The following is a 504,729-nucleotide window of genomic DNA, read 5'->3' as shown; positions in this document are numbered from 1 at the left end:
TGATCGATCACAAAAAAATCAAGATTGCCAAAAGCATTCAGCACCATATCAAAAAGAGGACTCTATTCCACCTGGGTGTGTTCCACAGTGGACTGCATACACACTTGGGACAAAAACCTTTGAGGTATACGGATTACATATATATGAAAAAACAACACTCTCTCCAATACAAGTAAGTAAAGTGTAGTTATATACAGTAAGAAAAAGAAATGTATTATCCCCTGTATGCCAATATACAAATAATTAAAAATGACAAGTCAGAATACAGACCTTTACAAGGAATAGCACCGTTGTATTGCCAGACGACAATATAGTCACTGTCACAGTATAATGCTCCTTAAGTTACAGTGTACCATTAGGTAACGTACAGTATATGTCAAAAACGCAAGCGCAAGATTATGTCAATAATAACAATGCTATATAGTCTATATGTCCTTTTGTCAAGATGAACAAAAATATTATATTAATGGCAAAATGTTTGTATTAATCAGTATTCATTATGTCACAAATACAGAAGAACAATTCCATAGTAAATTCTAGTTTAACACCAAATATTGTTACACAGACAGTGGGTGCACCAGATTATGAGAAAAGGATAGAGAGGGGAAACTATCCCCAGATAAGGTCCCCAAGTGTGGGGAAAGGATATATGTGCTGACAGACATTTTAAAAACCTAGCATATAAGAGTCCACATAATGGTATTCGTGCATATATGCAGTTTCCTATATAAGGATGGTTTCCGTCTTCTCTTGGCTGTCAAAATTATATCCACATACAGTAGGTCTTTGGACTTGGGCACAAAGTAATTCAGAACAGATGAAAATTGAGCCATAGGGGGCCAAGCCGTCAGTGATACTGCAAACAACATACAAACAGACACACAAAAATAGTGAAAAAAATCATCATAAATGATATTTCCTCAGATGACCGAATTGTGAATAGTAAAAAAAGTGTTATGCGATACATATAAATTATACAAAAGACACAGAAAAAAAATTGGATTTGGTAATTAAACCTACACTGCTAGAAAGGTTGGGGGCACTGTATGGTGCCAGGGCCGACTGCATCCAGAGTTGGGGGGGTGTTGGGCAGCTGGTGCAGTCCGACGACGGCAGCAGGAGGCCAGGGGCCACTATTTTCTGTGAGTTCCGGAGTTCCAGACCTATTTCCAGAATGGACACCCTTCAGGAAAAAATCCTAAAGGGTGTCCGTTACTAATATACTCCTATTGGTCAAAAAATACGTTAAATTTCCTGATAGGACATGTGAGGGGGCCTTCAGGATTACTTGATACATACCAGCACCTCCTTCATACTGACTACAAGATGCTGGGAAAGATCCCAATCATATTGACCACAAGATGCTGGGAAAGCTTGGTGACCCCCATCTTACTGCGTACAAGATACTGGATAAGATAGGTGACCTCTATCATTCTGAATGTAAGATGCTGTAAAGCTGGGTGAACCTCCATCATACTGATCTTAGATGCTGGAAAGCTGGTTGGCCACATCATGCTGGATAACAAGATACTGGGAAAACTGGGTGTCCAAATGGTACTGAGAAAAGGATACTGGGAAAGCCGAGTGACCACGTCCCAATCCCCCCCAAAAAACAAACAACAGATGATACTTACCTAACTCCCCTGAGTCTCCTCTTCACTGCAAGCAGCAGAACGTCAGGTGAAGCAGAGATCCTGCAAACACTGCAGAGATCCGGGCGGGAGGATTGGTGGTGGGGCTACAAACACCACTGGTGTTGCAGTCCCAGGGGGCATCAGCAATCTTCATTGGGCTGAGGTCCGGATGGTGATGGGGCTTTATTCTGCTGAGGAATGGGGGGGGGGCATTGTCGGGTAGCAGTCTGAGCCAGGCAGCAGTGCTCTCAACCAATCCGGAATTCCGGACATCAGAAAGCGTCCGGTATTTTGCTGCTCCCATTCTATAGTTCTATAGGGGCGTTCGTGCCGAAATTCTGAATAAAAATAGGACAGGATTTAGAAATCCAGACCTTGTTTTCTTGAACAGGCACCCTTCCACTATAGATCTGGGTTTCCTGATGTGTGAAAAGGGCCCTTTTACTGCCAGGAAATCCTGATCAGGGAGGCCTCAAAAGGCTACAGGAAAGCATCGATATTTCCTGACAGTAATCAGTTTGAGGGGGAGAACGGAGCATCACCACTAAGGTCCGGGGGGAGGATCACTGTTAGGTCAAGGGAGGGTGGGGGGAGCAGAGGAACACTGCTGAGGTTCAGCTTGGCGGTCCCGACCAATGATTGGCTGAGTGGCCTGACAGTTCAGAGACCCACTCTGAAGCTTCAGGGCCGGCTCTGGGAAGCCAGCAGAGGGCAGAAGGACGTGGAGCGGTAATGTATGCAGTTTAAGAGCAAGGGCCTTGCCTAAACATCACTAACTTGGGGTAGCTAATGTTATACTTAATCTCTTCCATGAAAAGAAGGGAGATCAAGAAATTAGGATTAAACTTTTTTTTCTTGGTAAACTGTTAAATTTTACCGAACCGGGGAGCACATCGGGGCCTGTGAGAGGACAATGGGAAACATTTAGTGAATAGGATTAAATCATACGAAAAAATTTGGTATAAAGGGAAAAAATAAGAAAATAGAATCTTGAAACAATGGAGAAAATGGAGAATAAGCTTTAAAATGGTGTCGTGTATATTTATTTATTTATTTTTCGGATAATATGTCAGATCCACATCTGGAAACTATACTAGCTGTTACACTTCATATTCCTTGAGTTGATAGAGAGTCTACTAATGGCACCTCACACAGCCCCATAGACCCAAAGGATAAAAGCACTATAAGCCTGGGAATGGAGCGATTATAAGGAACATATATTTGTTAACGGTTTGAATTTTTTACAAGTCATCACATACAATAAAGGTTATACATGTTACATATCGTTGTAACAGTAAAGACTTGAGGAACATATATAACAAGTCAGTTTTTCCAGAGGACACACGGTGTGAAAACGAACCCCCCCCCAAAGAAAATTAATTGAGCTTTTTTTTTTCAATTTCACTGCGCATATAATTTTTTTCTGGTTTTGGTTCAGCCTGTCCTTGCAAAGTACAATTAGTGACACAAAAAATAAGGGCTTATGTGGGTATGTAGGTGTAAAAATGCAAGTGCTATAGCCTTTTAAGCACAAGGAGAAAAAACGTAAACGCAAAAAACTAAATTAGCCTCGTCCTGAAGGGTTTAAATCTTAACTCAAACATGAAAAGTGAGAGCTCTGCTCGGTAGAGCTTACAATCCATAGAATGAACTAAAAATAACATTCCTGAGTGTGTAGGAGCAGAGGTGAGCCCTGTTTTCATTCTTTAAGATAGAGGACCATTCAGGCTCGGGACTGTCCCACAGGGGAGCAGGGGAATCCCCCGGTGGGCCCTACCCCAAAGTGGGCCCCTGACCAAGACGTGGGCCTCCCTGTTTAGCAGCTCCAGGATAACATATGATCCCTCTAGCACTGCTGCACACGCCTGTGAGCTATGTACAATCATTTGTAACTCGTCCTCTTATATGTAAACATGCTGACAAGTTACTAGCAGTGAGCTAGCATTGCTAGTCACATACACAGCTCTGTGCAAAGTCGCTATAATAACGTGAAAGGTTTGGCGCTAATTATATCTGGTGTATGTTGGGGGGCCCCTAGAATCAAATTCCCTGGTGGGTCAAAGGAAACCCAGTCCGACATTGGGTCCATTGACTCGCTTCTTGTTTCCTTCGGTCCTTAGGAATGGGGGTCAGCAGTGGGTCTTAAACCTTGGGATTAAACGCTGCTTTCCCTTCCAATAGAGGTTGCTTCAGAGGTGTCGGTCCTAGGCCTCGATACCAAAACTACAGAGAAGGTATTGGTACGTGAGCATCAGTCAGCATCGGAAACTAAAGTCCATAATAGAATCTTGGTGGGCCAAACCTAATATAGAAGGCTGCGGGTTGTGAGGGGTCATGGCTTCCTTAGGTGGTGTGGCCATTAGGCGATGTGCCAAGGCATGCCACTCGCCAGATATTGAACCTGCTGGAGTTATTTACGGTATTGGTGGCTTTAGTTATTTTGCGCCTATCCTTTTAAGAAAAGAACCAAAAGCCGCAACACCGATAATAAAGGTGTGGTTTTTGCTGTTAATTCTTTATCTTTAACTTTGCTTGACAAAGACAACATTCCTGACTGCCTTGTTCGGCTTTTTCATCTAGGTGAAACTGTGGCACCTAAAAGTGGTCCTTTGCCTCATTGGACTTGGAGGATGTCCTTTTTGGCACATCTCGCTCTTCTGTATAATAAATGCAGTAAAGGCGAGTCCTTTTTCATTCATCAAGATAAAGGTCCATTGGCCTGCTATCATTTTTCTTTGGCACTTGGAAATGTGTCAGCTCCATGTCTGGAAATTATACTAGCGGTTACGCTTCATATTCCTTTAGAATATGAGCTGCCCGGGATATTCCGGTCCTAGAAGTTTATAGAGAGTCTACTAAGGGCATTGCTGCGTAGACAACAGTCAGCACTGGAGACTTGATTCCAAGATGGAATCAGGAACTGGCTGAACAGTAGCATTGCTAAGTCTATACAAACCTTGAATGGAGGTGTCATATTGGCATATCATCATAGTCATCATGGGGATTATTTCAGTGGGCAAAAACTAATCCAGAGGGCTCCAAGTTGTGTAGGGCCATGGCAAAGGGCATGAATGCTGCGGTCAGTCAGTCCACAGTCTATTTTTCTTAACTCTCTGGTTATCTATGTCTATTCTATCCGAAACAAACAAAGGCGGATTCCTGCCAGTAGAAAAAAAAGAGTAGAGAGCAGAAATGTCCCTCCTCTTTGTACCTTAGAGAAGTGTTACAATAGAAATGCCTATAGAAGATATACATAGCAAGAGGACGTATATCATCATGCATCAAGTAGAGACTGTGACATCTCTGCAGGTCTAGAACTCACATCTAGCCTAAGTGTTATCAGTAATTAATATAAAAATTAATTACCTGTCTTTCTATTGCTTTATGCAGCTGGCAGGGGTAACCATCTTGCTGATCATCTCACTGGGCATCGGTCACCTGTAAAAAGACAAAGCCATGATAACGTGTTCTTGATACATGCTATAGGCACTAATATCTATGGCACTCAAGGGCCATAATTACATATCTCAGGGATTATGTAAGCATTGAAAGAGAAAGACAAGTCTAAAATTTCTGACTTTGGTGCTTCGGAACAGGCACTAGTGTGCCCAGTCACGGCCCTCCTCTTGGGTAGAAACTGGAAGGGTGACAACATTGTATTGTTGCATTTTATTTCCGCTATAGGTGGCTTTAGTCGTTGAGGGCCAAGCATCAAAGCCTATAACAAAGGTGTGGTTTTCGAGGGCCATTGCTTTTCTTTAACTTTGGATCCATTGTTTAAATTATTGGGTCATCGTGGGTTAGTGGGTTTGCTTTTGAACATAAAGCTTTAGGTTAGACATGCAGGGTTGTGTTCACACAGTCAGGTTTTTAATTGTTATTATTGAATGCAAAGACAGGGACAGATCATAAATATAGGATACATATACAGTAAAGACTGAGACTTCTCCTTTATTCAAATCTTTTCCTGACTTTTTAAAAACCTGTACATGTAAACACAATATAAAAATCTAGAAAAAATGTCAATAATAATAACAATATGATTTAGATAGTGATGAAATATCCCGCAGCACTTTAAAAATCTGGGGCTTCATAGATAGAAAGAAAAGACCCTAAAGAGGAACACTTTTAAACCTTAACTCAAACATGAGAAGTGAGAGCTCTGCTCGGTAGAGCTTACAATCCATAGAATGAACTAAAAATAAAATTCCTGAGTGTGTAGGAGCAGAGGTGAGCCCTGTTTCATTCCTTAAGATAGAGGTCCATTGACTCGCTTCTGGTTTCCTTCGGTCCTTAGGAATGGGGGTCAGCTGGGGGTCTTAATCCTTGGGATTAAACGCTGCTTTCCTTTCCAATAGGGGCTGCTTCAGAGGTGTCGGTCCTAGGCCTCGATACCAAAACTACAGAGAAGGTATTGGTACGTGAGCATCAGTTAGCATCGAAAACTAAAGTCCATAATGGAATCTTGGTGGGCCAAACCTAATCCAGAAGGCTGCGGGTTGTGAGGGGTCATGGCTTCCATAGGGAGTGTGGCAATTAGGCGATGTGCCAAGCCATGCCACTCCTCTTAGGTTCAAGAAGGGATGTTAAAAGATATTGAACTGCTGGAGTTATTTACGGTATTGGTGGCTTTAGTTATTTTGTGCTTACCTTTTAAGAAAAGGTGCAAAAGCCGCAACACCGATAATAAAGGTGTGGTTTTTGCTGTTAATTCTTTATCTTTAACTTTGCTTGACAAAGACAACATTCCTGACTGCCTTGTTCGGCTTTTTCATCTAGGTGAAACTGTGGCACCTAAAAAGTGGTCCTTTGCCTCATTGGACTTGGAGGATGTCCTTTTTGGCACATCTCGCTCTTCTGTATAATAAATGCAGTAAAGGCGAGTCCTTTTCATTCATCAAGATAAAGGTCCATTGGCCTGCTATCATTTTTCTTTGGCACTTGGGAAATGTGTCAGCTCCATGTCTGGAAATTATACTAGCGGTTACGCTTCATATTCCTTTAGAATATGAGCTGCCCGGGATATTCCGGTCCTAGAAGTTTATAGAGAGTCTACTAAGGGCATTGCTGCGTAGACAACAGTCAGCACTGGAGACTTGATTCCAAGATGGAATCAGGAACTGGCTGAACAGTAGCATTGCTAAGTCTATACAAACCTTGAATGGAGGTGTCATATTGGGCATATCATCATAGTCATCATGGGGATTATTTCAGTGGGCAAAAACTAATCCAGAGGGCTCCAAGTTGTGTAGGGCCATGGCAAAGGGCATGAATGCTGCGGTCAGTCAGTCCACAGTCTATTTTTCTTAACTCTCTGGTTATCTATGTCTATTCTATCCGAAACAAACAAAGGCGGATTCCTGCCAGTAGAAAAAAAAGAGTAGAGAGCAGAAATGTCCCTCCTCTTTGTACCTTAGAGAAGTGTTACAATAGAAATGCCTATAGAAGATATACATAGCAAGAGGACGTATATCATCATGCATCAAGTAGAGACTGTGACATCTCTGCAGGTCTAGAACTCACATCTAGCCTAAGTGTTATCAGTAATTAATAAATATTAATTACCTGTCTTTCTATTGCTTTATGCAGCTGGCAGGGGTAACCATCTTGCTGATCATCTCACTGGGCATCGGTCACCTGTAAAAAGACAAAGCCATGATAACGTGTTCTTGATACATGCTATAGGCACTAATATCTATGGCACTCAAGGGCCATAATTACATATCTCAGGGATTATGTAAGCATTGAAAGAGAAAGACAAGTCTAAAATTTCTGACTTTGGTGCTTCGGAACAGGCACTAGTGTGCCCAGTCACGGCCCTCCTCTTGGGTAGAAACTGGAAGGGTGACAACATTGTATTGTTGCATTTTATTTCCGCTATAGGTGGCTTTAGTCGTTGAGGGCCAAGCATCAAAGCCTATAACAAAGGTGTGGTTTTCGAGGGCCATTGCTTTTCTTTAACTTTGGATCCATTGTTAAATTATTGGGTCATCGTGGGTTAGTGGGTTTGCTTTTGAACATAAAGCTTTAGGTTAGACATGCAGGGTTGTGTTCACACAGTCAGGTTTTTAATTGTTATTATTGAATGCAAAGACAGGGACAGATCATAAATATAGGATACATATACAGTAAAGACTGAGACTTCTCCTTTATTCAAATCTTTTCCTGACTTTTAAAAACCTGTACATGTAAACACAATATAAAAATCTAGAAAAAATGTCAATAATAATAACAATATGATTTAGATAGTGATGAAATATCCCGCAGCACTTTAAAAATCTGGGGCTTCATAGATAGAAAGAATAGACCTTAAAGAGGAACACTTTTAAACCTTAACTCAAACATGAGAAGTGAGAGCTCTGCTCGGTAGAGCTTACAATCCATAGAATGAACTAAAAATAAAATTCCTGAGTGTGTAGGAGCAGAGGTGAGCCCTGTTTCATTCCTTAAGATAGAGGTCCATTGACTCGCTTCTGGTTTCCTTCGGTCCTTAGGAATGGGGGTCAGCTGGGGGTCTTAATCCTTGGGATTAAACGCTGCTTTCCTTTCCAATAGGGGCTGCTTCAGAGGTGTCGGTCCTAGGCCTCGATACCAAAACTACAGAGAAGGTATTGGTACGTGAGCATCAGTTAGCATCGAAAACTAAAGTCCATAATGGAATCTTGGTGGGCCAAACCTAATCCAGAAGGCTGCGGGTTGTGAGGGGTCATGGCTTCCATAGGGAGTGTGGCAATTAGGCGATGTGCCAAGCCATGCCACTCCTCTTAGGTTCAAGAAGGGATGTTGAAAGATATTGAACTGCTGGAGTTATTTACGGTATTGGTGGCTTTAGTTATTTTGTGCTTACCTTTTAAGAAAAGGTGCAAAAGCCGCAACACCGATAATAAAGGTGTGGTTTTTGCTGTTAATTCTTTATCTTTAACTTTGCTTGACAAAGACAACATTCCTGACTGCCTTGTTCGGCTTTTTCATCTAGGTGAAACTGTGGCACCTAAAAAGTGGTCCTTTGCCTCATTGGACTTGGAGGATGTCCTTTTTGGCACATCTCGCTCTTCTGTCTAATAAATGCAGTAAAGGCCAGTCCTTTTTCATTCATCAAGATAGAGGTCCATTGGCCTGCTATCATTTTTCTTTGGCACTTGGGAAATGTGTCAGCTCCATGTCTGGAAATTATACTAGGGGTTACGCTTCATATTCCTTTAGAATATGAGCTGCCCGGGATATTCCGGTCCTAGAAGTTTATAGAGAGTCTACTAAGGGCATTGCTGCGTAGACAACAGTCAGCACTGGAGACTTGATTCCAAGATGGAATCAGGAACTGGCTGAACAGTAGCATTGCTAAGTCTATACAAACCTTGAATGGAGGTGTCATATTGGCATATCATCATAGTCATCATGGGGATTATTTCAGTGGGCAAAAACTAATCCAGAGGGCTCCAAGTTGTGTAGGGCCATGGCAAAGGGCATGAATGCTGCGGTCAGTCAGTCCACAGTCTATTTTTCTTAACTCTCTGGTTATCTATGTCTATTCTATCCGAAACAAACAAAGGCGGATTCCTGCCAGTAGAAAAAAAAGAGTAGAGAGCAGAAATGTCCCTCCTCTTTGTACCTTAGAGAAGTGTTACAATAGAAATGCCTATAGAAGATATACATAGCAAGAGGACGTATATCATCATGCATCAAGTAGAGACTGTGACATCTCTGCAGGTCTAGAACTCACATCTAGCCTAAGTGTTATCAGTAATTAATATAAAAATTAATTACCTGTCTTTCTATTGCTTTATGCAGCTGGCAGGGGTAACCATCTTGCTGATCATCTCACTGGGCATCGGTCACCTGTAAAAAGACAAAGCCATGATAACGTGTTCTTGATACATGCTATAGGCACTAATATCTATGGCACTCAAGGGCCATAATTACATATCTCAGGGATTATGTAAGCATTGAAAGAGAAAGACAAGTCTAAAATTTCTGACTTTGGTGCTTCGGAACAGGCACTAGTGTGCCCAGTCACGGCCCTCCTCTTGGGTAGAAACTGGAAGGGTGACAACATTGTATTGTTGCATTTTATTTCCGCTATAGGTGGCTTTAGTCGTTGAGGGCCAAGCATCAAAGCCTATAACAAAAGTGTGGTTTTCGAGGGCCATTGCTTTTCTTTAACTTTGGATCCATTGTTAAATTATTGGGTCATCGTGGGTTAGTGGGTTTGCTTTTGAACATAAAGCTTTAGGTTAGACATGCAGGGTTGTGTTCACACAGTCAGGTTTTTAATTGTTATTATTGAATGCAAAGACAGGGACAGATCATAAATATAGGATACATATACAGTAAAGACTGAGACTTCTCCTTTATTCAAATCTTTTCCTGACTTTTTAAAAACCTGTACATGTAAACACAATATAAAAATCTAGAAAAAAATGTCAATAATAATAACAATATGATTTAGATAGTGATGAAATATCCCGCAGCACTTTAAAAATCTGGGGCTTCATAGATAGAAAGAAAAGACCTTAAAGAGGAACACTTTTAAACCTTAACTCAAACATGAGAAGTGAGAGCTCTGCTCGGTAGAGCTTACAATCCATAGAATGAACTAAAAATAAAATTCCTGAGTGTGTAGGAGCAGAGGTGAGCCCTGTTTCATTCCTTAAGATAGAGGTCCATTGACTCGCTTCTGGTTTCCTTCGGTCCTTAGGAATGGGGGTCAGCTGGGGGTCTTAATCCTTGGGATTAAACGCTGCTTTCATTTCCAATAGGGGCTGCTTCAGAGGTGTCGGTCCTAGGCCTCGATACCAAAACTACAGAGAAGGTATTGGTACGTGAGCATCAGTTAGCATCGAAAACTAAAGTCCATAATGGAATCTTGGTGGGCCAAACCTAATCCAGAAGGCTGCGGGTTGTGAGGGGTCATGGCTTCCATAGGGAGTGTGGCAATTAGGCGATGTGCCAAGCCATGCCACTCCTCTTAGGTTCAAGAAGGGATGTTGAAAGATATTGAACTGCTGGAGTTATTTACGGTATTGGTGGCTTTAGTTATTTTGTGCTTACCTTTTAAGAAAAGGTGCAAAAGCCGCAACACCGATAATAAAGGTGTGGTTTTTGCTGTTAATTCTTTATCTTTAACTTTGCTTGACAAAGACAACATTCCTGACTGCCTTGTTCGGCTTTTTCATCTAGGTGAAACTGTGGCACCTAAAAAGTGGTCCTTTGCCTCATTGGACTTGGAGGATGTCCTTTTTGGCACATCTCGCTCTTCTGTATAATAAATGCAGTAAAGGCGAGTCCTTTTTCATTCATCAAGATAAAGGTCCATTGGCCTGCTATCATTTTTCTTTGGCACTTGGGAAATGTGTCAGCTCCATGTCTGGAAATTATACTAGCGGTTACGCTTCATATTCCTTTAGAATATGAGCTGCCCGGGATATTCCGGTCCTAGAAGTTTATAGAGAGTCTACTAAGGGCATTGCTGCGTAGACAACAGTCAGCACTGGAGACTTGATTCCAAGATGGAATCAGGAACTGGCTGAACAGTAGCATTGCTAAGTCTATACAAACCTTGAATGGAGGTGTCATATTGGCATATCATCATAGTCATCATGGGGATTATTTCAGTGGGCAAAAACTAATCCAGAGGGCTCCAAGTTGTGTAGGGCCATGGCAAAGGGCATGAATGCTGCGGTCAGTCAGTCCACAGTCTATTTTTCTTAACTCTCTGGTTATCTATGTCTATTCTATCCGAAACAAACAAAGGCGGATTCCTGCCAGTAGAAAAAAAAGAGTAGAGAGCAGAAATGTCCCTCCTCTTTGTACCTTAGAGAAGTGTTACAATAGAAATGCCTATAGAAGATATACATAGCAAGAGGACGTATATCATCATGCATCAAGTAGAGACTGTGACATCTCTGCAGGTCTAGAACTGACATCTAGCCTAAGTGTTATCAGTAATTAATATTTATATTAATTACCTGTCTTTCTATTGCTTTATGCAGCTGGCAGGGGTAACCATCTTGCTGATCATCTCACTGGGCATCGGTCACCTGTAAAAAGACAAAGCCATGATAACGTGTTCTTGATACATGCTATAGGCACTAATATCTATGGCACTCAAGGGCCATAATTACATATCTCAGGGATTATGTAAGCATTGAAAGAGAAAGACAAGTCTAAAATTTCTGACTTTGGTGCTTCGGAACAGGCACTAGTGTGCCCAGTCACGGCCCTCCTCTTGGGTAGAAACTGGAAGGGTGACAACATTGTATTGTTGCATTTTATTTCCGCTATAGGTGGCTTTAGTCGTTGAGGGCCAAGCATCAAAGCCTATAACAAAGGTGTGGTTTTCGAGGGCCATTGCTTTTCTTTAACTTTGGATCCATTGTTAAATTATTGGGTCATCGTGGGTTAGTGGGTTTGCTTTTGAACATAAAGCTTTAGGTTAGACATGCAGGGTTGTGTTCACACAGTCAGGTTTTTAATTGTTATTATTGAATGCAAAGACAGGGACAGATCATAAATATAGGATACATATACAGGAAAGACTGAGACTTCTCCTTTATTCAAATCTTTTCCTGACTTTTTAAAAACCTGTACATGTAAACACAATATAAAAATCTAGAAAAAATGTCAATAATAATAACAATATGATTTAGATAGTGATGAAATATCCCGCAGCACTTTAAAAATCTGGGGCTTCATAGATAGAAAGAAAAGACCTTAAAGAGGAACACTTTTTAACCTTAACTCAAACATGAGAAGTGAGAGCTCTGCTCGATAGAGCTTACAATCCATAGAATGAACTAAAAATAAAATTCCTGAGTGTGTAGGAGCAGAGGTGAGCCCTGTTTCATTTCTTAAGATAGAGGTCCATTGACTCGCTTCTGGTTTCCTTCGGTCCTTAGGAATGGGGGTCAGCTGGGGGTCTTAATCCTTGGGATTAAACGCTGCTTTCCTTTCCAATAGGGGCTGCTTCAGAGGTGTCGGTCCTAGGCCTCGATACCAAAAGTACAGAGAAGGTATTGGTACGTGAGCATCAGTTAGCATCGAAAACTAAAGTCCATAATGGAATCTTGGTGGGCCAAACCTAATCCAGAAGGCTGCGGGTTGTGAGGGGTCATGGCTTCCTTAGGTGGTGTGGCCATAAGGCGATGTGCCAAGCCATGCCACTCCTCTTAGGTTCAAGAAGGGATGTTGAAAGATATTGAACTGCTGGAGTTATTTACGGTATTGGTGGCTTTAGTTATTTTGTGCTTACCTTTTAAGAAAAGGTGCAAAAGCCACAACACCGATAATAAAGGTGTGGTATTTGCTGTTAATTCTTTATCTTTAACTTTGCTTGACAAAGACAACATTACTGACTGCCTTGTTCGGCTTTTTCATCTACGTGAAACTGTGGCACCTAAAAAGTGGTCCTTTGCCTCATTGGACTTGGAGGATGTCCTTTTTGGCACATCTCGCTCTCCTGTCTAATAAATGCAGTTAAGGCGAGTCCTTTTTCATTCATCAAGATAGAGGTCCATTGGCCTGCTATCATTTTTCTTTGGCACTTGGGAAATGTGTCAGCTCCATGTCAGGAAATTATACTAGCGGTTACGCTTCGTATTACTTTAGAATATGAGCTGCCCGGGATATTCCAGTCCTAGAAGTTGATAGAGAGTCTACTAAGGGCATTGCTGCGTAGACAACATTCAGCACTGGAGACTTGATTCCAAGATAGAATCAGGAACTGGCTGAACAGTAGCATTGCTAAGTCTATACAAACCTTGAATGGAGGTGTCATATTGGCATATCATCATAGTCATCCAGGGGATTATTTCAGTGGGCAAAAACTAATCCAGAGGGCTCCAAGTTGTGTAGGGCCATGGCAAAGGGCATGAATGCTGTGGTCAGTCAGTCCACAGTCTATTTTTCTTAACTCTTTGGTTATCTATGTCTATTCTATCCGAAACAAACAAAGGCGGATTCCTGCCAGTAGAAAAAAAAGAGTAGAGAGCAGAAATGTCCCTCCTCTTTGCACCTTAGAGAAGTGTTACAATAGAAATGCCTATAGAAGATATACATAGCAAGAGGACGTATATCATCATGCATCAAGTAGAGACTGTGACATCTCTGCAGGTCTAGAACTCACATCTAGCCTAAGTGTTATCAGTAATTAATATAAATATTAATTACCTGTCTTTCTATTGCTTTATGCAGCTGGCAGGGGTAACCATCTTGCTGATCATCTCACTGGGCATCGGTCACCTGTAAAAAGACAAAGCCATGATAACGTGTTCTTGATACATGCTATAGGCACTAATATCTATGGCACTCAAGGGCCATAATTACATATCTCAGGGATTATGTAAGCATTGAAAGGGAAAGACAAGTCTAAAATTTCTGACTTTGGTGCTTCGGAACAGGCACTAGTGTGCCCAGTCACGGCCCTCCTCTTGGGTAGAAACTGGGAGGGTGACAACATTGTATAGTTGCATTTTATTTCCGCTATAGGTGGCTTTAGTCGTTGAGGGCCAAGCATCAAAGCCTATAACAAAGGTGTGGTTTTCGAGGGCCATTGCTTTTCTTTAACTTTGGATCCATTGTTAAATTATTGGGTCATCGTGGGTTAGTGGGTTTGCTTTTGAACATAAAGCTTTAGGTTAGACATGCAGGGTTGTGTTCACACAGTCAGGTTTTTAATTGTTATTATTGAATGCAAAGACAGGGACAGATCATAAATATAGGATACATATACAGGAAAGACTGAGACTTCTCCTTTATTCAAATCTTTTCCTGACTTTTTAAAAACCTGTACATGTAAACACAATATAAAAATCTAGAAAAAATGTCAATAATAATAACAATATGATTTAGATAGTGATGAAATATCCCGCAGCACTTTAAAAATCTGGGGCTTCATAGATAGAAAGAAAAGACCTTAAAGAGGAACACTTTTAAACCTTAACTCAAACATGAGAAGTGAGAGCTCTGCTTGGTAGAGCTTACAATCCATAGAATGAACTAAAAATAAAATTCCTGAGTGTGTAGGAGCAGAGGTGAGCCCTGTTTTATTCCTTAAGATAGAGGTCCATTCACTCGCTTCTGGTTTCCTTCGGTCCTTAGGAATGGGGGTCAGCTGGGGGTCTTAATCCTTGGGATTAAACGCTGCTTTCCTTTCCAATAGGGGCTGCTTCAGAGGTGTCGGTCCTAGGCCTCGATACCAAAACTACAGAGAAGGTATTGGTACGTGAGCATCAGTCAGCATCGAAAACTAAAGTCCATAATGGAATCTTGGTGGGCCAAACCTAATCCAGAAGGCTGCGGGTTGTGAGGGGTCATGGCTTCCTTAGGTGGTGTGGCCATTAGGCGATGTGCCAAGCCATGCTACTCCTCTTAGGTTCAAGAAGGGATGTTGAAAGATATTGAACTGCTGGAGTTATCTACGGTATTGGTGGCTTTAGTTATTTTGTGCTTACCTTTTAAGAAAAGGTGCAAAAGCCGCAACACCGATAATAAAGGTGTGGTTTTTGCTGTTAATTCTTTATCTTTAACTTTGCTTAACAAAGACAACATTCCTGACTGCCTTGTTCGTCTTTTTCATCTAGGTGAAACTTTGGCACCTAAAAAGTGGTCCTTTGCCTCATTGGACTTGGAGGATGTCCTTTTTGGCACATCTCGCTCTTCTGTCTAATAAATGCAGTAAAGGCCAGTCCTTTTTCATTCATCAAGATAGAGGTCCATTGGCCTGCTATCATTTTTCTTTGGCACTTGGGAAATGTGTCAGCTCCAGGTCTGGAAATTATACTAGCGGTTACGCTTCATATTCCTTTAGAATATGAGCTGCCTTGGATATTCTGGTCCTAGAAGTTGATAGAGAGTCTACTAAGGGCATTGCTGCGTAGACAACAGTCAGCACTGGAGACTTGATTCCAAGATGGAATCAGGAACTGGCTGAACAGTAGCATTGCTAAGTCTACACAAACCTTGAATGGAGGTGTCATATTGGCATATCATCATAGTCATCATGGGGATTATTTCAGTGGGCAAAAACTAATCCAGAGGGCTCCAAGTTGTGTAGGGCCATGGCAAAGGGCATGAATGTTGCGGTCAGTCAGTCCACAGTCTATTTTTCTTAACTCTCTGGTTATCTATGTCTATTCTATCCGAAACAAACAAAGGCGGATTCCTGCCAGTAGAAAAAAAAGAGTAGAGAGCAGAAATGTCCCTCCTCTTTGCACCTTAGAGAAGTGTTACAATAGAAATGCCTATAGAAGATATACATAGCAAGAAGACGTATATCATCATGCATCAAGTAGAGACTGTGACATCTCTGCCGGTCTAGAACTCACATCTAGCCTAAGTGTTATCAGTAATTAATATAAATATTAATTACCTGTCTTTCTATTGCTTTCTTGCAGCTGGCAGGGGTAACCATCTTGCTGATCATCTCACTGGGAATCGGTCAACTGTAAAAAGACAAAGCCATGATAACGTGTTGTTGATACATGCTATAGGCACTAATATCTAGGGCACTCAAGGGCCATAATTACATATCTCAGGGATTATGTAAGCATTGAAAGAGAAAGACAAGTCTAAAATTTCTGACTTTGGTGCTTCGGAACAGGCAGTAGTGTGCCCAGTCACGGCCCTCCTCTTGGGTAGAAACTAAGAGGGTGACAACATTGCATTGTTGCATTTTATTTCCGCTATAGGTGGCTTTAGTCGTTGAGGGCCAAGCATCAAAGCTTATAACAAAGGTGTGGTTTTCGAGGCCCATTGCTTTTCTTTAACTTTGGATCCATTGTTAAATTATTGGGTCATCGTGGGTTAGTGGGTTTGCTTTTGAACATAAAGCTTTAGTTTAGACATGCAGGGTTGTGTTCACACAGTCAGGTTTTTAATTGTTATTATTGAATGCAAAGACAGGGACAGATCATAAATATCGGATACATATACTGTAAGGACTGAGACTTCTCCTTTATTCAAATCTTTTCCTGACTTTTTAAAACCTGTACATGTAAACACAATATAAAAATCTAGAAAAAATGTCAATAATAATAACAATATGATTTAGATAGTGATGAAATATCCCGCAGCAGTTTACAAATCTGGGGCTTCATAGATAGAAAGAAAAGACCTTAAAGAGGAACACTTTTAAACCTTAACTCAAACTTGAGAAGTGAGAGCTCTGCTCGGTAGAGCTTACAATCCATAGAATGAACTAAAAATAAAATTCCTGAGTGTGTAGGAGCAGAGGTGAGCCCTGTTTCATTCCTTAAGATAGAGGTCCATTGACTCGCTTCTGGTTTCCTTCGGTCCTTAGGAATGGGGGTCAGCTGGGGGTCTTAATCCTTGGGATTAAACGCTGCTTTCCTTTCCAATAGAGGCTGCTTCAGAGGTGTCGGTCCTAGGCCTCGATACCAAAACTACAGAGAAGGTATTGGTACGTGAGCATCAGTCAGCATCGAAAACTAAAGTCCATAATGGAATCTTGGTGGGCCAAACTTAATCCAGAAGGCTGCGGGTTGTGAGGGGTCATGGCTTCCATAGGTGGTGTGGCCATTAGGCGATGTGCCATGCCACTCCTCTTAGGTTCAAGAAGGGATGTTGAAAGATATTGAACTGCTAGAGTTGTTTACGGTATTGGTGGCTTTAGTTATTTTGTGCTTACCTTTTAAGAAAAGGCGCAAAAGCCGCAACACCGATAATAAAGGTGTGTTTTTTGCTGTTAATTCTTTACCTTTAACTTTGCTTGACAAAGAAAACATTCCTAACTGCCTTGTTCGGCTTTTTCATCTAGGTGAAACTGTGGCACCTAAAAAGTGGTCCTTTGCCTCATTGGACTTGGAGGATGTCCTTTTTGGCACATCTCGCTCTTCTGTCTAATAAATGCAGTAAAGGCCAGTCCTTTTTCATTCATCAAGATAGAGGTCCATTGGCCTGCTATCATTTTTCTTTGGCACTTGGGAAATGTGTCAGCTCCATGTCTGGAAATTATACTAGCGGTTACGCTTCATATTCCTTTAGAATATGAGCTGCCCGGGATATTCCAGTCCTAGAAGTTGATAGAGAGTCTACTAAGGGCATTGCTGCGTATACAACAGTCAGCACTGGAGACTTGATTCCAAGATGGAATCAGGAACTGGCTGAACAGTAGCATTGCTAAGTCTACACAAACCTTGAATGGAGGTGTCATATTGGCATATCATCATAGTCATCATGGGGATTATTTCAGTGGGCAAAAACTAATCCAGAGGGCTCCAAGTTGTGTAGGGCCATGGCAAAGGGCATAAATGCTGCGGTCAGTCCACAGTCTATTTTTCTTAACTCTCTGGTTACCTATGTCTATTCTATCCAAAACAAACAAAGGCGGATTCCTGCCAGTAGGAAAAAAAGAGTAGAGAGCAGAAATGTCCCTCCTCTTTGCACCTTAGAGAAGTGTTACAATAGAAATGCCTATAGAAGATACACATATCAAGAGGACGTATATTATCATGCATCAAGTAGAGACTGTGACATCTCTGCAGGTCTAGAACTCACATCTAGCCTAAGTGTTATCAGTAATTAATATAAATATTAATTACCTGTCTTTCCATTGCTTTCTTGCAGCTGGCAGGGGTGTCCATCTTTCTGATCATCTCACTAGGCATCGGTCACCTGTAAAAAGACAAAGCCATGATAACGTGTTCTTGATACATGCTATAGGCACTAATATTTATGACACTCAAGGGCCATAATTACATATCTCAGGGATTATGTAAGCATTGAAAGGGAAAGATAAGTCTAAAATTTCTGACCTTGGTGCTTCGGAACAGGCACTAGTGTGCCCAGTCACGGCTTTCCTCTTGGGTAGAAACTGGGAGGTTGACAACATTGTATTGTTGCATTTTATTTCCGCTATAGGTGGCTTTAGTCGTTGAGGGCCAAGCATCAAAGCCTATAACAAAGGTGTGGTTTTCGAGGCCCATTGCTGTTCTTTAACTTTGGATCCATTGTTAAATTATTGGGTCATCGTGGGTTAGTGGGTTTGCTTTTGAACATAAAGCTTTAGGTTAGACATGCAGGGTTGTGTTCACACAGTCAGGTTTTTAATTGTTATTATTGAATGCAAAGACAGTGACAGATCATAAATGTAGGATACATATACAGTAAAGACTGAGACTTCTCCTTTATTAAAATCTTTTCCTGACTTTTTAAAAACCTGTACATGTAAACACAATATAAAAATCTAGAAAAAATTTCAATAATAATAACAATATGATTTAGATAGTGATGAAATATCCTGCAGCACTTTACAAATCTGGGGCTACATATATAGAAAGAAAAGACCTTAAAGAGGAACACTTTTAAACCTTAACTCAAACATGAGAAGTGAGAGCTCTGCTCGGTAGCGTTTACAATCCATAGAATGAACTAAAAATAAAATTTCTAAGTGTGTAGGAGCAGAGGTGAGCCCTGTTTCATTCCTTAAGATAGAGGTCTATTGACTCGCTTCTGGTTTCCTTCGGTCCTTAGGAATGGGGGTCAGCTGGGGGTCTTAATCCTTGGGATTAAACGCTGCTTTCCTTTCCAATAGGGGCTGCTTCAGAGGTGTCGGTCCTAGGCCTCGATACCAAAACTACAGAGAAGGTATTGGTACGTGAGCATCAGTCAGCATCGGAATCTAAGGTCCATAATTGAATCTTGGTGAGCCAAACCTAATCCAGAAGGCTGCGGGTTGTGAGGGGTCATGGCTTCATTAGGTGGTGTGGCCATTATGTCATGTGCCAAGCTATGCTACTACTCTTAGGTTCAAGAAGGGATGTTGAAAGATATTGAACTGCTTGAGTTATTTACGGTATTGGTGGTTTTAGATATTTTGTGCTTACCTTTTAAGAAAAGGTGCAAAAGCCGCAACACCGATAATAAAGGTTTGGTTTTTGTTAATTCTTTATCTTTAACTTTGCTTGACAAGGACAACATTCCTGACTGCCTTGTTCGGCTTTTTCATCTAGGTGAAACTGTGGCACCTAAAAAGTGGTCCTTTGCCTCATTGGACTTGGAGGATGTCCTTTTTGGCACATCTCGCTCTTCTGTCTAATAAATGCAGTAAAGGCCAGTCCTTTTTCATTCATCAAGATAGAGGTCCATTGGCCTGCTATCATTTGTCTTTGGCACTTGGGAAATGTGTCAGCTCCATGTCTGGAAATTATACTAGCGATTGCGCTTCATACTCCTTTAGAATATGAGCTGCCCGGGATATTCCGGTCTTAGGAGTTTATAGAAAGTCTACTAAGGGCATTGCTGCGTAGACAACAGTCAGCACCGGAGACTTGATTCCAAGATGGAATCAGGAACTGGCTGAACAGTAGCATTGCTAAGTCTATACAAACCTTGAATGGAGGTGTCATATTGGCATTTCATCATAGTCATCATGGGGATTATTTCAGTGGGCAAAAACTAATCCAGAGGGCTCCAAGTTTTGTAGGGCCATGCAAAGGGCATGAATGCTGTGGTCAGTCAGTCCACAGTCTATTTTTCTTAACTCTCTGGTTACCTATGTCTATTTTATCCGAAACAAACAAAGGCAGATTCCTGCCAGTAGGAAAAAAAGAGTAGAGAGCAGAAATGTCCCTCCTCTTTGTACCTTAGAGAAGTGTTACAATAGAAATGCCTATAAAAGATATACATAGCAAGAGGACGAATATCATCATGCATCAAGTAGAGACTGTGACATCTCTGCAGGTCTAGAACTCACATCTAGCCTAAGTGTTATCAGTAATTAATGAAAATATTAATTACCTTTCTTTCCATTCCTTTCTTGCAGCTGGCAGGGGTGACCATCTTGCTGATCATCTCACTGGGCATCGGTCACCTGTAAACAACAAAGTTATGATAAATGTTCCTGATCCATGCTATACACATCAATATCTTTATCTCTCTAGAGCCATATGTACATATCTCAGGGATAATGCTATATAAGTTTAAGTATTTTGAATAATCTGTGGTACTGCCCTCTGGGGGTCGTTAACAAATATAAGGATGCAATCCACATATAATAGTAACTTCTCATCCCCCCTAATTCCAAAGGACTTACAGTCTCTGATAATTTCAATAGCCAGAGCCTGGGTATGCATGGGTATGTAGGACCACCTACATTATTTAGCGCAGAATGATCAGAGATTTAAATAAATAAATGACAAGTTATCCTGGGACCAGGGCTGGACTGGGACTTAAAATCAGTCCTGACACGCAAACTCCAGCAGCCCACAAACCATATCCTCCCCATACTGTATATGAAGGATAGTGTTGTAGGGAACTGGGAAAAGGAGACGCAGGTGGGAGAGTAACACAAGTTACCCATGACTAATGAGCTTATGCTCTTAAACGCGTTGTTTTTTTCATGGACGTCCATGTATTTTTATTTCATGTTTTTGTACTTTTTGGAATAAACTCTTGTTTTACTGCACTTTCTGGAGCTGGATACTTTCCTACCATTTTGCCTGAACTATCTTGGATAGGATTGGGCCCATATACATCCGTGCTTCACCGAGGGTTTATGGATATACGCTGTAGACTAGGGTGAGCTGACCGCCTTGTGTGTGTTTTTACATGTATTAGTCCAGCAGCTGCTGGGGTGAGTGGGAAAGGGCTACATTCTTGCAGCATAATGAAAAATCCGCTCTGAGAATGTAAAGCCAAAAAAATGACAGTACCGAGTATTGCAGTGAGAAATTCACTATGATACGTTATGTGTGAAGTCACCCTTATAATACATATATTACCAACAATACCAGTATATACAGGACAAATATTACCGTCACACCATAACCACTACCCTTACCATACAGTGACTGGAAAATACCACTATCCTGTCACTGAATAATATTCACTATATAAAGAGTAATATTCTCCCTGAGCAGTGACCGTATAGAGGTAGATCCAGCTGTATGCAGGTTCTGCAGACTTATAACTGGCTATACTGCAGTTACTCACAGGAGGCGGCTTCTCTGTGATGTTTTTCATAGTCAAAGTTGTTCTCTGTTTCTTTTCTTATCTGTCTGGCTCAGCCCATCATGAAGATTTCTTTGGCCATGACTTGTCCCCACAGGATCTGTGAGAAAAACATTTTAGGCTCCTTGCTCCAAAATCATCATTATCTCTATACAAACTCCCCGTGTCTCACTCCACACACTAACAATGTCCCCTCTGTGCCCCCATATAAGCAGTTATGCCCAATATATGCCTTCAAATAGTATTCAGGCTGTTCCATGTCTCCATAGGGTAAACAAGCCTCGTCTCTGCCCACATATAATATAGCCTTCCCTGTGCCACCATATGGTATAGTCCCCTATATGCCTCCATATAATATAGTAACATAGCCCCCTCTGTGCCTATATATATATATATATATAGAAAATGGTAGATGGACGGCACTGTGCTGGCTTGAAGTCAAAAATAGCTTAAAGCTGGTGGGTGCACGTCCCATAAAAGTCGACCCCCGACTCCTCTGGATAACAAAAATTGAACGTGAGGACGGCACTCCAGTAGTGTATAGTGAAGATTTATTCACCCAATCACAAACAGCGACGTTTCGACTCTAACATGAGTCTTTCTCAAGCAAGTACAAAGTGGTATCATGGTGATATTTATATGAGGGGGAACACCCCCAAGGTGTGTATCTCAATTAGTGACATCATAATATAAACATAGGTATAGAAGTGTTTATCTACTCATCAGTGCCAAAATATTCAATATTCATATAACATACATATTACATAGTGTATATACATTTCAGTGCATAACAAGTGCATATGAAATTCCTCCCAGAATCCATATATAATCACTAAAACATATTCTTCCTTCTAATCGAGGGTTAAGATGGAGGTCGGACCTGACTCACCCTCCGTCCGTTCAGCCAATCCCACTGTATTGAAGGCATGCCGCATACCGCTTGTAAACAGAACATCTGCGCATATCCGGATGTAGGCATGTCATGTGGCTTGTCATCTGCTCACAGTCCGGTAACGATCACATGATTGATTATGCGCATGCGCAAATAGTCCGTGTAGTACAACGGGCGCCATCTTGGGAAAGGTAACATCACCTTCCAGCGCGCGCATGTGCAAGATGTCCGTGTGACACATCGGGCGCCATCTTGGGGAAGGTAACAGCACCTTCCATCGCCCATACCTCCTACAAATGTCAAAGAGGTGTATTGCAGGACTAGTAGGAAAAGGGGGGAAGAAAGAATTGCTCACCAACTAGAGTTTGTCATAAACGAGGTGTCTGAAGCAGTCACAGCAGTGCCACACTCTTCACGGTGAATTCATCACTCTCCTGAGCGCACGGGCTCTGCCAGATTCAAGGACTGCCAAATTACCTTATATGACTACTCTTCTTAGAGCGACCTCCCCTCGATTCCTACAAATTTTGTCCCACATTAGTTTCACACGGACCAGAAGGTGGTTTAGATAAAGACCGGATAATGGTTTGAATAAGGATTGAGAAAAATTCAGTTGGAAAGGTGAGTATAAGGTCCTCGCTCCATCTGTATAGATAAACAGACGAAAAAACATAATTAAACACAAGTGTTAGTGTATATCTTACTTAGTGTAAGTGCACGTATAAAGAAATAATAAATAATAAAGATCTATGTACTCTTTTCCTTCAGCAAGAGCATGTAAATAATTGCACAGTGGTCAAGCTCTATATCATAGAAATGCTTTCAATGAAAAGTCCACATTTAACCCATGCGGTTGAAGGGCATTGAGACGTGTAATCCATTGGGCCTCTCTTTGTTTTAACATTTTTTGTCTGTTTCCACCCCGGCGTGGTAACGGAATGTGGTCAATTATTGTAAACCGCAACTGTTGAAGGCTATGGCCCGCTTCTACAAAATGTCTGGAAACAGGGAGGTCAAGTCTACCTTTGCGAATAGAAGACTTATGATTATTCAAACGTATACGGCACTCATTCGTTGTTTCTCCTACATAAATATACGGACACGGACACTGAAGGACATAAATGACACGATCCGTCTTACAACTTTTCTTCTGTTTATCTATACAGATGGAGCGAGGACCTTATACTCACCTTTCCAACTGAATTTTTCTCAATCCTTATTCAAACCATTATCCGGTCTTTATCTAAACCACCTTCTGGTCCGTGTGAAACTAATGTGGGACAAAATTTGTAGGAATCGAGGGGAGGTCGCTCTAAGAAGAGTAGTCATATAAGGTAATTTGGCAGTCCTTGAATCTGGCAGAGCCCGTGCGCTCAGGAGAGTGATGAATTCACCGTGAAGAGTGTTGTGTCACTGCTGTGACTGCTTCAGACACCTCGTTTATGACAAACTCTAGTTGGTGAGCAATTCTTTCTTCCCCCCTTTTCCTACTAGTCCTGCAATACACCTCTTTGACATTTGTAGGAGGTATGGGCGATGGAAGGTGCTGTTACCTTCCCCAAGATGGCGCCCGATGTGTCACACAGACATCTTGCACATGCGCGCGCTGGAAGGTGATGTTACCTTTCCCAAGATGGCGCCCGTTGTACTACACGGACTATTTGCGCATGCGCATAATCAATCATGTGATCGTTACCGGACTGTGAGCAGATGACAAGCCACATGACATGTCTACATCCGGATATGCGCAGATGTTCTGTTTACAAGCGGTATGCGGCATGCCTTCAATACAGTGGGATTGGCTGAACGGACGGAGGGTGAGTCAGGTCCGACCTCCATCTTAACCCTCGATTAGAAGGAAGAATATGTTTTAGTGATTATATATGGATTCTGGGAGGAATTTCATATGCACTTGTTATGCACTGAAATGTATATACACTATGTAATATGTATGCTATATGAATATTAAATATTTTGGCACTGATGAGTAGATAAACACTTCTATACCTATGTTTATATTATGATGTCACTAATTGAGATACACACCTTGGGGGTGTTCCCCCTCATATAAATATCACCATGATACCACTTTGTACTTGATTGAGAAAGACTCATGTTAGAGTCGAAACGTCGCTGTTTGTGATTGGGTGAATAAATCTTCACTATACACTACTGGAGTGCCGTCCTCGTGTTCAATTTATATATATATATATATATATATATATTTACAGGGTGGTCCAAAGGTATGTAGACAGTATGTGTAATAGGGTTATGAAGGGGGAGATTTATCAAACATGTTGCAAAGTGAAACTGGCTCACTTGCCCCTAGCAACCACTTTTCATTGGAATCTGATTGGTTGCTAGGGGCAAGTGAGGCAGTTTCAAAGATAAATCTTCCCTCTTCATAGCCCTATTACATATACTGTCAATATATATATATATATATATATATATATATATATATATTAGTATAGGGAATACACCAGCCTCCCCCCATAGGTATTCATGTAGTTAACCCCGCTGTAGTTAATCCTCCTCCCCATATTGCTGTAAACCCCACTGAAGTTAATCTGGTCCATGTCACAATATATAAGGGTGCTGCGTGGCCTAATAAACTCCCTGGCCCTGATACAGCCATGTCCATCCAAGCGGTTTACATAAGTAACTAACAAGTTATCCTAGAACTTAAAAAAAAAAAAAAAACATCTATATATTCTACTGAATAGCCCCTTCCTCCTACTGTATAACATGCTGCCTATAGATTGAACTCCATTTACAACAAGACAGGTTCTCTTTAACAACATAGCAATCGTGTAAAAAAGAATCTACAGCCCTTGAACTGTGATCTATTCTGATGGATATTTAGGATTTACTTATCTCTCCTGTGACATCTTCTCCTTTTGTTTCCTGTGCTTGCGCCCTCTAATGACAATGGCCTGAACTGCATCAGTGGCTGATAGACTGACCCTGACCAGATTAAACCGGATTGAACCGGATTGAGCTGGCTTTCCTATGACATATGCCGTTATAAGAGGAGCTCATTTGCATAGCTCCACCCCTCTTTATACACTAGAATAAAGAGTATATGCTCAATAATTGTGAATGTCTAAGTGACTAGTTACATTTATTAGAATTCACATATTGGAGAGATAATATGTAACAATAACCCAGCTATATGAGAGGTACCATGTGTCTCCTTGGCGTCCTTGACCAGTGTCAGAAATGTAATATGTAAATTACAGCTGAAGGAATCCCTTTAACCTTTTACATTTACAATTTATTTAAAATTCTTTACTATTTTATATGTTTAAAATGAACCTGTCAGTCTACGGGTAGCATGTTAGGCCCCCTTCACACGTCTGGAAAATCTGGGCGGATTTCCGGACCCATAGGGGTACATTAGTGATGGACACCCTTCAGGATTTTTCCTATCCTGTCCTATTTTCTTCCCGAAACCCGGCACAGGCGCTCCCATAGAAGTCTATGGAAGCGAAAGAACCCCGGACGTTTCCCTGATTAACATCAGGAAAGCGCCCGGAATTCAGATGACAGACCGGGGCTGGGGACAAGTGAAAGGCTGGGCAGGTGTCTGCAGGGAGCGACCCCCCTTACCCCATACCTGACAGAGACAGCGCTGCGGTCCTTCGACCATCTTTTGCCCTCCCGCACCACAGAAAGATGTCAGATGACAGATGTCAGTGGTGCCCAGCTGCCAGACACCCCATTCCTCCCCCTGGACCTTGGCAGCGCAGAATCCAGCACTGTGCTACCCCACCACCCCTCCCCCCACACCCGGACCTCAGCACCTGGCTGTATCTCTCCCATTTCCCCCCATCCCAGACCTCAGCCCGCTGCCTGACAACCCTCCCCCTTGTCCTCAGCCCGCTCCCCAAGGACATGATGGGAGTTGTAGTTTTGCAACCTGTGGCCATCCTGGTTTCAAAACTACAGCTCCCATCATGCCCTGCTGACAGGATATGATGGGAGTTGTAGGTTTTCAATCTGTGGCCATCCTGGTTGCAAAACTACAGCTCCAATCATGCCCTGCTGACAGGACATGATGAGAGTTGTAGTTTTTCAACCTGTAGCCATCCTGGTTGCAGAACTACAGCTCCCATCAGAGTCACTTATCATTTATACATATCATCCTCTGAGTATAAGTGTGCTTAAAGAGAGAGCTGTCAATCACTGAGCAGGACCGCCCACATTTCTATTTAGCTCAGAATAAGCAGAGCTTTACATAAGTAAATGACAAGTTATCCTGTAACTTTTCTATAAATAAATAAATACATATATATATATATATATTTTTTTTTTTTTTATTTATTTATTTATTTATTTTTTCAGCAGTCAAACAACACCTCCAACCCCCTCTTCCCCAGACCTCAGAAGTGATGGCAGTGATGGATATCAGCACTACATAACCACCCTTCTCCGACCCTCAGTGTGTGAAGGTAGGAGGAGAAGAGAGGAGCTGGCAATGCATCAGGGCCCTGCACTTCTATGTAATGAAAAGCATCTGCCCCTATTACACAGCAGATAGACCTGACCGAAGTAGGCCAGAGCAGAAACCAGGAGAGGTGAAAATACCCCCCCCCCCCCCCAGAACTACAACCCCCACCATGTCCTACTAACAGTTCATGGGGTGAGTTGTAGTTTTGCATCCTGTGGCCATCCAGGTTGCAGAACTACTACCCCCATCATGCCCAGCTGACAGTTCATAATGAAAGTTGTAGTTTTGCATCATGTGGCCATCTAGAATGATGGGAGTTGTAGTTTTGCTGCCTGCGGCTCTCCAGGTTGTAGAACTACAAGTCCCATTATGCCTCAATAAAAGTTCACAATGGGAGTTGTAGTTCTGCAACAGATTAGAGAATGACACAGCACACAAGGGGTAGACAGTGGCACAGTAGAACAACATCCCCCAGCATAGACTAAGCTGTAGAACTACATCTCCTAGCATGATGTGTGTGGTAGAATGTAGAACTACATCTCCCAGCATGATGAGTGTCCTAAGCTGTAAAACCATATCTCCCACCATGGTGTATACAGTAAGCTGTAGAACCACATCTCAAAGTATGATGTGCGGGGTAAACTGTAGAGGACCACATTCCACAGCATGGCGTGTGGTAATATGCAAGACTTCTTTCTGCATACACAGTACACTAGGGGCCATGTGGGTACATGTGACTCACCACATCTACTATTATGCTGCCTACTACTCATCTCATCTACTATACTGCTGCCTGCCTACCACTATTTCCCTCAAATACTATAATGATGCCTACTACTACTCCCCTCATCTCCTATAATGCTTTCTGCTACTACTTCCTAGCAGTATCTACTATACTGCTGCCTGCTTACTACTACTCCCCTTATGTACTATACTGCTGTTTACTACTACTACCCTCGTCTACTATACTGCTACCCACAACTACTACCACCCTAATCTCCTATACTGCTGCCCACAACTACTACTACTACTGCCCTCGTCTACTATACTGCTACCCACAACTACTACCACCCTAATCTCCTATACTGCTGCCTGCAACTACTAATACTACTGCCCTCATCTATATAAGTAGGGTGGGGGCGGTGGGGAGGGGGTGTGTTTAGCTGGGGCATGGTTGGCAGGGTGGGGGCAGGGGGCTAGAGGGGGAGTAGCTAGCAAGGGGACCACAATTTCTGAACAGTCCAGGGCCCATGCTACCCTTAATCTGTTTGATGAATCTCCCCATTTATGCCCAGTGAACTGTGAATGCCTGCAAAGGGACTTGTTACCATTTACATTTATCAGAATTCACATATTGGACAGATAATAAATAGCAAAAACCCAGGTATATGAAAGGTACAATGTGTCTCCTTGACGTCCTTGACCAGTTTCAGAAATTTGGTATGTAAATTACAGCTGTCAGTCACTGAGCAGGATCGCCCACATTTCCAGTTAGCCCATAATGGGCACAGAGGTTTACATGAGTATATGGCAAGAGTTATCCTGTAACTTAAAAAATAAATAAATAAATAAAAAATATATATATCCCTTAGGGGACGCAGCCAGTTTTGGCGTTCATGACACGGACAAATTTTTCAAATATGACATGTGTCACTTTAAGCATCAATAACTTTGGAATGCTTTAACCAATCCTTGTAATTTCAAGATTGTTTTTTTCGTGACATATTCTACTTTATGTTAGTGGTAAATTTGGGTTTATAACTTTAGAATTTTTTGTGAAAAAACTCCAAAATGTTGTGAAAAATTGAAAAAAATAGCATTTCTCTACATTTGAAAGTCTCTGCCAATAAGGAAAATAGTAATACTACATAAATTATTAATTCATATCTAGAACATGTCTACTTTATAATAACAGCATTTGGAGAACATGCTTTTACTTGTTTAGGATGATAGAGGCAATTAATGTTTAGTAGCAATTTTCAATTTTTTTATGAAAATTTCAAACTGAGATATTCTTTAGACACCAGTTCAGTTTTGGAGTATATTTTGGAGGCCTGTATACTAGAAACCCCCATAATTTACCCCATTTTGAAATCTTCACCCTTTCTAGTATTCAAATCTACAGTCACACAGTTTTTTTAACCCTTTGGGCATTTCACAGGAATAACTGCAAAGTAAGTGAAAAGTTAAAATTTGCATTTTCTTTGTAGAGATTCCAATGTAATCCAATGTATTTTTTACCACACCAATTACCGTTACCGATCCACCAATGCCGACAATTGCCGATGCTGGAACTCCTTTGGGGGTCCAATGGCAGTTACACTAGACTGTCAGCTATCAGCGGCTCCCGGTCACTGTTTGTGTAAACAGCGAGCATCTGAAGCCGCGCAGTTATAATACGTCATCTTGCTGAAACTAACCTCCATGACGTAAATAACTACCATGACGTATTATAACTGCATAGTGCGGCATATATATATGTATATATCATATGTTTATATGTATATATCATACTGCATAGCCCCTCCTCTTCTATGACATACTGCCAGCAGATTGGACTTCATTGCCCCCATTTTAACGCTGCATACCTCCCAACCGTCCTACCTCAGCAGTGGGTGTGGAGGGGGAGTGGTTATCTGGGGATAGTTAGTAGGGTAGGGATAGGGCTAAAGGGGGCCCACAATTTCGGACCCATGGTACCTGTAATCCACCCCTGTATGTATCTATCTATATATAAAAATATAATTATGTAAGAATATATTATGTATATATCAGATAAAAATGTAACAGAATATACAACCCTAGAACTGTGATCTATTCTGATAGATATTTAGGATTAACCTATCTCTCCTGTATCATCTTCTTCCTTTCCATATCTCCTGATGTTGGTCTTTGCTTGCTCCCTCTGATGACACTGACCTGGTCTAAGTTCTAACCTTAATTATGATGTCATACAGTAACTCTCTAACAGACTACTTCTTACACAATGACTCTAACTGAACCCATTCGGGCTGAACTGGATAGAACTGGCTTTTCTGTGACAACTGCCCTCGTAAGAGGGACTCATTAGCATAGCTCCACCCCTCTTTGTGCTCTAGAATAGAGAGTATATGCCCAGTAAAGGTGAATGTCTACCCAGGGCCGTATTTACAGCTGCTGCTGCCCTAGGCACTATACCTGAAGACGCCCCATCTTGTGCAGCGTGGGGGGGAGCGTGGTTTCGGCTACATGCATTTCTCTACATGTAGAAACATTGTCTGAATTGTGTCTTTTATGGCTTTTAACTGCTTAAAACATAGACTGTGACTGGGTAACATTTCCATACCAGATATGACCAATAGCACCATACGCCCCTCTTTGAAAAGACACCGGATTTAGTGGCAAGTCTGAACAATTAGGTGGGTGACTAAAAAAAAGAAGAAAAAAAACATTGTTTCCTTTTCCCTTCTCCCTGGTGCTGCCCCCCTGCAAGGTGCTGCCCTAGGCACCGGACCACGCATGCCTAGTGGTAAATACAGCCCTGTGTCTACAAAGTGACTAGTTACTATTTACATTTATTAGAATTCACATATTTGATATGTACATCATATATAACAATAGCCCTAGTAATACTTAGCAAATATGGGGGCAAATATGACATGTTAGTTTAGGCTTTCCTGAACTGAAAAATATTAAATTTAAAACAATGTACTATATATTTATCTATCATTGATATAAAAATCTCATGGAACCTAAAGAACTAGAACCCAGATCTATTGTGATATTTGGGATTTATTTATCCCTCCTGTGTCCGCCTGTCCTTCTGGCTGTCTATGTATTCTCCCTCTTATGACTATGACCTGAACTAAACTAGTGGCTGGTATATATATAGCCCTATATATCCATATATAACCAAGTATGATGTCATACCTCTATGACATCATAAGAAAGTATGTTTGGAAAGCATGTTGTTTCATTGCGTAGATTCTAATGTTAAATCTTAATCTTAAACCGAATTTTTTATTTTTCTATAAACCCATTTGAGTAAAATGTTTTGCATATTTAGAAGGGTATCAGTTTTAACCCCTTCAGGACCAGACTAATTTTTTTTCTTTTTTGCGTTTTTGTTTTGTTCAAACCGCCATAGCGCTTACATTTTTTCACCTACAGACCCACACAAGCCCTAATTTTTTGCGACACTAATTGTACTTTGCAATGGCAGACTTTATTTTTGCATAAAGTACACTGCAAAACCAGAAAATAATTAAAAGTGTGATAAAATTGAAAAAACAAAAACAAAAACAAAAATTAAAAAAAATTTGGGGAGTATTTGTATTTACGCCGTTTGCCCTAGGGTAAAACTGACCTGTTATACATGTTCCTCAAGTTGTTACGATTGTTGCTGCAGCCGATAACAATAGAATGGCAAGCCGGGATCAGCGCCATTATGGCGCAGACCCTGGCCGGGACCAGATGCTGGGATTGCCCCTTTGCGACCACGTTGCGGGGGTTTCGATCCCCCCCCTCCTGACACCAGGGAAGCACCAGAGGAGCATTTTAAATGCAGCTGTCAGCTTAAAATGCTAATAAGTCATTATAGAGTCACCACTAGGAGTAAGTCAGGGGTACTCAGGTCAGGGTGTAAAGAGCCCCATATGTTCCGTCTACTGCTTGGACTTTCTCAAGGGTAATGTGTGTAGGGTTCAAGTCATGTATATATATGCTCAGTAATCAAATTCATATATAGCATGTGTGAAGGGATGTGACCAGGGGCGGATTAACTTTACCATAGGCCCCGGGCTGTTCACCAAGCCTGGGCCCCCCTACCCTACTTTAACTTTAGTATTCCTCCTCCATAGTGCAGACTGTACAGGACCTGTGGTGACGACATTGTTACATGTTAAGGTCCTTCAGTAAGTTCTTTAATGTTACTGAATTGTCTCCTCGCTTCAGTTTTGCACTGCTTTGTGTAAAATTGCGGTAAAAATGCAGTAATTTTTTTTGCAAATTATGGCAGAACTGCAACCAGGAGACAATACACTACTGAAAGTATACGTCTGTTTGGATGGCCATGGGCCCCTCAGGAGCTCACGGCCCCGGGTTACTGCCCGAAACAGAACTATTGTAATCCACTACTGGATGTGACACATCCCGAGACATGGGATCTCCGTCCATGCATCCTGGGGCAAGATGGGCGAATCTGCGTGTCTGTAGTGCCAATGTACATGCGCCAAGTCTACAAATACCGGAAATGACTTCAAATATCAAAGAGAGGCTAGGGTTTGTGCAATCAACCCATTCTATAGCGTGCGGCGCCATGTTATACAAAGTGTCGCATGCGCAATTCAACATATGTGCGTTCCACAGTGGGACGCATAGATCACTTGAAATAAGGATGCAAAGAAAAATAAATATATAAATTCATATGTTTTTAAACCGACAATCTTAACAGTATAAATTAGACATAGCACAATGCGCATTAATACAGGGCGTTATGATCAATTACAAATATTAATCAGACATTGCGTGTGCACATTAATAAAGGACAATGTGATCGATCACAAAAATCAAGATTGCCAAAAGCATTCAGCACTATATCAAAAAGAGTACGTATATTCCACCTGGGTGTGTTCCACAGTGGACTGCATACACCACTTGGGACAAAAACCTTTGAGGTATACGGATACATATATATGAAAAAGACAACAATCTCTCCAATACAAGTAAAGTAAGAGTGTAGTTATATACAGTAAGAAAAAGAAATGTATTATCCCCTGTATGCCAATATACAAATAAGTAAAAATGACAAGTCAGAATACAGACCTTTACAAGGAATAGCACATATGTATTGCCAGACGACAATATAGTCACTGTCACAGTATTAATGCTCCTTAAAGTTACAGTGTACCAATTAGGTAACGTACAGTATATGTCAAAAACGCAAGCGCAAGATTATGTCAATAATAACAATGCTTATATAGTCTATATGTCCTTTTGTCACAGATGAACAAAAATAAATTATATCAATGGCAAAAATGTTTGTATTATCAGTATATCATTATGTCACAAATCAACAAGAACAAATTCACATAGTAAATTCTAGTTTAACCAAATATTGTTACACAGACAGTGGGGCACCAGATTATGAGAAAAGGATGAGAGAAGGGGAAACTATCCCCAGATAAGGTCCCCAAAGTGTGGGGAAAGGATATATGTGCTGACAGACATTTAAAAAACGCAGCATATAAGAGTCCACATAATGGTATTCGTATGCATATATACAGTTTCCTATATAATGATGGTCTCCGTCTTCTCTTTGCTGTCAAAATTATATCCACATACAGTAGGTCTTTGGACTTGGGCACAAAGTAATTCAGAACAGATGAAAACTTGAGCCATAGGGGGCCAAAGCCGTCAGTGATACTGCAAACAATATACAAAGCACACACACAAAAATTAGTGAAAAAATCATCATAAATGATATTTCCTCAGGATGACCGAATTGTGAATAGTGAAAAAAAGTGTTATGCGATACATATAAATATATACAAAAGACACAAAAAAAAATTCGGATTTGGTAATTAAACCTACACTGCTAGAAAGGTTGGGGGGGGGGCACTATATGGTGCCAGGGCCGACTGCCATCCAGAGTTGGGGGGGTGTTGGGCAGCTGGTGCAGTCCGACGACGGCAGCAGGAGGCCAGGGGCCACTATTTTCTGTGAGTTCCGGAGTTCCAGACCTATTTTCCAGAATGGACACCCTTCAGGAAAAATCCTAAAGGGTGTCCGTTACTAATATACTCCTATTGGTCAAAAAATATGTTCAAATTTCCTGATAGGACATGTGAGGGGGCCTTCAGGATTACTTGATACATACCAGCACCTTCTTCATACTGACTACAAGATGCTGGGAAAGATCCCAATCATATTGACCACAAGATGCTGGGAAAGCTTGGTGACCCCCATCTTACTGCGTACAAGATACTGGATAAGATAGGTGACCTCTATCATTCTGAATGTAAGATGCTGTAAAGCTGGGTGACCTCCATCATACTGAGTCTTAGATGCTGGAAAGCTGGGTGACCTCCATCATACTGAGTCTTAGATGCTGGAAAGTTGGGTGGCCACATCATGCTGATAACAAGATACTAGGAAAACTGGGTGTCCAAATGGTACTGAGAAAAGGATACTGGGAAAGCCGAGTGACCACGTCCCAATCCCCCCCAAAAAACAACAGATGATACTTACCTAACTCCCCTGAGTTTCCTCTTCACTGCAAGCAGCAGAACGTCAGGTGAAGCAGAGATCCTGCAAACATTGCAGAGATCCGGGCGGGGAGGATTGGTGGTGGGTCTGCAAACACCACTGGTGTTGCAGTCCCAGGGGGCATCAGCAGTCTTCATTGGGCTGAGGTCCGGATGGTGATGGGGGCTTTAATTATGCTAAGGAATGGGGGGGGGGGGGGGGCATTGGCAGCAGTGCTCTCAACCAATCCGGAATTCCGGACATCAGAAAAGCCTCCGGTATTTTGCTGCTCCCATTCTATAGTTCTATAGGGGCGTCCGTGCCGAAATTCTGAATAAAAATAGGACAGGATTTAGAAATCCAGACCTGTTTTCTTGAACAGGCACCCTTCCACTATAGATCTGGATTTCCTGATGTGTGAAAAGGGCCCTTTTACTGCCAGGAAATCCTGATCAGGAGGCCTCAAGAGTGGCCTGAGAATTCGTAAACCCACTCTGAAGCTTCAGGGCCGACTCCGGGAAGCCAGCAGAGGGCAGAAGGATGTGGAGCGGTAATGTATGCAGTTTAAGAGCAAGGGCTGCCTAAACATCACTAACTTTGGGGGAACTAATGTTATACTTAATCTCTTCCATGAAAAGAAGGGAGATCAAGAAATTAGGATTAAACTTTTTTTTCTTGGTAAACTGTTAAATTTTACGAACCGGGGAGCACAATCGGGGCCTGTGAGAGGACAATGGGAACATTTAGTGAATAGGATTAAATCATATGAAAAAATTTGGTATAAAGGGAAAAAATAAGAAAATAGAATCTTGAAACAATGGAGAAAATGGGAGAATAAGCTTTAAAAGGGTGTCTGTATATTTATTTATTTATTTTTCGAATAATATGTCAGCTCCACATCTGGAAACTATACTAGCGGTAACACTTCATATTCCTTTAGAGTTGATAGAGAGTCTACTAAGGGCACCTCACACAACCCCTAGACCAAAGGATAAAAGCACTATAAGCCTGGGAATGGAGCGATTATAAGGAAAATATATTTGTTAACGGTTTGAATTTTTTACAAGTCATCACATACAATAAAAGTTATACATGTTACATATCGTTGTAACAGTAACGACTTGAGGAACATATATAACATGTCAGTTTTTCCAGAGGACACATGGCGTGAAAATGAACCCCCCCAAAGAAAATTAATTGAGCTTTTTTTTCAATTTCACTGCGCATATAATTTTTTTCTGGTTTTGGTTCAGCCTGTCCTTGCAAAGTACAATTGGTGACACAAAAAATAAGGGCTCATGTGGGTCTGTAGGTGTAAAAATGCAAGTGCTATAGCCTTTTAAGCACAAGGAGAAAAAAACGTAAACGCAAAAACTAAAATTAGCCTGGTCCTGAAGGGGTTAAATCTTAACTCAAACATGAAAAGTGAGAGCTCTGCTCGATAGAGCTTACAATCCATAGAATGAACTAAAAATAACATTCCTGAGTGTGTAGGAGCAGAGGTGAGCCCTGTTTCATTCTTTAAGATAGAGGACCATTCAGGCTCGGACTGGCCCAAAGGGAAGCAGGGGAATCCCCCGGTGGGCCCTACCCCAAAGTGGGCCCCTGACCAAGACGTGGGCCTCCCTGTTTAGCAGCTCCAGGATAACATATGATCCTCTAGCACTGCTGCACACGCCTGTGAGCTATGTACAATCATTTATAACTCGTCCTCTTATATGTATACATGCTGACAAGTTACTAGCAGTGAGCTACCATTGCTGGTCACATACACAGCTCTGTGCAAAGTCGCTATAATAACGTGAAAGGTTTGGCGCTGGTTATATCTGGTGTATGTTGGGGGGCCCCTAGAATCAAATTCCCTGGTGGGTCAAAGGTAACCCAGTCCGACATTGGGTCCATTGACTCGCTTCTTGTTTCCTTCGGTCCTTAGGAATGGGGGTCAGCTGGGGGTCTTAAACCTTGGGATTAAACGCTGCTTTCCTTTCCAATAGGGGCTGCTTCAGAGGTGTCGGTCCTAGGCCTCGATACTAAAACTACAGAGAAGGTATTGGTACGTGAGCATCAGTCAGCATCGGAAACTAAAGTCCATAATGGAATCTTGGTGGGCCAAACCTAATCCAGAAGGCTGCGGGTTGTGAGGGGTCATGGCTTCCTTAGGTGGTGTGGCCATTAGGCGATGTGCCAAGCCATGCCACTCCTCTTAGGTTCAAGAAGGGATGTTGAAAGATATTGAACTGCTGGAGTTATTTACGGTATTGGTGGCTTTAGTTATTTTGTGCTTACCTTTTAAGAAAAGAAGCAAAAGCCGCAACACCGATAATAAAGGTGTGGTTTTTGCTGTTAATTCTTTATCTTTAACTTTGCTTGACAAAACAACATTCCTGACTGCCTTGTTCGGCTTTTTCATCTAGGTGAAACTGTGGCACCTAAAAAGTGGTCCTTTGCCTCATTGGACTTGGAGGATGTCCTTTTTGGCACATCTCGCTCTTCTGTCTAATAAATGCAGTAAAGGCGAGTCCTTTTTTATTCATCAAGATAGAGGTCCATTGGCCTGCTATCAGTTTTCTTTGGCATTTGGGAAATGTGTCAGCTCCAAGTCTGGAAATTATACTAGCGGTTACGCTTCATATTCCTTTAGAATATGAGCTGCCCGGGATATTCTGGTCTAAGGAGTTGATAGAGAATCTACTAAGGGCATTGCTGCATAGACAACAGTCAGCACTGGAGACTTGATTCCAAGATGGAATCAGGAACTGGCTGAACAGTAGCATTGCTAAGTCTATACAAACCTTGAATGGAGGTGTCATATTGGCATATCATCATAGTCATCATGGGGATTATTTCAGTGGGCAAAAACTAATCCAGAGGGCTCCAAGTTGTGTAGGGCCATGGCAAAGGGCATGAATGCTGCGGTCAGTCAGTCCACAGTCTATTTTTCTTAACTCTCTGGTTATTTATGTCTATTCTATCCGAAACAAACAAAGGCGGATTCCTGCCAGTAGAAAAAAAAGAGTAGAGAGCAGAAATGTCCCTCCTCTTTGCACCTTAGAGAAGTGTTACAATAGAAATGCCTATAGAAGATATACATAGCAAGAGGACGTATATCATCATGCATCAAGTAGAGACTGTGACATCTCTGCAGGTCTAGAACTCACATCTAGCCTAAGTGTTATCAGTAATTAATATAAATATTAATTACCTGTCTTTCCATTGCTTTCTTGCAGCTGGCAGGGGTAACCATCTTGCTGATCATCTCACTGGGCATCAGTCATCTGTAAAAAGACAAAGCCATAATAACGTGTTCTTGATACATGCTATAGGCCCTAATATCTATGGCATTCAAGGGCCATAATTACATATCTCAGTGATTACTTACGCACTGAAAGGGAAAGATAAGTCTAAAATTTCTGACTTTGCTGCTTCGGAACAGGCAATAGTGTGCCCAGTCACGGCCCTCCTCTTGGATAGAAACTGGAAGGGTGACAACATTGCATTGTTGCATTTTATTTCCGCTATAGGTGGCTTTAGTCGTTGAGGGCCAAGCATCAAAGCCTATAACAAAGGTGTGGTTTTCGAGGCCCATTGCTTTTCTTTAACTTTGGATCCATTGTTAAATTATTGGGTCATCGTAGGTTAGTGGGTTTGCTTTTGAACATAAAGCTTTAGGTTAGACATGCAGGGTTGTGTTCACACAGTCAGGTTTTTAATTGTTATTATTGAATGCAAAGAAAGTGACAGATCATAAATATAGGATACATATACAGTAAAGACTGAGACTTCTTTATTCAAATCTTTTCCTGACTTTTTAAAAACCTGTACATGTAAACACAATATAAAAATCTAGAAAAAATGTCAATAATAATAACAATATGATTTAGATAGTGATGAAATATCCCGCAACACTTTACAAATTTGGGGTTTCATAGATAGAAAGAAAAGACCTTAAAGAGGAACACTTTTAAACCTTAACTCAAACATGAGAAGTGAGAGCTCTGCTCGGTAGAGCTTACAATCCATAGAATGAACTAAAAATAAAATTCCTGAGTGTGTAGGAGCAGAGGTGAGCCCTGTTTCATTCTTTAAGATAGAGGTCCATTGACTCGCTTCTGGTTTCCTTCGGTCCTTAGGAATGGGGGTCAGCTGGGGGTCTTAATCCTTGGGATTAAACGCTGCTTTCCTTTCCAATAGGGGCTGCTTCAGAGGTGTCGGTCTTAGGCCTCGATACCAAAACTACAGAGAAGGTATTGGTACGTGAGCATCAGTCAGCATCGGAAACTAAAGTCCATAATGGAATCTTGGTGGGCCAAACCTAATCCAGAAGGCTGCGGGTTGTGAGGGGTCATGGCTTCCTTAGGTGGTGTGGCCATTAGGCGATGTGCCAAGCCATGCCACTCCTCTTAGGTTCAAGAAGGGATGTTGAAAGATATTGAACTGCTAGAGTTATTTAAGGTATTGGTGGCTTTAGTTATTTTGTGCTTACCTTTTAAGAAAAGGTGCAAAAGCCGCAACACCGATAATAAAGGTGTGGTTTTTGCTGTTAATTCTTAATCTTTAACTTTGCTTGACAAAGACAACATTCCTGACTGCCTTGTTCGGCTTTTTCATCTAAGTGAAACTGTGGCACCTAAAAAGTGGTCCTTTGCCTCATTGGACTTGGAGGATGTCCTTTTTGGCACATCTCGCTCTTCTGTCTAATAAATGCAGTAAAGGCCAGTCCTTTTTCATTCATCAAGATAGAGGTCCATTGGCCTGCTATCATTTTTCTTTGGCACTTGGGAAATGTGTCAGCTCCAGGTCTGTAAATTATACTAGCAGTTACGCTTCATATTCCTTTAGAATATGAGCTGCCCGGGATATTCTGGTCCTAGAAGTTGATAGAGAGTCTACTAAGGGCATTGCTGCGTAGACAACAGTCAGCACTGGAGACTTGATTCCAAGATGGAATCAGGAACTGGCTGAACAGTAGCATTGCTAAGTCTATACAAACTTTGAATGGAGGTGTCATATTGGCATATCATCATAGTCATCATGGGGATTATTTCAGTGGGCAAAAACTAATCCAGAGGGCTCCAAGTTGTGTAGGGCCATGGCAAAGGGCATGAATGCTGCGGTCAGTCAGTCCACAGTCTATTTTTCTTAACTCTCTGGTTATCTTTGTCTATTCTATCCGAAACAAAAAAAGGCGGATTCCTGCCAGTAGAAAAAAAAAAGTAGAGTGCAGAAATGTCCCTCCTCTTTGCACCTTAGAGAAGTGTTACAATAGAAATGCCTATAGAAGGTATACATAGCAAGAGGACGTATATCATCATGCATCAAGTAGAGACTGTGACATCTCTGCCGGTCTAGAACTCACATCTAGCCTAAGTGTTATCAGTAATTAATATAAATATTAATTACCTGTCTTTCCATTGCTTTCTTGCAGCTGGCAGGGGTGACCATCTTGCTGATCATCTCACTGGGCATCGGTCACCTGTAAACAACAAAGTTATGATAAATGTTCCTGATCTATGCTATACACAGCAATATCTATATCTCTCTAGAGCCATATGTACATATCTCAGGGATAATGCTATATAAGTTTAAGTATTTTGAATAATCTGTGGTACTGCCCTCTGGGGGTCGTTAACAAATATAAGGATGCAATCCACATATAATAGTAACTTCTCATCCCCCCTAATTCCAAAGGACTTACAGTCTCTGATAATTTCAACAGCCAGAGCCTGGGTATGCATGGGTTTGTAGGACCACCTACATTATTTAGCGCAGAATGATCAGAGATTTACATAAATAAATGACAAGTTATCCTGGGACCAGGGCTGGACTGGGACTTAAAATCAGTCCTGGCACGCAAACTTCAGCAGCCCGCAAACCATATCCTCCCCATACTGTATATCAAGGATAGTGTTGTAGGGAACTGGGAAAAGGAGACGCAGGTGGGAGAGTAACACAAGTTAGCCATGACTAATGAGCTTATGCTCTTAAACGCGTTGTTTTTTTTCATGGACGTCCATGTATTTTTAATTTCATGTTTTTGTACTTTTTGGAATAAACTCTTGTTTTACTGCACTTTCTGGAGCTGGATACTTTCCTACCATTTTGCCTGAACTATCTTGGATAGGATTGTGCCCATATACATCCGTGCTTCACCGAGGGTTTATGGATATACGCTGTGGACTAGGGTGAGCTGACCGCCTTGTGTGTGTTTTTACATGTATTAGTCCAGCAGCTGCTGGGGTGAGTGGGAAAGGGCTACATTCTTGCAGCATAATGAAAAATTCGCTCTGAGAATGTAAAGCCAAAAAAATGACAGTACCGAGTATTGCAGTGGGAAATTCACTATGATACGTTATGTGTGAAGTCACCCTTATAATACATATATTACCAATAATACCAGTATATACAGGACAAATATTACCGTCACACCATAACCACTACCCTTACCATACAGTGACTGGAAAATACCACTATCCTGTCACTGAATAATATTCACTATATAAAGAGTAATATTCTCCCTGAGCAGTGACCGTATAGAGGTAGATCCAGCTGTATGCAGGTTCTGCAGACTTATAACTGGCTATACTGCAGTTACTCACAGGAGGCGGCTTCTCTGTGATGTTTTTCATAGTCAAAGTTGTTCTCTGTTCCTTTGCTTCTCTGTCTGGCTCAGCCCATCATGAAGATTTCTTTGGCCATGACTTGTCCCCACAGGATCTGTGAGACAAACATTTTAGGCTCCTTGCTCCAAAATCATCATTATCTCTATACAAACTCCCCGTGTCTCACTCCACACACTAACAATGCCCCCCTCTGTGCCCCCATATAAGCAGTTATGCCCAATATATGCCTCCAAATAGTATTCAGGCTGTTCCATGTCTCCATAGGGTAAACAAGCCTCGTCTCTGCCCACATATAATATAGCCTTCCCTGTGCCACCATATGGTATAGCCCCCTATATGCCTCCATATAGTATAGTTACATAGCCCTATCTGTGCCTATATATATCTTAGTATAGGGAATACCACAACCAGGGCAGTTTCTAGGCCATTTTGGCAACAGGGCGGGGGGGTTTATCAAGATTTGGGTTACTAGGAAGAAGCAGCGTGTATTTTGCGGCGTAGAGCAGTGTTTCACCCCTAACAGAAAATATTTTACTGTATACAATATACTGGGACTCAGAGGTGACGGTGACGTCTTCTTTGATCTGAGGCATCATTTTCCCTTTTCTTCTCGATTCAACCCGGACCACCATGATGATTTCTTCCAGCTGCATTTCATCTCCTCCTTTCAGCTCCTCTTCTGGTCCCTCCGTCCTCTTATGGTTTCCAGTGCAGGCAGCCAGCCTGTCATACAGAGGCCGCCTGCACAGGAAGCCCCTGTGTCTCTGCCCCGGCGCTGTTCACCTTAGCTGTGTGTGCGTCTCAAAGACGTACGCACAGCTAAAGGTTGCCCTGGTCAAGGGATCTGTAACTCTGAATCTGAATTCCAGATCCCCGGGCAAGCTGCGGGGGTGCGGGCCGGGCACTGTCGGGCACCACAGGGTGCCCCCCTAGCTCTGGGCGCCCTGTGCGGTGTCCCGGCTCACCCGGCCCAAGAAACGGCCCTGACCACAACCTCCCCCCATAGGTATTCCTGTTTTTAACCCCACTGTTGTTAATCCCCCTCCCAATATTCCTGTAAACCCCACTGAAGTTAATCTGGTCCATGTCACAGTATATAAGGGTGCTGCGTGGCTTAATAAATGACTATATGAGAATCCATAAGGGCTTAACCATTAGTCATTGACCCTCATGCGTCTCCACCCCCACCCTTCACCCCATGTTTATAGGATCCATAAGAATACTGCAGGTGTTAATAAAGTCACTAACTCTGGGTGCATGTCTTCCTGCCCCCTAACCCCCTACTCCCCCTCAGAATAGAATATATATGGGGTTAATAACTCAATAAATGTATGACCAGGAATTTTTTCTTTCTGCTCCACTCCACACTGCTGTCTCCCTGGAGCAGTGATTTCCTAAGGCCATCGGACTCATCTCAGCTCATCTGCATATTTAGCAAGCAGATGAACCGATGGCCATATCTCCGTGGCGGGACCAGGAGCAGGAAGCGCAGGAGCCGGTATGTATGCCCTCTCCAGCGGTGGGGTCGGTTCGGGAGGGCTGACCCAGCTGACAGGTTTCCTTTAAGGATCCCATTAACATTTACATGAATATTTTGACTCATTTGGGGGGATTTATCAAACATGGTGTAAATTGAAACTGGCTCAGTTGGCCCTAGCAACCAATCAGATTCCACCTTTTATTTTCCAAAAAATCTTGGAGGAATGTAAAGTGGAATCTAATTGGTTGCTAGGAACAACTGGGCCAGTTATACTTTACACCAGTTTGATAAATCTCCCCCATTATGTTTAAATGAATCCTCTTTTAATTTCAGAATAACTTTTCATTTTTTCATGTAATCCTTTATGTATAAGCGTGCATATAGAGCTGTCAATCACTGGACAGGACCACCCACATTTCTACTAAGCCCAGATTAAGCAGGGGTTTACAAAAGTAAATAACGAGTTATCCTGGAACTTTAAAAAACAAAACAAAAAAAAACCCATATATATTATACAAATATATACACTGAATAGCCCCTTCCTCCTGCTGTATAACATGCTGCCTATAGATTGAACTCCATTTACAACAAGACAGGTTCTCTTTAACAACATAGCAATCGTGTAAAAAAGAATCTACAGCCCTTGAACTGTGATCTATTCTGATGGATATTTAGGATTTACTTATCTCTCCTGTGACGTCTTCTCCTTTTGTTTCCTGTGCTTGCGCCCTCTAATGACAATGGCCTGAACTGCATCAGTGGCTGATAGACTGACCCTGACCAGATTAAACCGGATTGAACCGGATTGAGCTGGCTTTCCTATGACATATGCCGTTATAAGAGGAGCTCATTTGCATAGCTCCACCCCTCTTTGTGCACTAGAATAAAGAGTATATGCTCAATAACTGTGAATGTCTAAGTGACTAGTTACATTTATTAGAATTCACATATTGGACAGATAATATGTAACAATAACCCAGCTATATGAGAGGTACCATGTGTCTCCTTGGCGTCCTTGACCAGTGTCAGAAATGTAATATGTAAATTACAGCTGAAGGAATCCCTTTAACCTTTTACATTTACAATTTACTTGAATATTTTTACTATTTTATATGTTTAAAATAAACCTGTTAGTCTGCGGGCAGCATGTTATACAGTAGAATCAGCTGGACAGATTGATATATAGGGGGAGATTTATCAAACATGGTGTAAAGTGAAACTGGCTCTGTTGCCCCTAGCAACCAATCAGATTCCACCTTTCATTCCTCACAGACTCTTTGGAAAATGAAAGATGGAACTTTCCATTGCTAGGGGCAACTGAGCCAGTTTCACTTTACACCATGTTTGATAATTCTCCCACATAGTTTTTTGCTGTTTTTTTTTTAGTTTCAGAATCACTTGTACATTTATAATACTCTGTGTATAAGTGTGCATATAGGGAGAGCTGTCAATCACTGAGCAGGACCGCCCACATTTGTACTTAGCCCAGAATGATAACAGAGGTTTACATGAGTAAATGACAAGTTATCCTGGAACTTTTCTAAATTAAAAAAATAAATTAATTAAAAAAAATAATAATAAAATATTATTTATTTAATATATATATATATATATATATATATATATATATACACACACACTGAGGTAGGAGACAGCATGTAGAACAGGAGGGGCTAGACACTATGAGATACATATATGTATATATATATATATATATATATATATATATATATCTATATCTGTATATCTATCTATCTCATACTGCCTAGCCCCTCCTGTTCTACATGCTGCCTGCAGATTGGACTTCATTGCCCCCATTATAACGCTGCATACCTCCCAACCCTCCTACCACAGCAGTGGGTGGAGAGGGGTGTGGTTAGCAGGGTGGGGACAGGGGACTAGAGGGGGCGTGGCTAGCAAGGGGCCCACAATTTCTTAACAGCCCGGGGAACATGGTATCCTTATTCAGCCCCTGTATCTATCTTCTAAAAATATAATTATATAAGAATATATTATGTATATATCATATAAAAATGTAAAAGAATATACAACCCTAGAACTGTGATCTATTCTGATAGATATTTAGGATTTACCTATCTCTCCTGTGACATCTTCCTTTCCACATCTCCTGATGTCAGTCTGGGCTTACTCTCTCTGATGACACTGATCTGAACTGTATCGTTGGCTGATAGCCCGACACTGATCAGACCAAACCAGATTGAACCAGATAAAACTGGCTTTCCAGTGACAACTGCCTTCTTAAGAGGAGCTCATTAGCATAGCTCCACCCCTCTTTGTACACTAGAATAGAGAGTATAGTCCCAGTAAAGGTGAATGTCTACTAAGTGACTAGTTACTATTTACATTTATTAGATTTCACATATTTGATATGTACATCATATATAACAATAGCCCTAGTAATACTTAGCAAATATGGGGGCAAATATGACATGTTAGTTTAGGCTTTTCTGGACTGAAAAATATCAAATTAAAAACAATGTACTATATTTATCTATCATATCATCACAGTTGGATAATTGTGATCTTATAACAACATGGAGACAGAAAAAGAGCAAGATATACAGAGATAGCAAGAAATGGAGAGAGGGAGGGTGAAGTTAGAGACAGAGAGTGAGGTGAAAAGGGATAGGGAAAGGATAGACAGGGAGAGGGATGCAAATATACAGAGAGAGATAATAATGCACTTCTTGATAACAACCACCCAACTTTCTAAACTTGCTGATAAACCAAGCTTAGAAAGTAGTCAGAACTACAGCCACACACCGGAATTAGGATGAGTTGAAGATGTGTCTGCACCTAGGAAAGCAGGGTGATGTACAGTGTGCACTAACACCTCACTCTTTCCCTCTCTCACACTTCACCCTTCTCTGTCTCCATTTCCTGCTATCTCTGTACATCTCCCCCTTCTCTGTCTCCATTTCCTGCTATCTCTGTACATCTCACCCTTCTCTGTCTCCATTTCCTGCTATGTCTATACATCTCCCCCCTTCTCTGTCTCCATTTGCTGCTATCTCTGTACATCTCCCCCCTTCTCTGTCTCTCCATTTCCTGCTATCTCTGTACATCTCCCCCCTTCTCTGTCTCTCCATTTCCTGCTATCTCTGTACATCTTCCCCCTTCTCTGTCTCCATTTCCATTTCCTGCTATCTCTGTACATCTCCCCCTTCTCTGTCCATTTCCTGCTATCTCTGTACATCTCCACCTTCTCTGTCCATTTCCTGCTATCTCTGTACATCTCCCCCTTCTCTGTCCATTTCCTGCTATCTCTGTCCATCTCCCCCCTTCTCTGTCTCTCCATGTCCTGCTATCTCTGTACATCTCCCCCCTTCTCTGTCTCTCCATTTCCTGCCATCTCTGTACATCTCCCCCCTTCTCTGTCTCTCCATTTCCTGCTATCTCTGTACATCTCCCCCTTCTCTCTCCATTTCCTGCCATCTCTGTACATCTCCCCCTTCACTGTCTCTCCATTTCCTGCTATCTCTGTACATCTCCCCCTTCTATGTCTCTCCATTTCCTGCCATCTCTGTACATCTCCCCCCTTCTCTCTCCATTTCCTGCTATCTCTGTACATCTTCCCCCTTCTCTGTCTCCATTTCCTGCCATCTCTGTACATCTCTCCATTTCCTGCTATCTCTGTACATCTTCCCCCTTCTGTCTCCATTTCCTGCTATCTCTGTACATCTCCCCCCTTCTCTGTCTCTCCATTTCCTGCTATCTCTGTACATCTCCCCCTTCTCTCTCCATTTCCTGCTATCTCTGTACATCTCCCCCCTTCTCTGTCTCTCCATTTCCTGCTATCTCTGTACATCTCACCCTTCTCTGTCTCTCCATTTCCTGCTATCTCTGTACATCTCCCCCTTCTCTGTCTCTCCATTTCCTGCTATCTCTGTACATCTTCCCCCTTCTCTGTCTCTCCATTTCCTGCTATCTCTGTACATCTCCCCCTTCTCTGTCTCTCCATTTCCTGCTATCTCTGTACATCTCCCCCTTCTCTGTCTCTCCATTTCCTGCTATCTCTGTACATCTACCCCCTTCTCTGTCTCTCCATTTCCTGCTATCTCTGTACATCTCCCCCTTCTCTCTCCATTTCCTGCCATCTCTGTACATCTCCCCCTTCACTGTCTCTCCATTTCCTGCTATCTCTGTACATCTCCCCCCTTCTCTGTCTTCATTTCCTGCCACCTCTGTACATCTCCCCCTTCACTGTCTCTCCATTTCCTGCTATCTCTGTACATCTTCCCCCTTCTCTGTCTCTTCCTTTCCTGCTATCTCTGTACATCTTCCCCCTTCTCTGTCTCCATTTCCTGCCATCTCTGTACATCTCCCCCCTTCTCTGTCTCTCCATGTCCTGCTATCTCTGTACATCTTCCCCCTTCTCTGTCTCTCTATTTCCTGCTATCTCTGTACATCCCCCCCTTCTCTGTCCATTTCCTGCTATCTCTGTACATCTCCACCTTCTCTGTCCATTTCCTGCTATCTCTGTACATCTCCCCCTTCTCTGTCCATTTCCTGCTATCTCTGTCCATCTCCCCCCTTCTCTGTCTCTCCATGTCCTGCTATCTCTGTACATCTCCCCCCTTCTCTGTCTCTCCATTTCCTGCCATCTCTGTACATCTCCCCCCTTCTCTGTCTCTCCATTTCCTGCTATCTCTGTACATCTCCCCCTTCTCTCTCCATTTCCTGCCATCTCTGTACATCTCCCCCTTCACTGTCTCTCCATTTCCTGCTATCTCTGTACATCTCCCCCTTCTCTGTCTCTCCATTTCCTGCCATCTCTGTACATCTCCCCCTTCTCTCTCCATTTCCTGCTATCTCTGTACATCTACCCCCTTCTCTGTCTCTCCATTTCCTGCTATCTCTGTACATCTCCCCCTTCTCTCTCCATTTCCTGCCATCTCTGTACATCTCCCCCTTCACTGTCTCTCCATTTCCTGCTATCTCTGTACATCTCCCCCTTCTCTGTCTCCATTTCCTGCCACCTCTGTACATCTCCCCCTTCACTGTCTCTCCATTTCCTGCTATCTCTGTACATCTTCCCCCTTCTCTGTCTCTTCCTTTCCTGCTATCTCTGTACATCTCCCCCCTTCTCTGTCTCTCCATTTCCTGCTATCTCTGTACATCTCCCCCCTTCTCTGTCTCTCCATTTCCTGCTATCTCTGTACATCTTCCCCCTTCTCTGTCTCCATTTCCATTTCCTGCTATCTCTGTACATCTCCCCCTTCTCTGTCCATTTCCTGCTATCTCTGTACATCTCCACCTTCTCTGTCCATTTCCTGCTATCTCTGTACATCTCCCCCTTCTCTGTCCATTTCCTGCTATCTCTGTCCATCTCCCCCCTTCTCTGTCTCTCCATGTCCTGCTATCTCTGTCCATCTCCCCCCTTCTCTGTCTCTCCATTTCCTGCCATCTCTGTACATCTCCCCCCTTCTCTGTCTCTCCATTTCCTGCTATCTCTGTACATCTCCCCCTTCTCTCTCCATTTCCTGCCATCTCTGTACATCTCCCCCTTCACTGTCTCTCCATTTCCTGCTATCTCTGTACATCTCCCCCTTCTATGTCTCTCCATTTCCTGCCATCTCTGTACATCTCCCCCCTTCTCTCTCCATTTCCTGCTATCTCTGTACATCTTCCCCCTTCTCTGTCTCCATTTCCTGCCATCTCTGTACATCTCTCCATTTCCTGCTATCTCTGTACATCTTCCCCCTTCTCTGTCTCCATTTCCTGCTATCTCTGTACATCTCCCCCCTTCTCTGTCTCTCCATTTCCTGCTATCTCTGTACATCTCCCCCTTCTCTCTCCATTTCCTGCTATCTCTGTACATCTCCCCCCTTCTCTGTCTCTCCATTTCCTGCTATCTCTGTACATCTCACCCTTCTCTGTCTCTCCATTTCCTGCTATCTCTGTACATCTCCCCCTTCTCTGTCTCTCCATTTCCTGCTATCTCTGTACATCTTCCCCCTTCTCTGTCTCTCCATTTCCTGCTATCTCTGTACATCTCCCCCTTCTCTGTCTCTCCATTTCCTGCTATCTCTGTACATCTCCCCCTTCTCTGTCTCTCCATTTCCTGCTATCTCTGTACATCTACCCCCTTCTCTGTCTCTCCATTTCCTGCTATCTCTGTACATCTCCCCCTTCTCTCTCCATTTCCTGCCATCTCTGTACATCTCCCCCTTCACTGTCTCTCCATTTCCTGCTATCTCTGTACATCTCCCCCCTTCTCTGTCTTCATTTCCTGCCACCTCTGTACATCTCCCCCTTCACTGTCTCTCCATTTCCTGCTATCTCTGTACATCTTCCCCCTTCTCTGTCTCTTCCTTTCCTGCTATCTCTGTACATCTTCCCCCTTCTCTGTCTCCATTTCCTGCCATCTCTGTACATCTCCCCCCTTCTCTGTCTCTCCATGTCCTGCTATCTCTGTACATCTTCCCCCTTCTCTGTCTCTCTATTTCCTGCTATCTCTGTACATCCCCCCCTTCTCTGTCCATTTCCTGCTATCTCTGTACATCTCCACCTTCTCTGTCCATTTCCTGCTATCTCTGTACATCTCCCCCTTCTCTGTCCATTTCCTGCTATCTCTGTCCATCTCCCCCCTTCTCTGTCTCTCCATGTCCTGCTATCTCTGTACATCTCCCCCCTTCTCTGTCTCTCCATTTCCTGCCATCTCTGTACATCTCCCCCCTTCTCTGTCTCTCCATTTCCTGCTATCTCTGTACATCTCCCCCTTCTCTCTCCATTTCCTGCCATCTCTGTACATCTCCCCCTTCACTGTCTCTCCATTTCCTGCTATCTCTGTACATCTCCCCCTTCTCTGTCTCTCCATTTCCTGCCATCTCTGTACATCTCCCCCCTTCTCTCTCCATTTCCTGCTATCTCTGTACATCTACCCCCTTCTCTGTCTCTCCATTTCCTGCTATCTCTGTACATCTCCCCCTTCTCTCTCCATTTCCTGCCATCTCTGTACATCTCCCCCTTCACTGTCTCTCCATTTCCTGCTATCTCTGTACATCTCCCCCCTTCTCTGTCTCCATTTCCTGCCACCTCTGTACATCTCCCCCTTCACTGTCTCTCCATTTCCTGCTATCTCTGTACATCTTCCCCCTTCTCTGTCTCTTCCTTTCCTGCTATCTCTGTACATCTTCCCCCTTCTCTGTCTCCATTTCCTGCCATCTCTGTACATCTCCCCCCTTCTCTGTCTCTCCATGTCCTGCTATCTCTGTACATCTTCCCCCTTCTCTGTCTCTCTATTTCCTGCTATCTCTGTACATCTCCCCCTTCTCTGTCCATTTCCTGCTATCTCTGTCCATCTCCACCTTCTCTGTCCATTTCCTGCTATCTCTGTACATCTCCCCCTTCTCTGTCCATTTCCTGCTATCTCTGTCCATCTCCCCCCTTCTCTGTCTCTCCATGTCCTGCTATCTCTGTACATCTCCCCCCTTCTCTGTCTCTCCATTTCCTGCCATCTCTGTACATCTCCCCCCTTCTCTGTCTCTCCATTTCCTGCTATCTCTGTACATCTCCCCCTTCTCTCTCCATTTCCTGCCATCTCTGTACATCTCCCCCTTCACTGTCTCTCCATTTCCTGCTATCTCTGTACATCTCCCCCTTCTATGTCTCTCCATTTCCTGCCATCTCTGTACATCTCCCCCCTTCTCTCTCCATTTCCTGCTATCTCTGTACATCTTCCCCCTTCTCTGTCTCCATTTCCTGCCATCTCTGTACATCTCTCCATTTCCTGCTATCTCTGTACATCTTCCCCCTTCTCTGTCTCCATTTCCTGCTATCTCTGTACATCTCCCCCCTTCTCTGTCTCTCCATGTCCTGCTATCTCTGTACATCTCCCCCTTCTCTCTCCATTTCCTGCTATCTCTGTACATCTCCCCCCTTCTCTGTCTCTCCATTTCCTGCTATCTCTGTACATCTCCCCCTTCTATGTCTCTCCATTTCCTGCCATCTCTGTACATCTCCCCCCTTCTCTCTCCATTTCCTGCTATCTCTGTACATCTTCCCCCTTCTCTGTCTCCATTTCCTGCCATCTCTGTACATCTCTCCATTTCCTGCTATCTCTGTACATCTTCCCCCTTCTCTGTCTCCATTTCCTGCCATCTCTGTACATCTCCCCCCTTCTCTGTCTCTCCATGTCCTGCTATCTCTGTACATCTCCCCCTTCTCTCTCCATTTCCTGCTATCTCTGTACATCTCCCCCCTTCTCTGTCTCTCCATTTCCTGCTATCTCTGTACATCTCACCCTTCTCTGTCTCTCCATTTCCTGCTATCTCTGTACATCTCCCCCTTCTCTGTCTCCATTTCCTGTTATCTCTGTACATCTCCCCCCTTCTCTGTCTCTCCATTTCCTGCTATCTCTGTACATCTCCCCATTCTGTCTCTCCACGTCCTGCTATCTCTGTATATCTCACCCTATAAACCTCGCCCCCTCACACCCATTCAGCACACATGTTGTAATGAGATGACATGACAGCCTGTGCAGGAATAACATATAAACTTCTTCCCCTCTGTCTGAGTCACACATACAAGCACCCTGCTTTCCCAGGTAGCAAAGTTGTGCAAATACCAGTCAGTAATAGACAGATATATGTTAGGGAATTCCACTGTCCCATAGGAAAGTAGAGGACCTGCCTGTGTGAGGAAACAGCAGAATATTGTACTGCACAGGCATTACTGAGATCATATATGAGAGATTCCCTTAGTACAACATGAGCATGTGATCAGTATCCCAGCCTGCCTGGTTATTGGCCAGCAAGCACCATGTGACTAACAGGCCAATCAGAAGTGACAGGACAACTGATGCAAAGGAAGGAGGATGGTTTACAAGCCAGGACAGAGAATCCCCAGCCCAGTGCGGTGACAGGCTTACACAAAATGGCTACACACTGACAGGCTGACACAAAATGGCGGCAGCTAGAGATAAGAGGGGTTAACAATAATAGAAAAACCAGAAACTACAGAACTTCCTGGGCAGCAGCTGAGAGCAGAAAAGTGGCTGAAAACAGCAGAACAGATTAAGCATCTCTATTTGAGTAATTTATATATTGGGAAAAGGAATAGAAATGTGGATAAATATTTTTAAGTGGAATACCCCTTTAAGGGCAAGGGCTGCCCAGACATCACTAACGATGTCCATGCACCCTTTGCTAAATGATCATCGATTTAGATTATTGCAGCTCCCTTACAGGAGGCATTGTCCTGTTTAATACAGACCTTACTTCTGTCAGTCAGTGTCTGACCCCTTGAAGAGCCTTGAATCAAAGAGGGGACTGTTTTAGACCTATTTCTCATCCGGAGACCTAGTGGGTCTCCGGTTAGTTGCTAAATGCCTACTCCGCAGGCATTGATTTGCTGTGGAGCTGAGCAAGCAGGAACAGCACCTTCCAAAAGTCTTTGAAAATCAGTCATGTATACTGTACTATGTAACATCTGAAACATTTGTTATATACTGTATGGCTGTGAAAATCTGAGAAAAAAAAAACTCATTTGGCATATTATTATCAAGACGTTTGTTTTTTTCCCCCTTCTTTTTCTCTTTACGTGTATAACTTAATCTCTCACTAATAAAAAGGAAAAGATGCGCTTGAAAGACTTCTGCAATGGACACATGCCCAAAGGACCTAAGAAGGCAATTCTTCATGTCAGTTTCTGTCAAAACAGTCACTATTCACAGATCAAAGGATAGTCAGATATTTTCACAACCCTGTCTGTGTAAATCACACGGACTCAGATGGAATAAGACATGAAGAAGTGTGATTTACTGCCTCATAAGTGCAACCCCCAGGTGGGCAGCAAGGTGCTGAAGCAGCAGTGAATAACTTTCAGTAAGCCTAAAAGCCAGAACGTTTAATTCCCTTGAGATTTTCCAAGAAAATGTAAAAGCCGCCTAACACTGTGGGATGTAAAGAATACATTACAATACTAGAAGAATCCAAAAGAGCAGTGGTGTTTTAACTGGCTACAAGTGACATTTTATATATTCTCTCCTCTTGGAGCCCAGCCATTATACACACATTTGCGGGATAACATTTCATAGAGATGTTAAATATAATTAACTGCATGAGATATTGCTGGGGGAATGGTGAGAGAAATGCTGCTCTGTGTAAAGACAATTTCAATCTAAAATATACTAATTATATTTGTTTTAAGTTTACAGACATGTCCTTAAAGGGGAGGTAATAGCAGTTTAGAAGACTTTTACCTGCCATAAGGCCAGGGACGGTGAGAATGAAGATAATTATCTTTTCCTAATCCTTAGTGCTGTTTTTGGTGCACTGGGGGTGGGACTACTGCCCTCAGTGCACCAATCCGCCCTGTTAGCCTATCCCTCCTCATGAATATAGCGGTGGGGCAGTGCAGTGACGCCCCTCTAGCACTAATCCCTTCAGAGCGTCAGATAAATGTTTAAAGAGACTCTGTCAGCAGGTTTAGGCTGTACTATGTAAGGGTAGCATAAAGTAGTGACAGAGAAGCTGAACAGCATGCTATATCACTTACATTGTTCTGTGCAACTGATACAGAGATATCCTCCTGAATAACATAAACAAAAAGTAGTCCTCTCCATTATAAGATGAGCCCAGTAGTCCTTATTATTCATGAGAAGCAGAAAACTCCGTCCTCCAGCTGCTGACTGCTGGCAGTTATCTATCCATGCTGTGTATAGGCAGTCACCTGTCAATCAGCAGCTGGAGGGCTAGGGGAGGGGTGTGGTAAGAATCCTATTCTCCTGCATATTAGGAGAACAGCTGAACAAAATGATGTAAGTAAAACATCAATCTCTTCAGCATTTTTGTCATAAGCTTATGCTGCCCTCCTTTAAGGTAGCATAAACCTAGTGACAGATTCTTTTAAGAGAAGGGGTGGGCCAGGGGGATCACTGCACCAAGGGCAGTAGTCCTGTACCCAGTTCACCAAAACTGCTTAATTTTTATATTGAATAAAGTGAAGATTTACCAAAAACAGCACTGAGGATGAAGGTAAGAAAATTGCCTTTATTCTCTCTGTCCCCAGCACTATAGGAAGCCGTCTAACCTACTGTTAGTTTCTCTTTAAATACATAACTGTTGATTATGCAACAAAGTACAGTGCAATGTCCAGGAATGTGGCTTTCACACCTCACTTAAATGAAGAACACATCCATTGCCTTCTCTATACTGCTGCGAAAGGGCGATGGACTTCATCACAGATTTCAAGGTGAGACCCACTCAAATCTGCATCGAAATCTGTATGTAAAGGATTTTCATAGCAGATTTGCTGCAAATCCATTATGTCTGGCCATATGGTCTTAGGATAGAAATGAAAAGAAAAGATTTTTTTTGGGCCTTAACAATCATTTATTATAACATGGGAGAGAACACTCCTTTAAGCCTCGTTCCAGCATATTTTCTGAAAGAAGAAGACAATTCAAAGAAAGGGGAAAGCCACCAATTACACTTGCAATAGAAATTCCTCTGATCTTTCCTTACAATACTATAGTGTGTCCTGATAATCATCTGTTTGAGTCATTTCCATGACCTACTGAGAACAGACCAACCTATTTCTTGCTTGCAGTGCTCTTGCCAGCAATCCTCGCCTGTGCTTTCTTACGCATTGTGACAAGCTGATGAGAATGAGATCATGGTTACTGCTCTTGCGCTAATCCTCTTTTACCACAATACAGACACAATACGATTTACAATGGCTACAGTAATATCCTGAACATTATACACAATATCCCAGAATTATACTGATCATAGGAACATTGTGAAATCCAAGCCTGAAAATACATATCACCAGTTTTCCGCTCCAGTGTACTATGCAGGTTCACAAGCTATATGAAGATATTTGGAGAGGTTGTCTGATTTAGTTTAGTTAGATTTCGTTTAAGACCCCTATCTTTTTGAGTGGAAAGCAGCTATAGAAGCCTTAGAGGAGCTAGTGTTCAGCAGTCCCTTTATTTACAATTGAACTATGCAATGCTTCATTTCTCCTTCATTTCCAAGTTTGCCAGCACAATATAGCTCATAGATAGGTATCTTATATGTAAAAAAGGAAAAATTGGCAGCACATCTATGACTCTGTTCACACTGCAGGTTGCACGCTGCTTGTGGCTTAAATACAGACAAAAAAACAGAAGGTGCAACAGTAACCCAAAGGTGCAAGGGTTTACCGTATAAACTACTTCCAGTGTACACACGGTAAACACCTGCTCTGTAGATATTAAAAAGTGAGGATCTTAGCAAACTATTTGATCAAACAGAGTGTACCATGTCACCAACATTAAGGTGTCCTCAGAGACATGGTCCCTACTCTAGCGTTTTCACACTAGCAATAAGGTATCTTATATGTGTCAGTGAGCAAGAGTCATACTCACCCGAAACGCACCTTTCATCTTAGTTGTACCACTAAGGCTGGGTTTACACTGCATTTTTGGTGTTTGTTTACCATATCAGTTTAATGGAAAAATGGATGAAAGAACAGATGCATTTGTGTGTATCTGTTTTTCCCTTGACTGTCATTAAAAAAAAAACATATGAAAATGCATACTTTTTTTGACTGCAGAAAAATGTGGTTTATTTTGTATACGCTAAAAAAAACACAAAAAAAACCACTGAGCCGTTTTGATCTGTTTTCATTATGCTGTGATCAGCTTATCAACAGGGTGCCCATCATATGTTAACCTCTAGGTCACCTTTACGTCTTATGCATTGTTGATCAAATGGGTACCGTGGCAATGACTATGTAAGCACTATGATTGCATGGTGCATTTACTATGTAAGGTCCTCAGGGTACTGGTACTGTATGTCAAGGTGTGGTAAGTTTTACAGCCAATCATTTTTTCCTCCTTCTAAGAGCCATAATTATAATTTTTTTTTCGGGCAACAAAGCCAGATGAGGGCTTGTTTTTTTACTGGGCCAGTTGTTCATTATTATTATTATTATTATTATTATTATTATTTATTTTGAAACAACCCTTGATTTCAGAGCACTGTACATGATAAGTGGTAGACACACAGAATGTAACCTAAAATCAAGAAAACAAGAAGTACAGTAAATGACAGACTGGTACATAGGGAGAGAGGTTACAAGCTTAAAGGGGTATTCCCCCCAAGAGCTAAAAAAATGAAATGCTCCCAAAACTAGCTGGCCTTACTCACCAAGTCCCCCTGAGTATTTTGAGCCGTCTCCCATCTTTCTAGCTGCTGCTGTTCCTGAGTTACAACTTTTTCTAAAACATGGTCTATATCCAAGATAGGAAACTACATTTCCCATCATGCAATGCTTCTGCCTGATGATGGTGAAGTAGCAGAGCTGAGACAATGAAGGAGATGATGACAGTGTAGCAGAGCTGAGATGGCGGTGTCGGTGTAGCAAAGCTGAGTTGGAAGTGACAGTGTAGCAGAGCTGCGTTGGCGGTGACGTCGTAGCAGAGCTGTGTTGGCGGTGTAGCAGAGCTGAGTTGGCGGGGACACCGGTGTAGCAGAGCTGAGTTTGCGGGGACGCCGGTGTAGCAGAGCTGAGTTTGCGGGGACGCCGGTGTAGCAGAGCTGAGTTGGGGATGCCAGTGTAGCAGAGCTGAGTTGGGGACGCCGGTGTAGCAGAGCTGAGTTGGCGGGGACGCCGGTGTAGCAGAGCTGAGTTGGCGGGGACGCCGGTGTAGCAGAGCTGAGTTGGCGGGGACGCCGGTGTAGCAGAGCCGAGTTGGGGATGCCGGTGTAGCAGAGCTGAGTTGGCGGGGACGCCGGTGTAGCAGAGCTGAGTTGGCGGGAATGCCGATGTAGCAGTGCTGAGTTGGCGGGGACGCCGGTGTAGCAGAGCTGGCGGGGACACTGGTGTTTCAGAGCTGAGTTGGCGATGATGCGGGCGATTGTGAGGGGCGGAGCTTGTCGCGGGGGCGGAGCTTGCTGCGGGTGATCGCGGGGGCCGGAGCTAGTCGCGGGCGATTGCGGGGGGGCGGAGCTAGTCGCGGGCGATTGCGGGGGGCGGAGCTAGTCACAGGCGAGTGTGGGGCCGGAGCTAGTCGCGGGCGATTGCGGGGGGTGGAGCTTGCCGTGGGCGATCGCGGGGGGCGGGGTGCCGCGGGTGAGTGCGGAGGCTATGCTGCGGGTGAGTGAGGGATGCATGGGTGATGGGGGGGCGGTCGGTTGTGGGGCGGGGGGCTGTCACAGCTGCGCTGATCACTGTCTCCCTCTCTAACAGCAGCCACCGCATCAGTGTTCTCAGTCACGTGATGCCGACACGGAGGGTGGGGGCCAGGAGCAGGAAGCGCGTCGGTGTGGACTGAGGTCTGATGATTCTATGCAATCCGTGGAGGTGAATGCAGCTGGATAACAGCAAAACTGTGCAGAATCCATAATAACTGTATATTGGAAAGATGGAAAGCTACGGGTGGGCAGCGTATTAATGCAAAAATAATTTTGGGGGGAATACCCCTTTAATACTAGATCTTAAAGGGGTTGTCCTACCAATGATTAGTAGTTATCTCCTATCCAAAGAAAAGCAGATAACTGTATGATTGCAGGCAGTATGGTGTGATCTGACTACTTGGACCCCCTGATATCTCAAAAATAGGGGGTCTCCTGTTGGAATGCAGCTGCAGTTATGTTTATGCATTGCCGCTTCATTTATTGTATATGGAACTGCCCATGCACTTGATTAAAATAATTTAATTTAAATTAAATTTAAAGAGGGTATTGCTTGCAAAAACATGGCCGCCTTCTTCCAGAAACAGCTCCACTCTTGTCCTCAGTTCAGGTATGTTGTGCAGCTCAGTTCCATTGAAGTAAATAGAGCTGAATTGTAATACCTCACACCACCTGAGGACAGGGATGGCGCTTTTTGCAGAAAAAGTGGCATTTTTTTTTCTAATCCTGGATAACCCTTTTATCGTTTTGGTGGATGTCTTGCTCATAATATTTAAAATATTATTATTAATAGTAACAAGGACAATTAGAATATCAAACCATCCGGGACTGGTTGAGCACATGAAGAGTGATCAGGCTGTGTTTCATCTGTGATAAATTCTTCTTCATGTGATAGTCTGTCTGTCACAGCCCATGGACTGCTAATAACCCTGTGTAACATATATTGATTATCTATTAAACCTCAGTTTATAGCATAGTTGAATAAACACAACCCTGTTCTGTGGTAGAATTATCAACATTTTATTCCACTGGTGCTCATTGGTAGATATCAAGTAAATGATAATAAGGTACTCTGTATACAATTAATTGTCATGCTAACTCTTAGTAATCTGTTAAACCAATCAGATATTGATTCCCCTGTCTATTCATTTCCCCAATGCCTGATCAAGGTCTCAGGACTGAAACATCATGGATATTATAATACGTGCCTGCTGTAACAGATTACTATGATTTAGCATGACAACTAAATGTCTGCAGAGTGCTTTATTATAATATATGGGTCTTGATCACTGTGATAGACAGTAGTATATAATGGAATCACTTGCTGTACTGTTATGAATGATGGTGGAGAGCCCCCTGCTCCAAGATGGCGCCCTCATCCCGTAACCTCCCAAAGTTTTTTCTTATCTACTGGTGACAGATGGAAGAAACCAATGAACAGAGAATATAACACACCCCACCCCTTGCTTTGTTAATGCTTACTATATAAACTATACTATAATTACTATATAAACTGGTATACTATTACTATACTATACTAATAGTATAGTATAGCGGTTTATATAGTAAGTATAGTATAATACTATATTTACTATATAAACTGCTATACTATACTTTACTTATTACATAAACTGCTTGCTACGCAATAAAGTTCAAGTATTCCGACTGTTGTTCGGAGTACTTCTTCCGTGTACATGTATACCTTTTCCATTATGTAATCAGGAGCAGGTAGACAATCACTTGCATACAGCTTGTACCCACAACATCACAAGTGATCTAGTGGAGAATGGAGGATTGGTATAGAATTTCTTATGCTCCCAGTGGAAGTATTTGGTAACCTCTTGTCTATTTTTGAGTATTCTCTGGGTCATAATATGGGCAAAATTGTGGAAATTGTTTTTGTGTGGGAAGGCAATAACCATGTATTCCCTGGAGGTTCACTGCATTGTGCTTTAGATTTTGTGTTAGTTATGTTTATTGCTATTTAACACACCTCGAGAGATGGGACTGGCACTTTTTAAAGTTTTCCTAAACAATTCAAGTCAGAGAGACACGAGGCCTCTTTCTATTTGTACACTCTCTCTCTCTACAGAGGCTCTTTTGTGCAGCGTTGCTGAATAGCCGCTTAGCCTGCTGCCATCAGCCCTGTCCATGTGTTTACATGCATAGGAGGGACGGTTTTGTTTCCAGTTTGAAGGACTTGCTGAGAGACATCAGTTTGAAGTATTTGTTGCTTGGCCCACTAAGTTTTTGTTGCTAGCCACTATGTTTCTTGTTAATAACCTTGTCCATGTCCATCTGGAAACCTGTTGCCAACAACCTGTTGCCTGGGGTAAAAGTGACCCTGTAGATGCTTGATGGCATTGTGTATTGGTTATTCTTGCAGTTGTCAATATATCTAATTTAATTATTTATTTATTTTAAAAAAAACCCGCATAGGGTCCCCCCTATTTTTATAACCAGCCGGGTTAAAAACCAAACGACAGCAGCCTGGTAACACCAGGGTGGGAAGAGCCTTTGGTTTAGGCCCTCCCCAGCCTAAATCTTACCAGCCTGCTGCCGCCCGGTCCAGGAGCGCCAATTTTGACGCTCCGGGACCACTGGCACCCGGCTCTTCCCAGTACCCCTGGTGGCATTGGGTATTGGGGTAATAATAGGGGGTTAGTGTTAGCCATTTTATACCGGCTAACACTAGGCCCCAACTTAGTAATGGATTCCGTCTATTAGACGGCTTCCACTACTAAGTCTATAAAGTAAAGAAATAAAGACAAGACACAAGTTAAAAAAATTTTTTATTCAAATAAAAACACCCCCACACCCCTCATTGACCATTTTATTTAAAAAAAAAACAAAAACGCTGATCATCGACGTAGTCCACGGAATCCGACGTAATCCCCAGGATACCGATATCTGAAAAACAAAAAGGGAGAAACACACAAAAAACACACAAACAGGAGCACAACACCCATCATTGTGAGCGGTGTTGTGCTCCTTACAGTATGCAGCATCTTTACAGATCGCTGCTTACAGTCTGGCCCCCAAGGGGTTAAGGGAGGATGTATTGCATCCCCCTTAACCCCTTGGGGGCCAGACTGATGTCACACTGCACCCATCCCAGCAAAGAAGGGGTTAACTGACCCCCACTTCCTTGCTGGGAGGGGTGCAGTGCTGGGGAGGGGGTGGGGAGAGCTGTATACTCACCCCGATGTTGTCTCTTCGCTGGTCCGCAGCACAATGAAGTCACTGTACTGCGGACCGGCTCATTATATGTGCGCTCAGCCGATCAGCCAATCAGCTGAGCGCACATATAATTCTAAATGTTTCTTCTAATAATGCTATTGTGATAACATAATTAGAACAAATATTTGATGTTTTCATTAAAGTAAAGTGATGATTAGTACAGAATGCTCTTTTGCCGGCAATATGAATTAACGGCTTATGGAGCTTCCTGTACTAATTAATATTTAATTAATAAAACACATTTTCGATGAAATAAATTCAGTTTCGTTGTTCAATAATTTAATTCTAACGAATCCATCATTGTGCAATTAAATATACTGTCAAAAAATAAATATATATATAAATATACATTTATTTATATATCTATTTATTTTAACAGTATATTTAATTGCAAAATGATGGATTCTTTAGAATTAAATTATTGACCAACGAAAGGGACTTTATTACAAAGAAAATGTGTTTTATTAATTTAATATATTAACTATTAGAGGCATCGGCATTCGGCATCATTGCCGGCTATTTTTGAAGTACTCCGTACGGACCACCTGTCAATCCACGGCCGCGTTTCCAGCCGCAAACAATGGTCTTGTTCATTTTTTACGGGTCCGTTTACGATTGGGCCGTAGATTCATACATAGTGTGCACTGTGCAGCCGTATATCCTATACTTTCCAGCGTACGCATGAACCACCAAAAATACCGCCGCACAATTACAGCCGCAAATACAGCCGCACACTTACATAGTCTGAACCTGGCCTTAGGCTGCGTTCACACTAAGTATATTTCAGTCAGTATATGTATATTTCAGTCAGTATATTTCAGTCAGTATTGCAACCAAAACCAGGAGTGGATTAAAAACACAGAAAGGCTCTGTTCACACAATGTTGAAATTAAGTGGATGGCTGCAATTTAATGGCAAATATTTGCTGTTATTTTAGAACAACGGCTGTTATATTGAAATAATGGCAGTTATTTACTGTTATATGGCGGCCATCCACTCAATTTCAACATTGTGTGAACAGATCCTTTCTGTGTTTTTAATCCGCTTCTGGTTTTGGTTGCAATACTGACTGAAATATACGTAGTGTGAACGCAGCCTTAAACTTGCAGCTCTGTGTCAACTTAGCGTGGCCTAGAGTGTCTGTGCCCTGGACATGCAATGCCTCTCTGTCCTTCCCCCCCATAATTAAGAATGCCCTTAGAAAGATTTCTCCTATCAATTCTCTCAGCAGTGCACATATGCTGGATTATTAAAGGTCCATGTGCAGTGTTCAAACAAGTGATGATTAGGAGAAATCCCCCTAGAGGCATTCCTAATGGTGAAAAGGGTGCGGAGGAGGAACAAAGAGGTGATGCAGGCCTAGGCCACGCCAATTTGACAAAGGGCTGCAAGTTTAAAAGTTGTTTTTTGAGGACAATAACTACATCACCTGATGAAGTTTGGAGGGGCAGATTGTGGGTACAGAGTCGCTTTAAAAGAATTATAGCAGCAGGGGATTAATGAAGCTAGGTGAATTGTCTTTCTTTTATTTATTTATAAAAAATTTTACCACTTAACACCCTTTTACATTTCTATGAATTATACGGCCAAGGAGAGAAAGGAACGCTGCACCTCACACCTATGGTTCACATGGGTCCCTACGCTAACTCACCACCGTGTCAGTCAGCCAACCCCGCAAGGCGTGCACAAACAGGGGAGGAAGGCCATAAAATGGCACTGCAACCCCACTGTCACAGGACCAATGCCTAAGGGCCCCCTGCAAAACCCAGCAGGGACTGCCGGCGGAGAAAGCTGTCACCAAATAACACCAGTGTGAACAAGGTCTAAAACACTCACCATACTCCTGCAGGTAGAATGGGAAAGATTGGAGGTACCAGTCATGTGTGCACAGGTGTCTCCTGCTGATTGCGGTCATGTGGGTCTTACCAGAAGGAGTGCAAACACTTAGAAAAGGGAGAAACGTAAAATATGGACAAGGAGAGAAAGGAGCGCTGCACCTCACACCTATGACTGACACTAATGTCTATCGGCTTCATTTAAAAAACAATGGCAGGATGTCGGTATATTATTTGATCAAACCATTTTGCCCCATGTACCGCGTGCAGGTCCCCTGGTTCACATGGGTCCCTACGCTAAGTCACCACTGTGTCAGTCAGCGACCGCCAACCCCCTATTTCTATGGATTATGTTTTCTCCTTCACGCTTTTTAAATATCTACTGGAAGTTTACGGTAAACAAATTCAGTGTAGCCCCATGCCCTAGTCATATACAACTGTATGCTTCCAATCAAAGATGTTATTGCTTCAGGTTACATGTGCTCATAAAGGTTTCTTTTCTTTTAGTTTGTGTTTAAAGAGATGAGCTGACTACAGTTAATAGGCCTGAGAATTTGTAGTCATTTTTTGCCATTTTGAAAGGTCCTTGGTCACCTGGTTATTATGCCTACATGTAAGTAAATATGTAGGCACAGGGGCGGATTAACTTTACCATAGGCCCCTGCTATAAGTAGGATAAAGGAACTGCTTGCTGGTAACACTGGCCAATGTGAAAAATGTATGGTATGTTTACTCAAGATGAAAATACTACTCAATATGCATAATCCAAGGCTTTTTTACAGAAACTCTTTATTAACCGTGCAGATTTTGCCACTGCAGACTTTGATTCAGACAGCAAACTGAAAAATCAACGTATTACACTGCAGAATTACTGTGGATTTTGTCTTCCCCAGTAGAGTTAATGAGTAAAATAAATCTGCAGCGTATCTGCAACACAAAGTGAAATGCTTTGGATTTCACTTCTGCATCTCAGGTCATTTTTTCGCATATATTCTGTGCCCCGCTCCTAACCCCCATCATGTCCTTGCCTATTATAGTCTGTCAGCAGCACTGTGGTCACCTTTCTCTCGTCTGGCCCCCGTCCTGCCCAAAGTTTGAGCAATCCTGTGTTTTCTAAACGATCGGGCAGTGATTTTCCATCACACCTGACCCTCATCTCCACCAATATCAACTGCCAGTGGTCGGTCGGGGGCGACATATAACTTATTCCAAAGACCGCACTCACACCGAGTGGTGGGGATGGCCAACAAAAGTATAAGGTGTATTAAGAAAGTGATATAGATCTGTAATTTACTTCTATTTAAAAATCTCAAGTCTTCCAGTATACTGTATATCAGCTGCAGGAAGTGATGTATTCTTTCCAGTCTGACACAGTGCGCTCTGCTGCCACTTCTGATAAATACTAGAAAAGTAAATTACAGATCTATATAACTTTCTGACACCAGTTGATTTGAAAGGAAAAAAATAGCCAGAGTTCCCCTTTAACTGTAAGAGACTATACAACACTCTGCAAGGGTAGTTATAACGGTGAACTCATTTAAACAATTCAAAAGAGGTCTGGATGACTTTTAAGGCCGGGTTAACAATACCTATGACATCGGCCGTTCTGTGACTGGCCGGATAATCTTTATTTCTGTTTAATTGGGATGCAGGCGCATCCGTATGTGGGCGCATCCCAATTGTGAGCTGACATGTCTGTGTGGTCGCTATTCAATGAATAGCGGCCGCACAAAACTGACATGTAAGTTTTCCGTGCAGCTGGTTGGAGTCCCGGCCGGAGTGTATACTATAAGGGAAATTTATTAAAGGGCTAAAATGCCTTTGCTTAGGCGCAGATGGATCCTTCTGCGCCAGTGGGGTAGAGAAGAGGCGTTACGGGGGGCGTGGCCTCTGTGTGCGCCGCATTTATCATTTTCCCGGGGGAAAAATGATAGTGAAACCTACATCAGCTCTGGCCTGGTGTAGGTTTCAATTTATTCGCACGGACAGGTTCTGTGCTCACGGGATTTATGAAGAGGCAGTGGGCCTCTACATAAATCCTCTGAGCTCTGGAGCTGCGGGGACATTTGTAAGCCCGGCGTAAAAAACATAAAATAAATAAATAAATAAATACATAAATGTCCCTCTATGTGTATAGACTCGGTCAGGATTCATTCACATAGAACGTATCTTTTGCATTAATCATGGCCGTTGTTGCAAATTGGAACAACGGCTGTGTTTTATGCAACAGATACGTTGTGTGAACATGGCCCAAGAGTGTAAAGATATTACAGGTTATAGTCACAAGATTGTGAAGAAAATTCATCAATCCAGAGATTTATTCTGTTGGCCAAATTGGCAATTTTTCCCCCAAGGTTAGGGAAATGGGCTACCTTAGGCTATGTTCACACAACCTAAGTTCTGTACTTATCACGGCCGTTGCAACAACGGCTGTGATTAGTACGGAACTTACGTTGTGCTGAAGGCTGAGGGAATCCCAGGCGGACTGTATACACATAGGGGGAGATTTATCAAACAAGGTGTAAATTAGAATTGTCCTAGTAGCCCCTAGCAACCAATCAGATTCCACCTTTGATTTTTCAAATAATCTGTCAGGAATGAAAAGTGGAATCTGATTGGTTGCTAGGGGCAACTGAGACAATTCTACCTTACACCAGTTTGATAAATCACCCTCATAGTAAACACTCCGGCCGGGATCCCTAGCAGCGCTGCGAGAAACTGACATGTCAGTTTTCTGTGGCCGCTATTAATTAAATAGCGGCCGCAAAAAACCCTGTCAGTTAACACAATGAAGCGTGCGGGTCAGGGAACGGACGGTCTCATACAGAGTGCGAACATAGCCACAGGCTGCATTCACACGTTCAGTGATTTTCAAGGTCCATGGATGAGGTCTGCTATCTACCATGTACATGTTTTTCAAGGATCTGTTTAAAGCTTTTTAAATTACACTGATTACATCACATCCATGTTTTTCAAGGACTGCACGAATGTATACTGATGTCATGGAATGGATTGCGGATCCGTGAAAAAGTGTACCATGTGAATAGCCCAATAGAAAGTATTGTGCTATAAGATTGTACATGATCTCGGATCTGTAATCACGGACCATTTCACTGAATGTTTGAATGCAGCCGGGTTATGGTGCGTTCACACCTACAGGATCTGCAGCTGATTTTCTGCAGCAGATTTCATTTAAATAACTGAACACAGCATCAAATCTGCTGCAGATCTGCTGCAGATCCTGTAGGTGTGAACGCACCCTTAGGGTATGTTCACACTACGTAAGTTGCGTAATACTCATGGCCGTTGTTGCCGATTTGCAACAACGGCCGTGATTACTTCGGAACTTACGTAGTGCTGAAGTCTATGGAATCCCGGCCAGAATGTATACACATAGTATACGCTCTGGCCGGGATCCATAGCGGTGCCGCAAAAAAACTGACATTACATGGCTGCAGGAGACAACTCAGTCCATACAGCATGCGGCTCCGGCCAAACGCTCCATTGTGCGCAGTGGCGAGTTGGGATGCGGGTGCACACTGATGCGCCCGCATCTCAATTCATCAGAGATGATTTTTTTTGACACTGGCCGTTCCGTCACCCGGGTGGGTCACGAGCGGCCGGTGTCTTACGCCATGTGAATTTGGCCTTACTCTGGATCAACACTGCAAGATAATAGGCTAAATTGAATGGACACGTGTTTTTAGACTTACGAACTATGTTAGTACTATGTTACTATGTGTCTAACCTATAATAAATCTTTTATATTCATCATCACAAAAGTAGCAAGAAACATATTAAATTCCCAAATATTAACCAATATTATTAGGCAGCTTCCAGTGGAAAAATAAAACATAAAATTAATGCAGTAAGTTAATTATAGAAAAAAATCTTTTTTTCAGGCAAATCCCATAACATAGGAAGGATCCCGCGTCTTTGATTTGCATGTGTGCGCCTTCACATTTGTTTGATTGCCTGCTCACCCGCTGAACTATATCACACAGCCTATGTGAGAGATAGTAACAATGACTCCAGATTCCAGCGGGTTTATGTTTTTGTTCTCTGCATACTTTTTATGTGCGTTGTTCTCCAGACTTGGCACAGTGAACAGAACAGGTGTGAAAGAAATGTAGATTACAGTACACAACATTCAGTTCTCCAGGATTTCCCCGGCTGTGAATTATTGTTCATTGAATTGATTTGATGAGTAGGATGTTAAAATCCCATTTGAATTATGATTTTTAAGTATATTGGTTTTATTGCCTTTGACAAAATAAAGAAAAAGTATGATGGCATACACTTACCAAATGTAAAGCTTTGCTGTGATTTAATGTAGATGTGGCAGGATCAGAAGGCTATATATCTTTTAAGTCAATCATCTATTTTCCGTTTTGTCTCAAAGCCAATAGATAGTTTGGGGATATGATTTATGAATGAGGAATGTGTTAGTAAATAAATTACTATGAAAAAGAGCCAGGTATTTACTCATCGAAATTTGACAGAATCCTCCATTAAATGAACAAAAGCCCTATCTGAACAGGTTGGACATATAAAGTTATGGAAGCCCTCCCTATAGTCCTCAGCTGTCAGTATAATTGAAATTCTCTTCATATCCTAATGTATGCCTGACATAAAAAAAAAAAAATAGAGACAGCTGTATATGTGGAGGATAGAGAAAGAATATGCAAGGGGGTGAGAGAAAGGGAGAAGAGAATGGGAGAGAGCTGCATCCCCCTTTCTCCCTGTCTACTTTCATTATGTTAGAGTATGTTCACACTGAGGAATCCATGAGGATTCCATGAGGAATGGTTGATGAAAGTTTTCTGCTAGAAATTTCTTGCCTTTTCAGCTCTGGAAGAATTTGAACGGAATTCAAGTAGAATTCAAGCCCCATTGACTTCTATAGGATTCCCCTAGTGAAGTCCAGCCCAAGAAATTACATGTGAATTCTTTGGGTATGTGCACACTACGGAATACGCACAGAGACTTCAAGGGTATTACACCGCACGGTCTCTGCTTATGGTTCCGCCTGTCCCATAGACTTAATGATATTTGCCAGCGAATTCCGCTATCTGCCTAAAGAAATGACATGTCAGTTCGTTGAGCAGAAGGCGAAATTTGCCTGCATATATCATTCAGTGTATAGTACGGGCAGAACTTCAAGCGGAGGCCACGCAGCGGAATCTGCTTGAAGTCTCCGTGTGTATTCCGTTGTGTGTAAATATCCTTAGGGCAGAAAGGGGATCTGCGTAAGAAAATTCTGTAACAAAAATCTTCTGTGTGAACAACAGAGCGGAAATACCACATATATTTATAGATTTATAGAACTGAACGTATTTTATCTCCAGTCAGGACAGCTCATCATGGGCGCTAAGGCACAGAACTTGGCTGGTAAGTAAGGATGAAGTGAAAACGACTCCTATCGTTGACACAAACACTTTTTATCCTTAAAATGTCATGTATTACTCATAGGACCTTAAAGGGGTACTCTGGCGAAAATGTTTTTCTTTCAAATCAACTTGTTTCAGAAAGATATATAGATTTATAATTTACATATGTTTAAAAATCTCAAGTCTTCCCGTACTTATCAGCTGCTGTATGTCTAGGAGAAAGTGGTGCTCTCTGCTGACATCTCTGTCAGAGACAGGTACTGTCCAGAGCAGTAACAAATCCCCATAAAAAAACTTTCCTGCTCTGGACAGTTCTTGTCTCGGACAGAGGTGGCAGCAGAGAGCACTGTATCAGACTGAAAAGAAAACAAAATTTTCGGCAGGACATACAGCAGCTGATAAGTATGGGAAGACTTGACATTTTTAAATAGAAGTAAATGAAAAATCTATATAAAATTTCTGAAACCAGTTGCTCTGAAAGAAAAAAAACGTTTCGACGCATAACCCTTTTAATCGTTTTATTTCAGAAATAAATGTTTAAAAAAAAAATTTTGAGGTCCACAATAAAATAAAATGTGTCATTCTGAGAGATCAATAATCAGCAGCCAAGGAGTTCTGTACTGCAGCATTAATAGTTAGGAGATTATTGCCCCAGTTGGTCTCCTGAATTGAGGGGAATTACATACCTTTGATGCTATGGAGTATGACAGTACATGTGTGGCCATTTTATATAATGGGGGACAAAAGACCCCTTTAGACTCCCACTGATGTAACATTTATAGAAGATGCTATTAATGTCCCATACCTATGTGTAATAAAAACACAAAAATATAATAAAGGATGTACACCAACAAAACAGAACAGCACTTGATCATGTGCAAAGCTTTGAGTGAAAACACAATCAGGTTGTATTGCAGTTGCATAGTTTTTAACTGTACAGTAATGGAATTATTTCATTCCGGTATTGGAAACTGCTTGTGTGTCTTCATTCTTAGGGTGTGCTCTGCCCTCTTGTGTTCCTACTGCTCTCTTCTCTAACCTGCTTACATAATCTGCTCTGTGTCATCTATAGGAGGATATTCCTCTGAATATTCAGAACAGATTATGTACATAGGAGGTACAGCATCCATATGTGCTACATGTTTAACTACAACAAGTAGGATCAGCTTTATTGAAAGAAATAGCTATTGGAAGCCTTTTTATTTAACCCCGGAATTAAAGTGTCAATGTCAATTTTTTTTTCCTTTGCAAAAATAAATAATACAGGCGATTTTAAGAAACTTTGTAATTGGGTTTATTAGGCAAATATGCCAATATCTGCATTCAAAAAGCCTTTCCCCAGGTCTCCCCCCCCCCCCCCACCTCCTCCTCTCTCTCATTCACTGCACATTATCAGGAAATCTCAACCCTTTTACATCAGTTGAGCCCTGTCTGTTCTATGGAGAGGGGGGGGAGGAGGGAGAGTAGTCACCAGCAGAGAGCAGAGAACAAAGGATAACACAGTGGAACCTTTGTGAAAGCCAGTATTCAAAGGTCAGAGAGGTCAGTGCTGACTTCAGAGGAGATAGCCCAGTGATGTAGCTGTAAATTAACTGTTTGTTGTCCTGTTTTGGTGCCTCATCTCCCTCCACCCCACCACTTTAAGCAACACTGGAAAAAGACATTACAGTATATAACCCAATCAATATGGCTCCATAACTCAATCCAGATGTTCTTCATGCATACATGAGCTGTAAGAGGTATATTGGAATAGTAGTATGATATTCAGGGCAAAAAAAGCCTGTCAAAAGTGCACTGCATTCCATATATATACTACTTACGTAATATCACGATACCACCGCTTTACATTCTGACACCCTTTAGTTATATCCTATTTGTATCCAAATTGGAGAGATAAGCAACAACTGGAAAGCCCGCTATGCCATAGCATTGTGGTCACATGAGAGCAGAGGCCCTAAGTGTAAAAGGTGTTGTTCTTGCTGTCTTTTTCCCTGTCCTGCTTTTTGTTATAGGTGACAATGATGTGGTGATCTGGGTCCTAATGGGCAGTGGCAGTCAGTGACGTCACTTCATGGTATATGGGCAGATTAGCCGTGGTTGTACAGATGAAGCAGATGCTGATTGGTCAGCTGTTCTGAGCGGGAAAGGAGCGAGTCAACTTATACTCAGGCTCCGTGACCAGAAGCTCAATCATTACTCCACCTGGAAGCAGAGCCCCAACCTCCCTGCTCTTATAAGAATACCCCTTTGCTAAAGTCGCAGTGTTTTATTAAAGGGGGGTTATCACAGAGTAATCTCTGTGTACTGGATATTTTATGGACAATTGTTATAAATTTAATATTTATGAATTTAATAAATAGTTTATGATTATGGTGAAATAAAAGTAATCCTTAATAAAACACTGTGGCCTGTTTTCACCAATTAAGTATTGTGTTTTATTTAGTTATGGTAATGTTAAATAAGTGTTTACTAAGGTTATGAATGGGCCTTCTGTTTTCATGTCTAGTTCGTATAACACAGTGTGATTGTGAGACAAACAAGCCAATATAGTCCTATGTAATAGAGCTAGTGAGTAAGGGTTAGTTCCCACTGAGCAAAAGCAGCTGAATTTCTGCGCTGAAATTTCAGCCGTTAAAATAGGTGCACAGCTAATTTCCATTGTGTTGAATGGAAATTCTGCTCTGCAGTTCACACGATGGGATTTCCGCACTAAACTAATCCGCTTTAAGCCAGAATAATGAACATGTTCATTCTTCCGCTAGCGGAAGCCTATACAAACCAATGGGGCTCTGATTTTCAGTTTCAGCGCGGAATACAAGTGTATTCAGTGCGGAATACAAGCGGAATACAAGCGGAAATTACTCGCTGAATCAGCGCGGAAATGGGGAAAAGGGGGGGGAGGGGGATTCCAAGACAACCCAAAAGGAGTTACTGAAGGAGGTCCTACAGATTTGAACACTCCCACCTTTTGAATCACAGCAGCCATTTTATTCACTTGCAAGCAAGAGCAGCATCACCAATCTTTTGGGAAATGTGCGCACAGGAGAATCCAACTCTGCCTCGAATGAGGCTAAACCATGATCAAATGACAGTCCTCCTGGCAGTCACAGTCAAGGCTATTCGCCATCGGCGCCCCCGTCAGGTAATACTTTTTTGATATGTCCAGTCCCACAAGTGTCCTGCGACCCTATATCTATTTTTTCTAATTCGGGTCCAAATCTCTGTATAGCAACCCTATAAAATTTTTTCCCAATATGTGACATGGATAGTACTATATATTGTTTTTCAATGTTTCCAGGTTTGTTTTTTTCTATTTGCCCCCATCCCCCCATCAAATTCCGTACTACATAGTACTATATAGTACATTATATGCCTAGTTCCATAATTGCCCCACCCCGTATATATTTTTTTTATTATACACACGCTCATATTAACTCATCCCTGTGTTGAGATTTTTAGTTTCTGCACTGTAGCCCAATATGTATGATGGGTTGTAGTATTTTTTTTTTTAAATGCTTTCAAATTATTATTATTATTATTATTATTATTTTTTATGTTTTTTTTTCTTTTTATATATTTATAGGCCATCGCCAGAGCTCGGGGCCGACAGTTTTGGGTTCATCCCATAAATATGCTAAGAGAAAAACATGGACACATTGGTCAACTTTATGAAGAACTACGGCAGTAAGTAGCTAAAAGGATTTGTATAGCTGGTAATAGAATGTTGGGGAGATTTTCAAAACAGTTTTTTTTGAGTGCCTTCACACACACGAATCCGCAGCAGATTCACAGAGAAATCCGCGGCGGACCCAGTGTCAGTGCATCCCTATGAGAATACATACTCGCACGGGATTGACATCTTGCTGTGTGTATGTATGTTAACCCCCCGACCGCCGGAGCATACATCACCTCCTCCCCGCTTGCTTTGGCGGTTCCCGGCGTGCGCTGCCCCGCCGCAGCAAATGATTGCCTGAGCTGGATGTCCTGCTGAGAACCCCCGAAGCAAGCCAGAGGGGGGAGGAGGTGATGTATGCTCTTGGCGCCGGGGGGTTAATATACATACACACTGCGGGATGTCAATCCCACTGTGGGTATGTATTCTCATAGGGATGCACTGACACTGGATCCGCCACAGATTTCTCTACGGATCTGCTGCAGATCCGGTGTGTGTGAAGGCACACTTTTAAATCTAAAATTGGTTAAGTTGCCCCTAGCAACCAATCAAATTCCACCTTTCTTTTTTTGTTCAATCTTTGGACAAAAGTGGAATCTGATTGATTGCTATGGGAAACTGAGCCAGTTTGTAACAATTATCCCCCACCCCTGGTTTGTATATTATTATTTTTTTTATTTTTTTTTGTCTTTTAAGGTATCCTGAAAAATTTTATAATTTCACGAGGATGCCAATGGAGGCCTTTGATAAGCTGGTGGACATCTTGGGACCGTACATTCAACGGCAAAATACCAGGATGAAACAAGCCATCACTGCCAAAGACCGACTGCTGATCACGTTGCGGTGAGTTGTTTTTTTTCCCTATAAGCTAATGTATGTATCATGAGTCAACTTCCACTTTACCCTTTTATCTGAAATGTTATGTTTCAGAAAGCACCATTCATATTTTAAAATGTTGGTTTCTTAAACATGATTTATGTGATAAAAGGTAAAATGTGGGATGTCACATTTGGATTAGACACAAAAATTTTTTTTTTTTCTTACAGATTTCTCGCAACAGGGGAGAGTTTTGCATCGTTGCACCTCCAATTCCGAGTTGGTAAATCTACCATCTCTGGAATTGTGAGGTCAACATGCCGTGTGATTTGGGAGTACTTGCAACCCATTTCGATGCCCAGTCCTACTCAGGAGACATGGCTGCAGGCAGCAGCAGGCTTTCAGTCTGTGGCCAATTTCCCAAACTGCATAGGTGCCGTCGACGGTAAGCATGTACGTGTGCAGCAGCCACCGGCATCAGGATCACTATACTTCAACTACAAGAAGTATTTTTCAGTGGTCCTGATGGCGGTGGCTGATGCCTCGTACAAGTTTCTTGCTATCGACGTCGGCGCCTATGGAGGTACTGGGGACTCCCGAGTGCTGATGACATCGCAATTTGGGAGGGAAGTACTTCTCAATCAGGCGACTCTTCCTCCTCCAAGACCTCTTCCGGGTACCACGCGTCCAGTCCCCTTCGTTTTGGTATCGGATGAGGCTTTTCCGTTGATGACGAACCTGCTGCGCCCATACCCACAGAGGGGCCTGGATGCCCGGAGGAGGGTCTTCAACATGAGGCTGAGCCGGGCACGACACTTCGTGGAGTGCACCTTCGGGATCATGGCTGGTAAGTGGAGGGTCTTCACCAGTGCAATGCAGTTGGATGAGGCCACAGTTGACAGCGTCATTAAAGCTGCATGTGTGCTTCACAACTTTGTCCGTGACTATGAAAGTAGTCCGGACTTAGGGTTTGAGACACATGAAGCTTTGGATGACTCCACTGTCAACTGGGGCTCAGGACGGCCATCCAACCGTGCTGTACTGGTGAGAGAAACCTTCACGGACAACTTCATGTCCCCCAAAGGTGCTTTGCCCAGACAGTTTGGACAGCCTCAGTGATCAGCACTCGGCCTTTGGGAGTTATGGCTTGCACCCCAGCTTATCAAAGGACTCCATTGGCATCTCTTTTCCTGGCAATGGGATGCTGGAGCCTCCGTCCTCCCTCCAACCTGACCTCCTGGTTTGCCGCCATGATGCCGACATACTGCCAAACCACATGTAAGAACTGTTCTGTCCTTGCATTCTATTCCCCATCCCCCCTCTCTCTCTCTCTCTTTCTTTCTGTCTCTTTCTTTCTCTCTCTCTAGTTTATTACGTTATCTCTTTTATTTCTCAGGATTTGGTCTTTGATTTTGGGACTCCGTCCTCATTCCACCTTAACCTTCAGGTTTTCCGCCATGATGCCCACTTACTGGCAAACCACATGTAAGTACTGTTCTGTCCTGGCATTCTATTCCCCATCCCCCCTCTCTCTTTCTTTCTCTCTGTCTTTCTTTATCTCTCTCTAGTTTATTATGTTATCTCTTTTATTTCTCAGGATTTGGTCTTTGATTTTGGGACTCCGTCCTCATTCCACCTTAACCTTCAGGTTTTCCGCCATGACGCCCACTTACTGGCAAACCACATGTAAGTACTGTTTTGTCCTGGCATTCTATTCCCCATCCCCCCTCTCTCTCTCTCTTTCTTTCTGTCTCTTTCTTTCTCTCTCTCTAGTTTATTACATTATTTCTTTTATTTCTCAGGATTTGGTCTTTGATTTTGGGACTCCGTCCTCATTCCACCTTAACCTTCAGGTTCCCCCCCCCCCCCCCCCCGTCTCTCTCTCTGTATTTTTCAGGCTTTGGTCTTTTGGGGTCCTTCATTGGCTCCCGCCTTGGGCACCACTGTGCACAACATTCCGATTTTTCTGCAGCTGACTCTGAGGAAGCAACCCAGGCCCAGCAACTGGAAAAGAAAGTTTGAACTGTTGAAAAATAAATATTTTATGTTATAAATCATGTGTCCTTGTCTTTTGCCAAAAATGTATGCTTATCTGTATGATAGTAGAGTAGAGTAATGATAGTAGAGTAGAGTAATGATCTTGTTGATTACGGCTTGTTGGATGACCACCTAGGGCCCTACATTGATTGATAATTGGCTGAATGTCACCGATTATCGCTCCTTTAATAGGGATATTAATCATCTAGGCTGGAGCCTTTACAGGCCAGAGACTTCATTCTCCCCAGCAGAATTGGTTCTGCTGGCAAGAATGAAGCCTCTGGCCTGTGATAACTACATTACTTGTGGGCACCCCAGCCTGCCACTCTGGCTCCCCGATGCCCCATCCCAGACATCTGGGAGACAGAGTGGCAGGCTGGAGTGCCCCCAGGTAATATATTATTGCCTGGAGGCTTCATTCTCCCCAGCAGAATTGGTTCTGCTGGCAAGAATGAAGCCTCTGGCCTGTGATAACTACATTACTTGTGGGCACTCCAGCCTGCCACTCTGGCTCCCCGATGCCCCATCCCAGACATCTGGGAGACAGAGTGGCAGGCTGGGGTGCCCCCAGGTAATATATTATTGCCTGGAGGCTTCATTCTCCCCAGCAGAATTGGTTCTGCTGGCAAGAATGAAGCCTCTGGCCTGTGATAACTACATTACTTGTGGGCACTCCAGCCTGCCACTTTGGCTCCCAGATGTCCCACCCCAGCCACTGGATGTCTGGGATGGGGCATCTGGGAGCTAGAGTGGCAGGCAGGAGTGCCCCCAGGTAATGTATGTAGTTATAAGAATAAAGAAATTGGAGACGACACAGTTTTTTTTTTTTTTTTTTTATAAAGTAAAATACAAAACAAACCCCAACACCCCCCAACAGCCACCTACCCATTGAAGAATAACCAAAGGCAGGCAAGCAAGTAAGCACACAAACAAGAAAACTAGGAATGGTCTGAACCTGGTTCGGACGGTGTTCGTACGAACCGAACTCTCCGCAATGATTCCCGCTGTCTGCCCGCTCCGTGCAGCGGGCGGATCCATCGGGAGGAACACCTGAAAAACTGGGATACAGCCATAGCCATAGGCTGTATCCCAGTTTTCCAGGCGGTCCTCCCGCTGTATCCGCCTGCTGCACGGAGCGGGCAGACAGCGGGAATCCGATGCCGAGCGTTCGGGTTCAGCCGAACCCGAACCTCGGCTGGTTAGGACCATCCCTAAAGAAAACTAGGGACCAGAATACATGGCATCACCATGGCCACTCTGAGGCAGACTGCTGGTAGGCAGATGGTACTGCTGCTGCTGGTGGTATACTGGGGGCATTGGTGGCAGTGAAACATGCGACTGCACTTCCGTTTGTGCCCCATTGTCTTTTTGTCCCGGTCTGTGGCCCGCAATGATCTTTAGTTGTTTAATAAACTCCTCCACTGGTGGTAATTGCTCGGTCAACTCAAAAACTGTTGCCATGGCATGGCAAAATGCCCTGAAATCCCCAGAGGCCTGGGGACGCATCCGGCGACAGCTGGATGCCATGCCCGCTCCAAAGTTATCAAACTCATCTTTGTTATCGACCCTCTGAATCATGGCTAAGGCATGAGCTTCCACATCAAGTTCCCTATCTGTGGTTCGGGAGGTTCTTTGAGTTCGCCGAGCAATTTGGGGCAGACGGCGTGGAGGGCGAGCGGGTGTGGCAAAAGTGGTGGTGGTAGAGGGAGGTTCAGCAGCTGTGGTTGCAGTGGTGGGGGTAGAGGGAGGTTCAGCAGCTGTGGTTGCAGTGGTGGGGGTAAAGGGAGGTTCAGCAGCTGTGGTTGCAGTGGTGGTACTGGAGGTGCTGGTGGTTGTGGAGACTCTGGAAGGGGTCTCAATGTCCATCAAACTGCGTGCTGGACCAGACTCCTCCTCTGCTGTATCCTCCAGTGTTTGCTGCTGCTCCTCCTGCTGCTGCCTGCCATAGTTTCCCTCCGTTCTTTAAAAACAAAATATATGTTAGGTCAAATAATGTAAAAAGGATTATATATTTGGGTAAAAAAAAAACACTTACCTGCGCACATTTTTGCTGGTAATAAGGAAACAAAGGGAATCTGCATAGGGTATGGCCTTTTTTTTTAGCTGGGGAGGATCCACTTTTCTCTTAGCAAAAAAGTCTCTGATTTCCATCGGGTTCGCACATTTTTTTCTGTGGGAAAAAAATTACAATAAGATTAATAGAACAAATAGATAAAATAAATAAATAAATAAAAGAATTACCAATTTCCATCTGTTCATCGCGTTCTAAGTCATCAAACTCTTCAAACAGTGCCTCGGATACCTCCCTCCATAGTTTTTGCTTTATGAACCTGTGCTGTATCCTTTACTGCTTTTATCCCAAAGTTGTGGTCGGCTCTGCACCTGAAACCAAGAAATAAAGAAAAAATAAGGCTAAAAAAACAAAAAAACTAAAATTACTTGACAGTCGGACAGTCAGCTTTTTGTTTGTGGGTCCCTGTGGTGCACCTGCTGGAGGTGATACCAGGGGCCCACAAGCAAGAAATGACAAAAGATGTATGGTACAGTGTCAGCATGCACACACACAGCATATGACCAATTGCACGAGCTTTTTGTTTGTTTGTGGGTCCCTGTGGTGCACCTGCTGGAGGTGATACCAGGGGCCCACAAGCAAGAAATGACAACAGATGTGATGGTACAGTGTCAGCATGCACACACACAGCATATGACCAATTGCATGAGCTTTTTGTTTGTGGGTCCCTGTGGTGCACCTACTGGAGGTGATACCAGGGGCCCACAAGCAAGAAAAGACAACAGATGTGATGGTACAGTGTCAGCATGCACACACACAGCATATGACCAATTGCATGAGCTTTTTGTTTGTGGGTCCCTGTGGTGCACCTACTGGAGGTGATACCAGGGGCCCACAAGCAAGAAATGACTATGTCAGCATGCACACAGTATATGACTACAGCAAAAAAGTTTCCAAAAAAAACATACATACATACACTACCTCAAATATTAGTGCATCTCCATCAATCACAAAGCGGTGATGTTTTGCCATGTCTGCTCAGCTCCTTCTCCTCTGGCAGCTCTGAGGTGATCGGTTCTAGAAAATTCTGGTATAGTCTAGTCGTCTGCAAAGTTTTCAACATTTTGTTGTTGGCACCTCCCTCTATTTACTCGCTGAATACTCGCTGAATTTCAGCTCTGATTTAGCGCTGAATGCATGGGGAATCAGTGCAGATTCCTCGAGTATTCCACGCTGAATTTGTCAAGAGCTGATTACAAGCTGAACACTTTCCTAGTGTAATACGCAGGGATTCCACTTACATTCTGCTTATATTCTGCGCGGAATTCAGCGTCAGTTGATTTCAGACGGAAATATTTCCTTGCGTAATCCGCCCCTTTTGCTCAGTGTGAACGAGCCCTAAATGATTGTTTGTTGGTTGATTGTGCCGTTGATCATCCCTAAAAGAGAAGGTTGCAATATGGATTAAATTGATCAGTTCTAAAGTTGATAGAATAATGCTAATAAAATCAGTAGTATTACCTAAACTATTATATCTTTTCAATTCCTCCCTAGTTTGGATTAATGAAGCTTCTTTTAAGAAGATGGAACAACTACTAAACAGACTAATCTGGGGAAGGAAAAGAGTACGAGTCCGCCTTAGAAATGAATGGTGGATTTGGGGTACCAGATCTCAAATTTTACTTTTACTTTGCCCAATTATATCTATGGTGGGAGGGAGAGAATGTTCCATTCCTTCAATGGGTGTTAAAGGGGTTATCCAGTGTGGGGGCACTTTTTTTGGGGGACCGGGCAGGAGGTGGCTGAAATAAAAGACGTCCACTCACCTCCCCGGTTCCAGCGGCGGGTCACTCATCGCGGCGCTCCGGTCCCCGGTTCCCGGCCGCTTCCTGGTGTCTGACTCCACCTGAGACGCTACGTCTCAGGGCCGCTCAGCCACTCAGTGAAGGAGGCGGGATCCGTTTGAAGTCCGCTCGGATCCCGCCTCCTTCACTGAGTGGCTTCTGACCGGGATATCTCCGTCCCGGGACCGGCTCCGGCAGCGGGACTCGGCGGGATGAGGTACGTATAAGGGGATCTAACTGGGGTCGGGAGCCTGTCACCCCGGCACGGGGGGTGACAGGTCCTCTTTAAGTCTATTGGCAATGGAAAACAGGAAAAGGGGATTATCAAGAATTTATTCTAAGATGAGAGATTATGTATATAAAGATATGCCAATAAAGAAGTGACTTGGGTAAATTCTCGGAGAAAGAATGGCATAGAATTGTGCAAAATATTAAGTTAGTCTCCGTAAATAGTAACCACCAAATGATACAGTTTAAGGCTATGTTCACACTATGTATCTGTGCGGCTGTATTTCGTTGTTCAATAATTAAATTTAAACGAATCCATCATTTTGCAATTAAATATACTGTTAAAATAAATATATATATAAATAAATGTATATTTATATATATATTTATTTTTTTACAGTATATTTAATTGCACAATGATGGATTCGTTAGAATTAAATTATTGAACAACGAAACTGATTTTATTACAACAAAAATGTGTTTTATTAATTAAATATTAATTAGTACAGGAAGCTCCATTAAGCCGTTAATTCATATTCCTGGTAAATAGAGCTTTCTGTACTAATCATCACTTTACTTTAATTAAAACATCAAATGTTTCTTCTAATTATGTTATCACAATAGCATTATTAGAAGAAACATTTTGAATTATATGTGCGCTCAGCTGATTGGCTGATCGGCTCAGCGCACATATAAAGAGCCGGTCCGCAGTACAGTGACTTCATTGTGCTGCGGACCAGCGAAGAGGACACATCGGGGTGAGTATAAAGCTCTCCCCACCCCCTCCCCAGCACTGCACCCATCCCAGTAAGGAAGGGGGGTCCCTTAACCCCTTCCTTGCTGGGATGGGTGCAGTCTGACCCCCAAGGGGTTAAGGGGGATGCAATACATCCTCCCTTAACCCCTTGGGGGCCAGACTGTAAGCAGCGATCTGTAAAGATGCTGCATACTGTAAGGTGCACAACACCGCTCACAATGATGGGTGTTGTGCTCCTGTTTGTGTGTTTTTTGTGTGTTTCTCCCTTTTTGTTTTTCAGATATCGGTATCCTGTGGATTACATCGGATTCGGTGGACTACGTCGATGACCAGCGGTTGTTTGGTGTTTTTTTTTTTAATAAAATGGTCAATGAGGGGTGTGGGGGTGTTTTTATTTGAATAAAAAATGTTTTCCCACTTGTGTCTTTATTTCTTTACTTTATAGACTTAGTAGTGGAAGCCGTCTAATAGACGGAATCCATCACTAAGTCAGGGCCTAGTGTTGTATAGTGGTACTAGGGGCCTAGTGTTGTAGCTGGTATAAAATGGCTAAGATTACCCCCCCCCCCATTATTACCCCAGTACCCAATGCCACCAAGGGTACTGGGAAGAGCCGGGTGCCAGTGGTCCCGGAGCGTCAAAATTGGCGCTCCTGGACTGGGGCGACAGCAGACTGGTAAGATTTAGGCTGGGGAGGGCCTAAACCAATGGCTCTTCCCACCCTGGTGTTACCAGGCTGCTGTCGCTTGGTTTTTAACCCGGCTGGTTATAAACATAGAGGGACCCTATGCGTTTTTTTTTAAGTGAAATTTTTTTTTTAATTCAAATAAAAACACCCCCACACCGCTAATTGACCATTTTATTTAAAAAAAACACCAAACAACCGCTGGTCATCGACGTAGTCCACCGAATCCAACGTAATCCACACGTGACCCCCCTTCCTTGCTGGGATGGGTGCAGTGCTGGGGAGGGGGTGGGGAGAGCTGTATACTCACTCCAATGTGTCCTCTTCGCTGGTCCGCAGCACAATGAAGTCACTGTACTGCGGACCGGCTCTTTATATGTGCGCTCAGCCAATCAGCTGAGCGCACATATAATTCAAAATGTTTCTTCTAATAATGCTATTGTGCTAACATAATTAAAAGAAACATTTGATGTTTTAATTAAAGTAAAGTATTGATTAGTACAGAATGCTCTATTACCGGGAATATGAATTAACGGCTTAATGGAGCTTCCTGTACTAATTAATATTTAATTAATAAAACACATTTTTGTTGTAATAAAATCAGTTTCGCTGTTCAATAATTTTATTTAAACGAATCCATCATTGTGCAATTAAATATACTGTCAAAAAATAAATATATATATAAATATACATTTATTTATATATATATATATATATATATATTTATTTTAACAGTATATTTAATTGCTAAATAATGGATTCGTTTAAATTTAAGTATTGAACAACGAAAGGGACTTTATTACAACGAAAATGTGTTTTATTAATTAAATATATTAAGCATGAAAGGCATCGGCATTACTGCATAGGATCGCAAACCCCGGTAATAGCGATTCCTGTAAACTGTTTCCCTGCTTTCCCAGATGCATCCAGAGGTGTTTGCATCACTTTCTAAAGATTTTATTGGTTATTTTTAGTTGAACCAGATTTCCAAGTAAATGACCGTATGTTTTCAGCCGCATGTCTATTTTTTCCCACGGCCATAGTTTCAGCCGCACATTTCCAGCCACGTAAAAAATACAGCCGCACAAATACATAGTGTGAACATAGCCTAAGGCTGGGTTCACACTACGTATATTTCAGTCAGTATATGTATATTTCAGTCAGTATATTTCAGTCAGTATTGCAACCAAAACCAGGAGTGGATTAAAAACACAGAAAGGATCTGTTCACACAATGTTGAAATTGAGTGGATGGCCGCCATATAACAGTAAATTACTGCCATTATTTCAATATAACAGCCGTTGTTCTAAAATAACAGCAAATATTTTCCATTAAATGGCGGCCATCCACTCAATTTCAACATTGTGTGAACAGATCCTTTCTGTGTTTTTTCAATCCACTCCTGGTTTTGGTTGCAATACTGACTGAAATATACATATACTGACTGAAATATACATATACTGACTGAAATATACGTAGTGTGAACATAGCCTTATATTGTTAACAGATTATATTATACCCCCTCTTTCCTAGCTAAAATAAAAAAGAGAGATTTGAGAGATGTGAAGGAAGCCCGGGTAAGAGATTATTGAAGTGCAGTGATAGAGGAAATAGTAAAAGAAGTCCAACTTGAGGTACCCTTTACACCAGGTTTAGTGTTGCTGGGGGAGGATTCCCAAATAAAAAGGAAAAAAGATAGAACGAGATTAAATAAACTAGTCTTTATAGCAAGACTGCAAGTGGTTAAGAATTGGATATCCCCTAATACTCTGAGTGTGGCAAGCTGGAGGGAAGCTTGCAAGTTATATGGAAGTTTTGAAAAAAGAGAGAAGGTAAATAGATAGGCCCAGTTAGTTAGGAAAAATAAAGAGGAAGTACTGATGAAACATTTGTATTTAATAATGTATTCAATCTATGTATTATAATGACATTTGCTCGGGGAGAGGGAGGGGGGAGGACTATCTGGGGAGGTAAGGGGTTGAACTCGGAATATTTATATTGATGTTATTATTGATGGAAATAAATAAATAAAGACGATTAAATAAGAAAAAAAAGGTTATGAATGGGCCTTCTGTTTTCATGTCTAGTTCGTATAACACAGTGTGATTATGAGACAAACAAGCCAATATAGTCCTATGTAATAGGGCTAGTGAGTAAATGATTGTTTGTCGGTTGATCATGCCATTTTGACGTGCCAAACAATCATCAGCATCAGCACTCAGCTGCACATCTCACAGTGTAATATGCGATCTTGCAGCTGAAGGCTGATTGCCAGAAAGGGCTACATGACGCAATGAGGCTTGTTTGGGTGCTCTATATACTACTCCTGAGCCTTGAGCAGGATGAGGGATGAGTGATATATCTCGTGTTCCCTATTAAACATACTAGGATGGGCCATTGAGGAGTCTGTGAGTCCTTAGAGGCATGGGCTCCTAAAGTGGTACTTGTCACAGTAACATCCACATGAATGCCCAACTACAAGGTTTACCCAGAGCATCACTGTCTTTATCAGCTTGTCCTCTTCTCATAGTGTATTCTGGTGTTAAAACTTCCCCAGGGACACATTTGTACCTAGAAAATGTCATTCCTCAGGGCAGTCCACCTTCCCACACTGCTCATGCGCCCATTGTAGGCACTTTTGGGCGTGGACAGATGTCAGTGAGGACACCTGGACCAGTCTACAGCTACACAGCCACTACACAGCAAGACATGAAGCAATGCAACCCCTTTCTATCACAGCCAGCATTAATTGTTTATTAGCAGTGTGTATTACTGTCAGTGGTGGATTAAAATGTGGCTGCCTGGGGCTATACTGGGTGCCATCTACTAAAGGGGGGCCTACACAGGGCACCATCTACTTAAAGAGACTCTCTCAGCAGGTCAGCTGAACAGAATGATGTATCACTTAGGCCCCCTTCACACGTCCTTCACACGACGGATTTCCGGACCCATACACTTTAATTAGTCACGGACACCCTTCCGGATTTTTCCGGAAGGGTGTCCGTTCCGGAAAATAGATCCGGAAAAATAGGACATGTCCTATTTTTATCTGGAATTCCGGCCCGGACGCTCCCATAGAAGTCTATGGGAGCGCCGGAATCACGGGCACTTTCCGGCCCCCGCAACCACTGGCACCCCTACCCCCCCCACCGCACAGGCAGCGGCAGCACAGGCCTCCCTCCCGGTGCCACGACCCCCGCCCCCGGACAGCTTCCACCAACTCCGCCCCTTCCCCCCCCCCTGACCGGACAGCTTCCAACCCCCGCACCCCCCCCCCCCCGGACCGGACAGCATGCACCAACCGCCCCCTCCCCCCCCCCCGGACCGGACAGCTTCCCCCCCTTCCCCCGGACAGCCAGTTGGAGGGCGGGGGGAGGGGTGTGGCAACAATACTATTCTCCTGCATATTAGGAGAACGGCTGAACTAAAGAAAGTAAGTAATACACTGATCTGTTCAACATTTTTGTTACTAGTTTATGCTGCCCTCATTTAAGGCATCATAAACTTAGAGATGGATTCCCTTTAAAGAGAACCAATCACCCAGATTTTCCAACTAACACTACTAGCAGCGCCTGGCTTTTTGCATGTCTTGCGAGCCGGACACATGCTGCTTATCAATGCTCCTTGTCATATGTTGGCCCCTAAAGAAACAGCCCACTCAACCAGTCACTAACTGGGGCAGGTCACCATTGCAGCCAGTGAATGGTTAAATGGGGACTTTCCTGTGGAGTCAATAAGTGAAAAGAACCTAGAAGCAGTGGAGACCAGGAGCCATCTGAGCTGCAGAGTGGGAGATCAGGGCAGGTAAGTATGCTTTTTTTTTTTATCTGGGGCTCAGTTATTTAATAGATTGTTAGATAGATATCTGTATAATACAGAACATAAAATAAGTAGTTGAGCCCCAGGAAAAAAGGCAATACTCACCTGCCCTGATGCCCCACTCTGGAGTTTAGGTACTATCAGTTTTTGGTAATCTCATGCGTTCTTTACAAACCCTGGCATAGCCAAGTTATAGACAGATATTAGTAAAGTGACCTCTCCTTCCTCACGCTTTAAACCCTATTTGCAGCACGTAGCCTCCGCTTGATCCATCACAAGGCAATTCTATCCTGCACATTGCGCATGCGTCAGCAACTCTCGCGTCGCCAGTAATAACTGGAGAAGCGAGACTTGTCTGCGCACGCGCGGTTCGCTGCTGGGGATGCGCCGGGAAGTGTCGAGTCCCCAGCAGCGATCGGCGGTGAGCACGGTGAGTTCCCGAGAGGCGCTGGGACTTGTGGTCCTAACGCCCCCCTTCTGAGCCCAGGCAGCAGGCCATTGCTGTATACAGTTGTGGGGTGGCCCACTGTGACGTGCTGAGTGTATTGTCATTGGCTTTCGGCGTGAGATCCATCAATGTCACGCTGGACGGATCCGCACATAAGTGTGGAGCGGATTATGGGCTGTGTAGTTGTAGAATGCGGCCGGGGCCGTGATTGCGCTGCGGCGGCCGCTCTGCCCTATGTACCATGGCGCTGCTGCTGCGGATTTCCTCCTCCATCTCCTCCGTGCTCGCCACAACTCTCATCCGTCTCGTTATGGATCGAGTTTCAGCTTCTAGTCGATCAGATGTGTCGTGTGCACGATCATTGCTCTAGTTGCCATTGCTCGGGGTGACTTTCTTCCCAGCAGCTGATATGACCCTGGTGAGATGTGCTGCAGGCTGCAGATCATCTCCTCTATCCCAGTCCTCCAGCTCTCATCCTTATAGGCTGCAGACTATTTCAGAATTATTATGTAATCCAGTTTCCTTGGCTGGGGATTCCTTATGGCATCCTCTCCAGGCCCATGCCGGCTGCTTTCACGTAATCCTTGGAGCATCCTTAGGCCGGGGCTACATGGAGACCGCGCACAACCAAAATATTAGTGGGATTTGTCTGCAGATTGTTATTATTTATTTTATTTGTTATTGTTACTGTGCAGCTTTGTTACTGTTTGGCTACAAGAAGAAAACCATAACCAAATGGCAGAGAAGACAATACAGGCAGCGACGTCTCATGCGACTCGCTACCAAAAATTTGGATTATTGTGTCCGCAATGACATCACTAGATGCGCTATTACCCTCCACACTGACCAAGATGGGAGAATCTTACATGGATCCCATCAATCACTATTAGTGTAGTCACCCACTAGGCTTTTATATTGCCTCAGATTTGGCTCAAGTTCAAGAGTTATCAGACCCAACATATGGAGGTGTTGGTTAGAGATGAGCCAATCCTGAGCGCTCTTAGGTGTCTCTGAACCTTAACGCTCTGCATTGGATTAGTGCTGGCTGAATAGGTTGGATGCAGCCCGTGAGTGTCCTGGAATACATAGATACATGTCTGCCAGACAGCCTTAGGGCCGCATCTGTGCTCAAGATTCACTCATCTCTAATCAACATGTCTGTATGTCGGGTAAGATCACTCCTGAACTTAAGCCGAACCCGGGGCAGTATAATAATCTGCCGGTCACTTGTACCTCGATTCAGCACCTTGTTATGGAGATATCCTCTAAGGGTCTGTTCATTACATTTGGCTATCCTGTTTCCGTTTTATTTAAAGTGTCACTGTCGTTTAAATTTTTTTGCAATTGGATTTATTAGCCCACAAAATGCATTTTTATCATGAAAAGGCAGTTTGAAACTCTAACCCCTGTTTTCATGTTTTTTTATGGAGAGGGGAGGGTTGGAGGGAGATGAGGCACCAAAACAGGACAACAAAGAGTTAATTTACAGCTACATCACCGGGCTATCTCCTCTGAAGTCAGCACTGACCTCTGAATACTGGCTTTCATACTGCTCCCACTGTGTAATCCTTTGTTCTCTGCTGGCAACTAATCTCCCTCCTCCCCCCCTCCCCTCTCCATAGGTTACACAGGGCACGTCTGATGTAAAAAGAGTCGAGATTTCCTGATAATGAGCAGTGGATGAGAAAGAGGAGGGGGGGGGGCTGGGGAAAGTCTTTTTGAATGCAAGTAATGGCATATTTGTCTAATAAACCCAATTACAAAGTTTCTTAAAATCGCTTGTACTAAAAAAAAAAAAAAATGACAGCGACAAATTATCCATTTACAGATCTATTGGCTTTCACTGGAGCTTCATTTTTGCTTAAGAGTATGCACTTGGCAAGTTCCCATTTGAATCCATTTTTGACAGGTGGAGATTCTTATTTTTCTGTCCTGTCAAAAAATAGGAACCTGACAGTTTAGTGCACATTGAACAATGCAAGTCTTTGGCTACCGGATATAGCAGGATGGGCATCTTGTTTAGAATTTGTTTTTTTCATGAATTAATCCAACCTACTAGTCGGCACAGGGTGCTGAGGATGAAGGTAAGTTTCTTACTGTCATCCTCGGTGCTGTTCCCATGCTGTTAGATGTGAAATCCTGCCATCCTGCCCCCTCTAATGATTGTCAATGTAGGGGGGCTGGAGGCGGTCCGGATCGGTGCAACTAACTTTAAAGTTCTTTTCCCAGTGTTCTTCTGTTTCTGTTGGACACATGTTTCCCAAGCATGAAGACCCTTTTGATGTTTGTGCAAAGGTCACATAGGATTCTATTAAAGGGGTATTCCCCCCAAAATTATTTTTGCATTAATACGTTGCCCACCCGTAGCTTTCCATCTTTTCAATATAAAGTTATTAAGGATTCTGCACAGTTTTGCTGTTATCTAGGTGCCCCCACCCCCACGGATTGCATAGAATCATCAGCTCTCAGTCCACTCCGACACGCTCCCTGCTCCTGCCCCGACCCTCCGAGACGGCATCACGTGTCCTCCTTCTCCTCAATGGGCCGGGTTAGTGCTTCTATCCCAGCCAATCTGAAGTGAAGGAGGACGGTGGTGGCTGCTGTTAGAGAGGGAGACAGTGATCAATCAGTGCAGCTGTCACTGACTCCTTCTCTAACAGCAGTCACCTGTACCGTGTGCCCCCCCCCCCCCCAGCCCCAGAGCTCACCCCCTGACTGTGACCCGTCACCCCTCCCTCTCCCCCTCCGTCAATTGCCCCGAGCCGCTCGCCCGCTTACCGGCGCCGCGCCCCGCAGCTCACTGTCCCCCGTCACTTGCAGCTGCTGGGCGCTCGCCCGCGGCGCTTACCGGCGGCTCCCCCGGTCCATTGATTGTTCCCCCCCCCACCCGTCCATCAATTGTTCCTCCCCCCCCGGTCGCCCGCATCTCACTGACCCCCATCACATGTGGTCACTGCGGCTGCACCGTCTCACCTTCTCAGCTCTGCTATGCCATCACCATCTCCGCTCTACTACACTGTCTCACCATCTCAGCTCTGCTTTGCCATCACCATCTCAGCTCTGCTATGCCATCACCATCTCAGCTCTGCTATGCCATCACCATCTCAGCTCTGCTACACTGTCTCACCATCTCAGCTCTGCTATGCCATCACCATCTCAGCTCTGCTATGCCATCACCATCTCAGCTCTGCTATGCCATCATCATCTCAGCTATGCTATGCCATCACCATTTCAGCTCTGCTATGCCATCACCATCTCAGCTCTGCTACACTGTCTCACCATCTCAGCTCTGCTATGCCATCACCATCTCAGCTCTGCTATGCCATCTCAGCTCTGCTACACTGTCTCACATCTCAGCTCTGCTATGCCATCACCATCTCAGGTCTGCTATGCCATCACCATCTAAGCTCAGCTCTGCTACACCGTCTCACCATCTCAGCTCTGCTATGCCATCACCATCTCAGCTCTGCTACGCCGCCATCATCATCTCAGTTCTGCTACGCCATCACCATCTCAGCTCTGCTATGCCATCACCATCTCAGCTCTGCTACGCCGCCATCATCATCTCAGTTCTGCTATGCCATCACCATCTCAGCTCTGCTACGCCGCCATCATCATCTCAGCTCTTCTACTTCATCATCAGACATAAGCATTGCATGATGGGAAATGTAGTTTCCTATCTTGATTATAGGCCATGTTTTAGAAAAACTTGTAACTCAGGAACGGCAGCAGCTAGAAAGATGGTAGACGGCTCAAAATACTCGGGGGGACTTGGTGAGTAAGAATAGCTAGGTTTGGGGGCATTACATTTTTTTTGCTTTTGGGGGGAATACCCCTTTAAGCATCTCTGTATGTTTCCATTTCTATACTTATTTTTGCTGTATACAAAAGCATAGTCAACTAGACTGTATACAGAAAAATGCTGTTTTATGTTATAAAGTAAGTCAATGGGAGATAAATTCATCAGAATCTGTATAACACATACATTTAATCCTTTTGAATAGAGTAATATGTATACATGAAGGTACACAAAAGCTCTGTGTGAACAGAGCCTTATAAAACGTGTCCAAAATGTCTCTGATTTATTAGTTTATTTTGCGTTACTTTTTTTGTTGGATAAGAGTTCATTAACCTCTTTACTGTTCTGTTCAGCTAAAAACTGTACACCGCATCCTCTTTTCTCTAAATCTATTCAGAGTGTAAATGGCAGATTGTGGTGGATGGCATCAAATAGTATCTGTTTTTGCTGTAAAGAAAAAAAAAAAGTAATGTCCATTTCCATTTTCTTTTAGGTTGTGTCTACGTTTGTACACATTGGCCCAGATTAAGTAAGATTGTCAGGTTTTTAAAATCCCTTCGTTGGTTAGTGTATATGGTTGGTTTTTGATGTACGCTATGTTCACTTGCATCCAAATTAGTCAGACCTGTTCATTTAGATAGGGATTTTAGGGGTTATCCAAATATTTTTCTTTCAAATCAACTGATATCAGAAAGTTATACAGATTTGTAATTTACTTCTATTAAAAAAATCTCAAGTCTTCCCATACTTATTAGCTGTTGTATGTCATGCAGGAAATGTTGTTTAATTTTCAGTCTGACACAGTGCTCTCTGCTGACATCTCTGGCCGAGACAGGAACTGTCTAGAGCAGGAAAAGGTTTTCTATGGGAATTCAGATGTCAGCATAGAGCACTGTGTCAGACTGAAAATAAAACAACATTTCCTGCAGGACATACAGTAGCTAATAAGTATGGGAAGACTTGAGATTTTTTAATAGAAGTAAATTACAAATCAATATAACTTTCTGACACCAGTTGATTTGAAAGAAAAAGATTTTTGCTGTACAACCCCTTTAGTAAATATTGTGAGGTTTCTGAGCTGCTTTTTTTGGTGTTATTTTTCAGCAAATTAAGAAAAACCCAACATAAAAAAAGTACAAAATGTGTCAGCTTTCTGTTTAGTAAATCTGCCAAAAAACACAGTGTAATAGGAACTTAAAAACTAAAAAAAAAAAGTCTAAAAACAGATACAAACAGATCTGTCAAATAAACTGACAGTCCTTAAAAGCTTTCTTTTTCTGTAAAAAGCAGCATATTTTTTAAATGAAACAACAACAGAATGCTGAACTGAACCTCGCCTAATAGTGTACACCATCAGAGGGAGCAGGATATGCCATTGCCTTACTATGGATAGGGTACCATTAATCCTGAGAATGAGGGAGCTGTAGCCCTTCATTTTTGCAATCAGGAAATGACTGCTTGAGATTCAGACCCCACGGATCATAGAGCAATGGTATACCTTAGCTATAGGGGATGAGGTTTTCCCTTTAAGGCCAGGTTCACAAATAGCAAAATCCGCTGCGGAAACCTCTCCAATCATTTCCAATGTGATTACATACTCGTAGCGGGATTGTCATGTATGTAAATGCCCTCCACCCACCGCTGGGAAGACACTTTACCTGCTCCCCGTTCTGGCCGCATCTGAGGCTCCTGGTCCCCGTAGGTCCCACACAGCCAATCAGTGCGCGGCCCTGCTGCAGTCACTGATTGGCTGCGTTAGACCTCCGGTAGCCTCAAATGCAGCCGTATCGTGGAGCAGGTAAAGTTTAAATCTAGCCTAAAGGAAATATGTCTGCTCTCGATCACCCACAGAGCTGCAGTTGTGGGCACATGATTACCTGTCTCTTAGAAGATGGCAGTTTGGAAAGTTATAAAATCATGTTTTTCTTTGAAGCTTAAAGGGAACCAATCACCTCTTTGAGTGAGAGTGAGTTGGCTCCAGTATCCTGCATCCAACTCTCCAACGCTGTGCTTGGCAGACTCAGGTAAAGTGGCAATTTGGAAACCTTGATTTTTAATCTTCCACTCCGTTGCCTGGTAACTAGACATGAGGATGGAGCGCAGCGGCATGTAGTCACGCTGTCTCCACCCTCTACCCTGCCATTCATGCCTAATGGGAGGCCAAGCCCTGGGAAATTATTGTAAAACCTGCCAATCAAGTGTGAGGGGCTGGGAAGAGGGCAGAGGAAGTGTAAGCCGGAATCTGCTAGGAACAGAGCAGGAGAGCTGTGCCCGGCAGCTGTAAGGTACTGGGACCAACTCTAGTGCTATAGAGGCAGTGTATGCTTCCTACTACCCCTTCCTATTCTGCCTGATTGATGTGCATGAATCCCTGCTGGAAGCCAAGCAGGCCGGAGTGGGGGCTGGGGAAGGCGTGCATACTGCATGTCATCGCTACTTTTATGGAACTTGAGCTTAGAAGGAAAACATGATTTTCTGACTTTGCATACAGCCATCAGCTAAGAGAAAGCTATCATTTATTTATCTCCTTATTGGGTTTCTTCCCCTGTCTGCTCCTCTGAGCAGAATATTTCACTGACAGATTCCCTTTAGGCCTACCGCTGATCCTATCAGGAATTATCACAAAACATTCCATGGAAAACCCACTTTAGGTCCCGTGAAAATTGAGACAAGTAAAAAATGCGCATTTGTATTTGCTTTTTGATGCCAAGGAGAACCTGCCATGCTGATGAACCCATATTAGTCATCTCTATCATGGTAGCGTAAAAAAGGGAAGTCATGCAAATATGAATGGTATTGTGTACATAGAGGACATTGTATCAGGGAAAGTATCATGAATGTCTTGTCTGCATCAAGTCCTCCGCTGCATTAGGAGCACACTAACCTTAGCAGGGCAGTGGTAGAGAAAACTGTCGACATGCTATAAGATACAATACAATTTAGAGGGTCATTGGCCTTCCCATTCTTTTTTAGGGATAAACTGTTGTGAGGGGCAGTACTATTAATGGCCATGATATAACTTGTATATGGCATTCTTCATTTGTTTTCTTTTCTTCAAGCTCCATGTCTAGTCTTCTAGTCTGATGTTAGTGGGTGTTGACTAGCCTCTATGATGTCTCCCATACACTGCACACCCACACAGTGTGACTCGAACACTGGGCTAAGGCTGTGTTAATGCCAGAGTTTCTGTAAGGAGTGTCACAGATGTCATCAAAAATAGCCAGACCCCAGGCCAGAAACCTGAATGACCCCATGATAATCATGTGCTGAACAAGGGGCCATTTGACAAATAAGGAGTCTGGCCACACTGCTATTTTCATTGTTCATATAATGAAGCAAATTGATAGAAATTATCATGCAAATGTGAACATAGCCTTAGATAACACAAGAGCTTTGTGCCATGTATCTGTGTGTCTCTCTTTACCTCTCTAATCCCATCAGCTAACTCCTCCTCTGTCCGCTCCATTGATGTCTATGAGCAGCATGTCAACCCATCCCTTTTTTTTTAGTTTGGGAGCCTGATAAGTAGTCTGTCTATGGAGTGTGGGCATGTCATTTTTCCACTGTTCCTTTGCTGAAGCTGCCCTTCAATGTGATATATGTATATTATACCTGGCCTTGGTTTTTCCCTTTTCATTACATTGACTTATAGTGACGCTTATAATAGTGGTTTTGGTGGTTTCACTACAGGAGCCACCCCGTGGCTGGGTCCTTCCTGGAGGAATATCTGGCTAGTCCTGTGTTTTGAGATTCTTAAATGAGGCTCCACATATTTATTTATTTTGTATATGTGTATTAGGGCAGTTCCTGTGCATAGTATGTTGTTCACCTTCTTACCGGATGTATATTTTATTTTTTGTCACAATTATTTACCACATTTCTTAAAATAGACAAAGTGCCCTTTATGAAGACCTTCTGGTCTCATAGAGAGGTGCTGGTGATATGTGCAAAGAGTTAAGGAGTTGTTTTTTTTTTCCAACTTGTAATTTGAGGAATTAAAAGTGCAAGAGAATGCAAGCCATTGTTCTCTGTAAGCAGCCGTGATCGCTGGCAGGAAGTCCAGGAAAGTCAACGATCACCGCCGTGTCCTATCAATCTCCTGTACTGAGAACCTCCAGGACTGTGGACATGTTAACATTTGTGACTTTTATTAGCAGTTCTTTGCCTTTTTACGTTTTTTTGATTTGTTTTTAGATTTAGTATCCCTTTAAGGTGTAGCTGAAGCTTTCCTATGTAGGTTTTGATCACTGACCTGATAACCAGGATGATGAACCTCTATGACTATTATGGAACGCACGTTCTGGCTTTGTATCCTGTGCTGCGGTGTTATTTATTTGCAGTGTACACACTTTCTGCTTTTAGTTTGCATAGATGATTGCCAAAAATTTTGAAAACCTATCTAAACCAATCATAGTTTTGTCAGATTAGATCCACTTGTGCAAACACTTAAGCCATAGGTATGTGCGAGTATTCTTTTCACAGCTATTTTGAGTCTTTTCATCCCCTTGCTCTCTGTAGAGTGAGTCATTGTCTGGTGATTGCTCATTTATTACAGTCATTTGCAGCATCATATACCGTAGTCACGGCTTTGTCACTCTTTGATGTTTTGCCTGTCACATTGTAAATCAGTCTTGTAGAAATCCCTCATTTATGAATGTAGATTGTGTGCGGAAGAGATTTTGTCAGTGCTTCCGATTCACCTTTAATTCCTGACACGCTTCTAGAATGTGCTGCTCGCAGGAGTTCACCTGACACTCGCTATAATAGTATAATAGTGCTTATGATAACTTACCATAGACATTTATTGATACGCTTTAATGCAAGCCAATGCAAATGTCAGGTGCCAGGATAAAGTTTACGAGTGTGAACTTGTGGAAGGAGGAGAATACAGGGATAGTTTATTCTTCATATTGGAAAATGGTGCACCACCTAATAGTCGAGTAATAATAAATTGTTGTTTTATTCTGTTTCTGTGCCAGCATCACACAAAAGAAATATGGATTTATGTATATTGTCTTGTAAATTTGACAACTGCTCTCAGTATTAGGGTATTTCCACATGTAGTGTATTTTGCTGCAGTAGAGGGTAGTAAGCCATTGCCAGGCTTATCTAGTGGCTCAGCCAATCACTGCCCACAGCGTTTCCAGCCAGTGATTGGCTGAGCAGTCTGTCAACTCAGGCCGCTCTTAAAGGGGTTACCCAGCGCTACAATAACATGGCCACTTTCCCCCCTACTGTTGTCTCCAGTTCAGGTGCAGTTTGCAATTAAGCTCCATTTACTTCAATGGAACTGAGTTTCAAAACCCCACCCAAACGGGAGACAACAGTAGGGGGAAAGTGGCCATGTTTTTGCAGTGCTGGATAACCCCTTTAAGTGCAGTGTGTGGTGTCGGGACTCATACAGAGCGCAGGAGAAGACCAGGAGCGTGGACAGGTAAAGTATTAACAGTTTGGGCAATCGCCGGACGTGTATCGCTATTACACATAGCGATGCACGGTAGGCGGATGATAATTTTAGGTCGGGGCCTAAAGAAATGATCAGACGCTAATCGCTGTCTCTGTTATCCGGAGTGATGATCAGCCCGGTTATCGCTCCATGTAATAGGGCCCTTAGGCCTTCATTTGAATTTGCAATTAGGTTCAGCATACAGATATTGGGGGAAATGTACTGACCATCTCTTTTGTAACAAGGTTCTTATAGCTCTTAATAGTGCTGTATGTGGTACTTACGTGTGACTAATTTATCAAATAGTCATCTGTGGGTTTGTTGCGTATGAATAAATGCATGCTAATTTCTCAGCAGTGGCAATGACACTTTAAAAACAAAAATTGTAGCGCCATAAAAAGCTGCAGTGTAGCCTTAGCCTAAGGCTGTGTTCACACACTGTGGTTGTGTTACAGCTTTTGTCATAGTTCATGAAATTTTAGCAAAAACTGATAGTTTTGTATAACATATAAGAGGATTGCCTAGATTGGAGGGGCATGTAGCAAACAGCTGTCTGCAGAACTAGCTCTGTGGACTGTTTTTAGGCCCTGTTCACACTTGAAAAATATGTTTAATATTACCGTTTACTGAGTAAAACAGTCTGTGACTGGGGTTACGTTTGGAATCCCGCCTGCCTCAGTGTCTTAAAGTAAGGTGTTACTCTCTGCCGCAATCCGTACAAAGAATTGACGTGTCAATTACATTGAGACACTGAGGCAGGTGGGATTCTGAGTGGAGTCCGCGCCAGGGGTTCTGCCTGGAATTTATGCCTTTTTTACTCAGTGTGAACGGGCCCAAATATTAAACATATTTTTCAGTGTAATGAATAGCAGAAGGTAAGGCAGCACTCACCAATGAAGCTTGTGGTCTTTTATTGTAGTGAAAAACATACACCGATCAGAACATGCATGGGATACACAGTAGATATGGGGGTGTTCCACTGGCGTCAACAGCCGTTTCACACTCTACAGCGCTTTCTCTAACCTTTTTAGGCTGGAGGAAGCATTGTAGAGCATGAAACAGCTTCATTGGTGAGTGCCGCTGCTAATTGATGGTAGCTGAGAGAGAAGCAGAGGCGCGCTACACTTTGTGAAGGCTGTGCCGGGATTTACTTCTACTGTTGCTAACGTTTTTCAGTGTACATGTGTATTTTGTAGCTAAAAATTAATAAAAAATGAAAAATAAAAAATGAAATAAATTGGGTAATTTATCAATGTTGTATACCAATTTTCTGGCATAAAAATGTAAGAATATATTTAGCAAGCCAACATCTCACTTTATGGCATTCTCATCACTATTTATGTAGGATGCTGGTAAATCTGTGTGTGAACCACCCTATGCTTTTTAGCTTCTCGATAGCAGCAGGAATTTCTATTCACCGTCAGTGAAGACAAATCGTGAACACGGTGAAGGATAGCATGACTTTTCAGTTTACAATAATTATGATTTACGTAGACCTGGAAGCCTCTTTGATAGACAGAGTTGAGTCTCTTCAAATACGATATATATTTGTAAGTGCCATTTATTTTTCTTATTGAACCATAACTGACAATGACGTTTTCAGATATGAAGTCAATTACTTGGTTACATTCCAGCTATGAGGCTCGGAGCAGAGATCTGTTTACTGCATTAGCAATGCTTTGTGACTTCTGAGAAAGTACCAGAAATCCCAAGATCATTTTAATAGGAGAACTGTTCCTTCAATCTATGTGTTTGTATGTATTTATTTAGTACTAGGTGGTGCATTCTGATACTGTGTGTATTGTGTGACTCTACTCAATTACAATGACTGTAAATATAACCTTCCTTTAATAAATTGAAAACTCCCCCTCCATCCCTGGCTTCATCGGAAGGACATCAAAAGTACATAATATATTTTTAGATAAAAAGAAACCTGCGTTATGAAGTGGTGGCTCTTACTTAGGGATCTTTCTACATAAAAGGTGGTAATATATCATTAATAATACATCAGTAATACCTCACTTCACTACATGTCAACCCATTATATCGCTCTAAGGGCAACCTTTACCGTTTAGGAACAGTCCGTAAAATATCTTATAAATCACTCGTCTACCATTAGGCCAATGTTATTACATCTGTCATAGTACATTAAAAAATTACTTTTCATAGTATGGACTGTTTAAAGAAAATCTGCAATTTTTTTTTGTCTTTTATGAAGTTGTGAAAAGTAATATCATGTATCAGATAAACTTATAGTAGTGTATAGTGTATACATGTTTAGTTATTTAGTGTTTGACACAATAGGAGGCAGTGATCGGGGTTTGAAAGCCTTCTAAAGGATAGTGGGTAGTGATAAGCGAATCACAGATGGATGTGAAACGCTTCGTATGATCTCTGCTTTGCACATCAAGCCGCCGGCCGCTAACGCTGCTCTGTTCCCTGCCACTCCTTCCAGGATGCCAAGAAAAGCTGGATCCAATCCTTGGAAACTTCTCCCTGTTTCCCAGGATTGGTTCCAGCTTTTCCCCGACACCTGGGATGGAGCTGCAGAGAGTGGAGCAGCGCAGATCATACTAAGCATTTTGCTTCATTTACAGCTGTGATTCGCTCATCTCTAATAGCAGGGAATCTCACTAAATGAAACTAAGACCAAGTATAGTTTCATACGTTTGTTTGAGGCTCTTAAAGGGGAATTTCACTTAAATTAAACTTTTAATATGTTGTCGCCCTGGTGGAGAACATAACAAACAGGCTTTTCTTACCTTTCCGTGCTTTCCCGGTGTCATCTTTGGGTCCCGGCTTGTCTCAGCTGATGGACTTGTTTCAGCAATGACAACCGGCTCAGCCAATCAGTGACCATGGTGCTGTCACTACCAGACAAATCCATCTTGGAAGTGGAGGTGGGATCGCTCACCCGGGAAACCCAAAGATGAAAGGTAACAATAGCCTGTTTGTTACATTATCTGCCAGGGCAGCAACATATTAAAGGTTTAATTTAAACCAAATACCCCTTGAAGATGATCTGTCACATGGCAGGGGAATCAGCTGCGTAGCACATTTTTATCTGGTTTGAAGCTATGATTTCTCTGAAACACTGCAATGCAATACAGGCTGTACTGTATTGTATTGAAGATGCCTGTGTCTGCTTAAAGGAGTTGTCTGGGTAGCAGAAGAAAGCTGAAACCTTCTGCACCCTGGCACTCATGATTCCAGGGGGTGCAGGTATATATCTCAGTCATCATTTGTGTACTGAGACATGAAGTTAACACTGGGGAGCAGAAACGGCTTCAGTCGTCTTTTGCTTCTCCAAAAAACCTCCTTAATGCTGGCTGCATGAGCCAACTGACAGGTTCCCTTTAAATGTTCCCAAACTTTTTAACAAGCTTTGCTAAATCAATAGCGAATGTAACAACCCTGCCCCTCATAATCTCATCATCCATTCTGGGACAGATGCCTAGTGCACAGTTATGTCTGGCAAAATACTAGACATCTAACAGACCCCATTAAAGTCATTGGGGTGAGTCGGACATCATTGGTATCTGGCGTGCATCGGATCTGCCAGTGCCCTTTTTTTCCTTTGCTCTGCTTCAATGACAGAGCAGAACAATAGGAAGGAGCAACAGTAGCGTATACCTGCGAACTTCAAGCACATTCCTCTTCTTCCGAACCCAAACTCTTGACATTTGATTACCGGTGGCTAAAGAAGTTGGATGCATCCCTATGGCTGCTTGGAAAACATGGATACAGCCATAGGATGTATCATTGTATTGCCTAGGGCTGCATCCAACTTCTTTAGCTACTGGTAATCAAATGCTGAGAGTTTGGGTTTAGATGTTCACTCATCTCTAGTAAACAGCACAAGATAGCATTGGTGGCTGCATAAGTAAAGACTGTGGGAATGAGTTCTCTGAAAACAAGCGTCCTGTGGGAAAGTGACAGTGTCAGCCAAACGCTTTGTTCTCATTACTCGGGGTAACATAATGTCACATTGCATCTATAATACTTTTTCCAAACTGTTAAACTTTATATCCACTATCTAAATTCTTTACTAACTTCCATAACTTGCTTTCCTTACCCATCCACACCTTACTTTAAAGTTATATTACCCAGAAAAATTGTAATGAGGTTCTTAAGGATGCAGTAGAACAACGTTGTTGTAAACTGTAAGTGTGTCGAATAAAAAATCCGCGTACCGCTCTTTTTTTTTTTTTTTTTTTTTTTTGTTCCAGACTTATTGATTTATTCCTCTTGATAGAATGCTGTGGTTTATATTAAACACCACAAAGCAGCAAATCTCTTCTAAAAATGTGCTTCCTGTATAAGGGCAATATTCCATTATCTTCACTGTATTTGCACAGCTTATTTGTTAGACAGAACTTTTTTTTATTTTTTATAAACTTGTCATGCTATAGTAACTTATAATGTCTGTATCCTCCGAGAGTCTTATTTTATTTGCTTGTGTTATTTTACGACACAACTCCAGTGATGTGTGACTGTGCAGGAAATAAAATCTTAACAGTTTCAAACTGTACCATTAAACCAGAAGATCGCCAAAATAGAAGTCAAAAATACCTTAAAGTGACTGCTCTACACAGCTGTAAAGCCTAAATTCTGCAGTTTTCATACTTTTATTATAGTTTTTTGGTGCTTGGTCCATTGAAAAATGCTTTTTATGGTTGTGGTTTTTGCCGCCTAGGTCCGGCAGGGCCTATACACCGATAACGTCATAGAGGGGCCTACAATGGCAATGGAGCGGAGCTAAGTGGCGCTGTGCCCATGAAGCCCTGCCCAGGTGGCACAAACCACCAATGATAAAAAGCATTTTTTTACTGGACCAAGCACCAATAAATCTATTATAAAGTATTTAGGTGTTACAGCTGTGTAGACGAGACCTCATATAGAAAGGGGGTGGCTCACATTGTAATCCTACATAACTAAAGATAAGGCGATCATTCTTGATGAAATGATATCTGTAAAGGTTGATAGGCATGCCCAGAAGTCTTTTTTATTCATCTGAATGGCACAGGTCCTGTCTACTGGCATAGCCATTTAAACTCCCATAAATTGAAGAAGTAACAAAAAAAATTGTTTTATTAAATATCAAATTCCCAAAACATCCCATGTACACAGAAGACAGTTCCAACCTAGTCAGTTGTCCCCTTCAAAGTGCAAATGCATCAGTTCAGACAAGTCAGTACCTGGATTTGAAAAGAGGAGAAATCTCAGTCTTTTCTTTATTATCTGGTCTCTGTTTACAGTCCATTCCTGGCTTTGGCTCAAAAAAAAATCTGTCAGATAATCTGCTGGTGTAATAGGGCCCTAGGAATGGTCATTCAATTAAAATGTAATAATATTGCACTGAACCCAAGAAACCAGGAGCCATACCACCCCAGCACCACAGAGCTTTCTCAGGGAGTGGTCTATCGCTGCCTAGGGTCTATAATGCTTGCAGTAAAGCATATTAAAACGGCTCAGACACTATAGCAGCCCCTACATGGAAGTACAAAAAATGAGGTGGTCTGTCATAAAGAAAAGCTGGAGTAGACATGGTCTGTCATGTAGGAGGAGTTGTGGTTTCAAAACAATTACATGTAGTTCCCACTAATAGAGACTAAAACTTAACTTTTAATACTTCTCTAATAAATATGACTGGTACACAATACTAGTTATGAAAAATATGAAAAATACAATTACATGCTAAAGGGTGTAGCCCTCCTCCTTCAAACCTGCCACTGATAGACACAAAACTGTCAATCAGCTGTCGGTCAGGTGGGGGTGGGGATAAAAATAAATTGAAAACTTCTACTACTTGGGGGTATGTTTGACGGCATCATCTGTATAGGGACAGATTGGAACACTAATGTCCACTTGTTAATTTATTCATAAATATTTACAAGGAGTTACAGATGAAAAGTTATGGTTTAAGGAATACGATGATAAAAATGAATAAAAAAGTCTTTTAAATGTACCTGTCATGACACCCGGTGCTGCATGAGTGACATGTTCCTCTGTTTATCTGTAAGTTCGGGTCTCCTTGGATACAACATGCAAGGAGACTGTATTGCCTGCAACCCACATTGGATCCAATAAGGGTTGTGCGCATTTGGGTCTTTATGGACTTGATCACAGGTTGACTACTTTAGCCCATATGACCCATAGACAGCAATTTGCTGGTATTCTGCATTTTAGAACTGTGTGTTGGTCTGCTAAGGAACTGACAGGGAAACTTAAGGGACTGAATTCCCCGGACTTTCCTTCTTTATTATCATTTATTGCTTATTAAATAAGGACCAAAAGGTTAGTGGAAATTTTCATAAATCCCATTTACTTTATAGGAGAACTCTGGGGAAAATAAAAAAAATCTAGTGCTGACAGGGTAGTGGGGGAACATAATTAAAACAGCCACTCAGGTGCTCCCACATTCAGGTGCTCCCACACTGCAGTGCCTCCTCTCACAGACCCCCATCCGCCTCCTGCAGTTCCCGCTCCTGAAACATCACAACTGACTGAGGAATAACTGCTCAGCCAGTCAGTAACTGAGGCAGGACACTGCTGCAGTCACTGATTGGCTGAGGCTGCCGGGGGTCAACATGTGATTGGCTGAGGCCCTGCGGTGGCACTGGGACTGGTATGTATAAACTCCCGACTGAGTTCTCTCTTTTAATTGCAGTTGTGCTAATGGCATACCCCCATGAGCTATGTTGTTAATTTAACTTCTGGAGTCACACAAGCAGTATGGCTCTCAGGGCTATGTTATTTGTGCACCTCCTTTTAAAGTCAATAGGAGTTAAATAAATTGTGCCTGCTTCAGATGTTTTCATTTTTTCAGCCACCACAGTTTTTTTTGTTTGTTTGTTTTTAGCGCCTAACATTTAGTATACCTTTATCTTCTAGAACCTCAAAATGTCAACTGAAGGTCAAAGGGTCGATGATAGTCCAAGCACTAGTGGAGGGAGCTCTGACGGAGACCAGCGAGAAGGTGTTCAGAATGAACAAGAACGGGAAAAGGTTCAACCTAAGAAGAAAGAAGGGAAGATATCCAGCAAAACAGCTGCCAAACTGTCCACGAGTGCCAAAAGGTACAATATCCCTCATTAATCATAATGTTCTACTGTATTTCCTCAACATTCTCAGTTGTGCCTCTTAATGTATACATATCTAGCGATGTGTTGGGGTTGAAGGTTCATACAGCTTTATAGGAATCACAGTTGATGTATCTGGTGTGTTAGTGTTGGATTGGGCTGTTGGCTGTCTTTATTAAAGAGTATTTGCCCATTGAAGTCACAAACTGGGGGGGTAGCCTTTTTTTTCTTTATATATGTTCTAGGGAATTCTAGATGACTGGCATTACAGTTCTCACAAGAGTTGACATGCAACTTTCCTTAAGTCCCCAACGGCAACTCTGGTGGACTTGGCCCCATTATGTATTATATTTCTTTGATAGGACACCATGTAATATTACAATTCACTATAATAATTTAACTTGCATAATGGCCTTTAACTTTCACACCAATCATTTTCATTCGCATTGTATCCCAGTCTTATAACCCCCTGACTGGTGAGAGGAAATTATGTTATGTTTATAAAGTACAAATGGAGCGCGGGATTTAACTGCTGGCGTTGCGATAAATTGTCTCTTTTTGAAGACTTGTCACCTGGGTGGATCATTGCAGCGGACAGTCATCACACTGTAGCATGGGTTGCATCTCAGAATGGAATTGTTCTACATTAAGCCTCCGATACCTTCATTTTCTAGTTATTGACCTATTAACAGCTGCGGTGTCACATTGATTTACATTTTTAGCTGCTGGAATAGAGTTTCTCTCATTTCATGGTTTCTGTAAAACAATTACAAGACAACTTGTTTACTTAAAATGATGACTGCAGTGTCAGATACTATTAGAGCTCCACTTAAATGTCTGACCCCTGGAGTGCAGGGTTGTCAATTATGTTAAAAGTGTACCTGCAGTATACTAAAGATTTTTAAAAACTTGCATGGTTTAAAGTGGTGACATGGTAATTTTGCTGCTCACATTTCTGTTATCGAGCCCAAGAGTTTCTTTCACGGTCCACAGATACTTCCAATTCTCTCTGTCTCAGGAGGTAGGACCAGAGCAGGGTTGTTTGCCAACAGTAGTCACACCTGGACTTTCTTTGCTTAATTTGTCTGCCCAATCTTGGGGCAGCACCTACTCACAAGCCTATACTGCTTATTAAAGGGGACTTATTAAATGTGTGTGGAGAGAGATGGGGGCTACACTGAGTTTGCAAGGTGCTATGTGAGCACAAAGAATGGAAACAGCAATACAGCAAGGAAGGGGTTACACAGTACACTAAATTGTTGAAAATAGTAATGATTTGGGGGAAAAACGGCCAAAAATGAGAAGGAGACAGCACTTACACTGCTTGAAATAGGCTGACATATGCCGAAACGTCGCACACTGTTGTGCTATTAAACCAACCACTTGCTTTGGATGTGCTGTCTCCTTCTAATTTTTGGACGTTTTTGCCAGCGTTGGGCCAGGTTTGGTGAGACGGGCACCCACCCTCTGATTATACCACTCATTACTTGTGCTGTTGTATGCATACATTGTTAATGATTATGGGAAATTACATTTAATATGCAGCACTGTCATACAGTAGTAGGGACACTAGTATTTACAAAAGGGACAGCTGCCCAAAACTTTATAGATGGTCAGAGATGAGAGGGAAACCTTGATTTATCTTTGAGATACAGAGTTAGACAAGCTTAAAGATTGCAGATACACAGTCCAGCCTCTCTCCCTGAACATAAACATGTCTAAGCTTTGCCGCACTTCTTGTTTTCAGTCTTGGTCCCTATGCTGTTAGAGACAGAATTCCCCTAACAACAGATAGTGGTCATCAGCTTGTAGGGATGTGAGACACCTAGTGGCCATGACTTAGGGGTTTAAAGTGTACTTGTCATTTTTAAAAACTTTTGACATGTCATAGAGACACGTCAGAAGTTTTGATTGGTTCAGATATAAGAGTTCAGACCCATACCGATCGGGAGAACAAGTGGGGAGAGTATCTCACTGCAGAGCGTCTGCCCCCTCTCTGTATAAGAAAAAAAAACAGTTGACGTGTCTCTATGACAAAAGTTTTTACAAAGGACAGTGACACTTTAATAGTTTTTGCTAAATTATGATTTCAAGTATGTTACAAATCATCTAGGCAAACAAATGGAGGTAAGTTGTTTGAAAAGGCAGCGACCATTTAAATGTGATGTCCTAGGATATAATACCGAATTTTTAAGTGAAGCTACTATTTTAAAGGGGTTGTCCAGTGAAAAACTTTTTCTTTCAAATCAACTGGTGTCACAAAGTTATATAGATTTGTAATTTACTTCTATAAAAAAATTTCAAGTACTCCCATACTTATCAACTCCTGTATGTCATGCAGGAAATGTTTTTTTTATGTTCATTCTGACACAGTGCTCTCTGCTGACATCTCTGGCCAAGACAGGAACTGTCCAGAGCAACTGTCCACAGTAACCTAAAATAACGTCAAAAATCACTTTGCGGGCAGTGTCATACATATCTATGGAAGCTGTGTAGTGACAATCTGTTAAGGTTGTATAATTGTGGCCTTCAGACATTTCTCGACTGGAGTTTCTGATGTTGCAGGTTACTCGTATATGTAACTGAACGAAGAGCAGACATGGGATCATGGGATTTTCGCTGGCGCTGCTTATTGTGCCAGAAAATTCATCCTCAGTGTCTCCAGAGTATGATTAATATTGCAAGAACTATGCATTTTGAGGCTAAAGTAGCCTCCGCGTTCGGTGGAGAGGGTGTATTCACCTGATGAAGAGGCTAATTCAGCCTTGAAACACATAGTAATTGTACACCATCTAATAAACTATTAAGAATATTAATCTTACTCTGGAGACTCGGAGAATACATTTTCTGATAAGAGAGGCAGTGCCAGTAAAAATCCAGTGCTTTCCTGCAGCTACAACTTCCTGTTGCTAAGAAGCTAATTTATAAGTGACACCTAATGTGGCTGCACTACCTATTGCTTTTTCATTAAAATGGTATCCGCATCTAGTAGAAAAAATGCAGATGCCAAACTTAAGGTACTGATCTGTTTTATTAATATATGACCAATATTAATTGGACACTGTGGTTTTAAACAACTTCCCTCCATAGGTTAGCAAATCTAATTTTAACATTTTTGTTTAAAAAAAAAAAAATGACTCCTATATCCAGGAAAACAGCTCATTGACACCAAATGTCTCACTTATCTGCGATATTCTGCTCACTGCCCATTGTCAGGGGAAATTTGTCTCTAGTAATAAAAAGAGTAGGAGAGAACACAGGAAGTGCGGGAGGGGTTTACCATATGCTATGGCAGCAAAGAAAGAAATGGAAAGCAGATGAGAGCCTGGGCTAAGCCAAGCCCATCTGCTAAAGGCGATCCACATTATTCCAGTAAGGTAGATCAAGGCTTCACCTCTGACTACTTGTAAAGCTTAGGGCAGCTGTCCCTTGTGCTAATACCAATGTACCTACTGTTGTATGCCCACAGTGCTGCAGTTTAATCTCTCCATGCCCTCCCTTTAGCTTTAAAGGGAACCTATGAGCAGGTTAAATTGATCTAACCTGCTGATATCTCCTTTTTGTGCAAGAGAAACTGAGACTGAAAATCCTTCGCAACATTTCCATGTATCTAGTATCTATCCTTTTGCTAATCGGGTGGTTTGAAGCCCTGGCAGCAGGACTACCGCTGGCCAGCTGGCCAGCTACCCCTATTGGATAGCAACAGAGTGGGCCTGATCGGTGCACTAGGACTCTCTCCAAACCACCCAATTAGCCTTAGAATATAACAACTAACTACACAGAAAAGGTGCCGAGGATGAAGGTAAGAGACTTTCCTTTATCCTCAGCGTCCCGTGCACAAACGGGACATATAAGCAGGTTAGATTTGTGTAACCTCTGAAGGGTTAATTTAACACAACCATGCAAGTTTTTTAGAACAACACGCACGCTTTAAGTTTGGGGTTGATATTCCACATTAAACTTTATTGTTGGACATTGGTCATTTGGTTAATTGTGGTTGGAGATTCTGGGTAAACTGTAGTTCTGTACTGGGAAACCTTGCATACAGCCAACCCGAGAGACTTGTAGCATTGTTGACCTCCTAGCGTCTGTGTCATCTTTCTCCTGTCACTTCTGAATGATATAGGATAGAACATCTCCTGTAACCTGTACACTGCAGTAATGCGCAGGCTGTCATGTATATTTATGGCTCTCCTGCACTTTAATGTCTGATGTGTTTGCAGATATAGGAACATCTTGTGACAGCGGTGACCGGTCATGAGAATGATTTTTAATGCATTGGCCTGAATGGTTTTGCTGTAGATTCTGTATACTGTTCACACTTTATTAATGTACATGATCTAGATCAGTGATCCTTAGCCAGTGACTCACGGACGGCTGACTCACCTCCAGCTCTGAAAGTGACTGATAACACTGGGGAAAAGCCGTATTCTCTCACCAGCTGTACTCTCACTGGCTGCACCCATATCGATCATAAAGTGATAACATAGCCTAACAAACAATATGGCATTATTTTATAGAGCGGGAAGAACCCAATAACCCTTTAATCCCAATTCTACATTTATGAGATCTGAGGTGTTTTTGCCTGTTTGTTTTCAATCTGAAGGAGAGTCCAAGGAGTGATGCCATAATCCACCTTGACCTCTATAGAAATAAGTTCTGATATGGTGTAATATCTAGCCATGGGTATTTAGAAGGTAGACCATGACAACTTGCCATGCAGGCCAGTAACTTCTTATTCTGGGGGCTAATAGACCAGGATAATCCCCCGGAGACATCATTGTGGTGGGGGTGCAAAGTTTCTATGTACTGCTAAAAAGTGACCGGTTACTATTGGTAACAGCTCTATACTTACAGTAGTAAATAACCCCCATAGGGTTGATTATAGAGACATTGTTTAAGCAGATGTCAGTGTTTAGCAATACACTAGGGATTCAGTATTGTCAGTGAATCAGCCGGCTACAGTGAAACCATCATTGGCAAATACGTTATTTAGGAGACTATAGAGGTAAGGATTATTGTTCTCCCAGCAAGCAGCGATAGTACTGGCTCTAACTGCTCATGTTATGCTGTGCTGATGCATCATGGCATTGATAGCAAAGCACAGAGGGAGAGGAAGTAGAATGAAAGCTGAAAGTGCCAATGGAGGCCGATCAGAAGCAGAGAGGAGGCTGGACTACGTATATAGAAGAGCTCCAGAATGTTGTAGACAATCAGGTTGGGTGCAGTGATGGGAAATATGTCTTTGCTGGACTGCTTCTTTAGTCTCCCATGTAATTCATGTCCAGCTACCTGTCCACATGAATTATGACATGCAGTGTATTACCCCAGGTATATACAGTAACTAGAATGCTTTTAGGGGAGGACATGCGGACTCTAAGCAGACATTGGCCAGGTGGTGTTTAATCCTATGATTGCTGCCATATACATACCTGCTGTAATGTCAGACAGTGATTATTACTACTGATGCCTCTATAAACATACATAGGAGATGGCAAACCATCATCAGACAGTTTTAATGCTACAAGGTTACAACTGGAGAAAAAAAAATGAAACTGCAGGATTTACCTACTAAAAACAGATTCCGAATGGGTCAGGCAATCCCATACATATCCATAGATGATCATACCTATTCACCTATATTGGTTTACCTTGTATCAGCAGCATTTAGAATGTAAGACTCATAAATATCTAAGAATAGAAAAGCTGAAGCCGATGTGTAAGGGGTGGGAGGCTGTGAGATCAGAGACATTTAAGAGATGTGACAGATATTACAGAGCTTGTTTCTGCAACATTGTTATAGATCGGCCCTATTGCTATTCATAAAGCTCTGTACTATTCTGAGATCCCCAAAACATAAACTTATTGCTAGAAAATAAATCTAGAAATCTGGAGTTGTGTGCAGGGAAGATTCCCAGGCCTGAATCTTCTCATGCTAATCTCTGCTCACTGTCTGCCTCCTTCTCCCTGATGTGATGATGATGTGATTGATTAGAATGAAAATTCTGAGGGCAACACTGCACCAAGCAGCTGGAAGCATAAACCGCTACCTGCTGTGCCATTGTCTCTTCATTCATCATCCTTCATATGCTGGGGGAGAATTCTTCCCGGCTGCTGTATTCTACCTAGAGCTTATGATGTGCAGACTATAAATGGGATTTATACAGAACATGTATGCTGCTGTCTAGCTGAACTTCTCTCTCTGTTTATATACGGCTGTACATTGTTATGAATATGCAATTTACTGGTATAAATTTTGCTGAAATGTGTTACTTACAGTAGAATGTAACAAAAAAAAAAAAAAGGAAACCCAGGCTCAGGCTTGGTTTACACTTTTTCTGAATCAGTGAATATTGAGTCCTGAATTCCTTTTCATCCAAATTATTAATATCTTAACAGTAGTTGATGTTCCATTTTCTATATAGAGATTCATCTTGACATATATTATGGTTCCTTAACTTATAATGGCCTCAGGCTACAATATTTTCAACATACACTGTTTTTTCCTGGACAATACTTAAAGCCACTCTGTACCCACAATCTGCCCCCCCACCCCCCCAAACCGCTTGTACCTTCAGATGGCTGCTTTTAATCCAAGATCTGTCCTGGGGTCTGTTTGACTGTTATTATCCAAAAAACAACTTTTAAACCGTGCCCAACGGCCGTGGCCTAGATTGTGTATGCATTAGGCTGGCATAACCTCTCCGTCCCCCCTCCCCACCCTTCTCATCATTAGGAATGCTTCAGGCAGATTGTCTCCTATTCATCACCTATGTCAGCACAGCACATGGACTGGATCGTTAAGGCGCCTGTGCAATGTTCAGGAGAAAATGTTCCAGTGGCATTCCTTATGATGAAGAGGGTGGGGAGGAGGGACGGAGGGGTGGTGCAAAGTTAGGGCACAGATACTCTAAGCCCCGGCCGTTTGACTCAGGGCTGCAAGTTTAAAAGTTGTTTCTTAGGACAATAACTGCATCACCTGCCGACCGGACCCTAGTACAGATCTTGGATTAAAAGCAGCTATCGGAAGGTACAAGCGGTTTGGGGGGGGGGGGACAGATTGTGGGTACAGAGTCGCTTTAATATACAGTGCTACACACAGTCCGGATCTGCAACTTGTGAAAATGGATAGAAAATCTGACCCATCAGATCCGACTAAATGCTTGTATTACTAAAGTGCATGCACTGTTTGGGAGTCTAGTAGAGATGAGCAAATCTTGATCATGCACCCAAGCGTGCAGCTTTTTATTACCAGTGGCTGCAGAAGTTGGATGCAGTTCTAAGGAGTCCTGGAAAACATGCTGTACGCTTGGGTTCAGGTGAACTGAATTGTGCTTGAGGTTTGCTCATCTTCTGTATTTAAAAACACCTCCCTACTGTATAGTGCTGTACTTTGTGCCTTTCTAAGTAATTAAAACTGAATATCTTAGAATTTTTCATATATTTAGAATGTGCTGCATACGATCCCTGAGAAAGTTGGCCCTTTGGCTGATGATATATGTGGGGCACGGTAGGCTACAGGATATAAAGCATACATACATTAGGGTTATCAGTTTATTTTATTGTTGATGTTTCTGGATACTGCTTATACTAGTTTATTTTATTGTTCATGTGTGAATACTGTATGACTATGCCTTTTATAGTTCAGTGATAGTATTCCATTGTGATCTGTTATATTGCATCCTATATTATATACTCTTGATTATGCTTTCTTATTTAAAGGGAACCTGTCACCCCCCCATGCCGGGGCAGAGCCCGGCCGACCCCCCGCTAGAGACCCTTATACTTACCCCGGAGAACGAAGTCCCGCTCCTGGAGCTGCTCCCGCTGCCGAGATATCACCGTCGGCTCCATTCATTCTCTATGGGCATCGGACTCATCTCTGATGAGTGCGCGCTAGGCTTCCGACCATGATATCTCGGCAGCGGGTGGCACCAGGAGCGGGACTTCGTTCTCCGGGGTAAGTATAAGGGTCTAGCGGGCGGTTGGCCGAGCTCTGCCCCAGCGACAGCTTCCCTTTAATTATTTCCTTTGGCAGCAACAAATTATATGGGGATTTTCTGAACCTGGGACTGACTTATCATTTTCAGGTCCCTTGGCTCTTAATGTATACAGAATTTTAATTGTATTTGCGGTTTGAATAAAGATTGTTTTTTTTTATGTGTTTCTGGATGTGCAAGGCCATTTTTTCTTTACCCCCATCTTTTTCTTTTGTATTAGTTCTAGAGATGAGCGAACCTGGAGCATGCTCGAGTTGATCCGAACCCGATTGTTCGGCATTTGATTAGCGATGGCTGCTGAAGTTGGATAAAGCCCTAAGGCTATGTGGAAAACATGGATATAGTCATTGGCTGTATCCATATTTTCCAGACAACCTTAGAGCTTTATCCAAGTTCAGCAGCCCACGCTAATCAATTACCGAACGTTCGGGTTCGGATCGACTCGAACCCGGACCCGGTTCGCTCATCTCTAATTAGTTCTGGTTGGGATGTTTACTATTTAGATGTGCCCATTTTGATTTTTGGGTATTTGTTTTAGTTATCTGTTTGCTTTTAGTAAGTCATTTTTTCTTATTTTGGGTTGAGATTGGGGGGGGGGGCTTTAGAATCATTTTCTATGGTCCATTGCACATGACTATGGATTGGGGCTTAGACACTCCACATTTCTATATGTGTCCATAAATAAGACTCTATTTGTGTATCTCTTTAATATATAGGTTTTAAAAAGGTGAACAACCCCCTAAAGTTCCATTTGATTAAAAAAAAAAAGCATTTTAAAAGACCAAAACTCCATAATTGCTGGTGTTAGAGTATCATGAACATGTCATTCTTGTAACATACAGTATTTGTGTGTGAATGAAATTAGTAACTGAGAGGAAACATCCGGAACATAATATTTATCCATCCTTCCAGTATAAATATACATACACAATTTATGTCTAATAAATATTTGCAGAGCTCCCGGTGACTGCTTTGTTGCCAGTACACTTGGGCAGTCTACCAGCTGAGCGTCTCAGTGATGTATACAGAACTATGTTTGAGCATGTAAGGGTCGGGCTAATGGATTCCAGCTGTTGGACGTTCTACATAAACATTTAACACCATTATTTCTTTATTTTGAAAAGCCAAACGATATTTCTAAATCCAAAGACAACTCTATGGAAATATCCATAGCTATGCAACACTCTTAGTGAGATGATAAATTGTGATCTCATCTCCATTGTGCTGAACTCTACTCCTTATTGAACTTTCAATATATACGTGACAGTCTATTAGTCGATATTGTGTAATGTCGCACAGTACTACTGGATCATACATTGCACCATGATATTGCTGGCAGAGGAGGCCAGCATTACAGAAACTGGGTGTTCTACACTATTTCCATATGGAAACTTGCATTGAGCTGCTCCACAACTTGGGCCTTTCTAGGGGTCAATACATGGGAATACATACATACCTCTTTAAAAGGGAGGAAAAAAATCTTTCAAATCAACTGGTGTCAGAAAGTTATACAGAGTACAAAACCTAAGTCTTCCAGTACTTATCAGCTGCTGTATGTCATATAGGAACAGGTGTATACTTTTCAGTCTGACACAGTTGACTTAAAAATTTTTTGTTGTTGTTGTAGTACCCTTTTAAGGTTTTTTACCATTGCAATAATACATTTTATGGAAATGTAATAAATTTTCTGTGACTGTCTAATATTCCAGAATACTTGATGAACCAGCACCAATTATACTTGTGACAACATACAGAGATTTCAGCCTCTATGATAACTCTCTGGGCTGATAAACCATGACTGATCAGGGATTCAAATTGGTTGTATTGTATCTTATCACACGAAACTGTGTATGAAGCCCCTATTACACGGAGCGACTGCAGCAGATCAGGCTGCTCATTGCCGTTTCATCCTTTGAAAAGACAACGATCAGCCGACATCATTGCCTTCTATTACACGAAACGATTATCGTCCGTAACGGTCGCTATCAGCCAAATACTGCCGATAACTGTTTAATGTAATAGGGCCTTAAGTTATATGTGCATTATGACAGGTCTGTTTGATTTTTTTATATATATATTAATGTTTTTCTTGTTTTGATGCACTGTTTTATGCACAGCTCTATATAAAATGATTTTTTTTTTTTTTCTCCAGAATTCAGAAAGAACTTGCAGAAATAACACTGGATCCTCCTCCAAACTGCAGGTAAATTACTTTCTATTGTATTTGCTTCATAGAATTATCCTTATGATGGACACAGTCATGTAATTCAGCCTTCTTTTGTAATGTGGCACCAACTCATGTTATGTGTCAAACACAATGGTGGTGGTCAAAGAGTGAGCGGAATATTTAGCGCATCAGTAAATATCTTTGATCACTCTTAACTGAACAGATCCCAGTTATGACAAGCTTTATACAATTATCCAAAACATTCCTATACAGTTAAAGGGGTTGTCCGGCGATAAAAAATTATTCACAGAATAACACACATTACAAAGTTATACAACTTTGTAATGTATGTTATGTCTGTGAATGGCCCCCTTCCCCGTGTCCCACCACCCCCACCCGTGTACCCGGAAGTGTGGTGCGCTATACATTACCTGTCACGTGCCGACCACGGTCTCCGATCCTCAGCAGTGACGTCTTCTTCGGGAGGCCAGCAGATCTTCCCGAGTGCCGGCCGCCCTCTGCAGCGTCATCCGAAGCTCAGCCGCGATTGGCTGAGCATAACTGTGCTCAGCCAATCGCGGCTGAGCAGCTGATGACGTGGCCGCGTCATCAGCCGCTCAGCCGCGATTGGCTGAGCACAGTTATGCTCAGCCAATCGCGGCTGAGCTTCGGATGACGCTGCAGAGGGTGGCCGGCACTCGGGAAGATCCGCCGGCCTCCCGAAGAAGACGTCACTGCTGACGATCGGAGACCGTGGACGACACGAGATGCGGTGAGTATAATGCACCACACTTCCGGGTCTAGCGTGGGTGGGGGGAAACACGGGGAAGGGGGCCATTCACAGACATAACATACATTACAAAGTTGTATAACTTTGTAATGTGTGTTATTCTGTGAATAATTTTTTATCGCTGGACAACCCCTTTAATGAAATAATTGGCTCAAATATTAGAATGTTTTTTTTTCTTAATATATTGGTACAGTCAAGCATTCTTGGTCTGATCATGGTATGTTTTAACCCAGCCCAAGATACCATAGCTATTGGTGATCAAGTGTTATGTGCAATATCTAGTTTGCAGACTGTTTTTTGAATTACGCTGGTCTTTCTGAATGGTTGCCAATTTGAGCTTCTGTGTGATTATAAATAATTACCGTTCCGCGCTATGATGATGTACAGACATACAATATGGTGTTGTAGCAGTGTACTGTAATGTTAATCACTCTATATATGGATGTGAAATGAAATGAAGTTGGCCACCGTACTTGGTAAACTGACTAACCTGTTCCTGAGTATGAGCGATGATCATTCGCGTCGGGATAGTGGACTGGCCTATGCTGTGTCCAATGGTGGTCCTGTGCGTGTAATTTCTAAGGCATCCACGTCGGAATCCAATAGATTAAAAAATTCGTTTGTTGAGGGCACTTAGTTCTACGTGTCCGGTGATAGAAGTAATGAGAACAGTTTTTCTTCTAGCAGATGGCGCGCTCGGGCCGGTAGCGTGCACAATCTGCCTGTAGCAGGATTCAGTCACTAACAGACTGTGTGACGTCACAGCAGTTACAACGGATCCTGTTAAAGTCCAGAAAGCTACTGGACTTTTACGCGTTTCAAGAGTCACGGCTCTCTTTGACACAGAGTTTGCACGCTACCGGCCGGAGCGTGCCATCTGCCAGAAGAAAAACTGTTCTCATTACTTCTATCACCGGACACGTAGAACTAAGTGCCCTCAACAAACTAATTTTTCAATCTGTGGGATTCCGAAGTGGATGCCTTAGAAATTACAAGCACAGGACCACCATTGGACACAGCATTGGCCAGTCCACTACCCCGACGCGAATGATCATGGCTCATACTCAGGAACAGGTTAGTCAGTTTACCAAGTACGGTGGCCAACTTCATTTCATTTCACATCCATATATAGAGTGATCAACATTACAGTACACTGCTACAACACCATATTGTATGTCGGTACATCATCATAGCGCGGAACGGTAATTATTTATAATCACACATTGTTATACCCACGGCGCGCAGATCGCCGCATCTCCTAGTACGCTGCTTTACTTTTCCAGGGTTCTGACAGGCAGCACTGGTATTCTTTCTTACAATTTGAGCTTCTGTTGTGTTATGTACGGTGTTTATTTTATCTATTAATCATGTATTGGGATAGTGTTGTTTTATTTTTATAATGACTGTTTAATGTCAGTAAGGGTATAGTCAGAATAGTATGACAAGTCTGTAGATGGTGTTGGTGAGGACATGGAAAGGCATTTTTTTGTGGTTATAAATAGCTGCTTGTGTGTGGTGTAGATTGACATTTCACTTAATATGCAAGGTAAAAAAAAACATTTTGTAACTTAGTATTATTTTTAGCGTTTTTACCTCAGGCAACCAACTTCATTCATTTTATTACTGTAGTCAGAAACCCTCCATTGTCTGTGTGCAGTAGTCTGCTCCATATAACTGCCCAGCTGGCTGCCACGACTGTGGAACAGACCACTTCACAAAAAGGGGTTCTGACTACATTAAGATAAAGTTGGAGAAGTTGATTGATTCCATTTGTTCACTGTTTTTGCAGCAACAAGAAATTCATAAATAACATTAAATTTTATTTTGCTTTTTAATTACTGTAATAACAGAACTCAGAGCTTTAAAGGGGGTTATCCAGTGCTACAAAAACATGGGCACTTTCCCCCTACTGTTGTCTCCAGTTTGGGTGGGGTTTTGAAACTCAGTTCCATTGAAGTAAATGGAGGTTAATTGCAAACTGCACCTGAACTGGAGACAACAGTAGGGGGAAAGTGGCCATGTTTTTTTAGCGGTGGATAACCCCTTTAAACCTAAAGATTTCTGCTCTTGGTTACTTTGATAGTTTCAGAACCCTTGTGATTTTATGTTTGGTTAGTCAGGGCTCTAGATGGTAACCAATATGATCCCCAATGCAACAAAACATATCATTTTTCAACTTAAGAAAGGGCACACTGATTTTGGGCGGACTGGACATCTGTCTTATGTGTATGGTGGCCTGTCGATTCTTCCCGATGGATGATGTCAGGGGAGAGTATCTGCTCCTTTTGTGCTTAGAGCTCCTTCTAGCCTGAAGCCTTTCTGCATAATGTTCTCGCTGCTCACAGCTGCCACAGCCAACTTCGTTTAATATATATCAACATGTAGTTGGTTGCTACACTTCATCTAGTGATATTTCTAGCCGGGAGTGCTGAATTTAGTTCTTTTTACGCCTTTAGGCTATGTTGCCATACAGTATTTTTGCTCAGTAGTTTTCAACCAAAAGCAGTGGATTAAAAACACACAATGGCTATGTTCACACGCTACTGAAATTTGGTTGATGGCCGCCATTTAATGATGTGTAATGTGTGGTTTTGAAATAGTTAAATAGCGGCCAGCCACTAAATTTCAACAGTGTGTGAACATAGCCTTTCTGTGTTTTCAATCCACTCCTGGTTTTGGTTAAAAAAATACTTAGCAGAAATACTGTGTGTGAACATAGCCTTAAAGTGAAGCTCTACCAAGAGCACCTGACTGTCTGTATTCTCTTTATTAAGATACATTAGGATACTTCTGGCTTTTAGTAGGCTGAATGATACAAGCTACTTTAAAACAGTTGACGTCTGAGGATAGATTTTCAGAATAACCCAAATAAATATGTGACTTCTGCCCCCTGCAGGTTATTATTCAAATATGTGTACAGTTCAAGGAGCATTTATTTTGGAATATGTAGAGCCACAAGCCTTTTATTTCTGCCCTTTTCCGTGTATGTTTTATAAGGCGTTCTTTTTATGCGTTTTAGAACGGTTGGCATTGGTATTTTAGAAGCATAAGTAAGATTAATTTTGTGTCAGTCGCATCGGCCTTTGTCTCAGGAATTGACAGCGATGGCTACAGAGGAAGACGCTTTTATGTTCTTATTCTGTGCCGTTGGTAAATAAAAAGGCGACACTTATTCCGAGCTCTAGATAGACAAGTTCCATACGGGAAGTGACCTTTTAGTAATTGCCTTTGATTCATATTTCAGGCTGAGTGGATAAACACTTGCTTTCTAGATAAATCCTCATTTGAAGAGAACATAGAGAGTGTCAGCCTCCAGACGAGCGGCAGTCCACATCCTTGTAGTATCACTTGTAGACGGTAGTAGACGGCTAATTTACACAACAATGTCCTAAAGGCACTAGACGCAATCAAATGCTGCATTTTTCTTCATCAATACAACTTTAGTTGCAGGACGAAAGGTCACGATGAAGCTTTTCTACATAGAAAACCATTACAGGCAGCTTCTTTTGCTGTGTTACAGATAAATCCACAGTTTCGTGGAATATATTTGTATGTATGTTAACCTTAAACACAGTCTGCTGGAGGAGATTGTAACCTGTTGGTTTTGTGCTCATTTGTATTATTCCTTTTCTTGCTGAAATACGTTGTTGCTGAACACTGGAGGTGATCTAATATGTCAGTGTTTTCTATACACATTACATGAAAGGCAGGTGGTGTAAGGACAACCTGCCATCGGATAGATCATTGTATGGTTAGATAATCAATAGAGGTGAGTGATCCTCGAGCATGCTCGGGTTCATCTGAACCTAAACGCTCTGCATTTTAATAACTGGTGGATGAAGAAGTTGAATGCAGCCCTTGGGAGTCCTGGAAAACATCGATACAGCCTATGGCCATGTTTTCTAGGCATCCTTAGTTTTGCATCCAACTTCTTCAGCCAATGTTAAGCAAATGCAATGTTTGGATTTAGACGGACCAACCCGAGCATGCTTGAGATTCGCTCATAACAATAAATACATATTGGCAGCTTTTTTTTCAATCCCTCCTCCACATGTACACTCAGCTCAGCCAAATATGCATATATTCTAAATGGGAATTGAAATCCAACATGGCGGATCCTTCTCTCCCCAATGTCTGTGGAGCGTCAGAAGGCCACAGCACAATAGATCATCTGCATTTCTAGCCAACAGATGTTCTGAACAGGTTAGATGTTCTTAACAGGACCCCTACCTCCCATGTGCCATTGTTAATAGCACCTTGCTGTTCAGCATTTTCAAACATCAAAGGGTGCACATTATTGAGCATTTACCATGTACCATATTAGTGATATGACCAGGGATTTTACATTCCCCCCAAATATCCTAATATATGTTTTACTTGAAATATTGGAGTTTATGGCTCTATTGTATGGACAGGTCAAAGTTTGGAGGCTCTCCTCTTCTCCTAGGCTTTATGGAGAGGGGATTATACATTAGCCTTTAAAAGTCTACATAATATCAGCATTTCTTTTAATATATTATTAACATTGTAATTATTCATTTTGTGCACAGTCTTTCATACTGTGCAGTGAATACATTTGAGCCATTTATGTATGTCACTGATTTTCCTTGTGGAGACCGCCAGCTGGCATAGGAATTATAGGCCTGGCAGTGCACTCTGGGAGCAAAAGTATGCAAATTAGCTCTTTTCCATGAGAAAGAAAAAGGTGTTTATAGTGGCTCCTATTTGAGGTCAATATCTGAAAAAAATCTTGAAGATTTTAACTAAACCAGAATAGGAAGGGGCACGCATCAGTAGTCTGGCCACCATAAAGATGGCTTCACTCTTAAGGCCCTATTAGATGAAACGATTATCGACCGATAATAGTCTTGTGTAATAGAAGACAACAATTAGCTGACATTATCGATGTCGGCTAATTGCTGTCTGTCATTGTCTTTCAACATGTTCAAAAGCAAATAACTTAGATAGCAACGATCTGCAGGAATAGGAACGGTGGCATGGGCAGCCCCCCAACCCCCCCCCCCCCCCCCCTACAGCTCCCCCCAGCAGCTCTTACTCGCGTGCTGCCGACGCATGTAATAGCTGACAGCGGTCGTTTCCTCCTCTACATCGCCCCATGTAATGGGGCCTTTATCCTTCCATCATGTATAGCTGCATTGAGGTGGGTGGCTGAGGCTGTGGCCAGTGAGCTTGATGTCGTCTTTCAGAAGTTTTTCTTAAAGTTAGAATGAAACCTGAGGAAAGAAATGTGCTTTTACTAAAACAATGGGCTCCAGCTGTGTGCAGGTATGGTTGCCGACAAAATGAATTTAAACTGCCTGAAACAAATCTTTATATACTTACCGCTGTAGTGTAACAAACACATTGGGATGACATCCTTCCCGTTTCCTAAGCAGTCAATTATGCATGGATTGCCTCTGTTCTAGAACATAGAACGCTGCAGATTTAAACGGTATTTAAATTTAGTTTGTTACCTCAGATGGCTTCCTGAGCCTGGCAGCGCGTCAGGGAGCTGTCACAGCGGGCACCATCACCTCTAGGTGAAAAGTGACAAGTCATCACTTGTCAGCCGCTTTTCTCTGGTTAGCAATGTAAAATGAAGCTTGTAAAAGCGAAAGTGATGATGACATAAATTCCTGCATCCATAAGCAAGTTATCACTATTTCATTTCTGAGCAGAATGAAATCTGATTGAATTCTGTAATTGATTTTGTGAGAAGAAAATATATGCCGGGCAGTTATAGCCCAGCACCATTGTAGGAGCTGCATGATGGCGTCACTCCAGCGTACGTCTGTCCTGTTTAGCAATATGTGTGATTTTCACCCCAATAGTAATTTCTTTTTGTGGCCCTCCAGCTGTTGGGAAAACTACATTTCCCATCATGCCTGGATGGGTTTGGCTGTCCAAGCAAGAGGAAAATTGTATTGTAACAGCTGGAGGGCCATGAGTTTGACCCCCCTGCCCTAGGCCACTTTATGGCTTTATTTCGTATAGGTGTGTATGAGCCCTCTATTATGGCTTCCATATGCCTTCAGTTTTATTTGGAGGGATACAATGTTTGTATAAATCCAACAAAAAAAGGTAACAGTCTCCATATGTAGGCAAATAAGCTTATAAGCCTTCCTTCTAGGGAACAGTGTCTCACAATAGAGTCTGGACAGAAGTGCATGGATGGTATATGGCTCCATAGTAAAGGACTATATCAGGCTCTGCCATACAGGCTCTTTCCACAGGCCTTTGCCATCTACAATAATCTCTAATCTAAGCCAAATGTTCTTGAAAATATCATCACGTAAATGGAGGGGTTTGATTGAACAATTGTAAAAATAATCATTTGAGGTATCAGGTAACTTTTCAGGATAAGCTGTGTGTGTACAAGAGAAGTAGCACTATTTTTGGCCATTCTATAAGTTATACATAGAGTTTCTCATCAGATTTTTGCTCTGCAGGCTCCATTTCATATTTCCCATTGTCCATTGAGTTTTGGGTGGAGCCTAATGTCTAGGATGTCTCCCATACACTACACACACAGAACAGGAGATCCTGCTCTTCCATCTCTTAATATTACCTCCTAAGAACAAACAGCAGCAACAGCACGGAGGACATTATAGAGCAGTACTGAGCGAGTTAGTTAAGCCCTGGAGTGAGATCCAATACTCTGTATACTTTCTTTACAGTCTCTGCTTTTAACTTCCTCTGTTTTTCAGAAAAAAATTTACTTTTGGGAGAAATGGGGACCTTTTTCTTTGCTACGATATTTCACAAAGTTTCTTACATTTGCTTCTGACTTTCCTACACTCACACAGGCAGTTCATCTGCCCTCTAAGAGAACCCTTACACACTCTTCCTTTGTAGAATCTGTTTATTTCTGTTCTTGTACATCTTTGATGTTTTCTGCAGTAAGGTATGTAAGTCTAGATTGCCAGCCACTCAACATGATGTCTCTGTTACCGCCTTCTGAATACATTGCGTTTCGGTTTGCTGTACAGTACATTGCAGCTTTATGCTACAGAGATTTCGGTCATGTTCATCCCACTTGGATAACATGAAGAATAAAAAAAACTTAATAATAATTTAAAAAAAAACACTCGAGACACAATAGTTGTAAGTAGGTTATAGTATATGTGTCCTCAGTGAAATTCAACTAAGCAGAAGGGATTACTGTTTACACTCGATCATGTTATTAAAACGACCGATATGGTTTTTTTCCTATCCTTTATCACACATCAATTGTATTTTAGGAAATTGGTCGTTTAATAGGCTTTGTGCCAATAATTCAGTTATAATAGTTGGGTTATATTTGTTTAGTATGAATGCTAACATTCCTTCTTAGTAATAATGTACCTGTGTAAATCAGATAGACTTGTTGTTCTTTGTTTAGTAGATTCATTGTTTATACATAAGGTTTATTAACTTATGTACCAGGTATATCCCTAGCACTATAAGTAAGGTTTCTTCTAGATAACTTTACATCACCTTGATTTATGGACATGACCTAAAATAGTGTTCATCAACCTGTGGCACTCCAACAATTGCAAAAGTGCAACTCCCATCATGCCTTGATAGCCTTTAGAAGTTGTAGTTTGGCAATAGCTATAGAACCATAGGTTGGAGAAGGCTACCCTAGGAAGCAGACAACCCTTTTAAAACAGCTGGAAGCCTATAGTACATCTAATTGATTTTAGATATGACGTTGAATTCGTAGCATCACTAACACTTAAAACTTGGATGTTTCCAAGGTGAAGGCTCATCGATAGCATTTAGTAGCACTTCATAGAGCTCTCTTAAAGGGGTTATCCAGCGAAAATCTTTTTCTTTCAAATCAACTGGTTTCAGAAAGTTATATAGATTTGTAATTTACTTCTATTTTAAAATCTCAAGTCTTTCAGTACTTATCAGCTGTTGTAAGTCCTGCAGAAAATGTTGTTTTCTTTTCAGTCTGACCCAGTGCTCTCTACTGACATCCCACTCTGAGGCAGGAACTGTCCAGAGCAGCAGCAAATCCCCATAGAAAACCTCTCCTGCTCTGGACAGTTCCTGTCTCGGACAGAGATGTCAGCAGAGAGCACTGTGTCAGTCTGAAAAGAAAACACTATTTCCTGTGGAACATACAGCAGCTTTTTAAATAGAAGTAAATTACAAATCTGTATAACTTTCTAAAACCAGTAGATCTGAAAGAAAAAGATTTTCACTGGATAACCTCTTTTAATCTTTGGACTGTTATACTTTGGCCTGCCTGTGGGTGGCAGTACAGGAAAATCCAGTGTTAACGGCATACCCCAGGATCAGCTGATTTGAAGGGTTCTTTGCAGTTTGATCAAGATAATACATACCGTAAAAAGGAGTCTAAAAATTGACACACTCTTAAGAGTGTTCACTGTCAACATAGGATGGAACACATGGATCCAAAGTTTTAACATTGCCTGTAAATACTCTAATCACATTAAGTCAGAGTATTTTGCAATATGCGGAGTCATTGTTTATATAACAAAGGCACATACAGATCAGTATCTGCATTGAGTATACACAGCAGTTAATGGATACACTTGTCATCCAAGAGTATTATTTGCTGCAAAGCTTTGTATATATTGAAGTAGACTGCCCCTTTAAAAGCACTTTATCACGACTTTGGAGTATTGTCATCACTCATAAAGGATTATGAGGACTTCATTCTCTAGCTTTCTTCTTTGAAGATAACCTTTCTCAGCCGTTGCTCTTGACCCAGCCTACATAAGTATGCAAGAATCGCTCATGACCCCAGCCTGCTAAATATAACAGGTAATAAGCATAGGATAAATTGTTCAGCTTGTAACATGTAATAGCTATGTGTCTGAAGATTGCTGTGAAATGAGAACCATAAATACTTTGATGTCGTTTTTACACGTGTTAAGAAAGCCAATGATTATTGTGTCTGGCAGGAAGTCTAAACTTCTTAGTGAAGGGGTATTGTATCCAGTATGTGTTATGTAGAAGTTGCTCATAGTCCTCAACCTAGGGCCCTATTACTCGGAGCGATTTTTAACGATTAACGACTAACGATAAACCATCGCAAACAAGATTGTTTATCGTTAACCTAAAATCTTTCACCATATTACACAGAACGTTAGTTACGATCGTTACTATGATCGTTATTGCGATCGTTACTATGATCGTTTGTTCCTTCTGATCCCATCAAAACAATGAACAATGTGCAGTTACACTGAACGATTAGTGAAAAAATGCGGAACTTGAGTGAACGAATGTGGAATTACAGCAATTAATTAACAATAATTTTAGGTTCAGATCTAAATCACCGATCAACGACATACGGACGATTTTTCGATCGTTGCCTGCAAATACACAGAACGATTATTGTTTAAATTCGAACAATATAACGATTTTTCACACGATATTCGTCCCGTGTAATAGGGGCCTTAGAATCTGCGATTGTAGGTTGTGGTCCTTTGTTTACACAGGGCACATAGGCTGATTGTTGGCAATGATCTTTCCTAGTAATGCTCGCCCTGTGTAAAAGGGCTCTTAGGGTGGTATTACACGGGCCGATGGGGGCCCGATAATACCTATAAACGAGCAGCGATCTGCTAGATCACCGCTCGTTTACTGGACCTATTACACGGCCCGATAATCGTTAAACAAGGGCTGCAGGGACATCGTTACCAATGTCCTTGCAGCCTTTGCTTAACTATATACATTACCTATCTACGTTCCAGGGTTGCTGCTGCGTTCTTCTTTTCCACAGGTCCCGCACGCTCTAACTTCAGAGTGACTTGTCAGCTGACAGGCCGCTCAGCCAATCACAGGCCGGGACCACTGCGGCCTGTGATTGGCTGGGCGGCCTGTCAGCTGACAGGTCACTCTGAAGTTAGAGCGCGCGGGACTCGTGGAGAAGAAGACCGCAGCAGCAGCCCGGGAACGTGGATAGGTAATGTATATCGTCAGTCGCCGGCCGCGCACCGCTATTACACGTAATGGTGCGCTGTTGGCGCCCAATGAAAATAGGTCCAAACCTATATCAACGATCAGCCGATGATCGTTGTCATTGGCTGATCGTTGTATTTATTACATGGAGCGATAATCGTCCGAATTGGTCCGAGTAATAGTATCGTTCCGTGTAATAGTACTCTTACAGTTGAGTTTAATTAAGAGAAGTTATTTAAATAAAAAAAAAGCCATTTAAAGAAAATCTTTTATTTTCCAAACTATGCAAAATCCTTATAAATACGCAATTGAAAATAATTTCTTATACTGCAAGTGTTTTCAATGGGGAGAGGATGAGTAAGCTGCTTTCAGACTCTTCCAATGGCAACTTATTTCCCTAAGAACAAAAGAATTGGTATTTGACCCTTGGTATTTTCTTCCTGACCCTTATCTCTGACATCCGGGTATTGATACCGCTGTATAATTTTAGGGTTCTCATTAATCAAATGGTATTCATTTTTTCTGCCATTTTTTTTTCTTATTACAAATCTGTCAGATAGCTCTAAAAAACCTTTAACTTTCTTCTGCGACACAAAACAACCAGCACGTTCTATCAGCTAGGGTTTAATGTCCCAAATACCTACATGATTTTTTTTTCCAAAAGAGCTGGGGAGGAGGTGGCTGAACATAACAGGCACCTGCCTACCTGGCTCCAGCTCTGGGGTCCGTTGTCCTCTGCTCTGGTTCACGGTCCCCCGGCCACGACTTGGTCTGAGCAGAGAGCCGGGTTGGGACACGTAAGGCCCGCTCAGCCAGTCAATGCCCATAGCGGGGTCTCGCCTTGTAGTGGACCCCAGTGCTGGAGTCGGGGAGGTAGGTGCATGTTGGTAGGTTCAGCCACCTCCTCCCTGGCTCTTTTGAAAAAAAAGACTTCTCCTTCAAGTCACCAGGACCAGGGTCTCAGACTGTTATCTTATGGCTTCCTCTCTTCATTACGAATGTGCATATAGTAGCATTGGGGGCACCTAAAGGCGTTATCCAGCACTACAAAAACATGGCTACTTTTCCCCCTCTATTGTCTCCAGTTCAGGTGTGGTTTGCAATTAAGCTCCATTAACTTCAATGGAACTGAGTTCCAAACCCCACCCAATCTGGAGACAAGAGAGGGGAAAAAGTGGCCATGTTTTTGTAGCGCTGGATAACCCCTTTAACTGAAGCTACCGAATACTGGTGGTTTAGTTTCCCAAACGGTTTCCTTTAGGCTCTGTTTCCTTGCCAATAGACACAGGAATTACTCACTATTACCTATCCTATCATCCTGTAATGAATGCATTCATAACTATTCATGAATAGCAGTGTTGTGTTTATTTTGGCATTGGCAGGAACATACCCGACCATTATTAGCGTATACTGGTTCTACACCTTGGCTACGCAGTACATTGTCCTAATAAAATGATAAATGCTCCAAATGTCACATTATGGTATTGTGAATAATGGCTCCTGGATCATGCAATGCAGCAATGCTTAGTCTCATACTTGGAACCTTGCTGCTGCCAAGAAAGTAACAATGGCCTCTATCCAAGGCTCATTTCTACCATCCCAGAGCTACGACTGTATTAATCACATTACAGGCCAGTATTTCAGGATACTTTATATAAGCGTCTGCAATCCTAACATGTACCACCATGTCGCAGCCATGCCCTTCAATATTAGGAAATCTAGCAAAGCCCTAATATTCTGTAAATCTGAAATAAATCTAGTTTAATCCATACTTAGTAGGAAGATGAGAGATTTCACCCATCCTCAAACAACTCTTGGGGCCATTACCTGAGTACAGTTTATGGGATAGCTCTGTTTAGGAAGCAGATCATATGACTGGAAGTATATAAAGTACTGTATTTGTTATATGAGATGCATCTCAACGATTCATAACAAAGTAACATAGATTGTAGGGCTGAAAACAGATATATGTCCTCCAGTTCAGTGTACTGCCCTGCACCGTTGATCCAGAGGAAGGTAAACAATTCCATCTTAACGGGAAAAAAATTCCTTCTTCTCTTCAGACATAATAAATCCTTGGATCAACATCTCTCCACAATTCTAGTGACTATAGCTAACAAGTTGTAGAGGATGCTCCTTTGGTATAGATTTCCTTTGTGTTCACAGTTGATATATTTATTTATTCGTAGTTACTAGATCACTCCTCAGTTGTCTTCCATCCTTTTGGTTATCTTCCTGGGTATTTTACGCTGTCAAATAATACTTCTAAACCCATTTCCATGTCAGTTATACCTTGTGTTTCCCATTTAGTGAATAATCTTGACATTACTTTTTCCTTTCATATTTCTATAACCTTATATTTATCAGTGCTCAAGCTCATTGATTATGTCCCAGCCCAAACCCCAGTCTATGCAGAGCCAAAATTTGCACCATTCCCCTTCCCTAACAACACTACAGTGCATAGCAAGGCTTTATTCTATCTCAGATAACGGAAAACTAACTACAAGTGTTGTAGTGGGGTTGTCCGATATCGGACCTGCTTCCTCTTACTCCATTTATAGAAGAGAACCAGTTTTAGGCTAAGCTTTACACCAAGGGCCCTATTCCACAGTAACGATAATCGGCCGTATCGGCCCCATTTGGCTCGATTCGGCCGATTATCGTTCAGTGAAATAGAGAGAACGATCAGCCGATGTTCGTGTCATCTGCTGATCGTTCATTTAGGGCCAGACCTAAAATCATCGTTCCCCCACCGCGCATCGCTGCGGTTGAATAGCGGTGCACGGCGGGCGATCGACGATTTGACAAGCAGCAGCCCTTGCAGCATCATACATTACCTGTCAGGTCTTCTTCTCTGCGCTGTCTTCATCCCCGGGTCCTGCGCGCTCTATCTTCAGAATGGCCGTTCAGCTGATTGAGCGCTTAGCCAATCACAGGCCGGGATCTAGCAGATCGCCGCTCGTTTACATTGTTGATCGGGCCCTCCTCGGCCCGTGGAATAGGACCCTAAGGGTCAATTTACACAGAAAGATTATCTGACAGATTATCTGCCAAAGATTTGAAACCAAAGCCAGGAACAGACTATAAACTGAGATCGGGTCGTAAAGGTAAGCCTAAGGTTTCTTCTCTTTTAAAATCCATTCCTGGCTTTGGCTTCAAATCTTTGGCAGATAATCTGTCAGATAATCTTTCTGTGTAAATGGACCCTTAGTAAAAAAAAAAAAAAAAGTGAAAAGGCGTCCGCTTTTTTCTTTTAAAAAGGTGTCTGTTTATACAGCATTTTAGTTGACCTCAGTGAAATGCATTGAAGTCAGTGGAATGACGGACGTTCAATGCACGCAGTTTATTATATTACGGACGGCAAAGTAATAATCATGAGAATTATTTTTGGACTTTTTTTGCAAACAACTAACGTTATTTTTTAGTTGTTACATAGTTAATACGGTTGGAAAAAGAGACATGTCCATCAAGTTCAACCAAGGAGGGGATGGATACAGGGAAGGGGGAGGGGTGATAGGTTCTAATGTTCACACAGCTTTTCTTTTTTCACTGTCCTTTCACCATCCTTACTATTAAATTCAATGGTCTTTTCAATTAAAGTTTTCAATTAGTTCACCTAAAGTAGAATAATGTACCAACAGCTGTCATTGCACTGACGGGCGGCCAAACAGCAAAATGACGGACTTCATTTTGAAAATTAATAAACGGCCAGGGAAAAACGTTGTGGGAACATTGCCGTATGGAGTATCTAGTAGCTTCATAAATGGGGAAATATGGTCACGAAATGAAGTTCCTAGGAGAGAAGATCTCTGACTACCCTATATATTGCCGTCTGTGTGTGCACATGGTTTCACATGTCTGCCATCTCATTGATAAGTTCTTGGATTGTCACATTCCTTTTACCTACATAATGGGAGAGTGGATAAAATTTACATAAAAAGTTGATAGCAATCCCGTTTATTTGTGTAAATCAGACAAAGATGAGATCTAGTGGATCACTTTATCTATGTGTTCACAATAATAAACATTACAGATGATAGCAAAAATCCCTAACACAAATCATACAATACAATAGCAAACCCTCGATCCTCTGTATAGTGCAGTCATGTCATGGCACAACCGTAACAAATCTAATTCTATGATTATGACTGTATGCATATAATAGAGTTAGAAAGATGAATACCATTATCAGCGTGCATGTCATACCGCTGGATACAGCATGACTCGGTTGTTTATGTAGTTTGCAATAAGAAAGATCGTTCTCCTATTTTATATTTTATAGCTAGCAGTTTATTAGGATGTAATTTCAGGAAAATGTAGACTCCTTTATGGAATCGCTTAGTAAAGTGAAATAGCTCCTTTCATTTAGGGGTTTTATATTGTGTGTAAACAGCCTATAACCTTATGCTTTACAGTCGCTACAGTCTGAGGATAAAAAGTTCAGTGCGTGCCGTCTCCAGTAAACACCTTTCATGTGGTGAATCCATGTTTATTTTCATTGCAAATGGCAAGTGAACCATCCTTGTTTAAGCATTGTAATAGCGGTCCATGGGATGGCGGTGTAAGTGCGAAGATCATTCTACAGGCACTGTTTACAGGCTGCCATTAGTGTCAGTGCTAAGTGTAAAGTACAGACTGGCGTAGTACTAGTGTTTGGCCCGGTGCCATGACCATTGGCTCAGATAAGGGCTGACAGTGAAAACAAATGGCAGTCGGCAGGTGGCTGACTCTGACCACGTTCCAGCTATCAGGGCAGGGCTGCAAAATGAAAACCTTCAAATACTTGCAGTAGGATAAAGTTATGGCAGTGATGTGACAGTACCTGATGGTCTTAGGGTGGTATTACACGAAGCGATTATCGTTCGAATAATCGTTCAATCGGTCGTATTTGAACGATTATCTTTAAGTGTAATAGTAGACAACGATTAAACGACGAACGATTGGTCGTTGGTCGTTTAATAGGTTTTGGATCTATTTTTATCGTTTGTCTTTTACACATCGTTCGCACATCGTTCGTTTGAATAAGATGTCGTTAGCCGTTCCCTGTTCATTCGCAAATTGAAAGGGGAGTGTTCTTGAATTTTGTTGCTCCAATATAACCGATAATCTTTCCGTGTAGTAAAATGAACGATTATTAGGCAACCGCTATTGCGATCGTTGGAGATCGTTTATCGTTAATCGTTAATTGAAAAAAATCGCTTCGTGTAATACCACCCTTAGAATGAATGCTCTCTTCTATGGAAGAACAATCAGGACTAAAAACAAAATCTGTGGTATTGTTCTCTAGTTAAATGTGTTTCTGAGAAAACTGTATATATATATATATATATATATATATATTTCAAAAGTTTCCGGTCACATTGAAATGTCCTTATTTTTTAAGGAAAAGCACTGTACTTTTCAATGAAGATAACTTTAAACTGGTCTTAACTTTAAACAAATACACTCTATACATTGCTAATGTGGTAAATGACTATTCTAGCTGCAAATGTCTGGTTTTTGGTGCAATATCTACATAGGTGTATAGAGGTCCATTTCCAGCAACTATCACTCCAGTGTTCTAATGGTACAATGTGTTTGCTCATTGGCTCAGAAGGCTAATTGATGATTAGAAAACCCTTGTGCAATCATGATCACACATCTGAAAACAGTCTAGCTCGTTACAGAAGCTACAAAACTGACCTTCCTTTGAGCAGATTGTGTTTCTGGAGCATCACATTTGTGGGGTCAATAAAACGCTCAAAATGGCCAGAAAAAGAGAACTTTCATCTGAAACTCGACAGTCTATTCTTGTTCTTAGAAATGAAGGCTATTCCATGCGAAAAAATTGCTAAGAAATTGAAGATTTCCTACAACGGTGTGTACTACTCCCTTCAGAGGACAGCAAAAACAGGCTCTAACCAGAGTAGAAAAAGAAGTGGGAGGCCGCGTTGCACAACTAAGCAAGAAGATAAGCATATTAGAGTCTCTAGTTTGAGAAACAGACGCCTCACAGGTCCCCAACTGGCATCTTCATTAAATAGTACCCGCAAAACACCAGTGTCAACATCTACAGTGAAGAGGCGGCTGCGGGATTTTGGGCTTCAGGGCAGAGTGGCAAAGAAAAAGCCATATCTGAGACTGGCCAATAAAAGAAAAAGATTAAGATGGGCAAAAGAACACAGACATTGGACAGAGGAAGACTGGAAAAAAGTGTTGTGGATGGATGAATCCAAGTTTGAGGTGTTTGGATCACAAAGAAGAACGTTTGTTAGACACAGAACAAATGAAAAGATGCTGGAAGAATGCCTGACACCATCTGTTAAGCATGGTGGAGGTAATGTGATGGTCTGGGGTTGCTTTGGTGCTGGTAAGGTGGAAGATTTGTACAGGGTAAAAGGGATTCTGAATAAGGAAGGCTATCACTCAATTTTACAACGCCATGCCATGCCCAGTGGACAGCGCTTGATTGTAGCCAATTTCATCCTACAACAGGACAATGACCCTAAACACACCTCCAAATTGTGCAAGAACTATTTACAGCAGAAGCAGGCAGCTGGTATTCTATCGGTAATGGAGTGGCCAGCGCAGTCACCAGATCTGAACCCCATTGAGCTGTTGTGGGAGCAGCTTGACCGTATGGTACGCCAGAAGTGACCATCCAACCAATCCAACTTGTGGGAGCTGCTTCTAGAAGCGTGGGGTGCAATTTCTCCAGCTTACCTCAACAGATTAATAGCTAGAATGCCAAAGGTGTGCAATGCTGTAATTGCTGCAAAAGGTGGATTCTTTGACGAAAGCAAAGTTTGATGTAAAAACAATGTCATTTCAAATACAAATCATTATTTCTAACCTTGTCAATGTCTTGACTCTATTTTCTATTCATTTCACAACGTATGGTGGTGAATAAGTGTGACTTTTCATGGAAAACACAAAATTGTTTGGGTGACCCCAAACTTTTGAACGGTAGTGTGTATATGTGTATATATATATATATATATATATATATATATATATATATATATATATATGCAGTACCAGCCGGATAAACATCATTTGTATTGATTTGGGATGCAGACGCATCTCTGTGTGACGCACAGCTGCACTCTCCATTGTGTGCACTGTCAGGGTTGTGTGGCCACTATTCAATGAATAGCAGCCGCACAAAACTGACATACTATGTGTATACACACCGTCCGGGATTCCATTCATTGTCAATGCAATGTATCTTTTGAATTAATCACAGCCGTTGTTGCAAAGTGCAATAACGTCTGTGATTAATTAAAAAAATACGTTGTGTGACCTTAGATTTATACATCAATAGACTGTCGCCGGCGCAGGGATGCCGGTGCTGCAATCCTTTTTTTTTTTTTTTTTAGTTAACTGCCACCCATATCCCTTGCATAGTGCCGGTGTATTCCTGCGCACAACCTGGCTTGAAGCACTGAAGCTGTGCCCGCAACCATTGTGACAATCTTCCCTCCCCTCTGTGCCGCGGCTCTATAAGAATCAATGGAGCGGCGTCACACTGGGGACCAGTGGGCCCGCCTCCAGTGCTTTAGGCTGGGCCTGTGCCTAGGAATAGACTAAGTGAATAAAATAAAAAGGAATTAAGGTACTCACGGTCAGCGCTGTCCACATAGAGGAGTGGCCGAAAGCTTAAATAAATGAATTTAATATAGTGAAAAATATATTTAATATAGCACAAATATGACGCGTTTCGAAGACATACGTCCTCTTCATCAGATAAAACAAAGTTGCACTGGAAGTATAAGTTTCTCTAAATATATGAGCGCCACCATGACAGAAATACCAGTGATTTTCCTTTCTACATAATTCATGTGCTAAGCTTCCTTCCTGAATTATAATTTTGGTGGCAGTTTCACATGTTGCTATTAGCATATGTCTATCCAGATGACATGTGTTTTCACGTTCATCCTTTCCATCTAGTTCATTCTCTGTTATCACATTCATAGCTAAGAATGGGCTCAAAATAGTTTTTAATTTCTTGACAGAAGAAATAAGTGAAGGTTATTATTAGGGGGAAGCTTTCTTTAAAGTGGCTGCTCCTTGATATTACGTAGTTCATTCCGGACCGCTGCTTTCTCTGATGCTACTTGCTTTGATGCATGAATGTTTACAGTGATCAAAGTGCAGAGCAGAATCTAAGGCTTCGCTCTCCGTTGTCCTTTCAGACAGAATCTGTTTTCGGTTAATCATGTGTGTGGGAAATCGTCTGGTATCTGATCTGAGCTGTTTTTTTTTTTTTTTTTCTATTAGACGTTATATTTTACTTTAGTTTTTAATGCAGATGACCTGCACTGCAATCTGGTTACTATTGAGGTTTAGTATAGTGATTATTTATTATAATGGCGGTGGGTGCCTGTCAGCGCTCCGTGTCTCTCCACTCCAGATCCATGCGCCTTGCTGCTAATACTTGTGTCGTTCCCACCGGAGCCATATTCCCTGCCGGCTCCATGCCCCGCTTAGGTGCCGCCATTCTCCTGCACTAATAGGTTGGGCCTATAGGGGCTGGTCACATGCTCCTCCACAGTGTGGACATAGGTAATCTTCCTCCACCTTTCCATGCTGGGCATTGCCTATGTAGGGAGATCCGTCCATCATGCGGTGTATGAGTGTTGCTGAATCCCGGTTAAGTTGTTCTGATCCTGATATCTTGTATATCCCAACCCATCCCCCTTTCCTGGATTGAGATTCTGCCTGTCTTTGACCATCTATCTGCACTTAACTATGTCACTGCCTCCTCCCTGGGAACCATTCTGAGTCTCTTGTGTATGACTTGGACTGATAACTATGCCTACCTGCCCTACTGTTTCCACGCATTGGTACCATCTGGTCTGCTAGGCTAGCTGCTAACCATACTGGTACCAATGGGATGACCTGGTACACCCTAGCAGTTGAAGACCAGTTTCTACATACTGGGAGCGGGCTAAAGACTCCACTCCCGTGTGTAACCGGAATCTAAACCAGTAACTTATTGCATGTTACATTTATAATGGAAAATCTAAAAATTTAACAATCTTTTTACAACGAAAGGACTCAGTATTGGAATTTTGCATTGGAATAAGCCAGGCTGTCTGCATGCCAGGCTCACTGTGTGACCCTTGATTGAACTAATGAATGTAATATTATCTGTCACTAGTAGAAACTTATGTGGAATTTACTGATTGATATTGAGCTATAATATTATGTGGGTTGTGTAACCTTAAACAATTTATGTAAAGAAGCTCTGACAATAAATCTTAAGCTAATGTAATCCTAAAACTTTGGCACAAATTCCATTATATTCTCAGCTCCGTATAGCAAATAAAGGAAAAGGTACTTTTACATCTCAAAATACCGTATATAATGTAGTTATGCCTCCAGCATCTGGCCAACAGTGTGTGATAGTGCTGCAGGGACAAGATAAGCTGCACGTTCATTATTTTATACCATGCTTATTGGCTACCAGTGCATACAGCATTAAAAGACACCATTCATTTAATACAGTGGTAATTTCTGAATATTTTTTTACTATGCCAGGGCTGTGGTAAGAGATGGGACCACTTATTGTTTCCAGACCAGTTTTTTTTTAGTAATTCTTGATGCCATATCAGTTACCTCTTTAATTTGAGAAGACAATAAAATCCCTCTATAGTTTGAGAAAGTAAAGAACATAAACCTCCATGATTCATGGTGAGAGAGGGGAGATGTCATAGATCTCCATGTGTTCCCTGTACATTATCCTGCATCGCCAAAGCAAAGGTTCATTCCAAGGCATTCTGTGCCATTGTATGGGAACAAAGGGAGGCTTATCTTGGTTTCGCAGTTTGCCATCAATATGTCATGCTACTTTGCACCGCTTTGTGCAATGCTCATAGGCGGATCATTTATAGAGCTGGTCCATAAAGCTGGAAGTGAACATAAACTGCATATTCTAATGAAGACGCATGATTTTCCGGTATAGATAGAGGGTCACTTGAACATTTATTTAAATTCATTCTTTTATTTATAATTAGATCTTATTACAAATCGCATTACATGATGACGAATACTGTGAAAAATATTTGGGATTATGGGATCCATCAAGACCATGCGTTCCAGTATTACTATTAAAAGCACAGCATGAAGACATTGCAAGTACCCTTATAGCCTCGGCATGTTGCGCCCTTGAGTACACACATCACAGATTAAGAACCTATCATGTATAAAAGGCAAACATAAATAGCTCTTAAAACGTAGCATAAAGATGGTGAAAGCCTTTGGTATGAAAATAAAAATCTGCTTTCTAAGAAATGTTCTGATGGTACTGTAATTAATAAATGTCAGCTGGAGAACATATGTCGGACACACACGGGCAGGAGCAAGGTTCGCTGCTTCATGAGTAAATCAGAGATCACATGTCAAAGATCATTAAGCTGAATGGCTCTTGTCTGCTTAAGACATTGTTACAAAGCTTTTACATGCATTACCCTGAGCAGAGGTGATGATTTCCAGAAATCAGATTCAGTGGCATCTGGGATCATTCACTGCAGTATATTACATGCGCTAAGCTATCCAACAATGTCCTTATTACCGTATTATCATTATTAGCATGTATAGCTTGAGAATATGGATGCGTATGTTAAGTATCACTAGTGTATAATGCATGTGACCTTAAACATTTTTTTCAAATGCCCATTGTTATTTGTTAAATATTTTTGTGTCTGTAGAGCCATGGGCTGTAATCTTGCCCCTAGTTCATTGCCCTCTTTCTTTGCAGTACTCTGTTTTTTAGTGGACGGGAACCTCTCTGCCAGCACTGCTCTATGTTGTACTTCCTGCCCCCTCTTCCTATACAGACTGAGATGTAGTCTACACAGGATTATATTGCATGTATTACCTTGCCTTTTTATATGCTATATTTGTCTTCTGGAGTGTTTTTGTGCATGGTGATCCAGAAGACTTACTGCCTCATAGCAACAACGCAGAGTCATTTAAGCAAGTGAAAATTCACATACACAGACAAATAACAGAGGAAACACGAGTAAGAAGGTCCACATACATCTTAGACTTTTGTTGACCGTACCTGCAACTCAGTGTTGTCAGACCTCTTTGATCTAGGAGAGATAAGCCGCAGCCAGAGGTCTTTGGCTGTGGCATAACCCTTCTCTCCCCATAGAGAACACAGTAATGATTGTTTGTCCATCAGTTTTTGAAGGTGCCTGACTTCCTTAACTAACTGTGCAAGAAGCTATTTGTTGAGATGAGCGAACCTGCCGAGGTTCGGGTTCGTATGAACCGGAACTCTCGGGTTCTGATTCCCGTTCTCTTCCCGCTCCGTGGAGAGGGTGAATACTGCCTAGAAAACTGGGATACAGCCTATGGCTATGGCTGTATCCCAGTTTTCCAAGCGGTCCTCCGGCTGTATCCACCCTCTCCACGGAGTCGGCAGACAGCGGGAATCAGAAGCCGAGAGTTCAGGTTCATACGAACCCGAACCTCGGCAGGTTTGCTCATCTCTAGTTATTTGGCCACAATAAAGCAGGAGCTGGCTTACTTGCATCTGCAGAGATCCTGTAGTTTAGAGCTGAGGCACTGGCTGTATGAGTAGTTGGGGGCAGCCTCAGATAAGCATTGTCCTACGCCAGCTTCCCACAGTCTGTCTTGGTGTCTCTGTTACCAGAGATGGTCTGAGTCTAACAACAGGCAGTGAACAGCAAATTCAGCTGAAGAGAGTCCTCTAGTTGCTAAAACTGTACACGCATTTTAAGATTAGCTATAAGTTTTTTGAATAATTACTGTCCATTCAAAGACCTTGTATGAGATTTTTTGAACAATGTTTTAGTCCTTAGTTCCTCAGACGGTTTCACTGTGACTTGACTTTAGATTAGTATATGGTTAGTTTTTTATTCTCTTAAAGGGGTTAGACTAGACTAGAAAAACGTAGCTACTTTCTTCTAGAAACAGCACCACTCTTTTCCTCAGTTTGTGTGGAAATACAGCTCAGTTCCATTGACGTAAATAAGTTTCATGGAACAGAGACAGGATTCCTCATTACCTCAAACTGTGACAGTTCACAGTAAAATGCTATGGGATTTTCAAAAAATTATAGTTGAAACTGCCCAAGATTGGGATAAGTAGTCATGTCGCTAATCCCAGTCAGCTTTTCCTAGGTTGACAGCTCTTTCCCTATACATATACACAGAGATGAATGAGTCAAGCACAGTAGGGCAGGGAGCAACATTCTTGGACCGCCCAGATGGCTAGTTACGCCAGAGTTACTCCAGTCTCTGTTTCATGTTGCTTGTGGTTTCCTTTAAACAATATTAGGACAAGTAATGACAATCGGTCATCTAGCTGCAGTAATATTCCCAGCCTTGCCGTTTTAATCTTGAAAATTCTGAAACTTTAACTTTATATCTTTTATAGAGCAGAATTAATTTTTTGGCTGTAAATGAGATTCTCTGTGAATTTTGTGGAGGCTACAGTCTAAATCCCCATCCTCTAGCAGCTCCATGGTTAATGTGGCATCATACACATGATAATGGTTTATAGGGTGATTTCAGTGTGGATGATTATTAAGCATTTAGTAGCAGTGCATTTGTTTTGCTTGTCTTTTATTGAGATCTCATCTTGATTTCTGTTCAAGGCGGAAAGATATGTGACTTAATGTTTCTTATATTATCTGAAATTACACATCTGTTTGTTTACTGAAGCTCACTCAGCAGGTGCAAGGACTAGAGCGCTCCACAAATTGCCGCTACATTCCCTTTTATCGTGTCTGCTTATCTGCTTACAGCGTAGTCTTGTCTGATCATAGAATATTAATTCAGATACCGTTTTGTAGAAACATCTTCTATTTAATGCTGCAAACATTGTAAAATATGGGTGAAACCCTTCTCCTTTTCAGATCCAGAAATGTTATTGATTATGCTGTTAGCTATTAAAGGGTTAAATAGAATTTAAAATGTATTATTCAATTTGACAAAGCTAGACAGAAAAATCCAACATATTTATCAAAATTGGTGCTATAAGCTACATTGTTTTTTAATACATAAGTTCTAGCACGAGAGATGCACATTATTGCATTTGTGTCTTCTACAGTAAAGTGTGGTCCGATTGCCGCACTGTTGAAAACCATTGCCAAAAGCACAACACTGGTGTCATGAACGATACAAGAAACAGATGCTTGGGTGGCCAATCACTGCCAATTATTGGGCCTTTTTGAAGGGTTCTCTCAGCGAGCGCTCATATTGTGCAGCTATCTGCCTGTGTTAAGGGACTCTTAGGCCAGATTCACACATCCACGGTCTTGCCCGTAGCTGCAGCTACAGAGAGAACTACGGACATGCACCCGCAACCTGTCTGCCTTGGCGTGAACCTCTTCATTCAATAATTTGTGCCGCAACTATGGCCCGCACATTTTTTTTTTTTTTGTTTAGTTTTTTTCGGCACGGATCAGGACCCCAACACAGATCAGTAACCCGTACAGATGAGTGTATGGGGCCATACAAATGAATTGATCCACATTATGTCTATATTTGTGGGTCTGTCATTGCAGATAAAGTTAACAAATTAACAAAATGTGCAAGGGATCCTTAGGGCCCTTTTACACGACCCCAAATCAGTGAGATCGGCACTCATTTGCAGTGCCTTTAAAAGACACAATTAATTGAACGGTTGGGTCATTTAACTATGCTATCGGCCGCACATTTCCTGTATACACAAGATGTGTGACCGATAACATCATTTGTGCGGCAGCAAAATTTATCGCTATGAGCCAAGGATTGGATGGTTAACTTACTCCTTAGCTGATGGCTAAAACCTTTACATGGGCCGATTATCAGCCGAAGGAGCATTTCCAATGGTGCATTTACACAGATTATTAGACAGATTTTTAAAGCACGAGCCAGGAAAGGATTTGAAAAGTGGAAAAATCACAGTCTTTCCGTTATGAACTGTTCTCTGTTTATAGTCTGTTCCTGGCTTTGGCTTCAAAAATCTGTCAGATAATCTGTCTGTGTAAACGCACCATCACAACGCCCCTTGCTGACAATCAGCTTGTGTAAAATGCTCCTTACGCTTAGAGGCTGGGTTCACACACAGCATATTTCAGTCAGTATTGTGGTCCTCATATTGCAACCAAAACCAGGAGTGGATTGAAAACCCAGAAAGGCTCTGTTCACACAATGTTGAAATTGAGTGGATGGACGCCATATAACAGTAAATAACGGCCATTATTTCAATATAACAGCCGTTGTTTTAAAATAACAGCAAATATTTGCCATTAAATGGCGGCCATCCACTCAATTTCAACATTGTGTGAACAGATCCTTTTTGTGTTTTTAATCCACTCCTGGTTTTGGTTGCAATATGAGGACCACAATACTGACTGAAATATATACGTAGTGTGAACCCAGCCAGAATGAACATAGACTAGAAAGTCTGAGGATGCTACACATTTTCTACACTGGCTCATACTGTATGATACATTTCGCGGACACTAGTAAATCTGTTCCACTACCTTTTATTATCCGCAACTCAAAGTGATGGCACAGTAAAGTCACTGAATGTAAATTATTACATGTGTATTAATCTCAATGTGTATTAGAATATGATTTATTCTATTATAATCCTGTTAAATCACAGGTGGTGGGTTCTGGAGCTTTTCCTGTAACCACATATAAAAATAGTGATGCTTTACTGAGAACATAAAAAATGATTTGATATATCTATTTTTATTGACTTCCAGGCGAGTCAGACATTGTGCTTGGATTGTTCCTGAACAGCATATGAAGTGGATTAAGATGATAAGATACACAGTATGGGGGGAAATAATGGGATAAATCCTTCTCCTGTGAGACCTTTAAAGCCATTAAGTATGGAGGAGGAATTTTGTGGTCTTATAAAACTTGAAACCACAACTTGGTCATACGTGGGCCACAGAACTCCTGAGAGCCGTATCATATTTCACAATACCTTAGCTTTTTCACTAGATCTTGACAAAATATCAAGCTAGTTCCTATATACATTGCCTATAAATATATATAATCCTGACTTTTTTTTTTTCTTATTTAATCCCACATGGCTCTTGGCTCTATATAACCACTGACATCCATTGGAGTTAGTAGGCACCATGTGACAGGTGACTATGTGGAACCTCTTGTGTTCAGCTTTGGGATACCGGCCATGACAAAAATAGTTAACTGAAACAGACAACCCCTTTAAGTGCAATAGCCCTTTAAGCATAAACATAAAAGGGTAACCCTACCGCTCTGTCTGATCACTCTCTTTCCATCTATACTTGGTAACAGATCTCTCGCATAGAATGCCGGGGGCACACAGGAAAAAAAGAGATCCATGAAAATAAATGTATGTGACTGTGAAGCCCTTCTGCTCCAACTGGCTGGTCTGCTTCATAGACACTTTGTTATGCCACATAGTATCATTGCTCATTCACAGTCAGACGTCTATGAGACACAATTATCATTACCACGGTGCTGAGTCACTTTGAGGAGCTCGCTCTGCCAATACATCTTTCTGTTCCTTTGATGGGAACTTTTCAAACATATTTAATATTCCTCTGTAGACTGTGCATACAGCCCTAAGTCACAGCAGTGATAAAATACTCTTTCATTACCCAGGCACCGCAGGTCTTCATATTCCCAACTCATAAGTGTCACATCTACATCTATAACCAAAAATCTGAATCTTTCCAGAATTATTTCTACCGTAATTGAAAGGGGACCTTCAAGCACCTCTGTAAACTCTAGTTCATGTGTTACGTACCTAATGCATTATAGACTATACACAAAACTAAAAATGGGTCACCCAAGGGACCCTGTTCTCTTGGAGAAAGCAATTTGCTTCAGGCTTATTGCTCCCTTCTGGGAAGGCAGCTGCTGTTACAATGTGACAGTACGATATGCGATCAAGTAGTTCAGCCAGGGAGAGGTCCTCATGTCCAAATTACCTGATTAGTATCTGTACTTTATGATAATTTAGCACTTGCTGTACTGTAAGTGTACTACAAGCTCTCACATCCCTTTGTACTTGTGATGGGCTTGTGTGTTTATACAGCAGCCAATCAGAGGAGGCAGAGGTGCAGTAAAGTGGGAGAGAACAGCAGCCTGGACCTGTAGGAGGTGTGTCCCTGATCCCCTCAGACTTCTTGTAGGCCCTACTACCAAGCTGTATTCATACATAACAACTCGGCCTTAATTTAAAAAAGCTGAAAAGCAGCCAAGTTCACACTCTATTTTTGCTGTCTGTTTAACGGACCTGTTGAAAAAAAGTGCGTTTGTGTGCATTCATTTGGATCCGTTTTTCCATTGACTTTCATTAAAAAAAAAACCCAAAAGTTTTGACCATGTTTGTGTGTAAGGTTCTGTTCACGTTACGTTTTTGCTGTCTATTTAACGGATGCGTTTAATGGGGAAAAAAATTGATGCATTTTTGTGTATCTGTTTTGGATCTGTTTTTCCAAAGACTTCCATTGTTAAAAAAAAAATCCATTTTGATACTTTAAAAAAAAAAAAAAAAAAACTGATTATCATTCGAAGAATTGTTAAATCGTTTGGATTTGAACGATAATCGTTTAGTGTAATAGTAGACACTAATAGTAGAGATTGTTTGCAAATCGTTTGCATGTAATAAGACGTCATTCGCAGTAGCGGCAAACACAGTAGCAACGACAGGACGAACGCAATAATGATCATAAGTAACAAGCATCGTTCTTTGTAACTGTGTGAACGATTTCAGGTCGTTCGCCATACCGGTCGTTTGAGTTTGCTAATCGTCAAAAAAATCGCTTTGTGTAATAGTACCTTTACTGTACATAATAAAGACCAGACAACCACTTCAAGGTTATGTTTATACAGTATTTTAAAGTGGAAAATGTAAATGGCTTCATCAAAATTCAGTGCAGAAAGGATTTTAGATCTTTTTTTTTTTTTTTAATTAACTTGTTGCTTGTAAGTCTCCCCCACTTGATAAAAAAAAAGTTTTTGAATTGTTCTTTGACCCATTAAAAAAACTTATCAAAACCATGTCATATCTGCACCTAATATACCTTAGTGTGCTTACACACATAAAGGATCTGCGGCAGATTTGATGGCGCAGATTTGAAATTGCAGGTTCAAAGCAAATCTGCGCCATCAAATCTGCTGCAGATCCTGTACGTGTGAACACACCCTTAGGGTGCCTTAGGATCAGCAGAATTGATGGTGCAGATTTGATACTGTGTTCAGTTATTTAGATCAAATCTGCAGCGGAGCTGCTGCGGATCTGCAGCAGAAAATCTGCTGCGATACGTTGTGTGTGAAGCTACCATAAAAGTGGATTTGGTATGGCTATTCAAAGTCTCAATGATGACAGTGGGAAAAAGCACATCAAAGACTGACAATCTATTTTAGCAGGTTTAAACTTCACAATCAGCGGACGAAGAAGTGTTTGCTTGTTCGGCAGGTCAATTATACAGGGTGATATCAGCCTATGTGCCCAATAATTGCCCTCTGTAATAGGGTCCTAAGTGTCTCCTTATCTTCTTTACAGCCACCGTCCAGACGCATTTTGTTTTAGTATTTAATCACATTGTTACCTGGAAATACAGTAGAAGTCCCTGAGTGGTAATCAGGTATCAAGTTTAGTAATGAGATTCATTAGGAATTCCTTCAGACTTTACAATTACAGTGCCCATAAGGATCATCATCCAGCATTGTGCTTATTAGGAACTTTATTGCTCTGTCCACAGTGTTCTATGGAGAATTCTAGTTTTATCCATGTGATAGAATTGTGGGTAGATTATATGGTCACTTTAAAGTTTTCAGAAAATGACATTGGTTAAATAATGTTAAACACATTTTTTAAGAATTTTTAGTGACTTTTTTTTCCTCATTTTCCATTTAAATTTTTCCATCTATGTTGGAAAATAATCCTAAGATATTGAACTTTTTATTCTCACCACTGGGTCTAAAACTAAGCTGAGACTTCCTGTTGTGTCTGTGGTGATAAGAGGAGGCTGCTGTAAAGTGATCTATTTGTCATTGCAGCGACATGTGACGCCAGTAGATAGATAACATCAGTATTAGACAATAGCAGCTCCCTGCGGATCCCTTCACAGGTGACAGAGTGCGCTAAGTAATGTTTCACATTCATCTCAAGGGGACAGAGTCTGTCTATTGTCATCTATGTCCATGTGTTTTTGCATGTCACTAAATGCTGTTAAGAACAGCCAAGGCAAGATGGCAGCCCCCATAACAATGAACAAAGTCAGATAAAAAAAATTTGTGTCCGAAAATAAAAACGGATTGGAATAAAAGAACCATTTTTAGTATCCAACTCTAATTAGTAAAATAAAATTTAAGTGACACATGCCCTTTAAGAAATTTGCTGCTGCTGCTGATGTTTTTGGACTGGACCCGAACCCGGACCGCGGAGGCCAGCTGTCCGGACCCCTGGCCAGACCTCCTAACCGCCCCGGATCCGGTCCGTCCCGCTCCCCATCGCACTGCCTCCCGCCCCATAGGCGTACTGTCCTTAGATGTCAGTACGCCTGTGGGGCTGGGGGCAGTGTCCGTCCGGCCCCCGGCTGATACGCGCTCTCTGGGGATGTCCCGGGGATTCCCCAGCAGAGCGCGCACCACAGACCTCAGTGTACGCGCTCTGCTGGGGAATCCCCGGGACATCCCTACAGAGCGCGTATCAGCCAGGGGCCGGACCGACGGGAAGAGAAGAAGACAGCCGCAGCGGGGAACGAGGTGCTAGGTGAGTTGTTTTTGTTATTTTTTTTTTCTGTCTGGGGGGCATCTACAAGGGGAGAGCGCACAGGTGGACTATATACTACAGGGGGGACCTCACAGGGGGCTATATACTACTGAGGGGGCTATATACTACTGGGGGGAGCGCACAGGGGGCTATATACTACAGGGGGGACCTCACAGGGGGCTATATACTACTGAGGGGGCTATATACTACTGGGGGGAGCGCACAGGGGGCTATATACTACAGGGGGGACCTCACAGGGGGCTATATACTACTGAGGGGGCTATATACTACTGGGGGGAGAGCACAGGGGGTTATATACTACAGGGGGGACCTCACAGGGGCTATATACTACAGGGGGAAAGCACAAGGGGGGCTATATACTACTGGGGGGAGAGCACAGGGGTGCTATATACTACTGGGGGGAGGTCACAGGGGGCGATATACTACAGGGGGACAGCGCATGGGGGGCTATATACTACAGGGGGAGCTCACAGGGGGCTATATACTACAGGGGGGAGCTCACAGGGGGGCTATATACTACTTGGGGGGAGCTCACGGGGGCTATATACTACTGGGGGGAGCTCACAGGGGGCTATATACTACAGGGGGAGAGCACAGGGGGGGCTATATACTACTGGGGGAGCTCACAGGGGGCTATATACTACTGGGGGACAGCGCACAGGGGGCTATATACTACAGGGGGAGAGCGCACAGGGGGCTATATACTACTGGGGGGAGCTCACAGGGGGCTATATTCTACAGGGGGAGAGCGCACGGGGAGGCTATATACTACTGGGGGGAGCTCACAGGGGGCTATATACTACAGGGGGAGAGCGCACAGGGGGGCTATATACTACTGGGGGAGCAACAGGGGGCTATATACTACTGAAGGAGAGCGCACAGGGGGGGCTATACACTACTGGGGGAGCAACAGGGGGGCTATATACTACCAGGGCAGTCACCCCCTTTGTACCTAATATCAAAGGCCTGGTGAGAGAGAAAAAAATGCCAATTTTCCCGCTAATAAGCAGCAATTCTGTATATAAATAGTTGAACGTTTGTGACAAAGTAACAAAACACGTTTCCTACTGATGTTCAGCTCGGACCTTCACCTGACAATAGACCCCAGTAAGTGGACCTTCACTAAAAGTTGTTGAGTACCCCTGGTATAGAGGAATATAAGTGAAAGTTCTAATCTAATTGGATTTCTCTCTCTCTCTCTCTCTCTCTCTCTCTCTCTCTCTCTCTCTCTCTATCTATCTATCTATATACAGTGGTACCTTGGTTTAAGAGTAACTTGGTTTAAGGGCTCACAGTTTTTCCAAATTTTGACTTGGTTTAAGAGCATTGTTTTGGTTTAGGAGCTCCCTGTACTGGGTGGGAGGGGGAGTGGTGGAGGGGCATGGTCTACATAGCGCGGTCTACAGCCCTGTACTCTGACCCAGGAAGTCTCCCTTACCTTCCAAATCATAGCAGATCCACTTCAGGCTGGGGCTTACATCAGGGGACAGGACTGTGGGGGGTAATCTGTCCATAGCTGTAACCCCTCTCTCCCCGGACAGAGAGTGCTGCATGCATGGGCGCACATCTGTCCTGCTCATTCCTTCATGCTCCCTGCAGTCTCTGTCAGCCCTCGTGTTTCCCATCCTCTCCATTACTGTACAGTAACTTATAATACCACATATTCTGTTTCTGAATGATTGTTTCATTAGTTTTACATGTTATTCCGAATAATAAATGATTATTTTTGGGGTGTGGAACCAATTGTCTGCATTTCTATGATTTCTTATGGGAAAATTTGCTTTGGTTTAAGGGTAGATTTGGATTACAAGCATAGTCCCGAAACGAATTATGCTAGTAATCCAAGGCACCACTGTATCTATCTATCTATCTATCTATCTATCTATCTATCTATCTATCTATCTCATATCCATCTGTCTATCTATCTCATATCCATCTGTCTTTCTGTCTGTCTGTCTATCTATCTATCTATCTATCTATCTATTGTTTATCTATCTATCTCATATCCATCTATTTATCTATTATCTGTCTATCTATTGTCTGTCTATGATCTATCTATCTATCTATCCATCTATCTATCTATCTATCTATCTATCAATCTCATATCCATCTATTTATTTGTTGTCTATCTATCGTCCGTCCGTCTATCTGTCTTTTTTATATGCAGTGTTAGTGAGCTCCACTTTTCATTCTCTTTCATTCAGGAGACGTTTGTGCCCCACTGTATTATAATGGGAAGGATGAATGGCTAAATGATGTTAGCTGGAGACCGGTTGCTGCGTCTCATGCTTGTAGTGGCAGGCTGCCAAGTTCCCTTTAATAGTGAAGCAGAATATTTACCTAGTGATAAAGCAGCATTCAATTAAGAAACCTACTGTGATGGTTTTATAAATAGCGATTGGAAAACCCAATGTTCTCATTGCTATGGAATAATATAACCATTATTTGTACCGCACCATATGCTCCTTCTTAATAATCTGAAGAGCAGACACCCTCGATTGTGAAATGTATACATAGATTTTCTTAATGTAAAGGAAAATAAAATATAACCTAAATAAATCTGTTCTCCTATTGCTGAAGACGATATCAGCGGCCATTTAAAGATAGTCCATTTCACACAGATAGGTAGATAGATATGAGATACAGAAATAGAGATATATAGATACATAGATAGATACATACATACATACATACATAGATAGGAGATAGATAGATAGATAGTATTTATGAGCTTCTGTAACGCAATTTCTTATGAACTCAGTCTTATTGCCTGTTATGATGACTTAAGGAAGTGGGGAAAGGATTTTTTCTATAAAAAGATATATTACAAAGTTTATTACACTTTCTTGTACTATTGATTCATGCAGTTTGTTGAAGTACAGTAATACATTTTCCAGAGGAGTTAGTGAATTGGAGACCCTCTCTAATTCCCCAGACAATAACACTACCCCATCAGCTTATGTTCCTCCAGCAATGGTTGCAGGGTGTTTCTTCTCTGATGTTTCTTTCCTGACACACCAATGACCATCAGTTAAGTGAAGCAGAAAACATGACTCTCCTATCAATAGCGCATGGTGCCCTGCAGTTTCGAGGTGATGGTGCCATTGCCTACTCACCATAAACTTTCACCACAGCAGCATGAGAACAGGTCACAGACTGCGCAGTCTTAGAAATACTGCCACTCTTGTCCCGAAAACCAATAATCCTTTCATTTTGTATTTCTAATAAATTACCCCCTTTGCCCTTGACAGCAACTGGGGATATGTGTGTAAGGGTCCTATTCCACCAGACGATTATCGTTTGCATAATCGTTAATGGTTAACGATCTCAAACAACCGCTATTGCGAAAGACCTGAAAACGGTAACTCATTTCCATGGAACGATAATTATTACTTATGATCGTAATTGCGATCATTTCTTCTTCGATATTTATTCGCTATTGTGTTCGTATCTATTGCGAACGACCGAACGATGCCTTATTCAATGCGAACGTTTTGCGAACGAGCAACGATAAAAATAGGTCCAGGTCTTATAAAGCGATCAACGATTTCTCGTTCAGTTGTTAATCGTTAACTGCATTTCAACTGAACGATTATCGTTTAGATTCGAACGATTTAACGATAATCTGAACGATAATCGTCCGGTGGAATAGGGCCCTTAACCACCTCTTTCACACCTTACATACCCATCAAGCCAGTTCAGAACAGGTGACTTCTGGCCCCATTACATGAAATGATTGGTGGCTGATTATCGCCCTATACGACCAATAATCGATTTGTGTAAAAAAGGCAACAATGTCGGCTGATCATTGTCTTTCAACATGTTGAAAGAGCAATGATGCATATAGCAACAACCTGCTGCAGTCGTTCGGTGTAATAAGAGTGGCAGTAGTAGACCGCCACTATATACTATGGGCAGCCCAAACGATTTACTGATCGCCCAGACAGCCCCCTGCACCTCCCCATGTAATAGCGCCAGCAGCGAGGGGGAAACGAGGAGCAAGCGATCACTGACCTTAAAGGCCGGTGCTTGCTCGCTTCTCTGAATTGGCCTGTGTCAAAGGGGCTTTCCATCATAAGCCATGTGCTGCTGGCATAGACGTAAAGAAGGGGTCATAGTAATGTGCATATTGGATTGAAATCTGTGGCAAAAACCCATGACAGAATGACCTGGCTGTTGAAAACCTACACAGCTGGACTGGGTTCTATGAAGGGGGAGATAAGGACCGATTATGTTAGTAGTTAGTTAGTAGTACTCAACTACTCCCCCCCATCCCCCAGTAGGCTTGTAGGAAACCCTAAAGGGGTACTCCAGCGGGGGGGGCACTTTTTCGCTGGGAGCGGGGAGGAGGTGGCTGAGGGAAAAGACGTCCACTCACCTTCCCGTTTCCAGCAGCGGGTCCCGCATCGTGGCCCTCCGGTGTCCGCTTCCGGGTGTCTGACACTTGCCCGAGACGTGACGTCTCAGGTCCGCTCAGCCACTGAGCGGACTTGAAACGATCCCGCCTCTTTCACTCAGTGGCTGAGCGGACCTGAGACGTGACATCTCAGGCCTGCGTCAGACACCCAGAAGCGGCCGGGGACCGGAGCGCCGCGATGCGGGACCCGCCGCTGGAACTGGGGAGGTGAGTGGACGTCTTTTCCCTCAGCCACCTCCTCCCCGCTCCCAGCGAAAAAGTGCCCCCCCCCCACTGGAGTACCCCTTTAATATGCCTCTGTCATAGTAACACCCGTGCCTTTTACTAGTAGCAGTTTTTATTATGTATTATCTGCAGTATCAACACTTTATTACTTTGTCTCCCCTCACTTATATAAATTGATACCATCTTGTTATATTGCCTTATATTAACGCCACCCAAGCTGTTTCCAAATTCAGATCTGAATAGACAACATCTCTATAATAAGAAAGGACTGGGACAATGCAAGTTTCTTTTTATTAATGTCTCGGAGCGATGTGAGTAATGCTGATAGAAATTCTTCATTATTATAAATCAGCACAATCCTTGCCAAGTATCTGTTTCTGTTAGTAATGAACTTTTAATTTTGTCAATGCCAGGAAGCTGACAGTGCAGTGCTGATGCCGAGACTATTACAATCCTCGCATCTAGTAAATAGATGGATTTTTAGAATTAATTCTATGCCCCCAGTTTAAATTTAGTTTTTTACTAGATTATACATTGCTAGTTTATTGGTGGCAGATAACCCATCACTTCTGTTTTAACCATTATGCTACTAATACTCATCCTTTAAATTGTATCTTTGACATAAGTAGAAAAAAAGAAACATTATTCCTATGACAGTCCCAAAGGGTCCATTTTTATTTCTCCAAGGGTTTAATTTCCTGGTGATCGGTCCCATTTTAATCTGGTGAAACAGTTAACTGCAGCAAGGGAAACGGGGGGAGGTTCCTGCTGCAGTTCCTTATAGCCAGATGCAGTATATTGTGGTAGAGGAAAGATTCCTATATCTCTCTAGTTTTTATAGAAAAAAAGTCAAAATGGAATCAAAGGAAATGATGAAAAAGTTTTTATGAGCCAGAGTCTGAGTGTTCAGACCTTGACCGATCAGTAAGACAAGGGGGATGCGACCTGGCCGCTGCACGCTCCTCTCCACACTCTGCGTCTGAGATCTAGACATCCCCATAGACTTACATTGGAAGCTGTCTAGGACCAGGTCACAAGACCCGGGGCTGGGTTGTGTATGTACTTCCCCAGACCCATTTTTTTCATAAGTCACTGTCCGACTCCAACCGATCAAAGCCCATGGCACTATGATGTACAACTCTGCTCACATGAAATTAGAGCCTTCATAATCATCCCCCTTTTTACAGAATACGTCTGTATTAAAAACTTAAGTTGATCCTGGTTAAAAAAAAAAAGTAACATAGGCCGAAGGGAATCTCTTTGGCCTCATTCAAGTGAATTGAACCCTATGAATATGTTTCATATATACATATGGGAGCTTTTCCTTGTTTGTGGATAATAGAGCCTTATTTCTGTAGATTTCCCATGGTAAAGCTGAGGATTAACCCCAATAAAAGATAAACTGCAGCACATCCACAACATAAATCTGAATGTCATTCTCAGAACTAATGCCAGTGTCCAAACAAAGCCTTAGGGACACGATTCTGTTCTGAGTAAACCGAGCTCTTTTGGCTTCTCCCATGTTTGATGAAGTATCAGTATCATAAATCAGATTTAAAATATTTATTAATGGTTTGCATTAAACAGGTTATCCATTGCTAAATAAAAATGTCACAGATTGGCTTACAAATAATAAAAAAGAACTAATACTCACCTACCTGATCCCCTGCCTCTGATCATCCTGTGTTTCCTGCATTCCTGCATCAGCCATGAATCTTACTTGTTTTTCTGTAGGCTTGTGGAGCACGTGTGTTCTCTGCAGAGTGAATGTGGTTTGTGGTTAGTGAACTTTCTGTGTCCGGAGGATGTTTTCGGTGCTAGTTAGTACAGTAAGGTGTTACACACCTGCTCGCTCTACACCACTGATCTTTTTATTGATTTGCAAACAGTCCTAAAAATAGTAAAGTGCTGCCTCCTACAGCCTCCTCCAGGTTTATGTCAGGTAATCCACATCTGCATATCAGTAATACTTGTTGCTACGAAAACACAGTGGTTATAGCACATCAGATAATGTCAGCTGGTTAGGGATCTGTCGGAAACCATGTGAGTAGCAGCAATAAACTCTATGTGTCCTATTACACGGGCCGATGAAGCCCGATAATAACTGTGAATGAGCGTTGATCTGCTAGATCGTTTACTGGGCCTATTACACGGCCTGATTATCATTTAACAAGGGCTGCAAGGAGATAATTTTAGGGGTCATTGAATTATGAGTTTATTCAGACGATCCGTGCAGTGATCCACGATGTGATCTGTGTCGGAAGAAAAATGGACATGTCATAACTCAGACACGATCACGGCACGGATTAGCCAATAGCGGTCTATGTTACCTGTGTTTTTCACTAATGTAAAGTCCATGAAAGCCCTGATCAAATCAAGGCAAACGAGTCAATTTCTTTTTTTAAATTACTAATTAAACATTTTATGCGGATGTGAACGTGAATACGAATTACAGACCAAATTGAATGGATCACAGATAAAAAAAAACGCATCAGGAAAACACTGAACATGTTAATAGGGCCTTAAAGCGTAACTGTCATGTTTTTTTTTTTTATTGCAGAAATCAGTAGTATAAGCGATTTTAAGAAACTTTGTAATAGGTTTTATCAGCCAAAAAAGCCTCCTTCTGTACTCAAGAAGCAATCTCCCAGCCTCCCCCCCTGACTTCTTATCTGTGCATTATCAGGCAAACACGTCTTCATTACAGAGAAGCCAGTGAAGACGGGTTCTGCTCTCTCCATTGTAAGCCTATGGAGGGGGGAGGGGCCGAGGGAGATGAGGGAGCAGGAAGAGGTGACATGAAGGTCAGCTGTTTGTAGACTCTCCGGACACCTAAAACGCTAAATTCAGGTGTCAGAAAGGTCAGTGTTTATCTATGAACTTACTGAGAGAAGATTGCAGGGTGTTGTGCTGTGCAGGACTGCTCCGTGCTCAGTCACTCCTAACAGCCCCTCCCCTCTCCATAGCCACATAATGGAGACAGAAATCCTGCTTCATTTGATGTGAGGGGGGAGGCTGGGAGATTGCTTTTTCACTACAGAAGGAAACTCTTTTAGTACATAAAACCTATTATAGAGTTTCTTAAAATTGCTTGTACTGTTGATATTTAAGGTTTCAGAAAAATGACCCTGAAATGACAATTACGCTTTAAGCCCCTATTTCACGGCCCTCGTTTCCCGCTCGCTGCCACTGCTACTACACGCGGTGGCAGAGAGTGGGTGAGTGCGGGAGGGGCCGCGGGCTGCCCAGGTGATCGCTAGATCGTCCGGGCAGCCCATAGAGGATATTGGCTGTCTGCTGCCGCCGCTCCTGTTTCACGTTGCGACGGCAACAAATCGCTGCTATCACAGTCGTTTGTTTTTCAACATGGTTGAAAGACAAACGACTGCAACGATCAGCCGACATCGATCGTTGCCTTCTATTCCACGGGACGATAATTGTTCCATGGAATAGTGCCTTTAGGCTGGGTTCACACGTAGTATTTTGGTCAGGATTTTTTAGCAGGAACCTTCATCCCTCCAGCTATTGCAAAACTACAATTCCCATCATTCCCAGATGGCCACAGCTTTGGCAACAACTGGAGAGCCAAAGGTTCCTGATCCCTGTTTTAGCCAAAACCAAGAATAAAACTGACACAGAGAAAAACTATGACTCACATGTCAAAAGTTTGTACAGCTGACAGTAACACTCTAACTTTAAGCCATGGATCACACATTCACTTTCACATTTGCTTGTACTTCATTTATCACTGCTGCTTACAGATAGTTTGCTGTGTGCTGCTCTGAGAATTAATGATCTACTCTATTAACACTGATATAGACAACTAGGATTCCTGCTTAGATGTAACTTATTGCTCTTTCATCGATTTATCATTTTTTATTACTTACTTTTTATTGACTGTTTGATTCATCAGAATATTCATAAACACATAGGATGTAATTGCTTCCCCATTTTCTGTATCACAAAAAGGCTACAGAAGTTGTATATAATGAAGCCTTGTGCATACATGCCTTTTATACACTATATAATTGTCCAATTGTAACCTTAAAGAGGATGTGTCAATAAACTTGTAATAACTAACATGTAAACAGCATATTACAGGGACAAGTCCGCTCTCCGGCTAGCCAAACCGATACAAAAATAAGACTTGGAAAGTTGACATATCAGGAAATTCTGTCATCCTGCAGCTGCCACTAGGGGGAGCTCACTGCATTAGCGCCCTTTGACATCAGTTCTAGCTATATAATTGCCTATATCAGGTCTCCTAGGGATGGCTGGAGTTAGTACCATCTTTACCCCTGCATTGTATTGTTGTATCCTGGAGAGAGTAAAATAACACAATGTTTTACCATAAATATACAGTATTACATCTCAAGTAGTTTTGGCCCCAGTGCCTGTGTTTTTTTTTTTTTTTTTTTTTATAGTGACAGCGTTTAGATATGTAATATGAGGTTAGCAGAAGTCATCTCATTTCTGGAGAAGAGATAGTTCTTCTTTGTGGCTTTAGCTTGTGAACTAATGCACTATTGTAAAGCTGACCTAATAAACCATTGTACTAGCTCTTTCTTTGTTCTCACCAACTTTTTGAATTATTCATCGCTCATATTTTTTCCATCTTATCGCACTTAACCTTACTTGCTTTGTCTTTATATCATGTCTAATAATTTGATAATTAGTTTTATTATTATTTCTATTTATTTTTTTAAATGTTACTTGTGGCTGCCATATAAGAGGAACATGCTTCCTCTCTTCGCTAACCTGCTAACCCATGTATCAATAAGACTTTATTACTTCTAGACGTACAAAATAAGGGTTAGCAGTAAGAGTATGCAGAATACTGCATTGTACTTTAGTGTTTTATGTCTCTTGATTTCTTCCTTATATTAAACAAAGGCTCCTTTATAAAAAGTTCATGAGCGCGGTCACATGCTGTAAGACTATCACAGACTAGGAGTTACTAGCACAATTTCCTATGATTAAATGGGTAGTTTTTAATGCCCGTTCCACCTGGCCTGGTGCACCATGTCTGCTTATTTATATGTCTGCTCTATTGCCATAGACACATCTGTGTCCCACAGCTGAGACTTCTGCAGACTATTCTCCAAAAGGACATTAGAGGAGGCAGATGAAAGCTCAGCGTCTTCACACAGTGACCTTATCTTGTTTATTGCTAATTATAAGTCTATAGATTTCACACCAGACAGTGCTACTGGATTCACAGCTGAGCACCGCTTGGATTTCATAGTCCAGACCACGGACTATGGATCATATTTTCTCACTTTGCCCCACAATACATATTGGATTAGTGTAAAATAAGGGATATCTATAACATTCAAAATGAACATGGAGTATGTGATCTAGCCTGCACGCTTGGTTTTGTGCACTATATATATGTGTATATATATATATATATATATATATATATATATATATATATATATAATATTTTTCAGTTTGCCTAGTTATCTCAGCCATTTAGTGTGATTTACAACTGTAGGTTCAAACAAGATTCACTAAATTCTTAGGCAATATGTTGGGTTGGAATTAGCTTTCCCTGTAAGCCATAGCTGGACCCCTTAAAGAGAATGTGAGACCTAGATTTTTTTTCCTACTTATTAGAGTCATATAAAAAAAATGTGCTTTTATTCTAATCTGTTTCTATTTTGTGACTATTTTTTTTTTATTTCACTTTTTGTACATTGTTATGGGGGCTGCCATCTTGCCTGAGCTTTTTAACAACATTTAGTGACATGCTTTACAGCAAGACTCATGGACATAGAAAGAGTCTGTTCCCCTTGAGATGAATGTGAAGAATCATTGAGCGTGCTCTGTGACCTTTGAAGAGGTCATTTCACAGGGAGCTGCTATTATCTTCTCTATCAACTGGTGTTACATGTCACTGCAGTGCTGTACAGATCACTTTACAGTAGCCTCCCTTTATCACTACAGGCACAGCAGGAAGTCTCAGCTTAGTTCTGTCTATCTATATTATCCCCTTAACGACATCGGGCGTACCCATACGCCCCCGTTGCCTGGGCTTTAACGCAAACGGGCGTATGGGTACGCCCGATGTTTCCCCGATCGCTGCGTGTTCACACACAGCGGTCGGGGAAGATGGCCTGCTATAAATCATAGCAGGCCATCTTAGCTTCACGGCACGGGGGGTGGTTAACACCCCCCGTGCTTACGATCGCCGCTATAGGCTGATCAATTCAGATCAGCCAATAGCGGCAATCGGAAGCTTTCCGGGTCATCGGTGACCCGATGACCCGGAAAAAAATGGCGGCCGGTGCTGTCCGAGGACGGCACCGACCGCCATTACTGTAAAAAGTAATGGTGATCGCTGTGCCACCGGCCCGATCGCCGTGAACGGCCGGCCGGCCGTTCACGGCGATCGGGCCGGTGGCACGGCGATCAGAGTCCCACAATATAGTAAATACCTGCCCTGGACCCCTCAGCTAGGTAGCCGAGGGGTCCAGAGCAGGTATTTGTACATTACTCACCTGTCCCGGGCTCCTGATCGGCGTCTTCCGGGTTCGCGGCGTCCTCCGTCATTCCGTTCGGTCTTCGGGTCTTTCCGGCGGTCCCCGTCGTCTTCTTTCGGCTATTTTCGGCTCCAGCCTCGTCATTTTCCGGATTTTGCGCTCTGCTGCCCCCTAGCGGCTGATATGTGTAATACACTTATCAGCAGCTACAGGGATATTCAGAATGTAGAAAAAGGTTTTTGTTTTTTTTCCAATTTTTTTTTTTTCTATTTTCCGCACCCTATCGCCGCTGAGTGTTGATCAGCATCGCACGAAAGTGCGCTGCTAATCAGCAACTCCTCCTTTTTGGCGTAGGGTGTTTTTTTTCTATATCCTACTGCCACGGTCTGCTTATAAGTGCCGCACATAGGTGCGGCATTTATCAGCAACTCCTTTGTTGGCGTAGGTTTTTTTTTTATACTTACTGTAAAAAAACACGTAAAAAACACTACATTACACCACACTACATTGAATAAAGTTTGACACTACACCACTATATACCCCATATACTAATCCCCGTATAAAGATGGCCCCCAGGGTGTTTTCGGCGTCAGAGGGATACGTTATTATTGCCTCCGACACCGAAACAGCCAGTGAGGATGAATGGGGGGGATCCTTCTTTCCTCCATTCATCCTCATCATCCAGTGACGTGTCTGGGGGTAGCGTAGTGTGCGCTGCCCCCCAGACACGTCTTTTCCGCCAGTACCGTCCCAATAAGAGATCACGGTATGGTGTGAAATTCTACACACTCTTTGAGCGTACCTCAGGGTACACTTACAGATTTCGGGTACGTGCAAACTGCGGAATGGCGAAGGATAACCCTTTGTGCATTCCGCAGCTGGCACCCACCGGCGGACTGATGCGGGCGCATTTCTCTACCCGTGTCATAGACTCCATTCTATGCACGGGCGGAATCCGTCGTCCATCCAAAGAATGAACACGTTGGACGGAGAGCGGAATCCGCCCGTGCATAGAATGGAGTCTATGACACGTGTGGAGACGTGCGCCTGCATCAGTCCGCCGGCGGGTGCCAGCTGTGGAATGCACGAAGGGTTATCTGTCGCGATTCCGCAGTGTGCATGTACCCTTAGAGTGTATGTAGGAAGGGACACCCGAATCCAGCCCCCAGATGCCCCCCCCCCCCCCATCCTTGGAGTTAGTGGGGAGATCGTCCGGGAACTGATCTTCCCACTGCTGGATAAAGGTCACCACCTGTACGGGGATAACTTTTATACCAGCACCCCCTATTCCGGTCCCTCGCTGCCCTGTAGCTTGCGGCACGATCCGAAAATATCAGAAGTAGTAATAGCGCCCTAATATTTAGCAGCCATGGAGCGGACCCAGCGCTTCTGGATATGAAGGACCCCGTATCGCACCAGGGCAACATTTTCCAGGTGACGTCCCCCACACTGGAGAACAGGAGACCCCAGAAGAAGTGCAGAGTGTGGGGTAACAGGGGGATCAGGAAGGACACCATTTTCCAGTGTGACACCTGTCCTGATCCCCCCGGCCTCTGCATACTGGATCGCTCCAAGGCGCACCACACGTCACTGGGGTTCTACATTATCTAAATTCTGTCCCTTATTCCTATTTCAGGGGTCACGTTGATCCAGGGATTATTCTGATCGCCATTATGGAGTCGGGAAGGAATTTTTCCCATTGATGAGGCATCTGTCGTCTGCCTCACGAGGGGTTTTTGCCTTCCTCTGGATCAACACAGGTTGAGTTTGATGGACACCTGTCATTTCCAACCTTATAAACTAATAATTGGCCTAATACCCCCAAATAAATTAGAATTGTCCCTTTTCCCCAGCTAAGTAGGTATGGCCGCCATTCCCATTAGAGGATGCCATGATGCAATTACAAAGCCTCTGTGCGGCCAGGACAGTAGAAACCCCCCCACAAGTGACCCCATTCTGGAAACTACACCCCATAAGGAATCTAAGAAGGGGGGCAGCTGGGATATGGCCCCCTGGTGACGGCCACATTTGGGACGTGAAAATGAAAAAAATTGTATTTTTTATTTTCTCGGCACATGTTCTACGTAAGTGCCCGTCACCAGTGGGGTCCATATGCTCACTGCACCCCTTGTTAGATTCCTTATGGGGTGTAGTTTCCAGAATGGGGTCACTTGTCGGGGGTTTCTACTGTCCTGGCAGCACAGGAGCTTTGTAATTGCGACATGGCCTCCATCCTCCATTCCAGCCTCTAAATGGCGCTCTGTCCCTTTGGTGACTTGCCCTGTGCCCATATGGCACATTATGCCCACATGTGGGGTATTTTCGTACTCAGGGGACACTACCCTACACGTTTTGTGTTCATTTTCTTTTTTAACCCCTTGTGGAAATGGAAAAAAATCAAGGCTAGACCAACATTTAGTGTAATTTTTGTAAAATTTTTACTCTAAATTATTAATCTTGTCATGTTTTTTCATTTTCACAAGGGGTTAAAAGATAAAAAAAAAACATTTAATGTGTAGAGCAATTTCCCCTGAGTACGGAAATACCCCACATGTGGACATAAAGCGCCATGCGGGTGCAGGGTAAGCCTCCAAAGGGAAGGTGCACCATTTGGTTTTTGAAGGCTGGATTTGGATGGAATGGATTTCGGAGGCCATGTTGCATTCAAAAGGCCCCTGTGTTGCCAAGACAGTTGAAACCCCCCACAAGTGACCCCATTATGGAAACTGCACCCCTCAAGGAATGTAACAAGGGGTGTAGTGAGCATATGGACCCCACTGGTGACGGACACAAATGTGGAACAATGTGGCGTGAAAATGAAATATTACATTTTTTACACTATAATGTTGGTTTAGCCTTGAATATATCATTTTCACAAGGGGTTAAAAGAGGAGAAAAAAAACAAAATGTGTAGCGCAATTTCCCCCGAGTCCGTAAATACCCCACATGTGGACATAAAGCGCCATGCGGGTGCAGGGTAAGCCTCCGAAGGGAAGGAGCACCATTTCGTTTTTGAAGGCTGGATTTGGATGGAATGAATTTTGAGGGGCCATGTTGCATTCAAAAGGCCTCTGTGTTGCCAAGACAGTTGAAACCCCCCACAAGTGACCCCATTATGGAAACTACACCCCTCAAGGAATGTAACAAGGGGTGTAGTGAGCATATGGACTCCACTGGTGACGGGCACAAATGTGGAACAATGTGGCGTGAAAATGAAATATTACATTTTTTACACTATAATGTTGGTTTAGCCTTGAATTTATCATTTTCACAAGGGGTTAAAAGAGAAAAAAACACGCAATATGTGTAGAGCAATTTCCCCCGAGTCCGTAAATGCCCCACATGTGGACATAAAGCGCCATGTGGGCGCAGGGCAAGCCTCCGAAGGGAAGGAGCGCCATTTGGATTTTGGAGGTTGGATTTGGCTAGAATGGATGATGAACGCCATGTCGCATTTACAGAGCCCTCGTGCTGCCAAAACACTGGAAACCCCCCACAAGTGACCCCATTCTGGAAACTGCACCCCTCAAGGAATCTAACAGGGGGGGAAAAGAGGATATGGACCCCTTGATGACGGGCACATTTGTGCCATGAAAGTGAAAAAATGAAATTTTTCCCTTTCACGTCACATTGTTCCACATTTGTGCCCGTCACCAGTGGGGTCCATATGCTCACTGCACCCCTTGTTAGATTCCTTGAGGGGTGTAGTTTCCAGAATGGAATCACTTGTGGGGGGTTTCCAGTGTCTTGGCAGCACGAGGGCTCTGTAAATGCGACATGGCCCTTGAAATCCTTTTCAGTGAAATTCAGCTTCCAAAAGCCGATTGGCGCTCCTTCCCTTTGGAGGCTCGTCCTGCGCCCCCTTGGCACTTTATCGCCACATGTGGGGTATTTCTGTACTCGGGAGAAACTGCGCTACACATTTTTTGTCTTTTTTTGCCTCTTATCCCTTTAAGAAAATGAAAAATTGAAGGCTAGAACAACGTTTTAGTGTAAAAAATAAATTTTTCTTTTTTCACGCCATATTGTTCGGAAAATCTGTGAAGCACCTGTGGGGTCCAGATGCTCACCGCACCCCTTGTTACATTCCTTGAGGGGTGTAGTTTTCTAAATGGTGTCCCTTTAGGGGTGTTTTTTAGGTTTTTACACCCCAGAGCCTCTGCCAACCTGAAGTGTTACGGTCAGAAATGACCAAATATAACGGAGGCGTTGAAATTCACTAGGCGCTCCCTTATATCTGAGGCTTGTGGTTGCGTCAAATAGCGCAATAGGGTCACATATGGGGTATTTCTATAAACTGCAGAAACGGGGCAATAATTATTGGGGTGCATTTCTCTGGTAATAGGTTTATAATTATGAAAAATATTGGATTACAATAAAATCTCTGCACAGAAAATTAAAATTTTCAAATTCCTTACACACTTAGCTTTTATTTCTGTGACTCCCCTAAAGGGTTAAAACACTTTCTGGATGTGCTTTTGCAGAGTTTGGGGGGTGCAGTTTCTGAAATGGGGTGCTTTGTGGGGCTTTCTAACATACAGGCCCCTCAAATACACTTTAAACCTGAACAGGTCCCTAAAAATATCTGATTTTGAAATTTTACTGAAAATTTGGAAATTTGCTGCTAATGTTTTAAGCTCCCTATTGTGTAAAAAAAATGAAAAATAGTTTAATAAATGCCGCCAACATAAAGTAGACATGTTGCTAATGCTATTTAATATATAATTTATGTGGTATAACCACTTTCTGTATACGCAAAAAAGTTTCAAAGTTGGAAAAATGCATTTTTTCACATTTTTTCACATTATTTGGGTTTTTTTCATAAAGATTTGTTATGATTATCGACTCCAATTTACCAGAAATGTAAAGTACAATATGTCACGAGAAAACAATCTCAGAATCAGCCGGATAGGTAAAAGCATCCCGAAGGTATTAATGACTAAAGTGACACTGGTCATATTCATAAAATTTGTCTCTGTCATTAAGGCCATTTCAGGCTCTGTCCTTAAGGGGTTATAAAATAATCCTGATATCTTGCCGTTTTTTTCTGCAAGATATTAGGGTTATTTTATAATATAGATAATAAAATAAAAAATTAGAAAAAGATAGTCACCAACAATTCTTAAAACATAAAAATATTATTTAAAGTCATTTTCTGATGACACATTCCCTTTTAAAGAGCCTTGAAACATTACTAGGAGTTATAAGCCTTCTTGAAAAGAAAGAGGCGCCCTCTGTAGACCGCTGTTTCATGATACTCACCACTTTAGTAAAGAGAATGGTAAAAGAATAACTTCAGTGAAGGCTATGGTGAGTTTGAAGGTACTGTCTTTTACTTTTCTATCCATGGTTGAGTTACTCAAAGTATAGCTTCTTACAAAGCTGGTAAACCTTAGAGAAAAAAAATCTGCAAACAGAAAACAATTCTATGTAATTGAAATCATATTTCAAGGGGTTATTAGTAGAGATGAGCAAACCGGGTTCGAGTCGATCCGAACCCGAACATTCGGTATTTGATTAGCGGTGGCTGCTGAACTTGGATAAAGCTCTAAGGTTGTCTGGAAAACATGGATACAGCCAATGACTATATCCATGATTTCCACATAGCCTTAGGGCTTTATCCAACTTCAGCAGCCACCGCTAATCAAATGCCAAAAGTTCGAGTTCGGATCGACTCGAGCATGCTCAAGGTTCGCTCATCTCTAGTTATTAGCAATACACTTTTTTACATCTAACCATGGCCACAAGTTGGATTAAAATTGTGCTTACTTGCCCTGATCTCCTGACAGTGCCCAGTCACCACATTTTAGTCCTCGTCTGAAAGTGGCTGCTCATCCTTTCGCTAAAGAAAGCAGCTATGTTTTTATATTTCTAATCCTGGATAACCACTTTAAGATATGTGTAATGTAGCTGTATTATTAACAGCCATTTGGACTGTTGAGCAGTTTCACCGAATGAACCCATCATCCGGGGCAAAAGGCCGTGGAATGCGTTTATCGCCCTGGACTATACAGCTGTGTATAAAGCTTGATGGACATCTTCCCATCTAATCACAATTACACCCACTTCCATAATCATCGGGCAACATTTACTTTTTTCATTATTATTTTCGGCATACTTGCCATTCATAATTTATTTGATTAGGTATCTTTTTTATTAATAATCTGAATCTTTTTCCAGTGTTCGGCTACAAACAAAGCCGCCTGGCTGACAAAGCTATAATAATACTTTGACCGTATCAAGCATGCTTCCCTAATAATGTCTGACATTATCAGATTGATTAACTCAGCATGGGGCCTTAATCAGATTCAATGAATGCAAGCAGCTGCACTCCACAAGAATAGGCAAATCCGAATCTGATACTTGCAAGGTATTTTATATCGCCTTTATTAAGTGAATTATCGTTGCTTCAAACACAATAGTTACAGCTTCTGTTGCAGGGAATTTATTATCGCCTGGAAGCTGCTCCATTTCCTTTAAATTGACTGTTTTAAGTAATAATGACTGCAGGAAAAATATTGCAGAATAATTGCAGTGTAGTTTTCGCTTCATGTTTCCTGTAATGACACGGCTTCCTCTTTTGTCTCTTACTAGGATCTTTTATTGCATTTTACAGCTAGAGAACATTTAAAACCAAAAATGTTACAATTCTGTTTGACACTTTGCTACAAATTTATGAAATTAGTGACTACATTTAAGGCTCTCTTTACGCGGAATTTGCATTGCGGAAGCTTTTAGTGGCTTCTTTATATGGAATAGTATAATTTGCAGTATACAGTATATAAATGTATACCCTTTTTTTAGCTTATATCAGACCATGTCCTGCTTAGGGTTCAAACTGCTGCAGATAGGGAGGAAAGCATATAAAAGGCAGTTTTCAGGGGAGAATCACATGGACTGTGTGCTAACTTACAGAGATTACACTAGACCCCTAAACACACAGACATTATATCTAGAATGTGTTATTTGGAGGACATTCCTACATGAGAAATCTGAACCTAAGGGGCCTATTTCACGGAGCTGTGATCATGTCATCGGCTGATCGTTCATTTAGGTTCAAATCTAAAATCATTGGTCGCCACCTGCGCATCGCTATGTGGAATCTCAAAAATCTGTTGGTGTAGTAGGGCCCTAAGTGTTCAATTTTACTACAGCGCCATCACAGGAAAACTGAAGCATTACACAATTTTCATTTAAACAAATGGGCTGTCAATGTATTGCAAAAAAATACTGGCCCTCCAGAGTGGGAAACACACTTTTTTTTAACTATTTAACACTCTGGCCAAGAGATAAGGATCCTGAATGTGAGATTCTATAGTCTCAATGTTTCCTAATAGGGTATTTGAAAATGGGTTTAGTGACTTGGACAACCCCTTTTACCAGTTCCCTCCCTCATGGTGGTTTTTCTTTTATCACATTCCATCCCTAATACCTATTGTAAATACCAGTTAAATGTCGAGGTGCATAGTACCACAGTTTTATCCACAAGTGCCTACCAAAGCTTTCGTAGTGAAATAGATAGCAAAAGAGTTTGTGTCGCTGCCAAGGTCAAGATCAGATTTCTGCGGGAGATCATTGTGTATTCAGTGTGGATCATGTTTTCAGTTCCAGTAACTGAGATTTAGATATATTTGTGCAAACACTTTCTTGAGTTTGTGTGTTATCCTGCCAACTAAACACCCAGTAATGTGTTGAAATAAGTAACAAGAGCTGTAGACATTTAGGTGTCGTTCACGATATGCCACTCTTGAGTATTTGCACCCATTACCTAAAACTAGTCAGTATATATGTGTGTGTGCGTGTGTGTGTGTATATATATATATATATATATATATATATATATATATATATATATATATATACACACACACTGACTGTGTGTTACTTTTCCAAAAAACCCCAATCTCATTAGGCCGTAAGCACAGTAGTATGGGCTTAAAGGAGAAGTCTGGTGAAAATTTTTATTAAAGTATCGTATTGCCCCCCAAAAGTTATACAAATCCCCAATATACACTTAATATGGTAAATGCTTATAAAGTGCTTATTTCCCTGCACTTACTACTGCATCAAGGGTTCACTTCCTGGATAAAATGGTGATGTCACAACCCGACTCCCAGAGCTGTGCGGGCTGTGGCTGCTGGAGAGGATGATGGCAAAGGGATGCTCAGTGTCCCCCTGCCATCATCCTCTCCTGCAGCCACAGCCCACACAGCTCTGGGAGTCGGGTCATGACATCACCATTTTATCTAGGAAGTGAAGCCTTGATGCAGTAGTAAGTGCAGGGAAAAAAGCACTTTATAAGCATTTCCTGTAATAAGTGTATATTGGAGATTTGTATAACTTTTGGGGGGCAATACAATACTTTCATAAATCTTTTTGCCGGACTTCTCCTTTAATATACATATAGGGAAATATCATATCATATCATATTGTTCGAGCTGCTTTTACACTGCATGAAGTAGTCTGTTTATAAGTGCCGGTGTGTAATAAGTAGTACTGTATGAATGCTGAATTTAAGAACACTTATCTTTAATTGACTTCAATTGTTGTGTTAGGCCATTTAGTCAACAGTAATGACCCATTAGTCTTATTTCATTAAACAGCACATTGATGTAAGAAAGCCGCCAAGTTAAACACATTTACCTTATTATTTTTGTGTAGCTTTTCTGCTCTGATTGGTACAAAGACCACGATTTCTACTCCTGTGTCTCCGGTGTAATACATTAGTACGGGTATGGGTTTGGTATCAACCCAGATCTAACAAACTGGTCTTAGTTAGTTTTTTTTTATTTTAACTTTTTTTCTATTATTTTGATCTACAGATAGATTTATTTTATTTTATTTATTTTTTGCTGTACTCTGTTCTGAAATTTAGATTGAAGATTTTTAAATTTGATTTTCTATACTTTTCTATACCTGATTATGTGGGTAGCCATGATGCCTGAGTAAATGTAGAAAGCATTCAAAGATACACTTTACAGCGACCATAAGGGGGAGTTTTCTAGGTATGCTTAGTGATGTGTAAAGGGGTCATTGTGCACTGAGGAGGTGAGCGGTTACTATCACCAATTTTTAATGGTATGATCCTGTATAATGCATATATAATTATCACTATAAGGCAATGTTCAGTTTGTTTATGGTGATAGGTCCACTTTAAAGGGGATGGCCACTATAGTAATATAGGTCAGTGTACAGTATTAGTAACTGTACTCAGTGTATATACTGACAGCAGCTCCCTGTGTACCTCATAGAGCTAAAATGAGACCCCACTCCTCCAGGCTGGGCTTCCCTGCTCTGTTTTGTTTCTGTCCATAAAATGGCCGACATGGAGGAGCATGTGACCATGCCCTGTCCACTGTGTCCTCCAAAGACATATACAGGCTCAGTGGTGGACACTGGGGGGTGCGGCACAGTCACATGCTCCTCCATGTCGGCCATTTTATGGACAGGAACACCACAGAGCAGGACAGCACAGCCTGGAAGAGGGGTTTAGCTCTATGAGGTACACAGGGAGCTGCTGTCAGTAAGGGCTGTGAGTACAGTTACTAATACTGTACACTGAATTATTTTACTATAAAGTGGCCAACCCCTTTAACCATAATGCATTTTATAAATACATCTAATATAACTCCCCTTTGGTTTTATAATCCCAGAATCCCCAGTCTTCCACCCATAGCTTGTCTCCAGTGATCAGCACCTCTGCTACTTTGCAGGTTCTCAATCCGCAGTCACATGTCCGTCTCCTGCTATAAATAAATAGCTTTGAGTCATTGCACAGACATATTGACCTGCTGTATGAAACCATTGCCTGTACATTTCTGTTACACAGTGGTAGTAATAATACAGAAGGGATCAATGGACAGAGACTAATTTTAATTTTTAAGGACAATGCATTGCTTTGGCCAGTGTAATGTCTTACTCGACACCTGACATATTACATGTGTTGTTTTAACTTTGATTTTCAGTTCCTGGACAGATGATTAATTTTCAACCTGGAAAACCTTCTAAATGATGTCTGGTCGGCTTTAACTGCTAAATAATTTGTAGGGGCTCAGTGCATTGCCCAAGGCTTCTATCGGCTGGAATAAGTATCATATTACACTTGTTATGTGATCATTCACACCTGTGCAGACAGTTAATCAATGTATCCTTAGGAAGTGCGTGAATTGGTTGTGTCTAAACTGTTAACAATTTACTTTACATTTCCTTTAGTGTTTTTTTTTTTTAATACCAATACCAAATAACATCAATCTCAAGGGTATGTTCGCACCATAGATTTTTCCATCTGAAAAATCTTTCACGTAAACAGTGTTAAGGTTACTCATCGACTCTTCATCAAGAAGTGACATGTACCGTTTTTTCATTAACCCTCTCCCGTCGCCTATGCCGAGTGCTGCAGCGACGTGAATTTACTGCTGAGGATGACACAGGCGTAGGAGCTGCACCTGTGTTATCCGTGGCGGGTCCCGGCTATCAGTGATAGCCGGGGACCTGCCGGAACTCTCAGCACGGAGCCGCGCTCCGGTGCTGAGAGTTAACCCTATAGATACTGCGGTTAGCACGACCGCAGTATCTATAGGGCTCCAGAGAGACAATTCTCCCTCTACTGAGGGAGAACTGTCTCTTCTGTGTCCATCGGGGCTCTGCGAACTGATCGCAGAGCCCCGATGGTAGTCATAGAAACCGTAAGCCTCAGGCTTCTGGTTTCTATCTACAGAGGCCGGCGGGGGACAGGAGGGAGGACGGAACGCGCACCGGGTGCGCGCCTGTCAGCTCTGCCAGCTCCCCTCTCTCCCCTGCCGCTGATATAAGATAGTAACAGCGGCAGGGGACATCGGAGAGGCGGCAGAGCTAGGGAACATGTGATGTAAAATCACGACCTGGGCATTGAGGCATCCATGATCCCAGGTAGTGAAAGGGTTAAGCAGAATTCTAATCCGTAATGGAAAAATTGTGGATATATGAACTACTGTGTGGATTACCTTTAAAAATAATACGACATGCAAAATCAGGATCTTGCATTACAAAAAAAAGTCAGTGTAACTAAGGGTACCCTAAGGGTTATCCAGGCTTAGATACACAGGGGGAGATTTATCAAACATGGTGTACAGTGAAACTGGCTCAGTTGCCCCTAGCAACCAATCAGATTCCACCTTTAATTCCTCACTGCCTCTGTGGAAAATGAAAGGTGGAATCTGATTGGTTGCTAGGGGCAACTGAGCCAGTTTCACTTTACACCATGTTTGATGAATCTCCCCCACAGTGTTCAGTTTGGATCTTGGTTTTAGGCTAGGAAGATCAATCAAATAGGGAAGGGAACTTTAGAGCAACTAAACTCTTGTGTATGAATGTAACTACAGCGAGTTTTACACTAGAAATTTATTTAATTTTTTAAGGAATTCCAAATTTTTTTGCCTTTTTGTTTTCAATTTTGCTATGATGTTGTTTCTTAATTTTTGACTAAAACCAGACACATGCCTCCCAGGCATAAATGTCCTTAGGAATTATGGTGAAATAATATCTTGGCTTTAATGTCAGTATCAATATTTAATGATTACCACAAGATAATAAACAGGGGAAGGTGGCAAAAGCCTGGCCCTATAGAGATTACTTACCAAAATCTTCCACAAAACTCCTGAAAGAAGATATCCTTCCAAGATTGTGATTCCCTAATGTGCAATAGTATCAGCCGCCAGGAAACATGAGCCCTGCCCGTCTTCTCCCAGTGACACAATCTGATGATTTAACAGCTTTGGCCAGAATTCCTCTCCGACAGAAAAAGGGGATTGATTATGACTGAAGGTGCTGAAACTGCACTTCTAAAGAATAAAATATCCTTATTCCCTAGGCGTGTGCCCTTTTAATATATAAACCTATTCATACAAAATATAGTTAGTTAAATTCTGTACATGTAAGATCATTTTTTATGTTTTGCTTTAGAGAAAATAAGTAGATGTATGTATTTTATTTTAATTTATTTAAGGGCTTGGTCCTTACTTCTAAAAATAGCGAGACTAAAAAAAAACAACAACAAAAAAAAAAAACTCCCAATAGCTGCTTTTCTATTGGTGCCCGTTTCCCACTGGTCTCTGTCCCAATAAAAGTGGTCACTTAGCCATTGAATGGCAGTGTTGAGACATCACAAGGAATCCAATCTAATCTAGTTTGATAAGGAACGACACATCTTGTAAAGAATGTAAAAAAAATTAACATTGGTTTTCAATTTCTCTTTCTACTTAATCTTTAAATAATACATCAGAGAAAAAGAAATGTTTTTAAATCAACTGGTGTCAGTAAGTTCTACAGATTTGCAAACTACTTCTATTAAAAAAAATGTTAATCCTTCCAGTACTTATAAGCAGCTGCATGCCCTACAGGAAGTAGTGTATTCTTTCCAGTCAGCTCTCTGCTGCCACCTCTGTCCATGACAGGAATTACCATGGCACCAGTTTACTTAATTTAAAAAAAAAAAAACCTAAAGATGAGAATTAAAAAAAAAAATGTCTTTTTAAATTAGGCTTTCAGGTTGACCTATAACAGTACCCTGGTAAGTGTCTTTTGGGTCAACTTACTATTCTTCTAGTGTACAGACTATCTTAAGGCTATAAGCAGAGGCTTTATATCTTATCTATCCATGTGGTTCACATGAAGACAAGAACAAATTCTACTCAAAACCACCACTTTTTCAGTTGCAGGTGGAATTTTAATCTTTCTATAAAATTCTCAGCATCAAAGAGGTTTTGGTCACATTTTTCTGGTAGAGCTGAGATTTCTATTTCCATTCTCGTCCCTGTCGGAGCTTAAATGAACCAAATTCCCAGGGCTTATTCCCTCACAGATGTGACCCCTGCAGCATTCACCGTCCTTCGCTGCTGTGGTTTAGATATATAGAATTGCAGTTTTATAATCGGGTAACAATTAACATCCTACTTTACATTGTGGTGTCCCAGAGATTTGCGAGTCTCTACTATATACAAAGAGCTTTGGCCTATCGACTAAGAGGTGAGTATATAGATTTGGTAATTCGAACAGCTGCCAATATATTATACTTCATGGGAATGGAAAAACACCATATTCTTAGTAAAACTGCGGTTAGTAAATTGCTAAATTGGTAAATTATGAATTATTGTGAGATTTTATGAGTTTTGGGGGGAAACATTACCTAATGTCTAGTCCTAGAGAACAGGATTCTTGTTTTTCTAACTGACTTCAGCCCATAGACTAAAACTAATGTAAAAATCAATAGACCATCAATAAACCTAAGGGGCAATGATAATGATAATAATGATCATTTACTGACTTTATGGTAGAGGTTAAGAATATTGGATCTTGAAGGAGTAAAAAAAAAAATAAAAATAAAAAATCATGTCATATCAACTGGTCAGAAAATTATACGGATTTGTAAATCACTTCTATTTAAAAATCTACAAATACTTGTCAGGTGCTGTTTGTCCTGCAGGAAGTGCTACTTTCTTTCCAGTCTAACATTGTGCTCTCTGTTGCCACTTTTGTCCATGTCAGGAACTGTTCAGAGCAGGAGAGGTTTTATATGGGGATCTTATACTGCTCTGGACAGTTTCTGTTGTAAACAGAGGTGGCAGCAGAGAGCACTGTGTCACATTAGAAAGAAAGCACCACTTCCTACAGGACATGAGATTTGAGATCTTTAAAAGAAGTCATTTAAAGCGACTCTGTACCCACAATCTGCCCCCCCCCCCCCCCCAAAACCACTTATACCTTTGGATGGCTGCTTTTAATCCAAGATCTGTCCTGGGCAGGAAGGTGATGCAGTTATTGTTATAAAAACAACTTTTGATCCGGCAGTGCTGTGTCTTAACGGCTGGGGCTTACATTTGTATATGCATTAGGCTGGCACACCCTCTCTGTCCTTCCTCCCCACCTTCCTCATCATTAGGAATGCTCCAGGCAGATTGCTTCCTATTTCCCACCTGTCTGTATAATGAACATGGGCTGGATCGTTAAGACACCTGTGCAAAGCTCAAACAGCAGTAAATGTTCCTGGATCATTCCTAATGATGAGGAGGGTGGGGAGGAAGAACGGAGAGGTGGTGCCAGCCTAATGCATATACAAATGTAAGCCCCAGCCGTTAGACACAGGGCTGCAGGATTAAAAGTTGTTTTTATGACAATAACTGCATCACCTGCCGAACGGACCCCAGGACAGATCTTGGATTAAAAGCAGCTATCTGAAGGTACAAGTGGTTTGCGGGGGACAGATTGTGGGTACAGAGTCGCTTTAAAGATGGTTCTTGTTCTAGGTGCTATAGTAATAGAGCTGCGCATATAGGATTAGATCTAGAATTTAATTCTAGATTTTTTTTTCATCATTTAAAAATATTCAGACTTCAACTGTCAAAAGGTGATAGTTCTTAAAAATGAAATAGTTTTTTTATTGAAACCTTTTTTTTAAAAGTCTTTTTACAGCATAATAGATGTGTGGATATGGAAGAGGAAGAAGAAAGACCCACATGACAGAATGACAGGCACAGTCATGCTAGTAATGCAAGGTCTGCACTAAGAAATGTCCAGAGAAAAAAACTTGGTGTTGCTGAGAAGGGCTGTTCAGGATTTTGGACCTGACTTGACATTGATCTGTAGCAGGATGGAAGGAGACTAATTTATGGCATGTGACCTCGGCAGCCCTTCTTATTAATACTTCCTCTGCTGGTTTAGCTATGAGCACTGGCCTAGTATGACTACCACTAAACAAACGGCAGTGTACATTTTCTCTCAAAAATATCTATAGAATTTGTTCAGAATCGTGTCATGTGATCACATCTGTATTGGGGGCTCTATTGTCCTCTTTGAAAATGTCAAACTTGCTGGAACAAAATTACATAGCATACTGCACAATTTTTTCCAGCTAAAGTACAGACATTGTGAGAAGATTCAAAAGAACGCCGCCATCAACAGCAGTGGGGGGGTCAGTGGGGTCAAGTGACCGACACTGCCGCCATTTTCTATTTCTGTTGCTAAGATGGGTCAGAAAAATGGCAGATGTTAATCGAGCCTTACAAAAAATTTTTTTATGTTTAGAGCACCATGCACATCAGATATGTGTTTGGTGAACCCAATTATGGTGGCAGGACAGGGCAACAAACATGTATAGTGGCATCCTGACTTTCCCCTGATGGCTAATGTCCAGGTTAGAGAAGGATATATTAGTTGAGCAAACTACAGCACTGATTCCCCCTATAAACTCTTAGCTAGGCAAGCATCTTTTCGAAATGAGAGGAGGTGAAAGCTGTGGCCAGACACCTGTGACAGCCATTTACCTCCTCAAGAACAAAAGATTTAAAATCCAACATAACTGATCTTTTTGCTCTTGAGGAGATAAACCACTGCAGCTTTTGCCTCCACTCATTTTACATAACATGCTGGCTTAGTTAGTAGTTTATAGAGAAATTGAGTGCTATAGTTCATTCAGCCAATCTTATGTATATGGCCAGCTTTACTGTTATGTGTCACTTTTATCCCCCATACCCCCCCCCCACACACACACACACATAAACACACATATGTTTGCTAATATCTACAGCCACCAAGTAATACGCAGTTAACATCTCTAAAGGTACAATACCATCATTTGTGATCAGTCAGTACAGCACTCTTGAGTTTCTCTGGTTTTAGGACCACTGTTTTGTGCCCTGTCCCCTTTAGTGCTGTCGGTGACATTGCGATGTATCCGGAGGTAATGTTCATGAGCTCTCTTGAGTTCTCCTCAGCCCTAATTGTATGTTTATTTCATGGCGGAGATCATTTTGGGAATTTGTCGTACGCACTTTGTAGTAAAGTATATTACACTTTAGATTATTGTAGCAAAATAATGACAGAAAATCTGGTTTATGACCCACAAATGATAATGCAGATACACAAAATGGCATCAGTAAACACTGGCTGTATCCATCCGGGACCCATGATCATTTTCACCTGGTGATATTGTATCGAAAACTATTATTGTGCATTTGGGCAGAAGCTAATGTGTTAAGCCAATTACAATCCCGTATCACGCAGCTGTAATCAAACTAAGCTCCATGCTAGATAATCCTGGTTAATCACCCCGTAACATGTTTTCCTTTTATGTAAGTATTCCATGTTATTCTGTTTACAGGATAATAGGCAATTTGTTTCTATTTTTGTAATTTGTGTATATTAACATGGAATCGATTATGACTATGGCAGATATGATATTTCATCTAACTCTATACCTGTATTATTTAAAAAAAAAAAAAAATTATTTCAATTTCTCTAAAAAAAAAAAATGAAAAATTGAAAAAAATTTTTTTATGGCCCTCTCTGTTTTTATTGGGAGTGGACATTCAAATTTCATGTAAATTGTGTTGAAGAGCTAGTTTCTAGTTTTGAATCATTTTTGACCATTTGATCCAGGTTAATAGAATCCGCAGAGTTCCTTTAAGACTCTAGTGTTTGAAACTGCTCCTTAAAGGGAATGTGTCATCAGAAAATTATGTTTTTATAATAAACATATTATTTAAGAATTTTTGTGACATTTTTCAAATTTTCCATTTTTCTATGTACTGTATATTATAAAATAATTCGGATACCTTGCAGTTTCCATTCTCATCACTGGGGCAAAAACTAAGCTGAGACTAAGGGTCCTATTACACGGGCTGATGGGGGCCCAATAATAACTGTAAACGAGCGCTGATCTGCTACATCGGTGCTTGTTTACTAGACCTATTACACGGCCCGATAATCGTTTAACAAGGGCTGCATGGACATTGTTACGATGTACTTGCAGCCCTTGCTTAAACTCTATACATTCCCTATCCATGCTGCAGATCTTCTCTTGCGCTCTGCTTCTTACTGGTTCCCGCGTGCTGCAGCTTCAGAGCGGCCTGTCTCAGCTGACAGACCGCTCAGCCAATTACTGGCCATGGCCGCTCTGAAGCTGCAGCTCACGGGACCCGGGGAGAAGCAGAGCGCAAGAGGAGCATGGATAGGTAATGTATACAGTTTAGAAATCACCGGCCGCCCATCGCTATGTGTAATAGCGATGCGTGGCTGGCGATTTCTAAACTAATCAGCGCCCAACAATTATAGGTCCAAACCTATATCAACAATCAGCCGATGATTGTTGTTATGGGCTGATCGATGTGTTTATTGCACAGGGCAATAATCGGCCGGATAGGGCTGATTCGGACAATTATCGTTCTGTGTAATAGGGCCCTTACTGTTGTGCCTGTAGTGATAAGCTGGGGACTGCTGTCACTAAATGCTGTTAAAAACATCCCAGGCAAGATGGCAGCCCCTATAACAATGCACAAAAAGTGTATAAAAAATGAAAGTCAGAAAATAGAAACAGATTTGAAAAAAAAAAAAAAAGGACAAGTTTTAGTATCTGACGCTAATCAGTAAGAAACAACGTAAGTGACACACTTGGGTTTTCCCAAGATCAAAAGTTTTGCTGTCCCATAGGATAGGGGATAACTAGCTGACAGGCGGGGAGCTGACTGCTTGGACCCACCGATCTTGAGAATGCACTGGCATTGTGCATGTGCGGCCACCAATCCATTCTCTATGGGGCTTCTGAACATTGCCTAGTGCTGTACTTGGCGATGTACTGTATATAAGCACCATAAAGAATAAGTAGAGCACTGGCCACACGTGTTCGCTGTCTTTTCATCTGACATGTTTGAAATGCTTCCTTTACATGCAGAGTCTCCATTGCAGTTGTGGAATTCACAGTCAGGTTATTAGTTGATTCAATATAAGCAGCTGCATACCAGGAAGGGAAGGTGATAGCCATGCATCCACATCATGTTTCTTGGCTAGGCTAGTCCATCGTCTTTCCTTCCTTTGTAGAGCTGAGTATAAGGTGAAAATCTATAAACTGGCTAGTGTCATATTTTTCTTCGATTCATATCCAATAGTTGAGTCCTGCCCAGAAAGACTGTTGGAAGAGCAGGGCTTTATTGCCTATACGAAGTATATATTGTATATAAAATGTTACAGAGTGAATGTTACATTCCCTCCTGCCTTTTCCTCATTTGCTTGGAAATTAAAACAACGGGTACCATTTTCCTTTGAAGATAGAAGAGGCCGTGTCTTCTTCTGCCAGTAAATGTTGGAAGTAAACCAGAAAAATGTTGTTTTTGCATGGTTGCAGAGCTGTTTTAGACCTTGTAAAACCTTAGGCCAATAAATAGAGATTATTGCTGAAAAGTAGTTATACCATAGTAAATCATGAGGTCCTTAAAGGAAAAGTCCGGCAAAATTTTTTATTAAAGTATTGTATTTCACCCCAAAAGTTATACAAATCACCAATATACACTTATTACAGGAAATGCTTATAAAGTGCTGTGCGGGCTGTGGCTGCTGGAGAAGATACCTTTTGTAGGGCAATACAATACTTTAATAAAAATTTTCGCCGGACTTCTTTAAACAAATGAAGAGATGTACAATTTCAAAAACAGAAAGAATACCCAGTCCTAATTTATGTAACTGCTAAAATAGCATATGCATAATAGCAGACTCATTGTTCTAGCTTCTTTATATTATAGGTTGCTATAGGTATCAGAATGCATACCAGGTACAGAAAAGGCATCTGTACTCTGGTTTCACTGTAATTCTGTACAGGTCTCCCTCTAGCAGTCTCCTCCTTATCATCAATGGCAGACCAGGAAGTCTCAGCTTAGTTTTAGCCCCAGTGGTGAGAATGAAATCTGCAAGATTCCAGAATTATTTTATAATATAGATAGTAAAATGAAATATTAATAATAAGTCTGATGATGCACTGGTTTTAAGAAATACTTAGAACTGTGTTGGGGATGAGTCTAAAGGCCCTTTTACACAAAGTGATTATCGGCCGTTACTGCCAATAATAACTTTGTGTAATTAAAGGTAAAGATAAGCACAGTGTTGGCTGATCGTTGTCTTTCAAAGACTAATGACAAGGATAGCAATGATCTGCTGCAGTCGTACCGTGCAATAGGAGCGGCGGCAGCAGACTGCTGCTATCTCCTGTGGGCTAAAGATTGTCTGGGGAGCCCCTCCTGCAGCTCTCGCCGGCCCCCCCCCCCCCCCCCCCCCCCCCCCCCCCCCCCCCCCCCCCCCCCCCACCTACCGGACAGGTCTGTGCTCGCTTCCTCCTGCTGATCCCCCGTGTAATAGGGGCTTAATAGACTTTTATTGTATACAGTCCTTGGCACATTGTATTTTCATAGAAGTTTATTATTGTGCTATAGACTAGACTGGAGCCAACCTATAGCTTAGTCATTGTGGTGTTTAATATACAAGGACAACACATTAACTGTACAATTTAAATGTAATTTCCCTTGGTTGATAATTCAACATATGTTTAGGCAGAGCTTTAGAAAAGTGGAAGAGCCAATCTCCTATCCCAGCCTTGTCCCACGATGTTGCAGCATGCTGATCTCTGAAGTCTCAGAGGCGTGAACACTGTCTAGTACACAAGCCAAGTGTCTGTAATCTCAGCTTCCCCTGTGTTTCTGCCCCAAAATTAAAATGACTGTTGTAGACAAAAGGAAGAATAACAACCAAGGGAATTTTCTTCTGCCGCTATGAAGCCACTTCAGCAAATCAATTCACGTTTGTTGTTGTCCTTTGGCATTGAACCTTTACTTTTTGGCCGGAATAGCTGGGTGTTATTTGTGAAAATATGCTTGTTGTTTCTCACAGTATGGTCAGTTATATGGCTGGCAAACTGCGCACCATGTTACCTAATGCAGGGCTCCAGATGGCGACCAAAATGGTCGCCAATGCGACTGATATTTTGCAAATGGCGCCCAGATTTATTAATCTGGGCGCCATTTGCGACTGGCCCCGGCGGCGGCGCGCTGTCTCTTTTAAGTCCGGGTCCCCGGCTGATGCGCGGCTGCCGGGGGTGTCCCGTCCTATCCCCGGCAGCGCGGCGCATCAGTGAGCTGCCTGGGGCCCTGACTTCCGGCACAGGAAGCGCACGTCAGAGACGCTTCCTGTGTCAGAAGTCACAGCCCCGGCGTACAGAGAGCTCACTGATGCGCCGCGCTGCCGGGGATAGGACGGGACACCCCCGGCAGCCGCGCATCAGCCGGGGACAGCGTCCGAAGAAGAAGAGGATCGCCGGGGGAGCGGGTTGTCAGGTGAGTTTGTGTGTTTGTTTTTTTTAAATATTGCTTAGCATAGAGGAAAGGGGGGGGGGGGCATCTGTAATGGTGGAAGAGAAGGGCGGCATCTATAATGGGGGCAAGATAACAGGGGGGCATCTATAATGGGGGGAGAGGGGGGCATCTATAAGGGGGGAAAGAAAACAGGGGGGCATCTATAATGGGGGAGAGGGGGGCATCTATAAGGGGGGAAAGAGAAGGGGGGGCATCTATAAGGGGTCAAAGAACAGGGGGCATCTATAAGGGGGAAAGAGAACAGGGGGGCATCTATAATGGGGGGAGAGGGGGGCATCTATAAGGGGGGAAGAGAAGAGGGGGCATCTATAATGGGGGGAGAGGGGGGCATCTATAAGGGGGGAAGAGAAGAGGGGGCATCTATAATGGGGGGAGAGGGGGGCATCTATAAGGGGGGAAGAGAAGAGGGGGCATCGATAATGGGGGGAGAGGGGGGCATCTATAAGGGGGGGAGAAGAGGGGCCATCTTCAAGGGGGGGAGAGGGGAGCATCTATAAGGGGAGGGGGTATCTATAAGGGGGGGAGAAGAGGGGGCATCTATAATGGGGGGGAAGAGGGGGCATCTATAATGGGGGTAGAGGGGGTCATCTATAAGAGGGGGTCATCTATAATGGGGGGGAGGAGGGGGCATCTATAATGGGGGTAGAGGGGGTCATCTATAAGGGGAGGGGGCCATCTATAAGGGGAGGGGGCCATCTATAAGTGTAGGGCAAACTGGCTGCAGACACTGGGAGATAGATATATGCACAATTATTATTATCAGGGCCCCTCAGGTGTCTGTATTGTAGGGGGTCACTTGCATTAGTCACTAGGTGAGAGATATATCTATCTATATACACATCTTGTGGGGGGGTCACTATGGCTGCAGTCATAAGTCTAGCTCAGTATGTATAGACTGTTGCAAGCTTTTAAAGGGAACCTGTCACCCCCGGTGACAGGGTGACAGGCTCCCAACCCCCCGTTAGAACCCCCTATACTCACCTCATCGTGCCGGGTCCCGCTTCTGAAGATGGTCGGGTCACGGAGATCTCAGCCGCTGCAGCCCGGCGCGCACACTGAGAGATGAGTCCAACGCTCATAGAGAATGACGGAGCGCTGGACTCTCCTGTCATTCTCTGAGCGTTGGACTCATCTCTCAGCGCACGCCGGGCTGCAGCGGCTGAGATCTCCGTGACCCGACCATCTTCAGAAGCGGGACCCGGCGCGATGAGGTGAGCATAGGGGGCTCTAACGGGGGGTTGGGAGCCTGTCACCCCGGCACGGGGGTCGACAGGTTCCCTTTAAGTTCAAGTTCAGAAGAGTAAGCCTCATTAAAAGGCTAGCCAAGTGAGGCTGAAGTACTGAGTCAGACTGGATATGGTTGTCAGACTGTATATGGTTGTCAGACTGTATATGGTTGTCAGACTGTATGTGGTTGTCAGACTGTATGTGGTTGTCAGACTGTATGTGGTTGTCAGACTGGATATGGTTGTCAGACTGTATATGGTTGTCAGACTGTATATGGTTGTCAGACTGTATATGGTTGTCAAGTTGCAAGTTTCCATGTTGAACATTTTCAAACTAAGAAAAGAAAGGATCTAAAGGAGGAGGAGGCTGCCGCGGCCTCTGCACACAGTAAGTCCCATGTAACATAACATTAATTTTACATGGTTTAAAATGTTGGCGACCAAATATTCTATTTGGCGCCTAAATTTTTCAGGTTAGGAGCCAATGGCTCCCAGGTAAATTTTTTAGTCTGGAGCCCTGTAATGTGTGCATAGTTGCCAACGCCAAGATTTAGCTTTTTTATAGTGATTCTTCAGATTGACAGAATCTAAACTACTGATATGAGCTAATAGTAACAGTGGTGATAGTAGTGAGCCTATATTAGTACTCTGTGCTGCACCATTTATGTGTAATATCATAATTTGGGGGTTGGGTGCGCTGCGGGTACGATGCTGAGTGCTGGGCTATTCCCTAACGTTATGCCGCCTGCTAGTTGCTGCAGGAGAAATTCTCTATGTGACAATATACTTTATTATAATATCTACTTATTGAATAAACTCTTATTCTTTTTGTAACCCCTTTTCGATTGCCCCTTTTATATGTGTGACAGAAGTCAGGAGAGCATGCATGCAGCTGCTGTACATAAAGTGTAAAAGTGTATGTCAGCTCACCCTCCAATGTCTGCCCAGCCACTTTTAGTATAAAAAAAATGATAGGATAGCAGCAAACAGTGTGCAAAAATCAACTAGTTTCTTACAACTACTCACCCTTATGGGATCACCCTTATCAGATAAATCTCTCTGTGTAAACGCTCCCTTAGTCATGATTATCCGTGCTGGTCAGGTGTTCTGCACCCGCACTACACAGTGAATAGCGCTGAAAGCAGTTTGTCTCCATTTACTGTGTAACTACAGCTCAATTCCTGTTTAGTTCAATGGAAGCTGAGATACAGTTACAGGTCCCCAATGCTACACAGTGACGGGAGGCAAACTGCTTCCAGCCCCTGTTTACTGTGTAGTGTGGTAACGATCAGCTGATTGGCGTTGGCACCATGCCAATCAGTGACTGTCCTGTGGATGGCTCATCAGTCATCAGTCCAATTAGCTGAACACCCGGCTTCTCCACCAATCAGCTGTCAATAAGCAACTGGATCTATGCGATGGACGGGGATAGAAGCAATTGGCTTTGCTCCATTGACCCCATAGTGGCTGTGCCTGGTTATTACAGCTCCACTCCCTGCTTTTTGACACAGTCCTTCATGCTGTATTACAAACCATATGCATTTTGCCAACCTAACTAAGCCGCCTTCTCCCTGGCGTCATAGGAAGTGACGCCAGGGCCCATTCACACTGAGTAAAAGAGGTGGAAATTCAAGCGCAGCGCATGCTGCGGACACCACTTGTAATTCAGCCTCTCGCACGCCGCCGCTTTCTGTTCAAAGAATTGACATCGCATTAAAGCAATGTGACAGGCTGATTTTCAAGTGGCGTCCGTGGCGTGCGCTCCACTTAAAATTGCACCGCTATTATTGTGTGAATGGGCCCTAAGACTTCCAAGACGATGGGGGTGAGAAGGGCTAAGTTGCGATCATTGCATGCGGGCAAAACTACGGCCACACGTGATATCGAATAGCTGCACAGTGTTTTCGATAATTCGGACACACTGTGCAGCTAGTTGACATCGCATCACCACAAAACTTATAAGGTCTATAGACAAACACGAGTCAACCTTCCCTGTCACTGTTGAGCCCAGGACAGATTATCATCACTTTTGTGTGGCTAGCAAGCACATAATCTGAAACATGCTCTTTATATCCAGCTTTCTTTACGTTTAAAATTTTAGTGAGGATTTTGGTCTATACAGGTGTAGCTTTATTAGCCTTTTAGGACCTCTCTGAAAGCATTAGCACAGAGCACATTAGAGAGAAAACTTAGTGGGATGGCCCCTATTTTCTTGTGTCATGTACACTATTATATCCATACAATTAATATATGATATATATATATATTATCCTATATAATTGAGCGACCTCATAAAACTTGGTTCCCCAATTCGAGAGGGATGAATTCGGAAACCTGGATCATCCCCAACAGTATTGCCCTCCTGCGGTGACAGTGTAATCTGACAGTAAATGTTCAACCAGTCATGTCGGAGCTTTGTGAATGGTTTTATTACAGCGCATTATCCAGAGAAATAGATGGCACACCTGAAGCTCTCTGATAATCTGCTGGCATATAATGCTTCAGCGAGCATGAGTGATGGTGCGCGCCCGCTAACATCTTGTGCAGTTATGAGGGTTTCAGATGGTGTCACTTAATCTGTGCTGGATTATTAAAGGGGGAGTCTGGGAGCCCTGGCACAGTTATAATTGGGATTTAATGCAGAATTTTGCTGATAGTCATTTATTGTATCCACCAACTGTCTGGAGTCAATGTGGTTAAAAAGATAAAGAGTGCACTTAGCTGCGAGCGGACGGTGTTAGCCTTGGTATTACGGGCAGATCTAGTGTCATTCTTCGCTCTGTTATTCTAACACTGACAAGATATGGCAATTAGAATATTGTCTGCCATTATTTCCTCATAACGCGTTTACGTTCTGCAGAATCTTATCCTGCACTGTCTGGGCAAAGTGTCACAATAATATCATATGTTCTAATAATGTGACCTTAAGCTTTATTTTTCTTTCCAATGCAAAAGAATTCTGTATGTACAATAATAAAAAATGCCGCCACTGGAGTTAAAGACATTTTGCAGCAGATATAATGCCTGCTGTTTGCTTTGTGTCACCATGAATAAACATTCACATTCAGAAGCGTGTATACAAGAGCTGATCTATAAGAGGCAGCTATTTTATATCTAAGTGCAGGTCGTTCTCTCCTTTTTATAACATATATGTATTGTCACACTTCATCTGATGTTGTTGTTGGTGTTATTGCAGTTGTTTGTTATTTTAGCCTTTCTGCCTCTGTTCAGACTGTGACATTTACTGCAATAAGGCCGAGTCAGATGACTCCTCATAGAACTTGTTTGGTACAGATTTCTGGGTTGTTTTCACCGTGACTTGACCACCCATAGGCTTACCCTTGTTTGCCAATATAGTCTTGTGTTCTGATCACTTCTAACCTAATAAAAGCCTCTATGGAGCATTAGAAGATGAGCACACCATGGAGATAATGGCCGTCTGTAGTCAAGATTTATACAACCAACTGTTTGGTTAGTGTAGTATGATTTTTCTTTGATCACTTTGTTATGTTTGTGGTTATCTAGTTGAAGAAGGCATATTAAAAAGTTAATATTTTATGGTCAAGGATGAACAATACATGAAGTATTTAGCAAAAGAGATTGTGGAAAAATGTGATGTCACTACTTTGATGTGGGATCCGCATTAGGTAGCTTGGACTCGACTTACCTCCATGGAATGGGGCTAATCCACTACCTAAAAGGCAGCCTCATCTGCAGTATATAAACTGCAAATCTGAGGGTATTATCTGATATTTATCGCCCAGCAAATTGCCATGCCAGATTTAAAGGGGAACTATCAGCAGGGTAGACAAATCTATTCTGCTGATATGTCCCTATTGTACATGAGACGCAGAGGAGAAAGGTTTGTCTTTTACCTTCCTTCTCGATGCCGTTCCAGTGCAGTTAGTCCTGTGAGACCGTTAGGAGCACTGCCATAGTACTAATCTGCCCCGGTTGGCCCACCCCTTTCTAATGATAATGAATGGAGAGAGTCTCCTGAAGGCGGGTCAGATCAGCGCTAAAAGGGCATGCAGTGCTCCTAATGGGTGCCTCCTATTGGTCTCACCGGACTGAGCACGCAACTAACTGCACCGTAATAGCGCCAAGGAGGAAGGTAAAAGACATTCCTCCTTGCCGTCTAATGTGCAGTAGTAGGGACATATTAGCAGGTTAGATTTGTCTACCCTGCTGATAGTTCCCCTTTAATCTTAACAGCTAATCTATGTCTGAAGGTCTGGTTGCTAGGGCTATGCTGCCCAACAATCACAATCTTTTCAGTGGTTTGACTACCAGCACATGTCCAGCAACCAGTTTGTCTCAGAAATGTTTTCAACTTAAAATTAAATTGCCCCTAAGTGGTTCCAATGCATAGGAGGCTTGACAAGAGGTGTTTCTTCAGTTCTAACTACATAAGGGTCCTTTTACACGGCCGATATTTGTCTGTACAAATGTACAAATTCGAACAAGCTTGCAGTGCTCAATCATTTGTGATCAATCAATGGGCAGGTCGCACAAACAATAACTGTATCGTTCTGGCAGCAATGAGATAGCAATGATTTTTACGGCCTTTTAAAAGCTCAATCAGCCGACGTGTGTAGGCCTTGCTGAAGCAAATGATTGGACATGTGGCAGGTCCTGCTTCAATTCCTCACCTTGGAAGCAAAGAAAAAACATGAGAAGCAGGTGACTGGGAATTCATGGAACAACCTCTGCAGGGACCAGGGCAGCCAAGTATGGCTTATTTTAGGTTTTTAACATCATGTCTTGCAAGGGGGCTCTTTAAGGGGCTTGTCCAAGGAATAGAGTAAGTGTACCTCAACAGAAAATATGTAATACTCACATGACCTCTAAAAATGCTAAAAATCTAGAGAGACCACAAAGCAGTTGGCAGAAAGCACCTGGGCACTGTTGGAAAAGCACCAGCTGGGGATCGGTCCAGTAAGAATCCCTTATTTTTTTTATTTTTAAGGCCCATCACATTTTTTTTTTTTTTACATTTTTTTTTTACATTTTTTTATCCTTAACCAACCCCTTTACCATTATTATCATTTCATGTGTTATCATTTTACAACAAAACTTATTTTACCCTATTCCTGAGTCTATACATCAAAGCAAGAATTTTATCAGTTTCCAGGGTGAAAGGTTGAATTGGAGCAGAGGAAACATTTTTTTCCATTGACTTGAAATTAGAGCAGGAACGCTAAGCCTGTCAGCCCACATATTTCTAAATTGAGATAGTGAGTGAAAAACACTCCACTTGAGTTCAAAGACCTTCGGAAGCTGGCAGAGGTGTTGAAATGTAATTGTGTACTGTACCTGTAAACAGTGTTTGTTCTGAAACCGTGACTGTGAACCAGGCAGCTTGTAAATTCCCCCGGCAGAATATGTGATGGCAGAAGTGGGGCATAAGCAAAACATAAAGAGTCCTTTATAATGTTTTTTTTTTAATGTTATAACAATTACAGGGTATGGTTTTATTGTATCTGAATTCTATTGCTTCTTAGTTATTCCTCATAGACATTTATAATTTGACAGCTGGGTGGTACTAGTTGGAACGTGTATTCCTATACAATTTGACATTGTACATATAGCTTTATACAGCTCTATTAAACTCCATGACAAATTTGTCTTCACTAAGCTCCCCCTAGTGGTGGCTGGAGATGCGTCCCCTTTTCATGATTGGATTTAAATTAACCTTTGTTGAGCCCCTTGGAATTTTAGCCAAATCTGTAGAGCTAGAATGTTATCTGAGAACACTGATGTGGACTGCTGTCCTATTACTTTTGTACCGGTTTCCATATTAATGTAAAAGTCAGTCACCTCCATATGACATTAGACTTGTAATTTCTGTGTGTCTGGTACCTGACTACCTCAATCATGGTTCGATTTCTAATAAAGACTAAAAAGGTCCCATCACTTATAATTGTGAATTTAAATTGCTTTTCAGCCCTGGTTTGGAAGCTTTTTCTCGGATGTGCAGGGTTGTCAGCCTTGTTTGACCCCTTTGAACACCAAGTCTTGTCTGTAGCGATGTCTTATATGTGGTTATGTCACCTTAATTTACTGATTACCTCAGCCATACAGGAAAGCTAAATGGATGTGACGGCTCTAGGAAGGCACAGCAAGGCAACTCTGTCCTGGAGACATTATGGCTGCTTGAGAAAAATCATGTGGATGAGATCTTATGAATACATTCACTTTTATTAGATGCCATTTTGTTCAGCATAACAAGACCTTATGTCTGATTATACATTATTGATATATATACAGACATTAAGGTGTATTCCTTATTTGTCCCACCAAATAAGCGGGAAATGGGAACAAGCAAACGCTGACCTGACAGGTCGGCGCTTGCTTTCTCCCTCTCAACGCCCCGTGTAATAGGGGCTATAATAGAAAGATTTGTCCAAACCCTGGGGCTAAAAAAAAATAAGTATACCTCACCTACCTAAGTTGAACACAGTGTGGTCTCTATTTCTGGTCCCTTCTTGGCACAGGGAGTGCATGCCGAGCCAGTCGCTGATTCATGTGGTTCACCATGGCAGCCAATGATCGAGTGGATATTGTCTTCTGTTTTCTGTTTCAAAAAGGGTCCAGAAGTGAAGATCAGCAGGAACCTGTGAGCTTCATATTGATAGTGATGGTGAATCAGGAAATGTAACGCTAAGTTCACATCTTGGTTTTCGCCTCATGTCGACTATATGGTGGTGACCTGTCAAAAAGAAATGCTGTCGTATAGTCCAACATTTTGCTGGTGGGTCTACCACTGTTAATGGACAGAACATAGTCTATTTGTGACTATGTTTGGTCCATTTTCCAATTCAATGACTGGCTGAGCAGGAAATTCCTGCTGGGACTTGACGATGCAAGAAGCCAGGTGAAACTTGGGACTGGCAGCTGTCAGTAAGCTAGTAACGCTATACTGTGAGGGTACGGGGACGGGTAAGCCTAGCTTCTTTATTATGTTACCCCACACCCCTGCCTGCCCGTGATTTTTACACTTTCCTGAAGTTTCCCTTTAAGTAAAAAATGGCTGAAATGCAATATTGGACACAGCCCCTAAACAAGACTGGCACTCTCTCCATAAATATATAGCTCCATTTTTTCTACTCTCCAGAAAATCCCTTTATCCATAGGTTGTAGCGGTATCCTATAATTTGAGAATAGTTAAAGAATTTCGGTCTGTTCTCTTTGAAAAAATGCTTGAGTTTGGATGCACTGGTAATTTTCCATTCATACAATGAGTAATAACAGTGGCCATCTAAGAGGCGGCACATGCTATTGTACATTTCTGTGTAGTTTTAGTGAATTTAGCTGATAAATTAGTAGAAGCAGCTAATTTAATTTCTGTTAACAAGCCATTTAAGAGTACAGTTAGCAATGAGTGATGAGAATGCTTGGAAACTGTAAACCAGATGATTTGTTCTTGTGTAATAAAACGAGGGATGCTGAGCGCTGCCGCTTACAGCTTAATTATTATGGTCATTGTGTCATTACGGGGGAATTTTTCGATGCTTTAAAAGAACTCCACTCACTTATGAAAGAATGGTTGCCCCATGCTGCTATCACTGACTACCTGGGTCATTGTGGCAAATTGTGTTTCTGGAATCTATAGTCAATTGTTTTTTCTTTAATAAAAATAATAATTTGTAAGGGATTCTACGTGCTTTTACATTCCTACAATTTGCTAGAATAGCCATGATAAATGGACAGTTGATATATAACTGCATGGTTGTAGGGTTTCAGTAATTACAATTATAGCTTTTTGGTGTCGTCCTTGTTATTTTTTACTTTTCATAATACTAAAACTTTGTGTAAGGGAAAAAGTTTTTGCTGTATTGTATATATTTTATATTGTATTTATTTTATGATTTTTTTCCCAATATTTTAAAGGGAATCTGTCAGCAACCAGGCCCTACCTGAGGTGCTGACAGTGTACTGTAGGTAGAAGACTCCTTGTGGACATGGTAACTTTTGAGATTGCACCCATGGAGTAGATTCCATACATTTTAGGATCCCGTACTGTAATAAAGAGTCAAAGAGGATTAGTGGTTTGCCATTTGTGCCGCACTTTACCACGCCTCACCTCTACTTCCTCCTCCTTTTTTAACATAAATAATTTGCCTGCTTGCTCTCATCAGTATGGCTGTGCATGACCAGCGTCGTCTTTACAGTCTGCGCATGCGCTGGTGATCTCCCAGGCTGCACACTTAAAGGGGTAGTCCGGCGGGGGGGGGGAGGACATTTTTTTCCTGACACCGGGGAGTAGGTGGCTGAGGGAAACGACGTCCACTCACCTCCCTGGTTCCAGCGGCGGGTCCCACATCACGACGCTCCGGTCCCCGGTTCCCGGACGCTTCCTGGTGTCTGACGCGGGCCCGAGACGTGACATCTCAGGTCCGCTCAGCCAGTCAGTGACGGAGGTGGGATCCGTTTTAACGCATCGTCTCGGGCCCGTGTCAGACACCAGGAAGCGGCCGGGGACCGGAGTGCCGCGATGCAGGACCCGCCGCTGGAACCGGGGAGGTGAGCGGACGTTGTTTTCCTCAGCCACCTCCTTCCCGGTGTCAGGAAAACAATTTCCTGATATTTTGCAGTAAATGGAAAAGAGAGGGGGGGGGGGCCTGGGAAAAGTCTTTTTGAATCACATGGACTATTGATTTCTGCAAATAAAGAAAAATATGACAGTGACTCTTTAACCTCTTAAGGACCCATGACGTACCGGCACGTCATGGATCACTGTCACTTAAGGACCCATGACGTACCGGTACGTCGGCCCTTTAAACGGGCGCCGCGGCCGGCCGGGTCCCGATCGGGGGAGATAGCCTGCTATAATACATAGCAGGCCATCTCTCCCTGTCGGCATGGAGGGTTGTTAACCCCCCCCATGCCGACGATCGCCGCTATTGGCTGATAAGCCCATAGCGGCGATCGGAACCTTTCCGGGCCATCGGTGGCCCGATGACCCGGAAAAAAATGGCGGTCGGTGCTGTCCGAGGACGGCACCGACCGCCATTACTGTAAAAAGTAATGGTGGTCACGGTACCACCGTCCCGATCGCCGTGAACGGCCGGCCAGCCGGCCGGCCGTTCACGGCGATCAAAGTCCCCACAAGTAATAAATACCTGCTCCGGACCCCTCAGCTAGGTAGCTGAGGGGTCCAGAGCAGGTATTTGTACATTACTCACCTGTCCCGGGGTCCTGATCGGCGTCTTCCGGGTTCCCGGCGTCCTCTTCATCTTGTCGGGACTTCGGCTTCTTCCGTGAGTCCCGATCGGCTTTTTCCAGCTCCAGCGTCGTCTTTTTTCGTATTTTTCCGGCTCCAGCGTCGTCTATTTTCGGATCTTGCGCTCTGCTGCCCCTTAGCGGCTGATAAGTGTAATACACGTATCAGCCGCTACAGGAATGTTCAGAATGTAGTAAAAAAAAAAAATTTTTTCCCAATTTTTTTTTTTTTCTATTTTCCGCACCCTATCGCCGCTGAGTGTTGATCAGCATCGCACGAAAGTGCGCTGCTAATCAGCAACTCCTCCTTTTTGGTGTAGGGTGTTTTTTTTTTATATCCTACTGCCACGGTCTGCTGATAAGTGCCGAACATAAGTGCGGCATTTATCAGCAACACCATTTTTGGCGTAGGTTTTTTTTGTATACTTACTGTAAAAAACACGTAAAAAAACACTACATTACACCACACTACATTGAATAAAGTTTTACACTACACCACTACATACCCCATATACCAATCCCCATATAAAGATGGCCCCCAGGGTGTTTTCGGTATCGGACGCATACGTTATTATTGCCTCCGACACCGAAACAGCCAGTGAGGATGAATGTTCCTCCATTCATCCTCATCATCTTCATCATCCAGTGACGTGTCTGGGGGTAGCGTAGCGTACGTTGCCCCCCAGACACGTCTTTTCCGCCAGTACCGTCCCAATAAGAGATCACGGTATGGCGTGAAATTCTACAAACTCTGTGAGAGTACCTCAGGGTACACTTACAGATTTAGGGTACGTGCACACTGCGGAATGGCGAAGGATAACCCTTCGTGCATTCCGCAGCTGGCACCCGCCGGCGGACTGATGCAGGGGCGCGTCTCCACCCGTGTCATAGACTCTATCCTATGCATGGGCGGATTCCATCATCCGTCATTCCATCAACACGTTGGACAGAGAGCGGAATCCGCCCGTGCATAGAATGGAGTCTACAACACGGACGGAGACGTGCGCCTGCATCAGTCCGCCGGCGGGTGCCAACTGCGGAATGCACAAAGGGTTATCCTTCGCGATTCCGCAGTGTGCACGTACCCTTAGAGTGTATGAAGGAAGGGACACCTGAATCCAGCCCCCAGATGCCCACTCCCCCCCCATCCTCGGAGTTAGTGGGGACATCGTCCGGGAACTGATCTTTCCACTGCTGGATAAAGGTTACCACCTGTACGGGGATAACTTTTATACCAGCACCCCCTCTTCCGGTCCCTCGCTGCCCTGTAGCTTGCCGCACGATCCGAACATATCAGAAGTAGTAATAGGACCCTAATATTTAGCAGCCATGGAGCGGACCCAGCACTTCTGCATATGAAGGACCCCGTATTGCACAAGGACAACATTTTCCAGGTGACGTCCCCCACACTGGAAAACAGGAGACCCCAGAAGAAGTGCAGAATGTGGGGTAACAGGGGGATCAGGAAGGACAACATTTTCCAGTGTGACACCTGTCCTGATCCCCCCGGCCTCTGCATACTGGATCGCTCCAAGGCGCACCACACGTCACTGGGGTTCTACATTATCTAAATTCTGTCCCTTATTCCTATTTCAGGGGTCACGTTGATCCAGGGATTATTCTGATCGCCATTATGGAGTCGGGAAGGAATTTTTCCCCTGTGATGAGGCTACTGTCGTCTGCCTCACGAGGGTTTTTTGCCTTCCTCTGGATCAACACAGGTTGAGTTTGATGGACACCTGTCATTTTCAACCTTATAAACCAATAATTGGCCTAATACCCCCAAATAAATTAGAATGGTCCCTTTTCCCCAGATAAGTAGGTATGGCCGCCATTCCCATTAGAGGATGCCATGATGCAATTACAAAGCCTCTGTGCGGCCAGGACAGTAGAAACCCCCCACAAGTGACCCCATTCTGGAAAATACACCCCATAAGGAATCTAACAAGTGGGGCAGCGGATATATGGCCCCCTGGTGACGGCCACATTTGGGACGTGAAAATGAAAAAAATGGTATTTTTTATTTTCACGGCACATGTTCTACACATGTGCCCATCACTAGTGGGGTCCATTTGCTCACTGCACCCCTTGTTAGATTCCTTATGGGGTGTAGTTTCCAGAATTGGGTCACTTGTGGGGGGTTTCTACTGTTCTGGCAGCACAGGAGCTTTGTAATTGCGACATGGCCTCCATCCCCCATTCCAGCCTCTAAATGGCGCTCTGTCCTTTTGGTGACTTGCCCTGTGCCCATATGGCAAATTATGTCCACATGTGGGGTATTTTCGTACTCAGGGGAAACTACCCTACACGTTTTGTGTTCATTTTCTTTTTTAACCCCTTGTGGAAATGGAAAAAAATCAAGGCTAGACCAACATTTAGTGTAATTTTTTTTTAATTTTTACTCTAAATCATTGATCTTGTCTTGATTTTTTCATTTTCACAAGGGGTTAAAAGATAAAAAAAACCACAATGTGTAGAGCAATTTCCCCTGAGTACGGAAATACCCCACATGTGGACATAAAGCGCCATGCGGGTGCAGGGTAAGCCTCCAAAGGGAAGGTGCGCCATTTGGTTTTTGAAGGCTGGATTTGGATGGAATGGATTTCGAGGGGCCATGTTGCATTCAAAAGGCCCCTGTGTTGCCAAGACAGTTAAACCCCCCACAAGTGACCCTATTATGGAAACTACACCCCTCAAGGAATGTAACAAGGGGTGTAGTCAGCATATGGACCCCACTGGTGACGGGCACAAATGTGGAACAATGTGGCGTGAAAATGAAATATTAAATTTTTTACACTATAATGTTGGTCTAGCCTTGAATTTATCATTTTCACAAGGGGTTAAAAGAGGAAAAAAAACACAAAATGTGTAGAGCAATTTCCCCCGAGTCCGTAAATACCCCACATGTGGACATAAAGCGCCATGTGGGTGCAGGGCAAGCCTCTGAAGGGAAGGAGCGCCATTTGGATTTTAGAGGTTGGATTTGGCTAGAATGGATGATGAACGCCATGTCGCATTTACAGAGCCCTTGTGCTGCCAAAACACTGTAAACCCCCCACAAGTGACCCCATTCTGGAAACTGCACCCCTCAAGGAATCTAACAAGGGGTGCAGTGAGGATATGGACCCCTGGATGACGGGCACATTTGTGCCATGAAAGTGAAAAAATGAAAATTTTCACTTTCACGTCACATTTTTCCACATTTGTGCCCGTCACCAGTGGGGTCCATATGCTCACTGCACCCCTTGTTAGATTCCTTGAGGGGTGTAGTTTCCAGAATGGGGTCACTTGTGGGGGGTTTCCAGTGTCTTGGCAGCACGAGGGCTCTGTAAATGCGACATGGCCCTTGAAATCCATTCCAGTGAAATCCAGCTTCCAAAAGCCAATTGGCGCTCCTTCCCTTTGGAGGCTCGTCCTGCGCCCGCTTGGCACTTTATGTCCACATGTGGGGTATTTCCGTACTCGGGAGAAACTGCCCTACATGTTTTGTGTTTTTTTTTCCTTTTATCCCTTTGTGAAAATGAAAAATTGAAGGCTAGAACAACATTTTAGTGTAAAAAATACTTTAGTCTTTTTTCAAGCCATATTGTTTGGAAAATCTGTGAAGCACCTGTGGGGTCCAGATGCTCACCGCACCCCTTGTTACATTCCTTGAGGGGTGTAGTTTTCTAAATGGTGTCCCTTTAGGGGTGTTTTTTAGGTTTTGGCACCCCAGAGCCTCTGCCAACCTGAAGTGGTACAGTCAAAAATGACCAAAAATAACGGAGCCATTGAAATTCACTAGGCGCTCCCTTATATCTGAGGCTTGTGGTTGCGTCAAATAGCGCAATAGGGCCACATATGGGGTATTTCTATAAACTGCAGAAACGGGGCAATCAATATTGGGGTGCATTTCTCTGGTAATAGGTTTATAATTATGAAAAATATTGGATTACAATAAAATCTCTGCACAGAAAATTAAAATTTTCAAATTTCTTACACACTTACCTTTTATTTCTGTGACTCCCCTAAAGGGTTAAAAAACTTTCTGGATGTGCTTTTGGAGAGTTTAGGGGGTGCAGTTTCTGAAATGGGGTGCTTCGTGGGGCTTTCTAACACACAGTCCCCTCAAATACACTTTAAACCTGAACAGTTCCCTAAAAATATCTGATTTTGAAATTTTACAGAAAATTTGGAAATTTGCTGCTAATGTTTTAAGCTTCCTATTGTCTAAAAAAATGAAATATAGTTTAATAAATGCCGCCAACATAAAGTAGACATGTTGCTAATGCTATTTAATATATAATTTATGTGGTATAACCATTTTCTGTATAAGCAGAAAAGTTTTAAAGTTGGAAAAATGCATTTTTTCACAATTTTTCACGCTATTTTGGGTTTTTTCATAAAGATTCGTTATAAGTATCGACTCCAATTTACAAGAAATGTGAAGTACAATATGTCACGAGAAAACAATCTCAGAATCAGCCGGATAGGTAAAAGCATCCCGAAGTTATTAATGAATAAAGTAAACACTGGTTAAATTCATAAAATTTGCTCCGGTCCTTAAGGCCATTTCAGCCCCGGTCCTTAAGGGGTTAAGTGCCCCAACTGAGAGCAATGGCTTCAGTCCCTCTATGCATGTGGGGCCACTTCTCTGATCTTCGGTGCCTGCTTGAACAGGCGTGTGGCTTAGGAGATCACTCGCTAATGCTCAAACTGTAAAGACGGTGCCCGAGCCATCAACAGCGGCGCATGCACCCTCAGGTAGGGCCCAAGTGCTAATAGATTCTCTTTAAATGCTTCAATATTACACTATATTGTTCCTATATTGCAGTGTATTATGCCTGTCAGTGTAAAATTGCATTAGGCACTAGTACACAATCAACCTAGGGACCTTTTGGCCACCATAGCAGCCCTGCAAAAACATCACATGGGTGCTCATGGTTACGAGGGGAGCCCTCTCCTTCCTCGGTTACCTAAAGGGCATGTATCACCAAAATTTTCTTTTACTGATTAGAATAAGATACTAAAACATCTTCTTTTACTCTATTTTTTGTTTTCTGACTGATTTTTTTTTTATTTCATTTTTTGTACATTGTTATGGGGCCTGCCATCTTATCTCATCTTTTAACAGCACTTATTGACATGCTTTACAGCACTGGACATAGACAACAATAAAGAGGCTCAGGAAGCAGAAAGTCTCAGCTTACTTTTAGCCCCAGTGGGAGATACAGATTAAAAAATGGAAATTTGGAAAAAAAAAATGTCACCAAAAGTTCTTAAAAAAAATATGTTTAACATAAAAACATTGTTTAAACAATAGGTCATTTTCTGACAAAATATTCCCTTTAATTATATGTTTAATGTATATTCTTAGAAAAGCCCCTGGCAAATACATTCCATGGGGCCAAAACAGTTGTCAAAACAGTATAATCCCGACCACCACCACCCTTGAGTTGATAATATATATATTTATTTTATTTTTTTCCACGATGGTACCCTATGAACAACATTTGTGTGTCTTCACAGTAGCCCATGTCTGGGCCTTCTATCAGAGGTATACGTCATGACACTTGAACACTGTGTGCACAGAGCCTGATGGCAGCTAGCTCCATCCGATGCTGGAAGGTTTCCTACTGACACAATAGCTGTAGGTCAGATGGATTCTGTGTTTCAAAGTTGGCCAAAAACTGCGGGATTAGAGCTGAGTGACAAAACCTGCTATTCAGCTCAGCCTTCCTCTTTTTTATAGCTGTTCTGCTAATCTACAAAAGCTTTTAGCAGGCTTTTGGTGACTTGGGTTACATGTTCTTGTTTTATTTTATGGCCTATTGACCGCTAGCTAGACTAAGAGAAATTCTTTTGATAATGGGATTGCATTTAGAGAGCCGTGACTGGTAATTGAAGCCATCAGAGTAGCAAGTACGTCCCCAGGTTACATCCCATGGTCATTGTTTAACCTGTATTGTAATAAAAAGACGCCTTAGTTAAGTGTTGCACTTGGTAATATTAAAGAGCTTGTAGAGTATATACTTGTGTATGGAGTAGCATTCATTTAGATAGATGGCACAACTAAGCTTCTGTGAGAGGCAAAAGTAAATGGTGTCAGTCAGTGAAATTAAGTGAAATCTGCAGTTTTTGGGGGGGTGATTACTAATGTTTCTTAATACATCCCTTTACAGGAAGTAAGAATATATTCAAATTAAAGGGATAAACTAATCTGCATTGTCTTTGTACTTTCCACAGGGTCTGTGTTCTGCATTTTAAAAGAAAAGTTTAAAGTGTATTTCATTGTATTTTTTACATTTAACTTTTATCCATTTTTTATCATTTCTAATTTTGCATAGCTTTTTTCAATTGGTATATTTTCAGATAAAAAGACCACCAATAAAAAAAATACCAGCAGAACACTACAAACCAATATACTGAGTGAAGAGCTTTTAATATTTTACTAGACACTTTTAACTAACATCCAGTGTTTAGCCCCAGGTGTTCTTTTTTCCAGTTGTTTTCTGATTTCCACATACATCTACACAATAGGTCTTACATTTCCATATGCATATACACAATATGTCTTACATTCCCATATACATATACACAATAGGTCTTCGACTGCAATCTGACATCCACTGCCTGTTCTTAGGGAATTTCAGTCTCTTGCAACAGAAAGACCAGGATGGAACACAGGAAGAGAGGATGGGGATTAGCTTGAGCAATATGCAGGAGAGGAAGCCTTGTCTGTGTATCTGCACTCAGTGAACCTATTTTTATTCTCCAGAGAATCCACACTGTTCCTGAAAGATATATCAAGCCTTGTTTTTCAACTCAGTGACATTTAAGTGCTTAGGGTAACCCTATTTCTTGCTGTGCTACTGCGGTTTCTTTCCTTTTTTTCATATAGCACCTTGCAAATCCAGTGCATCAGTATCACATTCTCCCTTTATATGCCATCTATATTAGCATGCTGTAAATCCTCCCAGAACGGCACCAGCCTCTCCAGTTCAATTTCCTTTTCCTAGCACTGTGCCTAGTTCTTACATCAGTGTAAAGTAGGTGCTGTGCTGTGATTGGTAGGTTAAGAAGGAGAAGAAAGCCCAGCTTGGCTCTGGCCATGCCCCTAAGGCTACGTTCACACTGCATTTTTCCTATCTGTATCCGTATACATTTTATGGAAAAAACTGATGCAATTGTGTGCCATCCGTTTGGATACGTTTTTCCATTGACTTCCATTATAAAAATTAAAACGTATCAAAATGTTAAAAAGAAAGGAATGCAAAAAATGTATGCAATTGTGTGCCATCTGTTTGGAGCCATTTTTCAATTGACTTTCATTATTTAAAAAAACGGATCAAAACGGATCCTTTTTTTTTTTTATGTACACAAAAGTATCGTTGACTATGTTTTTCTGTCCGTTAAAAGTAATTAATAAAAAATTGATACTTTGAACGGATGGGGAAAACTTTGTGTGAACCCAGCCTTAAATGTATAGAATGAGAAATGGCTGTGCACCATAGAGACATGCCATCACTGTAGCCAGGAGGAGCACGAGAACCGTGGACCTGCCTGCGAGCAGTGGGGATTAAACTGGTGAGTATAGCTTTTTTTTTTTTTAACACCATAGAAAGCCATAGGATTTTTTTAATCCTCTAATCTTTACATTGTAGATTCACCTTCCCTTATTTATGTAGCGCTGATTTATTTCTCAGCACTCTACATTCAGCAGTAGCAGTGTTACAAACTAATACATTACACTGCCTAGAGTGCCATTCTTACAGATAATTAAAGTATATACTGAGGCATTATCCTGTCTTGTTAAACTGGTCATGAAATCCAATACCTGTCGGCCAAATGATCATTGTACTGACAGCTATCTTCCTCATCTCCCCCATTAAGGTGCCCATTTGTCTGCTTTATTGCTCAAATTCAGTATATATATATATATATATATATATATATATATATATATATATATATCATTTAATGCTAGAGCAGTATCTTATTGCCATTCCCAGGACCTTTGAGATAGTCTGACAGATCTAGAGTTTGGCTTTAAATGGCTTGTTGTTAAATGTCACCTTGTCTATGATTGTGTGTACGCCTTGTCAGCTCCCATTCCTTCTTCCATACACTGCTTTTAAGGGGCAAAAGGTGGCGTGATTGTTATCAATTACAAGCCGCAGAAAGAAGTGCATTGCAATGGAAGAGTAGGAGCACAACTGTATAAGAGGGTAAAGACTAGCAAATGAACAAGCATTCTCCGATCTCTAGATTGGCTGCATATTTAATGTGTTTTAAGTCAGAATTAAATATGCTGATGAAAGTGCCCAGGCAAGCAGTACAGCGGCAGAAAGACAATGAGATCATTCTGACAAGTGCCATTACCTCAATACCCGGCTTACTTTCCGCAGCACTTAAATAACATTCATTATCTCCAATGAAAACACATATCCAGTCACCTCTGAGGTAAAGTCAAACAACCAATTACAGCTCTTAAGCATTATGACTGATGGCGCGGCAGGATCTCCTAGCAGTGTGTACACTGTACGACTCCTGTCTGTGTCAGTCACCATGAATTCACCCAGAAAACAAGAAAACGGAGACTTGTTTATTATACGCTATTATTGTTAGATGTGGTTTATAATAATGAATAAAAATGAAGACTTTGTATACACACTTTTTCTTTGTTCTAATAAACACAAGATTTTAAAGGGATACACCTAAAGCTTAAAGGGAATGTGTCACCTAGATTTTTTTGTTTACTGATTAGAATCAGATACTTAAACATTTTCTTTTTTATAATACGCTTTGTTTTCTGATATTTTTCTGTTGTCCCCCCCCCCACCCCCCCATATTTTTGTACATCATTATGGGGCAGCCATAATGCCTGAGCGTCTGCTCTACTCTGTTAACAGCATTTAGAAATATGTTTCCCAGCAGTTACATGGACATAGAATAAAATGGACTATGGATGTGGCCATGCTTTGTGACCAGTCCAGAGGTCTTTGTGTTTGGAGGACACTGTTAGCTTTGACTATTCACTCCCCACTTGATCAGTCTCAGACCCTGTCCAGTTAAAATTTGTAACCTGTCTCTATCACAGGTCAAAAGGTTGTTTTTTTTTAAGTGACAGGTATATTTTAAGATAAAAGAAACTGTAAATGTAATGAAATAAAAACACAGTACCGGAAATAAATATCAGTAGAGAACCACTGTAGCAGCAGAAATTTAAGAGATGTGTTTGTAGTACTATCTGTAGTACTCTACTGTAAAACAAGGCCAACCTGTTTAGTCCAGTGCAATTTTACCATCACTTTCTCATGGCTTAGCAGTGAGGAGTAGGTGTTGTGTTGGGATAACCCAGACAAGTAAGGAAAAGGAAGCACCTGTGTGTGTACTAATGGCAAATAACGTAGCACTGGTCCTGCCCCCTGAATTGTAGAGAATTTGAAATAGTTGGGCAACTTCTAATGCTACGTTTACACGGAACGATTATCGGGCGAATTTTCGTGATAACGATCGAATTCGAACGATAATCGTACATGTAAGCGCGGCAAACGATCGATAAATCGTTCATTTTGATCTTTTAACATGTTCATAAATCGTCGTTCGTAGTTCGCAAAAAATTCGCCGATCGTTCCGTGTAAACAGTCGTCGCGCGATAGTCACGCAGCCCGGCCCCCCGCTCATCCGCTGCCCCCTGCGCCGGCTCGATCGCCACCCTCGTTCCAAACGCCTTCGCCGCCGCTCCGATCGCCACCCCCGCCGCCGCCGCTCCGATCGGCCAACCAAAACCCCCCACCCCCCCGCCGCCGCCCTGCTCCGATGGCCCCCCCTTCCCACCGCCGCCCTGCTGGGCTGCGGGCGGGCGATCGCAAAATGATCGCAAACGATTTTCCGTACGATATATCGTACCGTCTAAACGCTGATCGGTATAAAAAAAAATTGTTACTTCTAAATCGTTAATCATACGATCTGGCCAATATTCGCCTCGTGTAAACTTAGCATAAGTAAATAAATAAATAAAAAAAATATGGAAGTAAACAAATTATAAAAACCAAAGAACAAAAATAAAAAAAACGTATAATGGGTAGATTACTGAGGAATGCAGATGGTGGCGTCTTCAAGTGAATATGTTCAGTATAAAAAAATTGTATTTCATGTTTAGTTGTAATGCAGAAAATAGGTGCTAAGTTTGTAACAAGAGATCATGACTACCGAAGAGATGGTTCCTGTGGCACTAACATGTTTTCTTTTTCAAGGTATGAAGGTAATATTACCTTTGTAGCAGAGGTTCTCCTGCAGTTATTGCTCGCTGTGATTACCGTTGTGTTCTCCTTGTATGCTAGGCAATCTCACAGCGCTCTGGACAGCAAATCTTTGCAAGAATATATGGACCTGTCTACCAATGGATCTTGTAGTCGTAACTTCATTATTTAATGTGAAATATTACAGAATTTTTCTTTCTTCCGTTTACTAGGGCAGGTTTATTACCTATATATTTGGATAAATATTGTCCTCCTTTATTGTTATTTAAGTCATTTTTCATACGTAGCACCTTATGGGTAAAAAGAGCTGTGCTTTGTAGATACAGTAGATAATGATCTCACAAGCTGTTTCAAGTGAACCAAGTGTCTGATCAGGATGACCATATACATATCAGTAGTTCTCCTTAGGATACGTTTAAGGCCCTATTACACAGAACGATTATCAGCCGATAATCATCCTGTGTAATAGAACACAACGATTAGCCGACATGAACAAACGACTCATATAGCAACGATCAGTTGCCGTCACCCCATGGAATAGGAGCAGCAGCAGCAGACCGCTGCTATATGCTATGGGCTGCCTGGACGATCAATCGATCACCGTGCAGCCCCCCCCCCGCATTATCTTATTTTCCATGAAAGTTCTAAAGTTTTTATCTCAGTGCTGGAGTGACAGATTGATTATAGAGTTATTTCTCCTCATTAATGGTTAGAAGCCCTATTGTACGCTGCTTTAAAGTGACACTGTCACACCCTTTTTGCATTCTGACTTCGCTACACAGGTTTAATGGGTAAATTTAGCGTTTTTCATACCTTGTTCAAGTAAAAAGTGATCTTTTATCAACTGCAGATTGTGTTAAGTGGGTGGGGCTTTGCAGCATTATCGCCACTGAGCCCCGCCCCCTTGCCGGCCATTGAAACAGGCTGGCCTAAAGGTCTAGGCCCCACCAATGGGATTTGAGGGGGCGTGGCCAATGGTGGCACTGTGGGTGGGGCTAAGTGGTGCTGATGACGCGAAGCCCCGCCCACTTAACACAATCTGCAGTTGATAAAAGATCACTTTTTACTTGAACAAGCAGCATGAGATATAGCATAAGGTATGAAAACCGCTAAATCTACCCATTACACTTAAAGGGAACCTGTCACCCCCCGTGCCGGGGTGACAGGCTCCCGACCCCCCGTTAGAGCCCCCTATACTCACCTAATCCCGCCGGGTCCCGCTTCTGGAGGTGGTCGGGTGACGGAGATCTCAGCCGCTGCAGCCCGGCGCGCGCGCTGAGAGATGAGTCCAACACCCATAGAGAATGACAGGAGAGTCCAGCGCTCCGTCATTCTCTATGAGCGTTGGACTCATCTCTCAGCGCGCGCGTCGGGCTGCAGCGGCTGAGATCTCCGTCACCCGACCGGATCCAGAAGCGGGATTAGGTGAGTATAGGGGGCTCTAACGGGGGTCGGGAGCCTGTCACCCCGGCACGGGGGGTGACAGGTTCCCTTTAAGTAGAAAAAGGGGGTGACAGTGTCACTTTAAGGCTATATTAGGGGGCCTAGGCAGATTTATCTGTCAGATTTTTGAAGCCAAAGCCAGGAACGGACCCTAAACAGGGAACAGGTCATAAAGGAAAGACTGAGATTTCTCCTCTTTTAAAATCCATTCCTGGCTTTGGCTTCCAAAATCTGTCAGATAAATCTGCCTGTGTAAACGCACCATAAGCTAAGGGCCTTTAGTGAATTTGTTGCACATTTGTTGCAGCAATTGGGAACATCTGCAGCATATCCACCGCATATGAACATACCATTAGGGGGCATTCACACGTCCGCAAAGTACAGACAGTGTTTGAGCAAAGCAAGTGTTAGAGATCAGTAAATTTAGAGTATTATAAAAAGTTACTATCAGAATCTGTCAGCAAAATAATTACTGACTACAGGCCTTAGATACGTGTAGAAAAACCATTAGGTATCTACTACACCCGGCAGTATATCACTGCAGCCCGAATGGAGGCCGGATACCATGGTCTAAGGGGAAGGAGTAAGAGGCTCGGCTGAGCCATCTTTTGTTCATTTTATTTTCTCCTTGATCGTATCATGTTAGTGCATTACTCTGTATAGCAGGCTAGAGTAAATTTTGCTGATTGGGCAATACAGAGTATACACACGGTAGTTCTGTACACATATTCAATGACAGTGTTGGTTTAGGATTTTATAACTAATTTATCATTAACATTCCGATTGGAATCTGTGACAGTCTCACTTCGGTATTAACCATAGTACCTGTGTAATTTTAACCCCTGATGATCCGTGGCCAAAACCCACTCACTTTACTATATGATTTGTGATTGTGTTTTTGAATATTTGTCACTTTTTGGGTGTTGTCGCCGTAATATTAGGGATCATGTCCATGGATGCAAAAGGTGCGAACCTAGAGTATATTTGTTATGGGCCGTTTTAGCATTTTGGCCTGATAAATAAATGTTATTTTTTAACAGTGTGATACGCCTCTGTGATATTTATTATAAAAAGTGATTTGTTATGATCGGCAGTCAGCTTATCAGCCAGCTGCCAATGAACTCCAAGTGCACTTCAAGTGCCTGGAAAATTTGGATCCAGTCCTGGGAAACAGGGAGACAGTCTCAGTACTGGATCTAGCTTTTCCAGGCACCCGGTGTGGAGTGATATGGAGTTCAAATGCAGCCAGCTGATAAGCCGACTGCTGATCATAACAAATCACTTTTTATAATACTCTAAATTTGGGAGTGTCACTTTGGGATGCTAGGAGTTTCATAACTCTGAACTTGCACAGCTGTGTCAGTACAATACAGTGAAATTTTAAGCAGTTTCAGAGCTTCTGACATCATAATGAATCATGATGCCGGGAGCTTAGCGGTCTGGTCCACATGGACAGTATTCTACAATGCATGAAAATCATCAAGAAAATTAAAGTGAAGGTGGCCTTACAGTGACTGGGGCCTGCCACACCTTTTAGTAACCAGCTTATTGCCCAGGCGGCAGTCTTCAGAAAGTGATTCACAGTTTCTTGTTCAAAGAGTTCAATAGATTTTATCTGGTTGCTATGGCATCAGTTATTTGGTTTATTGACTTATTATTAGTTGTAAGATGTAAAATGCTTTTCTATTACCAGTTCAATTATTAACTTTACGGGAACCCGTCACGTTGAACAAGCATTTTGATCTGTCAGCCACATTGTATAAAGCGAGAGAAGCTGACTAGATTGATATATAATTTACTGTAAACAGATTGAGTATAACTTGTAAATCTATATTTTGGCCCAGGAGTCCAGTGGGAGGTCCTACTTAGTGGATAATAGCTCTCTCTATGTACAGGAAAGATTGTCAGTCACTAGGTAGGACAGCCCACTGGACTCCTAAGCCCAGAATAAGCTGGGATTTTAATCGTTGAGTTATACTGAATCTTTTTTTCATTAAACTATAAATCAAACTCCTCCTCCTGCCCTATAGCTTGATTCCAGTAAACTGGATAGCATTTTTGTGATGATAGGTCCCTTTAAATTATTCAGTAATATTCTAGATAAAAAGGACGAGCGATCCCTCACGATCGTTATGTTGGAAAGGTTACTTTATCACAAAAATTATAAGAAAAAAAAATCAAGTATGGCTAAATAATGTGCCAAGAGAAAATGTACAATTTGCGTCATCATCGTAGACTGAGACGGTCCTGATGTTGGTTAGTCAGGCGTAACAAGGTGTCGTATCATAAATGTATGAAAAGGGTATTGTTGGTGTAGTTAGTATAATCAGTTATTGTGTCTTACTGAACCTGCCTCCATTGCCACAGTCACAATGACAATTGTCATATAGCTTTATGGGCTCTGGCAGGCACATTGTGTAAGCATTTTGTTTTTGTCGCCCCAGCTCAGATGTATCCTATTAGGGGTTTCAATCATTTTTAATGAAAAGCTCAAAGCAGCTGAAAATGTCTTTTAGATACGACCATACATTCAGTTCTACAACATGCTCATTGTAAATTGATGGAAATAGACTTTAATGCTAATACACAAATCTCTCGTCATCTGTCATGAGCCACATTTCAGCAGCCCCCCTGATAATAGCATATAGCAATAGCATAAACTGACAGCACAACCCGGGGGTCACTCAGGAAGGACTGCTTTGCTCCCAGTCCATGTCCTCCCAACTTGTATCGTTCATATCTTCAGGGAAGACATTTGGCAGTAATCATGTCATTGACCATATTGGAAATACCCCGGAGCCACTGGTTGGACTCTTTATGAGGATTATTCATTAAACCATTTGTGCCAGTTTATTTGCTGTATAAAATATTTCTGCTATAATTTGTGACTTCAGGCCTCTTGCCCCAAAAAGTAGGCATGCTGTAGTGGTAGGGGCATGTTTAAAGCCTCTGTGACACTTTATATTGGTGTCTTTCTAGCGTCTGGAAGCACAGACATGGTAAGACATGGTACCATAAGAATGGTACATTATGTCTCCTTGCTTCAACAGCTGTCTCACAGCCTCAGTAGAAACACAGAAGATTCTTGGCAGAAAAAGACCACTGAGACCATCTAGTCTGCCCTTTTAGTGTTTTCCTCATTATCTTAGGACAGATATATGTTTATCCCAGGCAGCTTTAAATTCGGTTATTGTATATTTACCAACCACATCTGCTCAAAGTTTGTTCCAAGCATCTACTACTCTTTTAGTAGAGTAATATTTTCTTACGTTGCTTCTGATCTTTCTTCCAACTTACCTCTCACTTTGTCCTCTTGTTCTTGAGTGCAGTTTTTTACTAAAAACACTTCCCTCCTGAACCTTATTTAGTCCTTTAACATACTTAAAGTGATTGTACCACCAGGCCCAGGCAGAAGCACTGGAGGCGGGCCAACCCACCATTAGTGGGAGGGAAACCCTAGCCCCTCTGATAGGGTTCCATTGATTCTAATGGAGTCACGTGATGGAGGGGCTGGGGTTTCTTCCCACAAAGAGGGGGGGGGGGGGGGTCGGTCCGCCTCCAGGGCTTCAGCCTGGGCCTGGTAGTACAGTCCCTTTAAATGTTTCTATCATCTCCCTCCCTTTCTCTTCTTTCCTCCAGTTTATACAGATTTAAATCCTTAAGTCTTTCCTGTTTTGTGGTACCTGAATTGCAGCTGACAGACCCACTATACCTATTGAGCTGCTTATTTTATGTTTTGCTTTGCTTACCATTTATTTGTATTGATTACTCAGCATACAATCCGCACTATATACATTATGTGTGATCTCCTAATACCTTATGTTTCATACCTAGACATAGTTGGGTTTTTTTTCTGATGGATTCTACATAAAACAAGGTACTGTATGCTGCTTCCCTTGCAGCCATGTCTCTGATTAAGGCCGCATTCACACGTTCCGTATTCCGCACGGAACACAGACGTGGAATACCTGTAACGGACCAAACCCCCTATTACAGCGCGGCGCATATGCATACAGTTACCCCGTTCCCAGCATCTTATCACAGATGCTGCCCGGGAGGAGGGGGGAGTCTGTTACAGGTATTCCACCCCCGTGTCCTGTACAGAACGTGTAAATGCGGCCTTACTATCAACAGTGCTTTTCCACCTTCTAAGTTAAAGTTTGATTTTGCCGTATTCTGATGTTTCTAATCTAAAGTAAAGTTTGATTTTGCCGGATTCTGATATTTCTAGTCTTCGTTAGAAATAAAGCTAAATGAACCCACTAGTTCCATTGCAGACACCGTAGTAACAGACGTGAGTCTTCGCTGCCCACCACTTATTATTTGTGTTCTCTGTTTGTCCGCACCACCTGCAGATGATGTGGTTATGGGCGGCATCAGCTGGAGAACTGGAGAAGAAACTGCTCAGAATTGGGAAGTAAAAACATTTAAGATCTGTTCATGCGTCTGGTAAACACAATCCACAGGCGGCCCTGGCACAGAGTGGGAGCTGATGAGCAGCGGGATAGCGAGTCCTCCCCAGTCTCAGCTTGTGTCTGCCGAAAGATTAAGGTTAAAGTCACACTGCATGCTTGTAGTAGATATTTCTGTAAGTGAAAATTGTTTAGGATGAGGCTGTGTCTGCAGAATAGAGTCAGGACAGTCACAAAAACCTCTGTAATAAATGTCAAAAATGACAAGGTCAAAAAAAGTCATTTGAAAATGTTGTAGCATATTTTAATATTTTATTTATATTCCTGAAGAAATTAAAGGAGGAGTCCAGTGTGTTTTTTTTTTATTTGTCAGCCAGCAGGGCCAGGGGGTAACACAATAAACAATCACTACTTACCTCTCCCCGTGCCCCCAAAGCGCTGCCAGAAAGCATTTTTCCCTGAGTTCTGATGTCATCACGACTAGGAAGAAAATACCCACCCTGCTGTTGAATTTCCCCATCAGCCAATCAGTGACTGGCTGAGCAGGCAGTCCAGCAACTGGGTTGGCACGTTAGGAGATCCTGGAGCCTGGCGAAAGTCCCATATCGGCAAGCCAGCGCTACAAAGGCACGGGAAGATGTGAGTAATGATTGTTTATTATGTTTCCCTCTGTCCCTGTCCTTGATTGTGAATTCTCTTCTGGTTTGCATCCTAAAGGGGTTATTCCAAGTTTAAAGCCTACCACCAAATCAACACGATAGGTGATACATGATCAATGGAGGTCGGACCATCTCACTAATCATGAGAACAGTTATTTTTTAAGTTCCATCACTGAATGAGGCAGCAGCCCATGTGCTTATGCGCTCTAGGACCTCCAAGTATAGCTGAGCAATGTACTTGACTATCTTTGGCAGTTCCATAGGGATTGAATGGAGTTGTGACCAGCCATACTCTCTGCTGCTCCATTTACTGGAGGGACATGGACACGACCCAAACTGATGAGTGTAACAGGCCAACATCTCATCCCTACCATTATACTATGACTAGGTTCACATAAGAATAGCAGCATATTGATGTTTTCCATGTAGCAAAACAATATATTTTCTATATTGCATAAAGTAAAAGGTTCTGTGGTTTTGAAAATTTGTTTTAATTTAAAATAAACAAACGAGAAGTAATTTTTTATTATTTTTTTTTACAGAACTATTGCAAACCTTTTTCTAACTTCTTATCCTGAGATATACTTTATTAAAGCTCAGTGGACACATGGGAAGGCAGACAGGCCAATCTGTTTTGAGGCTTTTTTGACTTCTATGGTGTAAGCCTCCTCTGTGCTCTTCTGTGGGTAATTGTAGAACAAGGCTGTCAGGACCCAGCACCGCTGAATGCTCTACGCCATCTCTCCAGCAAATAATGACATCTCTGTTATATTTGGAGGAGCTCCAGGGTTTTGTGCAGTTTTTCTCTCTATTGAGATATCATTGGGTTCCTTGGTAACTGCAATTCCTATAGATTTGCTCGCTGGCATCATTCACCTGCATATTGAATACATTTCCCGAGATTGTATTTCCGTAACCATGTTTCTACATTAAGTTTATTTTTATTTCAAGTCCAAGATGTAGGCACCAGCTCTCACATTCGTCCTTTTCTTCTCCATTCCTCTCCTGGGTGCTCAGTAGCAGAAGAGGGAAAGCTGCAGCACTCACCGGTGACGGAAAACTATACTATACAACTTAACGAAAATGTGACATGTTAAAGCCAAATAAATTAAGGCAACTATAATTGAATGTTCTGTCTTGGCTGGAGTTTTACCTATTTACAATTACTCTAAAACCTCATCCACACATCATTTTTTGTTTGTCTGATCCTCAGGACAGAAAAAGGACCCATTGTTTTCAGTGTGGTCATCCACACATCTGTTTTAAAAATGGATCTGTTTTTAACCACTGATCCGTTCCGCAAAAAAGTAGGCCTGCACTTATACCGTCTATTTTTGCAGCACTGAAGCTCCAATAGAAGTCAATGGGTCAGTTTTTTATCTAGAGCATTGCCTCGCAATCCCTAGGCAGGCTTTACCCTGTGGTCTTTTTTTACCTTCCTATCTGTTTTTGTGGAACCGCAACAACTAATGGTTTCTTATGTGTGGAGCAGACCTACTTTAGTAGCATTCAGTCGAAATATTGGTCCAACAACAGATACTTGAAACAATATTTTCATTCTTGTCATGCCATTTCTAAAAGTGTCTGACCTTTACGAGGTTAACTTTAACAAGCAAAAAAACACAATTTTCTGTTTGAATTTAGGAATAAAAAAATGTGATGTTCCTAAAGGGAACCTGTTACTAGTTACTCGTTCTGCCCGAACCACTGGCAGCACGAAACGCTGACAGCTTACCACGGTGACCTATGATTCACTCGCAATGGCAGTGCTGTGTCAGAGTAATCATAGATGTCACTTTGGCAGCCATGATTGACAGATGTTTCTCTATGTGCAAATAAGAAATGAGCTGGGGAGATCAAGCCTCCAGAGATGACCTCTAGGAACCCAATGCCCCCCCCCCCCTCCTCCAAACTTACATTTATGATTACTCTGAAACAGCACAACCTTTCAGAGTCATGGGTCACTGTGATAAGGGAGTCAGTGTTTCATGCTACCTGTGGTTTGTGCATCATAAAAACTAGAAAACGTCCCGCTGACAATACTTACTTTACCATTACCACCATGCTCCCCCTTTCTTACTTTTTAGATAGTGGTTAAAGTAAATCTGTTAGCTAGAATTCACATTTCAAAATGCTGACATTGTTAGATAGCTGTTGGGACCCAGAGAAAGATGGTACCTTTCATATATTCATCAATGCTTTTATAACATAGAAACATTGGAGGAGATTTATCCAACTGGTATAAAGTAGAATTGTCTTAGTTGCCCCTAGCAGCCAATCAGACTCCACCTTTTATTCCTCACAGATTCTCTGAAAAATGAAAGGTGGAATCTGGTTGTTAGGGGAAACTAAGACAATTTTACACCAGTTTGATAAATCTCCCTCATTGTTTTAAAGGACAACTCCCACGAAAAAAATTTTGGGCTTATTTAACACACAATGTGGTTAAATACCCGGTCTGGCCCCCTTCCCCCACTTTCGGACCCCCGACCCCCCCGCCCGGAAGTTAAAGAATGTATACATTACCTATTACGATCGTCACGGTCCTCTTCTCCCGGGCGGCATCTAGTGACGACGACGTCAGAGGCGGGGGGCGGTCCTGGTCTCCTTCCTCCTCGGAGTCTTCATAGAGACTGAATGGGACGGAAAAGGCTGCTGGTGCACATGTGCACCAGCAGCCTTTTCATTGGCTGGAGCGCATCACATGGCTTCCAGCTTGCTCAGCCCTGATTGGCTGAGGTTGCTGGAAGCCAAGTGATTCGCTCCATCCAATGAAAAGGCTGCCGGTGCGCAAGCGCACTGGCAGCCTTTTTCATCCCCAGGACCCGGAAGTCAGAGACATCGCTGGACGGCGGTGACGGTGAGGCGGACGGCGGGCGAATGGAGTGGCGATCGTCACCGGAGGGATGGTGAGTATGGTGTCTGTGTGTGTCTGTGGTTTTTTTTTTTTGGGGGGGGGGGGGTCCCGCCGGAGTTGTCCTTTAATTCTCTGCAAAGTGTCAAATTTCCCAAGCTAAGTGCAGAGGTCTGTAACTTCTCCTCACTCCCCCTCCCATCTCTATCCCTACTTGATTGTCATTTATCTGGAAGCTGAGCCCTGAGTGAGTGAATACATCTTTTTTTTTTTTGGAAGCATAGACAGAAATGAGAACTGTACCATGTGTCTCCTTGCCCTTACAGTTCTCTAACAGTGTCAGCAGTTTGGAAACATGAATTGCAGCTGACAGATTCACTATACCTATTGACTGCTCAAGCACCATTGGTTTCAATATTTCATATTTCAATCTGTCACTCCAGACTGTTACTTTAGTCAGCAACAAAATCACTTGACAAGTCAGAGATCAGGTCTTAGACCCATGCGAGGCTGCATACACCTCCCTGTGCTGCAGCTTGTATGCCCCTGGCACTATGCAGATCCCAGGCCACTGCCGGCATAGGCAGAGATGACGGGCTAATCCACTTCAGCATTGACTGATGGAAATGAATGCACTTCATTAAAAACCCAGCTATCTAATACCAGAGAATAAATACGTTGACATTGTATAATGTTATTTTGTCCTATTAGCTTGTGCACACAGATAAATTGTCAATTATAATCCTTGCACGGGAACACCTAATATTCTCTATATGAAATCTGAGAAGCTTTCATTGTGATAACAGACACACAATGAGCTTTGGATTGGAGCCCAGCTACTGAATGGATACGGAGACAGTACAGCACTATGTTTTTGTAGCTTCCCTCGCTTTACATCGCCAGTTTTATGACGAACCCATTTATTTACCGCAGTAAAGGGTATAACTACATTCCAGGTCTATCCTTTTTTTCATATAGAGTTGGGTGACTGTATTAAAATGATACAACGGTATTGACTTGGACATGGCCGTGGACAATTAAAGGTGTACTTTGTAGAATTTTTTATTTATTTTTTAATAAACTGGTGCCAGAAAGTGAAACAGAGTTATAAATTACTTCTATTTAACCATCTCAAGTCTTCCAGTACTTATTAGCTGCTGTATGCCCTACAGGAAGTGGTGTTTTCTTTCCAGTATGACGCAATTGTTTAGAATTTTGTAGACCAACGAATAGTTGTTACTTTTAGATTTACTGACTCAATAAGATCCTACTAATTAAGTGACCATAGGGCTTTGTCATGAACAGTACGGGGGCTTTAATTATTAAATAATGACACGGTGTAATCCATCCTCATTTCCTCCATTATCATTATTATTTCTTCGGCTACCTTGCTTGGCTTTGAAGCCACATAATCCATATATCGACATGTCCTATTTAATTGCCAGGCTGATAGGGACTTCTTATTGTCACCGCTCCGTTTTCTGCAGTGAAACCTTACAAAATGCTTAACAATTGTCAAAGCTTTCAGAATTGGAAATAAATGGGCATTTTTTTCTTTGCTAAACTAGTTCTTTAAGGAACTTCCTATATCCATTATGCATAGGTGCGTAGAGATGTTGAAAGATTTATGGAAAAAAATTGCAAAATAAAAGTGTAAGTGCTGCTGAGCAATCAGGTTATCACTTTTACCCTATAACCTATGCTAGGATACCTGGAAATTCATTGGCTCATTACAAATAGAGCATTTGCTTGCTGTCAGCTTATTGCTTGCCCTTTAACACAGGCTGATAATCTTAGGCTTATCAGGAATGCTTATTGTCCAATAATCGTCCCATCTACAGTATATAGGACTTTATATAGACTCAACAGCAACAAAATGGTAGGAAATTTTAATAAAGACTATTTACAAAGTTGCCTAATCTATTACTCTCATTTATAAAATTATAGACATGGATGGTGAAACCCCAAACGATTATTAAAACGTGTGATAAAAAGACTCCTTGCTGCAGAAGACTGACTCCATAGACTTTCTATAGAAACATTCTGATGCAGCAAGAACAGTCACTTCTCCGCACTCATTCTAAGGATCAGTGGTGGTCTTAGCACCCAGACCTTGACGGATCAAATCCTTTGACATGTTAAAAGGTTTTTTTTTTAATTATAGTAAGGCTGGGTTCACACTACATTTTTGCAATCCATATTTTTCATCCGTTATTCCTTTGACTTCCATTATAAAAGAATAAAAGGAACAGATCAAAACGCATCCATTTTTTTAACATACACAAAATTTAGCTGACCTTATTTTTGTGTACGTTAAAAAAAGGATCCTTTTTTTTTAATTAATTTAATTAATTCAGATTATGAAGCAGAAACCTACATTTTTACTATATTTTATTATATAATTTTATATAATTTTACTATAGGAGCTCAGCTAAGCTGTAAGAGTATGTTCACACTGAGCAAATTCAGCGGAATCCCTCTTACCTCAGTGTCAAACGGCGTCTCTATGGAAGGGCTTGTGGGCCTCCACTCTGCTCTCAAAGAATCGACGTGTCAATTTTTTGAGCGGAGGCACGCGAGTCCTCCCATAGAGACGCCATTTGACCTTTCCGTGGTGGAATTCCGCCCAATTTGCTCAGTGTGAACATACCCTAAGGTGTGAGGATTACTATAGATTGCCAGTTGGAATCAGTGCCAGAAAGTATTTCACTGCATTTAGAAAGTAAACTCAACCTGTCATAAAGGTTATTGCCTTCAAAAGTGAATGTATTTTTAACCTCTACTGGGAGAGAAACCAGTAGCATACAGTATGTGTTCCCTATGTAGATACACAGTTTGTTGGCACTGTATGTGGTGTTGATCCCACTGTCAGTCAGTGGAGAACCACCAAGTCTAGAAAACTGTTTGTTCTGGTGCAGATTCCACTATGTTACCTGTTTTAATACATGCTTTCCCTTGAGGTTACTATAAAGGGTAATGATCAGTTGAGAAACAGTAAATATGATGAGTGCTTTATTATTATCAATACAAATAAGCCAAATAATTACAGATTTCTGCATTCTTAAAAAGAATTAAAATGACTTAAAATGGTCAATTCTGAAGTGTTATTAATGAAGTAATAGCAGATAATTACAGGTGTAGGTTAGTATGGCTGCACGTGTTAACATCGTCCATTATGAAAAGGTTGTTTATTGATTTTGCAGCTTCTTTTTTTATTACATTGGCAGTTTGTGCTTCCATAAAAATGTTGGCTGGTGTCCAGCGCTGAAGAAGCAGCTCTACTCGCTTAGCAGGGTATATCCCTTGGGGCATGTGGCCATGATAGAAGCTGTATGTCCTACATTGTAAGATAAAGGAAACAAAAGCCTGGAGAGTGTGCGGATTTTAGTGCTTCTAGGTTCTTTCCAGGTGCTTTGGTTTTATGGGAGATTATTATTTCCATATTGCTGGTTCACTAGGCTATTGAGTAAATTGTATTCATTCAAGTGATCCTGCACTCAAATATAAGGGAATGCACATCCAGCAAATCTCACATCCGTTCTTATTATCCAAATGACTCTCTTTACTATGGGGAGCAATGCAAAAATAACTTGTAGAGCAACATGGAATTTAAAATGATCATCTTATTGGTCTGAACTTCACACATACATTTTATATCAATCTATGCTAATCATCAGATTATTTGGCTGGTGTGCAGGGATTATTGGTACAGTCATTTGTGGTCTCATAGCAAGGACCTCTGAATTAAATCCGTCCTTACAAACAGGATTCATGGATTACAGACCAGCAAACATATGATTGGTTTTTCACTGTGTATCTACTAGTAATCTGTTGACAATGCTGTTGACAATATATCCATACACATGGAGCTAGATGGAGCTTTGGACATTTTCTTTTCTTTTTATGGAAAAAGACAGAAAGCCACAGTATTAAATTGGAGGCATATGAGTTGTATAAGAGGCCCTGTAAATATTATGGCTCTGTACAAAACAGCAGTGTGCATGAACATTTCAGATTTAACACCCCTTTCTGCATTGTAATGAATATATATATATATATATATATATATATATATATATATATATATACGAACATATATGCCAGCCATTTAACCACTTGAATACCATGGTCAGTAGTGACTGCGGCAACTAGGAGGTCAGTTGGATAACAGATAAAGGAAATTCTTGTCCAATGTAACGACGGAATGCCATTGGCTTGTCTTGACAGCCTGATGCCTAATAAAGACCACCAAGATTGGTCCAGCACAGTACACACATATTTAAGTCCTAAGGTTTAAAGCGAATGTGCAACTTCAATTACAATAATATCCCTTATATACGACCTTTTAGGCACTCCTGCGCTGAATCAGCTGATGCTGGAACCTGAAAGCAGGACAGAGAGAGGAGAGAAGTCACCTGGGTGGGGATATCTGCACCCTGGGGAGTCAGGCCCGCCTCCAGTGCACCAACAAACCTTATTTACATATCTGGATAATGGCAAAGGACCCAGGCAACTCAGCAGCTGATTCAGCACAGCTGCGTCTATATGCTAAAAAGTAAGGTTATTATTGTACTTGAAGTAGTACATTTGTTTTATTGAAGTCTTAAAAAAATAAAAAATAGAAAAGCGTAGTTCGCACCCCTTTCGCTTGTAAAACTATGTAAAAAAATTATAACTGATAAACAAAATGGAAAGGTAATGAAAAAGTATTTACAAAATAGTGCAATAAAGACCCAACACAGTTCTATCAAGGGAAAAAGTATTTTATTTTTTATTTAAGTAGTAAAATAACAAAACTATATGTATAACTATAGTAATAACCATAATTGTAGTGACCCGTAGAATATTATGTTCGCAGGAACTGGGAAACCAGCAATCCAGTCACCGGTGGTTTTTACAAAGCGTTCCCTGTTTGTTGCAATTCTTTTATGGTTTTCTCTATTGTATTTAATGTGGAGAATTACCAGAGCAAATGTAAAAGCACAGCAAGCATACTAAAACTGGTTCTTTACCAGAAACATTTTGGCAGAACTGAATGTTTGAGCATACTGGTTTTCTATGGTTCTTACTCTGCAGTTATGGGACAGATTAGGACGTACCACATTGCAAAGCCTTGGACCTATACTACATACTTAGAGGAGATTCATCAAACTGGTGTAAAGTAAAATTGTCTTAGTTGCCCCTAGCAACCAATCAGATTCCACCTATCATTTTTCAAAGAACCTGTGGGGAATGAAAGATGAAATCTGATTGGTTGCTAGGGACAACTAAGACAATTCTACTTTACACCAGTTTGATGAATCTCCCCCTTAGTGTTCTAGAATTTATGTGGCTTCTTTGTTGATAAATGAGAATTTTTCTTCTTAATAGTAATAGTATTTACAGTAACCTTGGGCAACAACATACAGTAATTTGCTGCTTAATCCAGAGTGTTCGGAAGGGTCCAGCCAGGCTACAGATAAGGGCAGCAGTGACTCTGTGTGTTAATGCAGGTGGAAACCATAAGCCGAAAATTATGCAGTACAGCTTAAGATTGTTGGAAAGTTCAAAAACAAAACACAAGGACTCTCAAGAATCCTCTGCCTTTTCCTGCAGTGTAAAAAGAACACATGGAAGACTACGGGGATTTCCTGGGATCAAGGTTTGCTAGGGGACATAAAGGCTGCTGTAATGTTATGTAATTATACGATGCATCTACCAGCTTCGGAGCGTAAAACAATCATGTACAGTTATCCCACAACTTACAGTGGCCTCAGGTTACAATATTTTTAACACACAATGGTCTCTCCTGGACCGTTGTAACTTGAAACTACATTCAGTATACAATGCTACCAACCAGATCCACAACACATGCATTTTACTGGTAAACCCCTGTATTACTGAACTGCATGCAATAATGCAGCGCCCCCCTACAGTGCAGTGCGGTACTACACGTCCTGTACTGCTCTTTACCTGTCCCTGGATGAACGACAGGTAAAGATTGGTTTCTAGTACATTTCTAGTAGTCTGCGTCAAGTGATTTACAGTTTATAGCCCCTATTTTTTTTACTTTTATATGTAAGGTTGTAGTTATCTGCATAGTTTTATTTATTCTTCATTTGTTGATGTTGGCACTTTTAGGTGCTTTAGAAACAGTTAGTAATTTTCCTTGGAGTTTTGGCAATGCTGTTCTATTCCAATAGGATCTCCAGTCCGGTTCCCGATCATCCAGATCATTATTATACACTTATGCCCCGATAAATTTTCATAGCGAGACAGCCCCTTAACCCTTAGGCGACCCTGGACGTACCCGTACGTCCAGGGCCACCTCACCGCGTTCAGAGCGGGGCCGCGCTCTGAACCGCCGCGGTCCCGGGTGCCGCTTGTAGCCCGTGACCGCGGGTATTAGCGGGCATGGTCTGATCGTCGTGCCCGCTAATACAGTAATCGGATGCAGCTGTCAAAGTTGACAGCTGCATCTGATTACCGAATGCAGCCGTTCCCTGGTGTCTTACCCCTTCCGGGGTCAGCGCCTTAATGGCGCTGATCCTGGCTCGGCACTCGATTGCTTCCGGCTGCAGCAGCCGGAAGCAATCGATGTGCCTATCTCATCGATCTGTGCTGCATATCTATGCAGCACAGATCTGAATGAGAGATCAGTGCACTTAAACTAGAAGTCCCCCAGGGTGCTTCTAGTATAAGTGTAAAAGTTAAAATAAAAGTGATGTTATTAGTAAAAAGCCCCCTCCCCTAATTAAAGTCAGAATCACCCACCTTTTCCCATGTTATAAATAAAAATAAACAAATAAATAAATAAACATGTTTGGTATCGCCGCGTGCATAATTGCCCAAACTATTAATTAATCACATTACTGATCTCTCACGGTAAATGTAAGCGCAAAAAAATCCCAAAGTGAAAAATTTTCGCATTTTTGGTCGCATCAAATCCAGAAAAATTGTAATAAAAAGCGATCAAAAAGTCGCATATGCGCAATCAAGGTACCGATGGAAAGAACACATCATGGCGCAAAAAATAACACCTCACACAGCCCCATAGACCAAAGGATAAAAGCGCTAGTGGGGTCACTGCACTTAGGTGTATTCCTGTTTATTGGCATTTAGAAAAATAAAAGAATTTCTCTGCTTCAAGTGCTGGATTGCCGACTTCTTTTCAAAAGCGTTATAAGCCTGGGAATGGAGCGATTTTTAGGAACATATATATGTTAACAATGGTTTGAATTTTTTACAGGCCATCAGATAATATAAAAGTTATACATGTTACATATCGTTGTAATCGAAACAACTTGAGGAACATATATAACAAGTCAGTTTTACCCCAGGGCAAACGGCGTAAAAACGAATACCCCCCCAAATAAAAGAAATGCGCTTTTTTTTTTCAATTTCACCACACTTTGAATTTTTTTCTGGTTTCGCAGTGTACTTTATGAAAAAATTCAGCCTGTCATTGCAAAGTACAATTAGTGGCGCAAAAAATAAGGGCTCATGTGGGTTTCTAGGTGAAAAAATACAAGTGCTATGGCCTTTTAAGCACAAGGAGGGAAAAACGAAAATGCAAAAATTTAAATTGGCCGGGTCCTTTAAGGCAGTGCTTCTCAAACTGTGAGGCGGGCCTCACCAGTGAGGCGCCCCCTAGTTGTTGGTGAGGCCCAGCTCAGGAGCCAGTTTTCACAACAGTGACTATGATCTGCACAGTCCTTTTGCTGTTGGCAAAAATCTCCATTTTAGCAACATTATTAACTTATTTTGTACTTGCTTTATTGGTATATAGAGCTTGGGAGATGGGTGAGAGGAGCCCTAGCATTATTTTCAGCTTTTAAATGGACTTTCACCACAGATAGTGAGGCCCAGTCATCCTCTTGGTCAGTCTGGTGAGGCCCAGGCATTGCCTTGGTTTGCTGGGTGAGGCTCCAGTAGAAAAAGTTTGAGAAGCGCTGCTCTAAGGGTTAAAGGATAATAATAATAGCCACCTGCTTATACCTAATGAATGGCATAATAAACCTTTACACATGATTGAGATTTTACATCTGAATCATTGGCTTTGTAAACAATATTTCCATCATTGATCCCTTTGCTCATTTACATGGGTCAGTCAGTGTTATTACAGTGACAGTTGTTCCCATCTGGGCCTTTAGCTTTTTCCTTTTGTTAGATCATAGGAAAGTCAGGCCTGCAAACCTGGAGGCAGAACAATCAATTTCCCGTTGAGAGGTTGACAATTGCAGAGTAAATGTGTAGGACAAATGTCACCCCTGAAGCCGTTAATCACATGTGACCTTGAAATCTACATGGATGGTTAACTACTCAATGAGTCCATGTTCTAGCTCCTTTTGAATGGTCACTTATGTGTCACCTATACTTTCTTGTAGTACTGGTACATATTTTTATTTTTGGATTGTCAATTTGTATTGTATTTAAAAAATAATTGTGTCATTATTTATTTGAATATATTATTTTCTGTACCTGATTATGGGGGCAGCCATCTTGCCCAAGCTGCTTTGTAAAAGCATTTAGAGATCTACTTTATACAGCGGCAGCATGGAGCATATGAACCTAACCTATAGATTGGAAGTGTTCTTTGACTTCTATTGGAGAGTGTTCTAGGTCATGCTAAGTGTGACCTGTGCATTGACCTGTAGTGAATGGTGGATCTTGTGTTAGCTATATAAACCTTCATCTTTCATTGTGGAAAATTGAAAGGAAGTGTCAGTCTATTATTAGGATCAGTGACCAGAAAGAAAATGCAAAGTCTTTGCATATAGCAAACAGTGCCTCTTTACAAGAACGCTAACCTAGTAAAGAAGCAGAACATGGACATATACTCTGAGCTGTACAGTGTATGGCTCTTTTTTAAAAAACAGTTTATAATGGAAGCTACAAGACAGTGCCAGCTCCATTGTACAATGGATACCAACAGCTTCCCATGGACACCATTAATATACTGTACAGTAGGGTTAATCTTTTGGCAGGAATAATAGCGTTGGCTCCTTTAACACAAATATAAATAGAGTCAAAACATTTTGTGTGTAGATGGCAGCAAACAATGCTACTAGCAAACACGTACCAAAGAAAGGCTAGCTGCTGACTGGCATTGTTGACTATGTATGATTATTTTGTGACTTATTTATATGTCTTTCTGTCATTGGGGGGAGGGGGTTATTTTGGCAAAAATTGTGTTACGGCGTTGTGATGACAGGGTCGATTATCTGCGGTTTATAGCAATAAATTACACTTAGCTCTTTCAATTGTGTCTCATAGTAAATGTTTCCTATAATGTATTATTATGTGAAGGAGGGATGCATATGTAAAGGTAAACGATTCCCTTTGACTTTTTAATGAGACATATTAGTACATCTGAATGCTGCGTGCTCTTGCCGGTACTATCATAAATCATGATGATATTAGAAAGAGTGGGGGATCACTGGGGTTACACAGCGGAACCTGTAATAACACATATAGATGTAACAAATAGACTGAGAATAATGAGCAATGCTGTATTCTTCTAATTGTTTACAGTAATTAATAAATCCCCTAAGTAAATGTCAGGGTATTGTACTTATGAGACACCTTGTATACATCATATATGTATATAGGAAAATTTGGGCAGCAAAACAGTTTATCAGCCAAATTTTGATGTCAGATCCTAATTCCATGGAATGAGTTTTTTCATTTAGAAATTTAACTTTGTCAAAACAGAGAGCTGGGGGAATAGAACAGAAGACATAAATGATGTTAAGGCACGTAAGCAAAAAAGAAGTCATAGGTGTGCAGAAACATGATGGGTGAGAGTTATCAGCAGCTATAGCTATGCCCCCCCTATAGCTATCAGCAGATATAGCTTGTTCCCTTTGTGTAAAGCAATAAGAGCTTAACACAAAGGGAACAAGGCATAGCTATAGCTGATGATAACTCACACCCATCATGTTTCTGCACACCTATGACTTTGACCTAACCTTGGATGTCTATAAATAGGCTCTGATGACTGGCATCCAAAACCGGATGACACTTCTGCAACAAATGAAAATTTTGCATAGGGCATTGTCAGGACGTTTTCTTTGGGTTCATTTTTTAAGATAAAGTTCTTGTGACCTATGGAGGCAAAACAGTTTGGCCTTTGGAAACAATGGGACCTTTGTAGATATAAAAGCATTATACAGGTGTGAGCCAGGAATCAGTAATCCCTATATAAGGATAATGTTGTGATCACCTGACCATATGGGGCCATATGAAGTGGAAGCAGTTTGAAGCAAATGTACCAGCAGGTACATGGCTTTAAGATTTTTACATCAATAGATTGACGCTTAGATGCCAGTACCGCGGTCCTTTTTTTGAACCGCGGCCCAGTTCCTGCGCATGGTGCTTGTTATTCCCGGTCACCAGCCCGGCCTGAAGCACTGGAGGCGGGCCTGTATGCCCCCGGTGTGACATTCCGTCCTCCCCTCTGTGACGCGGATCCATTAGAATCAATAGGGCAACGTCAAAGAGAGTTTTGTCACACTGGGGGGCAGCAGGCTGGCCTCCAGTTCTTCTTCTTCAAGACAGCGCTTTTTCCATAGGATTTTATTTTTTATCATTTTTTGGTCTTTTAAGCAATTATTTAAGAGTATTATCATCCTTTCTCTTCTTTTCTGAAAGAATATCTTAAGGTAGCCATACACATTAGATAAAAGTAGGTTAATGATTGAACAAAAATTATCATGTGATGAACGATCCTTCACAGACATAGCCATTCACATTTTAGTCCATATTGACCATGAATGTTGTTTAAAATGATCAGTGGCATTGGACGAAGGACGAATATTGAGGAAATGTTCTGATAATATTTTTTTATGAAAGATCATTTGTGAATGAAAGAGCTTTCTTAAAAGAACAGCCTTTTGTCTGACTTCCGTCTGAAAATTTCCACCACTGACAACTTCTTTTCAGACAGTAAAGTTGCATGCACACGTCTTTGATATACGGGCCGCAAGCGATCTGACTGTGGATTATCTCTCAATGGAAAAAGGGATCATAAGGTGATTTCCCATGAGAACTGACCCCTATTACCACCAACATTATCCATCATGGTCGTTCGAAAGACTGTGAGCACCAGGTATGGCCGACTAAAGGCTAAGGTGTATGGGAACCTTAAAGCTGATTTATGATCAGATCTAACTGGACCAAAGAAAGGCTAATAAGAAGCCATTCAGATAAAAAAAAAGACTTTACTCATAACTGAAGCCGTAGAACACAAACTACCTTTTTTAAGACTTATGGAGATGGAATTGTTTTGCCACAATAAGCATAAAGCAAGAACAAATAACTGTTTTTCAAACCCTTAAGTCCATCCCCTTGTCCTCTCTGCCTTTTAGGAGCCATTACCCTTATTTCCCATCATCTGAGCATTACGAGGGTTTGTTTTTGAACTTTTTCTTTGCACCCTTCACCTTTAGGATAAAATATTCTGTGAAGTAAAACAATACTTATTTACGGGATGAGTACTTTACTATTTTTATTATTTGTAGATACAATTGTCTACAGTGTTTCATCAAGTTTAATCATGCAAATAGTCTTCTCACATCTTCCTTTCCCCTACAAAAATATTAAGCAATATCTGCGAGGGGAAAAAATTGTAATGGAAAGAGTACTTCCTTATCCTATTTGGCCTAATGTAATAGGATTTACTAAAGGATCAAGTGGGATCTATTTGTTATGCAGCACTCATCCGGATACAGCTGTCTGTACATCTTTTGTCATCCTTGTTACCTTGCGTTTAAATGTCATGAATTTTAATTGTTCATGTTTTTGAGAAAATGGTGATTACCCTTTCACCTCTCCGGCACTGCAAGAAAACCACTATTCAGTCCTCTTCTAGTAATATGTTTGCTAATATCCATGTCCTACAGTGAGCCATCCAAAGCCGTGTAGGTGGTTTTAATTATTCATTACTGGGTTTGTTCTTTATAGCTTTCCCAGCTGTGCTTTATTATTCAGGGTTAATGCAGACTGAGACAGATTAACCCTTGCAGTTAAGAACAGTCTGAAAAAAAAAACATTGATTAGTACCTTCAAGTAAAAACCTTTTTAGCTTTTGTTTAATTATCCAAAATATCTATCACATGTTTGACATTAAAGGGGTACTCCACTTAAGAAAGACCTTGTTAAGTCCCCACCCATAATCTTAGCTTGTTTCTACTAGGTTTCTATTACATGAATTGGGCCTTTTTTATGCAGCACATCCTGACTTAAACCCTGAAGCTCCTCGGCTCCTCTGTCCTCTTCTCCTTTTTTTGAGACCAAAGTCACATGATCTCTGTCTCTCCTGTCCTTAGTCTTAACTGCACCCACATTTCTTTTTTGTGGGGGTGCAATTTACCATTGTATTTACTCAAATTTTTTTGAATATTTGTCTCTATAATTTTGGGATTTTTTTGGCTTTCATACCAGTTTTACTATTTGGTTAATATGATTTTATCAAACATGAAGAAGAAGCAGGAGAGCACTTCCCAACATATGGAAAACTTGCCATCTTTATTCCATCAGGAGATAAATCCATAGAACAGCAGGCTAAGACGCCAGGCACATGCTTCAAACAAAGTGAAAGCTGTTTCGGGTAATCAGACCCGGGAAGTGCCGATCACTATACCTTGCTGATTGATTATTATATTATATTATTATAGTATTATTAAACCTCCTTAGAATGAAGTGTTGTTTTTGCTTTGACTTTTGCAGTGGCAGCTGATTTTTGAAAAACTACACGTTAAAATGTTACAGATCTTTTATCTGTGCTATTTACTGTATGAAGAACATCAGCCATTTTGATAAGATTACCACAGGTACACGTGATGTATGACTGACCAAACAGTATAAAAATCAAAACAATAAAAATATAAATAAAAATATGACAACAATACAATATAAGGCTGGGTTCACACTACGTATATTTCAGTCAGTATTGTGGTCCTCATATTGCAACCAAAACCAGGAGTGGATTAAAAACACAAAGGATCTGTTCACACAATGGTGAAACTGAGTGGATGGCCGTCATATAACAGTAAATAACTGCCATTATTTCAATATAACAGCCGTTGTTTTAAAATAACAGCAAATATTTGCCGTTAAATGGCGGCCATCCACTCAATTTCAACATTGTGTGAACAGATCCTTTCTGTGTTTTTAATCCACTCCTGGTTTTGGTTGCAATATGAGGACCACAATACTGACTGAAATATACGTAGTGTGAACCCAGCCTAAATATATAAACATTTGAAAAATACACAGACAATGATATTTATACCCCTGCCCATGTTTTAGTTATAAAGGCAAAAGTCAGGCATCTGGAAGGTACTGGTGACAAATAGAATGGATCTTTCTAGTATAAAGATTGGATGAGACTGATCAGATATATATATATATATATATATATATATATATATATATATAAAGCAAATGTTTGGGCGTTAAATTAAGAAGTAAAACTTTCCTGAAGGTTACGCTGATGATTCTGTACAGACTTGAATGCTGAGAACACGATTATGTGTCTTTTACGCTGCACTGCTCCAGCATGTTTCTCCATTTATACGTTCCACTACATTTTTCTCACATTGGATAGCTGGAGAAGCAGTAAAGCGATCCAATGCACATTATTTAAAAGGCTCTTTGGGGATTTGACTCTTAAAGCTGGATTTGGTCCTTGATTGTCATAGCTTTTAATGCTGATCAAGCTACAATGTGTGATGCTCTTCTTACCTCGCCTCCGGAGACCTGTCATTAGCTGGAGAATATGAATTGAAATAACATCAGCAGTTTAAACCAGATTTGTCTTTGCAAGCTTTAACTAAGACTTGTACATGATCTGGGCTGTTTCTAGCTAAATTAGTTCCCAAGGAAGCAACTTTGCATGGGTGTCTTCATTTGCTTGGCTTGAAGGGAGCTGACCTGTCAGACAGTGGATTTTAATTGGAATAATTTTTTATGACGCCAGTATTTCGATGAGCTGTGGAGAGATGCTGATGGCTTCCTCTTGTATATACTGAGGACCCTGCAGAAAACAAACCTCCTAGCATTATATATGAAAAAACTGTAAGATAAAAATTGTATTTTGATACATATGTATTACATTTTGGTTCTTCATATCAGCACCCCCTGCCATCTTATTGTCAGTCTCTGCTGAAATTGTCTGTATTTTTATCTAGTAGGGATTATCATAGGCCACCCTCTACTCTGCACATGAAATAGGTATGTGGATTCACTTGTAGGATCTTTATACTTTTAGGGTTAAAAAAAACACCCAAAATCTAGTCATTCGGGGGACAAGAATTCTCTCCCCTGTTCTCATGATCAGCGGGGGTCCCAGTGGTTGGATCAACTTAAAACAGAATGTCCAGCACCACTTGTTTATTAAAACGTACATCCTTTATTGATATTGATTATAAGTTGGTATATCTGACTTATGGCAGGTAAGTCCCAGGCATCACTATGGGGTCTCTCCAAACACGCCAGGTGCCACATGTTGGATGTAATACTTTTAATGCATATCAATAAATGATATACGTTTTAAGAAGTTTGGGCAGTGCTGAGCATTGAGTATCAAGTTCTACATTGTGTGAGACATGTGACTGGTTTAGGGACACTAGGTAATAAGTGGTGAGCTGATTTTGTATATACTGTATTGACATTGGACTAAATGCTGATAAGTCATAATTGTGGGATAATGCCTTATGTATCACATATAGTATTCACAGGGTGTGCCGTAAAAAGATCTGATAAATGCAACAACTGCATCTCAAGGTCATGCGGCCGCTCCAGTCTATACCACATGGTTGTATAAGCTGGGGGTCCAAGAGGTATGCTGTTACACAACTGCCAGTAAGGTCTATGGGAATCACAGTGTGGGACTCACGTCTAGCAGACATTTATGCCATATCCTATATAAAGGGGAACAGACCTATTTTATTGCATGAATTGGATTATGACCTTTTGAGCACCATTTAAATTCAATCTTTTAATGACTATCCCATCACTTTATAATCAATAGAGCCACTCCTTTTCTTGTAAACAATATATGTAGAATAAGACTATAGGGTGTGAACATTCCCTAAGCGAGGGCAGCAATATGGTCCTTTTTTCCTTTAGATGAAAGCGACATAATATTGATATCTTTATCTTTTATTTGATGAATGTTATGTGTGGTTACAATGTATGACAGACATGGTGACAGGTTTATTCCTTTATTCTTCATAGCAGTTTATCCCTCTTTAACCTGCACGTGAGGGTACTTTGACATTCAATTGTTGTTGACAATAAAATGTCTGCTATCTGTGGCGCTATATCTGCGGTGTCACTGTGGTGATGGCCATACATTATGACTATTATACAGAGAGACAGTGAAGGGTACACAGCCTCGTTTTAATCTTGCTCTCCGGAAAGCTGAGGGGACTGTCAGAGTCAGCGTATGTCTTGTTGTATATCAGTGTCACTCTGTCAGCCGGATCAGAAAGCAGATGGCATTACATTCCCATGGTAGGAATAGGCTATCGGAGCTGTCACTCCTGAACCCACCATTGTCTTGTCAATTATTTGTGTGGCCGCATGGAGTCCTGGAATCTATGTGATCGGCCACTGTCATTAAATAACGGCCATTGTTTAATGAAAACTAATGTTGTGTGTATGTGGCCTAAAGCGGTATTCTTGAGAGAGTTTGTTTTTTTCGGTCATCCAGATGTGTCAGAAATGTAGTTTGGATCTGATCTCGGTTCTGAGACCTGCTGTAATTTTTAGTTATAGTTGGGAGAAGCGTGTGCGGCCATGACCTTCACTCCATGGCTGGCCTTGGCATTTAATACAGCCAGTCTGCTTTAACCCCTTAACCCCCAGTCCATTTTTCTTTTTTGTACATCTGTGTTGTCCTCTTTGTGTGTAAAAGGCCATAGCGCTTGCATTTTTTCACCTATAGACCCACGTGATCTCTTATTTTTTACGACACCAATTGTACTTTGCAATGACAGACTTCATTTTTCCATAAAATAGGCTGAAAAACTGGGAAAAAATTATTTGCGCATTAAAATAAAAAATAAAAACTATTTTTTTTTTTTCATTTTATGGAGTTTCGTGTTTACGCCAGTCGCCCTATGGTCAAACTGACATTGTCTACGTTACTCAAATCAATACAATTACAACAAGAGGCAGCTTATATAACTTTTATTTTCTCTTATGGATTTAAAAAAATAAAAAAACCTTTTTAAAAAACTAAATGTGTTTTAAAATTGCTCTATTACTGTCCTTATAATGCTTTTATTTATTGGTCTGCAGGGCTTTGTGAGGTGTCATTTTTTTGCACCATGACCTGTACTTTCCATCGGTAGCTTGCTTGTGTATATCCGACTTTTTATTACAATTATCCAGATTTGGCGTGACCAAAAATGTGCAATTTGGCACTTAGTTTTTGTTTTTTTTTGCTTACTCCATTTACCTTGCAAGATCAGAAATGCCATAATTTAATAGTTTGTGCTTGTTTATAACCATTTAAATGCAGCTGTCAGCTTTGACAGTTGCATCTAAATGGCTGATTATCCAGGCACGGCGATCTACTGCGCTGGCTAATGCCCGTGGTCCCTGGCTGCTGATATCAGCCAGGAGCCGCACACTTCAGAGCGGGGTCATGTCATGACTCCCCTCTAAAACTCCCCACCACAGGACACGACGGCACATCCTTATGCGGATGGGTTGGGGTAAAAGGGAAACTGTCAGCAGGTTAGATTAATCTATCCTGCTGTTAGCTCTCTATTGTACACAAAGTGTGCTGAGGAAGAAGGTATGTCTCTTACTTTCACCCTCAGCCGTTTCCTTGCAGTTTGTAATTTAACTCAGCGTCTAGTAAGACCGTTTGGCGCACTCGGGGCGGAGCTACTGCCCCCAGAGCACAAATCCGTCCCGCTCCACTGATAATCCTTAGAAGGGATGGGCTAGCTGGGGGCAGTTTAATGCCATAGCCCCACTCCCAGTGCCCTAAACAGCCTTACTAGATGCTGAATTAAACTACAAACTGCACAGAAATAGTGCAGAGGAGAAATGTAATAGGGCACAATAGGGTCATATCAGCAGGTTAGATTCATCTAACCTGCTGATTGGTTCCCTTTAACGGGAACCAATCATAAGCATTGCACATATAAAAGCACTAGCAGTGCCCAAAAATGAGGTCATAATGTTTCTTACCAAGTTTAATTTGCAGTCCGGTAACTGTATATGCAGGAAACATTACTTTTAATGCAGTGCACAGGGATTATTAGCAAGGCATTGGGGTGGAGATAGGGCTGTGACTAGCCACGGCTCTTTGCCTGTCAGAACACTTTCCGTAGGTGACTGACAGTAAAAAAGGCTTTTACGTCACACTCTTCCAGGACATAGAAGCCTCTAATTTTTAGTCCTCTTTGGCTGTGTTTACACATTGCAGTTCCCTTGCAGTACTGTTGCGATACTGCGTGACAGTATAATGGACACAGCTTTTAAGCAAAATTCAGATTGTGCAGTTGAACTCATTATTACCCTGTATGCATTATACATTGTTTGCCTGTTTGGGACAGGATTTTCTGGTATTGTGGGTCTCAATGTGAAGCTGTGTTCTAGGTCCAGGTCATCCCGTGGATGATTATAATAAACCATGTGAATGTCTTTAATCAATAATCATTTGATTCATTAGGCAGTGAACGGCTCATTGAGCAGATTACTAGGAGGCCGTTGTGTCAGGGATCCCGCAGCTTAGAATACAGTAGATGGAGGCTGTGTGGAGGCATCCTGCTGACTGCAGGTTTCATTAGAGACCAAGAACACTGCCGCTGCCAAGATCTTGTTTTCCTGCGAATGCAACTCGCTGCTTTGAGAAAAAAAAAAAAAAAATATATATATATATATATATATATATATATATCATATTTACACCTAGTAGTGTGCCGTCATCAAGCCATAGACTGCAGAGCAGTACAGCATACGTTTCTATGTTTTTGATTGCTTTTACAGTTGAAAAAACTGGGTTTTAAAAACTGAACTAAAAAAAAAACATGCTTTTGACCTGTAGTATCACATACACATCATCAACTAAAATATCTTTTGGTCAGCCATGTTCCTTCAGCATCCCCCTGTGTTCCCATCTGCATCAGCATTAGGAGCCTCCATTGCAAACTCTGTTACAAAATGGCGGACAAAATAGCACATCATGCTGGTAAAATGCCAGGAACCTGATGGACCACATTGGGGTTTACACAGGGCGATGTGTGGGCAGTAACAATTCATTTCCTGGCCACACAAAAGATGCATTCAGCTGCCGTACTACCTTTTTGTCAGACAATTATTGGCTTTTTTTTTTTTTATAAGATCAGATTGTCGAGAACAAGCATTCCCATAAACGCTCATTCCCTCAATAATCTGCCCATATAAAACGGCCTTTAACCTGGCAACAGATTCCCTTTAAGACTAGTGTTGATAATTCAGGTCTTTCTCTGGGTAAAGTAGTTGTGTTGTCTGAACGTATTTACAAACCTGCAGAGCATAGTACAGGAAATATAACGGTGTCAGGCTAGGAATTCCCAGAAGAGTCAACCTTGTAAGAGAAATGTGCTGACACCAATACAGTCTCCAAGATGGCTGCACTCTATTCAGCATTTCATGCAAGTCTAAAATATTTACCAACGATAAGGCAAGGACGGAGCAAATGCCACCGAATATTTACTGTGATTAGAGACGCTGATGTGTGTGCAGGGCAACTACTTATTCATGGCACGCGCCTCCCGAGGAGCCTGGAAAGCCTCCAAGGGTTATCACTCACAGGATGAACAAAATAATAAAGCCTAATAAATATTAAAAGTTAATTCGGCTGAGCGTTTCCCATCTAGGAATCTATAGAACGACAGCTCTGGTAGGAGAAGCAGCTCATTCAGCAGATCTTCATTTTCCTTTTCATGCTTTTTTCCCTATTCAAGGAGCAGTTCTGTATCAGAATAATCATTCAAGCACAATACATATACAGAGGTTTTCTTCCAAATTAAAAGCCATTTATTGTAACAAAAATTGCTGGAGTAGAATCCTTACATTGTCCCAATGGGGAATTCTATGCCAAATATTATGATGGAAAAGTGATGACAGTCACCTGCAGAGAAAATGGTTCCAACACGCCTGCCAAGCACTCACTCTGTGGAGGAGATTTCTGTTTGCTTAACAACTTGTTCCTAGTTGTTCTTAAAGGGTTAATCTGGAGAAAGAAAATAGTGGTGTCAGAAAGTTATACAGATTTGTAAATGGTGTCTATTAAAAAATCTCCAGTGTTTTAGTACTTATCAGCTGCTGTATGTCCTGCAAGAAATGGTGTATTCTTTCCAGTCTGACATAGTGCTCTCAGCTGTCTCCTCTGTTCATGAGAGGAACTGATCCAATTAGGAGAGGTTCTCTATGGTGATTTGCTGCTGTTCTGGACAGTTCCTGTCATGGACAGAGATTGCAGCAAAGAGCACTTATAAAATGAGAAAATGCTTTTTTTTATCTATATAAAATTTTTAGTCTAGTTCTTTTTGAGATTTTTCTGTATTATAGTGTATCAGGGTTTTAATGATTTACTGTGCACATGGAATATACACAGGCATATTTCAGGGCCTTTGTTAGGCTCACACATGACATAATAGTATTATAAAGTGCATCTTTCACATGTTTTATGCATATGAAACCACTGGAACAGTCAAATGCATATCCCTATAGAAGCTGTTGGTGCATTCAATTTGCTAAAGGAAAACACTTTTATTTTTGGGGGGCCGAGAGTGTCCCAAAGGGGTGTGGCTGGGGGACCACTATGCCCCCTGGGCTGCAGTGCCATTTCCCTGTGGCTTCACATCCGCAGACTATGCAATAGTTGTCCTGCACTCAGGGGCTTAACTACCACTGTAGCAGCCTTAGCAGCTGCTATGGGGCCTGTCACATCTGGGGGCCCGGTGACCCGCTCCTTGAATACACTTGGCCCCGTAAGCTGTCATGATTTGCAGCACGTGGTGACTGTGCAGGCCTCCCAGATTATGCAAATGTCCCTTTAACTGCAAGCACTCTTGATGAGCACTAGCAGTTAAGAAGTTATGACTACACTTGAAGACTTAGTGGTCAGTCGAGAAGGGAGGGGGGGGGGGGAATCAAAGGTTTGCTATGGGGCCCAGCCATTTCTAGCTATGTCCTTGCCTGCCCCACTCAGCTTTATCTCTGGTGTGCTCCCAGATCTATGATGCTTAGCTAACATTGGTAATTATTGATGTTTCCATCATATCCAACTTAGTTTGACATTGTTTGTCTTTTTGCAGTGCTGGACCCAAAGGAGATAACATATATGAATGGAGATCAACTATATTAGGTCCTCCTGGTTCTGTATATGAAGGGGGTGTCTTCTTCTTAGATATCACATTCTCACCAGATTACCCATTCAAACCACCAAAGGTAAGTGCCTCTTCTTCAAGTTATCAGTATAATTTGTGTCACTGTAATATAGATATGGAAAGTAGCTCTCCTACTATTACTGCACACCTATTGAAGGTAGCTGCACTATTAAGGTCCCATTACATGTAGTGATTATCGTGGAAAGATTTGCTATAACAATTGATAGCTAGTGAAAACTAGCGATGTAGTAGCGAACAATTCTGAGGCTCATTTTCAGTCGTTATAACAAGTTTTTAAACTGGTTGGCTGGGAGAAATGCCTTTGACATTGGTCTTAGGTAATAATGTGTCTCCAAGCTTCATAGGGAGTCCTATAGGCCAAGTAATGCTCTCTGCTAGAGAGATAGTTTTTTTTCTTCTGGAGGAGAGCTACTTTTGCCCACTTTTTTCCCAGGAAACATTGCTTGGCCTTTTATGGTCCCAATACACCTAAAAGGCTTTTTACAGGGGTCGACTATCGGCCAGGAGCCTTGCTAGAAAAGCTTCTTCAGGCGATATTTGGCCCATGTAGAAGAGACAGCGATGAGCTGATGTGCAGCCAATAGAAAAGGGAAACTGACAGCACGATTAATTGTATCCTTGTATTATTCATACGGCCGTGGAAACTGACAGCACAGATATGTATGTATGCTTGCTGTCAGTTTCCAGATCACACAAGCAGTGCATACATACCTTCTGCTTCCATTATGCTCTCTGGCTGCCACTGTATCTCCAGGCCGCTGCCCCACCTCCTCCATAATCATTGACAGTCGGAGGACTCGGGCAGTGGCCTGAAGACACAGCAGGAGCCGGAGAGCTGGACGGGAGCTGACAATTTTACTGTCAGCCCAGAATAAGGAGTGTGAAGATGACGGGTCACTCAGCAGCGTAGATGGTATGCATTGCTTGTGTGATCTGGAAACTGACAGCACTCATATATGCATATCTGTATTGCCAGTTTCCATGGCTGCACGAATGATACAAGGAACATTCGGGTGGCCTAGCCACTTGATTACTTGTGCCTTGTAAAGCCACTGCAAATGAGTGCCTAGCCCATTTGCGGCCATGGACATCCAATGATCGCCTAATGTAAAAGGACCTTTAGACTTTAGGATTCAGCCGTTAATCTAAGGTGTATGGGGCTCTACCGAACAACCACTGACAGATGATGTCAGTGGGGATAGGGGTCAGGCAGGATGGAGAATCACTGCTCGTCCCCTTTGGTGTGAAAGAGATAAGCCCCAACGAGAGCTCCCTGACTGCGGCTTACACCCCTCCCCTCAGCCTTACTGTTCGTCAGACATTTCATAGTGAGCATAGGAATGCTCCGCCGTGCTGAACATGTATGTATGTGGAGGACGTGCAGCAAGTGGGAGAGATAACTGGCGGCTGAAAGATCATTTGGCCGCCAGGTAGTGAAAATGTATGGGGATCTTTAGAGTTCTTATGCCAGATTGGTATTTTCCCCAACGAGACACATTAACACCTATGTCTCATAGATGTAGTGGAAGATAAGTGTAACATAATCTGTAATCTAATTTTGTAGTTGGAAAAGTATACAATACACTGAAGGATACGCACAAGATAGGTGTTGCTCAGCAGCAGCCTTTCCTGACTCAACCATTACATTACATTATTTTATTTCAGTGCATGTAGTTGTTTGGTCTTTAAACTTAGGATAAAAAAGTCATCCATGAAGAGAGGAGCCATAACTCTCCCACCTAGGATAAGGAAAGCTTTACTGGTAATGTACAGATAGTTATCACAGTCAGGATCCAATACAAGCCCCTGGATGAAGCATAACATCACTATCTTTATCCGAACACCTAGATGAGCAATACATTAGGCTGAGTACATTCTGTGATGTCAGAATCAATGATATTACAAGTACAGAGAGACGCTGACATGTTGCAGAATATGTGCAGGGGCAGGATTGTTGATCTCTTCCTACTAATGTTGTTGGCTTTGGCTCTGCAATGTGCTTAGGCTGATTTTATGTTTGTTACTTATCAGCATTTCATTTTCATGAACAGTGAGAAAAAGACTTTAAAAAACGTAATTAGAGACCCACAGAGTACTGGAAGAACATCTAAGGCTCATATTAATAAAAATTCTGTGCCCCAAAACTTTCTAAGCTGCCCATTATATTGTGAAAAAGCCACTGAAAACGTCACCCCTTTACTGTATGGAGTGACTGTGCAGCACAATATGGTGCAGAATCTGCATGAAACATGTTTGTCTGCAGATTGGCGATAAGTTCTGCAGTGCAATGTACGCGTGGCCTTACGGTTGCAAATGTCACTCACTACCCTTTATATTGCATTGTGAGTAAAACTATAGAATTATATTGTTTGTTAAGTTATTTTTGTGTCATCCCTTTTTTATTGAAAGTTGTACTTGACTACACATTTTAATCCAATTCTAAAGAGTTATGAACGGACTTCCCCTGCTGCCCTATAAAGAGGGTATTGTACATCTTAGTACAAACTCTAACACATTTTACCCAGTTGACAGACTTTGAAAGAGGCATCATTGGACAAAAAAAAAAGCAGGATGGTCAACAGTTTAGTCATCTAGGCCATTCTGACCAAGCTATGAAGATATATTGGGAGCGGTGTTTATTTATAAACAAATAGGTGGGCACCACTACAGTACTGTCAGTAAGGAAAACTGGGTGCAACTGATGCTTAAACTACACTATAAAAGTAAAAAGATGAGAAAAAGGAAAGCATCACACAATAATACACCCATTAAGATAGATAAAGTAGCTTTATTACTTCAAACTAACACTAAAACCTTTTAAAAGTATACAGGCCTTTATATATAATATGTCAGGAGGCTAACACTGTTGCATATAGCCAAAAAGAGTTATAACACATTCTAATGATTCTAAGGGTAGCGCTGCCTTACTGCTTGCCACATATCTCATTGACTACAGCATTCTTATATCTCCTCTCTTCTTCTGCCTGGACATGAGCTATAGAGAACACCTCAAGGGACAAGAGGCGCTGCAGTCTTCTTATAACATCACAAGCATGCGGAACAACTTTCTATAAAATACAATGCGCTTCAGTCCCTGCACACTGGAACCTACATACATACTTGATGGAGGCCCCAGCATACATGGACATGAATGTGTTGTTTTTGAATAAGAAGTGGTACCATGTGTCAGCTTGTAACTTCAGCGCCTCTTGTCCCTTGAGGTGTCTGCTACAACTAGGTTGGTGTTGAAATTTTTTAGGTGACGTTGAGAGGGCCGACATTACACTGCAAGCAAGCCCATACATGGCTCGATAATTGTAGGGAAGGGCTGCTCGGACATTGTTAGTGATGTCCATGCAGCCCTTGCTTTGGTGTATAATAAAGAACGTAAGTCGGCGGCTGTGACGATAGGACATGTTAAAATTAAAATGATCAGCCAACGATCGTTTCTGATTCGCCAGATTATCTCTCCATGTAATAGGGCCGTAAGGGTCAAACAGCAGATTATTGTCCCTAAGGGTAAATTCACACAGACATATCTGCAGGGGATTTCACGCCGAGTTTGCAGCAAAATCCGCTGCAGATACCTCCCCTGTCACTTCCAATCTTATTACATAGTTGCAGCGGGATTGTCATCCCACTGCCAGTATGTAAGTCTCGGCCTCATTAAGCCCGCCGCCAGGATGATACATTACCGGCAACACAATCCGGCCGCATCTGAGGCTCCCGAAGGTCCCGCGCAGCCAATCGGTGCACAGGCCCACCACAGTCAGTGATTGGCTGCGCTCACCTCCAGGAGCCGAGAGCCTCAGATGCTGCCGGATCGTAGTGCCGGTAATGTATCGTCCCGGGTGGCGGGGGTTAATGGGGCCGGGACTTACATCCTGGCAGTGGGATGAAATAATATTGGAACTGACAGGGAAGGTATCCGCAGCGGATTTTGCTGCGAACTCGCAGCAGGAAGTCCGCTGCGAATACGTCTGTGTGAATTTACCCTAATTGGTCATGTTACAGAGTTTAAGTGGATATTCAGGCTTTTTCTGTAACTTTGTAGCTGGCATTAAAAAGTTGGGACTTGTTTACATCTCAAAAAGGAGGAGGGGGAAACGGAGAGAAAAGCTCACACAGTTTTTTGTGTCCTCAGAAAGCAGCAGCTCAGAACTGGGGGGAGGTGACTATATAATAACAAGTAAGGAATGAATTGTTACTCTCACCATGGGCAGCAACTAGAGATGAGCGAACCTGGAGCATGCTCGAGTCCATCCGAACCCGAACTTTCTGCATTCGATTAGCGGTGGCTGCTGAAGTTGGATAAAGCCCTAAGGCTATGTGGAAAACATGGATATAGTCATTGGCTGTATCAATGTTTTCCAGACAACCTTAGAGCTTTATTCAAGTTCAGCAGCCCCAGCTAATCAAATGCCGAGCGCTCGGGTTCGGATCTACTCGAACCCGGCTCGCTCATCTCTAGCAGCAACATATCCCTCTTTAATGTATTTGCACATCCCACATACTTACAAGAATATAATAGGTGTAAAGAACAATAAATGAAACAGTATTTTTAAGAACTACAATGCTAGACAGTACAAGGCTCCTATTCTTGTCTGTTGTATAAGAAATAAATAGATGGATTGGTTTATAAATGCATTGCATTGCTTGTGTCTGTGTAACTATTCCCCTTCTTCCCATAAATTGCTGGGCCTGTCATGTGCTGCCTCAGAAAATGGTGTAATGCCTTTATGAATTCTGCTCATATTGAGGCCAAGCCATTCTTTGCAGCCAGACCATATTTTAGAAATGAGACTCTTTATTTGGAGGCTAAATAGACTATTCCCGGTGGTAGAATCCTATTCACAACATCACATGCTGTATTTTGGCAGTGTGTAAACGAAAAGCAATGACTTTTTAGGATGCTGTAGTTTAGTATGTGTTACAGTGTTTATGAGCGGTGGAGTTTACACATATGCCTCCAGTTTAGGCGGAATGTGACCACTTGTAATATCATTTAGTTAATAACTTATTCCAGTGATGACGTGAGGACAGCATGACTTCTGTAAAGTCTCCACTGCTTGTATATGTATCAGTGTATTCTTCTGCTAAGGTTTTGTGCTTTTTTATGTAAAGGTTATTTAACCTCTTACTGCCAGTTGTGGCCTTTATGACTGGGCTTTTTTCCCTCTCTGGGGACCCTGTTAAAGATCGCATCTCCACATCAATGCCCTACCCCCAAGAGTGTAAAGATATGAATGGGGATTATTAGCCAAGCCAAAATCTACTACTTATCTGCTACACATCTTGCTTGCTCCTCGTTTCCCGCTCACTGCCGGCACTATTAGGCCCCATTCACACAGAGCAAGAGAGGCGGAATGCCCCCAGCCTCCGTGTCATAATGACACACTATGGGAGGCACACGCTGGATCTCTGCACTGAAGAATGAACATGTTCATTCTTAAGCATGAAGAGACCCTAAGCGGTGTGGGGCGCGCGCCTTTCATAGAGTGTCATTATGTCACGGAGGCTGGCGGATTTCCGCCTCTCTTGCTCTGTGTGAACAGGGCCTTACACGCTTCGGCAGTGAGCGGGTAAGTTGTGTAAGTTGCACAACTAAGCAAGAAGATAAGCACATTAGAGTCTCTAGTTTGAGAAACAGACGCCTCACAGGTCCCCAACTGGCATCTTCATTAAATAGTACCCGCAAAACACCAGTGTCAACATCTACAGTGAAGAGGCCGCTGCGGGATTTTGGGCTTCAGGGCAGAGTGGCAAAGAAAAAGCCATATCTGAGACTGGCCAATAAAAGAAAAAGATTAAGATGGGCAAAAGAACACGGACATTGGACAGAGGAAGACTGGAAAAAAAGTGTTGTGGACGGATGAATCCAAGTTTGAGGTGTTTGGATCACAAAGAAGAACGTTTGTGAGACGCAGAACAAATGAAAAGATGCTGGAAGAATGCCTGACGCCATCTGTTAAGCATGGTGAAGGTAATGTGATGGTCTGGGGTTGCTTTGGTGCTGGTAAGGTGGGAGATTTGTACAGGGTAAAAGGGATTCTGAATAAGGAAGGCTATCACTCAATTTTGTAACGCCATGCCATACCCAGTGGACAGCGCTTGATTGGAGCCAATTTCATCCTACAACAGGACAATGACCCTAAACACACCTCCAAATTGTGCAAGAACTATTTACAGCAGAAGCAGCAGCTGGTATTCCATCGGTAATGGAGTGGCCAGCGCAGTCACCAGATCTGAACCCCATTGAGCTGTTGTGGGAGCAGCTTGACCGTATGGTACGCCAGAAGTGCCCATCCAACCAATCCAACTTGTGGGATCTGCTTCTAGAAGCGTGGGGTGCAATTTCTCCAGCTTACCTCAACAGATTAATAACTAGAATGCCAAAGGTGTGCAATGCTGTAATTGCTGCAAAAGGAGGATTCTTTGACGAAAGCAAAGTTTGATGTAAAAACAATGTTATTTCAAATACAAATCATTATTTCTAACTTGTCAATGTCTTGACTCTATTTTCTATTCATCTCACAACGTATGGTGGGGAAGAAGTGTGACTTTTCATGGAAAACACAAAATTGTTTGGGTGACCCCAAACTTTTGAACGGTAGTGTACATACAACCTGTTTTTTTTTTTACAATTTGCCATTTACTCCATAGCATAAAATAGCTAACCCTCTACGACTTTTTCCACTCTGGAACGTTGTAAGGACCTTTGAAAATCACATATGGCAGATCCATTATCCCATATGCCTTTATAGATCAAACCATGGGACAGGGCGGCTCAAAGGAGAGAAAAAATATTGCTACAGGAAATATTAAAGAATTCCCCACTTACGCTTTAGTCCATATCCTTCTTTTAATCACAGAAGATAGATGGCAAAACAGATTTTCCCAATCTTCTGTAAAGGGGGCCCCACGTGTTAAGAAAGACTGTAATTGAATCCCCTTCACACAGTGCTTGGTTTTCAGGACATGCATGATCTAGCTTTTTTTCTAGTTGTTACCCAAAGAGATTTTCTGGGCAAGAAAAAAAAAAAATCTCGGCAGCAGGGGGTACTGTAAACATAACAATATCTGCTCACTTGTTAGGGTCCAGTACAGCTGCAGTACAACTCTGGTCTCCTGTGACGTCACAGCCCCACAGGAGTATGTAAAAGAAGAGCCCATGAAGCCTCATTGAAGGGTCTCGAAACACAGGACTAGCCAGATATTCCTCCAGGAAGGCGTGGCTCCTGTAAAGAAACCACCAAAACCACCATATTACGTGGCCCTATAAGTCAATGTAATGACAAGGGATAAACCAAGTCTAAGTAACCATCCACATACAGCTGTTTCGGGGTGTTGCCCCTCATCAGTGTGGAGCTGGATTCTGGCTAGGTAGGAGCAATGCCTAGTAGAGCCATAAGAGAAACAGATAGCTGATCTCAGGGAGACCAGCCAAACGATAACACTGCCGGCTGCTAGTGAAAGCGCTCAATGCAGTGAAGTCCTGGGTGCATTGCCCCCTGTTAAACAGCCCCACAGGAGATGACCATTGCACCTTGGAGGAGGAATAAGTGTCTGATCATCACCATTAAGTACAGGGGTCTTCCAGTTAAATTGAACAGACATTCTGCAGTTTCAGTCAAAGTCTAAGGGGCTGATGGAGATGGTGCTGCTCTTGGCTATTTCCATTGGTCCAATAGGTTTTAAATAGAGCTGAAACATGCATTCACGTCAATCACTCTGTTCAAATGTGGCTGGCAGACGAGACCCCATTCTCACCTTCTATAGTATAGTAAAAATGACAGCTCTATCTGCAGCAGCTTGTTGGCAGTGTTCATTCTGCAACTACAGATTTGTAAAAGCAAGTTCCAAAATATGTGAAGAGAAGACTAATGAATATTTACAACCGAGATGCTAGATTTTACATCCGCTGACTACATAGTAAATGTTCATTATAAGTAGATGTTTAATGGTGAAAAAGTATTTTTGCTTTGCCATAGTTTCCTATTTATTTATTCTTATCTTATTTATATTCTTTCTTGAATTGTCTTTTTGTCATTTTATTGTGAACCCTTGAAAGCCTGTGAACTGTGCAAGTCACTGAAAGAGTGTACTGGTGCTCTGGTAAGGCCCCGCTGTTTCAGTAATAACACACCTGAGATTGTGATAACTTTGGCACAAAAATATTGTTTTGGCATTAAATCTTTTCTCTGGGAAAACTCTCTGGGGGGGGGGGGATTTATGAAGACCAGCGTACAAGTACGTCGGTCTTATATTAAGCCCCGCCCCTTTTCCGGCCGGGTGACCAAATCTACACCTGCTGGAAGCAGGTGTACATTTGTTTCATGATTTGGGCGTAAATCATGATAAATGAGGCGCGAGAGGCCATGCCTCCTCCCCGCCTCATCACACCCCCAAAAGCTCCGCCAGCCCACCCATCGGGCGAGCAGGGCGTACGGGAGGCGTACGCCAGAGAGAAGGGGGGAATCTGCACCTTCTCCCTAGCGTACGCCTCGGGCGTACCCTTCGTAAATCCCCCCCCCCCCCTCTGTGTTAAGATGGACTTTTAGGGACTTCCTAGGGCTGCGTCCAACTTTGTCAGCCACTGGTATTTAAATGGTGAGCGGCCTGTCTCGGGCATACTCAGGTTGCGCTCAGGTGGCCAGTAATTGTACAAATATCCGAGCTGTCGCTCTAATATGATCCATCAAGGAACCAGAACAGATCTTTATCCTGTAACAGTAAAGAGTGATGGTTCCTGTTAAGTGATAGCTGGCAATAAGGGGTAGCTGGCAATAGCAATTTGATTTAATCTGGAGTGCTGCGGTGATTTACTTACGGTGTAAAGCTACCACAATTGGTTCACTTGTGGACACCATCGGCACCCACCATCTGCTTCTGACATTGAGTGCTGCATCCGATATACCTTGCTTAGCAATAAGGGGGAGATTTATTAAGACTGGTCTACTTGTACGCCACTCTTAAGTCAAGCCCCGTCCCCATTTACCCTGGCTGGATTTACTAATTGTGCGTTTACACAGACAGATTTTTGAAGCCAAAGCCAGGAGACTATAAACAGAGAACAGGTCATAAGAGAAAGACTGAGATTTCTCCTCTTTTCAAATCCATTCTTGGCTTTGGCTTCAAAATTCTGTCAGATAAATCTGTCTGTGTAAAAGCACCATAAGAGGCATACACCAGCTGGACCTGTGCCTGTTGCAAGGCTTGTTCAGGAATCTACACCTAATGAATTAGGCGTGGGAGGAGTAGGAGTAGACTCTTATGGTGTGTTTACACAGAGAGATTTATCTGACAGATCTTTGAAGCCAAAGCCAGGAACAGACTATAAACAGAGAAAAGGTCATAAAGAAAAGACTGGGATCTATCCTCTTTTCAAATCCATTTCTGGCTTTGTCTTAAAAAAATCTGCCAAATAAATCTCTCTGTGTAAACGCACCATTAGAACATGATAACATTGCCCAAGTATTCCCTTAAAGTTTCCATTTGGCTAGCCTGGTATGTGATGGCATAGCTTTTTTCATCTCTGTATCTAATAGTGTAGTTGGCAGAATGTGTGATGTGGCCTATTCAGTGGCTTACTTATAATGGAGGGCTAAGGGTACAAACACACACGGCATATATGCTGCGTATTTACTGCTGCGATACGCAGCAGATACGCAGCAGATTAGATCTAAATAACTGAACACATCAAATCTGCTGCGTATCTGCTGCATATCTGCTGTGTGTGTTTGTACCCTTAAACCCAATGTGAACAGAGCCTTACCTATTTAGCTTCCCATTTAAAAGAAAATGACAGCTGGAATCTGATTGGCTGACATGGACACACCTCCTGTATTAGATTAATGAGGCTGATAGAAATAATATCATTAGAACTAGGGGGGTTCGTATGAACCCGAACGCTCGGCATCAGATTCCCGCTGTCTGCCCGCTCCGTGCAGCTGGTGGATACAGCGGGAGGACCGCCTGGAAAACTGGGATACAGCCTATGGTTATGACTGTATCCCAGTTTTCCAGGCGGTCCTCCCGCTGTATCCACCCTCTCCACGGAGAGGGCAGACAGCGGGAATCATTACCGAGCGTTCGGGTTCGTACGAACCCGAACAGAACCAGGTTCAGACCATCCCTAATTAGAACTAATGGATGGTGAAAAGTATAGCTAATGCTGCGTTTACACGTAACGATTATTGTGCAAATTTGCGTGATAACGATCGAATTTGAACGATAATCATACGTGTAAACGCAGCAAACGAGAAATCGTTCATTTTGATCTTACAACATGTTCTTAAATCATCGTTCGCAAAAAATTTGCAGATCGTTCCGTGTAAACAGTCGTTCATCGATTTAACCAATTTGTGAAATAGTCTTAGGCGATCGCAAAACAAATTTTCCGTAAGATATATCGTACCATCTAAACACTGATTGTTATGGGAAAAAAATTGTTACTCCGACATTGTTAATCGTACGATCGGGCCAATTATCGTTTCGTGTAAATGCAGCATAATAACTAATCAGATCAATTCCTGAAGGGCCTCAGAGATATCTAAACTCTGCAAATCTGTATAACTTTCTGAAACCAGTTGATTTGAAAGAAAAAACTTTTGGCTGGATAACCCCTTTAAGTCTCCCCTAATATAACATTGTACCACACAATATATATTCTCAGGCCACCAGTACAGGAAAAAACACTTTTAAGAGATAGTTTTTTCACAGCTTTTAAGTAAAAAAAAAAAAAAGCACTAGTTTCGCACCAAATTTCCATTATACACCGCTGTATGATTTCATTATTTAAGATCAACATCAGTGATTTACACTCCAGACATTTAATTACAAACATTATAATGAAGTTTCATGTAATGAAAAATGCTTCAGCAGCTCCGCTATGTAAATGTAATTATTTTTACATCATGTAGTTAATGTATAGGCTTCTTAGGCTGCTATGACTTCATTTCATATTCATTGTGTTCTCTTCCAGCTATTTAGCTCCTAATTTAACCATAGGAAACCAACCTATATTAACAGCGCAGCCGAAGATTGGCCAACAGGGATATGCACACAGCAAACACTGTGCGGGGAACTTGGGTCCACCAGAACATATACTACACTCCGCTAAGCGCACACATACAGTTCTGATTGTGACCGTTTAAAGCTTTAGATATATTAATGTGACACTTCAAAAGTTGTTGTTTTTTTATTCACAGCTACTCTTTAAAGTGACTGCACCACCAGGCCCAGGCTGAAGCACTGGAGGCGGGCCGACCCACCCTTAGTTGGAGGAAACCCTAGCCCCTCTATGATAGGGTTCCATTGATTCTAATGGAGTCACGCCATGGAGGGGCTGGGGTTTCTTCCCACTGGGGGTGGGTCAACCCGCCTCCACTGCTTCTGTCTGGGCCTGGTGGTACAGTCACTTTAACCATATGGTATTGTTACCTACGGGTGGGGGGGGGGGGGGGGGTTATTAGATGGGAGGTGCTTAAAGGGGTGATTTTTTTTTCTTTCAAATCAACTGGTGTCAAAAATTTATATAGATTTGTCCTTTACTTCTTTTAAAAAATGTCAAGTTTTCCCTTATCAGCTGCTGAATGTCCTGCAAGAAATGGTGTATTATTTCCTGTCTGACACAGTGCTCTCTGCTGCCACCTCTGTCCTTGAAAAGAACTCTCCAGAGCAGTAGGAAATCCCATCAAAAACCTCTCCTTCTCTGGACAGTTCCTGTCACGGACACAGGTGGCAGCAGAGAGCAGTGTGTCAGACTGGAAAGAAAACACATCACTTCCTGCAGGACGTGCAGCAGCTGATAAGTACTAGAAGACTTGAGATTTTTAAATAGAATTAAATTACAAATTTATATAACTTTCTGACACTGGTTGATTTGAAAGATAGAAAAAAAATGAGTAATGTCTTTCCTTATAGCTCTGTGTTGTGCTGTTTCTGTGTTAACCTTACTAGAAATGAATGACTAAATTGCCAACTGTTAGGGACGTGTTCTACACTGATATCAGCCAGTGTAGAGGCAGTGAGTGAGCCAGTGTAGGGGCAGACATAGAGCGATTCTAGATATGAAACATATTAGGGCGGTGAAGGACATACCCCCATTTGGGAACAACCAATTGGCTATTTAGTCATGCATAGGAACAGCACAACACCGAGCTATAAGGAAAGTTGTCACAGAGCTGTTACTTAATAGGGAAGTATTTACTACAGCAAGGTCAGGAGAGGCCACGAGTCTTCTTTAAGGCTCAGCTCACATGTGTATTGGGGCTTCCATTTATACAGGACACTATAATGCAGAGCTCAGTCCAACTTAGGACGGATAATGTTGTCACATGACAGACTTACATAGGGTTAAAGAAAAGACTAATGTCAATCAAGTTCAACCAGTGGTATGTGCTTGTGCACTTATGATGAGGCCATTGGCTTTGTCAAGGTCTCCATTCTTTTGACTGGATAAGCCCCACTCCAGAAGCAGCGTTCAACACAAATGTGAACGTAGCCTAAAACTGGAATATGTAAGTTCTGTGCAAATTTGATGTTTGGATGCAGTTTTCTATGTAAGTTTTTACCATTTGCTGTATTACGTCTGACTACTTAGGATCCCGTACAACAAAAATGTATGACAACCATTCAGAATCCATTTACAGCATATAAAAGTATAAGTGTATTAATTATACATCACTGCAGTATATGCTGGATTTGTATGGTAATATGTATTAGGTCTTATGGCAATCAACATCATATATATTAACATGGAGACCAGCATGTAGCAGTCACTATCTCCCTGCTGATGGAATTCCCCTTAAAGTAGTCTGTTCCGAGTTAGAGATTTGCATCTCTTTGGTTGTCTGATGTAATGTAATATTATTCCGGCCTTCAGATATTCTTGTTTTATTCTCTCACTCCTGCCACACATCCATGTGACAGCCTTATGGAGTTAGTTTTGTGGTAGCTATAGGCTATGTAACCTTTAAGGTATTATTAGTTCAATTCTATCTGAGTAAGAAAAATGGTTTCTGTTCTTCATTGAATCACGGTTAGTATCAGTGGGAGCTTACAGAGAAAGATCACTGAACCCATTCTGCTGCTAATGTAAAGTGGGCTGTGTTCCCCATGCTGAGCATATTGTATAGCGCCTTGTGATGATTCTTTCATATCGAATGTCTAGCTTTGAAATGGTAATGAAGCATTGCATGTAGACTGTAACTTACCATAATAAAGTCCAATACTTAAAGGGCAACTCTGCTTTGGAACACACTGTAGAATATGTTTAAAAAAATATACATAACTAACCATTTAGATATAGAGTTATTATTACTTAAATGGTTTCTATTACAATAAAATCTATAGTTACTTTATATGCTATACGCTATATTTGCCGTTACAATAAGGATGTGATCTATAGCAGCCTATGCTCTGTTGGTGTTGTTGTTCCAAGATACTGAAATGCAGACCAGTACAACCAGGCCGTCTCAGTCAGCAGCAGGGTACAGGTTGCAGGGCTTGTATTGTCATCTTACTGTGTAGTTATCATATCGCACTTATGCTCTCATTATAAGGCTTGGTTCACATACAGTACGTCTGGATCCTGAGCCACCCTACATGAGAACGCTTGATCCTGTATCCCACAGGTTGACTACATCAGATCTATGGATGATTTAACTAAGCTGCTTTTTGATACAATGAAAGCATACTAGATGAAGCCTATGGGACCTGCGGAGATGCATGCGAGTGGGGGCGAGCTGCGGAATCCGTGGCGGGTGATCCGCCGGGATTCCGTAGTGTTCACATACCCTTAGGCCCCCTTCACACTTCAGGAAAATTTTTCTTTTTTTCTTATCAGGATTTGCTGACCCATAGGGTTGCATTGAACACTGACACCCTTCAGAATTTTTCCTTAATAGGTCAGGAAATTATAAAAACTGTCCTATTTTCATTAGGATTTCCTGAACGAATGCTTTCCGAGGCGCATCAGGAAATCCTGAAGACGCTTCTGGTGGTTTCCTGAACATAAAAACCGATTACCGTCAGGAAACCTGATGGTTTCCTGAAGTCCTTTTTTAAGGCTGACTCTGGCTAAGAAGCTGACTGGAAAATTAACGATATTTGAAAAATAAATTAGAATTTCTTTAATCTGGCCATAATAATTAATTATTAACCCAAGTAAACAGGTTTCCATGACTACCTGATATTCCTGAATGTTTAATAATTCGTCATATAGAAGCCGTGTATACCACCATATTAACCCCTTAACAACACAGGGCGTATATATACTCCCTGTGGTCGCCTCGAGGACTTCAGAGGGGGGCAGCGCGGTGACCCCGCTCTGAACCGCCAAGATACCAGGTGCGGCATGTAGCCCCGGACCGCGTCTATTAGCGGATACGGTCCGAGCGCCGTGCCCGCTGATCAAGTAATCAGATGCAGCTGTCAAAGTTGACAGCTGCATCTGATTGCTTGCTGTCCCTCATACCTGGTGGTCCAGTGGGGTGGATTGCCCCTCGGGACATTGTCCCGGAGGAGCGATCCACACATTCTTTACCGGCCGAGGTCAGCGCCGTAATGACGCTGATCCCGGCTCGGTACTCGATTGCTTTCGGCTGCAGCATAGATCTCAATGAGAGATCAGTGTGCATATACTAGAAATCCCCCAGGGGGGCTTCTGGTATATGTGTAAAAAAAAATCCTCATAGACCAAAGGATAAAAGCGCTATAAGCCTGGGAATGGAGCGATTTTAAGGAACATATTTATGTTAACAATGGTTTGATTTTTTTCAAGCCATCACATAAAAGAAAAGTTATACATGTTAAATATTGTTGTAACCGTAACGACTTGAGGAACATTTATAACAAGTCAGTTTTACCCCAGTACCGCAGTATATGGAGATTTTTGTTCTTGGGGCATACTTCATGGGATGCCATGTATCAGTTCAGCTAAATATATGCTATGCTATACATTTGTATTTGCATGTGTAATGTTACTTGATGTCAATCTTACAAGTGAAAAGTAAACATCGTTTTTCCCATTTCATTAGGTGACATTTCGGACGAGAATCTACCACTGCAACATTAACAGCCAAGGTGTCATCTGCCTTGATATCCTAAAAGACAACTGGAGCCCAGCACTAACCATTTCTAAAGTTCTCCTCTCCATCTGCTCGCTGCTCACAGACTGTAACCCTGGTAAGTTATACCGGCTAAAGTCACTTGAAAATGACGGGAGGCTCTTGGGTGGAGCCGTCTCAGTCACTGCCAGGATGAAAGGAGTTACATACTACCAAATGTATTATTATCAGTTTACTTTAGTGGGCCTGTAATGTACATGCTTTGTTTTCTGCTCAGGTCAGCAATCTACATTTTTGTAGGGAGTTGTGGCAACATTTTAATTTTTTTGCACAAAACCAAGGCTGGAGACTGTTGCCAGTCACCGCTATTGCGGGAAATGGTTAATTCCCCATTTGTGTTAGTGTTTGAGTACAGTGTAAAAACATATACAAAAAGCATCTTTAATTTATAGACAAATGCATACTACTTACTTTGCCTTGCTGACTCAGGACATAGTAAAAGCTACAATTTCTTTAGTGAGTTACTAGTCAATAGGAATCAAGTATTATTTATTCATTTATTTTCCAAGTAAGCATTATTACAAACAAATAAAGTGTTAGGCGGCATAAATTAAGAAGTGTCAATAGGGTATCTGTGTTACTACATTGTAAGGATTGGATAACATTTTATGCGTAAAGCGAATGTACCACAAAGTACATTGCTTTGTGTTTTTTACATGAACAGGCTGGCGTGTGGATACCGTTGGTGGAGTCCTTTTTTTTTAACCACAACTCGATTTTTGTCGAGACTATTGCCACCGGGCCCCGGTGTGACGATCTCCCCTCCCCTCTCTGACACGGCTTCATTGATTGTAATGGAGCCGTGTCACAGAGGGGAAACAGTTTATTCTCACGGGGGGGGCAGCAGACCCGCCCCCAGTGCTTCAGGTCGTAATGGTCCTCGGGAATAGACCGTTGCTGTGTGCGAGAACGCGGTGGTGAAAAAAAAACGCACCACTGGCATTCCCTGCGCCAGTGCCAGTCTGTTCATGTAAAAAACACAAAGCAATATACCTAGTGATACATTCGCTTTAAAGCATACCTGTCGTTTAAAGTGGCTTTTTAGGATAAGCTGTTCTGTGTGTGTACATAAGGAGCAGCACTATATCTGGTCGCTATTTATTTCTAAGTTGATTTTAAGCAGATTTCTACTCTGCAAGTTGCCTTTTAGCTGTATTTCTCTCTGCAGAATGTATATGTATGTGTTCCCAGGCACTCCCCCCGCCTGTATCCCTCCTTCCAACTCTATAGACTAGCGCTTTTGATCTGATCCCTTGCTATAATTTGTAACCAGTAAACAAAAATTGTTGCTAAGCTGATTTTAAAAGTGAATGGTTTAGCAGGAAGGGGCGAGAGGGAAGATGCACCTAGTGGAAATAAGTCACTTCACCCACATCAGGAACTCCATAGGTGAAGGGGCATTGGTGTCCAAATAAGCAATATTTACATTCAGTCACCTGAGAAAGCAGGGTTACACCTTCTTTAGACCTGCATTGGATACCGCAAGTGTAAATTACCAGTTACCCAAGTACTATATAGCATGCATACATACAGACAAAGGTGTGATGTCCCAGAAACAGTCACCTCTACACGGCACTGTCCAAACCGCTATTAAAATGAATGAAGGTGACCATAGACCTCTAATAGCTGACGGCTTCTATACCCCCCATTCTTCCCATACACAAGAACGTTTGGCACAGCTCACCATTTCCTGTGTTTTCTATTAGGAGGATGGGGGGGGATGAGGCGCAGTCAGGCACCTCTGACTGCAGCTTATCTCTCTCAAAACAAAGTCAACAGGCAGTGATTTTACAGCATATATTTTACCCCTATATCCACCGACATAATCTGTCCTGGAAGGTTGGGAGAGCCCCATACACTTTATACTGACACAAGCTGCAGTTACAGCCTACAAAGGTATGATGTTTATGAAGACTTTCCACCCCATACCTTTCCCTTAATTTCCAGTTTTGATAATGAGCTTATAGAGCGATATCAGCTGGTCCCCTGCCGAAAATGGAACAGAGGAGGTATTTATTTCGCTGGTAGATGTCTAGTTTTATGACTATGCAATGTGTGATGAACCCCAACTCCCAAGGAAAATGAAACCAAAGAACACAAAATAAATTCACAACACATTGTAATTCAGGTGTCAAATCGTCACAATTTTATTAAAATCACATGACACACAAAAAAACAGCAGACCCCTACTCATAAAGGGTCACCATCAAGGTGAGGGAAAAACCTCCTGTGGAGGAAACCTTGAGGGAGCTATGGCTGGAGAGTGGCCCCTCCCTTGGGCTTAGAGGGTAATAATAATATAGCATAGTTTAAGAATGTGTACATTGTACCTGATTTAAAAACATAAAAATACACTATAAATATATTACATTAAATGTAAATATGGCACTTTACACCACTCGTTAAGCACAGCGTTAAGTGTGAAAAAATTTTTTTTATTTAGTCCAAAACGCTGGCATGCAGACTGTGATAAATTTGTCTATTGCGCACATAATAAATTCTCTTCTGTTGTGCAGAAACCCACCCTGCAAACAGCTTTAAAACCTTTAAAAGAAGAATGTCCAAACCAGTCAACTCCTTTAATATGAAACTTGTATCTTGAGGCCCCTGTCCACACTATAAATATAACTCATGTCCTGGCCATTACACTCCAGATCTTTCCAGGGCTTACATACAAGTGACCTCACCAGTACAAGGTTGTCAGGCTTCATGCTTACTGCACTTGTGCTTATTGCTTGGGGCTTGGCTTTGTTTCTGCAGAGGGTGCGTGAGATCTGGACTCTCAGACATACATTCATTATTAAATGATCTTGTATTCTCTTAAAATTGTGAATAGTACAACTGAATGCTATGATAATCCAGACAGATAATCTCATTGTAAGAACACGGACCTCAGGAACAATAATTAAAATAACAGCACTCTATTGTAATAGCACTGCCAGGAGACTGGACATCATAAGGTTATAGGCAGGCAGTCTCGTCTCCGTGGATGTGCTCATGTACCTGTATAATTATATTGAGCCATCGTAATATGATAAAAGACTCACAGGAGATATATTATTATGTTTACATTTTTATCTTAGAGAAGCCGTAGCCCTGGATAGGGGCCGTTCTTCGTTTCACTTCACCCCAGAGGATGGCTTTTACACGGCTCTCCTAAATTCATTTCATGTTTATTTGCCTCACGCCCTTGAATTGTAACGCTATACCAGCGACATGAGGTTTAGACATCAGATCCGAGCTCAGATAAAATACAGGCATTGACCCTTTACAGATTCTGAAGCTGTAGAACATTGTACGGCGGCTATTACCATATGAATGCCGCCCCGCTTTATCTGATCTAATTGCTTTCTTTCAGTAGCTTTTACATGGGCTTCCAAATGAAGCCGTGCCTTTTGTTTTTGCTACACGGAGAAGTTACTGCTTCCCCTTTAACTAGTGAAAAGACCATGAAGTGATTTCTATTCATCTTGGCGAAGTTTTCTGTGCCATTGAATAAACAATTGGAGATGTTAGAAGAAAAAACAGAATTGTTCTAAGAAAAACAGCGGCACTGCCAATAACAACCTGCAGAATTCTAGACATCCTTATTACTGCTGCAGTTTAGATGGATAAAGCAATGATGTATGGACGTCGCACTAGATTTCATAAATGTCTCTCGTGAATTTATAAATGTCGCCAATGAATCCATAAATGTCTCCAATAACTCCATAAATGTCACCAAAATACTGCATGCGCTATAGTTAAAAATTGGAAGCACATTTATATGCTCGGTTATTTAACAAGCCCTAAATGAACACGTGGAAAAGGGGAATTTTGATAGACGTCCATTGGAGTGGATGCATATTGTTCCTTATCACTTTATAAAGTAAGACAGATCCTTGTCAGTAATATTGCTCTCCGCCGGTCAGCAGCTTCACAGCATTGCAGTACTCAGCTGGCTTATTCACTATAGGTGGTATTCCATCAGAACAACACCACTTTTCTAAATAAAATCAATGTCCTGCTGTGCTGACAGCTGAGACCCCTGGACTAATGATAGAGATGAGAAATTTTCAGTATTAACTAAGTGAAACGCTTTCTTTGCTCGGAAGTTGGATTATTGCTGCCTGTCTTTGAACTCCATGCACTTTGGTGCCTGGAAAAGATGGATCCAGCCCTGGGAAACTGGGAGAAGGACGGGGTCCAGTACCCAGAGTGTGGAGTTTAAAGGCAGAAGGCCAAAAAGCTAACAAAGCCTTCCGTTAATACTGTAAATTGGCTACAATGTCTACAATAGCTTCAGATGGTGACCATTCAGATGAATGGAACTCCAGAACAGGAACCATTCTTTCCAGCAGCTATCCTCTTTGGTTCATAGACAATGGTCATGAGAGTGAACATGTACAGGACTTAATAAGGCATATAGAGAGAAGTTGTCCAGATTGGACTTGCCCCTTCATGTAGACCACAATCCGAAGAACTGTGTAGCACGTAAACTTACATCGGCAGAAGACTTTTTAGGATTTGTCACTAAGGTTCCATTCAGATGGGCAGACATATTCACGATTGACTTGTTTAATGAGTATTTTACACAGCTCAATGATCTTTTAGCCAGGACCATTCGAAGAACCGCTGGATCATATGAGGCCCTTGACTTGCATCTTTATCAGCTGCACATCCAATGTGTACAAAGAAATTTGCAGCCTACCAACAATGGTTTTTAAGGCTGCTAGAAATCCCACAAATCATGAACATGATTGGCTGGTCTCTGGGTGTTTTCTGAAGGACAGTATTCAACCTTTATAGCCAACTATTACCCCATGTAAGATGCATTTGATGATAAAGAGCTGGGAAATGCAGTCACCATACCTAGTCAGGTTTTGGGGAGTACAGTTCTCTCCATATTTAAGGGGAGTATGTTTCCTGAGACTAGTGCCACACAGCAAGATCTGCATTGTTACTAGTGGGAATGATGTAAAATTCATCAAAGACAAATGTCTCCCATTGTGACATTGAATGAGCGATGAGGAGGGCCTCATGCATTAAATATGAATGCACTAAAGAAATGGAATAGGCACTGCTTTGGGATCAAAACATGCTCCTCCACTTGGAAATCTAGATTGCCATGTGAATCTGCTGTGTCATAAATATCCCCACAGTGTACATTAGTATGATTACTTAGTTTCATCTGATAGGAAGATCACATAATGGAGATATTATAGTATCAGTCATTGGCTTGGCTTTAGAATATCGATGTAGCTATCATGCCACACTCCCCATAAAACTTTCATATACGGCCAAGTTGGTTGATCATGTATTTTCAATAGAGAGATGAGTAGCCTCTTACCCTGGCACCTAGACCTTATCCACTGATATAAAACTGTTGTAGATCCCAGTGGTTTTAGGTTATGGTAATGTTGGCAGAAGTGAATGGCGGAAACATTACAGTACACATGCTTTAATAGGTCATGTTATACACAGTGGAACGCTTGGTGATCTTACAACAAGCACAAATAAAATAATTTTCTGGAACACATACTGACGGTTTTGATATTTTTGCTTTTTTTTTCCGTTAGAAAAGGGATGTGGTTGGTAAGTTAGTTGCATATAATATATCAAATCTGTCAAAGTGACAGCTGTGCCCAGAGATGATAAACCAGACTTGCCATTGTCACATTATATTCTATAAAAATACTGGATTAAATAATGTCATTATTAACACATCACCACCAGCACCAGATAGTAATCTGTACCAGTCACCATATATTTTAGTACATTGGTGACATTTCCACAGAAGTTTTTTTTTACTGCTATTTCTTATACAAATAAGAAAATATGCATTGAGGCATTTTACATGTATAATTTATTGATCACATTGTAATACATACTTCATATCCTGTATTTTGCCATATATATATATATATATATATATATATATATATACATATATATATTTATGTATATGATTCATGGCTAAGGGCCCTATCACATGGAGCAATAATAGGTCAAATCAGATCGATTATCACTCCTGGTAATAGAGACAACTATCAGCCGATGACCATCATTGGCTGATCGTGTCTTTAGGTCCAACACCGAAATCATTGGCCACCGACCGCCATTTCTACGTGTAATCGTGATACGACGGCCAACGATTGTGTGAACTCTTAATACATTACCTCTCCACTAGAGATGAATGAACCTCGAGCATGCTCGAGTCGATCCGAACCCGAACTTTCGGCATTTGATTAGCGGTGGCTGCTGAACTTGGATAAAGCCCTAAGGCTTTGTGGAAATCATGGATATAGTCATTGGCTGTATCCATGTTTTCCAGACAACCTTAGAGCTTTATCCAAGTTCAGCAGCCCCAGCTAATCAAATACCGAACGTTCGGGTTCGGATCAACGCGAACCCGATTCGCTCATCTCTACTCTACACACTCCCAGTCTTCTCCTCCCCACTGCCACAGCTGCAGCTTCAGAACAGCTTATCTGAGCTGACAGGCCACTCAGCCAATCACTCGCCGCGGCGGTCCTGGCCAATGATTGGCTAAGTTGACTGTCAGCTCAGACAGGCCGCTCTGAAGCTGCAGCCTAGGCATCGGGGAGGAAGCAGAGGGCAGGAGTGTGGAGAGGTAATGTATTAGATTGTAGGACAAGGGCTGCACAGACATCGCTAACAATCTCTCTGCAGCCCTTACTAAACAATCAACCAGCTATGTAATCGGCTCAGGAAACGAGTGCTGATCTAGGAGATTGGCAGTCGCTTACATTATTGATCAGTTTGTCATTGGCCCGTCTAATAGGTTCCTTTGGCTGGGTTCGCACTGCATTTTTGCAGTATATTTAATGTATCCATTTTTAAATGGTCACTTTTAACATACAGAAAAACACGATAAAAATAAAAAAAAATCTGATCCGTTTCAATTCCTTTTTTTTTTTTTTTTATAATGGAAGTCAATGGAAAAATTTAATCCGTCTTTTTAACAGACTGCAAAAAGGCATTGTAACCTTAACCTAGGCTTAAGGCCCTATTCCACCAACAGATCTGACGACAGATTATCTGCCAAAGATTTGAAGCCAAACCCAGGAACAGACTGTAATCAGAGAACAGGTAATAAAGGAAAGACTGGATTTCTCCTCTTTTCCAATCCACTCGTGGGTTTGGCTTCAAATCTTTGGCAGATGATCTGTTGTCAGATCTGTTGGTGGAATAGGGTCGGGGATATCATGCAACCATCTCACTAACACACATAAACAGGAGGTAAAGTAAAGGGGGCTCTGGTGATTACAGGGGAATGGACAGAATATTTATTACTACAAAAAAGTGTCTGGGAACATACACAATGGCCTCCCTGTTGTTTATCCATTGAGTTCAATAGATCAAAAGTAGCTACTGATATCAATGGACTCTTGTGCAGGTACATTGTGGTATACATTGATTCTCCATTCTGACAGTGTGTCAACATATACCATGAACATATGAAAATGTTAGCAGCAAACATAGCCTAAAAGTAAAACACGGTAATGGTTAAAATGGAGAAATACAGGTAATAAAATGAAAACACTGTAACTAAAAATTGCTATGGAAGGAAAGGGTTAAATACTTTCAGTTCTCTTTTATCCATTTTTAGAATCCCTCTCCCTCCAGTTACTTGTCTTTTTATTTCATAGAAAAACTTTACAAATTAGGCAATAATGACTATATACAAGGCTATGTGTCAGAAGAAATCCTAATGTGGTAATTATCAGATAAAATCCTATCCAGTTTAATACAATTATGGAAATATATTTTATAATTAGCATAAGAGGCTTTCACCATGCAATCTCAGGCACTTTGCTGAGACCTGGCAAACATGGAACAGCCAAGCATAGCTCTTAAATAGTATTTTAAGTATTTGCTGTAAGTAAATTGTGCCTAAGGGTAAAATACACATTAATGAGCTGACGGGATTAAATATTAATTGAATTTATGCAATATCTGCAAATCTCACTGCAACTTAGGTAAAGAAATTCACTGACTTGTCCATATGACTAGTAGTCTTACATTCATTATTCGCTCAGGTTGGCTATAGAAAAAGCCGTTTGTAATTGTTAAAGGGGTTATTCAGGATTAAGGTAAAAAAAAAAAGCAACCCCTCACATGTCTACAGGCTGTGTATGGTAATGTAAATTCAATTCAAGCTTCAATACCAGACACCTACTTTCTGGATAACTGCTTTATATTACTGGAAGAAGAGGGATTTTAAGGGGTTGTTTAATTCCTAAAACCATTTTCCATTTCATTATATCCTTGAAACTACCCTTGTACTTGTTACACCATTCTACCAGGCGGTCACATGATGCCAGTCTTTGTTTCGTCTGGTCTTTGGATCATGGCACACACACTATATCCAGCATTGTGATGAAGTATATGTGTACATCAACTCCAGCATATTTAGAAATGGGCCGCATCCTGACCATCTCATAGCGTGCTCAATATGTTTTAGACATACATCAAGCTGATGTACCGCGGTGCATGCAGGATGTGGTATCAGCAGTAGACTATAGGAAATGAAGATGACAATCACGTGACTTCCCAGAAGAACACAGCAATGGGACATTTCATGGCTATAGTTCAATGGAAGATATTTGAGGAGTCGGACAACCCCTTTAAAGGAACACTGTATTATGCCTAGTACAGGCTTACTCTCATTACACAGAAGTAGGTCAGTTGTTGAGTAGACAATTGTCTGAGCCATAGTTTTGTAGACGTTCACATTTCAGTCCATATTGACCATATGAGGAGTTTAAACTGCCTACTGTATATATACATACAATCTTCCCTGAAAGATGATTGTCAGAAAGCTCTTTCATCCAACTATCACCTGACATTTTGAAACACAGCCAATTTTTTTCTTTAGACAATAACAGTTATCAGTTGGCTAAAATTTAAAAAGTTCCTTTTTAAATTTTACCCGATGAACAATTTTTGTGGTTGAAATCGTCTACTTTCAATAACCATAATCTAATGTTTTTGGTACCTTAAGGGTGCGTTCACACCTACAGGGTCCGCAGCAGATTCGATGGTGCAGGTCTGATGCTGTGTTCAGTTATTTAAATGAAATCTGCTACGGATCCGGTAAGTGTGAACGTACCCTTAAGGGGTTGTGTCATGGAGCAAAGAAAATGTAAAGGCAGGTGTGCACCACATATATATGTAAAGAAGAACAAATATGATGTTTTTAGTAAAGTAAGTTACATCACTGTACAGCTTCCCTCTCCAAATGATCTATTCACTTCATGGTTTACTCTCTAAACTATGACACTGCTGTTGCGATGCAACAGTGCAGACAGTTTCTCACAACCACCTTTGATTGTATGTGAAGTGAAAACCAACTGCCAGTACTAATGGGACAGATCAGTAGACTGCAACTGAACTGAGCACAAGTGGCCCAACTTGGGGGGGGGGAGGCCATGTTTTTGTAGCACTGGATAACCCCTCATCAATAGTTTATTAAGTTAAGTTTATTATCAGTAACCAAAAAACATGCACAGGGGTTATCAGACATCAGTGTGATGTACAGTACTATTTATATAGCTCTAACACAGTAATGTTTTAACCCCTGTGCAGCTGAAACTGATTCAACACTTTTGAGATAACAGAAAGTAGACACTTGTCATGTAGTGAACATGCCACTGGGCGTGTTTGTGGTTATAGCTAGGGTCACACAAACTTTATTACAGCTGTCATACAATAAAAGATTTATGTACAGCTAAAGCCTTAAAGGGTTATTCTCATTTCAGACATCTTAGAGAGAAATACTGCTTATATTTTTTTTAGCCCTAATAACTAAAATATTGCATTATACAGTGGGCCCCCTCAAAATGTCTAGTCAATTTGAAATAAAAAAAAAATAATGATGGTGGAAGTTTGGCACTGGAGTTTTTGCAAGTCTCCATCCTTTGATCTTATAGGGGTTGTCTCAGTCCCGGTTATACCACTAGTGCTAAGCCATTCCAGTCCAGTTATACCGCCAGTACTAAGCCACTCCTGTCCCGGTTATACCGGCAGTAATAAGCCACTCCAGTCCAGTTATACCGCCAGTAATAAGCCGCTCCAGTCCAGTTATACCGCCAGTACTAAGCCACTCCTGTCCAGTTATACCGCCAGTACTAAGCCACTCCAGTCTTGGTTATACCGCCAGTACTAAGCTGCTCCAGTCCAGTTATACCGCCAGTACTAAGCCGCTCCAGTCCCGGTTATACCGCCAGTACTAAGCCGCTCCAGTCCCGGTTATACCGGCAGTAATAAGCCACTCCAGTCCAGTTATAACGCCAGTACTAATCCGCTCCAGTCCACTTATACTGCCAGTACTAAGCCACTACAGTCCTAAGTGTGCCACCAGAACTAAGCCATTTCTCCCTCACTGATTGAAGATTTTTTTTTTTTTTTTTAACCACTTGCCTGAGCAGTTATAGATAAATATTTTCATGGAATACCTCTTTAAGACATAAGTGAGACACCACTCTTAATAACCCCCCATGTGCTGTGTTGATGTATTTAATATAAAATTCGCTGACACTGTTACTTCAGGTCTCTCGCCTGAGGCGGTGAGATGTAGCTAAAGTATTTTATTTGACGGAGGAATGCACCTAATAAGCACAGAATACTGATCCATACAGCAACACCCAATGTCTCACCCGCTATGTCTAGTAGTTACGCCATATTAGCCTGATTCGTGAGGGTCCTCTTTGTTTCTACTAGAGAGTGGTCTCTCTCCATGAAAGTTATGGTAGATACAGAAATAGCTCAGAGTTATATAGTATATCTAGTGAAGATGCCATAAAATACATCCTTGAAATTACCTGTAATCCATAAACGCTACAATAAAATTTGCATGATAAAGTCTTACAAGATCACAGAACCATAAGATGAAGCAGAGATATTGAACTATAAGGATTCTTTAAGTAATTTGGAAAATATTAGAGTCCCATAATGCCAGATTAAAGGAATTCTACATGTGACGGTGTCTCTGTGTGCGTTGTTATCATCACCAAACAAAGCTGCTTCAGTAACTGCAGTCTATGGGGATCTTCTACTCTTTCCTCTATAGTTTTCTGAATTCCGTACATTAATTCATGTTGCCAGCTGATTCCAAGCTCAGGTTTAGTCATCATTATATGCTACTTAATATTAAGTTCCGGTCTTAGTGTTTGATATCTCAATTCCCTCATCTGGGGCTGCACAGTCGGCAATTCAAGGCCTTTGCCAACAACCTTCCCTCATTTGACTTCATTATTATTATATGCATTAGATCTTCTGCCCCACGTGCTGGTAAGATATGTGGAAACCTTGAACACTTCTTATCTTCTCCGTTACACCTTTAATGATGGCTCGGGAAACCGAGGTGATTAAAAAGAGAAAGAATAGTAAATCCACCGCATCCTTTCTGTTCTGCTGTTTTCCTATTTAGAGGCAGCATCTGATATCCGCAGCAAAGCGTCCACTTACTGCAGCTGCCTTTATGCATGTAAATATTTTATAACTGCTGCTCGGCAATAAAACAGATGTAAAATGATGACAGTATTGATCGGAGGATTGATAGATCTGACCTAGTCTAACAGTGATTAATCCCTTACTACTCGGGACATGCCCTGCAGGGCAACATTAAAGCAGCTAATATGTGGCTTATGCCGGTTAAAAGTTGTTTTCCTTGCTCTATATGGTTATCAATGATTTAGATGTCTTTCCTGGTCATTTATTTTGTAGCAGATGCCGGGTTGCCACTTTTGCAACTTCATTAATAACACTTAATGGGATTGGTAATTACTGGAGTAGTGCCCATGTGTATACTGTCGTTGTGGTTAAGCAGACGTAATTCAGAATTTGACATTGTTGGTTTGATAGAGCCTACTGTATACAGTGTGTTCTACTCTCACCCTGTGGCCCTATCTTGCATTGTAGTAAAGAGGGTCCCACCAATTGCAAACAAGTGTAAAACCAGCAAGCTCTTGGGATCAATGGGAGTTCTAGTGTTCAGATGCCCACCAACTAATATGTCATACAATGTGTTGGGAAATAAAACGTCATTAATATACTGTGCAGTAAAACATAATCTTGTAAGTTTTATTTTAGCCATACCAGGTTATTATAATTTCTATAGTATTCAGACTTACCTTGGGGGAAAAGTATATGTAGAAAAGCCAATTGCTACCCCAGATAGTAATTTTATATTCCTTTATTAATGAAAATTACACATATGAAAAGTCTCTATAATTACATATCCTCTAACCCATAAAACCACTTAAAATAAATTCATACCAGCATGAATGATAGAAACCCAACCCCCATCCTTACTGAATATAGTGGGTCAAATCCCTCACAGCATATATGCAGAAAAGTCCATGGAGCTTCAGTTACGAGTCTCAAAACGCAGGACTAGACAGATATCCCTCCAAGGAAGGACCCAGCAAAGGGATAACTCCTGTACGGAGACCACCAAAACCACAGTATCCAACTCGATCATGAATCTGATGATATGACCAGGGAAGTATCAAAGTAGGGGAATGATCATTAATAGAGATGAGCGAACCCTTAAGTATGCTCGAGTCCATCCGAACCCAAACTTTTGGCATTTGATTAGCGGTGGCTGCTGAAGTTGGATAAAGCCCTAAGGCTATGTGGAAAACATGGATATAGTCATTGGCTGTATCCATGTTTTCCAGACAACCTTAGAGCTTTATCCAAGTTCAGCAGCCCCTGCTAATCAAATGCCGAACGTTCAGGTTCGAATGGACTCGAACCAGAACCCGGTTCGCTCATCTCTAATCATTAACTAGCAATGAGTTCATACGGTTTGTTCCTTGAATGTTCAGGAAACATTTCTTAGCCCTGTCTGTGCTTGATAGGCTTGTAGGTTTATACGAGCAGACAGATTGCTCTTGGCTTGGGGCCAAAGGTGTTATCAATAACTGCCTTAAAAGAGAAAGAATGAAAAAGAACGGAATAACAATATCACTAGACAGCATGGAGAGAGAATAAGCAAGACTATATAACAAGTGTAGGAAATGGCCATAGCTTGAGATATTAGGTTATGAAAGATGTTGTAACTAAATTCTATTGGGAAGACAACATCGAAGAGGTTTGGGGCATTTCTATAAGACGTGTAGCAAGGTTCTAATTCTTTTCACCCCATCCAACATGGGGAGTGGAAAGAATAGGGGAACCTTTTAAATGTCCACAAAATTTAACTGGTCACTACCCTATAAAATTGGCATAAATCAATAGTTCAAGTGAATATAATAAACTTTGTAATATATGTATCTTACTAGAAAAAAAGGAAAGAAATGGCACTTATCACATACAGTGAAAACCGCTAAAAGCTGTATAATCCCCTACATTCTACTGTTGCTGCTTCTGTGCTATAGAGATATAGGGGAACATGAACCCCCTTTCTGTGTGTACAGTGGATAATCTTCATCCACAAGCCTGGGGGCAACATTACAGATGAAGCCTGTAGAATATAAACTGGTGAAAATGCCATATACGTCTTGACAAAAGTTTGTTTAAAGGTTAGTAATCATTAAAATATATAGTATATAAGTTGTATACACATGTAAATTTCCCTGGATATGCTCTAAAACTAGATTTGAGGTTTAGTGTCTGCAAAGGATTTGCCTAGAAAAATATGGCTACCATCTCCCAAAAATAGTGTCACCCGGAATGACAACTATGTCTTTTCTTTGTCTTGCAGCTGATCCTCTTGTTGGAAGTATCGCCACCCAGTACATGACCAACAGAGCCGAGCATGACAGGATGGCCAGACAGTGGACCAAGAGATACGCTACATAGGATTTATTACAGTGGACCTGAGCAAGCACATTCACTAAGTGCATCAATAGCTCTCTTATTTGTTTTTGGTTTTTTTATTCTTTTATTATTTTTTTTATTTACATTTTGTGAAAAATACTGTATGTCCTTTTTATTAAGACTTTGTTAACTTGAATCTCCCCCTTCCCCCCCCCCCCGAAAATATGTGGGGATTTTAGTTTGTGTGTAAGAATTGTTGAATATGTGATAGCATAGAGCTTTGTTTGAAAGCCTTGTATCAATATTTGTGTTTTTCTTTTTCTTTTTTTTTTAGGAAGACGGGGATGGATAATTTAATGTTCAGTTACCTCCTCTTAATATTTGCCTAGTATTAGATTTCATTTTTATTTTATTTTTTTTTTTATATATTTTTTTTTTGTACCTAAAGTCTTTCATGGTGGGTGCATGCTCTGGGGGGAAGAGTGTTTTATATATAACATTTGAAAGAAAGAATCACTGTGCAAAAAATATGCTGTGTTTACCCACTGAGGACTTTCTAAATGAACAAAAAGGGGTATTTTGGGCTATTTAAAATTGCTTGTAAATTACTTTAGCAGGATGTGAAGCGGTTAATGTACACTTGTTTTATGAAACACTCAATAAAAACACTGCAAAATAAGCATATTTCCTGGAACAGCAGCATTGAACACAACTAATAGAAGCTTTGGATGACGGCAAGCAGAGGTCTTAAGTGGAAACTTATGGGAAGAAAGTTATTTTTGTTTTCTTTGTGTAATGTACATTAGTGTCATGCAACCCAATGAAAATAAAAGTGCCAGAAGTATTTGTTTCATGAAAGGTCATCCAGTCATCTTGAAACATTCTTAAAATATATTTTTAACCTTATTGAATAGTTTATATTACTAAAAGGACAATACTAGCTACAGTTGTCAATAAAGTGATCTCTGACACCGATATATACAAACCAGATTTTCCAATTTTAGAAGTAAAATATCAGGGCTTGGAAGGTTCCTGAAAGGTTATCTGTTAGCTCTTCATTTACTGGCAGTAAAGGTTACGATACCATGCGTTCATTGTTTGTTACACTGTTTGCCATGTTATTAACATTGGCTAATCACATACAGTATTGTGAAAACATTTTTGCCCTTACTCGATTTCTTCTATTTTCGCTAATTTCTCACATTTAAATGTGTCAAATATTCCAAATAATTTAAAACATTAGATCAAGAGAACACAAGTTAATACAAGCAGCTTTTACAAGAAAGATGTAAAGAAATATCTTTAATTTATATCACACGTGTAAAAAAGTAATTGCCCTCCTAAACCTAATAACTGGTTGTAACAACTGCAATTACAGTTTGTGATAACTTGCAATGAGTCTTACATGGCTGTTAAAGGGGTAGTGCGGCATTTAACATTTCTTCACTAAATAACACACATTACAAAGTTATACAACTTTGTAATGTGTGTTATTTAAGTGAATAGCCCCCTTCCCCGTGTTCCCCCCACCCCGGATGTGTGGTGCATTATACTCACCGACCCCGGACGCCATCTTGGGGCGACGACGTCATCGACCGCTCCAGCCGTCCCTAATTGCGGCCCCCCTCTGACGCGTCATCAGCTGCTCAGCCACGATTGGCTGAGCATAACTGTGTTCAGCCAATCACGGCCGAGCAGCTGATGACGCGGCAGAGGGGGACCGGCATGAGGAAGGCTAGCCTCCCAAAGATGATGTAGTTGACCCAAGATGGCAGCCCAAGTCGACAGCAATGGAGTAAGTATAATGCACCACACTGCCGGGGTGGAGGGAACACGGGGAAGGGGGCTATTCACTTAACCCATAGCTGCACCAGGACGTTACTGAACGTCCTCGTGCCGCTATGGGAGTTCAGAGGGGGGTCGCGCGGCGACCTCCCCTCTGAACTGCCGCGATCCCGGGTGCCGCATGTAGCCCGGGATCGCGGCTATTAGCGGGCACGGTCCGATCGCCGTGCCCGCTAATTAAGTACTTAGAAGCAGCTGTCAAAGTTGACAGCTGCTTCTAAATACTTGCTCATATCCATCCCTGGTGGTCTAGTGGGGGGATAGCCCCCCTGCGGCGCGATTTCGGGGGGGGCGATCCCCGCATCCATCCCGGGCCGGGGTCTGCGCCGTAATGGCGCTGATCCCGGCTCGGCATTCTATTGCTTTTGGCTGCAGCAGCCAAAAGCAATAGAACACCGATCTCATGGATTCATGCAGTATAACTATACTGCATGGATCTCTATGAGAGATCAGAGTGCATATACTAGAAGTCCCCCAGGGGGGCTTCTAGTATATGTGTAAAGTAAAAGAAAAATGTATTTTTAATAACACAAAATCCCCTCCCCTAATAAAAGTCTGAATCACCCCCCTTTCCCCATTTTATAAATAAAAATAAATAAATTAATAAACAAACATGTTTGCTATCGCCGCATGCGTAATCGCCCGAACTATTAATTAATCACATTCCTGATCTCACACGGTAAACGGCGTCAGCGCAAAAAAATCCCAAAGTGCAAAATTGCGCATTTTTGGTCGCATCAAATCCAGAATAATTGTAATAAAAAGCGATCAAAAAGTCATATATGCGCAATCAAGGTACAGATAGAAAGATCACATCATGGCGCAAAAACTGCCACCTCACACAGACCCATAGACCAAAGGATAAAAGCGCTATAAGCCTGGGAATGGAGGTTTTAATTTTTTACAAGCCATCAAATCAAATAAAAGTTATACATGTTACATATCGTTGTAATCGTAACAACTTAAGGAACATATATAACCAGTTTTACCCCAGGGCGAACGGAGTAAAAACAATGCCCCCCCCCCCAAATAAAAATCACCACACATATAATTTTTTTCTGGTTTCCCGGCACATTTTAGGCAAAAATTACATCTGCCATAGCAAAGTACAATTAGTTGCGCAAAAAATAAGGGCTCATTTGGGTCTCTAGGTGGAAAAATGCAGGCGCTATGGCCTTATATACACGAGGAGGGAAAAACGAAAATGCAAAAATGAAAACTGGCTGTGTCCCCTAAGGGTTAAACAACACACATTACAAAGTTGTATGTGTTATTTAGTGAATATATGTTAAACGCTGCACTACCCCTTTAAGGAAATTTGGCAGAATTGTGAGCTCTGTATAAAAGCCAGCCCTCTGTTTCTACCTACTTGGATGATCTGCCCTAGACTGCAGCCCCAAACTCGTAGATGTTCCCTACTCTCACTAGGTGCAGGGCCCATCAGGGGTACAGAAAAAGTTGGCAGTCAGTAACAGCTGAGGGTTAAAACAAGGAGAGCAATACCTAAGATAGAATCAGAAACAGAGACATTACCAGTATACAGAGTTGAGATCAAACATAGATGGTAGTGCAGTACAAAATCAAGGTCAGGGCTGTAGTCAGGAGCATAATCAACAAGCTGAGGAATGCATGGCAAAAGACAGATTATTACAACGGCTACTGTGTTACACACCCATATAAATCTCCCTTCAGCTTTCAGTCTGCGATTGCCCGGGTGCTCCAGAGTCTCTTGATAGACATCCTGTCCACTATGTCACTGGGCCCAGCAGCATCATGCCCCTAGGTACTGATAGTCTGCCTGGCCATTGCTTGTGATAACCAGGTATGCTTAACGACCACCTCCCTCACTATGCAGGAGATGTGGCGATCAGCGCAGGACGGTGAACTGGTAGGTTCCTGACAGCTACAAGCATGAACTACACATTTAAAGGGCTTGTACAGGGACAGAAGCACATCACTGCCCCCCCCAAGAGTATAACTGCTATAATACTGCCTCTTATGTACAAGAATATAATTACTATAATCGACTGGGGAGAAAAATAGGGAAGAGCACCACTAAGCAATCTCCAGCACCTGCGCTTAATGTGGAAAACAGGCTGTATTGTTAGGTCCAGTATCTCATATCCCTGGGGTGCTCAGCCAAAAAAGAATTATAATGCATACACAAGTGGGATAGAGGTGGGGGGATGGAGCAGGCTCGTCCTCTCAGACTGGCTACAATACGCATTACAGCCTACTATGTACAAGAATATAACTACTATAATACTGCCCCCTATGTACCAGAATATAGCGTGTGTACCCCCTATGTACCAGAATATAGAATGTAGCGTGCGCCCGCACCTCCACCTGTCCTCCCTTCCCCGCTGAACATAGTGCCTGAATAAAGGAATCCTACGTTGCCGGTGAGTGCCCGGATCTGTTTTTTCCATTTGCTATAACTATTATAATACTGCCCCCATGTACAAGAATAAAACTAGTATAATACTGCTCCTATATATAAGAATACAACTACTATAATACTGCCCCCTATGTACAAGAATATAACTATTATAATAAAGCCAGATGTACAAGAATATAACTACTATAATACTGCCTCATATTCTTGTACATATGAGGCAGTATTATAGTAGTTATACGTACAAGAATACAAAAATATGAGGCAGTATTATAGTAGTTATATTCTAGTACACAGGAGGCAGTAGCATAGCAGTTATATTTTTGTACATAGGGGGCATCATTATAGTAGTTATATTCTTGTATATAGGAGCGGTATTATAGTAGTTATATTCTTGTTTATAGTGGGCAGTATTAGGCTAGGTTCACACTACGTATATTCCAGTCAGTATTGTGGTCCTCATATTGCAACCTCAACCAGGTGTGAATTGAAAACACAGAAAGGATCTGTTCTCACAAAGTTGAAATTGAGTGGATGGCCGCCATTTAACAGTAAATAACGGCCATTATTTCAATACAATGGCTACTGTTTTAAAATAACAGCAAATATTTGCCATTAAATGGCGGCCATCCACTCAATTTCAACATTGTGAGAACAGATCCTTTCTGTGTTTTCAATCCACTCCTGGTTGAGGTTGCAATATGAGGACCACAATACTGACTGAAATATACGTAGTGTGAACATAGCCTTATAGTAGTTGTATTCTTGTACATAGTAGCAGTAGCATAGCAGTTATATTCTTGTACATACATTCAGTATTATACGAGCAGTGACGCTGCTGTGCAAGGTACAGTACAAAGCCAGCTCTGGGGAACCTGCCTAATATAATCTCCATTGCTAGCGGAGGGGAAGGACAGGCCAAAGGTCCCCTTCTCTGATTCAAACATACAAGTGAGGGGAATTATCAAGAACATACGACATACATGGCTGCAGTCACCCATTAGATTTACTATAGTGACCTGGTGTAAATCATAGTGTAAATCTACAGCAGCTCAAGGCTGGAGCACATCTATTAGGAGCCAGCACCATTTAATAACTGCATAACGATGGGTGATGGGGAGATACGGGAGTCTTCGTAAGCCCCCCACCACCATTACGTTGTGTGTTTCTATAGACACATGTCAGTTACCAGTTAATGAAATGTCACAGCTATTTCATTACTTTAATACAAGTAATTCATAATCTCTAAAGACATTTATTAAAGGCCCATGGACTGAAAAAGACGACGCTTCACACATATTTAATTAGCATTTTCTTCACAGACTTCCAGAAACATATGTAAATATGACTGCATGCTCTCAGCATAGAACCGCGCTGTTCCATAGCTCATCATCATTAGGAATACATAATACATTTGTGCCACTTAGGATTGCTTCATTAATGGGATTATGATGATGATTATTTTCTCTTTTGTTATTCTTTGTTTATGAAGTGGCAGCATACTATTAAAGGAGAACTGCCGGATATGGCTTTGAAGCCCCTTATTGTAGGAAATTATGTAAATTCATGCCTTGAGCTTTTAGAGGTGTAAATTACCGACATCCAGTGAGAAGAAGAAGCCATGAGAATAATATGAATAATCACAATGGGGAGCGCAGTTTTTGGTCTGAATTTCACTTTGGGCACTATATTTGTGTATTCTAATAAATTCTAAAATCCGGCTCAAATTAATTTCATATCAATTATTTATTCAGGTCAAAGCTCAATTTCTTGTACAGAGCTCCAAGTCCCTTGTTAACATACAGCCTCCATTAAATTTAAAAGGGTTTGCCCATGAAGAAAACAAGTCACTAAGTAAATAGGAGAATCGTATCCCTGTCAGGAGTCCCAATGTGCCGTTCGGTTGCCTCGATACCATAACAGGTCTCTATGGCACATGGAATTATTTTATCTGTAGCTGGCTACCTCCTTTCATGAAGAGAATCCACTGTGCATGCCTATCATTCCAGCCAGCCCGCAGCGGGCAGTCAATACACGTCCATGAAAGGAGGAAGCCGGCCACAGACACGTTCTATGGACAGAACAATGCCATGACTTCATGCGCAACCATAGAAACATAGGTAACCGAAAGGCACGGTTGAATTCCTAGCAGGTATTATAGGGAAATTACTCTGATTATGTGCATAGTTTTAAATTACTTTTAGTTTATAGGCAAATTCCTTTAAGAGATCAGTTTAAGGTAAACTACAAACCCCTTGTGTTTGTAAACAAGTAATAAGGTGAAATCTGTGACCCGTGGGTGGGTGGGAAGGGAGTTCTGTTCAGTCTCCTCTGGCTGCACACTGCTGGGTGTAGGTTCTCTGTCTCTGCCAAAAAACCTTTTAAAGCTGGGTTCACACTACGTTTTCGCAATCCGTTTTTTGAAGAAAAAAAAACAATGCAACTGTGTGCATCCGTTTTGATCCGTTTGTTTTTTTTATGGACACAAAAACGTGGTTAACCTCATTTTTGTGTCCGTCCAAAAAATTGATCCATTTTGATCTGTTTTTTTTTTATAATGGAAGTCAATGGAAAAACTGATCAAAACGAATGTACACAGTTGCATACATTTTTTCCATCGTTTTTTCATCCGTTTTATGCAAAAAAAAAAGGGATTGCAAAAATGTAGTGTGAACCCAGCCTTACACGTGCCAAACAACGCCAACAAGCGTTTATAGTAATGCTCATTCGGACAATAAACAGCCCATGTAAAAGTGTCAGCCGAGGAGCTGAAAATAGCCCGCTTATCAGCTGATCATCTCTGTGTGTAAACAGGATGTACAGCCAATTGCAATGTATCTAAATGGCCCAGGGGCCTGGAAAAGCTGGATCCAGTCCTGGGAAACTTCTCCCAGTTTCCCAGGACTGGATCCAGCTTTTCTTGGTACCCAGGGAGGAGCAGCACGGAAATGAGAGGCAGCCCGCGTATAAGTCGACTGCTGAGCAAACAAAGTCATTTGCTTCGCTTGTAATATACATTCGCTCATCTCTTGTTACGATACAAAATATTTCAAGTATGAAATAAAAAAAAAAAAATTCAAATAAAAACCACTGCAACCTTTGATGGATCATTTGTGTCTGGGTGAGGTCTTTGCTTAGACATAACCTCAAGCTGAATATGTCTTGACAGTGTTTCTGCATACTATAGCTATAAATAGATGTCTAACTTCCTGGAAGGTACAGTACATAACAGAGAAACTAGAATTCTCCCTACTCAGCGCCATTACATACACATCATCAGCTCAGCACACTGGCTCGCTCGTGTAAAGGTCTTTTCCCTGAGACTACGTTGCTGTTTGCTTACAGATTATATTACAGTCATTAAAATGTGTCGACTGACAGCCAGGATTTCAGAGCTCACTTCAATTTGAATATGGTTATGCAAGACATGGTAATCCATAAAATGTGTGTAAACCAGAAATATGTCTGTATGTCTATAGTGTAAAGAAGTATTTGACCTCTTAAAAGTGTCCCTGATATGGTCTGGTAATATATCAGTTCCTCAAATTTTGGTCAATTAATTTTAGTCCATCATTCCCTATATAACAATTTTTAAAAAGGATATACATATATTTTTTTTAATTCTAAAATTCTAAGCTGTTCCCAAGCCTCTTGCTGTGTGTCGCCAGCAGAGATGAGCGCTACTCGAGCATACTTGAGTCCAATCGTTCAGCATTTTAATGCCCATGGCCATATCCAGGTTTTCCAGGACTCCCTAGGGCTGCATCCAACTTCTCCAGCCACTGGTACTCACATGCCAAACAATCAGATTTAAGTACAGTATCTGCTAAAAAATGGCTGCTGGAGGTCCTGCAAATATTTCCGTGAGCTGTTAGTGTCCCTTATATCACTTCTAGGGTAGACTAACTGTAATAAGCAAAGTTTCCTCAGATCATCCCACCAGCAGTTGGAGTAAGGTGTTGCTCCACAGCAAAGGCAGTATTAGAGCGCTTACCACGGAGCCACCATACTCCTACAGTAGACAGTTCCCCCAAAGAACTTCTCATTCACTACACCACTGCAAAAAAAGTTGACAGCTGGCTTTCATTGACAGGAAAAGTAATGGGCTCCGAAACATCAACTTTATTACTGTTAAATGCTTAGAAGTGGTTTAGCAGAGACGGGTGTGTAACAAAGGTGCCACATGTGTCTGAATGGTGGACAAGGAAATTGTAGGAGCTGCTCATGTTTGTTGGCATATCAAACAATCCTATGTGTCACAGGAGTACCCATCAGAACCCTGATAACAGTGGCACCTGTCAAATCACCCTCTCTATACCAACATCAATAGCAATTGTGGTTCAGACTGCAGGGAACATAACAAACAAGTATACTTACCCAGCTCTCTCCAACCACTTAATTTATGCTGTGTTTCTCTTTACTACTTCTGGCAACATTCTTTATGGACAGGAAATGTCCACTCAGTATCCTATTTTCTATGGGCATTTCCTGTCCACATGGCACGTCAGTGGAAGTAGTGAAGAAGAGGAGTGTGGCAGAGTGGTCAGAAAACCGTTACCATTCAGGGTGTGAGCTAGGTAAGTCTGTCTATTATGTTTCCTGCCACATATTAAAAAATTGCTCCAGACTGGAAAACCACTTTGAATTGCATTTATAGTCTCAAGAATTTTAAAGGGGCTGTACAGGATTTAAAAAACATGGCTACTTTTTAAAAAAATAAAGCCACCCCTATCCATGGGTTGTGTTTTTCATAGATATAAGAGTTTGGAAACAAGGAAGATTTATATGTGGTACAGTTCCGGATTACAGCTCACAGTTTCCAAGGGCCCCCTCTTTATATGAAAGCTGAAACCTTCTTTTTCCTAGATATACAAGTGTTTCTTTATGACAAGCTGTGTATGACCTGGCTGCACTTACATCCTTGTTACTCAGCTGTCTTAGGCTTCTGAGAGGTAAATCTGTGCATCTTTGTGGTAGTGGAACAAATCTAAGCCATACTCATTGTAACCCACACTATATAAAAGGTTTTACCAGGATGTGGAAAGGCATGGATGGAGAATCTGTGGCCCTCTAGCTGATGCAAAACTACAGATCCCATCATGCCTGGACAGCCAAAGCTAAAACTGGCCGTCTAGGCATGATGGAAATTGTAGTTTTGTTTCTAGAGGGCCGCAATTCCCCATCCCTGTGGAACAGGGTCTCTTTTGCAGAAACAGCTTTACTCATCCCTCACCTGTTGCTGCTATTACAGCTCAGCCTCATTCACTTGAATGGACCTAAGTCACAATACCACACATGGACAATGGACTAGAGCGGTGTGTTTTTCATCAAAACAAACAATAACAAATAAAACTACACACCCTGTTACTTGTTTAGTAATGCCATCCTGACTAAACTTCATCCTAAACTAACACTGAAAATAATGTTATATACATGAAAATGCTAAAAAAACAAAACAACAGGAATGAACTTTATTTTAAAACATGTTTTTGATCTGGCATCATCTGGAAGGTATATCTAGAAGAACGGCTAAGGCAGAATGAAGAGATCAGCTATAGAGATGGCTTAAAGTGTTAGTTTACAGCAATTTCTCTTTGTTACTGATTGTTTTCTCCCCATCAGCCTTCTCCTGTGCCTGGCAGTACCACTCAGCTCCAGGAAAATCAATATCTGCAATTCTTAGTTCTTTTATTAAAATATTATTCAGGAACAATTGGTCCCTGTGCCCCTTTAAAATGTTATTACTTTGCATTCAAGCAATGGAAAGTGGACAATCGCCCTTCATCTCTATGCATGTTTGCTTGCCATTTTAATTCAGAAAATATATTTGGGATGCCATTTGCTAATTTTACTTACAAATGCTACATGCGTTGCTTCATTTTTGTTATATAGCTGGTTATTTCTGGCTCTTAAATGGGCTGTTTGGGAATTTTAAACCACAGAGCATCACAGGCTCAGCTCTCTGTACATAATATTCATAAGGTATAGTATGAAGTTAGAAATTTCTATCATGTAGGGCTATACTAGGATTAGTGGTAGTGATTAGAGATGAGTGAACCTGGAGCATGCTCGAGCCCATCCGAACCCGAACTTTCGGCATTTGATTAGCTGGGGCTGCTGAAGTTGGATAAAGCCCTAAGGCTATGTGGAAATCATGGATATAGTCATTGGCTGTATCCATGTTTTCCAGACAACCTTAGAGCTTTATCCAAGTTCAGCAGCCACCACTAATCAAATGCCGAACGTTCGGGTTCGGATGGACTTGGACCCGAACCCGGTTTGCTCATCTCTAGTAGTGATGCATGAAGTAAGGGGGGCAGGAACTCATGCTTTGTAGCTTATGTGAGTCAAATGGACAATGGACATCCACTCAAGGGAACAGAAAACCATCTTCCACCATGCACTTCTGACACCATTTTGTGCTGTCTCACTTTCTTAAGAAGGTAATAGACAGGGATGAAATAGTAGACTGAGATAAGGAAAGATCTTTAAATTGGAAAGAAAGAACTGGAAAATCTAAAGAGCAAGCAAGCGACGCAATCAGGTCAATATTTACTTGCTCCTTGTTACTGCTCTCTGCTGGCGCTACTACTTGCCCAGACAGCGGGTAAGAGCAGGAGGCCGCATGGAGCCCGTAAGAGATGTCTGCTGCTGCCACTCCTATTACACGGGGCAACGGCCAGAAGACCGTTGTTATCGTTGTAGTTTTTTCAACATGTTAAAAGACAAGGATCAGCCGACATTGTGCATGTCGGATGATCATTGCTAGAGATGAGCGAACTTCGAGCATGCTCGAGTCCATCCGAACCCAGACTTTCGGCATTTGATTAGCGGTGGCTGCTGAAGTTTGATAAAGCCCTCAGGCTATGTGGAAAGCATGGATATAGTCATTGGCTGTATCCATGTTTTCCAGACAACCTTAGAGCTTTATCCAAGTTCAGCAGCCCCCGCTAATTAAATGCCGATCGTTTGGGTTCGGATCGACTCGAACCCGAACCCGGTTCGCTCATCTCTAATCATTGCCTTTTAACACTAGTTATTACATCAAGCGATTATCAGCCATAACAGCCTGGTGTAAGAGCCTGGTATAATAGGGCCTTAAGTCTGATATCAGTAATTAAGTAGAAAAAAAAGCATCAATGTTAAGACATTATTTCTTTATAATTTATAATTTCAATGTATACTGGTAAAGAACAACTTGTTGGCTTAAGACTTTTTTAGATATCTTTGTTAAGCTCATCAATGGCCTTCTGCTTCATCATCAATGGCTTTATTTTAATGTAATACTAACCACTTTGGCACAAAATTCGTACAGACATTATCAACAGAACTCTGACAATACGTTTAAAAACTTGTCATAGTCAAAACTTTCAAAAGCATTGCTTAACCCCTTAACGACCGTGGGCGTACATTTGGGCCTCCACTGCCTGGGCCTTAATGCAGAAGGGCGTAAATGTACGCCCTGGCGTGGTACTGGGCTATGGAGAGAGCTCAGGAGCTGAGCTAGCTCCATAGCGGGTGAGGACTAGCTGTATCTGCAGTTGAACCCTCACCCTCAATGGCGGGCCCGCAACGTTTAAGTGTAAGTGACCGGAGCATCTCCGATATGCTCCTTACCACCGTGCACTTTGATCTTCCATCTTCTGATTCAGTCTGCCACAGGCAGGCTATATCAGAAGATTGCCGGTGGCATAGCAGTGATCAGTGTTACTGATCTAATGTCCCTAAGGGGACTTAAAAAGTGTAAAAAAAAAATGATAAAAGTTTATATAAATGTCCCAAAGCTCCTCCTCCAATAAAAGTGAAAATCACCCCCCCCCTTCCCATTTTATACATAAAACACAAAAATAATAAAGTTAATTAACATATAATATAATGTAGTGGGCGTAATCATCCGATCTATTAAAATAAAACAATATTGTTCCCGCACGGTGAATGGGTCAACAAAAAAGCGCAAAACGCAAGGATTGCTTTTTTAAAATTATATTTTATGCATTAAAAAAATTAACAAAAAGCGATTAATACGTCTGATCTAGAAAAATTTACTGATAAAAACTAGAGATCATGACGCAAAAAATGACACCCCATATGACCACGTAGGTGAAAAAATAAAAGCGCTATAAGAGTCCAAGAGTCACAATAGGGCCATTTTAAATACAGCTATTTGCAAAAAAAAAAAGTTTTACTGCTAATAAAAATAGTAAAACGTTAGAAAACCTAGTAAACCTGCATATTGCTGTGTTCAGACTGACCTATAGAATAAAGAATAAATGTCAGTTTTACTGTAAAGTGCATTATGTAAACATGGAATCCCCCAAAATTTGCGGAATCGCATTTTTTGACCCAAATTCACCCGTTAAATGATATTTTGGGGGTTCCGTTATTCATTTTATGGCAGATTAAAAGATGCCATTACAAAGTGCACCTGTTCCTTGAAAAAAAACAAGCCCTCACATGGCCCTGTAGGTGGAAAAATAAAAAAGCGTTATGGGTCTTAGGGTAGGTTCATTCTGAGGAATTCTCACGGAATTCCGCAGTATGTCCGCAAGCACGGGCGTGTGCCTTTCCGCCGGCTCCATAGACACCATTCTATGGGCCGGCGTATTCCGCTATCCGCCGAAAGAAGTGACATGTCACTTATCCGCGAGAGTTCCGGAGTGTGAACCCACCCTTAGAAGGCAAGGAGGAAAAAACTAAAACACAAAAGTGGCAATTGGCCTTAAGGCCATTTCAGGCCCAGTCCTTAAGGGGTAAAAGGAAAATTAACAGCAGGTTAGAAGAATTTAACCTGCTGTTATAACTATATGGGAACGTATAAAAGTTTTGACTCTCCAGAATATACAATATCATAATACATTTAGCACTACAGTACATTGCTAGCAGCTCTATCTACATTTCCCTGCCTTATCTGTTTGTATCACTTTAAGGCAATTTATGTATAGACATAATAATCATAAAGGTTAATTATTTATAGGTGTGATCATAGTAACTAATGCCATGTAAGTCTTCAAATGCAAAGATTATTTGTACTTATCTATTCCAGTTAAAAGGTACAGTAAATCTAAAAATGGATGATACCTGTAAACTATCTAAAGAATTTTTTTTTCATAATCCTGAAAAGTAAACTTAAAAAGTAGGAAGTAAGGCATTAATAAACATAAGGATTATATTAATTCAGCACTGGGGCAGGCACAATATAAAGAGGACGACAAAAATAATAATTCAAGTTGCAACAAGGCGACACATTAAAGCCCACTATGAAAATGTTCCTGCTCTGAAGAGCTTTAAAGGATTAATTATATTAATCAAATCACTGTGTTAACTAATAAACCTGCATTATTTCTTTCCAGGAAAGCTCTTCTAGATCTCATTGAATTTAAACCTTGATCCGGAAATCATGTAATCCTTATTATAAGTCTGAATAAATCTCTAGAATAATAATAATAACCCAATTAGATTTATAATTATATGCAAGGTTAAGTATTGCATCTTCATCATAAGGGAGATGATAGCATTGGAATTATCTCCCTGCTTGATTATAGTTATAAGGAAAGTACAAATATAATACAACCATAAAGGGTTAAACGTTGTATGGGGGAATGGGATAGGTGATCAAACAAAAATGTGAAAAAGCAATAGTTGTTTTGATTGACCGAAAGTTCATTCCTGTGAAGCAGACAGTCCAGTGGAGGCTAAATAAGCTGAACTCTCCAGGTTAAACGCAGATAACCTGGTTAAAGAAAAACAACAGTAGACAATACATAATTAATGGGCTATTCCGCTTTATCACATTTGAAATGGTTCGTTTTAAAGGCATGTTTCATGTATTTCATTTTAAGTTGTTCTTTTTTTTTAATGGTTTACTTTTTTTTTTTTTTTTTTTTTTTTATACTTAAAGCGACTCTGTACCCACAATCTGACCCCCTCCAAACCGTCTGGTAGGTGATGTAGTTATTGTCCTAAAAAACAACTTTTAAACTTGCAGCCCCGTGCCCTACGGGCGTGGCCTAGATTGTGTATGCATTAGGCTGGCACACCTTCTCTATCCCTCCTCCCCACCCTCTTCATCATTAGGAATGCTCCAGGCAGATTCTTTACTATTCCCCACCTGTGTCAGCACGGCACATGGTCTGGATTGTTAAGGCACCTGTAAAAACTTTCCTGGGCACAGCCATGTTGGATATTTGATACACATTTCTTTCCTGTATAGTCACTTTTACAGTCACTGGATTTTTGGCCTGGTGCCCTGGATACAAAGCAGAACATTCATTTCAACTCAGGGGGGTCAAATGCTTTTGACCTGGGACTTACCAACAGGATGTCACAGGTCAGAGGAGGCTCTGATAATTGAGCGATCAGGGTAAGGTGATTACATTTCTTGGGGAGAAAAGAAGGGGGCATTAGTATCTATAAAGAGGTACAAAGATGGTTGTTCTCATTTTATGGGAGTGCCAGCAGGTTGTTTTAACTTTCTGGGTGTAGACTATTATTACCTTTTCTTATCAGAATCACTCTCCCATATGATGGAAAGGAGGATCAGCACAAAAAGGAGGGACCATTCCAGGAAATATTTAGGAATGTTCACCTCTCACTTATACCTCTACCTAATCCTACTTTGATTTATTTAGTACTTACGAGCTGATTCTTTTTAAACAAATACTATGATGCCAAGGTGGAACATCGGGTCTGACTGATGCTTATTAAGTTTCAAACTCATTTGCAGACTGTATCCTAAACTCTGTAATCTCCCATTGGAAATAAGATATTGAAGCGAATGTACCATCAAGTGTTGCATATGTATAGAGCGGTGCCAACACGGGGAAGCCGGTGTGCAGTCCTTTTTCTGAACCACAGCCCAGTTCCAGCACACAGCACTGCTCTGTTACAGAGCACCGGCCCAGGCTGAAAAACTGGAGGCAGGCCGGGCCGCCTCCAGTAGGAGGAAACCCCCGCCCCTCTATGATGCTGCACCATTGATTCTAATGGAGCCACGTCCCAGAGGAGCAGGGGTTTCCTCCCACTGGGGTTGGGCCTGCTCGCCTCCAGTGCTTCAGGCCGGGCCGGCGCTCTGTAATAGACTGTGTTCCCCATGCCAGCGTCACTCTATTTATATGCAAAACCTAAGGCGAATGTACCTGATGGTACATTCGCTTTAATATCTTTTTTGCTGAAAGAGTCTTCCATTTGCACAATGCCAAGATTTATTATTTCCTTCAGGCTTTCTCCTGCTCTTGATATTCTGCATCTGGATGAGAGTTACTGGGGATAAGGATAAACATTTGTGTAATCCAGTGCTTTTTACTTGCGTCCTTTATATGATCTGATAAGATGAATAACATATATACATTGTTATAATTAACAGTAATCATCCAATAATCCATCATGCACAAACTGGCAACCTGTGTAAAGTGCTATGTTAATCTAGAAGGCTATTCACATAAAATAAAATAATGCATGTGTATTTTAAAAACACAGCATTTGCTACTTTCACTGCTTTCCAGATGGAAAGCACCAGTGAAGTCTATGTCGAGGGATTAAAATATAGATGTATCTGTAGTTTATCTGTATTGCATCTGTATTTTCATTTATGTTGTCATCCATTTATCAAAGTGTAATTCAATTTCCTGTCTAAAAGAAACACATCAGAATTTACTGTACAAAAATATGGATGGAAAACTCATGAAATACCGATCACATAATGATGGTGCTTCATCTGGCCTACACCGTTATTTTTATCAGACGTCATTTTATAATAAACGGACTGAAAACCATGAGTGATGGGGAGAAAAATATAGTTAACCTTGATGTTTTAGAATTACAATCCAATCCATTGGCTTATGAATGAAAGCAAGACCAGATTAAAAGATGTACGTTCATATGACAGTCACCACAAAAAAAGTGTAATAAAAAAAAAAAGGAGGTCAATTTGTAATACGTATACAGTATGTATTAACCCAGTTACATCCAACGACAGCATGTAGGAGTTGGGCCTCCCATGACCCCCAGTGGGACGCAATCTTTATATGCCGATAATTTCTCATTGCACATAGGTTGCGCTAGGTAGCTGCCAAGATAAGAGTCCTATAAAAAATAGATCAGCAATTTGATAGTACACTGTAACACATTTATATTAGATATAGTATAAAAGTTTTAAAAAAATAAATAAAAAATCCCTCATGATAAAAATCCAAAACACAACTTTTTCTTTAAAAAATAAATAACATAATCATTATCATATGTCCTTAATCTAAAGATCCAAACTATTAAAAATATAATCTTATTTATCCTGCACCATGCTAGATTCTAATGCTAGAATTGCCAATTTTTGGTCACCTCACAAGAAAACATGGAATAAAAAAAAGCAACTACCCATAAAACTATAGACTCAATCCATAAAAGCAAGCCCTCACACAGATCACAGATGGACAAATATAAATTGTATAGGGATTACCGTATGATATCCCAAAGCATTTTTTTTTAAAGTTAAAATTTTTAATAAGTACGGTAGTAAAACATAAGAAAAACTTTATAAATTGATTATTGCTGTAATTGTACATGTCAGTCTTATTTTTTTCCCTCCGATAACATAAAGTAGTTAAAAAAAACAAACAAACACACATTAAGGCTGCGTTCACACTACGTATATTTCAGTCAGTATATGTATATTTCAGTCAGTATATTTCAGTCAGTATTGCAACCAAAACAGGAGTGGATTAAAAACACAGAAAGGATCTGTTCACACAATGTTGAAATTGAGTGGATGGCCGCCATTTAATGGCAAATATTTGCTGTTATTTTAGAACAACGGCTGTTATATTGAAATAATGGCCGTTATTTACTGTTATATGGCGGCCATCCACTCAATTTCACCATTGTGTGAACAGATCCTTTCTGTGTTTTTAATCCACTCCTGGTTTTGGTTGCAATATGAGGACCACAATACTGACTGAAATATACTGACTGAAATATACGTAGTGTGAACGCAGCCTAATTAGGCTGGGTTCACACTATGTATATTTGAGGCTGTATATTTGAGGCTGTATAGCAACCAAAACAAGGAGTGGATTGAAAACACAGAAAGGCTATGTTCACACAATGTAGAAATTGAGTGGATGGCCGTCATTTAATGGCAAATATTTGCTGTTATTTTAAAACAACGGCTGTTGTATTGAAATAATCGCAGTTACTTACCGTTATATGTCGGCCATCCACTCAATTATAACATTGTGTGAACAGATCCTTTCTGTGTTTTCAATCCACTCCTGGTTTTGGTTGCTATGAGGACCTGACTTGAGGACCAAATACTGCCTGAAATGTACGTAATGTGAACATAACCTAAATGCTTGTGCCCCAGCCTCCCTGCAGTGGTTCCAACGTCCTCTCTATTAAGATAAAATGGCCGCCCACCTTTCAGCGCAGCCTGCCATTCCTCAGCCTGCCACTCCTTCCAGGATGCCAGGAAAAGTTGGATCTAATCCTGGGAAACTGCTTTCAGTTTCCCAGGATTAGATGCAGATTTTTGCTGGAACCCGGGGTGGAGCAGCAGGGGGCGGAACAGTGCTGAAAGCCCGGAGGCTTGATGAGCGGAGCGCTGATGAAACGAAGTGCTTCGCTTTGTTTAGATGCGCAATTCTCTAATCTCTACTGCTTGCTTCTTACATTGCCCCACGTACAAAACAGGTCCATCTAAGAACTGGTGGGTGTGTCTCAGACTACTAAACAATTTTAGGACATGGAATCGGAGGAACCTCAGCAGAAAGATGAATGTGGAGGACACTGGTTATTTTAACTTAATATCTGTCATTTAAATGAAATTCTAATGGTGAAGCCGAGGTCACTTTAAGCCTCCATCTCTCTTCATTAATGTAATTTATAATGTCATTGGTATGTCAGCCTTTAATTTATATGCACAGACAATTCATGCATTAGAAAATTGTGATATTACCCATAATATGTACTGTATATCCTGTCTCCTGCACAAGTTGTACTGTAAAGGTTCTATTTCTCAGTATTCTCAAATAACATTTGGTCTTTATTGCATATTTGTATGTGGGATTCTCTGTATATACACTCCACATTTTGATTTATTAGTGTAAAGCTGATGACTTGTTCTTTGTGGTCGCTGTACAATCTGACCTCCCATAGTGGCTTACTAAGTAGAGAAATTGATGAATAGCAGGAGTCTCATTTGAAATACATTAAGGAGTCAGTTAATGTTATTGTATTTGAGCTTATTTCCCCTGTGTAAATCCATTTAGCAAGTGAAACAGTAGCAGCATATTAGTTTCTTAAAGGGGTTGCCTGGGTGTTTTAATAGAGAGAACTGAGAATGTGTAGGAAATGTAAAATAAAACTTTGTAATATATTACCGTATATGTGTAACGCATTTTAGTACTCACTCATCAATTTAAAAACGATTTGAAGCCCTTACAAGGGCTGTTTGGTTGTTTCGCTAGTATTCCCTGCCTACTGGAATGCTAATTCCCTACCTAACGCTCTCCCTGACCAGCAGCAGCTCTGTCCCTGATCTCTTCCAGCATGCATGTGAGACGAGCTTTGCTGGCCGCGATTTTTGGCAGGATCATCTGATTTGGCCAAACAATCACTGCTATCGACATGTATGGGTCCCACGTGATCGCAGGATGTACCAAAGAGTCTCCTCCATGTTGATTGGCTGAGAAATTGCGCCCAAACTTACAGGAAATGGATGATGAGATTCTCTCGAGTATCGCGAGATGCTCGCCGAGTAACGAGTACCCTAAGGCTCGACGAGTACAAAGCTTGGACGAGCATGTCCGCTCATCACTAAGAACAACATAAAATTAAACTATTCTCAGGCTTCCCTGGTGGCCTAGGCTAGTGGAGAGGGTAAAGGACATATCTAGAGTTTGTTATAAAGTCAAGCTGCTAATCTTTAAGTGGTCCTTAAAGAGACTGTCAGTAGGTTTAGGCTGTCCTATTTCAGGGTAGCATAAAATAGTGACAGAGAAGCTGAACAGAATGATGTTGTCACTTACATTGTTCATTGAGAGATATCCTTCTGAATAACATGGACAATAAGTAGTCCTCTCCCTTATGTACATGAGCCCAGTAGTCCTAAATATTCATGAGAAGCAAATAAATTCCGCCCACCAGCTTCTGATTGGTAGTTATCTATCCATGCTGGATATAGGCAGTCACCTGTCAATCAGCAGCTGGAGGGTGGGGGGAGGGGTGGGGGTAAGAATCCTATTTTCCTGCATATTAGGAGAACAGCTGAACAAAATGATGTCATTAATACACTGATCTGTTCAGCATTTTTATCACTAGTTTATGCTGACCTCATTTAAGACAGCATAAACCTAGTGATGGTTTCCCTTTAATAATCTCTACTTCCTTGTTCATGCAAAGGAAAAGCCTGCTCAGCCAATCACTGGCTAAGGTGAGTCATAGCTACAGCCAGTGATTGGCTGAGGGATCATTTCCTAAAGACAAATGCAGGAATTGATGGCCCTTGGGAACCTGATGAAAGCAAGTCCTGGAAATAGCACTGGGTCCCTGATGATCACCCTATTGGTATCAGTGAAGGATTAGGCAGGTAATTCATTTTTTTGTTTCCCATTCAAACGAAACTAACACTTCTTTAACACCAGCTCCTACTACAGCTCCCCCTATGCTATCGGAGGGAAATACCAGCTTCCCTTGTAAAACAGGGTGGTAGTGAATTTGGTAATACCAGTGTGCTTGGTAATTTGGGGTTACAATGGGATAAATGTAAGCTTTTATTTCGAGCTGAGTATGCTGTGATTTTACAAAACCGTCAAAGAGCAGAAAAACACTGGAATGTCCTGAAAAAAAACACTAACACAAACATCATGTGGTTATGGGGTTTTTTATACTTCCCTATTGACTCTCAGCTAACACCTGGCCACAGCATTTTAAGCAAAAAAACCTCACAAAATATATGCAAAACTTTGGCTTTTTGGGAAAAACACCTATTGCGACAGCATCCTTACTGGTCCAGGAACAAAATAAGCTTTATCATTTCCAAGTTGTAGTTTACATGATATGGACATATACATGTGTAGAATAATAAACCATAATGTATCCATAGCATACAACCATACGGCATCTAATTGCGTGTGTTGACTGTTGTCTAAAAATTAAAGGAGAAGTCCAGGCAAAAGTTTTATTAAAGTATTGTATTGCCTTCCAAAAGTTATACAAATTACCAATATACACATAATGTGCTTTTTACCCTGCACTAATTACTGTATCTTCACTTCCTTAATAAAATGGTGACATCACGTCACAACCCGCTGGAACTCCCAGAGCTGTGCAGTGGTTGCTGGAGAGGATGATGGTAGGACTGGGCACTGGATCTTAGAGAGTGTGACCAGGACAACTGTGTGCCCAACAGCCTCTGCTGTCCCTGGCACAGTTGTAGTTCAGTTACCCTCTGTGCCCCAGGGGGGCACGATAAATAAGGCGTGGGAGGAGGCCACACCTCCTCCCCACCTTATCACACACATCATACACCAGGGAGAAGGGGCGAATCTGTACCTTCTCCCTGGCGTACGCCTCGGGTCTACCTTTTATAAATGTCCCCCTATGTATCTGTGTATTAATAAGCTTGGGTTCCCTAGGTAATTTCTTTCTACACTATTATACTAAAACAAACAAGTGAGTACAGAGGGAAGAGTAATGACAACAATTGACATTGCATTTTACAGGTCTATCAACGTGGATTAAAGGGGTAGTGACTCTCCTTAAGGAGAGCCCATCATAAAGATGTGTGGAGACTTACAGACCATTGCTGCTCCACTCAGAGCTCCCAGCATTCTTTTTATGATGGGCTCTCCTTACAGGAGAAGTCCGGCGAAAATTTTCATTAAAGTATGGTTTTTCCCCCCAAAAGTTTTACAAATTACCAATATACACTTATTATGAGAAATGCCATCATTCTCAGCCAAATCTAAATGCAAGCAACCACAGCCTGCACAGCTCTGGCAGTCGGGTCGTGACATCACCATTTTATCCAGGAAGTGAAGCCTTGATGTAGTAGTTAGTGCAGGGGGAAAAAGCACTTTATAAGCATTTCCCGTAATAAGTGTATATTGTTGATTTGTATAACTTTTGGGGGGGCAATAAAATACTTTAAAGGACAACTCCGGCGGGACCCCCCCCCCAAAAAAAAACACAGACACACACAGACACCATACTCACCATCCCTCCGGTGACGATCGCCACTCCATTCGCCCGCCGTCCGCCTCACCGTAACCTGCGTCCGCCGTCCAGCAATGTCTCCTTCTTCCGGGTCCATGAGAGAGAAAAGGCTGCCAGCGCGCTTGCGCACCGGCAGCCTTTTCATTGGCTGGAGCGCATCACATGGCTTCCAGCAAGCTCAGCCAATCAGGGCTGAGCAAGCTGGAAGCCATGTGATGCGCTCCAGCCAATGAAAAGGCTGCTGGTGCGCATGTGCACCAGCAGCCTTTTCTCTCCCATTCACTCTCAATGAAGACGCCGAGGAGGAAGAAGACCCGGACCGCCCCCAGCTCTGACATCACCCGACACCAGAGAAGAGGACTGTGACGACCGTAATAGGTAATGTATATATTCTTTAACTTCCGGGGTGGGGGGTCGGGGGTCGGAAAGTGGGGGAAGGGGGCCAGACCGGGTATTTAACCACATTACAAAGTTATATAACTTTGTAATGTGTGTTAAATAAGCCAAAAACAAGAATTACTAACCGGTAATGTCTTTTCTTTGAGCCCATGACGGCACCCCTGGAGAGGACCACCTCCTATTCCCATTGGACAGGAAACAGAACACTGGACCTTAAAAGAATCGCCTCCTCTCACCACACCAGTTCTTTGCAAGGATCCTAGGAGCGAATCTTTTTAACAAACACAACATAGCATACTAACTGTGTTATATAATATCTGCATATATCCATATGTATATATCTACCTCTATATACATCTTTATATGTCTATATATATATATATATATATATATATACGCTTTTTTTTTTTTTTTTTAAATAAAGTATATACATCTAAACATACATTAACTACGTCAAGGTATGTCATATCTCTTTCAAGGGCGGGTATTAGGCGGGGTGCCGTCATGGGCTCAAAGAAAAGACATTACCGGTTAGTAATTCTTGTTTTCTCTTCTCGCCCTATGACGGCACCCCTGGAGATTAGATTAGGAATTTTCCCCGCCTAGGGAGGGACCACTGCGTGCAGTACCCTTCTACCAAACGTCAAGTCCTCTGTTGACGATAGTTGTAATCTGTAATGTCTAAAGAAGGTGTGTGGAGTGCTCCAAGTAGCGGTCCTACAGATCTGCTCTAATGTGACTGATGCCCTCTCTGCCCAGGAAGTGGCTACTGCTCTGGTGGAGTGTGCCCCAAACCCTACGGGGATATCCTTTCCACTGGATCTATAGCATTCCCCTATGGCCTGTTTTACCCATCTAGCGATGGTTTGTGAGGTAGCTGCTTTACCCTTGTTCTTTCCCTGGAAGGATACTAAGAGATTATCAGTCTGTCTCCAATCCCTAGTGACCTCCAGATAGTGTAACAGAATACGCCTAACGTCCAATGTATGAAAGGCTGCCTCTCTATCGTTGGATGGATTAGTGCAAAATGAGGGAAGAACTACCTCCTGGGACCTGTGGAAATTGGATACCACCTTTGGGAGAAAGGCAGGGTCAGGAGATAAGATAATTCTATCATCCCTAATTGTCATGTATGGAGGGTTGATGGAGAAGGCTCTGATCTCGCTAACCCTTCGGGCTGATGTGATAGCGAGCAAGAAGGCAAGTTTCCAGGATAGCAGCCTGATAGGTAATTCTAACATTTGCTCGAATGGAGAAATGGTCAGTCCTGATAACACTATATTTAAGTCCCAATGAGGGAGTCTTGATTTTATACTGGGAGCCAGTCTAGTTGCAGCTTTTGTGAACCTTTTTACCCATGGATGTTCAGCCAATCTGAAATCAAAAAGTGCACTAAGGGCTGAAATTTGAACTTTTATAGTGCTTGGTCTCAAGTTCATGTTAAGACCCTCCTGCAGAAAGTCCAGAATTAGTGGAATATTAGGAGGAGCAATTACATTGATTGGCTGGTTCACGTACCTACAAAAGGCCTTCCAAGTTCTCAGGTAAATGGCTGATGTAACCCTCTTTCGGCTGGCTAAAAGTGTGGATATCACCTGAGGGGATAGTCCTCTGTCAATCAGAAGCTGCCTTTCACACGCCAGGCTGTTAAGTGAAGGTTCTGTGCTGTCGGGTGAAGTACTGGTCCCTGGTGTAGGAGATCCCGTGTCTCTGGAAGCACCCAGGGGTCTGCTATCGACAGTCTCCTCAACCAGGCGAACCACACCCTTCTGGGCCAGAAGGGAGCAACCAGAATGACGTCTGCTTTGTCCTGCCTGATTTTGCGTATCACCCGAGATAGAAGCCTGATCGGTGGGAAGGCGTAAAGGAGGCCGCTGTCCCAATTCTGTGCTAGTGCGTCTATGGCAGCGGGGTTGTCCTTCTGAGACAGGGAATAAAATTCTCTTACTTTTCTGTTCGTCCTGGTGGCGAACAGGTCTGCTTTCGGGGTCCCCCAGAGACTGCAGATTTGATGGAAAACCTCCTGGGATAGTTCCCATTCTCCTTGTTTTAGCTTGTTCCTGCTGAGGAAGTCCGCTGTTGTATTGTCTGATCCTTTTAGGTGTAGTGCTGTCAGAGAAAGAAAATGAGGTTCTGCCAACCTGAAGATATGGTGTGTGATCCTCATCAGGTCGGTTGATCTGGTTCCCCCTTGGTGATTTAGGTAGGCTACTGCCGCCGCGTTGTCCGACAGTACCCTTACGTTTCTCCCCTGAAGCTCTGGTAGTGCCTGTATTAAAGAGAGAAAAACTGCCTTTAACTCCCGTACGTTTTGGGATTCTCTGGCTTCTTCCGGGCTCCATTTCCCTTGTAGAAGAAGAGGTCCCGTATGAGCCCCCCATCCAGAAGGACTGGCGTCTGTTGTAATAGTCTTTACTTCCGTGATGTTCCATGGAAGGCCCTTGTCTAGATGTTCCCGTTGCTCCCACCAGGACAGGGATCTTAAAGTCTGTGGAGATAGAGAAAAAGGGGAATCTAGGGAATCAGTTACGCCATCCCATTCAGACAGAATTTGACACTGGAGCCTTCTGGTGTGATACTGTGCCCACGGTACTGCCTGTATACAAGAAGTCAAGAGTCCTAACAATGACATGGCTGACCTCATAGTAGTAAGGGGATCAGCCGAGATCTGCCTGATTCTTGTCTGGACCTGTAAGATCTTATTCTCTGGGAGAAAGGATCTTTGAACCCTGGAGTCTAGGTAGATCCCCAGGAATTTACACCGCTGGCTAGGCGTTTTGTTGGATTTTTCCTCATTGACTTCCCATCCCAGAGAGAAAAAAACTGACTCTATGAATCTAATATCTGCCTCTAGGGCCGTCTGTGAATTGTTAATAATCAGAAAGTCATCAAGGTAGGGGACAACGATGATATTCCTTTCCCTCACATGTGCCATGACTTCTGCCATTACCTTGGTGAATGCTCTGGGAGCTTGAGAGATACCAAATGGCATGGCTGTAAACTGGAAATGAGAAAACTCTGAGCCCATGTTCACCGCCACTCTCAGAAATCTGTAATGGTCAGGATGCATAGGAATATGATAATAAGCATCCCTGAGATCGATGGTGGCCATAAAGCAGTTTTCCGAGAGATTCAGAATAGCAGAAGATATTGACTCCATTCTGAACCTCTCGTAAGTAAGGGCCCTGTTTAGTGGCTTGAGATTAATTATTGTTCTGTATGAACCATTGGGCTTTTTCACAAGAAACAAAGTGGAGTAGAATCCCACTCCCCTCTGTTCCCCGGGAACCGGGATAAGCACTTTTTTATTTAGAAGGGAATGGATCTCAGCTAGAAGAGCCATGTGCTTGTCAGGGTCTGATGACAGGTCAGTACATACAAATCTTTCCCCTGGGGAGGACGAAAAAGAAATTTTAAGGCCAAATTTTATTGTATCCAACACAAAAGTGCTACCAGAAATTGTACACCACTGTGAAAAATAACAAGCTAAACGCCCTCCCACAGGGACCTCATGTCATTGAGGGGCCTTTTTGTCAGAAGAAGGAAAGAGAAAACCCTTATTCTTCTTCTGAGGTCGCCAATCTTTCCTACTACTGACATTTCCCCCCCTAGGTCTCCTACCTCTTCCCCTGAATGGTCTACTGGTCTGTTGGGGTATAAGGGGGAATCCCTTCTTTCTGTCAGAGGCCTTCTCTAGGATAGACTCCAGGGCAGACCCAAATAGAAGCTTCCCTTCACATGGGACTCCACATAGCTTGGCCTTTGATGTGGTATCACCCTTCCACTCCTTTACCCATATAGATCTTCGGGCTGAGTTTGAAAGGGCCGCTGATCGGGCTGACAGCTTTAGGGCATCTGCTGATGCTTCTGAAATAAATGACACAGCATTGTCAATCGTAGTAAATGCCTGATTAAAGTCCTGATTTGGATTACTCTCCTTGACCTTATCTTTAAGTTCAGTCATCCACATTTTTAGTGACCTAGCTACTGAAGTCGTCGCAATCAAAGGCTTGAATGCGGATGTGGATGCTTCCCAAGACTTCTTTAAATATATATCGGCTCTTTTATCTAGAGGGTCTTTAAGCACTGCTGTGTCCTCGAAGGGCAGTGCATTCTTTTTTGAGATCTTCGCCACTGGATGATCTATCTTAGGGGCCCCCTCCCAGGATTCACAGTCCTCCTGACCGAAGGGATATTTCCTTTTGTACTAAAAATAGGAAAAAGGTTAGAATCAATATAAGTGTCATATTACATAGTTTTCTTCAAAGGTAGATGTAATACCAGACTTACAGCCCGTGGGATAAAGAATTTCCGGTCTGGATTAGCCCACTCGTGACAGATAAGAGTCTTAATACTCTGGTGTACTGGAAACACCAGTCTCTTTTTTGGGGCTAACCCCTCAAACATAATGTCCTGTACGGATCTGGGTTGAGGGGTATCGTCAATCTCCATAGTTAGTCTGACATTTTTAATGAGAGCGTCTATGGATTCAATTGGTAACAGTGACCCTGCAGAGTCCTCCCCTGAGATCTCCTCTGGATCAGAGGCTAATTCACCCTGATCGTCCACCTCTAGTGATAGATCCTGATCTTCCTCATTTATAGGAGAGGGATCCATCTGCTGACTTGGTCCCGCAATGACCAGTGGCTGAGAGTCAGGAGGTGGGTTAATGCTGACTCCAGGCGTCTCAGAGGAAGTTGGGCGAGAGGGTAGGGAGGCCTGCAGAAATACAACAATAAGTACACTCGTAGAGGGGAGCTAAAGCGAATCTTAAATGATGAAACAAGATACTTCTACCTACCCTGATTTCTTGCCTAACCATGTCTCTCATGTTTCTAATGAAGGATGGTCCTTGATCTTCTAATACTCGGTTCATGCACCCCCCACACAAGGTCTTATTGTATGAACTACTAAGCCTCTTTCTGCAGACCGGACACTCCTTAATCTTAGTACGCTCCTTTTTAGAGGATCCCTCCTAAAATACAAACCATAACATCCTGATAAGATAGTGTGTTTAAAATACATATATGGGGAGAACCCCTCTTACCACACCATACCGCTGGATTATCTGTAGCAGAGGTCTGGGATTGTTCAGCGCCTTGGGACTCCATCTGACCCAGGATTGGTCTCAGGTCCCCACAGCTGGCACAGTAAAGCACAGCACAGCAAAGCACAGCACAGCACACAGTAACCGTCTTCCTAGCAGCAGGCTCTTTATGCAGGTGCAAGGCACTCTGAGCTCTGCTGCTTTAAATATGGCGCCAATGCACCTAGGGCCGGCTGACCCCGCCCCCGCCGCGGCGCTGATGCGGCACACCCTCCCGCCGTCACCCCCGGCAAGCCATGGCCTGGGCCTATAGAGCAAGGCCTATAGGGACATCCCCCCTCCGGAAGCCCGTCCCGCGTCATCACGGCTTCCGGGAGCGCGCCGCGACACGTGGGGACGCTGCGCCGACGTCATTACGTCATCGCGCCACTGCGTCATTGCGTTCCTGCGTCCCCCAGTTCGCGCATGCGCATCCCCACCGTCCTACTCACCGGGACGGACGCCAGAGGGGCCGGGAGACGCGCGGGGCCCGATCATCTGGAGGTGCTGGACGGGCCTCAGTCTTCAGGTATAAATACCTCGGGAGCCGGTACCCGTCTGCCGGTGATCCCTCAGCCCTATGAAGGTCCCTGGAGGAGACCCTCCATGTCCTGCTCCCATGGGACAGGAAACAGTAACTGGTGTGGTGAGAGGAGGCGATTCTTTTAAGGTCCAGTGTTCTGTTTCCTGTCCAATGGGAATAGGAGGTGGTCCTCTCCAGGGGTGCCGTCATAGGGCGAGAAGAGAAAAATTTTTTCGCCGGAGTTGTCCTTTAATAAAAGGAGAGTCACTACCCCTTTGTCCCACATTTGAAGACTATATAGAGATCAAGCCTTGAGCAAAAGAAAAGAGGAGCAGAAGGAATCTATTTGATTGCTAAAGGCAACTGCCCCTATGCACAAAGTTTGATAAATCTGCAGCTACACGTCTATAAACATTTCCGGCTTACTGTATGTTCGCATATGGATGTGTCACACCCTCTCCTTTCATAGCCTCTGCCAGGCCACTTCCTTGGGCCCTGCTGAGCTTTCTTAATCTGGACACAACAATGACATGCCATATCACGTCTGCAGCAATACAGGTGAGCGAATCACTGCTACCGTCATGTCCTAAACTTTATGACTGTGGTAAAGTTGAGAAAAGACAATGAAGCTATTGATGCAGGATCAAAAGGCAAATTATTTGGTGACTATTTGGGGAGTTTGTTATTTTTTAGCCAAATGTCTGTCAGAATAGAATTTTTACAAAATCCTTTAAGTATGTTAAAGGAATATATAAGGTTTAGGAGGGAGGTGTTTTTAGTGTAAAAAAAAAAAAAAAAACTGAACTCAAAAACTAGAGGGCACAGTGAGAGGTTAGTTGGGGGAAAGATCAGAAGCAACATGGGAAAATATTACTTTACTGAAAGAGTAGTAGATGCTTGGAACAAACTTCCAGCAGATGTGGTTGGTAAATCTACAATAACAGAATGCAAAACTTTCTGGGATAAACATATATCTATCCTAAGATCATAAGAAGGAAAATACTAATAGGGCAGACTAGATGGACCCAGTGGTCTTTTTCTGCTGACAATCTTCTATGTTTCTAAAAAATCTGTGTGACAAAAAAAGTCCAATGTATTTAGGAGTGACAGCTTTATTGGTTAAACAGACAAATTAGATTTGTAACGAATGGCATTGTAGTGAAATCGGCTACACTACAAATGTCCTGGAGCAAGATTGTGCTGAAGTAAAGCCAAAGGGACCCCTGTCCCCTTGTTTTCTAGATGGAAGGTGGTTCAAAGGTCAGAACTCTACTGATATCCTTTTAGTATGCCATAATATTATATAATAGGAACACACCTTTAAGAGATGAGGGAAAATCACTGTACGCTAATTCATTTGAATAAAGTGATATGTAAATTGTAGATGTGCTGCTAGTGTTCCAGGTTATGCACAGACGATGCGTCTCCTTCTCATATTCATTTAATGACCAGCCTCTGAAATCCATCATTGTCCTTAAGTCTTTCCTCTTCCTCTTATGGCCCTATTCCACGGAACGATTATCGTTCGTTTTCGGACGATATCGACCGCTACGGACGATAATCGTTCCGTGGAATAGAGTGCAACGATCAGCCGACATCGTTCATGTCGGCTGATCGTTGCAGTCGCTTGTTTTTCAACATGTTGAAAAACAAGCGACTGATATAGCAGCGATCTGCTGCCGTCGCTCCTTTGAATAGGAGCATCGGCAGCAGACGCTGCTATATCCTAGGGGCTGCCCGGACGATCAGCGATCCCCCGGGCAGCCCCCCCGCAGCTCCCTGCCGCCCCTCCCGCACTCACCCGCTCGCTGCAGCCGCGCTGAATAGCGGCGGCAGCGAGCGGGGAACGAGGAGCAAACGAGCGCTAATAGCGCTCGTTTGCTCCTCTAAAACGACCCGTGGAATAGGGCCATTAGCTGTTTGGTTGAGACGTTCTTTGTGTTTTCTCTAGCTGAGCGCCTCTTTGCTGTAGCTTGGTCCTGGCTAGTAGCTGCATTGGTGCTTAATCCATAATTACACAGGATAATGACTTGTTTGTCAGACATGTTCCTTTGTGTTCTCAGAAGTCAAGTGAAAAATATAAACTCTCATGTCTCATCTTCCCCGCTTATTACATGGAGTATCTGCCGTACTGATCCTGACACGTTTGACATGTGTATAAACACAGTCTATCAGGAATTAATATGATCTTAGCAGAGAAGCGGTAGCTCTCCGTGTCATAGATAGAGGTTTTCACATCCCTGCTGTGTTCTCTTTCCTGTTATGCATATAATTCTTACTAGCTGTTGCTAATGTCTCATGTCTATAAAAATAGCGCAGTCCTGTGCTTTGGGATCATGATTCAATAGTGACCTACTGTATTATACCGAATAGCACTTAAGGGAATACGAGCAGTAATGTCATGTGCTGGGAAGATGAATACACAGTTATCACAATGCAGGATTGCATGGTTTTGCGGCCCAAAGCTAAAATATTGCATCACATTCTTCTAATAAGCCTGAAGGATTATCGAGTCAGAATGTGACTGCTAATATCGAGTCAGAATGTGACTGCTAATATAGAGTCAGAATGTGACTGCTAATATAGAGTCAGAATGTGACTGCTAATATAGAGTCAGAATGTGACTGCTAATAAACAGTCAGAATGTGACTGCTAATAAAGGGTCAGAATGTGACTGCTAATAAACAGAATGTGACTGCTAATAAAGGGTCAGAATGTGACTGCTAAATGCTAATAGTCAGAATGTGACTGCTAATAGTCAGAATGTGACTGCTAATAAAGGGTCAGAATGTGACTGCTAATAGTCAGAATGTGACTGCTAATAGTCAGAATGTGACTGCTAATAATGGATGCCCCCTGAGTTGCACTGGTGGTACAGTTCTGAATAGGGAAATGTTGTCAAGTGTGCAACAGCTATACTATCAGCGACTACATTATATCCCGTGTTTCCCTGAAAATAAGAGAGGGTCTTATAGTATTTTTTTCTCTGAAAAAAAGATACGGCTTATTTTTGGGGTGAGTTTTCTTTTCAGAGAAACACACTATGCCCCTATGCTTCAGCCCACTCTATACAGTAGTTAGGCACCATACTGTATGTACCACTGTTGTTAGGCTTCTATACTGCAAGTTCCCCTGTAGTTAGGCCCCCATACTGTATACTCCCCTACCTCTCTCTGTAGTTCTTCCCCCATACTGTATATATTCCCTCTCTAAAGTAAGGACCCCATACTGTATACTCCCCCCCCCCCTTGCAGGTACCTCTCTATGTAGTTGGGCCCTGTACCCTCCGTCCCACCATATTCAATGTCCCCTACTGTGCATCTACCTACCACTCCTGGAGCTTGTGTGGAGATGGGGGGGGGGGGGGGGCGGAGCATAACAAGACTGGCACTGATTGGCTGGTGCTCAGCCATCCAGTGTCCAGCATCAGGTCAGATGATTTTAGCTATGGCTTGATTTTGAAGTAGGGCTTATATTTCAAGCCTACTCTAAGCCTAGTCCAAAATGTCAGCAAAATCTATCTAGGTCTTATTTTCAAGGGTTTTTTTTTTTTTTTTTTAAAGAAACACGGTACTATATATGGCTGATAAATCATATGATTTCCCTACAAATAATCATAAAGCAGAAGTCCATGATAGAAGATGACATTATTTACTGTATAGGTTGAGAGCTTGGAGAATGCCTACACTTCTCCAATACAACATGCTAGACATAAAACCCTCTTTATCCATATGCAGTGAAAAATACACTTTTGGTTCAGTCCAATTTGCCAGGTTTTATAGCAAAACGAACTGAGAAGATTGTTCTATATATTTTGTGGGGGGGAAATGCCTACAAATAGTAATTAATTTGTTGAAACCTTTGCTCATTCTGGGCTTAGGAGTCCAGGGGGCGGTCCTACTCAGTAATTGACAGATTTCTTACTCAGTTTAGGCTGTCAATCACCAAGGAGAACTGCCCGCTGGACCCCTAAGCCGAATGAGCAGAGGTATACATTAATAAATTCCTAATTATTGCTGAATCTCTTCCAACAAACATGTATATCAATCTCCTCAGCTCCATAGGGTATATAACATGCTGCCTGCTGATTTGTCTACACTTAATGTGACAGGTTTCCATTAGGGCATTCTTATATGCCTGTAATAGATTTATTTAGTTTCTGCATGTTCTTTGTCTATCTGGTTTGACCGTAATAACCTTTAACTATATAGCAGATACATATTTCATTTGTGCAACACTTTTTAATCTCTTAGGGTACGTTCACACTTACCGGATCCGCAGCAGATTTCATTTAAATAACTGAACACAGCATCAAATCTGCTGCGGATCCTGTAGGTGTGAACGCACCCTTAAAAGGGAAACTGAATGCACGTATATGCATGTATCCATGCTGCCAGTTTCTAGACACAGATCACACAAGCATCACATGCATACCTTTAGCAATATTGAGTTATCTTAGGGGGGGGGGAAAGGATCTTTATTTCGGGCTGACAGTGTCACAGAGGTGTATCTGTGAGTGACGCTTGCTGCACCTACCTAAATCATTTGCCCTAACTGTGGCCCCCAATACATTCATTTAAATGATTTTCTTAATAAATGTAGATCATGTTTTTGCATATGTGCACTGTTCTGTATGTCACCTTATCTATTACAAGGGGTGAAAGATATAGGTATGGTGGTGGAATTCTTGATGGATTTGATGTGAATTTCTCTGCAGCAAATCCTCCCTGTGTAAACATACCCTTTATAGGTCAACACATACATAGTAAATGAATGACAGTTTTACTATGTAATTATTGACATATCGGTCCGGATTTATCAAAATCAGAGCTCTAGTATACTGAATGCGCAAACATTCTCACATGCATGTAGTGAACATATGTTTATGCGTGTACGTGTAGTGAGCATGTTTATAAAAGAGGTGGGGGTATATAGTGTCTGTGCAAATGTCTGCATATGCAAAGATTTCTTTGTAGACAAAAATGGGTATGGTAGGAGGAACTCCAGCAATCCTATAAAAAAAAAAATGCACAAAAATCATAGTTGCACTCACCAATCCCCCACCGATTAACACCTTTCTCGCTTGTCTATGCTGCTAGTAGCCCCAGATTCAAATTCTTACAAATTATCCTAGTTTTACATGATGGCACCCAGACGGAAAACTACATCTCCCAGCATTCATTGCACCTTTGAACCAACTTCTGGGTACCCGTCCCTGTCTTGTAGTATCTGCCCACCTGTGGCTCTATCTGCTTCTGCTTTTCACAGTACACACAGTATCTATCTATCTATCTACATACACAGATTAGATGAAAAATAGAGATGAAACAATGTCTCCTTTCCCCTATACTACCCAGGAGAGGCTGTTTTCCCACTCTTGGCCAGGTGATCACTGTGTCATATCAGAGTTACAGCTTTCCTGGCAATAGAAAAGAGAGATGATGTGACCTCTGTCTCAGGCGGGTGAGGGGAAGAAAGAGGAGTGTAGACAGAGTGGACCAGAAGGTGAGGATTCTCAACAACTTCAGTGTGTCAGAATGTTCTGCACACAAATGGAATAATTCACATAATGGAAACCCATTACAAAAATGCTTAGATAATGGGTGGGGATTAAACAGTTAAATCTTTGTTTTTAAGCAGAGTTCCCCTTTAAAGGACAACTTAAAAAAAAACCCACTAACACACATAGATTTCATACTCACGTCCCTCCAGTGACGATCGCCAATTGAATTTCCCACCGACCACATTCCACACAGCTCTGGTCTTCATCTTCAGATCTCCCTTCTTCCAGGTTGCAAAATAGTAAATTGGAGAGAAAAGGCTACTGATGCGTATGTGCAAGCTGAAAGCCATGTGATGTGCTCCTGCCAATGAAAAGGCTGCTGGTGCTTAAGGACACCAGTAGCCTTTTTTCTCCCATTTAGTTCTGGAGGAAGATGCCGAAGAGGAGGAAGATGCCGAAGAGGAGGAAGACCAGGCCTTCCCCCAGCTCTAACAATCAGACACAAAATGGAGCTGGGAGAAGATGTGGTTGACAGTTAGTAGGTATGTATGCTTTCTTTCACTTGGGGGGGTGGGGGTGGGCAGGTAGCTAATTAACATTTATTACCTTCTATGTTGTGTATGACATGGTATATTTCTTTACGTTAGTACACAGTATGTATCTGGCACAAGAGCAATTTTCAAAATGACTTAAATTGTGTATGATTTTAATTTTTTTTTAAAAAGAAGGATATTTTCAAACTAGTATTCTTAGTGTTAGTGTTTTGTGATTTTTATAGGTTCTCTCAATATGTCTGCACATATTTATTATAAAATTAGTGTACATACAATGGAAGCAAACATTATTACATGAAAATGGACAAGTGGCGTGGACCCTTTTGGTTTCTCCCAGTTTGAGGCTTACCAGACTGGGACAGGGAGTTTAAGGGCTTATTCACACGTACCATAAATTATGGGTTCTAAGGATGCAGAAGCCCTGTAATGGACTGTTTCCCCACCTGGCATGATGTATGAATATCATGCTTGGAAAGTGGAAACTGTTTGAATCTCCATGGTTCTGTCACTACAGTGCCACAGAGATTCAAGGAGTTTCCCTGCTCGTAGCATTATATTGGTCCATCATGTCAGGCAGGAAAACAGTCCATTACAGGGCTTCTGCGTCCCTAGGTCCGTAATTTAGGGGACATGTAAATAAGCCCTAAGGCAGAGGAGATGCAGGTTGTTATCCCCAAAATGGCCATCAGCAAGCAGTAACTCAGACACTGAAGTTGCATGTGGTCTCTGCACCAGGTCTGGCATTTAGAAACAGAGTACCATATATGATATCAAAATTAGAAGGTAACAACTTGAAATCAGGGCTTGGAATCAAGACTAGGAAACAGGGTGCACAATCAGGTAGACTTGAGGCAGAGCCCACTGAATCCAATTAAAGCTAGGACTAGAGTTGAGCCCAACTCTAGCATACTTAAGTCTGATCGTTCAACATTTGAATACCTGTGGCTAAAGAAGTTGGCTGCAGCCCTAAGGTGTCAAGGAACGCATGGATGCAGCCATAGGCATATAGTGCGGACACAGACTGAGAGTATTTATAGCAGAACCTAATAAGCAATTAGGAGCAGCAGGCTAGGACCAGAAGTGCACAGACAGGTAAGGGTGGTAAGTGTTGCTTTGCTGGAGTACAGTAAGCAGCATAAACAAGCTGAAGTAACTTGCATTGACCAACAGGATCAAATGGCATGTTGTCAGAAGAGGAGAGATGAGCGGAGTCTGAGACACTTCAATGGAAATGTTATACATCAATCTCTTCTTTTCTATAAATGTTGATTTTTGTGCAAAGTTTAAGATTATTTTAAATCATATTCACTTTTTGCAAATCCTTATTTATTTCGCCACTAATGATATTGTCACCTAATATACAGTATTTCCTAATCCCTTGTAACTGTAGACAGTGACTGCTGCCTAATGCTACGTTTACACGGAGCGATAATTTGCCCAGTCGATCGTTTAACGATTTGGGAGGAATGATTTGGTTTTTATAACGATAAGCGTTTAGACAAATAAATTGTTAGAAAAATCGTTATTGAGATCGTTTTTAAGATCGCTTAAGCCCATCTTTCACATAGGGTGAATCTTTGAAACACTGTTTACACAAAGCGAATAGCGAATTTTTAGCGAACCACGAACGACGATTTGAGAACATGTTGAAAGATCAAAATGAACGATTTCTCGCTCGCCGCTTAATCGTTCCGTGAAAACACAGCAAACGATCATCTCTCAAATGCGATCGTTGTTGCGAAAATTTGAACCATAATAGTTCCGTGTAAACGCATTAGTCTCTTTCATTTAGTTTCCTTGCACTTTATAAAGTTTCATTTCTACTCCTTCTTCCTCCCAGTGTTTGCTATAAAGTCTCAGTCTTGAGTGACTCAGAGGTAAATCACCATAAATTTCCCAGCGTCAGCATGACTGCAACAGTCTCTCTCCTCACATAAACGCTATAGATTCTGCAGATATAAGGTTTGGGGTAGGGATGAATTGCTCATCCAGGCAAGAGGCCTAGGCTCTCAGCAGAATGATGCATTAAGCAAACTAGGAGACACAGGGGTAAAATTGCAGTGTACAGTACGTACCATATTATCCACCTGAACAATTCAATGTCATTCATCACATGGGTGTCTCTCACAGTTTGCTATACACCTGTAGAACACCCTTAAAGGGACAGTAGACAACAGGATTCATTCGGTCACATTTTTCATTTTCAAATAAACGTGCAGTCCATCTCTGGGCTTAAAGGAAAAGTCCGGGCCTGCTATGATTTTAGGAAGAAGCAGGGGCAGGGGGAAACATTATAACCAAAACTACTCACCCGTTCCCGTCCAGTGCCAGATCACCGCTCCAGGACCCCCGCCAGCCTACTGGATCTCCTTTACAGCCAATGTGGCAAAACAGAACTACTCCTGGCTTTAGCTCGAAAACCGCAGTGTCAGTTTTCCAAAAAACTGCCATGTTTGGAACCAGCCTAGGGGTAGGTTCACACTGCGTTTTAGATTGTAGATGGATACGTTTAAATGAATGAAATGGGCGGCATATTAGTGTGTCGGTCTATGGTTGTTTAACGGATACTGTTCTATGTTTGCTTTACGTTTGCATCCGCTCATACCATCTGTTGCTTTATTTCTTTTAAATTTATTTTATGCTAAGTTATGTGATGATTATGATAAAAAAATAAAGGGGTATGGTGTGGGTGTACACTAAGAGAGAGATAGAAACATAATGGCTACTGCTATTATTCTGAATATCCACCTGTGCCACCCGATGCTGCCAGTGATGTGCCCCAAAACTCACATACCAACATCTGGTTTCCTCTTGCGCCACAATTGCTTCTTCGGTGCTGCTGGCGGTAAACTAAAATCATTGGCTATTGACCGCGCATCTCTATGTGTAATAGCAATTCATGGTTGGTGGCTGGTGATTCTGCAAACAGTATACATTACCTGTCCAGGGCTCCTCTTGCGGTCTGCTTCTTCCCGGGTCCCGCGCACTGCCCGGGTGGCCACTCAGCCAATTACTGGACATGGCGGTCCTGGCCAGTGATTGGCTAAGCGGCCTGTCACTCAGACAGACCGCTCTGAAGCTGCAGCGCAGGACCAGGGAAGAGGCAGACCGCAATAGAAGCCCTGGAGCATGGACAGGTAACGTATACTATTGAAACAAGGGCTGCAAGGACATTGGTAATGATGTCCACACAGCCTTGCTAAATGATTATCGGGCTGTGTAATGGTGCGTTTACACAGAGAGATTTATCTGACAGATCTTTGAAGCCAAAGCAAGGAACGGACTATAAACAGGGAACAGGTCATAAAGGAAAGACTGGGATCGATCATCTTTTCAAATCCATTGCTGGTTTTGGCTTCAAAAATCTGTCAGATAAATCTTTCTGTGTAAACGCACCATAATAGACCCAGTAATTGAGCGCTGATCTAGCAGATTGCTCCCCATCGACCGGTGTAATAGGACCCTACAGTCTCACAATCTCCTATCTGCCTTCGGGATGAGCGCTCAGTGCAGGACCTGATAACTCAGCCAAAGACTGGCTAATATGGGACAATGTTGAGGACAGCTATTGGCTTTGTGAGCAGATTGGAATACTGGAAGAGATGCAGGTGACCTGCTAGGGTTTAGAGCGAGGTAAGTATGCCCTTTTTTTCACTAGTTTCCCCTTTTTTACCCCTTTTTGTTTTAAACACTGGAATATCCCTTCAAATGTATAAACACAGTCCTTGGCCTGAGGCTAGCATTGTCTCAATACGTACATGGATGGCTCAATGCACTTCCTATACAGATTATTGACTTCGTCAGCTGCTGAAACATGAGATTACCTGTAGAAATTCAATATCATCAGTACTTTAAGCCTGCGCTACTGAGATCTTGTCTTCTATATAAGTGATACTAAGTGAGCACACAGCAGGTTAGAAAAGGTTGTTGTTAGGCAAAAATGCTGCACGTTGTGCATGGTAAGAGTTCATAAAATACAGAGGAAGAGGAGTGTGGCTTTGTTGTCAGAGGAAATAAAGTGATAGCCTTCCCACATGTAACTGTATCTCACACATTGCAGTAAACTTGGCACGGCTCCATTTAATACTCAACGCTCTAAAAATAATTTCTTCAATTTTCCAACTTTCTTGCCTCTGTGAAGGCCAGCTGACATATCCACCCCTCTCCCCCCGGCTCTGATCCTAAACTACTGTATTGTTCTTTTTGCTGGTCTTTCAAGGATGTTTGCAGTTTAGTAAATAATTATTTTTCGTATCATTGTTTTTTACTTTCAGGTTGGAGTAATAGTTTAATTGTGTATGCAGCACCTATCTGGGCATGTTTCTCTATGGTTACAGACAACAGATAAACCCTGTGTGTAGTAGTATCCTACAATCAGTTATAGGGTTCACACTGTGTTTACTAGCGTCTGTTAGATTTATATATCGGGGGAGTCCCTGACATATACTAACAAAGAATGCCACTAAGTACCATGTTTAAAAAAAAAAAGTATACTTTTTTTTTTTTTTTAGAGTATCCATCTGAATAAGATATTGTGGTGGTCGGTTCTATTCTATTATATTCCATAATGACACACTAGTTGTCTAGGGATCCATTTAGTGCATGTATCAGGAAATGTGGATTAAACAGACCCTGCTTAATGCAGTGTGAACTTAGCCTTACTTCAATCCTATTTTCATTATTTATATAGCGCAGGCATATTCCATAACACTGTACTCAATTAACATTAAAGGGAACCAATCAGCACCATTGTGCTGATATGGTTCCCTGCAGCGGCGTATAAATCTACTGTGCAGCTTGCGAAGTATACCAGCTGCGTCCGCAGCAGTAGCTTTACATCAGGAAAAATATGTTTTATTATGCTGGGTGAGGCCGGGAGAGGGGCGGCAACTAGTCCTCTGGGCGGGGAGCTGTCTGTGACTAGTCTCTGCCTTTCAGCATGCAGAACGGGTATGACTGACAGGCAGAGAGGCCACTAACAGATCTTTCTGATCCCGACACTGCGCACTGACAGACAGAGAGCTGTGACTATGTACAGCTATCGCTGCAGACATGGCTGGTAGCCTCAGAGAGCTGCACAGTAGATCTATAGTACTTTGCTCCTGGGAACCATATCAGCACAATCAGGCAGATTGTTTCCCTTTAACCCCTTGATGACTAAGGACATACCGGTACGCCCTAGAAGTCTGTGCCCAGACGACCCTGGGCGTACCAGTAAGTCCTGACCAATGAAGCCCACTCCGGAGCAGAGCGCGCTTCATAGGAGGTGGGGGCCAGGCCCTCACCATTAATGACAGGCTGCAGCGTGTCATTAACCCCTTAAACACCACAGAGTTTAAGTGTAAGTGACAGGGGAAGTCCCCTGTCACTTACCGATCAGGGCCCCCGCGGTCACACCTGATCGCTGTATCAGACCGCCGGAGGTCTCCTACCTGTCTCCATGCGGTCCGATCGGCTTTCTTCTCAATGAGCCTGCCACAGCCAGGCTCAATGAGCAGAAATCCTATGACACTGATCAATACTATGCCTATGGCATAGCAGTGATCAGTGTGAATAAGTAAAGTACTGTATGTTCAAGTCCCCCAGGGGGACTTAAACTGTGTTTTAAAAAAAAAGTGTAAATCATTATTACACTACCCCAAAGCCCCTCCCCAACAAAAGTTTAAATCACCCTCCCTTTCCCATTATATAAATAAAACATAAAAAAATATATAAATAAACATATAATATAGCGTGCATAATTGTCCAATCTATTAAAATATAACAAGCGGCATCACGAACGGCGTAAACGAAAAGAGGGAAAAAAATGCGCAGATGGCCGATTTTGTTACACTATATATAAAAAATTTTTTATTAAAAGTGATCAAAACGTCCGATCTTCACAAATATGGTATTAATAAAAACTAGAGATCATGGCGGAAAAAATGACACCCCATACAGCCTCATAGGTGAAAAAATAAAACTGTTATAAGCGTCCCAACAGGCCCATTTTATTAATAATTAATTGCCAAAAAAAAAGGATTTCATTAAAAAAATATATATAACAATAGAGAAAATGTGTAAACCTGCATATGGTTGTGTTCGGACTGACCTACAGGATAATGGTATTGTGTCGCTTTTACCATATAGTGCATTACGTAGACACAGAAACCCCCCAAACGTTACCATATTGCATTCTTTTCTACAATTTCACCTAGTTCTATCTTCATAAATAATATATTTCGAATTCCATCATACATGTTATGGTAAAATGAAAGATGCCATTACAAAGTACAACTATTCCTGTAAAAACAAGCACCCACATGGCCCTGTAGATAGAAAAATAAAAGTGCTAGAGCTCTTAGAAGGGGAGGAGGGAAAAACGAAAACACAAAAATGAAAATTTGTGCAGTCCACTGGGTCATTTTGGGCCTGGTCCTCAAAATGTTAAGGGCACACTTCTTGTGACAGGACACTGCACAGCTACACAGATCATCCATCACTACAGCAACCCATGTGCTAAATAACTGACTTGAGGCCCTCGTGCCAACCTGACCACAACCATGAACCCATGCACCCAGCTATCTAACAGGCTTTGTTCTCTACTACACTCCCTCTGGGGTACTGCGGTAGGCTTACTGCACATTAGTATCACCTCCAATTCCTATAAACCAGACCAGAATTTGTAATCAGAATAGTCACCTTTATTAATCACAATATATAAAAATATACATAATCAGGAATTTAAAAATTTGTAGCCATGCACACAGGGGTATCCCCACTCAGGGTAATAACAGAATATAAAGTAATGAGTAGCAATCACAAGTCTCGTGTATTGCACAGAAGTCTGTAAACACTGTACACTATTGCTACTACTCCCAGGGTAATAAATAGCAGTACAAATATTGCATAATGCCCAATAAATACAATAAGGACCCACAGAGAGATACAGTACTAATGAATCATAATACCTGAAGTATGGATGTGTGCCAGCTCCCCTCCAACGCACATTTCACGTTCGCTTTTTCCAGGAGGATGGCTGTCCGGCGGCTCCCCACAACTGGTCAGGACCAGGAGTGGGGAGGCGCCAGATACCGCGTCCTTCCGTAGTCACCGCCAGTGGTATAAAAGGGACAGAGACACAGGGACAGCCATCCTCCTGGAAAAAGCGAACGTGAAATGTGCGTTGGAGGGGAGCTGGCACACATCCATACTTCAGGTATTATGATTCATTAGTACTGTATCTCTCTGTGGGTCCTTATTGTATTTATTGGGCATTATGCAATATTTGTACTGCTATTTATTACCCTGGGAGTAGTAGCAATAGTGTATAGTGTTTACAGACTTCTGTGCAATACACGAGACTTGTGATTGCTACTCATTACTTTATATTCTGTGGATTTCCCTGTGTGCATGGCTACAAATTTAAACTTCTGATTATGTATATTTTTATATATTGTGATTAATAAAGGTGACTATTCTGATTACAAATTCTGGTCTGATTTATAGGAATTGCTTGTGTTCCACAGCCCTGGACTGGCTGTGATTGGTCTGTATAGGAACATTAGTATCACCTGCAAATGTGGAGAATGGGTAATGTGTGGGCATGTGTGTGAAAATAGACCATCCATATAGTCCACCAATGTGTTCTATGGTTACATTTTATGTCGTAGACATGATAAATCTTTGCTTCATCCATTCAGAATCCTCTTAGTAGCATACAACTATTCATAACATAGTCATCGTTTCATATATATATTAGTATAATTTGCCTTCAGCAGAGGATTAATGCAACCAATGGCTCACTTATAATGCTTCTGTATTGTGGTGCTTTTTAATGGGGGGATTATTGCATTAAAATAATAGGTTTACAATTGGCTGCAATAAAGAAGCATGTACATTCCTTCTTTGTCAGTCACTGGGAGAAATCCGGTTTCCTTTAAACCTCTCCATACAATCACTATACAATAAGCAACGACTCATCGGCCTTTATGAGGCTTTCACAACCTTTCACAAACCAGCAGAGAGCAATGGTGGACGGATAAATAATTGAAGAGAACAGGATTACACAATGCTATGCGTTGTCCTGTACATGTTGTGTCAGAGAACAGACCACCACGGTAGGATTCCTTTCTCTCTATCGCTGACCTGTCTTGCTACAGTGTGTGCAGAGGAAATCTGATAGAAATCAAGGCTGGATTTACTGTCACACTGCTTCTTCTCTCAATGTCAGGCACAAAATGCTATTCATTGTCCGTCCTTGGCACGAATCACCTTGTGATTGTTAAACGTACACGAAAAAAGAAAATGTTTACAATGGTGAATACATATTGAGAAGGATGCAGATATGTATATCAAGTAGCTCAGAAATAGTACGGTGAAAGAATATGAAATGAATATGAAATAGATTCTTACAGTAGCACCAGACAAACAAATCTGAGTATAAAAAATGTATAACTAAAGCAGTCTCTCTCTTCATTTTCATATTAGCTCTTTGACCATGTTCACATTTGGAGTTACAGTTACATTTTTCAGTGCAGAAGACCCAGCTCTGTAGTGCCACCTAGTGTCAGATATTATGGCAGAAATTCAACTTGTGACTATTTGCTAACATAGGGGGAATGAACAAGTAAGTAACATAAATAAGCAAAATACAACAGATTGTGGTGTAAAAAAAGTCACACATTTTTGCAGAATGGCCTTTGGAACAAAAAATTTAGAAAGGATGGGGCTTTGTGTAAAAAAACAAAAAACAAGGGCAAAGTATCCACAGTCTGGCATATTCTGGCTTCACACCTACCACTTTCCATATATAATACTGGGGCCCCTCTTATTAAGGTCCTTTGGCCCCTGAGATTCTAGAGATCAGATATTTGCACACGCTATACCTATGCCCCTCATGTACATTATAGACAGAAAAGGAATAAATTCTGCATTCTAGAGAAATGCTACATGGAGTAGCTGCCAGATGGTCACACATGCAGCTGCATTGCAGAAAAAAAAACATGCCAACATGCAGTTCAGCAATTTATTGTCCATGGTCGTGGGTCCCCATCATTGAGATTGCAGGGATCCCCAGCGATTGGACCTCAGCTGCTCATCTGCCACGTCATCAGCTGCTCAGCTGCGATTGGCTGAGCACAGTTATGCTCAGCCAATCGTGGCTGAGCTTCGGATGACGCTGCAGAGGGCGGCCAGCACTCGGGAAGATCCGCTGGCCGCCCGAAGAAGACGTCACTGCTGAGAATCGGAGACAGTGGTCGGCACGTGACAGGTATGTATAGCGCACCACACTTCTGGGTACACGGGTGGGGGGACACGGGGAAGGGGGCCATTCACAGACTTAACATACATTACAAAGTTGTATAACTTTGTAATGTGTGTTATTCTGTGAATAATTTTTTATCGCCGGACAACCCCTTTAATAAACATTAAAGGAACGTGCAGTTAGTTTTAGCTTAGCGTGAGCAGACTGCGGCTGTCTTCGCGGCTCCGTAAGAAGAACACAGCCGACAGAGTGCCTTAAAAGTCCCCATAGTGAATAAGTCTTTAGGTATTTATTTCTTAAACCATTTTATGGAAATCTTCTGTTTATTACGTAGTTTAATTAGTCCTGAAGAACATTTATAAGCTTTATAAATATCTTGTGTTCGTCTGTGGTCCTTAGTCCTGACATTATAAAAGCGGATGCATTTCTTACTGTGCCTCGTCTGCTCTGTTAAACACAGTTGCAGTCTGCAAAATTTTAATTCTTCCTTTAGCCGTAACTGAGGAAAACCGGAAGAACCTGTTTTTGCTTCAGATGATGTTGTTTGATTTGATTGTAACTATTATTAGATGGAAGCTTTAAAGTTGCTAAGTCTTAAAGGGGTTTTGCACTCAAACATAACAATTGCTTCCATACTTATTATCTATTCAGTCTCCTTTCCCCAGTTCTGAGCTGCTGCGTTCTGCTGAAAACACCAAAATCTGTTAGCTTTTCTCTCTTTCTCTCCCTCCTCCCCCCTCCCTTCTGAGACAGCTGATGTAAACAAGTCCCAGACAGGCTTTAGAAGGGAGGGGGGAAGAGGGGGAGACAGAGAAAAAAGCGCACATAAAATTTTTTATGTTTTCAGCAGAAAGCAGCAGCTTAGAACTGGAGAAAGACTGAATTGATAATAATAAGTATGGAATGAATTGTTAATCACCATGAGCAACAACATATGAAAAGTTATGTTTGAGTGGAATACCCCTTTAGTATATAAAAATGATTAAAGGACAACTCCCACAAAATTTTTTTTTTGCTCATTTAACACACATTACAAAGTTATATAACTTTGTAATGTGGTTAAATACCCGGCCTGGCCCCCTTCCCCCACTTTCGGACCCCCGACCACCCACCCCGGAAGTTAAGGAATGTATACATTACCTATTACGATCGTCACGGTCCTCTTCTCCGGGGCGGCATCTGGTGACGACGACGTCAGAGCCGAGGGGCGGTCCGGGTCTTCTTCCTCCTCGGCGTCTTCATGCAAAGTGAATGGGGATGAAAAGGCTGCTGGTGCACATGCGCACCAGCAGCCTTTTCATTGGCTGGAGCGCATCACATGGCTTCCAGCTTGCTCAGCCCTGATTCCATCCCCTGGACCCGGAAGTCGGAGACATCGCTGGATGGCGGACGGCGGCGACGGAGAGGCGGACGGCGGGCGAATCGAGTGGCGATCGTCACCGGAGAGATGGTGAGTATGGTGTCTGTGTGTGTCTGTGTTTTTTTTTGGGGGGGGGTCCCGCGGGAGTTGTCCTTTAAGGTTGGTTTCACACAAACCTTTTTTTGAAAACATCAGTGCCCCTTTTGTGAAATCATGCTTATTGACTAAAACCTAAAATTTCTTTTCGCAGAGGTTCTGCAGCAGGTGCAGGGAGGAATTTAAAAAGAAAAACCTTACCTGCTGCAAAACCATTTCTATGAGGGAAGCGCTGTCTTTCTTCACCAGGAGTTTGGGCAGGCATTATAAAACATAATGAACTTTTGGCTGTAAATCTTTATGACTTAATAGGGTACAAGGTCATGGCCTAGAGAGCTCTAAGTGACGAGAATTGAACTCATTCAATTCACTATGTTTAGTAGCACTATTAGATTATATTATGCAATAATGTTTTTTTTTTTATCCTTAAAAACTCTACTTTCTAATCTCTACTTTTTTGTCCACAAGATACTAAGATTAAATTAATGTATTTTATTTATTTTTACACATTTTGAGGAAAAAAATAAAACTAAAAATGTAGCAGAGTTATGCCACGTTTACACGGAACGATAATTCGCCCGATCGTACGATTAACGACTTCAAAGTGACGATTCTTCTTTTATAACGATCAGCGTTTAGACGGAACGATATGTAGTTCGGAAAATTTGTTTTGCACTCGCTTAAGCCTATGTGGCACATAGGTAAAATAGGTGAACGACTGTTTACACGAAACGATCTGCAAATTTTTTGCGAACGATGATTTAAGAACATGTTCAAAGATCAAAGGCCGCCTACAGGTGTTCAGAACGGGGCCGCGGTCCCGGGTGCCGCATGTAGCCCGGGACCACGGCTATTAGTGGGCATGGTCCGATCGCCGTGCCCGCTAATAAGGTAATCGGATGCAGCTGTCAAAGATGACAGCTGCATCCGATTACCTGATGCAGCCGTTCCCTGGTGTCTAGTGGGGTGTCCCGTAGGAGCGATCCACACGTCCGGCTCGGGAGGGGGTCTGCTCCGTAATGGTGCTGATCCCGGCCCGGCACTCAGTAGCTTCTGGCTGCAGCAGCCGGAAGCAATCGAGTGCCTATCTCATTGATCTATGCTGTATATCTACAGCCCCGTCCCTAGTAATAGACTGGCACTGTGCGCAACAATCGGGAGGTGGTTCAAAAAAAGGGCAATGGCACCAGTATCCTCATGCCACCACTGGTCTGTTAATGTAAAAAACAAAAAATACAATGTAAACTTTCTCAAACCAGTTCATATTCATATATATATCTTTTATATAATATAACAAGTACTTTCACTTGTACCTGTGTTCTAACATTTTACTCTACTAGTCTTAATCTAGTATGAGTTGCTGTCATAGCCCCCATTCATACTGTATGTCGGCTAAGGGTATCTGTAACATGCAGTCAGCTTGTCCTTGCTGGAAAAGACAGCACATACACCTGTAGTAATAAAGCTTAGAATGACACATTAAACATGTGATATTGGTAATAGAAATGTCATAAAAACAGGTTGTACTATTAAGGCTTCACAGGCCATCCTGTTAGTGTAACGTAAATTGCGTAACACTGCAACTTTGTGCACAACCACAAAATTATTTGCTGCATGTAACAACCTGTTTACACAAATTCTAATTTGCCCAAATTCCTATATCCAGGAAACTGCTTATGTGCCAGACTGAAGCTCTGCCAGGCTGTATGATCAGCTATGTGAAAATAAACTGAAGTGTGTAATGTTTCTGAGAAATGTTTTCCAGGCACATCACCGTTACTGGAAATTGAATGGAAAAATAATTCTAGACGTGAGTCTCTTTTTCTCGCTGCACATCATTTATTTGTGCTGATCATCAGACTGTAAATTTCTTGATGAGTGATAGAATTAAGACTATTTTGAAAAGAAGTTAGTGGAAATAATTGACTGTAAAGTGTCAGACTTGTACAACACTTTATCGCCTATTGTAAGAACCCGAAGATAAATGGTGCCTGTCTGCAGTAACACTTAATACCATATTCTGCCAGTCCATTAATACAGATCGTAAGGAAATTTACATACTTCTATATGAATAATTTCTATAGAGTCTACCACTCGATCTACCTTGTCAACAGCAGATACCCCGAATAGCACACAATAGCACGGCCTTGTGCTATTGTATAGAATCAACTAAAAACATACAATGTAAAGCTACCACAGATCCCTGAAGTAGTCATAAAGAAATGGCTTTTGCATTTTCATTGCACAAGTTCATTTTTCTTCACATATTATATCCTTTTACCATCATACAACTAGTGTATAAGCAATAAGGAATAGAACAATAGAAATATTCTAATACCACCAAACTATCAAATAATGCAAATGGTAATATTCCTAGGGCAGGCATCGTAGAGAGGGGTGGAGGTGATATACAGCATGTACAGCCGGAGAAACACCCAGGACGTAGAGTTACGTCCAGGTTCGTCTGGTGACAGACTTCAATGACGTAACTCTACGTCCTGGGTCGTCTAGGGGTTAAGTTGTCATTAATATTTTTAAAAAGTTTTGACATGTCAAAAATTTTGATTATTCCGAGTCTGAGTTTCCAGACCAGTACCAATCGGGAGAATGAGCCAGGAGAAGTGTGATAATTTCCTGGCTCTCCTGGATCACATAACACAGAGCGGGGAGAGGATCACGCTTAGCACAGTCCTCTCCCTAGTTGTTCTCCTGATCTGTACGGGTGTGAGCACTCAGACCTGGACCGATCAAAAATTTTGACATGTCTCTATGACATGAAACCATAAAGTGCAACAGCGTACACATGATAAAAACCTGCTCTATAAATATTTAAAAAATTAGGATCTAAGCAAACCATTTGATCAAACAGAGTGTACCATGTTACCACATTAAGTGTCCTCAGAGACATGGTCCCTACTCTAGAATTTTCACACTAGCAATGGCCTCTGCTGGGCTAATATTAAGCCTACAACTGGGCAGATAGGATCCAAATAACCACACCATAATCACTAATAATCACGGCCGCAGCGCCACTTAGCCCTGCCCACATTGCCACTGTAGGCCCAATGTAGAGCTGCGGAGATGATGTCATGGAGGGGCGGGCCCTACTGAGGCAATGTGGGCAGGGCTAAATGGTGCTGCGCCTGTGAAGACCCGCCCAGGTAGCACAGATGATAAAAAATCACTTTTTACTGGACCAAGCTCCATGACATATTATATAAAATAAAGTATGAAAACTGCAAACTTTACCCTTTACACCTGTGTAGATAAGTCATAATGCAAAAAGGGGGTGACAGTGTCACTTTAAGCAACTATACATTAAAGGGGATGTTTTTTCTTTCAAATCAACTGGTGCCAGAAAGAGCCAGAGATTTGTAATTTACTTCTGTAAAAAAACAAAAAAAAAAAAACCTCAAGTCTTCTAGTACTTACCAGCTGCTGTATGTCTTGCAGGAAGTGGAAAGCAGGAGAGGTTTTTATGAGGATTTGTCTCTGCTCTGGACAGTTCCTGACATGGACAGAGGTGGCAGCAGAATAGAGACAAGTAAATTATAAATCTTTTTGCACTTTCTGGTGCCAGTTGATTTAAAATAATTTTTTGGGGGGTGAACCACCCCTTTAATACAATACCATAGCCAGGGGCGTAACTAGGATTCACGGGGCCCCATGGCAAAATAAACTAAGGAGTCCCCCTCCCCTACGCACAACACAAAGCACTCCATATGCTCTGTGATGTGGCCAAAATATAAAATCTCTTGTGGCCAAAGGCAGAATCCTGGCTGCAGCCACAAGAGTGACTGGCAGAGCAGAGAGCCAATGGCTGCTTGCTATGACAGTCCACTGTTTTTTACCTATAAGGGCCCATTAGGAGCCCTTATGGTTAAATACATAAGTGCAGGAGCAGACTACCTTCTGCTTAACCCTTTATGTACAGTAGGGTGTAGGTGAGATATCTGCTTTACTGCTGGTGCACTGGTAACCCCTGGCCTCTGCAAGGAGCTCTGCACATTTTCCTACTTGATTGCGCAGCTGAAGAACAGAGGACAGAGATTATCAGTGCAGTGAAGCAGAGATCTTTGTGTTCTGCTTGTTAACCCTTTTTTTGTGTTGCAGCATGTAAGTAAACATTGGGTCACTTACACACTGCAGTACATAAGGGGTTAAGCAGAAGGACACACGCTTTTACCTTCTCCCCTGGCCCCCCTTTCCCTGTATGGGCTCCATAGCAGCTGCCTATCCTGCCTCTATGGTAGCTACGCCACTGACCATAGCCATTTGCCATCACTAAAAAATCAATGATGGTTACAGAAACGGATAGTGATTGATAAAAATCAAGGTTGTCGGAGACATGCTTAGAGGAATTCTGCAGCTGCATGTTATTATGACAGACTATGTATTTATTAGTAGTTATCTGAGAAGTACCTAAATAGTAATGAGAGTCTTGTATTATGCTGGTGAGATAACTATGATTATACTTAAATAAAAAAATTGTAGCCATATTGGTTGTTTAATGCTCAGCGTTCCAATAATGAAAAGCCTTAGGCTACGTTCACACAGAGCAAAAGGGGCGGATTACGTGAGGAAATATTTCCGCCTGAAATCAACTGACGCTGAATTCCGAGCAGAATATAAGCAGAATGCAAGCAGAATCCCTGCGTATTCTGCTAGGAAAGTGTTCAGCTCGTAATCAGCTCTTGACAAATTCAGCGCGGAATACTCGAGGAATCCGCACTGAATCCGCATGCATTCAGCGCTGAAATTCAGCGAGTATTTGGTGAGTAAACTAGACTATACCAGAACATATACTAGAATCCTCCTCCCCCCCCTTTTCCCCATTTCCGCGCTGATTCAGCGAGTAATTTCCGCTTGTATTACGCTTGTATTCCGCGCTGAATCCGAGCTGAATCCGCGCTGAAACAGAAAATCAGAGCCCCATTGATTTGTATAGGCTTCCGCTAGCAGAAGAATGAACATGTTCATTCTTCTGGCGGAAAGCGGATTAGTTCAGTGCGGAAATTCCACTGTGTGAACTGCAGAGCAGAATTTCCATTCAACACAATGGAAATTAGCTCTGCACCTATTTTAACGGCTGAAATTTCAGCGCTGATTCAGCGCAGAAATTCAGCTGCTTTTGCTCAGTGGGAACGAGCCCTAAGAGTGTTTGTTCTATAAAGGGAGGGGGGGGGGGGGGGGGGGGTCACCCTATGGCCAGCTAGATATAGCTGTCAAATAAAACATAACAAAATGCTATTCATACATTTTCCATTGATATGCTTCCCCTAAATTATGCCTGCTGAGACATTATGTACCACCCCATCATTATTACAGCTATTCTTTCTGGTAATAAAGCAATGCTGAGGAAGTAATAATACAATGTTAAAGGGTCACTAAATATAGTTTTGCTATTTTATTAAAATTGAAGACATTAGACTTTCAGCTCTAAAAAGCCGGAATTTCCAGTTCAATTACAGCGGGAAAATGTTTTGAGCTTCTGCTCTTATTTAATAATTTAATCAATCTTCAGAGCAAATAAAAACGTCAAACACATGAAGAATATCCATTAGCTCTATGTGATTATGAGTAGTTAAATTAGTCATTTATCTTTCTGTATCACAAAGGAAAACGGCTGTGAGGCTTCATAGGGAGGGGAACTTAGGTTCCAGACTTTTAGTAAAATTCCTAATATAAGAGAGAGAGAGAGAGAGAGAGAGAGAGAGAGATTACATACCATTCTACCATGAAAAGACTCATTTATGAGAATGTAGTCGTTTAAAGTTTTAAGAGCCTATTACATGGGCCGATCCGGAGGACCAAGCGAGCACCAACCTGTCAGATCAGTGCACGCTTGCTTCTTGTTCCCTGATCGCTGCCGGCACTATTACACGCACTGACACCGACAATCTTTAGATCGCCCGGGGAGCCCATAGGAGATAGAGCCCACAGAGCTACGGCCAGCAGACCATCGTTATCATTCAAAAAATTTTCAACATGTTGAAAGACTAGGATCAGACACCAGGCATGTCAGCTAATCGTTGCCTTTTAGAAGAAGAAAAGGGTGCACAACGGGTGTTGGTTGTAGGTGCTTTTCACGGACGGGTTGGTAACCCCAATATATAGTAATAGAAAAACTCTGTAGCACTCTTTTCATGCAAATTAGTTTATAGTTTATTAGACAGCGTGATGGGAACAAAGCCAGGCATATACACAATAGTAGTGCAAAAGCAAAAATAGCTTATTTTAAGGCGACTAGTGACGTTTCGACCAAACCTTGGTCTTTTTCAACGTCGCAGTAGGTAGTAGGGAACAGGAGCGCTCCTGGCGTTCTCCTGTGCGTGTCAAGCGCTGTCTGACACACAGCGCTTGACACGCACAGGAGAACGCCAGGAGCGCTCCTGTTCCCTACTACCTACTGCGACGTTGAAAAAGACCAAGGTTTGGTCGAAACGTCACCAGTCGCCTTAAAATAAGCTATTTTTGCTTTTGCACTACTATTGTGTATATGCCTGGCTTTGTTCCCATCACGCTGTCTAATAAACTATAAACTAATTTGCATGAAAAGAGTGCTACGGAGTTTTTCTATTACTAATCGTTGCCTTTTAACAGAAGCTATTACACCAAGCGATTATCAGCCGTAATGGCCAATAATTGCTTAGTGTAATAGGGCCTTTAGTGGCTTAAAAAAAAAACTTTTGAGAGACATGAAAAGCAAAAAACGTGACAAAAACAGGAAAAGTGCTACAGCAACAATTAAAAGGGAACTCCACATAAGGAAAAATTGTTTTCTATTAAAAGTACATTAAAAGTCAATATCTGTATGGTTCTGCCACACTGGTAGCTGATAGAAATCCAGGAAGTGACAAAAAATGGCCTCTGTGCCAATCTACATTGTCTCCTGCTCCCGCTGCTCTCCCCCCTTAGGCTACTTTCACATAGAGCAAAAGTGGCAGAATGCCGCCAGCCTCACTGTCATAATGACACTCTATGGGAGGCTCACACAGCAACAGATTTGGGTGGGGAATGGGCAGGGTGGAGGACTGTGATGAACAGCTGAGGGAAAGCATTGCATTCTGGAACCTGTAGTACGGAGTACAACTGCTCAACCAGGAAGTACAGAAACACAAAACAGAACAAAACACCCCAAAGCAAATAGATTTTTGGTAGTTTCAAAACTGGGATAGATAGGTAAGTAATGCTATTTGCTTCTGCAGAAGTTTCCTTTTTTCCCCCCTCTATCTGGAGTTCCCCTTTAAGTGTCAGGACTAACTGTATAAACTCTGTTGTATACACAATAAAAACCTTCTAAAAGTTTTTTTATTAATTATCAGCAATCTTAGTAAACCATTTGATCAAATAGAGTGTACCATCTCACCACGTTAAGGTTAACCTCAGAGGGATGGTCTTACATGGACAATGGCCTCTTCTGGGCTCATCTAAAAGTGGTGAGATGGTACACTCTATTTGGTTTGCTAAGAGCCTCATTTAAAAAAAATCTTTACAACATGTTTTTATTGTGTGTTTAATGGAGGGAGTATATATAGTAAGTCCTTACACTTGCAGGTTGCTGTTGCACTTTCCTGTTTTTGTATGTCATAGCCCGGGTCTGAGTGTTGTTAGTAACCCAAGTGAAGCCAGTGTCTGACCATCTCTCTGAGGTCGCCGTAACATGGTGAGATGGTATACTCTATTTGATCAAATGGTTTGCTAAGAACTTAATTTTTTTCAACAAAATTTTTACAGCAGCTTTTCCATTTTAAATATCTATATTGTGTATAATATTGCGGGAAGTATATACGGTAAGTCCTAGTACTTACAGGTTGCTGTTGCATATGTTTTTGTAAGTATTTTAGCCATGGCAGCGTGCACCTGCATAGTGATATTGGTGTGCTGGACATTTTTTGCTTTTTGTTTTGCCTGCTGCATGTAGCCTTAGCGATGCATATTAGCTTCAGAATATAGATGGGAAGCTTTCTGTGTCACTAGAGCTACAGCCAAAGCAGAGCAAGAGGAGATTGACAGTTATTCCTGCTCCCTGTGCTTCACTGTGCTATGCTATGCATATTCTAATGCTGATATGCATTAGAATAGACATTAGGGGAGGCTAAGTTACCATGTTACATGCGGCAGCAGTGGCAATATGAGCTGGGACCAAAGCTTGTGCATTTCTGCAGTGGCAAGACATCCATGGGTGGTGTCATTTGTAAAAAGTAGTTTTTCTTAATAAAGTTATATTACAAAGTCTTTCTTAATAAAGTTATAATACAAAGTTATATAGCTGAATGAAAGAAATCATTTTTATTTGCTGGAATAGCCCTTTAAGAATATTATTGGCTGGAATAGCCCTATAAGAATATTATTGGCAGTTCTCTGATTAAAGTGTCTGTAGCCATCCCTGATGTCTCATCTTGCGGTGGCATTTGAGGTCATTGTCAGACCTTAAGTAATAAGTAGCTGCCTCATTTTCTATTTAATCTTTTGGCATCTTATCTGTTCTCAGAAGAAACACAACTGTAGTGACATGAGCTTGTTAGATTTCTTCCCTGTTGCAGTAGATGAGCTATATCTTAATGTAGCCGGAGACCTCCTGGTGGCAGACAATTATTTCTACCAGCTTGAATGTGGGCTTGTCGAGGTCAGGTTCAAAATCACTTGTAAAACATTCCCATTACAATTTGGCTAGATAGGATGTATATTACTGTACCTGGTCTGAATATCCCCTCCCTGATAAAGAAGGCAACATGGACCAAAATGGGGACTGTCTGTAATTCAAAGAACAAAGGAGAGGTCCATTGTGTCAGTACTGGTATCAGCTCCATACTGGATATTAGTCTTATCAGGATTTCTTTTCACTATTTCTGGTTCTGGTTCAATAATTTTTATTGGAATTTTTTTCATTAACATCATAACCAACATAATATACACAAACATATACTGCTCCACGAAAGAGCAGATAAGTAAACAAATGTAATAACACTGACTGGCTGGGATACATGGGGGGGGGGCATAAACTTACTTTCCTTCCAACATGCAACTCATTTTACTTGCTGCTTAAATTTGATAAATGATTGCACCACACAGTTAATGTAAATTTTGGTGCGATAGTCTCTGTAACAGACAAACTACTCATTAATTAGAATAGGGCAACCGTGTTTCTTTAAAAGTAGCGTACCTTCTGTATATACCCAAGAACCCTATGGTGAGTGTGTCCTCAAAAGAGCCCCCTAAAAGACTATGTAGGCTATGTTCACACTACGTATATTTTCGTTATTGCAATCGTCAACAACGGCCGTGATTAATACGAAAATATAGGTGCCGTTGCCACCCATGGAATCCCGGCCGGAGTGTATACGCTAGTATACATAGTATAGTATACACTCTGGCCGGGATCCCTAGCGGCGCCGCGAGAAACTGACATGTTAGTTTTCTGCGGCCGCTATTCATTGAATAGCGGACGCAGAAAACCCTGTCAGTGCACACTGTAGAGTGAGTGGCTCCGGGCGCATGCTCCATAGTGTGCAGTGAAGAGTTCTGATGCGGGCTCGCACGGATGCGCCTGCATCAGAACTAAGCGGTGCTTAAGATCAGTACTGGCCCGTCTCTTACAAGGTCTGAACATGGCCTTAAACTGTATGTAATATGTGCCAAATGTATCCACCACAATCACAGTACACAGCTTTAAAAATCCATATCCAGTGGCTCCCTGCTCCTCCATTTTTTCAATTTTATAACATGCTCTATTGAAAGTCTATGGGAAAATGGCGATCAGGGCTCACACTAGAGAAAAATGGGTATAACTGAGTACAGCCATAAAAGTAGGTGACATGTTAAAAATTTATAAACAATTTTTATTTACTTTTATTTAATTTAAGTCACAAGGAAACTACTCCTTGCTGATTCTCTTGGATCTTTCAGCAGCGTTTGACACTGTGGACCACCAGCTCCTCCTCTCCATGCTCAGGTCCCTTGGTCTTAAGGACTCTGTTCTCTCCTGGTTTTCTTCCTACCTCTCTGACCGCTCCTTCAGTGTGACCTTCTCGGGCTCTACTTCTTCTCCCTTACCTCTTACTGTTGGGGTTCCCCAGGGATCAGTCCTGGGTCCTCTCCTCTTCTTTCTCTATACAGCCCCCATCGGACAGACCGTCAGCAGGTTTGGCCTGCAATACCATCTTTATGCTGATGACACCCAGTTATACACTTCTTCCCATGACATCACCCCTGCATTCCTACAAAATACTAAAGACTTTCTATCTGCCCTCTTTAACACTATGACCTCTCTGTTCCTCAAACTTAGTTTCTCTAAAACTGAACTTCTTGTAATCCCACCCTTTAACAAACCTAACCCCGACATCTCACTCTCAGGTCTGTGGTACTAGCATAACTCCTGTGCATCAAGCTCGATGTCTGAGGGTTATGCTTGACTCGGATCTATCCTTAACTCCCTATATTTAAGCTCTTGCACGCTCCTGTCATCTTCATCTCAAAAACATATCCAGAATCCACCCTCTTCTAACCACTGACACCGCTCAGACTCTGACTGTCACCCTGATCCATTCCCGTCTTGACTACTGTAACTCCCTACTAATTGATCTTCCTTTCTCTAAGCTCTCCCCTCTCCAGTCTATCCTGAACGCAGCAGCCAGGCTCATCTTCCTCTCCAGCCGTTATACTGATGTCTCCCCCCTGTGCCAGTCACTGCACTGGCTACCGACTAAATATAGAACACAGTTGAAACTCCTCACCCTCACCCATAAAGCTCTCCACAACTCTGCCCCTCCATACATCTCCTCCCTCATCTCCACCTACCATCCTTCCCGTGCTCTGCGTTCTGCTAATGACCTTACACTAACCTCTTCTAATCAGAACCTCTCATTTCCGCCTCCAAGACTTCTGTCGTGCTGCACCGGTTCTCTGGAACTCCCTACCCAAAGACCTCAGACTTATTTCCAACACCCCCAGTTTCAAGCGTGCCCTGAAGACTCATCTCTTCAGGTGCGCTTATAACCTTTCCTAATCTCGTCTCCCTCTGCTATCTCTTCTGCATCCTCTCTATAACCTCTTCGGTGCCATCTACTTTGTACTTGCTACCTGAACTCAGAAAATGGCTTGTGACTGGCTCGCCTAATCACCTATAGGCACTTTGAGAGTCTATGTACAATGACTGGAACATTGACAAATAAAGCACTTGTTGCCTCTCGTCACCCCCAGTCATCCTAGTCTGTACGCTCTCGAGAGCAGGTCTCTAATTCTGTATTTTAATATTTAATTTATTAATTGTATAATTTAATATAAATATAACCTGTAATGTATTTATATATTTAAATAAGCGCTGCGGAATCTGCTGGCGCTATAAAAATAATTATTATTTTTTTTAATTCCAACTGTTAATACATGGTTTTATTTAACATAAAATATTTAAGCTACAGTATATAGAACTAATCCTAGCTAGTGGGGGCTGGCAGGGCATATGCCCTCGTTACGGGGTGCCAGGGGGTGCTATCCAGACACTCTGCTTCCGTCAAGGATGTAACCGAATCAGAGCATTTGTTTATCTGAGTCTCTGTAGATTCCCTTCTTGCCTAGTAGACAGTGAACGGCACTCCAGTTAATGAGCGCTGACAATCTTATCACTACAAAACATTAGTTAAAGATTGTAAGCTGAAGCTTCTGTTATTTTCCATAGGTATCAGTCAGCTACAATTAACTTTATGTGGAATCATCCTCATTTTCCTGTACAATTAGAAGGAACCTGCCATTTCTAGTATGATGGATTGTGAACAATCAGTATGACCATTGACAATTATTTATTTTACTATGATTCCATATACTAGACTTTAAAGCTGCATGGCTCCTCAACTAGTTTGACTTTGCAAAGAGCGTCTGACATAAGCCCTCCTTCTGAATTTTCCCCCCTCCTCCTAATGACGCTCCATGTGGAGGGGTTATGCAGAATTAGATAAACATGTCTGCTTTCTTCCCAAAACAGCGCCACATTTGTCCTCAGTTTGGGTGCGGTACTGCAGCTTCAGGGAAGTGAAGGGAGTGGTAATACCACACACAACCTGAGAAAAAGGGTGGCACTGTTTTTGGAAGAAAACAACCATATTTTTCAAATTCTGGATAATTCCTTTAATTTTATAGTAATGATTATGACCATAAAGTTACTACAAGTGTGTGCAAATAGCCATTCTAATATCAAGTTTAATTGAACACAATTAACCGTAAAAAAACAAAGCAGCTACTGTATGGCATGGCAAACATATATACATACTTACAGAAATACACACTGTGCATATATACATATTTATGCAGACATACACACTGTGCATACGTACATATATATATATATGTACATACAAACTGTGCATACATACATATATACATACATACAGAAATACACACTGTGCATATGTACATATATATATACATACATACATACACTGTGCATACATACATACATACATACTGTGCATACATACATATATACATATTTATACAGACATACACACTGTGCATACGTACATATATATACATATATACTGTGCATACGTACATATATACATACATACAGACATACACACTGTGCATACGTACATATATATATATATATATATATATATACATCCATACACTGTGCATACATACATACTGTGCATACATACATATATACATATTTATACAGATATACACGCTGTGCATACGTACATATATACAGACATACACACTGCATACAGACATACACACTGCGCATATATATATATATATATATATATATATATACACACATTTATACAGACATACACACTGCATACATACATATATATACATACACACATATATACTGTGCATACATACATATATACATATTTATACAGACATACACACTGTGAATACATACACATATACATACACACTGTACATACATACATATCTACATACAGACATACACACTGTACATACATACACATATACAAACATACAGAGACATACACACTGTGAATACATATATACGTACAGACATACACACAGTGAATACATACATACATACATATAAACATACAGACAGACTTTACACACACAATACACATACTGTGCACATTGTAAACTTGAACAGTCACTTTCATAAATAAGCTGCTTAAATCTCAGGTGCAGACAGGTCCCCCCTTCCTACTGACAGCCAGCATCGTGCTCCCCTCCTCCCTCTGCACCGACAGCAAAGCAGGAAGAAAACAAAGTCCCTGTGAGGGAGCAGGGAGAGTTGGTTGGGTCCTTACACTGGGGGACAAGGGGAGGTGGCAACAGTGCCCTATGTTAACAGCAGCAAAGGCACCCCCTCTGAGTGAAACCTCAGCCAGCCCCTTACAGCAGCAATAATACCTCATGACAGCCCTGTCGGCTGCAGTCATCAGCAGACAGCCCTGCAGGGGGCAGCAGCTTCCTCTCCTCCTGTCCTCCTTGAATCTGCTCCTCTGCGGCACGTCCAGGAAGTGACGTCAGCCGTCAGAGAGCAGGTTATAGGAGACAGACATGCCTGCGCGGCATGTCTGCTACACATCCGGAAATAGGGGCAGAGCAGCCCTATGTTGTTGTGGGGGGTGTGGGAACCAGGGGGAATATGCCGCCCAGCCCGAACTGGCAGAGGCCGAGTGAACAGCGCGGCCTGCGGCCCCGATGTTCTCTCAACCACTGCAGGGGGCCGATGCAAGTCTGCAGTGGGACTGGTGGCCCCACTGACTGGTAATCTTGACGGCCCAGCGGGCATTTGCCCGCTCCGCCAGATTACCAATCCGGGCCTGATCTCCCATATAGTTCATATAAAATAAAATTCATGTGAGGCTAAGTGAATGAATTCATGACGGGCAACCCATGGAGCGCAGGAGAAAACCATCACATGATAGGAGCCAGAGCGGTCACATGATCAGACCACATCACATGATCGGACCAAAACCAGTAGTGGTATTGTGTGATTACTAATCTATTAGGCATAAGTGTCATGTGACGTTTCATGTGACGAGAATCCTATATGACATAAGTGTCACTAGAAATGGTGAAGTAAACATGAAATAGAAAGATATACAATAAAATACAAATATAATACAAATATATTGTGTTGCTATAAGAACAAGGCTAAGTGGTATATGCAGACCCAATATATAAATGTAAAAAAAAAAAAAATCTTTAAAAACAAACAAACAGAAGAACGAACTTTTTTTTTTTCCTTCTCTTTCTTTTTTCCTTTACCCTCTTTCCTTTTCCGCCCCCTTTCTTATACCAAATAGCTGAACTATTGAGAGAAATTAAACAGTAATGGTAAAAACAAGTGTATATGACTCAATTTATATTCATAATAACTGGACCTATAACCTTAAAAATATATATAAAACACATACTACATATATCTAGATAAAATTATACAACCAACTTATTGTACTTAAACCTAGTGCCTACACATTCCACTCAAAGGCTTCATTTAGTCCTAATGGCTCCATACAATTTAGCTTATAAACCCAGTACATTTCACGCTTGCGTAACATACCCAATCGATCGGTGCTGGATTTCTTTATGTGTTCAATAGGAATAATAGATTACTAATCACAAGATACGACTTCTGGTTTTGGTCCGATCATGTGGTCTGATCATGTGACTGCTCTGGCTCCGATCATGTGATGGTTTTCTCTGCGCTCCATGAGTTGGAATGCAGAGTACTTCCGGCTGCTGCCTCTGAGGGAATCCATGAGAAATTGCCCTTTTCCCTTTCCTTATGCTTCAAGATGTGGTAAGTGGACTAATATAGAACGTTTTTGATATGTAGAACTGTGAATGAGTTGTTCATTAGAAATTGATATATGTACACTGGGTTGCCCGCCATGAATTGATTCACTTACCCTCACATGAATTTTATTTTATATGAACTATATGGGAGATGTACATATGGATTGATTTTATGGACTTTGTATAAAGGTTTTTTTTTTATGTGTATTTTTTATGTGAATTCTGTATATGTCACCTTGACTATGTAAACTTTGCACTGATGTGTATAGGGTTAACTACCCGGGAGGAGGAAATGGACCGCCCCTCCTTTAGCCTAATCATTGTGATTCATTGCTGTATTTAAGTATGGTCTGTGCCATGAGCATACTATGTTTGTCCTGAATCTGACGAAGGGACGCCATAGCCCTGAAACACGTTATTGTTGGACTAAATAAATCGTGTTTCATGTGAACATCGGTTTCTACTTCGTTGTTCGGTGGTGAGTGCAATCTCCAGGTCATTTTTTTGGCGCCATTTGGTTTTACCTGATTCCACGGGTCCTTGCACAAGGAGCCCGGTTTGGACCTGTTTTGAAGACTGCTGCTACCCTGATCCCTGGGAGGTGTGTTGGACACACCATTACATGTGCTGTTGGGTGTTGTGGCTCTGTTTCCACAACCCCAAAAGGTGAGCAGTGATTTTTAATAGGTATTAGGCCATTATTTCAAACCAGAGGTCCTACTCTATGAGGCGCTCTCCCTTTCTTTTTGTTCTTTGTTTCTACTTCTCAGATAAAACCAATCCAAAACTTTTATTTTGTGTCTGCTCACCAATAGAGATGTGGGCCTTAGTTTGTGTTTGGGATCACTATCTCCTATTCATCACTTGTCCAAACTGCACCTGTTTACTCTCATCGATGGTACTAGTGGTTTGGTGGGGTAGGTTAGTAAATACAGAGTCGCTTAAAGCTTCACCTTTAGATTTTGGACAGTGTAGAACTCACAGTTCTTTTAGTAGTACTAAAGCATCCAATGCATGTTTTTTTTTTATATGAAAGGCATTGATATTACACGTGGATTGCAGTCATTTCCACCTTGCTCCTTTCCTATGAATTCCATGACCACTGACCCTAGCTGGGATGTTTTGTGACCTCCTAGATGAGCTGTCATTGCATCCTTGGAGTAGTTTTGGCAGGTTTGTCTCTCAAGGGAAGTTTCATCATTGTTTCAAGTCTACTCAGAATGACAAACATGAGTCACTTTGTGGTTTGATGGAATCAAGAGCTTTAAAAGTCCTTGTTTCCCTTTCTACAAGATATTATTGTTATGTTTTTGAGTAGAAACTTTCTTATGTGTATATATATATCCAGAACAGAAGTTGTTTGTAGCTTTTGGTGGCAGAGGGCCGCCAGTTTTTTATGTGGGATTTATTTATTAAGGATTTTACATATGAGATCAAGTACAAATATAAAATCGTTTTATAAGAGGTACATAAATCCAAATCCAAATGAGTAGGGTATACAAAAAAGGTGCTAATGGTATATTAATATCAAAACATATCACCATCTGAGACAATGTAGGAATACTGGACATCCAAATGTGTATAAAATGAGAAATCGTGTTTTAAATAGTCACCTCTAAGGTGGTCTCTGAAATAATAAATGACAGCCAGTTTATTTTTACTAGATAAGGAGTAACAGAGGATTAATGCTTTGTTATGATGAAAACGGGTACCAAAGCTTATGGGTACTTATATTTCATTGTTTGTATACCCTCTATACTACAGGTGGATTTACTGCTATATCTACAGGTGTTATCTGGATTTAGTGCTACAAAGATAATGTCAGGCCTGACAGACTATTTTAAAGGGAAACTGACAGCAGGGAATTGCAGCTAAAACCACTGCCAGTTATCACTAGTGTAAAGGACATGCATTAAAGCAAATGTACCATCAGGTACATTTACTTCAAGTTTTGCATATCAATAATGGCATGGTCTATTATCGGGCTGGCCCGGGCTGAAGCACTGGGGGCGGGCCAGCCTGCCCCAGTGGGAGTAAACCCCTGCCCCTCTGTGATGCGGCTTACAATCAATGGAGCCGCGTCACAAAGGGGCTGGGGTTTTCTTCCACTGGGAGCGGGCCGGCCTCCAGAACTTCAGCCAGGTTCAGTGTGGGTAATAGACCAGCACCGGGTGCAGGAATCGGGCCGCAGTTTGAAAAAAGGATCGCGACACCGGCTTCCCCTCACCGGGGCCGTTTTATTGGGATGCAGCACTTAAAGCAAATGTACCTGATGGAACATTCGCTTTAAGGATAGAGCTTTGTTTTATTTGTCCATTTTGTCACTTTTGCAAAAAAAAAAAAAAAAAAACACCTTATATTTCTGGTGGCATGTCTGTGACTGCTGGTGCCTGCCCTGCTACACCCCCCCCCCCCTCCTTCCCGCTACATCACTAATCCTCCCCACCCCCTCACTGAATGAAGACCAGGCGCTGATGAGCCCAGTCAGAGCCTCTATCTTCTGTGGCAAGCTATGACACCTACTGTTTACGTGCCCACACTGCCTGGCTCTGCTGCCTCTTAGTGTAGGCAAACGCTTAGTAGGTCTTCTAATCTGCTGCAGTAAAGAGAAAGGAGCACTGAGCATGGACTGAACAGCACCTGAGGAGGTGGGGGGACTGGTAATGCAGCTGGGGAGAAAGGTGGCACAGCAGGTGGGCACCAGCAAAACGCCTCTCTAACTCTCTTCAGGAATATAAGAAGGTGATAAAATGGACAAATAAAACAAGGCTACGTCCTTACTCTATTCCCTTGATATCTGGCAGTGGTTTTACCAGTACTTTCCTGCTGACTGTTTCCCTTTAAGGAGATTTGGCAATGCATTGGTTGAAAAATTATTTATATCCTTCCTGGCTTTGTTCCAGTGCATTTGGATTGCAATTCTCTATTGATCTCTATTGACCATGATCTTCATGAGCTTTTCAATGCTACTGACCTGCCTCATCCTTTTGGGTCTATGTTGTATATCTTACATATTTACAGATTATGATCCTGATTAGCTTATGGATATTATACCTGGCACCTGTAGTGCTACTCTCAGTCCTGAATACAGTATATTCCACAGTTTACTTCTGTCTTCTTTGACTTGTTGCTACCTGTCTACTTTCCTGGTGAAAATGGCAGCTCAATATTTGAGCACACCAAAGCTCCAACACATCACTGCCACGGTGCCACCAATTGGTGACTATTCTGGGGACTGCAACCTGCAAGGTGCAGCAAAGTCAATCACATGATTTAAAGCGACTCCGTACCCACAATCTGACCCCCCAGACCACTTGTACCTTCGGATAGCTGCTTTTAATCCAAGATCTGTCCTGCGGTCCGTTCAGCAGGTGATGCAGTTATTGTCATAAAAAAACAACTTTTAAACTGGCGGCCCCGTGCCCTACGGGAGTGGCCTAGATTGTGTATGCATTAGGCTGGCACAACCTCTCCGTCCCTCCTCCCCACCCTCTTCACCATCTATATCATAAAAATGAAAGTCTGTCTGTCTATCCCTCTGTCCTCTATAGACTTTCAAACGCCTGAACCGTTTGACCCCAAATATGGCCCACAGATACATTGGGTGCCCAGGAAAGTTAGAGCGAAGGTCCTATCCTTGCCAGATGTACAGGAGGGGGAAGGGGAAGAGAGGCGCCCCATAGAAATGAATGGGAAAATTTCCACACTGCACACACAGGTGACATAATTAGCTGCATACTGTGACTGGATAACACCGCTATACCAGACCTATACCCCCCCTCAAAAAGACACCAGATTTTCTGGCAAGTCTGACAGGAGGTGAAAGACGAGAAATATAAGAAAAATAAAGTTGTTTCCTTCCTCCTGCTCCCTGGTATTGCCCCTCTGCAAGGTGCTGCCCTAGGCACCACACCATGGGTGCCTAATGGTAAATACGACCCTGCAGGTATACAGGACCCCAAAACTATACACTACTGGTGCACAGGACCTCCACCACCTATATACTACAGGTATACAGGACCCTCAAACTATACACTACAGGTATACAGGACCCCTGAACTATATACTACAGGTATACAAGACCTCCACCAGCTATACATTACAGGTATACAGCCCCCCCCCCCGCAACTAAACACTACTGGTATACAGGACCCCCCCTCAACTATACACTACAGGTATACAGCCCCCCCAACTATACACTACAGATATACAGAACCCCTAAAAACTATACACTTTAGGTATACAGAACCCCTCCAACTATGCACTACAGGTATACACTAATTCCATTGATTAACTCAGATGAAACAATACCTTTTAAAAGATTGCAGTTTCCTGTTAAGCACCATTTGCAATGACAATAAACAAGGCTCAAGGCTGATCACTGCAGGTAGCGCATAAATCTGGATTCAGCATGTTTTCCGCATGGACAATTGTATGTTGCTGCTCCAGAGTTGTATCAGGTAAAAATCTTTATCTCTATGCACCTGGCAATAGCACTGCCAATGTTGTATATAACCAGGCTCTGTATAACACTGCCGATGTTGTATATAACCAGGCTCTTTATATAACACTGCCAATGTTGTATATAACCAGGCTGTTTATATCACACTGCCAATGTTGTATATAACCAGGCTCTTTATATAACACTGCCAATGCTGTATATAACCCGGCTGTAAATAACAGTGAAAATGTTGCATACAACCAGGCTATGTATATAACACTGCCAATATTGTATATAACCAGGCTGTAAACAACACTGACAATGTTGTATTTAACCAGGCTCTGTATATAACAATGCCAATGTTGTATAAAACTAAGCTCTGTATACAGTCTGATCACATGACATCTCAGTTTGGCTATTAGGTATTTAGGATGTTTAAAGTTTTTAGTTTATTTCAAATGTGCATAAGCTACAATTTACATAAACAGTGCAGAACCATCAAGTATGAAGGGCTACTGGCGATTTGCCCTTAAACAAAAAAAACCCAAAGACATAGATTGGCCTCCTGGGCACCTTAGAACAAATCTAATTAACACACTGACACTTTATACCAGGGCAGCGCAAGGTACATTTTCCAGTTTTTCATATTCCTCTGCAGTGAAAACTACACAGGTGCCTTAACGATACAGCCCATGTGCCGGGCTCACACAACTGACGAATAGGAGACAATCTGCCTGGAGCATTCCTAATGATGAAGAGGGTGGGGAGGAGGACGGAGAGGTTGTGCCAGCCTAATGCATACACAATGTAAGCCACGGCCAAAGGGCACGGGGCTGCCAGTTTAAAAGTTGTTCTTTAGGACAATAACTGCATCACCTGCCAAATGGACCCCAGGACAGATCTTGGATTCAAAGCAGCTATCCGAAGGTACAAGTGGTTTGGGGGTTATGCAGTATAGAGTAACCTCCTGCAGCCACCAACCAAAGCTTGGCATAATAACACTTGACTACTGAGGATAAATAACTTTCAGCTAATGCCTTTTAAAAGTTGTCACTGTATAGGTAAGATAGTTTGTAATCACATGTAAGAAAAATGTATATCACTGCGGCATGTAATAATCTAAAACCACACTCTGTGGTCCACATGTTTCGCCACACTGAGCTCCTCAGGAGAACATTGATACATACATGCTAAAGCCAGAAAGCATAAGATAACATAGCAAACATTACTTGCCAAGAGAAATTTTAAAAAAAGCATATATTATTTGCCAACAAAGCAGCCTGCGGAGTGCCTCAACATCAGCAAAGAATCACAGGCAGATGGTACAACCACCAAATAGCTTAGGTGAATATTGCCCTGGCTCATAAAAGCCACTCATGTGATCCCGCATCCATAATCAGGAGATGGTTAATGCCTTACCTCTCATCCAAACATTACATGAAACTGCTCAAAACAATGAGAGCAATGAGAACTGTTTGAATGGTTTATGAATTATCCAGGATGGAAATATTGGCATGTAATTCTATGCATTATTGTCACAGCAGTGTATGGCGGCATGTTACAGGAGAGGTAGCGGCTAAGATCACCCTGGCAAATGTCCCTGATGACGACCACAGCAATGTACAATGGAAGCTGATTGCAAATAAAAGACACACAATAAAGCATACAGGTATTTTATTACTGTACTATTCCCTACAATGTTAATACATTCCCAATTTGTTTGCAAACTCTGCAGCTACACAAGTTGTGGCATCATGTGTGTGTATATATATATATATATATATATATATATATATATTTATATTATATATATATATATATATATACATACATAAACACACACACACACACACACATATACACAGTTTGTCTATATTTGATAAGGTTAGGGATTACATGCCATCACTTCTGACCCCCTTTTTAAGCCTCCTTATTGAGCGATCAGCAAAAGAGTCTACAAAATGTGTGTTTTCTTCTCTGTTTTGGTGCAGTAACAATGGCACATTATAATATGGCGTTCAATTAAACAATGCACCTGGTATATTAAATGATCTTAATTGATCAATTTCATTAATAAATAATAATTAATTAAAGTCATGAGCACCTGCTGGAACACTGCTAAAAACTTTATGACTATCCTAAGGCTGCTTTACCAATAACTCTGCTGCACCTGGACCTGTCATTATACTAGTCAGAGGACTAGTCCAGGTACGGCACCAATAAGTGATAAATTGCCAGTGCTCCGCATGACGGCTAATGTTACGTGTATGATCAGCCTACAGTAGATATATAACTACACTATATGCCCTATAGCTATTATCATATGTCATTCCAGAGTGTATAATACATGCAATCTGAAGCTTGCTGTGGCAGGACACTTCAACTAACATATTATCATGGTAATAGATGATGCATGCTGAAAACATAGGGACGTGTTTAATTTACCCTTGAAAAAAAAAAATAGAATATTGTCAGTGACCTAAACCAGATCATGTAAGATAAGAGATTGTGTCCTCAATGTTTTGTGATCGAGACAACATAAATATTGGTTGTCTTCTCTCAGAATGCATTGTGCAATTTAGATGGTGTATTTCAGTGCAGCATCAACAGGAGCCAGGGAAGCATCCTGCTGACAGCAAGTTAAGTATTCTGTCCTCTGGAAATGATGTAATCAATTCCATACATTCACACATCAGCTACTTCTGCGGAGTGACACAAACCAGTGTTGTTGCTAAGCAGCCATTCCCCAGGGGATAGCTAGGAATTTCAATTTGTTCCATGCTCTTCACCTTTCAACCTCTTCATACTCACCCCTCCACTCCCCTACATCAAGAGATATGTAGTCAGGAAAGCTATTGTGCATAAAGTAACCTTTGATTTGCAAAGGTTAAGGAATGCTTGCTCATCGCAAGTTTCTCATTGTAAAGATGTTAGGATGGTGAAGTCCTGTGACTGAGAACACTGGCATCAACAAATCAGGGGGCACGAACATCTTATTATCAAGAAGACTGAGTCTTAAGATCAAGGCCAACAATGGTCATTAATCTTACTGACTAGTGAGAGGTCCTCAAGCACTTATTGCCCCTGGCAATGGAGACAGGTGTCAGTAGGTATGTACAGCGTGTCAGTCTTGGTTTAGAAAATGGTTTTAGTATTTCTAAAACAAGGAAACAGAAGAAATTATATATATTTTTTTTTTTTTTTTTACATCAACTAGAGATCATGATATTATCTCTCTCTCTCTCTCTCTCTCTCTCTATCTATATATATATATATATATATATATATATATATATATATATATATATACATACATACTGAGATCATTTATGTCAGGTATTGGAAGGTTGATTTGGTCTAAATAGTAGTGCCAGGATTTTTCCTGTATAGCCACATGAGCAGTATACACATAAGTTACACATAAATAGTAACCACATATACGGCATACATACATAAATAATAATTCTGTCATTTACTGTATGCTACACACATACATAGTTCACTAAAAAAGACAAAAAAAGGACACAGGACCACCAAGTCCAACATTTGATCAAATTGTGTTTGGATCCAAAAACCCCTATGACGAGGAAGCCAGCTGAACCATAGAGGAAAGATTCTTCCCAACTCTAAATAAGAACAAATCCTTGGATATTATCTCCAGAAATCTAGATCTTATAATTTCCAGTAATATATTCTTCAAGAAAGGCATTAAAGAGGTATTCCACTCAGGTGAAATACATGTTGAATCATCCCCCTTCCTGGAGAATAAGGGCCCTATTACAAGGATCAATAATATGCCTGATCAGGCCAATTCAGCAGATTATCACGCTGTGTAATAAAGACAATGATAAGCCAAAGAGGCGATCATCTGCTGATCGGAAAAAATATGATAAAATTATACTTCCCCCAGAGTCCTCCACCCTTGTTCCTGTGTTCTCCGCTCAAGGTAGCCTCTGATGTGCCAGGCTGCTCAGCCACTCCCCAGCTGCAGTGAGTGATGAACAAAGGAACACAGCTGGAGGAGACAAAGGGAGCCTGGATAGGTAATTATTCTCTTTATCATGTTTACACAAAAGAAAGGACTGCATGGACATTGCTAACGATGTCCATGCAGCCCTTGCTGCACGATAATTGGGTTATATTTTGGTTCGGTAAGTGAGCTACAATCTATCAGATCAGCACATGCTTACAGTGCGGGGTCTCGGAAGGGAATTCGGAGGAGGGGGAGACGGGGAAAGCAGCTCACACACAATTTTCTGTGTCTTCAGCAAAAAGAAGCAGGCTCAGAACTGGGTAATAACAAGTATAGAATGAATTGTTATTCTCCAGGAGGGGGAATTATTCAACATGTATTTTACCTGAGCGGAATACCCCTTTAAGGCCATTCTTAAACTTATTCACCAATCACTTATTAACAATCATAATATTATATCACAGAGTGTTCTATAATTTCACTCTTTTTGCAGTAAAGAATGACCATCTGTGATGATGCTGAGGCCTCTTTTACTATACACATAGGTGATGCCCTCTTGTCATGGTTACAGGGCCAGGTTTGACATAAATCACCAGAAAGATCTCTGTATTGTGCATTTATACACATGTTTATTGTAGTTATTATTCATTTAAAAGGGAACTATAATTTTAACAAAATAGCAAATTGCTGACATGTCACATAAGGTTTGACCTGTGGGGATCTTTGTGCTTAGATACTCACTGATCTCTGCACATTTCATCTGCAAATATTGAAATTGGGTCTATAATCTCTCTGGAAGGCGATTATTAGACAGAGTATTGTAAAATAGAAGGCCCAATAGTGGTATTGAAAGTTTTATAATTGTGCATTTATAGTTCCTAAAATAAGTTTAATTTCTTAGAAATGAAATAAAAACATACAAATGTGCTTTCCCACTGAGAGATACAGTCTAAACACCTTCCCCATTGCCCTGTGTAAATCAGTGTGACAGGCAAGGAAAGGCGATCTGAGCCCAATCCATACACAATAGGGGTTTGCTGCAGATAGTCGCTAATGACTGAAATCAGTGATCCCCATGATGCCAGTCATTTTACATGATACGATCAACAGCGATTATGGCATTTAAGTGGTTGTATGGAAGGTGGCCACCCTGTTAAGACCCCCAATCAGCACACCTAGCATGCAATTGTGGCGTGCTTATAAGTTGTCATGGCAGCCAAAGGCCTTCTGAAGGTCTTGGTGGCTTCAAATGTAACTCTACTAATAGAGTGATGATTTTAGAGATCAGTGCAGTAATCTGTACAAAAAAAAGTTATTTCTTATAAAATTCCCTTAGGGAGACCTAACAAGTGTAAAAAATGTTTTTAAGAGTTTTAAAAAATATTAACTTTTAATCATCTGTTTTTTTTCAGGAAGAAGTATTTGGTATTACCAAATTTTAGGTCACATCACTAGAGATGAGCGAACTGCTCGGACTTTTGGTCCGAAAGCAGTTTCGCTCTCTCATCTTGTCTTTGATCCCGGCCGCATAGTTACGCTCACGAGAATATGCGGCCAGGATATTCCAGGGAATCGCTGTTGAATTCCCTGGAATATCCTGGCCGCATATTTGCAGGATCGCAACTATGCAGCTGGGATCAAAGGCATGATAATAGAGCGCCGATGCCGTCGGACCAAAAGTCGGACGGTTTGCTCATCCCTACACATCACATGCCATAAATAAATTTAATAAAAAGCAATCAAAAAGTCCTATATATCCCAGATTGGTACACACAAAAACTTTACATTATAGTGCAAAAAATAAGTCCTTACATGGCTCCGTAGACAGAAAAAAATGTTTAGTGGTCAGAATAAGGAACTTTTCAGAATCATTATTATTTTATATATAAATATATAAATTGGGCATTGTTGTTATTGTACTGACCCATAGAATACAGATAACATGTCAGTTTTATTGTAAGTGTGCTGCGTAAAAATACCTTTCTTTTTAATTGTTTTTTTTTTTCTCATTCATCGTACATAGTAAAATGAAAGGTGTCAATGCAAATTGATCCCTCGAAAAAACAAGTGAAGGGGTTAACTTAATTTTTATCACCTAAATTGTATTGTATCAGGACTATCTTGTCAATTTTGTTATATCTTATAAATATATTTTACTTTGAAAAATACAAATTTAAGATTTTTCCCTCCAATATTTTAAAAGGTCAGTGTTTCCACCAAGCGGCTTCAAGTACATGGGCATAACTAGAATCAATATGGCCCCATAACAACATAGGATGGGCCCAACCATCTAATGACAGTACATAAAAAAAAAAAACACAAAAAGTGTTGGTAAAAGCACCGTATACAAGAGTACTTATATAGTGGTGCTAGAAAGAGGTCTCATTCTGACATCTTATCTGAAATCATTTTTCATTTTTTAATGCATAAGAACAAAAAAAGTTTACTTGTGTAAACCTTTCCTTTAAGTGGGCTGTTACTGATCATCTCCGCAAATACATAAAAGCAGCACTCTGCCAACTGCTTAGAAAGAGGAAGTGTGAGTCATAACATAGGTGTCATTCTAACTACATATTTCTCAGTCTATAATGTTTCTCTGTGGTTTGAGCTGTTATTTGAGTCAAGATCTTGTCCCATGTCGCGTCACATGTGAAGTCATTTAGGACTATGTGAAAGACAACTAAAAAAATTTTTTTCTCTTTCAGGAGTCCAACTTTCACTGACAGCTGATACTGGAGAAGTAGAGCTAGTTGGAAATTAAAAAAAAAAAAATCTGTGAAACATACCATTATGTTAAAGAGGTTTTCTGGGATTTTTCATTTTTTACTGATGGCCTATCCTCTGATAAGGCCATCAATATCTGGTAGGGGTCCAACACCTGGACATCCTGCTGAACAGCTATTTGACAGAGCCGCAATGCAAGCAGACACAGGCACCAGAGATAGACTGTAAACTGTGTATTGGCCAAGCTTAGCTCTCATTCACTTCAATAGGACCTGAGTTGCAGTACCGAGCTTGGACAGTACACAAGGTACGGAGCTGTATGTTTCCTGCCCTGTTACCGATGTCTGATGGCACCGCAGCTCTTTGGTGGGAGTGCCAGGTGTCAGACCATCACCAATCAGATATCGGTGGCCTATCCCAAAGACTATCAATAAAGAGTTCTCCGAAAATACTTTGACATAAATCCCATACCTATATATGTTTACTAGTATCACATCCCAGAAGATGATACTACATAGTACTTTTAGGGTAATGTATACATTGTCATGAGAATAAAAGAATCACCACAAAATGATGTGAGTAACGGCAAAATGCTGGAACTGTGTTCACAGCCCATGAAACTGACCTGGTTACTGTCAGAGTCCTCTAGGGGTACCATATATTGTATGATACCCCCCCCCCCTCCATAGACTTGTATGAGCAGTGTAAGCATCTTCACTCTGCTGAAGGCAAAAACACACAATAGATAGTTAAAAACTAGGTTAAAACAAGAAGCTATTTGGTTAGGTGTCGGACACACTAAGCATTTCCACATGAGAAGTATACAATATTTCCTTTGGCAATGGCAATGGCAATGGATATTCTCTGTCCTATTTGCCTGCGCCGTTTTGGCGACTCTCCTAGTTTTAGGTAAAGTGTACCTATTAAAGCTACATGATCCTACTAAGAAGCCACACAAGTTAGACAGTAAAAGCCTTGTCCAGTCAAGGTTGGAAGAAGGCCCAGATATCACTCTTGTTTAAAGTAGCTGATGTGCAATCTAAGGCCGGGTTCACACTACGTAAAAAACACGGCCGTATTTCATAACAACGGCCGTAGTTGCGCAAACAACGGCCATTATTTTGCAAATAACGGCCGTGTTTTTTACGTAGTGTGAACATAGCCTAAAACCGCATCCATGTAAAAGTAGCAAAAAGTGATAGAGGCGCAACTACCATTAACCAAAGTACTGTACATGTTGTAGGATTTAGGCACGCTTTGGTGAGACAAATGTTCAAAGATTCATCAACCCTTTCCTTAGCGCTATGGCTATGTTCACACACATAATATATTTATTTTACATTCCTTCCGTAACTTCATAAAATAAATTTATTAAAAGAAATGTAAAAGTTATATTTTTTCAAATGTTTTCATTGACTGGCAGCAGTAAGGGGTAACTCGGCCCCTCTGCTGCCACCAGAGGCTGTTGCCAGAACTGCCCTGGTCCAGGCTTAGTCATGAAAGCGCTGCGGAATCTGTTGGTGCCATACACATAATTATTATTATTATTATTATTATCTAGTGATGGTGAACCTCCCTCAGTGTCTATTTTAATGTATATCAGCATTAGAATAGACATTACACTTGGGGAAGCTGTCTGTGTCAGCAGCTCTGCACCTGTGGCATAGTGAAGCAGAGTGAGTGGGAATAACTGTTAATCACTGACGGCCATCCACTTAATTACAACATTATGTGGACATAGTCTTTCTGTGTTTTCAATCCACTCCTGGTTTTAGTTGCCATGAGGATCTGACATGAGGACCAAATACAGCCTGAAATATACTGTGTGTGAACCCAGCCTAATATGTAGTGATGGACTTCCAGGCAGCAGTAGTAATCTTCCAACACATGTTTATTGGGTAGGGAATTGCAAATTTCATATTACACGCTAAATGCTTCCTCAGATTTAAAAATGTATGTATATGTGTATATATATATATATATATATATATATATATGGAAAAGAATATAAGGGTGGATTATATTATTAAGGCAGGTGGTCTGTTCCTATGTAACTACTATATAGTGGCATTTATAGCTAGAAAATCATATAGGAAAAATCAATAATATATCATTGTCTACCTGCCAATTGAGTCTGTGGCTCTAGTCAACATGGGTGCGCTGAACATACATACACGCTCAACATAGTGTGAATGTAAGATAGAGGCTATGTTCACACAATGTTCTTTCAGCTCCGTTTAAAATGATGTCCGTTATTTTGAATCTAAAATAACGTACGTCATTTAGCAGCCTAGCCTCCCCTTAGTGCAATGACTGGTGTTTGCAAATTATTCTAGTTTGGGTTACTAATTGGACTTTGGGGTTAGGCTTAATTGAAAAGTCCATTGAATTTAATAGAAAAACAGAGAAAGAAAGGTGGAAAAAGAAAAACAACTCATAAAAAATGTACGCTGTTTGCAAAAGATGTACGAAAATAATGATCATGTTCATTATTTTCATGTCCTTAGTAAAAACGTCTGTTATTTAATGCATAGTGCGCAATGGACGTCCTTCTTCCCATTGACTTGAATGCATTGCCATTGCAGTCAGTGAAATCGCGGGAAAAAACAGACTTTTTTTAAAATATCAAAGTCGGACGCCTTTTCTCTATTTTTGACGTTGTGTGAACATAGCCATGACTGTAAAATGACTGTAAAATAGCTTAAAGGGGTTATCCAGTGCTACAAGAACATGGCCACTTTTTTCTAGAGACAACATGACTCTTGTCTCCAGTTCAGGTGGTGTTTGTAATTAAGCTCCATTGACTACAAAACTCCACTCAAATTGGAGACAAGAGTGTCTAATGCTATGTTTACACGAAACGATAATCGGGTGAATTTTTGCGATAACGATCGCATTGAGCGATAATTGTTCCGTGTAAACGCAGCGAACGATCAAGCGATTAGCTAACAAATCGTTCATTTTGATCTTTGAACATGTTAATAAATCGTTGTTGATCGTTCGCAAAAAATTCGCAGATTGTTCCGTGTAAACAGTCGTTCACTGATTTTTCCTATGTGCGAGGTAGGCTTAAGCGATCGCAAAACGATCACAAAAAAAATTTCTGTACGATATATTGTTCCATCTAAACGCTGATTGTTATAAAAAAAAAAAAATCGTTACTTCAAAATTGTTAATCGTATGATCGGGCGAATTATCGCTCCGTGTAAACGTAGCATATGGGTCCATTTACACAGAAAGATTATCTGACAGATTATCTGCCAAAGTCAGGAATGGATTTGAAAAGAGGAGAAATCTCAGGCTTTCCTTTATGACCTGATCTCTGTTTATAGTCTGTTTCTGGCTTTGGCTTCAAATCTTTAGCAGATAATCTGTTCGATAATCTTTCTGTGTAAATGGACCCTAAGGGCGGGTTCACACTACGCGACATTGTCCGCAAGAATTCCGTCAGCTGCCCGCCTGCACGGGCACGCACTTTTCCGCCGGCTCCATAAACACCATTCTATGGGCCGGCGTATTCCGCGATCCGCTGAAAGAAGTGACATGACACTTCTTTCAGCGTATAGCGGAATACGCAGGTCCATAGAATGGTGTCTTTGGGGCCGGCGGAAAGGCACCTAGATGTGTGGGCGGACAGGTGACGGAATTCCGCTGACATTGTTCGCGAGAATTCCGTAGTGTGAACCCGCTCTAAGAGTGTCCAAGTTGTCTGTGGAAGAAAGTGTCCATGTTTTTGTAGCGCTGGATAACCCCTTTAAAGGAGTAGCCCCATGAAATGTAAAACTCACCTGAAGGCAGGGGTGTATGGGAACATAAAGAATATATACTTGCCTATTACCATGCCCACTAGCGCTGCTTTACTGACATCTCCCCGCCACCGGAGTCCAGCAGCTGCTAATGCAGCAACTTTATGTACCCAGTTGATGAATTATCCACTCAACCAAACAGTGACTGGGGCAGGACACTGCTGCAATCACTGAGTGGCTTAATGGGCAATCCATCAGTGGGTCCATGATGTCTTAGCAGCCAGAGCCGTGACATACCCAGATGGCAGCTGAAAATGGCATTGGCTGCCGGAGAGCCCTGAGAGTAGCGCTACAGAGGCACAAGAAGAGGTAAACATATGTTCTATGTCCACATTCCCCTTGCCCCCACCTCACCTTCCAGTATTTTTTACTTTTTAAGTGTAAGTAATTTACAAAAAAGGGCTGCAATTTTTTATGTCAATATTACTGAATGTGTGTTCAATATGATGTAGAACAGGATAACTTTGATTTCTTCTCTACCTAGGCTCTGTACGTAGGGGAAACCAAATGGCATGTAGCCTAAGCATATTAGCATTTTTCAGTCATGCTACGTTTATTGCATTTTGTTATTGTAAAGTTTCTAAAATTCTTTGATGATCTCTGTCTAGTGTGTATATAAGTCTGTGATTTTTCAGTTTTGTATAACATCTTGTTTGATGAAGGGAGCTAGACTCCAGAAAGCTTACAATCAAATATACTCAGCCTCTAAAATGGGTGGGGAACCTTTTCCTGCTTGAGGGCCATTTAAGCATTTATAAAATTACTTGAGGGCCATACACTACATAAACTGTAGCAACTGCCCCCCCCCCCAAACTACTTATACCTGCTTGTAGCTTATGTGAAGTGCTTTCTCCTGGTATGTTTTGCCACTCTGGTTGTACTTTCCTTCGGCTGAAAAACAAAGTTAACTTGAGTAGATGCCGTGTTTAATAGGCAGGGCCGAGAGAGTTCATGCCCAGGTGAAGCGCCGCCTGTGTGGTCTTGGTCTCGCCTCCCCCTGCCTTTCGTTCCGCCCTCTGCACTGTGGTTGTTACCCCTGGCGCCGATGCCGTGACGTTGCTGGGTCAGTGCGCCTCTGTAATGTGTCTGCTGCGCGTCGTTAACGCCCTTTGTCAAAGACACGCTCCCTCCTGCACTGCCTCCCATTTCTGTCTGCTGGCTGCGCCCCCCATCCCCCCCGTTTCCGCTGTTTACGTCCGCTTCCTGAGTCCCCTTCTTGGCTTCTGCAAACATGCGACGTTTTTTGCGGGTGCGAACGTATCCCGCGCAGGCACATTGACGTGACCAGTCTTCTCCGGCCAGCCTAGTTGGTCATTGCGCCTGCGTGGGATACGTTCGCAACGGCGCACAACGGAAGCCAAGAAGGGGACTCAGGAAGCGGACGTAAACAGCGTAAGCGGGGGGGGGGGGCTTGGAGGGCTTGTTGGCTGCAGACAGGCATGGAAGGCGGTGCAGGGACACACCGCAATGTTACACATTGGACACACCACAGAGGCGGCGCTGACCCGGCAACGTCACGGCAGCGCACGTCTTCTCCTGCAGGCGGCGAAATGACATCATGCATGGACCGCAGGAGAAGGAAGACATCCGCCACTCTGGCTGAGAGGAGCTGGCAGACACAGCATCCTACTCTGTGTCTGGCAGCTGTGGCACCCAGTTATAGGCTGGGTTCACACTACGTATATTTCAGTCAGTATTGTGGTCCTCATATTGCAACCAAAACCAGGAGTGGATTGAAAACACAGAAAGGCTCTGTTCTTACAATGTTGAAATTGAGTGGATGGCCGCCATCTAATGGCAAATATTTGCTGTTTGCTAAAACAACAGCTGTTATATTGAAATAATGGCAGTTATTTACTGTTATATGGCGGCCATCCACTCAATTTCAACATTGTGTGGACAGATCCTTTCTGTGTTTTTAATCCACTCCTGGTTTTGGTTGCAATATGAGGACCACAATACTGACTGAAATATACGTAGTGTGAACCCAGCCATAATGTGCATGACGATGCCGGACACAGAAGGATGCTGTGCGCTGGGCCCACTAGTCCGCGGGCCGCATCAGGAGTTCTTAGTGGCCGGATAAGGCCTGCGGGCCGGAGGTTCCCCACCCCTGCTCTAAAAGGTATCGCCTGACTTTTTCCTCTATTACAGTTATGCTATAAAAACCAAGGGGGACATTTACTAAGGAGTCTAATTTGTGGGACTATTCTAATGAGGATTGGTGTGTATTTTAGTCCAATATTTTGTAACTGATTTATTAAAATGTAGCACTGCCTTAGTGAATGTATCTTAGTAAAAAGTTGCAAAAAAGGCGGAAAAATTGCACAAGCATATTCACCTGGTACTGACCAGACTTAGGCCTGCACCTGTATGTGCGACTTTTTAAAAAGTTGCAAATTATAAAGCTGGAATTATTACTCACCGATAATTCGTTTTTCATGAGTCCATCATGACAACACCACCTGGAGATTGAATGCCATTAGTCCTAATAGGAACAGGAAGCACGAGAGGTTAAAAAGGGCCCCTCCCCACTTCACCCTCAGTGTTTATCAATTACTATCAGCATAGCATATTCAAACACAAGCATCATAAAATATAGCAAGGGTGGGTAATAAACGGGTGCTGTCATGATGGACTCATGAAAAACGAATTATCGGTGAGTAATAATTCCAGCTTTTCAGACCGTCCAGTCATGACAGCACCACCTGGAGACATACCAGATAATACCTTAGGGGGGGACCACAGACTGAAGCACTTTGCGTCCGAACGCTAGGTCCTGAGACGTGGCCACATTCAGCTTGTAGTGCCAGTAGAAGGTATGAGGGGATGACCATGTCGCTGCTCTGCAAATCTGCTCAAGTGAGGCCGCAGATTTCTCTGCCCAGGAGACGGACATAGCTCTGGTAGAGTGAGCTTTTACAGCTTTTGGTACTTCTTTATTTGAGGCCTTATATGCCTCTGAGATTGCTGACTTCATCCATCTTGCTATGGATGCCTTTGACGCTTTTTTGCCTCTATTGGGCCCTTGGAATTGGAGAAATAGATTAGCGTCCGTTCTCCAATCTTTGGTATTTTTAAGGTAAGTAAGAACCGCCCTGCGAACATCTAAGGTATGAAACCGCATTTCCTTTTCATTTTTAGGAGGATCACAGAAGGAAGGCAGGATGATATCTTGCAACCTGTGGAAATTTGTAACCACCTTAGGAAGAAAAGACGGGTTTAGTTTTAGGACAATTCTATCATCTAGGACCGTAAGGTATGGTTCTTCTGTGGAGAGCGCTTGAATCTCACAAACTCTTTTTGCCGACGTTATGGCGACTAAGAAAATGGTTTTTAGTGTCAAATCTAGTGGATATTTCCTGGATAGGCTCAAAGGTTTTTTGAGTCAGGGCCTGCAAGACTAGGTTTAAGTCCCAGGGAGGAGTAATGTTTGAGATTTTAGGTTTTAATCTCGACACCGCTCTGAAAAATCTTTTGACCCACCTATGCTCCGCAATTGGTGAATCGAAAAAACAACCCAGAGCAGACACCTGGACTTTAAGTGTGCTGAGGGAAAGCCCTTTGTCTAGTCCTTGCTGCAGGAAATCCAATATTTGTGGAATGTCCAGTTTGCAGGGGTCAGGGGGAGTCTCGTCACACCATGAGCAGAATTTTCTCCAGTATTTTAAGTAGATGGTGGAGGTAACATCTTTTTTGCTACCCAGCATGGTGTCAATAACTCTTGGCGAAAGGCCTTTGCGAGCTAAGACGGACTTCTCAGTAACCACGCCGCCAGGTGAAGTTGCTGGATCCCTTGATGATTTAGAGGACCCTGGACGAGAAGATCTTCCTTTTGTGGCAGTAGGAGGGGACCTTCTATTGCGAGTTTTTTCAGGAGACAAAACCAACTTCTTTTTTGCCACACTGGCGCTATGAAAATTACCTGCGTATGAGCAGCTAGGATTTTCTGCAGAGCTCTTCCCAACAGAGGAAACGGAGGGAACGCATAGGCTAGCTGGAAATTCCACGGCTGAACAAGAGCGTCCAACGCCTCCGGATTGTCCTTTAGGTTTAGGGAGTAGAACCTTTCCACTTTCTTGTTTTTCTTTGTGGCGAAAAGGTCCACCTCCGGAATTCCCCATTTTTCGGTTAGACTCTGGAATACCTGTTGGTTTAGACTCCATTCTCCTGGCAGGATCTTTTTCCGACTTAGGTAGTCTGCTTTTGTGTTGTCTGTCCCTTTTACGTGGATTGCTGACAGCTACTGAAGATGTACTTCCGCCCAGCTGAAGATCTCTGCTGCCATTTTTTGCAGAAGCGAGTGACGTGTCCCGCCTTGGTGATTTATAAACCCCCTGGTCTGTGGTTTTTTAATTGTTTTTAAGTCTATGGGATTATTGACCTTTAATATTGTACTTGTCCAAATAAAGTACTTTTATTTATTATATATACATTGGTGTGCTTTGGTTTCTATTGGCATAGCTTCTGTCTTTGGTTGGTTATGATTGTTTTATATGCTTACCATTTAGCACCTATTTGCATTATTTAGTTGTGCATGTCCGACGCTTTTGTTTATCTTCTCTTAGATTCGAGGAGCATCTGCTTGTCCTTTCTGACCACTGTCCCTGGAGATATAGATCTTGTACATGTGCTCCCCAACCCCATTGACTGGCGTCGGTCGTCAGGGTTACTAGCTGTGGAGGAAACAGGAGGAGACCTTTTGTAAGGTTTCTTTCGCTTACCCACCACTTCATGGATATCTTTATCTGTGTTGACACCGACATTTTTGAGTCTAGGTGTGATTGGCGGCGATCCCAGGTCTTTAGGATCTGAGCTTGTAGAACACGTGAGTGGCTCTGGTACCACGGTACCGCCGGCATACATGATGTCATGGAGCCGAGGACGGACATTGCTTCCCGGATTGTTGTTGTTGTATTTCTGGAAAACTTCTTGAATTTGTCCAGGAGGGTCTGGATTTTGTCCTGGGGAAGAAAGGCCATCTGCTTCTCTGTGTCTAACATCATACCTAAGAATTTCTTTTTGTGGGAAGGTGTTAGATCTGATTTTTGGACATTTACGATCCAGCCTAAGTCCTGGAGAGAGGAAATGGTCAAAGCGATGTGTACACTCAGTTGTTCTTTGGATTGTGCAACAATAAGCAGATCGTCTAGGTAAGGAATTATCGTCACACCTTTTAACCTGAGATAAGCTATCACCTCTACCATTACTTTCGTGAATATCCGGGGGGCAGAGGCTATTCCAAATGGGAGTGCCCTGAACTGGAAGTGATGAGTGATACTGTTGTGTATTAGAGCAAATCTCAGGTATTTCTGGTGATTTTCGTTGATAGGAATATGAAAATAGGCATCTTTTAAGTCTATTGTGGCTAGCCAAGCTCCCTTGGTTATTAATGGGATAGCTGTTTTTAGAGTTTCCATTTTGAATCTCCTGTAGGCTATTACTCAGTTTAGGGGCTTGAGTTTTATAGTTGTCCTGAAAGCTCCATTTGGCTTCTGCAGCAGAAATAACCGAGAGTAATGGCCTAGACCTTGTTGGGAGAGAGGAACTGGAACAACAGCCTCCAATGAGAGAAGTTCTGATATGCCTTGTCACAGACGGTGATTTAATAAGTCTGAGTTGAGATTGGTGGTGCAGAATTTTGGAGGGGGGAGATCTGAAAATTCTATCTTGTAACCCTTTTCTATGATCCACAATATGAAAGGATTTGATGTTATATTCTCCCACTGATGGAAATATTGAGAGAGCCTCCCCCCCACCGGGATCGAGTCATTGTTTTTTGTCTGCGGGTTTGGGATTGAGCATAAACTCTCTCCCTTTGCCGCCCTTGGGGTAACTCCATCGCCCAGATTTCCCTTTCCCTCTGTATGAAGTGGAGGTGTATTGCTTATAGGGACGAAAATTTTGTTTACCTTTGGATGGTTTTTCTTTCAGAAAATATTTCTTCCTGTCCGCAGATTTTTCCAGGATGGAATAGAGTACCGATCCGAATACCAGAGACCCTTCGAAGGGAATAGCACACAATTTAGTTTTAGAGAGGCTATTTCCCTCCCAGCTCTTTAACCAGAGTGCCCGCCTAGCAGAGTTGGTAAGGGCTACAGATTTAGCTGCAAAACGGACAGATTCTGCTGAAACGTCCACCAGGAAGGCTCTGGCCAGTTTTAGCATAGGAATAGATTTAAGCAAATCTTCTCTGGAGGATTTATCACGAAGATGCTAGTAGCGGCTATATTAGGATTTAGAGATGCAGCAGCAGAATCCCATGCCTTGCGCAGCAAACTGTCCATTTTCCTATCTTTGGGATCCTTGAGCTGTGAAGCATCCTCGAAGGGGAGGGAGGTTTTCTTTACCACCTTGGCAACCTGGATATCAATCTTTGGGGATTCTGACCAAAGGTTGATATCTGATTCATCAAAAGGGAATCTCGCTCTATATTCTTTAGGTATCATCAACCTTTTTTCGGGGTCACACCATTCATCTAGAATCATATCTTTGATGTTACTATGAATAGGGAAGACACGTTTTTTCTAAGGCTTAAGGCCCGCAAACATTTCGTCTTGTTTATTGAGGGACTCCTGTATTTCTTTGATATCCATCGTATTTCTAATAGCATTTAATAGGATGTCCGTATCCTCAGCCGAAAAGTAGTATCTTTTAGGCTCTTCTAATGTTTCAGGGACAACTTCGGTTTGTTCTTCACCGGATTTGTCACCAGAAGACAGAGGCTCTCCCTCAGAATCAGAATCAGAAATAATGCATCTATGTTTTTTAGGAGGTGGCTCAGGCGACTGAGACCTATTTTTGGCCAGGGCGGCAGAGACTGTGGCTTTGACCTCCTGATTAATTACTTTCCGGAGTTCGTCCACCAGGGACGGGGACTCCTGTCACACAATATTAGCTGTACATTTTGGGCAAAGAGGCTTGTTGTATCCCTCAGACAACTTGTCCTTGCAGATTACGCATTTCCCCATATGTGGCTCCTTATCTCCCTAAGGAGAGAAGGAAGGCCGTTACTAAAAGTACACAAAAAGTAAGTGAACCACCCCTGGGGTCAGCTACTCACACTGCTGGCAGAGGCGGCCTGCTCCACAGATTCAGAGCCTAAGGTATCCATTGCAGCCCGGAAACAAAGAGACCGAGTGGGGATAAGTCTTACCTTTTATATGATTTCAGACCTCAGACCAGCTTGTAATTGGCGCCACCGGCGCACTCACGCCCTCCGGAGCCCTACGCCGACCTAACGATCTTCCGGTGGCCGGCGCCATCTTGGGGGCGGAGCTTCTGGTCCCAGAATGCTTCGCGTTCCTACGCGTGACGTCAGACGCCACGCACACTCCGGGACCGGAAGTGACCAGGGGAGAGCACCACGGTATCCGCGGCCTGGATACTGGAGCCGCACTGCTCCTTCCCTGCTGCTTCAACTCCAGGAGCGCGGCAGCAGGGAAATATGGGACCGGGAGGCACCTTCCGCGTGATGCAGGCCTCAGAGGAGAACTGGAGCCTGGCCGGATGTCCTCGCCGGCCTGACCGCCACAACACTACTAATCCCGTCGTCAGCCCCAGGACCAGAAGGAGGTAAGACCTCCCGTGCTATGTCCTGATAGGAAAAGGAAAACACTGAGGGTGAAGTGGGGAGGGGCCCTTTTTAACCTCTCGTGCTTCCTGTTCCTATTAGGACTAATGGCATTCAATCTCCAGGTGGTGCTGTCATGACTGGATGGTCTGAAAATTGGGCGTAATTGCCAGATTATTTGAACTTTTGGGTGAATACTCAAAAAAGGCAGATAAATTTACAAAAAAAAGTTGCATGTAAAAAATATTCGCTTGTTGAATTCTGGTTCATAAATAGAACTTAGACCAAAAATTGGTGAAAAGTCCAATTTTTCACCTAAAAATAGGCGCAAAGTCCTTGATAAGTTTCCCCCCAAATGTCAGGAAGTCCTGGGGTCAAGGAAGATGGCAGTGCCTTCTCTTGACCCGCAACCCCTGTCCCTACCTACTTGCTCCCCTAGGCTAACTCTAGGGCAGCAACTGGGCGACAGTCTCTAGCCTAACTAAGAATACGGGGCAATAAACAGAACATACAGACAAGTATATACTAACAGGTCAGACAGTCCGAGTCGGCAACGGGAGGTAATGTCAAAATCCAAACCAGCAAGCAAAGGGTTAACAGAGTCCAGTCCAAGGTCAAGCACAAGAGGTAATGCAGTACAGAGGATGAGGCAGAGGCAAAGTCCAAGTGTCAAATAACAAGCAGTACAATATTTACACTGGTGTAGCTGGAGACCAAACATACACTGGCATCTCCTGGTAATAATGACCAGACAAAATGCTGCCTGAACTCCCGCCCCAGCTCTTGATAGGAGCAAGGAGTCTGACAGCAGTGATGGAGACCAATAGCAGCCAGGGAGCCCTCCCTGTGCTCTGAAGCAGAGCAGCTAGCAACACCTGATGGCTTAACCCCTCGAGCACCAGAGAGAGGAATCAGGAGAAGCATGAAGCTGGGCTTCCTGGCAGCACAGTATTAAGTTCACACACAAAGAACAAACTCAAACACCAAGCTTTTTTAAGTCATTTAAGTGTTCGGTTTTTACACCGTAGTATAATTATTAGGAAGGTCAGGAAACACACACATGCTATATTGGTCCTAGCGACCACTATCACTTCTAATGTTATAGTTGAGAAAATATTTTTGTTAGAATTCTGGGCCCTGCAATTCCCTTTTTAGTGAAAGGTTTAGAAATAAACTTGATAGTGCTTCCATTATAAGGAGAATGTTTTTAGAAGCCCAGTTTGTGAACACGTCCAAGTTCCTGTTTCATACACACCCAGGCCTATTTTTAATGCTACTTCAATTTTTTTGGCAGATTATTTTAAGGACTTGGAGAACCGACAATGCAAGTGTAAACAAAGAGAATTTTAGAGCCGGAAATAGTTTATATTCAGGTCACTGCCGTAATGGTAATATCATTGTGTATTTCTTTTACTGTTCTTGTAGCTGTTTTGTTCTGCAGATTAATATTTTTAAGGCTCTTTGGGGAAATCTATTAGGAGTTTAAAATACATTTAATATTCATTAACCCCTTAAGGACAGAGCCTGAAATGGCCTTAAGGACAGAGACAAATTTTATGAAAATGACCAGTGTCACTTTATTCATTAATAACTTCGGGATGCTTTTACCTATCCGGCTGATTCTGAGATTGTTTTCTCGTGACATATTGTACTTTACATTTCTGGTAAAATGGAGTCGATACTCATAACAAATCTTTATGAAAAACACCAAAATAACGTGAAAATTTTTGAAAAAATGCATTTTTCCAACTTTGAAACCTTTCTGCTTATACAGAAAATGGTTATGCCACATAAATTATATATTAAATAGCATTAGCAACATGTCTACTTTATGTTGGCGGCATTTATTAAACTATATTTCATTTTTTTAGACAATAGGAAGCTTAAAACATTAGCAGCAATTTTCCAAATTTTCTGTAAAATTTCAAAATCAGATATTTTTAGGGACCTGTTCAGGTTCAAAGTGTATTTAAGGGGCCTGTATGTTAGAAAGCCCCACAAAGCACCCCATTTCAGAAACACCTCCCAAACTCTGCAAAAGCACATCCAGAAAGTTTTTTTAACCCTTTAGGGGAGTCAGAGAAATAAAAGCTAAGTATGTAAGAAATTTGAAAAATTTTATTTTCTGTGCAGAGATTTTATTGTAATCCAATATCTTTTATAATGATAAACCTATTAGCAGAGAAATGCACCCCAATATTGATTGCCCCGTTTCTGCAGTTTATAGAAATACCCCATATGTGGCCCTATTGCGCTATTTGACGCAACCACAAGCCTCAGATATAATGGAGCGCCTAGTGAATTTCAATGCCTCCGTTATATTTGGTCATTTCTGACTGTACCACTTCAGGTTGGCAGAGGCTCTGGGGTGCCAAAACCTAAAAAAACACCCCTAAAGGGACGCCATTTAGAAAACTGCACCCCTCAAGGAATGTAACAAGGGGTGCGGTGAGCATTTGGACCCCACAGGTGCTTCACAGATTTTCAAAACAATGTGGTGTAAAAAAGGAAAAATTCTATTTTTTACAGTAAAATGTTGTTCTAGCATTCATTTTTCATTTTTACAAGGGGATAAAAGAAAAAAAACAAAACACCAAACATGTAGCGCAGTTTCTCCAGAGTACAGAAATACCCCACATGTGGACATAAAGTGCCAAGCGGGCGCAGAACGAGCCTCCAAAGGGAAGGAGCGCCATAATGGCGATCAGAATAATCCCTGGATCAACGTGACCCCTGAAATAGGAATAAGGGACAGAATTTAGATAATGTAGAACCCCAATGACGTGTGGTACGCCTTGAAGCGATCCAGTATGCAGAGGCCGGGGGGATCAGGACAGGTATCACACTGGAAAATGGTGTCCCTCCTGATCCCCCTGTTACGCCACACTCTGCACTTCTTCTGGGGTCTCCTGTTTTCCAGTGTGGGGGACGTCACCTGGAAAATGTTGTCCTGGTGCGATACAGGGTCCTTCATATCCAGAAGCGCTGGGTCCGCTCCATGGCTGCTAAATATTAGGGCTTTATTACGGCTTCTGATATTTTCGGATCGTGCCGCAAGCTACAGTAGCTCGGGCAGCGACGGACCAGAAGAGGGGGTGCTGGTATAAAAGTTATCCCGTACAGGTGGTGACCTTTATCCAGCAGTGGGAAGATCAGTTCCCGAATGATCTCCCCACTAACTCCGAGGATGGGGGGGGGCATCTGGGGGCTGGATTCGGGTGTCCCTTCCTTCATACACTCTAAGGGTACGTCCACACTGCGGAATGGCGAAGGATAACCCTTTGTGCATTCCGCAGCTGGCACCCGCTGGCGGACTGATGGAGGCGCGCGTCTCCGCTCGTGTCATACTCCATTATATGCACGGGCGGATTCTGCCCTCTGTCCAAAGAATGAACGTGTTCATTCTTTGGACGGACGACGGAATCTGCCCGTGCATAGAATGGAGTCTATGACACGGGTGGAGACGCGCGCCTCCATCAGTCCGCCAGCGGGTGCCAGCTGCGGAATGCACAAAGGGTTATCCTTCGCCATTCCGCAGTGTGCACGTACCCTGGATCTGTAAGTGTACCCTGAGGTACTCTCACAGAGTTTGGAGAATTTCACGCCATACCGTCATCTCTTATTGGGACGATACTGGCGGGAAAGACGTGTCTGGGGGCAGCATACGCTACGCTACCCCCAGACACGTCACTGGATGATGAGGACGATGAGGATGAATGGAGGAATGAAGGATCCCCCCATTCATCCTCACTGGCTGTTTCGGTGTTGGAGGCAATAATAACGTATGTGTCCGACGCCGAAAACACCCTGGGGGCCATCTTTATACGGGGATTAATATATGGGGTATGTAGTGGTGTAGTGTCAAACTTTATTTCATGTAGTGTGGTGTAGTGTAGTGTTTTTTACGTGTTTTTTTGACAGTAAGAAAAAATATCCCTACGCCAAGAAAGGAGCTGCTGATAAATGCCACACTCATGTGCGGTACTTATCAGCAGACAGTGGCGGTAGGATATAGGGGGAAAAAACGCCCCTACGCCAAAAAGGAGGAGTTGCTATTCAGCGGCGCACTTACGTGTGATGCTGATCAGCACTTAAAAATCTTTTTAACCCAAAGCAACTGATCAATGAATGATATTCACTGATCAGCCGCTAGGGGGCAGTAGAGCGACGCTGCCGGAGATTGCCGAGACCCGCCAAACCCGAGGACCCGAGCGTTTCCGAATATTTCCAACGCTGGACGACCGAACCCCGAAGTGGAGCGAAGAAGACGCGAGGACGGCGCGGACCGCAGATCTTCGCTCCGGACGCCCAGATCAGGTGAGTATGGTACACCTGCACCACACACACCTGTTCTGCACCCCTCAGCTACCTAGCTGAGGGGTGCAGAACCCGACAAAACGTTTTTTTTTTACAGTTTGATCGCCATGATCAGTACCGGCCGGCCTATCACGGCGATCGTGGGGGTGTCATCGGCGCCATCTTTCCCCAGTACACTAATGGCGATTGGAAAGCTGTTTTTAGCTGCTATATGCTGATCTGTATTGATCAGCATATAGTAGCGATCGTCGGCACGGGAGGGGTTAATCCCCCCCCCCGTGCCGACGAGCAGAGATTGCCTGCTATACATTATAGCAGGCCATCTTCCCCGACCGCTGTGTGTGAACACACAGCGATCGGGGAAACATCGGGTGTAAGTATACGCCCGTTTGCGTTAAAGCCCACCCTGTGGGGGCGTATACTTACGCCCGATGTCGTTAAGGGGTTAAAGGGCTATTCCAGTTTTGGTAGAGAAAGGTATAGTTTAAGGGTAGTCTTTATCTGCCAACAATATTCTATGTTTCTATGTCTGTAAAATAAAAAGTCATACAATTATCTTTTCTGTATTAACCCTTTTTAAACCCATAACATATATGCATGTCATGGGTCAGGCACAGATTTGTGGGCCCATACTGATCATTTAATTGTTTAGATACCGTGATCAACGTTAAAACTTTGTCATAATTCAGAGTGTGGCCATCATAAAGTACTACTGTCATTCAAGGATCCTAAATTCTGTCTAATATTAAAGGGGTACTCCAAAACAATTTCTGCTAAAGCACTTTTTAAATAAAGTTATTACTGTAGGGCTATAATCGCAATCCCAATCACCTGCTCTGTTCTGGCACTGCTGTATGTATTGTATATTCTTATATACAGTACACGGTGGGGCACAGGCATACAGGGGGTTAGGCTGGGTTCACACTGCTTTTTTGCAATCTGTTCAACGTATGCGTTTTTAATTGCTTACTTTTAACGGACAGAAAAACATAGTTAACACTAATTTTGTGTCTGTTAAAAAAAACATCCGTTTCGATCCATTTTTGTAAATAATGAAAGTCAATGAAAAGCGAGTCCAAATGGATGACACACAATTGCATCCCTTCTTTGCATCCATTTTTTCCATAAGACGTAAATGTTCAACGGATTGCAAAAACAAAGTATGAACCCAGCCTTACTGGGCAGTCCCATTCCCCTGTAGGAGGAAGCTCCACCCACACACTGCCTGGCAACATACAGGAGAGGAGGACTATGTAAGTACCTCAGTGTACTACAGCATTGTTTGTGTATACACTCACCGGCCACTTTATTAGGTACACCTGTCCAACTGCAGGTTACCACTTAATTTCTAATCAGCCAATCACATGACGGCAACTCAGTGCATTTAGGCATGTAGACATGGTCAAGACAATCTCCTGCAGTTCAAACTGAGCATCAGTATGGGGAAGAAAGGTGATTTGAGTGCCTTTGAACGTGGCATGGTTGTTGGGGCCAGAAGGGCTGGTCTGAGTATTTCAGAAACTGCTGATCTACTGGGATTTTCACACACAACCATCTCTAGGGTTTACAGAGAATGGTCTAAAAAAGAAAAAACATCCAGTGAGCGGCAGTTCTGTGGGTGGAAATGCCTTGTTGATGCCAGAGGTCAGAGGAGAATGGGCAGACTGGTTCGAGCTGATAGAAAGGCAACAGTGACTCAAATAGCCAACCGTTACAACCAAGGTAGGCAGAAGAGCATCTCTGAACGCACAGTACCTCGAACTTTGAGGCAGATGGGCTACAGCAGCAGAAGACCACCCGTTACTAGCATGGTGTACCTAATAAAGTGGCCGGTGAGTGTATATGTGGGTGTGTGTGTGTGTGTGACTATGTTTATATGTGAGACTTACTGTGTGTATATATGTGACTGTATGTGCATATATGTGCCTTACTCTGTGTGTATTTATGTGACTGTATGTGTATATGTGACTGCATGTGTATATATGTGCCTGAATGTGTGTGTATATATATATATATATATATATATATATATATATATATATATATATATATGTGCCTGACTGTGTGTGTATATGTGACTATGGGGGAGATTTATCAAACATGGTGTAAAGTGAAACTGGCTCAGTTGCCCCTAGCAACCAATCAGATTCTAACTTTCTTTTCTCACAGACACTTTGGAAAATGAAAGGTGGAATCTGATTGGTTGCTAGGGGCAACTGAGCCAGTTTCACTTTACACCATGTTTGATAAATCTCCCCCTGTGTGTTTATACATGTGCTTGACTGTGTGTATATATGTGTGTTTAGTGAGTAGGCTCTCTAGGAGTAGGTATGATAGTATAAGTTGGGAAGTGTGAAAAAGTTTAAAAAGGTTTGTAATACTCTAGAATCAAACAGATAATATAATTAAGTAAAATTTAATATATAACTTGGTATGCAATAAAATAATTTCCTATAGGAGAGGACATAGTAAAACAATATCTAATAATTCATAAAAACTGCACAAATTAGCTGTATGATTGCAATACCATTATAACAAGAAGGTAACTTTATAGGAATTATAGATAATGTTTATGAAATGCTACTGAACTACTATCAGTACAAATTATCTCACTGAACTATTTTATGCAGAAACATCAAACACTACTTCACGATCATATACTTAACAACTATACTGAACTGTTTCATGCAGAAACACCAAACACTATCGAATTATCTTATGAATAACCATTATACTGGACTATTTACAGATATCTACAGACTTTTCATAGAGATCGATGTTTACAGAGATTGATTTACAACTATTTACAAATATCCACTGAACTATTTACAAACCTCTACAGGGAATGATTTGTACATAAACATCAAGCGCTACAGAATTACTATGTGAATAACAACTATATTGAACCAGTTACAAAGACTATAGGCTATATGAAATCTGAACATTTATTATATATACAAATTAATACTTATACTTGTGATTTTTATGTCCACTTACCAGTGCAAAGGGCCCTGCATGGTTAGCAAAGTTTGGCTCTACATTAATTTATCTTTGGATACTATATGAGTTCATTATATGTGAATTCATGCTTCATGAATTTGTGCAGTTTTTATGAATGATTAGATATTGTTTTATTATGTCCTCTCCTATAGGAAATTATTTTATTGCATACCGAGTTATATAGTAAATTTAACTTAATTATATTACCTGTCTGATTCTAGAGTATTACAACCCTTTTTAAACTTTTTCACACTTCCCAACTTATACTATCATATAGTACCTACTCCTAGAGAGCCTACTCACTAAATTCTTTCTTGTCCTTGGGCGCTAGGACAGTAGGAGCACTTGGATTTTGGTCTTAGTTGTACTCATTGGCGGGGTATAGCAAACTTATTCATACTCTTCATGTGTATATATGTGCCTGACTGTGTGTATATATGTGACTGCATGTGTGTATATGTGCCTGAATGTGTGTGTACTTCTATGTGTCTTTCTGTATGTATGTTCAAGTCCATATGTGTATATGTGACTGTATCTATGTGCTTGTGTGTACCGCATGTGTATGTGTATCTCTGAATGGGTATATACTGTATGTGCCTGGCTGTATGTACATATGTGACTGTATGTGTCTCTATGTATGTATTGCCTGGATGTATATATTGTATGTGTGTGCTTGTGTGTGTATATATGTGTGAATATGTGTCTGCATAGATATAGAAAATGCCAAAAAAGCAAACCATAACCCCCATGTATGTGATTTTTATTCGGTAACAATATGGTGGTATGACATCATAAGGCGGATGGCAATATGTGGTCAGGATTTGGTAATCAGATTTGTCCCTTGTATAGTGTTGTTATTGGCCTTTATATACTGGGTTTTATGCTTTAACAATACGATGATAGCCACCACAATGTGGTGGTAATCCATGTTCATGGTTTGGTGGTATTATTTATTATTATTATTATTATTATTATTTATTTATAAAGCGCCCTTAGTTCCAGAGCGCTATACAATAGATAGGCAACAGGCAGGAACAATACAAGATCAGAAAACATTACATGAAGGCAAAAGACAGACTGGTACATGGGGGAAGAGGACCCTGCCCGGGAGGGCTCACAATCTATAGGGTATAGGGAGAGAAACAGGAGGTAAAGTGCAGCCATTCAAGTGTGATGCAGAGTTATTGTAGGTTGTAGCCTTGTTTGAAGAGATGGGTTTTCAGGTTACTTTTGAAGGACTTGATGGTGGATGAGAGACGGATGTGTCGGGGTAGCGAGTTCCAGAGTATGGGGGAGGCTCGGGCAAAGTCTTGGAGGCAGTTGTGCGAGGTACGAACAAGGGGGGAGCGGAGAAGGAGGTCACTGGAGGATCGAAGGTTGCGTGAGGGACGGTAGCGGGATATCAGGTCAGAGATGTACGGAGGGGACAGGTTGTGGATTGCCTTGTATGTCATGGTCAACAATTTAAAGTCAATACGTTGGGCAATGGGGAGCCAGTGAAGGGATTGGCAGAGGGGAGAGGCTGAGGCAAAGCGAGGGGAAAGGTGGATTAGTCGGGCAGCAGAGTTAAGGATAGACTGGAGGGGATCAAGGGAGTTAGCTGGAAGGCCAGAGAGGAGGATGTTACAGTAGTCCAATCGGGATATAATGAGAGCATGGACCAGCAGTTTGGTGGAGTCAGGGGTGAGGAAAGAGCGGATTCTGGAAATGTTTTTGAGGTGAAGGCGGCAGGAGGTGGTCAGGGCCTGAATATGTCGTTTAAAGGACAGGGCAGAGTCAAAGGTGACGCCAAGGCAGCGGACTTGGGGGACAGGGGACAGAGTACAGCCATTGATAGTGATTGACAGATTAGAAGGCGGGGTGGAGCGAGATGGGGGAAAGATGATAAGTTCTGTTTTGTCCATGTTGAGTTTTAGAAAGCGGGAGGAGAAGAAGGAGGATATGGCCGATAGACACTTTGGAATCCTGGATAGCAAAGAGGTGACATCCGGACCAGAGAGGTAGATCTGAGTGTCATCGGCATAAAGATGGTACCTGAAGCCATGGGATTCTATGATATGTCCCAGGCCAGAGGTGTAGATGGAGAAGAGAAGAGGCCCGAGTACAGAGCCTTGGGGAACACCAACAGTAAGGGGACGAGGAGAGGAGGTGGTGTGGGAGTGGGAGACACTAAAAGTGCGGTTGGAGAGGTAAGAGGATTATTTTTTGTTCTGTATATCACATATCTCTCAGCATACTAGATTTGGCCAGTAAGTATGGTGGCAATATGTATGTTCATATTTTTTGTATACTCTATCAACCATACACTTTGCTGGTACCGTTGTACATGCGGCAGATTTAAAATGATTTTTTTTGTGCAGAAATATTGTACAGTAGATCTGCAGCAGGTCCGCAAAGTCTGCAGAGGATCCGGTCCACTTATGATTTTCAATGTTGGACGGGGGCGTCATGTCAATTCTCGCCTCAGGCGGCAGAAAAGCTAGAATCGTCCCTGATGTCGGGCAACCTCCTCCCTTTGTGTACTGTATATAAGAATATACAGAATACGGGGGAACAAACCCCCTGCTCTGTATAGTGCTTCTCAGCAGTGCTAGAACAGAGAAGGTGATTGAAACTGCAAGGATTAGAGCCCTGCTGTTCCTGACACAAGCGGTGGTGGCAGCATCGGGTCTGTGTTGCCCCTTACTGCTGCCAGGCATCAAACGTATGTTTATAAATGTAAGAAAATACACTTTTTTAAATAAATAAACCACTTTATAATATAGGAAATGCAACCTTTATCTATCACTGACCACACAAGAATGACCACTGTATGAACTAATAGTGTTTTAAAGGTTTCTGTGAAAAGTTTTCTAAACAGTATTTTCGAGTTAAGGCCCTATTACATGGAGCTATAAGCTGTTATGGCCGATAATCGTCCCGTGTAATAGAAGGCAAGGATCAGCGGATATAAATCATGTCGGCTGATCAATGCTGTCGACTGTGATAGGAGCGATTTTCTGCCATTGGTCCGTGGAATAGGAGTGGCAGCAGCAGACCGCCGCTATCCTCTATGGGCTGCCCAGACGATCTAGCGATCCCCTGGGCCTCCCCTGCACTCACCCGCTTACTGCCGCCTTATGTAATAGCGCCAACAGCGAGTGGGGAACAAGGGACAAATGATCGCTGACAGGGCTTGTTTGCTCCTCTATCTCGCCCCGTGTAATAGGGGCTTTAGTTGATCATATAATGGGTATGGGAGCCTCCTGATGTCATCTGTCACGGACAGAAGGATTGGGAATGTTGGATTTTTATCAAGCCCAGTTCTTTTGTTCTTGAAGAAATAATTTGCTACCAGAGGAGTCTGACAGCAGCTTTCTCCTCCTTTCTCCATTCAATAAACATAGCCACTTGACCAATTCTAATGTTTATGTGTATCCGATGATTGTGAGAGATAGCTGTCAGCTAAAGCAGTGCTTCTCAATTCCAGTCCTCAGGCCTCACCAACAGGTCATGTTTTGAGAATTTCCCATACAAAGGACACCTGTGATAATACCTGATGCACTGAATATAATTATATCACCTGTTAAATATTAAGGAAATCCTCAAAACATGACCTGTTGGTGAGGCCTGAGGACTGGAATTGAGAAGCACTGAGCTAAACCAACGAGAAAGAGAACCTGAGTCTCCCACCAGAAGAGTACAGTGGTCGTGTGGGCACACCACTGGTCCGTTCGTTCTTGGGAAGGTACCAGACATAGCAGAGAGAAAGTCCCATGATTGTCTAGCCACAGCAGCTCCCATACATAGGATTTGACATTCTTCCCCTATGAGTTTTTTCATCATACACATTCTCTGTGTTGGCTCTGATTTTGACTTTGGCATCAAAAACTGAATAGAAAAACCTGAACAGGTGAAACTCCTTTAAAGACCCTAGATTTAGTAAACCTGACAGTAAAGCAAATAATAAAAATATTACATGTGTGCACAAGTCTTAGCACTCACAGGGATCTGCTGCCTGTTTGTGTTTCTTTGTCTTTGCATTGTGGTCACAGCAGATTTGCACCTTCCTGAACAAGCTGCTATGTAAGCTTTTTCCTATGGGTTTTTGATCATATAGGCTTTTTGTATTTTCTCATTCTTTGACCTTCCATCCACCATTAACTAGCATACAGTACACATTATTTGTACCCTGTTGTATAGAAGAGCGCAGTATGTCAGGAGACGTCTTGACTTATTCCTATTTTTTCTTTAGACACTTTCAGATTTTATTATGTAGATTTACCGACCCATACAGGAGCCCATAGACTAAAAGGCGGCAATGTGGTTCATTGCATCGCATCAGATTAGATGCTTGGGTAAAGGAAAATATAGAATTAGTTGCTATGGCACTGACACTTTTTTTCTCTTTACGGCTATATTTCTACTTCGGGAACATATGGGGGGAAGGCGGCCTTCTCATAATATAGACAGTTGCCAATAATAATGATGAACATTAGTGACCGTTTATATAACACGATGATCGCCTTTAACCGATATGTTCCCAAAGTGGGAACATAGCCTACAAGTGTATACAGATAAGCCCTATACCATCTGTGGCTACATTGCATTATCTAACAATTTGCAATCTGTATCCTACATGTAATATATTTAGAGCGTCTCTCTGTAACAGTGATTGCTTGCCATGCGATCTGTCACTTTAAATGGAGTAATCAGCTGTGGCTGTGACAGAGTTTATTCTTCTTTAACTGTGGGCGCTGATAATCAGTCTTGTGTGCAGTGTGTTGACACATCTCTATTAATTGTAAGGCGTGCCTGGCTATGCACTCAGTAAAGTCAAACATTATTGAATGGAACGCATACAGTATTCTGGAAAGTGCCCAATCACTCATCACCAGGAACAGCTGAAAGCTTAGAGAGCCACTGGCTATTTGCTTAAAGATTCTACAGTGGGTCTCAGCCAGTACTGGACAACCAGAACTCAATGACAGATTTATGCTCTAGTTTCACAGACTTGAACAGTAAGGAATATTAAGATGTAATACATTTATTATAGGATGTGATCTTACAAGGAATCAAGAATAACATATTCATTTAAGCAAATGTATACAGTACCTGCCAGTATTCCCCCAGTATCATAGACTGGAGTTTTTTTTGACAGTTGACTTTTTAACAGTTGACAGTTGGTCTGGGGCAGGAATTACCAATGTTCCACATTTGGCAATTTTTATCTCTCTCAAAAAAAAAAAAAAAAAGGTTGGTATAAATTAACAGAAAATGGAAGATTCATGAATTTCCATTTGAAAAAAAAAAAAAAAGACATTTATATACAGGGATCGTGCCCGAGTGGTGGCTGCAGGGTGCTAGAATTATATCATTTAGCTCTATGGAAGTTAACGGGGTTATACAGGATTAACAAAACAAGACTGTTTTCTTTTTAAGGGAATCTGTTACCTCCATTTTAGTTGAGTCCTTCTGGCATTGAGCATTCATTAAGCATCCAGTGTAGGGAGGTGTGGGGGAGTAAGCAGATGTGCATGCTGCATCTCAACACAATCTATTTTATAGTTAACGTGAAAGATGATTTTATAACTTTGTGAAAAGCTTTCCGCTAAGTGATTTGTTTTATCTAATCATAATGTAGTACTAACAGACTCCCTTGTATAATGGAGTCCCACTTTTCTACAGATTCTACAGCTGAGCCACTTTCTCTTCTTTGGAACTGAGCACCCATGTCATTCTAATCCTGAAAACTCTGGCAACAGCAGCTAACGCTGCATGTAAGAGTGGCCTTTAAAGTAATTGCCTAGGATTAGGGGTTGCAAAAACAGCACCATGTCTGTCCTCAGCTTGTGTGGGGTATTGCAACTCAGCTCCATTCATTTTAATAGACCTAAACTGCGGTATCACACACAAACTGAGGACATAAGTGGTACTGTTTCCAGAATAAAACCACTATATTTTTCTAATACTGGATAATCCCTTTAAAGCGTAACGGTCATTTAAATGTCATTTTTCAGACATCAATAAAAACCAATAGTACAAGCGATTTTAAGAAACTCTGTAACGGGTTTTATGAAGCAAAAGAGTTTCCTTCTGTACTAAAAAGCTGTTTTACTACCTTCCTCCTCACATTAGACATTATGACAAAGAAATCCTTGAAGAGGTCTATGAAGAGGGGAGAAGTTGAGGGCGGTAAGTGGGCACAGAGAGGAGAAAAGGCAGCCATGCACAGGATATCATCCTACAATCCTCTCTCATCAAGTTCCCAGGTAACCTCTGACCCTTCTGACCTCTGAGTCCAATTTATGTGCCCAGACAATCTGCAAACTGTACAACTCATCCCCTTCGGCCCCTCCCCCCTCTATAGGTTATAATGGGACTCTTCACTTTGCTCCTCTGTAATGAAGACTGCTTTGCCGTAATAATAAAAAGATAAGAAATGAAGGGGGTGGGGGTGGAAAACAGCTTTCTCAGTTAAGAAAGAGGCTTTTTTGCCTAATAAAACATATGAGTTTCTTAAAATGGCTTGTACTATCGATTTCTACAAAAAAATAAAAATTTCAATGACAGTTACACTATAATGAATATGTACCAATGTATATGTAATTAAATGAATTAGCACAGAATTGTACGCTTTATAATTCGCACAAGTCATGTTTAATAAATGACCCCCAACACATCTCTGCATAAACCATAATACATTAAATATAGAGCTTATGTAATATTTATGAAAAGAAGAACTCGATTTTCTGCCTAACTTCCAATTTTAAATTGGAATTTTTTTAAATGCTGCGCACAAGATATGCTTTACATTATTGTTCTTATTTTATAGTATAGTGTTGCCTATTGTACTGTGCATGATATACATGCTTGTATTTGTAATATTTCTCCACTCTAAATGATGTTTTATTAACTTGTTCGGTTTAAAATCACATCTCAATTTACACATGATAATTACGGTTTCACTAGTGACGGATTATTCACGGGAAAATGTTTATAATAAGAAGAGCCTTACACAGGAAAACATAGGGAAACAGCAGGTGGCTTAATTAAATGACGACACATTCTGTGATTTAGTTCCTTAATAACCAGGTGTCATCTAACTTATTGCTGCAAGTGAATGCGTGGCTTCCTAACCACATCCAGTATAGAGCTGGTCTGTTCCATGTCCTCATTTAGGCTCAGAATTACTGATAGAAAATTTTGCATATGCACAAAAGATATTAAGATACAATTGAATAAATTTTTACTACAGCATTTTAAGGTTTCGGATCAAAAAAGATGCAAACTGCAAGCTAGGTCTTGGAGTTGTCGGGACAATGGTACATCTGGCGAATAACTAATAAATGGAATATAACCTGGGAAGAAATCTGCATGGTGTTGTACAGTTGCCACAGTGATTGGCTTTCACCAAACCATATAATTTTCTGAGGATTTTTTGCACTAAATTTTTGGCTCAATGGGGGGGATTTATCAAACATGGTGTAAAGTGAAACTGGCTCAGTTGCCCCTAGCAACCAATCACATTACTCCTTTCATTTTCCAAAGAGTCTGTGAGGAATGAAAGGTGGAATCTGATTGGTTGCTAGGGGCAACTGAGCCAGTTTCACTTTACACCATGTTTGATGAATCTCCCCCAATGTGTCCATCAGTCACATGACTGTCTTCTCTGTGAGCGCTCAGATGGCCTGGGATACACAGTACTTCCTGTTTTCCGACTCTTAGGGGAACACAGGAAGCGCTGTGTTCTTCATGATAGTTTTTCAATTCTACGTTACTCAATTCCGGAGTTACATGATTCAGCAATCATGCTGGGAGGGCTGCACAAATAATTGCTGCCATGACATTTTTTTGACAGATTAAAATGACCCAATCAGCTGACAGATGAGTGTTTGTTGGCTGATTTCTGGTCATATGACACCTTTATCAGCTTATTCGGCCAATAATCACCCCTAAAGGTGTGAATTTAAGTCTATGGACGAAAATGTTTGTAAGAGCATTCAGCTATCTGGTGGCTTTCGTCTAGAAACAGTCAGTTCTGGCTTACAGAGTAGGATCCCTCTATCAGCTAAACATGATTTAATAATGTATCTGAGTTCTGATATAGACAACCCATTAAAGCGTATCTCCAGTTTACGCTATGCACATAGTATGTCTGAAGTGGGGATTACTGAGTTAATGGCCCTGTAGAACGCTGGCAGGATGCAGCCCCCCATGGTGCAGACCCTGCTAATGAATATACTGTTGGCAGAAAACAGCAACAAGGTAGGGATGTGAGTGATGACAATATGTCCTCTGAACTGTATTATACAGTGGAATTCTGGTCTACACTACTACACTAAGAATTAGAGAGTTTTAGTAAATCTGGGTCATTGTGCTATGCCAAGCCCAGGGCCTGAATCGGACTGCATGACTTCTCCCTTTGGTGTTCTTGACTCCTGTCCTACCCTTCGGGCCCTGCACGTGACATAACACATCTATCCATTATAACTGCCTATATATTTCTGGTTATTTTTATTCTTTTCTTATTCCATTCGCTTAACAAGAAATAAAGCCGAACGTGAACAGGTCACAGGGGATGATAATGAAAAATTTAATTACCAGCTATTCTAAGAGTGAGTTGCGGTGTGGCGATAATATGGTTATTACTCAGGTACCTATTCCCAGGGTCGGCATCTTACAGATCGCACACATTTCTACATTCTATGATATCATCTCTACATTTTTGCATTCTTTTTCTCTGCCTCTCAGGGTAATATACAAAGCGAAGCACCAGTTCTCTTTCTGGTTTGTGTGTTATATTACTGACTCCATAAACATCTGCTACTGTGGTGTTATCGCATTCTCCGCTATCCCTTCGGGAACATCTGTCAGACACAAAGTGATTTCTTTCTTGTAACTAAACAGTTGATTTGGAAAGAATAAGACTCTGGTAAAAGTAAATATACGGTTCAGCATGCATTGGGAAAATAAAGCCGGAAACCTTGTTATAGCTGTGATGTAAATGGCCGATCGGGAGTATAAATGAATACTTTGTAAAACTCTGATTTCTGTCTCCTAGTTGGATGGAGGTGGTTTATGAGGTTTGGAGATAACAATCAAAGGCTAAAATAGATTTATTTTTTACATTTACAAATGCATAAATCGTGTTATGTTCGGCTATTGATGTAATACTGTAATTGCAATGAAATAATTCATTTATACACACAGCGGGGGATTATCCTGGATTTACAGCAGAGGTTCAGTGCGCAAAATGTAGTTACACTATGTACACGGTGTAAATGGTGTCGATTGTATCTTGTGCTGAGAGAGGAAACAGGAAATGTCAATTACCCACAGTTACTCTGTCATTGAAATCTCTCCCAGTTGTAAAGGTGGTAAGGGTGGGCGGCTGCTTGGTTAACACTTCAATTACATGACATTACATATAATTTCAAGGCTGAATATTCAGTCCTGACAGCCTCAGCCTTGAGGTCTCCGACCTTTCATAGCTCAAGTGCTACGTTCAGAAATAGCAGGTGATGTTGAGCTACTATAGGTGTAAAATAGAGATGAGCGTAAGTCGAGCATGCTCGAGTCAGATCGGCATCTGAATACTGAAGAAGTTGGATGCAGCACCTAATAAGTCTGGGGAAACATGGTTACACCCATGGTCAAGTTTAGCTCTAGAATTAAAGGGACTCTGTCACCTCCAAAACATCTGCTAAACTTAAGTTATCAGTAGATTATACATCAGTAGAGTATACAACACTGATTCTATATCTGCAATTTTTTTCTTTCTTTTATCTTTCTATGCTTTTGTATTCCTTTGCTATAAGCTACAAATAAAGGAGTCTAAGTAGCCCTCTCCATTATATTCTTGAGCTAAGTAGTCCTCTCTATGCATCAACATGCCCAGCTTGTAGGCTTACAGGAGTGAAATACAAAGAAGTAGAAAGCTACAAATTACAGATTTGGAATGAGCTTCCTTTATAATACTTACAGATAACTTTAGTTTAGGGTTTGAGGAGGGTGGGTTGGAGGTGACAGAATCCCTTTTGCTACACTTATAAACACTTATTTCCCACCAAGAACACAGTGAGAGGAATAGGTTTATATTTCCTAGCTTGGTGTAAATTGTCAGCATGGTTCTTAAAGAGGATGTACCACCAGGTACGTCCTCTTTAATATGAACCGACGGATCGAACGTCGCCGTCATGGGGAAGCCGGTGCCTCAGTCCGTTTTTTGGACCACGGCCCGATTTCCGTGCACGGCGCCGTTCTATGCACCGGAACCGGACACTGCTCAAGCACTGGAGGCTGGCTGAGCGGCCCCCAGTGTGAGGGAATTCCCTCCCCTCTATGACGCGGCTCCATTCATTCTAATGGAGCAGCGTCATACAGGGGAGGGAATTCCCTCCCACTGGGGGCGGCCGGCCTACCTCCAGTGCTTGAGCACCGGCCGGATCAGGTGCATAGAACGGCGCCGTGCACAGGAACCGAGGCTTCGGCTTCCCCGTGACGGTGCTGTTCGATCCGTCGGTTCAGATTAAAGAGGATGTACATAGTACATAGTCTTTAAATTTGTGCTAAGGGTTTTAATGGTACTTTGTTCACACATAGTATTTCCGTCAGTCTTTTGGCCAGAATTTTTTAAACCAAAACGGGAGTGGATTGAACACAGAAACGGCACATTTTTCCATTATAATTTTGTCCTCTCAGTTCCACTCCTGATTTTGACTACAAATACATAATAGATGACGCAGAAACAAGTGCAGCCCTGACGCTGCCCAATACCCACTGTCCCTGCCTACTCATCTCAACATGTCCTAAGCAACATGAGATAACTTGGAGCCGTTCCCTGGGCTAGTATAGGCGGGACAGGATACAAGACAAATAAAATATACACAGTGACGGGTGGTCAGCAAGTTAGGGTAAAAGTCAGTAGGCAATAAACAGGGTCAATCAGGCAAACCAGAGGGGGGGGCAGAGGAAAAAAATACGGACCAAGTCAGGAAGCAAACACATAGCCAAGGAAACAAGCCAAAGTGAAGTAACCAATAGATCAGGATAGTAAATCACAGGATAGGAATCAAGTATAGACGCACAAAGTATACATTAAAACAGGCATCAGGTATAGTAAATGACTGAGTTTTAAAAGGAACAAAGTCCCGGTCTCAGAGGTAATTGGAGCTGACAGACAAGGACTTAGACAGGAGGATAGGGCTGCCCTTGGCAAAGCAAGGAGTTAACCATTTAGGTGCTTGTAGAAATCACTCCAGAAAATGCATGGACGTTAAACAGAATACAATCAACTAGGCCAGGGTAGAATCAACCAATGTTCAAAGTAGGAATATACAGAATCATTCCTGCTGTGACGCTCATAGCGAAGGACACCACCGGGTAACCATGGGGCGCATCCCTACAGCTAGAGTCCCAGACCCCCCCTCCCCCCAGGGGGGCTACTGGGGCACGCCCCGGAGAGGAGGAGCAGCTGGAGGTTTGCAGAGATGGAGGTGAGCAGCACGGAGGCTGCTCACAACAGCACTCTCTACAACAATAGGGACTATGATACACATTGGGCCTCACTTACAAAAAATTTGTCAATTTTAAGCTATGTCATTTGTGTCTGGTTTTTTTGGGCCAAACTCATTAATGTGGCACATGCACTTAGTAAATGTGGAAGGTTTTTAACAGGACAAAGCTAAAACCCACATATTCCCGCCACACTACAAGTGGCTGGCTTTTAGAATAAAAAGTGTGTAAAAAAATGACGGTTTGTGGGGTTTAAGGGACACGCCCACAACATGTCCACTTGGCAGGTTTTTGGACAAAAATGATGGGTTTGTCGGGTTTTTGGACAAATTGTGTGCCCGCCTTTAGTAAATGTGTCGGTACACTAAAAATGGACATCAAGCCCATTATGGCTATGTTCCCACCCTGTCTTTTTTCAGTAGTATTTTTGGTCGGCTGTCAAAAAGACAGCTGTCTTTTTGTTAATTACGGGCGCAAATAATAATCATGTGGATGTAATTATCAACAGACGGTTGAGATGACGACCATCCAAAACAAACATAGCCCATTACTGGGATAAATCTCACCCTTGAAGAAAATCTAAGACGAACAAGAAGCCAATAAAACAAGTAATTACAGAGTGTTTCCCCAAAAATAAGACAGTGTCATATATACATTTTTGCTCCCAAAGATGTGTAGGTCTTATTTTGAGGTGATGTCCTATTTTTTTTTACAAGAATGAGAATTCACATATCACATGCACAGCAGGGATAGAGCATGTGGTATGACGGCTTCTGGCCACCAGGGGGAGCTCACCACAGCACACTTGTAAAGCACAACAAGGACTGCATACGGTTTGGCGCCAGGTGATGGGATAACGGCAGACTGTGTGCAGCTCTACATCTGCTGGGACAACAGGGATGGTGGCAGGCGACAGGCCTTTTGATGCCTTGCCAGCACATTTACAAGTGACGCAGAAAGGAACATTGAGGTTGGCTGCAGGTGGTGGTCTTCATGTCCTGCATGCAGCTGCATGCCCTGGTGTTCTGCTTGGTAGGCATGATTCTAAACAAAAACTTTGCTAGGTCTTACTTTCAGGGGAAGCCCTATATTTAGGAATTCAGCAAAACCTCTACTAGGTCTTATTTTCAGGGGATGTCTTATTTCCGAGGAAATGGTAGTTGCTCCTAAAAGTGAAGTTTGCATGCTGTTGCTTTTGGATTGTTCTTGGGTTACTAATATTGTTTCATTCATGGTGTCACTGATGTTATATAATTTTATCTGAATTTAAGAGATGAGTGAACTTGCTGACAGTTTGGGATTGCACAAACCGGAACGATCTGCATATTGATATGGGGAAAAGATGTTCCAGGTAAAACCCCCTCAAAAAATAAGTGGGCACTGCCTTCGCCTGGAGAGAAAAAGGTTCAATCTCCGGAGGCGACAAGCCTTCTTTACAATGAGAACAGTGAATCTGTGGAACAGTCTACCCCAGGATCTGGTCACAGCAAAAACAGTAGAGGGCTTCAAAACCGGCCTAGACAAGTTCTTAGACCAAAATAACATAAATGCATACGTATAGAACCTATCACCCCTCCCCCTTCCCTGTATCCATCCCCTCCTTGTATATCCCCCTTCTCTGCATTCATCCCCTCCTTGGTTGAACTTGATGGACGTGTGTCTTTCTTCAACCGTATTGACTATGTAACTATGAATATCGCTTCCTGGAGAACATGTAACGGTCATGTTTTGTTGTTTTTACACAAGTCAATAGTACAAGCGATTTTAATAAACTCTGTAATAGGTTGTATTAGGCAAAAAAGCCTTTTTCTGTACTCAAGGAGCAGTTTCCCAGCCTCCCCCCCTTCCCCCTGACTTCTTATCTGTTCATTATAAGGCAAATCCGTCTTCATTACAGAGAAGCCAGTGAAGACGGGTTCTGCTGTGTCCATTATATCCTATGGAGGGGGAAGGGGCAGAAGGAGATGAGTGAGCAGAAAGAAAAGACATGATGGTCAGCTGTTTGTAGACTTCTGGGCATCTAAAACACTGGATTCAGAGGTCAGAAAGATCAGGAACTTGCTGAGAGAAGATTGCAGGGTGTTGTGCAGGACTGATATTTCTCTCCTCTGTGCTCACTCACTCCTCTGTGTCCCTCCCTTATCCATAGAGCATAATGGACACAGAAATCCTACTTCTTCAGAAGTAAAGGGGGGGAGGTAGGAAAACAGCTTTTTGAATACAGAAAGAAACAATTTTGCCTATTACAGAGTTTCTTAAAATTGCTTGTACTATTGATATGTATTGATTTCTGAAAAATGACACTGGTATAAATTCAATTTAAAGCGTAACTGTCATTTCAAAGACTTATGTATGTGAGGCCCTCTAGTTTTTATTTATTTATTTTTTTTACACAAAATATAGGTGGAAAAAAGATGGGGAGGGATCGGAATATAAAAGAGCATAGGGTAATTTATGTTCTAATAACTTAAAACAAAGATCTTATGTAACTTGAGGTTACAAGAGTGCTTCATTTATAAAATTAATAATAGTAAAGTTTCTTTGATCCTCTCCTGTCGCATATTGTAATTAAAATACTAAAAAAAAAAAAAAAAAAGCGGCATCTAGTTATGCTTTATTTTCATTTCCATTTTTAGCCTACCAGTGACCCATCATACATTCCCATTAAGGCAGTTTCTTTCCAGGTAGATGACAAGCATTAGGGTATGTTCCCACTACGGAATATGCGTGGAAATTTTAAGCTGAGGCCATGTGGCAGAACCCGCTTGAAGTTCTGCCTGTCCCATAGACTCAATGATATTCTCAAGTTCAATCCGCCATCCGCCCAAAGGCGGATGACTTTTTTCTTTTTTTGATGTTTGTGAACAACAGCCAAAATCTGCCTTAAAGCGACTCTTTATCCACAATCTGACCCCCCTAACCACTTGAACGCTTATAAGAGGGCTTGGAGGAGGGATGGAGAGGCGGTGCAAGTCTAATGCACAGACACTCTAGGCCACGCCAATTTGACACAAGGCCGCAAGTTTAAAAAAGTTGTTTTTTTTGGACAATAACTGCATCACCTGCCGAACGGACCCCAGGATAAATCTTGGATTAAAAGCAGCTATCCGAAGGTACAAGTGGTCTGTGGGGGGCAGATTGTGGGTACAGAGTATAGCTTGGTAACAATAACTAAAAAAATAATAATGAATGTAAATTGCAAACATGCTTTATATCACATCTATTGTTGGTTTAGATTTAGAATTTTATAATGGCAGGCACATTTTAATGTAGCACATTAGAGTAAAAATAAAACCACATTTTATTCCTATTTTTCTTTCATTTTACTGTGTGAACATAGCCTAAAGTTAAGCAAAACTGAGACCCCATGTGACAGATCAGATGTTGCCCTTTCAAGCCCCTCAACCCTATTAATCACTGACTGATTGACATTAAGGTAAACTGACCATAGCCTCCATGTAGTGCTCTAATACTATGCTGGTGCCAAAATAATGTCATATAGAACTTATCATAGCACCATTCCCTTCACAAATACCTTATCGGCACAGCATATCACCATAACGTGGCCAAATACTACATATAATTATAAAACACAATGCAATGTTAAAATATTATTACCATATAGCGTCACAGTTCTTGGTTTCCAGACTGCACTCTCAGGAGACTACACTGAGCAGTATTGAGGAAAGCAGCCTGTGATGCTGATTGATTACAGGCTGTATGTTAAAGTACCCACTCAAGAGGGGAAAAACATTTAAAGGGTATCTGTCAGCTCCTGGGCCCTACCTGAGGTGGTGACAGTGTGCTGTAGCTGGCAGCCCCCAGTGAGAATGGTGCCTTTTTGGTAGTTTTCTGTGCAGCGGATTATGTACAATCTTATGTCTCCTACTGTACTAAAGAGTCGAAGAGCAGTTGTTCGTGCCACACTCCTCCCTCTTTATGAATAATCAATTCTGCCCGGCCTCCTGCTCGCTCAGCTGTCAGTCAGTGTCTCTGATTGCAGATCAGTCCTCTGTAGGCAGTTTAGGGAGAAGAGATTCAATCATACCTGAGAGTTTCTTTCAGACATAATGTGTTGGAGCTGTGGTCTAGGGGTAACTCACCTGTCTAGAGACCTGCCAGCAGTTAATTCTCTGGTTCGAATTCCCTGATTGAAATTAAATAGATGTCTTTTTTTCTCATTGTTGTACCATTTTTAAGGCTATGTTCACACACAGTATTTTAGCTCAGTATTGAGCTCAGTATTTTTCAACCAAAACTAAAATTGAGAGGTTGGACGTCATTTAATGGCAAATATTGGACGTTGTTTTAAAGTGACTCTGTACCCACGATCTGACCCCCCCAAAACCACTTGTACCTTCAGATAGCTGCTTTTAATTCAAGATCTGTCCTGGGATCCGTTCTGCAGATGATGCAGTTATTGTCCTAAAAAACTACTTTTAAACTGGCAGCCCTGAGTCAAACGGCAGTGGCCTACAATATCTGTACCCTAGCTTTGCACCACCCCTCCGTCCCTCCTCCCCACCCTCTTCATCATTAGGAATGCCCCTAGAACATTTTCTCCTGTCTGAACATTGCACAGATGCCTTAACAATCCAGCCCATGTGCCGGGCTGACACAGGTGAGGAATTTGAGACAATCTGCCTGGAGCATTCCTAATGATGAGGAGGGTGGGGAGGAGGGACAGAGAGGTTGTGCTAGCCTAATGCTTACACAATCTAGGCCATGGCCGTTGGGCACAGGGCTGCAAGTTTAAAAGTTCTTTTTTAGGACAATAACTGCATCCCCTGCTGAATGGACCCCAGGACAGATCTTGGAGTAAAAGCAGCTATCTGAAGGTACAAGCGGTTTGGGGGGGGGGGGGGGGGGTCAGATTGTTAGTACAGAGTCGATTTTTAATAACAGTAATTATTTGCCATTAAATGGTGGCCATCCACTCAATTTCAACAGTGTGTGAACATAGCCTTTCTGTGTTTTCAATCCACTTCTGGTTTTGGTTGCAAAATACTGAGTAAAAATACTGTGTGTGAACATATCCTTAAAAATTATAGAATAATGAGGAAAAATAACTAAATAAAGACCTATATTTCTTTCCCATCAGGGGATTTGAACCAGAGAATGAACTGCTGGTAGGTCTACCAGACAGGAGAGTTACCCCTAGACCACAGCTTCAACTATAGCCGAGTGCTTCTTTCAGACATAAACTGCCTACAGAGGACTGTCCAGCCTATCAGAGACACTGGCTGACAGCTGAGTGAGCAGGAGGCCGGGCAGCACTGATTATTCATGAAGAGGAGGGAGGAAAAGGAGTTGAGAGGTGTGCAGAGTGTGGCACAAACAACTCCTCTTTTTGTTTAATCCACTGCACGGAAAATTACCAAAAAGCACCATGCTCACTAGGGGACTGCAAACTACAGCTCACTGTAAGCACTAGAGATGAGCGGATTTCCCGAAGTTCAGGTTCGTATGAACCTGAACTATCGGCATCTGACTCCCGCTGTCTGCCGACTCCGTGCAGCCGGTGGATACAGCCTGAGGAACGCCTAGAAAACTGGGACACAGCCATTAGCATAGGCCCATTCTCGACAGGAAATCGGATATACAATTTAAAATTGAAATATTGAAACTGATATTCTAATGTATATCCTAGGTGCAATTCTTAGAAAAAGACATGAAATGGTTAGGAAATAACAAAAGGTGATGGTCCCAGCACTCCGAGTTAAAAATATGCAAAATCTTTATTTCATACCAAAAAGTAAAAACAGCTCATGTGCGGTGTACAGGAAGAACCTACGCGTTTCGCGCGCATGCGCGCTTAATCATGGTCTAATGAGCATTGCAAGTAACATATGTTAAAAGCAAAAGTTAACCAATCATGAGTGTAGGTGTGCATGCGTCACGGATGACGCATGGTGAACGTCACAGGTGACGTGCAGCAAACACCTGTCAGGTGAGTGGTCTGGGCGTTACTAGGACCGTATGCCAAATGGAATTCAGTATGCACAAATAGCAGTGCTAAACATTATTATGGGCATGTCGTGACTATCTGTAAAAGCTGGACCCTTAAAATGAATGTGTAAATGAAATATGTATATTGTAATCAATAAAGATAATAATACTCTGTTATATGTCTAATAGTGCACTTGTAATATGGACAGACAAGCATGTCATTATGAGTCATACGTGTGAACAGGAGCTAAACAGAAAACTGATAAAAGGAAATGCTCTAATGTTATACGACAAAAAAGTGGGGCAATGCCTGAAAAAAGAATAACTTAAAAATGATATACAACATAAGCCAGGCTGAGCCAGGATGATGAATCTTGTGAAATAACAGAAACCGCAACGCATACTGGCTAAACGCAAAAAGTGAACTGTGAATAAATGATAACGATATCAACAATGAAATGCGAACTAAACAGATATATGATCAACAAATACCTAATATGTATAATGGTAAAGTAAATCGTTTTTGAAGTTGAGACCATGGGGGAATCTTGTGTCTATTTTAAAGATATACTCCGCCTCCATATTCAGCAGTATTCTATGTTTGTCACCACCCCTCAGGGGTTTGTGTGCCCTTTTTATGCCATAAAACTGAAAGGGTGCAGTGTCCCCTTGGTGCTTCTCAATAAAATGTTTAGATGCTCCCGAGGAGCTGGTGTTATTTCCCTTTCTTATATCTGTTAGATGTTCACTGATGCGTTTTTTGAGTTTACGAGTCGTGCAGCCAATATATTTAAGATTGCATGTTAGGCACATGATGATATAGACAACAAAGTCACTTTCACAGTTAATGAATTCCTCTATTTTAAATGTTTTGGTGTCACTGGAATTACTGTATTCCTTAACCGTAGATGTGTACTTGCACATATTACATCTGGGTAATCCGCATTTCTGGCTGTACTCGGCTGTAGTGGTTTAAGCATGCTGGGCGATAATAGATCGCCAAGTGACTGTCCTTTCCGTGCCACGCATCTTATCCCTTGGTCAATAATATTTTTAAGGATAGTATCCTGTCTCAGGATTTGTAAGTTATTATGTAGTATGCGTGTTATTTGCGAGTATTCCGGAGAAAATTTAGTAGAAAAGGTTACTGTGGGATCATGAGTTTTATTGTGAGGATCAAACTGTTTTGTTTTGATTTTTGCTTTAAGTAAGTTCTCTCTTGTTTTTTTTAGCTACCATGTATCGGGCCCTGTTTAAATGAGAGGGCTTGTAGCCTCCCGCTTTCATACGAGTACAAGCCTGTTCACTTTGGACATGATACATGTCATTCGATGAACAGGATCTTTTGACTCGTGTGAGCTCTCCCACAGGGACAGACCATACAGTGTGGGCTGGATGACTACTGCTCGCATGTAAAATTGTATTGCCCGAAGTGGGCTTCCGATATAAGGAAGTGTGTACCTTATGGGTCTTACAGTCAGATGTGAGCAATATGTCCAAAAAGGCTATTTCATGTGTGTGTACACAATGGGTAAAATACAGATTATTCTCGTTCTGATTAATGTATGTGAGAAATGCCTCAACATCGCCCTCTCTGCCCGACCACACGATCAGCACGTCGTCAATATAACGACCATACCATCGTATGGCCGGGGCGAAAGGGTTAGTGCGGGAGAAGATATACATCTCCTCCCACCATGCCATGTACAGTCCAGCTAGAGTAGGGGAGAACTTGGCTCCCATTGGGGCTCCCCTAATCTGAAGAAAAAAAGAGTTATCAAAAGAAAAATAATTATGTTTGAGGAGAAAAGCTGTAACATCTAGGATGTACTCCCTTAACTCTAAGCTGTAGTTACTGTATCTGTACAGATGGTGGGCTAGAGCCACCAGGGCCTGTTTGGCACAAGACATTCTGGAGGACACAAACACCTATAGAAAATTGTTGAGGGACCCCACGCCTGAATTTAAGGTAGAATTGTGTGCTATTGTTGAAGAAGGTGTTGCTTTGGGTATATTAGATGACAGGGATAGTAAAAATCTTATCCCCGCAAACCCTATGACAGCAGTGTTCTATGGATTACCAAAGGTGCACAAGGGGGTTTCCCCCCCTCCTCTTAGACCCATTATATCGGGCGTGGGCTCCCTCAATGAAAAGCTGTGTGAATGGCTCGACAAATTACTCCAGCCACTAGTCATACGTGTTCCTGGCTATTTGAAAGACAGCGGGTCTGTTTTACGCACCTTCCAGAATTTTCATTGGGAAGATGGCGATATGTGGCTCAGCTGTGACGTCACGGCTCTCTATTCCTCTATACCTCACGAACAGGCCCTGGTGGCTCTAGCCCACCATCTGTACAGATACAGTAACTACAGCTTAGAGTTAAGGGAGTACATCCTAGATGTTACAGCTTTTCTCCTCAAACATAATTATTTTTCTTTTGATAACTCTTTTTTTCTTCAGATTAGGGGAGCCCCAATGGGAGCCAAGTTCTCCCCTACTCTAGCTGGACTGTACATGGCATGGTGGGAGGAGATGTATATCTTCTCCCGCACTAACCCTTTCGCCCCGGCCATACGATGGTACGGTCGTTATATTGACGACGTGCTGATCGTGTGGTCGGGCAGAGAGGGCGATGTTGAGGCATTTCTCACATACATTAATCAGAACGAGAATAATCTGTATTTTACCCATTATGTACACACACATGAAATAGCCTTTTTGGACATATTGCTCACATCTGACTGTAAGACCCATAAGGTACACACTTCCTTATATCGGAAGCCCACTTCGGGCAATACAATTTTACATGCGAGCAGTAGTCATCCAGCCCACACTGTATGGTCTGTCCCTGTGGGAGAGCTCACACGAGTCAAAAGATCCTGTTCATCGAATGACATGTATCATGTCCAAAGTGAACAGGCTTGTACTCGTATGAAAGCGAGAGGCTACAAGCCCTCTCATTTAAACAGGGCCCGAGACATGGTAGCTAAAAAAACAAGAGAGAACTTACTTAAAGCAAAAATCAAAACAAAACAGTTTGATCCTCACAATAAAACTCATGATCCCACAGTAACCTTTTCTACTAAATTTTCTCCGGAATACTCGCAAATAACACGCATACTACATAATAACTTACAAATCCTGAGACAGGATACTATCCTTAAAAATATTATTGACCAAGGGATAAGATGCGTGGCACGGAAAGGACAGTCACTTGGCGATCTATTATCGCCCAGCATGCTTAAACCACTACAGCCGAGTACAGCCAGAAATGCGGATTACCCAGATGTAATATGTGCAAGTACACATCTACGGTTAAGGAATACAGTAATTCCAGTGACACCAAAACATTTAAAATAGAGGAATTCATTAACTGTGAAAGTGACTTTGTTGTCTATATCATCATGTGCCTAACATGCAATCTTAAATATATTGGCTGCACGACTCGTAAACTCAAAAAACGCATCAGTGAACATCTAACAGATATAAGAAAGGGAAATAACACCAGCTCCTCGGGAGCATCTAAACATTTTATTGAGAAGCACCAAGGGGACACTGCACCCTTTCAGTTTTATGGCATAAAAAGGGCACACAAACCCCTGAGGGGTGGTGACAAACATAGAATACTGCTGAATATGGAGGCGGAGTATATCTTTAAAATAGACACAAGATTCCCCCATGGTCTCAACTTCAAAAACGATTTACTTTACCATTATACATATTAGGTATTTGTTGATCATATATCTGTTTAGTTCGCATTTCATTGTTGATATCGTTATCATTTATTCACAGTTCACTTTTTGCGTTTAGCCAGTATGCGTTGCGGTTTCTGTTATTTCACAAGATTCATCATCCTGGCTCAGCCTGGCTTATGTTGTATATCATTTTTAAGTTATTCTTTTTTCAGGCATTGCCCCACTTTTTTGTCGTATAACATTAGAGCATTTCCTTTTATCAGTTTTCTGTTTAGCTCCTGTTCACACGTATGACTCATAATGACATGCTTGTCTGTCCATATTACAAGTGCACTATTAGACATATAACAGAGTATTATTATCTTTATTGATTACAATATACATAATTCATTTACACATTCATTTTAAGGGTCCAGCTTTTACAGATAGTCACGACATGCCCATAATAATGTTTAGCACTGCTATTTGTGCATACTGAATTCCATTTGGCATACAGTCCTAGTAACGCCCAGACCACTCACCTGACAGGTGTTTGCTGCACGTCACCTGTGACGTTCACCATGCGTCATCCGTGACGCATGCACACCTACACTCATGATTGGTTAACTTTTGCTTTTAACATATGTTACTTGCTATGCTCATTAGACCATGATTAAGCGCGCATGCGCGCGAAACGCGTAGGTTCTTCCTGTACACCGCACATGAGCTGTTTTTACTTTTTGGTATGAAATAAAGATTTTGCATATTTTTAACTCGGAGTGCTGGGACCATCACCTTTTGTTATTTCCCCACGAATTGGCAGTTGGCCGAAGCCGGACCCGTGCACCCTCTTTCAACATATGAGGATCCGAATTGACCCAGCTTAGAGGTGAGCTGACCACCATTATCTTTTATGAAATGGTTAGAGGTGTCAATAACTGAACAACAAACTCATCTGTGTTGGCCACACCTGAATGTACCCATATAATGTAACAAAGCAGGAGACCGATGTGCTACTAGAGAAAGGCTTGGGGACAACAGTTTGTAGCTGAAATTGAGAGGAATCTACACCTGTATGGCTGCTAGATGTACAGAGGGCTTATAAACTGGCAGATAATCCTGCAAATTAACAGAGTGTTGTCTGAACATTCTTGATTTTATGGGGGGTAACCTCCTATTTATCCATTTAACCCCTTAAGGTCAAAGCCTATTTTCGTTTTAGCGCTTTTGCTTATTCCATTTTAAGTTTAAAAGTCCATAGCGCTTGCATTTTTTCACCTAGAGACGTATATGAGCGCTTATTTTTTGCGAAACCAATTGTACTTTGCAATGACCGGCATTATTTTTCCATAACATATGCTGCGAAACCGGAAAAAAATCATTTGCGCTGTCAAATTGAAAAAAAAAACGAATTTGTTTTGATTTCGGGGAGTTTTGCATTTACGCCGTCCGTCCTATGGTAAAACTGACTTGTTATGCATGTTCCTCAAGTCGTTACGATTACTATGATATATAACATGTATAACTTATATTGTATCTGATGGCCTGTAAAAAATTCAAACCATTGTTAACAAATATACGTTCCTTAAAATCGCTCCATTCCCAGGCTTATAGTGCTTTTATCCTTTGGTCTATGGGGCTGTGTGAGGTGTCAGTTTTTGCGCCATGATGTGTTCTTTCTATCGGTACCTTGATTGCGCATATACGACTTTTTGATCGTTTTTTATTACATTTTTTCTGGATTTGATGCGGCCAAAAATGCGCAATTTTGCACTTTGGAATTTTTTTGCGCTGACGCCGTTTACCGTGCGAGATCAGGAATGTGATTAATTAATAGTTCGGGCGATTACGCGCGCGGCGATACTAAATATGTTTATTTATTTATTAATTTATATTTATAAAATGGGAAAAGGGGGGTGATTTGGACTTTTATTAGGGGAGGGGATTTTTTATTAATAAAAACACTTTTTTACTTTTTTTTTTACATGGACTAGAAGCCCCCCTGGGGGGCTTGTATATACATAGCACTGATCTCTCATAGAGATCAATGCTGTGTATATACACAGCAAAGATCCATCAGATCGGTCATAGATTGCTATGGCCTGCTGCAGGCCATAGCAATCTATTGCCGAGCCGGGATCAGCGTCATTCCGACGCTGAGGCCCGGCACGGGCAGAAGAACGGATCTCCCCCCCGCGATCGCATCGCGGGGGGGAGATCCGACCCACTAGACACCAGGGATAGTGTGCATAAAGCACTTCAATGCAGCTGTCAGGTTTGACAGCTGCATTGAAGTGCTTAATTAGCCGGCGCGGCAACGGGACCCGCGCCGGCTAACAGAGGCACTGCCCGGCTGCACGTGTCAGCCGGGATCAGCGCCGTTCAGAGCGGGGTCCCGTCGGGACCCCGCTCTGAACACCCCCCGCGGCGCCATGACGTATCAGATATGTCATGGGTCGCTAAAGGGTTAAAGGGGTTGTCCAGCAAAAATCTTTTTCTTTCAAATCTACTGGTGTCAGAAAGTTATATAGATTTGTAATTTACCTCTATTAAAAAAAATCTCAAGTTCTCCCATTCTTATTAGCTACTATACGTCCTGCAGGAAGTGGTGTTTTATTTTCAGTCTGACACAGTGCTCTCTGCTGACATCTCTGGCCGAGACAGAGACCTCGGTTTTCTATGAATCCCTATAGAAAACCTTTCCTGTTCTGGACAGTTCCTGTCTTGGCCACAGATGTCAGCAGAGAGCACTGTGCCAGACTGAAAATAAAACATTTCCTGCAGGACTTATAGTAGCTAATAAGTATGGGAAGACTTGAGATTTTATAATAGAGGTAAGTTACAAATAGATATAACTTTCTGACACCAATAGATTTGAAAGAAAAAGATTTTTGCTGGACAACCCCTTTAAGACACAAGGGGGGACATTTACTAAGGAATCTAATGTGTGCGACTATTCTAATGTGGGTTGGTGTTTATTTTGTTCCAATATATTGTGCGTGATTTATGGTTATAGTAAATGCCTCTTAATATAACATATTCACCTGGTACTGACCAGATGTAAGCCTGCACCAGTTTTTGTGACTTCTTAAAAAGTTGCAAATTATAAATTGGGCTTTATCTTTGGGTAAGTATTTAAAACAGGCAGATTAAAAAAAAAAAAAGTGGCACAAAAATTATTGTCTGTCAAACACTGTTTCATAAATAGAACTTAGACCAAAAATGGGTAAAAAATCCAATTATTCACCTAAAAATAGTCACAAAGCCCTTGATATCCCCCAATGTATGTCTAAAAACAAATCAGAACATAACCTAAATGCAAAAGCTTTTTCTCTGTATATACTGTATTACACAGCATATATTCTGTATATGGGGGAAGGGAATAGCATCGCTTATGTCTAGCCTCTTACTAAACATGGTTTGTGAGCTGTACACGCTGCTTTCTTTTAGCCGTACAAGCAGATAACTTTCAATTTTGAAAATATTAACACCTCCACGGGAAAAAAATGCTGTGTTGGCTCTTTCCCACTAAAGACTTGGCCACAAGGCTATACCTGGGCACATTAAAGATATCAAGAGAAGATTATTAAAAGAAAACTGCCAGCGCCACAGGAAATAGTTTGAGGGCTGCAAATGTCTGTTTTAATATTGCTGCCACAACTAAAGTAATGATTTAGAATAGAGAGGATCCCCTTAAGGAGAACGTGTGAACCATGAAATTCCAGTTAACTCTATTGTTCCATTTTTGTTTTGAACATCAGATCTCCTCTGGGGCTGAACAGCTTATTTCCCATCTTGCTAGAGGTTTTCCTTGTTGGACCATTGAAAGCCATAAATCAGCATTTTGGATCATAAGCAGAACACATGGGGAAAGTTACTTTATCTTGCTGCGTAAAACACTAATATATATCCTCTAGTATTTCCCAGCAGAAATTATTTTTTTTTCCTAATTGATTATTTCATTGCCTAGTTCTGTAGCTAAGGCAGCTTTATAGAACAAACATCTCGCTTTGATCAGCTTAGTGGATTTCAACTGCAGTCTTTATCTGCATGTTACTGGAAATTCGATTACTTTTATATGGGATAATATAAAGCATGTACAGGAAGAGAATCTATAGGGCATCTCCTGTAAAATCAGACCTGACAACTATAATAGCAGGCTTTAAGAATCATGATGGTTCTATAAAAAGCAAATACACCACTCAGCACTTATTTGGAGGTTAAAATATAAAGGTATATCAAAAGGAAGTTGAATAACACTATACGGTATTATTAAAATTCTTTAAAGTGACACTGTCACCTCCTTTTTTCATTCTGACATCTCTACACAGGTGTAAAGAATAAATTTAGCGGCTTTCATACCTTATTTCATATCATACGTCATGGTGCTTGTTCAAGTAAAAAGTGTCCTTTTATCAACTGCAGATTGTATTAAGTGGGCGTGGCCTCGTGGCATTAGCGCCAATTAGCCCTGCCCACAACGGCACCGTTGCCCCCCCCCTCGCCGCCTATTGGAACAGGCTGGCCGAAAGGTCTAGACCCCACCTCCTTTACGTCGGCCAACCAATGGGCGTCGAGGGGGCGGGGCCAACGACAGGGCTAAGTGGTCGATTGGCCACACCCACTTAATACAATTGATACTGTTGATAAAAGGACACTTTTTACTTGAACAAACACCATGACGTATGGTATGAAATAACATATGAAAAACGCTAATATTTCCCTTTACAGCTGTGTTGAGATGTCAGAATGCAAAAAGGAGGTGACAGTGTCACTTTAAAGGAAAATTAAAAGTGATTATCAACTATTCACAATGTAAGGGATTTCAAGCTGATCAGTGGGGGTCCAACTACAGTGAACTTACCAATCATCAGAATAGAGGAAAACCCTCCCCCTGAATGAATGAAGCCCACCATGCAAGCACGACCATCGCTCCCTTTATTCTCTATGAGACTTCTGGACATTGACAAGCTTTTAAAGGGAATCTGTCACTAGGTTTATTCTGCCTTAAATGAGGACAACATAAACTAGTGACAGAAATGCTCAACAGATCGGTGTATTACTTACATCATTCTGTTCAGTCGTTCTCCTAATATGCAGGAGAATAGGATTGTTGCCTCCTCCCGCCCTCCAGCTGCTGACAGGTGACTGCCTATACACAGCATGGATAGATAACTGCCAATCAGAAGCTGGTGGGCGGAGTTTTCTGCTTCTCATGAATAATAAGGACTACTGGGCTCATGCACATAATGGAGAGGACTGCTTATTGTCCATGTTATACAGGGGGATATCTCTGAATCACCTGCATAGAACAATGTAAGTGATACATCATTCTGTTCAGCTTTTCTGTCACTGTCTACCCTGAGATAGGACAGCATACACCTACCGACAGTGTCTCTTTAAAGGTGTACTCAGGAGGAAATGATTTTTTATTTTATTTTTGTATTTCTTAATGCAATAGCGTTGAAAACTTGTACAGATTTGTAAATGACTTCCATTTAAAAATCTCCAGCTTTCCAATACTTAATAGCTGCTGTATGCCCTGCAAGAAGTGGTGTTTTCTTTCTAGTCTGACATGTGATCTCTGTTGCCACCTCTGTCCCTGTGAGGAACTGTCCAGAGCACTAACAAATACCCATAGAAAACCTCTCCCGCTCTGGACAGTTCCTGTCACAGACAGAGGGGGCAGCAGAGAACACTGTCATACTGGAAAGAATATACCACTTCCTGCAGGACATACAGCTGCTGATAAGTACTGAAAGACTTGAGATTTTTAAATGGAAGTAATTTACAGATCTTTCTGACACCAAATGATTTGAAAACGTATTTTCTCTGTAGTACCCCTTTAAGAAGAGGATCGCTCACCACCTCTCAAGCCCTGCACCAGGGATCACAGAATACATCACTGTTGTCCTTGCTGTTTTTTTAATGACCACAATACATCTTTTGTTGACAGGGCAGAGGTGGCCTAGCACTGGTCTCCTGCGCCCATTATGTAGTAAGAAGCTCATATAGCATGACAGGGGAAACCTCTAATCCTTGTAGGTTAATTATTATAGTCCCACCTCTAAGATATAGTGGTCAGATTGTGATTGCAGTAATTTCTGGGCATCTGTCACCTGACTGGCATCGATACACTTGCTAGGACATGCATAGGTTTCCATGGCAGAAGGTGAGTCTAATGAAGGCCTCTAGATATGCCATATACCTGAATCTACTCAGTTGTCCAACTGAGCTAGATAGGTCACCTGTCAGCATTATGCTGACAGGATAATACACTGAACTACAGTTATGGTACAGTGTGTTATATGACCGATTGGGAGATAGTTAAAGTCCCCTTAAAGGACTAATAAAAAGAAAAAACTAAAAATTCACAAAACATATTTATATATTTCGTTTAATAAAATTATCTTATTTATCTCATCTGGTAATAATACAAATAAAAAAATGGCAAAATCTTTTAAATCTGCTTTGCTATAAAGGCGGCGATTAAAAAGTCCTATATACCCCAAAATGATGGCAATAAAAAGTACAACTTGCCCCACAATGTCAACAGAAAAATAAAAAAGTTATGGCAACAATGTGTTGTCCTGACTGTGTGCCTAAGGCTATTGTCTTATTGCCCAGACTGATGTCCTGAGAACTCTAAATCAGGTTTTCATTAAAGGGTTACTACAGCAAAAACCTTATTTATTTTAATTTTTTTCAAATCAACTGGTTTCAGAAAGTTATATAGATATGTAAATTACTTCAATTTAAAAATCTCCAGTCTTTCCATACTTATCAACTGCCGTATGTCCTGCAGGAAATGTTTTCTTTTCACTCCGACACAGTGCTCTTTGCTGCCACCTCTGTCCGATACATGAACTGTCCAGAGCAGCAGCAAATCCTAATAGAAAACCTCTCCTGCTCTGGACAGTTCCAGTCTCGGACAGAGATGTCAGCAGAGAGCACTGTGTCAGACTGAAAAGAAAACACCACTTCTTGTAGGGCATACAGCAGCTGATAAGTATGGGAAGACTTGAGATTTTTAACTAGAAGTAAATTACAAATCTATATAACTTTATGAAACCAGTTGATTTGAAAGAAAAAGATTTTCACTGGATGACCCTTTTAAGAATATCTCTGTCCTTTCTGCTCCATTAAGCTTTCCTTCAACCCTTATCAGTCTCCCTGCTAATAAAAACCCTGCATCATGATGCTGCCACCACCATGCTTAAGTGTAGGAGTGGAATTGGGCAGGTGATGAGCAGGGCCTGGTTTCCTCCAGCAAATGTTACACCTATGTTTATAACCGGTTTGCCATTAAAACTGACTATAGTAATCAAAGGTTTTAAACAGGATCTGTAAACAATCTAATAACTATGGTGACTAGCTGATGACACCTGTACTGGCTACATACTTTAGATAACTAGCTAGTTAGTCTGCCCCACTGCATGTTTTTTTTCATAGTTAGGAGACACTCCCAAACTCCTTTTCCTCTTTTATAAGCACTAACTTTATTATGCAAGCTGAATTGCTTATAGTGGAGAACAACTATTGCCTTCACACTAAAGGACTGTACTGCAGTCTGTGCAGGCCCTAGTGTGGTACTGGGAAACCTGTGGCCAACTAATAGAACTGATCATAGGGGGCACCCAAATAAAGAACCTGTCAGAAGCGAACGCTGACCTGGTCCCATCCTGTAGTGATGTATCTGTGACCACAACTCCCAGAATAACAATAAGCAACTCTCAGAATGCCTTTCACTTAAAAAGCTCTCAGAGAATGCTGGGAGTTGTAGTTTCCGAGGAGACAATCCCTTGTGTTGTCTACTCATTTGTACTTCAAATCCCAGCATATCCTGAGGGCTACAGACTACAGTAAAAGCTGGGAATTGTAGTGTTTGCAGCTGTTGTACGTGGAGGGTCCTGGGTGCATTGTACACTGGATGCTGTGTGGGGGATTAGAATATATAGCTCAGAGTGTGGAAGTGACCCCAGAACAGCACTAATAGGGGATAGAACAAATCTGTTGTGACACAGGTGGGATACATGTACTGTATGTGGCTGCACAGGTGGGATACATGTACTGTATGTGGCTGCACAGGTGGGATACATGTACTGTATGTGGCTGCACAGGTGGGATACATGTGCTGTATGTGGCTGCCCAGGTGGGTGACATGTACTGTATGTGGCTGCACAGGTGGGATACATGTACTGTATGTGGCTGCACAGGTGGAATACATGTACTGTATGTGGCTGCACAGGTGGGATACATGTACTGTATGTGGCTGCTTAGTGGGGGGGGGGGTGAAAGAAAAAAAAACAACCATGCTGCAGAGGGGAGGGGGGCACAGTTATTGGCAAAAAAGCCATAAACGTACAATAAAACATCAGCATCAGAAAGGGGGGGGGGGCTCTGTGATTTCTCTTGCTCAGTCCACCCGCTATCTTACAACTTCTAGCAGCCTGACAGAAACACTGACAATAATCACTCACTGTCAATAATCACTCACTGTCCGAGCTGCTGCTGTTGCTCCTCTTTACAGTCCCATCCCTGACAGCCATAACCCTGCAGGATCCCTCCAGCCCCTGTCACCACATGCTCTCTCCTCCTCATACAAGATATGATGGACAGTGGAGTACAGGAGAGGGAGGGGCTGTCAGCAGCAGCATGCAGGAGAAAAGGAAGAGCGGAAGACCAACCCCCGCTGGGCACAGCATCCAGTGACTAAGATGGCCCTCCAGGAGCAGGGGGCCCATACTTCCCGGGTGCTGATACCGCCTGGGGGGGCCACTACAGACATGTGCCATGCTGAGCTGACACTTTAGAGTCTGAGCCTGGCGGGCCCCTCTAGTGGCCTGGGCCCCTGTGCAGCTGAACAGGCTGCACAAGTGATATGTCCGCCTCTGCATCCTATATAGAATGTAAACAAGAAAGAGAATAGACAGCAAGAGTCTTGAGAGACCCAGTAAGACAACACATAATAGATCAGCTATATGTATGGCATATTTGTAGTTTCTTAGAGGATAACTAACAAAATTTTCACCAAAATAAACTAAAACACCAAACTATAAAATCCTAATGAGAGACCTTTTATGAACTGTGCAGACATAGAACACTAAATAACATTATCTCCACTTCACGCAGTAGATCATCCAACCTATAAATGTAACCTGTGGTAATAGATTGTATGTCACCTCTGCAGGCAACGTTGGCATGTCTGGGTTCACAGCAAGTCACCAAAGACCTGTATTTGATAAAAGAAGTGAGACATCCCTGAATAAGTAAAACAGAGTTGCATAATTGTTGCTGTCAGTGTGGGCTTATTATTAAATCTTAAATCAATGGGAGATTTTATCTGATCTGACAAAGTGGCTTTTCATATCAATTTTACCGAGATTCTGCAGCTGTGAGACTGCTTCCTATAATATATCGTGCATGGTGACTGTCATGGACTGCACCTGTTTACTTACTCAGTTTGTTGGCAGACTGTAGATCTTTTTGCAAATTTAAAATGATGGTATTCACAAATCTTCTATATAAGCACAATTGTTTTCCATTCCACTGCAAGAATATAGTGCCATAGCCTTGTAAAAGTTAGATATTTGTCTGCTGTGCTGTTAAAAAATAATAAAGAGATCATTCTTACCTGTCCGTGCTCCCCCGGAGCCCCCTGCTTGCCTCTCAGTGTCCCCAGCTCAGTGATAGCCTGCTCAGCCAATCACTGGCTGTGGCGACACAGCCCAGTGATTAGTGATAGGCTGAGTGGGCTGTCAGTGATCAGGGGAAGCAAGCCAGAGCGCTTTGAAGGAGGACGGACAGATAAGCACAATCTCTTTTATTTTTAACATCACAGCAGCTAAATGTCTTTATGAGTGAAAATAAAACAATGTGTGAACCGATGCAAAAAAGTCAGTTTATCTGGATGTTCATAATCAATTGTGTTTGTTTTTATATAAGGTGTGTGCACTGCCAGCCAATTTCCTATTGACTTCAATGGAGCACATTATTATTAATGTTGAGCAAACATGCAGAATGCTTGGGTTTGGCTGAACCTGTACGCTCTGCAATTAACTCCCGATGCTGGAGAAGTTGGATGCAGCCCTAGGCCGCCAGGAAAACATGTACAGTGGTGCCTTGGATTACCAGCATAATTCGTTCCAGGACCGCGCTTGTAATCCAAATCCACTCTTATACCAAAGCAAATTTTCCCATAAGAAATCACTGATGTGCAGACAATTGGTTCCACAGCCTAAAATAAATATTTATTATTCTGAATAACATATAAAACTAATGAAACAAACATTCAGAAACCGCAGAATGTGATATTATAAGTTACTGTACAGTAATGGAGAGGATGGGAAACACAAGGGCTGACAGAGACTGCAGGGAGCATGAAGGAATGAGCAGGGCAGATATGTGGGCACATACATGCAGCACTCTCTGTCCGGGGAGAGAGGGGTTACAGCTATAAAGAGATTACCTCCACAGTCCTGTCCCCTGATGCAAGCCCCAGCCTGAAGTGGATCTGCTATGATTTGGAAGGTGAGGGAGACTTCCTGGGTCAGAGTACAGGGCTGTAGACCCCGCTATGCAGACCAAGTTACTCTTAAACCAAGGTACCACTGTATACAGCCTATGGCTATGTTCACACAAAGTTTTTTCAGCTCCGTTTAAAATGGCGTCTGTCATTTTGAGTCTAAAATAATGGACGTCATTTAGCTGTCTGGCCTCCCGACTTTTGGAACATTATTCTAGTTTGGGTAAACAATTGGCCTTTGGGTGCGGCTTAATTGAAAAATACATTGAATTTAATAATTAGAGATGAGCGAACCTGGAGCATGCTCGAGTCCATCCGAACCCGAACTTTCGGCATTTGATTAGCGGTGGCTGCTGAAGTTGGATAAAGCCCTAAGGCTATGTGGAAAACATGGATATAGTCATTGACTGCATCCATGTTTTCCAGACAACCTTAGAGTTTTATCCAAGTTCAGCAGCCCCAGCTAATCAAATACCGAACGTTCGGGTTCAGATCGACTCGAACCCGAACCCGGTTCGCTCATCTCTATTAATAATATTAATGGAGAAAGACTGGTGACAAAAGAAAAACTGTGTGAACAACTAATAAAAAAAAAATCAGCTGTTTGCAAAAGATGTCCGAAAATAATTGTCATGTGGTAGGTTAATCTATAATAACAGAATTTAAAGAGGATGTACCATCTTTAATCTGACTCAGGGATAGAACGGCGACCATCACAGGGAAGCCGGTGCCGCGGTCCATTTTCTGAAATGGGCCCAGTTCCTGTGTACGGTGCCGCTCTATCCAGGGGTCCCAGGCCGGAGCTGAAGCACAGGAGGTCGGCCGGCCCGCCCCTAGTGGGAGGAATTCCTCGTCCCTGTATGGCGCGGCTCCATTGATTTTAATGGAGCAGCGTCATAGAGGGGAGGGAATTTCTTCCACTGAGGATGGGCCAGCCCGCCTCCTGTGCTTCAGGTCCGGCCCGGGACCCGTGGATAGAGCGGCACCGTACACAGGAATCGGGCCGCGGTTTAAAAAACGGACCGCGGCACCGGCTTCCCTGTGGCGTTGCCGTTCTATCTCTGGGTCAGATTAAAGAGGATGTTCCTGATGGTACATCCTCTTTAAACATGCCTGGGATAAACATTAGAGATGAGCGAATCGGGTTCGGGTTCGAGTCGATCCGAACGCGAACATTCAGCATTTGATTAGCTGGGGCTGCAGAACTTGGATAAAGCTCTAAGGTTGTCTGGAAAACATGGATACAGCCAATGACTATATCTATGATTTCCACATAGCCTTAGGGCTTTATTCAAGTCCAGCAGCCACCGCTAATCAAATGCCGAAAGTTTGGGTTCGGATCAACTCGAGCATGCTCCAGGTTCGCTCACCTCTTATAAACATATAATGGTGACACCTCCACATATAGGTCTCTTCCCTCGGACCCCACCAATATAGTTAGGACAAAACTACAGGACATCTTGGATACAGGACAGGAGGGAGGTTTTCTGACCACCAAACAATGCAAACACATGTTGCCCCCTTTTCCCAAAACTCCTGTATTTCATGCCCTACCAAAAACTCATAAGGGGGTGTTCCCTCCACCCCTTCGCCCGATAGTCTCGGGCATTGGCTCTCTACTGGAACCCCTATGCACTTGGCTGGATACTCTGCTACAGCCTTTGGCTACACGTAGCATAGGATTCATCCGTGATAGTAAGAGTCTCCTCTCTGCTCTGGACAAATTGCCACCCATACAAGATGCCACTTGGCTATCGTGTGATGTGGTGGCACTTTACCCCTCTTTGCCACACGACCTTTCCATCACAGCATTATCCTACCATCTGCATAAGTATGGGAACTATAGTAATGCTCTCTGTACGTTTATCCTGGAAGTCACACATTTCCTATTATCTAATAACTTTTTTCAATTTGGAGATGCTTTTTTTTTTGCAGATTAGGGGCTGCCCCATTAGGGCTGCTTTCTCACCGTCGCTCGCCAACATCTACATGGCTTACTGGGAGGAGGTCGTCCTGTACAACATCCACAACCCATACCGAGGATTTATCCTCTGGTATGGCAGGTACATCGACGACCTCCTCCTAGTGTGGGCAGGCGATGCTGAAAGAGCCAAGGATTTTGTTAATTACATCAATGGCAACACACTTAATCTTAAATTTACTTTTCAACACGAGACTCATTCCATTCCTTTCTTAGATGTGTTATTGTCCTGGGAGGGGGATAAAATCATTAGCACACTATACAGGAAACCTTCCGCAGGTAACGGGATACTTCATGCTCACAGCAGTCACCCGAAACACGTTACCAGAAATCTCCCCATTGGGGAATTCATAAGGACAATACGTAACTGCACCACTCAGCAAGCATATCTGGCTAGTGCCACGCAACTTACAGATAGACTACGTAACCGAGGTTACAGTGACCATAACATTAATCGAGCACGCAATATTGCCGAGAGCCACGACCGAACATACCATCTCACTGACAGATATAAAAAAACTGAATATGCAGCGGACGGCAAATCCCCACTTATCTTTTCCACCCCATTTAGCCCCCAGTTCAAGGACATACAGACTATCATCACTAAATATATACCCATTCTGTATCAAGATACACTGTGTGAACAAGCACTTATAGGGGGGGTTAAATGTGTGGCTAGAAAGGGTCAAACCCTAGGAAATATCCTGTCACCATCCACACTTAAAACTGATCACCAGGTCGGAAAAAATAAGAATTGGCTTAATATGACCGGCTTTTTTAAATGTGCTGCCCCCAGATGTCCAATGTGTACATTTTCACTTAAAACCCATTCTTTTTCGTCACATACCACGGGAAGCTCTTATAACATCAAGAGCTTCATTAATTGTACCAGTACACACGTAGTGTATCTTGCGGAATGTTCTTCTTGCCATGTCTAATATGTAGGGTCCACCATCAGAAAACTAAAGGTTCGATTCTCTGAACATATGCGAGACATTCGCTCCACAACCGTGCCTTGGGGGACCAAATCTATGTCTGGTTTGTCCAGACACTCCCACCAATGTCACATGGGCGACACCAGTACCCTTAAAATAATAGCCATAGAAAAAGTGAATAAACCCACAAGAGGTGGAGATTGGGCCAAGCTCCTTAGAAAACGGGAAGCATACTGGATCCTAAACCTGGCCACACGTTTTCCCCAGGGTATGAATCTCAAAACGGATTTGTTTTATATTTTTTGATTTCCAGATACTTATTCTCTGACATCATCATCATGATCATAGTCATCTCCCTTTTTCTCCTTTTTATTCTCATTTTTTGGTCATTTTTTGTCACTCCTGTTATTTTTTCCATAGTACATTGTAACGGATTGTTATGTATCTGCTTCTGTTACTATACAGCAATTATTTATATGTTACTTACTATTTACTCATTATTATGCACTCATACCTCTCCGGCGTTGACCTGTGAGGCGTTCTTCTCCCCTCCTCCCCCCTCCCCCTTTTCCTCTCTTTTTCCCTTCCCCCACCCGCCTTTTTCCTTTCCCCCGTCCATTTCCTCCTTTTCCCTTCCCCTCTCCCCTCCTCCCCCCCTCCCTCCCCTCCTCCCTTTGTGGGGGAGGAGCTAGTGGTACATGGTACATCCCACACACTATATAAGGTTTATCTTTGTAACGGATATATTGCCATGATTAAGGAGGGTTGCCTCCGCAACGCGTCGGCGCGATTTTAACCAGTTTTTAACCTCACCTTGTATGTACCAATAAAGAATTTTGCACTACCCTAAGGAGCTGTGGAAACTCTTTCTATGTTGGATTCTTATAAACATATATCTATCCTAGTTTAATAAGAATGGAAATACTAAAAGGGCAGACTAGATGGACTAGATAGTGTTTTTCTGCCGACAATCTTCTATGTTATGTTCATTATTTTGAAGTCCAGGGCAATAACATCCATTATTCAATACATTGTGTGCATTGGACGTCCGTCTTTTCATTGACTTTAATGCATTGCAGTCAGTTAAATCGAGGCAATAAAGGATGTTTTTCTCTATTTTTGATGTTGTGTGAACATAGCCTATTACTGTATCCAACTTCTCCAGCCACTGGCAGTCAAATGCCAAGCTTTTGGGTTTGGCCAGACACACACAATTGGCAAGTTCGTTCAACACTAATTATTATATTGAAATAATTTTGGTATTATTTTACTGTTAACTGTGTGAACAAGGTTCTCATATACTTTATACTCATGCTCATGACGGGTTTGGCTGTGAGTATAAAATGTGTCCTATCCCCAATGCACCAATTAGGCAAATAAGCATATTTAATCGTTAGCGTTTTTTGGCAACCGACTGATATAAGACAGGCACAGTTGGATTCAGGGCAAAGAACTCTAGTATAGGATATGAACCATTTAGTGGGGACTAACCTTCAGATAGATTTTCTTATTATTACTATTATTTATTTATAAAGGGGTTATCCAGTGCTACAAAACCATGGCTACTTTCTTCCAGAGACAGCACCACTTTTGTCTCCAGTTTGGGTGTTGGCTTTGTAACTCAGTTGCATTGAAGTGAATGGAGCTTAATTGCAAACCACACCTGAACTGGAGTCAAGAGTGGTGCTGTCTCTGGAAGAAAGTGGCCATGCTTTGGTAGAGCTGGATAACCGGATAAAATATTGCTTCTAAATTGTGGTCTAGTTCAGTGCTAAATACCATAGATCAAGATCTATTCCCAACTGATAGCAGAAATAAATTATTATTATTATTGATAATAATAATAATTGTTGTTATTATTATTATTATTATTTTTAAAAATATAGGTTTTATAATTGGATGGCAATAATATTCTCCTTCTTAATTTTATATAACAAAAATGTTATTTAATTTACATTAGGTTCTGTCAAACATAATTTTACATCACATATTAAACACTGCATTAAAATCACACTTTTGCACAGCCATACAGACTGGTGAAATGTAAGAATCCAGATTTCATATGGATGAGTAAGAAATCTGATGCCTGGTAGGCGTTCGATACAAGGAGCTATAAAATAAACCTATCCATGTGTATTATTCAAGATAATCCCTCAATATGGATTGAGCAAATGTGACACACATGTATGGTCATGTAATTATAGTGTGATCATACAAAGAGTACATTGATTCAATGGCTTGAAAATCAATTCTATTTATATACTTTAGTGGAGCAGAGGATGATCCTTATCTGCAGGAGCCGGAGGACACAGCACTTAATATGAACACAGTCATTAGAATTTGGTCTACTCAATTTTCCCTGCAGTTAATTGCACATATTTATTCATCTCATGTCTGATGACAATAATATCTGTCTTTTGTCATCCATTATACTCATTATAATATATTTCATCATATAATCTATATTGATGTTCTTCCAATGATTATTTATATTTAGGCATTGGTAGACAAGAAATGTAATATCTATATACATAAAACAAACAAAAAGGTTTTAATTGGTAAAACCTTCTATACATCAATCAGTCTTGTGATACACTTTTTGTATTGACATCTACTTACAGCTATTCTCTTTCTATTTCTTTCCTGTCTGGCCAAGATGTCCATGAAGATTTCCTGACAGTAATCAGTATTTATATTCAGGAAACCATCAGGATGTGCTACAGCATCCAGAATTCAAGATTGGGAAAGCATCCAATATTCCAGACTTCTATGAGAGTATCTATGATGGAATTCCAGACAAAAATAGGATAGGTTCTATCATTTCCTGATGTATTTTCCAGAACAGGCACCCTTCAGGAAAAATACCCTCCAGTAATTTCCCATTAGGCCCCGTTCACACAGAGCAAGAGCAGCGGAAAGGTAGGTAATCCCCTCATTAGATAGCTGCCCCCAGTAGGTAGGCAATTCCCCCCCATTAGGTATCTGCCACCAGTAGGTAATTTCCCCCAAAAGGTACATAGCTCCAAAGGTAGGTAATCTCTACCTTTAATAAGGTAGATGCTCACAGTAGGTGAGTAATTTCCCCTATCAATAAGAAGATATCCCCAGTTTGTAGGTATCCCCACACATTAAGTAGATATCCCTAATAGGCATGTAATCCCCCTTTAGGTAGATGTCTTCAGAAGCTAAGTAATTTCTCCTCATTAGGTAGATGTTCCTTGCAGGTACCATGTTATAGAATGTCCGTACAAGACCTTACATTCCTTAAAATTTGACAGTCATCTGAGACCCCACTGAGCCCCTAAGTATTTTGCACCCGAGGCAAATGAACTTTCCCCCACACACTATGCAACTGGTTCCATAACAAATCGTTCCCTTTTATAATTAAAGGAGAAGTCCATCTGATTGTAAAAGCCAGCAGCAGGCATGAGCAGGGGGGAAATTCAATACAAGTACTAACTTACCTCTCCCTGTCCCGCAGTGAGCGCCAGGACTGGCCCCATTGCCAGGCTCCGGGATCTCTGGAGCTGACACATCATGTCCTGGCTGATGGACTGGCCACTCAGCCAGTCAGTGACTGGGGAGGGACATTGCTCCAGTCACTGATTGGCTGAGCTGCCAGTCCATCAGCCACGACAGGTCTTTTCCTCCAATTTGTATCGTCACTACAACTCGGGGAAAAAGGTCTTCCGGCGGGGATCCTGCAGCTGGTCCCACCACTCACTGCGGGCATGGGAGAGGTAAGTTAGTGCTTTGACTTCCCCCCTGTTCCTGCCTGCTTTTATAATCCACCGGACTTCTCCTTTAAATGTCTACTCTACTCTACTCCTCTGTATAAATATTGTTGTTGCTGTTATGGGGCTCTCTGGTGTTTTTTTGATTCCATTATTCAGACTATTTAGCTACTAAGTCTAGTCACACATACCCAGTAGGTCAGACAGACCACCTAGATTTCCTTGTGCACGATGCAAGCGAGATAATAAGGAATTTTACCACTGGACACATTGGGTGAGCATACTGAGAAGGAATCAAAATAACACCAGGGGGTAACATGGTTAGTACAGGCCCCATGGCAGCTGCGTGGTTTGCCTCCTTGGTAGCTAAGCTAGTGTCTACTCCCATAAAGTATATAGGTCCCAGTAAGGCTATATTCACACAATGTAGTCAAGTTGGTCAAGTTCATTTTGCAACCACTGCCATTATTTGCACTTATTTTTACAATAACAAACCAAAATAGTGCTCTTTTTGCAATAAGAGGGGGAAAAAAAACCTTACTTCTCCCTATGCTGAGTGTCTGGGGCCTCTGACTACTGTAAGCAGATTGGGACAAGTGAAGGGATGCAGTGACACCAGGAGGCTGTTGCCCTTGGCTGCTCTGGATGCTATATAGGAAGCATGTCTAAAAGCAGACTGTGGTTTTGAAAAGGAAATGGTGAGGCAGAATGTGAATTGTTCTCTGCTCTATGCTCCATCACAACTGGATCTGAGCCCTGAAGAATTGATGCAAAATTATTATTATAAAGTAAATTCTGAAATTTTATATTCTTGCTGAAACTAAAGTCCCTACACGGCAAACAAGCCGAGGTCAGAAACACAGTCAAGAGCGAGGTACAGAATCAAACACAAGCTGAGGTCAGCAAACACTAGCAGAGATCAGGTACACAGTAATAACAAAGCACGTGCTGGTGAAGTCAGGCAAGCCAAAATGATCACAGACACCTACGAAGCGTCAGCTGCTCGTTTTAATCTGACACCCCTGATTTGCATGGAGTGCTGAGCTGTTCGTGATTGTCCCAGCACTCCTGCACAGCCCTGAACTCCTCTATGGCCGGCTAATGGCCATGTCACTGGGCCTGGCCTAAACCACCCACCTCCGGCCGCTGATAGGCTGCTTACTTGCAGCATTAGCTACCTGGCCAGGTAGTATTTGACACATTAGACTGAAACCCATATCACTAGCTCTTAAAGTGACTCTGTACCCACAATCTTCCCCTCCCCCCAAAACCGGTTGTAGCATTGGATAGCTGCTTTTAATCCAAGATCTGTCCTGGGGTCTATTCGGCAGGTGATACAGTTATTGTCCTAAAATACAACTTTTAAACTTACAGCTCTGCGTCAAATTGGTGTGGCCTAGAGTGTTTGTGCCCTAGGCCTGCACTGCTTCTCTGTCAATCCTCATCATTAGGAATGTTTTCGGGCAGGATTTCTCCTAATCACCACTTGTCTGAACACTGTACATGTGCTGGATCGTTAAGGCCCATGTGCAATGTTCAGATAAGTGATGATTAGGAGAAATCCTGCCCATGGTCACAGACACTCTAGGCCAGTCATTTTCAACCAGTGTGCCGTGACCAGTGTCGGACTGGGGTACCTTGGCCCACCAGGGAAATTGATTCTTGGGGCCCACCCAACATATAAAGACATAATCAGCGCCAAACCTTTCACGTTAGTACAGCGACTTTGCATTGAGCTGTGTATGTGAGCAGCAATGCTAGTGCACTGCCAGTCACTTATACAGTTGTTACTGATTCATGCAGTTGTGGTAAAACTGCACCATTTATGTAGAAACTTTAATGAAATTCCAACAATATTGCTGTAAAAACACATCAAAAATGTCGTGTGTGAACACAGCCTCAGAAGATGAAGGAAAAAATGACCATCTAGTCTGCTCCTCTATTACAATCTCCAGCAGAGGAGACCCATGACGGTTTATTCTAGCCTCACCACAAGCTGTTGGGCTGGAATAAGACTTTAAAGGACCATCATGAAAAGCACATCAGTGGTCATTAAAGCATTAAAGGGGTACTCTGGTAAAAAAAAAAATATATATATTTTTTTTAATCTGATGTCAGAAGTTACAGATTAGTAAATTACTTCTAATTAAAAATCTTCAGTCTTTCAGTACTTATCAGCTACTGTATGTCCTGCAGGAAGTGGTGTATTCTTATTAATCTGACACAGTGCTCTCTGCTGCCACCTCTGTCCATGTCAGGAACTATCCAGAGCAGCAGCAAATCCCCATAGAAAACCTCTCCTGCTCTGGACAGTTCCTGACATGGAGAGAGGTGGCAGCAGAAAGCACTGTGTCAGACTCGAAACAAACCAAAACCGGGAGTGGATTTGAAACACAGAAAGGCTCTGTTCACACGCTGTTGAAATTTAAAATAACACCAATTATTTGCCATTAAATGGCGGCCATCCACTAAATTTCTACAGTGTGGGAACATAGCCTTTGTGTGTTTTCAATCTACTCCTGGTTTTGGTTGCAAAATACTGAGCAAAAATACTGTGTGTAAACCTAGATTTAGGCTGGGTTCACACCACATATAACACCGGCTGTTTTGTGACGCAGCCGGGTCACAGAGCAGCCGGTGTTACTGGAGATCATCCCGGATAGTACTGCAGTACTGGCCGGATGATCTTCATTTCTGTTGAATTCGGATGCAGGTGCACCAGTGTGCACTCGCATCCGAATTCACCACTGCACACAACGGAGCGTGTGGCCGGAGCCGCACACTCCATTGTGTGAACTCCCATGTCTGTACGGCCGCAGAAAAATGACATGTCAGTTTTTCGTGCGACTGGAGCGTATACTATGTGTATACGCCCCGTCTGGGATTCCATTCATTCCAATACAACGTGTGTTTTGCATAAATCGCGGCTGTTATTGCAAATTGCAACAACAGCTAAGATTTATGCAAAACATATGTTGTGTGAACATGGCTTTAAGATGTAATCTGCCATTTTATACTAGTAGAAGAGAGAGAACACCATGCGGCGCACATAGCGTATTACTGCAGAACATGTGTGTAAGTGGCTAAACTTGCTGCTCACCTTGGGTGGTCATGCTACAAGCCCAACACCGCCAGTCACTTTAGCGGTGGTTTGTACACCTTAATGCCGCTTGCAGCCCTTTCAACGGAACCAGGAGAATTGGTACAATAATTCAGCAGCGAAGATAGCACCAAAGTAGTAAAAAATCTTGTGACTTTATTACCTCCCTCTTGTGCAATGTTTTGCCTTTCTCAGAGCTAAAACGAAGAATTTTTACTACTTTAGTGCTGCCTCTGCTGCTGCTCCGGAGGGGGTGCAGTCAGATGAGGGGTGCATAATCCTACCTATCACTGATACTACTGCTGCTGCTCCGGAGGGGGTGCAGTCAGATGAGGGGTGCATAATCCTACCTATCACTGATACTGCTGCTCCGGAGGGGGTGCAGTCTGGTGAGGGGTGCATAATCCTACCTATCACTGATACTGCTGCTCCGGAGGGGGTGCAGTCAGATGAGGGGTGCATAATCCTACCTATCACTGATACTACTGCTGCTGCTCCGGAGGGGGTGCAGTCTGGTGAGGGGTGCATAATCCTACCTATCACTGATACTGCTGCTCCGGAGGGGGTGCAGTCAGATGAGGGGTGCATAATCCTACCTATCACTGATACTGCTGCTCCGGAGGGGGTGCAGTCAGATGAGGGGGTATTATTCTACCTATCACTGATACTACTGCTGCTGCTCCGGAGGGGGTGCAGTCTGGTGAGGGGGTATTATCCTACCTATCACTGATACTGCTGCTCCGGAGGGGGTGCAGTCTGGTGAGGGGTGCATAATCCTACCTATCACTGATACTGCTGCTCCGGAGGGGGTGCAGTCAGATGAGGGGTGCATAATCCTACCTATCACTGATACTGCTGCTCCGGAGGGGGTGCAGTCAGATGAGGGGTGCATAATCCTACCTATCACTGATACTACTGCTCCGGAGGGGGTGCAGTCAGATGAGGGGTGCATAATCCTACCTATCACTGATACTACTGCTCCGGAGGGGGTGCAGTCTGGTGAGGGGTGCATAATCCTACCTATCACTGATACTGCTGCTCCGGAGGGGGTGCAGTCTGGTGAGGGGTGCATAATCCTACCTATCACTGATACTACTGCTCCAGAGGGGGTGCAGTCAGATGAGGGGTGCATAATCCTACCTATAACTGATACTACTGCTGCTGCTCCGGAGGGGGTGCAGTCTGGTGAGGGGGGGCATTATCCTACCTATCACTGATACTGCTGCTGCTCCGGAGGGGGTGCAGTCAGATGAGGGGTGCATTATCCTACCTATCACTGATACTGCTGCTGCTCCGGAGGGGGTGCAGTCAGATGAGGGGTGCATTATCCTACCTATCACTGATACTACTGCTGCTGCTCCGGAGGGGGTGCAGTCTGGTGAGGGGGCATAATCCTACCTATCACTGATACTGCTGCTGCTGCTCCGGAGGGGGTGCAGTCTGGTGAGGGGGCATAATCCTACCTATCACTGATACTGCTGCTCCGGAGGGGGTGCAGTCTGGTGAGGGGGGGCATAATCCTACCTATCACTGATACTGCTGCTGCTGCTCCGGAGGGGGTGCAGTCTGGTGAGGGGGGCATTATCCCACTTGTGTCTGTGTCTGCTGCTTATATCTTTATTCTTGAGTCGGTACAATAGTTGAGAAGAAGTTTGCACTCTGGAGGTCCCAGTTGTGCAGGAGATCCGTGAGGCTTGGGCGCTGATCAGCTGATTCAGGATTCTTACATTAAAGATGATAGGTGTCGTATTAGACGTAGGAGTAAGATTTAAATCAATGGATGAGGCGTTTCTAAGGGAATCCTCAATAGATCTGATGATCTCATCTGATGAAACACGTCATCCATTGATTAAAGCATTACTGTTATATCTACTACAACACCTATCATCTGTGATGTGAGAATCCTCAGCTGATCAGAGCCCAAGCCTCACGGATCTCCGGCACAACTGGACCTCCAAAGTGTGAACTTCTCATCACATACATACAGTATACATATATACACAAATAGACATACTGCAGCCATACACACTGTATACATATATACACAAATAGACATACACACTGTATACATATATACACAAATAGACATACTGCAGCCATACACACTGTATACATATATACACAAATAGACCTACTGCAGCCATACACACTGTATACATATATACACAAATAGACATACTGCAGACATACACACTGTATACATATATACACAAATAGACATACTGCAGCCATACACACTGTATACATATATACACAAATAGACATACTGCAGCCATACACACTGTATACATATATACACAAATAGACATACACACTGTATACATATATACACAAATAGACATACTGCAGCCATACACACTGTATACATATATACACAAATAGACCTACTGCAGCCATACACACTGTATACATATATACACAAATAGACATACTGCAGACATACACACTGTATACATATATACACAAATAGACATACTGCAGACATACACACTGTATACGTATATACACAAATAGACATACTGCAGACATACATACTGTATACATATATACACAAATAGACATACTGCAGCCATACATACAGTATACATATATACACAAATAGACATACTGCAGCCATACATACAGTAGACATATATACACAAATAGACATACTGCAGACATACATACAGTATACATATATACACAAATAGACATACTGCAGACATACACACTGTATACATATATACACAAATAGACATACTGCAGACATACATACAGTATACATATATACACAAATATACATACTGCAGACATACATACAGTATACATATATACACAAATAGACACATTGCAGACATACATACAGTATACATATATACACAAATAGACATACTGCAGCCATACACACAGTATACATATATACACAAATAGACATACTGCAGACATACACAAACATGCAGACACAACACACCTTACATATATACATCTAATCATACTAACACACACAGACTCACCAACATAGATACACAGATACAAAAGCATGCAGATTACACATATAAACCATCTATAGAACTACATTACATGATATACACTATATACATGATAGAAAACACACACACACACACACATATATCACTCACATGCATAAACACATGACACATGTACAGACACACACTGATGACAGATAGACAAGTATATACACACACACTCACATGTTCAGCAGGGCAGGAAGCTTCTTATCTCCATCTTCTCTTCTCCCAGCCAGGCTGGGCAGCCTGCAGCCTCTCCCCATCTCCTGTGCACCGACTGCACACATAGCAACAGGAGAGTCACGTGATTGCAGAGGGGAGGGGGGATGGAGGAGGCCCTGCTGCTGCTCTCGGCATCTTGTGACAGGCAGGAAGAGGTCAGCGCTGAGGCCCAGAGCTGATGTAAGGGAGTCAGGTGAGCAGGGGGAGGGGAGGGCCAATGATTACAGAGAGAACGGGCCCTGATGCCGTGCTGAACTCACCCCAGCAGTGTGGGAGCCAGCAGGGGGCCCCTTGAGCTCCCGACACTAGGCAGCTTCCAAACGGGAGGCCCCTCTCTGGCTTAGGGGAAGGGTCCTGCAAGAGGGAGGAGGGGGTGGGGCCCACCGGGGGATCCCCCGGCTCCCCGGTGGCCCAGTCCGACGCTGGCCGTGACACATGGTAGGGTGTGCCGCGGAGAAAGTTCCCCAAACTATGGTGCCCCTGTGTTTTGTTCCCCGGCAATGCGCAGCGATCAGTGGCGGATTATAATGAGGGCAGTTGCGTGGTGCGCTGCGGCGGGCAGTGATGCACGCATCCAATTAACTTGTGCGCTACGGCCTGCCGCAGCGCACCACGCTCCCGGTCTCCGCTGATTGGAGGAGCAAGTCCGGGCCCTACAGGCGGCCAGTAGGTGAGGCAGACAGCAGCGGCGACCATCTCGGAGGAGGTGAGGAGAAAGGGGGGAGAGAAACAGCGGAGAGAAGCAGGGGGGAGAAAAGTTTGGTGGAGAGAAGCAGTGGGGAGAGAAGTATGGTGGAGAGAAGCACAGGAGAGATACATGGGGGAGAGAAGCACAGGAGAGAAGCATGGGGGAGAAGTATGGTGGAGAGAAGCACAGGAGAGAAGCATGGGGGAGAAGTATGGTGGAGAGAAGCACGGGAGAGAAGCATGGGGGAGAAGTATGGTGGAGAGAAGCACGGGAGAGAAGCATGGGGGAGAGAAGCACAGGAGAGAAGCAGGGGGGAGAGAAGCACAGGAGAGAAGCAGGGGGGAGAAGTATGGTGGAGAGAAGCACAGGAGAAAAGCATAGGGGAGAGAAGCACAGGAGAGAAGCAGGGGGGAGAGAAGCACAGAAGAGAAGCAGGGGGGAGAAGTATGGTGGAGAGAAGCACAGGAGAGAACCATGGGGGAGAGAAGCACAGGAGAGAAGCATGGGGGAGAAGTATGGTGGAGAGAAGCACAGGAGAGAAGTAGGGGGGAGAAGTATGGTGGAGAGAAGCACAGGAGAGAAGCACAGGGGGGAGAAAACAGGCCCAGGTTTCACACTGAGTTAGTATAAATACATTTAGAATCTATATTATTAACTATATGTATAATATGTACTGTTTTAGTGTCATTTTGTGCCATTTTCGTTGGTGGTGTGCCCTGGGATTTTTTAAGTGTAAAAAGTGTGCCGCGGCTCAAAAAAGGTTGAAAATCACTGCTCTAGGCCATGCCAATTTGACACAGGGCTGCAAGTTTAAAAGTTGTTTTTTAGGACAATACCTGCATCACCTTCCGAACGGACCCCAGGACAGATCTTGGATTAAAAGCGGCTATCCAATTATACAATTGAAGTTTGTGAGTACAGAGTCACTTTAAACCCTGGGACAAGTTCATATAAGAGTCAGGGTTAGTCAGCCATTTAAATTAAAATTATTACTTTATGTGATTGTGTACATAGCTGTACATCCTTTTCCTTTACAATATAAGGCTATGTTCCAACATAGTATTTTTGCTCAGTATTTTGGTCAGTATTTTTCAACCAAAACCAGGAATGTATTGAAAACACAGAAAGGCAATGTTCACACACTGATGAAATATAGTGGACGGCTGCCATTTAATGTCAAATATTTGCAATTATTTGAAAACAACAGCCGTTAAATGATCCACTACATTTCAACATTGTGTGAACAAAGAGAAAGTTGAACTGTCTAACCAGACAGAAACAGTCCTGATTGCGACTGGACCTGTCTTGCTAAAAAAACAGAAATTGAAGCTACTAAGTCACTGGTAAGGTGATCTAAGTGCAACGACCGGCGCAACTCAGTATAGGCAAAATGCATTTTGCCTTTAGCGAGTTGCGCCGGTGGTTGCACTTAGATCACCTTACCCGTATGTGAACATAGCCTTTCTGTGTTTTCAATCCACTCCTGGCTTAGGTTGAAAAATAGTGACCAAAATACTGAGCAATAATACTATTTGGGAACATGCTGATTTGCTGCAGCCTAAGGCTATGTTCACACACCCTAAAAATAGAGAAAAGGCGGCCGCTTTTGCGATTTAAAAAAAATGTCCGTTATTGCCGCGATTTAACTGGCTGTAATGCAGTGCATTGAAGTCAATGGAAAGACGGACGTTCAATGCACACAATGTATTGAATAAACAACATTATCACCACGGTTGTCGAAATAAGGATCATGACAATTATTTTCAGACATCTTTTGCAAACAGCGCAGTTTTTTTAAATATTTGTTGTTCTTTTGTCATCGTTCTTTCCCCGTTTTTACTATTAAATTCAATAAGCTTTTCAATTAAGCCGCATCCAAAGGCCATTTAGTAAACCAAACTAGAATAATGTACCAGCAGCCGTCATTGCAAGGGAAGGCTAGACAGCTAAATGACGTCCTTTATTTTAGACTCAAAACGACGAACGTCATTTTAAACGGAGCTGAAAAAACGTTGTGTGAACGTGAATGCTGCTTTGAATCACCTATTATATTTCTGTGTGGCTCACAAGCATAAAAGATTGAGGATTTCCGGTCAAAAATCATCTTCCCTCCACAAAGTATATTTCCAGAAACTGTATATAACTGTGATTATAAGACCCCTTCTCAAGTCTGTATAAAAAAACATTAGCTGAGGACCGAGATGTTTCTTCTTTCCAGCTTTTATTCTTCTGACATTTAAATCAAGCTCGGCTGAAAGTGAAATTTTCATAAGATCACTTTATTACAGGACTTGCACCTGCTGACAACGGGTGATGTATGCTTCTTTGTAATTCTAAATGAAGAACAGATCTTCCTCTAAATCATGATCTTGTCACACTGGTAAATCACTCTTCCCCGCAGAAGACATCCAGAGCACAGCACAGTCTGTTTCAGTAAATTTTTCTCTTTCAGGTTTTTTTTTGTGTGAATTGCATGATCCAGGCTGATATATTTACATATAGAGAAGTAATGGAATTTTGCACCATGTACAAGGGTTCAGAGTTCATAGAATTGGTAAAATCAGTACAGTAAAATATGAGAGAGGCATTATAGTAATGTATATGTAAGCAAATAAATATGTTAGCAGATACATGAAGACTATGGGAGAACAGAGCTCAATGAATCCATCTAGAATATAATAGCATCTAAGTATGTTTCCATAAGGATTATTATAGTGACCCCACAGCCAAAAGGTCAAGCAGGATTCCACGTCTAAGGGCCTTTATTATTCATGTGGCATAATACAGGCAAGTTCTGCCTGACATGACATTTACAATTGTACTTATTGTAATAGTTAATTTTAAAGCACAAAACCATTAAGCATTAAGAGAAAGTTACATCATATGCAGATAATATCCATTTACTGACATATATAATTTGCACTATGACATATCAGATGTTTGTATAAATGATAGATGCACTTTAAATTTAATATTTATTGAATCAAACAGTTATATGCTTAATATAGATGTCCTATATATGTCCTATAGAGCACAGGGCGCTGAGGCTGAAGGTAAGTTTCTTACCTTCATCCTGGGCACCTTTTCTATGATATTAGGAGTTTAATCCCTATGCTAATAAGTAGAGATGAGCGAACCTGGAGCATGCTCAAGTCCATCCGAACCCGAACGTTCGGCATTTGATTAGCGGTGGCTGCCGAACTTGTATAAAGCCCTAAGGTTGTCTGGAAAACATGGATATAGTCATTGGCTTTATTCGTTTTCCAGACAACCTTAGAGCTTTATCTAAGTTCAGCAGCCCCAGCTAATCAAATGCCGAACGTTCGGGTTTGGATCGACTCGAACCCGAACCTGGTTCGCTCATCTCTACTAATAAGTCATTTTGGTGCACTGGGGGTCAGTGTGCACCAATGCACCCCAGCCTTAGCTATTAACTTTAAACAGGTAAAAAGAACAATGCATCAGAAGGACTAAACCAGACACTGAATTGAAGGCAAACGTCAACCGGGATACTAAATAGCTGGGGGGGAAAAAAACACTGACGCTTAAAGAGGATGTACCACCAGGTACATCCTCTTTAATCTGAACTGACGGATCGAATGGCACCATCACTGGGAAGCCGGTGCTGCGGCCCGTTTTTCGGACCGCGGCCTGGTTCCCGTGGTACATCCTCTTTAAGCAAGGTATGTGTAAAACAATGATACATGGCATAACTGTGTTTGCTCTATGCAGGAGAACAAGATTGGATCCAGAATGAATGGTTGATAGCAAGAATAGGTAAGTAACAGACAACTTCTTCAGCAGATTGTTCCTAATATGGACATCTTAAATTAATCTTCTTAGTGCTCCCAAGGCCACACCTCTTCTCTGCCTTGCCACGCCCCCCCCACCCATCGGGTAAGCAGGGAATATGGCAGGTGTACGCCAGGTAGAAGGGGTGAATCTGCGCCTTCTCCCTGGCGTACACCTTTGGCGCAACAATGATAAATTCCCCCCTATGGATATGTTCACACTGAGTAAATTAGGCGGAATTCCATGGTGGAACTTTCTGCCGCCGAATGCCGCCTGTGTGACACCGCTTCTCTGTGGGAGAGGGCTTGCTCCTCTGCTGCAGACGCTCTCCGCTCCAAGAAGTGACATGTCACTTCTTTGAGTGGAGAGCCGTGGCAGTGGAGGAGCGCGCACTCTCCCATACATGGGCTATGGGGCACTGAGAAAGACAGCATTCTGCAGCGGAACTTTCCGCCTGATTATATGTTTTTGAGATCATCTAAGGAAATTTCTTAATGTAGTACAGATCAGGACGCCTCTAAGGGACCTATTCCTCCTCGTTCCCTCTTCGTTAGGGTAACTTCACACACACACCGTATTGCAGCGGATTTTATGCTGTAGATTCGCAGCAGATTTGATCTAAATAACTGAATACAGCATCAAATCTGCACCAACAAATCTGCTGCAGGTGTACGTGTGAACGCACCCTCGAAGAGAGGCCCATAAAAGAAAGTGACGGTCACTATGCTAATCTGGATTTTAGAACAGTCTGATAGACAATGATCATTGTGCACGTCGGCTGATTGTTGCCTTTCAACATGAGCTATTAGACAAAACGATTATAGGCCGGAACGGCTAGTCTAGTACGGACGATAATCCTTTTGTGTAATAGAACCCTTAGAGTTATGAAGATCTTTAAAAAGATGGTAGAGACAGTGAGAAGCCTACACAGAGCTCTCTGTATGCTGCCTTATTTACATGCACCAGCTCATTTATAGCTGTGATGCTACAATTCATACTTCATCAGAGCTGACAATGTATGTTGTGCCCTGTATTCAAATTGTTACAGCTTCTCCTCATTCCTCAGCAAGCCATTCATCACCCCTGAAAAAAATCTATCATTATACATGCATGCTACTCTCTTTGCTATTCACCGTCTCCTGGAATTTAAATGTGTCAGAAATGGTTTTTATTACTTACTGATTCTGAAGTCAATTACATGTACAAGTATCTAACAGCAAGCAAAACCGTCTGAGCTCCATCACTACATGCTAGACACCTGATGGAGACATCTCGGTACTGCAATCATTGCAGGTATAGACATGTCCAACCCAGATTATGTTTTATCTTATTGATCACACTCTTTATTACATAGTGTCAGTAACTGATTGGTGCTGTGCCAGTCCCCACTGATCAGCTGTTGAGCAATGCTGTGGGACCTATCATACACAGTGATTATAGCTGGAAGCAGTCATGTACCGGCTGTGCTGGCTTACTGCAGCTTAGGTCCTATTTCCTTAGGCTGGGTTCACACTACCTTTTTTGCAATTTGTTTTTTTAACCTTTTTTGTTTGCAAAAAAAAAAAAAAAAAAACGGATGAAAAACAGATGCATTTGTGTGCATCCGTTTTGATCAGTTTTTCCATTGACTTCCATTGTAAAAAAAAAAGGATCAATTTTTTTTTAACGGGCACAAAAGTAGTCAGCTACGTTTTTGTGTAAGGTGGAAAAAAAAAACGGATCCGTTTTGATCCATTTTTCTTATAACGGAGGTCAATGGAAAAAAAGATCAAAACGGATGCACACAAATGCATTAGTTTTTTTCTGAAAAAAAACGGATTGCAAAAACGTAGTGTGAAGACAGCCTTAGATTTGCTAAGCTGTATTAACACAGTAAGGTCACTGCACAATGTAGACAGCTGTTTGCTTGCTGTATACTGGTGCTACAGCTCTACAAAACAGCTGATCGGCAAAGAGTGGCAGCTGTCAGCACCCCATCAATGGGATATTAAAAAACTTGTCCTAAGGATAGGTCATCAGTAAATTTTACCCAGAAACCACCCTTAAAGTCAATATCATACTATTCCAATATAACTAACTATTAGGCTATGTTCACACATCGACTATTGTTGGCTGTTTGACGGACGTCTTTAAGGCCAGACGTCAATTAGAGGCCGAAAAAGATGTGGTAACACAGCCTTCCACATGAATAAATACTATTATGAGAGTCAACTGGAAAACATCCAATAAATTTTAAAGGGAAAAACTATCTGCAGGTTTGTGTAAATGACCCTGCTGATATCTCCCTGTAGCCGCATACCTCATCTTTCCAGCATCGTTCTTTTTTTCTATGTCAGTCCTTCAGTTTTCAATGAGTTTAATCAATAAGAATTATGTAAAATAACCAGTAAGGTGCACTGGGGACCCCAAGGGCACCATATAGCCTGCATGCCGCCTCCTTCTGTCATGCCTACCTAAAGACTGGCCTGCTTATGCATAGCTAAATATGTATAGGTAGGCATGACCGAAGGAGGCAGTGGGCAGGCTGAACGGTGCATTGGGGGGGGGGGGGGGACGCCTAGGAATGCCCCCAGTGATCCTAACAAGCTTATTTATATATGATACAGTAGTAAGTGCAGGGAAAAAAGCACTTTATGTGCATTTCCCATAATAAGTGTATATTGGTGATTTGTATCACTTTTGGGGGGCAATAGAATAATTTTTGCCGTACTTCTCCATTAACCCCTTAGTGACCGCCATGCTGCCTTTTCACGGCGGCCACTATATACCACTGATCGCTTGTTCCAAATGGTGTCGGCACTTTTTTACCCGTCACCAAAGTCAAGTGCCCTGGATTACCCGTAACCACCCCGGATTACCCGTAACCACCCCGGATTACCCGTAACCACCCCGGATTACCCGTAACCACCCCAGATTACCCGTAACCACCCCAGATTACCCGTAACCACCCCAGATTACCCGTAACCACCCCAGATTACCCGTAACTATCGCAGAAAGCCCGTAACCATCGCAGACAGCCCGTAACCACCACAGATTGCCACAGACTGCCTGTAGCTACCCCAAATTGTCAGTCACCACCCCAGATTGCCCGTCGCCACCCCAGATTGCCCGTCGCCACCCAATATAGCCAGTAAACACCCACAGATTTCCCGAAACCACCCCATATAGCCAGTAAACACCCCCAGATTGCCTGTAACCACCCCAGATTGCCCATAACCACCCCAGATTGCCCGTAACCACCCAAGATTGGCACAGACTGCTCGTAACCACCTCAGATTGCCCATAACCACACCAGATTGCCTGTCGCAACCTCAGATAGCCAGTAAACACCCCAAGATTGTCCATTACCACCCCAGATAGCCAATAAACACTCAAATATTGCCTGTAACTAAAATGACACTGCTTCCCTTCTGAGCCCTGCTGTGTGCCCATACAGTGGTTTATGGGGTACCATTGTACTCAGGAGAAGCTCTGTTACAAATGTTGGGGTGCTTTTTCTCCACTGTTCCTAGTGAAATTGAAAATTTTCAAACTAAAACATGTTATTGGAAAAATTGAATTTTTTTCTTTTTTACTGTCTAGTTTTGAATACTTTCCTCCAATACCTGTGGGGTCAAAATGCTCACCACACCCCAAGATGAATTCTTTGAGGGGTGTACTTTCCTAAATGGGGTGACTTTTGGGGGGTTCTATTCTGCAGACATTACAGGGGCACTGCAAACGCACCTGGCGCTCAGAAACTTCTTCAAAAAAATCATGCATGGAAAATGCTAATTGGCGCTCCCTTCCTTCTGAGCCCTGCGGTGTGGCCATACAGTGGTTTATGCCCACATATTGAGGTACCGTTATACTCAGGAGAACCTGCGTTACAAAATTTGGGGTGCATTTTCTCTCATGTTTATTATGAAAATGAGATACTTTAATCTTAACAAATATATTATTGGAAAATTTCTATTTTCCATTTTTTTCCGGCCTAATTGTGAATACTTTCCTCCAGCCCTTGTAGGGTTCAAATGCTCATTATACCCCTAGATTAATTCTTTAAGGTGTTTAGTTTCCAAAATGGGGTCACTTATGGGGGTTTCCAGTATACAAGACTCCTAAATCAACTTAAAAAAAGAACTGGACCCTAAAAAAAAAATCAGTTTTGGAAATTTTATGAAAATTTCATAATTTGCTGATACACTTCTAAGCCCCGTAACACCCTAAAAAAGTGAAATATGTTTACGAAATGAAGCCAGAATAAAGAGGACATATTGATAATGTGACTTACTAATTTATGTGATATGACTTTCTTTTTTAGAAGCAAAGAATTTCAAAGTTCGTAAAATCCAAATTTTTTAAATTTTTCATGATATTTTGATGTTTTTCACAAAAAACACACGAGACAGTGACCAAATTTTGCCACTAACATAAAGTACCATATGTTAGGAAAAAACAATCTCAGAATCGCTAGCATACGCTAAAGCATCACTAAAGCAGCTATAAGTGCATAAAGTGAGACAGGTCAGATTTTGAAAAAGGAGCCTGGTCATTAAGGTCCAAATAGGCTTGGTCCCTAAGGGGTTAAAGGGGTAGTGCGGCGCTAAGAAATTATTCACAAAATAACACACATTACAAAGTTATACAACTTTGTTATGTATGTGAATGGCCCCCTTCCCGTGTTCCCCGCCCCCCGCCCGTGTACCCGGAAGTGTAGTGCAGTATACATACCTGATCCGTGTCGGCCGACCGCGTCAAAGACATCATCTTCGGGAGGCCGGCCGACCCGCTCCTGCCGTCCCTCATGCCGGCCCCCCTCTGCCACGTCATTACTGTGCTCAGCCGCGATTGACTATCAGTCAGGAGATCACCTCCCAGTCCCCAAGTAGTGATGATCCTATTCCCTTTTGTATTTCCTCCTCTTCCCTCTCAGCATTTGAACCTGTAACAGAGGACGAAGTTTCCAGACTCCTCTCCTCCCCCCCGTCCCACCACCTGCCCTAGTGACCCTATTCCCTCACACCTTGTCCAGTCTCTCTCGCCTTCTCTCACTACTTACCTAACTAAAATCTTCAACCTCTCCCTCTCCTCTGGCATCTTCCCCTCAACTTTCAAACACTCAGTCATCACTCCATTACTGAAAAAAACCCTCCCTAGACCCATCCTGTACAGCCAATAATCGACCTGTCTCTAATCTTCCTTTTATCTCTAAACACTTAGGGCCCTATTCCATCGGACGATTATCGTTCAGATTATCGTTGAATCATTCGAATATAAACGATAATTGTTCGGTTGAAATGCAGTTAACGATTAACATCCGAACGAGAAATCGTTGATCGCTTTATAAGACCTGGACCTATTTTTATCGTTGCTCGTTCGCAAAACGTTTGCAAATCGTTCGCATTGAATAGACATCGTTCGGTCATTCGCAATAGATAAGAACGCAATAGCGAAGAAAAAACTATCGATCATAAGTAACGATTATCGTTCCATGGAAATCAGTGAACGTTTTCAGGTCTTTCGCAATAGCGGTCGTTTGAGATCGTTAATCGTTAACGATTATGCAAATGATAATCGTCCGATGGAATAGGGCCCTTAGAATGCCTGGTCTATTCCCGCCTAACTCGCTATCTCTCTGACAACTCTCTTCTTGACCACCTTTAATCTAGTTTCCGTCCTCTCCATTCTACAGAATCTGCCCTTACTAATAGCCCTATTTCACGGAACGATTATCGTTCATAGACTCGCTCCAACGACCGCTCGTTAACGAGCACTTAACGATTTTTTTAAGCGAACGATAACAAATAATACGTGTGGGAACTTGAACTATATCTGTAGTGTAACGATTTTTTTGCGGTTGTTTCAACGATTTTATGAACGATAATCGTTCAAAAAAGTTCCGTGGAATAGGGCCTTAAAGTCTCTAATGATCTCCTCTCCGCCAAAACTAAAGGCGACCATTCTCTGCTCATTCTCCTGGATCTGCAAAAGGACGCTGGTTGACCTCAGGGAGATCAACCAAAACACCGCAGAGACACCATCACATGTCTCGATGTCAGTGTATTCTAGAACATTGCCCCCTGGGAAATCAAATATACAAAAGAACACTGCAGAGACACCATCACGTCTCGACGTCAGTGAACTAGCCAGACCTTCCTCCGGGAAGGAACAACCAAACCAAGGAATGTCTCCAATAAAGGAAACCACCCAAGCAAGGTATCAATCCACAGACAGCTGTCCAGTCCCCTCTCCAGTCCATTCTCAATGCAGAGGCCAGGCTCATCTCCCTGTCCAGCCGCTATACCGATGCCTCACCCCTGGGCCAGTCTCTACATTGGCTCCCTATTAAACACAGGATACAATATAAACTCCTCCTGCTCACCCACAAGGCTCTCCACAGTGCTGCACCTCCCCACATCTCCACCCTCATCTGTCTACCGACCTACCCGCGCCTTACGCTCCTCTAACGACTTAAGACTAAAGGCCCTATTGCACCAACATATCTGATGACAGATTATCTGCCAAAGATTTGAAGCCAAACCCAGGAACATACTATAAACAGAGAACGGGTCATAAGGAAAAGACTGAGATTTCTCCTCTTTTCAAATCCACTTCTGGGTTTGGCTTCAAATCTGTTGTCAGACAATCTGTCGTCAGATCTGTTGGTGTAATAGGGCCTTTACCTTGATCCGCACCTCTAACTCCCGTCTCCAGAACTTCACCCAAGCTGCACCAGTTCTATGGAATGCATTACCCAAGATTGTTAGAGTTACCTCCAATACCCAAATCTTCAAACGTGCCCTCAAAACTCATCTGTTCAAACAGGCTTACCAGGTTCCCTAAACTGATCCCCTCCCCCCAATACATACGCCAGGCATTTAAGCACTTAAGACATTGTAGCAGGCAGGCATTGGTCGGTGACTGGTTTACCCACCGTTACCTGCACTGCCTTATTTATAAAGATGTCCGAACCATACTAAAAAGGAAGGACTTTGCCCCTCTGCCATTTTGTCTCAAACCCCCTCCTAATAGTGTGCAAGCTCATGCATGCGAGCAGGGCCCTCACTCCTCATGTATGAATAATTATATGAGATCTCTGTAGAGATGAGCGAACAGTCCATCCAAACCCGAACAATCAGCATTTGATTAGCGAGGACTGCTGAAGTTGGATAAAGCTCTAAGGTTGTCTGGAAAACATGGATACAGCCAATGACTATATCCATGTTTTCCCACATAGCCTTAGGGCTTTATCAAACTTCAGCAGCCACTGCTAATCAAATGCCGAAAGTTCGGGTTCGGATGGACTCGAGCATGCTCCAGGTTCGCTCATCTCTAGATCTCTGTAATGTCTGATCTCTGTCTATGTATGTACCCCCAGAATTGTAAAGTGCTGCGGAATCTGTTGGCGCTATATAAATAAAATTAAAATTATTATAATTCCACACATAGAATTCAAAATCTGTATCCAAGCTGGTATTTTTTCCTACTATATATGAATAGGGTTTCTCATTTCTTTAACACCAGGGTACAGTATTATTCATTTATTTGGTGTCCCAATTAATTCACCCTGTACTGCATCAAGTTTAGCCTACACCATCTTTGTTTAAAGAAAAGAATAGCACAGCATGACAACATTTTAAATCTTCCTCCCTAGCAGATGCTAATGGTTCTTGCATTTTCTCTCTGCCTTCTATGGAAGACAGGAAGTATTATCTATTGCACTGCATGTCAATTATACAACACAGTTAATATGAGATGGTAGGCTTTGAGGCAAAAATAGGAAAATACAAATTTCAATATATGCTACTTTAAGAGTGATTTACCGTGTTTTACTATGTATGCTAATGTATACTATTTATTACAACATTCATTCAATAAAGATTTATTTAAAGACTTGGGAACTGTACTTAAAGGGGTATTCCAGGCCATGTTAAACTTTTGATATGTTGCTGCCCTGGCGGAGAACATGCTAATCTTACCAATCTGTGCTCCCCTGGTGTCCTCCTACAGCATCTCTGGGTCCTCTGGCTGGATCCCACCTCCAGTTCCGAGATGGAGTCGGCAGTGACAGCCTGCTAAGCCAATCATTGACATAAGGCCTTCTTACTAATGGCTTGCAAATATGATTACTACTTAACACTAAAATTAAAAAAAAAATCATAAAAAAGGCAGTGCAAAATGTGTGTCTTTGGGAAATCTACATGGTTATTTGCTGAAACTTTTTAGAAATACATGTGGCAACATCTTTTTGAGCTTTCAAATAACCTTACTGCAACTGTTCCTCATTCTAACTAAAACAAGAGAGATTTAAAGAATTTAACTTCCACAAATTTGGTCAGCCATCCTAAAACAGCATTCACACTAGGCAGGAGCACGTTGCTATGGCTGACATTGCAAACATACAAAAACACACACACAAAAAAAATCCAACAGCTTGCCGCTAATGGCAAGATACAGACCCAATACAAATATGAAAATCGCTCTACTAAAAAAAAATAAGTCTCCATAAAAATACCATCCCACCACGATAAAGTGGTCTCATGCCGGGATGGACCCTACACTGTACTTTGGCCTCTCCATGGCATATAATAAGCCTATGCTCTGGGCATGCAGGATTCAACTAATACTGGCAACTATAATAATACCCACCTGGTTGGGATGGGTGGAGCACACAACCAAGTAAAGGTAGCCATTTTAGATCATAGTAGGTCAAACCCATTAATTTTATCAAGATTGTTCAATGCTTTAAAGCATACAGAGGCGACCCATCTATCCCTGATGTGGGATCTCAATTCCTAAATAGAATTAGTGTGCATGTTCATAGAGAGGCTTGGGGTGATGGCTGCTGTTGGGCAGTAGCTCTCTAATGTGTAGAGCCAGCTTTCATTTTAGAATATTATAATTTATAATAATAAAATAAATACAATTCTAAATAATTTTAGAATAGTAGAAAATATATATAGGCAGGCGTACACCATAACAATATGACATAAGCGTATATATCCAAACATAAGGCTCCCCCTGCTGCTCCCTAGGTATAGGGCCCAAGACTATGTGTAAAACCAATATTTCAGGAGATGTGTGGCTGATTGTCAATGATTTCTCACACTTTAATGGTGCCTTTACACAGAGAGATTTATCTGACAGATTTTTGAAGCCAAAGCCAGGAATAGATTTGAAAAACTGAGAAATCTCAGTCTTTCCTTTATGACCTGTTCCCTGTTTATAGTCTGTTCCTGGCTTTGGCTTCAAAAATCTGTCAGATAAATCGCTCTGTGTAAAGGCATCCAGTTTGCTCATTTGTTGGCTGATCGCTAGCCCTATTACATGGGTAGAAATTGGCCTGTTTAGTCAGGGCCGACGTTAGGGGGGGGCAAAGTAGGCACTTGCCCAGGGCCCCCATCCCCCAGGGGCCCCCTAGCTCCTTCCTTCATTAGTGGAGCAGGAAGCAGAGCAGCACAAGCAGCTCCCCTAATGAATGAAGGAAGGAGCTGAGCTGTGAGGACGGAGCGCCCCTCCTGCAGAGCTGCCTGTGCCCTACAGAAGAGGAGGAACGGCAAGCCCAGGTAAAGAAAAAGAGGGGGGGGGGGGTTAGAGGGTCACGGGGAGGGGGCGGTGCTTACAGCCGCGGGTGGGCGGAGCCTCGGGTGTCTTTATAAAACAGTAACCCCCTCCCCATATACTAGCCTAGCGAACAGTATACAGGAAGGGGGCAGGGGATCTTGTATGATGCAGTCCCCCCTTCCACCATATACTGTTCAGGGCCCTCCTCCCTCTGTATCTATGGCCACCAGGCCCTGAGCAGTACATGATGGAGGTGGGTGCTGAATCACACAGTATCCTGTATGATAAAGTACCCCCATATCTCTCCTCTGCTCTACTACTACCCCCAATACTACTCCTAATACTGCTCTACTATTACCCCCAATACTACTCCTAATACTGCCCTACTACTACCCCCAATAGTGCCCTACTACTACCACCATCAATACTACTCCTAATACTGCTCTACTACTACCCCCAATAGTGCCTTACTACTACCCCAATACTACTCCTAATACTGCCCTACTACTACCCCCAGTAGTGCCCTACTACTACCCCCAATACTACTCCTAATATTGCTCTACTACTACCCCCAATAGTGCCCTACTATTACCCCCAATACTACTCCTAATACTGCCCTACTACTACCCCCAATAGTGCCCTACTACTACCCCCAATAGTGCCCTACTATTACCCCCAATACTACTCCTAATACTGCTCTACTACTACCCTCAATACTACTCCTAATACTGCCCTACTACTACCCCCAATAGTGCCCTACTACTACCACCATCAATACTACTCCTAATACTGCTCTACTACTACCCCCAATAGTGCCCTACTACTACCACCATCAATACTACTCCTAATACTGCTCTACTACTACCCCCAATAGTGCCCTACTATTACCCCCAATACTACTCCAAATACTGCTCTACTACCCCCAATACTGCCCTACTACTACCCCCAATACTACTCCCAATACTGCTCTACTACTACTCCCAATACTGCTCTACTACTACCCCCAATACTGCTCTACTACTACCCCCATACTGCCCTACTACTACCCCCAATACTACTCCTAATACTGCTCTACTACTACCCCCAATACTGCTCTACTACTACCCCCAATACTGCTATACTACTACCCCCATACTGCCCTACTACTACCCCCAATACTACTCCTAATACTGCTCTACTACTACCCCCAATACTGCTCTACTACTACCCCCAATACTGCTATACTACTACCCCCATACTGCCCTACTACTACCCCCAATACTACTCCTAATACTGCTCTACTACTACCCCCAATACTGCTCTACTACTACTACTCCCAATACTACTCTACTACTACCCCTAATACTGCTCTACTACTACCCCCAATACTGCTCTACTACTACCCCCAATACTGCTCTACTACCATTGCTATTATTACCTCCACTCCTGATACTACTACTACTCCCAAAACTGCTACTCCCCTTATCTACTACTACACCCCTCATCTTATATGCTTCTACTATTGCTACACCCCTTATCCACTATGCCTATACTACTACACCCATCAAAAAATAAATAAAAAAAATCGAGAAAAGAAAAAACGAGATTTTATTTTTTGCCCACATCACCCCAGCCCTAGGAGATGCTATGTGCTGGGGGCGGGGGGGCATTTAACTATCAGTGGAGATGCTATCTGCTGAGGGGGCAACTATCAGTGGAGATAGAGAGGAGAGGGGTATCCTCAACACCCCGCGGTATACCACTGCAGCCCCAATGGAGGCCGGACACCAGCTCTAAGGGGAAGGAGTAAGAGGCTCGGTTGAGCCATCTATTGCTTTATCACATTTTTCTCCTTAGTTTGTAACTATGAATATCTATTATTTGTTTGCTGATCGGGCAAAATTGAGTATTTAGTGCACCTACGTCATAATAATTTTTTTTGATGAGAAGGGCAGTTATCGTTGCATTTCTTGTCTATGGTATATGATTGTGGGATTTAGTCCAGTCTCTGTTTGCTGATCGGGTAAGCAGAGCACCAAGTGCACCTACGTCACAGTTTTCAGTGAGAACTGTATCCATAGATTTATGCTTTCTCTGATTATGTTATGTGACTGTTAATTTGAGGATCAATGCACTTTAACCCCTGATGATCCGTGGATACACACCACGGTGAAACGCGTTGGGTATGGGTATTTAATATACTTTTTGTGTGTAACGATATTGAAATTGGTCATCTAGTGTCAGTTAGTATCTGACTGCTATTTTTCCTTAACATCAATTTGTAAATTATAACTATTTTGTGGGTGTTTGTCGCCTAAAATACATGTGGATCGGATGATCCAGGCGACGGTAATCTAGTAGTCACCGATAAGGTGCGATTTGGAAGTTAATATGGTTTATGTGGCGTTTTTAGCATTTTAGCCGAATAAATAAATGTGAAGTTTTAGAAGTGTGATACGCCTCTGTGATTTAGTTTTTGAGTTATACGTATCCAAGGCCTGTGGTTGGTGGCAATTCACTAACTTTTTCTGTGATAGGGGTATCAGTGGAGATACTATGTGCTGGGGGGGGGGGAACAGGGGAGATGCTATGTGCTGGGGGGGGGTAACTATCAGGGGAGCTGCTATCTGCTGAGGGGGCAACTATCAGGGGGCTAGCTAACAGGTGTAAAACCTACAGTGAGATGCCTCCTATATTGGTGGATACTACATACTGGGTGGTGGAGGTAACTACCAGAAGAATTACCTACAGAGGGATACCGACTATATGTACTATGGAGGCACAGAGGGACCTATCTACTATATAGGGCACAGAGGGGTCTTATTTAAGGTCACAGAAGATCACCCCACCTCGAGCAGCGCGCCAACCGCTGACAAAAAAGTATCGGGACCTTAAATTGCTGCTACAATGTTTTAGCATTTGGGGCCCCACCTTCAACTTTGCCCAGGGCCACATTTTGTCTAAAACCGGCCCTGTGTTTAGTTTATATTACATTCCTGTTTTTATCTTACCTGTCATATTCAGATATATGAGGAGCTGATAAAGATTAAGGGTGGTTATTATTCTATGTGAGTATTATATCTATAACATTGCTTTACTTATTGGTCTACAGTGTTTGACCTTTAATTTAATGTATGCTTTTTACACCATGGGAATTACCTTGATGTATTATGTATGAGTATTTATTCTATTTGAAGCTTAAATGTTATCTATACACTGGTGTCACCATTCACTGTACTCCTGTTAGAAGAACGCTGATGGGAAGTGATCTGGGCTGGAAAGGCAGTCTTAGATTCATTCTAAGAATGAAATGAAGAATGAAAACGGCAAGATTTTGTGATAATTGTATATAGAGAGAAAAAAAAAAAATGAAAAAAAAAAATAAAATTACACTTTGGTCAGAGTCTGGGTGCTTACACCTTCACCGGTAACTCTAACAAGTTGGCAGAAGCACTCAGCTAGTTAAGCCTCTATTATACAAATCGATTATCGACCATAATCGCTTCATGTAATAGAAGGCAACAATCAGCCGACATGCACGATGTTGGCTGATCTTGTCTTGTAATGTCTTTTAACATGTTGAAAAATATATGACTAGAACAGCAACGATCTGCTTCCCTTGCTTGGCTTAATTGTAACGGCAGCAGCAGCAGACCGCCACTATCTCCTATGGGCTCTCCCTCTCCCCACAGCCCCCCCCCCCCCCCCCCACTTACCTGCTTGCTGTCAGCGTGTGTAATAGCACCAGCAGTGAGTGGGGAACGAAGATCAAGCGAGTGCTGACCTGACAGGTCGTAGCTTGCTTGCTCCTGGATATTGCCTCGTGCGGTAGGGGCTTTACCTCTCTCCTCATCTCTGAGGGAACAGGCTCTTTAGACATTCTATACAACCTCATGCAGGGAGCAGAGATACAGGGAGAAAAAACACTTAGCTGAGCACTTCTCCCTGTTTGTACTAGCGATTGGGGGAGGGAGAGGGGATCTGAGAACCCAGGACCCAAGCAATCAAAACTTTTGACATGTTAAAAGAGATGAGCGAACCGGGTTCGGGTTCGAGTCGATTCAAACCCGAACGATCGGCATTTGATTAATGGGGGCTGCTGAACTTGGATAAAGCTCTAAGGTTGTCTGGAAAACATGGATACAGCCAATGACTATATCCATGTTTTCCACATAGCCTTAGGGCTTTATCCAAGTTCAGCAGCCACCCTTCATTTTGTGCAGCGGGGAATTCGGATGCGGGCACACACTGATGATCCGGCAAGTACTACAGCCACAGAACAGCCGGTGTCTTATGCCATATGAACATGGCCTTACAGGGGAAATTAAATTTTTCTATTTTGGATTAATTGGCTTCAAAATTATTAGAATGGCTATGTTCACACACTGTAAAAGACTGGCAAGTCCATGACCCGGACAGGTCACGGAACGGTCTGTCTCTGGAAAGATCATTCCAACCGATACTGCAGTCCCGGCCGGATGATCTTCAGCGCCGCAGAGTTCTGATGCGGGCGCATCCGTGCGCGCCCGCATCAGAACTTCCCACTGGAACTCCCCATGGAGCCGCTTGCTCCATAGTGTGCACTGACAGGGTTTTCTGCGGCCGCTATTCACTGAATAGCGGCCGCCGGAAACGTCAAGTTTCTAAGGCGCCGCAAGAGATCCCAGCCGGAGCGTATACTATGTGTATACGCTCCGGCCAGGATTCCATAGAGGCCAGGTAACGTATATTTTTATATTAATCACGGCCGTTGCTGCAATCAGCAACAAGGGCCATACTTTTACGAAAATATACGTTGTGTGAACATGGCCTATGGAGGTATAGCTATGTAAGTTTTAATTCCATGTTTTGTACTCATTTCAGTGTAGTCTCTAAGGTGGTCCAGTGCAAAGACCTCCCTTACAGTTTACTGCTCTTTCCCGTTAACTCTTACCATCTGCCTACTAAATCAATCATGAATTTACTCTAAGTGGCTATCCAGGCAACTCATACTTCAGAACAGTTCTGTGGTTTTATGTTGCTATACTGCTCCTGTGAACATGTAGAGATCTAGTATTAAACATATTGAACAAATTACATCTTAAAACATATAACATTGGGACCACAGCAAATTATTTGAGTTAAAATAGCTTCTAGGATAAACTCAATAGCAGTGCTCAAAAATGTTAATGTTTTCTAAAATAACTCTCCATCTTCATCAGAAGCCACATGCTTCAAGTTTATAAGGGTGATTGAATTCATATCTGTTTTTATGAGCTTCTTAGTGATTCCATTTCCACACATTCCAGGAACATTAAGTGTATCAAGGGTTCTCATCAAAGGACGAGCAAATCCCATTCATTTAAGAAATATTTGACTTTTTCAATTATAGTCAGTAGATCCTCTTTTGTGCAATGGTTGAATAAGACACGGTCTGAATTAAGATTTTGTCCTATTTAGAATTCATTGTGACGCCCCTAATCCTAGTTTTATCTATGTTCTCACACATATTATACAAGGCAGTGTCAATAATTTACAGTATTGAAGAATACATGAACAGCTTTAGATTGACATAAGTTCTTAGATGAGTTAGAGTGTTGACTTGCACCCTCTAAAGGACCAAATACAAGGGGCAATTACCAGTCAAATAAGCCAATATGGTCCTATGTAATGGGCTCGGTGATCAGCCCATGAACAAGTGAATGCTCGTCTGTCAGCTAATTACATTGTCTTTGCAGGTCATTAACGACCCATAATGTATATTTACTTCATGGCGCTGCTAGGGGCGTTCAAGCATAGGTGATTGCTGCGCCTTCTAATTAGCCATTTAAATGCAGCTGTCAAAACTGACAGCTTCATTTAAATGCTATGTAAAGTCCATCATTGGTGGTATAGTGTGCGGATCACTCCCCCCAGTGATGCTATCACAGAGGGATGATCCGTGCTTGTTCCCAGGTCGAGGCTGTGTGCTGTAATGGTGCTGATACTCGCTCGGCACTCCATAGCTCTGGGCTCCAGCTGCCCAAAGCAATGGAGCACTAATCTCATTGATCAATGCAATATATATACTGCATTGAGCTCTATGAGAGATCAGTATAGTTATAATAGAAGTCCCCCAGGGGGACTTAAAATTACTGTCTAATTTAAAAAATGTGGGTGTTGGTTTTGCAACTCAGTTCCATTGATGTGAATGGAGCTTAATTGTAAACCACACCTGAACTGGAGACAAGAGTGGTGCTGTCTCTGGAAGAAAGTGGCCATGTTTTTGTAGCACTGGATAAACCCCTTTAACCCCTTCACGACCAAGGACGTACCAACTGTACGTCCTTGGTCAGGTAGGGGAGTTCAGAGTGGGGGGCGCAGCAACCTCGCTCTGAACCCCCGCAATCCCGGGTGCTATTAATAGCCCGGGACCAGGGTTATTAGCGGGGGCGGTCCGATCGCCGTGCCCGCTAATGAGCCTATTAGAAGCAGCTGTCAGGGCTGACAGCTGCATCTAAATGGCTATTTCTCCCCCATACCTGGTGTCTAGTGGGCAGATTGTGATCCATTTAACTTACCCGGCCGGGCCTCAGCGTCGGAGTGATGCTGATCCCGCCTCGGTATTCTGTTAATCTGGTCTGCAGCAGACCAGACCAATAGAGCACCAATCTAATGGATCGGTGCTCTATTATATACGCAGCATTGATCTCAATGGGATCTCAATTGATCTCAAGTCCCCCAGGGAACTTCTAAATTTTTATTAGGGGAGAGGATTTTTTTATTAATGAAAAAACTTTATAAAATGGGAAAAGGGGGGTGATCTAATTACTGTGTAAAAAATAAATAAATAAAAATAAATAAACAAACATATTTGGTATCGCTACGTGCGTAATCACCCTAACTATTAAATTATCACATTCCTGATCTCGCACGGTAAACAGCGTAAGCGCAAAAATATACCACAGTGCAAATATGGCCACATCAAATCCAGAAAAATTGTAATAAAAAGCAATCAGAAAATCACATATACGCAATCAATGTACCCATAGAAAGAACAGATCATGGCGCAAAAAATTACAACTCAACCAGCCTTATAGACCAAAGGATAAAAGCGTTATAAGCATGGTCATAGAGCCATTTTAAGGAGCATTAAAATTTTTCAAAAGGTTTTAATTTTTTAAACTTCATCAAATAAAATAAAAGTTATACAAGTTACATATTATTGTTGTAATTGTACTGACTTGAGGAACATAGATAACATGTCAGTTTTACCATAGGACAAACTGTGTAAACACAAACACCCCCCCCCCCCCAAATAAAATAAAAATGCGTTTTATTTTCAATTTCACTGCGCAGATATTTTCTTATTGCCCTTTCACAGCATATTTTATGGAAAAGTTAAGTCATTGCAAAGTACAATTAGAGGCACAAAAAATTATTTAAAAAAAGGAAGTGCTACGGCCTTTTAAACGTGAGGAGGAAAAAATGAAAGCGCCAAAAACGAAAATTTGCACGGTCCTGAAGGGGTTAAAACCTATATTATTTTCACTACAAAGAGGTGTAGATGATTAAATAGGTGTCACTGTTTTTGTTACTAAAATAATAAACCCTAGTGCCGTTTCAGTTTCCAGGGTTTTGTGCATTGCTAAACTGTATTTCTGTTTTCAGAGGACCTAAAACAGTTGAGTATTTTCTGTATTCAATATCTGTTGAGCATCATATAAAACATATATTTACAAAGAGTGTTTGGTTAATAGCAATTCTTTCTAAGAACGCTTAGCTACTAGACAGACCTGTGCTAAAACTGCTGACAGTGCAGTGCATTACTACACTGCAGAGCATTACCACTGCTTTTCTAGAAAGATCAATAGATGAATTAAAGGGAACATTCCCTACCATACCTTAGAGACATTTTCCAGGACCTATCTTTAGCATATCACTTAGGCCCCATTCACACGTCCGTGTCAGTTTTTACTGTCAGGAAATCCTGATCAGGAGGCCTTAAATGTCATCAGGAAAGTATCAGGATTTCCTGACAGTAATCCGTTTTTACCATCAGGAAACCATCAGGAAAAACCTTCAGGATTTCCTGATGAGAAAAAAAATAGGACATGTATTTCTGCAAACTGGATGGTCATAGCTTGCAGAATTACAACTCCCATCATGCTTGGCTGACAGGTCATGATGGAAGTTGTACTTGTGCAGTCTGTGGTCACCCAGGTTGCATTACATGATGGGAGTTGTACCTCTGCAGCCTGTGGCCATCCAGGTTGCAGAAGTACAACTCCCATCATGGCCTGTCAGCAGGGCATGATGGGAGTTTTAATCTCACCTGTCCTGGTCTCCTGGCCGCCGGGGGGGGGTGCGGGTGCCGCGAGTGGCCGCAGGGGGGTGCGGGGGTGCCGCGAGTGGCCGGGGGGGTGCGGGGGTGCTGCGAGTGGCCGGGGGGGGGGGTGCCGCGAGTGGCCGAGGGGGGGGTGCGGGGGTGCCGCGAGTGGCCGGGGGGGGTGCGGGGGTGCCACGAGTGGCCGCGGGGGGGGTGCGGGGGTGCCACAAGTGGCCGCGGGGGGGTGCCGCGAGTGGCCGCGGGGGTGCCGCGAGTGGCCGCGGGGGGGTGCGGGGGTGCCGCGAGTGGCCGCGGGGGGGGGGAGGTGCGTGGGTGCCGCGAGTGGCTGCCGGGGGTACCTGCGGATGAAGAGGCAGCGAAGAGGCAGCAGGAGCAGAGGCGGAAGGTGATTGGAACTCCGGACGCTTTCCTGATGTGCATCAGGAAAGCGTCCGGGGCCGGGCACTCCCATAGACTCCTATGGGGGCGTCCAGGCCGGATTTCCGGACAGAAATAGGACCGGTTCTAAAAAATCCGGTCCTATTTTCCGGAACGGACAGCCCTCCGGAAAATTCCGGAAGGGTGTCCGTGTCCAATGAAAGTCTATGCGTCCGGAAATCCGTCCGGATTTCCTGATAGGAAATCCGGGTGGTTTTTCCGGACGTGTGAAGGGGGCCTTACTAGGCACAGCTTTATACATTAGATAGCAGCTGTCCCTGGTATTGCAGCTCACCTTTTTCACTTGACTGGAATAATTCAAGGTTTTTAATAGTTCAAGCTTTAATTGTCCCAAACCATTGGAATGGTGTAAAATTACTTCATGAATAGCAATTACATCAAAAAAAGTTTAGGCCTTATTCACATGTCCCATAATTTACAGATCCATATTTCCGTATGAGAGTTAGTGCACATTGATGTCTATTGGGCTATTCACACTATCAGTAGATGAAACGGATGAAAAACAATGGCGAAAAAAAAAAGACATGTCCTAGTGCGGACCCAGATTTTTTTACGGATCCTCTCATTGAAATCAATTGTTTACGGATTGCAACATGTTGTTACGTATTCCCGGAAAAAAATACGGATGACTCATAGGTCACAAGGTTCTGTTTCTAAGCAACCACAGGCTGACAAGCGATCATGTGACTTATTTTAGGGGTTGGGCAAACTTGTGCTATTTTTTATTAACCTACTCAACTTTATTAACTTGTATAAAGCAGTCAGTAGTAAAACCGGATTTACGGAAATACGGATGTACTACGGATGTCCAATCCGTAATTTTTAGCAGGTTGTTTCAAGACTAGAAAATATTAATGAACGTGTGAATAAGGCCTTAGGGTCTCCTTTGCTGAATGATATGACAGGCCCCCGCTGGAAACTCAATGGACCCCATTAAAGGGAACTAGTCATCAGGATATTGCAGAGGCCAGAAAAACAATATGCACCATAGTTATTCGTTCCTACTATGTATTTCACTGTGCAGCACAATTATCCATAAAAATAACTAATATCTTGGCTCACAGCATATGCAAATTACCATGTAGGCATGCAGAGATACCTTGTTCACTCCAGGCTCCCTTACTTATCAATCACAACTGGTATGTGTGATTGGAAAAAAAACACACAAAAAAACCTTTTTCTTCTATTTATGTGATGACTCTTGAAGGTGATGGTTGCAACTCTTGGCTGGTGGTTGCATTTAAAAGCAATTCATATGTTCTTGTGGATGAACTGTTATTAACTGGGAAGGGGCGTCTTTCTGCATTCACTTTTACCTACACCAAGACTTCAGAGAAATTTTTCCTTCTGAAAAGACCATCGAGAACAATGAGTCTGCCGTATAATGTAAGGTCATGCAAGGTCATCCAGAGACAAAGCACCTCTTTTCACTGGTCCTTCAATCAGACTAATACATTGTGTTTCCAGACAGAATCCAGCAGAGTCCAATATCTTTTGGGCTTTCTGGATAATCCTTGACGTTGGCCCTCAGGTAAAATGACAAGGTGGATTTTAGCCTGTCCATCCAACCCAACCCAATTAAAGAAATAAGTGGTAGCAGAGGTGACTTACAGAAATATCTTCTTAATATTAAGTCTTCACTGAGGGGAAGTCAGATTATGTCTAACATCTATGGTCAGGGACCAATTTGAAACCTTAATCTCCAGGTATTCAAAGGTTTCTGAGGTGAATATGTTTATCTGAGTATCCATCATCAAATAAAAGGGTAAAGAGTAGCTGTCATTGCAGAAATGAATAGTAAAAGCAAACATAAGAAAGTCTACAATAGGTTTTATAAGGCAAAAGAGCTTACTTCTTTATTCACAAGGCCAAACCAACCCCGCATGCTCGCATGCCTCCAGTTTGTGTCTGTTCCATAGCATGAAAAAGTCGTCACAGAGAAGCAAAGTGAAGACAGGTTTGCACTGCCCATTATAGTCTATGGAGTGGCTGAGGGGAATGAGTGAGCAGGAAGAGGAAAGAGGCAGCCTGTGAAATATGCAGACTTTTTGGCCACAGAAAATGTTGGATTCACGCACTGGACTGCTTAGTGCTGGTGTGGGTATGTTGGAAGGTTTGTTACAGTATGGTAGGATTGCAGGATCTTATTTTTAGTGTCTATATAGTGTATAGGAGCCAGCTCAGAGGTTAGTTTGCGTCCACACTGCACTGGAAAAACACAGACAGAAAGGTGGATATTTCGGGGGGAGGGGGGGGCGGGAAACATTTAACTGGGTGCCTCTTGCTCGGCAGAGTGGAGGGTGCCTTGTTAACCTATTAAATGTTTACATTAAAATTTTTATATGTTTTGTCCCTTGAAGGGATGTTTAAATGAAATATACAAAAAACAAATGCAATAAGTCTCTGAAAGTCAACTAGTAATTATCGAATCTCGCCGAGCAGGAAAGCTCTAGTTAAAAAGATGTGGTGCTCTGAGAGAGGTTCCCTTTTACATATTCTATGGTCATGCCCAGTTATTATTTCATATTGGCAAAAATGCAGAGATCTTGCAATCAGTAATACCTATTCCTCTTTCCTGGTACCCCCAATTTGCTTTACTGTTAATCAATATGGAAAGCCTACCACACAGTTCTAGACCCTTTTGTTGTAAATTCCTGATTATTTTAAAAATCGTATTGGTCAGGCATTTGAAAAACCCTGAATCTCCTAAACTGAACGAAGTTATTGACTCCATCAATAATACCTTTATCTATGAACGCATCATTGCCTTAGGCTCTATACGATATTCCAAATTTGCAGAGGAATGGTCCCCATGGATGAACTCCGCTCATTGCATAAACCCTCCTCCATAGGTAGAGAGGGTATAAATAGTAAATTCTGAGTCTAACTCATGACATACAATATTTTAACAATATCCTAATATTGTTGCACCAGATGAGACCTTATTAACCAATGCTCAACAATTACTTCTTACTGCATACCACTGTTGGCTATACAGCCATTGTTTTTTCTGTTTTATATTTTCACTGTAACTAATTAGTTCATTCAAAGACATGTAACGAAATCTATTAACCACTTATTCTATGAACGAACTATTCTAAATTTAAAAGGCATACCACATCTTTGTATGTAGACTTGTAAGCTGAAATTTATGTTATAGTAAAATTGTACCTCTCTGCTCAATATTCTCAGGTTTTTTTTTTGCGAGGGGGGGCATCCCAGTAAAGCCAGTCCTGAACCGAGACAGGGAGAGGTAAAAGAAGGCACACACAGTGCTTAGAAAGTAAATTTACTATGTGCAGCAGCTGCTGTGAACATTAATCATGCAAACAATTAATGGATGGGGAACATAGGTGAGATGGAACCAGACTATGCTGGAAGGAAACTGGTGGAGACACTAATACCCCACCCCGCCCCACCTCCTTTTTCTATCATTAGGGTACTATTACACGGAACGATAATTGGCCGAATTGGGCCAATTCGGCCGATTATCACTCAGTGTAATAAATGCAACGATCAGCCGATGACAACGATCATCGGCTGATCGTTGATATAGGTTAGACCCTATTTTTGTCGGTCGCCGACCGCGCACCGCTGCGTGTAATGGCGGTGCGTGGCCGGGGACTAATGATATACATTACCCATCCACGTTCCAGGGCTGCTCCTGCCGTCCGCTTCTCCCGGGTCCCGTGCGTGCTCTAGCTTCACAGCGGCCTGTCAGCTGATAGGCCGCTCAGCCAATCACAGGCCGCGGCGGTCCCGGCCTGTGATTGGCTGAGCGGCCTACCAGCTGACAGGCCGCTGTGAAGCTACAGCACGCACGGGACCCCGGGAGAAGCAGACGCTTGTACCATGTGCATCCAGGCACTTTTTATCCCCTGTCACCATGAATGATTGGTGACAGGGGATAAAAAGTGATGTCCCCCCACCCCCCAAGTCGCCCCCCACCCCCCCTGTCACCCCCGTCCCCCAGTCACCCCCCCTTCCCCATATACTCACCTGCTCCTGGAGCTCCTTCCTCCTCGACGTCCTGGCTGGTTATGAAGTGCGCATGCGCTTCACAACCAGCCAACTCTGAAAATTTAAAGTGACAATTTGGTCTCTGTCACTGAACTATGATTACTGAGATAGAAAATATCACAGTAATCATAGTAATACAGTGAAAATGAATATGTAAAGTACAAAAAGTGACAAACATACAAAAAAATAAAACACACACTTTTTATTATAGTAATAATTGCAGTTTACTCCCAAATTACCCCTAACCCCTCCCCAGATTACCCGTACCCACCGCACGTTGCCCGTAACCACCGCACGTTGGCCGTAACCACCGCACGTTGGCCGTAACCACCACAAATTGCCAGTGACCCCCTCCCGATTGCCCGTAACCACCCCAAATTACATGTACCCACCCCAGATTACCTATAAGCACTTCAGTTTATCAGTAACAATCCCAGATTGTCTGTAACCCTTCCAGGTTGCACATAACCCCCCCAGGTTCCCCGTAATCATGCCAGATTACATGTAACCCCCCCCAGATTGCACGTAACCACCGCACGTCGCCTCTGACCACCGCACGTCGTCTCTGACCACGCAACGGCGCCTCTGACCACCCCAAATTGCCAATAACCCCCTCCAGATTGCGGTGCCCATGCCAGATTACAGGTATCCACCCCAGATTGTCTGTAAGCACAGCAGATTGCCCGTAACCAGCCCACGTTGCCCGTAACCAGCCCACGTTGCCTGTAACCACCCCACGTTGCCTGTAACCACCCCACGTTGCCTGTAACCACCCCACGTTGCCTGTAACCACCCCACGTTGCCGTAACCACAGCAGGTTGCCCGTGACCACCACACGTTGCCCATAACCACCCCTGGTTGCCCGTAACCACCCCACGTTGCCTGTAACCACCCCAGGTTGCCGTAACCACAGCAGGTTGCCCGTGACCACCCCATGTTGTCCGTAACCACCCCAGATTACCTGTAACCACCTCAGGTTGCCCATAACCACCCCTGGTTGCCCGTAACCACCCCACGTTGCCTGTAACCACCCCACGTTGCCGTAACCACAGCAGGTTGCCCGTGACCACCCCATGTTGTCCGTAACCACCCCAGATTACCTGTAACCACCTCAGGTTGCCCATAACCACCCCTGGTTGCCCGTAACCACCCCACATTACCTGTAATCTCATTTATTTTATTTTAGTAACTGCGCCATTCTAATAACCATTACTAGCTGCGGTTTTGCTCCTGTAAATTGGCGCTCCTTCCCTTCTGAGCCCTGCTGTGTGCCCATACAGTGGTTTATGCCCACATATGGGGTACCGTTGTACTCAGGAGAACCTGCATTACAGATTTTGGGGTACGTTTTCTCTCCTGTTCCTCGTCAAATTGAGAAATTTCAAACTAAACCAACATATTATTGGAAAAATTCGAGTTTTTCATTTTTACTGGCCAATTTTGAATACTTTCCTCTAATACCTGTGGGGTAAAAATGGTCACCACACCCCAAGATGAATTCTTTGAGGGGTGCACTTTCCAAAATGGGGTGACTTTTGGGGGGAATCTATTCTGCTGCCACTACAGGGGCTCTGCAAACGCACCTGGCGCTCAGAAACTTCTTCAGAAAAATCTGCACTGAAAATGCTAATTGGCGCTCCTTCCCTTCTGAGCCCGGCTGTGTGCCCATGCAGTGGTTTATGCCCACATATGGGGTACCGTTCTACTCAGGAGAACCTGCTTTACATATATTGGGGTGACATTTCTCTCCTGTTCCTTGAGAAATTGAGAAATTTCAAACTAAAAGAACAAAAATTTGAGTTTTTCATTTTTACTGTCTACTTTTGAATACTTTCCTCTAATACCTGTGGGGTCAAAATGGTCACCACACACCAAGATGAATACTTTGAGGGGTGCACTTTCCAAAATGGAGTGACTTATGGCGAGATTTTACTCCGCTGGCACTACAGGGGCACTGCAAACGCACCTGGCGCTCGGAAACTTCTGCAGCAAAATGTGCATTGAAAAAGCTAATTGGCGCTCCTTCCCTTCTGAGCCCTCCTGTGTGCCCATGCAGTGGTTTATGCCCACATATGGGGTACCATTGTACTCAGGAGAACCTGCGTTATAAATTTTGGGGTACTTTTTTCCTCTTGTTCCTCGTGAAATTGAGAAATTTCAAACTAAACGAACATATTATTGGAAGAATTCGAGTTTTTCATTTTTACTGTCTTCTTTTGAATACTTTCCTGTAATACCTGTGGGGTCAAAATGGTCACCACACACCAAGATGAATTCTTTGAGGGGTGTACTTTCCAAAATGGGGTGACTTATGGGGGGTTTGCTCTCTGCTGACACTACAGGGGCACTGCAAACGCACCTGGCGCTCAGAAACTTCTTCAGCAAAATTTGCATTGGAAAAGCTAATTGGCGCTCCCTTCCTTCTGAGCCCTGCTGTGTGCCCATACAGTGGTTTACGCCCACATATGGGGTACCGTTGTACTCAAGAGAACCTGCATTACAAATTTTGGGGTGCTTTTTGTCTCATATTCCTTTTGAAAATGAGAAACTTTAATCTAAACGTATATATTATTGGAAAATTAAAATTTTCCATTTTTTTACTGCCTAATTGTGAATACTTTCCTCCAGCCCCTGTAGGGTTAAAATGCTCATTATACCCCTAGATTAATTCTTTAAGGTGTGTAGTTTCCAAAATGGGGTCACTTATGGGGGTTTTCAGGATACCAGACTTCTAAATCCATTTAAAAAAAGAACTGGTCCCTAAAAAAATCAGTTTCACGAAAATGTGATAATTTGCTGATAAATTTCTAAGCCCCATAACACCCTAAAAAAGTAAAATATGTCTACCAAATTATGCCAGAATAAAGAAGACATATTGGTAATGTGACTTAGTAACTAATTTATGTGCTACGACTTTCTTTTTTTAGAAGCAGAGAATTTCAAAGTTCATAAAATGCAAATTTTTTAAATTTTTCATGATATTTTGATGTTTTTCACAAAAAACACACAAAGTAGTGACCAAATTTTGCCACTAACATAAAGTGCCATATGTCACGAAAAAACAATCTCAGAATCGCTAGCATACGTTAAAGCATCACTGAGCTATAAGAGCATAAAGTGAGACAGGTCAGATTTTGAAAAATTAGCCTGGTCATTAAGGCCCAAACTAGCTGCAGCACGAAGGGGTTAAGGACAGAGGAGCAAGTTGTCAAATTGTAGCCAACAAACACAAAACTATGGCCCCTAAAATTACTACAGAGCTGATTTCAAGTTTTCAGGGCACCACTATCAGTGAAAACTATCAGGCATGCAGAGTACAAAGATGATGTCCATGATAGAGATGAGTGAACCTGCTGGATTTCTGGTTCGTATGAACCAGAAATCTCAGCATCTGACTCCCGCTGTCTGCCGACTCCGTGCAGCGGGTGGATACAGCGTAAGGAACGCCTAGAAAACTATGGCATAGGCTGTATCCCAGTTTTCTAGGCGTTCCTTAGGCTGTATCCACCCGCTGCACGGAGCCAGCAGACAGCGGGAGTCAGATGCCGAGATTTCTGGTTCGTACGAACCAGAAATCCGTCAGGTTCGCTCATCTCTAGTCCATGAAAGAGCTGTGATACCAAGTCTTTGTTGACACCACAAAACGTCAAACAGCATGTTCAATGGCCCATTGTGTTTGTCAGGTCTCCTTTTTGCCAAAAGATACACACTTATTTGGGACTGAAAATTTGACATCTTTTCCATCCACAATATGGAATATTTAGATGTTACTTGCTCCTGCCAATATTGGTACTATATATAAATATTTTAATATAACACAATTTAGATCAGGGATGGGAAACCTTCATCCCTCCAGCTGTTGCAAAGCTAGAATTCCCATCATGCCTGGACAGCCGAAGCTTCTCTGGTTTAGTGTGTTACTCTTTTTAAGCACAAAGGAATATGATTTTTTGTCTTTATGTGAAAAAGTAAAGCTGTAATAGTTTATAAAGTAAATCTCCTATAAGAAAAGTGGAAAAATGATATAGGAGAAATCTACAGTGGTCGAATTTTTATGGCTCTATTGCTCAGGTGTCTTTAAATTATGCACATAGTTTTTCACATTTCATGTTTATTCATAGGTCTTAGTACATTTAGAAAATTTTGAGGAGAATGAGGTAAGAGAAACTGATTGGTGTCCCAGGTGTTCACAATATAAAGTAAATCCTATTCCTTTTACATTGAGGTGCGCTTATTCAGATATTGGAGTGATAGTTTCAATTTATAAGGTTATGGTCACATATGGTGGATATACCTGCAGAAAATCTTTAGCATGTAAGCGCATATTTAGTTGCAGCCAAGTGAATGAGAAATTTCATAAGAAATGTGCCTTTTCATTAGTATATGCATTGCTCGAATTACTGACAATATGGGACCCATGGCTAAGTATTAAGGGGGGGGGGTAAAGAAAGGGATGTTATAAATTATACTAATTTGGACTTGACCAGCACCGGTGCGGGGATGCTGGTGCCGCTGTCCCCCTTTTTTTTTTTTTCAACTGCAGCCCGGCATCCACGTACGGCACTCGTCTATAATGAGCCCCAGCCAGGGGTAAAGCACTGGAGGCGGGCCTGCCTGTGATGAAAGCTCTGTGACGCGGCTCCATTAGAGTCAATAAAACTACTGTATGTCACAGAGGGGAGGGCTGATAGTCACACTGGGGGAGGGCAGGCGCACCTCCAGTGCTCCACCCCTGGCTGGTGCTCATTATAGACCAGCTGGGAAGCAGGGAGGAGGTAAGATGGTGGAGCTGACTGAAGAGATAAGCATTGCTGACTGGCAAGTCAAGGTTGGTCTATGCAAGATGGAAGACTCTTGTTCAGACCATTAGTGAATGATGGTGAAAATTTGATGGGAAATGGAAATGGTGGTGTGGTATGAGTGGGTTAACATGCTTTTTGTTTTTTATCTTATTTCAGATATCTGCCCCTAGGGAGTGGATGCCCTCAACCAAAGATAGTGGTATTACTGTAAGTTTGCTTCTTTTTTTTTACACTACCATAATCTGCTTTGCTGCAATGCCACAACAAAACAGCATCAAGATCTGCACAAACTGATGTGTATTTGCTGCTGTGGATTGTAGTGCATAAGTTAGGCAAATTTTCAGCTACAGAAAAATTGCATAATTTCTGACCATAGGTTCAACATGCAGGGGTTATTAAGTTTTCTAACATACAAGAAATGCAATTTTTTTTTGTGCAAGCCACAATTTTGTACAAATATGTGAAACTTTTTTGCCTTTTTAAAGTCCAATTTGACTTTGTTAATATATAGGTGGAGCTTTACAGGGGCATGGCCTATTATGGCCCAACAGAGTTATCATAACTGTGCAAGAGATGTGGCAGATTTATTAAGAGGCTTAGAAAAACATGGATTCCTGCCCCCCCCCCCCCCCCCCCCCCCACACACACACACACACACACACACAAAACAAAAGACTGAATCTTTCTAGTTCTTAGTTTGTGTGTGGTACTGCAGCCATTGAAGTGAATGCAATCCCTTTAAAAAAAATCTGGTGCATGTCACACTATCTTTCCGCTTGCGGGGAAGGATACCTTTCAAAACTCGGGCAGGTACGCCTTCCTCTTCTGAATCCCTTATGATCTGTTATTATGTTTACTGGGAGATAATGTATTACATCTCTCAAGGTGAATTCTAATTGTGTATTGCAGCTTTTCTTTTCTTTAAATTCACAATCTTGCATCAGTTGTATATAGTAATAATTTTTTCTCTTCTCTTTCTCCTTTCTTCTCTAGCTTGTTGGATGAGTATAGGCTTGGGTGTTCTTGAAAAGTAGAGTATGTGCATTTGTGATATTTATATGTTTTGTAAAAATATAGTATTAAACAATGTCTACGGCTCGCTTAAATCTTTTCATTATCTACTATTGTCCTCTTGAACTATGGGTAGAGACAGCCGACACCTTTCTTAGATAATATATCAGCTCAGCCTGCAGCCCCCACATCAAACAGATGCAGACGCCAGCCTATTCAGCATTACAGCCTCAATCAGCTGCTTTCAAAGCGCAGATGCAATCATTTTCCAAGTAATTAATTACATGTACCATGCAAGCAATTGAAGAGAAATCTAGAAAAAAAAAACCCAGCTGTGGTTTTCTTCACTGCTTCTTGCTTGTACTGTATTTGTGGTAGATCCAGCTTCCATATAATGATGACTTGGAAACGGTTTAAAGTCTTCCTTGTGTTGGGCAACATTTCACAAGTAGGAACAACAATGACATCGATATAAGCACTTAGAAGAGTTACAATTTTTTTGTCTCTTATGGGTATTATTATGTGGTTGGTTTAGCTATCTTGGCACTAACAGCAATTTGCCATTACTGCAGGAACAGTTATTGAAGTGACATAAGGTCAGGGCCAGACTGGGACTAAAATTCACCCCTAGCTTTAGAGAGTGCAGAGGTCCACCTGCTGTCTGGTTCATGTTAAACATGTTTAATTTTTTACAACATTTTTTTGTTTTTTTAAAAACAATTTTAAAGGGGTTTTCCTGGCAAAATAGGCTGATGAGCTATCCACAGGCCCTGGAAATGTCTGTGTTAGGGGGCTGGGACAGGCATCTAGAGGCTTATTTTTAGAGGGCTGGGATGAGAGCCGGGAGGGTCTGCATTAGGGGGTTGAGGCGGGCTTGGGCTGGGAAGGGTGCCAGGAGGGTCCGCATTAGGAGGCTGGGGCAGCCCTGAGCTAGAAAGGGATGCTGGAGAGTCTGCATTAGGGGGTTGGGGCTGGGAAAGGCCGCATTAGGGGATAGGCTGGGAAGTGTTACAGGAGGGTCTATGTTAAAAAGTTCAGTTGGGCCTTGGCTGGAAAGGGCAACAGGTGGACCCACATTAGGGGGCTGAAGCGGACTGTTTGGACATTGCATGCAGGTGTGATTTCGACTGAAAGTGATGCACCCCCCCCCTCATCTCGGAAGTTACCGTGTAAGACACATGAAAGAAGGGTAGTGTCAGAGAGCAGAATAAGTAGGACCTTCTCTGCTTTCTGGATTTTTATACGACCTGTTTGGCACAGACGTGCATCTGCGCCGCTTTCTCTATATGCAAACAGGGTTGCCCGATGTGCTGGAGGTAGGCCCAATGCCACAGGGCACCAATCAGTGGCGTCGCTAGGCAGTTTTATTTGGGGCTCATGCCCCAAATAAAATGCCTGCTGCCCCGGATCTCTTAGCCCTGGTCTTGCGAGCCAGATGCAGCTCTTTTGATGGCCCCACATGGCTTGCAGATCGCCGCTGCTGCTGTCCGCCTCAGCTACTGACCGCCTACTACTGGCGGGCCGTAGTGCACGCATCCAATCAACGCGTGCGCCACGGCCCGCCGCATCGGCCCCATGCTCCCGCTCTGAGCTGATTGAGTTGTAGGAGCACATCCGGGCGCTACAGGCGGCCAGTAGGTGAGGCAGACAGCTGCAGCGGTGATGAAAAGCATGGGGGAGAAAAGCATGAGAGAGAGAAACGGTAAAAAAGCATGGGGGATAGAAACAGGTCAGAGAAACAGGGGAGAAAAGCATGGGGGAGAAAAGCATGGGGGAGAGAAACATAGGGGAGAAAAGCATGGGGGAGAGAAACATAGGGGAGAAAAGCATGGGGGAGAGAAACATAGGGGGGAAAGAAGCATGGGGGAAAGAAGCATGGGGGAAAGAAGCATGGGGGAAAGAAGCATGGGGGAAAGAAACGGGAGAAAAACATGGGGGAGAAAAATGGGAGAGAAACATGAGGAAGTTGGGAGAGAAGCATGGGGGAGGCAGGGGAGGGAAGCACAGGGGAGGCAGGGGAGGGAAGCACAGGGGAGGCAGGGGAGGGAAGCACAGGGGAGGCAGGGGAGGGAAGCACAGGGGAGGCAGGGGAGGGAAGCACGGGGGAGGCAGGGGAGGGAAGCACAGGGGAGAAAAGCACAGAGGAGGTGAATGGTGCTATCTTGATGAATAAAATAGTGGGGGGGGATCAGGTGGGTTAATGTGTGTGAGGGGGTCAGGTGGGGTAGTTTGTGTGTGGGGGGGTCAGGTGGGGTAGTGTGTGTGGATGGTGGTTGGGTTAATTGCAGGCAGGAGGGGAACTTTATTGCTATGGTATGTACAGCAGGCGCATTATTACTATATAGGAGGCACAGCTGAGGGGATATTATTGCTATATGGGAGGCAAACTGGTGGGGTAGTGTGTGTGTGCGTGATGCGTCACCTGTGAGTCACTGAATGAGGTTTTTGCATTTTGTAGAACGTTATCTGGTAGGAGTTCCCCAAGGTAGAAAAGGTTGGGAAACACTGGCCTAGAGAATAGGAGCTAGGGCAGACCTCCCAGAGGCTGTGTGCACAGGGGGAGCTGTGAAGGAGCTGTCTGTGTCTGCTTAGCCGCAGTTATTATGAGTGGCGGCAATAGAGCTGAGCTTCTGCACTGGGCTCCTTCGCTAACCGCTTATGACGGCACTCAGAGGGCCCGGGCCCAAGATAATTTAGGACCCTAGCAACGCCCCTGGTACATATATTATAATATATATATATATATATATATATATATATATATATATATATATATATATATATCATTACAAACCTTTATATATTCCTATGTACTACAAATGTATGCAAAAGTATTAAAAATAAATGACAGATAGACTTTAATTACGGGTGAACGTTTTGTTTTGTTGTGGCATGTTACATATTTTTTTGCTAAATAATAAGAGCGTTAGCAGCGACACTGTGAATGGTTTTTCCGGAATATTTATTTTAGATTGCATAATTGAGTCTATTGCCTAAAGACAGATATGAATATGAAAATAAAAGTACATATTAGTGAAGGACTTGCAATGTTATTCACTGAGTAGATGTAGAACATACAGGGTTTTTTTCCCAAAACAGTAATGTTTACAGCATTAAACCAGCCCGGAGGGCCATTCCTTCTTTACGATTCAAATTCCTCCTTCTATGTTTTCTTTCAAAATGCTCAGACCCTTCATAAATTCACTAAATTACCTAGGCTGTATTTTTTTTATATGCTTTTGTGGTATATTTAGTATATTTAGCTGTTTTTTATATAACGTGTAGAATAAGGAATACTCAAGGGGTTGCAGGGGTATCAAAATGTATGAGAATGAAGTTACTTTGTGCAAAAAGCCTCTACAGTCCTGATTAGGAAAAGTGTGATACTCTGATATTTTTTGACAAAATTGTAGATATTCCTAAAAAGTAAAGTCCTCGTTGTATTCTATAAAGATAGTTAAAGGGAACCAGTCACCTACGGCTGGCCTCAGTACCTTATAGCTGCCAGGCACAGCGTCAGAGAGTCTCCGGGACTTCAATGCTCGGCCCCAGCTCCTGGTAACTAGGCATGAGGGCAGAGCTGCAGCGGCATGTAGTCATGCTGCCTCTGCCCTATTGGAAGTCAGTGTCAGTGTGACTACATGCTGCTGTGGCTCCGCCCTCATGCCTAGTTACCAGGAGCTGAGACCTACCATTGGATTGCCACCCTGTCGGAGCGCAGCGTCGGAGAGCTGTACCCAGCCGCCATGGGGGCTGGGGCCAGTTCACGCCCAGAGGGGCGTGATTAGCACTGCAGAACACCCAGGGACCGTGACTACTTGCCCGCAGCTCCCCGCCCAGAGGACTACTTGGGGGTAATTTACATACAGGGCGCCGAGTTTATAAAGTACGTTTTTGGCTTGTACATTGCAGGGACGGGGGGTATAAAAGCATGTTTGGGAAGTGTGCTGGGTGCTGCTACAGCACATTCCCATAGCTTTACGTGCGTTTTTTAAGTGATTGGTTCCCTTTAAGGCTGGGTTCACACTACGTATATTTCAGTCAGTATTGTGGTCCTCATATTGCAACCAAAACCAGGAGTGGATTAAAAACACAGAAAGGCTATGTTCACACAATGTTGAAATTGAGTGGATGGCCGCCATATAACAGTAAATAACTGCCATTATTTCAATATAACAGCCGTTGTTTTAAAATAACAGCAAATATTTGCCATTAAATGGCGGCCATCCACTCAATTTCAACATTGTGTGAACAGAGCCTTTCTGTGTTTTTAATCCACTCCTGGTTTTGGTTGCAATATGAGGACCACAATACTGACTGAAATATACGTAGTGTGAACCCAGCCTAAAGCATTGCCCCATAGTCTGGGTCTGATCTGGGGAACAAATAAAAAACTCCAATTTGTTCCCTCCAATGTCTGTAATATAAGTTGTATTTTAAACAGATGCTTTCTAATTTGCAAATTTGCAAGCTGTTCAGGGACCAAATATAACATCAGCAAAGAAAGAAATTGCAGCAAGCACTTTGACGGGCTCATAAATGATGATAAAAGCCTCATAATCATTTGCTCTCTTAAAGCTATCTGAGTCAGCAGTGTCATTTTTTACAGTAACATAGTAAAATAAATCACAAATTTAAACAATAATTCAGGATTTTTACCTCAAATTTCCCTTAGACAAAAGGAGTATTTGCCAGAATGGATAATTGCGTTAATCACATTCTCCAATGTAGAAATGATGCAATGTAGGGAGAAAAACAACACAATGCCAACATGGTTTAGTGGTAAAAAGCATCCTGGTTGCCACCATATGCTTATTTTTCCCTTACATGTGTGGTTAAGGAGATTGAAATAGGCCAATCCTGTGGCTTACAGACAAGATGCAGCTGGAAATTTGAACTGAAACCTGCACTGCACGTAAAAAGAATCATGATTTATCTTTGTTCATGCTATAGTATAGATATATAGACAGTCTTAAATATTAATTTGCAAGTTTTTAAATAGTGCTAGAAGTGACAATATTAGTGACACATATGTACGATCATAGGGAACTAGGGGACTATTACACAGGGTTTGTTTACCAACTAATAGACTTCATAAGCAACCACCAATCTAGGAGATCAGTGCCCGTATGAGGCGGGGGTCGGGCTGTGTAATACAGGCCTTATTTAACTATACAACACACCTCCTATCCAAAAATCCCATTGAATCAGACTGCAATCAGACTCACCCTAGCCAGATTCATTTGTTGCAGGTACATTTCAGAGATATCAATGAAAATCAAATTTCTATGGGGAAGCCTGACCATATTCTTACTTCACAAGTCAGGGAACAATGGGATTCAGACAGGTACAATTCTGACCTGCCTTTTGATTCTTCTGAGACAGGTGGCATTAGAGGTGCCTGGTAGCTGCCTACCTCTATCCTTATGAACATTAGTTAATGGGAGAACAAGGAATGATACAGATCTGTCGAATCACTGTTCCCCAGACGGCTATTTTATGTCAATGAGAGCTGAACAGTAAAGCCAAGAACTGTGCTACAACCCCCCCCCCCCCCCCCCCCCCCAAAAAAAAAAAAAAAAACAACAACACATTTTACTGTGGATTAAGGTTTACAATGCACATTTAAATTAATGTGTGGCAAAAGACAGACTTTTTCCCGCACAGTGATTGTACAGTTAATTAACTCATAGAAAGCCTACAAGTAAACATCAGATGATAGCACACTGAGAGTTACTGGCAACCTATGACCCCTTTCTTGGTGTTGCTCAGCAAGTCAAGTGTGAACACAAACAAGTCCAAAGAATGCAGTACTGTAAAAAAAGATCACTTGCAGCACTCACCGGAAGCGCAATCAGTAGCGCAAAACAGCTGTTACCTGAACTCTGCATCCTCAATCATGTCTGGATAATAAAGTAGGCTGTTTTAATTCATTTTTGAGTGCCGCAAGTGATCTTTTTTACAGTACTGCATTCATAGAATATTTAAAGTGGTTGTTAAACTAGAAGCCCTGTTCTCATGCCCTATCAGGGCACATTAACATCTTAAAGAGTTAAGCCGAGTGAAGTGGAAGGCGAATAACAATCAGAGGTTTTCAGACCAGTGGACTAGCTATGTATTACAATAATGATCTATATTGGAAAGACCTCTATGTAATCCGATATTACCCAGTAGCAGGACAAGTGTGGCTGTCTGTAGCTTCTCCCTGGTAAATCAACCATTAGCTGGTGGTCTGAGGAGACCGATACTTTCAAAATACCTGCTGATAGCTCCCTGGTTGGCAGGGGGCACTGAGGATGACGGTATGTCTTTTATATTCAACCTTGGCGTTGTTCCCATGCAGTAAGTTGTGAAATCCTCCACCCGGTAAGCTGGTACAAGCACTTTGGCTGGAGCTATCACTTCCCGAGCACCAATTAGACCCACCCCCATCTGGCCCCCTCCATTAATAATCATTATAAGGGACGGGACGGACGAAAGGATTTCACAACTAACAGTACGGGAATGGCGTAGAAGATAAAGATAACAGACATACGTTCATCCTTGGCACGATATGTCTAACCTGCTGATAGTTCCACTTTAAGTATTTAGAGGATTGATTGCGGGGACACCTATTGATGATAGGGGGTACCCCTGTATAAATAGCTATAAGGGAAGTCATTTCTTACACATTTGCCCCTTGAGCTTTATGCATGTCTCCCTGATAAGGGGTGTGGGGGGGGGGGATCAGATGTCCAGTAAAATGAAGCAGTAAATCATAGAGAAAAAAGCTAACTGATGAGGATGGTGCTGCCCAGTAACTTTACAGAAGGAATTGATGTAGTTTAAGAGGATCCTTGTATAATAAACCCATTTCGTCATTGGTCAGTGTTTTTTTTTCTCTACAACTCACTATCTCTGTATGAATGAAGTGGAAGTTGAGCATGCTTTATTTACTGTAGGACCGCCATACACTGAATCTTACTGCTGGGGGTATTTATGACTCTACGACGTTTCAGGTTACAGAGCATTCTGCTACAGTGTCACATATTACTATAGAAACTAATGATACAGAAATAAACCACCGATTCTGTGTATTTTGTTTCACATAGATTACAGACTGGTAAAATGCAAAGGTTTCTGAAAGTAACTACTACTAGACTGTGTGGGCTGAATAAAATTAACATTCACATTAAAAAGATATTAATAGTCAGTCAGGAGCTTCACAGCCATATTAAAGTCACAGCCGTAGCTCAGGCTGACATTTACATGGAAATAAATTGTGTTTTATGCTAGAAATTAAAGCGGCGCTCCAGCCAAAGAAATTAGGAATAACTGTGCTTCTAAATATCTGTTTAGTAACTCTGGGCTCTCTTTTGGTGACCAGATTTCAGGGACAGGAAGTAGCCACTTCCTGTCAACCATATTAACCCTCCTAGACCAATCTATCACTAACCCCTTCACGTCAGCCATTAGCTATATACGTTCCTATTGCCAATGCACCGTGCAGTAGGAATGTATATAAATGTTCCTGGCTAGAGAAGTGTTTTAATTTGAGCTATTTCAACAGTGTGTGAGCCTTTCTGTTTTTTCAATCCACTTCTGGTTTTGGTTGCAAAATACTGACCAAAATACTGAGCAAAAATACTGTGTGTGAACATAGCCTTAAAAATGATACAATAATGAGAAAAAAAAGCCATCTATTTAATTTCCATCAGGGGATTTGAACCAGAGAATGAGCTGCTGGCAGGTCTCTAGACAGGTGAGTTACCCCTAGACCACAGCTCCAACACATTAGGGAGAAGAGATTCAATTATACCTGAGTGTGTCTGATCTGCAATCTGACTGCTGAGCGAGCAGGAGGCCGGGCAGCATTGATTATTCATGAAGAGGGAGGAGGATGCATGATAAGTGTGGCATGAACAACTGCTCTGTGACTCTTTAGTACAGTAGGAGACATAAGATTGTACATAATCCACTGCACGGAAAATTACCAAAAAGGCACCATGCTTACTGGGGGCAGCCAGCTACAGCACACTGTCAGCACATCAGGTAGGGCCCAGGAGCTGACAGATTCCCTTTAAATGCTGAAGAGAGAAAAAAAAGCACTGTAATACCTTTTGTGCTCCCTGAACAATCCTTTAGGCTAAGTTCACACAACGTATTTTGTTCAATTAATAACGACTGTTGTTGCAGATTGCAACACCAGCCGTTATCAATTGAAAAAAATACTTTGCATTAATTCCTATAGTATTCTGCTCAGAGTGTATACACACACAGTATACACTCCGGCCAGGATTCCATAAGGTCGCACAAAAATCTGGCATGTCAGTTTTGTGCAACCACTATTCATTGAAGCATGCGAGCACACCTGAATGCGCCCTCATTCCAATAAAAAATTAAGTTAATCCGGATGAACTTCATAAACAGCGGCCGTTCTGTTACATAGCCATGTCTCAGAACGGCCACTGTCATACACTATGTGAACCTGGCCTTTAAATGTAACTATAATTTTTTGTGGGATATGCTGTTAAAATCCTGCCAACGTCATGTCTGTTCAGGCAAGGACGGAATTCATCTGGCAGCACTCTGGTGAACTGCTGAACAGACATGTCGGCAACAGGATTTTAACAGCATGTCCTTAAATGATAGTTACACCTTAAAGTGTCACTGTCGTGAATTTTTTTTTTGCAGAAATCAATAGTCCAGGCGATTTTAAGAAACTTTGTAATTGGGTTTATTATCCGAAAAATGCATTTTTATCATGAAAAAGCAGTTTGAAGCTCTCCCCCCTGTCTTCATTGTTCTCCTATGGAGAGAGCTAAAGAAAAGACCAAAACAGGACAACAAAGAGTTAATCTACAAATCCCTCACGGGATATCTCCTGTGACAGTCACCAGTGACCTGTCTGAGCTCAGATTACAGCTGTCACCCAGCTCCGTGCCTGTAATCCTCTGTTATCTGCTTTCTGCTGCCGGCTAACTCCCTCCTTCCTCCTCCCCCCTCCCCTCTCCCTAGAACAGACAGGGTACGTCTCCTGCAACAAGTCACAATTTTCAGATTTTTCAGAGTGGATGAAAAAGAGGAAGGAGGGGGGGACCTGGGAAAAGGCTTTTTACATGCAGATAATGGCAGATTTGGCTAATAAACCCAATTACAAAGTTTCTTAAAATCGTCTGGACTATTGATTTCTGCAAAAAAAAAAAAAAATACGACAGTGACTCTTTAAGGCCACTTTCACACAACGTAAAGGCCCTATTACACCAACAGATCTGACGACAGATTATCTGCTAAAGATTTAAAGCCAAACCCAGGAACAGACTATAATCAGAGAACAGGTCATAAAGGAAAGACTGGATTTCGCCTCTTTTCAAATCCATTCCTGAGTTTGGCTTCAAATCTTTGACAGATAATCTGTCGTCAGATCTGTTGGTGTAATAGGGCCTTAAGTTTTCATTAAACAACGGCCGTAGTTGCAAGTTTGCAACAATGGCTGTTAATTAATGAAGTGGCCGATCGCATTAAATTCTATGGAATCCCGGATGCACAAAAAGACTGACATGTCCATTTTGTGCGGCCGCTATTCATTGAATAGCAGCTGCGCAAAGTTGACAGTGCAAACAATGTAAAATGCAGCTCCGGCCGCACTTTACATAGTCTGCAATGGTTAATTGAAATGCGTGCACACCAGAACGTGCTCATATTCCAATTTAAAAAAAAAAAAAGGGATGCTCATCTGGCCGGTATTGCAGTACCAGCTGGGATGAACTTCACAAACTGCAGACATTGTGTGACATGGCTGTGTCACAGAACGGCCGCTATCATACATTGTGTGAACCCGGCCTAAGAAAGACAATAGATCTAATTTGTTTCCCTAAAGCTAAATATATATAAGGGCACTAATAACTATAGAGAAATATTAAGAAATAAATCAGAAAGAGAAATTTGAACCTTAAATACAATACTGTAGGAAAAGGGAGACCTCTACTTTCAAGAGCCGTAGAGCCCAATGTCATAGAAAATCTATTGTCAACTACAAATTTATGACCAGTTTTCAAGACAAACTTTCTCACAAGTCAGTAGGTTCTGTATGCAAGATAAAAAGGGAACAGTGTTTTAGGGCCTCTGAAAACATCCCAGCGATGAGCCAGCAAAACTAGTTTGACAGCTAACCTCATCTTTTCTGCCAAAATAAAAATTGTTGCTTATCCGCAGCACAATAAAAGCTGTGCAACCTATGGGAGTGTGATACAGGTAATGCAATGCTTGCACCATTTCCATCAAGCATTTACTCAAAGAGGAACAGCCGGGATGTTAGAGATGGCAAACAGGGGAATTGTCAGTAACCTCTATTTTGTGGGGCTCCCCAAGGACGGCATCCCCAGGAGCAACATGAGAGCAGAAAAACATTGTATTGCCAGTTCCAGCAGTCGCGTCTCTATGAGACATGAAAGAGAACTGATCAACTGGTAAATCACTGCCGCACAGTTCTCTCTGTCCTCTGAGATATATAGGAAATCCCAGCACACTCTTTGCTTGTATAGAATTTTTTTGTAAAAGACGCTTTTCATTCTGCTCCTGGTATATACTGTACAGTAATCATATACCTAAAACCCCTTAGTGTGTCATTTTGGCCTCCATTTCAGTGGTTAACATCAGAGTTTTCACTTATTATATGTATGTAACAGGCTGTGTTATTCTAGAGAGAGGCATCCACAGACAGGCTTTTCTTTCAGGCTACTGGGAAAGCTGGGTGATGACACTGTGATCAAAGACCTGATAATGCATGATAGATACACACATTATACTCTATAACTGAGACATCTATGGTGTTTTAATCAACAAGATCCAGGAAAAGCTGGGTAAGAATCCACAGGAAGCTGTAATTGACAAATTTAATTTTATGTTCAGATTTTCTTTTCAGGGTCCCAAGAAAGCTGAATAAAAACAGTTTGCTTCATGCAAATAAGCCTTTTAGAAACCAAGGAAAGCTAGGTAATGCACACACTGACTAAAGGCCCTATTCCATGGGCTATTAGCGCTCGTTTGCTCCTCATTCCCTGCTCGCTGCTGCCGCTATTCCATGCGGCAGCAGCAAGCGGGTGAGTCTGGGGGGGCCGCAGGAGGCTGCCCGGGGGATTGCTAATCATCCAGGTAGCCCATAGCATACAGCAGCGTCTGCTGCCGACGCCCCCATTCCACGGAGCGGCGGCAGCAGATCGTTGCTGTATCAGTCCTTTGTCTTTCAATATGTTTGAACGATGTCGGCTGATCGTTGCTGTCAATTCCACAGGACGATTATCAGCCGAATACAGCCGATAATCGTTCGGTGGAATAGGGCATTAACATTATCTATATAAATAGTGTATATAGCTCCACAAGACTTGGAATTATGTTGTATGTCATCTTTGCCTAGAGTGTCAGTAAAAAAATCCCTCCTGTCCCATTAGGCAATATTGAAATTCAGGGAAAGCAGGTTTACACTCTATGTAGAGTAACACAGCGAACGATCAAGCGACGAGCAAGAAATCGTTCATTTTGATCTTTCAACATGTTCTCAAATCCTTGTTGATCGTTCGCAAAAAAATTTGCAGATCGTTCCGTGTAAACAGTCTTTCAACTATTTGACCTATGTGTGAGATAGGCTTAAGTGATCGCAAAACGATTTTTCCGTACAATGTATCGTTCCGTCTAAACGCTGATCGTTATAAAAAACAAATTGTTCATTCAGAATCGTTAATCGTGCGAATTATCGCTCAGTCTAAAAGGACCATAACAGTTGTGCCAGTACTTTGTAGCATACATACACACATACAGATAAAGGTGTGATGTGTTCTAAGCAGCTGTGCACACTCCATAGGGGTATGAATGTGAATAGGTTCTCTTCCGTGAGCCTTCCCATAATAGGGCATAGTAAGAACACAAAATAAAAGGCTTAGGCCCCATTCACACGTCCGTGTCAGTTTTTACTGTCAGGAAATCCTGATCAGGAGACCTCAAATGTCATCAGGAAAGTATCAGGATTTCCTGACAGTAATCCGTTTTTACCATCAGGAAACCATCAGGAAAAACCTTCAGGATTTCCTGATGAGAAAAAAAAATGGTCTAGTATGCCAACACACAGCCCCTAGTGTACCTGGATGGCCACAGGCTGCAGAACTACAACTCCCATCATGGCCTGCCAGCAGAGGCATGATGGGAGTTGTAGTTCTGCAACCTGGGTGGCCACAGACTGCAGAAGTACAACTCCGATCATGGTCTGTCAGCAGGGCATGATGGGAGTTGTATTTCTGCAGTCTGTGGCCATCCTGGTTGCAGAAGTACAACTCCCATCATGCCCTGCTGACAGACCATGATGGGAGTTGTACTTCTGCAGCCTGTGGCCATCCAGGTTGCAGAACTACAACTCCCATCATGCCCTGCAACCAGGATGGCCACAAGTAGCAAAACTACAACTCCCATCATGGTCTGTCAGCAGGGCATGATGGGAGTTGTACTTCTGCAACCAGGATGGCCACAGACTGCAGAAGTACAACTCCCATCATGCCCTGCTGACAGACCATGATGGGGGTTGTACTTCTGCAGTCTGTGGCCACCCAGGTTGCAGAAGTACAACTCCCATCATGCCCTGCAACCTGGATGGTCAGCAGGACATGGTGTGAGTTTTAGTTTTAGGGGTGATCTTACCTGCCCTGGTCTCCTGTTTCGGGTGGGCGGCAGCGTATGCGAGTCCCGGCTTGAGCCTGATGTCCAGTCGCCGACGACCGGGTTGAGTATGCACAGGGGTCCGGGGTGCTGCGGGTGGTAGGGGGTTTGCCGGGGGGGGGGGGGGATTTGGGGTGCCATGGTCGGGGCTGGTGCGGGGTGCAGCAGGCGGCTGCCACGGGGGGGGGGGGGCCTGGCGTTTGGGGTGCCGGGGGCGGTGGGGTGGTTGCCGCGGGGGGGGGGGAGGTGCGCTCTGGTGTGGTGGTGTCTCGGGTTGCCACGGGGAGGGGGGGGCAATGGTGCCGCGGGTGGTGGGGGATGTGCCGCCGGGGGTTGCCGCCGGGGGGGTGGGGGACAAGTGCCACGGGCGGAGGGGGTTCGAGGGTCTCTCGGGGTGCTGTGGCGCTGCTCAGGTCCAAGAGGGGAGGAGGCAGTGGAACTCCGGACGCTTTCCTGATGTGCATCAGGAAAGCGTCCGGGGCTCGGGCGCTCCCATAGACTTCTATGTGGGCGTCCGGGCCGGAATTCCGGATGTAAAAAATCCGGTCCTATTTTCCGGAACGGACACCCTTCCGGAAAAATCCGGAAGGGTGTCCGTGTGTAATGAAAGTCAATGCATCCGGAAATTCGTCCGGATTTCCTGATAGGAAATCCGGATGGTTTTTCCAGACGTGTGAAGGGGGCCTTAGAGATTACACAGACAGCTGTAGATGTGATATGCCCAAGACTGACCCTGTAACCTGCACGTACCCCCTAACTTTTTGGACAACCAATAAGGGACACACATGGTCACTTCACCACACCACACCCTACAATGGCTCTGGTACTGTCAGTGACTGCACTTGACACTGCAGTGGCTGCTTTGCCTTTCTGCAGGACCATATGCTGTTAGTGCTGCCCTTATGTGGAATAGCAGAATAGTGGAAGATAGATGATAGATAGCAGATTAAATTATAGATAGATAATAGGGCTTCCGATTTCAGTGGGCCCTTGGGAAACAGAGCCTTAGTGGGCCGCTGTGTAACTTAGGCTGCATTCCCACGTTCCATGTTCCTCAAGGAACACGGACATGGAATGCCTGTAACGGACTTCTCCCCCTGCTCAGGCAACATCTGTGATAAGATGCTGGGAGTAAGAACTGTACAGAGATGCGCCGCACTGTAATAAATCAACTGTGCGGCGCTGTAATTACAGCGCAGCACATATATGTACAGTTCCCCCACTCCCAGTATCTAATTACAGATGCTGCCCGGGCGGGGGAGAGTCCGTTACAGGCATTCCACGTCCGTGTTCCATGAGGAACATGGAAACGTGGGAATGCAGCCTAACTGCAGAAACTACAGGCACCCGATATAAATACTGGCCACCTGCAGTAATTTTACCAGGTCTCCTGCTGCTTTCAGCCTTTGAATTGCAAAGATTAAAAGGAGTGGATGAAACCTAAAAAAATAGCTGCATGTAGGTGTAAAACCTGCAGTGCAGATCACCTTAGATTTTAGTTGGTTGAAGAACTATGCTGCTACTACTTTAGCTACAGTGGATTAGTTTCTGGGAGACTAAGTATACCAAAGCCAATGTTACCAACACGGCCACACCATGACCACTGTGATTACCACCATATTGTTACTGAATAAACTCCTATACTATGTTAAAGGACAACTCACACGAAAAAATTTTTTGGCTCATTTAACACACATTTAACTTTGTAATGTGGTTAAATAACCGGTCTGGCCCCATTCCCCCACTTTCCGACATCTCTCCCCCCCCCGGAAGTTAAAGAATGTATACATTACCGATTACGGTCGTCACGGTCCTCTTCTCCCGGGCTCCATCTGGTGACGCCGATGTCAGAGTCGGGGGGCAGTCCGGGTCTTCTTCCTCCTCAGCGTCTTCATGGAAAGTGAATGGGAGACAAGTGATTGGCTGAGCTTGCTGGAAGCCATGTGATGCGCTCCAGCCAATGAAAAGGCTGCCGGTGCGCAAGCGCACTGGCAGCCTTTTCTCTCCCATGGACCCGGAAGTGAGAGACATCGCTGGACGGCGGACGGAGGTGACGGTGAGGTGGACGGCGGGCGAATCGAGTGGCGATCGTCAGAGGGATGGTGAGTATGGTGTCTGTGTTTTTGTTTTTTTGGGTCCCGTGGGAGTTGTCCTTTAAGACCTCTATTCCTCTATACAGTGACCATATACTATGCTTCGGGGGTTCCCAGCTAGACATCCCACTCAGCCAATTAATGCGCTGCCCTGTGGTACACGGCTTTTGAGTCGACTACGCTTTTGAGTCCTGCACAAAAGCAGTGTACGTCCCGCAAATGAGCAGAACACAGTCACATAATGACTCTGTCCTGCTCATTAAAGTCAATGTGGCCGTCATGTGGCCATCGGCCACACGTTGGGCTGCACGGCAGCATCCTTTTTTCACTGATTTATGCTGTGTAGCCCGACGTGCGGCTAAAAACGAGATATGAACATACACTAAGCGGGACGGCCAGACGCCAGGAGCGCCAGATGCAAACTGGAACGTGGAGCAGGTAATGTACGTACCGGCCAGTGGGGGGAGGTTAATGGGGCTGTCACTTACATACTCGCAGAGGGATGTCAATCACCTTAAGGAAACCAAATTTTACGCCGTTTCTGATGCCATGGCTGCTACAAATGACTGATTTGGGGTACAACCAAAATCCTTTTTTTTTTTTTTCTTTACAAGGCTCACAGAACTTGGAATACTAAAGTAAGAAGTGTGTTGACATCAGTGGAGAGTATGTGGAATAAATGTAAAGTTTCAGCTTCTTATCTTGTTTCTTTCTGGGTAATGCCGAAGACTTAGCAGCCCCTGGAATATCTGAACAGAAATTCTGATAAGAAAGTATGGTGCCCACATAAATGTTTGCAGTCTTCAAGAGCTAGGATTGCACAAAGGCCCTATTACACCAAGCGATTATCGGTCGCATTTGCCTGATAATTGCTTAGTTAATAGCCAGTGTTAAAAGGCAACAATGAGCCAACATGCACAATGTCTGCTGAACCTTGTGTTTCAACATGTTGAAAAAAACTTCAACAATAACGACGGTCTGCTGACCACCACTCCGTGTAATAGGAGCGGCAGCAGCCGATCACCACTATCTCCTATGTGCTCCCCGGCCAATCTAAAGATCGTCCAGGGACAAGATGCTGAAAAGCTGTGTGACCTCCATAATACTATCTACAAGGTGCTGGAAAGCTGGGTGACCATCATACTGAGTACAAGATGCTAGGAAAGCTGGGTGATCTCTAACTGACAGTGATATAGTTAATACCCCACTGGTTGTACGGCCCCTCACTCGAGACATACTGGGACAATAATTTTCCAGGACTGGCCAAGGAGCGGGGGCAATTGCCGCCATGCCCCCCAAGCCAACCCACCTCTGTCAGTGGGCCCCCAGCCTTGATGGGCCCAGGAGAATCAACCCCATCTGTCCAGCCCTAATTTTGCTACAGCTTGCTAGATAAGGAACTATTTTACAGTGCTCCTATTAGTGCAAAATCAATCTTACTACCATATAATCACACTGATAACAGTAATTAGATCCAGCAGCGTATGGATATGATAATTTAATGTATTTACACACAGCTATGATCAGTCAATTTTCTTAGATGACATCAAAATCACACACCTAAACCTATAGAGAGTAGATGACCCAGACCTTTTGCAGTTTTATTTTTCTCCAGCCGAGTCTGGAAATTGTCTATAGTGCCACTCACCACCTCATCACAGTTTACCTGCTTAGGTGTTAAACATTCCAACACTGCACAGCTAGAACCTGCATCATTATATATCTTGATAAACAAGTACTCGCATATCTGGTGCACACACACCATTCAAACCAATTTCTCAGAGTGGCATGTCCACTAGATATAGTGGCAGAGAAGAATTCATACCGGGCATGTGTCTGCTAGGACTAGCATTGTACGCCTAGTATGCTAATAAGTGCCAACAAAACGAAACAGGAAGGTCTGTCATATATACTCACTGGCACACCAAATAAAGAAGAAAATATGTATCCTTATTTCAAATCAATCAAAATACAAAAAAAAATCACACTGGGACATAAACAGTTAAAAACATCTAAAAAAAAACAAAAAACACACAAAATACATCAAGGGGGCCCCACTACATATAGGGAAACGCCCCCAGGACACTCCGACAAGCAGAAATGGCAAGGACCATATCTAACCAATGAATCTGATGTGATAACTATGCCCCACTAGGGGGTAGAAAAACTACCAAGAGATGTGCAAAACAAGCAAGGGCAGGTATAACCAAAATATCACCAAATTGTCAGAAGGTCCATGTGGGGGGTCCACTGCTCTCCACATAATATATATATAGGTGTGCGTGCGTGTGTGTAAAATAATGAGATAATGGAACATACCTGGGCCTGTGTAACATGCCAGAGAAGGAAATCCAGAAACAAGATGGCGTCAGTCACCTGACCGGCTAAACATATCATGTGATGCCCATTGACAAACATACCTGTAAGGGAGAAGCCCCAACAAACATGGCCGCAGACCATCAAACATCCCACTGCACATGCTCAAGTCTCTGCACATGAGAGGGTCACATGAGCGGCCAACCAGCCATGTGATACTCCTTCATTGAATAACGTTATTGACATTAACCCAATGCTACAGTTACCATTATACTTAAAATGTGTAAATCAGCAATCAATTAAATAACAGCAACATATCTTATATACCTAAACAGATACCTTCATGTAAGTTAGATGTGTGAAAATGTGTGTGGAGACCACATTTTGCCCCTGTAACAGATGCACCAAGCTCCGATGAGCAAATAAAAGTTGTACTAACACATACAAGTGTGTGAATATGGCCCAATGCAGAGCAAATACTATAGTGCAAGTGATCAGAAACAGAAACCCAAAGAATAAATAGATGTCTACAAATACAAAAAATATAGAAAAAAATAAAAGAATAAAAATGTATTTAAAAAAAAAATTAAGAATTTTTTTTTATAAAAATAAAAACATAAATAAATATTTTTTCCCCTTATTTAGTCATGTGATACCATGTTGAAGGTGACAACAACCTAAATGTGCTGATTGAGTGATGTGCAAGGGTTGCATCCGCAATTAAGGAACATAAATGGTGCTAAATTGTGTGAAAAACACCGAAAACGCAAATCTGTTGAAGCGATATTACTTATTGGAACTTCATGAGAATCCAACAGTTATACATACTGTCCTAATAGCTTACAATAAAGGCCCTGCATCCATAGGACTGCGATTCTAAGCGACTACTGTAACAATTGAATAATGGAGTAAAATGAATTCTACACATGTAGAATGAGATACAGCACAATAACAAGTGACCACAACCAATGTCCCTACCTAGAACCAAAAATAAAGATAGTACAGTGGCCATCTGTTAATCCAGAAGGAAGACTATACCCGTTCCCCCTGCTACTGATGTCTCAAAGCATGCGAAAGCATGTACGCATGCAACCTAACCTAATGCCGCATCACCTAAATAGGGAGCTAGCATCCATGTAGAAGGAGGTCTAAGGGCCCTATTCCACAGTAACGATAATCGGCCGGATCGGCCCCATTTGGCCTGATTCGGCTGATTATCGTTCGGTGAAATAGAGAGAACGATCAGTCGATGATCGTTCATTTAGGGCCAGACCTAAAATCATCATTCCCCCACCGCGCATCGCTATGGTTGAATAGCGGTGCGCGGCGGGCGACCGACGATTTGACAAGCAGCATCATCATACATTACCTGTCCAGGCTTCTCCGCGCTGTCTTCATCCCCGGGTCCCGCGCTCTCTATCTTCTGAATGGCCGGTCAGCTGATGGAGCGCTCAGCCAATCACAGGCCGGGACCGCCGCGGCCTGTGATTGGCTGAGTGTGGCCTTTCAGCTGACCGCCCTGGGATGAAGACAGAGAGGAGGAGAAGACCTGCAGGTAATGTATGATGCTGCAAGGGCTGCAAGGTCATCGGTAACGATGTCCTTGCAGCCCTCGCTCAACGATCATCGGGCCGTGGAATAGGCTCAGTAAACGAGCGGCGATCTAGCAGATCGCCGCTCGTTTACATCGTTGATCGGGCCCTCCTCGGCCTGTGGAATAGGACCCTAAGTGCCACCTATGTACAGACATGTATTAAATAGTTTATGAAAATAAGGGGAGGGGGAGGTATATTTGCTAAATGTGGATATCTGGCATGTGGCACAGGCCCGGTGCAGCAGGTAACAAACAATGTGTATTTTACAAATATATTCAGGCAAAAAGTAATAAACAATAATCTCACATGATGGCATGACCCTATGAGTCCAGAGGTCAGTAGCAATCCTAAACATCACATAGCATAATGTTCTCTAGATATGGGTAAGTGGAGCTCCCATGTGTCCAGGAGTCCTCCACTATATTGAGGAAACATGGCAAGGGTTGTGTTCTACTCCACAGATTATAGGCATGGCTCCACATAGTTAGGAGTCTACTTGTATTCATCACTATAGGTTATAATGGAATCCAGTCACCCAGGGCTCTAAAGTAGGGAGAGGTTTATTCTTTGTCCAGTATCACCGATTAATCCAACAAGGACCACACATGGCCACAATTCTGAATTGGCAAACTTCAAGGGCAGGATACAGCAGAAGCCAGTCCGGCATTTGGGATCCAGGCTGAGCCACTGTATAAGGAAATACCGGGTGTATTGCAGGATCATCCATGGCCAAAACCCAAAACGTGTCTAAAAATAAAAACGCGAAAATGAGTGCACAAGTAATGCTCACCATAATGCTAATAAGTGGGAACATCTCTTTCCTGCTGATGTACTGTTACACTGTCCCACAATGCATGCTGGGAGCTGCGTACGTGATGGCAATGTGTCCTGGAAGACCCATTGTGATTGTCAAACAGTCCTGGGAAAACGTCGCTGGTCATGCAAGATTTGGGGCTAACAAACAAGTAAGCTGCACTATGAACTAGGCATACTCCAGAGCTGGTGGCCGCGTATCCATACCTCCCAACTTTTTGGACGGACAAAAAGGGACACTTGTGGTTCACGCTGGGGAAATTTTACAGAAATTTCAATGATGCATTCACACATACAGGATCTGCTACAGATTGATGCATTTAGTTACATTGACATCTGCAAATCTGCAGCTGATCCTGTATGTGTGACTGAATTCTTAGGTCCCATTCACACATATTAACCCAATATGTAATTGCGGACCCGCAACTGTGGACAGGATTACAAATGGGTTTCAGTACCTGTCTGCATTTGTGGTGAACTACTGTCATTTAGGTGACATTTAGATGCACAATGGCTTTATCGTTTTTTTTTTTGTTTTTTTTTTGCGGCACGGATCATGTCCCCAAAACGGATCTGTAAGACCTACAGATGTGTCTATGGAGCCATAGAACTAAATGAGTCTGCATGTGTGAGATGATGTGTGAGCCATAATGTCACATGATTCATCTAAATATAACAATTTTTAGGATGCAACTTGCACCACATGATAGAATAATATGCAATTTTGGGTCTATTATACTGTAAGAAACCAGACACTTCCTAGTGCAACATTAAAAAGTTTATTAATGCCAATCTGATTTCTAGGTCAAGAAGAGGGACATGTAAAGGGGAACAGAGGGACTTGGGTCAAAAGTAGGGACGGTCCCTCCAAAACTGGGACAAATGGAAGTTATGCGCATACCACCTCTCCAATCCCCAGCCACTTCCTGGTCTGAGTGGACAAAAACCTTTACAATTGCACCAGGTGTTGGTTGCTGCCCTCTAAAATAATATATAAAAATCATGAGCCAGAGTAGCGCCCACTGCTGGGAAGCTGTCCAACAAATTCACCAACCTTATAAAAAAGCTAAGCTCATAAAGTTACATTAGTGGATATGGAGTATTGTATGCCTGGCTAGCTTACCAACCAGATCATTACACCCTACACCTAGTGCTTGGAGAAATAATATTTACTGCTTCTTGTAACCATATTGTGCATAGCAGACAGCTAATATCTGTGCAATGGCTGCAAGCAAAATGAATCCTAATCCAGAACTATAAAAGGATGTCTCACTGCTTGAAATCCTGGATTTTTTTCTTCTGCCTGTGTAACACAGCAGGGAACATCTCTGGGGAAACATCTATGTTGAATCTGAATAAAAAGCAAAATGTGTCATGCTCCTTGTACTTGTTTGAATATCATTAACCAAGATCATCATCTGCAATTTAATTACCTTATGACAGCGAGCGGAGAAAAATGGTTTTGTGTTTCACCCCTTTGTATTAATCCTCTAATGCTCCCGAGATGTCCACTGATACAGTTATATCTATTCAGCTCGTAGGAACTGACTGTGGAATACGGATATGCAAAGTCTATGCAGATCTATGAGGCAGGTAAATCTGTAACCAAATAAGCCTGGATGGACATACATCATTTTCCTAAATGTTTCCTCCCAGAAGACAATGCTATATGTATGGCACAGTACGGCAGCTTTCACATACAGCGCCATCTGGAAAAATATCACTGCAGTTTGATGGAAGTGGCTATAAAGGAATATAGAAAGCAAGGACTTCTATTCTTAGATCCACCTCTACATTAAAAACTTTGATTGCTTTTTTTTTTTTTTTTTTATGAAAGTTACTCAAAATAAAAGAATAAAATTGTAATGTATAGAATAGAGTAAAGATGGTCCATGCTGATACTGGTATTTACTTTTATATAAAACTTTTATTCCAAGACAAGCTTTCAAGGAGCACTTAAGACACATTCCTCATACCACTACTAAGACCTTATTCACACATCCCGTAAAATTGTCCATGGTTGCAGATCTGGGAACACAGCCAATTTTAAGGCCCATTAAATCCTATGTGTGCATTAATAACATCCGTGCCGTCATCTTTGCTGTGATTCTTGCTGCGGAAAAAATAGGACAGGTTATAGTGCAGATGGCGGCATAGATGCCTGTCCGTGCTCCTGTCTCTCCCCCACTCCTGTCTCTCCCCACTCTCATCTCCCCCACTTCTGTCAATGCTCCTGTCTCTCCCCCACTCCTATCACCACTCCTGTTTCTCCCCAGCTCCTGTCTCTCCCCGCTCCTGTCACCGCTCCTGTCTCTCCGCGCTCCCATCTTCCCTGCCCCTGTCACTGCTCCTATCTCTCCCCCACTCCTGTCTCTCCCCGCTCCCATCTCCCTCGCTCCTGTCATCGCTCCTATGTCTCCCCGCTTCCATCTCCCCTGCTCCTGTCACTGCTCCTATCTCTTCCCCACTCCTGTCTCTCCCCGCTCCCATCACCCCGCTCCTGTCATCGCTCCTGTGGCTCCCCGCTCCCATCTTCCCTGCCCCTGTCACTGCTCCTATCTCTCCCCCACTCCTGTGTCTCCCCGCTCCCATCTCCCTCGCTCCTGTCATCGCTCCTCTGTCTCCCCGCTTCCATCTCCCCTGCTCCTGTCACTGCTCCTATCTCTTCCCCATTCCTGTCTCTCCCCGCTCCCATCTCCATGCTCCTGTCACCGCTCCTGTCTCTCCCCACTCCCATCTCCCCCACTTCTGTAACCACTTATGTCGCTCCCTGCTCCTATCTCCAACCCCCCCCCACCCACCCCCCCGCTCCTGTCAGCCCCCCACTTTGCTCCCGGACAACACCAGCACTTCCCAACCCCCAACCCAAATGGATGCAATCAACACTGTTTATCACAGAGCGGACTCAGGGTCCTTGAGCTGCTGGGACTTTGAAAAATTAGCCATTGACTTTAGATATTTTAGGTTGGGTTAACACTATGGCCCACATTTATCAAAGGTGTAAAATATACACTGATGCAAACTGCCCACAGTAACCAATCACAGCCCAGCTTTCATCTCACCAGAGCTGAAAGCTGAGCTGTGATTGGTTGCTGTGGGCAATTTACACCAGTCTATATTTACACCAGTTTGATAAATCTCCCCCTATGTTTACATTTTACATATATGTTTTATACACTTGCTAAATGCTAAGAATGGATGGGACTAGCTCCATAGACTTACAATATAGCTTATCTCATGCAGCAAGACAGGGCCCTGGAGTAACTGTGCACATCACCTGTATCTAAATATTGGGAGGGGTTTAATGGACATATTTTTTATAGCTGAAAAATTCAGTGATATCTTCTTTTTACCCGTTTGGTTTTCAGCCATTTCTGCATTAAAAAAGTGCCAAAAACCCCATGTATGAACATAGCCTTAAAAAGTGACTGGGACAGCTTTATCATTATAATGTACTGAGGCTTCCCCGTTTCTGAGTGAGAGCTATCATGTACCACCTATAATAGACGGACACTTATCTGAGTGCCCACCATGTAAAGTTACATATCTCTCTTTTTCCCATCAAACTATAGAAAAGCTTGTGAGTCCAGGTTCAGTTGATATTGATGCAGATTCTATTTCCAGAAGTCTGGATGTTACATTTGCAATAATGCTGCCATGTTGTAGCTATAAATATAAGGGGAGAATATGTAATGTCTCTTCATATTTTTATATACTATGCTATGATATACCTTATACTCCATTTAATCTGGATTATTATATTGTACTGTTTGTAATTACCGGTGGTTGTGGGTGATAGGTCTGAATAAAGTAATGATACAGGGCCTCAGTGCTCATGTACTCTGGCTTTAAATCTATGGTGGATTAACATAGTTTAATTTATTAGAAACTTTCTACTCTGGCACGAGCAATAGGACATTGCTGAAGAGGATGACACACGGATTATGTTACACCCTCTCTTTAAACAGCAGGAAGTTTCCATCATCTGTATGAATGGGGTTACAAGAAGCAGTATAATTCTATTATGCCTATAGAACACTACGTTAGCACTTCCATAGGAAAACAATACTTACCGTGGGAGTAATGTACTGTGATCCGATGAGTACACCTTCTGTGGTTTACAATACTGTGACCCCCACACACACACACTCACACACACACCAGAGATTATTATAGTGCAGACAGATGTGTTTGTGCCATGTACTTTAACTGACTGACTTTAAAGGGGTTATCCAGTGCTACAAAAACATGGCCAATTTCTTTCAGAGACAACACGACTCTTGTCTCCAGTTCCGGTGCGGTTTGTAATTAAGCTGCATTCACTTCAATGGAATTGAGCAGCAAAGCCCCGCCCAAGCTGGAGACAAGAGTGGGGCTGTCTCTGGAAGAAAGTGGCCATGTTTTTGTAGCGCTAGGTAACCTCTTTAACTGTTTAACCCTCGCAGGAGAAACTGCTTAAACATCCATTTGCAAAGAGTTAGTGATACTTTATGACACCTTGGACTTCATGGTGGTGCCGGAATCACCTGTTTGCAGCAGCTTAGTGTGTGAAGAAGAATGATGATAAATAGTACTGATTTATTTTATTGATTATGGCAACATTTTGGCAGAATGATTGGTAAATGTTGGAGTGGCTTTTTTTTTTTTTTGCATAGCATTGACCACTAGACAGCCATGGCAAACCTCACTTTCAAATCAACTGGTTTTATGCTGCGTTTACACGGAACGATTATCGTTCGAATTTGCACGATAACGATCAAATTGCGAACGTTAATCGTACGTGTAAACGCAGCGGACGATCAAACGACGAGCGAAAAATCATTCACTTTGATCTTACAACATGTTCTTAAATCGTCGTTCGGAAAAAATTCGTAGATCGCTCCGTGTAAACAGTCGTTCACCGATTTAACCTATGTGCGAGATAGGCTTAAGCGATCGCAAAACGATTGCAAAACGATTTTTCCGTACGATGTATCGTTTCGTCTAAACGCTGATCGTCCTAAAAAAAAAATTGTTACTTCGAAATCGTTAATCGTACGATCGGGCGAATTATCGCTCCGTGTAAACGCAGCATTAGAAAGCTATATAGATTTATAATTTACTTCTATTTAAAAATCTCAAGTCTTCCCATACTTATCAGGTGCTGCATGTCCAGCAGAGAACAGAGAAGCAGAGAGCAGAGAGGTTTTCTATGGGGATTTGCTGCTGCTCTGGACAGTTACTGACTCGAGAGGGCAGCAGCAGAGAGCACTGTATCATACTGAAAAGAAAGCAACATTTCCTGCATGACATACTGTACAGCGGCTGATACGTATGGGAAGACTTGAGATTTTTAAATAGAAGTAAATTACAAATCTTTATAACTTTATGAAACCAGCTGATTTGAAAGAAAAAGATTTTTGCTGGAGTACCCCTTTAATTACTGGGTGCAAAAGTCAAAATGATCAGTTCTATAGGGGACTTTAACAAAAATGCTTAACAATGGAAACAAGAATGCTAGGGGGGGTCATAATTTAACCCTTGTACCTCAGAAACATGAAGCTTTTTTTCTTCCAAAGATTTATACACAGAGTAATATCCTTCTTCTAGGGGAGAATAGGGAAATCACATACAGGAAATTATGAAGGTTGTGGCACCCCCAATCAGGACACAATGGTATATCCTGGTGATATGCCAGTACTTAAAGGGGTATTCCCATCTCAACTAATATAGTTAATCTGTAGGACTCGTCAAGTTATATATTTTTGCAAGTACATTCAGTTAGTAAATGTGCCTCCTCCTGATATGCTGCTCTTTCCTTTTTATTGTTTACAGCTCGTTGTCTAGGTTACTGACCAACACTCTGCTCTACAAGCAGTGGTGAGATATATATATATATATATATATATATATATATATATATTACAGCATATATACACTTTGGGAAATGATTTCTATATATGTGCAGCAAAGAGGATTCAGCACCAGTTGAAGTAGAAGAAAATTTAGCCTTTGTTCAGAACTTTATACCGGACATAAAACTGCATCAAAGTACAAGGTTTATGCGTTTTGGCTATTCGTCTTGCTCACAACATATAACACTCTGTTGGTGCCCACCTCCTTTTAAGGAGGAAACTTATGCTGGGTTTACATGAAATGATAATTGGGCCGATCGTACGATTAACGATGTCGGAGTAACGATTTTTTTTTCATAACGATCAGCGTTTAGACGGTACGATATATCGTACGGAAAAATCGTTTTGCGATCGCACGCCCGCAGCCCGGCCCCCCGCTCGCAGCCCTCCCCCCCGCTCATCCGCAGCCTGGACCCCTGCCGCTTCCGATCGCCACCCCTGCTGCCGCCGCTCCGATCGCATCTGAAATGTCCGATCACATCTGAAATGTCATGTCACTTACTGAAGCAATTTTAGCAAAGAACCATGTCAGCGGAGTAGCATCCTTAAATGGGGCCAAATCTGAGCCATATAGGATGAAAATCTGTGGCAGAAATCTAAGGGCCCTATTACATGGAGCGATAATCGGCAGAATGAGGCCAATTCCAAGGATTATTTATCACTCCATGTAATAGAGAGGACGATCACCCAATGGGATCGTCTGATCGTGTTTTTTGATCCACACGTAAAATCGCCAGCCGCGAATCGCTGTATACATTACCACTGTAGCTTCAGAGTGGGTCTCTGAACTGACAGAACGCTAAGCCAATTACTGTCCAAGACACTCGCTGCCAGCGATTGGCTGAGCAGCCTGTCAGTTCAGAGACCCGCTCTGAAGCTACAGTGGCGGCTCTGGAAAGCGAGCAGAGGGCAGAAGAACACCGGGAGCATGGAGAGGTAATGTATACAGTTTAGGGCAAGGGCTGCACAAACATCTCTAATGATGTATTCCTTGCTAAATGATTAGCGCATTGGGGCTTATTTACATTATTGATCTGGCCATCTAATAGGACCCGTCTAATGGCCCGACAATTGGTAGCGAGGGCTGCAGGGACATCGTTACCAATGTCCTTGCAGCATACATTACCTAGCAGGGCTTCTCCTCCGCTCCATCTTCCTACCCAGGTCCCGCGGCGCAGCATCAACTCCGGAGCGGCCTGACGGAGCTGTCAGACCGCTCAGCCAATCACTGGACGTGGCGGTCCCGGCCAGTGATTGGCTGAGCTGTCTGACAGCTCAGTCAGGCCGCACCGAAGCTGGTGCTGCGCCGCGGGACCCGGGTAGGAAGATGGAGCGGAGGAGAAGCCCTGCTAGGTAATGTGTGTTGTTTCTTAAATCCTCGGTCGCCCGCCGCGCACCGCTATTCCACGAAGCGATGCGCGGTGGGTGACCGATGATTTTAGGTTTAAATAAACGATCAGCCGATGACACGATCATCGGCAGATTGTTTTCTCTATTCCACCAATAACCGATAACCGGACAAATCGGGCCAATTTGGCTGATTATCGCTCCGTCCGTGGAATAGGCCCCTAAGGCTATAGCTATGTAAACATGCCCTAACACCTCTCGGGATTCGCCTTGTAGCCATTTTATATAATTCACATGCAAATAACTTAAAACTTCAATGAGCACTCTTCAGAGGAACAAAGAGGGTTCAATTAATCCTTCCCATTGTTCCCCCTACTGACTTTGCACATTGGCAAACAGTAAGGTTGTAACATGCACTGCTCACATAAAGGATGCAATAGGTGTTACCCCTGAAGGGTTGTTCGCTAAGTGCAAACAAATCCATTAGTTCATCCATTGATTGTGTAAACCTAGCCCTACTATGAAAAGACAGGGAAATTGTAACCCTGAATAAATAGAGCGGCCATCACTCTGTTCATTCTCTATGGAGCTCCTGATTATTGCATAGGGAATGAATGATTTGCTGGCAGTGCATGCGCACTTTCATTTCGATTTACAAAGTTCTTATGATTCATAGGGCTCCGAGCAGACTGGCCCACACCATTCAGCCTGCTGTTATTCCCTATATTATCAGTAGGGGTAACTTCATGAGAGGGGAATACCCCTTTAAGTTTAATAAGGCACATTTTTGCACATTGCCTTACAAAAGTGTTGATTTACATGCCATACCTAACACTTAGATGGTGCAAATCATTATGTAGTCACGCTGCCTCCGCAATGCTTTTAGCCATTCATGTTTGATTGACATCCTAAGTGCTGGGAACTTCATGAAAAGCCCAGCACTTAGGGCGCCAATGACACCAGAGTGACTGGGAAAAGGGCAGAAGCAATGTGACGTCATGCCGCTGCTGCTTCATCCCTATACCTACTTAACAGACGCTGGGAGCAGGGATTGACGTTCATGATATTGAAAATGCCATCCTGCAACAGACTACCAGGCACAGCATCCAAACAATCTGCCCAAAGGTACGGGAGAGAGTCAGGGCCCTATTACACCAGCAGATTATCTGACAGATTTTTGTGAGCCAAAGCCAGGAATGGACTATAAACAGAGAACAGGTAACAAAGGAAAGACTGAGATTTCTTTTCTTTTCAAATCCATTCTGGGCTTTGGCTTTAAAAAATCTGTCAGATAATCTGTTGGTGTAATAGGGCCCTCAAGCACCTCACTAGTTTCCTTTAAAGGGAAGCAATGAGCAGCCCAATTGTGCTGACTGGGCTCCTACAAAGGCTGCACAGTCTTCACAGCAAGAGGGCTGAATACTCTCACTCAGTTTCACACTTTTCATTTCAGTACTTTTAAAGGAGAAGTCAGGCGAAAAATATTTGTATTGTATTTCCCCCCCAAAAGTAATACAAAGCACCAATATACACTTATTATGGAAAATGCTTATAATTGTTTTTCCCTGCACTTACTACTGCATCAAGGCTTCACTTCCTGGATAAAATGGTGATGTCACGACCCGACTCCCAGAGCTGCTGGAGAGGATGATGGCAGGGGGACACTGAAGGACACAGGGCACTGGAGGAACACTGAGCATCCCCCTGCCATCATCCTCTCCAGCAGGTCTGGGAGTCAGGTAGTGACATCACCATTTTATCCAGGAAGTGAAGCCTTGATGCAGTAGTACGTGCAGGGAAAAAGCACTTTGTACATGTTCATTTCCCGTAAAAAGTGTATATTGGTGATTTGTAAAACTTTTGGGGGGAAATACAATACTTTAATAAAAATTTTCGCGGCCACGTCATCAGCTGCTCAGCCACGATTGGCTGAGCACAGTTATGCTCAGCCAATCGCGGCTGAGCTTCGGATGACGCTGCAGAGGGCGGCCGGCACTCGGGAAGATCCGCCGGCCTCCCGAAGAAGACGTCACTGCTGAGGATCGGAGACCGTGGTCGGCACGTGACAGGTGATGTATAGCGCACCACACTTCCGGGTACACGGGTGGGGGTGGTGGGACACGGGGAAGGGGGCCATTCACAGACATAACATACATTACAAAGTTGTATAACTTTGTAATGTGTGTTATTCTGTGAATAATTTTTTATCGCCGGACAACCCCTTTAAAGCAAATGAACTGATGGCACATTCGCTTTAAGGGCTAATGCATACTGTTTGAAAGTTTGTGCTAGCGCACTGACACAGCCTCACAGCTGTGTCAGTACAAACTTTCGTACTGTATCGGAGCTCCCGCCATCATAATTAATCATGATGCTGGGAGTGCCGAGGTCCACTCCACACTCCAGGTTTTTGCGGACGTGTGCAATAGCCCTTATTTAAATGTACAGAAAAAAAATCTTTGTGTTTATTAAAAAATTTTTTTTTAAAGATCTGTTTTCTTTTCATAATGTAAGCCAATGGAAAACGGATCGTGCAGTATGGCTTACAACAGCGCCTGTTTTTTCCTTTAAACTTTTACATTAAACTATACCTTATTGTATAGTTTGCAGAGCTTCACAGCATGTATGTAGATTCAAACTGGTGAAAGCTTTATGGGTCCTTGTGTTGCTAAAATCAATTACAGCATTCAAGATTGTGCATGATACATAGTGGCTGCATGTCTATAGCACTGACTGTAATTGCCAGTATGACTGCATGTAAAATATATCCGTGAAATGTATTATATGTATGAATGCTATTAACATATTCATAAGTTAACTATCCAGATTGCCACACTGACCTCAAGATATATTATTAGGTACATCCATATTTATGCAGCCTTTAACTAACAGAGCCATCTATCAGTCACTACATACTCTATGCCACCTCCAACGGCTACTGGTTTCTACCCCACGCTGCCAGCATCTTAACACACAGAGAACAGACACCTAATGTTAACCTTACACTGTCACAGTCATCTAGCATCAAAGGATATACTTATTTTAGCTAGTTCTCGGTAAGGTTTTTTTTTTAAGTAAAAAAAAAAATATATATATTGCCATATCCTTTCTTTTCTAATATAGACCAGGCCATGTGCCTATATGATAATACTGAATTGTGCACAAGGGGGCAATGAGCATTTAACAAGTAAGATTTAGTAAGGTATTTATGGTTGATTTTACGTTGACTTTATTCCACTTTTAAGTCTATGCAGAATCCTCTAAAAACTCTGATCCAAAGATGATGCTGTGATATGTAATAGATGCGGAAAGATGAGATCTACATGGTACTGCAAACTGGAAATTTGCTTTCTGGTGCTCAGTGGTCATTACAGTGAAACGGCAAACACAAGGGGGGGGGGGGGTATTGGTATCAAAATTCACACACCAGTCATTAGAAAAAATCCCAGCCAGCACACAGGAGGTGTATGTAGAGGTACACGCCTTTACATAAATCTAGGCTCATCAGAGTTGCCCATACAACATCACTGTGAATTACACCAAATCTGAGACAGCATAGATTTTAGCAGCATAAAAAAACATTTTTATTGTGTAAATTGTGGTAAATGCAGAGGTCACTCCTCATCTGTCGAAGCTGTGCCCATCATTCCGCCATTCTCTGCCTCTCTGACATACTAAATTTTTGTGGTTGCGCAAAGATTTTCTACAGCTTAAGCCACCTGTACAGCTTGTTAAACAGACTCTGTATCCACCAACCCACCCCACCAAATCGCTAGACCCATCTGTTTGGTAAGAGTAAATCCTTACCAGTTGGATCTTTTAAAATGTGCCTGGTGCCTTGGTTAGAGCAAAAAATTATCTTTTTAACTGCAGCACCGTGTCATACTGGTGTGTCTTTGCCCCAGGTCGTCAATGCCTCTCCTTTCTTCCTCCCCACCCTCCTCATCATTAGGAACACTTGGGGTGTTCCTAATAATGAGGAGGGTGGGGAGAAAGAAAGGAGAGGCGTTGCAGACCTGGGGCACAGACACTCTAAGCCATGCCAAGCCAGTGTGACACTGTGCTGCAGATTAAAAGATAAAAATTGTTTGCTTTGACCAAGGCACCAGGCACATTTTAAAAGACACGGTCAGTAATGGTTTTCTCTCATCAAACGGATGGTACTAGCGGTTTGGTGAGGAGTGTTGGTGGATTCAGAGTCACTTTAAATCTCCCCAATGGGTATATACTAGTAAGGATAATCTGTGATACCAATAGGGAGCATAATAGATTAGATACAATGAATATAGCAAGAAATTCACACATGACTGGATCTTAGTGGGAGTGAATTTCTCGCTATATTCATAGCATCTTGTAACGCCTGGAGTAGTGGATCCACTGGACCGTCACCAGCGATGGCACTAACCTCACCAGGGAGCGGAGTCTAAGGGGCCGCTGGTTTTCACCAGAGCCCGCCGCAAGGCGGGATGGACTTGCTGCGGCAGGCGACCCCCAGGTCGCTACCCCTGGCTTGGTTGCTAGTGACGGCAGGCGAGGCGTGGCAGGAGCAGTAGGCAGGAGATGGTGCTGGCAGAGGTCTGTAGGCGTAACCACAGGTGACAGGCTGAACACAGGCGCAATGAAGTGACAGGGGAGCAGGAACCAGGAACAAGGACTAGGGACCAGGTAGCGGATAGGAATCAGGAACAAGGACTAGGGACCAGGTAGCGGATAGGAATCAGGAACAAGGACTTGGGACCAGGTAGCGGATAGGAAACAGGAACAACAGGGGGCTGGGCCAAACCCTATGGGAAGCATGTAGAGGCTCCAACACAAGGGACAGGGCATGCTGGGATTTATAGGGAGTGATTGGTGCAACTAACCAATTAAGGGCGGACTGGCCCTTTAAATCTGAGACAGCCGGCGCGCGCGCCCTAGGAGGCGGGGACGCGCGCGCCGGCCGGCACAGACGGAGACAGGAGCGGAGGAGAGGTGAGGCGCCCCCAGGGGCCGAACTAGCAGCAGCGCCGGGTCCCTGCACAAGGACCCCGGCGGCTGCATGGGGCAGGAGGAGGTCGCGGCGGCGGCCCGGAACACGGGACGCCGCCGCAGCCGTTACAGTACCCCTCCCCCTCTTTCTTGCCTGCAGAAGGAGGCATCAGGCAAATCTTGGTATTCCGCCGGTAGGCCGGACAAAGGCTTGGCGGGCTCGGGTGACAACATAGAGTGCTTGGGCTGAGGTGACCTCAGACACTGGTTGGAACAGTCATGACCCCAACTGAGAATTTTCCCGGTTCTCCAGTCCAGTTTAGGGGCATGTAATTGCAGCCAAGGGAGTCCCAGGAGGATGGTGGAAGGAGAATGGGGCAGGACGTAGAAGGAGATCTTTTCCAGATGTGAAGTGCTCACCTGGAGGACTAGAGGTGCGGTCTGGTAGTGCACATGGTCGGTAAGAATCTCGCCCGTGACCGAGGAGATAGTCAGGGGTCTGGCTAGTGGGGTCACGGGTAGCCGCCATCTCTGGACCAATGTAGCTGCAATAAAATTGCCTGCTGACCCAGAATCGAGAAAGGCAGTAGTCTGGTGAGTTTGTCCTGAGGGTGTCTGGATGGAAACTGGCACAGACCAACTTGGAGAGGTGGCATTCACACTCAGGGAGACCTCTCCCACCGGACCTAGGTGCTGGAGTTTCCCGGACGCTTGAGGACGTTGGGGACATCTCAGCCGAAAGTGATCCGAACCACCGCAGTAGAGGCAGAGATTCAGCTCCAGACGACGAAGTCTTTCATCAGGCGTCAGGTGAGCCCGTTCCACCTGCATAGGAATCTCAGGAATCGACTGGGACTCCGGAACGTCAGGATTCTGGAAGACCGGCGCCAGCTGGTGATGGCGACGGGTCAGGCCTAGTCGCCGTTCATGCCAGACCTCCTCCTCTCTCTCAGAAAAACGAGTATCGACCCTGGTGGCCAGTAGGATGAGTTCGTTCAGGGAGGTAGGTAGGTCTCGGGCGGAAAGCACGTCTCTCACCCGACTGGACAGGCCCCTCTTGAAGGTGGCTATTAGAGCGGCCTCATTCCAGTCTAATTCTGCCGCCAGGGTGCGGAACTGGATGGCGTAGTCACCAACAGAGGAGCTCCCTTGAGAGAGGTTGAGGAGAGCAGTTTCAGCTGAAGAGGCACGGGCAGGTTCCTCAAAGACGGAGCGAAACTCGACTAGGAAGGTTCGGAGATTGGCAGCAACAGGATCATCTCGGTCCCACAGCGGCGTGGCCCAGGCCAGAGCTCTACCCTCCAATAGGCTGATAATGAAAGCCACTTTGGAGCGCTCGGTGGGAAACTGACTACTTAAAAGTTCAATATGCATGATGCACAATATGCATGGTGAATCCTCTGCACAACTTGGAGTCACCAGAGTATTTGCTTGGGAGAGCCAGTCGGAGTGTAGAAAAAGCAGCAGGAGGTGGTGTGCGCTGGGCTGTAGTATGCTGCTGTAAGGCGGCAGTGAGTTGCTGGATCTGCTGCGACTGTTTCTGGATTTGTTGCGCCTGTAGGGCGACCACTCGGGCTACTTCGCGGATACCAGGCACCTCGCCGGGATCCATGGTTGGAGCCTACTGTAACGCCTGGAGTAGTGGATCCACTGGACCGTCACCAGCGATGGCACTAACCTCACCAGGGAGCGGAGTCTATGGGGCCGCTGGTTTTCACCAGAGCCCACCGCAAGGCGGGATGGACTTGCTGCGGTAGGCGACCCCCAGGTCGCTACCCCTGGCTTGGTTGCTAGTGACGGCAGGCGAGGCGTGGCAGGAGCAGTAGGCAGGAGATGGTGCTGGCAGAGGTCTGTAGGCGTAACCACAGGTGACAGGCTGAACACAGGCGCAATGAAGTGACAGGGGAGCAGGAACCAGGAACAAGGACTAGGGACCAGGTAGCGGATAGGAATCAGGAACAAGGACTTGGGACCAGGTAGCGGATAGGAAACAGGAACAACAGGGGGCTGGGCCAAACCCTATGGGAAGCATGTAGAGGCTCCAACACAAGGGACAGGGCATGCTGGGATTTATAGGGAGTGATTGGTGCAACTAACCAATTAAGGGCGGACTGGCCCTTTAAATCTGAGACAGCCGGCGCGCGCGCGCCCTAGGAGGCGGGGACGCGCGCGCCGGCCGGCACAGACGGAGACAGGAGCGGAGGAGAGGTGAGGCGCCCCCAGGGGCCGAACTAGCAGCAGCGCCGGGTCCCTGCACAAGGACCCCGGCGGCTGCATGGGGCAGGAGGAGGTCGCGGCGGCAGCCCGGAACACGGGCCGCCGCCGCGGCCGTGACACATCTAATCTACCAACCTTCTTATTGGTGTCGCAGATTAACCACACTAATAACTCACTGTAACTTGGAGCGTCACGGTTATATTCAAAGAGATGTAAAAAGATAACATTGCCACAATCTATAATCTGGAACACATCCGATATTCATATATATCGGCCCTATAGAGTTCCTAAAGAAATTACTTTCCTGATGAATGTGCCTATACGCTGCAAACAGCAAAAAATATACATATGGGGGGAGATTTATTAAACATGGTGTAAAGTGAAACTGGTTCAGTTGTCCCTAGCAACCAATCAGATTCCTCCTTTCATTTTCCAAAGAGTCTGTGAGGAGTAAAAGGTGGAATCTGATTGGTTGCTAGGGGCAACTGAGCCAGTTTCACTTTACACCATGTCTAATAAATCTCCCCCAAGATATCGTTAATATAGTGCTGCCATGATGATCTGAAAAACATTATGGTGGTGGTGAACTATTGTCCGCCATAGTTATGTGCTCTGACATGGCACCTGACCACACTTTATTACTGTGACAGCAGCAACAAGTAGCGTGGGGGAGCAAGAATAAAATAAAGAGACTTTTTTTTTGCTGTTTCCAGCCCGTTAGAAGATTTTATTAGGAGTAGAAACCCCCTTTACACCTCTTTGACACTGCTCATAGATTTCTGTAGCTAAAAATTGTCAAATGAAACAGCTATTGATTTGCAGAGTTTCCTTCCTCTCCTTAGAATTTTGGTAATGAGGTTTAAGTTTTTGTTTTTTTTTTGTTCTGGAAATCAGTCAGTCGTCAAGTCTCATCTTTGTTTAATTTTTAAACAGTAGATTTGTCATACAACGCTTGCCAAAAATGTCCTTATCTGCTATATATTATATGATTGGACCACAATTTGTGATGTACAATAATCTGTGTGTCAGTGGAGGTGACTTTCACATACTTTCCATCAAAGTCAATAGACATAACTACTAGGCACAACCTTTCATTCACCTCTGCTAACCTTAAAAATTGCATACCACTTTTGAGCTTACCTACAACCTTTACCTTATGGCTTACTCCATTCATACACTTTTTATCCTATTGTATGACAGCTCTTGTTAGGTACCGTGACATGTCATTGTCTAGGCCAAGCTTAAAAAAACATTCCAGCTGTCCAAGTGTCAGAACATGTAACTCCTGATATACGCTTTCCTTGGCACTTTTATAATATGATGTTATTTTGCTCGTACACTAGCACTGTAACCGCTAAATATGCTCTGTGCTAAAGAGAAGCTCTCATGGGGACACATCTCAATATAATGTCATATAATAATGTAGAACTAACCATGGGACTCTACTTTCCTTACTAGTGAATGGTAAAGCTCCTATTACACAGGGAGACAGTACGGGGGGGGGGGGGGGGGGGGGGGGGGGGGGATGTTTAAGATCCCATGGAGCCCAAAGGAGATAGCGGCGGTCTAAGGAAAGAGAGTCCCTCTAAGGAAATGTCTTACTACGATACTTATCAAGCCTGGACATTAAATTGAAACATTTTTTCACCAGCTTACGGGCCAAAGGTTCCTCCTCCCTGCCCTACACCTTGTGCAGCAGCCTAGAGGTCGCACAGCTATAACAATGGTGGGGGGGGGGGATAAGGTTGCATCCCCCATGCTGGACAAGGTCTGGATCTCGATAGTCACAGTGGGCAGAGGGCTTCTACAGGGACTGGCTGATGGTGTGTTGAATACCCACTAACCTCCTCCTAAAGACAGACAGGGCTATCTAAGCTCTATCTCACTTCTAACAAGATCCTGGCTGTCTATGCAGGTTAAGGCTATGTTCTTACAATGTAAAGATAAGTGCAATGTTCAAGTTCATTAAGAACGGATGTTGTTTTGCACTTATTTTTACATTGTGTGATCAAAGCCTAAAGGGGTTTTCCATTCTCAAATAGTAATGTTTTATCCACAGGATAGGGGAAAACATGCTGATCAGTAGGGGTTAGACTGCTGGGACCCCCATCGATTTGAAGGCTGAAAAGGTAACTGCACCCTGGAATACACTGCGGATGTGTGGCCTGCATTCAATTGTCTATGGGGACTCCGAACATTGCTGAGCTCATATTATTATACTGGAGGGGTCCCAGCAGCCGGACCCCAACCAATCAGCTTATTATGCCCTAAGCTGTGGATTGGGGATAACTTTGCTAGTTGTCAATGCCCCTTCATAACAATAATACAAACAGTATAAACCTGTATAAAAGTATACAAATATTGAAAGCCATTATCAATCATGGTGTGTACCAGTCAACACCCAACCACAGCTTCTGCAGGAATCCCAGTGGGACGCTGCACTTGTGCTGAGATCTGATCTTCCTTCACAATTGTCATGTGCAAGGAGCTTCAGCAGAATAGAGCTACTAACTTTAGAAAAGAACATTCAGGCCCCCTTCACATGTCCGGAAAAACCACCCGGATTTCCAGACCCATAGAGTTGTATTAGTCGCGGACACCCTTCCGGATTTTTTCCGGAAGGGTGTCCGTTCCGGAAAATAGATCCAGAAAAAATAGGACATGTCCTATTTTTGTCCGGAATTCCGGCCCGGACGCCCCCATAGAAGCCTATGGGAGCGCCGGAATCACGGGCACTTTCCTGATGTATATCAGGAAAGTGCCCGTGATTCCGGATTGGTTGAGAGCCACACCGGACCAGCCCGGACCTCAGGGCAGCCCGCCGCCCGAATCCCCAAGCCCACACCCCACCCTGGACCTCTGCACTTCACTGAGCCCTGCACACCGCCCGCTCTCAAACACCGGCGCCTCCCCCCCACCCCGGAACTCACCACAGGGCCGCCCGCAGCCAGCACACCACCGACCGCCGCCTCCCCACCGGATCTCAGCACTGCTCTCGGAGCGGCACCGGACCTGCCCCGATCGTCTCTCCTCCCCCCCCCTCCCGGACAGGGCTGCCGACATCGCTCCCCCCAGACCTCACCCCCCCGGACCTCACCGCATCAAACTCCAGCCAGCCCCGCCCCCGGACCGGAGCAGCACCGGCGATCTCAAAATCAGGCCCGGACAGGTGAGATCAACCGCTCCCCCCCCGAACTACAACTCCCACCATGTCCTACAGGTCATGATGGGAGTTGTGCTTCTGCAGCATGTGGCCATCCAGGTTCCAGAAGTACAACTCCCATCATGCCCTGCTGACAGGCCATGATGGGAGTTGTGCTTCTGCAGCCTGTGGCCATGCAGGTTGCAGAAGTACAACTCCCATCATGCCCTTCCTACAGGTCATGATGGGAGTTGTACTTAAGCAGCCTATGGCCATCCAGGTTGCAGAAGTACAACTCCCATCATGCCCTTCCTACAGGTCATGATGGGAGTTGTGCTTTTGCAGCCTTTGGCCATCCAGGTTGCAGAATTGACCATCATGACCTGCAACCTGGGTGGCCACAGACTGCAGAAGTACAACTCTCATCATGGCCTCACAGCCCGGCATGATGGGAGTTGTAGTTCTGCAAGCTGTGACCTATTTTTTCTTCTCATCAGGAAATCCTGAAGGTTTTTCGTGATGGTTTCCTGAAAGTAAGGGTACAAACCCACACACTGTATACGCAGCAGATCTGCAGCAGATTTGCTGGTGCAGATTTGATGCTGTGTTTAGTTATTTAGATCCAATCTGCTGCGTATTTGCTGCGTATCGCAGCAGTAAATACGCTGCATATACGGTGTGTGGGTTTATACCCTAAAAACGGATTACTGTCAGGAAATCCTGATACTTTCCTGATGGCATTTGAGGCCTCCTGATCAGGATTTCCTGACAGTAAAAAGTGACACGGACGTGTGAATGGGGCCTCGAAGGTATTCCCAGTGTATTATCCCTTACCCACATGTTAGGGGATAAATAAGTGGGGGTCTGCGCATGCATGTGCCCTAAGTTCATTGTAGGGCACAGTCACCTTCAGTCAATGGCTGCATGGGGGTCCTAGCTGTGGGATTCCCTCAAATCTGCATGTTATTAACAGAATATGAGCTAAAAATAGTATTCCCATCTCAGCATTTTAACAGGTTTTTTTTTTGTTTGTTTTTGATCATGGCCCCAAACTGGAGGCATAAAATGGTGTCTGTCTCCAGTGAAGAATGTCTGGACATGCTAGGAGTCATAGTTCTGTAGATCACCGCCATGGAGGAAGCTCACCTAGGGGTATGGAGCCCATGAAGTTGGAGTTCAGTCTTGACCCTTATCTATGAGTTATATGAACTCCGTCTGCCATACAAGTTAAGGACAAACAAGGGAGGTTGATGCCACCCAGATGGAGGGCAGGAGAGGTAAGCCTTGGGCCCTCTGTCCCACCAGGGTGATGGCCCTCTGTCTGGGATAGCTGGATGTGATCTATTGTCCCATGTGAGCAGCCATTCCAGACATAGGAGAGGGGGACTGTCCTGTTCTTTTTTGGGGGGTCCAGATATATGTCTGCCCCCTGGTCACTCCTATGACATTACCTATATGATGAAATGAGTTGCAGATCCTGTGCCCCCTACCCCTGTGCAGTAACCAGTGTGCCCCCCCACCCCCGTGCAGTGACCAGTGTGCCCCCCCTTACAGTAACCAGTGTGCCCCCGTGCAGTGACCAGTGTGCCCCCGTGCAGTGACCAGTGTGCCCCCCTTACAGTAACCAGTGTGCCCCCGTGCAGTGACCAGTGTGCCCCCGTGCAGTGACCAGTGTGCCCCCGTGCAGTGACCAGTGTGCCCCCTTACCCCCGTGCAGTGACCAGTGTGCCCCCCCTTACAGTAACCAGTGTGCCCCCGTGCAGTGACCAGTGTGCCCCCCCTTACAGTAACCAGTGTGCCCCCGTGCAGTGACCAGTGTGCCCCCCCTTACAGTAACCAGTGTGCCCCCGTGCAGTGACCAGTGTGCCCCCCCTTACAGTAACCAGTGTGCCCCCGTGCAGTGACCAGTGTGCCCCCGTGCAGTGACCAGTGTGCCCCCCCTTACAGTAACCAGTGTGCCCCCGTGCAGTGACCAGTGTGCCCCCAAGCAGTGACCAGTGTGCCCCCCTACCCCCGTGCAGTGACCAGTGTGCCCCCGTGCAGTGACCAGTGTGCCCCCATGCAGTGACCAGCGTGCCCCCGTGCATTGACCAGTGTGCCCCCCTTACAGTAACCAGTGTGCCCCCGTGCAGTGACCAGTGTGCGCCCGTGCAGTGACCAGTGTGCCCCCCCTTACAGTAACCAGTGTGCCCCCGTGCAGTGACCAGTGTGCCCCCCTACCCCCGTGCAGTGACCAGTGTGCCCCCGTGCAGTGACCAGTGTGCCCCCCCTTACAGTAACCAGTGTGCCCCCGTGCAGTGACCAGTGTGCCCCCCGTGTGTCTCTCCTCCTGCTTCACCTCTCCATTTAAATCCCCCACCCCTCCCCCTCCTCCTCCGGTTATAGGACGCGGCTGGCGCTCTGCTGCATTGTGTGCACCGAGGAGCTGCTGCTGTCTGCGGGCACCGGGGCCGGGGTCTGCCGCTGGCCGTAGTGATTAGCGGGGAGGGGGCAGCACATTGTTGTGTTTGGGGTGGGGGAAGGATATTACATCTGGTCACCCTCCTCCTCCTCCCTCTCTCTGTGGCTTGCTGCAGGCTTGTGTGTGTGTGTGTGTGATCTCGCTATGTCGGATGACGATTCCAGGGCCAGCACCAGCTCCTCTTCCTCCACCGCCTCCAGCCAGCAGATAGACCGGGAGCCGGGCAGCCAGTACATAGACCGGGAGCCGGGCAGCCAGTACATAGACCGGGAGCCGGGCAGCCAGCACATAGACCGGGAGCCGGGCAGCCAGCAGCACCACAGCAGCGCCATCCCCAAGAAGAAGGAGAGCAAAGTCAGCATGAGCAAGAACTCCAAACTCCTGTCCACCAGCGCCAAGAGGTGAGGCTGCGGCCGCCGGGGTGCTGCTGCTTTGTGCTGCCAGCCTCCATGACGAGGGCACCGGGGGCGGCTGCCGGTGCCAGGCCCGCAGACAAAGACAGCGCGGGGCACTGCCCGGACCAAGGGTCTCACCGGGACAATGGGCGAGGGGGGGGGGGGGGCAACAATAGGGGAGACGGGCTGCCCCTTTGGTCTCGCTTCATGCCCCCTCCCTTATTATCGGAGTCCTCGTTAACCCTTTCCTCTCTAGCGCCCCCCATCCGGCGACGAAGGGGTGGCGCGACTTCGGTGCTCATTTGCATTCCGGGCGCCACCCACGACGCCTCATTTGCATGTTAGCTTCTCGGGGTTACCGTGCGGCGCGGGGTCCCCCCTCAGAGGGGCGCACCACATAGAGAACCCCAGAAAGCTGGCAGCTATGGAGGGGAGGGGGCAGGAAGCGAGGTAGTCACCGGGAAGGGAGGACAAGGGCAGCGGCGGCCATATTGTGCCCCCTCCGGTGTGTCTGGCTCCTGTGTGCCCCCCTCAGGGTGCCGGGCTCCGAGACAATGGATCCTGTCAGGCCCCAGACTGTGCTTATAGATTGTTCTGTCAGACATCTGAGGTGGAGACAACCGGAAAACACTGTGCGGGGCCCGGCCATGGCTGCCAGACGGGTATCAGTGGGCATGGGGACTCCACAGCATGTATAGTGCCATAGCCTGCCATCCACAGCATGTATAGTGCCATAGCCTGCCATCCACAGCATGTATAGTGCCATAGCCTGCCATCCACAGCATGTATAGTGCCATAGCCTGCCATCCACAGCATGTATAGTGCCATCTCCTGCCATCCACAGCATGTATAGTGCCATCGCCTGCCATCCACAGCATGTATAGTGCCATCTCCTGCCATCCACAGCATGTATAGTGCCATCTCCTGCCATCCACAGCATGTATAGTGCCATCCACAGCCTGTATAGTGCCATAGCCTGCCATCCACAGCCTGTATAGTGCCATAGCCTGCCATCCACAGCATGTATAGTGCCATCTCCTGCCATCCACAGCATGTATAGTGCCATAGCCTGCCATCCACAGCATGTATAGTGCCATAGCCTGCCATCCACAGCATGTATAGTGCCATCTCCTGCCATCCACAGCATGTATAGTGCCATAGCCTGCCATCCACAGCATGTATAGTGCCATAGCCTGCCATCCACAGCATGTATAGTGCCATAGCCTGCCATCCACAGCATGTATAGTGCCATCTCCTGCCATCCACAGCATATATAGTGCCATAGCCTGCCATCCACAGCATGTATAGTGCCATAGCCTGCCATCCACAGCATGTATAGTGCCATCCACAGCGTATATAGTGCCATAGCCTGCCATCCACAGCATGTATAGTGCCGTCCACAGCCTGTATAGTGCCATCCACAGCGTGTATAGTGCTATCTCCTGCCATCCACAGCATTTATAGTGCCATCCACAGTGTGTATAGTGCCATAGCCTGCCATCCACAGCGTGTGTAGTGCCATAGCCTGCCATCCACAGCATGTATAGTGCCATAGCCTGCCATCCACAGCATGTATAGTGCCATAGCCTGCCATCCACAGCGTGTATAGTGCCATAGCCTGCCATCCACAGCGTGTATAGTGCCATAGCCTGCCATCCACAGCGTGTATAGTGCCATAGCCTGCCATCCACAGCGTGTATAGTGCCATAGCCTGCCATCCACAGCATGTATAGTGCCATAGCCTGCCATCCACAGCATGTATAGTGCCATAGCCTGCCATCCACAGCATGTATAGTGCCATAGCCTGCCATCCACAGCGTGTATAGTGCCATAGCCTGCCATCCACAGCCTGTATAGTGCCATCTCCTGCCATCCACAGCATGTATAGTGCCGTAGCCTGCCATCCACAGCATGTATAGTGCCGTAGCCTGCCATCCACAGCGTGTGTAGTGCCATAGCCTGCCATCCACAGCGTGTGTAGTGCCATAGCCTGCCATCCACAGCGTGTGTAGTGCCATAGCCTGCCATCCACAGCGTGTGTAGTGCCATAGCCTGCCATCCACAGCGTGTGTAGTGCCATAGCCTGCCATCCACAGCGTGTGTAGTGCCATAGCCTGCCATCCACAGCGTGTGTAGTGCCATAGCCTGCCATCCACAGCGTGTGTAGTGCCATCCACAGCATGTATAGTGCCATAGCCTGCCATCCATAGCATGTATAGTGCCATCACCATATACTGCCCACCTCATGTCCTGGCATTCATGGCATGTATAGTGCCATTCCCATAACCTGCCCTGTCCACCTGGTCAGTGGGGGAGCCTGGCATCCATGGTCACATCTACCTGGGTAGAAGATTGTGGTATTTATATTGCCCTCATGGGTCACCATAGACCTAACCATCCTGAGAATATCTGCATGCCTGGCTACATCTATGGCAGTCTGTATACTGGGTGAGCCTGGCATGACCACCATACAGTTCTGCCTCTATATGTTTCCTATGTGATAAAAGGGATCTCTGGGATTACCAGCACTCCCAGTGACCCTGAAGACCCCCCCCCCCCCCTGAGGTTCTGTATCTCATGAGTAACCATTGTGTGTGAATTATATATATATATATTTATATGAGGAGAGAGATCATGGGGCCGCACAATGTATAGAATAATTTCCTTTTATTTCTTCTGTAGCCACAGCCTGGCTAATAGTGGTCTCAGGACTGGAAATCCCCCTAGGATTGGTGGGCACCAGTGCGATGGTGCTGTGTACACTGTGTGAGGATCACCCCTTGTATGTAGACTTGGGATGGTCGGGATGGGCAGTATCAGTGTTCTATATACTGTTATATAGTACAGAGGGCCCCAACCTCCTGTCCCTTGTGAGCCACATAGAACTCAAACTCAAGTCATAGGATCCAGTATAAGGAGAAACCAACACGAACCACTCTATCAATTTGTAGTTCATGCTTATGGGTGTTCTTATTACTGGGATACTAGTGAAATCACACTTGGCTCCTGGAGGAGAAGGGGTGCTGACTGGCCTTCCCTGTGGAGAAGAGGGCGCGCTTGCCGGCCTCCGGGGTGGTGAAGAGAGCGCGCTTGCCGGCCTCTGGGAGGAGAGAATCTGTTTAAAATTAGATCCACTATAGATTAGATCCACTATATTGGATACCTTTGGTGTAATTCTTTTTGAGGGTCAGGGGGTGCAGGATAGTTTGCTTTACCGGCCGTGAGTGCAGTAATTTGTCTCTCTCTGCTCTAAAACACACAGATATTTTACATGAAACAGAAGGCAAAACCTGGTCTAGGAGGAAGTATCTTTATTAAAATAATTGACCCTGCTCCTCCTCTGACTTCTGCTCAGTGGCTCTTGACCTCAGTCTGGAAGTGTGACCCCTGTAAGAAGAGCCGCAGAGTTTACATGCTTGCCTATAGAAAAGGGGAATAATTATGGATTAATGGGCTGTAAACCAACAATGGTGTTTTCATGGCAATGTTATGACTTAATAGGGTTCTCTGTAATTCAAATTCAACCAGAGTGAGCTTATGTGCTGGCCAGTATGCAGCGATACAGTCTCTGGGAGAGTAGCTGTAGGTCAGGTGCTGCTACGTCACCATGATACATAGCACTTTACACACTACATGTAAACAAAGCCAGTAGTGCCTGCAGCCATGGGGAATACAATGTGACACATCTACTGAGCTAAAGTTTACAAATATCTGCCTTAAAAGAATTAGCATACTAGCCTGTGGTGCTTCATCTTTATTATGTGTGCATATACACCCATAGATACATTAGAGCATCAGAGGCCAAGAGAGGTCTCAGAGCGCTTTTTTTTTTTTTTTTTAATTATACCTCCACAGAACAGAATGCTTGTGATAGAGTAATGCTGCGTTTACACGGAACGATTATCGTTCAAATTTTTGCATAAACAATCACATTTGAGCAATAATCGTACCGTGTAAACACAGCAAACGATCAAATGACGAGCGAGAAATCATTCATTTTGATCTTTTAGCCTGTTCTTAAATCGTCGTCTGTCGTTCGCGGAAAATTTGCAGATCGCTTTGTGTAAACAGTCTTTCACCGATTTACCCTATGTAAAAGATGGGCTTAAGCGATCTTAAAAACTATCGCAATAAAGATTTTTCTTACAAATTTTTAAATGATTTTTCTAATGATTTATGCGTCTAAGGGTCCATTTACACAGAAAGATTATCTGACAGATTATCTGCCAAAGATTTGATGCCAAAACCAGGAACAGGCTATAAACATAGATCAGGTCATAAAGGAAAGCCTGAGATTTTTCCTCTTTTCAAATCCATTCTGGGCTTTGGCTTCAAATCTTTGGCAGATAATCTGTCAGATAATCTTTCTGTGTAAATGGACCCTTAACGCTGATCGTTATAAAACCAAATCATTGCTTCAAAATCGTTGAACGATCGATTGTGCAAATTATCGCTCCGTGTAAGGGTCCATTTACACAGATTATCTGACAGATTTATCTGCCAAAGATTTGAAGCCAAAGCCAGAAACAGACAATAAACAGAGATGAGGCCCAGAGATTTCTCTTCTTTTCAAATCCATTCCTGGCTTTGGCTTCAAATCTTTGGCAGATAATCTTTCTGTGTAAATGGACCCTAAACGTAGCATAACAAAGTAACACACAGAAGCTGGAAGTAAAAATCTTCTGATACTAAAGGTGCTTTTACACGGAACGATTATTGTTCGAATTGTTGCGATAACGATCGCATTTGAGCGATAATTGTTTCGTGTAAACATAGCAAACGCCGAGTGAGAAATCATTTATTTTGATCTTTCAACAAGTTCTCAAATTGTCGTTGGTCGTTCGCAAAAAATTTGCAGATTGCTTCGTGTAAACAGTCTTTCAACGATTTACCCTAGGTATGAGATAGCTTAAGCCTATCTTAAAATGATCGAAATAACGATGATCGCTGATCGTTCAAAATCGTTAAACGATCGATTGGCTGAATTATCGCTCCGTGTAATAGGACCATAAGCTGTTTATTAGACTTCCCAGCTGTTTGATGTTTGTTACAAATTGTTGGTGAATTTTCTTTGGATGGGATCCCAAATGCAGCTAGAAAACCTGCACATCGAGCCAAGCAGTGAATTCACTTTACATTTACAAAATTACATTTAATACTTGTGATGGTAAAGAAGGCTTATCATCCTGTCACTACACCTGATATGTCTGCTTCAATAAATCCTTGGATTCCCCATGAAATAACAATTCTGCTGCATCTTTTCTGTTAGGGTTCTCTAATGTTCCTTTGTCATTCCTCCTGGGAATTTATGCATAAAATAGATCATGAGGAATGTTCCAGAGCTTATTTACCTTGGGGCTCCTAAAAGCTGCCAATATGATATATTTACACGTATGTAAATTTCAGGATTTTAGGAAGCATAGCAGAGTTAAGGTCCTATTAGGGTCCATTTACACAGATTATCTGCCAAAGATTTGAAGCCAAAGTCAGAAACAGACTATAAACAGAGATCAGGTCATAAAGGAAAGACTGAGATTTCTCTCTTTAAATCCATTCCTGGCTTTGGCTTCAAATCTTTGGCAGATAATCTTTGTGTAAATGGACCCTCATGGTGCGTTTACACGGAACGATTATTGTTCAAATTTTCGCAATAACGATCGCATTTGAGTGATAATCAGCTCGTATAAACAGCGAATAATCAAGCGACGAGTGAAAAAAATCGTTCGTCGGTTGTTCGCATTTTTTCAAAGATTCACCCTATGTGTGAGATGGGCTTAAACGATAGCAATAACGATTTTTTTTTTTAACGAATTTTCTAATGATTTTTCTAACTATTCTTTTAAACGCTGATCGTTATAAAAACCAACTTGTTGCTTCTAAATCGTTAAACGATCGATTGGGCGAATTATCACTTTGTGTAAATGGACCATTAGAAGAAGCGAATTTTACTGATTAAAGGACAACTCCCACGGGACCCCAAAAAATAAAAAAACACAGACACACACAGACACCATACTCACCATCCCTCCGGTGACGATCGCCACTCGATTCGCCCGCCGTCCGCCTCTCCGTCGCCGCCGTCCGTCATCCAGCGATGTCTCCAACTTCCGGGTCCAGGGGATGGAAAAGGCTGCCAGTGCGCTTGCGCACCGGCAGCCTTTTCATTGGCTGGAGCGCATCACATGGCTTCCAGCAAGCTCAGCCAATCAGGGCTGAGCAAGCTGGAAGCCATGTGATGCGCTCCAGCCAATGAAAAGGCTGCTGGTGCGCATGTGCACCAGCAGCCTTTTCATCCCCATTCACTTTGCATGAAGACTCCGAGGAGGAAGAAGACCCGGACCGCCCCCGGCTCTGACGTCGTCGTCACCAGATGCCGCCCCGGAGAAGAGGACCGTGACGATCGTAATAGGTAATGTATACATTCCTTAACTTCCGGGGTGGAGGGTCGGGGGTCCGAAAGTGGGGGAAGGGGGCCAGGCCGGGTATTTAACCACATTACAAAGTTATATAACTTTGTAATGTGTGTTAAATGAGCAAAAAAAATTTTTTGTGGGAGTTGTCCTTTAACAATTAACAATCGCAAACAAGATTGTTTATGATTAACCTGAAATCGTTCACCATATGAAACAGAATGATAGTCGTTACTTATCGTTATAGCGATCGTTTACCCCATCTGATCCCAGCTAAAGAATTACCGATGTGCAATTACACTGAACGATTAACGTACAAATGCAGAAATACAGCGGACGAATGTGGAATTACAGCAATTTTAGGGTCAGATCTTTATCAACGACACACGAATGTAATTACACAGGATGTTTAAATTTGAACGATAGAACGATTTTCCGCACGATAATCGTTCCATGTAATAGGGCCCTTGCATGCATAGTGATGGTCCTTGACACAGTGATGACATCCATGCAGCAGCCAGTCATTGGCCTCATTGGTGATCCTTGCATGTATAACCAGACATGGTAGAGGCCAGTGAATGATGGTATGGGATGTCATTGCTGCAACAAACTACAGAAACTACCGGCAGGATAAGCTACTACCACTTTTCTCTGTCCCTGGCAATTGATATTAAGGTTACAAACACACTTGGCGGGTCTGCAGCGAGTCTCCATGCTGCGTTTTTGCAGCGAGACTCGCTGCAGATCCTGGCCCTATACTTTTAATGGCAGACAAACACGCAGCAGGGATGTACATCCCTGCTGCGAGTTTGTCTGCAGCCCACCCCATTAACCCCCCGGCCGCCGGAGCTGATACTTCACCTGATCCCGGCTCTGGCGGTTCCCAATGTCTTCAGCAAGCCGGAGCGGGGACCAGGTGAAGTATATGCTCCAGCCAGCCGCCCACAGCCCCGGCCGCCCGATCGCACGCCCCCCCGCAGCATTGATCGCTCGCCCCCCCACAGCACCGATCGCTCGCACGCCCCCCCGATGGGGGCTGCAGGTGGGCGATCGGTGCTGCCGGGGGGCGATCGAGCGTCCGGGGCTGCGGGGGGGGGGGGGGGGGGGCGATCGGGCGGCCGGGGCTGCGGGCGGCTGGCTGGAGCATATACTTCACCTTATCCCCGCTCCGGCTTGCTGAAGACATCGGGAACCGCCGGAGCCGGGATGAGGTGAAGTATCAGCTCCCGCGGCCGGGGGGTTAATGGGGTGGGCTGCAAACAAACTCGCAGCAGGGATGTACATCCCTGCTGCGTGTTTGTCTGCCATTAAAAGTATAGGGCCGGGATCTGCAGCGAGTCTCGCTGCAAAAACGCAGCATGGAGACTCGCTGCAGACCCGCCAAGTGTGTTTGTAACCTTAGAGAAATAGTTTCCCTTACATACAGTTATCTAATGTGTATGTCAGCCCTGGGCCAATCCAGGAAACGTCTTGCCGGAGCCTTACTGCCCTGATATATGGCTGCTTTGTTTCCTGGACTTTTCCATAGATCTACAATGGTCTCCTATTAGTCACTTTAATAAAACCTATTTTCTCGATAGTCACAGAATGATCTGATCAATAAACATTGGTGATTATTGTAGCTGCCAGATATTCTGCGCCATGTGTGGATATGTGGAAAGAGACCTTTAGGCTGAGACCTGCCAGAGAAACCACTATAAATTCGTATTATAGTTTATACAGGTTGCATTATTTTCCAAACTTTCCTCCAGCTCGTGTTTAATTTGACTGCGGCTCCTGAATCATTTCTAAAGTTGGCCATACAAGCTGCGAGACTGAAACCATTATCTGGCAATTGGCCCAGACTTGTAGCGGAAGTGTGCTCGAAATGACTCCTATATTCAATAATGGTCCCTTTACAATAACTTACAGTGTTGGTGAAAATATCTCAGGCTTCAACCTCTCCTGGGTTGTGGATATAGTCATCATTTAGAGGAACAAAGAGGGCAGTAATGGAGCCTAGGGGTCTGACTAGGGACATGTACATCCTCCCCTGACCTGACATCTAGGTATTTATTACATATGGACTATGGAAGGAAAGATGTGGTTGTTCCGGTCTATATGACCTAATTCGCTTTGCATTGGCTTGATGATATAGAGGCCTGTCTGCCTTGCGTATATATGGCTGTGATATGTAATATGTGTCTTTCTGAAGGTGGTTGAGTCTCAGTGCAGCGTTTCTAACTATTGCTTCTTTTTGGTGCAGGATTCAGAAGGAACTGGCAGATATCACTCTGGACCCTCCTCCTAACTGCAGGTTAGTCACTGAAAATGTCTCTTCCCCTCTAAATAACATTGTCCTGGGTGACACTGCTAATTTGCAGAGCTGCTTGTGGTCAGACAGGAGAAAGCTGCCGGTGGAGGTGATGAATCGTCACGCTTCCTTGTACTGTGTGGACAAAGAACGTAGAATGTAGACTTGCAGCTGGTTGCATTGCTACAGTTCATGTATAGAACTAGGCAGCATGTTAAACGGGTAATAGTTGCCATTCCACAGACCTAGGCATAATCTGTAAGTCATTGTGAATGCACATTTACATTCCTTCCCTCCTTTATCCTGCTCCTCTTCCAGTCTCAGTCTTCACTGTAGTTCTTTTATTTCAGTTATGAAGAAGGAAGAGTAGGATGACCGGAGGTCTCATTTAAGGAGTTGTAAACTAGGCTGTGTTCTGTGGAATTGTAAAAGGACTAATAGAGAATTTGACTTTTTTAATTTCCTCATAATAAAGGAAACATGTCATCACTTTCCTACTCCTCAAGTCATCAGGATTGTTGCCTGTTGCTTCTGCCCATCCCACCAACCACTGAAACCAGGGGGATCCACTTCAAATATTAATCCTGTACAATAAGGGGTATCTCTGGGAATAAAATATTGTTTGCAAAATATCAGTTTTACGTTATCTATAACCCACATTGGACACATGTAGTTATATATTGGTTTAGGTTGGTATTCCTGTCAGGTTATTTATGCTGACCAGTCTGAGAGCAACATCTCAGTCCTGTTATATATAAGAGCACGCGTAATAGAAAGAGGAAAGCTGGAATCATATAGATTTATATAGGCTTATCTTTAAAACTGGTCTTCCCGGGCTTACCTCCTGTGCACAATTGACCTGATTTGCATATCGAAATACCAGCCAAAATAACGGGACAACCAATTCAAAAAAGTGACTGTCAGATCATTCAGTACAGTGGCGTGGATCTGGTGGCATGGAACACTAAATATAGGTAGTAGGTTGGTACATTTGCTTTAAATACAGGACTTCTATAGAAATTGGTGAGAATCCTGCTTACTCCTCCCACACGATGATTGACAGTCTTTTCTGTGTATACACTAATACTGCCAATCATCTTGTGTGAGCGGAGTAAGGACTCTTATATGAGGCCTGTCCAGATTTAACCTTCTTTCTACTTAATAATCCTGCTAAAAATCATGTAAACCCATATATGCCCTTCATTCTGGAAACTGAGTATGGTATGAGCTCAGGGATTCCACCTATGTGTTCCTTGACTGATATCCATAACAGCTCAGAAGATCCTTTTGGGTTTTTATAGCGTCTTAGAACATTTAGAAGTTACATGAATAATCCAATGAACCCTCAGTGTCTGTTCTGTTAGCAGAAGTCTGACATATTTGTGCCAGGTTTTCAGTGATAAAAATGAATGGTGCCAGCACTGAGGGTTGGGTGCTTTGCACTGGGTGCATGTGATATTGTGATTGCTTTCCATGATTTTCCAGGTCACCCTAAGGCCTCGTTCACACTGAGCAAGAATGTCGGAATTCCGTGGCGGAGCTCTCTGCTGCGGAATGTGCTCAGTGTGCTGCTTTTAAGTGAGTGAGAGGGCGCGCTCCTCCGCTGCCGCTGCTCTCCGCTCAAAGAAGTAAAATGTCACTTCTTTGAGCGGAGAGCGGCGGACACACGCGCCCTCTCACTCACTCAGCAACACAATGAGCACAGCGGAATTCCACGGCGGAGAGCTCCGCCTTGGAATTCCAACATTTTTGGTTAGTGTGAACGGGGCCAATAGTAGAAAGCTGAGAAAGCACTGAGTGGACATTTTTTAGGAATTTCCCCCAAACTATAGATGTGTAGAAACCTATTGCTCATACATAACCGTTCCTATAAAATCCAGTGTGGTTTTCTTATAGCTAAGAGAAACTGTATTTCATGAGCGTTACTCTACGTGGACCTGTCCATAATCTAAGTTGGAACAATAACTATGTTCATGATTTAACACCCGAGAATTATTTTAATGCATTACATTTCCAGATCTCGAACCAGTTTTATTGTGATTGTTACCATACATACAGAAAGAACTGCTCATAAATGATCTCTATGCCTGTGGCTACCATAACCTAATGCCTAACCTCTGAGATCAGCGCTTCTTCTTCTTCCACCTGGCCTGTTAACCTCCCAGCAATGGAAAGTTTAAGGGAGTCTGACATGTTCACCCTGCTCCATTATTGCCTTCTGCCAGTGCAGTGGGGTCCAGGAGGTTCCTTCAGGCACTGCTGAATGTTTATACAGGAGGTTAAATGCTCATTGGTTCAGATATAGAGGTGTTAGATGATTTTTACTAGTTTATTGATAAACTCATTGTCATCCCGATAGAGTTCGATCAGAACAGACGAAGAAGGGAACTGGCAGAGGCCCAAACAAATTGTATGAAGTCTCTGGCTCTAGTTTTTAGTTGTACTTCATCCATGACAATTCTGTGGAGTTTCACACTGTTTTGTCTTGATGGTTTCTGCCGACACTTCAGGACGTTCCTGGAGACTATTCAGGTTTAGCAGGTCCTGATCTGTGCTTTGGATCTTGGCTGGCTGCGCCTTGTCAATTACTTGTGCTCTGAAACAACCAGTCTGCCCACTTTGTTTCATTCTATTGGCCCAGAGAGTCCTAACCTGCAGGTGGAGTGAACAGCTGTATCACCAGCCCCATCTTTTCCAGAATTAGATCTTACATACAGCACGACTGTTCAGAGAGCCACCAATGAGCACAAAGCACATAGTACACAGTATGTTGTTCTGATTTGTGTATAGCTTAGTGACTTGGAGTTCACCATAAATGAAGCAAATTTAACTGCACAAAAGGAATATTCACTATGTACAGGGTCTATATTGACAAAAATGCCCCCATACCCCACCCACCCCCGAGATCAGTTTATATTGACACTGTCATGACATGTAAAAAAATTAATGCTTGCCTATATATGCTGTCAGTTTTAATTTTAACATCACCTCTCCAGCGGCCTGTTTAGTGTCCCATTGCTCTGCTTTTCCTGCATATCACTCTGACCTGGTGGGTTGGCCTTTTTATAAATGACCTTTTTTTTTTTTTTTTCAAAGACCAAATAGCCTTAGTGATAGAGCTTCGACTGTAGTTTTCTAGTAAGTGAGACATCTAGTGGCTGAATGTATAGCATTGCATTTCATATAGAAACAGACAAAAAAAATAAATTAAGAAAATTGTGCAATAAATGAAGTAAAGATTTTGTACCGTATATACCTCCCTTGCTGATTTTAAAATGTATTTATTGGCAATGACAGTGGCCATTCAAACTTGTAGAACTCGTCAGGTTAAATATTTTTGTAGAATACATGTGGAGTCATCCCCCCCTTCCGGGGACTAACAATTCATTCCATTCATGTATTTACCTTATTGGTCTCCTTCCCTGATTTTTGTGCTGCTGCTTTCTGCTGAAGACATAAAACTCTGTGTCTGCTTTCAATACCTCCCCCCCCCACACACACACACACACCAAACTTGCATGGTTTTCTTAGAAATAATGCAAAAAAAAGAAATTGCACAGAACTGAACAGGCTCACACTGTGCTGATGGTGTGTGATGAGAGGAGGAGTTACTGATGCACTGGGTTTGCAAGTAGCTGTTGCTGCTGAGAAGTTAAAGGGAGGGGGAGAGAAGATTACACTACAGCAGAGACATACAGCAGTAGATACAGAGACAGCTACCCAAAGCAACTGTGTTTTCAAACTTTTGTTTTTGTGGAGTTCCTTTTTTTACATAATCAGAAGTTAACGCTGTCTTGTCTCTAAAATGTGATCAACATCACCAGGGGTGTCATATTGTTTATAATAAAGACAGTCTATTGCTAAATTGGGTTTTGTCAGCTGCTGTTTATCAAGGTCAATCTACAAAAAAAATCCTGCTGTTATGAAACACATGCAGATTGTGAACAGAGCTTGTGCTGTTTCAATGCATTTCTTTGCAGTTCTCAAATGTGTAAACACTGCCTTATAGATGGTCATACATAAGGGACCATTTACACAAAAAGATTATCTGACAGATTATCAGCCAAAGATTTGAAGCCAAAACCAGGAATGGATTTTGAAAAGAGGAAAAATCTTTCTGTGTAAATGGACCCTAAAAGGAAAGCCTTGATTCTCAGCTGTTCATTGTCTTTATTACACTGGGAGTTATCCGCCTGATTTGACAGATATTCGCCCTGTGTAATAGGGCCTTTAGGATATATATATATATATATATATATATATATATATATATAGATAGATAGATAGATAGATAGATAGATAGATAGATTATTTGGCAGTTTTTTGAAGCCAAAGCCAGGAATGGATTTGAAGACAGGAGAAATCTCAGTCTTTCCTTTATGACCTGTCCTCTGTTTATAGTCTGTTCCTGGCTTTGGCTTCAATGATCTGTCAGATACATTTGTGTGTGTGTGTAAATTGGGCCTTACTCTTTCTTTCTCTTCTGCACATGGTAAGCCCCACCCCACTTGCTGCGATTTGACCTGATCTATCTGTTACTAGAGACCATGTCCCCTGTGAGATGGCTTAGGCAGCAGCTAGAGGTCAAGACTTTAGAGCTGTTTATTTGGGCTAAGGAGTCTATTTTTATTTAATTATATGATGTTTGTTTTTTATGCATTATATCATATTTATAATCTGTGAATCAGTCACTTGCGAGAAAAATGCCCTAGTGGGAAAAAACAAGAAATGCCAATGCTCACATATGCTAAAAGTACATATGTACTAAATATAGAGTTTTATGGTGCGTTCACACCTACAGGATCTGCAGCTGATTTTCTGCAGCAGATTTCATTTAAATAACTGAACACAGCATCAAATCTGCTGCAGATCCTGTAGGTGTGAACGCACCCTTAAAAAAAAATGCCAGAAAAAGCACATAAAAAAAATAAATAAAAAGAAATCAGACACAATATACTATGTGTTTTAGCTGTAGAAAAGCAGACTTAGAGTCTTCAATTTTCTCTTGGCAAAAAAAAACAAAAAAAGCTCAGTGTGTCTTTAGATCTGGGCTCGGCCTCATGTATATGGCCCAGCTTGTTCCCGGAGGATAGGTGTCGAATTCCTGCCTTATTTGACTGTATCCACACACACATGGTGTGTTAATGCCTCGTGTTACCGGCCTTTGCTCGAGGGACTCCTGCTGTAGTGTCATTACTGGATTTACTGTCATTGTTATTGCCACGTTGAGTGCCAGACTGAAGGCACAAAAGGCAATTGTGTGAAGATCAACAGCAAATTAACAGCCATGTATATCCTTGAAATGTGATTTGTAATGAAACCTAAGGGGACACTAGAAAGATCAGCCGCCATGTTCTCTTGCTTCCGCGCTGTTCTAAAAATAATTACCGAGCCGTCTCCGTGATTTGGGAAGGAGGTCATTGTAGTGGCTCTTCATCAGCAGGCCATTTTCTGTGTGTTTATGGCAGCACATATTGATAGCCTGTGGGCTGTGGAGTCTTGCCTGTCCACAATGTGCACTTGCTCCTAGGTAAGCGTTCCACCCTTCAGTTCCCAGGATAGCTTGGCTTTGTGTTTTGTGATTTGTGTTAGTCAATTTAGATTTCCGTTCGGTAGAGGACATGTGTGATTCCAGCTGTGCTATTCTGCTTGAAGGCTCCATATAGATTATTTTTCACAATGGCGGCGGTATCTGAAGTGGCGCTTTATAACTGTGAGGTAGAGTACATCAAACGTACAGCCTGGTTTCTGCTTTCTATTTCTATATCAGGGATCCAAGTGATTGTTTCAGTATTCTGGTCCAACGTAGTCTGTAGGTTTATGGGTAGAGCAAACACATCCACTCTATTCTGACTGTTTATAAAATCAAGATAAATAATTGTTCAAATCTGTGTTTTGGCCTTCATGATCAGCGTTCATGAATGGATGCCAATAAAGGGGTATTCTGGAGAGAACTTTTCTTTTTAAAATTAGCTGGTGTGAAAAATTTATACAGATTTGTAAGTTACTTCCATTTTAAAATCTCAAACCTTCCAGTACTGATACTTCCAGTATCAGCTGCTGTATGTCCTGCAGGAAGTGGAGCTTTCTAACTGGGTGCTCTTTGCTGCCACCTCTCTGTGTCAGGATATTTTTTTTTTTTTGTCCAGTTCAGGAGATTTTTTTTTTCTCCTATGGAGATTTGCTGCAGCTCTGGACAGTTCCTGACATAGACAGAGGTGGCAGCAGAGACCACTGTGTCAGACTGAAAAGAATACATCACTTCTGGCAGGACATAGACTTGTTAACATGATTTTAATGCGGCTTTTGTGCTTTATGAATTGTTTTGATCAGCAAGTTTATACTTTGGTGCTGCTTCTGCATGTATTGGTTTATCATCACCTCCTTTTTGCTCAAAAATGTGCTCCTTTTTCCATTTTAGACATTTGTGCGCCTCAGAGGGGCAGGGTTTACATGCAGTAAGTTCTTACACAGATTTATTATATACAACTTTATCAAAGTGTCATTGCAGTAACGCAATGTGTGAACACAGCCTTAAAAAGTTGCAACATTTTTGGGCAGCTCCACTCAATATGTAATGTACAAAACACACCATATTAGGACTCTAGAAAAATGCACAAATCCCTTCATAAAAAGTGAGAAAAATCAGTAGATTTTTTTTTTTTCTGTGCATGTTTAGTGAACTACAAGATAAACCATATTTACCAGCTGCTGTTTCAATGGCTCCCAGACCCTGCTGCTCCACTTCCTGTGAGGTTTTGTTTTTGCAGGACATGCTCACTCAGCCAATCACAACAGCAGAGATCTGCCACAGACAGTGACTACCCGAGCAGGGATTTGGAATGGCAGGTGAAGGAGATTATGCTCACACTGCGTTTTTGCAATCCGTTTTTTGCAAAAAACAGATGCATTTGTGTGCATCCGTTTTGATCCATTTTTCCATTGACTTCCATTGTAAAAAAAAAAATGGATCAAAACGGATCCGTTTTTTTTTTTTGTTTTTAACGGACACAAAAGTACTGTCAGCTACATTTTTGTGTCTGTAAAAAAAATTTTGATCCGTTTTGATCCGTGTTTTTTTTTTTTTTTTTACAGTGGAAGTCAATGAAAAAGTGGATCAAAACGGATGCACACATATGCATCCGGTTTTTTTTTTCTTCCATATTTTTGCAAAAGACGCAGTGTGAACCTAGCCTTAGGAAAAATGTTTTTTTTTTTTTCTTTTTTAGCACCCCACCAAAACACAGTATATACCTGGAAAACCCCTTAAATGGGAACCCTTCACACTGAATGTACAGTCTGAACTATTGCAATAAGTTTGAGGCCCTCTTCACATGCCTGTGGCCATTTTAAATGTCTGGAAACTCTGATCAGGAGGCTTCAGGAATTGTTAAAAAAAAAAATAAAAAAAAATCATACCTGCTGCAGTGCTGTTCTTCTGGAGCTGCCTGCGCAAGAGTGACTTCACTTGTGTACCTCAATGCTGGGTGAAGGTAGCGGCCTCTTGTGGCCGGAGGTATAATGCTGCATCTGGCCACAAGAGTGATTGATCAGGCTGGGAGCTATTGGCTTCCTAACCTTTCAGTCACGTGGCTGCATTTAACTGGATGCTCTCCTGGCTAGCAGCGTGTACGCTTAAAGGGCCAGCATTGGTGGCAATGCTTATCTAATATAAAGGGAGGGGAGGACTGCTAGGCAGACATCACAACCATGACACTATTAGAAATTTTTTTGTGCCTTTCTGAATGTCTGCCTGTACCACTGAAAAAAAGCCACCATAGGTACAGTCTAAATATGACTTGATGACTTGACTGATGAATTTTAAGAGGTTTTTCTTTTTTAGTCATGGCAGATGGTGCATCTGATGTCTATGTATGCCTGTATTGTTTTATATGAGGAAATGGAATCTCATAATGCATTCCTGCAAATGTATAAATAACCCCAGTAAATTTTTATTGGCATAGTTTTGTAATTTGTGGATTTAAAGCGGCTTTCCCATCTCGGCTTGTTATCCCCTAACCATATGACAGGGGATAACAAGCTGATCAGTGGCGGTCTGTACATGCATGGTGCACTCTGTTCATTTCAAAGGTGTTCAGCGCTGTTCAATGGCTTGGTGGGGGTCCCAGCACTCAGACCCACACAAATCGACTTGTTCACAGGATAGTTGATAACATGCTAAGATGGGAATACTTCTTTAAAAGCTGGACATATACCATCAGATGCCCAATTGACTGGTGATCGAATAATATCTTTCTGCACAGTTTTATATAGGTTTATAATGCCAAAGAAAAAAGGTGTCATTCTTACATGATATTGTAACTTGAAATAGGTCACTTGATCAGAAACATTAGGCCACATTAGGTTACTGTCTAAAAGAGGAAATCCAACAAGTCTGCAGAATATACTAAGGGTGGTTTCCAGTATTTTACTTTATTTCTGTAAAAGGGTCTAACTAGCAGGGAAAAGTAAATATAAAAAAAAAATACTCACTCCTACAACCCACCGCACCGCGACTGCCTGGAGGAAAGTGTATGGTGTCATCACTGGCCTTTAGGGGTCACATAAAAATAGAAGCGTTTTATATGGACCTGAGTACAGCATGATATAAGCTTCTTTTAATATATCAAAGATCAATACAGAGATCTTGCCTGTGATTTATTTATGGATCTATAAAATAGGGGGGGTAATCTGCTTGTTGAGAAATAAAGGAATCCCCCCCCCTTCATAGAAATGATTCTTTACTGGAAGAGCAGTGAGACTGTAAGGAGGTTGTTGTGGTGGGGAACTTTTTATATTACACTCAACAGTGCTTCCCAACCTTTTCCACCTCGGGGCACACCTTGGAAAAAAAAAATTCCTCGGGGCACCCCTACTAAATAATGTTATACAAAATAAGAAAACCGTCATACAGTGACTCACAGGTGACGTCTTCTTTGATCTGAGGCGTCACTTTCCCTTTTCCTCTCCATCCGCCATGATGATTCCTTCCAGCTACTTTTCATCTCTTCAGAACCTGCAAGACAAACAATTTAGGCTCCGCACATTTCTAGCAACTTCCTATCCTTTCTCCCTCCTGTCTGCTCCAAAAGTAACTGTGCTGTTTGGTGTTATGTGCAGTAAAGCGAGAAGGAATGTGGGATGCCCCCTGTATGTAGGATCCCTTGCTGTGATGAACTAATAATGCCCCCAGAGGTGCCCCCATGAGCTAATAATGCCCCCAGAGGTGCCCCCATATACTAATAATGCCCCCAGAGGTGCCCCCATGAGCTAATAATGCCCCCAGAGGTGCCCCCATGAGCTAATAATGCCCCCAGAGGTGCCCCCATGAGCTAATAATGCCCCCAGAGGTGCCCCTATGAACTAATAATGCCCCCAGAGGTGCCCCTATGAACTAATAATGCCCCCAGAGGTGCCCCCATGAACTAATAATGCCCCCAGAGGTGCCCCCATGAACTAATAATGCCCCCAGAGGTGCCCCCATGAACTAATAATTCCCACAGAGGTGCCCCCATGAACTAATGCCCCCAGAGGTGCCCCTATATACTAATAATGCCCCCAGAGGTGTGCCCATATACTAATAATGCCACCAGAGATGCCCCCATATACTAATAATGCCCCAGAGGTGCCCCCATATACTAATAATGCCCCCAGAGGTGCCCCCCCATATACTAATAATGCCCCCAGAGGTGCTCCCATATACTAATAATGCCCCCTGCTCTGCCCCTAAGGGACCTATGGGAGTGAATATAGGAGCAGGACGCTGACACTTCCTGCTCCTATATTCTTCTTACTTTAATGTTCCGCCCGCTCATAGTGCGGGCGGAACATCAAAGTGTTCTGTGCATCCCGAGAAGCTGCACGGCCGCAGCTTCTCGGGATGCTTAAAGAGACAGCGCACATTTCCCACCGGGATCCCGTGGCACCCCTGGCGGGTTCTCCCGGAACACCAGTGTGCTGCGGCACCCCGGTTGGGAAACGCTGCTCTGGAAAGTCTTCCAGGCCTGTTCTCAAACTAGCTGTAGTTATAGTGGATTCTGGGAAAGGGTTGTGTATCCAGGGATTTATCCTGATGGTCGGGTGTATGGTGGGGAGAATGTGCTTCGACCATGTGGAAATTTTTGCCTTTCACTGGATAAACCTTGGAAAAAAATACCAGTTCCACCTATTATCTTATGTAGCCTCACAAGCTCTATTTATATACAAGTTATTTATGGGTGGACAGCTGTATCTGTTGGCCTATATCCTTTGTGAGATGAGAGGTTTATATGTAAATTATGATGTAGTGAAGACATAGAGGGAAATTCCTCTTCCTGCACGTGTTCTGGCATCGTAACAACTGCAAAAAAAAACAAAAAAAAAACTTTCTGCCGATGTCAGCACAATGTTACTGTTTAATGACAGCTTACTAGCAGGTTACCAGCTGCGTATTTTGCAATGCCCCTCAGTGGTAAAGTAACTGTATTACATGTTGTAATACATACCATGTGAGCCATGTGCTAGCTCTAATAGTGTAATGGTTTTCACACCTTTATTACTAGGCCTGGATAGATATCTCTGCTAGAGAAACTGGTTCAGGGAGTGTCGTGCTGTAGGGAGCAATGTACTACCAGCTGCAGCTGTGTGCAGGTACACCCACATCTATTGAGTACTCAATGTTTTCATTGCTTGTACTCATAAATCATGCCATATATAGGCCCTTGGTTTCCTGTAGGATTCTTCTTGTATGGTATTTTATAGAAAGTTTCCTTTTGTCTCTGCTTATATCTATACTACAGCTACTTCTGTTTCAGGGACTTGAGTGAAGCAGGTACAGCAGTATCCAAGTTATCTTGCTGAAAGTCTTAGGGCACACGGTCGAGGCCCGCACTACGAATGTGTGTCCGTAGTTCTTTGTGCTTCACATTACACTTCAATCACCCTAGTGATCCGTGCCGCAAAAAATGGTCCGCATTACAACATGTCCAAATGTTTAGCGGCACGGATCGCAGCCCCGTATACACGTACGGACGTGTGAACAGGGCCATTGAATAACATTGGTTTTATGTTCTGTCTGCAATTGCGGACAGAACAACGGACATGTGAATTAGGCCTCAGGTTTCAGGTCTGCACCTATCTACACGTGTGTGTGTGTGTGTGTGTGTGTGTGTGTGTGTGTGTGTTTCAAAAACATTGCAGGAAAATGGCCCATAATATATGTTGTTGTTCTAAACTGTGAGGTGGGGGAGGGATGGATAAAAGGATTATGATGGCTTTTTACTGAAAAAAATGTTTTTCTTCAATGTACTCTTTGTTGTTCAATAACAAAATTATAAATAAAAATAAATATAGGGATATTCTTTCTCTTTCTCTCTCTTTCTTTCCCTTTTTTTTCTCTTTCTCTTTCTTTCTCTCTGTCTTTCTGTCTTTCTCTCTCTCTCTCTCTCTGTCTCTCTCTGTCTCTCTCTCTTTGTGTGTCTGTCTCTCTCTCTCTCTCTGTCTGTGTCTCTCTCTGTCTTTCTCTCTTTCTCTCTGTCTCTCTCTCTGTCTTTCTCTCTGTGTCTCTCTCTGTCTCTCTCTCTGTGTCTCTCTCTCTCTCTCTCTCTCTCTCTCTCTCTGTCTTTCTCTCTGTCTTTCTCTCTCTCTCTCTCTCTCTCTCTCTCTCTCTCTCTCTCTCTCTCTCTCTCTCTCTCTCTCTCTCTCTTTCTCTGTCTTTCTCGCTCTCTGTACAAATAAAGTAATGTCATAGTTAGATATTACATGGACGGAAGCCACAAAATTGGGTATAGTTTATCTTAATCTACATCAGTCTTAATATGTTTATTTCCCACGCAGTGCTGGTCCAAAAGGAGACAATATATATGAATGGAGATCTACTATCCTGGGTCCTCCCGGCTCGGTCTATGAGGGGGGTGTATTTTTCCTTGACATCACATTCACACCTGAATACCCTTTTAAACCTCCAAAGGTAAGTGAATTACCTCCCAGGTATATTATATCTGCTATACCTGAAGTGCAGGTACACTGGCATATGGTTGTAGTAAAATGACTGTATATATTTGCCAAGTTTCTAAATGTGTGCTTTTGTACTGGGTGATTTAGTGATCCCCCCCCCCCCCCCCCCCCAAATCTTTTTCTTTCTATTACAATTGTCATATTTTTGTGGTTCTGTTTGTTCAGTAGATTATTATTATTATTATTATTATTATTATTATTATTATTATTATTATTATTATTACAGCTACCTTGCTTAAGCAGCTTGTAACATGATTCTGGGCCTGTTTACATCACCTATTTACATGCCTTTGAAACATCCTGTTTGTGTGTTTGTTGTTTTTTTTTTGTTTTTTTTCAACTAGTTAGTGGTAAGAGGACAGTCATTCTGAGAACAATCCAAAGAACTGGATATGCACAACCCCAAACTACATGGGTTCATAATTACTACATATCAACCAAGATCTATGTAAACCCAAAGTCACAGTGCAGAATCAGCACTGCATATACTTTTAGTCACATTGCATGTACAGAACAATCTGTCCCATTGATAAAAAGAAAAGTATTTAGACCAAAACTCATGCTGGGACTTTACTGGTACCATCAATTCCAGGATCTCCAACTACTTACATGTAACAACATATCCAAACATGAACCATAAATGTACTCTTGCACTTAAAGGGGTTGTCCAGCAAAAAATAAAATCTTTCACATCAACTGGTGCCAGAAAGTTATATAGATATATAATTTACTTCTATTGAAAAAATCTCAAGTCTTCAATTACTTATCAGCTGCCATATGTCCTACTTTTATCGATGTCTGACATACAGCAGCTGATAAGTACTGGAAGACTTGGAGTTTCCCTTTTAAAACTACTCTGTACCCACAATCTGACCCCCCCCCCCCCCCCAAACAGCTTATACCTTTTGGATAGCTGCTTTTAATCCAAGATTTGTCCTGGGGTCCGTTCGGCAGGTGATGCAGTTATTGTCCTTAAAATAACTTTTAAACTTGCAGCCTCGTGTCAAATTTATGTGGCCTAGAGCAGTGCTTCTCTATTCCATTCCTCAGGCCTTACCAAAAGGTTATGTTTTGAGAAAATCCCATACAAAGACACCTCTGATAATACCTAATGCACTAATTCTATCACCTGTGAAATACTAAGGAAATCCTCAAAACATGACCTGTTGGTGAGGCCTGAGGACTTTAAATTGAGAATCCCATGTCCTAGGATTGCGACGCCTCTGTCTCTCCTCCCTGCCCTCCTCTTCATTAGGAATGCCCCTAGAACAATTTCTCCTATAAATCACCTGTGTGAACACTGCACATGAGCTGGATCTGTAAGGCACCTGTGCAGTATTCAGACAGGTGATGAATAGGAAAAATCCTGCGATCCTAGAAATACGGAGGGACGTTGCAATCCTAGGACATGGGTACTCTAGGCCAGTGATTTTCAACCAGTGTGCCGCGACACATGGTCGGGTGTGCCGCGGGGAAAGTTCCCCAAACTATGGTGCCCCTGTGAAACAGGAGAAAACAATGGGGAAAAGAAACCTTGGGATGGGGGAGAAACAGGGGAGAGAAGCACAGGGGAGAGAAGCACAGGGGAGAGAAGCACAGGGGAGAGAAGCACAGGGGAGAGAAGCACAGGGGAAAGAAGCACGGGGGAGAGAAGCCCAGGAGAGAAGCAGGGGGGAGAAGTATGGTGGAGAGAAGCACAGGCGGGGGGGGGGGGGGGGGAAGAAAACAGGCCCAGGTTTCACACTGAGTTAGTATAAATACATTTAGAATCTATATTATTAACTATATGTATAATATGTACTGTTTTAGTGTTATTTTGTGCCATTTTGGTTGGTGGTGTGCCCTGGGATTTTTTAAGTATAAAAAGTGTGCCGCGGCTCAAAAAAGGTTGAAAATCACTGCTTTAGGCCACCTCAATTTGACACAGGACTGCAAGTTTAAAATTTTGTTTTTTATGACAATGACTGCATCACCTGCCCAACGGACCTCAGGACAGATCTTGGATTAAAAGAAGCTATCTAAAGGTACAAGCGGTTTGGGTGGTCAGATTGAGTACAGAGTCACTTTAACTTATGTTATAGTGGCATTGCACCAGCACTTTCATCAAATACTTTTGTTTAGCACACTTGGGGACATGTGCAATAGTACATTCATGGTTTAAAGGTGTGGTTTCATGTTTAAAGTAGGCTTTGTCATACCAGTACAGTTCCAGCATAAGTTTTGGTTTTGATTTGTTTTTATCTATAATAATGTTTTGGCCGATTCTGCATTGTGACATATGCTTTCTTTAGGTTTACAATTACAGGACATTGTGTTATCACCTGAGGAGCAGGAAATCACATCTTTTGTGCAGGCAGTAAAACTTATCACTATTAGCCACACATCTTCCTGTATAAACGGGGGTTGTGGCCAATAGCAATACATTTATATGGCCGCACAAACGATGGTGATCGTTTGTGCAGCCTGGATTAATCACTGCAAAAGCACTGCAAACCAGCACAGATCTCACTGATTAGGGCTGGCTTGCATCTTTAAAATGTTCCCATATCAGCCCATGTAAAAAGAGAAAAACGAAGGATTAAATGAATTTTCAACCTAGAATTTGTTCTTAAGGAGTTTTTTCCCTGCATGATTTAATGCACTAGCTTTAGTGTGCTGCCTCCCACATTTCTTATACAGAACAAATGGTGCGCTCAAGTTCAAGTTCCAGCATTACAAGACATATGCTGCAAGGACATGAGTATGCGAAATCTTTTCGGCAAGGGGTTAATGTGGTATTCACCATGCACTGGAGTACTGATTGGATAATGTTGGCTGATTCTGGGATGCCTGTAATACATGAGAGGAGACGTGGAATGGTTGTCTCTTGTTAAATTGCCTGAATAGTAGCAAATTGCATCTAAGTGCAGGTTCATTATCCACATAATACTCTGTAATATGAAACAATTGTGCGCTGGAGAAAATCTTCGCCACAACAGCAAACTATCTCCTTGTATAAATATACTGACTAGTGAAGCATTTGAGAGCACATTTACAGAATTATTGGATCTTCACCGCACGCTATAAACTAGCTTTCATTTCTGACACTACATTTTCTGATTTTCCATAGATTTATTTTTATACATATTCATTTTTTTTTTTCTTACTGAATAAAATTTACATTTTGCAGGTTAACTGGACTAGAGCTGCATAGTATATTGGTATATACTTCCTTCTGGTAAACCACTAGCTACAACATGTTTCAGTTAGATGTTTTTGACTGAAATGTATGTATGTATTTATGTGAAATACATGTAAATGGGCAAAATATAGATGACACACCATTATGTAGATGAAGCTCCAAGCTCATGCTCCCCCCTCCAGTAGAATGACCTCTGCCTAGAATACACTTCCATCATTGTGAATATGGTCTGCACCAGGCCATTGTGTCTCTTGCTGATGGGACTTGCTGTAAGCGTATTTCTAAATGCTGGTAGAGACACCTCCAGCAAAAAGGCTCGTCACCCGTACTAATGTAAAGAACAAAAAAAGGCACAGTGTGAATTTCTTCTGAGATACCACTGAGAGTTTGTAGGCCATTGGAGAGACAGTGTCCCAGTGTGTATACTAGGAGCTTTCCCAGCACACAGGCAATATGAGATGTCAACTTTGCTTTGAGGTTCTTTTCGACCCTGTGGGAGAGCTAATCTAGCACAGCAGAGCTCTTTAAGGAGCCTTTACCCAGCTCAGTTGATATGCGGGCAGGGACAAGTCATTTGTGTGGCTTTCTATTTCTATCATTGTTGGCTACACATCTCCTCTTACACAGAGATATATGCAACAGATTATTAACAATTATTAAAGCTTACATAAAATATTAGCCAAGAATTTGCCCCTTCGTGAGTTGATGGCCTATTATATGGGGTAGTTTAGGGATGAGTGAATTCACAGTAAAAGGCGAAAAGCTTTGCTAGTCTCGGTGGTGGGCTTGTCAGCCTGCTGCCTTAGAACTCTGTGCCGCTCTGCTCCAGGTGCCAGGAATAGCTGGATAAAATCCTGGGGAACTGGGAGAAGTTTTCCAGGACTGGATCCAGCTCTTCCAGGCACTCGGAGCAGAGCAGCATGGAGTTCAAAGGCAGCAGGCTGACAAGCTGACCGCCGAGACTAGCGAAGCTTTTCGCTATTACTGTAAATTCACTCCTCCTTAGGGAGTATACATTTTTGGACCTTTTTAAAGGGTCCATCTCAAGAAGACATATCTATACACACATACATATATACATATACAAAGAAGAGATCTTTTGTTTAGGATTCTGTTAGCCAGAGCAGAGAGCTCATATTAAAAAGCAGCTTGTATTCCAGTGGTCTTGGTCTTGTTATACAGCATTTTCCCTACAGAAATTTCTCTAATAATATCTATTGATTTCCAAGAAATATGAGAGGACCACTCCAGGACAGCTTCCTCTTTTGTAGTAGTAGTTTTGGCGTACTGCTGCCCAATGTGATACAGCTATCTACATGCCATCACAGGCAACAACAATCCTGGGGAACTGGGAGAAGTTTTCCAGGACTGGATCCAGCTCTTCCAGGCACTCGGAGCAGAGCAGCATGGAGTTCAAAGGCAGCAGGCTGACAAGCTGACCGCCGAGACTAGCGAAGCTTTTCGCTATTACTGTAAATTCACTCCTCCTTAGGGAGTATACATTTTTGGACCTTTTTAAAGGGTCCATCTCAAGAAGACATATCTATACACACATACATATATACATATACAAAGAAGAGATCTTTTGTTTAGGATTCTGTTAGCCAGAGCAGAGAGCTCATATTAAAAAGCAGCTTGTATTCCAGTGGTCTTGGTCTTGTAATACAGCATTTTCCCTGCAGAAATTTCTCTAATAATATCTATTGATTTCCAAGAAATATGAGAGGACCACTCCAGGACAGCTTCCTCTTTTGTAGTAGTAGTTTTGGCGTACTGCTGCCCAATGTGATACAGCTATCTACATGCCATCACAGGCAACAACCATCCAATACTTAGCAAGTATCAGCACAGGTCCTGACATGTACAGTAATTGTGTCAATAGACTTCCTATTACTTAGTGAAGGCCACAAGAGTGTAATTTCGATATTTGTTTGGGCAGCATATGTCAGAGTTGACTTTTTTTTGCTGGATGGAATAGCGCAGCAGATTGTGCTATTCCCCAAAGAGGCAGTGGACCTTGTCTAAAAATGCTGTGTGTGAAACCCCTGTGTATGTTTCCACAGTGTGTGATTGTATTCCTTTTTACAATTTGTTGTGCCTGCAATTCTTATGACTTGCCACAGGAGGGCACCAAAAGACTAAAGTAAATACTGCAATTCTTTCTAAATAGCTAATCGCTTTGGAACACATGTACAGAGGATTCATGTATGCTTTTTAAGCTACTTTGCAGTTTGCTTAACGTATCTTGGTAATGTAACTTATATTTTCCATAACTTTAAATTTCATTAGGTGACATTTCGGACGAGAATCTACCACTGCAACATTAACAGCCAAGGTGTCATCTGCCTTGATATCTTAAAAGACAACTGGAGCCCAGCACTAACCATTTCTAAAGTTCTCCTCTCAATCTGCTCGCTGCTCACAGACTGTAACCCTGGTAAGCACCTTTTTCTTTTTTTTTCCAATATTATAGGGGCCCCCATAATTACATTTAAAGGTAACCAATCGGCACGACTGTGCCGAAATGGTTCCCAGAATCATAGTATAGAGCTACTCTGCAGCTCCCGGCACGTACCAGCTACGGCAGTAGCTTTAGTTAGGAAAAAGTACTTTTAGGGTCCGTTTACACAGAAAGATTATCTGACAGATTATCTGCCAAAGATTTGAAACCAAAGCCAGAAACCAACTATAAACAGAGGTCAGGTCATAAAGGAAAGCCTGAGATTTCTCCTCTTCTCAAATCCCTTCCTGGCTTTGACTTCAAATCTTTGGCAGATAATCTGTCAGATAGTCTTTCTGTGTAAATGGAGCCTTATTCTGCCACATGAGGGGGAGCTGTATGTGACTAGTCACTACTCTCTACCTGTCAGCGTGCAGTGCGAGGATGATTGATGGGCAGGGAGGCCAGTTAGTGACTTGATGATTAAAGGTTACCCAGGATATAAAGCAGAAAATAAATTTTTGCTTACTATAAAAAAAACAAAAGAAAAACAGCCCCACACTTGTTACCGCATACAACCTCAGGGCAACTGTGCTCTATTCACTTCAATAGACCTGCAAAACCACACCCACAATAAAAAAATAAGAACAAAAGAGTTGCTCTGTTTTTTGGGGGGCGAGCATCTGTTTTTCTAATCCTGGATAGTTCCTTTAATTGAAGCCAAGTTACCAGCCCGTGTTGGGCCTGTTTTATCGTATATGAGGAATAATGGATCAGTTTGAATATATCCAAATGCCGCCCTATGCTGAAGCAGATATGCCCTTAAAATGGGTGTAACAGCATGACAATAACCCAATAGGGAAACAGCACCTTGGTTACAGACGACAGGATTGAGGGTGATGGAGTCGCCAATCCGAACCCCTCAACCTAATTCCATAAAGGACTTGTGGGGTGACATTAAAAATGCAGTTTGAGGCAAAAAAAAATGCTGCAGAACGGTGGAATGTATTCAGTAGGGATGAGCAAATCTTCAGTATAAGTGAAGCACTTTGTTACACACAGCCATTGGCATATCATCCGGCTGCCTTTGAACTGTGCTCCGGGTGCCTGGAAAGCTAGAGGCAGTCCTAGGGGAAGTCTCCCAGGACTGCATCCAGCTTTTCCAGGCACAAGGAGTGCAGTTCAAAGGCAGCCGGACTGACAAGTGGATGGCCGAGCATAGTGAAACACTTTGCTAATACTAAAAATTCATCAGGCAGTTTTCAGAAACAATGATTGTAACTAAACATCAGTATTTCTAAGTAAAGTGAAATCTGTAACGATTCCTCAGTTTTTACTTTACATTAGAGTTGTTAAAAAGAGAAATGCTGACAGTATTTCCGGTGCATCTGCATTTAGGCAAATAGGTGGTTATAATTTTGTACTTTATTTGCTATTTTAAACTCCCTACAGCGCCACCCCTGTCCTCAGGTTGTGTGTGGTATTACAACTCTGCTTAATTCACTGCAATACCACACACAGACTGAGGACAAGGGTGGCCCTTTTTCTGGAAGAAAGCAGCCTGAATAACCCCTTTAATAGTATACTACACTAGATATTTGCTATACAACAGTGGCTTCTGTTTCAAGGACAACAGCCTCAATAATGTGACTGTAGAATCGGCACAGACCTAACTGTGAAAACAAAGCTTTATCACATGGCAGAGGTTCCAGGGATTGGCTGCGCTTCCTCTATTATAAGCAGCATTCATTGTGGAGTGCTGTGTAGTTACAGATGAAGAATAGGAATGACTTCGTCTTGTATGATTCAGTGGGATAAGTGACGGCACAAGCCTTGTGATCTGTTAACGTTCTATCCTGCATCTGTATCACCTACTCTCTATCTATTCTCTTGCAGCTGATCCTCTTGTTGGAAGTATCGCCACCCAGTACATGACCAACAGAGCCGAGCATGACAGGATGGCCAGACAGTGGACCAAGAGATACGCTACATAGATCCTGTGACACCACTTAGTCTGTGATGGCGAGAGCTGCTTGTTAACTGGGCAATGGAGGGTGGGAGTCTGCAAAGAATAGGTTATTTCTATAACAGATTTTATTCAGTCTTTTATTTCCAGAGAATTTTGTTATTGTAACTTAAGGTATCTTTCTGCAGTAATTGACTGGAGCAAGTCAAACACACACAAGACCGTCTTAGACCTGTATTGTTACCTTATGAGGATCACAAAGAACGGAAAGTTGTTTTCCCTCCCATTTTTTTTTGTTCCATGATATGTAAGCAATTGAAGCAATTTAATTTTGTACAGTTACACTGCTTATACGGTAAATGTCTGTGTTACGTTTTGTTGAGGGACTGAATGAGTAATTTGTGTATGAGAGAGATGAATTGTGTGTGTGCAATGTAACCAAGTCTCCACCACGAGGGGCCTGCCACCGGCGGCAGGCTGAGAAACTGGTTATATCTGTATTATGGAAACATTTTACACTTTATATCATTTTCTTCCTTTTTGTATATCGGTAAATTCAGCTGAGAGAGACTTTAACAGAAACTGTAGTGAAATACCTTAAGCTGTTTAAATGTAAAAGTGAATAAGAATTACTCCGTGGATTGGTTATATGTTGTAGGCTAAAGAAGTCTGCATTTGTTACTGTGCTAATAAAAGTGGAAAAAATAACGTGTTGTGGACTTTTATTTGTTGTTAGATGGGTTATGCTGAGATTAGTTCTAGCTATAGCCATATTTTCTAGGTGGTCCCCGGGGCCGTATCCTCCCTCTGCACGGAGACTGCAGCCTGAGGGAGATGATCGCAGATCAATTTTGCTTTGTACGAAGCAAAACAATCTGATTCACCCATCTCTAATACCGGAGAGTCTTCCATAGCAATGGCGCTTCTAGAATATGGTTCTGTTCATGCAGGGGTAGAGCTGGACTCTATTAGCCTTTGTGCGTTGTCACAGCTTGACTTCCTCCTGACGGGGTGTTAATTTTTATGGGGTATGTAGTAAGGCTAGGTTCAGTCAGTGATTCTAACCGTGTATTTTTAAACTCCTTGGCCCAGATTTATCAAAGGGTGTAAACGTCCCACAGCAACCAATCACAGCTCAGCTTTCCTTTTACCAGAGCTGAAAGCTGTGATTGGTTGCTGTGGGCAGTTTGTACACATGTATGTTTTAAATCCTTTGATACATCTCCCCCCTTGTTTCTCAAGTGTCTAAAAATTTAAACTTTGCCTACAACAACCAATCAGAGCTCAGCTTTCATCTTTTAGGATATACATTGATGTTCCTAAGTGCTGACACAGATAGCAGTTATCTACCATGTATCTGTGCTTACAGAACATAGAAAAATGCTTTATTTCTTTCAAATAAAGAATCCCCCTCCCCCATATGTACTTTGTTTCCTATTCATTTGAAGGGTGTCCATGTAATACCAGAGTTCTCCTTCAGTGAAGAGCACAGCGAACAGCTTCTCCTGTGATAACGGCTGATCACTAGGAGGGGATGTCTATATAGAACAAATCTTTTATCAGAACAAACATAACAAGTGTCAGTAGCAGTGGCATACATATGAGAGGGGTTATCTGGGAAGCAAAGAAAGGACTCTTACCTTGGTCCTTGGCAGTTTCCCTCTGGCTTGGTCTCATCTTAGCAATGAAGCCTCCTCCTGATAGAAGACAGCAGATACGGTGATGTGATTGCTGCGTGGTGGCCAAACTGTGCTGACATGCAGTGGTCACATGGAGTGGCAGCAAGAAAAGGTCATACTTTCCCTGCCCCCTGGATAGCCTCTTTAAACACATATGTATAGTAGGTGATAAATCTATATTACAGCAGTCCAACAAGGGAAGAAGAAACAGGTATGTTTTATACAATACAATGAGCCTGTATTCCTTTATTGAAATGAATATGCACACTTGCCCAACCAGAGCATGCATGTCTGTAGAGGGTTTGGGGAAGTCACAGGCTGACGGCTCTATACAGAGGTTTATATGAGCAGTTACATACAACCTATCTGGGAGTATAGAGTGGCAACCATTAGAAATGTATCCACACTTTAATGAGCAGTCTTAATGGACCTTTTATTCCAACAGGTCATTCATGTAATCAGACGTATAAAATCTCAGAGAAAAATAATGGTTTGATGGTACATCCAGAAGAGGTTATACCAGAAGACACCATCAGAGGCAGAGGTCACGTGGATACCAGCAGGAGGAACAGCACCACTCCCAGCACCATAGCCATTCTGTGGAGAAAAACAAAATGGGATCTTTTTACCAATATGTACCATAACACAATTGTTTCTCATGATACATACTGCACACAATATTAGTGTCTGCAACTTTGTCACCGTTCATACTTTGTCACCACCCCCTTCCCCGGGCCATACGGCCAAAAAATTAAATCTCTTTTTTTGTTGTTTTAATTTTGAGACAATTCTTTAAATCTCGATTTTCTATTTTTATGTTAAATAAGCAGAGAAAATACACAAAGACACAGATAAAGCAGTACTAGCAGCTGTACTTGAATGAGCTGAAAAATTGCATTTCAGCATTATATCCCTGTTCCCACACATTCCCTCTACAAGATTATCATGCCCCCTGCCCTCCCCACATTCCCTGTAATATCACCATGTGCATAGGGCCCCTCACATTCCCTGTAATATAACCATGCCCCCTGCCCTCCTCACATTCCCTGTAATATTACCATGCCCATAGTGCCCCTCACATTCCCTGTAATATTACCATGCCCATAGTGCCCCTCACATTCCCTGTAATATCACCATGCCCATAGTGCCCCTCACATTCCCTGTAATATCACCATGCCCATAGTGCCCCTCACATTCCCTGTAATATTACCATGCCCATAGTGCCCCTCACATTCCCTGTAATATCACCATGTGCATAGTGCCCCTAACATTCCCTGTAATATCACCATGCCCCCTGCCCTCCTCACATTCCCTGTAATATCACCATGCCCATAGTACCCCTCACATTCCCTGTAATATTACCATGCCCATAGTGCCCCTCACATTCCCTGTAATATCACCATGTGCATAGTGCCCCTAACATTCCCTGTAATATCACCATGTGCATAGTGCCCCTAACATTCCCTGTAATATCACCATGCCCCCTGCCCTCCTCACATTCCCTGTAATATCACCATGCCCCCTGCCCTCCTCACATTCCCTGTAATATCACCATGCCCATAGTGCCCCTCACATTCCCTGTAATATCACCATGCCCCCTGCCCTCCTCACATTCCCTGTAATATTACCATGCCCATAGTGCCCCTCACATTCCCTGTAATATCACCATGTGCATAGTGCCCCTAACATTCCCTGTAATATCACCATGCCCCCTGCCCTCCTCACATTCCCTGTAATATCACCATGCCCATAGTGCCCCTCACATTCCCCATACAAGAACTCCAGCACTCCCAGGTCCCCCCATTCAACATGAATAATGCCTCAGCTGAGTATCCTATCCTGTGACCTGACAGGATAACAACAATCTGCAACTGCTGACCTCTGACCTCTGGAGCCGAAGAGCCATAAAACGGGCTGCTCTGTTAACTCTTTCAGTACTGCAGAATGTAGAGTATTACTGTGCATCACTTCCATTCTGCAATACAGAAAGAGTTAACAGCAGAGCAGAACATTACTTTTATGCCTCTTCTCCTGCTCTTGCACTATGCTGAGGTCAGCTCGGAGTTCGGCAGTGCAGAGAAGACATAATATAGCGTCCCCGCTGCTGGTAACTTTTCTACAGTGTGTAAGTGATGCAGAGTATAATAACTGCATTATTGAAAGGGTTAACAGCAGGAGACACTATATCTATGCCTTATGTGATGTGAATACCTGTGAATACGAGGCTTCCAGTGCCTCCTCAGCGCTTCTCATGAGGCAACTGACAGGAAACATGGCTGGGCACTGAGCCGTAACTATTTGTAATGATAAGGACACAGGACGCTGATGCCGCCCCCCTCAAGGGCTGTGTTATCTGCCGCCTGAGGCGAACACTTCACCTCGCCTCATGGCAGATACGGGCCTGCTTGCGGGGGAGCGGCACAGAGTTAAAAGGCAGCAGGCTGATAAGCTGACTGCTGAGCTAACAAAACTACTGGCTTCATTATTACTGTAAATTCACTCATCTCTAGTTACCAACCAATAAGTGTGTTGCATACAGTTGAGGGAAGGCAAACCAAGTCCCCCCTAGGTGACTTGCACCAGATCCCCTATTAAAGGTGCTGCTACATCCTTTGTTTCCCTGTGTGTGTCAGCACCACTGCTATATCTGATATCTGATCTGCGGGGGTGCCAGCTGTCAGCCACTGATCTGATATTTTGAGGATCTCACCAATAAATGATGCAGAAAACTGGTAAGGGTGGGTTCACACAGCGTTTTTGCAATCCGTTTAACGGATAAGTTTTTTTTTTTTTTTTAATGGACAAAAAAAAATAGTCAGCAACGTTTGTGTGTCCGCCAAAAAAACGGATCCGTTTTGATCCGTGTTTTTTTATAATTGAAGTCAATGGAAAAACGGATGCATACAAATGCATCAGTTTTTTGCAATCCTTTTTCATCCGTTTTTTGCAAAAAAAAAAAACAGATTGCAAAAACGCAGTGTAAACCCAGCCTAATCACCTGAAGTCTAATTGTTCTCGCTTTTTTTTTTTTTTTTTATTCTGGCCCTGTACATTTCCACATTATACTGTTCTAGTAGGAGCATTAGAGTCAGGTCTGTTTAACAAAAATGGAGCCCAATCTCATCTATTTATGGAAATGAGTGCAGCATGCTCGAGTCTGGTCGTTTGGCATTTGAACTTCAGAGGAAGAAGTTGGATGCAGCCATAGGCCATGTTCACTGAAGATCATACTAGCTGGTACTGCAGTACCGGCAGGATGATCTTCATTTCTGGTAAATTCAGATGCGAGCGTACCCATGTGCCTGGAGCATATACTGTCCAGCCCAGATTTCATTAATTCAAATACAATGTATGTTTAGCATTAATCACGGCCGTTATTGCAGGTTTCAACAACAGCCGTGATTTATGTAAAACATACGTTGTGTGAAAATGGCCATATGCGGTTTCCATTTTTTCCAGGACTCCCTAGGGCTGCATCCAACTTCTCCAGCCACCAGTATTTAAATACCGAACAATCAAACTCAAGCTCATCTCTAGTCACTTATAAGCTGTGTGCAAGCATTACCAGGGCATATCCAAATAGGTCTCCATGCACACTAGTGTCATGGCCCACAATTATGGCCAACAGATACCAACAACTCCTTGCAAGGTGCTATCAAAAAATACTGAAAGGACACCAAAGTACAAGTATAATATTTAATATGCTCATAGGTAAGAAGTGAATAGTAGAGATAAAATCAAGTGAACAAATATTAATACTGGGAAAAACCAAACAAACGCCAAAGCCTTAAAAACCACCCTATACAGGATATACACTGTCTAAACCCCAGTGCTTAGTTGTCAGAGGATGGGGTCCCCTTACTTTTTCTCCCAGGTAAAGGGAAGGATGATTTGCTTTGCAGTTGGTTGAGTTTGCTGGCCAGTGTGGTGAAAGGCTCAATCAAGGTCTTTCTGTCTGTAACCGAGACTTCCCAGAGTTTCACTTTCTCCCCTTTTGCCCAGTGTAGCGCCATTTCTGTATCCACTTGCCTGTATTCTTCCAGGTCCATCTTATTGCCCAAAACAACAGTGACCATCTTCGACATGAAAAGATCAAGTTACCATATTTTAGGAACAACGAAGGATATCATATACAGTGGTGCCATGGATAACAAGCATGATTCGTTATGGGACTGTGCTTGTAATCCAAATCCACTCTTAAACCAAAGCAAATTTTCCAATAAGAAATCATAGAAATGCAGACAATTGGTTCCACAGCCTAAACAATGATTAATTATTCTGAATAAGATGTAAAACAGATGAAACAAACATTCAGAAACAGCGGAATATGTGATATTATAAGTTACTGTACAGTAATGGCGAGGATGGAAAACACAAGGGCTGACAGAGACTGCGGGGAGCAGGGTCGGGACAAAGGGTAGGCCAGGGTAGGCGATGGCCTAGGGCGCCATCTAGTGGTAAGTTACAGGGGGCGCAATTTCAATTTCTTTAAAAAAAATAAATAAATAAATCGACCTGCAGAACCTGCCAGGACCTACAGAGGCTCCGCCCCCTCCTCACCATGTGATCTCTTCTCTGTCTGACTGCTGAGGCTGTACCGACTGCTGGGCTGCTGTCTGGTGAGTTCACTGACTGACTCTCATCATTCTTTAGGTGTAGGAAGGCTGGGAGAGCTGGGAGAGGAAGGTCACCTAGGTCACAGGGCTGCCCCATATCCAGTGGCGTAACTACCAGGGTCGCAGCGACCCGGCCCGCCACAAGGAGGGGCCCGCAGGGCCTCTGAGGCCCCCCTCATCAATCACTCTTGTGACCGCAAGCAATGTTTTGCTTGCGGTCACAAGAGGCCGCCACCGTCTTCCCCCGGATCATGCGCTGCTGCCGGGGGTGTCGGTGTCCTATCCCCAACAGCGCGCGCATCATAGAGCTCCCTGTGCTGGGACCTCCAGCACAGGGAGAGTCTCTAATGTGCGCTCCCTGTGCCGGAGGTAACAGGCACACAGGGAGCTCTATGATGCGCGCGCTGCCGGGGATAGGACACCGACACCCCCGGCAGCAGCGCATGATCCGGGGGAAGACGGAGGCTCAAGAAGGAGAGAGGATCGCCGGGGGAGCGCGTTGTTAGGTGAGTTGTGTGTGTGTTTTTTTTTTTACTTTTTTTTTATTTGTTTTCATGAAGGAAAGAGGGGGTGGGGAGAGGTGGCCATCTATAAAGGGGGGCAAGAGAGGGGACCATCTATAAGGGGGGGGGGGCTGAGAGGGGACCATCTATAGGGGGGGCCTGAGAGGGGACCATCCATAAGGGGGGGGGGGGGCTGAGAGGGGACCATCTATAAGGGGGGGGCTGAGAGGGGACCATCTATAAAGGGGGGCAAGAGAGGGGACCATCTATAAGGGGGGGGGGGCTGAGAGGGGACCATCTATAAGGGGGGGGGGGCTGAGAGGGGACCATCTGTAAGGGGGGGCTGAGAGGGGACCATCTATAAGGGGGGGGGGGGCTGAGAGGGGACCATCTATAAGAGAGGGGGGGGCTGAGAGGGGACCATCTATAAGAGGGGGGGGGCTGAGAGGGGACCATCTATAAGGGGGGGGGCTGAGTGGGGACCATCTATAAGGGGGGGCAAGAGAGGGGACCATCTATAAAGGGGGGCAAGAGAGGGGACCATCTATAAGGGGGGGGGCTGAGAGGGGACCATCTATAAGGGGGGGGGCTGAGAGGGGACCATCTATAAGGGGGGGGGCTGAGAGGGGACCATCTATAAGGGGGGGGGGCTGAGAGGGGACCATCCATAAGGGGGGGCCTGAGAGGGGACCATCTATAAGGGGGGGGGGGGGCAGAGGGGACCATCTATAAGGGGGGCATCTAGCATCTATAGGAGGGGGGGAGAGGGGGCTATCTATAAGGGCTGGCATCTATAAAGAGGGGAAAGGGGGCCATCTATAAGGGGGGATACACTGAGGGGGCATCTATAAGGAGGCTACATAGTAGGGGGCATATACTATAAGGGGGGGTACACAGAGGGGGACCATCTATAAGGTACATATAGGGGGGCATACACTGTAAGGGGGTCACAGAGTCAGCCTACCCACTAAAGGGCCAATACAGATGTGCAGTGTGTAGAGAGATGAGGATGGTGACAGAGTGTGGAGCCTAATATGTTTCTCTGGCAGATTCTCTGGATTCGTGGCTCGGAGAAGTTCTCATAACAGCCCAGGGCAGATGGAGAAGAAGATGAAAAGGGAAGAACTCCAATCAGAGAAGACGCCCTCTGTGAGTCACATGATATAACTGCACTGTTATGTATATGGTGTACAGAACCTGTGTGGAAATGAGGCTACCTCTATATGACTGGATGCGGTGATACGTGTACAGTGGATGTTATTCAGTAGCAGCGGTGCTGTTAGTCAGTATGTGGTGGTATTACTCAGTAGCAGCGGTGGTGTTAGTATGTGGTGGTAATAGTCAGCAGCGTTGGTGTTAGTCAGTATGTGGTGGTGTTAGTAGCAGCGTTGGTGTTAGTATGTGGCGTGGCGGTGTTGGTAGCAGCGGTGGTGTTAGTCAGTATGTGGTGGAATTATTTGTTACTTGTTATCTGGTACTGTGTTTTATTGGTCTCAGTATACAGGATTTGGTCAGTAACAGTATGGCGGTAATATGTATGGTGATAATATTTTCTCTTCCTATATGCTGGTGTTATTGGTAATATCTGTCTTGGTGTGTGTATGTGTATATATACCAATAGCATCACTTGGTAGTGAAAGCAGGGGGGGGGGGGCCCCCCCAAGTTGACCTCTCGCACCAGGGCCCAGGAGTCATTAGCTACGCCCCTGCCCATATCCCTGCACTGCTCCTCTATACACAGCTCTTCCCATATTGTTCCCCAACCTGTGGGTCACCAGCTGCTCCAAAACTACAACAGTCACAGCATGATAGGAGTTGTAGTCCTGCCACAGCTCGGGAGCCACAGGTTGGTGAACACTTATATTCTGTTTATTGTGTACAGGCTAATCCCCCTGACACCAGTGAATTACAGTCAGGGGGTACAGTATACACGGTCCTGTAACAGTCAGGAGGTACAGTATACATGGTCCTGTTACAGTCAGGGGGTACACTATACACGGTCTTGTTACAGTCAGCGGGTACACTATACACGGTCCTGTTACAGTCAGGGGGTACAGTATACACGGTCCTATTACAGTCAGGGGGTACAGTATACACGGTCCTGATACAGTCAGGGGGTACTGTATACACGGTCCTGTTACAGTCAGGGGGTACAGTATACATGGTCCTGTTGTTTTTGGGGGTACAGTATACACGGTCCTGATACGGTCAGGGGGTACAGTATACATAGTCCTGTTACATTCAGGGGGTACAGTATACATGGTCCTGTTATATTTAGAGGGTACAATATACATACTTGACTCTCCCATATAGTCTGCAGTGTGGTAATACTCTGCAGAGCCTGTGATGACCAAGTATCAGCCCCCACATACGGTAAAGCCTCCTGGCTGTCCCCGCATAGTGTACAGTCTACACTGGGGGGGGGGCCCCATTTGCCTTCTCTGCCTAGGGCACCAAAACTCATTGTCCCGGCCCTGGCGGGGAGCATGAAGGAATGAGCAGGGTATATGTGGGCACATACATGCAGCACTCTCTGTCCAGGGAGAGAGGGGTTACAGCTATGAAGAGATTACCTCCACAGTCCTGTCCCCTGATGTAAGCCCCAGCCTGAAGTGGACCTGCTATGATTTGGATGGTGAGGGAGACTTCCTGGGTCAGAGTACAGGGCTGTAGACCACCTTGCAGACCATGCCCCTCCCACCCAGTACAGGGAGCTCTTAAACCAAAGCAATGATCTTAAACCAAGTCACAATTTTGAAAAACCTGTGAGCTCTAAAATCAAAACACTCTTAAACCAAGTTACTCTTAAACCAAGGTACCACTGTATATGGTGGCACTTTATAAAGCTTCCTGGTACTTTATTTGGTTCTGTTAATTACACAACAGGCATGTAGACTCCCTTGTGTTACACTTTTAGATCACATGATCAAGTAGCCTGTACTTTTATTTCCTCCTATAGAAGCCTGAGGCAGCAGTATTTGACATTGGAGATGGCATCCCTGCCTCCTGCCTTTAAGTAACGTTCCCTTTTCTATTCTATCTGTAGGCAGTCTGTTTTACATCTGCTGTTCAGACAGGCTACACAAGACTACAACAGTAGTACAGGAAGGTGTGTCTGAACATGCATTGAGGCATAATATAAGATTATGGTGAGGGGCACAGACACCTTCGGTATTAGATTTTGTGACTTTTTTTTTTTTTTTTTTTAGCAACTGAGGACTAGCTGTACAATAGAGGCAGGGCTCAGAGGAAATGTGTGATTTCCAAATTGAATCATTGGTTTTGTTAAGCCTGTGCAGAGAACAGGTTAAAGGGGTCCTCTACGCAAACTTAAAAAAAAACAGGGTAGGTAGGGGGAGGTGGGAACATAATCAAAATATACTTACCTGTCCTGGCACCCCCGCAGCACAGCGCCACTGCTCACAGTCACCTACGTGGCTTCTGTATCTTTCAATCCTGTGACATCATGGCCCTGCTCAGAAATGTTGTTCAGCCAGTCAGTAGGACACCTCTGCAGTCACTAGCGGAGCGGTTTATTTCTGTAGGGCTGAGATGTCACAGGTATCAGGAAAACAATAGGTGACCATAAGCAGTTGCACTGCAGCAGCACTGGGACAGAAGTGTCACTTGATTGTTATGTCTTCACCACTCCCTGACCTCTCTGCAGTTTTAAGTTTCTTTTTAATACTGTTATTTTATTGTTTTAAGTTTGCTCAGAGTACCTCTAAATGTTTATGATAATGCTGTGTACTGGTGTATCAGTATACAAAGGGGTAAAGTAGCAGCCCCAGTGCATCGTATGCCCTCAATGTCATGTAAAAAAAGGATTACAGAAACAAAGTGCAGAGGAGAATCAAAATAAAGGTACACCATTACTCAGTGTCCCCTGCCATATTAGCCTATATCTAGGTATATTACACAGCCTAACGTGTGGGGTAAGCAAGCGGCAATCTGCTAGATCAGCACTCACTTACAGAGCCTATTACACAGCTCTATTATCATGAGGCCAGGGACGCACGGATGCAGCGATGTACGCCTCTTCCTTACTTTGAAAGGGTTCTCAGTTTCAGTATATAGAAAGTGTTGCTTACCTCTCCATGCTTCCCCTCCAAAACCACGCCACCTCCAAAACCAGTCTCTGCAGTGACAGCCCAATCAGCCAATCACTGGTCGCGGTCCTGTCCCATGTCAGTCCGTGATTGGCTAAGCGGGCTGTCACTGCAGAAACAGCTTAAGAAGTGTAGGCTGCACTTAGCTGGGGACCCAGAAAGATGGCAGGATGACAGCGGGGGAGCATCTTAATTTCTTTATTATTTTCTATATACTGATATAGAGTACCCCTTTAATCAGCTGTTGTCTGCACATCACCTATTACATGCAGTCATGCGCAGCCAATTAATTTTAAACTTGTTGAAAGACAACGATCAGCTGAGCAGCGATCAATTTTGTCTGATTATTGTCTTTATTACATAGAGTAATATCGGCCTAATTTGGCCAATAATCGCTCTGTGTAATAGGACCTTTAGTTTTCATTATATAGAATATAGATTAGGATTGCCCATCCTGCCCAAGAGCTTTTATAGAGACAATAATAGTGAGTTTATTTCAGGGCACTTACTGTTCCTTGTGTAGATATATATATAATATACTGAGAATTGTACTGGCAGGGGATTTTGGTGAAGTGTAAACTTGCATAACATTTTTCCTTCTCATCCAGGATATAGTTGGCACTTCCCAAAAGGTAAAACTGTTGGAGTAGAGATACACACATACACACACTCTTTTCTAAATCCATACACCCCTTTAAAAGTCAACATTTTAGGAAATCTATCACCCCCTGTAAACGTAGCTTAGACAATACGTTATTTTACCTCCTTTTTATCTCGGAAACGGTCTATATCTCTTTTAAGTTGTTCAACCTTTCTAAAAGATTCCAGGCTGTCCACACTGTAGACAAGAATAAAGCCATCAGCTACGGAGAAGTAATGCTTCGGCAGCTCTGTGCCTTCCTGGAGTCCCTGTGTGTCATAGAGGCGCAGCTGCTCCCTCACTCCACGCTCCGTTTCCACTGAAGCAATATATATATCTTCCAAGGTTTCAATATTTTCCTGACCTGCAACAAGCCAAAAATAAATCTCCCCTTAAAAATAAAAACACAAACCATCAATGTTTCAGTGCCCTCAAAAAAAGAACAACCAGATGTTTCCGTTCCAGCTATTTCACCTATTGTGGAGAGTTAGAGCCCTATTACCCCAGCAGATTATCTGACAGATTTTTTTGAGCCAAAGCCAGGAATGGACTATAAACAGATAACAAAGGAAAGACTGAGATTTCTCCTCTTTTCAAATCCATTCCTGGCTTTGGCTTAAAAAAAAATCTGTCAGATAATCTGTTGGTGTAATAGACTAAATTTATGTTGTAAATCTCACGTACTAGATTGCTTCCATTACCGTCAGGATCTGCAGATGATCTGAACTGCATAGGGCTTATTAGTATGTACTGTCAGCCATGATAAAGAACGTTCCAATGGCTGGAAGATCCTTAGAACCAAACATGTAAGGCAGTTTACAGCATGATCATTTACACTGATTTATAGCATTTTCTATCATCTACCATAATACTTCCTATTCATTGTTTTCTTGTTAAAAAAAACAAAACTAACGGCAAATTGCAGTTGTGCATGTTTTTGGTGTTATTACTACAGTATGCGAGGGAAAATGACTAGAGACAATCACAAAACCCTAGAGCAAGCTGTATGTAAAAGAAAAAAAACCTCACCTAAGAGCTACAAGGAAAAAAAAATTTGAGTAAATCAGGCCAGATTTCTAACAGTTAGAGATGAGCGAACCTGGAGCATGCTCGAGTCCATCCGAACCCGAACGTTCGGCATTTGATTAGCAGTGGCTGCTGAACTTGGATAAAGCCCTAAGGCTATGTGGAAAACATGGATATAGTCATTGGTTGTATCCATGTTTTCCAGACAACCTTAGAGCTTTATCCAAGTTCAGCAGCCTCTGCTAATCAAATGTCGATTGTTCGGGTTCGGATCGACTCGAACCCGGTTCGCTCATCTCTAATAACAGTACATTTAGCACATCTTCATGCACCTGAAACACATTTAATTATATATTTTGGACACTTTTGGTCTCACTGAACAGTGGCCTGGTTGTCACTGGGATGCAGAGTTATCGTGTCCGCTTGTGACTTGGGCCTAGGGAATGTGAATGTCAGAGGGTGGTTTACCGTCCTCAGCGCATGTCGACTGAACTGAAGTGGTACAAGCAGAATGTGCTGTCAGCTCTAATCCAAATGTATATAGTGTTAAATCCACCTGTGACTTCCTACCAAGCTGGGGCACCTCTGGATATATACCAGTGAAGTTTAGAGTATACCGTTGTTGCCAGTGTTTTTATTTAAAAATTGCTTTATTTGGGCCATAAATAATGTCAAGGATATGGGTCCTATTGTTCCCTATGCCCCAACACTGATACGCCTCACAGTACTGTATGCAACATGGTGAGGCCAAGCAGTCCTAGGGCCGGGGAACTATAGGCTCTGCCTCCTTGACATTATTATAATAATAAAAATTAAAAAAAGACAGACACAGGTAAGTTTCTAATGGGCCCCTTGAATGAGCAAATGAGCTGTTATTAGAAGGTTTACTAGACAGACACTGATCAGCCATGAAATATCTAAACTTACCAATGATGTGGTTTCCATACAGAACCTGCTCAAGTATAGCTGTCTTGCCCACTGCTGCCAGTCCACAAACCACGACTCGACTTCCTTTCCCCATCATGCACCAGGCTATTCTGTATGTAAACAGATTAGAAATTCATGTAAACAGCAGCGGCATGAAACATACTTTTATTCATTATATAAAAAATTCATTGGACACATAAGAGGTGCAGGTCTTTCCAACCACGGTTTTGGTTTACAGATAAAGATGCAGAATACACATCGACATGTTCACCATCATTACTATAACAATGCTGCTGCTGCACAGTTCTGCCACAGGGAGGTGTGCATGTAATGTTAACAGATGAAACTTATAAACTCACATTCACACACTAAAGCAGGGGTAGGGAACCTTCAGCCCTCCAGCTGTTGCAAAACTACAATTACCATCATGCCTGCACAAGACTGATTATAAAAAAGTTCATTTTTCTCTACGTTAACCCTTTCTGGACCGGGCTAATTTTCGTTTTTGCGGTTTCATTTTTTTCTCCTTGTGCCTAAAAGGCCATAGCACTTGCGTTTTTACACCTACAGACCCACATGAGCCCTTATTTTTTGCGTCACTAACTGTACTTTGCAATGACAGGCTGAATTTTTGCATAAATATATGCTGCGAAACCAGAAAAAAAATTATATGCGCGACAAAATTGAAAAAAAAAAAACACAATTCTTTTTCTTTGGGGGGGCTTCTTTTTTATGCCGGACATGTTATATATGTTCCTCAAGTCGGTACCATTAAAACGATATATAACATGTATAACTTTTCTTGTATATGATGACCTGTAAAAAAATTTAAATCGCTCTATTCCCAGGCTTATAGCGCTTTTATCCTTTGGTCTATGGGGCTGTGTAAGGTGTCATTTTTTGCGCCATGATGTGCTTTTTCTATCGGTAACTTGATGGCGCATATGTGCTAAATTAATATTTTGGGTGAATACTGAATACTTAATTAGTGGACACGGCGATCGGCTAATTGTCGCACCCGGGACCGCGGCAGTTCCGAGTGGGGTCGCCGCGTGGCCCCGCTCTGAACTCCCCACCCGCGCAAGGACGTACGGTTACGTCCTCATGCGGGAAGGGGTTAAAGTGACTGTACCACCAGTCCTAGGCTGAAGCACTGGAGGTGTGCCGACCCACCCCCAGTGGGAAGAAACCCCAGCCCCTCCATGACGTGACTCCATTAAAATCAATGGAACCCTATCATAGAGGGGTGGGGGTTTCCTCCCATGAAGGGTGGGTTGGCCCGCCTCCAGTGCTTCAGCCTGGGTCTGGTGGTACAGTCACTTTAAATTAGATGCACAACAATCCCAAAAAGCTAAGGAGCAATCGGTTTATGGGGACAGGAGGGAACATGTGGAAAATGTGTTCCTTGCTAAGCTGCGCCGCCACAGTATAGGAAAAAAAGAATTAGTAAAACATAAGATGTACATAAATTTAAAAAAAAAAGGTTCCTCTGTCCCAAATAAAACACAAACCTCTCCAACCACACATGCACCAACTTTAGACATTGGCATAAGGCGCTGAAGCAGTAACGTTTCCATCATATAGAATATACATTAGGCTAAAAATAAAACAATCACCCCCAGCTGCCAATTTTAGTTTCTTCTATCTCAATCAAATGTCCTTTTGCAAAAAATTTTACAGGGGTTGCGTGTACAGCTAAGTGGATATGGGGGTTGGGGCAGTAAAAGCTAGAATAAGTAGTGGAGAGCAGACATCGGAAAATTGTCCATATTCACCCTCAGCATTTAACTCCAGGTGTCTGGAAAATTGGATGCCGCCTTAAGGAGCCATAGTCTGTATCCATGCCATTTCTCTAGATGCCAAAAGTTGAATGCCGAGCGCTTGTGTTCAGCCACATGGCCGAACAGACATTTTTCCAATGTTCGCTCATCAATAAAAGAAAAGTCCTCTATTTTTGCCATTAGTAATGCTAGGAAATTCATTTTGGGGTAACTATTCAATGCCGATTAACAGTCAAAGTACAACTCAGTTATGCTCAGCTACCTCTTCAAATGCTATGAAATATTCAAAAAATAACATTTCCTGGAAGATTTTACCAATAAAATGTCATTGCGTACCTTCTTTAGTATGAAAAAGCTATGCTCCAACAACTCCAGCTCATACTAATGGTGTCTGTTTCCTCTGCTTGTTACTCCCTCCCAATTAACCCTTTATTGGTTCTCCAGGGTAAGTAGGGAGGCTAGGACTACATAGAGGTTGGGTTCACATAGGGTTTGCTTCTGGGGGGGGGGGGGGGGGTAATATGAAAGTGTATATTATGGTCTTTCTTGTGATTGTGGGTTCAGATCACAAACATTTATCATATCATAAGCATATATATTGAGGCAAGTGCAAGGTGCCTTTGGCTGTGTACACTTTTTTTGTTGCTTTTTTATGCAATTTAGGTGAAATTGCCTCCATAAACCTTTGTTCACACAATGTTTGTCTACGGACGTTATTTTATACCCAAAACAACCGCCATCCTTCACCATACTTTGGCGGCCATTATTACAGTAATGGCTGTCGGTTTTTTAACACCCTTTTGGTGTGGCTATTTAAAACCTAAATAGAATTTATGATAAAAGACAGTGAAATGACGGCCAGAAAAGAATACTATGTGTGAACAACGACTGCTGTTTGCTAAATAACGACAGTGACAGTGTCATGGGCTATGTTCACACACAGTATTTCCATCAGTCTTTTAGTCAGTATTTTTTTTTAACCAAAACCAGGAGTGGAGCTGATAGAGCAAAATTATAATGGAAAGATGTGCACAGTTTATGTATTTTCAATCCACTTCTGGTTTTAGTTGAAAAAAGATTGTCCAAAATACTGATGGAAATACTATGTGTGAACATTAACATTAATTTAACAACCACTGCGAACAGCTGCTGTTCTATGCATTGTGTGAACAGACGGACGTTGTTTCCATTGACTTCAATGGGAATAATTAAATAAAAACAGCCATTATTTTTAATAAAATTGGTGGACGTTATTTTAACAAAAAGTAAGTGAACATGGCCTAATGGTATTGTTTAACCACAAATGCAAAAATAAGGCCAGTGTCAGATGGGTGTAATACAGCTGTATTTTTCAGTTCGTATTATGGTTGTAAGTCCCAAACTGAGAACAGGTTTAATAAGGATTTGGTCCACATTGGGGGAGATTTATCAAACATAGTGTAAAGTGAAACTGGCTCAGTTGCCCCTAGCAACCAATCAGATTTCACCTTTCATTCCTCACAGACTCTGGAAAATGAAAGGTGGAATCTGATTGGTTGCTAGGGGCAACTGAGCCCGTTTCACTTTACATCATGTTTGATAAATCTCCCCCATTGTGTTTATATATGTGCCTGTCACAGGTATCTCTCTACTTCCTGCCAACAACGGGTTGCTAATGTAGACCATTCATTTCAATGGCTCGAACAAAGTCACCATTGAGACTTCTAATACCAGTCCATGTCTAGTTTGCCTTGGACTCCATGCAAACATCTTCCACTGGAATATGCCCTCTCATATGGCTATGTCTGTAATGAATCAGTCAGTAGGGAAATCGTATGCTGGGCTGTATAACTAGAGGTATAACCAGTAGGAAGAGGAGATTGTGATCCTGCTGTATAGAGATCTAGTGACATCACATCTGGAATACTGTGCCCAGTTCTGGAGACCTCATCTATAAAAAGGACATTGATAATATAGAGCGGGTCCAAACAGGGTCGTAGCTAGAGGCGCATGGGCCCTGGTGCAAAAGTTTAACCTGGGCTCCAGGATAAAGATGCACAAAACAAAGGAGGCACACTATGGGCCAGGGGCGTAGCTAATGTCTCCTGGGCCCTGGTGTGAGAGGCCAACTTGGGCCCCCCCCCCCTCCTTTCAAGACCAAGTGATGCTATTGGTGTGTATATATATATATATATATATATATATATATATATATATATATACACACACCAAGACAGATATTACCAATAACACCAGCATATTGGAAGAGAAAGTATTATCACCGTACATATTACCGCCATACTGTTACCGACCAAATCCTGTATACTGAGACCAATATTACCAGTAATACCAGTATATAGGAAGGAAACATTACTGCCACACCACAACCACTACCATCACCACCATATTGTTACTGACCAAATCCAGTATACTAAATCACCTCATCCAGTCATATAGAGGTGGCCCCAGCTCTACACAGGCTCTATACACCATATACCAGTGCAGTTATATCAGGTGACTCACAGGAGACGTCTTTTCTGATCGGAGTTCTTTCCTTTTCATCTTCTCCATCCGTCCTGGGCCGTTATGAGAACTTCTCCGAGCCACGAATCCTCGGAATCTGCCAGACAGACATATTAGGCTCCTCACACTGGCACCATCCTCATCTCTATACACACTGCACATCTGTATTGGCCCCTTTACACCCTCATTTAGTGGGTAGCCCTGACTCTATGTGACCCCCTAATAATATATGCCCCGCTCTGTGTATTCCCTCTCCCCCTATGTTGCCCCCCCAAATAGATGGCCCCTCTCCCCCCCATGTTGCCCTCCTTATAGATGGCCCCCTCTCCCCCCACCCTCCCTTATAGATGGCCTCCTCTCCCCCCTCCATATAGCTGGCCCCCTCTACCCCAAAACAATGCTTGCGGTCACAAGAGTGATTGATCGGGAGGGCCTTCGTGGCGGGCAAAGTCGCGGTGGCGACCGCCGCGACCGCGGTAGCTACGCCACTGCTATGGGCTATGTACAGCACATGATGGGCACACTATGGGCTATGTACAGTACATGATGGGCACACTATGGGCTATGTACAGCACATGATGGGAACACTATGGGCTATGTACAGCACATGATGGACACACTATGGGCTATGTACAGTACATGATGGGCACACTATGGGCTATGTACAGCACATGATGGGCACACTATGGGCTATGTACAGTACAGGGAGGCACACTATGGGTTATGTACAGCACATGATGGGCACACTATGGGCTATCTACAGCACATGATAGGCACACTATGGGCTATGTACAGCACATGATAGGCACACTATGGGCTATGTACAGCACATGATGGGCACACTATGGGCTATGTACAGCACATGATAGGCACACTATGGGCTATGTACAGCACATGATGGACACACTATGGGCTATGTACAGCACATGATGGGCACACTATGGGTTATGTACAGCACATGATGGGCACACTATGGGAGATGTACAGCACATGATGGGCACACTATGGGCTATGTACAGCACACGATGGGCACACTATGGGCTATGTACAGCACATGATGGGCACACTATGGGCTATGTACAGCACATGATGGGCACACTATTGGCTATGTACAGCACATGATGGGCACACTATGGGCTATGTACAGCACATGATGGGCACACTATGGGAGATGTACAGCACATGATGGGCACACTATTGGCTATGTACAGCACATGATGGGCACACTATGGGCTATGTACAGCACATGATGGGCACACTATGGGAGATGTACAGCACATGATGGGCACACTATGGGCTATGTACAGTACAGGGGGCATACTATGGGAGATGTACAGCACATGATGGGCACACTATGGGCTATGTACAGCACATGATGGGCACACTATGGGCTATGTACAGCACATGATGGGCACACTATGGGCTATGTACAGCACATGATGGGCACACTATGGGCTATGTACAGCACATGATGGGCACACTATGGGCTATGTACAGCACATGATGGGCACACTATGGGCTATGTACAGCACATGATGGGCACACTATGGGAGATGTACAGCACATGATGGGCACACTATGGGCTATGTACAGTACAGGGGGCATACTATGGGAGATGTACAGCACATGATGGGCACACTATGGGCTATGTACAGTACAGGGGGCACACTATGGGCTATGTACAGCACATGATGGGCACACTATGGGCTATGTACAGTACAGGGGGCACACTATGGGCTATGTACAGCACATGATGGGTCTTTTTTCCAATCTGGCTGGGGAGGAGGTGGCTGAGGGCATCGACGTCCACTCACCTCCTCAGTTCCAGCGGCGGGTCCCGTATCGCGGTGCTCCGGTCCTCGCTTCCTGGTCCCTGACGCGGGCTTGAGACGTGACGTTTCAAGTCCGCTCAGCCAGTCAGTGACGGAGGCGGGATTGGAAAAATGCCCCCCCTCAGGGGGATAACCACCAGAAAAAAGGTGCAATAAAAAAGTGCTGACAGTTTCTTCAGCCTCAAAAAAACACCATGTAAATATTTGTGTCTGACAGAAGCCTGGAAGTTTTCTTTTCGTTTAAAAAAGCTTTTGACTTATTAGAGAGACATCAGAAGTTTTGTTTAGAGATCAGTGATGTGCAGTAATAATGAAGCTTATCGCTGTGTTAGCTCAGCAGTCGACTTATCACCTGGCTGCCTTTCAATTCACTGCCGCTCCCGGGTGCCAGGAAGAGCTGGACCCAGTCCTGGGAAACTTCTCCCAATATATTACTGTAAATTCTCTCATGCCTAGTTTTGATCAGTGGGGGTCTGGGTGCTCAAACATCCTCCGATCTCTAGAATGAGGGATTTAAAAAAAAATAATATTAATAATTTATATTCTGTGCATTGTGTGGGGGGACGCAGCCTGTTCTTAGATGTACACTTTTGTTTGTGTATGATTACACTTTAGGCATATAGATTGGCACTCCTGCTCCTCTTGGTTTATGTGTAGTCACACACTATATAGTGAGCTTGTGCCACACCACCCTTTTTAAAGGGGTTATCCAGCGCTAAAAAAACATGGCCACTTTCCCCCTGCTCTTGTCTCCAGATTGGGTGGGGTTTCAAACTCAGTTCAAATGGAGCTCAATTGCAAATTACACCTGAACTGGAGACAAGAGAGGGGGAAAAGTGGCCATGTTTTTGTAGCGCTGGATAACGCCTTTAATCATTGCAATGTTGGCACACATCCTGTAACCCTATAGTAATACATGGAGAGTGGTAACTGTGCTTGGCATGTCATGGTGGAGGCTTTATCTCATGTGATCTCCACTGACTGCACAGACTGGTACCAGTGACTACAATGTAGATTATTAAACAAGTTATTGCCAAAATTAAAATATTACATTTTTAATTAAATAAATAATAATAAAAAA

General features: G+C 42.6%; 5 protein-coding genes and 1 long non-coding RNA gene across 14 annotated transcripts in view; 3 read left to right on the top strand and 3 right to left on the bottom strand.

The window, feature by feature from the left end:
* The first annotated feature begins 69,911 nt into the window (after positions 1 to 69,911).
* Positions 69,912 to 72,488, top strand: LOC138784196 (uncharacterized). The gene is made up of 4 exons (XM_069959706.1): positions 69,912 to 70,022; positions 70,464 to 70,564; positions 71,250 to 71,396; positions 71,600 to 72,488. The coding sequence occupies exons 1-4, from the start codon at positions 69,912 to 69,914 to the stop codon at positions 72,486 to 72,488; spliced, it is 1,248 nt and encodes a 415-aa protein (XP_069815807.1).
* Positions 72,489 to 74,627: 2,139 nt separating this feature from the next.
* LOC138784195 (rho GTPase-activating protein gacII-like) lies at positions 74,628 to 75,510 on the bottom strand. The gene is made up of 2 exons (XM_069959705.1): positions 75,442 to 75,510; positions 74,628 to 75,366 (listed from the first exon to the last, which is right to left on the bottom strand). The coding sequence occupies exon 2, from the start codon at positions 75,270 to 75,272 to the stop codon at positions 74,628 to 74,630; it is 645 nt and encodes a 214-aa protein (XP_069815806.1). The 5' UTR covers positions 75,273 to 75,366; positions 75,442 to 75,510.
* Positions 75,511 to 83,101: 7,591 nt separating this feature from the next.
* On the top strand, positions 83,102 to 250,481 carry LOC138783678 (ubiquitin-conjugating enzyme E2 E2). The gene is made up of 6 exons (XM_069958683.1): positions 83,102 to 83,180; positions 99,338 to 99,522; positions 109,678 to 109,728; positions 220,809 to 220,941; positions 235,943 to 236,090; positions 249,747 to 250,481. Exons 1-6 carry the CDS (start codon positions 83,133 to 83,135, stop codon positions 249,842 to 249,844), a joined length of 663 nt encoding a protein of 220 aa, XP_069814784.1. The 5' UTR covers positions 83,102 to 83,132; the 3' UTR covers positions 249,845 to 250,481.
* On the bottom strand, positions 219,571 to 383,287 carry LOC138783679 (uncharacterized). Its single transcript, XR_011361731.1, has 3 exons — positions 383,202 to 383,287; positions 320,545 to 320,638; positions 219,571 to 219,721 (listed from the first exon to the last, which is right to left on the bottom strand). It is a non-coding gene; the product is annotated as an uncharacterized lncRNA (long non-coding RNA).
* A 72,070-nt stretch (positions 383,288 to 455,357) lies between these two features.
* On the top strand, positions 455,358 to 484,741 carry UBE2E1 (ubiquitin conjugating enzyme E2 E1). 3 transcript variants are annotated; one of them, XM_069958680.1, is made up of 5 exons: positions 455,358 to 455,755; positions 464,405 to 464,455; positions 476,267 to 476,399; positions 481,917 to 482,064; positions 483,964 to 484,741. In XM_069958680.1, the coding sequence occupies exons 1-5, from the start codon at positions 455,499 to 455,501 to the stop codon at positions 484,059 to 484,061; spliced, it is 687 nt and encodes a 228-aa protein (XP_069814781.1). In that variant the 5' UTR covers positions 455,358 to 455,498; the 3' UTR covers positions 484,062 to 484,741. The 3 variants fall into 3 exon arrangements, with proteins under 3 accessions (XP_069814781.1, XP_069814783.1, XP_069814782.1); XM_069958682.1 differs by lacking the exon at positions 455,358 to 455,755 and adding an exon at positions 456,097 to 456,199; XM_069958681.1 differs by lacking the exon at positions 455,358 to 455,755 and adding an exon at positions 458,061 to 458,197.
* Positions 484,742 to 485,934: 1,193 nt separating this feature from the next.
* Positions 485,935 to 504,729, bottom strand: part of NKIRAS1 (NFKB inhibitor interacting Ras like 1) — a 19,807-nt gene continuing 1,012 nt past the window's right edge. For 3 of the 7 annotated variants that reach the window (XM_069960416.1, XM_069960418.1, XM_069960419.1), the window contains exons 2-6: positions 504,001 to 504,147; positions 497,534 to 497,643; positions 495,703 to 495,944; positions 489,575 to 489,788; positions 485,935 to 486,309 (exon numbers count right to left, since the gene is read on the bottom strand). In XM_069960416.1, coding sequence (XP_069816517.1) covers positions 486,245 to 486,309; positions 489,575 to 489,788; positions 495,703 to 495,944; positions 497,534 to 497,630 — 618 coding nt within the window. In that variant the 5' untranslated portion in view covers positions 497,631 to 497,643; positions 504,001 to 504,147 and the 3' untranslated portion in view covers positions 485,935 to 486,244. Of the gene's footprint in view, positions 486,310 to 489,574; positions 489,789 to 495,702; positions 495,945 to 497,533; positions 497,644 to 499,650; positions 500,731 to 501,816; positions 501,869 to 504,000; positions 504,148 to 504,729 lie in introns of those variants that run through there. The other 4 variants (XM_069960421.1, XM_069960420.1, XM_069960414.1 and 1 more) reach the window with 4 other exon arrangements.

The sequence above is a fragment of the Dendropsophus ebraccatus genome, chromosome 2 (genome assembly GCF_027789765.1).
Source record: "Dendropsophus ebraccatus isolate aDenEbr1 chromosome 2, aDenEbr1.pat, whole genome shotgun sequence".
Classification (NCBI taxonomy): Eukaryota; Metazoa; Chordata; class Amphibia; order Anura; family Hylidae; genus Dendropsophus; species Dendropsophus ebraccatus.
The sequence above is the reverse complement of the archived record's forward strand: the minus strand, read 5'-3'. Positions and strand labels throughout refer to the sequence as shown.

What these genes read in the sequence shown, in the direction of transcription:
- LOC138784196 (XM_069959706.1), top strand. Translation starts at nt 69,912, where the DNA reads ATGTGCGCACAGGAGAATCCAACTCTGCCTCGAATGAGGCTAAACCAT. An exon ending in GCCATCGGCGCCCCCGTCAG is followed by an intron (nt 70,023 to 70,463) that starts GTAATACTTTTT and finishes ATATATTTATAG; the next exon opens with GCCATCGCCAGAGCTCGGGG. An exon ending in CGACTGCTGATCACGTTGCG is followed by an intron (nt 71,397 to 71,599) that starts GTGAGTTGTTTT and finishes TTTTTCTTACAG; the next exon opens with ATTTCTCGCAACAGGGGAGA.
- LOC138784195 (XM_069959705.1), bottom strand. Translation starts at nt 75,272, where the DNA reads ATGGACATTGAGACCCCTTCCAGAGTCTCCACAACCACCAGCACCTCC.
- LOC138783678 (XM_069958683.1), top strand. Translation starts at nt 83,133, where the DNA reads ATGCGCCGGGAAGTGTCGAGTCCCCAGCAGCGATCGGCGGTGAGCACG. An exon ending in ACCCATTCAAACCACCAAAG is followed by an intron (nt 220,942 to 235,942) that starts GTAAGTGCCTCT and finishes CCATTTCATTAG; the next exon opens with GTGACATTTCGGACGAGAAT. An exon ending in GCTCACAGACTGTAACCCTG is followed by an intron (nt 236,091 to 249,746) that starts GTAAGTTATACC and finishes TTTGTCTTGCAG; the next exon opens with CTGATCCTCTTGTTGGAAGT.
- UBE2E1 (XM_069958680.1), top strand. Translation starts at nt 455,499, where the DNA reads ATGTCGGATGACGATTCCAGGGCCAGCACCAGCTCCTCTTCCTCCACC. An exon ending in CTGTCCACCAGCGCCAAGAG is followed by an intron (nt 455,756 to 464,404) that starts GTGAGGCTGCGG and finishes TTTTTGGTGCAG; the next exon opens with GATTCAGAAGGAACTGGCAG. An exon ending in GACCCTCCTCCTAACTGCAG is followed by an intron (nt 464,456 to 476,266) that starts GTTAGTCACTGA and finishes TTTCCCACGCAG; the next exon opens with TGCTGGTCCAAAAGGAGACA.